The sequence below is a fragment of the Gopherus evgoodei genome, chromosome 4 (assembly GCF_007399415.2).
Source record: "Gopherus evgoodei ecotype Sinaloan lineage chromosome 4, rGopEvg1_v1.p, whole genome shotgun sequence".
NCBI lineage: Eukaryota > Metazoa > Chordata > Testudines > Testudinidae > Gopherus > Gopherus evgoodei.
Window position 1 is genome coordinate 35,334,885 of NC_044325.1, and position 569,399 is coordinate 35,904,283.

Here is a 569,399-nt window from a genome sequence, read left to right on the forward strand (position 1 = left end):
CTTGAGGGAAGAATTGACCATTTACTGCAGCAGCAGCTAAGCTAAAACTGAAGAGCCAGGTCTCTAATGAGAGAGGGAGGGGGAAGGTAAGACAAGATGAGTGCTCCTGAGTATGTTTGCTGTTTCTCTGAAACCAAAATAACCTTGTAAACAGAGGAGCAGCAAGACCATAATGCTTTTGAATGTTCTTAATTGGTCAATTGAAAAAAAAAAATCAGGTTTGCAGGTAGTGCAAATTACTTAGTGTTAGCTAACACGGGATATCATCCCAATATGAAAGCAAAGGGATATTGTGACCTAGGCCATGTCTACATCTAAAATTTTGCAGCGCTGGTTGTTACAGCTGTATTAGTACAGCTGTATAGGGCCAGCGCTGCAGAGTGGCCACACTTACAGCAACCAGCGCTGCAAGTGGTGTTAGATGTGGCCACACTGCAGCGCTGTTGGGCGGCTTCAAGGGGGGTTCCGGGAACGCGAGAGCAAACCGGAAAAGGAGACCAGCTTTGCCGCGGTTTGCTCTCGCGTTCCCGGAGCCACCCAGCAAACCGCAGGGAAGGAGACCTGCTTGCTCGGGGTTCCGGGAACGAGAGAGCAAACCGGGAAAGGAGACCAGCTTCGCCGCGGTTTGCTCTCGCGTTCCCCGAACCACCCTGCAAACCGCAGGGAAGGAGACCTGCTTGCTCGGGGTTCCGGGAACGAGAGAGCAAACCGGGAAAGGAGACCAGCTTCGCCGCGGTTTGCTCTCGCGTTCCCGGAGCCACCCAGCAAACCGCAGGGAAGGAGACCTGCTTGCTCGGGGTTCCGGGAACGAGAGAGCAAACCGGGAAAGGAGACCAGCTTGATTACCAGAGGCTTCCTCCTTCCACGGAGGTCAAGAAAAGCGCTGGTAAGTGTCTACATTGGATTACCAGCGCTGGATCACCAGTGCTGGATCCTCTACACCCGAGACAAAACGGGAGTACGGCCAGCGCTGCAAACAGGGATTTGCAGCGCTGGTGGTGCCCTGCAGATGTGTACACCTTCAAAGTTGCAGCGCTGTAACTCCCTCACCAGCGCTGCAACTTTCTGATGTAGACAAGCCCCTAGATAGTGTAGTTCATTAGATGCATGCGAACTCCAGTTTTTCTGAGACTGCCTGAGGGCTCTGCCATGTCATCACTGAGGAATTCTGCTTAAAAAGTGAAGGCGTGATATGGCCCTGAGAGAGGATCATGTAAGATGTAATAATAAAATCACAATTGGATGACTTAAGAATGAGACTCACTGCTATTAGAATTCTAACGTTTCATTAGTGCCTGAACTTAAACAGGGGGACTATAAAAATGGCATTTTCTCACTAAACCAATCTACATCCTGACTTTACAGATGAAATTAAACTTCTACTTTCTTACTCCTGTTAGTTGCACAAAACCAAAAGAGCTATGGCTGAAGGATATGGATTCTATTTTGATTTATGCATCAACCAAACTGATGATTAAGGTTTAGAGAAGCCTTTGATTAATGTGAGTCTGCCTTTCAGATTTCAGAAGCGGTCTGCAGTTAAAAAAAATCTCCTATTTTTACTTGCAAATGGGACAGATTTAATCTAGTAATTACTAAGACAAACTAATCTGCCCATTTGCTGAGTCATTTTTCAGAGAACTGCACTCCAATAGCACTTTAAACATATTTACACAATATTAAGCAGGCTCATTAATGAGACAGGCACAATAGGTTTGGTGTGATTCTCATTTTCATAAAAACCAATGTAAAATCTCTAAAGTGATTCCAGAGCATGAGTAGAATGTTTGGAAACAGGGCACAAACCCCAAATTGGTTGTGATAACCAATTATCAAGGGTAAACTCTTCATATTTAGGCTGTTACAGTGTCTAGAGTCGCAGAGAGTCCCCTTGAGTACTCCGATCTATCTCACCACCCCCGGGAGCATACCTTCATGACAGATGCTCCCTTATACCAGAATCACAGCAATATTCAGGTTACTCCTGTGGCACTGGTAAACCAAGTGCCAGCTCTGGTCAAAGTCTAGATGTCAAGTGAGAATTGACAAACTCACAGCTGGAAGCCAGGCCAATTCACTTGTGTATTAGTATAGATCAAAGGGATTGTTAAATATATAAAAATGTACTTGGTGTTTAAACTTCATGAAAACTAATGGGATGCTGCATGCATTGTTTGCACTTATCTGTATCCTGTTAGAACATAATAGCAAACATTTAAATTGTATATACCTCTGTAACAAAATAACCTATCAAATGAAAGAAATCTTGTACAATGCAAATGAAGAACTTTAACAGGAAAGTGCTAATGCCTTCACATTTGAAGGCAAGCGTTCATTGTGTGTTATGATCAGACTCTAAACGCAGTCTCTTCTCTGCCCCCGCCCGGCCACCATCAAAGAGACCACGTGGGTAGTGATCCTGTCAGCTTGATTTCTGTAAGAAGCAGCAATAAGTGTGGACACAAGGAAAAGGTCCTCATCTCTGGACTGTCTGGATTCTAACAGAGCAGAATAGCTGAATGAGAAGACTGAAATCCCCAGAGTTATTCTGAGTAGCCCTGAGAGAGTTTTGGGAAACTGGCAGATTACAACATTTCTGTGACCATTGGGAATTATAGACTGATTCACCTGTGTGTGTGTGTGTACACCTTTTAACCTCTCAATAACTCTCATTTCTCTTTCCTAGCTAATAAACCTTTAGTTAGTTTACTACAGAATTGGATATCAGTGTTGTCTTTGTGTGATTTATTATGCAAATTGAGCTTGGTGAATGACTGGTCTCTTGGGACTGGGTGTAACCTGGACATTATTTTTTAAATGACTATATCACATAGTTCAGCTTGCCTGGGTGGCAAGATAGACTGGAGTGCCTAAGGGGAATATCTGACTTCATTATAAGACTATTGTAGTACTTTAGGCATTCACATTTGTTACTCATTTAGTGAAATCTAATTATAGAACATACCACCAGTTTGGGGTGTGTGCTCTGCTTTTGACAGTCTGCCCTGTGGGAAGCACTCACAGTCATGAGCCACTCCAGACAGTATGACTGCTCCCAGTCCCAAACTCAGTCACTTACCCCATGTGAATTGCACTTTAGCTCTCTCACCAAAGACAATGCTTGTAGTCAATTTTATAATAAAGTATAGAAAGATTTATTAAGTTGGAAAAGGAAGCAAAAGTTACTTACAAGATTAAAGCAGGTAAACACGTGCACAAATAAGGTATAATCTTAAGTTTCAAAAAGTAATAGAAGCTTCTATAATAAGCAAGCCCTATATGTCCTTTAGGGCAAACCCAGACTAAGTACTGGGGATCTCTTGCTTATGCCTAGTAAACATGTCCCTCTCACCCCCCTGAGTCCAAGCAGCATAGAGATACTGTTCCTTCTTGCTAGGGGTTGTTATCCCTCTCCTTCCTTGTGCTCTGAGCTGCAAATTCAGCTGACGGGCGGAATCCACTTGCATGATTCCTTTTTATGGTGGAGAAGGCAAAATAACAAAAGACTATTGTGGGACCACAGAAAACAAAAGACCATCTGGGGTCGATGACCCTTTTGTGACACCTTTTGTTACAGATCAGCACTTTGGACCAGTTAATGTGCCTCTACTTTCTGATGATTTACAGTCAAAGGCTTACAACACAATCATTCAAATATTACCTTACAATATGGTATGCAGAGGTTATTGGTGAGATTAATGCTGTCATAAACAGATAGCTAAGGGTTAATGTCTCTTTCACCTGAAGCACCTGACCAGAGGACCAATCAGGAAACCGGATTTTTTCAACTTTGGGTGGAGGGAATTTTGTGTCTGAGGTCTTTGTTTTCTGTCTGCCTGCTTTCTCTGAGCTTTGGAGAAGTAGTTTCTGCTTTCTAATCTTCTGTTTCTAAGTGTAAGGACAAAGAGATCAGATAGTAAGTTATATGGTTTCTTTTCTTTTGTATTTGCATGAATATAAGTGCTGGAGTGCTTTGATTTGTATTCTTTTTGAATAAGGCTGTTTATTCATATTTCTTTTAAGCAATTAACCCTGTATTTTGTCACCTTAATACAGAGAGACCATTTGTATGTATTTTTCTTTCTTTTTAAAACCTGTTAAAGTTTCTTTACTGGGAAATTTCAGGGAAATTGAGTCTGTACTCACCAGGGAATTGGTGGGAGGAAGAAATCAGGGGGAAATCTATGTGTGTTGGATTTGCTAGCCTGATTTTGCATTCCCTCTGGGTGAAGAGGAAAGTGCTTTTGTTTCCAGGACTGGGAACGGAGAGGGGGAGTCACTCTGTTTGGATTCACAGAGCTTGTGTCTGTGTATCTCTCCAGGAGCACCTGGAGGGGGGAAGGGAAAAAGGATTATTTCCCTTTGTTGTGAGACTCAAGGGATTTGGGTCTTGGGGTCCCCAGGGAAGGTTTTTCAGGGGGACCAGAGTGCCCCAAAACACTCTAATTTTTTGGGTGGTGGCAGCAAGTACCAGGTCCAAGCTGGTAGCTAATCTTGGAGGTTTTCATGCTAACCCCCATATTTTGGACGCTAAGGTCCAAATCTGGGACTAAAGGTATGATAAATGCATGCAGCAACTCAAACAGATCCTTGTAATTCTAATACCTATTTTAACAACACAGGTGAGCCAAACTGATTTCAGCTATGTATTTCAGTGTCCCATTGAGGTATGGGGACCTAGGCATGAGACAGCACCTGGGCTTCCAGCGTCACAATCAGAATCAAAATAAGCTGTTTGGTGGGCTTAAGTTCCATGGCAGTAGTGAGCTGCTAGTTACTTCCGAAGTGCTGTTTTCTGAGTGATGGAAACAAACTGAGAGGTTTGGGTGGGGAGCAGGGACTCATGAAGAGTTTTCTGTAAGGCTTTTTAAAACAAACTAAGGTTCTGCCATATCAATCTTTCTGAAAAAGCTGGGAAACTGAAATAATGTAGGTCAGATTCTCCCCCTTAAATCAAAACTCCCAATTGAGCTATATGGGGTCGGGGGAAATCATTCATGAGGACAGAAGTAGAGTATATCAGAGGAATCGGTCACCATTATCAGACTTTTACTTCTATAAAACAGTACATACAGAAGGGAAAATGGATGAAAACTACCAAATTGTTCCTGACACTTTCAGTAATTGCCCCCCCTCAGAAATTATTGCAGTAGAGGATCCTTCAATTCTGCATGTGATTTAAAAAAATGGTGGCAGATTCTAGCCACCCTAATTAAGGTGGCATTGTTAAACACTGAATGGAATTCACAAGAGGGTCTAGGTGCTGCAACACTCAGCATAGCAGCATCTAACTTTTAGGGGCCCTGTCACCAAAATTATTCATGACCCTGAGCTGGGCACCCCAGCTCTCCATACAATATGTAGGGAGAGAGAGGTGCCTAAGAATGAGATTCACAAAAGCCAGCCTGCCTAGGCTAGCCAATAGGAGATGCAGAGGAGAGGGGAGTGGCTTAAGTCCCCCTGCAAAGGGAGTTAGGTGCTTATCTCCACTTTGTATTCACAGGTGCGAACACTCTTCTGGAGTTAGGCACTGAAGCCAGGTCAGCCCTTTCTCAGGGAAAATCTGAGGAGATGGTGTCATTATTTTTAGCTCCGTGGTAAGGACACTCACCCAGGTGGGAGATATGGGTTCCATTTCCCCACTCTGCCGGAGGTAAAGAAGAAGGTTTCCTCTTGGCCAGGAGAGTGTAGGGTGACCAGATGTTAGGGGGAAAATATCGGGACCACTGCAGGGGGTGTGGTTTTTTTTAATTTGTTTTTTTTTTTTTACACTCAGCCGTCCAGGAGTTTGGCGGCAATTCGGCAGAAAGCCCTTCAGTCATGGACACTCTTCGGCGGTATTTCAGCGGCAGGTGCTTCTGTCTTTGGCAGTAAGGTTTATTACCTGCCACCAAAATACCGCTGAAGACCATCCGTGACTGAAGGACTCTCTGCTGAATTGCTGCAGAAGACCAGGAAACAAAATATCAGGACAAATAGCATCCCAACCGTACTCTGGTAGGGATGCGGGATCTGGACAGTCCCAATTTTATTGGGACGTCTGGTCACCCTAGGAGAGTGCCCTATTCACTGGGCTATGGGGTATTCTGGGGCAGGTCTTTCTAAATGTCTCCTGTTGAAACTGGTCCCCACTGTCTGTAAATAATTAAATATGCATTTGAGCAGAGGTACTAGAATTTGGGTCTTCCTCCTCCCAGTTAGTGTCCTAATCACTAGGCTGTAGTCATTCTTTCTTTCTCTCTGACCCACTGTATACAGAGTGGATCAGCTTCAAAACATCCTTTTTGTGTGGGTTTAGGTGTGCTCTGTGCGTACTTACTAGACTAGGCCCAAAGGCAATAGGCAGAGGCCATATCTAGTCTGAGGGTATGTCTACACTATGAAATTAGGTCGAATTTATAGAAGTTGATTTTTAGGAAGTGATTTTATACAGCCGATTGTGTCCCCCTACTAAGTGCATTCAGTCAGCGGAGTGTGTCCACAGTACTGTGGCTAGCGTTGACTTCCGGAGCGTTGCACTGTGGGTAGCTATCCCACAGTTCCCACAGTCTCCGCTGCCCATTGGAATTCTGAGTTGAGCTCCCAATGCCTGATGGGACAAAAAAATTGTTGCAGGGGGTTTTGGGTACCATGAAAGCAAAGGCAAACAATCGTTTCATGCCTTTTTTCTGTGCAGATGCCATACTGCTTTCAGCAGACGGTGCAGTAGGACTGCTAATCGTCATCGTCCAATCACCACTTCCGCTGCAACTCTGCTCTTCTGCTCATGTCTTGATAGCGAATTTCTCCATGTTGTCTGTCATGGGCTCCTGGGAACATGTTTTCTTCCTCGGGGAAATGTGCACGGTGCTAACTGTCATCCTCCACCACTTCCGCTACAACTCTGCTCTCCTGGTGCCATGAATCCACCTTGCAGGTCTTCTCGTTGTTCTGTATAAATATCTATTCTTGTGGCATCTGTCGTCATCTGCCGCTTCTGCTGCAACTCTGGTCTCCTGCAGATGCCATACCACAGCAAGCATGGAACCTGCTCAGCTCACCACTGCTGTTGTGAGCATTGTAAACAACTCGTGCATTATCCTGCAGTTATGTGCAGAACCAGAACCTGCAAAATGAGGCAACAACAGTGTGATCATGATAGTGATGAGGATATGGACACAGACTTCTCTCAAAGCACGGGCCCAGGCAATTTGGACATCATGGTGGTAATGGGGCAGGCTCATGCAATGGAATGCTGATTCTGGCCCCGGAAAATGACCACAGACTGGTGGGACCACATAATGTTTCAGGTCTGGGATGACTCCCAGTGGCTGCGAAACTTTCGCATGCATAAGGGCACTTTTATGGAACTTTGACTTGCTTTCCTCTGCCCTGAAGTGCAAGAATACCAAGATGAGAGCAGCCTTCACAGTTGAGAAGCGAGTGGTGATAGCCCTCTGGAAGCTTGCAATGCCAGACAGCTACCGGTCAGTCGGGAATCAATTTGGAGTGGGTAAATCTGCTGTGGGGGCTGCTGTGATCCAAGTAGCCAATGCAATTGCTGAGCTGCTGCTATCAAGGGTAGTGACTCTGGGAAACGCACAGATCATAGTGGATGGCTGTGCTGCAATGGGATTCCCTAATTGTGGTGGGGTGATAGGGATATGCGTTCTGTCTATCTTGGGATCGGACCACCTTGGCAGCCAGTACGTAAACCACAAGGGGTACTTTTCAATGGTGCTGCAAACACTGGTGGACCACAAGGGACGTTTCACCGACATCAATGTGAGATGGCCGGGAAAGGTACATGATGCTTACATCTTCAGGAACTCTGGTCCATTTGAACAGCTGCAAGAAGGGACTTACTTCCTAGACCAAAAAATCACTGTTGGGGATGTTGAAATGCCTATAGTTATCCTTGGGGACACAGCCTACCCCTTAATGCCATGGCTCATGGCCTTAAGGGGTACAGCCTGGACAGTAGTAAGGAGCTGTTCAACTGAATGGTGGTAGAATGTGCATTTGGATGCTTAAAAGCGCGCTGGTGCAGTTTACTGATCCGTTTAGACCTCAGCGAAACCAATATTCCAATTGTTGTTGCCACTGCTGTGTGCTCCACAATATCTGTGAGAGTAAGGTGGAGACAGTTATGGCGGGGTGGGAGGTTGAGGCAAATGGCCTGGCCGCTGATTATGCACAGCCAGACACCAGGGCGATCAGAAGAGCACAGTAGGGCATGTTGCACATCAGAGACGCTTTGAAAACCAGTTTCATGACTGGCCAGGCTACGGTGTGAAAGTTCTGTTTGTTTCTCATTGATGAAAACCTGCCCCCTTGGTTCACTCTACTTCCCTGTAAGCCAGCCGCCCTCCCCCCCCCGCTTTTATCACTGCTTGCAGAGGCCACAAAGTCATTATTGTTTCAAATGTATGCATTCTTTATTAATTTGTCACACAAATAGGGAGAAAACTGCCAAGGTAGCCCGGGAGGGGTAGGGGAGGAGGGACGCACTGGGTGGTGTGGTGGATGAGGGAAGGACAAGGCCATAGTGCACTTCAAAACTTATTGAATGCCAGCCTTCTGTTGCTTGGGCAGTCCTCTGGGGTGGAGTGGTTGGGTGCCCAGAGTGCTCTCCCCCGACATTCTTGGGCGTCTGGGTGAGGAGGCTATGGAACTTGGGGAGGAGGGCGGGCGGTTACACAAGGGAAGCAGCAGCGGTCTGTGCTCCTGCTGCCTTTCCTGCAGGTCCACCAGATACTGGAGCATATCAATTTGATCCCCCAGTAGCCTCAGCATTGCATCCTGCCACCTCTTTTCTTGCTCCTGCCACCTCTCTTCTCGTTCATTCCTCCTGCTCTCACATTCATTTTCTGCTTTCCTGGACTCTGACATTGTTTGCCTCCATGCATTCTGCTAAGCTCTTTCAGTGTGGGAGGACTGCATGAGTTCAGAGAACATTTCATTGTGAATGCGTGGGTTGTTCTTTTTTTTGCCGCCTTATCTGCACTAGCCTCTGGGACGGAGATGATGGGGTAGCGTTGAAACATTTGCAGCTGCAGGAAGGAAAAAGGGAGCGTGTTCTCTAAAATGTCTTTTTAAATACTAATGAGTAGACTCTTTCACAGTGAACCAAGCTGCCAACATTACATAGCACATGTGCTTTCGGTACAAGGTCACATTTTGCCTCTTATATTGAGGGCCCGCCGGTTTGGTGAGAGAGATCACACACGCAGGGCCAGGCAACAGAATTCGGCTTACAGGCAGCCATGGTAATCCACAGTCTTTCAGCTTCTTCAACCTTCATAATCTGTGGGAATGGTTTCAAACAGCAGCGCCTTCCTTTCCCATACCAAGCATCGTTGGGTTGGCCATTTAAAAGGAGGGGCTGTACTGGTCACAAATGCATCCCAAGTCTTCTGGGAAAATTAATCATTAAAAACACACTTGCTTTTAAACCATGCATTATATTTACAAAGGTACACTCACCAGAGGTGCCTTCTCTGGCTTCATGGTCGTGAGCCTGCTTTGGGAGGGTAGGGAGCGTATTGGCTCCAGGGTGATAACAGTTCCTGGCTGTTGGGGAGAATGGTTTCTCCACTTGCATGCTATGCACTATCCTTATCTTCCGCATCCCCCAAATCTCCTCTCTGTTTGCATGAGACTCCCTCCTTGCAGGTGTCCATGGACGGGTGGGGTAGTGGTAGGGCTCCCCCACCTCGACTGCATGCAGCTCATCACAGAAGCGACGTTATCTGGGGCTCTGACCTGGAGCAACCATTTGCCTCTTTGGTTTTTGGTAGGCTTGCCTGAGCTCCTTAATTTTCACACGGCACTGCTGTGGGTCCCTGTTGTAGTCTCTGTCCATTATGCCCTTGGAAATTTTTTCAAATATTTTGGCATTTTTGTCTTTTGGAATGGAGTTCTGATAGCATGGATTCGTCTCCCCAAACAGCGATCAGATCCAGTGCCTCCTGTTCTGACCATGCTGGAGCTCTTTTGCAATTCTGGGAGTGCATGGTCACCTGTGCTGATGAGCTCACCAAGCTGGCCAAACAGAAAATTAAATTCGAAAGTTCCAGGGGCTTTTGCTGTATACCTGGCTAGTGCATCTGAGTTGAAAGTGCTGTCAAGAGCAGTCACAATGGAGCACTCTGGGATAGCTCCCGGATGCCAATACCGTCGAATTGCGTCCACACTACCTCAAATTCGACTCAGCAATGTTGATTTCAGCGCTAATCCCCTTGTCAGGGAGGAGTACAGAAATCGATTTTAAGAGCCCTTTAAGTTGACAAAAATGGCTTCATCATGTGGACAGGTGCAGGTTAAATTGATCTAACGCTGCTAAATTCAACCTAAACTCATAGTGTAGACCAGTGCTAAGAATCCCACTGGGATTTGGGTGCAAGTTAGATGCTGAGCTGCAGGCTGGTGTCAGGATTTGAGGCTACTGTGCACTGTTTGGTGCTTTGGAGACTTTAACAGTGGAAACTTAGGTGCCTAGGGACTATGGACACCTACAGGGTTAGGGAGTTTGTGATGGCCAGTGGCACCTAAATGTTGGATTAGGTCCCTAAAATAGAAATTAGGCACCTATGTCCTTGTAGACATGCAGACTCACCCCTGTGGCGCCTCCTGCTGGTTGTCCCTGGGAATTAGCTCACTTCCAGCCAGGAGTGCCCTCTGCAGGCTGGCGATCCACCTGTACTCTTGGCCCCCTCATGTCTCTCCCTGGACCCCAGTGCCCTTTTAACTGGGGTGCTGCCTCCTGGCAGTCCCCCCCTGAATCTGGGTCTACCCTCCCTGGGGAACCCCCAACTCACTATCCCCACTTTGCCTACTGCCCAGTCTCCATCTAGCCCCCATTCACTGGGGCAGACTGCAGTATCAGCCACTCATCAAAGGCAAAGGGATCTGGGCTGGCTGCCTTTACCCACCCCCAGGCTCCCCTTCTGCAAGCCCAATACCTAGGTGGGCCTAGAACTAGGCCCTGCAGCCTGGGGAGTTGCTGACCTAGGGCATCCCAGCTCCTAAGACCTTTCCCAAGCCCTGCCTCACTCTAAGTCCCCTGGGTGAGTTCCCCAGCAGCCAGGCCTGTCACTCTCTCCATTCAGAGAGAGTGACTGTTTCTTCTGGCTTCCCTGGCCTTCTTATAAGGCTCTGCTGCTCAGTTTGGGGCATGGCCCCAGCTGCAGCCACTTCTCCCAATCAGCCAGGGTTTTACCTTACCCAGCCCCAGCCCTCTGCAGGGTTTTTTCAAACCCTTCAGGGCCGGAGTGGGTGCTCACCCCGCTACAGTTCTCCTTGTGAATCTGATACTCAAGAATCTGTCCTCTGAATATATTACTATGGACCTAATCCTTGGACTTTGTTCTGTTATTGAGACAGAATCATGCATATTATGCTATTAATGCCAATTCTACTGGATTTCTCAAAATCCTTTCTTTCTTGAAAATAAGTATAAGAGAAACTGGAAGCAATAGTAATAATACAACAATGGAAACAAATAAAACAATTTATTTTATATCAACAGAATATAAAGGAAAATACATAATAGTTTTGCTTCATATAACAAGGAATTTATTCATAAACTGTACTCCTAAGAACTTAATACACAAACTAATCAGTAAGAATGTACAGTATCAAAAGCCATGCTTGAAAGATAGACGTGAAACCTTTTTGCTTCAATGCTGCACTATCAAAGAAGAACATTAAAAACTTGCCAAAAAGTCAGGAAAAAATCCTTTAAAATGCTTTCTGAATATTAAATGGATAATTGTCTGACACTATTATCAGAGTTGCAATTTCTTATTCTTTACTCAGAAATAATTAAAATGTTATTCTAGCCACATGTAAAAAGTGAAATGTCTTGTGTATTATGTTACAAGTCAGTTCAGAATTTTTTAAACTTTTCCTGCTACCCAAACCAAACACAGGCCTTTTAATAAGGAGGGTTTGTTCCTATTTAATTCTCAGCTACTATTTTGTAAAATGTATTTTATAGTATCTCTGTAAAATCATTTGAACTATTTTACATGACAGAAATATGGCATCAAAGCATGGCGAAGTGCTGTTTTAACTGTTTGATGAGCTGTTGTGTATCAACATGACCTGGAAATGCTTCCTTTGACTTCTGAGCAGCTATAAAACTCCTCTGGAGATCTCCAACCTGCAAGACACATACACAAACGCTGCACTATTTATTGCATGTACTCTGAGCAGCACACTTTCTGATGCCATGACACTTCCTCCACAAGTGTCCAAGTAAACTGATCCCAAGACTGAACAAATAAGCTTGATATATGCCTAAAATCTCTAGTACAAGTGAGGGCTTTGGATAGAAAAGGACAAGGTGCTGCAGGAGACTGCTATGTATCCTGTAAACCATAAAAATAAATAATAATAGTTAGAGATATACCAATCTCCTAGAACTAGAAGAGACCTTGAAAGGTCATTGAGTCTAGCCCCCTGCCTTTGCTAGCAGGAGCAAGTGCTGATTTTTGCCCCAGATCCCTAAGTGGCCCCCTCAAGGATTGAACTCATAAGCCTGGGTTTATCAGGCCAATGCTCAAACCACTGAGCTATCCCTCCCCCTCACAGCACTATGATGACCTCATCAGAAAGACCTTCAGAGGGAGGATTTGAGAATAGGTGGGCTGGAGTCCTGGCTAGAAAGGCTGTCACTACTTATATACCAGGGTATTACATTGGGTGTAGGGGTTACATTAGCAGGCTGCATACACAGCTGGTCTGCCCTAACTCCTGTAAAGTTCCCCTGTGCACAGCCTATGTATATAGGCCACATGTAGAGACCAGGATACAGTCCTTCACTAGTAAGTATGACAAATCATTTTTACACTTTAAATCTTGTACTTTACAATGGAGAGGGTATGATTAAGAATTAGTGGGTTATTCTCACCTTGATGCATGCACACAGCTCTTTAGTGTTAGTGGGCTACCCGCATAGCATAGACTTGCATCTAAATCTTCTTCAAGGTGAAGGCAGAGGCAAAGAGCAATTTGTACTTGCAAAACATTTCAAGACCTGTACACGCTACTCTTTATTACCAATGAGATTGTAAAAGATAATGGGCATGAGTTTAAGAAAAAGTTTTCTCAAGTTAGCTCGTCTTATCTACAGCACTTGATTCAAAACTAGTTTCCTACACATACTCTGTAACAAATGTCGCCCTTATTTTCAACATAGATTGGGATAGCTCTTCTGCATTTTTCTTTCAAACTAAGTGAACAAAAGAGAAATTACCAGTTCAATAACTGAAGTGTCTCTTATGACAGAAGTCAAAGGCATTAAAGTTGAAAAATATTATATGCCAGTATCAAGTAAAAATATGGCATAAACAATTTTAACATTCTTTTCACTGTTAAGTAGTGAAATAGCATCCTATTATGATTTCTTAATATAGGAAATGATCCAATAACTATACAGACCACAAATGAAGTGAAAATTCTATAGTTCAGTAAATGTATGCAAATCCAAGGAATCACTACATAGCTAAAGGTCTTCAAAGTAGACTCTTTCATTCTCAAAAGAAATTTGATTGGTGGTGTTTGAATTCCAGTCCCTGTGCATTACAGTATAGACAAACATATTTAATCTAAAGGGTAGACACTTTGCATTTTTTCATTCATGTACCTGAAAACTTGTTACATGCAAACAAAAACCTGTTGAGCTTTCAGATGATAGAAGAAGAAAACAGTACATTACCTGGTCAGAGAGTGCTGCAAAATTGAAATGGGGCTCATACATATGAGGTGCTAAAGATGAAGCAGTCTGCAGCAATGCTCTTGCCTACATAGATTAAAAACAAGACTATACTGAAACATGTGAATGGTGGTGGTGAGAGAGAATGAGGAGAAAATGTGTCATCTGTTCTGTGAGGACATCTTGGATTGTCCCATAAGTCTTAAAATACACATGAGCAATATTCACTACTGTAGAAAGGCATAATTACAATTTAATAGCATTGAAATTAATGGGAATCTTGCCTGTGTTAACAAGGCAGAGTGGGAGCTTTAAATAGGCAATTTAGTACTAAATACCAAATAGATCATATTCTTCAAAAAAAGGGGAAACTTAGAGAAACTGATCTAAATTTCTACTGGAGTTGGAGCTACTGTCTATTAAAACACTGCCTAATGCTCTGGAGTATTAAGTGTCCTTGAAAACCTAAAATATGGTCTCTTGAAAATGACATTTTTCAGGTTTAAGATGTCCCGGTGTGTATTGTTTTTACTGGGAGTTTTATGGTTTTCCTTTCACTTACTTTACTATTAGCTCCCCTAAAATTCTAGAATCCTGAGCTGGATGAAATACAAATGAACATGTATCTGATATTATGCTATTCCCCCTGCATTTTCCCTGAAGCATTGTTCCAGTGAGCTGGCCAGGGAATGAAACTGACAAGAGTTCTTCTCTCTGCAGTGCCTGGACAGCAGAATTCTCATCACCCGCTGTCCCCTGCAGGCTCACAAGAACAGATCGGACAGGAAAAGCTGAAAGATGGTGAGAGGTGCATGTAAACATCCATACTCTCAAATGATCCAGCATTCTGATTTGCTCAGCCCAAATAGCTGATGTTTTTCATACTTTCTGAGAGTTGCTGATTTCAAAAACATACAAACCAACAAACCCCTACTTGCATGAAAAGTTTGGGTGTGTGTGGATTTTTAAACAAATTGTTTGGAATTTTTGAGGTTGTCAGGTTTGAAAGTATCCCACTAAATATTGAATAGGCTGCTCAATAGCCATCAGGAGTTATCCTTTTAAGTGATAGGTTACTGTAGTAGTAAACTAGTGAAAAATAACGTGTGTGTACACATACATTATATACAAACTGAATTAATATATGGAAGATGAAACGAATGCAATACAAAAGTAAGTTCTTGTGAATATTTTCCATTTTTTAATAGAACTTTGTGGACATTTCAAATAAAATGTACTCTAACAATCATCTCCATAAAATAGGTTTTCTGCTATTTTGGGAAAAAAAGGCTATTACCATTAAGGTTTAACACCCAAGCTGGGCTTCTGAGTATGCATTACAATACAGTCAAATTATGGAATAACTTGTTTCTCAAATACTGTCAATTTATTCTACCATCCTAGATAAATTTATTATATTTGAGTCTTCTATATTTATACTTGAAATAATGTATTTTTCATAAAGGTCCTAATAGTTTTGAGCAATTTATCATTGCTATTCATTTAAATTTTGTCAGCACACATACTGTACTTTTTTCTTTTCAACATTGGATTAATTTTCTTTAGGTAGAGTTCCGGGGATTAAACAGTTAAGTATTTAATAGCTGCAAACTTCCATAGGTTATGTATGTTAGCAAGTCTTCACTGTTATTCTTAAGTATTAACTAAATTAATGGAAAGTGTTTGGCCTGGATGTATAGTACTGCATGTTATACACAGGTATTAAACTGAAAAATGCCAACTTGAAAATTAAAGTTACAAGCAACTGAAAACAGGGGATTAGGCTGGAAATGCTTATCCAGCCTTAATTATAAGCAGTACCTACCTCTCTCAGTATAAGTGGACTAAGGCTCCATCTGGGATATAAATTTATGTAGGTTGACTGAATGGGAAAAAAAGTAAAACTGAACTTCATCTGTCACAGCAAAGATCAGCGTGAGGGTATGTTAAATGTTACCATAGTGATTGCTAGGATACTTGTATAAAGTTAGCTCTATAAATGACTTGCTGCTTCGGAACAGATTTACATAAGTACTGTATATTATTCTGGTGTGTGTATGTAATATATAAATCAACCAAACCAGTTCTGCTGTTCAAATGAAAAGATTCAGTTCTTACTGACGGCCTATTCTGATTGACTTTCCAACCAATGTAGATTTGACTTTCATGTGATTTGCATGAAAAAGTAGTAAAGTGTGTTTATTCTAACAGAGACAAGATGGGTGAAGTAGTATATTTTTTTTTAATTGGACCAAATTCTATTGCTGAGAGAGACAAGCTTTCAAATTACACAGAGCTCTTCTTCAGGTCTGAGAGAGGTAATCAGTGTCACAGCTAAATACAATGTAGAACAGATTAAACATAAGGCATTAATACATTGCAAGACCATTCAAGATGAAGAGGGCAGTTAATGCCTCTGCAGTCATAGGACAAAGGAGGGTAAGTATTACAAATTATTGTAATATAGAGATTATTCCAACATGCACATCATCTATATTTAGCCACACTTCGGGGTACCATAGCATGTTGCACATATATCTAAGTTGGGCAACTATTTGCCCCAAGCTCTCACTGACTTAGGGTGCATTGCAAAGAAAGCCTTACAGGAAGGCATTCTGTTCCTGTACAAAACTTGCTCCAATATGGTGTACTGCCTTTTTTCCTTATTATGAACACTCATGTAGAAAGTGAAAAAAAATCTGTTATCCAGTTATGTTCAGGGTTCCCTTTATTTCCAGGGTAGTGGCATATTCTTGTCTATTGTAATTTTTCTATATCATTTTCCAATGCCTTAGCATGAAACATTATTATTTATTTAAGCCAATGGTCACATTCTAATATGAACGCTTAACTCAGAAAAATCTCAAGGTAGCCTTTGATTACAATGCATAAATAAATACTACTGGCTGTCCATAATTTTAATGAAGCAATTTCTTCATCACCTCTTTGTAGAAGAAATCCCTTGGCACCTGATAATGGACTCTCTCACCTCCTCAGTCAAGCAGTATATTTCAACAGGGTGTTCAGCATATTGAGGCAATGACTACCGGATAAACTGTATGCTCTAATTCAGGCCATAGCATTTTTATCCTCTTTTACTTCTGGGCTACCATTTTACCTTCGGAAAACCCTAGTTTGCCAGAACTGTCAAAAGCAGATGCTGTGAAGGCATTGCAAACATTGCTTATCTTCAACCAGCCACTCAAGGATTTATGAGGACATGAGTCTAGTGGTGCATGCTATGAAAATCCAGAGGCTACCTCAAAACATGCATCTGAGTTAAACTTTGCTGACAAGCAAGCCATCTGGCTGGCTTCTCACTTAACTGAAATTTCCTTGAAATCAAGATGCTAACCACAGAAGGTTCAAAGCAAGCATCTCACATAGCTTTAGAGTTTAGCACCAACCTGCTCAATGTGACCCCTTCGTATCTCCAGCACAGCCAAGTTGTTATAAGCTTCTGCATGGTCGTTATTATTGGCTAGGGTCAGCTTGAAACACTGGTAAGCCAAGTTCAAGTCACCTATTCCCTAAAAATATCAACAGAGTTTTTCACTCATCAAAAAGGTTGACAGTAAATTTCAGCTTGCTTAGTTGTGCTTTTTGTTTTAAAGGAATGTTTTTTCATCTGGATGTACTATTGTAAAATAAAAATTTGTTACTTTAAATAAAAATATACTGACAGAAACTCTACACACAATTCCAGTTTTTCTCAATTGCCTTTTGCCCCCCTCTCCTCATATGGGGGCTTCTTACTCTAGTACAAATATCAGTATCTCTGGTCTGGAACAGGAGGCTATTTGCTAATGTTTCAATTACATGATTTAAACTGATACAATGCAAGGTCACCTTGAAACTGCCAAACACTAAGAAATACATGCATCATGGCTTTTAAACTTCTGAGGGTGTCAAAATGTCTGCATTAAGGGTCTTATCCTAATTCCGGTAAAGCCAATGGAAGCATTCCCATTGACCTAAGACAGAACACTGTTGAAAGCTAAGTGGTGTATAGAAGTCTACTTCCAGGAGAGTAATTAAAGAGAAATACAAACTAGGTTATGCATTAATGTGATATTCTCCTCCACATGAGAGGATTATACAATGAACTCTATTAACATTATAGAAAATTAAATTAGACAACTTGAATATCTTTACTGGACAATTACCATTTGTATTTCTATTTTAAAAAGCAAGCTGAAACAGAGATGCACCTACCTTCTCAGCCACAACACGTGCTACTTTAGGGTCAAATTCTATTCTGATACTTTAATTCAATTGCCATAAAAATTGTTATCCAATAGCATGTAGCAACCCAACACTTCCTGTCTAAGGGGAAGCAGCTGTAGGAGAAACTATTTTGACTCTGGTATCTTAGTCTAATAGGTTTGCAACAGAACAAGTTCTGCCAAGGTTCTGTTGGAGAGTCTTTCAGCAAGATGTGACAACATGCCAAACTGGAAGAATGAAAGGTATTCCTCTCCTGGGGTTTCTTCCTGTTTTGAACGGTTAGTAAACCCTCAACTCAACTAAATGTGTGCTGTGCTGTATTCTGTACTATCAGACTTCCATATCGTAAATTTTTTCACAACAGGCCTTTGGGTCTATCATACTAATTCCTTTTGCTTCAGCACTATTGTCTTTTTTTTTTCATTCGGTACACTCATATTTATTCAGAAAAACTTTAATTTTTTCATACCACAGCCACATGCCCCAAGTTGTACCAAACATCTGCTGCCTCCTCCTCATTTTCAGCCAAAGAAAGTGCACGTTCCAGGGAGGTCAGTGTCATATCATACTGCTGGGCATAGAAGCAACAGAGGCCCAGATTGTTAAATAGCTGGCAGTTATAAACACCCATCTGCAGGAGACGTCTAGTTCAAGAGAAAGATAATTTAACAGGTTTAGATGTATTGCAAGTACGAATTTCCTTCTAAATTGGAAATCTTCCCTCCATCCCAACAGGATAACAATAATATGATCTGAAAGAAGTAAAATAAATTGAGTTCAAAGCAAATGTGAATTTTAAAAAGTAAAAACCGCAGTTAATCGTGGGCAATGACTATCCTGTTCGGCAAAAATGTGCTGAAAGGCTAAGCCAGAGACAATGGACACAGACAATTTCTATGTGTAGAATCAGTGCTATGCAAAATGCTGTGTGTTTAAATGAAAACTCTCATATTTTAGCTTTTCAGATGTGCCACTACATTTGATTTTAGTGCAACTCAGAGTTGGATATATCCCTCATCATCCAACCTTAAAGCTGTAACTTGTTGTTATCACTTTTTATAATCACTCTTTATACTTAAGTTATTTTGGCTCAACCCTGGGCTTTCAGCAAAAGTCAAATCAGATCTTATCTAACCTTTAATCAGATTTACATAGTAGGCATATTACATGCTGCATATAACAAAAATTGAAAAAAGTGTTTTTTATAAAAGAGTTCTGATTTAATAAGATTTAGAGGGAAAAGTACACTTAAGACCAGATCTTAGAATGAATGTAGCTGCTATGCACAGGAGCAGAGGCAAATTCTGGACCTAAAGTCAGCATAGCCGATGACAGGAGGATCACCATAATAAAGGGAGATCTTCAGGTGGCATAGAACTAGCATAGATGCTCATAGACTCTAGGACTGGAAGGACCTTGAGAGGTCATCGAGTCCAGTCCCCTGCCCTCATGGCAGGACCAAATACTGTCTAGACCATTCCTAATAGACATTTATCTAACCTACTCTTAAATATCTCCAGAGATGGAGATTCCACAACTTCCCTAGGCAATCTATTCCAGTGTTTAACTACCCTGACAGTTAGGAACTTTTTCCTAATGTCCAACCTAAATCTCCCTTGCTGCAGTTTAAGCCCATTGCTTCTTGTTCTATCATTGGAGGCTAAGGTGAACAAGTTTTCTCCCTCCTCCTGATGACACCCTTTTAGATACCTGAAAACTGCTATCATGTCCCCTCTCAGTCTTCTCTTTTCCAAACTAAACAAACCCAATTCCTTCAGCCTTCCTTCATAGGTCATGTTCTCAAGACCTTTAATCATTCTTGTTGCTCTTCTCTGGACCCTCTCCAATTTCTCCACATCTTTCTTGAAATGCGGTGCCCAGAACTGGACACAATACTCCAGGTGAGGCCTAACCAGTGCAGAGTAAAGCGGAAGAATGACTTCTCGTGTCTTGTTTACAACACACCTGTTAATGCATCCCAGAATCACGTTTGCTTTTTTTGCAACAATATCACACTGTTGACTCATATTAAGCTTGTGGTCTACTATGACCCCTAGATCTCTTTCTGCCATACTCCTTCCTAGACAGTCTCTTCCCATTCTGTATGTGTGAAACTGATTGTTCCTTCCTAGGTGGAGCACTTTGCATTTATCTTTATTGAACTTCATCCTGTTTACCTCAGACCATTTCTCCAATTTGTCCAAATCATTTTGAATTTTGACCCTGTCCTCCAAAGCAGTTGCAATCCCTCCCAGTTTGGTATCGTCCGCAAACTTAATAAGCGTATTTTCTATGCCAACATCTAAATCGTTGATGAAGATATTGAACAGAACTGGTCCCAAAACAGACCCCTGCGGAACCCCACTTGTTATACCTTTCCAGCAGGATTGGGAGCCATTAACAACTACTCTCTGAGTACGGTTATCCAGCCAGTTATGCACCCACCTTATAGTAGCCCCATCTAAATTGTACTTTCCTAGTTTATCTATAAGAATATCATGCGAGACTGTATCAAATGCCTTACTAAAGTCTAGGTATATCACATCCACCGCTTCTCCCTTATCCACAAGGCTCATTATCCTATCAAAGAACGCTATCAGATTAGTTTGACACGATTTGTTCTTTACAAATCCATGCTGGCTATTCCCTATCACCTTACCACCTTCCAAGTGTTTGCAGATGATTTCTTTAATTACCTGCTCCATTATCTTCCCTGGCACAGAAGTTAAACTAACTGGTCTGTAGTTTCCTGGGTTGTTTTTATTTCCCTTTTTATAGATGGACACTATATTTGCCCCCTTCCAGTCTTCTGGAATCTCCCCCGTCTCCCATGATTTCCCAAAGATAATAGCTAGAGGCTCAGATACATCTTCTATTAACTCCTTGAGTATTCTAGGATGCATTTCATCAGGCCCTGGTGACTTGCAGGCATCTAACTTTTCTAAGTGATTTTTTACTTGCTCTTTTTTTATTTTCTCTTCTAAACCTACGCTCTTCCCGTAAGCATTCACTATACTAGACATTCCTTCAGACTTCTCAGTGAAGACTGAAACAAAGAAGTCATTAAGCATCTCTGCCATTTCCAAGTCTCCCGTTACTGTTTCCCCCTCCTCATTGAGCAGTGGGCCTACCCTGTCCTTGGTCTTCCTCTTGCTTCTAATGTATTGATAAAAAGTCTTCTTGTTTCCCTTTATTCCCATAGCTAGTTTGATTTCATTTTGTGCCATTGCTTTTCTAATCTTGCCTCTGCATTCCTGTGTTATTTGCCTATATTCATCCTTTGTAATCTGACCTAGTTTCCATTTTTTATATGATGCCTTTTTATTTTGTAGGTCACGCAAGATCTCGTGGTTAAGCCAAGGTGGTCTTTTGCCACATTTTCTATCTTTCCTAACCATCGGAATAACTTGCTTTTGGGCCCTTAATAGTGTCCCTTTGAAAAACTGCCAACTTTCCTCAGTTGTTTTTCCCCTCAGTCTTAATTCCCATGGGACCTTACCTATCAGCTCTCTGAGCTTACCAAAAATCTGCCTTCCTGAAATCCATTGTCTCTATTCTGCTGTACTCCCTTCTACCCTTCCTTAGAATTGCAAATTCTGATTTCATGATCACTTCCACCCAAGCTTCCTTCTACTTTCAAATTCTCAACAAGTTCCTCCCTATTTGTTAAAATCAAGTCTAGAACAGCTTCCCCCCTAGTAGCTTTTTCAACTTTCTGAAATAAAAAGTTGTCTGCAATGCAGTCCAGGAACTTATTGGATAGTCTGTGCCCCGCGGTGTTATTTTCCCAACATATATCTGGATAGTTGAAGTCCCCCATCACCACCAAATCTGGGGCTTTGTATGATTTTGTTAGTTGTTTGTAAAAAGCCTCATCCACCTCTTCCACCTGATTAGGTGGCCTGTAGTAGACTCCCAGCACAACATGCTGTAGTCCATAAAGCCAGCGTAGCCTTTTATTTTACTCAGAAGTAACAAGGAATCTACAGGCCTGTATCCTGTAAGACACCGGTTTAAGCAAGTTAGCAGAAGTATGGTAGGCTTGTGATATAGCATAGATAAAATGGCCCAACAGTTACCCTAGATTTTAGGAAACTGGGAACAGCTTGCTCAATAAAGGGAGTTGGTACATAACAGTACCAGGTAACTACAGGAATGCTGAACTGGTACTGGGCTTGGATATTTTAGGACAGAATCATTGGCAGATGTCTAACTACAAACTTGCTTGAGCAATTGGTGACTATGTGATAATTGGTTAAATGATGTTAATCTGTTTACCTAGAGGATAACTGAACCCCAATATTATGAGGGTGACAAAGTTAGATTTGGACATGGAAGGCTAAGCATCAGAATTAATATTTGTGATAGTGCCCAGGCCCTATAATAGGACAAGCCACTTTGTAGTGGGGGCTAGCTTTCCATCATTGACCGTTCAGCTCTTCATTATCTACCACCAATCTTTGGGCACTGAAGAGCCGGGACCATCGGACTTATTTCGCATGCTGGAGGCAGGGCTGATCCTTTGTTTCTCACCGCTAGGTCCCCAAGGAGGGTATAAGTATATAATCATATGCAGAGAATGACACCAAAGATATCCCTAATACTGTATTACTCCAACTGTTTATATGGTTTGGGGCTTTTCTGTCCTTACTAACTGGCTGTTATTAAAACAAGTCTGCTTTGCCCTTAGTATGAGTGTATTTGCCATATATCCCGAGGTTCCCTACAAGACATTCAACTTATCAGTTTTAATGTTTTTTGGGGCGAGGAGGTGCTTCTGGGGGATGCGGGGTCTAGGGCAGCCTGGAGAATTAGCAGGGGGCCTGGTGCCAGCAGCAGCAAGTGACCTGGCCCCAGCCCGAGCCCACCCCACATCCCTGTTCTGCCCCATTTCCCCCTTCCTCCAAGCCCCCACACTGCCTCCTTCTGGCCTCCTCCCCCGAGCGATGCTGGGAGTTGGTGGGGTGGAGCAGGGCAGGTTGAGATTGAGTCACTCAGTGATGCTGGTGCCAGGCCACCCTGGACCTCATGTCCCCTGAAGCGTGCCCCCCACTGCCACAGTGCAGTAAGCCTAAACACTGATGGAGCCAGGCCCACATTCCTATATATTGGTGGAGCATGGGCCCATATAACTCGCTGCCTATGCTTAATCCTTCACGGTGGTGGGTGCCTCCTGCAAAATGAAGTTGAAAATCAGGTCCTTTTAAGCCCCCTCTTCATTCATTTATCAGGTACTCAACCATTTTAAAGCACTTTTATTTTAACAATCATCCTGCATATTAAGTGCTTAAGTGTAATTACCATATTATAGGTATAGAAGATATTAGACTAGGTATGTTGGTGATATAGTAGGCAATATTTCTCCATTTGCTTAGACACCTTTGATTCCTACACCCTTGCATTTTCTTTGGCACTATCAATGTTACAAAATATTTCTCTTCAATATTAATCTTACTTGCACACACCTGTAAAACCGCAAAGCTATCTCAGGTTGGTCTGAATAAAAGTGGTTACTGCCAATGCATGCAATGGCTTCCACATGAGTGTTATCTTGCTTTAAGACTTCTCTGTAGTATTCTGCAGCTAAGGAGATGTTATTCATTTCCTGCACATCAAAAATAGAAAAACAAATGAACAAATATTTTGTAAACTGTAGTAATCTTGCTTTTTATCATTTTATTAAACACTTATAAAATGCCATAAACTTACACAGTGCTTTACAGGGCCTGGGGAAGGAGCTGGCAACGTAAGGCTATACCTACACTGCAGCTGGGAGCGTGCTTTCCAGTGAAGGCAGACTGACATGCGTTGGCTTTGCTTGAGCTAGTATGCTAAATTAAATGAGCACCAAGTATAAGCCTCTAAAAACTGGAATCATGGAATAATTTAGTACATTTGTTTCCAGTAGGATGTGCCAATTAAAATGATCGTATTTTATCTAAAAATACATCTGGATGCATGGTATTTGGATAGAGAAGTAGGATAGACTTTTGCTTTTTGTAACAACTAGACCTATGTCCCAAATACTTTAAGGGTTACTGTCACCAGAGAAACCGCCTTCTGTGGAAGATGTGTGAATGTACAAAATGTAGAGGTCATTAAAAAAGTGTTTTTATTTGTTTAGAGAGCAGTTTGTTCCTCTACCCTATTGCTCATAAAACATCCTACAGTGTTTCATACTATCACTCTGAGCAATTTGACTGAAAACAGTCAAATTAAAACCTGTTCTATCACACAATAAAACTCTAGCAAATTAACTTATGCAAATTTACATTTCTCAAACACGGAAACATACTAAATTTTAATAATAGTATGATCATTTAAAAACCTGGAGCAGATGGAAAGTGACAGACCTTCTCTTTTTCTAATGCCTAAGGAGAAAATGACAATGAAGGTGTTTGGTACATGTCCCTCCAGGCATGTGCAAAGAGAGCTGAATGGCTGTATGCGAAGGTACAAATCTTTAAGTTATAAATCCGTAGTTATGTGACACACCAAGGCCCATCAGTACAGAAACAAACATCTTTTTATAACAATGGTGCAGAGAAATATCTAAAACAGACTGCAGTACAAAAATTCATAAAAAGGTTGTATAATGTTAAGGATAGTCTACAGAATAATATGCCAAATTATTTAAACACCGCTTTCTCAAACTGTGTTTAAAGATTCAGATAGGAAGACCAGAAAAAGGATTACAGATTTTTCTTTATAAAAAGCCCAAAAACATTTACCTTGAAAATGGATATTAGGCAAAAATGGATGGCTTCTTCTTTATACTTTGAAATAGATTTATTGCCATTTCAGTGTACAAGGCAAACTACAACAATATAAAACTCAATACTTCTCTGTTTAATGGCAGCATTTTCTTTAATGCAAAATAAAAGCAACTACCTCTGATTATCAGCCTACAATGAAACCACTGTTCTATTTTAAAATATTAGTACCGTATATACTCATTCATTAGCCTGTTCGTTTATAAGCCAACCTCCCAAGATGGGTAGGTAAAAATAGCAAAAACTGTATGATCCTTTCATAAGACGACGCTATATTTCAGGGGTTGGCAAACTTTGGCTCCTGGCCTGTTAGGGTAAGCCACTAGTGGACCTGGATGTTTTGTTTACCTGGCGCGCTCACAGGTACGGACCTCCATTGGCTGGGAACGGCAAACCACGGCCACAGGGAGCAGAGGGGCTCCATGCCTGCAGATGCTCCAAGTAAACAAAATGACAATATATTACATACTCAATTCAATGATTCCATGGAGTTTAATATCAAATTTTGGTGTAGACGCATTTATAAGCCGACCCCCGCTCTTTGATGCATCACTTTTTTATCAAAAATATTTGGCTTATGAATGAATGTATATGGTAGTTATATTTAAAACAAGTACCACCTAAGCTATGACACATTTCAACTTTACTAATTCACAATGACTTAATAGTACTAAGGAAGGCAGCGCTGCTCTGTAGACTATCCCGCTGTTTAAATCTACTAACAGGCCGTTTGAGACACCAGCACTTTTCTTCTCTTTTAGGTCAATGAAAAATGTATGCGCCAATCATAGAACTACATGGACAATCTGCAAATACAACACTTGATTTAATGTGGATTTGTTTGTGTTTGAACAAGGAAAAGCATGGTCTGTCTGGTATTGTTAACCAGCTGAACAAATAAGTCTGCAAGGCTGTCTTTATTTTGATAGATTTTCTGTAACATTACCTGTTTTACGTTAGTAATGCTGAAAAATAAAGTAAATTTTTGATGACCTTACAAGCATATTGAACTTCTGATCCTTTTTCCTGCATAAGAAGATAACCTTGTTTGCATTAGGGGTAGTGTAGTACATGCATACCTCATAGATTCTGGCAATCCCACAAAGAAGGGTCACTTCTCCAGGAAATCTAGCTAATCCTTGCTTGAAAACATGTAAAGCTGTCAAAGGCTGATCCAACCGAAAATACACCTGAGCAAAGAAAAAGTATATATAAATGTCAAATATTGATATTAATGCTCAGACAGCTGTTTGACGAAAGAAGTGCTTCCAGCAAGCGATATAATCTTCTTTTGATGCAGAAGCCATTATCTCAAATAGTCATATGAGCATCAATGGGAAAATCTTTGCAGTGATGCTAAAAATGTGACAGTCTTAATTATTTAAGTGCTAAAAATATGCCTGGAACTGTACAAGAACCACAGCAAGACATTTCCTGTCTCTATATTTATATTTATTACTTATAACATAGGTCCCTGGACCTATAATTCACAAAACTAACAAAAAAAAAAGTTAATGTGCACTGGAAGATTAAAATGTCACCTTAAATATTTTAAACATATTAATCTAAAAAATTATAGTGGTCACATTTCTGAGCCTCATGGAAGAAGTGAGTCTCAAGAGGAATTTGAATGAAGAATGTATTTTAGAATTCATGGAAAGTCTTCTACTCTGGCCAAATGACAACGCAGACAGTGATATTTGCAAGCTTCCTCATATTGCTCTGCCAAAATGTCTCCAGTCATATTTAGACAAGATGATCCCTTATAGGCAAAAGGGTAGTTCAGTCTGCATGGCCTGTCGATCTTTAGTTTCTGTGCTGGTAATACCAGTACGGTGCTAATCGTGATGTGGAGACCTGCCCTGTAAGGACTACAGTATAATTGGAAAAAGACCATCAACTGATGTCACAAAGACCATTTAAGCAGCACTCAGATGGTATAACTTTCTGAGACTACTGGAATGAAGCACATCTGAATCCATTACAAAGAAGAAAAAAAGTCATATTCTATGTGAATTACTCATGCCATTCAATTCCCCAAGCTGATTACTCATATTTCAGTAGAAAAGTGTTTCAGCTATATATACTTGAGAGTAAAGCAAGACACATTTAAAGTGTTTGATTGTAATATACGAACAATGGAAAAATAGCTGACCTTGTTGTTATTTAATATAATAAGTGACCCAAAGGAGTAAAGAACCAACATTACAAATTAAAGAAACCACCACAGTTAGTAGCACAATATAGCTCTTCTGCTTTTGAGATCCATGCAGGGAATTCTGAATGCAAATGATAAAATTATTATGGTCAAATCTTTAATTATTTATAAACAGATATATGGTGCTTTGCACACACACGGCAGCATTCTTTGAAAAGTGACAATGGGGTAATTTTAATGATCTAACTGACAGCAAGTATTTCTCAAGTAAGGGACTGCAGTTTCATACTGATCATGGTAAAATTAGAATTAGAACAGTAGGATCAGTGGAAAAAATTTGCCTGATATTTGCTAGTATCTCCTATATTAAGAAAAAATAATTCCTTCCTGTGGAGAAGGAATAAAGAAGATTGACGCTAGCTGCTGCTTTTTTTTTTCTTTTTCTTTTTTTTCCTTCTGCTTGCTAGACTCTGACTGCTCAAGTGACAGTATCAATTAAGCAGACATTTTAAGCAATGGGACATCAACAATCTATTCCTAGTACATTCCATCTGTGGATGTCACACACGTGTTGTATCTAAAGCAGTCTTCAGAGCATTCACTATACATTTCAGTTTATAATCTGTAGAGCAGATTCAGATGGATTTAATATCTGCATTAAGCCTTAAACTTGAAAGAAATATCTCTATTTTATCTGTCATGATCATTTTCCTTTCTTTAATTAACATTTCAATTTAATTTACTATTTCCCATCAACTGCTTTCTACAATCAAATCTCTCTCTAAAGAGCTTCAGCAGAGGATACACAGATAAGAGAATATCGGATAGTGGGTATAGCTTTTTAATTAGCAAGAGTTTGGGATGATCATATTACTCAATGTGGCTAACTCATGAATGCAAGTCATCACAAATAAGTGCAATAAACCCTTTACACAAACCACACCCTGCATGTACCCCATAACTTACATACCATTTTAGAACTGTTTCTGAGAGTCTTTAAAATAGTTATTATTTTGTATCCATCCACCTGTAAAGCTCAGCTTTCCTTATACTATAAGTAAAACTGCACAAGCCTGAGGGGCATAACATTAATTTTTAAAACCTCTAAAAATAGCTTTTCAAATGATAAGAATGCTATGACTTTTAAGTCTGACATATTGTGTCCTTCTGGAGCTAACAGCAAGTGTTGAATGTTGCCCTTTCCGGAGAGCTGGGAACCTCCTAGTTCTCTGGCGTAAATGTCTCATTTCCTGCTCTGCAGTCATGAAATAGTTTGACTCCTTGGAGTTCTTGACTTCCACAAAACAATTTCCTATTTTTTATTCCCCTTCCTCTGTCTTCTGGCCTTAAACCAATGTTTCTCAAAGTGTGAAGGAGGAAGGTCTCAGGATTAGTCAGATTGATGTGCAGAAAACTGTTAGTTTTTCACAAAGCTCAACTTTCAAGTTTTTTTTTAATTAAATCTCTAATTGTTATGGTGATTAAAATGTGACTAGGATGTAGCTGATACTGATGTCTGCCTGATTTTGCAGAGAGCCTGAAACAATAGCTCTCTGATATGAACTGCTGCTAACCCAGATGCTAATTCACTACTGAAGTACAGAGGAAGCCTCATACTATAAAAAGCTATGCATGTACTGAGTAATCACTTAGTTTAGGGAAGCCTTTAATAGCTGTATCGAAAAAGCAGGAGGGGAAATAGGTTTCTTCTCTTGGGGGTGGTGTGTCAGCTTTCTAAAGTCTGCAGAAATGCTGCCTTACATAACATCTTTAGTGCAATCAAGTGAATAACTGCAGCACACGTAGACATATTCGAGTAACTTCAATCTAGATCGCTCAAATAACAATGGTAGTGAAGCTGTGGCAGCATGGGCTAGTCACTAGAATAGGCTTGCAAAGCCCATGCAGTCATGGCTTCATTGCTATTATTATTCAAGCTCCTAGATAAAAGATACCCTGAGAGCTTGTTTATATGGTCAGTTAGTGCAAAGCAAACCAGGGCATAAAGCTGTTGCACGCCAACTGGCTATATGGACCCTGCTACCATGTACTAAAAGTTCTGTAGTGTGCTTTGACACAGTCTTTCTGGCCACAAACTGTGTGGAAAAGTCCTCAGACTGCAAGTTTCCTGGAGCAGGCCTGGCTCTTCTTGAATGTCTGGAAAAATGTCTAGAACATGATGTGCACTACCACAAACAATTTTGGTGTTTGAGTGGTGATGATGGTTCTTCAAGTGTTTTGCATATCTTTATGATACAATGTTGTCAATTTCAAGGTCTTTGACGGCTACCAATAAATTCTTCTTATTTTGATGTCAGTTGAAAAACAAGTTTTTAGATCCATCTGGTCACCCTTATTGGTTTATTTCATTGTTCTCCTAAGAAATCAGATAGCTACACATTAAATACAGCAACTCTGATCATTCCTCATCTGTATAGTTGTGATTGGGGTTTGCTGGTGGAGAGAACATAAACAGAAGACAGTGTCTTCGAGACTTGCACAGACCACAAAGAAATCCAGTATTTAAACTATGCTCTTGCTTTTGTAGAGTTCTGATAATCACAAATTATCAAATCCATGTAGAGGTCATAGTCTGAAGTACATGAATGCTTGAGCCTGAGGCAACAACAATCTAGTGAGTCTTCTGTTTTCAGTACTGACTTTTGTATTTCTCACACCACTCATCACCATTTTGATATTAAAGAACTGGAATAAGACAAGTTGTGGGGAAAAACGTACAGTCAAAAATGCTCATCAATAACCCTTTAAAATAAAACCTTATTCTCACAAAACTTAAAATTTTATACAATGCAAGTCTGAAAAATAACTTGTTCTATTTGTGTCAGTTCTGCTGTTTAAGTTAATTGCATTCTGAAAAGATTGGTTTATTTTAATACATTTTAAAATGGATTTGAAAAGCTACACAATCTGAAAAATGTATCAAGTTGGATAGTCCCAGCTCGGCTTCCTCCTGGATTTTCATGTATAGATGAGAATTTCAAGTTATTCTAAAGCAGGCAGATTTAATTTGATTTGAGAATATCTACTTACTTTTGCTAAATATAGTATTGTATCTACCATGTCCTGCTGCTTGAGAGCTGATTTAAATTGTTTTTCTGCTTCACGGTACAATCCTAACCTAAGAGATAATAGATACATACAGAAAGTTCTTTATTCAACAATAATATAACTTGTTCAAACAAAGCACTATCCACTAAAAACAAATTAAAAAGAACTCATTAAAGTGCCAAAAGTAATGTGGGGGTGGGTGGGGGTGTAAAAAATCGTGCACACATACGCACCTGCTAAAAGAAAATCCAGGTTCAAAAGTTAGGAAATGCCAGAAGTGCCTTTGTAACCTTAATTCAGCCCCCTTGTGCATTTGCACTGACATTCTTTTGATCACATACTATTTTTTCCACAAGACTCCTGCCTCATTCAGTATGCAGGATGGAGCTAGTCTGGGAGTAAATCAGGGTCGTGTACTGAAAGGAACCTGTCTTTCGGACCCCAGCTTCATTTATTCCAGAAGTTGGAATGTGTGTAGTGAATGAGTTGGGGACAGCAGGAAGAAAAAGAATGGTCTCATCATTAAGGCAGTCAAATGCTGCCTGGGGAAATGGGTTCTATCCCTCTCTCTGCCACAGAATCCCTATATAATACTAGGCAAGTCACTTAAACCAAACTTTTCAGAGGTAGTCACTATGTATTCCTGACTTTCTGGCTGCCTGCCTGCAGTCTCACTGGGGAAATGGTGAGCACTCACAACTGCAACAGAAGTCAACAGGTGATGAGTCTAAACATATAAAGTACTGTATGATGAAATCTCAGGTCCTAGGTGTCTCAAACTGGGAACCCAAAATTTATGGATTCTTTTGACTTTAATCTGTGTTTCAGTTCCCATCTGTAAAATGGGGATAATATCCTTCACCTCACAGTGTGCAGTGAAAATAAATCCATTAAAGTTTGTGATGCACTCAGTCTGACTCAACATTTGGCAGTCAAACTTCTGACAAACTGGTGGTCAGAAATTTGAAATATAATTTTGGAACTTCCTCAGAAAAGTTCAGCAGCCAACAGATGTGATGAGGTCAGCCCACTTCTGTGGAAGGAGAACATGTTTAAAATCTGGCAAAATTATAAGCAACTAGAAACAGCGCCTTGTACTAGGAAGTTTTGAGCAACCTTAATAGCTGTTATCAACCCTGCATATAATTGTGACAAACAAGGAGGAAGCTCCAGTGCTCATATTATTGGAGCCTCGAGATTATCTCAGATTGTGGGACAGGGTCTGCTCATTTTTTGATTAATACTCCCAAACTGTAATCTTCCTTATTAAAGAAATATATACTGTACTAGTTAGCCTCATTTGAAAGATGAAACCATTTTATCTAAATTATGATTCAAGCTCAAGCCCTGCTTCACCAGAAATTGCCAATTTGTCTACGCTTTCCAGAAATGGACTGGATCCACTGAATTTCTGGTGATATGTAGGCAGGGTTCTGGATGGAAGCCTGCCTACAATGCAAACTTCAGGCCAGCTCTCTTGGTGGGCTGCTGGGAACAACATGGCTTCCAGGTTTGATGGCTCCATAGGAGCTGAACCCATAGGCGGCAGGTTATATACAATTGTGGTGCCTGAGCACCACGAATATTCAGGGCTGGGTGCCCTGCTCCAGCAATATTTGGAGCTGGGTCTCTCCCCCGGCCCTGCCTGGATCGGGCCCCGGCCCCTGCGGGTCACCCCCACGCTGCCGCATCTCTGCCTGGAGCGGGTCCTGGCCTCTGCCTGCCACACCTCCCCGTGCGTGTACCCCCCTCGCAGCGTGTTGCCGGAGTGGAACGGCTCCCGCCAGAAAAGACGGTTACTCACCTTTGTAACTGTTGTTCTTCGAGATGTGTTGCTCACATCCATTCCAGTTAGGTGTGCGCGCCGCGCGTGCACGTTCGTCGGAAACTTTTTTACCCTAGCAACTCCAGTGGGCCGGCAGGTCGCCCCCTAGAGTGGCGCCGCCATGGCGCTCTATATATACCCCTGCCGGCCCGCCCGCTCCTCAGTTCCTTCTTGCCGGCTACTCCGACAGTGGGGAAGGAGGGCGGGTGTGGAATGGATGTGAGCAACACATCTCGAAGAACAACAGTTACAAAGGTGAGTAACCGTCTTTTCTTCTTCGAGTGATTGCTCACATCCATTCCAGTTAGGTGACTCCCAAGCCATACCTAGGCGGTGGGGTCGGAGTGAGAAGTCGCGGCCCGGAGCACTGCAGTTCCGAAGGCCGCATCCTCCCTCGACTGCTGGACCAGGGCGTAGTGGGAAGTAAAGGTGTGGACCGATGACCAGGTCGCTGCCCGACAGATTTCCTGGATGGGCACACGGGCTAGGAAAGCCAGCGACGACGCCTGCGCCCTGGTAGAATGCGCAGTCACACGGCCCGTAGGGACATGGGCCAAGTCATAACAAGTCCTGATACAGGACGTAACCCAAGAGGATATCCTCTGGGAGGAGATAGGAAGACCTTTCATATGATCTGCTACCGCCACGAAAAGTTGGGGGGATTTTCGGAAGGGCTTAGTCCTCTCTATGTAGAACGCGAGAGCCCTACGGACATCCAGCGAGTGGAGCTGCTGCTCCCTGCCTGAGGAGTGAGGTTTTGGGAAAAAAACCGGAAGGAAAATCTCTTGGTTGATATGAAAGGCTGAGACCACCTTGGGCAGAAAAGCAGGGTGTGGCCTCAGCTGCACCTTATCCTTGTGGAAGACCGTATATGGGGGGTCTACCACCAGAGCTCGGAGCTCCGACACCCGTCTAGCTGAGGTGATAGCCACTAGAAAGGCAGTTTTCCAAGAGAGGTAGAGCAGGGAGCAAGTAGCTAACGGCTCAAAGGGGGGTCCCATGAGCCGGGACAACACCAGGTTAAGATCCCAGGTTGGAGCAGGGGGACGGACGTTAGGGAATAAACGTTCCAGCCCTTTAAGGAATCTCGACACCGTTGGGTGAGAAAAAACGGAGCGACCGTCCGCACCCGGGTGAAAGGTGGAGATAGCTGCTAGGTGGACTCGCAACGACGATAAGGCCAGACCTTGCCCTTTGAGGGACAAAACGTAGTCTAAGATTTCGGAAACCGAAACTTCCATAGGGCGGAGATTTCTCTCTACGCACCAACAGGAGAAGCGCTTCCATTTCGCTGAATATGTGGCTCTTGTGGACGGTTTCCTGCTGCTCAAGAGCACCTCTCTCACAGGCGTAGAGCAGCGCAGCTCTGAACCAGTTAGCCACGCAGGAGCCACGCCGCTAGGTGCAGCGACTGCAGGTCTGGGTGACAGAGGGTCCCGTGGTCCTGGGTAATCAGGTCCGGATGAAGGGGCAGGGGAACTGGGTCGGCTATGGCCAAGTCCAGCAGCATGGTGTACCAGTGCTGCCTGGGCCACGCCGGGGCCACCATGATCACGAGAGCCCTGTCCCTGCGCACCTTCAGGAGGACCTTGTGGACCAGAAGGAACGGGGGAAATGCATAGTACAGGTGGGTCGACCACTGGATGAGGAAGGCATCCGCTATCGACCCCGGCTCCCTGCCCTGAAAGGAGCAGAACGCTTGGCACTTCCTGTTCCCCTTGGACGCGAAGAGGTCCACCCGGGGATAACCCCACCTCCGGAAAATGGAGAGAGCGACGTCCGGGCGAAGGGACCACTTGTGTGACAGGAAGGATCTGCTCAATCGATCTGCCAGAGTGTTCCGTACTCCAGGGAGGAAGGAAGCCCTGAGGTGAATGGAGTGGGCTACGCAAAAGTCCCAGAGACGTATCGCCTCGTGGCACAGGGAGGAGGACCTGGTGCCGCCCTGCTTGTTGATATAGTACATGGTCGTCGTGTTGTCCGTGAACACGGCGACACAATGACCCTGAAGCTGATGACAAAACGCTTGACAAGCAAGGCGGACCGCTCTCAACTCCCGTATGTTGATGTGGAGCCCCACCTCCTCCTGGGACCACAGGCCCTGTGTCCGCAGGGTCCCTAGGTGGGCCCCCCAGCCTAGATCTGAGGCATCCGTTGTCAGGGATACCGATGGCTGAGAGGGGTGAAAGGGAAGACCCGCACATAATACGGACTGGTCCAACCACCAGCCGAGAGAATCTAAGACCTTCTGGGGGATTGTGACTAACATGTCTAAAGGTTGCCTTTGCGGCCTGTAACGACTGATAAGCCACAGCTGGAGAGGCCTCATGTGGAGCCGAGCGTAGCCGGTCACAAAAGTGCACGCCGCCATGTGGCCTAACAGGGTTAGACATGTCCTCACTGACGTCAATGGGGCTGACCGCAAACGTTGAACGATCGCCGCCATGGTCTGGAACCGTTGCAGAGGCAGCGAGGCCCTGCCCACAGTGGCATCCAAGACGGCCCCGATAAATTCCACCTTCTGCGTGGGCCTCAGAGTGGACTTGTCTGTGTTTATCAAGAGGCCCAGACTTGCAAATATGGCGGTGATCATGCGGACATGGCTGTTGACCTGCTGTTCCGACGTGCCCCGAATCAACCAGTCGTCCAGATAAGGGAACACGTGGACACGGTTGCGCCGAAGATGCGCCACGACAACTGCCATGCATTTTGTAAACACCCTCGGGGCCGTGGACAGGCCGAATCGGAGGACTGCAAACTGATAATGAAGAGCCCCCACAACGAAGCGGAGAAAGCGTCTGTGGCGCGGCCAAATGGCAATGTGGAAATACGCGTCCTGCATGTCGAGGGCGGCGTACCAGTCTCCCGGATCCAGGGATGGAATAATGGTCCCCAGGGATACCATGCGGAACTTCAACTTCACGAGGTATTTGTTGAGTTCTCGCAGGTCGAGGATAGGCCTGAGGCCCCCCTTGGCCTTGGGGATCAGAAAGTAGCGGGAATAAAACCCCTTGCCTTTCTCGTTTTCCGGAACCGCCTCTATAGCTCCTTTGCTGAGGAGCGTCTGCACCTCCTGTCGAAGGAATTGCTCGTGAGAGGGGTCCCTGAAGAGGGACGAGGAAGGAGGGCGGGAAGGAGGAAACGAAACAAACTGCAGGCGGTATCCCGTCTGCACCAGGCTTAAGACCCAGCGGTCCGATGTTATTTGGGACCACGCCGGGAGGAAAAACGAAAGGCGGTTTGAAAACGGGGGGAAAGGATCCATAGGGGAAACTGTTACCGCGCCCTCGGGCGCACCTTCAAAATGAAGGCTTAGGACCAGGCGGGGGTTTTGAGGAGCCTTGGTTCTGCCCCCCTTGGTTCCCAGACTGCCTGCGCCTGCCGTTCCTGCCGCGGCGCCTGTAAAGGTCCTGCCGCTGGCGGAACTGGGAAAACGGCCTACGTTGTTGCTGTTGTTGCGACCTAAAGGGTCTACGCTGCGTCACGGGGGTGTGCATCCCGAGGGACCGCATGATGACCCTGTTGTCTTTTAGACTCTTGAGTCTGGGGTCTGTCTTATCGGAAAACAGGCCCTGGCCTTCGAAAGGAAGGTCCTGTATAGTGTGCTGGAGCTCCAGCGGAAGGCCGGAAACCTGCAGCCAGGAGATGCGACGCATCGTAACTCCTGATGCGAGGGTGCGGGCAGCCGAGTCCGCAGCGTCCAAGGAGGCTTGTAAGGCCGTGCGTGCGACCTTCTTGCCTTCGTCCAAGATGGCCGTAAACTCTTGGCGAGCATCCTGTGGCAGCAGCTCCTTAAATTTGTCCACTGCCACCCAGGAGTTAAAGGCGTATCTGCTCAGCAGGGCCTGCTGGTTAGAGACCCTGAGCTGCAGCGCCCCAGCCGAATACACCTTACGGCCAAGGAGGTCCATCCGCCTGGCCTCTCTGGACTTGGGGGCCGGAGCCTCCTGGCCGTGACGCTCCCTATCGTTCACCGATTGCACTACCAGTGAACCGGGAGTCGGGTGAACATGTAGATATTCATAGCCCCTAGAAGGGGCCATGTACTTTCTCTCGACTCCTTTCGCTGTCGGAGGGATGGAGGCCGGGGACTGCCAGATAGTATTGGCATTGGCCTGGATGGTCCGTATGAAGGGCAGGGCGACCCTGGTGGGAGCATCAGAAGAGAGGATGGTGACAATTGGGTCCTCTATCTCCGAGACCTCCTCTGCCTGCAGACTCAGGTTTTGAGCCAATCGCCTGAGGAGGTCCTGGTGCGCCCTGAGATCCAGCGGGGGGGGACTGTTGGAGGAGGTACCCGCCACCGCCTCATCCGGGGAGGAGGAGGATGAGACCCCAGGCACGATAGTGTCCAACTGAGGGTCTTCCTCAGCCCTCGCCTCTGCCTCCGGAGCCACAGCGGAGTCCTGCTGTTTGGACCCTTCGTCCCCTTCCGGGGAGGGAGGGGGGCGAGACAAGGAGGCTTCAGGGGCCCTACGCTCCGCAGTCGCCGGTCTAGCAGGGAGCTGCTGGGGGCCCTGGGCCTGATGGTATGCCCAGGGTGTCCAGAATCCCCACTGTTGTGGGCCTTGGTCTTGCAGCGGCGGATCCCCGAACAGCGCCGCCTGCCGGTCGGTGCCCAGCGCATACCCACTGTCCGTCTGGGAAGATACGGACGGCTGTCTCGAGGGCCACGGTGGGGCCGACCCCGGATGGTAAGGGTCTGCGCGGGCCAGCACGGAGGATCGTCTCGGTGCCGGGGACCGGTGCCGGGAGTCATATCGGTGCCGGGACCGGGATCGGGACCGGGATCTATCACGGTGCCGGGATCCTGATCGGTACCGGGTGCCACTTCGGTACCGGGACCTGCCACCAGCTCGGTGCCGGGAGGTCGACCGGGACCTGCCACCAGCTCGGTGCCGGGAGGTCGACCGGGACCTGCCACCAGCTCGGCGCCGGGAGGTCGACCGAGACCGGGACCTGCCACCAGCTCGGTGCCGGGAGGTCAACCGGTGCGGCGAGTAGCGTCGGGACCTGCTCCTGGAGTCGCGGTGCCGGTGTCGCCGACTGGAGCCTGACCGCGACCGTCTCGATGCCGACCGTTGCCGCGAGTGCGACCGGTACCGCTGAGGGGAGCGGTGCCGGGACTGCAAGCGGCGTCGGGATCTGGAGCGCCCAAGACGTCGGGACCTGGATGGCGAACGACTGTCTCTGGGCGGCGCCGACAGCATGGGCTTGCCTCTGGACACAACCCGCACCGGAGGTACCGGGGGTGGCAGCCGAGTGGGCTCAGTCAGGGCAATAAGGTCCCGAGCCGAGGCGAAGGTCTCCGGTGTGGATGGGACCACTATCTCAACCCCAGATCTCATGGGGGAGCTCGGCGGCACCGGACTCAACGGACCCGCCGGGCCCGGAGTCAACGGTGCTGACGGTGCCGGCGGCGCCGCGGCCGATGTCGAGGCCGGGCGCTCAAGCCGGGTCTGCCTGGCCGGAGTATCAGACTTCGACGGCCTAGGCTCTGATTCCGGTGCCGGAGAAGGTCGGTGCCGGGGAGTCTTCTCGGTGCCGGAGCGATCCGGTGCCGGTGCCGATACCACGGCCTGCGAAGTCGACGGGTCAAGTGCCGCCTCCATTAGGAGAGTTCGGAGCCTCTGATCCCTCTCCTTTTTTGTCCTCGGCTTAAAAGCCTTACAGATGCGGCACTTGTCAGATCTGTGCGATTCCCCGAGGCACTTCAGGCACGCTTCGTGGGGATCGCTGGTAGGCATGGGCTTCTTGCAGGCCGCACACTGCTTGAAGCCCGGCGACACAGGCATGAGCCTGGCGCCGGGTGCCGGGAAGGGCTAAGCCCCCGGCAAAGAACTACTTAACAACTATTTAACTAAACTATCTACTTAACAACTAATTAACAACTATATGGAACTAGAGATAAACGATAGACAAGCGATAGAGAACTAGGAGAGCTAGGGACGTGGAGGACAGCTAAGCCGCGCTCCACAGTTCCAACGACCGACACGGCGGTAAGAAGGAACTGAGGAGCGGGCGGGCCGGCAGGGGTATATATAGAGCGCCATGGCGGCGCCACTCTAGGGGGCGACCTGCCGGCCCACTGGAGTTGCTAGGGTAAAAAAGTTTCCGACGAACGTGCACACGCGGCGCGCACACCTAACTGGAATGGATGTGAGCAATCACTCGAAGAAGAACTGCTGTCTGCTGCCCCAGGGTCCTAATGCCTGCCATCTACTAATGGCAGGGCAGGCTGCCCTTACCCTGCCGTTCGGCCCTAGCCCGGAGCCCTTCCAACGCTCCAAACCCCTCATCCCCCCCGCACCCTAATCCTCTTCCCCAGCCCCTCCCCCCTGCAGCATGAACCTCTCATCCTCAGCCCCAACCCTCATCCCTCTGCACCCTGATCCTCTGACCCAGCTCTGAGCACCCCCTCGCAGCATAAACCCTCATCCTCAGCCCCAACCCTCATCCCTCTGCACCCTGATCCTCTGCCCCAGTTCTGAGCCCCCTGCAGCATGAACCCCTCAAACCCAGCCACAGCCCTCATCCCTCCACACCCTAATCCTCTGCCCCAGTCCTGAGCCCCCCCGCATCATGAACCCCTCATCCTCAGCCCCAACCCTCATTCCCCTGCACGCTGATCCTATGCCCCAGCTCTGAGCCCCCCTCCGCAGCATGAACCCCTCATCCTCAGCCCCACAGCCCAACCCTCTTCCCTAGCCCTGAGCCCCCCACATCATGAAATCCTTCTCAGCCCCACAACCTTCACCCCTGCACTCCCTCCTATCTCCAAACTCCCTCCCAGAGCCTGCACCCCTCACCCCTTCCTACACCCCCACCCCCAGCCCAGAGCCTGCACCCAAACTCTGTCCCAAAGCCTGCACCACTCACCCCCTCCTGCACACCCACCCCCTACCCTAGCCCGGAGCCTGCACCCAGCACCCAAACTCCTTTTGAAAGCCTGCACTCCTCCTGCACCCTAATCTCCAGCCCAGGACCTGCACCCCAGACCTTCCTCCCAAAACCCCCAGAGCCTTAGGCAGGTGGGGGTGGAGTTGGGGGCCGGTTCTGGGCACCACCAAAATTTCTACAAACTTGCCACCCATGGCTGAACCATATGGGCTGTGTCAGGGCCAGGTGCCCAGGGGTTCACAGATTCCCTGCCATGGAACCAGGAGCCTGGATGTGCCTCAGCTAGAGCAGGGCCTGCTTTCATCTCTGCAGCAGGAACTCTGAGAGTCCAAGCTCCAATGCTCCCGGCTCAGCCATGTCTCTCAGGGCTTCTAGGCTCCCAGCTTCACATGAGTCCATGAGGTGCTCCCAGGATCAATTTTGTTTCAAAATATTCTAAATGAAATGCTTTTGATTATTGCAAAATTATTATTATTATTTTTATTTTCCTTCTAGGACATTTCAATTCTTTGTTTCAAAATGAAACAATTTTTGGAATTTCCTGTAAAACAAATTCCAATTTTGACCAGCTCTAATTTTATTATATTGCCATCACTTAACTACTTTATTATACGAACACCTCTATATAATTTGACCTTGAAGATTAGGAAACACTGTACAATTATAAGAAATTAAAGTTAATGTTCCTCAGATCACAATCAATCACTAAAGAATAGAAAAATGGCTTACCTGTAGTAGCATTTCCCAATTTGGACTTTCCACCACCAGTCCTTGTACTGTGCATGCTCTGTGGCAAGTGCTGCCAAATCTAAAGCCTTTAAAAAATACACAGACACACACTCACACCTTAAAACTGGCATTTCCAGGTTTCAACAAAGAATACTAAAGAAAAATACAAGTTGTAAAGAACAGCAAAATATAAAAATATTGAAGAAGATGCTTTGGTATATACAGACATTGTTTTTTACATATAGACTATGGAAGGATTATTACTTTATATCTATGAAGACTGAATCATAAAATGTTTGAAAGGATTACAGCAGGATGTAATCATACATGCTTTTTAATAGGTATACATAATGCAAAAGAGGAACCTGGAAACACATTTAATAAGATTGCAGAGACGATGTAAGGTATTCCACAAGTCTAAGCATACACATTTTTCACGTTTCCCATCATCCATGAGGGAAATTTACTAAAAACAACTTAAACTTTAAAAAAAAGAAAAAGAAAAAGTGCTGAGGTAGTTCTTCTTGAGATAGTGTACAAATTATCTTGGTTTTGGTGATATCAGGCCTTTTCCACTTGGATCACTTGAGTACAGTGCACTTTCAAATGTGTGCTGTGGTAAACACTGCTTTCCTTGGTTTTCTGTTTCCTATAACACAGGAAATGAGTATGGGGAAAAAAATAGGAAAGCTTTTTTCCCTCCTAATTCTCCACAATCAGGGATGTTTGAAAGGTAGGTATGCGATTCAACACACTTTGCTTGAACAGGGACCATTAGAACGGTCATATTTCCACCGATTAAAAATCAGAAAGACGCTCTAGTTTATCTTTTTTTCTTTAATTTCTGATTTCAGGTCATGGCATATTGTGCTGAAAGAATCATAGTCTACACTATGTTGAAAGGCTATAAAACATACAAGCTGCAGAATTGTTTGAAATTCCATTTTCCATCATAATATAACATGTCAGAGTAAAAGCTACACTTCCATTATAGCAGTTTCACCAGAAATAGTCTAAAAAGCTTTAAAACAAAATATTATGAAAATAGACATACATGGCCATGAAGCTCAAAATTGACTTGATTTCTTCATAACTAGTTCATAGAACCACAGAAATCAGAATGGAAGACTCCTATTAGAGTAGCTAAACCAGGGGCCAGTAGGGAACTGTTTCTTAGGTATGTGTTTTGTTTTGTATGTGTGTGGTTTTTGTTTTGTTGTATTTTTACAGTAAACTAGTAAAATTCTTGTAGATACAATACAGAAAAAACTGATAGCTGTATATCTGAAATGCCAGTATTAGGTTGACTAAGTGGCAAGTGTTTGAGTTTTTATTCCCAGTTGCTTGCTCCTGCAGCTAGCACAATTAGGACTGCTTTAAAGACAGCAGGCCAGATCTTCAGCTAGTGTATTGACTTGAACAAATTGTCATAGCTGCTGTGATGGGGCAAGGCCAGATGGCTACAGTAAAGTAGTGAGGAACAGGTATGTCAGCCCCAGGCTAAACAAATCCCAGTACCATAATAACCAAATGGCAGTTGCTCCAGGTTAATCAAGACACCTGGGGCCAATTAAGATCTTTCTAGAAGGCAGTGGAGATAGCTACATTGATTGGGACATCTGAAGCCAATCAAGAGCTGGCTGGAACTAGTTAAAAGCCTCCCAGGTAGTTTGTGAGGAATTGGGAGCAAGAGAGTGAGTGTACGCACGCACACTCCCCCCCACCCCCCGGAGGATTGAGGAGTACAAGCATGATCAGACACCAGGAGGAAGGTCCTGTGGTGAGGATAAAGAAGGCGTTTTGAGGAGGCCATGGGGAAGTAGCCCAGGGAATTGTAGCTGTCATGTAGCTATTACAGGAGGCACTATAGACAGCTGCAATCCACAGGGCTATGGGCTGGAACCTGGAGTAGAGGGCAGGCCTGGGTTCCTCCCAACTCCTGATCAGACACAGGAGTTGACCCAGACTGTGGGTTCCACCAGAGGGGAAGATCACTGAGGTGAGCAAATCTGCCAATAAGCGCAAGACCCACCAAGGTAGAGGAGGAACTTTGTCACACTGCATTGACTTGAACAAAGCTACAATGCTTCACATAAGTTGAGGACCTGTCCCAGCATATTCAATTCTTAGAAAGAGAGAGACTTGCTTTGTGTAATCCTCCAGAAAACTAAGGAAACATATTGATCAAATCCTACCCATCAAATCCTGGAATCTTTAGTCTCAGTGGTGCTATGCATGGATCTAGTTGTTCAGAGTTCATTTCAGGATTGGAACTTAATTTCTTACCAATGTGAATGATATTGACCACATATAAAATTGTTTGCCTTCCATTAGGATCTTCGCTTCTTTGTAGTTCAATGGGGAGGGGCTGAAAACTATAATTTTGCTTCATTTGCAAACAGTAGTATGAAAAATGAGATAATCTGAGTTATACCAATGTAAAAAAAACTTGAAGTTTACTAACTGAAGCCACTTTAACTGTGAGAGGGAAAAAGCACAGATTTAAAAATCTGGAAGACACTTATGACTGAAACCTCCCTTAATTTTTGTTTGTTTATTGGGGTACATAAGATGTCAAATTACATGCCTGCTCACAATGTATTTGAAATAGGTATTACAATGAGAAAAGGCCAAAATGCAATCAATGCATGTGAAGAGAAATGTCCTGAGTGTATTTTGGTGACAAGCATAGCAACTACAGTGTATGTTAACGTTCTTTGCCTTAATACATTTTTTAAAATGCAATTATAAAAATAGAACATAGTGTGCTTTCCTTCACCCACCCAGTGTGCTTTGCTGGGGGTTGGCAAATACTAAGGCAATACTATGGGCGTGGATTATTAACCAGTATACAGTATATTTGCTGCTGTTCCTTAAAACAAATTGTAATGAGGGCATCACTAAACTTTCAAGCATGTCGGACTCTGGTGTTCCACTCTGGTTGAAATGAGCTCAGCAGAAGATGAACAATTCCTGAGCAAGCCTTTTAAATTGTCCCATTTTCACTGACATTTAGCCCACACTGTTTAGTCCACAAAATGAAAATCAAGAATAGTTCAGTGTCTAAAGAGAGTCAGTTATTGATGAATGATCCCAAAAGGAAACAAGAGGGAACAGCAATAATAGAGGAATAATTTCCTCTGAGAATAGGTATTTATTCTTCATTAAGTGAAATTAAGGGATACTGGATACATTTTTTAAAAAAGTATTAAATACTATATTAAAGAAATACTGTGCTTTTCTGACTTCTATCTTAAAAACTGGTAGTCAGTGGATTTTTGCTGTATTTGCTATTAATATAGGTAAAATACTTTATACTGTGTATGTTTAATCAAATCTGCATACAACTGTACAATGGTATTCTTTAATAGACATTGACAAGGAACTCAGCAGTACTTAAAGGAGTGGTTGAGGACTAAATGGAGGTGTGAAAAAAAGACTTAAGGCTTGTTTATTAAAGTTATATTGCAGAAGACAACAGTGCAAGTCCCTCACAATGGGGAAAATGAGAGCAAAGATCCCCTTTCTCTACTAATATTTTTCCATCTTATTTGTAAATATTTGATATCTTTTTTGGATGCGATTACAAGTTTGGTTGGTAAAGGTAATAGTGTTGATATCTTATACTTAAACTTCTGTAAGGGATCTGACTTGGTACCACATGACATTTTGATTAAAAAAATTATAAAGATACATAATTAACATGACAAAGTAAATGGATTAAAAGATATCTCATTGATTACAACTACACTGAGATTTAACAGGATATCATCTTTGAAAATGTGTGTTTAGTGAGGGCCAACAAGGATCAGTTCTTGGCCCTATACTATTTAACATGTTTATTAATGACCTGGAAGAAAATATAAAATCATCATGGATAAAGTGCAGATGACAGACACATGGGGGAGTGGAAAATGATACACTGATACGGAGTAATCTGGATTGCATGTAAATGAGGCACAAGCAAACAATACCCTTTTTCATAGGGCTAAATGTATACATGTAGGAACAAAGAATGGAAGGCACTGTGATGGGGGTGTTCATACCACACAGCACTGATGGGGTTAAGGGCCTCAGAAAGAGCCAATTAACTATATAGGCTGCACCTTGGGGAGAGCCAGGGCCTGATAAAAGCTAACTGATGAGGAAACCCAGCTGTGCCCGGGCAGGCTGAGCTTTTATAAAACCAGGAAGTTTGCAGCAAAAAGGGGCTGTGGGGAGGGAGTCCACACTCATTCTCTGGACACAGAGCTGGGCTGGAGGAGATCCAGGAAGGAGCAAAAGCCCTGGTATCCTAGCCCTTCAGGAAGAGTTCACCCAGAGGAGTTACAGGAAGAAAGCCTGTGGAATGCAGAGTAGGAAGCAGCTCAGGAAAAGAGCAGTGAAGGCAGAGATTGTTTAGAGCTTGGCTGCTGATTACAGGGTCTCTGGGCTAAAACCCAGAGTAGTGGACAGGCCTGGGTTCCCCTACCAACCACTGGGAAAGTGGCATGGACTTAGAACTGGCAGGGAGGACTGCCTGTGACAGCATCTGGACAGACTGTCCAGAAGGACTTTGATACCTTGGAAAGAGAAAATGATATAGTGACCTAGATGAAGGCTGAGTCATGAAGAGAGAGTACCCTGAGTCCCGGAGAGCAAGAGGGGGCCCCAGGGCAAGTGAGCAACAGAAGAAGGTGCTAGACTGGATGAGAGCTGATCCCAGACCCAACCAGATAGAGGTGCTCCAACAATGAGTAAAACTCTGCTTACACAACAGGGGACCCTATCCTGGGAAGCAATGACTCAAAAAAAAAATATTGAGGAATCATGGTGGATAATCAGCTGAATATGAGTTCCCAGTGCAACAATGTGTCCAAAAGGGCTAATGTATCTTTGATGCATAAACAGGGGAATCTCAAGTAGAGATGCTATTTTAATTCTGTAGTTGGCAAAGATGTAATGGTTGCTGGAATACTACATCCAGTTCTCATGTCCACAATTCAAAGATGTTGATAAACTGGAGGGAGTTCAGAGAAAAGCTACAAAATTGATTACAGAATTAGAAAAAAAGCCTTATAGCAACAGACACACACAGCTCAACCATTCAGATTAACAAACAGAAGGTTAATGGGTGACTTGATTATAGTCTGTAGGTACCTACATGGAGAACTTGTATTTGATAATGGGCTAGCAGAGTAACATGATCCAATGGCTGCATCTTGAAGCTAGACAGATTCATATTGGAAATATGGTGTAATTTTATAACAGCGTAATTAACCACTGGAACAATTTAGTAAGGGTTGTGGTGGACTCTCCATCAATGGCAATTTTAAAATCAAGATTGGATTTTTTTTTCTAAAAAATAAGCTCTAGGAATTATTTTGAGGCAGTTCTAGGTCTTGTGTTTTATATAGGAGATGAACTAGATGATTCCAATGTTCCCTTCTGGCCTTTGACTTAATCTACGAAATCACATTAGGAAGCAGATTGTGATATATTTTCACTTTCATTTATATTAATTTCATGTTAGCCCTTTGTCACTGGTGGACTAGAGTTCCTCTTGGTAAACAATATGTATTTCCATCATTGTTGGCATCAGAAAAATCCCACTTCCTTGATGTCAAAGTAAATTAGTAGCAATTAACATGTTCACATTCTGTTTCTTTCTGACACTCACTGATTGGTTGTATTTTGGATGCTAGTATACTGAAATTCAATAATATCAAGAGAGGCCTGTGCAATCAAACTGGTAGAGAGCATATGAGTGACATAATTTAGTGCCAGATTAAACAATTCATAGCATTTCATCTGAAAACAATTCTGATCTATATCAGCACAAACCATTTGTTTTCTGGTAATTATTGCTTCACTAGTTGAAAACAGTCAAAATGGCATCATGGAAGAAGCAACTTGGGAATTTAATTAATTTTCAGCCCCCTGAATATACTCCTTGCTCAATGCATCTTTAGGTGTTGCAGAAAATCCAATAAATGCTTAATGAACCATGTAAAATTGAGCTTTTTTTTTTTTGTACACCTCCAAGCACAAACTACCAGATACCATGGTGATGAATGTGCCAGAAATACTTTGTATGTTATAATAAATTTTATATCTTATTCATCCAACAATACACACTTCACCTGTGTGGGCTGGTAAGAAAAACTTGCAAGACTGGCTTACATAACTTTTGAAGAACAACAGGTACACAAATTTAACTGTGACTGTTCAATATAGTATAAAACTGTGGTTATGTCTACACTTGGAGCTAAAGGTGTGATTCCCAGCACACACAGACTTACCCATGGTAGCTCTGCCAGTAATTTACCTGATTTTAAGTTCAATCCATTATTACTAATTACAGTATTATCCCATATACCATTCCAAACAATTCTCCCTCATTCTCAGTCTGCTTCTACACTTGGAAGAAGGGGTGTGATATCCAGCTTGTGTAGATATACCCACATTAGCTTGAGTTAGTGCACTAAAAATAGTGGTGTAGCTGGGGTCGCATGGACAGTGCTGCTTGGGCTAGCTGCTGAAGTACATACCCAGGGGGTCCGGGCAGGTACATAGTTAGGGCAGCTTGCCTGAGCTGCCACTTGTGCTACACTAGCTATACTGCTATTTTTAGTGCACTAGCTCTGCCAGAGGTAGTGCAGGTATATGCTATTTTGACTTCGGAAATAAAGGCATTAACATTTTAGTATTAGTGACTTTTTCATTCTTGGAACAAGAATTTTCTTAAAGCTGCAATTTTTCCTCTCCTAAAAACTAAAATAACACTAGAAGCCTTAGTTCAGCTGAAACCTGACAGACATGGCAGAATAAGACTTAGTACAAGTAAATATGTATTTTGTATAGATTACTTACATTCTTAACGTCATTTTCATGGTGAAAAATGTATTCAAACAATGCCTATCAGAAGAACATTTGAGACATTATCATGTTTGAAGAAAAATAGTAATACCTTATATAATAAACACTTTGGGTTCTCAGAATGTAATAATCACAAATTACTACTCTAAAATAGCAAACACAGTTACACATAACTCTATTGAAACATTAAATGGACTTTGAGTTAGATAAGCAGAATCTACTGATGTACCGTGTTGCCAGGAGATAATTATTTTTACATTCATAGTATATGAAATTACCTGGGTTGTCTATAACGTTTGGTTTTTAAAAATACATTTTTTTAAAGTGTCTAATCTAGAAGTGAAAGTGACATTGTGAGATTCCTGTTTATAGTCTCTTTACTTATGGAAAGAGCTTGATCCTACAGAGACTTATGTACATGCTTAATTTTATGCACTGTAAGTAATCTGGAAGTCAATGGAATTTAAGCATAGTCATATGTCTTAGGGACCAGGGCTCAAATTTGTTCAGTTTACTAGTGAAAAATGCCTCTTCTAAAGTTTGACACTTCATAGTCAACCATTCTGGAATCTGAAAATCCAGATTTTTTTTCCTCCACATTTGCACATCATTAGTAAAAAGATTCTGCATCTGAAACTTGGCAAAAACGTCTAAGGATCCAGAAGAGAATGCATCTCAATCTCTACAGCTCCGTTGACTCTGCAGTACTACTAAATATAGATGTATTATGGTAAGAAAAATAAACAGTCAAGACTGAATATACAGAGGGAAAAGACTGGTTGAGGTGGGAAAAGTTCTGATTTTTTTTTTTTTTACAAAGACATTTTTCTAACCTGAACTGCATTTTAAAGTGAATTTAATGCTAGTGAAAGATATTAGGTTGACCATAATGGAGACTGAAGTCCTCTGTTTATTTACAGAACTGATAGCACAGGTAGTAACACTGCAAAGTCACCTATCATGAAACCTAATATAATATTACTCAGGTACCAATCTTTCTTCTGATCTTATTTATATTATAAAAATATAATTTCCAAAAAATCATTTTTCTAAGCGCTGGATGCCAGCAATGAACAGCTGTTAGTTATACTGTACACTTCAAACTTGGAGATGAATCATTAAGTCTATGATCACAGACATCCAAAATGACACACAATGAAGCAGAGATTTCAAAATTTAATAATCCCTTCATAACAAGACTTTTGGAGAAGGGTGATTTCCTCTACCAAAAATTTTTTTTGATGACTGACTTCTAGAAAAATCAGTTTGGAAGAGAAAGAGGGGGATTTAAGTCCAGAATAAACAAGTTGGGTTTTTTATTTTGACACTAGGCATGTTCAAGAAAATTCTCACAAGTGTAAAAATAAATAGTTAACTTTTAAAAACCAACATACAAAACACGTACTAATAGGAAATTTCCTAGGACTAAGGTCTTATTCATAATTTATTTTACAATAACCTCAGTGATGTTGAATGTTAAAGCCCTCAGCCTTAAAGTAACAGCAGCAGGGAAGGTTTTACAAATTCTAGATCTTAATCATTGCAGAAGAGGATACCATTTCTGTAAATTCAACTTAATCAAATATAGAATATAGGTTTCCCTGGGAGGGGAAAAAGTGTCCCGTTTGTCCAAAATATCAAGCCTTTTCAGAACCCCAAACTGAGAACTAACAGCGCCTTCATGACATTTTTGCTAGCGTCCCTTCCCTTAGGACAAATTCTTAAATGATTAACCCTACAGAAATTAAAGAATTGCTAATGAATTGTCTTGGCCGACAGGAAAAGACTCAACCTACTTCCTCCTTCTACGTTTGTCTACAGAGGGATCTCTCTAAATCTAAAAGAAAACAAAGAATATATACAGAAACTCCATGGTATCTTCCAATGCCCTGTCTTAGGCTTTTATCCCAAATGCCAGAGACTTATCAATATCAATTCTTTATCAACAGCTAGCAGAAGAAAAGCCAAATTATTGGTGGCAATGATGAAAATTCTAAATGTTACATGTTCAGATGGGACAGTATGAGGTGTTACTGCAGAAGCATCCAAAGTTCCCAGTCTGGCTTGGGTCCAATTGTGCTAGAAACTGTTTATAATTTATCAGTTGGCAACTGGTTTGGACTTCCAAAAAAAACCTTGCCAAAGCCCAGCAGAAGAGATAGCCAAGGAAATAAGTAGCTATTTTGACTCTCACATCATATCTAAGACACAAAACACAGTTAGGAATAAATGGCCAATATTTATCCTGGCAAAAATTTCATAGTGGGATGCCACAAGATTCTAAGGTACTAAGTAGTGAAGTGGCAAAATATGCAGATGACTATTTATTTAAGTTTTTCAAGACTGTGAAGAACACTGAAACCTGACCAACCGAGGTGAACAGGCAAACTGATGGCAGATGAAAATAAGTTTGGATAAAGGCAACACAAAGCACCCTGGAGGAAATAATGTGAACTACTCACATCTTAGTGGGTTCTAAATTAATTGAAACAAATCAGAAAAAGATCTGGGTATCACCTAAAGAAAGGTCAATGTCATCTTCTGCTCAATATATAGCAATGGTCAAAAAAAGGTAAATAAATTTAAGATGTATAAGGAATGGGAAGATGAATACTGAAAATGCTGTAATGTTGTTATATAAATCAATAGTAAGCCATCCCATGTAATACAGTTTGGTTCTAGTTAACCTATCAATAAATAAATAAAATGAAAGCAAAGAGGGGGTTCAGAAATGGGCAAAGAGAATGATTAGAGGTATGGGAAAAAATCTTCTATAGAAAGGCAATTAAGAGCAAACACAATAAGAAATATACAAATAATTAATGGTATAGAAAAGGTAGATAAGTCACTAATTACCTCCTCTCATAATACAAAACAAGGAAACATTCAATAAAAGTGAGAAGTAGCAAACATAAAACTGAAAAGTAAACATTTTCTTGTATGATTTGCCTGTGATATTGCCCCAAGATAATATTGAGGCCAAAAACGTAACAGGACTAAGTAAGATTGGACAGGTACATGGATAAGAATATTTAGAATTACAATAGTAAATCTTTATTTAAAAATAAATTTTGAAAGGGATATAAATCCTCCTGCTTCAGGACACAAATCAACCTCTAAGTACTGAAAATTAGAAGGAACCTTTCCTTATATATAGTTAAGGAACACTCCGTCTCCTATATGGTTTCTTGCATCTTATCCTGAAATCAGAGGGGTAGATGCATTAGTCTGTATCCACAAAAACAACAAGGAGTCCAGTGGCACCTTAAAGACTAACAGATTTATTATTATTTATTATTATTTGGGCATAAGCTTTCGTGGGAAAAAAACCCACTTCTTCAAATCCACGCATCTCATTGTTTTTTTATTCTGATGCAACTGCTGCTGGTCACTTTTGGAGACAGGATACAGGATTAGATGGATCATATGATCTAGTATGGCGATTCCTGTGTTTTAAAACACATAGGAAGACATGGTTAATGCCATGAAAAGTTTATAATTTAAAGTGAGTTTCACAAACAAAGGAGAGAAGGGGAAATACAGGGAGGGCAAGCATAAGATCACATAAGAATGGCTATACTGAGTCAGACCAAAGTGGCCAATGCCAATGCCAGCTGCCCCAGAGGACTGAACAGAACAGGTAATCATTGAGCGATCCATCCCCTGTTGCCCATTCCTAGCTTCTAGCAAACAGCGGCTAGAGACACCATCCCTGCACGTCCCAGCTAATTGCCATTGATGAAACTATTCTACATGAACTTATTTATTTCTTTTTTAACACTATTATATTCTTGGACTTCATAACATCCTCAGTGTGGCTGGGGTCCAGGGCCAGATCTCAAAGTCTCATGACCAGAGTCTGCCACCCACCGTCCCACGGTGAAGCCTGAAATCCAAGCCTCACCCCCCTCCGGGAAGGTGGGAAACTCATAGGCTGCATGCTTATCTAGTGTTTGTGGCTCCAGATGGGGGGAAGGCCCAACCCCTTCTGGTGGCCCAGGGGAGAGGTACTACTTTGAGCCCCAGTCACTGCCCAGGAGACTGTGGCTGCAAGAAAAACTCCTAGTGGCCACATGCAGCCATGGTGGGCGTATTTGATAATCACTTTTTTAGTTTATCAATTTGTTCCAAAACCACCTCTAATGACACCTCAATCTAGTACAGTTCCTCAGAGTTGTCAGCTAAAAAAATGGCTCAGGTTTGGGAATCTCCCTCACATCCTCAGCCATGAAGACTGATGCAAAGAATTAATTTAATTTCTCTGCAATGGCCTTATCATCCTTGAGTGTTCCTTTAGCATCTTGATCATCCTGTGGCCCCACTGATTGTTTAACAGGCTTCCTGCTTCTGATGTACTTAAAATTTTTGTTGCTATTACTTTGAGTCTTTGGCTTGCTGTTCTTCAAATTCTTTTTTGGCCTGCCTATATTTTTACACTTCATTTGCCACAGTTTATGCTCCTTTCTATTTTACTCACTAGGATTTAACTTTCACTTTTTAAAGAATGCCTTTTTGTCTCTCATTACTTCTTTTACTTTGTTGTTTAGCCATGGTGACACTTTTTTGGTTCTCTATGTTTTTTAATTTGGAGTATACATTTAAGTTGAGCCTCTATTATGGTGTCTTTAAAAAGTTTCCATGCAGCTTGCAGGGATTTCACTGTATCTTTTAATTTCTGTTTAACTAACTTCCTCATTTTTGTGTATTCCCTCTTTCTGAAATTGAATGCTACAGTGTTGGGCTGCTGTGGTGTTCTCCCTGCTACAGGGATATTAAATTTATTCATATTATGGTCACTATTACCAACTGGTCCAGCTATATTCACTTCTTGGACCAGATCCTGTGCTCCACTTAGAACTAAATCAAGAATTGCCTCTCCTCTTATGGGTTCCAGAACTAGCTGCTCCAAGAAGCAGTCTTTTTAAAGTGTCAAGAAATGTTATCTCTTCATCCCGTCCTGAGATGCTATGTACCCAATTAATATGGGGAGAGTTGAAATCCCCATTATTGAGGTTTTTTTTTTTAAAAGCCTCTCTAATCTCCCTGAGCATTTCACAGGCACTATCACCATCCTGGTCAGGTGGTTGATAATATATCCCTACTGCTATATTCTTATTAGAGCATGGAATTACTATCCATAAAGATTCTATGGTACAGTTTATTCATTTAAGATTTTTACTTCACATGGTTACACAGGCTTGCTATGTGAACTTAATGGTTACGTTAACACCACTCTATACCGAAAACCCACCAACTGCTATGCCTACCTTCATGCCTCCAGCTTCCATCACGGAAACACCACACTATTCATTGTCTACAGCCAACTGCTGAGGTATAACTGCATTTCCTCCAACCCCTCAGACAGAGACCAACACCTACAAGATCTTCACCAGGCATTCTCAAAATTACAATATCCACACAAGGAAATAAGAAAACAAATCAACAGAGCCAGACATGTACCCAGAAGCCTCCTGCTGCAAGCCAAGCCCAAGAAAGAAACCAAGAGAACTCCACTGGCCATCACCTACAGTTCTCAGGTAAAACCTCTCCAATGCATCATAAGTGATCTACAACCCATCCTGGACCACGAACCCTTGCTTTCACAGGCCTTGGAAGGCAGGACAGTCCTTGCCCACAGACAACCTGCCAACCTTAAGCATATTCTCACCAGCAACCACACACCGCACGATAGTAACTCTAACTCAGGAACCAATCCATGCAACAAACCTCGATGCCAACTCTGCCCACATATCTACACCAGCGACACCATCACAGGACCTAACCAGATCAGCCACACCATCATTCACCTGCACGTCCACCAATGTAAGACATGCTATCATGTGCCAGCAATGCCCCTCTGCTATGTACATCGGCCAAACTAGACAATCCCTATGTAAAAGGATAAATGGACACAAGTCAGATCTTAGGAATGGCAATATACAAAAACCTGTAGGAGAACACTTCAACCTCCCTGGACACACAATAGCAGATTTAAAAGGTAGCCATCCTGCAGCAAAAAAAGTTCAGGACCAGACTCCAAAGAGAAACTGCTGAGCTTCAGTTCATTTGCAAATTTGACACCATCAGCTCAGGATTAAACAAAGACTGTGAATGGCTAGTCAACTACAAAAGCAGTTTCTCCTCCCTTGGTGTTCACACCTCAATTGCTAGAAGAGGGCCTCATCCTCCCTGATTGAACTAACCTTGTTATCTCTAGTCTGATTCTTGCCTGCATATTTATACCTGCCTCTGGAAATTTCCACCACATGCATCTGATGAAGTGGGTATTCACCCACGAAAGTTTATGCTCCGATACATCTGTTAGTCTGTAAGGTGCCACAGACTCTGTCGCTTTTTAATGGTTATGAGATTTATCAACTCTTTGCATGTTGGAGAGGTGAGAAATTAGAGTTTTACAACTTTAAGCAACAATTCTTAACACAAAATGAAATGAGGATCTTAAAACTTCATCATACTTTGGCTTTAGCATCAATTCTGTCTTCTTCTTAAAAAAAAGAACCACTGCAAATCCAAAAATCTGCACATTTTAACTCAAGTCTTACTTTCTATAAGAAATATTAATGTCATATTACGTTAGCTTTCTAACATTGATAATTGCACTTGCTCCCTATGGATGTGTCTAATAAGATTCATTAGACTAAGCCTCTTCTGAGCTGAAAGTGATGATTCACTTCAGCTTTTGAAAAAGTGCTAAGTTTTCAAGAGAGATGCTGTTTAAAAAATATGTGCATGTGTTTGCATGCATGGATGTGGATCACAAACTAAATATGAGTCAACAATGTAATGCTGTTGCAAAAAAAGCAAACATCATTCTGGAATGTACTAGCAAGAGTGTTGTAAGCAAGACACAAATAACTCTTCCATTCTACTCAGCACTGAGAAGGCCTCCACTAGAGTATTGTGTCCGGTTCTGGATACCACACTTTAGGAAAGATGTGGACAAATTGGAGAAAGTCTAGAGGAGAACAAAAAAAATCATCAAAAGTCTAGAAAACATGACCAATAAGGAAAGACTAAAAAAACTAGGTTTGTATCTTCTGGAGAAGAGAAGACTGAAGGAGGACATAATAGTATTCAAGTATGTAAAAGGTTGTTATAAAGAGAAAGGTGATAAACTGTTCTCTTTGACCACTGAGGATAGGACAAGAAGTAATGGGTTTTAATTGCAGAGAGGAAGATTTAGATATTACGAAAAAAATTCCAACTGTAAGGGTAGTTAGTTAATCATTGAACAATTTACCTAGGCAGCTTGTAAAATCTCAGTCATTAGAAGTTTTTAAAAACAGGTTAGACAAACAACTGTTATGGTGGTCTAGACAATACATAATCCTGCCTCAATGCAGGTATTGAAATGACCTACTGAAAACCCTTCCAGTCCTGTATTTCTTACTCTTGGGAGAAGTCTGCGCCACTGTGCATGTGCAGAATTTATGTCCTCTGCAGATTTCTTTGCTTCTCTGCAGAAAAATGAGTTTCTGATGGGGAAGCAAAGGGAAGTCACGAGCGGTCATGTGTCCCTTCCCAGAAGTATGTTTTGGGTGCCCAGGGCAGCCATGTAAATCACTGTGGGCTGCAGACAGGACTGGAGAAGACCTGGCTGGTGACTTCTACCGTGCACTGGGCTCAGCTGCTAGTCCTGACTGGGCTGAGGAGGACGGGATTGTGTCAGACCCACCCCTAGATTTCTCCCCTGGCTGTAGGAAGCTCTGCAAACTTTCCCCTCCCCTGTGCTTCCTGCACCCATCGCTCCTCAGCTGCTTCCCCATCTGCCCAACCCCTTTGCATTCAGACCCCCTCATATCCTCCCCCTTGCACCCAGAATCCCTCCTGATGAGCCTCATAACTCCTGCAACTGGACCACCCCAATGAGCCACCCGAACCTGGATCCCTGCCCTACAGAGCCCCACTTCCCCAGCATCTGGACCCCATACACTGACACCCTCTTCCAGGCACTATCCCCCTCATACCCAGATGCCACCCCCCCCCCCCCCGAGTCCCCAACTACCTTCACCTGGATCCCCCTGTAGAGTCCCATTCCGTTGCATCCAGAACCCTCCAATGAGCCCCTGTGCACCCGGATACCCCACTGAGCCATCTGCACCCAGACTGCCCCCAAAAGAACCCTCTCAACCCATACCTGGATCCCCCCCTTACTAAGTCCCTCCAGACTTGGATCTTGTCTTGCTGAGCCTGCCTGCCCGCACCTGGCATGAAGTGGAAGGGCCCTGAGGTGTTTCTGGGGCAGGCCCAGTCCTTGTGCTGTGACAGGGTTGGGTGCAGCTCACCGCTGAGTCTGATCTCCCACCTCTGTGCAGCCAGTGGCCTGTGCTCCCCACTGCAATAAAATTTGCAGAATTTTAAGATACTAAGTGCAGAATTTTAAATTTTTTGGTGCAGAATGCCCTCAGGAGTAAAAATTTCTATGATTCTATGGCATATTATTACTGCAATTGAAAGTGTCAATCTGAAATGTGAGTATGCAAACAACTTAACTATCCATCTGCATGCAGAGTTTCCAAATTTGCACATTTAGTTGCAACAAACACACATTTGCATACAGAACTGGAGAAGATCTGGCTGGTGGCTTCTATCACGCATTGGGCTCAGCTGGTTGGTTTGAGCATCAGCCTGCTAAACCCAGGGTTGTGAGTTCAATCCTTGAGGGGGCCACCCAGGGATCTGGGGCAAAAACTAGTCCTGCTAGTGAAGGTAGGGGGCTGGAGTTGATGACCTTTTGTCATAAACAGATAGCTAAGGGTTAATGTCTCTTTCACCTATAAAAGGGTTAACAAACAGTGACCTGAAACACCTGACCAGAGGACCAATCACGAGACAAAATACTTTCAGAACTGGTTGGAGGGAAGTTTGGGTGTGAGTTCTTTGTTCTTTGTCTTGCTTCGGTGACCCTCTCGGCTCTGAGAGTGCTCTCTCTATCTCCAGGCTTTCTAATCTTCTGTTTCGAAGTTGTAAGTACAAGGATAGTAAGACAATAGGTTTATATTGTTTTTTTGTATTTACATGTGTGTAGTTGCTGGAATGTGTTAAATTGTATTCTGTTTGGATAAGGCTATTTATTCATTTTTTCTTTTAAGCAATTGACCTTCTATATTGTCACCTTGATACAGAGACCAATTTTATGTCTTTTTCTTTCTTTTTATATAAAGCTTTCTTTTTAAGACCTGTTGGATTTTTTTTTTTAGTGGGGGCTCAAGGGGATTGAGTCTGCAGCTCACCAGGGAATTGGTGGGAGGAAGAAGACAGGGGGGAAGAGAGAATCTCTTTGTGTTAGATTTACTAAGCCTGAATTTGCATAACCTCTGGGTGAGGGGAGAGAAACATTTGATTTCTCGGTGCGGTGTTTCAAGGACTTGAAGCAGGGAATCTCCTAGAGTACCCATGGCGGGGAAATCTGGGAGGAGGTAAAGAGGGGGAAGGGAAGTGGGTTATTTCCCTTTGTGGTGAGACTCAGGGCATCTGAGTCTTGGGGTTCCCCAGGGAAGGTTTTGGGGAGACCAGAGTTAGCCAGACACTGGAATTCTCTGGCTGGTGGCAGCGATATCAGATCCAAGCTGGTAATTAAGTTTGGAGGTTTCATGCTAGCTTCTCATGTTCTGAACTCTAAGGTTCAGATCTGAGTAGGAGAGTGATGACACCTTTCAAGGTCCCTTCCAGTTCTAGGAGATTGGTATATCTCCAGTTATTATTATTATTAACACCCATCTGATTGATTAAAAAGTTTGTCACATCATTTTAATTAAGTTTTTGTTTAAGTGTCTTAAAGCTTAGAAGAAAAAGGGATTCAGAGTTCAGGAGAAATCCTCACCTATCTAGGCTTCAGGAATACCCCACATATTCCCATTTAAGACATTTACAAAGATAGGGTTTGTTTTTGTATAACAATGTACAAATAAGTGTGTATTAATTACAGTCCTAGATAGGCTGACTGCCATTAACAGATTTAAAGGCGTTTGTGCAATGCTCACCATTGCACATCTCAAAAAAAGGACTTCCACCTCTAGGTCACTAGTCAAATACAGCTCAGGTCAGAAGAGAATCAGCCCATCTGATAGCCTTTCAGTGGCCTACGCGAAGTAAACTGTGGGGATCAGTCCACTTCCTTGTGGGCAGGTATCCACATAAAGACACCACCAACACAACTGGCACTCTTTTAGAGAGATTTAGTTGAGAGGTCACCCAATGATAAAACATGAAACAAAATCATCTTTGCATTCCTTCAGGCAAGGATTGAGTTACATTTGTGAGGGAAGGCACACTGATATACTTGTTCTGTTGGTAGAGGACTTCAGTTTCTCTGGCTATCAATCATGAGAAATAAACTGACAAAAAAAATTATGAGCACTAACGCTAGTGGAAAAATAGATAATATAAAAAAGGGAAGTAAGTCATGGCTTGAAAGCAAAGGAAACATCCAAAAACTTTAAATATTTTTTTAGATTAACAGTGAAGACTTTTATTCATACTCCCAATTCATCCACAATTTTCTCTGCTTAGAGGCTGAACAAGATATTGTATTGCCTTTTGTCCATCTTGCATGCATGGTTCAAGATCCACTGAACCAATAAATAACATTAGCTGATGTAATATTTCTTGAAAGTAACTGCATGTTCTACCACCATAACATAATAATGGCTTATGTACGTTCAATGCCTCCTTTTAAACTTTGATTTAGTATTACCTCTTCACAAATGTTTTCCAGTCTGGGTCAGACTGCTAATATTTGTGGACCTAGTATAAATACACCTTAAAATAATGTCAGTTCTGTAAACTGAAAAAATGTTACGTTTTCTCACTTTAAGATTACAAGTTTAAGGAATGTAATGTCTTCTTTATAATAGCATAGAATGGGTATGTGGACTGTAATTATTCCCATTTATTTCTTTTCAAAGGAGGTTTATTAGAATAAATGGCATTATAAAAATATACTGAGGGTACATGCACACCTATGGTCTCAGATTCTGGACTGTCTATTTTGAGTCTGGCAACCTATGTGGAAGATACATTGGCCTTACTATGTTAGGCTGCTGCCCAAATACAACCTTCTGCAGTTAGGTGTTATGCAGCTTGGATCAGGAGGGAGGGAATGAGCTTATGTAAATGAATTGCTGATATCCTGTACTGGACCCATCCATCTCCCCTTACTGGGGCTGAACAGCATGTTGGAGTTTCTCAATCTTAGATCTTGAAAGGGAAGGAGAAAGAACCAAGAAGAATATACTGGTGAGAGGTCTTCCAGCTTCATAAGAGGGGAAAGGCCTAATGTTTTCTGGAAGTCCTTAGGATCCTCCCTCTTATGACTGCAATTTCTTCAGACAGGGCTGGCTCTAGGTTTTTTGCCGCCCCAAGCAAAAAAAAATGTGGCTGCCCCCGCACTCGCCCTGCTGCCCTAGCCCTGGGCTCCCCCCCCACACCCTGTGCTGCCCCAGCCCTGGGCTCTCCCACCACCCGCACCCTCCTTCCGCCCTAGCCCTGGGCTCTCCCCTCCCCTCCCCTCCCCACACCACCCTACCACCCCAGCCCTGGGCTCCCCCCCAAACACCCCATGCTGCCCCAGCTCTGGGCTTCCCTCTTCCCCCCCACCTGTGCCCCCCCACCCACACACCCCCTGCTGCCCCAGCCCTGGGTTCTCTCTTCGCCCCCACCTGCACCCTCCTTCCGCCTCAGCCCTGGGTCTCTGGTAACTTGCTCCCAGGGTGGGTCATTCAGCAAGAATTTTGGATGTGCACAGAACACAGACAGGATTGGTTCCAATATTGTTACAGAACTGCAGTAAAGCGGAACAATTTTCAGCTTGTGTGATTGGAGGATATCTGGATGCATATTATAAGACTGTCCTCCATAAATGAGGAAAAGTTGAGGTGCCTTTATTATTCTTTTGTACCACTCTTTGTTTCTATGGGGAATTTGCCAATGCAATATCACTGTCTTCCTTTTAAACAAATAAAAAACTTAAAAAAAAAAAAAGGCAATGGCTGTTGAAAATAGCAATCCAGTCCTAAAAACCACTGGGAAGCATTTCTTGCTCAATTTCATCCTACTTTTTCTACAGCAAATTACAGTGGATCAGTATATTTGATTTGGGAGAAATGAAGTACCAGCTGCCCAAATTGAGCTTGAGCACTCCTGAATTTTGAGGTGTTCAAATCTGGAAGGCAGGTGCTAGATTCCCTTTCTGAATATTAGCTAAATCGGGAAAGGAAAAGTCAATTTCTGCTTCCACGGCTCAGAAGTGGAAATCCTCCTATGTGCCTGGTACTGTATCTAAAGGTGCCCAGGTCCAGAGTTTCCCCTCCCTTACTTTTCATTTTAAATTCTAGTGGGATCCACATACCTCCCTTGCTAGGCTTCAGATAGAGAGGGGCACTGTCCATTTAGTCCACCCAATTCCTCCTTTGGGGGCTTCAAGGTGAGGTCACACCAGTATCCCTAATCCAGTTTGGGGATGTCTTCTGAAGGGGATATCTGGGCCAAAGCCGCCTACTCCTTGGGCACACTTGTTCCCCATTCACAGTGCCACCCTGCTCTAGCAGTAAGCTCTTCATTCACAGCAAGCTGCAGCATGAGGTTTCAGCTACCATACTCCCTCCCCCTCCCTTTCCTGTTGATGGCAGCCAAGGGAATGCTGGGAAATGTAGTTCTTTCCCTGCTCCAGGGCTGGCTTGGTAGGCAGGGAGCTAACCAAGGAACTATAGCTCCCAGGGCCCCCTGTTGGTTCTCCGCTCCCAGGCTGGATCCGTGCCAGCTGCCGCACCTGTAAATAGGCTGCCCTCCCCTAAATAGGCCCCAAGCAGCTACTTGCTCTGCTGGTGCTTAGAGCTGCCCCTGGTTAGAGAAACAGGTGAGGCTTTAGTTTGAAGAGCCTTTGCTACTTTTCCCAATGGACACAAAGGTGTCAGAGTACAGAGGGATTCTTTAAGAAAAGGAGAAAAAAAAAAGCCTTCCCTCATCTAAAGGGGTGAGGAAAAATAGCTGATCCCATATTAATACAATTGAGGTTCCAAATACTGCTGCTGGACACTTCATTTCTGCATTTATAAGACAGATCTATTGCCCAAATGCCAATTTACCACAGTATTGTGGATTTGAGGATTGTTAGCATGAGAAATACCTAATGCAATGTGTTATGGCTCCTAACAAGTGAGCACTTCCTTCTCTGAGTAGCGAGCAGCCTCCTCAGCTGCCAGACCTTGAACAACTGTGGCACCCCCATAGTCCAGCAGCTTCAGAGGAAATATTAGGCTGGAAAGGATCCTAAAAATCTAGAAGAAGAGAGACTAACAGTAAATTAACATTGAAGTGATATTAAATATAGCAGAATATTGACCAAAATAGTCACATACCTTTGCTAACTTTGGTTTTTGAGCATATTTTGCTAAATTCAGTCTAGACAGGTTTAGGAAAGGACCTTCAGGATTTGTGAGCATAGAGGCCTGAAAAAAAGCGTTAAATAGAATGAACCCTTTACACTATACAAATACATTTCAAATATCAGATGAAAAAAACCTTCAATGGAAAAAAATGTAAATTATAACTGCAGTAGAGTATGTGATTTTTTAAAAAAAGCTTTTTTTTTTGCAGAGACTTGAGAAGAACTGCTTATATGCATATATAGCAGGAGTTCAACAACACTTTTTGCCTACAAAAAAACCCTAATTTGCATTATGTCTTCAATCCAGAATCACAATTGGGGATTTCACTAAACACAGCATGAATTAGCCAGATTTAATCTTAGTAACTCACTGGTGATATTAAAGAGAAACTACTGCTCTTGAACAATGCAAAAAAATTAAAAAAAAAGGGGAAAAGTCAACAGTTTTCTTCATGGAGCTCAGTGAGTGAAGAATCAGGACTGCAGAATTTCCTTTTGTGAAACTTTATGCATGTTTAAACACAAGGAAATTAACAAGTAAGGTTTGATAGCATTTTATTCAATTTTTTTTTAAATATAGAGCTTGGCTATGTACTTCATATTACTTGAACTTGTACTTCATATTACTTCCCCCAAGTTTGATTTTTTTTTTCAGACATAATTTTTAAGCTAAGCTACAACATCATAGAAGGGAAAGCCATCCTTCACAGTAGTAAAGCCAAGCCACTCACCGTTCCTAGTCTGATATATCTTCCAGAAGCACTAGTAATTGGGCGAGCAGTATGAGCGGTTCTGGGAGTTCTTATAGCCTGTTCCATAGTGCCTGGTCGTCCACTTTGTGTGCTGGGTCGCACAAAACCTGTAACAGGTCTTCCTGACTGAGTCACTGGCCTAAATCAAATAAACAAATGTTAAAATGAAGAACAGATGAGGGAAATGTGTTCACAGAATCATAGAGATGTAGAGCTGGGAAGGGACCTCAAGAGCTCTTCTACTCTAGCTCCCTGGGCTGAGGAAGGATCAAGTAAACTTTGATCATCCCTGACAGATGTCAGTCTAACCTATTCTTAAAAACTTCCAAGGATAAAGATTCCACAACCTCCCTTAGAAGTCTATTCTAGAGCTTAACTACCCTTATAGTTAGAAAGTTTTTCCTAATATCTAACCTAAATCTCCCTTGCTGCAAATTAGGCCCATTACTTCTTGTCCTATCTGTGTATATGTGGATATTGAAAACAATTGATTACTATCCTCTTTACAACAGCCCTTTTCATATTTGAAGACTGTAATCAGATCTCTCTTCAGTCTTCTTTTCTCAAGGCTAAACATGCCCAATTTTTTATCCTATCCAGGGGTGGCTCCAGGCACCAGCGCACCGAGCGCGTGCCTGAGGCAGCAAGCTGGGGGGGGAGGGGCGGGGCAGCCTGCCGGTCACCATGAGGGCGGCAGTCAAGCTGTCTTCATTGGCATGCCTGCGGGAGGTCCGCTGGTTCTGTGGCTTCGGCAGCAGGTACGTCGAAGGCTTGGGACCGGCGGACCTCCCACAGGCATGCCGCCGAGTCCATCAGGGGGCAAGAAGTAGGAGGGGTTGGATGGGGGCAGGGCCAGGCCATGCCTGGGTGTTTGGGGAGGCACAGCCTCCGCTAACCAGCCCTCCATACAGTTTTGGAAACCCGACGCGGCCCTCAGGCCAAAAAGTTTGCCCACCTCTGGGTTAAAAGATAGGAAACAAAGGGTAGGAATAAATGATCAGTTTTCAGAATGGAAAGCGGTAAATAGTGGTGTCTCCCAGGGATCTGTACTGGGCCCAGTCCTATTTAACATATTCATAAATGATCTGGAAAAAGGGATAAACAGTGAAGTGGCAAAATTTGCAGATTATGTTGATAAATGCAAAGTAATGCACATTGGAAAACGTAATCCTAACTATACATATACAATGATGGGGTCTAAATTAGCAGTTACCACTCACTCTCAAAGAGATTTGGGAGTCATTGTGGATAGTCCTCTGAAATCATCCACTCACTATGCAGCGGCAGTCAAAAAAGCTAACAGCATGTTGGGAATGATCAAGAAAGGGATAAATAATTGACAGAAAATATCACATTGCTTCTATATAAATCCATGGTATGCCCACACCTTGAATACTGCGTGCAGATGTGCTTGCCCCATCTCAGAATAGATATTTTGTAATTGGAAAAGATTCAAAAAAGGGCAACAAAAATGATTAGCGGTATAGAACAGCTTCCGTATGAGGAGAGATTAATAAGACTGCAACTTTTCAACTTGGAAAAGAGGCAACTAAGGGGGGATATAAAAGAGGTCTATAAAATCATGAGTGGTATAGAGAAAGTAAATAAGGAAGTGTTATTTACTCCTTCTCCTAATACAAGAACACGGGGCCACCAAATGAAATTAATATGTAGCAGGTTTAAAACAAACACAAGAAAGTATTTTTTCATGCAATGCAATGTCAACCTCTGGAATTCCTTGCCAGAGGATGTTGTGAAGACCAATACTATAACAGAGTTCAAAAGGGAGCTAGATAGATTCATGGAAGATAGGTTCATCAATGCTATTAGCCAGGATGGGCGGGAATAGTGTCCCTAGCCTCTGTTTGCCAGAAGCTGGGATTGAGTGACAGGGCATCGATCACTTGATGATAACCTGTCTGTTCATTCCCTTTGGGGCACCTGCCATTGGCCACTGTCAGAGGACAGGATAATTGGCTTGATGGACCTTTGGTCTGATCCAGTATGGCCATTCTTAGGAGATCATTTCTCTAATTTCTCAGTGTTATTTTGCATGCTTATCCCTCCCATCTTGATTTAATCTGAAAATTTTATAAGCATATTCTCCACTTCTTTAGCCAAGTCATTAATTAAAGCATTGAATAGTACCAAATACAGCACAGACCTCTGAGGGACTCCACTAGATACATACATCCTTCAGTTTGACAGCAAACCATTGGTAATTATTCTTTGAGTACAGTCTTTCAACCAGTTAGTAGTGCACCAACCTTATAGTAACATCATCTAGATCATATTTCTCTAGTTTGCTTATGGGAATATTACATGGGACTGTGTCAAAAATCAACTGAAAAATCAAAATGGATCATGTTTACTGCTTCCCCCCATCCATTCTACATCAGTAACCCAGACAAAGAAAAAAAATTTAAATTTGTTTGGCATGATTTGTTTTTGACAAATATTACTTACCCTATAGGTGCTTACAAACAGATTTTTAATAAAACTTGTTCCAGTATCTTTCCGGGTATCAAAGTTAGCCTGACTGGTCTATAATTCCCCAGCTCCTTTCCTCTACCCCCCCTCTAAAGACAGGTACTATATTTGCTCTTCTCAAGTCATCCTGGAGTTGAAGTAGTATTTCCATCAATTTATCAATACAGAAATGCTACACATTTAAACCTAACATTTTGTAATTTGTGAAACTTAATACGTTACATTAATGTGAAGATCCTAAATTTAATATATTTACAAGTTAAAGCTGCCAAACATAAGGAAATGCATACCTAATAGCTGGACTGGGACCTCCACCTTGACTGGTTCCAGGGAGTTTCAGAGAAGTACCTGGGCCTACAAAATAAGAGTATCATCACTTAATGTTTGTTTATAGCCACTCTAAGGCTGCATGGTACTTAAAGAGAATGAAGACCTGGTCCTTGAGCCAGGGACTTTACAGTCCAGATTAGACCTTGTGACATTTTCTTGGTGCATTCAGAACTGTAAGTCACCCTGTTATTCTTCTGCCTTAGCAAATCAGCTCCCTACCACCCCAGTCTGTTAGCCAGACTCCTTAGACTGCAGCAAGTTCTAATTTTCTTTCAATTAACTCTTGATGTACTTCAGTTCCTGAATTCTGCAGAAGTGTCCCCCTGCAACATGCTCACTGAAATACCAAGCCTGCAGTCTTTGAAGAGACAGAATACACACCAGCCTGTTGGCTCAGCTAAGGATGCACCTCTCACTTTAGTATAACAGCACTGAGATGAAATTATAATAAAATAATACATTTATTAATAAAAACACAGATTTAAGTGATAGCAAGCAGAGACAACAGCAACAGAAAATGGTTACAAATAAAACAAAAATATAATCACATTTTCTGCCACACTGGCCACTCCAGAAGAATCTGTAACTTCCGCAACCTCCATGAAAAACACGGAGCCGGAGTCATTAGCCACTTTTATTCTGAGTGCTATAGAAGTCAATACATAAATAAAATAGTGTGACCATTTTTCAGAGGCTGGGTCTCTGCCTTTCATCTCTTAGAGGGTTCTCCCTTCTCATTCCATCAACTGTTGCTCTCATTTCAAAAGTGCTCTTGAACTTGCCTACTGTAGATATCTACTTTTATTTGTATACACCTTGCTTAACATTCATTTGCAAGATATAAACTTAATCTATTAGCCACTGGCAGTCTTTCCCTAAGGTGCCAGCAGAAGGTCACCTCCTTTTCAGTCCTTGTTTTAATTACAGGCTGACTATATTTTTCCATAATGACTTCTTGTTGAGAAAGGCAGATGGTGAGGAATCGTGAGAGAGTCTATGTGGAAAAACCCAGGAAAGGGCCAGAGAGAAGATGGGCCAAAAAGGACCCTGGGGAGGGCACTGTGTGCTAGGAAAGGCCATACCACCACCAAACTTTCTAGGAAATTGGCCTGGAAAACAGCATAGCAGAGCAGTTTTAAGTATGGGCATACTGCTGCTCACGATTTAGGATTACAGGTGTAGGACTCATATTAGGGGAATATCATATCATGTGTCCCTTTCCACCTCCACCAATGCTAACTCCTAGAGAAGTGGTACAGAAACCCATGCACTGAGAAGAAAAGGATTACTGAACCTGAGTGGAAGGCTGATAGAGGACTCTTGCCTTGAAAGTAGACTTTTGCTTTGCTTGAAAGGCCAAATCAACAGCATAAAGTATACGCCAAGTGAACTGCCCAGACAGAGAGGAACTCAAGGCACCAAGTAAAAGTAAATTGTGACAGCAGATGCATCTTGATGCCAGGCCAGGTATGCTGCTATTATATTCCTTAGGAGATGTGAGCTTTATGTAACTGAACAGATTTAAAAATCTATCAAACTGCCAAATTAGTAAACAAAACTATTTTTCTTTCAACTGAATCTCAATGTACCTTTTACAACACCATGTTATATTATTGAACATTTATATTGTGATAATGCCTAAAAATCAACACTAGGTTGGTCCCTATAACATGTAATGTACCATTATATACTAGATGACAATCCTGCCACATAGAACTTACATAAGTTGAATACATCTAGGTGAAAGTCTGTACTTACGTGCAACTTGAGCAATGGCATTTTCATCAAGCATCATCTCTGCTATTCCCTCCTGATCTATATCAATTTCATCCACATAAACCATTTCTGTTAGAGCTCTTGTTTTCAAACTCCAAGCAGCCTACATAAGGATAAAGCAAATAAATAAACAAAATCAAACTTTTAAGTGCTGGAAACACATTCAATTGTAGTAGATTTTTAACTTTTTAAAATCTTTTCATAGATTATACTTTGTTTGGGTTCAGAAAGGTAGAGATTTGACTGGCTAGTTCCAGTGGCAGAATTTTGACACACTAAATACACCACTACCTCGATATAACGCCACCCGATATAACATGAATTTGGATATAACGGTGGATCAAAGCAAGTTAAATATAACACTGTTTCACCTATAATGCGGTAAGATTTTTTGGCTCCTGAGGACTGCATTATATCGAGGTAGAGGTGTAAATACAAAACATTAGGACTGGTCTTTGGAACAAGCAATTGCTTGAGGTTCCACGACTGGAAACATTTCCAGCCTCAGTTCCAGATCACCAGTCAGTCAGTCTCCCCTTAGCCACACCATTACAAGAGGGGAAGGCAAATCATGGCCCTATGTACCTTACCCTAGGTAGCTCAGCGCACAGGGGAAAAACATCTTAACAATCGGTAGGGAACAAAGTTATCAAGTAGGACTCTTAAATGCTAACACTTATAACACTATTCAGTTTCAATACAGGCATCCTTTTAAAAAAAGGAGAATCCAAATCTCCTTGCTTCAGAATAATCGCCACTAGTAAACATGTACATCTACCGATATACTAAGTCTAACTAACTGCACGATACCATTGTAACATTATATGGTGAATTGGACAGGCAAATAGCTCAAGTGAACAATTTGGAGCAGTGGTGGGCAACCTGCGGCTCGTCAGGGTAATCCACTGGTGGGCTGCGAGACAGTCTACATTGATTGTCTGCAGGTACGGCCACTCGCAGCTTTACGTTGCCGGGTAATGGGAGTTGCGGGAAGCGGCGGCCAGCGTGTACCCCATGCTGCTTCCTGCACCTCCCATTGGCCGAAAACAATGAACCACAGCCCCTGGGAGCTACGGGCAGCCGTGCCTGCGGACGGTAAACGTAAACACTATCTCGCGGCCTGCCAGTAGATTACCCGGACTGGCTGCATGTGGCCTGTGGCCACAGGTTGCCCACCACTGACTTGGAGGATTATATGGAATGGGAAATTTTTTGCTGTATTAAGAGCTCAGTGTAGGCTGTTTCAGTATCAAATCAGAGGGGAAAAGCTTCAGTGGTTAAATAGAAACTCTGGAGAACTAACATTGCAGATCTAGTTCCCTTTTTGATAACTTAATATACACGTACTTACAGGCCTAGGATGATAAAAGGGATTGCAAGATCAATCACTGACTTTCTTTTAGACATAGAACAGACTATCATAAACATCCCAGAATGAGACTTATTAAAATAATCAGGTTTATTTCTTCCCTGACACTGGCCTAAACAGACCATTAGCAAAGTATGCTTAATGTTTGCAAATGAGAAATAGCAAGGTTAATTCTTCTCTAAATGAAACCAAAGGGATCAAACACACAAGGACAAATAATCTTTTTGTGAATCCAGAAACAGTGGAGGGCCTGCTATGGAAGGAACCTCAAACCTTTCATAATGTGTATCACATTTTAATAGAGACTGACTCAGAGACTTTTCTTCATTTAGGATTACATAGACCATCTCCTCTCACATTTGCATTATATAATATTTCTGTGGCAACTACAATCATTGCTTACACAGAAAAGAAATACTAGGAAAACGTATTTTAAACATTTTAGTGCAGTTTGGAGCTGGGAGAAGAGAATGCATCTAAATAGCCAGCTCAACCACATTTGGAAATCTGTTAATAGTAATAGGAGAAAAGAACAGACCACAGCAATTTGAAGCTAGCCCAATCCAATGTAATCCAGGTCTACTTTTTCTTATAGTTTCTTAACCTGTAATTTTGGTGACAACCTTTAATTTGCATTAAAAATTTGCAGTTAAAAGTGCATCTCATCTTTACATATTTTCATGAAGCTCCAGACAAGTATTTTATTTTGGTGCTATATTCATCTTTTTGACGCTGTGTATTTCTGAAGTCCAATCTAGGTCTTAGCTCCAATTTCGGCAAATTGCTGGTATAGACATCAATGTAGCTGAATCAGTGCTAACTCCTAGCATACATAAGAAAAGCTGCTTTGTAGTGATTTTCCATGAAATCTGCAGCTTCCCTATTTATACTGGTGCAGCTATACCAATTGCCGAAGAGGCCAATTTTAGTATCGGTAAGGCCTAGATAAATCTTCACTCTTCACCAACAAGAAGCACTAGGCAATTTTAAAAAAGCAACACGCATCCTTTGTCATTATCAGTCAGCTATTGGAAAGTTAGGGCCCTTAGGCTGTGCTTCTATGTTAAACTACTAATTGGACATTATATAGCCAACAATAATCTTAAAAAAATCACATACTATCGCCTAATTACACATCAGACTTCAGATCAGAATATTGCTTATGGCAATGCTTCAGTTATCAGTATTTTGACCAAAGCAGCAATAGATGGAACATTACCAAATATGGAACTTAAAGGTTGCATGCATATAGGGATTTTTTTTATCTTGCAAGACAAGAGGATGATCCACAATCCTTGTTATCTGTTAATTATACAAGACCCATAAGAGAAGAAAGTACTGAATATATCCAATACTGGTGCATGTATGTAACAAAGTTGGCAGAATCCCCCTCCCTTATCCAAAAAATGTAGATAGACTGCAACATAATCACTTCAACCCCCTGGTTAACTAAAGGAAGCATAAGCATTTTCAGATGAAATAATAAATGTACAAAAAGATGCTAAAGGTGCATGGCAAGATAGCAGAAAGAGTGAGGTTTTTGGAAAATAAAATGGGATTTGTGAAAACATCTCCTTTCATATAATCTATTATTTACCCAGTGTAAAGTGATACAGGGCTTTGTTAGAATGATTATACTTGGCTACTGACTCTTCTGAAGAAAAAATGAAAAGTATACCTCTCTCCATCAAAACAGATAACTGTAACCAATTTTCTTGTTCATAATGAAACAGAATCTGGTTTTATTCACCTACGTCCTCATTTTCTGAGATGCTGAGCACTTCATGACAGCCTCTGAGTAGTCTCAACTCTGAATTACTCCAATAGGAGTTGCTCAGCACCTCTACTGTCTATAAAAAGTGTGATAAAAAGGTAGATGGTACAATGAGGAGCACTATAGAAGATCTTAAGAAAGCAAGGCATATTTGCCCAATACACCAGCTACACAGAGAAGCACCATTTATCTCCAAATCTGATGAGCTCACAGCCCTAATGTTTTTTTACCAATAATTTGTAGCAGTTCCTGCTATATGTTATTTTATTCCAGTGGTTCCCAAACTTTAACAACCTGTGAACCCCTTTCAAGAAAATGTCAAGTCTCATGAACCCCCTCCTAAAAATGAATATTTCCAGGGATTTTCTCCTTTATCGGAGTATAAATTATAAAAGCTGTCATCTTGGAAATACACAATTTGTTTTTATGACATGCTTATTACACACTATTTATTATTATTAATCATTACAGTATTTTCATTACATTATGAAAAGAGCAACACTCTTCCAAGATCTCACTTTCATAGCTTGTACCACTTTGAATAAGCCTGTTACAAGACAAGGCTCCTATGTTTCATCAAGGAGTATCAGATGTGAAACAGCATGAAGGTATTTAAGAAGCCAACTCAAAAGAGTTCCTGCTACACAAGCATTCAGGTTTGCCTGGACTGCTCAAGACAACACGTTACAACAAAGCTTAAACTTGTTCTTCATAATAATTTAAAAAAAAAACAATACTAGCTGCCTATTTAATTTTAAAAACAGTGAAAAATATCCACCTCCCTTTCCATTTCTTCTAAGGAGTCTTAAAATTTTAAATTGTCTCAGTGTGATAGATATGCTTGCTTTGATCTGATTAGCTCTTGGAAGTCCAGAGGCTAGGACTGCTGGCCCTGTGCTGCCTGGGGTTCCTAGGGACAGCTCTGTCCGCCATTAGGGAATTTTTTCCCAAGAACCCCCTATAACATTTCGCAAACTCCCAGGGGTTCACGTACTCCAGTTTGGGAACCACTGTTTTATTCTAATATGAAATGCATTTTCTGCTTTCAGTTTACACAAAGGCCAAAATCTACACGTTTTTAAATATATTCCATTGTATTAGTAACGACTACAGGTTTTAAAAAAACAGCCAATTTTAATCATTTACTGCAACACCATGCACAGCAATTTTCTGTTACTTCTTTCAGAATTAACCCAATACAAATTTGTAAAGATACATTAATGTAGTAGTGCACAAATGTCTCCAGTCATGCCCCCCTCCCCCACATCATTAACGGAATCTGTCCATGCTCCCTCTCCCCCCATTATTGGGCAGCCAAGGCTTCCTCAGTAGTAGAACTTGGGCTGAAGGTGGAGCTGGGGATGGAACTGGGGATGTGGGAGGGGCTGAGGCTAGAGGTAGAGCTGGCCTGGGAGTGGAGAGGGAATGAGGGCAGAGCTGAGCTGGGGGCAGAACTAGGCTGGGATAGGAGCTGGAGCTGGGAGCGGAGCAGGACTAGAGGCTGAACAGGGTTGGGGCGGAGCAGGGCTGGGAGCATAGCACCCATAGCTGTAGATTCACATCCCTGGCTTGCCATGCACTAAGTCTCTGTGTAGACAAGCCCTAAGGAATTAAATGAAACAAACATCACTATATAACATGCTATAAACTCTTCTCAGTGTTTTTTCAAATACTGGTAGTTATGAAAATTTTTTACCTGAGAAACTGTGAATTCAGAATCAGGCTCCTAGAATGCATAAGAAAAGGAGGCGTGAAATAAGAAATGGAATCAAACAATGAAAAATCAAAATAAACTCATAAATGGAACAGCAATGTAACTAAATCAAAATATTTGATGTGACCTCCCTTGGTCATTATCTACCGTTACTAGATTATTTTACTCCTCTACATTTTCAAGACTGTAGAGATGTTCTCCATAAGAGAAGTAGATTTACAGTAAATATCTCAGACATAACTTGGTTTCTTTTTTCAGTTTGGTCACATTTGCCAAGTCATAGTTTAAACATTAGGGGTTTTAAAATGTAAGAATACCAGGTGAATACTCCATATACAATTATTTTTAAATGTACAACATCTGAAGGGACAGCTAAATACCATTGTTAAACTTAAGTGACACTCAGAAAATAAATCAGAATTTTAGGTCCAGGAACATGCAACAAAATCCTCACACATGGCATGGATGAAGAAAAGGGATCCCAATTTTTTTTTTTTTTGGTTAGCCTCTGATGGCTTCATCACGAAGTTCTTAAAAGAAAATAAATATCTGCATACAAACAAGTCTTTGTATACATTATGATGGAGACAATGTATTTAATGCAATAAATGCTCAAAACATTATATTTTTCAAATTAATGCAATAGTACTGTAGCCACCAGTTAGAGAAGGCACAACACTAAGGAGAGAGGAAAAAATCCCAACAACTTCAAGGTAATATTATGGCAAGTTAATTTGGGGACCTAAAACTTAAAACATTTGAAACCTGAAGAGAACACAAAGTCATTCTAGTACCAAAAAGAACCTGTCTGGATCTGGAACACCAATATGGAATCTGAAACACAGGGAAAGATAACAGGTTTTCCAGCTCCCTAAATTACAAGAGGGCTCACTTAAATTTTCCAATGTGTACACACAAGATAGTCTAAAGCAACAAAGAGTCCTGTGGCACCTTATAGACTAATAACAAATGTATTGGAGCATAAGCTTTCATGGTGAATACCCACTTCATTTACTAATGGTGCAAAATATTTAGGCTTCAGTACACTAACCCAGCTCTTGCAAAATTGTGACCTGATAGCAACAAACCTCATATTTAGATTGCCTACCATTTTCTAATAGAAAAGAATGACTTTTTTTAATGAAAAGCTCTAAAACGTTATTAAACAGCCAAATTTGGCAAGAGAAAAGAGTAAAGGACAGAGAAATGCCTTTTCTTTGTCTCTTCATTCTGTTCAGTTTTGGCTGAGATCAGAAATATGAAAAATCACCATTCCCTTCTGTTACTTGCCTTGTCAACAAAATTGTGGTAGCATACTAAAATAACTGAACATTAACATTGTAATCTAAGGTTGGGCTCACATCGCCAAGTCAGGAGCACCACACACTACAACAATTAACAACAGAAGCAGACAGCTGAACTTCCCTCGACAATCCCCATCCTATGTACATTGACTTAGCACACAGCTCTACTTAGCTGTTACCCCCCGCCCTTGGGGGTACAAGATAGGGAAGGTACTCCTCCTCCATTGGAGAGAGGGGGAGAGAGAACATAGAACCAGTCTGGTTCCTCCTCACCACCTACATAACCCAGCATATGACTCCAGCAGCCCATTTCTCCCACTTCCGCCAGAGCAAGTCTTCTTCTACTTGCTAATATTGTTAGCTGTAGCTCAAGATGTGTTATAGTGATGAAGTTTCAGGGTTTAAATACTGATTTTTTGGGGAGGGGAAGTGTTACTACTCCATGTTACAACATTTGTTTGTACGTCTTTTCTTTTTAAGAAAAAAAATTAAGAAATTACTGACAAACTGTTCAAAGGATATTATTTAGATTGGAAAATCAAACACGCAAAAGTTAGACAATGCCAGCTATTCAGGTTGCATGGGCTGTCAAGCTGTCTGGAGTGGCTCACGAATGTGGGTGCCAACCTCAGGGCAGACTGTTACAAACCAGGGCACAAACCCCAAACTGGTTGTGTATTCTATAATTAGATTTCACCAGTTAAGTGTCAAATGTGAACCCCTCAACCACTATAACAGCCTTAACATGGAGTCACAGACAGTCCCCTTGGACACTCAGGTCTATCCTGCCATCCAGGCAAGCCTGCCTTTGTGACAGAAGGTCCCTTACACCCAAAAAAATCACAATAATATTCAGGTCACTCCCAGTCCCAAAGGACCAGTCCCTTACCCGTCAATTGTATCTTAGACCTCTAACCAAAGACAATGCTTGTACCAATCCTATATTAAACTAACTAGAGGTTTATTAACTAAGAAAAAGAATCTTTACAAGGTTAAAGCAGGTAAACATATACCCATAATTAAGTTACAGTCTTAACTTTCAAAAAGTAATAGAAGCTGTTGCAATGTGCAAGCTCTATGTGTCCCTTAGGGCTAACCCAAGCTAAGCAGTTTGGGAATACCTTGCTTATGCTTAGACACACTATCCTCTCCAAATTCCAAGAAGTATGATACAGATCCTTCTGGTTAGGGATTTTTATTCCCCTCCCCTAGTTCAAAGTGTGATGGGTGGAAGGTTTGTGCACATCTCCTCTTCATGGGTGTGGAGGGAGGAATTAAAGCCTTTTGTCCACTGAGGTGCCAAAATGATTTGTCTTCGGTTGGGCAGGAGATGACATCTCTTGTGGTAAACTAGTATTTCACACTTGGTAATGCTTCTCTCCTGACTATTTAGGTTTCGAGCTTCATAACAAATATTTTGATAGTTATAAGCAAACAGTTAAATATAAACACTTAAATATTACCTTATAACCAGGGATCCTAGTTTTCTATGATAAACCACCCAAAATTCTCTAATTAAAAAAGCAAACATAAAAATATGTGTTTTTCCACGATTAAAATGAAATGCTGAACTGTAGTTTCCCTAGCCACAATACAGTGGAACCCCACTTATCTGATCTAATTGGGCTAGGGGCCAGATCAGATAATCAAAAATTCAGATAATCTGGAAAGCTTGAACCCCGGGTGGCGGGGCTCAGGCTGTTAGCCCCAGTTCTGTTAATACAGAGAGCTAGAAAATGGAGGCTCAGATAAACAGGCTTCTGTTTTTATTTTTGCACAAAATGTAAAAAATTAAAGATTCTCTGTACAAAAATGCAGATTCCACATTTTTCCATGACAAACAGATTTCTAGGATCCCTACTTATAACATGGGTGTAATGGGGGTGTACCAGGACCTTTGAGGTCTCCTGCTGGACTACACATGGTAGGGAGTATACATTGCCTTGCCTGCACTAGAGTTGTAGGATGTGTTGGCTAACACATCCTAGTTAAGAGAAATTCGAAGATATTAACTAACATTTAAGCAAGTGATGGAACTTTTCCATTCGCATGAATGGAAATGATTAACTAATAATAAAATGTAGTGTGACAGAATAAGGGTGGATCTTGCAATTTTTACTCATGTATGTAATCCAACTGAACTCAGTGGGACTAGTCACTTGAGTAAAGACTTGTGTGAGAGGACTTGCAAGATCAGGCCACTTGTTAGCTTATTCTTAACAATAAAGGGTCTAAGTTTGTCATCTTTTACACATCTAATCCCCTCTTGAAGTCGCTAATGTTGTAAAAGTATAAATGAAAGAAGAATTCAGCTCAGATTTATAAACCCTTGAGGGCATTTTAAAATAAAAGTTACTGTGTGAAATCAATCCATTTTAAGATAAAACCACCAGAAAGAGCTGTTCTTATAAAATTAAACCTTTAATGTATCATCTTTAAGAAAGAGGAGAGCCTGAAAAAACTGTTTGGATAACTATTTTTGAAGCTTATAACATGCCCATATCTACAACTGAAATTTAAGGTAAATATGAATTGATATGTGCAACATACTGTGAAAAATCAGTGTATACTGAAAACGCAGGCCAAATTGCTACTGGCATCACTGTAGATCTACATTATAATAGTGCAGGGAAGTGACTAAATGAATCACTAATAATATTTAGTTTTACATTTAGTAACCACAGCAATTTGTGTCAACTGTTTATTTCAGCTGAGGATGCTTTCAGAAGTTAACCTCCATGTGAACGTGTTAATTATATGTTTACTCTGACTTTGTAAAAATCAGCATACAAGCAGCTAGGTTTAAGGTGTTTTGTGTTAATTATTTAGCAATTACTTCATTTCCATAAAGAATAGCACAAATCAAGACCATAATCATAAATAGGAGTAACAGGGGAGGGATGTATTTTTTAAAAAAAGACAGTTCAGTGAACATAAGAACGGCCATACCGGGTCATACCAAAGGCCCATCTAGCCCAGTATCTGTCTACCGACAGTGGCCAATGCCAGGTGCTCCAGAGGGAGTGAAGCTAACAGGCAATGATCAAGTGATCTTTCTCCTGCCAACCATCTCCATCCTCTGATGAACAGAGGCTAGGGACATCATTCCTTACTCTTCCTGGCTAATAGCCATTTATGGACTTAGCCACCATGAATTTATCCAGTTCCCTTTTAAACATTGTTATAGTCCCAGCCTTCACAACCTCAAGCACAAACTCTTAAGTAGAGCATTAAATACGTTTTAAAAGCAGGATATTCATTATACATCTATTAACAATTATACTGTTGAGCCATTTCCCCTCCTCTTAATAGCTGAATTATACGTTCACAATTAGTACATCAGTGCTGGTTTAGTGCCTTGAATGTGACATATGGAACATAAAGAACAGTAATCAGATTAGGCAACTAATCAGGACAATAAACAGACAGCAGTAGAGAAAGAGTGTTCTCTGCTGTCATGCTACTACTACAAATATGGAAGCCAAGGTCCAATTTCTTATGGTATGAAAAAGGTTGCATTTGGCATTAATGGTTCATGCATTCATAAACCCAGCATGTTGCAAGAGTTTTATTGGGAAGTCATCCACTGAATTCTTTGGAGACTTCTTAAGTAAGTAAATAAAAATATAGTACATATCAAAAGAGAATCTGTTGAAAGGGAATCTTTTAAAACTCGAGGAATTCCTTGATCTGATTTTTAAAAAGTTGATCTAGTTACATTTTGGAATCAATTTCAATGATTAATTCTTTAAGAATTGGTTTACAATGCCAATATAAAGTATTTAGTATCGTTGCATGAGAAATTCTAGTTCATGCATGATTGGCTGAAAAATTAACACGATGCCTCAAAAAGCTTAATGCTTTAAGCTCGTAACTTCCATGGACATCAATTTCAGTGGAAGTTAGGAGCTTAAATACTCTTGAAGATGTGGGCCACAGTCTAAGTCCCATTTTTAAGTCAGTGGTACTTCAGCACTTTTGAAAAATTTACTACTCAATCTTTCGTTATGTCATCACATACTGCTTTTCCTGACTCATTCAGTACACCTAACTGATAGGTACTCAGGGAATTACTCAGGAAAGTGTACAGAATGAGACTATTCTAGAACCCCTGCCTCATTTGTTGTAAAAGTTGGAAGGTGTGCATCCGGTGAGCCAAGGACTGCTGGAAAAGAGATGAGGGTCTTGAGGCTAAGAGTGTTGAATGCCACCCTACAGAACTGGATTCTACTCTTCTCCTGGCCCAAAGTTCCTATGTGATGCTGAGCAGCTCACTCAAACTAAACTTTTCATAGGTAGTTATTAATTGTATATTCACTTCTGGGTGCCCAACATGAGATATCTGGGGCTTGAGTCGCAGAAATGCTGAACATGCAACTGTAAACAAAGTCAACGGGAGCTGTATTTTTGAACATATAAAGTGCTATAAAAATGCTAAGTTCTCTGGATATTAGGCCCGGGGCATCTCAACTTGGGCACCAAAAACCAATTGACAATTTTGACCGTACTTGCTCTCTGGTTTAGTTACCAATTTTAAAATTGAGAATACTACTACCTTACCTCACAGGGATGTTGTAAAGATAAATTCATTAACATTTTTCAAAAATTTAGATTTTATGGTGATGAGCAGTATAGAAAAGTATTCATTACAGGTTTTGGATGGTGTGGGGTAAATAATACGTGAGGCCAATTGTTGAATAATAAGGATAAAAAGAAATGCTCTTAAATTCTTTTTTTTTTTAATTCACAACCATTGTCATTTTTAATTACTGAATATTAGAATAAGCATGTAAAGATGTGAGTAGATGTTTGAGTAACGTGCACCCCTTAGAGCTCTGACTTCAAAGATTATCATATACTTTGATATCTTCTCTTTTGAGTGTCTTAGAAAATAAATATTAACCTTTATTAAATGCAGAGTAAACAGATTTGTGTATGTGAATATGGCTTTCCTTTTTAGTCGCTTATTTTCAATAGTCTTGAACAGAGTGGATTTGATTAAAATCAGATTGATTTAAATCATGATTTAAATCACTAGTCAGGAAGACTCGATTTAATCATGGTTTTCTACATAAAAGTGCATTTTTGTTGGTTGTTATAACATTAATACATATTCTTCACAACTCAGAGATAGATGTAGGTTTCATTTTTAGAAGGTACACACTATACATTTTTAAACACTGATTTATCTTGAAAACTTTTCAGATTAGTTTTACAGCTATATCGGAAAATGAATGATTGTTTGGTTATTTCATTTACCAAAGCTAATTGAAGCAGATATTTATGAAGTCATTGGGAGGTGAACTATAATATTTGGAGGATTTTCTTGCCATGCTGTATTAGGAGGAGAATATCACCAGACAATTTTTTTGCAAACATATAATATTTTAACAAAACAAGCAAATGTCCCTTGCTTCTCACATTTATCTCCAGACTTCTTCTCCTTGTCCAGATCTGTTCCATCCCAACAATCTTCTATTCATTGAACTTTTCTGAAATTTTGCACTTTCAGAGAGATGTAAGGGATTGACCCTGTGTACACAAATTTGCAGAGGGACAATAGAGTTGAGGTCTGTGGATAAATTTAAAGAAATGCACACTAGAATAAATAATTCCAACTATACATACAATATAATGGGGGCTAATTTAGCTACAATGAGTCAGGATACAGATCTTGGAGTCATCGTGGATAGTTCTCTGAAGATGTCCATGCAGTGTGCAGAAGCGGTCAAAAAAGCAAACAGGATGTTAGGAATCATTAAAAGGGGATAGAGAATAAGACGGAGAATATATTATTGACCTTATATAAATCCATGGTATGCCCACATTTCCAATACTGTGTACAGATGCGGTCTCCTCACCTCAAAAAAGATATCCTGGCACTAGAAATGGTTCAGAAAAGGGCAACTAAAATGATTAGGGGTTTGGAGAGGGTCCCATATGAGGAAAGATTAAAGAGGCTAGGACTCTTCAGCTTGGAAAAGAGGAGACTAAGGGGGGATATGATAGAGGTATATAAAATCATGAGTTATGTGGAGAAAGTGGATAAGGAAAAGTTATTTACTTATTCTCATAATACAAGAACTAGGGGTCACCAAATGAAATTAGTAGGCAGCAGGTTTAAAACAAATAAAAGGAAGTTCTTCTTCACGCAGTGCACAGTCAACTTGTGAAAATCCTTACCTGAGGAGGTTGTGAAGGCTAGGACTATAACAGCGTTTAAAAGAGAACTGGATAAATTCATGGTGGTTAAGTCCATAAATGGCTATTAGCCAGGATGGGTAAGGAATGGTGTCCCTAGCCTCTGTTTGTCAGAGGATAGAGATGGATGGCAGGAGAGAGATCACTTGATCATTGCCTGTTACATTCACTCCCTCTGGGGCACCTGGCATTGGCCACTGTCGGTAGACAGATACTGGGCTAGATGGACCTTTGGTCTGACCCGGTACAGCTGTACTTATGTTCTTATTTCTCACCTCTATATATTATTTATTTAAAAACATTTTTGCTATTAACAAGCATGTTACCTCTGGAGACACAAATCCACAGTTTGAGAACTGCAAAATTAAGCATCTCTGATGGTATCTTCTAGACCAGTGGTTCTCAAACTTTTGTACTAGTGACTTCTTTCACATAACAAGCCTCTGAGTGCAACTGCCCCTTAAATATATTTAAAAGCTTTTTTTTAAATTTATAACACCATTATAAATCTTGGAGGCAAAGCAGGGTTCAGGGTGGAGGTTGACAGCTCACAACCCCCCATGTAATAACCTCACGAATCCCTGAGGGATCCAGACCCCCAATTTGAGAACCCATGTTCTGGACTGAGCACTGAGTCCCACTGGGTAGATAAGAAAGATTAACCTAAATGATCTATTCAGAAGCCTGTGGAACCCCATAAGATTGGGTCCCTAATCCATGAACTATTGGAACTCATTTACAAAACTTTTCTTTAACATTATATGAATATATTGTCTCATACTATAGAATTGGAATTTATAATCCCTATTCCATGATGAGATATCTTTGAGCTATAATGTATCTTAATTAAAACTATCTTTAGATAGGTTTTTCCCCCCAAAGCATTTTATCACAAAAATCCAATTTAAATAAAAACAAAAATCAGGTTTTTTTTAAGATCATTTATTTTTATCCACCCTGGGCTCAAAACAATACATGAAGTTAGACTGAGTTTAAAACAAAAGTGAAAATAAGTTAATACGAAATGCACATTGAGGCATACTAGCCCTTTTCCCTCTGACCTGAACCAAGCAGAATGCACATATGACAGATTGACAAGGTACCAGAGATAATCTTTTATTGGATCAAGTTTTGCTGCTGAAAGGTACAAGCTTTTGAGCTACACAGAATTCTCCTTCAGGTCTGGGGAAGGAAACAGAGTGTCTGAGCTAAAGACTGGTAAGCAGAAGGGGCAACAGGTTGGAGGAGGTCACTTGCAATGAAATGGGAAATTGGGGATATGATAGAGATCTACAAAATCATGAGTGGTATAGGGAAAGTAAATAAGGAAGTGTTATTTACTCCTTCTCCTAATACAAGAACAAGGGGCCACCAAATGAAATTAATATGTAGCAGGTTTAAAACAAACACAAGAAAGTATTTTTTTCATGCAACGCACTGTCAACTTCTGGAACTCCTTGCCAGAGGGTGTTTTGAAGGCCAATATTAAAGGTGGTTCAAAAGGGAGCAAGATCAATGGTTCCCAAACTTTAACAACCTATGAACTCCTTTCATTAAAATGTCAAGTCTTGCGAACCCCCTCCTAAAAATGAATATTTCCAGGGATTTTCTCCTTTACCAGAGTATAAATTATAAAAGCAGTCATCTTGGAAATACACAATTTGTTTTTATGACATGCTTATTACACACTAATTATTATTAATTATTATTTATCATTACAGTATTTTCATTACATTATGAAAAGAGCAACACTCTTCCAAGATCTCACTTTCATAGCTTGTATCACTTAATAAGCCTGTTATAAGACAAGGCTCCTATGTTTCATCAGGGAGTATCAGATGTGAAACAGCATGAAGGTATTTAAGAAGCCAACTCAAAGAGTTCCTGCTACACAAGCATTCAGGTCTTGAGCAGTCCAGGCAAACAACGCACGTTACAAAAAAGCTTAAACTTGTTCTTCATAATAATTTTAAAGATAATACTAGCCACCTATTTAATTTTAAAAATGAGCAAAAAATATCCACCTCCCTTTCCATTTCTTATAAGGAGTCTTGAAGTTTAAATCTCCTCAGTGCGAAAGATAAGCTTGCTTTGATTTGCTTAGCTCTTGGAAGTCCAAGGGCTCTGGGCTGCTGGCCCCATGCTGCCCGGGGTCCCTAGGTGCAGCTCTGTCCATCATTAGGGAATTTTTTCCCAGAGAACCCCCTGTAATATTTTGAGAACCCTCAGTTTGGGAACCACTGAGCGAGACAGATTCATGGAAGATAGGTTCATCAATGGTTATTAACCAGGATGGGTGGGAATGGTGTCCCTAGCTTCTGTTTGCCAGAAGCTGGGATTGGGTGACAGGGCATGGATCAATTGATGATAACTGTCTGTTCATTGCCTTTGGGGCACCTGCCATTGGTCACTGTCAGAGGACAGGATACTGGGCTTGACAGACCTTTGGTTTGACCCAGTATGGCCGTTCTTATGTTCTTAATCTGTTACTATTAGTATTGTGGTTGCACCTAGGAACCCCAGTCATTGTTAAGGGCCCCATTTTGCTAGGCATTATACAAACATAAGATGGTCCCTGACCCAAAAAGCTTACAATATAAGTAAACATACTGCAAACACACTTCAAAAAGCTCGCCTTATTTATGGTGTGGAAGATGCTGCGAAGAATAGCTCTGCAGATGTCTAGTGCATGTACAGCAGTAATTAGTGGAAACAACCATGAGGTTACAGCTGCAAGCTTTCTCTGAATGTCCCTTTTTAGTAAAAGCTTTTTTATTTGTTTCTTGTGGCTTTTGCACTGAATAAATGTTTTGAAATATCTAGCATAAACTAGTGCTAATCAAATATTATACCTTGTGCAATTTCACTGGTTGCTGCTTGAGATCCTTTGCCTCTTTTCCCTTATGAGGAAGGGTGAACCATTTGATAAGCTCTTAAGAGAAACTGAAGCATAGGACATTTTGTGATAACTAAAATCTTCCCAGTATATCATGTCCAGAGGCAAAGTCCATCTAGCTGTTCTCCAAGAAATAATAGCAATAATGCCCTTTACATAAAATGATATTTATCTAGGATGAAAGTTGGAGAACGCCTTTTTTTCATGCAATATGTATAAGTAAAGTGTATACTGTGAACAGCACGCTGAACACTTAGAGAGTCAATACCCATTCAGATGGAACAAATTGTCAGTTCCATGTAATTGATGATTAAACAACAAATTCAAGTATACAGTCCCTTTACCAGATATTGAAGACTAGCAGGAATATCAATCTATCTTAGTTTTACACTTCAGCCAATCACAATAGCATCTGAGAACTTTTGACACAAAATCAGTAGCACAATCCCTTGTGCACTTCATGATGTGTCTAGAACTTCTCCTTTTACAGGGTCAGAATTCTGCTTGGGCTGGGGTAGTTTTGGGGTGGACTAGACTTTGAGGGGGGGGAGATAAAGGGACACAATTATCTTATTGCTATTATAATGTATAATTTTTAATTATAGAAGTACCTTTGGCCTGGTCTAAACTGGGCGGGGTGGGGGGAATCAACCTAAGATACGCAACTTCAGCTACAAGAATAGAGTAGCTGAAGTTGACGTATCTTAGTTCGACTTACCTCACATCCTCACAGCATGGGGTCGATTGCTGCGGCTTCCCCGTCAACTTTGCTTCCGCATCTTGCCAAGATGGAGTTCAGCAGTCGACGGGAGAGCGATCGGGATCGATTTGTCACGTCTACACTACATGTGATAAATCGATCCCTGATAGATAATCACTACCGGATGATTAAGTGAGTAGTGTAGATGTAGCCTTTATCTCCTACTTCACTACTTGCTTTGGATTTGGGGATCTAAAGTGCATGTGCCACCTCATGCCACTAGAGTAATAGATGTCCCTTCAACACTGATTTAGAGTAAATCTGTGGGGGCTCCACAGCCTACTACAGAAAGAAAAAAAAATTTCAGGGAGTTCTTTCCTTTTTGGGCATTTTTGTCTTAATAGGGAGGCTTCGCATCAAATGGGGACAGCAGATATACATTCAAGTTTGATTTTGATTTTTGTTCTTACTTAGTTCTGATAAAGTTATCAAGTTAATAGTACTTCTGTGAGATCTACTAATAAGCAATACAGAAGAGCTAGCTAACATTACTTCGCAGTGTTGATGTTGTGTTGGTCCCAGGGTATTAGAGAGACAAGGTCAGTTAGGTAACATCTTGTACTGGTCCACCTTCTATGTTGATTAAACTTAGTCTAGGTACCTCCAGACTGTCTAGTAAATGTTTCTGGCTGATGCAATTTATAGGTTTACACTCACTCCTCTGTCACTAAGAGACAGCCGCCCACTTGGAACAGCCTGTTTGGAAGGCCAGGATGGCAACAGGTGATAAAGCAGAGAAGCTGCCAGAGCCTCCCTTGTAGGAAGCATGGCTCCCCTCATGCACTTCCTTAAGCAACGCAGTCCCAGGCTGGACTGGAGGCAGGAAAGTGATGATGTTGGGGGCCAGGAGAAAGCTGGGCGCAAAAGATGTAGCTACAAACCCGACAGCGCGGACACCCCCTCCACCCTGAGTGAAGGGGCGCTAACACACACTCCCCAGCGCCCGCCCACTCTTACCCCTGCTCCCGCTCGTCTGGGTCCTCAGCCTCCGCCCGCTCATCAATCGCGCAGCGCCCCTACCCCCGCGGCCGGGGCCGGTACCTGGTATCCGGGGCATTTCTCCAGCAGCTGGGAGCAGAGATCCGCGCAGAGCTGGAACTTCCGCCGCCTGAAGTAGCTCCAGGCTTGGAGCAACGGCTCCATCTCCAGCCCCATCCTGCCGTGCGGGGCAGACCCGGACCCGGACCCAGCGCCGACCGGCCTCCTCCTTTCAGAGCTGGCGTCCCTCTGCCAAGCAACGCCCGAGCCGGGGCCTAGCGCGAGCAGAGGTGGCCAAGCAGCTGCCTGAGAAGCAGCACAGCCGGTTCGCTCTGCCGCGGCCGGCCCGAGCCTCCCGCACGGTGAAGGCCTGCGTATGGCTCCCGCGGATACTGCAGCAGCAGCTGCTCCTCCAGGGCACAGTCTCGCTGAGTCCATCAGAGGCAAACTCTGCTCTCCCCGGGCCCAGTGGCTTCCCTGGCCAACCTCTGGCCAGGCCCGGCCGGCCCTATCTCCCCAAACACCAGCGGGCTGCACCCTTAGCCCTAAGGATGTGGCAGTGCCCTCTCCCAGGACTCCTCACTGTGCTCACCGCAGAGGCAGCCCCGATAATTGCCAAATTAAACAGGCGCTCTGCCCCTCAACTAGTCCCTGAGGGTTGAGTACAGTGATCCACATCCCGTATCAAATGGGCTTGGGGCAGATGCCCTGATACTGCAGACACATACTAAATTTGAAGTCAGTGGGACAACTCTGCTTAAAATTAAGCATATGTGGTAGCTGGAGTGGAGCTTTATTTTGTATATCTGTTACATTGAATGAGTTTAGTGTCTTACTGTATTGTGCCAACTCTCACATTCAGGCCTTGCCTAAATATAAATGTTATACAGATCTAACTAAATGGGTTTACCTTTAGAAACTGATATAGTTAAATCAATGCAGCTTTTGTGCAGATCAGGCTTTATTTACAATAGTGTAAATCTTGAGTAGCTCCAAGAGGGTGGATTTAGGACCTGCTGCTGCCCCATTGAAGTCAGAGGTAAAACTCATTGATGTTAATGAGAGCTGGATCAGGCCATTAACATTGGTAACCAAGGTCTACCGTTTCATACCATTGTTCTTTTATGATCTAGTATAACATCTCTCTTTACTGAGAGCTAATGGATTGAAGGATTTCCACTTTGTGTTAAACAATTTGGCCCAAGAGAACACTATAAATATCAGTTTTTCTATATGATATTATATATAGCAGTACAGTTTTATGGGTTGGAGTGGATTACATTTTACAGCAGAGCTCTTTATGTGCTACGGATATGGGAGTTTAATTTTAAGACGTTCATCATTTGCCGTTATTATTTACTATGGTGGGAACTCCGCACTTTTGAAAATCTGGAATCCTAGCACCAGGTAAAGACACTCATAACCAAAGTATAAGAACAGTAAAAATACCTTGGAGTCACACTTCACTTCCAAATACTAAGAACTCAGTTCTTAGCTCCTCAAGCAAAACATCTTCTGAAGACAGTGGGAATTCTGGTTACAAAGAATACAGGCTTGGGACCACTGTGAACAGCTGTACTTTCTCTGTCTTGGAGCCTTCACTGGTTCCTTTTAGCGTTGGCAGAGAAAACCAATCGAGAACTAGTTTCAGATATTGTAGTGGTGGAAAAAAGTTGGAATGGTAATAATTATGCTATGCTGGAAAATGTTAATGGTGGGCACCAATTACATACCAAAAGTTAATTAGTGTATTAAGCACACTTCATTCTAGCTGAATGAGGGAGCACTTAAATATCCTATTGTTAGTGACAGCTGAAAGAACAGAAGCCACTTCCCAAGGCATGGACCAGTCTGGCAGAGTTTGAATGAAGGGGCTGTGGGGGTTGATTAAAAATATTGATTGGCTGCAGCTGTTTGCTCTTTTTTTCCTTCTGACAGACACAGACAGACAGTGAGAGAGATGTGGAGATCTTGGCTCTGAAAAGGAGCAGAGACAGAAGACCAGATCCACATAGGGACTTAGGTGCTTCAATCTGGGGTTTAGGTGCCTAAATCCTGTTTTTAGGCAGTACTGTGATCCACACGGCTGATTTAAAAAAAAATAATTTTTTTTTTGCTGTACAAATTCCTGAGGCAGTACCTGAGTTTCTACCTCAGGTATGTGCACGGTTGCCTCACAATAGGCATGAGTAGGGTCCTACCAAATTCATAGTCCATTTTGGTCAATTTCATAGTCATAGAATTTAAAAAATCATAAAGCTCATGATTTCAGCTATTTAAATCTGAAATTTCACTGTGTTGTAATTGTACCGGTCCTGACCCAAAAAGGAGTTATGTGTGTGGGAGGTTGCTAGGTTATTGGATGGGAGGATCTGATACTGCTACCCTTACTTCTGTGCTGCTGCTGGTGGTGGTGCAGCCTTCAGAGCTGAGCAGCTGGAGAGTGGCAGCTGCTGGCTGGGAACACAGCTCTGAAGGCAGAGCCACCAGCAGCAGCAGCAGCGCAGAAGTAAGGATGACATGGTGTGGTATTGCCACTCTTTTGCGCTGCCGCCTTCAGAGATGGGCCCTCAGTCAGCAACTGCCACTGTCTGGTCGCCCAGGTCTGAAGGCAGCAGTGCAGAAGGAAGGGTGGCATGGCATGGTATTGCCCCCTTACTTCTGTGCTGCTGGCAGGGCACTGCCTTCAGAGCTAGACACCTGGCCGCCTGCTGCTGCTCTCTGGCTGCCCAGCTCTAAAGACAGTGCAGAAGTAAGTGTGGCAGTACCATGACACCCCTAAAATAACCTTGTGACCCCCTCTGCAACTTCCTTTTGGGGCAGGACCTCTGATTTGAGAAATGCTGGTCTCCCCTGTGGAATCTGTATAGAATAGGGTAAAAGCATACAACAATCAGATTTCACAGTCTGATGCATTTTTCATGGCCGTGAATTTGGTAGGTCCCTAGGCGTGAGATAAGCACCCAGGTGCCTAAGCCCCTGTGTGAGGCATAAGCAGGAAAAGACAGATGGAGGAGTGCCTGTCTTCCCAGTGGGGCTTGATCCAATAGGTGTGCTCTAAGACTACTATAAAATGGAAGAGGAGGTGGGGTTGGTGCCTGTATCTTTTATCCCAGTGATTATTCACCTGTAATATGGGAGACCCAGGTTCAAGTCTCCCCTTCTGCTGAAGGGGGAGACAGGATTTGAACAGGACTCTTCCACCTGACTGCTCTAACCCAAGGGCTGTAGAATAGTCTGATGGGGCAGGTGAGGTTTCTATCAGTTTTTCCTGTTGAATTATTAGTTATTAAAGCAGGAGGACTGGACCCTGGATCTCCCCCCATCCAGGTGACTAATTTAACCCTCAGCCTATAGAGTCATTCTCTCTCTTTCTGTCTGTCCCACTCAATATGTATGTAAAATAGAACGGTGTGATGCTTTCTGGGGTACCCAGGGTTTTGAGGCACCTCACTACCACTTGCGCCTTGCATGAGCAAGCCTTTACTGTGCCTATCATCCCTGACTCCACTGTCCATGGGCAACACAAGTGCTCCACTGACCCTCTGCAGGTTAGCAATAGGTTATTTGTAAAATAGAATCATAACATAACATGCATTCTGGAACTTAGAATTATTTACCTTGATACTTCCTTGTCTTACAGAGTAAATGTTATCCCAAAGTCCTTCCAGCTTTTTTCATCCAGGCCTGGCTGTGATCCCTTTTTCATGCAACAAAACACTCAACTTGTCCCCTAAGTAAAGGTTGCAGGGTAGCAATCTCTTGGTACCCTTAAATATATCAGGCCAGTTCTTTTTGTTTTTTTCATAAACAGGACACCCCCTACCGGCTGCTTCCTCACCCCCATGGCCTTCCTCTCATTGATTTTTGCAGTTTTTTTAATCAGCATATGTCTCCCTATGCAAATAGACTTATAGTGTGAGACATGGAATACAGAATGGCCAGAAGGGAAAGCATTTGCTACCTCCTGCTTGAAAAGAATCTGTTAAAGACATGTTACCTCTTGGTTACCTGCCTTAACTCTAACACTTGGAGAATATAATTTCCAGTATAGATACATAACTTCTTAAATATTATCCATACTTAAATTTTGAAATTATGATAAAGATCAGTGAGCTTCCGAATTGTGATAGAGACCTTACATGCTACCCAGGATTTCCTTGTAAAACACTGTGCATCTCCTGTGCCCTCTGCCAGTTGGCATCAAGAGGTCCCTTGGTCACAAATGGTTGAACAGAAGAAGGCAAGCAAGGATCTCCTTCCCCGATCAGTAAAAAATGACAAAGAATCCTGTGGCACCTTATAGACTAACAGACGTATTAGAGCATAAGCTTTTGTGGATGAATACGCACTTCGTCAGATGCATGTAGTGGAAATTTCCAGAGGCAGGTATAAATATGCAGGCAAGAATCAGTCTAGAGATAACGAGGTTAGTTCAATCAGGGAGGATGAGGCCCTCTTTTAGCTGTTGAGGTGTGAACACCAAGGGAGGAGAAACTGCTTTTGTAGTTGGCTAGCCATTCGGAGTCTTTGTTTAATCCTGAGTTGTTGATAACAAGATAAAGCTTGTTATCTCTAGACTGATTCTTGCCTGCATATTTATACAGGCAAGTCTCTGGAAATTTCCACTACATGCGTCTGACTAAGTGGGTATTCACCCACGAAAGCTTATGCTCCAATACGTCTGTTAGTCTATAAGGTGCCACAGGACTCTTAGTTGGCTTTTTACAGATCCAGACTAACACGGCTACCACTCTGATACCTCCCTCTATCAGGTTATCCCATAACTCAGTGGTTCAAGCACGCTCCTCATAGGTGGGAGATCCCTGTTCAAATCATATAAAGGAGCCAGTGCTTGAGCTCCCTATATAAATCAGTCACCATGTGGCAAGTACTGCTCTTGCTGCAATGGTTGTCAGTTTGCTTTGATTATATCTGAGCTCTAGGGGATGAGATTAAGCATTAGAATTTTGTAGGGTAATTTTCTTGGGAACAGAAGCAGCCTGATTCCTCTATGAACAGGATGCCTGCCTACTGAGACTCAGCCCTTGTGCAATTGCTGAGGAGTCCAGAATTAGTGCGGAACCTGAAGATCCTTCACAGAATTGTGAGTGCACTATCTTTTAGTTAGATAGTCTGGGGAGATGGTTTAGAAGGCGCTGTATTCATCAAACTGTGTCCTCAAGCAATAGAGTAAATATTTGGCGATTTCATTACTTAACATCTATTAAACCTATTGAAGGGACTTACCATCTTATCCCACATGAGTCTTTTGGGCTGTACTGAACCAAATCAACCAAATTGCTTATTGCTGCTACAGAAGATACCCTTTTCACAGGTCAGCAAGGGCGAGTATGCATACCAAGAGGACACTAAATGTTATTCCTGTTATATCAGGTCACGCAATTGGGAGTGCTGAGGAAATTCATTAGTGTTATCAGCATGGGGAGGGCACCGGCAACTGTGGTAGTTTTGATTTACCCTGTTCTGTCATATTTTCTTCCTGTTTAATACTGTTCCTCTGTATATATTATTCCTTAGGAGTCTCCACCTATCTGGCAACCAACTGAGGGCTATCCTGTGGTCGGAATTTTCTGTTCAAACCGCCTCGCTGCTTGGTGATCCTACTAGGAGGGAGCAGGGATCTGAGGAAGGCACCATCAAGTAAATTTATCTGGTAAGAGAATAAGGAAGTTACATCCTACTGAGCTTGAGACGGGATCCAGATGAACCCAGCGCTGTCCATCAAAAACCCAAAAGGAGCTTTCTTTGGTGTTAAAGGAGCTCTACACACCAAAGAAATATCTGATACATATAGTTCATTTTTTCCTCCTAATGGAAACAATCCAGTAGGGTCCTAAATATTGGCTAATGGTTTGGACCTAGGGGAAATAATGTGTATAAACACTGGTTTATTCTGATGGGGGCCAAGAGGAAGTAGCACAGGCACTGTTCATGCCTAGCAGTTTAGAGTTGGATTATGGCTGGCCTATGCATGAGTGAATGCATGAGGACAAGGTAGCACAAAGTTCCCTATATGGGGAGTACTTCTCTAAGCTAAAAGGGGATAATAAGGATTGTGAGGATGAAGAGGTAATGCCATAGCCCTATCCTGGTCTCTATCGATGGGAGCACACACTGCATCTCATGAAAACATGTAGCAACTGGTGGGCTTATTCTGCACACCTTGAGCTTCAGCCTCTGATCAAGCATGCTTCTTAGTGCTCCACTTGAGGATGTCATGCTCTGCACTGACTTCAGTGCAGGGTTGTAGCCAAATAACTATTGAGTTCTTAGCTTGTTTAAAATTGCAAACTCTACAGCATATATTTAATGCTTTGGCATAGTATGAAAGGGTATGCAAGACATGGTATTCAAAGGGATTATGAACATTTGCCAGTAACTATTGATTTATTAAAAAGATTAATAGCAGTGCTTCCAAGCATTTTTGTGAACGTTTATGAGACCATGCTTTTTGAAATAGCTTTTGTTAACATTTTATGTAATTTAGTACATCTGGGGCACTATTTTATAATAGAACACAAGGTGAAGGGCACGTGCAGTTTGCATTTTGAGGTCTGTACATTAATTCTAAAGTTACCTGGGACTAAAACAAATGAAACTGGTATGAGCAGATGTAACCCACGCACCTTGTAAGTGTGGAGTTCTGTCCCATCTAGTGGCACTGAGACCACTTAGGGTATGTCTACACTACGGGATTACTCTGATTTTACAGAAATCGATTTTTGGAAACAGATTGTATAAAGCCACACTAAACACATTAATTCGGCAGTGTGCGTCCATAGTACCGAGGCTAGCATTGATTTCCAGAGCGTTGCACTGTGGGTAGCTATCCCATAGTTCCCACAGTCTCCCCCGCCCATTGGAATTCTGGGTTGAGATCCCAGTGCCTGATGGGGCAAAAAACATTGTCGCGGGTGGTTCTGGGTACATATCATCAGGCCCTTGTCCCCCTCCCTCCCTCCAGGAAAGCAACGGCAGACAACTGTTTCATGCCTTTTTTCCTGGGTTACCTGTGTAGACGCCATACCATGGCAAGCATGGAGCCTGCTCAGCTCAATGCAGCAGTCATGAACATTGTAAATATCTCGTGCATTATCGTGCAGTTTATGCTGAACCAGAACCTGCTGAACCAGGCGAGGAGAAGGCGACAAGAGTGATGAGGACATGGACACAGAATTCTCTCAAACCATAGGCCCCGGCGCTTTGGAGATCACGGTATTAATGGGGCAGGTTCATACTGTGGAACGCCAATTCTGGGCCTGGGAAACAAGCCCAGACTGGTGGGACTGCATAGTTCTGCAGGTGTGGGACGATTCCCAGTGGCTGTGAAACTTTCGTATGCGTAGGGCCACTTTCATGGAACTTTATGACTTGCTTTTCCCTGCCTTGAAGCGCCAGAATGCCAAGATGAGAGCAGCCCTCACAGTTGAGAAGCGAGTGGTGATAGCCCTCTGGAAGCTTGCAACGCCAGACAGGTCCCAGTCAGTCGGGAATCAATTTGGAGTGGGCAAATCTACTGTGGGGGCTGCTGTGATGCAAGTAGCCAAAGCAATCACTGAGCTGCTGCTACCAAAGGTAGTGACTCGGGGGCACATGCAGGTCATATTGGACGGCTTTGCTGCAATGGGGTTCCCTAACTGTGGTGGGGCGACAGATGGAACCCATATCCCTATCTTGGCACCGGAGCACCAGGGCAGCCAGTACATAAAATGCAAAGGGTACTTTTCAGTGGTGCTGCAAGCAGTGGTGGATCACAAGGGACGTTTCACCAACATCAACGTGGGATGGCCGGGAAGGATTGATGACGCTCACGTCTTCAGGAATGCTAATCTGTTTAAACAGCTGCAGCAAGGGATTTTCTTCCCAGAAAATCCAGAAAATAACAGTTGGGGATGTTGATATGCCTACAGTTATCCTTGGGGACCCACCCTACCCCTTAATGCCATGGCTCATGAAGCCATACACAGGCAGCCTGGACAGTAGTCAGGAGCTGTTCAACTGTAGGCTGAGCAAGTGCAGAATGGTGGTAGAATGTGGATTTGGACGTTTAAAGGGACACTGGCGCACTTTACTGACTCGCTCAGACCTCAGCCAAACCAATATTCCCATTGTTATTGCTGCTTGCTGTGTGCTCCACAAACTCTGTGAGAGTAAGGGGGAGACATTTATGGCGGGGTGGGAGGTTGAGGCAAATCGCTTGGCTGCTGATTATGCGCAGCCAGACACCAGGGCAGTTAGAAGAGCACACCAGGAAGCGCTGCACATCAGAGAAGCTTTGAAAATCAGTTTCCTGACTGGCCAGGCTACGGTGTGAAAGTTCTGTTTGTTTCTCCTTGATGAAAACCTGCCCCCTTGATTGACTCATTCCCTGTAAGCCACCCATCCTCCCCCCTTCGATCACAGCTTGCTTTCAAAGGAAATAAAGTCACTATCATTTAAAAACCATGTATTCTTTATGAATTGATTATAAAAATAGGGAGAGAACTGACAAGATAGCTTGAATGGGGTGTGGGAGGAGGGAAGAGACCACTTCAAAACTTGTTGAATGACAGCCTTTTGCTTGGGCTGTACACTGGGGTGGAGTGGCAAGGTGCATGGAGCCTCCCTTCCTCCCGCGTTCTTTGGCATCTGGGTGAGGAGGCTGTGGAACATGGAGAGGGGGGAAGGTGGTTATACAGGGACTGCAGCAGCATTCTCTGATCCTGCTGCCGTTCCTGAAACTCCACCAGACGCCAAAGCGTGTCCATTTGATCCCGCAGATCCTGCCTCCTTTGATCTTTCTGCCGCCACCTCTCATCTTGAGCATCCCTGCTGTCCTCACATTCATCCCTCCTGTCCTCACGTTCGTCAGCCGCTTTCCTGTACTGTGATACTGTGTCCTTCCACTCATTCAAATGAGCTCTTTCACTGTGGGTCGACTGCATCATCTCAGAGAATATTTCATCTCACATGCGATTTCTTTCGCCGCCTTATCTAAGATAGCCTTCAGGACGGAGGAGGGAGGCTTGAAACATTTGCAGCTGTGAGAGGAAAAAAAGGGAGAGAAGTATTTAAAAAGATACATTTTATAGAACAATGTGTATACTCTTTCACGGTGAACAACGCGATTTACATTACATAACACGTGTGATTTCGGTACAAGGTTACATTTTGCAACTTAATATTGAGTGCCTGAGGCTTTGGTGTTAGAGATCACAGACGCAGGGCCGGGCAAGAGAATTTGGCTTGCGTGCGGCCATGGTAAGCCATTGTCTTTTGGCTTCTGCAACCTTCATAAAAGCAGCGCTCTCCTTTTGTGTACCAAGCAAAGCCCATTGAGTGCTGCGGTTTTCTTGTTAATGTTCAGCAGCAGAAACCAAAATAACCCCCCTTCCGTCCAATTCTCTGGTATGATCACTTTACCCCTCCCCCCACCGTGTGGCTGGTATCAGGGAAGATCCCTGCTAGCCAAACGCGAACAGTTCAGCATCAATGCCCCCCCAACCCCCACCGCTTGGCTAACTGCAGGGAAGGATTTCTTTTCAGCCACAGGCAAACAGCCCCATAGGAACAGCCACCTCTATCCCCTTAATTACATTCCTGTATTTCAACCAGGTTACCATGAATGATATCACTCTCCCGAGGATAACACAGCGAGATAAAGAACGGATGTTGCTTGAATGCCAACAAACACCAGGACCGTACACTGCCTTGCTTTGCCATGCAATATCAGATTACTTGCTACTAGCATGGCATGGTAAAGTGTCCTACCATGGAGGATGGAATAAGGCTGCCCTGCCCAGAAACCTTCTGCAAAGGCTTTTGGAGTGCCTCCAGGAGAGCTTCATGAAGCTCCATCCCCAGACACGTTAACAGACTTTTCCAGTAGCTGTACTGACCGCAAATGCATCCCAAGTCCTCAGGACAAATTAATCATTAAAAAACATTTGCTTTTAAACCATGTTTTATATTTACAAAGGTACACTGACCAGAGGTGCCTTCTATTGCTTCCTGGTCCTGGATATTGCCTTGGGAGGCTACTTCAGTCAGGCTGAGAAAAAGATCCTGGCTGTTGGGGAGAACGGTGTGCTGTGTGCTCTCCGCAAGCTCATCCTTCCTCCTCCTCCTCATCTTCCCTGTCCGCAAAATCCTCAGGCATGGCTGAGATTACCCCCTGCTTGGAACCCCCCGGTCATGGATAGGGTAGTGGTGGTGGCCCCCCCTAGAATTGCATGCAGCTCAGCGTAGAAGTGGCATGTCTGTGGCTCTGCACTGGACTGTCTGTTTGCTGCTGTGGTTTTCTGGTACGCTTGTCTGAGCTCCTTTACTTTCACACGGCACTGTAGCAAGTCCCTATTGTGTCCTCTCTCCATCATGCCCTTGGAGACTTTCAAATGTTTTGGCATTCCCTCTTTTGGAACATAGTTCTGCTAGTCCTCTCCCCATACAGTGATCAGATCCAGTACCTTCCGTACGGTCCATGCTGGAGCTCTTTTTCGATTCTCGAACTGCATGGTTACCTGTGCTGATGAGCTCTGCATGGTCACCTGTGCTGATCAGTTCTCCAGGCTGGGCAAACAGGAAATGAAATTCAAAAGTTCCTGGGGCTTTTCGTGTCTACCTGGCCAGTGCATCTGAGTTCAGATTGCTGTCCAGAGTGGTCACAATGGTGCACTGTGGGATAGCTCCCAGAGGCCAATACCATCGAATTGCATCCACACTAACCCTAATTTGAACCGGTAATGTCTATTTCAGCACTACTCTCCTCATCGGGGATGAGTACAGAAATTGATTTTAAGAGCCTTTATGTTGAAGTAAATGGCTTCATTGTGTGGGCGGGTGCAGAGTTAATTCGATTTAGTGCTGCTAAATTTGACCTAAACTCGTAGTGTAGACCAGGCCTTAGAGAGACAGATAAAATGAGTCTGCTCTACAGCCTTAACTAACAGTGAGTTGGCTTTTAGTTCATGCAGTAGAGGCTCATGTATTAAGCTCCAGACGTCCCAGGTTCGATCCTGCCTGCTGACAACCAGGGTCTGTTGGCATTACAAGTGGAGGCTTGTCCGGGATTTCAACTGGGAAGTCTCTGAAGCTTGGGGACGCGCTTCCTCAGCTAGGGGAAGTATGTAACCCACACACCTTCTGGATGTGGTGTTGTGTCCCATCTAGTTATATTGAGACCACTTAGAGAGAGAGAGAGAAAATGAATCCGCTCTACAGCTTTAGCTAACAGCAAGTTGGCTTTTAGCTCATACTGTAGAGGCTTATGCACTGAGCTCCAGAGGTCCCAGGTTTGATCCCACCTGCAAAAAAACAGGGTCTGGTATTGGTGTTACACAGACACAGGACAATTAGTGACTGAATATTTGGTATTTTGCTATTTTTAAAGGAGTTTTGCATATTGCACACTATATCTATTAAATACAGTGTGTAAGTTCTATAAAGCCTGGATTTACACACAAGTTAAGGTGCTTTATATAGTTCACACACTGGCATTATCCTCCTCAAGGAATTGAGGAATATATCTTTCGTAGCTCTGGAGCCTTTCATGTTTAATATCACTAGTTAAAATCTATCCCAGTTTGGTAATGATTTAAAGATGTTACCATATGATAGCTTATAAGAACATAAGAGCGGCCATACTAGGTCAGACCAAAGATCCATCTAGCCCAGTATCCCGTCTTCCAACACTGGCCAATGCCAGATGCCCCAGAGGGAATGAACAGAACAGGTAATCATCAAATGATCCAGTATTTTATGTGAAAGTAGTTTCTGGTTTCAGTAAAATTGATAGTGAATAAGCATCTGCATATTAAACTATTACAACTACTATCACCACAATTGGCATGCTTGTTTGCAGTCTCAAAGAGGACAAGGAGTAAATGAATATGGAAACTGATTAGTTTCTCATTCCCTTGAGTTCAGGGTTGAGGTACCATGTAGGTGAAGCTTGCATTGCTTCTGCTTGAGTGATTACCTGTCCTGTGGAAAAACTAGAGAACTTTAGGCTGTAGAGTAGTCAATAAAAATAATATTTTAGAGGTCATTTCTTAGGGCAAGATAATGTGAGAGGGAAAAAAAATAGATTTCCTACTTATGAAATAGTAACTGCTAGGAAGAGTCTTAATTTAGCACCACAAGCTCTTTGGATCTGGGAGGCATTGTTTAGGTGAGGAGATTTTCATTGATGGGAACGTTACAGGAAAATGTGAGTTGAATGATTCTGTAGAGGTGTTTGCAATATGTATTATGAAAAGGAAAACATAGGCTGCGTGGTTTATAGGTGTACCTGTTGCACTTTCAGAACATTTTGTAGTCAAGAGAAGGCTGTAACTGAAGGGTCTACTGTATAATTTGGTGACGTTTTGAGTATTTTAGATCAAACATTTGAATTTATTCATAGATCCAATCATGAATAAAGCAATAGTCTTTGTTGTCAGTGACTTATCTTGGGGAAATGCTAAACAAATATGTTATGCATGCAGTACAAATATAGAAGTAAATATATTAAGAAAGGTAGGTAAATGATATATTGGAGTTCAGGAGCACGAATTATCCAAAAATCTTAAAGAGAACTGATTCTTGATCATGTTGGCTAAAAGAAATTCTGGTAATATCCATGTGTTTTATAAATACATAATTGTATTATGTTAAGAGACATAATGCCTGTACATTCTTATCTTCTCTGAAGGGGAGTAAAATGCAACAATGTTTCTTATTTCACTTCCATGCTTTTGTGACTGTAATAACATCTCACTGGCAAAATAAATCACTTATTACTGCATTCTACTTGCAACCCTACAAAAGAACAATTCAAAGTTCAGGAATTAAAATAATTCAAACCCTTTTATGGCTGCAGTTGGGGATTATTTTTCATTTGAGGACTACAGGATATCCCTGAGGCATGCTGCAGCAAGAACCCTGATTATCATTATCATTAATATTGAAAATCTCAGAGTTCTAATAAATGTAAGGCTCCTATTTATTTTATTCATGTCTACTTTAATTTGTTTGTCAAATGCACAGTTTTTCAGTAACTCATTTTAGTCTTACCAGGTGTGAAATTCAAGGTTTTACAGCAAAATATGACTATGTCAATCATGCCAAACTTAACTCATTTATTGATCAGCTTCTAGAGTCACAGCGTGAACAGTTTTGGGCCATTGTTAGTGAAGGACAACCAGTGACCAAGACAGCAGTCCAGTCAGCACTTAATGTAAACGACACAGCAGCCTGCTCCATTTCTACAGCAGTGATCATGCGATGAGTGTTATGGTTACACCTACCTCGCTTCCCTAAGGAAGTACAGACAACATTGGAGGACCTCCCCCTTCAAAGGCACTAAATTGTTTGCCAAGAAAACTGATGCCTCTTTCCATATGCTCAAGGATACCAGGGCCACTCTCCAGTCATTAGTCATTGTACACTTGGGCAAAAAAGAAAATGATGTCCTCAATCTCAGCATAAGTCCTGCACAATACATTTTCCCAAATGAACGCTATTATGAGCCTCAAAGGAAAAAAATCCAGATTTTCCAAGTGTGAACCATCAGGCCCCCAGTCTTTCTCTTCACAACCATCTACCTCAAAACATCAGTTTGACATCTTGGTCAGAGCACCGACAGTTGACTCCCCTCAACACCAACTGCAACTGATCAACCCATTGCATCCATTTGGGTACTGTCTTGCGTTGTTCCACATCAACTGGGAATGAAATAACATCTGACTGATGGGTGCTAGAAATCATCCACAATGGGTATTCCATCCACTTCACCTCCCTCCCATTCCACCCCCCAACACCCTTCCCTGTCCCTCTTCAGGGACCCTTCTCACGAGAGTTTATTACAGAAAGAAATAGATTGCCTCCTCTGGCTAGGAGCCGTAGAGCCAGTACCTCAGCACCTATGAGGCTAAGGGTTTAATCTTGTTATTTCCAGATACCCAAGAAGAAGGGAGGTTGGAGACCCATACTGGAACTTAGAGCACTGAACAAATTTGTCAAAGCTCAGAAATGCAGGATGGTCACACTAGCAGCGATTATTCCATCTTTGGACTAGGGAGATTGGTTTTTGGTCCTCGACCTGCAGGATGCCTATTTCCACATATCAATATTACCTTCCCACAGACAGTTCCTCAGAGTTTCCGGAAGCCAGGACCATTACCAATACAGAGTGCTCCCCTTGGCCTCTCATCAGCTCCGAGAGAATTCTCCAGCATCCTCTCCACAGTGGTGGTGCACCTACATTCCCAGGAGACTATGATCTATCCCTGCCTGGACGATTGTCTCCTCAGAGCCCGCTCCTTCAACAACGACCTCTGGGTCACTCAGATTGCTGTAGACTTGTTCACAGAGCGGAGCCTGCAGATCAATGTCCAAAAATTGACATTCACCCCTGTATAGCACCTAGAGCTCATAGAAGCCGATCTCAACTCATTACAGGTGAGAGCGCTCCTGCTATAGCACAGGTTCCACACCTTGGCCACAGTCAGAGAGGCAGTACAAACCAGCCCTCATATCAGGCAGACACTGCCTCCAACTTCTGGTGCTGCAGGCACATCCTTGATATCTCATCCCAGACTTCACATGAGGTGCCTCAAGGTGTGGTTAAGCTCAGTCTACAGGCTGAACAAAGAGACTAGATAAACCTATCGTTGAACACCAAAGTCAAACACTCCCTGGACTGGCAGAAAGACCCAGAAAATGTCTGCACAGGGATCCCCATCTTGCAAACATGCCCATTGTTGCTTCTCACCACTGATACATCCCTCATAAGGTGGGGCACACTTCTCAAAAACCTTATGACACAGGGCAAGTGATCATCCACAGAGATATCTCTTCACATCAACCTCCTCACACTCAGCAGTCAGGAATGCCTGCACCCACTTTCTTCCACTAATCAAAGGTACATACACACAAGGTCTTAACAGACAACATAGCATGCATGTACTACATAAATCGCCAGGGAGGCACCAGATTGCCCTCCCTTTTGTGCAGAAGTACTAAAGCTATGGAACTGGTGCATTTCCCACAGCATCACAATATCAGCAGCCTACCTTCCAGGAGTACAAAACATGATAGATAGTCTGAGACGCAAGCTCCTGCATGATCACGAATGGGAGATAAACTCAGCAGTACTACAAAACATATTTAGATGGTGGGGTGCACCGACTATAAACCTGTTTGCCACTTACTGGAACAAGAAATGCCCATACTACTGCTCCAGGATAGGATTAGGTCAAGACTCCTTAGGGGATGCTCCCCTTCTTCTGTGGGAAAAGGACCTTCACTATGCCTTTACCCCATTCCCTCTACTGTTGAAAGTCCTATTAAAAATAAAAAGTGAATGCACCTTCATGGTTGAGAAAGACATGGTATCTTACCTGTCACAACTGGCATGTATCTGCCAATCTCTCTCCAACCCACTCCAGACCTCCTGTCGCAGAACAAAGGACACACTTTCCATCCCAACCTGTGGATTATCCAGCTCAAGGCCTGGCTTCTTCATGGTTCCAGCAGATAGAAAGAGCCTGCTCTGAGGAAGTACAGGAAGTGTTACTATGCAGAAGCAAATGTGTCATTTACCTGCCCAAGTGGGCCAGGTTTCAGGTTTGGTATAATTCCTGACAAATTTCCCCAACATCTGCTACTCTCCCATGGTCTTAGATCATATACTGCCTCTGAAGAAATCAGGACTAGCTTCTAGCTCACTCAGAGTTCATCCTGCTGCCGTAGCAGCATTCCATCAAAAAAAATAGAGGGATATTCAGTGCTCTCACACCCAACCGCAAAACAGTTCCTCAGGGTATAGTAAACCTTTTCCCCTAACCCAGACATCCTGCCCCAGCATGGGACCTAAACTTAGAGCCTAACTAGGCCGACTTTCAAACCCATGGCTACTTGTTCACTCACATACCTGTCAGTGATCATCTTGGCAAGAAAAAAAGGGGAAATAGCGGCACTAATGGCACAGCCCCCTTATACAATATTTTTGGGGGCAAAGTTACTTTCAGACCTCATCCAAAGTTCATCCCCAAAGTGACCTCATATTTTCACATAAACCATCTGATTCACCTCCCAACCTTTTACCCTAAGCTTCACCCTGATAGCAGGAAATCTAAACTGTTCATACTAGACATTCAGAGAGCCCTGGCCATTTATTTGGACAGGACAAAGGCCTTTAGGAAATCATCTAAACTTTTCCTTTCCATTGCAGAAAGGTCTAAAGGCACAATGATATTATATGACTCCCCAAATGGGTCTCAGCTGTGTTTGATACAGTTTATCAGGTTTGTAACATAGTACCTCAATCCGGAATCCAAATACATTCCACAAGGTCGGTTTTCTTCTTTGTCACCTTCCTCAAGAATGTCTCTATATTGGAAATCTGCAGGTCAGCAATCTGGGTGTCTTCGCATACCTTCGCAGGACATTATGAGATTACCAGGGACTCTGCTTCCGATGCTATCTTTGGCTCTGCAGTATTGTCATCCATAACAGACTATACTCCGAAGCCCAGCCTCCCATTAGGGTTACTGCTTAGGAGTCACTTACAGTGGAGCACCCATAGGGACACTATTCGAAGAAGAAGTTACTCATGCAGCAACGATGGTTCTTCAAAATGTGTGTCCCTATGGGTGCTTCCCGACCCACCCTCCTCCCCTCTACTTTGGAGTTCTTGTCAAGAGAAGGAACTGTGGGGGTGGTGGCATTTACCCACACGTGCTGGTTAGCCTTGTGGCAGAGCACAATGCAGGGAACAGCAGATGTGCAGGCTGAACAGACACTGCTACCAAAGTTCTCCTATCAGCAGCGCAGGGATGCAAGTACAGCTACAATGGAGTACCTGTAGCAGGACACATCTCAAAGAACCACAGTTTTTGCAAAAGGTGAGTAACTTCTTCTTAACACGTTTATGGTAGTACCTAAGGGCCAACCAAGAATGTGCCCCATTGTGGTAGCCCTTATATAAACAGAGTAGTAGATGGCCCCTGCCCTGATGAGTTTTAATCTAAATAGCCAAGGCAGATGCAGTGTGGGGCAGAGGTCTGAACACAAGCAGAAGCAGCAATGTGAGGGCAGCAAATGGCATATCTATGGTATGCAGTATCTGAATACAGCAAAGAGTCCCGTGGCACCTTATAGACTAACAGACGTATTGGAGCATGAGCTTTTGTGGGTGAATACCCACTTTGTCGGATGACTGGGTGTTTACCCACGAAAGCTCATGCTCCAATACGTCTGTTAGTCTATAAGGTGCCTCGGGACTCTGCTGCTTTTACAGATCCAGACTACCCCTCTGATATCTGAATACAGTATTTATAGAGTCAAATAAGCAATTGACGACTTTAAGGATATTTGTGGTTAAATTAATTTTGAATACTGTTGTTGCATGTGTTTAATTGCCCTTAGTTTTTATTGAATATATCTGCTACATATTCTCATCTCTAAAGGAACTGTTGTCACATCTTCTTAAAACCTATAGTAATGTTTATTGGCTCTGTAGTGACCTTTATTATAGCAATGTATTTGCATGATTGTCAAAAGGCTTGGCTGAGAGAGATCTCTTGTGAAGTCAGTACAGTGGATTATATTTTCAAATCTCTGCTTTGTAATATGCAGAAAGATGTGATTTTGACTTTTTAAATCTAATAATTTGCATCATTCAGTTGATGGTATTTTAAAAGGAAAAATAAATTGCATCATGTTTATGGACTGATCAGCCCACACCATTTTTAGTTGCTGAGAAATATCTGAAGAGGAGACAAATATACCATTAATTTTGCATGCAAGTAAGGTACTACTGTGTTATTTTAGATAACGTTGTAAGATGGCGGTCATGTAAATTGCCGTTAGAATAGAGTTCTATATTTAGCTTACAGTTCAAAATCAATCTGTTTGGAGTTCAGAATCAGATTTTCAGTGTAAGATTATTGATGGAAGAGGCAAAGGTATTTAATCAACCTCACTTCATGTGCTTAATTTAATCTGTTTAGACTGTCATATGAATTGATGATGCTTGATACAGATTTCCAACTTCACCTAGATGGACTACCGTGGTAAATATTTAATTGGAAGTGGAATGCACATTGAAGACAGGTCGTCATTTAGATCCAGAGTGTGTGAATGACAATTGTATTTGTACACTGTGATTTATGAACATCTCTGCTGAGAAGAATAGTAGTGACTATAAGAGCAAGATGAAGATTGGTGGCAGATGGTTGGCGATCTGAAGTATGGTACTTATTGCATTGTTTAGAGGTTCAGAAAGCATTTTTAGTGAATTGTAACAATGTGGGTTAACACTGGTAGTGGTTGTCATCTTTAGTTCACTGGTAAAGAAGTTTTAAGGAAGAATTTTAACATTTTTAATAAAAAGATGGTTGTGAAATCATCTGACATATCACTGGTTTCAAAGTGAATGTGTTCAACTTCATTCTACTAAAACTACTCATACTCTGAGGTAAAATAGAAGCCCTTTTTTGAATAAGTTTTGGAGGAGACATAATACTGAGGACATAAAAACTTAAGCAAATGGAAAATTAGGACAACCTTTGTATTGTAAATTGGAAATATTAATGAATATCCTTTGTGACAGGGTCAGGTCAGAGAGCTACAGAAGAATGATAGAAGGTTGATATATTAGCCCCAGCTTAAGCAGGTCCCTTTTCCCGGAGTAAAATAATGGGCTGTTCCAGAATAATCAGGAAGTTGCTGGAACCAATTATGGTAGGCAGGCTAATTAGGATACCTGGAGCCAATTAAGAAGCAGGGCACCTGGTTTATAAAAGACCTCAGTTCAGTTAGTGAGGCGTGTACAAGGAACTAGGAGCAAGAGGCGCACAAGAAGCTGAGAGTGAGAAGACGTACTGCTGGAGGACTGAGGAGTACAAGTGTCATCAGGAGGAAGGTCCTGCAGTGAGGAAACACTGTAGACAGCTGCGATCCACAGGGCCCTGGGCTGCAACCTGGTGTAGAGGGTGGGCTTAGGTTTCCCCCAACACCCTACTGGATAAAGAGGAGTTGACCTGGACTGTGTGTTCCATCAAAGGAGAAGGTCTCTGGCCTGTCCCCTGACCCAGTAGGTGGATCAGCAGAGACTATAGGGATTGTTCTCCTCCCTTTCTTGATGCTGGCCAGTGATCAGGTTAGCTGAGTGAACGGCAGGTTTGAGCCACTAGCAAAAGTGGCCAAATTGAGGGCTGCCGTGAATCTCTGAGGTGATCAAATCCGCCAATAAGCGCAGGATCCACCAAGTCAGAGGAGGAACTTTGTCACACCTTCTAACTATAGATTTATAACCTATTTAAACCATAGAGAGAGTATAAAAATACACAACTAATTACAGCATTTTGTAGTACTTCCTGCTGCTGCAAATATATTCAGTAACATGTTAATTTAAATACATAGTAAAATGTTGGACCTGCTGAAGACAACAGTATTTTACTATTGACTTCAGTGAGGACAGGATTTGACCTCAGTATCTATACGTTTGTATTTAGAACAAGACAGCATTTGTTCTCTTACAAATAAATAAATAAATCATAATTAGTTTTCTATTAACCAGTTCCTTTTTAACATTAAACAGGATTCCTGTTATGTAGGTATTTATGAACTGCTTTATGTAATTTAAATGGATTAATTTATAATTTTTTTTAAATATGTTGACAGGTACATGCCATTTCTGCCAATTTCTACTAACATTATGTCAGGCAGATCAATGAAAATAAAATTTGAAAAGGTAAATTAATAGTCTTTAATGTCCAAATTTGACAAACCACATAAATATGCATCTGAGGACATTCATATTCATATAGGCAGTTAAGCACATGCTTAAGTACCAGTAAATATAATGTGATGGATTCAGATTATTAATGAAGATGTTGAACAAAACTGGCCCTGGGGTACTCCACTAGATACCATCTGACAGCTAGACATCAAGCTGTTGATCACTACCCGTTGAGCCTGACGATCTAGCCAGCTTTCTATCCACCTTATTGTCCGTTCATCCAATCCATACTTCTTTAACTTGCTGGCAAGAATACTGTGGGAGACCGTATCAAAAGCTTTGCTAACGTCAAGGTATATTATGCGCACCGCTTTCCCCATATCCATAGAGCTAGATATCTCATCATAGAAAGCAATCAGGTTGGTAAGGCATGACTTGTCCTTGGTGAATCCACGTTTACTGTTCCTGATCACCATCCTCTCCTCCAAGTGCTTCAAAATGGATTCCTTGAGGACCTGCTCCATGATTTTGCTGGGGACTGAGATGAGGCTGACTGGTCTGTAGTTCCCCGGATTCTCCTTCTTCCCTTTTTTAAAGATGGTCACTATATTTACCTTTTTCCGATCATCTGGGATGTCCCCTGATTGCCACGAGTTTTCAAAGATAATGGCCAATGGCTCTGCAGTCACATCAGCCGACTCCCTCAGCACCCTCAGACGCATTGCATCCGGCCCCACAGACTTGTGCATGTCCAGCTTTTCTAAATAGTCTTTAACATGTTCTTTCACCACTGCTCACCTCCTCCCCGTACTGTGCTGCCCAGTGCAGCAGTCTGGGAGCTGACTTTGTCTGTGAAGAGCGAGGCAAAAAAAAGCATTGAGTACTTCAGCTTTTTCCACATCATCTGTCATTAGGTTGCCTCCTCCATTCAGTAAGGATCCCACAAGTTCCCTGACCACTTTCTTGTTGCTAACATACCTGTAGAAACCCTTCATGCTACCCTTCACATCCCTTGCTAGCTGCAACTCCAATTTTGCTTTGGCCTTCCTGATAACACCCCTGCATGCTCAAGCAATATTTTTATACTCCTCCCTAGTGATCTGTCAAAGTTTCCATTTCTTGTAAGCTTCCTTTTTGTGTTTAAGCTCAGTGAAGATTTCTCTGTTAAGCCAAGCTGGTCGCCTGTCATATTTGCTATTCTTTCTGCACATAGAGATGGTTTGTTCCTGCGCCCTCAATAAGGCTTCTTTAAAATATAGCCAGCTCTCGTGGACTCCTTTCCCCCTCATATTAATCTCCCAAGAGATCCTGCCCATCAGTTCCCTGAGGGAGTCAAAGTCTTTTCTGAAGTCCAGGGTCTATATTCTGCTGCTCTCCTTTCTTCCTTTTGTCAGGATCCTGAACTTGACCATCTCATGGTCACTGCTGCTCAGGTTGCCACCCAGTTCTATTTCCCCTACCAATTCTTCCCTGTTTGTGAGTCAGCAGCTCAAGAGGAGCACGGCCCCTAGTTGGTTCCTCCAGCACTTGCACTAGCAAGTTGTCCCCAACACTCTCCAAAAATTTCCTGGATTGTCTGTGCACTGCTGTATTGCTCTCCCAGCAGATGTCAGGGCGACAGAAGTCCCTCATGAAAATCCAGGCCTGTGATCTGGAAACTTCTGTTAGTTGTCCAAAGAAAGCATTGTCTACCTCATGTAGGTAGTGTGCCACAATATGAAAGTGTGTGTGTGTGTGTGTGTGTGTGTGTGTGTGTGTGTGTGTGTGTGTGTGTGTGTGTGTGTGTGTGTGTGTGTGTGTGTGTGGGAACAAGCTGATTTTAATGATTGATTTAAAAAAAATAGAGTTAGTAATCACTGGAACTATGAGGAAGAAAACTTTAGAACCACTTCTGATGTGAAATGTTTTCTACTTGTCATAAAAGGATCTAAAATTTATAATTAATAGGAGAACCCACAATGGGATGCTCGAAAACAAAATATCTACAACACAAATAGGATAGGTACAACTATAGGCCACTCATAAAAATATTTAGCATTAATTTTTTATTCTTTATTAATTCCTTTTTATCTCTGAATTTGCCACCCCAGGACCAGGATAAGGGGAACGATTGAGTGGTAGCAAAATCTGAGAAGACCAGCTATCATAACTTGCTACTCCTATGCCTATGAAGGAGTGCAAAATGTGACATTCTCAGCACCAATTTTTGCTACCAATAGAAAATTGACAGGAAGGTGTTTATTACAACTGCTTCCCTTCCCCAATTACCATTCCACCTGCTCATCTTAGGCACTTATAGCCTTTTCTGCAGTTAGCACCCCAACTGTTCCCACCGCAGCACCAACCATTACCTCTTCATCAGTCACTTGGGATCTCTGAGCTCCTTCTCCACCAGTCTTCTCTTCATTCTTCTGCACACTTCTACATGCTCACTGATGCTGTGCTCTTAGTCCCTCCTCCTTTTTCTCTCTCTTCTTCATGCATATGAATTCAGCCTGAACGGGGTTACCTGGCAATCACAAAAGGACTCTAGCCTCTTCAGCCAATGGTATGGTCACATCCACATAAGGAATTAGCAGACAATTCCAATTCCAATTGAACAGTTCCAACCTTGCTCTCCCTCAAAAAACAAATGGTTAATAAAAGTGTTAAATGGTACTGTCCATGGTGCTGATTATTGTATTTAATTTTATGAAAATATGTTTAAGGTAAAACAGAAACATCTTTTGTGTTTCTTTGTTGTCAAACAGATCAGTGCAAATTACATTTTGTGTCACTACACAATGATGCAAGTTCCATACTATCTCTAAATGAAGTCAGATAACTATGAAAAACTTCCATTCAGCACAGTATACAGTTATTGCAAAGTATTGTTATAGCAATAGTGACAAGATTTACAGTATATTTTATGTAAAGAAGTGATTTCTTAAACAAATGCTTCTTGGAACAGCTCATTACAAAGAACACACATGCAGTGCTTGTTTTCTAATAGATCCTAAGTAACATCCTGCAGCTGGTTCAAGTAGTAATTATCAGATATATAGGCACGAGAGAGATGAGACACTAAGTAATAATGACAGCATTAATTTTCGTATGCTTGGGGATGGAAAGGTCTCAAACTAGTATTGTGGCACAACTTCAGAAGTGAGTTTTCACATAAATGAGGAAGTAAATAAAAAAGGCCCTAAAGTCAAAAGAAATAACAATCTTTACAATCGGGTAAGAATTTAAGCATTTAAGCATACCATAAGAGTCACACATGGCATGCAGACTTCTGGACAAAAGAGGAAATAGGAAAGCAAGTTATAAACCAGCATGGCTCAATGGCAAAGCTCAAGAGGTTATTTCAGCCAGACAGCTGAAAATAGAAATCCAACCCTAATAAGGCCAATAATAAGTGTAGAGCACATGAGCCAATATGTAAGAAAAAAATTAAGAGGGCTAAGGTGGAATTTTGAGATAAACGCCCAACAATGATTTTTCAGATACCAGAAGCTGTAAGCCTGTAATGGAATCAATAGGCCTGCCTCAACCACAAAGGTGTACAAGGAGAAATTCAGAAGGATAATGAATTTTCAGATAAGTTAAATGAATGATTTTCTTCACATCTCTTTTCACCAAAGTGGATGGGGAGAGGGGAGGAATATATGAAGAAAGCAGATACAGGGAGGTAACAATAACGGAGTACTGTCACAGATTGAAGTGATCATGTAATTCTCATAATGTGCACACACGCACACACACACACACGGGGGGGCTAAGATTACGCTGGTAATCTTAATTCTAGCATGTCCTCACTTGAGTACTTGGCTTTGAAGCCTCTTTTAATATAGATGGAGGGGTTTTGTTTTGGGGTTTTTTTGAGTACACATTACAAAAGTTAATTCACCTATCATTGGGTTAGACAGCAACAGGTTTATTTAAAAAGTACAAATCAGAAATACACATGAGTTTAGGACAAAAGTGAAGAATACTTATAAAAAGGAATATCAGTTGAAACAGCTGGGGGGGGATTTCATCAGACGGATGTAATTACCCACGTTGGGGATTTTAAGAGCAGGTTGGACAGACACCTGTCACGGATGGTCTAGATAATACTTGAGGGGACTGGACTAGAGGACCTCTCGAGGTTCCTTCCAGTTCTGTTATTCTAAGTTAGAATTTGGCCAGTATATTGAAGTTTGTTTCACTAATCTTGAGAACTGTGCCATAGAATCCTTGATTTAGGTCCTCCATTGTGTTACAAGTGTGATCCAAGGGTAAAATGCTGGCCCCATTGAAGTCAGTGGCACAACTTAATTGCACATCAATTACCCATAATAGATTATGATGATCATAACATCTAAAAGTTATTAAATGAATCATTTCTGTTACCATGCATGTTTAATATTATTTAAACACATCACCCAATCGGTGTGTTGGCTTCAGGCTATGGGAAGAAAGAGTCATGCAAGTTGCATTTTCTCATTTTTTTTGGCTTCAGTCTGTAAATTTATGGGACTGAACACGTATCACTAGAAAATTTCAGTTTTCCTGAAATAGACTGAAAATAATCTATCCCTAACTATGAAAAATCTCTCTTTCTTCCCCCCCATTTCCCCCCTTTGTCCTGATTTGGGATAAAGGTTTTTTCAAAAATTCAAAATTTTGCTTGGGAGGGAAAGACTACTTTCTGGCCAGCTTTACTTCTAAGTCATAGTTCCAGGCTTCATGAATCTCAATGCAGACAGTAATGCTTCTTGTTTGTGTAGATGCTCTGTGTTGACTTTAATAAATATATGGGTAGAGCAGTGTGGCTGCTTATTCAGCACCCTCTCATGGCCAGAGATCACTTTACAGGCATTCTGCTCCCATTTGCCTGTCTTGTGGACCCCTTAAGCACTCCAGATAGTTTCTGTTGTGACTCTCAGCACCCCTTTCTGGAGCTAGTTTAATATTATATACAGTTTACACAAACCTCAGTCTTTAATCACAAAATAATCCACCTGTCCTCAATGAGTCCCAAAAAAGTCCAAAATCATAAGCTCCACCAGTTCCCAGTCCTCTGACCCTGCTTCCATTTATTTATTTATTTAATTTATTTCTCTCTCTGTTGGTCTCTCATGTAGCCCATCACTTGGAGCTGCATGATGTTTTTTTATAGTGTAATCCTTGAGTCCTTTCAGGTGGTGTTTATATTGTAATTAGGTCTGGCTTAGCTGTAAGCAAGGTAAAGATGGCAGGGATAGTCCAGAAGAGAATGCTTGAGCAGCAGAAAGGCTACGAGTAAGCTGGTAGTAGGGAGCTGACACCAAGCCAGGCATAGGCATGACTACTTCACGCTGGAGGCACAGGGTAACAAGGTGACTCACAGTCATGGGTGCCCTGAGATTCATCACAGGTACTTCAAAGAAAGGAGAAATAACTATTAAGAAAGAAAATTCTCTTTGGTGGATCACAGCGAAAGGAAGAAGTTGTGATAACCCAGAAACTCATACAAGCTTAAAGTCATCTGGTAAAGAATAAACTCATCCTATTAGAAAAAGAACAAATGTAGAAATAATTGTAAGTTATAAAATCACACCAAGACCATAGGAAGTGTTATACCAGAAAACATTATGAGATGTGATTTCTTAGCTTATAGGGTTTGTCAAGGTTCCTTCCCCACTCTGAACTTTAGGGTACAGATGTGGGGACCTGCATGGACACTTCTAAGCTTAATTACTAGCTTAGATCTGGTATTGCTGCCACCATCCAGAATTCCAGTGTCTGGAGCACTCCCTGTCCCCGCAAAACTTTCCCCTCCCTGGGTAGCCTTGAGGGACTTCACCAATTCCCTGGTGAACACAGATCCAAACCCCTTGGATCTTAAAACAAGGAGAAATTAACCATCCTTCTTCCCCCCCCCCAATCCCTGGTGAGTCCAGATCCAACCCCCCTGGATCTAAAAAATAAGGAAAAATCAATCAGGTATTAAGAAAAAAGGCTTTTAATTAAAGAAAAGAAAGGTAAAAGAAAACCCTCTGGGAGAGATTAGCATACCAGCTACTCTCACAGACAACAGATTCAAAACACAGAGGATATTCCCCTGGGCACAAATTTAGTTACACAAAAAATACCCAAATACCCAATTTTTGATAATTCCCTTAATGGTACCAAGACAAGTTACAAAGAAAATAAACATAAACCTATTTATCCCTTTCTAAAACTTACTACTCTGATAAGAGGCTGGTTCCTTGATCTTTTTCACTCCAACTGAAACTGAAAACTCTAAACAAAGGAAAAACTTCCCTCCCTTTTGAAACATCTTGTTCCCCCATTGGTTCCTCTGGTCAGGTGTTAGCTAGGCTAGGTGAACTTTTTAACCCTTTACAGATAAAAGAGGCATTAACCATTAACCATCTGTTTATGACAGTGTTAATTATTATTTTCCATGATTATTTGCTATTTAAACCATTAAATAGCATCTTGACATTAGCATGATTTCAATCAAGATAAATAAGGGTGCGCTAAGTACAATGTGTAATAAAAAATACTATTTAAAAGTCATTTCACCCTCCTTTTATTTTTCAGAGTGCAATACAGGAACTGAATGAAGTAGCAGTCAGGCACTCAGCATTGCAGACAAGAGATGAGGCTATATACAGCCATGCTACACCTATGTAAACTGATAAGGAATTATTTTAACCACTACAGCCATATATGATAACTTTGAAAGCCTTTTGGAGGTAGAGGGTATCTGTAAGCTACTTCAAGGAATCAAGTCGTCTTTTGGTTGCTCGATACGTTATTTCAGCAAGAAAAGAGCTGCTTGTTCTAGACATTGGGCTACCTCCCAGTTTTAGGCACCACACGACCTAGGGAGGTGGTGCTGAGACGTAACCTCCACAGAGAAGCACAAGCTTCGCTGCTACCCAACCCGCATGTTGGCAACCACTGCAGATGGCTCACCCCGTCCCTCCGCTCGTTTTCAACCCACTCTGTGAGCGGGCTCTGGTGGCGGAGAAGGGCAGCGCTTTCCGCAGGCGGTGCCGGGCATGCTCACGCGGCCCGGGCATGCGCACTGCAATCCAACAGCCCGTTCTGAGGGGAAGCTGTTTCTGGCGCTAACTGTTCCGGGCGGTGTCACAGTGCAGCCATGTCTGGCGCGAGGAGACCAGTCCAGCTCGTTCGGCGGCGCCCTCTGTGACGAGGCGGAGGAGAGGCAGCGGAGGGCATCCATGTCGGCGGCCAGGGATTAGCGAGGGAGGCACCGAGCCCGGGAGGGTAGCTGACCCCCTCTCCTCTGGGGCTCCGCCGAGCCGGCCGGCGGTGGGGACATGGCTGACCAGAATGCCCCCAACAGCCGCCTGCGGCTAGAGTGGGTCTATGGCTACCGGGGTCACCAGTGCCGCAACAACCTCTACTACACGGCGGCTAAGGAGATCGTTTACTTCGTGGCGGGGGTCGGCGTGGTCTACAGCCCCCGGGAGCACCGGCAGAAATTCTACCTGGGGCACCAGGACGACATAATCAGGTACCGAGACCCTCACGACCTTCCCTCTGCCCTCGCCCCAGAGCCGCCGGAGCGGGGGGCGGGCAGGTGCCGTGGCTGGGAGGGGGGCGGGGGCCAGTGTCCCAGCGACTAGTGGCACCTTCTATCTTACAACCCCGACGCTTCCCTAGCGCCCCCACCTTCAGCCGCGGGAACACCCGGCAAAGCCCTGCCTGGGGCACCAGGACATCCCCGGGTATCCGAGACCCCGATCCTCAGAAACATCGGTACAAATTGTACTTGGGATACCGGACTGTGCCAGGATCACCAGACCTCCCACCCCTTTTTTGCTGTCGTGATCACAGGTAGAATATTGGAAAGAATCTGAATATGGCAATGACAGTGTGGCTTTTATTCCCCTCCCCCCCATTTAGTTTGTCTTGTATGGCTGCGAGTATAGAAATCTCTATAGAAACGCTTTTGGATCGCGCGGTTCATTGCCTGCTTTCCTCAGGTGCTTGGTGCTGAAATTTGTATGCATGGCTGTATGTCAATATTTTGCCAGTATAAAATGATGTCTGTACCGTTGCTTGGTTCCCATCTGTGTGTGAAAGTCAAAAGGCTGGGAAGTGGGAAGTAGTAATCTGATGTGCATTTCAAAGTCATTCAACTCAGGAGGAGGTTAATCTGCAGCAGGTAGACCTTTGGCCCACATTTAAAATACAGCGATTAAAGTATGGAAGTGAAAGACACGTCTGCAGTTTCTGCAACGTTTAAGATAATTTTATATTACCAAACATTCTTGCAGATTTGAAATTTATTCTACAGCTCTCAGTGTAGTAGGATAAATGGTGAGTTAATAAAAAAGGTTAAACACCAGTGGGGCAGAAGCAGAGTAGATGTCATGGGGGTGGAGTTTTTCCTAAATACATCAAACCAATCTTAGGTTTTTGGATACCCAGGTAGCATTGGAAGGTGAGTGGCAGTATTTTGAAGTGTATAAAGGGTAGATGTGAACCTGAGTCAGCAATCTTTTCTCTTCCAGTAGGCCTCATTGTGTGTGGATTTTGAATATTGTCCTTTGATTGTGGTTTTTATTTAGATAACAATTTTCAGTAGCCAGTAAATCTTGTAAAACACATTGTATACTGTGAATTGCTTGTGATGCTGGAAAGCGCTTGGCATATCTTTTATATTTGCTGTACAAAGTTATTAACTAGCATTGCACATAGAGAGTAAAATGGATGCTGACTCTTTCATTCAGGGTTTAATACGTTCTAGAAATCTGGACCAAAATGGCCACAAATATTTCTGTTTTTATTTTGATCTTAAAATTCTGTTTAGAGTCTTTAAAATCTTCAAAAGTTTGAAAAGTACAGGTATGAACTTCTCTTACAGACCATTCTGTCCCTAAATTAATTCCTACTTGGTGCTCAAAATGAGAAGAAAAACTTAAGTAGCTCCTGGAACGCTGTGGTGTACTATGCAACCATGCTGGATCAGATATGTGAATTAGCTCTTTGTTCTATCATCATTTCATTCTTTTTTGACAATTTCTTCCTAATCTGAAACAAAAAAGCACCTCAAGAATTGTTATCAACTCCTCAGGCAAGGGGGCATTGTGGAAGATCCTTCAGCATAGCTCCCATGAGCCTTTGCTTCCTTTGAGCACAGCCGGGGCCAATCCTGCAAAGGTTTACTACATAGTTATTACTGATATGGATAGTTCTTATTGATGTAGTACTTGCTATCATGAAGTTTCCCTGTTGATTTCAATGGGTCTACTTAAAGCATTACCCCTGGCAGACATGTTGACAGGATTGGGCCATGAGAAAGAAATTGTTTATGGCTTCCAACTGTGAAATTTCTCTGGTCTCTATGAATCTTTGTATGGAGTGCTGATTTGGGATAAAAGGCTAATAATGACCTATCATTCAAACTGTACCAAAGAGTAGAAAATCTGCAAGGGGGAAATCTTTAGTGACTTCCTTGATTGTTAGAAGATATGTTTTGGCTTCTGTAGTATCATGATCAAACATAAAGGGAGTTCTTGCTTTTCAAAGTAGTGCTGTTATGATGATCTAATTCTTTATTTGTTTGCTGAGGAAATCCTTGTGGAGCGGGGAGTATCTTCAATTTTCTACAGTTTTGTATATCTATCGAACTTTAGAAAGACTATATAGAACTGTTAGAACATTTGAAGATGTAGTGAACATTCATCTCAACAGTAGAATGACTGTTTCCAATGATACCATCTTTTTTTTTTATGATTAATGAGGTTACCTTCTACTTTCTCCTTTCAAAAAAACCAACAACCCTGTCCTTGGTAGCTTTTCAAACTTAAGTTTAGTGACTGAGGGCATTAGTTCTTAAAGCTATATGAGTTTTAGTATCTCATCATCCTGAAATATTATATTAAATTGTTTTCTCAAAGAAATTAGCTATGAGAAAAATGTGAGAATGTCATTGAAAGTGGGATTATATAACAAAATAATCATTATAGCTGCTTTATTTTCTCTCCATAAAGTAGCAAGTTTTCAGAATACTGAAAATTTGCTCATACAGTTTGATTTGATAAAACACATTTGTTGAATACTGCAATGTTGTTACTTACAGATCTCTGCAGGAAGAAAACTGTAGGATTGCCCTTTCTGTATGCATACATGAGTTCTCAGTTGTAAAGGCAGGACTGAGGTTTTAACCTTTATAATGTATTAAAAAATCAAACTTGAATGCATACAGATCTACCTCTGCTAAGTTTAAATTGCATTATAAACTTTTGATAACTAGGTCCCATAATACAAGGTGGGTAGATCATTGGTACTCTTCTGCATAGATATGACATGTTTTGAATGGCATTCTGATGTTAAGCAGCACTCAGAAAGATAGGAATTTTCATACCAGATCATACCAGTCATCCCTCTAGACCAGTCCAGTAACCTGTTTCTGATAATAGTGAGTACTAGATGCTTGAGAAAGGTGCAAGAACTGCTTTAGTGGTCAATTATGGAATAACTTGTCCATGGTAGACAGTGTTTCCTCCTAACACCATCAGTTAGTGGTTAGCTTCTGGTGTCAAGATTTAAACCTCTTATTTAAAATAAAACACACACACACACATGGTTTAATCCTACCTAATTTAGCTAGATGTTCTCATTATCCATATAAAATGTCTGATCTTATTTTGAATCATGGTAAACCCTTGGCCTCAGTTTTACCTGTGGGAATGAGTCCCACAGGTTATTTATGCATTAAGAGAGAGAAGAAGTTTTCTTTTTGTCTGTTTGTTGCCTTTCAATTTAACTGAATGTTCTTTTGTTTTTGTTATATAAGAGAGTAATTAGGATCACTCAAATTACTTTCTGTGATATTATGGATTATTTTGCATACCTCGATCATGTCCCTCCTCTTATTTGTCTCTTCTCTAGAAATGAACAGTTCCAGTTTTCTCAATTTCTTTTCATAAAAGGGCTGTCCATGCCTCTAATCATTTTTGTTCTTCATATAAGGACTCCATTTATTTTTGCTATGTATCTTCTGAGAATCAATAACCAGAAGTGAACACGATATTCTGGACGAGGGTATCTAATTGATGCATATTATAATATTTTCAGTATTACATTCTATCTTATTCTTTATTAGAGTAGTTCAGCAGTGCCACTATGGTTAAAGTGTCACAACTTCTGTTTAAAGGTCAGCCTTGCTAAATCCTCTAAAATTTACATGTTTAGCTGGATGCCTTTGAAGTTTGGTGTGGCTCAGGAAGGTGCAGTGACCTGACTTTGAAATCATTTGAGTCATGATCTCCTGATATCTATCTATCTATCTAGATATAGATATAGATATAAGCCCTCCCCAAAATAGTCATTTTTCAAAAAGTTTCTAGGTGGGTTCCCTGCCCAGAGCTAAAGATCAAACTTTTGATGTGATGCAGGCAAAATGGTCTCAATCTGTTGAGTTTTACCCAAAGTAGTATATGGCTCCCACTAAGCCATTGGAGGACACAAACTGAGAATGGTATTTAAGAAAATGTACATTTTTTACATATGTGCATATGTCAGTACAGAAAAAACAGAGGGTTTCCTTTCCCACCATTTTATATATTTTAAAATTTGACTCTTGTAAGTGCTCTAAAATCCAAATGGTTATTTGGATTGCTTTGAAATGTGGTTTTCCTTGTGTGCAGTAGTGTTAGTGTTCCAAATTTGGGGTCATTTAACAGACAGGTTTCTGAGTTACAGGGCCCCCCCAAAACACTTTAGTTCTGCTGCCTGGTACTGTTAAACTGAGAGGTGATAATTATTGGATGAATCACTGACCTTGTTGAGATTGATGGGTTCAATTATCATAACTAAGGATACATTCCTCATAAGCCCCCACCTAAGACAAAAGGAGTTTAGGACTTTATGGCTGGAGGTTGCTGCAATTTGTGAATCATGGGTGGCAATTTTATTTTGTGAGGAATGTAATCAATGTCTTTGAAGGATAAAATTAGATATGTAAATAATTCCTGGAAGGGGAAGGAGTATTAGGGGGCAGAGGTATGGGGGAGTCAAAGGAGAGATCTTTGGGGCTGCAGTGACACAAAGGGAATAAATTAGGATTGGTGGTAGGGGAGGGGAGAGAGGTTGGAGGCTCAGGTAAGGATGGTATGGGGATTAAGGGTAGTGGAGAAGTGAGACATGGAGAAGGGGCATGTGAGGGTGAGTGGCAGAGGGACTGAAGGAAAATGGGGCAGGCGCACTTGTCAGCCCCACATTCTCCCCTCCTATGTGTCTAAATCTGGAGGAGTTCTTTCCTCTCTGGGACCCCCTTCATGAGCTGGGAGATAGGGAGTCTTGCCCCACTGAAGGTGTCTGAATTCCTTTCCTGCTCTCCTTGTATGTGCCAGGATTAGGGGCCCATGTGCCCATCCACAAGGGTTGGAACACCTCCCTACCCCAGTCATGTGAACTGAGTTCTGGCCTTGCCCTTTTGGGAGGGTATGAAGCCTCCTCATTGCCCCACATGTGATCCAGGTTCTGGGGAAGTCCTGTCCCTTTGGGTGGGGAGCTGAGAATGGACATACTTCATGCATATCACAGGCTCTAAAGCACTCAGGAGGCGAATGAGAACACCCTCTGAGATGCAATTGTTTCAGGTTGTATTTCTCTTCATGGGGTGTTCTCACTCAGCTGAAAACATCACATTGAGATGAATAGGCTGCTTCAGACCTTTGATTCTCCTTTGCTGAAGATGGATGTGTAAAACAGCCCTTTCCCTCCGTCCATCCTCACTGTTTACAACAAGATGCTTCTGGGTCCTCTAAAATCCACATATTTGTAGAGATTTTTTTTGAAAATTTCTATGCCTTGTGGAAATACAGAGTAGGATTAGTGCTCCAGATTTGGGGTCATTTGAGCAGGGATTCTGGAGATATAAGTCCTCTCCCAAAATAGTATCCATCTGACCAGCTTTTTTCCCCCTTTTGTTCTTTAATAGTGTTAGATGGGATTCTGTGCGTGAGAGTGAACAGCTTGTAAAAGAAGGTGAAGACACTGTGGGATTGGCAAAGGAAAGCAGTGTGTGTTAACAAGGAATATTGGGGCACTGCTGAATGAGGGTGGACTTAAGGTTGCATGGAAAACCTTAACTACGCATATCAAAATAGGAAATGACTTCCTAGGAAGGAGTACTGTGGGAAGGGATCTGGGGGTCATAGTGGATCACGAGCTAAATAGGAGTGAACAGTGTAACACCGTTGCAAAAAAAGCAAACATTCTGGGATGTATTAGTAGGAGTATTGTAAGCAAGATACGAGAAGTAATTCTTCCACTCTACTCCAGGCTGATTAGGCCTCAACTGGAGTATTGTGTCCAGTTCTGGGCACCACATTTCAGGAAAGATGTGGACAAATTGGAGAAAGTCCAGAGAAGAGCAGCAAAAATGATTAAAAGTCTAGAAAACATTGCCTATGAGGGAAGATTTAAAAAACTGGGTTTGTTTAGTCTGGAGAAGAGAAGACTGAGAGGGGACATAACAGTTTTCAAGTACATAAAAGGTTGTTACAAGGAGGATGGAGAAAAATTGCGGCAAGGGCAGTTTAGGTTGGATATTAGGAAAAACTTCCTAACTGTCAGAATGGTTAAGCACTGGAATAAATTGCCTACAGAGGTGGTGAAATCTGCATCATTGGGGAATTTTAAGAGCAGGTTAGATAAACAGCTGTCAGGGATGGTCTAGATAATACTTAGTCCTACCTTGATGCAGGGGACTGGACTAGATGACCTCTTGAGGTCCCTTCCAGTTCTATGATTCTATGATATCCTTGTTTTCGGAAATTTGAGTTTTGCTCAACTCAGCGTTCTTCAGGGGGACAACATAGCACCAATCAGCCGTAACTCTGAGTTAATGCTGTTTTTGCCAGTAAATAGATTCTAATGTTTTGTTCTTCTTTGAGGGCCCTCTATGTGTTCCCATTTGTGGAATATGGCACCCCAGCACTGAGACATCGAACTGCCTTGCAAAGTGGTGTGTGCTGAGGCTGTACAAGAGTTCTTGCTTGGAAGTGATGTCATTGCCTTACTCAGTATGAGGGAGTGTACCCCCTTAGCTGCCTCAGTTCCTTAGCCAATGCCAGAGAGAGTTCATGGAGTTCACCTTTGTGTCCTCATTCTAGGATCTTCCGTTAATATTTTTTGTAAAGTTTGTATAGTTAGTTGAGAGTAGTATAGAACACTTAGCATAGTTAGACCTTCCCTTGTCCCAGGAGTCTTCATTTGGCCCACTACTAGGACCATAAGGGGCCCTCATCCCAGTAATGGCTTCAAGAGATGCCCTTCCTGCCCATCAGTCATACTGGAAATCAATGCCCATATCCAGGACCTTCTATGTTTCGGTGAGACCCACTGGGTAATCTGGTGTGCAGTTTGCTGAGCCTTCACATCCCACGCTAGAAGGGAGAGATATTTGAGACTTCAGGCTCATCTGGCTTCTTAACGTCTACAGATTGATAGTTGAGGCTCATCAAGTAGTGGGTATTCACCCATGAAAGCTCATGCTTCAATACGTCTGTTAGTCTATAAGGTGCCACAGGACTCTTTGCTGCTTTTATAGATCCAGACTAACACAGCTACCCCTCTGATACAAGTGTACTGAGACCAGCCTTCATGCTGAGATCCTCTTGACAAAAGGCCCAAGACACATTTTGCCACTCTAGCCTCAGCATTGCCTTCTATCATAGGCTTGAGATCAAAATCTCCTTGGAATTATATTGGGAACAAATCCTTAATTCAGGCTTACTCATGCTGGTAAATCAAAAGCATCTCTGAAGACCAAACGGATGTTGTCTATTAAGGCCTCAGTAGACTTGGTAAAAGTGCAGAAAGTGCCCACCTTGGCATCACCTCTTTTTTAGGCACTATTGTCCCTGGCACAGACTGTGGATGCATCCTTAGGCGTCAGTGCCTCTGTCTTGACACCAAAAGTCCATTCAGATATGCATCTGGGCAAAAGGAAAAAGAGGAAACATATCTCATCATAAGAGGGATACAAGTATAAGAAAAAAAGACGAAGTTTTCTCTCCCTTCTCCTTTGTACTCTCTGTCCCATGAGTGCATTGAAGGCTCTTAAATGGTACCATCGTCACTTCTTCTCCACAGAGCCACATGTTTCGGCACCAATAAAGTCACTGGTTTGAACTCAGTGACTTCTTTGATGTCTCTTTTGTCTGAGTTGAGGTCCGCTGTCAAGGCTGCTTGCGACCCCTCCACATGTTCTGTTGCTTGACCCAGTGTCTGTATTGGCTTTCCTGGTTCTGATCTGGAGCAGCCTTGTAGTATCTTCAGCCCCTTTGTACATTAATCTTTAGCGTTCCCTTATTCAACCTCTAGGCCCTGACCTTATTCCCTCACTTCAGATCCAGACATCGTGGAAGGATATGATGCAGCATCGTCTTCAGCTTCTAATGTGGTTTACATATAGGACTTGGTGAAAGCCCTATTGGAGGCTTCGTTCTTCTGCTGCTGACAAACACAGACCGCTTCAGGATCTACTGAGGAGAATGGCAAATATTCTTCAGGTGCAAACTAGAATAGTGAAGCAATTAAAAAAAAATTAAACTCTTCAGCCCCCTCGCCGCCGATGCCTCCTCCAATGTATGCTATTAACGTATTAAAAATTAATGCGTTAATTTTGTTTTCAATTCATTGCAGGTGTTAAAGAGCTTTAAACTAGGAATTTAGGGAGGGCAGTTGGGTAGTCTCCATGCCTGATTCTAATATTGACCAGGAGGAAAATCAAGAAAGAGAGAATACAGCAGTGGAGAAAGGAACAGCAATGAGTAGGAGAATGGACATTAAGAGGAAAGATTGTGCCAATACCAATGAAGCCTACAGTCAGGTAATACTGGCAGTAGAATAACTGTACCTCATTGGTTGAGGAATCTGGGTGAAGCCAAGCAGAAACAACTATAACGTTTGCAACCCATGCAAGGAGCATGAGTAACAAAATGGAGGCGCTAGAACTACTGGTGCAGGAAGCTAAACCAGATATCACAGGGATAACAGAAATATGATGTAATAGTAGTAATGACTGGAGTACAGGTATTGAACATAAGAATGGCCCTGCTAGGTCAGACCAAAGGTCCATCTAGCCCAGTATCCTGATTTAGGAGAAGTATTGGATATTTACTCCTGGGAGAATTCTGTGCTACTATGTAGGTGCAGAATTCATGTCTCCTGCAGAATTTTATTTTTTTCTGCAGAAAATACATTGATGGTGCCAGAACAGCCAACAGCATGAATGCAGCAGGCTCTTCTGGTGCCACAGTGGCCTCTGGTGGGCAAAAGGTGGAAGCACTTCTGGCCAGAATGTATTTTCTGTGGGGGAAAAAAATCTGTGTGTGTGCAGTGGCACAGAATTCCCCCAGGAGCAGAAGTTCATCACAGCACCCTGCCCACAGAGCCAGGTTAGGACATAATGGGGCACACGGGGCTGCTGGGGGATCACAGACTGAGGTTCAGAACGGCTAGTGGGGTGACAGCATTGAGCCAGGGGCTGAATGGGAGTGGAGGTGTATGGCCACATGGGGAGGAGACTGCAGGGACCTATCAGCATGTGGGGACAGGGGAAGAAGTGTCTGACTGAATGGGAGAGGCTTGGGATCAGCCAGGGTCTGCATGGGGGAGGCTCCGCAACTCCCTAACAATCCTTCCCCTCCTCTTCCCCCAAAAACCTGTTCCATACTTCTCCCACCCATACCCAACAACCCTCCAGGTTCATCCAGGCTCCTTTCTCTCCCTCAGTTCCTCCATTACCCCTGACACTCCCAAGTTTTTGCACTACTTCTGACGAGTGCGAGAAATACACTTCTATATTGTAATTTAAATGAATTCCCAAAGTTCTGTATTAATATGGCTAGTAAGGAATCTATTTGTCAAAAAAAATTACCAGAATCTTTTTTTTTTTGGTCTGTATTGTTACAGACATACTTGCTAACAGATATTTTTTAATAAATTACCAAAAGAATTGAAAATGGCATGATTATATTGTTATTGACAAATAAAATATGCAGAATTTTGCAGAATTTTAAAATATGCACAGAATTTTTAAATGTTTTTGTGCAGAATTTTTTATTTTTTGGTGAAGAATTTCCCCAGGAGTAGATATTGTGTACTAAGAAACTAGTAAATCTTAGTTTAAAGACCCATTCTATGAGAGCCACTGCAGCATCAAAGGCATGTCTTAAGCACTGTCTCCAGATGTTTGGGTGCACATTTGCACCAGATATCACTCTTCAGATCTAGCATCATATTCTAATGTATAATTTGGGAGAGCATTGCCAGGGTCCATATTTATTTAAAAGCTCCTCAACAACCATCTACCTGATGGAACATTGCTTGCTAATTTCCCGCAAGTGGGAATGCACAAAGGTCTTCAAAGAAGAAAGAGAGATTACTTATCTGTAGGGATGGTTGAAATTTTTCTGTTGACACTGTTTCTCAACTGAAAACTGGGTTTTTGATTAAACAAAACCATACGCAGTGCTTGAAAACTTTTATCATAGGAAAGTCTAAATCAGTGTTTCTCAGACTGGGGTCACCTCTTGTGTTGGGAAAGTTGTTAATTTCAGGCCTTGTCTGTAGTTAGTGCAGGGCAAGCTAGGGTATGACTCTACAGCGGGGTGGATAAAATACAGCCTACTGGTCTGATCTGGCCCACTAGCCGTTTTAATCCGGCCTTTGAGCTCTCACTGGGGAGCAGGGACTTGGGCTTGCTCTGCTCCGGCACTCCAGCTGGGGAGCAGGGTCTGGGGCTGCCCCACACAGCTCCTAGAAACAGTGGCATGGCCCCCTTCCAGCTCCTATGATAGGGGCAGCCAGGGGGCTCCACTCTGCATGCTGTCCCCACCCCAGGTGCCGCCCCCACAGCTCCCATTGGCTAGGAACCACAGCCAATGAGAGCTGCAGGGACGATGCATGCGGACGGGGAAGCATGCAGAGCTGCCTGGCCGTGCCTCTGCACAGGAGCCAGAGAAGAGACATGCTGCTGCTTCTGGGAGCTGATTGAGGTAAGCACTGCCCAGAGCCTGCAACACTGAGCCTCCCCCCATGCCCCAGCCCCAGCCCTGATCCCCCTCCTGCCCTCCAAACCCCTCGATCCCAGACCAGAGCACCCTCCTGCACCCCAAACCTCTCATTCCCAGCCCCACCCCAGAGACTGCACCCCCAGCCGGAGCTTGCACCCCTTCCTGCACCCCAACCCCCTTCCCCAACCCTGATCCCCCTCCCACCCTCGGAACCCCTTGGTCCCAGCCTGGAACGCCCTCCGACACCCCAAACTCCCCAGCCCCACCCCAGATCCTGCACCCGAAACCAGAGCCTTCACACACACACACCCCCGCACCTCACTCCCTGCCTCAACCCAGTGCCCCCTCCCACACCCTGAACTCATTTCTGGCCCCACCCTGGAGCCTGCACCCCCAACCAGAGCCCTCATCCCTTCCCGCACCCCAGTCTCGATTTTGTGAGCATTCATGGCCTGCCATACAATTTATATTCCCAGATATGGCCTTCGGGTGAAAAAGTTTTCCCATCCCTGCTCTACAGTGCAGCAGCCTGCCACACACTGAATGACTGTGTGGACTATGCCACTGTGCCCCAAAAAATTCTGTAGTGCATTTTGATATACTGCTGTTTTGAAAAAGCTTTGATTTACTGTTTGTTTGAAACAGCAGTAGATGAAAATGCACTACAGGACTTCTAATGTGTGGTACAAATCCACAGGGCCACTTATTGCATGGCAGGCTGCAGCGATGTAGACTTACACCCTACCTCACCTTGCACTAAACCACCATATAGATATGCCCCCACTCTGCTGCTGCTTAACACAATTATGAGTAACAACACAGGCTTAGAACTGTCCATATGCAGATTAAGAAAGACAGCACTATTTACAATACTGTTCATATTTGAAAGAATTTCTTCTCAACCGTAAGGCCTAGAAACTTACTAAAAGAAAACTATAAACCCACCAATCCCACAAAACTTGATTCTGAACACATCAGTGGAATTTGCTTATGAAATCTTCTTTCTTGCTGTGAGCAAAAGAATTTTTCAAGTCCTGACTTTATATGCAAATTTCTATTAAAAAAACCAAGCAGAAAAAACGGGAACACACATGCTAGATTTTGTATAGTTTTTGGAGGGTTTGTTTTTTTTGTGTTTGTTTTTTTTAACCAAAGAAGTGTTTTAGTAACTTTTTAAAAATTGATTTGGTGGAATGAAAATATTTTGGAATAGAGACAATAAAACCTTTTATATTTGAGTCCAGGTAGAACAGTTGGAACTAAAACTTGACTGTCACTTTAATTAGCATCTGTGTCATAAGAACTCTTCAATGCACTCTCGTCTAAGTACTACATCGTGTATACACACAAATTCCAGAAAATTATTTACCAAGAAGAATACTGTAAAAATGTATCTCAAACCTCGAACACTGTATTGTGTTGAAGTAGATCTACACAGTAATGAGCCAAGCGCTTACAAGCTTGCCTTCACTCATCATGCTTTTCATAGTCTGCACTTACTCCACCTTGTGATCTGATCCTGTCAATACTTGCAAGTAGGATCAGACCAGGTCAATACTTGGATGATAAAGCATGTAAGTGCTTCAAAAAGTGCTGCTCTTGAACAGATAGTTGGCGCTTTCTCCTCTGAGTCAGTACTGAATCCATAACATAGGGTTAAGGAGCAATATATTGTTGGAGAATAAAAGCAAAACTGAGCGCCTGCCCAGATTTGATCATTAAAAATCCAAAGTCATTTTGTGCAGGAATTTAAGGGCATTACCCTTCATGTTTGGCCAAATTCCCACTTGGGGAATTACTTTAGATTTCTGTCTATCTGAATTTTCCCTGCAACTTCAGCTGGATTTCATTACCTTAGTCGCCATCATGGTATGGATAATGAAGTACATTTTGTACCTGAGCTGATATATTTTCATGACAGTTTTGTAAGGCTGACTTAACATTTTTCTTGAAGTGCTATAGGGTAAGATGTGAGGAGACAATGCCACAGGGGTTAGCTGAATAAATTTGCATAAAGTACTATCACTTAATAGCTTGCATGAAATCAAATTTTGCTGGTTGTTTTAAGCTATTAAAATTAGATTTTTATTAAGCCTTTGTGATAAAATCAACTGAATATTTAAAAGCCAATAATTTGAGAGTTGTGCCTTTTTTCTTAATAGCTGTTATTTTCCAAATGTGTTAGTATTAACGTGCTGGGTTTTTTTTAACCCTTCTAATTCTTGGAAAACTGAATTTTGAAATTTAATCAATAATACAACTCCTGTGGATTCTCAATACATTTACATAATATGAAGAACTAATGGTACAAGAGTTATAAAACAGAAGTTCGTTAATGCCAGTCTTGCATCATTTGTATATTGAAAACTTGGTACTTCAGTTCTTCAGATGTTTGTGCTCTCTGAGTGAATCACATGAATTTTTGTTTTTCAAACTTTCACTGACTTAGATTGACATACTTTGTAATTTGCATGATTAAAAAATAAAATAGAATGTATTTGCAGGAGAAATTAGTTTCAATTTTAAGATCTTAGAGTTTTGTGTGTATATGAGAGAGAGAGAGAGAGAGAGAGAGAGAATCGGTTACCTTGCAATTTGCCCAAATATTTACAATGATGTCACTAGGTTACAACTGTGGAAGTGTTAAGTTTAGTCAAAAGAATTTTTCTGCAGGTGGTCATTTATAATTGTGATTGTTTTAGTGTTATAGTCCAGAAACAGGAATTTTAAAATGAAAAGAATTCAATATTGAAACTAACAATACAGCTTTCTGATTTAAAGCGACCGGGAACATTTATACAAATTAGTCATTTTAGAGTTGGCATGGTTGGCAGATGAGTTTGGAATTATAATGCTATAATAGTCTTTTGAATTCCCCTTGCTCATTATTCATAAAATATTTAGTTCATTTGAAAGTAACTGTTGCATGTAATACACCCATATATCAAGTATTTGACTCACTTCAGTTTTTGCCATCGCTTGAAAAATAATTCCTCAATCAAGTTCTGTGACAAGAGCCCAAGAGCTATCCTGGCCACTTTTGATAAGTCAGGTGAACAGACAGCCTTGATCGTATTCAGTGCTTTAGTCTCAAAAAAACAAAGTGAATTTCCCACATCAGGCAATGGAACTCAGTGTGAATGCCATTTGCTTTGGTATAGATTCAGTGACAGGACAGCCTTCAGTAGTGCTTTCACATTCACACAATGTGCACAAGTCAATACACAGCTGGCTTGCATGGAGGCATTGGTGGCCACTAAGCTGCACCAACATCAGGTGGTGTCTGACACAGATTTCTGTTTCTGCAAGAAATCACCTTCTTTAAGTATGATGCATGATCTCTGTTGAAAAGGCCAGACATGCTGCAGATCCTGACCTTGAGTCCTGGCAACAAGAAACATAGGGCTAGATTGCTGTGCCAGGTTTAGGACACCAGACAGTCATAGAGTCAAGAAATTTCTTGGCACCAATTGACTACTTGTTCATTCACATCTTATTAGCGGTTCCTGATGTTTGCTGCTGGCCACCTTTACTTTTATTTCAAGACCTTGTCCTTCTCCTTGCATTGTACATTGAGACTTTCTCAGCAATGATGGAAGTGGTAGCTGCAGCTCTGAGAGGGGTATCTGTATTATTTCTCACTTGGATGACAGCTCGTTCTGAGCAAATTCTCTTTTGAAAACCATCTGCAGTAGTCAGTGTATCACCTTGGCTGCCCAGGACTTGGTGAACACATAGTAAAGCTCCTTATATCCCACAGAGATCATTCATATCCTGGAGCATCATTGATTTAGCAATAGGTAAGATATTCCCGTTCCACAAGAATATTCTAGAGCTGGAAACACTCCTAACTCAATTCAAGTCCACGAGATCAGGGTTCTTCATGCATGATCCTGAGATTTCTGGTGTTGTGCTTTGCTAAGGTTCCACTTCCAGTCATTACTAAAACAGTTGCTGTCCTTCCACCTACCTATAGTAGATTAGTTTCCTGATTAAGTTTAAACATATCTGCTCTGTGAGGACTGGACCAGGTCAACAGTCTGAATGGGTCTCCTTTTCAGGATCCCCCTTGGACTAAAACAGCCACATCTGTCAGCCTGTTTGGTTGGGTTGCACAATGTGCCTTGAGCTCCGTCCTGAGAGTGGTCACTCAAGAAATGCAGATGAGGTCACCCAAGAAATGCAAATTTCATGTCAGTGTCCTGAAACTGAAGGCAGCCTGTTTTTTTGTCCTCCCTGTGAGTCTTCCTCCACTCCAATCTATCCTTATTGGAATTGACAATGTGATGCAGATAGCCTACTTCAACAGTCAAGGCAGAAGGAGAAGTAAAACCCTATTGAGAACCGCCATCCTCGTCAAGTGAGTGGAAAAGAATCTATAGTCTTCAAGACTCTACATTTTTCCAGGTGTCTGAACTTTCAGTTTGACTGTCTGAGCCACCCCAATGTCATCCAGGGGAGTGGTCTCTATACCTAGAAGCTTTTAACTTTCTGACTGATAAGTCCCTAGCTCTTAGCATCAGTTTATTAGCTTCAAACAGCAACTTCAAAGTTCCCGAATTTTGCAGCAGGTATCCTGACCCCTGCTTGGGCTCAGGTTGCCTCCTCCAAAGCTTAGTCAGGGAACAGGGCTTAAACCTTTCTCCCTCTCCCTCTAATTTATAAGATGTTAAAAATGAAGAAAGATTAGTACCTTCTGTTACTTGTGGTCCTGAACTGGCTCAGGTGGACCTGGTTCACAGGCTCTGTGTGTTGAAGAGCTTCTGCCTCTGGCACCCAGGATGGAGAAAACTGTTGTCCCAGGGTTTGGTCCTTCATCTTAGCCCCAGCTACTTCAAACTCAGGCAGTATGACTTGTTCCAGCATGTCTAAATTAGGGGTGGCAGTCATCTACATCCTTCCTTCCTCCTGGAAAAATGAGACTTCCTGTGTTTTTTATGGGTCTGGGTAGAGTTTGATTGGCAATTCTCTGCCTGAAGCCTCAGATATTCTCCATTGTGAAGTTTCTCTGGGACTACTTTGAAAATAGCTTTTCTTCCAACAACGAGGGGGTCCATGCTATGCCCTTAGCTGTTGTGGAGGTTTCTTGGTAGACTCCCATCCCTTTGACTACATTCCTTAAAGTGGTGTCCTTTCTTAGTGTTTCTTTTAAGTCTTCTATCCCTTTCTGGAACCTGAACCTTGTCCTCAACAGCCTTTGAGCATATCTCTTCAAGCCTCTGCCTTTATTTTTCTATCTCCCTTTCCCAGAATGTTTCCTTTCTAGTGGCTATCACTTTGGTTTGTTAGGTAGGAGGCTTATGGTTCCGTTCTCTGAGGCCACTATTCAGTCTGATATTTTTCCATTTAAAAATTGTGGTTCTCAATATATATCCTAGTTTCCTCTTCAAGAAACTTCCTCCATACATTTTAACCTAGAAATCTCCTTTTCTAACTCTTGTTCTAATTCAAAAGCCAAGTTTGAGATTAGACAACCATAGAGCCCTTCAGTATTGTCTTTTCAGAACGGATTTTTTTAAGAAGTCCCATTTGCTCTTTATCCTTTGATGGTCCCTTTTAAGGAAGAAAAGACCTCTCAATGTTTGTTCTCCCTGGATCGGATTCTGCATCCAGCATTGCTATGTTTCAGCAACCTATTCCCTGTCCGGAAACCTCAGCACTCATTCTACCAGAGCAGTAGCTGCCTCCTGAGCCACGAGCAGGAGTTGTTATGTTGGTGAACTCTGTTAAGCCACTATATGGTACTCTGTCCTCAATTTATCCAGCAACTGTGTCCATGGCTTGGCGGTGTCTGTTGATGCTGCCTCTGGAAATAAGGTCCTGAAAGGAGTGTTTACCAGCCTTTGGTTACCCTTAACATGGAGGAGGGATTTGCTCATCTCGCAGGCCTGGATTGACTCTTTCCTTCATACTTGGAGCTCAGTCACATATTCTCATCTTTGTGTGGAACTTCTTAGTCTTCTTTTTTTGTTCCTTCTTGAGTTTCCTAGCATTGCTTGTCAGAACCGGTATACATATCACAGGAAAAAAGATCCACCCAGGATGCCCTGTAGGGAAGATTTGCTGAAGCACAGGGAGTGTGGAGCAGCGAATCCTTTTTTTCTCTCCTAGCTTGCAAATATCTTATCTGAGAAGAGTGGCAGCTTGGAGCAGGAGAAAGGGGCCGTGGGGCCAAAAATGCATCATCCAGTTTATCACTGCTTGCCTGCCTGCCAGCAGTGATTAAGTTTTTTGCAAAGGCATCTTGGTGTATCAATCATGTGAATGCTCATGATTATCTCCTGGGATGACTAAATTGCTTCTCAAAACTTCCTTCAAATTTTCCCCTCTTGAGGTTGTTCTTGATTCACATAGCCAAAAAAAAAAAGGCAACAAAAAACCAAAAACCTGCTATCAAGTGCGTGTGTGAAAAGAGATGCCTGAGTGTTACAATGATAAGTGTGGTATGTGAACTTCAATAGAAGAGTGAAAGGACTTTTACTTCAGATAATGATGAAAGTAGGAAACTCTGTCTCATCCTAGAACTCAAATCTCAGTTTCTTCTTTGTGAAGGAAAAGTTGAAAGTGATGTTTTGGGGGATACCCTGACCTCTTCTAGAGGAAGGCAACTTGCCATGTGCTCTGGAACTTGCAGGCTTCTACAGATGCAGAGAATTATCTCAAGCACAAGGATGTATTTTGAATTCCTAACAAGTGAACAATATGTGTGTTGCTTTTTAGGCTAGCATTTGCACCACATATATTTACAAGTTACTTGATAGAAGTAACTATATGTATACAGGCTAGTAGTGGATGTGTTCTCCTACCTGAACAATTTGTTGATAAAGAAAGCATTTGCGAAAAGAACCAAGTGTTTATCACAGCTGGAGTTGCTTTTGGTAAGAATTATACTGCATAAGTTGGATCTTATAGACACAATAGTACTTGTATTCCGTGTAGGTTCTTATTCTGCCCTCATTACCTGAGTTGAAAATTCTGTATTTCTCTGGCAACAGGTTCATTTGATATTAGAACTCTACTCAATCAATTTTAATTTTAATACATTTTAATATATGAAGTTGTCCTGGGTAATGGATTGCTTCACTTCTTGGAGTTGTCTGCTGTTATTGACAGACAGAGTTGAGAGAAATGTCTTTGTTTTGTTCATTTCCAAACTTAGAAATGTGTTATTTAATCTAATTTAATTTTTCAAAAGAAGGAAATTTCCAGATTTCCCTGTCGTGACATCATAATGGAAAAAAATAAAAAAAAGCTCATTCTATGAAAATCAGTTTAATTTAGTCTAGAACTACAAACATTATAAACTAAACAGAAATGTAGGTTTATTGAATGTGCCACTACAGGATAGAGTTGAAACTATTTGGATGCCTTAACTATGCATTTCTATACTTTAACAGGTTTGAACTTCTTTTAAGTGTAACCTTGACTCTAAATTTCCAGGGTTTGTAATGTTTGGTTTTGGGATAATTACAACATCCTTGTATAAATAACAAGGAGTCCTTGTGGTACTTTAGAGACTAACAAATTTACCTGGGCTAAGCTTTCGTGGGCTATTACCCACTTCATCAGACGAATGGAGTGAAAAAAAACACACGAAGATGGACTACATTAACATCACGGCAAACCTGGTGTCTGAGCTTTGTGACTTTTGTCCTCACCACAACTATTTCAGATTTGGGGAACATTTATACCTTCAAATCAGTGGCACTGCTATGGGTACCTGCATGGCCCCACAGTATGCCAACATTTTAATGACTGACTTAGAACAACGCTTCCTCAGCTCTTGTCCTCTAGTGCCCCTACTCTCTTGCACTGCATTGATGACATCTTCATTAGCTGGACCCATGGGAAGGAGGCCCTTGAGGAATTCTACCAGGATTTCAACAATTTCACCCCATCATCAACCTCAGCCTGGACCAGTCCACACAAGAGATCCACTTCCTTGATGCTACAGTGAAAATAAGCGATGGTCACAAACCCCACTCTATACCGGAAACCTACTGACCACTATACTTACCTGCATGCCTTCAGTTTTCATCTAGACCACATCACATGAACCATGGTCTACAGCCAAGGCCTAAGATACAACCGCATTTGCTCCAATCCCTGAGACAGAGACAAATACCTACAGGATCTCTATTAAGCATTCTTAAAACTACAGAGCCAGAAGGGTACCCAGAAGTCACCTACTACAGAACAGGCCCAACAAAGAAAGTAACAACGCCGCTAGCCATCACCTGCAGCCCCCAACTAAATCCTCTCCAACGCATTATCAAGGACCTACAACCTATCCTGAAGGATGATACCTCACTCTCACAGACCTTGGGAGACAGGCTAGTACTCGCTTACAAACAGCCCCCGAACCTGAAGCAAATACTCATCAGCAAGTACACACCACACAGCAGAAACACTAACCCAGGAGCCATTCCCTGCAACAAACCCCGTTGCCAACTCTGTCTGCATATCTATTCAAGGGACACCATCATACAACCTAACCACATCAGCCACTCCATCAGGGGCTTGTTCACCTGCACATCTATCCATGTGATATATGCCATCATGCACCAGTAATGCTCCTCTGCCATGTACATTGGCCAAACCGGACAGTCTCTACGGAAAAGAATAAATGGACACAAATCAGACATCAGGAATTGTAACATTCAAAAACCAGTAGGAGAGCACTTCAGTCTCCCTGGACACTCAATAACAGACTTAAAAGTGGCCATTCTTCAATTAAAAAAATTCAAAACCAGACTTCAGTGAGAAACTGCAGAACAGGAGTTAATTTGCAAACTTGACACCATCAAATTAGGCCTGAATAAAGACTGGGCCCTCGTCCAGACTACCCCGCCGTATCGGCGGGTTAAAATCGATTGCTCGGGGATCGATATATCGCGTCTAATCTAGACGCGATATATCGATCCCCGAGCGCACTTATATCGATTCCGGAACTCCATCAACCCCAACGGAGTTCCGGAATCGACACGGAGAGCCGCGGACATCGATCCCGCGCCGTCTGGATGGGTGAGTAATTCGATCTTAGATATTCAACTTCAGCTACGTTATTCACGTAGCTGAAGTTGCGTATCTAAGATCGATTTCCCCCCCCCTAGTCTGGACGAGCCCTGGGAGTGGTTGGGTCACTACAAAAAGTAATTTTCCCTCTGTTTATACTCACTCCTTCTTGTCTACTGTCAGGAATGGACCACATCCATCCTAACTGAATTGGCCTCGTTAGCACTGACCCCCCACTTGATAAGGCAACTCCGATCTTTTCATGTGCTGTATATTTATACCTGCCTACTGAATTTTTCACTTCATGCATCTGATGAAGTGGGTTATAGCCCACAAAATCTTATGCCCAGATAAATTTGTTAGTCTATAAGGTGACACAAGGACTCGTTGTTGTTGTTTTTACAAAGATGTTGTAATTATCCCAAAACCAAACTTTACAAACCCTGGAAATTTAGAGTCAAGGTTACACTTAAAAGAAGTTCCAATCTGTTAAAGTATAGAAATGTGCAGTTAAGGCATTCAGATAGTCTCAACTCTATCTTGTAGTGGCACATGCAAGAAACCTACATTTCTGTTTAGTTTATAATGTTTGTAGTTCTAGAGTAAATGAAACTGATTTTCATAGAATGAGCTTTTCTCATTTTTTTCCTCATGATATCATGACAGAGAAATCTGGAAATTTCCTTCTTTTGAAAAATTATTAAAATTCCATAATGAAAACAAAACAAGAAAACCAAAGAGAATACCACCATATGATAGTTATGCCACATATGCAGTGTGGTGGAAAGGAGTAAATTTTTAATTGTTGAGCACCAAGTAATTTTATTTTAAAAATTACTGAAAATATTTTATCTAGAGAAAAACAATAAGTGGTAGGCCAGCTACTACTAATTGTTTCTAGAGGTGCCAACTTTCTACTTTAACAAAATTGAACACCTTTGCCCCACCCCTTTCTCCGAGGCCCTGCCCCCCATTTACTCCATCCCCCTTCCCTCTGTCGCTTGTTCTCCCCACCCTCACTCACTCACTCATTTTCACCAGGCTGGCTCAGGAAGGTGCAGGGGGTGGGTGTGGGTGAGGGCTCCGGCTGGGGGTGCGGGTCTAGGGTAGAGCTGGGGATGAGGAATTCGGGTGAAGGAGTGGTGTCAGGGCTGGGGTAGGGGGTTGGAGTGTGGAGGGGTGGTGAGGGCTCTAGCTGGGGGTGCGGGCTCTGGGATGAGGCTGGGGATGAAGGGTTTAGGGTGCAGGAGGGTGCTCCAGGCTGGGACTGAGGGGTTCGAAGGGCAGGAGGGGGATCAGGGCTTGGGCAGGAAATTGGGGCACGGGAAGGATCAGGGTACAGGCGCTTACCTCAGGCAGCTCTTGGAAGCAGTGGCAAGTCCCCCCTACAGCTCCTATATGAACAGAGCCCTAAGCCGGAGCCTGGGGCTGGAGCCTGAAGCCCCACGGCCAGAGCCTGCCGCCCCGACGCCCCAGGGCTGAAGTCCAAAGCCTGAGCCCCACCGCCCATGGGAAGGTGGGGAACAAACTAGCTGCCTGCACCTCCAGCTTTGTGCCCCAGGTGTCTCCAGAGGTGGGCAGGACCCAACCCCTGCTGACAGCCCCAGCAACACCAAGGCAGTATATCCAGGAGCACCAGGAAGGGGCCACTGCTTTGCTTCCCCCACCCCCATTCACAGCCCAGGAGGTTATGGCTGCAAGAAAAGCCCCTGATGGCTGCATGCGGCCACCGTGGCCACATTTAAGAAATGCTGACTTAGAGAACACCATGATTAAGACCAAGCAAAATAATCAGTTACTAACCATGACCACTGTATTATTAAAAAAGGAAAAAAGAACATTAAACAAAGTAACACATATACATTCATAGATTTAAGGTCAGGAGGGACCATTATGATCATCTAGTTTGACTTCCTGCACAAAGCAGGCCACAGAATCTCACTCACCCACTCCTGGAACAACCCGCTAACCTATGTCTGAGTTATTGAAGTTCTCAAATCGTGGTTTAAATACCTCAAGGTGCAGAGAATCCTCCAGCAAGTGACCCGTGTCCCATGCTGCAGAGGGAGGCGAAAAACCTCCAGGGTGTCAGGGCCTCTGCCAATCTTCCCTGGAGGAAAATTCCTTCCCAGCACCAAATATGGCGATCAGTTAAACCCTGAGCATGTGGGCAAGACTCACCAGCCAGCACCCAAGAAAGAATTCTCTGTAGTAACTCAGATCCCACCCCATGTAACATTCCATCACGGACCATTGGGCATATTTATCTGCTAATAATCAAAGATGAATTAGTTGCCAAAATTAGGCTATCCCATCATACCATCCCCTCCATAAACTTATCAAGCTTAGTCTTGAAGCCAAATATGTCTTTTGCCCCCACTACTCCCCTTGGAAGGCTGTTCCAGAACTTCACTCCTCTCATGGTTAGAAACCTTCGTCTAATTTCAAGTCTAAACTTCCTAGTGTCCAGTTTATATCCATTTGTTCTTATGTCCACATTTGGTACTAAGCTTAAATAATTCCTCTCCCTCCCTGATATTTATCCCTCTGATATATTTATAGAGAGCAATCATATCTCCCCTCAGCCTTCTTTTGGTTAGGCTAAACAAGCCAAGCTCTTTGAGTCTCCTTTCATAAGACAGGTTTTCCATTCCTCGGATCATCCTAGTAGCCCTTCTCTGTACCTGTTCCAATTTGAATTCATCCTTCTTAAACATGGGAGACGAGAACTGCACATGGTATTCCAGATGAGGTCTCACCAGTGCCTTGTATAACGGTACTAACACCTCCATATCTTTACTGGAAATACCTCGCTTGATGCATCCTAAAACGGTATTAACTTTTTTAACGGCCGTGTCACATTGGCGGCTCATAGTCATCCTGTGATCAACCAATACTCCAAGGTCCTTCTCCTCTTCTGTTACTTCCAACTGATGTGTCCCCAATTTATAACCAACATTTTTGTTATTAATCCCTAAATGTATGAGCTTGCACTTTTCACTGTTAAATTTCATCCTGTTACTATTAGTCCAGTTTACAAGGTCATCCAGATCTTCCTGTATGATATCCTGGTCCTTCTCTGTGTTAGCAATACCTCCCAGCTTTGTGTCATCCACAAACTTTATTAGCACATTCCCACTTTTTGTGCCAAGGTCAGTAATAAAATGATTAAATAAGATTGGTCCCAAAACCGATCCCTGAGGAACACAAATAATAAATTGGTTACTCCTGTTACACTCTCTTCTGTATGCCTCTCTCTGGAGAGTTTTTAGCAGAGATTACATCTCTGAGAGTGAACTGCCTCTGGTGGGGCCCTTTTCTCTTGCTAACTTGAGACAAATATTTTATTTCCCAGCATTGTGAGTCCAATGTTGGTATATCATTCAATAACAAAAACTGTTTATGGATGGGCAAAAGAAATTTGTTCAGTGGCAGATGGATCTGTTGGTTATTATTAATAACCAGACAGTTTATAGATGACTTAAGCAATCTTTACTAAATCCTATTAAATAAAAAAAACAAACTTAAATCCATTACATCGAAGAAGCCATTTAAGGAGCTATCTGGAGACAGTCCAATTAACAAACATTAAGAATCATAAATTCAATTAAATTAACTGTTTCTCTGTTTATCAGTGTTTAACCCTGGTATCTTCTGCAGGAATGTGTAGTCTAATTATCTGGTGATTAAGAGGAGAAAAAATTAATCTTAACAACAGTGTTTCCCTATCACAATAAAATCATCACAGGAATTTTTTAATCTAATCTCTTCAGGGTCTTAATTAACTTCCTCTCACCAATTCATGTTGAAGTTTTAGGGAGGTTGTTCTTAGACTGGTTTTGTTGAGGTTTCTTTGGTGTTAGCTAAGAAAAAGCACAAAAGCTATCCGTTACAGCTTGCTTGTAAAGATGGACAGCATTAAGCCGATAAGTGCTGTGTGTGTTTGAGCAAGCTGGTAGGGCATGAGTAAAGGGATGCTAACTTCAGAGTTAGTGCCTCTCCTTCCTATTTTCGTGAAATTATAGGAAAGCACACCACTTTCAGGCTTATTTTGAATTGAAGTTGGCTGCTGTCATACTTTCATTGGCTCAGTACTTTCATTGGCTCAGTACATTCATGGATTTTCCTTAGGAACCTCTTCATTTTATAAATACGTAGTTTGTTAATGCATACGTGCATTTGGGTTGTAACTCTTTTTTTGATAGTTATATTTCCTTTGTTATCAGGGATTTGGAGCAATCAAATTTTGTAATGGCTCTGCTCCAGGTCTGCTCCAGCTCCAGGCAAAAACCTACTGGTCCGCGCTCCAGTTCCGGGCTCTGCTTCAAATCCCTGTTTTTCATTGTGGCAGGAGAGTCTCAGAACATCTTTAGTTTTAACTTTTTTTATTCAATACATTTTCTGAGATATTTCATTAATTTTATTACAGTTCATTGGGCAATTAAATTGTTTCCAAAAAGTCCAAACACTCCAGTTCTTTTTATAAAAAGCTTTTATTTCTCAAAAGAAAATTCAATAATTTTAAGAGTGTTTAACAAGAGTAGTTATTAACCAAGCTATTGATTCTTCATAATTCTTGGAGACATGATTTTGCTTGTCTTCTGGACTTGGGTGAGGGAGTTATCTAACTAATTAATTTCCCTTCAGTATAAATATTCTATATTTAAATGGTGTTTTGTAGCAGTAATCAGATTAGCAAGGTAATTAGATTTCAGGTTGGTACATAAAGCATTTTACCATTTATATAGCAGTGATATTAGGAAAGCACATTGGAAGCTTTGCTTTTAGTTAACATATTGCTAAATATGTATTTTATAAAGGTGTTTGCATTTTAACATTTAAGAAATAAACAAAAGGTTTAAATAATTTCCAACTACACATTTTCCTAGAGGCTTTTCTGAATGATGTTTTTAGAGTGCTTACAAAAGAAATTCATTTCAACAACGATATTTCTAGAATTCTTTCTGTGGATTTACTTAGATTTTTTTTTGGAAGGGTGAAAAAGCCCACTTTACAACCTAGATTTATTGTTCTGGTAACACATTCTTTTACACAATCAGATATTTTCCTAAAACATGAATGTTTTCCATGATTTGTTTTCTTGAGGTGTGGATTACATTTGTACCAAACTAATTTTATACAAAGGGAGGTGTCCTGGTCTTAAAAAAACACTGTGGTTTACTTACTTTTTAGACCAAGTGGGTGTTTTCCAGTTGTAATATACAGTCTGCAGTTAACTTGTTTTTCTATACAAATTATCAATCACAATAACCAAGTTTACATCCATTTTTAATACATAGCATAAGACACTGTTATAAAAATAAAAGCAAAATAGAAATTAAGAATGCATTTTAAAGTTTGAATAAACATTCTTAGGAGTAATAAACATAGACTTGTGGATAGGAGGGCACTATCTTCCTAACATTTGCCTTGTCTTTGGGGTGACAAAAAGCAGAAGCCTTCTGCAATTTCTTTTGATTACCTTGAAAACTTTATAAAATAACTAACTTAAAACATATGCAGGTATTGTTATATTTCAAGCATCCTTGCTAACCACACTTATAGCTATCTTAATATTCAATAAAGGCACTGACAAGTTTGTAAAGTCCTAACATATGAATGTTATAGATTTTGGTATCAATATTGAGGTCTCTCCCAGTAATACCATATATACCACAAATATGCTGTGTGACACGAAGATGATATGCTCCTTATGCCAAGAGAGGCCACTATTTTAGCTGAGGACAATTTGGCTCGACTCCTTTTGGGAACAATGGGAAATGGTAGCCATCTTGGCAGACAGCACCTTTGTGAAGGGCAGTTATGGTGTTCAGTCTTAGGGAGAATAATTCCTGTTGAGAACAATAAAAGATGGCAGTTATTTTAAAAGAAGACAGTTCTTTGTGGAATTGTTGATGAAAATAGTTACCAGCCCCCACTGAAGGAGAATCTTTGAGTTATAGGAATCACCTCCCCTGATAATCCTTAGAAACAGAACAACAAAAAACCTTCCAAATATTCAAATGCAGTCTATGCACAAGATTTTATTGAGTTTTAAGTGTATGGGAAGTTTGAAGAGCCTATTATTTTGTTACTGAGATAATTTGGAGAAAAGTATGGCCTGAATAGGGGAGTTAAATTTCTTAAAGGACCCATTTTAAAATCAGTTTTAGCTTCAAAACTAACTAATGGATTACTTTTAAATTCTCATAAAGATCATTTTGTGCCCAAAGAGTCAGTGTTTTAATTTTGGGGAGAATCTGCTATATTTTTCTTACAGAAGGAAGTGGAAGAATTTTTGCTTGAAGTACAAAACTCAACTCAAACTTGACTGTGGAACCACATGCAGTGCTTCCTTAATAATTTAGTCAAAACTTTCCATAGAGGAAGGAAAAACTTACATCTTTGACATTGTTTGGAATTTTAGATTATAGAGCACATAATATCCTAGATGTAACTAGAAAATCTTAAACAAGCAAACTTTTAAATTTTTATCTTCATACAGAGTACATAGTATTTGGATACTGGAGGAAGTAAAAATATATAAATTAATGTTTAATGTCAATACAAAACTCTTGTTCAAAATTCTATTAAAAGTTAACCTGCAAATAAATAAGTAAAATAAAATGCAGAATTGCAGCAGTGGGTCAGACTTATCTATTGTGTAAATGATTGAGATTGAAAATTATGTTTAGAATGTATCCATAGTTATTTATAAAATCATTATGTGCTGTGTGATGGACCCAGGCCAGCTGGGTACAGCAGAATAGCAGAAGGCAGATATACTGGCCACTGGATTAACAGTTTTCTGTTCCCTGACTGACCAGAGCAGGGTCTGCTCCAGGCTAATGAGAACACCTGGCTAATTAACCTGCAAAGAGTCAGGTGAGGTCATTAAGCTTATGTGACCACCTGACTCTAATTAAGGCCCTGCTGATATTATAAAAAGGGCTCACTCTAGTCAGGTACAGGGGAGCCAGAGGAGAGGAAGTGTGGCTGAAGGGCTGATTAATGAAGACACCCTCAAACCATCATTAAGGGAGCCCTAAGGTAAGGGTGAAGAAGGGAGAAGCAAGAGACCTGTGGGGAAGTGGCCCAGGGAAATGTAGCAACTCTGGCAGTGGAAAGGTTGGCTGCCAGCAGCTGCTACCATTAGGGTCCCTGGGCCGGAACCCGGAGTAGAGGGCGGGCCTGGGTTCTCCCCAATCCACCACTACAGGAACATCTCCTGGGAGAGGAAGTCAGGCCCCTGTCAGGACAGGAGGCTAAACTGTTCTGAAATAAGCCCCAGGGACAACAGAGACTGTGGGAGTTCACTCACCAACGTCCTTGCTGGCCTATGATGAAAAGGGCTCAGTAGACTGTAACCCTGGCCCTAGAGAGAGAAGGGCTATGTGGAGGGTCACAGTGAGCCACTGAGGCTAGCATAAACTGCCTAGAAGCGCAGGACCCACAGGGCCAAGGTCAGAGCTCTGCCAAAGCTGACATCTCTAATAAATACTGTCTTCATTTGATTGCATATTCTGTTCTGATTTTTCCAGACTTGGGATGTGATGTTTATGTCTCAATGTGGTATATCTCCAAAAGTCATTCTAACAGACAAGAGGGATGAGAGAACTGTTTTTCTTTATCATGCTACTTTCCATTTATTTATGTTACTATTTGTATATGTGTGTGTATATAAAAGTAAACTGGCATATTGTTGTAAACTGATTCTTCAGTTATCAAGTATTTTACTTAAAATTTTAAATTAAAAACTGAATGATAAAATGCTATATTTGTATCCTCCTAAAATTAAGAAGAAAATTGGAAAAGATAAGTGAGTACAGGGTGTTATTTAAAAGCCTTCATGTAATTTGTGGTCATTAAAATTATGACTAATTTATGGACCTCCTTCCTATGTAGACTGAAAGCGAGTAAAGAGATGTCTCTGTTTTATCAAAACAGTGCACATACAGAATAAGAAGATTAATTCTAGATTGTGGTTAGCTGACAACTATATAAACCTCCTTTGACTTTTGGAACTGTGTTAATCCGCGTTCTTTGCTTATAATCGTTCTGCAAGAGGAAGCAAGGTGAATGATGCTTTAGTTTAGATCAAGACAAGGCATCAGACAGTATTTGGACACTGCATGAAGATTTACTACAGCTAGTCTGTCATCTTAAAGCTCAATTTTCTTCTAGATTCCTTAAACAGAAATAAAGGAAAAGATTGAAGAACTAGTAAATGTGCTTTTTAAATCTAAGCTGCATTTTAATGTGACAACTACGCTTTCACTTTGTTCAATGCTGTATCAAGTTCTTGTTCTTTTCCTTACGTTTAATTGTTAATCCATATGCTTTGGAATATTATATTTGACAACAAATTCAAGTTTTAAATAACTTAATTTATTGTACACTTAAATATATTACAGTTGTTATTTTTTTTATGTATGGTCAGCTAAAAAATTCATCCCTTTCTTAAAGAATTGTTCAAATGGATCCCTGAATTTCAGATAAAAAAAATTTAGAGCGCAAGCCTGATATTTTCTAGAAAGCAGTTTACTGGTGCCACTCATTTCCCCATCCAGCCATCCTTTTCCCTTTTGTTGGATTCCAAAAAATATAAAAATAGGAGTGGCTCCATCTACCTTCCAGCTCCTGACCAGTAAAGAAGCAGTAATATTGAAGTCTATTTGTATCCTCACAATTTCCTTTGTAGTTTCCCCTTTATTGCTTCTTTGGGGTACTTTTTGTAGGTAGTTTTTCATATAATTTATTTTCTGTGCATGCCTGTATCATTGTCTGACAGGATCTCAACATGGCTAGCAAGACAGAAGGCCAAACTGAGAAGCCTAAGCACCACCTCAATGTATTCAGTCTGCATTCTCTCATCTTTTTCTTGAGGGGAATATATATCACTACTTTAAGAATTAAAATTTTTCTGATTTAGATTTTCCTCTCTACTGTAAGGTAGCACCAAATTGGAATAACTGTTCTCCCATGTGGAAATTAGGTTAGGTACAGGCTTTAATGAGAGAGTAAATATGAGGGTCAATGCTATAGATAATGTCTCTGTGGCTTCTCTTCCCTGACTCCCTCCTACATGTTGTTTGGTCTATATTTTGTGGACCTGGAGAATGAATCTGATGAGGATGCAGTCTACAAGATTGGGAATATAGTGTGTGCTTCAGCACTCCCCTCATGCCCATGTCTTTCTCAGTCTGCAGGAAGGCAGAGTTCACTAAATCAGAAAACTTTATGCTTGGCTCCTCTAGGGTTGCCAGGTGTACGGTTTTCAACTGGAATGTCTGGTCAAAAAGGGACCTTGGTGGCTCCAGTCAGCACTGATGACTGGGCCATTAAAAGTGCGGTTGGCAGTGCAGCAGGGCTAATGCAGGCTGCCTGCCTGCCATGGCTTCCTGTGGCTCCTGGAAGCAGCAGCATGCCCCCCCTCTGGCTCCTAGGTGTAGGGGAAGCGAGGGGGCTCCATGCGCTGCCCCCACCCCAAGCACCAGCTCTGCAGCTCCCATTGGCCAGGAACTGCAGCCAATGGGAGCTGAGAGGGTGGCACCTGCGGACAGGGCAGCACGCAGAGCCACCTAGAGGGGAACATGCCGCTGCTTCTGGGAGCTGCCTGAGGTAAGTGCTGCCCGGAGCCTGCTCCTCCTCCTGTGGCCCAACTCTCTGGCCCAGCCCTGATCCCACTCCCACCCTCTGAACCTCTCGTTTCAGCCCAAAGCACTCTCCTGCACCCCAAACCCATCATCCCCAGCCCCACCTCAGAGCCTGCACCCCCAGCTAGAGCCATCACACCCTCCCACACCTCAACCCGCTGCACCAGCCCAGAGTCCCTTCCTGTGCTCCAAACCCTCAGCCCAGCCCGGAGCTCCCTCCTGTACCTGAAACCCTTCATCCCAAGTCCTACCCCAGAGCCTGCACACCCATCCAGAGCCCTCATCCCCTCCTGCATCCCATCCCCTTGCCCAAGCCCAGAGCCCTTTCCCGTACTCTGAAGTCCTCATTTGTGGCCCCATCCTGGAGCCCGCACCTGCAGCCAGAGCCCTCCCGCACTGCTGCATCCCAACCCCCTGCCCCAGCCCAGAGCCCTCTCCCACACCTGAACTCCTCATTTGTGGCCCCACCCTAGAGCCTGCATCCACAGCTGGAGCCCTCACTTCCTCTCACACGCCAACCCCTTGAGCCAGTCCAGTGAAAATAAGTAAGTGATTGAGGATGGGGAGAGCGAACGACAGAAGGAGGGGGATGGAGTGAAAGTGGGGCTGGGTCATGAAGAATGGCTGGGGCCTGAGAGGAGGGACGGAGCAGGGAGGGAGTGGGGCAAAGATGTTTGGTTTTGTGCTAGCAGAAAGTTGGAAACCTTAGGCTCATCTCTAAATCTCATTAACATTCCCCCCAATGTCACTAAGCCCACAACCCTCTTTTGAGCAGTGTCAGGAGTAAAGGCCTGCAGCTAGCCTGCTTACCTGCTAGTTTAATCAAGCCCCACTGAGCCCAAATTGAGCTGCTTGATTGGCCAAAGCACCTGGTTGACTGAGGGGATCATCAGACCTGCTCTTAACATCAGAGGCACCAGGGCACTGACTGTTAAAAGTATTTGCCCGTCACTGCGTTAGCTTCTGCTTGTGCCTTCTTCTAGCTCTGTCCCAGCCCTACTCCTGCCTTCCCTGACTCCAGGTTACTTGGGTGAGACACCAAGCTCCAATTTCTGGCTCTGACTCTGGCTTAATTCTTGGCTTTGGCCTCTGATTCCGGTTCTGACCTTTGGCTACAATTTCTGATTTTACTCTGACTTGACCTTTGGCTCTGGCATGTGGTCACTTATTCAAGCTCTGGACTTCAGCTCCAATTGCTGATTCTGATTCTGGCATCTGGTCTCTGACTCTGGTTCTGATTGTTGCTTCTGTTTCCCCATGCGTGATGCCTTCTCTAGTTACTAGGCAGACTGCCCACATCCTGGTTCCTAACAAGCAGACAGTTTTGCCAGTTTGACTTTCTTTTGGATAGCAATCTTTGGCACTTGGCCCATCAGGGAAATCTGCTGGCAGGCTGGGACTGTTAGTTTACCTGCAGTGTGATTACATGCTGGAGGCTGTGTTGGGGCAAGACCAGCAGTGGTTGCTCTCAGAGTAAAGCAATGTAAAAGGCACCCGAGGTTGGAGAATTGAGGGGGGACAGCTGTTCTTCAGTCCAGATTGCACCCTGAGTAATGTCACAAAGACCAATGGATTCTCGATGCTATCCAGACTAATTAAGCCATCTAAGAAGCAAGATGGAGGTGAGATCATGGCCCCATCAGCCTCTGAACTTGCACCATCCATAGGTAGTACATCATGAGCATTCGCTGTACACTAGATCTCTCTTCTGCATTTTGCTGTATATATGTTCCTTATTGGATTCAGTGCAGAGAGTTTATTCTGCAGTACTGCTTACTCAAATATTGTTCTGCTGACAAATGCTTCTGCTCTTGTCAGCAGCCAGTAGTGTTTTCAAGCTAGTGGGCAATGAGAGAGGAAGAATCCCTGTGTGTAACATGTCCCAGGAGATTGATACTCTTATATTACTAGAGGGCAGTTGTATGGGAATCAGGTGTTTCAGCACTGTCCTCCTGTGACATATCGTACTCCCTGTTGCCCTCTGTATCTCCACATTCACCACCATTATATGATTATAACGTTTTGTACAAAGTATGCCTTGTGTGGTATCGTTTAAGAAGTCTTGATTTGATTAACCTCATTATCCTGTTGAAATATACGTATCCTTGTACATGAACTTATGATATTTTTGCTATATGTTTGTTACTGAAACATAATGTGAGCCTGGAGACACCCACAGCCTAGCTCTTCAGTGGCAACTTAGGGGTGACCAATGTCCAGCCTAGTGTTAAGCAGCCATCACCTGGCATTCACCAGCAGGGGAGTTGTAAACAAAACATTTACACTTCCTAATGAAGGATGGTCAGCAACTCATGTACAGCATGGGGGCTGCCTAGCCCCATGACACAGCATGGATTTTTCGAGCACCTGGAGAAAAGTATACATAAGGGACAGTGACATTACCATTTGGCCTGCCTCTCCCCCCACATCTCTACAAAAGGAAACAAGATTGCCTGAAAGAAAAAGAAAACCCCACTGGGATTTTGGGAAAGCATCCTAGTTAGAAATTAGAAAGCATCCTAGTTAACATGAACTGCTGTGAAGTTCTGGCTGAGAGAAATCCTTTTACTTTCAGAATCATTACCTTGATAAAGTTTACAATCTAGATTGCTGTTTTGCTATTTTATTCCTTTTTGTAACCAGTTCGGATCTTCTATGCCAATACCACTTAATCTGTCTTTCTGTAGTTAATGAATCTGTTTTATATTTAATATAAACCAGTGTGTTTTGGGCTGAAGTATTTGGGGAATATATTAACAAGGACGGGTTTATATGGAATGCCATATTGCCATTGATGGAATGGCAAACTAATTAATGAGCTTGCCTTAATCAAGGAGGTCTTGATGCATAATTCTGGGTGTAAGGTTGGGTCTGGGGGAATTTGTGGGTGTCTCTCTGTATACTGTTCATGAGTGGCTGTGAAAGCCTCTCTGTAACTTTGTTGGGTGTGTCTCTGCACACTGATGTCTGAGTAAAAAGAGTCTTGAGGGCTGTACTGTTCACTAACATAGTAGTGTAGGAGATAGCCTGGGCAGGACTCTTAAAGGGGGCACAGTGATTGCACAGTCCAGATTGCATCCCAAGGCTGTCACACCTTCTCATGTACATGCATGAGAGTTTTCCTGTGTTCTCCCTCTCAATTATTTAACATCAAATACCTAATACAGAGTCTTGTGAAGTGTCAAGAACCACACAAATTCCAGCTGATAAAGCAGAACTTGAGAGGATGAATCTCTGAATTTGGGTGTGCAGTCCAAGCAGTAGATATTCTCCTTCCATCCAGGAAGGATGCTACATCAGGAGAGTTAGTACTGCATCTGGAAAATCTTCAGATGCTGGGGTTCATAAAACAATGTGGAAACTAAATCAACCTGTATAAACCTACCTGAAATTTTGGTTTTGATAGAGTTGTTAAAGAACTGAGAATACTTTTAGGGCTTGTTTAGACAAACCACTGTATGGTGTATATAAAAGTGTCATTTTGTTCTGATTTAGTTAAACTAGTTAAACTTTGTGTGTAGACAATGGCATCTAATAGATTATTACATCATTGTCTGACAATGTGACATAAGGGATGCCAGGATCACCAGAGCCATGTGTGGAGCAGAGTGCTGGATAGATCATGGAATGACTAGATCAATACTGAATGTATATATTATCCCCACACCCCCAAAATGCCCCAAAACAATCAAGACGTTCCCCTTCATCCTAACCATGCATCCTATTGAGGCAAGCTACTAAGTGCAGTAGAAACCAACCTTAGTGATAACCTTGTCTTATGGGAGGAATTTGGAGACACGGTACAAAAAACTGCAGTTGATGTCCTCGAACAGAAGAAAAGGGCTCACTGTGACTGGTTTGATGAAAATGATGAAGAAATCACAGTACTTTTGAAAGAAAAACAATGAGGCTTTCCAAAACTGCCAAAATGATGTTCAGTCCACCTCAGAGAGAAACAGATTCAAACACCTGCAAAGCAAGACACAAAGACAACTACGTTCAATACAAGATAAATAGTGGGAGAAGGCATCAGAAGACATTTGAATGTATGTGGAAACAAATGAAACAAAAGTTCCTTGACTCCTTGAAGCTAGTCTATTGATCTTCAGTGGTGGGCATAGGTTCACTCATAATGGCTGATAGCAGGACAGTCATCAAAGACAAACGTGGCATGGAACAGAGATGGACTGAACACTTCAGTCAACTACTGAACAGAGCATTCTCTATTGAAATAAATGTTATTAACCAGATATCTCAAAAGCCTATTCACCACCCTCACTTAAAAAAACAGAAAGGGCAATCAGTATGATGAGCTCAGGAAAGTCCTCAAGCAGAGATGGAATATCAGCAGAAATATATAAATCTGCTGGTCCAAAGATGCCATCACCACTCCAGAAGATCCTTACTGACCTCTGGGAGAAATGGCACAAGACTTCAAAGATGCCATAATTATTTTTTTATTTAAAAATAAAGGCAGCAAAGTGGTGTGTGATAACTGTAGTGGGATATCTCTCCTATCTGTGGCTAGAAAAATCTTTGCTTGTGTCCTTCTGAACCGACTGATTTCATCTGTCTCAGAAGTCAATCTACCTGAGGCTCAGTGTGGATTCAAATCTGGTTGTAGCGCCATAGACAAGATTTTTAGTATCAGGCAAATGCAAGAAAAAATTATCAAACAAAACATGTATCTGTTCAGTGTCTTCGTTGATCTGACAAAAGCATTTGATACAGTCAATAGAGAAGGATTATGGATGATCCTCAGCAAACTTGATTGCCCAGCAAAACTGGTAAAGGTCATTTGTTTATTCCATGAGGAGTTGCAAACTCAGGTACTTTTTAATGGAGATCACACTGACTCCTTTCCTATTTCAAATGGAGTCCTTGCCCATTTACTGTTCAACCTCTTCTTCATCCAAGTTCTCAACCATACTACAAACGGGCTCAACAGAGGCATATACATCAGATACAGACATGACAGCTCAGTCTTCAATCGTATAAGGCTTAAAGCAAAAACAAAAGTAACAGAACTACTACTAAGAGAAGCACTCTGTGGGTGATTGTGCCCTCCTAGCACACACACAGGGAGATCTCCAGTGCATCGTAGATTGCTTTGCTGAAGCATCAAAATGGAGAAATTGCTGAAGCATTAGACTGGAGAAAACTGTGGTGTTGCATCAGTCATCTTCCCCACTCCATGCCATATCCATTAGTGGAACCCAACTAAAACAAGCTGACAGTTTTACCTATCTTGGCAGCAACATCTCTAATGATGGATCTCTTGACAAAGAGACCACAAATAGGATACGGAAAGCTTCTCAGTCACTAGGAAAGCTATGTAACAAAGTCTTGAAATCCCACAACATAACCCTCTCAACAAAAATAAAACCCTACAATGCTTTTGTGCTCACATCTCTCCTCTACAGCTATGAGACCTGGACACCATACAAATGGAATATCAAACAGCTAGAGGTCTCCCATATGCAGCCTCCCATATACAGCAATTAAGGGGATCCACTGGCAAGACAAAATTACCATGTAGGAGGTTCTCCAAAATTCAAATGCCACAAGCATTGAGGCCATGCTGATAAAGCTCAATTACGCTGTGTTGGACACATCATTAGGATGCCTGAACATTGATTCTCCAGAAAAAAATTTCTATGGAGAATTGGCACGTGGACATCAGAATCAAGGCCGCCCCAGAAAGTGCTTCAAGGACAAGCATCAAGAACTGCATACACTTTGCAATAAAACTGGATGATCTTGAGAAGACTGTGCCAAATAGATCAGCATGTTGATACACAAACACTCAGAGATTTTCAAGACTTTGAAGAGGATAGAAATAATCAACTGTTAGCTGCAAGGGAAAAGCGTCATACCACTGTGATAGCTACCAAGATGCTTACCAATGACTTTGTCTACCCGATCTGTTCACGAGCATGCACGTCATGCTTTGGACTTCAGAGTCACCCCAGAATCCATAAAAAGAGAGAGCATGAAAATGTCATAATTGAATCGACGGACTATGCAAAGGACGCTCTTACATAGGTGTAAAGCTTGCCCTCAAGGTTTAAAATGATGTAAGAGTGTTCAGACACCAAGTTTAACTGGTTTAACTAAATTGGTGCAACACTGCACCTTTAACTAAAGAAGTGTACATGTGCATAGACCAGGCTTTTCAGTAAAAGTGTTACTTTGGGTGCATCCAAAACTTTGCCAAATAAAGACAGTTTAACATCTCACTATCTCATCCCTAAATTGCTCAAAGCATTTGTTGAGTGTTGTCCTTCTGTTAAAGCTGTCTTTGCTAGCTGGTATCTAAAACAGGTTCTGGTGCATTTAATCAAGCAGTCTTTTAAACTTTTTGCTACCTGGTTATTTCCTCCCTCTGAAATTACTTTTCTTCACACACACTTGCAACAGTTTGCTTAAACTGGGTTAGTTATACCAAAGCAAACTTCTATGTGCACACACTTATATTGGTTTAAAACTGATTATATTAATTTTGCTTGCCTTTATATCAGTGGTTCTCAAACTGGGGGTGGGGACCCCTCAGGGAGTCTCGAGATTATTACATGGGGGCTTGTGAGATGTCAGCCTCCACCCCAAGTCCAGTTCCGCCTCCAGCAATTATAATAGTGCTAAATATAAAAAAAAGTGTTTTTAATTTATATGGGGGGGTCACACTCAGAGGCTTGCTGTGTGAAAGGGGTCACCAATACAAAATTTTAGTGCCACAGCTTTATATATTTAAAATTGCAGGGCTAACCAAAAGTGTAATTATAAACCAATTTTACTAAAATCAGTGCAACTGTATAGTCTGTGTGACAGAGCGTATAGGGCCCACATGGATGAGGAAGGGGCCAGAAAAGCCCTGGAGGTAGGGCTAGGCTCAACCCTACTGCCCTGTCAATCATGCATGATAGGGAGGAGACTTTTAAAAGGGAGGAAACTTTGGTCAGCAGGGTGTAAGATTGCCTTAACCAGCAGACTGCAGGAGTGACTCAGTGCTGTGGAGGAAACTCCTAGGCAGGAGCCCTTCACTCTGACCATGAGGAGAGTACTGTGGACTCCTAAGGTAAGACAGACAAGCTGAGTGGTCTCAGATACCCAGCCTGAGGAAATTTTCCCAAGTCCATTATGTTAGGACTGGATTGTTGGCAGCACTGTAGAGTCACCACTGCTGGGATCTGAGGGAGGGAGTATCCCTGGAGGCATTGGGAGGGTGAGACTTTCATTTTGATTTCTCATCTGGAGAGAGTTAAAGAGGCCTACATAGTGCAGAGCCCCCATTGCAAATAATAGGGAAGTTGGGGCTGGTGTTGCGACCACCCACATTACATGACTGGGTGTGGTCAGGTTTCCTTACCCCCTGAGTGAGGAAACACCAAGGATTCTGTTACAGTTGAACATTCTTAACTTGATTTAAACCTGGCTGATGTCAGTTTAGCTGGCTCATACTGTTCTCTAATACTTCAAAACATCTTTCTACCCTTCTTATAAGGTTCTAAAATAGTAGACATGACAGATTAAAATACTGTTGACCAGGAGCAAGCAAAATTGATAGAAGCCACATTTAAATTGATTTAGGAGTCCTCCCATGCAAGTTGTACCAATTTAAAGTATCTTGGTTTAAAATCACACTTTTAGTTAAATAGGTGCAACTTTGTGCATAGACCAGGCCAAAGTTGCCTTTGTTTATTTATGTATTGTATTGAATTTTGTTTAAAAAAATAAGGGAGAAAATAACGTAAAGGAATGCGACAGGTATGAAAGGAAAAGGAAGGAGGGAGGGCAGGGAGGGGAAAGAAGAGTGACATCTGCTCAAAATTAATCAAAGATTTCTAAAAAGTCAGACCAAACCTTTTCAAATTTGTCTGAGCTCCCTCTTCTCTGAAATGTTATCTGCTCTTTAGCTGCCAGGTCAGCCAAGCTACTGTGCCGAGTTTCTGTCCTTGGAGCAGTCTCCTCTTCCATCAAACATACGAATCATTTGTCTACAAGCACTGCTCTTAACAACAGAGCTTTCCGTGAGTTGGAGAGTTTCCAAGATGATGGGATATATCCCAAAACACAGTTCTGGGAAGTAATTTTTAAGGAGGAATCTATTATCATATTAATCTTCCTACCTACTTCTGGACAACAGGATTGTAATTTAGGACAGTCCCAAATTATGTGAGCCGGTATGGTTCTGGGGTACCCACATCTCCAGCAGCAGTCTCTTTGGCAAGGCCCATGCACTATAACTGATGCAGGGACCAGTATGAACAAAAATAATTCTTTCTGCTGGATTAGCTGTAACTGAAAATCAAAAGTAGAGGTTTTTAATGTTTTGCAAAGTACTTCCCCGCATATCTTTTGTTCCAGGTGTGGCACAGGAAATCTAAATTCTTCAAGTGCTTGTTCATGTCATTTCCAGTCAGGTGTATGGATACTGCTAAGGAAAAATCTTTTCTGGCTGCTAAAAGAACAGGAGTACTTGTGGCACCTTAGAGACTAACAAATTTATTTCCGCATAAGCTTTCGTGGGCTACAGTTCACTTCTTCGGATGCATAGAATGGAACACACAGACAGGAGATATTTATATGCATCCGAAGAAGTGAGCTGTAGCCCACGAAAGCTTATGCTGAAATAAATTTGTTAGTCTCTAAGGTGCCACAAGTACTCCTGTTCTTTTTGCGGATACAGGCTAACACAGCTGCTACTCTGAAACCTTTCTGACTGCTTTGCATGCAGGGCCAGCTTTAGGCCGATTCTCCCGAATTGGGCCCTGCGCCCTAAAGAAGAGCGCCTTTTTAATTTTTACTCACCCGGCGGCACTCCTGGTCTTCAGTGGCTTTTCGGCGGCGGGTCCTTCAGTGCTGCGGAAGACTCGGAGCAAAGACCCGGAGCGCTACCGGGTGAGTCATCCCTGTTGGGGCCCCGTCGAAACTATTTGAATTGGGTCCCGCACTTCCTAAAGCTGGCCCTGTATGCATACAACACAGGCACACATAATTGGAATGGACATGAACAACACATCTTGAAGAACAACAGTTACTAGAAGGTAACCATTTTTAGGGTCATTTGGGCCAGGAAGTTGTAACAGGCTACAGCTGGTTGGGTGAATCTGTAGGACTCTTCCCACTTCAACAACAATTCTAGAGTCTGTGGTGCTCCCAGAACCTCAGGACCAAGTACGTCCTTCAAGAGATGCTTAAGCTGAAGGTAACACCATGCAACTGGACCATATGGGTTGTATTGTTGAAGTGCTTTGAATGCCAAAAACTCTAAATTTGCCTTTTAATAGCTATCACTTCTGAAAAGGATTAGGGACTGTATTTCAAAAGAATTTTCTTCAGTTTCTCCCAAGTTGTACTCAGTACTATTTTAGAATTTTCATCAGCAGTCTTTCTTTATTTCACCCAGGACATCACACTACCCTTAATTTTGTCCAAAAATTAATCATTCTAAAGAGAGAAGGTGATATAGCTTAGATCTTAGTACAGCATTCAAACCTACTAAGACAGAACAGTCCACTAGGAAATCTGATACCTTGTTCACCTTACATGCTGGCAAAAACTAAGATCTGGAAATCCTGGAACACAACCAACTCTTCCCTGGGTCATGTTTTCTATTTTAGAAGCTTATAAGAAGGATTGGAAGATGCTTTCAGGTATCTCAACATGCTTAGCAAGATCTGTCGCCACATCCTGGGTAGACAGAACTAGGCTCTTTTATAGGAGACATACAGAGCAGCCACCTGTCAAGCTCAACCTACTTTTATCAAATAATGCAAAGTAGATATGATATCGTCATCAGATGTTGCCTTTGGTTAGTGTTCTATTCTCACTTAATGTATATCCTCATTTATTCTGCTTTCCCTCCCTCTTTTTCTGGCTGGACTGATTCCCTAAAGTTATGCTTTCCAGACTAAAGGATTTCACAGCCCTTGTATCACTTTTGGTGTTTGTAAACCCTTTCTAAATAAGGTAGGATATGGAAGGGCTGTGAAAGGGACTTGGGAACTAATCAGAACATAATTTTCAAGTGGCTGTTTTTTTCTTCCAATTACAAGCAGTTTATTATTCTGCTTTTTTCTTTAAGTTGCATACATTTACTTTAGAATGGATTTCTAAAAGAGCTGGCTGTGCCATTACCAATGCTCTGAATAACCATGGGAAAGATACAGCATTGCGTAGTCTCCTTAGGGATCCTGGTTCTTGGTGTAAGGGGACTGTTGTCCCCTTACTAAAACTCAGTGGGGGTGTTTTGGTTGGCTAGCTCCCAGTTCTAAAAGAAAGGGGAAGGGTCAATGGGAAATCAGGCCCCTGAGATTGACAGTCCCCAGGAACAATGGGAAGAGGCCAATGCTCCAAGTCAGCCTGATTGACAGGGTGGGCAGGCTAATCAGGGAGTCAGGAGGCCAGAGGGGTCCTGTCCCCTCTGTGAGCGGGAATTGCCTGAGTCAGAGTGAGACCGAGCTAAGAAGAAAGCAGAGGTGCAAGCTGAGCTGGGGAGGAGAGCTGAGCCGGATCCAGAGGGGGACAGAAAAGCAGCTCAGGAAGCAGGTCAGTGCTGGTAGCAGAGTCTCAGAAACAGCCCACAGAGCAGACCTGTCCTGGGAGGAGAGCTGCAGCAACCAGATCCAGAGGGGCCAGAGAAGCAGCGCAGGGAGCTGGAGTCAGAGGAGCAGCAGCAGCTGTGCTGAGGCAGAGTGGAGCTGGAGCTGAGACAGAGTGAAGCTGGGTGCAGTGAACAGCTGGGCGGAGGGCCCAGCGCAGGAGGGACTCTCCCAGCGAACGCTCCTTGCAGGCCAGTCTTGGAGGGGGATCATAACCCTGATGGAGCAGGTGTGCCATTGGGAAGAAGGGTCCTGCCACCTAGAGCCTGAGAGTGTGTGGCCCCTGCCAGAGCAAGTGTCCAACCCGCAGCACCCCTGCAGCACAGCCAGGGCCTGAGAAGAAGGCCTGGGACTTCTGAGGAATAGACGGAACTTCCCTTACATTCCAGAAACGCTGGTTGTGATGTCCCCATGCCACAGAGGAGTGTGACATGTTTTCCTTTAACCTTTCCCATTTTTTCCTTATTTTTTAAAATGTTTTATAAATTGTATTTGCTTTGAACTGTATGTAATGATCAGTGGGTCAAGGAAGCATCCAGTGCAGAGGGAGCACCCTGGAGTGGAGACACCCTAGCCCCTGTCCTAAGTGATCACCAAAAGATTGGGGGTCGAGCCCCCCAGGAATCCTCAGCCCAGTCTTGTTGGGGTTATGAGGACTCTGCCACACTGGAGAGGTCAGGCAGGGCTCTGGGTAAAGGAAGTGGGAGCGAGGACTCAGATCCTTTCACTAGCCCACTTCACTGGAGTAGTGTATAAGCCAGAAAAGTTCCCCACAATAGCAGGACCATTCGCCCGCTTACATTGGGTTTGTGAGAAACAGATGCATCCCCAAGATAAGCCACTTAGAAAATATTCCTCTTCAGAGTCTGTGCATTTCCGGTAAACAAACTGATTGGTGTGGCAAAAAAAATATTCAGCTTCTCCTACTATCCTCTTTGGTGGGGGAAGGGAGGGTGTGCCCAAATGACAAGTGAGAAAAAGTGGTGGATCCCCAACCAAAGAAAAGGGGGAAAGGTGACAAATGTGTATAAAAACTTAATACAAAAGTGTATGCTTAAGTACACAAAAATAATTCTGATGTTTGAGTTATACTTTTAATTAGAAGATACCTAAGGTGGTGGTATCTTCCACAACTGCGTTCTTCTCTGCATTTTTAATGTCCTAGTTTTGTGAAGCTCAGTCACATGAATACATTGTTGGATTTTCATCTGATATTTGGTTGCTAAGGAAACCTCTTCTTTAAAACAGTATCTGTGTCTTCAGCTTCGCTATTTTTCCATGTCTGCTTGAAATTCAATATTGAGGACAAAACTGAAAAAGAAAACACAACAAATGCTAATTCTTTTTCCCTTTTATAATGTGGGAGTGAAGCTTCAAAGCTGTCAATTATACACTAACCTGCCTAAAGATCGCTTTCTACCCTCAGCCTAATTACAGTTTTGGGATCTCAGTCACATTATGCTTGTCTCTAGTCTCATCCCACATTTAAACAAACATAGTAAGCACTGCTTTCATGTTGCTGTCAAGAAACCAGGCATGAACAACTAACAGTATTTGTCTAACACATATATTGTGAATCCCATCATTGTGTACAAAATAATGGAAAACACACAGACAGGGCTGGATTAACTCTCCTGTGGGCCTTGGGCTATTAGATTTTATGGGGCCCCTGTACACAAGTCTTTTTCCTGGGAGGGGTTTGGTGCAGGAGGGGGCTGGGGATTGGGGTGCGGGGTCTGGGAGGGCATTTGAGTGCAGGAGGGGGATTCTGATCTGGGGCAGGGGGTTGAAATGGAGGATGGGGTGTGAAGTGCAGGCTCTGGCCGGGAGGTACTTACCACAGGTAGCTCCTGGCTGGCGGCGCAGCAGGATTCAGCCAGAAAGGCTGCCTTTCTGCCAAAGCCCCACGCTGCTCCCTGAAGCCGCTGGCTTCTAGCACATCTCTGCAGCCCCCTGGGGGGAAGGGGACAGTGTGTCTCCTTGCGCTGCCTGCAAACGCTGCCCCCGTAGCTTGTGTTGGCTGGTTTCCGACCAATGGGAGTTATGAGGACAGTGCTAGGAGTGGGGACAGCACATGGAGTCACCTCTCCCCCCTCGCTAGGGCCCGCAGAGATGTGTGGTGTGGTGCCATCTGCTGTTATGTTGGATAAAAACAGGGCCTGGAGAGGCTGACTGAATCACTGGCAAAGCAGTGTGAGAGAGGCCTGCCCAGCTGGGGGGTTAGGGGCACAGTGGTTCCCATGGCTCCCAGACTGCACCCCAGGGGTGACAACCGATCGCAGACAGAATGCAATTTTCCCTTCAGAGTCCAGTGTCCCTCCGCTGAACAGGAAAATCCCTGAAAGCATTTGAGAGGATGGCTCCAGTGGACAAAATATAGGCAAAATTTCAGCAGCCCTGTCTTGGTGGAGTTACCTCAACTGTCCTCCCCTGAGCAGAAAAGGAAACTGGTAAACTTGGAAAATCTGGTTATATCAGCAAACTGCTCCTTCCCTCTTCTCTGTGTGAAGAAATTGATGCAAGAGAGACCATGAGGCAGATGTAAGATAATTCCTAAGTCCATAGAGCCCACACCTAACAGTCACTGCACCTACTTGCAGAGATCAGTCATGTTGTTCCTCTCTGCCTCCCCTGGGGTGGTGGATAGGGAATTTTGAACAAAGGGCAAACACCATGGATTCTAGCCCAATCCTGTCACCACTGCTGCCACCTCTATACAAGCATACTAGGGACTTCCGACTGCTGGATTCAGGGAAATACAGACCCATTTGATATGTGGACCGCATGAAGAAGAGAGGGACAGTCCTGGGCAAGCTGATTCCAGGGAACCAGTCTTCTAAGAAGTCCTTTCTCTAACTTCAAGCCACTCCTTCAGCTATCCAGAAGCAGACCCCCAGAATAGGAGGAAGAGGGGAGACAATAAGACCCACTCCTTGGAGGACAGGGGCAGTCCTAATCACCTGAAATATTTTGGAGTGATTCACCAAGCCTAAACTCACTCCTTACTGTGAAGCAGAAGTATCATAGTGTTAAATATTTATTATCTAATGTTCTGTGTTTGGGCAGTATTTCCATTTCACTTAATACATTGCCTATACTTTCTCCAGAGAAGAGAGATTTTTAAAATACTGGTTTTTGTGTTAATTTCCCTGTACCTGAGGCTTCTGTTTCTGTTGTGTTCACAAAAAATGCAGTGTATTACTTGCCTACAGTTATCCATGTATTAGTTATGATCAAGACATTTTTTATCACAAGCCTTCTCTGTATCTTTGCAAGCATTCCTTTACAGTAACAGTGAGGATAACGGGGCAGTTCCTTTACATTGTTTTTCTTGCTGCCATGAGAAGGTGTGTAGAGCATACAGCTCAAAGAAGTATTTAATCTTAGGTAACCTTGACTTTGTGAACTGTAGGCATACATCTAATTCTACTTCTGGTGCCACAAATTTGTCCAATGTAGAGATTTTTTATTTTTTTAGTGTTTTATCATGATACAAAATTTAAGAGCGTAAGAACATAAGAGTGGCCATACTGGGTGAGACCAAAGGTCCATCCAGCTCAGTATCCTGTCTACTGACAGTGGCCAATGCCAGGTGCCCCAGAGGGAGTGAACCTAACAGGTAATGATCAAGTGATCTCTCTCCTGCCATCCATCTCCACCCTCTGACAAATAGAGGCTAGAGACACCATTCCTTACCCATCCTGGCTAATAGCCATTAATGGACTTAACCTCCATGAATTTATCTAGTTCCCTTTTAAACCCTGTTACAGTCCTAGCCTTCACAGACTCCACAGGCAAGGAGTTCCACAGATTGACTGTGCGCTGTGTGAAGAACTTCCTTTTATTTGTTTTAAACCGGCTGCCCATCAATTTCATTTGGTGGCCCCTAGTTCTTATATTATGGGAACAAGTAAATAACTTTTCCTTATTCACTTTCTCCACACCACTCATGATTTTATATACCTCTATCATATCCTCCCTTAGTCTCCTCTTTTCCAAGCTGAAAAGTCCTAGCTTTTTTAATCTCTCGTCATATTTGACCCGTTCCAAACCCCTAATCATTTTAGTTGCCCTTCTCTGAACCTTTTCTAATGCCAGTATATCTTTTTTGAGATGAGGAGACCAAATCTGTATGCATTTATTCCTACCCTTTGTTCCCTGTCTTTTAACCAGTTCTTAATCCATGAAAGGATCTTCCCTCTTATCCCATGAGAACTTAATTTACATAGGAGTCTTTGGTGAGGGACCTTGTCAAAGACTGCTGGAAATCTAAGTACACTATGTCCACTGGATCCCCCTTGTCCACATGTTTGTTGATGCCTTCAAAGAAGTCTAATAGGTTAGTAAGACATGATTTCCCTTTATAGAAACCATGTTGACTTTTGCCCAACAATTTATGTTCTTCTGTGTGTCTGACAATTTGATTCTTTACTATTGTTTCAGCTAATTTGCCCGGTACTGACATTAGACTTACTGGTCTGTAATTGCAGGGATCACCTTTAGAGCCCTTTTAAAATATTGATATTACATTAGCTATCTTCCAGTCATTGGGTACAGAAGCTGATTTAAAGGACAGGTTACAAACCGTAGTTAACAGTTCCACAATTTCACGTTTGAGTTTTTTCAGAACTCTTGGGTGAATGCCATCTGGTCCCGATGACTTGTTACTGTTAAGTTTATCAATTACACCTTTACCCTGATATAACGCAGTCCTCGGGAGCCAAAAAATATTACTGGTGAAACCGTGCTATATTGGGGTAGCAGCGGGGAAGCAGCGGCAGGGCTCCGATGGTGATTTAAAGTGCCCAGGGCTCCCCATAGCAGCCAGAGCTCCGAGCCCCTTCAAGCACTGCCTGAGCCCCGGTGCCAGAGCCCCGGGGTACTGGCAGCAGGGCTCCAGCACTGATTTAAAGAGCCCTGGGCTCCGGCCACTGCGGGGAACCTCGGACCCTTTAAATCTCTTCCTGAGCCCTGCTGCTGGAGCCCTGAGGTAGCGGTGGAAGGGCTCCAGTGGTGATTTAAAGAGCCCCGGGCTCCAGGGATGATTTAAGACCCTGGGCTCCGGCTGCTATGGGGAGCCCCAGGCCCTTTAAATTTCCACCCGAGCCCCGCTATAGGATATAACGCAGTAAAGCAGCCCTGCCCCCCAAAGTGCTGCTTTACCGTGTAATATCGGGGTAGAGGTGTAATTCTAAAACTCCTCTAGTGACACTTCAATTTGTGACAGTTCCTCAGATTTGTCATCTACAAAGGACAGCCCAGGTTTGGGAATCTCACTAACATCCTCAGCCGTGGAGCCTGAAGCAAAGAATCCATTTAGTTTCTCCGCAATGACTTTATTGTCTTTAAGTGCTCCTTTTGTATCTCAATCGTCCAGGGGTCCCACTGGTGGTTTAACAGGCTTCCTGCTTCTGATGTACTTAAAAAACATTTCTGTACCAATGAGCATTTCCATGATAGGCAGAAGAGAGATATTCTGTACTTGTCCTTTCCAGTGTTTTCTTCATTCATTTTATGTAAGTGTAATTTTGTTGTTGTTAGGGTAGATCATCCGGATGGTTATTTGCTGCTGTTACTGAGAGTGAACATAACACATAGCTGTACTGAAGCAAATTATACTTTTCCTGAGTCAATACATATATTCTGTGGTTATATGAGTGCTTATACAAACTACTATGGAGGCTAGGTTGATTAAAATATCTACCTAGTAGTTTCACTCAGTATGCCTCTACTATGTAAGCTTCTGCAATGCATAAATCTATTATTATTTTATTTTTATTTTACAATGAATTAGGATCTAGCTTTTGCATTCTAGTTAATTACATATACTCTGTATGCCTGTAGGAATTTGTATTTTTGACTACGGCCAAGCACTGCTTGACTCTATGGTAAAAAGTGATAGGAAAAAAATACACATTTACCATGTTCTGCAATCTTATTGTTTTTTTCCCCGAAGTTTGCTAAGCTTATTTTTATGCTTCTGTACAAAAGTAACTTTTAGAAATAAAACATTTTAAGACATTAGTTTGGTTTCTATTTTTGTTTCTGTATCTATTGAGGGTTTTTCCTTAATCCACAAAAGTACAGGATAAGCTTAATATATTTTTGTCATTAATGGTAAAGCTCATGGATATTGCATGGATAAAGGTTTTTTTATTCTGCTAATTATGTCTTTGGGTGCTGCTAATTTCTCATCTATGACTATTAGAACTGGTGCAATCATAATATAGGACAGACTTGGCTTCAAGAATGCACCATTGAGCCAAGCCGGTGTGATTTTAAGACTGGTATTGACATTTACATGACCAGGTCACAGAAAGAGGGGGTTTAAAAAAATTCAGTCATCTTAATAATGGCAGTAATGTTTTAGTCTTATAAGCCAGTCTTTATTATATCAATATGCATTTTTATTCCACAGCTTATGGCTAAAGTATATCAGTTATTGTCTTAAGATGTTTTAGAAAAACATCTGAAAAAAGCAGTGTTATTTTAATAGATACTGCTGCAAAATACTACCTAATAATAGTCACTTCATAGCATTCTGCTGATTTTTCAAAAAAGCTAAAATTTCCAAGATCAAATGCCCTTATTACGCAATAATTTTAAAATTGGGTCAATGTAAATGTTGAAATTTGGTGCTGAAATAATGAGATTTATAAACTGCAACTAAAATCTTGTGGACTGATAATGACAAAGTCAAATAATCTTTTCTTGAAAGTATTTTAACATTACTCTATCAGGCATGATGGTATGATAATGTTTGTTGTTGTGTTTTTTTGGTGGGAAACACAGATTTGGGAGCAGCTTCAAAAATGTATGCCATAGCCTGTGAAGGCCTTCATAATTGAATTGATAAACCTGGTTGCCACAAAATGACACCATTCTTAGGCATCTCCTACTAGATGTACACTCTTAACACGGATATAGATTATTTGCTATTTTAATGTTCTGGAAAAATGATCACATTATAAAAATCTCATATTTTACATATACTCAAAATAAATCAAATGAAAAAGGATGTATTTGAAAACATCCTCGCCTAAGTCACCAATTTTTGCTTCTTGAACTTTATAGAGTCTTTGAAATTGTGAAACATATTTTCTGATTTTAAGCATTATGCACATATCCTGATAACACTTCTTATAAGTCATACAACTTGACTTTAAGTTGTTTGTTTAATGTACATGTTTTAGCTAAATCACTGAACTTGTGGTTTAAATATTATTATGATTAAATAGTTTAATTCTTACATCACCAGATTACTGTATGCGCATCTACGTACATCTGGCTAAGTATAGCAAAACATAATTCAAGATAAACTTCAAGACGTGAATATTTTAAAATAGTGTACCTTGGCCAAAATTTTTAAATATGGTTACCAAATACTAAGCTCCTAAGTCCATTTTTAGACACCTAAATAAAGTAGCCTATTTTTCAGAGATATTGAGCACCTGAAGTTCCTACTGAGGTCAAAGTTCCGTGGTGTGGAAGTCAGTGGCAGCTGGAAGTACTCAGTACTTTCAAAATCAAGTCTTCATATTTGGGCACATAAATAAGAGTTTTAAGAGCCTAACTGTAGGCACCTAGGTTTCAAAAAGTTATATCCATACCATACTACTAAGGTTGTTTAAATATATTAGCGTTGCTGTAGTATATTCAGCAGAGCAGACTTTAACTACATTCCTTCCTCCCCCATAAAGAGGAGGCATGCGTGTGAGCTCATCTGATCATCTTGAACTCTGGGAAGAAGGGAATAAAAATCCCTGACAAGAAGAACTGTATCTCTATGATGCTTGGACTATGGGACGTCAAGATTTCTAAGCATAAGCAAGGGATCACCAGCTGCTTAGCCTGGGTTAGCCCTAAAGGATGTATACAGTCAGGGGAGGCTCTAGCCATTTCACCGCCCCAAGCATGGTGGCACGCCGTGTGGGGCACTCTGCCAGTCGCCGGTTCCGCGGCTCCGGTGGATCTCCCACAGATGTGCCTGTGGAGGGTCCACTGGTCCCTCGGCTCCGGTGGACCTCCCGCAGGTGTGCCTGCGGATGCTCCACCAAAGCCGCGGGACCAGCGGACCCTCCGCAGGGATGCCTGCGGGAGGTCCACCGGAGCTGCAGGACCAGCGGACCCTCCTCAGGCACGTCTGCGGGAGGTCCACCAGAGCCACCTGCCACTCTCCCGGCGACCGGTAGAGCTCCCCCTGCGGCATGACACCCCAAGCACGTGCTTGGTTTGCTGGGGCCTGGAGCCACCCCTGTATACAGTTTGCTTATTGCAACAGTTTCTATCACCTTTTGGAACCCAAGACAGTAACTTATTTGTGTGTGTGTGTGTGTGTAACTTCTTTAATCTTGTAAATAACTCATTTCTTTTTCTTAGTTAATAAAACATTAGTTTGTTTATTATAAAATTGGCCACAAGGATTGTCTTTGGTATAAGATCTAAAGGGCAATTGACCTAGGGTAAGTGACTGGTCCTTTGGGATTGAGAGTTGTCCCTGACCTGAGTATTATTGTGATTTTTTTTTTGTGTAAGGGACCATCTATTACAAAGGCAAGCTTGCCTAGATGGCAAGAGAGACCGGAGTACCCAAGGGAACTGTCTCTGACTCCATGTTTAGGCTGTTATAGTGCCTGAGGAGTTTACACTTGATATTTGGTTGGTGAAAGCTAAGTATAGAACTCACAAGCAATTTAGGGTTTGTGCCCTGCTTCTCAATAGTCTGCCCTCAGGTTGGTACTCATGCTCTTAAGCCACTGCAGACAGATTGACGCCTGGATCTAGGTCAACTCCTAGGAATAGAATTTATTATCATCACACACTGCCTTGCTCCTCTTTACTGTAAGTAGTCTTCGGAAGATAAATTTACAGAATAGATGTTGGTTAAGGCTTTCATTTCCATTCTCCAGGAGATTTATCTAGGGAGGGGAAGAAAGTCCAGTATAGAGAAGTGGTGTCCAATCTTTTTACACCCAAGATCACTTCTTGAATTTAATGGCAACCCAGGATCTACCCTTCCTCTTCCCCGAGGCCCTGCCCTGCTCATTCCATCCCCACTCCTCTCCGTTGCTTACTCTTTCCCACCCTCACTCACTTTCACCAGGCTGGGGTCGGGGGTTGGGGTTCAAGAAGGGATACGGGCTCTGGGCTGGGGCCAAAGGGGTTGCAGTGTAGGAGGGGGCTCTGGGATGAGTCTGGGGCAAGGGATTGGAATGCAGGAGGGGGTGAGGGGTGCAAGCTCTGGGAGGGAGTTTGCATGCAGGAGGGGGCTCCTGGCTGGGGCAGAGGGTTGGGGTGCAGAAGGAGGTACAGGGTGCTGGCTCTGGATGGGGGCTCAGGGCTGGGGCAGAGTGGGGTGCTGGAGGGAGTGTGGGGTGCTGGCTTTGAGAGGGAGGTAGGGCTGGGGTGTAGTAGGGGGCTCGGGGTACAGGAGGCGGTATGGGTGCTGGCTCTAGGAGGGGGCTTAGAGCTGGGGTGCAGTAGGGGGCTCGAAGTGCAGGAGGAGGTATGGGGTGCTGGCTTTGGGAGGGGGTTGGGGTGCAGCCTCCCGCCATGCAGCATTTACCTTCAGTGGCTCCCGGTCATCAGCGCAGCAAGGCTAAGGCAGGCTCCCTGCCTGCCTGCCTGCCCCATGCACCTCCCAGAAGGGACCAACATGCCCCTGTGGCCTCTGGGGGGGGCATGTGGCTCTGTGAGCTGCTTCTGCCTACAAGCACGGACCCCGCAGCTCCCATTGGCCACATCTCCCCATTCCTGGCCAATGGGAGCTGCGGGGGCGGACCCCTGACCCCCACCCCCAGGGCCGCGCTAGCTGCTTTCGGGAGAAGCATGGGGCCAGGGCAGGCACCTGCCTTAGCGGCAGCCATTCTACTCTCCTGGAGATCGCGATTGACTAGGAGATCCTCTAGGATTGACCAGTCGTCGCAGTCAACCGGTTGGTGACCATTGGCATAGAGTCAACTTTCAAATGGTTACCTTCCTGGGTCAAGTAGAGCATTTCACAAATCCCTCTGTTTTGCTGTATCCGTTTAGTACAGAAAGATTGGATTTCTCTAGGTATACATCCCTCTTACCCATCTTCCTTTGATATGGTATAAACTGGAAGATTTCAGGTCCTCTGTTATACCTCATTTACATGTTCACCATGTCATGGGTTAAATTGCCATTTCTGGAGCCTAATCCTGGCAAGGAACACTAGATAAGTGCTTTGGCATTCCAAGGATATGAGATTTTTTGGGATTCTTGCTGCTGATTTTTTCCTGGCAATGTGTTCAGAAAAGTGTTAAAAGAAACACATTGTTTCGGTGAGGGTCTAGTGCACAAAAAAGTGTCCTGTGAGAGTCTGAATCTCAGGAAGTCTTTGATCAAACAAGCACAGATTTTCCCTGCATCTGTTACTCTTGGCCTTTCATGTGGCATACCAGTTTTCAAAGCAATTTGCCTAAGCATGTGGATTCTAGAACACTTTGAAAAATCAACTTGACATAAGCTCTGCTACAACCTTAACTATGGGCAAGCATTTGTTATTTTATTATATTTTAAGTCAGCTGTCCTTAATTAAAAATTATGTTTTGTGTTGGTGTCCTTTTAAATAGGAGGAAATGGGAAATAACAATTAAGCAGAAGAATTTGGTAAAGCATGCATGTTGCAGAACAGAAGATTAGTGAATGTGATAGGTTATAAAATAAGTTTCACATTGAAAAAGGCCTCATGTAAGATGTAAGTTCGGTTGTTAGAACTGTGTGAAAGAAAGTTGTATGGCTACCCTGAAAATTGTCTTACAGGATGATACTGTGATGTGTTGTTGTGTCAATGGGAAAACTTGTAATAAAAGTTGACTTTTGTTTAAGGAATTTAACTAACATTTGATTAACAAGCTAAATAATGTACAACCTAAAGCTAAATAATGTACAAGTTCCTTGAACAAATGTTCTAATGTTTGAAATTATTTTTCCTTTTTTTGGCAGCCTTGCTTTGCATCCTGAACAAGTGTTGGTGGCAACAGGTCAGGTTGGAAAAGAACCATATATCTGTGTTTGGGACTCATACACTGTGCAGACTATATCGATACTGAAAGATGTTCACACACATGGTATAGCTTGCTTGGCATTTGACTTAGATGGGCAGGTATGTAGTCAGTATTCTATTTTCAAAATCTGTTTTTAAAAGATAAACTGTCTGAATCTGTTTGAAAAAAGGTCCTCCGATACAACTTTCTTTCAGGGGATGAATTGAATCAAAGGTTTTATTTGTCCAATTCCAATTTCAGGAGAGCGATGTTAGTATTTACAGACACTTTTCTTGCCAAACTTAAAAATTTGCAGCTTCAGAAGAGATGTGAATGAAGAGATGAGCGGAGCTTGCTGCACTGTAATAGGGAGATCATTCCAGGTATAGGAGAGAGCAAGAAAGAAGACACATATGATGGCAGGCTCGTCCCCAGCTAACAAAATGTTAACCATCTTGAAAAGAGGATTTAAAAAAAAACACAGCTGTAGGGCCAAATTATATGATTATGGAACTGGCCTTTATTGGAATCAGTGTGGAGCCACTGCTATAGCGGAGCTTTAGGAGGCAATGTTCCCAGAGTAGCATATTGCTTCCTTGAATGTCTCAGCACCCTGCAGACTTGCTCCTCTAAGCTAGATGGCTCTGCTGGTTGATTTGGGGCATATTTTAGTTTATTCTCTCTATTTTTGGGGTTTGCTAACACTTCAGTCTTCACTGAAATTGTGCCTGGCTTCTGCACAGAGTGGGGAGAAGGTTCCTTGTGCTACTCCACTTCCCCGTCCCATTCGCCCCTTCTTACAAACCAGTGCAGAGGCCAGGCACAATAATATGTCCTTAGGCTGTGTTCTTCCCTAGGTGACTTTAGTTCCTACTGTTAGCCAGGGAAACTAATTTCTGTTACCTACTAGCTCTACTACTTTCTCAGTTAGAAATGTAGTGGTGTAGAGACCAATTGTTCTCATTATCTGAGCAAGAATTAGGGTAAGAATACTCCCAAGTGTGAATTTCATTTTAAAAAACCTGGAAACCTAAGAGGGAAGGCGTAGAGATCATCAGTGTGATAGAGAATTTTTGGGTTTTAGATTTCTCACTATGGCTAAATTTTCAGGATGCATTGCTTGCAAGAACAACATTCTTTCACCTACAGTGAGCAAAGAAAACTATGGCTCTACCCCGCAGATGCTGTTCTACCATAAATCATTCTTGCCTTCATAACCTCTTAGCTCAACTGTCCTAGTCTAGGACTAAAGTTTATCTAAGATTGTCTGTTAAAGTCCGCTGGAAACTCCCTCTAGTCCAGACTATGGCTGCCTGTCTGGACTTGTTGCCATTTGACTGGTGTGTGAAATTCAAGGTACTGATTGCCATATTTAAAGCCCTAAATGGGTCTAAGCCCAGGCTACCTTAACACTGTGTCATCATCTCCAAACTACCATACATCTACACTCATCAGGGACATAAATAACCTTTTTGTATTTTGGGGTGAGGCTAGAATTAAAATAATAACGGTTGAATATCATTTCAATTAGTAGTTTTGCATCATAATGAAATTTCTTCACTTTTATTAAAATGAGATAAATGAACTTCAATTCCCAACTCAGTGTTTCCTTATTAATGCAGTTTCTACATTTTGGGGGGAAAGGGGAGGGGGCTATAGCTCCCTCAGTCCCCAGTTGTCTATGCCCTTGCTCATCCACTATGTTACAGCTTGCTGGCTCCAATGGTAAAGTTTATGGTAGAAGTTTCTTGATAGGAGAGCTGCACCTCTAAAATATGTTGTCTGTGGAAATACAGTTAAGCATGAACCTAGCCAGTTTTAGAAAGAACTTCAAGGCCTACCTCTTTATTCAGGTGTTCCATACTAATTAAATCCTGCTTTCCTAGCTCTCTGGTAAATCTGCAGGCAGCCAGGGAGCATGAAATTTGGTCTCTTTTTGAGATTTGACTCTCTACTTAAGTTTTGTATAACACCCAGATCTCAGGATGATGGATGATTTAAAAATTATTATAATAGTAATAGATTCAAAATACCTTTACTCCACTCATTCCTGAGAGGGATTGTTAATGCTGGAGGTAGGTCAATTCCTGTTTGGAACATTTTCAGCAGGAGTAGATTTTGAAAGATCTGAAAACTGGGAATTTATGGAGTTTTTTCAAATAGAGACCAGAGAGATCACTTCCATGTAGTTTCTTTGCTGTGGGCTGCGCACCTTGCAGCCAGTTTGGTGTTGGTGGTATTGTAGGTGGATTTCCCTGACAGGCAGACTTTTTAACTGACTATTATCATCTATGTGTGTCATAAAATGGAAACTAAATTTGCCTTAACTTGGTCCTATGAGTGTAAGCATTATCAGTTAAAGAGAGGAAAAATCTTGGTCCATAAGGCTCACAGGTCCTTCCTCTGTCAAAATTAAGCCATCACCATCCAAATGTAAAAACAAACAAATCCAAAACCAAAACACCCTACTACCCACTTCGTATTTGTGTGATCTTAGTCTGTCTTTAAGATTGTGTAATATCATTGTGGTCAGATCCTACACAGTAAAAATTATGCTCTCAATGTTTAAGAAATAATAAAGTTGAAATGCAAAGCTAAAATAAAGAGTGAGTTAAGCCCAGAAATATGCTTGTTTATTTCCACATATTAGGCTAAGAGAGGGCTGGAGAGCACAGAGAGATTTTTATTTTATTTTTTTCATCTCAGGAATAACTTTTTGGCATCTCCAGATTTGCAGTTCATCTTTTGTCTTGAGACTCCTTGGATATGCTTACTGAGTTCCTTCAGTGCTAGTTTTAGGCCCTCATGCTAAAGCAATCATGCAAGACAAAATCAGTTGCTGTTTTTGGAGGCAGCACAAATTATTTCATAACATAGTTTATGGGGAATGATATAGCTTAGTCTTCAAAATATAAATTAACCACCATTCTTGCACAGCTATGGATGCCTGTGAAGGTTTTTAGTGGTCAGCAGTGACTGAAAGTGCAGAACTGAATTGCGGCTCTTGTAATGGACAATCTGGAAACTGAATGTGCACATACATACAGTCCACTTTTCTCTCTATTCATTTCATGCAACCTCCTTATGTCTGAAACGTCTTCTCTCTGGATCTCTTAAGAATTTCAGAAAATAAAATAAAAAGTTTAATAGGTATAGAATATTAAAAATATTTTGGGGTATTGGCTGAACTGAAATTTAAAAACATTCTCAGCTTTAACTTAATTTTTTTTAAAGAAATATTTTGTTTAACAGTTTTTGAAGATGTAAGAATAAAGTGATGTGTTTATTCTTTACACTTCCTTGAAATTTTAAGATTAATACTTACGTAACTGTTTACAGGATCAGGGAGTATGTACTTTAAATTTAAACTAACTTCAGTGGGATTGCTCGCATACTTAATATTTAGCACCTGCATTTTTACAGAATTGTGTCTTAAGTACAGAGTAATATTTTGTTTTATTCACATTTGTATATTGAGGACATTTCAAGAACAATCTTCAAAGTATTAATTCAGAAATATCTGTTAATATCTATTAAGGTACTAGTTAATCTCAGGTTTATAAAAGTGTATTGTTCTTCTACTGACACAACCTCCATGGAAGTTTTTTGCTTACATGAAGACTAACACTGGGCCCTGTTGCTCTATTTTCCCCCCTCTTAAATATATACCGTAACTCCTCGCTTAACGTTGTAGTTATGTTCCTGAAAAATGTGACTTTAAGCGAAACAATGTTAAGTAAATCCAATTTCGCCATAAGAATTAATGTAAATGGGGTAGGTGGGGGTGAAGGGGTTAGGTTCCAGGGAAATGTTTTTCAACAGACAAAAGACTAGATTATATTGTGTATACAGTATATACTTATACACAGTATAAGTTTTAAACAAACAATTTAATACTGTACACAACAATGATGATTGTGAAGCTTGGTTGCGGTGGTGAAGTCAGAGGATGGGATATTTCCCAGGGAATGCCTTACTGGTAAATGATGAACTAGTACTTGGCTGAGCCCTCAAAGGTTAACACACTGTTGTTAATGTAGCTTCACACTCTTCAAGGCAGTACAAATGGAGGGAGGGGAGACAGCATGGCAGATAGTGACAGAGAGACTGTGTGTGTGTGTGTGAGAGAGAGAGAGAGAGAGAGAGAGAGAGGCACATTGCCCCTTTAGGTACTCTGACCCCACTCTAAGTACATTGCCATAAGTAGATCAGCAAGTTGAGACAACAGCTGCTGCCAGCAAGCTCCCTCTGTCCTGAGCCCTGTTGTGTCCCCCCTGCTCTATGGAGATGGGGTAAGCAGGGGCCAGGAGCAGGGGGGAGGCGGATACCCTGACATTAGCCCTCATCCTCCCAACCCCTCTTAAACAGCAGGCGGGAGGCTCCTGGGAGCAGCTCCAAGGCAGAGGGCAGGAGCAGCACATGGCAGTGGGAGGAGGGACAGCTGAACTCCCGGCAATTGATAACCTGCTGGGTGGCTGCTGCACAGGGAACTTAAGGGAGCGGGGAGCTGATAGGGGGGTTGCCAGTCCACCCTGGTTTCAAGCCCCCCACCAACTAGCTCCAACGGGCTGCTCTTTCTGCAAGCAGTGGACAAAGCAGGCAGCTGCCAAACAGTGTTATAAGGGACCATTGCACAACTTTAAATGAGCATGTTCTCTAACTGATAGGCAATGTAACAATAAAACAACATTAACGAGGACGACTTTAAGTGAGGAGTTACTGTATACAATTAGATTTCTTTAAAAAATCCAGGTATGGTAAGATGTCTCTCAAAATTAAATTGGAACTTGATCCAAATATTGATATTTTCCTTTTTTTTTTTTTTTTTTTTAAACTTCTTGGAAATTATCAGCGTTTGGTCTCAGTGGGTCTGGATTCAAAAAATACAATATGTGTGTGGGACTGGAGAAGAGGAAAAATGTTATCTATGGCTCCTGGTCATACAGACAGGGTAAGCATAACTACTTAATAGGAGTATTGGTGGGATTTTGGTATGTTGAAACCTCTGTGTGTACATATTGGGTTTGTTTTCTGAATATCAGCTGTTGTAGATTATAGAAGTTGATCATGTTAACTTTATTTGAGGAAAAATATATGCATTATAAATATCTATGCTTTAGGTGATATGTGGTTCACCACATATTATGCATACTCTGTGGAGACCTAGAAGCATATATTGAAGGTGTCATATTTGAGGCAACTCTAGACCCTACTCTGGTATAGGAGAACCAAAATGTGCCAAATCTTTTGAACTCTGTAATTCTTTAGGTGTATGTGGCTTAGGAGTTGGGGAATACACATGGTACTTTGGAGACCATTTTGAAGCAGGCTTATTCATAGCTTTTGCACAAATGAAAGAATACTCAAAAAGAACACTATTAAAACATGTTACAAGAATTTATACAACTCCATTTAACAATAATATACATTTGGTGACAGTTTTCATTTTGTATAATCTCACTGGCATTAAAATTCTTCCAGGCTTTTGAGAATATCATTAACAACTCCTTCAGAGCATTCTGACAAATATTGAACTTTATCTCCTTATCAAGCTTCTGGTTTAGACATATAAATCTAAAGATAATACATAAAATGAGAAAAGACATAAAAGAACATTAACTTGCACAACTTCACAGTCCTCAAACATCAGAAAAAAACAGCATTAGACCTCTGTGTGCCCCTTTTTATATAATCAAATATTATTTCTCAAACACAAGATAGGATTTTTTTTCTACAACTTTTAAATATACACACAACATCTTCTGTAACTGTATGTTACTTTGGGTATGCCAGACAAATACAGATAATGAAAGTTATTTACATAATGTACACAATGCACTTTAGCTTTTGAGGGGAGGCATAAAAAAAGTCCCAGCAAACTTCTTTGAAAAGCTCTGAAATGGCTTTTTGCTGTCTGTAGGTCTGTAGACTTTGTGTTGCTTGTCATTTTGATGGGAATTTGTTCTATTTTCATTTATATATAAAATTATACATGTATTAAAAAGGCCATCTTTACTAGCATTCTGATTTATTTGCAGATATTTGATATTTCTTGGGATTTGTACCAACCAAACAAACTAGTCAGCTGTGGTGTAAAACATATTAAGGTACTGTACTAAATTTACGCTTTTGTTATACAAATATGTTGAGTTATATTTACTATCACTTTTTTTTTGTAAAACAAGTAATTATGGAATCTAAAGGGAGTACTTTTATATTTAATTTAGATAAGAGGTTTGTATTCAGAATCTTACTAATAAATTACAAACAAAAATATTATTTCTCATGAGATATTCTGATAACTTTTCCATTAATAGACTATATTAGATCCAGTTGTTGCTTAATATAACTTGAACATGTAAATTGGAAAAAGAACATTATTTGTAATTAGACAACTGCTAGTGCAGTTTTTTTTTTAAAAGGACATGAGAGTTCTTCCACAAGATACACTGAAGTTATTTAAAAATAAAGTATTATAAAATATACTGTTTGAGATCCTAAGTAAATGGTGGTGGTGGTGATGATGATGATGATTTTTACTACATCCTACTTTTGCTGTTGTTGGCACACAGGGCAGAAACTAGTCTCTTCCATCCATCTCTGTCATTATCTGCTGCTTCCACCTGCTCTATGGTGTTGAGATTGGCTGACTGTTCTGTCCTCCCTGCTAAGGGTAGTGGTTCTTCTCTGGAGTGCTCTTGTTTCCTCACACCATTTGAGATCAGTGTGAGAGCTTTACGTGGGAGTCTATCTGTTGGCATGTCCCAAATATGTCCAACATTTCCTTTTAATTCTAGTGGAGATAAGATGCTGATTGATAATTTCTCAGATCTCCTCATCATTGAGGAAGTCTCGCTGTCCAATGCCCAGAATCTTTCATAGGCATTTATTTTCAAAGGCATCTAATTTTCTGCCTAACGTTTTAAGATCTTCAGCTCTTTCAGCAGTATGTTAGCACTGAGATTACATTTGAGTTGAAAGTTTAATTTTGTTTTGGTACTGTATATCTTTGATTTCCATAGGTTGTTGAGTTTTTAGTGAATGCTGTGGGTGCCTTTCCTATCCTTGATATCACTTATTTCACAAAAACTCTGTTAGCAAATATGGTGTTGCTCAGGTAAATGAACTATTCAACTTTTTTTGTTTTTGCCTTCTGATATGTTGTTATTGCTTGACACTAGGGTTTCAAGGACATTTGTTTGAGAGTCCTGGTAGGCCGGATATTTTTGTCAACATGTCTGTCTTCCTTTTTAGCTTTTTGGCGGTGTCACTCTACTGTGATATCATCAGCAACATCTAGGCCCTGTAGGCATTTGCCATCTACCCATACTATGCCAGTGTTTGTGGTGTTAATGTACTTCTTAATTATCCAATCTATGGCAATCCCAAACAATAATGCTTGTGTCCATGTTGAACCATTGGGTCTGATTGTTTACCCTTACAGCATTGTTTGCGTCAATGTATTTAGTCTTGATGATGACAACTTTAGCTGGAGTTTCATAAGACTGAAGAATATTTCACAATCTATGCCTATGCAGTCTGTTAAATGCCTTTTGGAATTAGACTAAATTGATGATAAGGGGAGCCTGCCATTGTATGCATTTTTGTGATAGTCCTTAGTGTGAATATCTGATCTACACAAGATCTCTTCAGCTTGAATCCAGATACTTCTTCCCTAAGCTTTGTATCCAATGCCTCTTTCATTCTGTATAGTATCACACTATAGAAGACTTTTCCTGCTACAGAGAGTAGTGACTCCTCTCCAGTCGTTGGTCAGTAAAATCACCATGTGACGGGTTGGATCACAGAAACCCTCCTGGGAGCTGCCAACTGATGTGGCAAGACTACCTCTGCTCCTGTTTTCCCTGCCAGCTCAGGACCTCCGGCACCCTTGTCATAAACAGATAGCTAAGGGTTAATGTCTCTTTCACCTGAAGCACCTGACCAGAGGACCAATCAGGAAACCGGATTTTTTCAACTTTGGGTGGAGGGAATTTTGTGTCCGAGGTCTTTTGTTTTCTGTCTGCCTGCTTTCTCTGAGCTTTGGAGAAGTAGTTCTGTTTTCTAATCTTCTGTTTCTAAGTGTAAGGACAAAGAGATCAGATAGTAAGTTATATGGTTTCTTTTCTTTGGTATTTGCATGAATATAAGTGCTGGAGTGCTTTGATTTGTATTCTTTTTGAATAAGGCTGTTTATTCAATATTCTTTTAAGCAATCGACCCTGTGTTGTATCACCTTAATACAGAGAGCATTTGTATGTATTTTCCTTTCTTTTTATATAAAGCTTTCTTTTAAGACCTGTTGGAGTTTTTCTTTACTTCAGGGAAATTGAATCTGTACTCACCAGGGAATTGGTGGGAGGAAGAGATCGGGGAGATCTGTGTGTGTGTTGGATTTGCTGGCCTGATTTTGCATTCCCTCTGGGGGAATAGGAAAGTTCTTTTTGTTTCCAGGATTGGGAACAGAGAGGGGGAGTCACTCTGTGTAGTTTCACAGAGCTTGTGTCTGTGTATCTCTCCAGGAGCACCTGGAGGGGGGAAGGGAAAAAGGATTATTTCCCTTTGTTGTGAGACTCAAGGGATTTGGGTCTTGGGGTCCCCAGGGAAGGTTTTTCCAGGGGGACCAGAGTGCCCCAAAACACTCTAATTTTTTGGGTGGTGGCAGCAAGTACCAGGTCCAAGCTGGTAGCTAAGCTTGGAGGTTTTCATGCTAACCCTCATATTTTGGACGCTAAGGTCCAGATCTGGGACTAAGGTTGTGACAACCCTGTCTTGCTGAGCCAGACATTCCTGTCTGCTCCAACAAAGATCCAGGGTCTGAATTACTTGCCGAAAAAGCTGCAGGTTTACCTGAAAGCAGCTCACAGAAGTGTGCTTGTCTTTAACACTCAGATGCCCAACTCCTAATGGGATCTGAACCCAAATAAATCCATTTTACCCTGTATAAAGCTTATGCAGGGTAAACTCATAAATTGTTCACCCTCTATAACACTGACAGAGAGAGATTCATGGCTGTTTGCTTAATACATACTCTGGGTCAATTAATAAGTAAAAAGTGATTTTATTAAATACAGAAAGTAGGATTTAAGTGGTTCCAAGTAGTAACAGACAGAACGAAGTAAATCACCAAGCAAAATAAAATAAAATGCGCAAATCTGTGTCTAATCAAACTGAATACAGATATTCACTCTCAGAGATGCTTCAGTAAGTTTTTTCCTCAGATTGGACACCTTTCAGGTGTGGGCACAATTCTTTCCCCTGGTACAGCTCTTGTTCCAGCTCAGGTGGTGGCTGGGGGATTCTTCATGATGGCTCCTCTCCTCCCTTTGTTCTGTTCCACCCATTTATATATCTTTTGCGTAAGGCAGGAATCCTTTTGTCCCTCTCTAGGTTCCCACGCCCTCCTTCTCAATGGAAAGACACCAGGTTAAAGATGGATTCCAGTTCAGGTGGCATGATCACATGTCACTGCAAGACTTCAAGCCTTCATTCCTTCCAGCCTGGCTCACAGGAAGGCCTGCCTGCAAACAGAGCCATCCAGTCAATTGCCCTGGTTAATGGGAGTCATCAAGATTCCAAACCACCATTAATGCATAATTACAATAGGCCCTCCGAGTTATATTTCATATTTCTCGTTTCAGATACAAGAGTGTTACATTTATACAAATAGGTTGATCATACTCAGTAGATTATAAGCTTTGTAATGATACCTTACAAGAGACCTTTTGCATGAAGCATATACCAGTTACATTATATTCACTCTTTAACATATTTTTATAAAATCATATAGGCTGTAACGTCGCTCACCATTTTTGAGTATTCTGAGAATTATTCTATATATCCGCTGGTTAGAAATGGTCTCTTTCCCCAGACCTCATTAAACAACTCTGCCAGTTTGGTTAGGGTTGTAGTGTCAAGTGCATTTCTGCTGTGATTTGATCATCTCCCACTGCTCTGTTGTTTTTGAGCTTCTTGATTGTTGCCTGTATTTCTAACATCTCTATGGGATTGATGTTGATATCAAATTGGTCAGGTTTGCATGTTTCATTGAATTTTGGTGCTGAGGTATGGCTTGGTCTGTTGAGGATTTATTTAAAATGCCCTGCCCATCTGTTGTTCTGTTCTACCCCAGTTGTAAGCATTTTCCATCTGTATTTTTTATTGTTCCATTTCCTGTTTTCAAGTTTCCACACGCGGTTTGAGCTCTGGCCTGCTAAACCTAGGGTTGTGAGTTCAATCCTTGAGGGGGCCATTTAGGAAACTGGGGCAAAAATCTGTCTGGGGATTGGTCCTGCTTTGAGCAGGAGGTTGGACTAGATACCTCCTGAGGTCCCTTCCAGCCCTGATATTCTATGATTGTGTGTGTCAATACTGGAGCTGGAAGGTATTAATTTGGGGGGAGGGATAGCTCAGTGGTTTGAGCATTGGCCTGCTAAATCTAGGGTTGTGAGTTCAATCCTTGAGGGGGCCATTTAGGGATCTGGGGCAAAAATCTGTTTGGGGATTGGCCCTGCTTTTTGAGCAGGGGGTTGGACTAGATGACCTCCTGAGATCCCTTCCAGTGCTGATATTCTATGATTCTATGACTCTGAAGTTTTGTATCGTAATAGTAGTGTCAGCTGCTAAGTCTTAAACATAAAACTTTCTTTTTCCTTGCATTGCTTTTCACTGATTTGTCTGTTTTCTTGTACTCCTTTTGCTTTTTTCCAATATTTCATTGATCTTAGCATTCAGGAGCTTTCCTTTCAGTGCTTTACTTTCATCAATAAGATGGTGTATCTGTTGGCTTATCTAATTCTTGCTTTGTTTATGTTGATATCCAACTACAACTGCTGCTGGTTGAATCACATTATCACTGAGTGCTGCTCACTTTCTTTAGGCCTAGTTGTTACCTTGTCTTCCTCTGCCTCTGGCAATGCCTCAAATCTGTTCCTTAGTTGAAGCTGGAGTTTCTCTTAGTACTTTTTTTGTTTGTTTGTTTTCAGTTCTGTGGTGCGGATTTTCTTTGCTCTTTTCTGTTTAAAGTTGAACTTTCTCAGTTCTAAATTCAGTTTGGCAAAGCTGTTGGCATCTGCTGCTCGCTATGTATTTGCATTTTGGATAGATGACCTGTATCTTGAGCTAATGCAGATGTGATTGAGCTTGGTTTTTTGGTTGTTTTGCCACCTGGTGAATTCTGTGTTTGTCTGCATATGTCGTTATGAGGGAACAGGGTGCTTGCAAGAGCTAGTTTGGAAACCATGCACAATTAAATGAATCTCTCACCATTTGAGTTTAATGATTCCCAACCCACACTTCCCCACTGATCTTTCCATTCATTGGTTATCACATCACACTTTAGCCATCAGAATGAATAAATCATGTTTTGGTATTCTGTCAATCACATTTGGAGTCAATTATAGTGCTTGTCTTTATCCTCATCACTATGTTCCTGTGTCAGAGCATAGCACTGTATTATTGACATGTTTAGGAATCTGATTTGGAGCCTTGCACATATGATATGTTGGTTGATAGGTTTCCAGTTGAAAAGCGATTTTTTTCCATAGAATCTGTTGTATTGAGTGCTATTCCTGCAAAGCACATTGTCACTAAGATCTGCATAAATGAGATTTTTTTCTCTTGCTTGGAATTCTTCTTATCCACACCTGTTAGTCTGCTCTGACTGATGCTCAGGATTTCAAGCTCATAGTTGTTTATCTCCCTCATGATCTGTGAGAGCTTTGAGGGGTCCTGTCTTCTAGAGACCGGCTTTTACCAGGAATCTTCTGAGGGGTTGGCAGTATTCTCTACTGAGCAACCATTTTTACCAGAATGGTAGCTTGGCTCCATTTTCTATAACCAATTAGCTGATATTTTTTAACAAGGTTCGATAGTTAGACTTGATTTCAAACCTCACTTTGTCCAGGCTTGGGATAGGCACCTACATCAAAGGGCAGCAGGCGGAGTTATACAAAAAATAATTTTGAGGTGAATCCAGATGCTCAAGGGTCTATTGTTTTCCTGGAGCAATCAATGACTTTTAACAGCCAACAGTCAAGAAATGCAGGGAGAAGCATTTCTTCCGTCATAGAGAAACACAGGGAACTCAAATAAATAAAAGAAAACTCTTGCATTTTTTTCATTCAGATCTTTTCCCACTACTCACATTTTTGTCACTGTTGAACACTGCACCATCCTTCCTGTCACTGAGGCATGTAATCTGACTGACTCCCCATACTCCTCAAAGATTTCATACTCTGCTCTTTAGGGTCTACATAACAGCTAACAAGAGGAAACTCTTCAACTTCAAGGGTCAGTACTGCCAGAGTATCTCTCAGCAGGCTTACCAAAGCTTCATTGTGCTGCCAAAGAAAAAGCCACACCTCTTCGTGTAGTGTCCCTATGGGTGCTCCTCTGTAGATGTATCTGTGTCACTGCGCCTCCCAGACTAGAGATTTTAGATAGCAATGCCTGTTCGGTGTGCACATGTGCTCTCCCTCTCTGGTGTCTTGCCTCAGTGCTATCTAGTGCTGTGCAGGCAAACCACACTCAGTTCTTTCTCAGCTTCTCTTGGCCTGAGATGGAGCATTAGAAGAGTCTGAGTGATGATTCATTTCTAAACTTTATTTCTAGTTAGTAGTGTAGAAAACAGAGTTTGTTACCTAGATTAATATTACTCTTTTTTTCTTTTCTAAAAAAAATAATAAAAAAAATAGAGGGTGGGGGGCTTTCAAAAACAGTTATCTCTTCCTCTTTGGGGAAACAAAACCCCAAAAGGGGCATGCCTGGCTTCCCTGGGTTTAAATGCTATCTCTCCTGCAGAAAAGTTATTCTGGTCAGGACCGGCCATTCATGCTGCATTCACTGCCTAGGAGAATTTCACTTACCACAAAAGTGTACTTTCTGTCTGAAATTAAAATCAGGAATAGGAAAAAGCCATGAACTGAAGCTCAGACTTCTCTGATCTAAGGTCAGTTCGATCACCCCAGAACAACAGTCCCCAACATGACTGTTTGTGTCCTTGGGACATCACTCCCAGGTGGATTCAGTGAGGATATCTGCTGATTCCTCTCACAAAACCACCAAAAAAGAGGGCTACTAGTCCCCAAACTGAAGAATTGACTGAGAAAAAAGAGATCCCCTGCAAAATCATCCACCTTGGCACTGATCAAATTGCAACAGAGTACCCATGAGTCATTAGGCTCCTCAACTATTGGTACTGTCAGTAAGCCTAAAGACCTGAAGGGAACAGGCTCAGAGGCATTGGTTCTGTCAGAGAAAAGAAGCAGTAGAGAGTGTGCTAGCTCTTCTAAAATGGCACCACCAGAGACAAGGAGAGCCTCAGTACCGAGCACTTCCACACAAAAGACCAGAGCACCATCTTCTGGCTGATCATTGGACCACAGAAGACTACAAGTACCATTGAATCCTTTGACACCAGGCCCCTCTAGGCAGACTCTGTTGGTACTGATTACTACCATAGTATTACAGGAATTCTGTTTTTTCAAAGACCTCTTGGTCTCAGAAATGCTAGAATCCCCATTACTCAGTACTGGCACCGACCACATCTCAGTCTCCTGAATTTCCCAAGTTACCAAGACACTCCTCATCAGTCTCCTTTTCTGCTCCACCTCTATCAAGTGAAGAAGAGGATGATGATAACATAGCTTCAGTCTCAGTACAAAGTTCCCCAGGACAACATCAAGAGACCAATCACCTAGAAACAGTTACAGAGCCACAAAACTGATGACAGGCAAGGCCCACCCACTTGCACCACTCCAGTTGGGCATATTGGGACCCATGGGAAGCCTCTAGACACACCAGTTCTCTGGGATCTCAAATGTCTCACATAGGGATAGAGGAAAACAATCTCCCTCAACTTCCCTTTCTAGACCTCCTGATCCTCAAGAGGAAATTTTTGAGGAAAAGGAAGCAAGACTGGATAAAGAAATTACTCCATTAACAAACATCTAATCATCCATTCCATTTGAAGCCATTATGCCTCCTCCATAAACTATGCCAGAAGACTTTAAACAATTTCAAGACCTCACCAAAACAGTGGTGGACTCACTTCAGATCCCTTTGAAGAAATAAAGGAGGCACAATACAAGCTGCTGGACATCTTCCATATGTCCTTATCAGGTCGCATTGCATTTTCTATCGATTGCCTCATTGATAGAGAATGCAATGCAACCTGATAAGGACATATGGAAGATACTAGACCCAGCCAAACCCATCAGGCAAACACCAGCCATGATACTGCCCACGTGCAAAAATCCAGATAAAAAATATTATATCCCCTCTTAAGACGTGGACTTTCTCTTCTCCCATTCATCACTAAATTCCTTTGTGATAGATGCTGTAAATAAACGTGGCAGACAGCAACATGCTAAATCAACACCCTATCACAAGGACTGGGAAAAAATTTGGCTAGAAATCGTACACATCAGCAACCCTACAGTTTAGGATTGCTAATTATCAAGCCTTAATGGTGAAATATAACTACATCAATTATCGAAATTCAGCACCTTTATTGAACATCTCCCAAATGATCAAAGAGTGCAGTTCCAACTCATCGTTGCTGAGGGCCAGCTTCTGGCAAGTACATCATTACAGACTTCACTAGACACTGCTGATACAGCTTCTTAGGAGAGCTATGTGACTTCACCTTTCTGGCCTCCCAAGAGAAGTCCACATGACTGAGGAAGACCTTCCAGTCAAAAGATCCAAACTCTTAATGGAAAAAAACAGATGATTCCCTCCACGCACTAAACTACTCGAGCATTTTGCATTCCCTGGGGATCTACATACCTGCACAGAAAAGGAGGTACAGCAAAACTCAGACATCACAAAGATCCTGACCTGCCCAGTTCCGTCCACCCCAGGAAAAAGTATGAACCTCAGTGGAAGAGACAACAGATACAAAAACAAAGGGTGGCAGCACCTCAAACCTCAACTGCACAGCCTTCAACATTGAAATATCAGTTTGATACATAGCCTGAGGCCCCTAGCCACCATCAGTTGCTGCAAAATTCATGTTATCTCTATCTTTTTAGACACTGCATTGTTCTTTTGACAAAATGGGGAAAAGATGATGTCAGATAAGTGGGTACTGGAAATAATCTCCAATGGTTATTTAGTCCACTTTCCCTCCCTCCTAACCATCCTCTCTCTCTCTCCCCAAGGACCCCTCTCACGAGTGTCTGTTACATCAGGAAATATACCATGTCAAACCTCAGTGCTATAGAACAAGTTCCCAATCAGCACAGAGGGAAAATATACTCCAAATACTTCCTGATACTGAAAAAGAATACAGGATGGAGACTCATTGTGGATCTGGGATTGCTCAACAAATCTGTAAAGGCACAAAGATTCAAGATGGTTAAATTAGCATCAGTAATTTTATATCTGGACTAGGGAGACTGGTCCTCGGCCCTTGCCCTACAAGATGCTTATTTTCATATCAAGATCCAACTATTCCACAGAAAGTTCCTGAGATTCAGCCTAGGTCAAGACCATTTTCAATGCAGGGTACTTCCATTAAGCCTATCGTCTGCATTCAGAGTGTTCTTGAAGGTCCTATCTGTGATAGCAGCATGTCTTTGCAAATTAGGAATCATGATATATCCCTGTCATAAACAGATAGCTAAGGGTTAATGTCTCTTTCACCTGAAGCACCTGACCAGAGGACCAATCAGGAAACCGAATTTTTTCAACTTTGGGTGGAAGGAATTTTGTGTCTGAGGTCTTTGTTTGCTGTCTGCCTGCTATCTCTGAGCTTTGGAGAAGTAGTTCTGTTTTCTAATCTTCTAAGTGTAAGGACAAAGAGATCAGATAGTAAGTTATATAGTTTCTTTTCTTTGGTATTTGCATGAATATAAGTGCTGGAGTGCTTTGATTTGTATTCTTTTTGAATAAGGCTGTTTATTCAATATTCTTTTAAGCAATTAACCCTGTATTGTGTCACCTTAATACAGAGAGACCATTTGTATGTATTTTTCTTTCTTTTTATATAAAGCTTTCTTTTAAGACCTGTTGAAGTTTTCTTTACTGGGAAATTTCAGGAAAATTGAATCTGTACTCACCAGGGAATTGGTGGGAGGAAGAGATCGGGAAAATCTGTGTGTGTTGGATTTGCTAGCCTGATTTTGCATTCCCTCTGGGGGAATAGGAAAGTACTTTTTGTTTCCAGGACTGGGAACGGAGAGGGGGAGTCACTCTGTTTGGATTCACAGAGCTTGTGTCTGTGTATCTCTCCAGGAGCACCTGGAGGGGGGAAGGGAAAAAGGATTATTTCCCTTTGTTGTGAGACTCAAGGGATTTGGGTCTTGGGGTCCCCAGGGAAGGTTTTTCAGGGGACCAGAGTGCCCCAAAACACTCTAATATTTTGGGTGGTGGCAGCAAGTACCAGGTCCAAGCTGGTAGCTAAGCTTGGAGGTTTTCATGCTAACCCCCATAATTTGGACGCTAAGGTCCAAATCTGGGACTAAGGTTATGACATGAGTGGCAGTGGTTGGGATATAGACAGAATCCAGAAGCCAGTAGGAATAATATATTTTTCTTTTCTCTGCTAAGGGCTTTTTAGCACAGAGAAACAGTTTGGTTTTAAAAGGGAACCAGAGAGAATTTTTTTTTCTGCTCTCTCTGGCAGTTTGTGGCTTGCATGTTAAGCAAGAAGCCATTAAGGTGCTATCACGAGTCTTTTGTCACACAATAGCACTCCCATTGAGAGTCATTACCAGCACTATATAAATGCAAATAAAGTGGTTTTTCAGGTTTACTTAACATTGAAGATTAGCTAAAGGCACTGTTGCTAGGCAGACTTCAGGAGGCAACAGAGAACCTGCAGTTCAGAAGATAAACACCGGAGGGCACCCCAACACAAGAAAACAGGAATCATGTCTACCAAGACAAAAATGGAGGCTGAAGCACAAATCAGAGAAGCTGAACACAGGCGACAGCTGGAAATAAAACAAAAAGAGATGGAGATGAAAGAAAGAGAAGAACAGATCAGACAGGCAGCCTACCAAAGAGAACAGGCAGCCTACCAAAGAGAACAGGCAGCCAAAGAGGCAGCACACAAAAGAAAACTAGAAGAAGAAGAGGTGGCCTACCGAAGGAAACAAGCAGAAGAAGAGTTGGCCCACAGAAGGAAGCAAGAAGAAGAAGAGGCGGCCCACCGCCGAGACATGGAAAAACAACGAAAAGAAATGGAAAAACAACAAAAAGAGAATGAAGAGAAGGAAAAACAGAGAAAACATGAACTGGAGTTGGCAAAAGCTGGGCTGCATGTGCCAGCCAACCCTGACAACCCGGCGCCAATTATTGCTCCACAGCACAGGAAATTTCCCACCTACAAGGCAGGTGATGACACTGAGGCCTTCTTGGAAAATTTTGAAAGAGCCTGTCTTGGGTACAGCATCCCCGAAGACCAGTACATGGTAGAATTAAGGCCACAACTCAGTGGACCTTATTTCCTTGTATAAAAGTCCTTGGTCTACAACAAACCGGGATCGATTAGAAGAGCTGAGAGGCGGTGGGGTGCTCCGTGCCGCCGCCCAAGCTTTCTGAAGGCTGTCATCCGCTTCCTGCTCAGCCTGGAACTGTTCCCTTCAGGCTGGGGTCACCAGTTCTTCCTCAGACTGTGGACTTGGGCTTGGTCCCTCTGGAAGCGATGTAGGTGATGGGGTTGTTTCCGTTGCTGGTGAACCACTCTCCGCTGGTGCACCTGAGGGTATTTCAGGCTCTGGCTGAGCCTTTTGGGTATGGCTGTCTTGTGCTTCTGCCAGTTCTGGCTCGCTGGCGCCCTCTGGCGTTGAGTTTGAAGATGTGGTTGCACTTGTTGGTGCTGGTTGCTGTTCCAGTTCCGGGCCTGGGACTGGAGATGCTGTGGCTGTTTCAGTGGTAGGCATGGAATCCGGGTCCACTACCTCTGTCTGGGTCTCTGGTAACACAGACGGGGCCTCTGTGGACGGCTCAGGAACAGGAATGGGTCTGGAAGCTTGCCTGGTTTGGCTACGTGTAACCATTCCCACTCTCTTGGCCCGCCTCACCTGGTTGGCCAAGTCTTCCCCCAGTAGCATGGGGATAGGATAATTGTCATAGACTGCAAAAGTCCACATTCCTGACCAGCCTTTGTACTGGACAGGCAGTTGAGCTGTAGGCAAGTCTACAGCTTGTGACATGAAGGGGTAAATTGTAACTTTGGCCTTTGGGTTGATGAATTTGGGGTCTACGAAGGATTGGTGGATAGCTGACACTTGTGCCCCCGTGTCTCTCCACGCAGTAACCTTCTTTCCGCCCACTCTCAAATTTTCCCTTCGCTCCAAGGGTATTTGAGAGGCATCCGGGCCTGGGGATCTTTGGTGTGATGGTGGTGTAATGAATTGCACTCGCATGGTGTTCTTGGGACAGTTGGCCTTGATATGTCCCAGTTCATTACACTTAAAGCATCTTCCATCTGATGGGTCACTGGGCCGAGGTGCGTTACTGGAGACTGGTGAGGTGGAAGAGTAGGGCGTCTGTGGCTTTACTTGGGTTGTATGTGGGGTCTTTGGCTGTCCTCGGTTGTAGGGTTTATGGTCTGTGTGCCCCCTGGGGTAATCGTCCCCCTTGACAGTAGCTTTCTTGCTTTCTGCCAGTTCCATCCATTTGGCTCCAATCTCCCCCGCCTCAGCGAGATCTTTGGGTTTTCCATCTTGTATGTACCGTGTGATGTCTTCAGGAACACCATCCAAGAACTGCTCCATTTGTATGAGGAGGTGCAGTTCTTCCAAGGTTTGAATGTTGTTTCCTGTTATCCAGGCCTCATAGTTTTTTGCAATGTAGTAGGCGTGTTTGGGAAATGACACCTCTGGTTTCCACTTTTGGGTTCTGAAGCGCCGACGGGCATGATCTGGGGTTATCCCCATTCTGTATCTGGCCTTGGTTTGAAAAAGTTTATAGTCATTCATTTGCTGCTTAGGCATTTCAGCTGCCACCTCTGCTAAAGGTCCACTGAGTTGTGGCCTTAATTCTACCATGTACTGGTCTTCGGGGATGCTGTACCCAAGACAGGCTCTTTCAAAATTTTCCAAGAAGGCCTCAGTGTCATCACCTGCCTTGTAGGTGGGAAATTTCCTGTGCTGTGGAGCAATAATTGGCGCCGGGTTGTTAGGGTTGGCTGGCACATGCAGCCCAACTTTTGCCAACTCCAGTTCATGTTTTCTCTGTTTTTCCTTCTCTTCATTCTCTTTTTGTTGTTTTTCCATTTCTTTTTGTTGTTTTTCCATGTCTTGGCGGTGGGCCGCCTCTTCTTCTTCTTGCTTAAGGTTATGACAATCCGTATCTAGATGACTGCCTACTCAAGGTGCAACTGTTTGATGCCCTATCAGCCATGCAGAAGGCTATATATCAGTGCTTCTCAACTTATTTACCATTGTGGGGCACATATGCAAATCTCTATACACCTCTACCTTGATATAACGCTATCATCCAGAGCCAAAAAATCTTACTGCGTTATAGGTGAAACTGTGTTATATCAAACTTGCTTTGATCTGCTGGAGTGCCCAGCCCCGCCCCCTGGAGTACTGCTTTACCGTGTTGTATCTGAATTCGTGTTATATCGGGTTGTGTTATATCAGGGTAGAGGTGTATATTGTGACTCACATAACACACACACTACCTGTATGACCCTGCAGATGTCACATGGGGCCACAGCTGTGTGCTGATTTGGCCGCAGGTTGAGAACCACTGCTATAGATTATTTATGGAGTTGGAACTACATCTGAACACTCAAAAATTGACTCTGACTCCAGTGCAACATCTCGAATTCATAGGAGCCTATCTAGATGCAAGTATCAAAGGGGTAGCTGTGTTTGTCTGGATCTGTAAAAGCAGCAAAGAGTCCTATGGCACCTTATAGACTAAAAGACGTGATGTTAGTCTGTTTAGTCTATAAGTTGCCACAGGACTCTTTGCTGCTTATCTAGATGCAGTAAAGGTCAAAGCCTTCCTCTCAGTACACAGGTTCAATACGCTAACAGTTTTAATCGACACCATCCATATCAGCCCCCAGACCTTGGCCAGGAATTGCCTTTAACTACTAGGGTACATGGCAGCAGGCACCTTGTAATAACTCGTGCAAGGCTCCACCTGCATTGCCTTCAGGCATGGCTCAAAACGGAATATGCACCAAACAGACAGATTGACCAAACCACTGTTAATGTTCTTGATAATCAAAGACTCTCTAAAATGGTGGGAAGATCCACAGCATGTCTGTGTGGGGTCCCCTTCACTCAGCTATCTCCAACACTGATATTGACAACAGACACATCTTTACTGGGCTGGGGACCTAATCTAGACAACCACAAGGTTCAAGCAGATCGTATCCTGTGGAATCAACTCTGCATGTCCATCTGTTGGAGTTCAGAGTGATCGGGATCACCTGTTCACATTTCCTATCATTGATCAAAGGCAAACATAAAGGTTATGACGACAACATAGCATGTATGTTCTACATAAATTGCCAGAGTGAGATCACCGTCTCTTTGTGCAAAGGCAGTGAAACAGTGGAATTGTTGATGCTGTGCTGACTGCACCATATCATCTGCCTAACCTCTGGGTATAAAGAATACCACAGCGGACACCCTCAGCATGACATTTTTGCAGGAATATGTATGGGAAAAGTACTCCATAGTTCACCAAAACATATTTCTGCATGAGGGAGTCCCAAAAATAGACTTATTTGCGACAGCCAAAAACAAGAAATGTTTCTAGTACTGCTCCAGGGCTGGACTGTGACATCATTTGCTCGGAGACACCTTCCTCTTTCTCTGGAATATGGGTCTCCTTTACACCTTCACTCCAATTCCTCTCATATTGGAAATTCTGCCCAAGATAAGAAAAGAAAGAGCAAAGGTTATTCTTATAGTCCGCACATGGCCTAGACAGGCAGGGCCAGCTCTACTGTTTTCGCTGCCCCAAGCAGCGCGCCGAATTGCTGCCGCAGACGGCAGGGGCAGTCTGTGCGCCATTAGGACGGCACACGTGTTTCTGCGGCGGCAATTCGGCAGCAGTTTCTGTGTTCAGCCAGAAGCTGCGCCGCCACGGACAGCTGAACATAGAAGCTGCCGCCGAATTGCTGCCGCAGCGGAAACACACATGCCACCCTAATGGCACACGGACTGCCTTTGTTGTCCGTGGCGGCAATTCGGCATGCTGCTTGCGGGCAAAACCACACAGACTGTCGCTGCTTGCAGATTGCTGCCCCAAGCACCTGCTTGGAATGCTGGTGCCTGGAGCTTGCCCTGAAGACAGGCATGGTCCCTCAATTAACAATACGCCTTCCAGTCAAACTCCATCCCCTTCCCCACCTCTTCTTTCAGAATGTGAGACAGATCCACCACCCCAGCTTGCAAGTTTTCTGACTCAAGGCATGGCTTCTCGATGGTTCGAAAGCATAGAGCTGTCTTGTTCATAGGATGTTAGAGGTGCTATTACATGGCAGAAAAACATCAGCTTGTTACATGTATATCCAGAAGTGGAAACGTTTCCAAATCTGGTGTGATTCAAAACATTTTATGCCAACATCCTTTCCCTCCCACTGGTACTAGACTGCATCCTAGACCAGGATTATCTCAAAACTCAGTAAAGGTATGTCTCGTGGCCTTTCATCATAAGATAGACAGCCACTCTATAATCATTCATCCTACAACAAAAGATTCCTTAAGGGTCTGAGTAACCTCTTGCCACACGTCGGATGCCTGACACCAACATGAAATCTTTAACCTGGACCTTAACTGTCTTACAAAGTCTCCTTTTGAACCCTTGGCCATACTCTCGCTTACACAGCTATCTATGAAAACAGCATTCCTAGTAGCCATCACCTCGGCTTGGAGAATGGGGGAAATCAGGACTCTAATTGCACAACCAGTGGTGGTGGTGGTGTTTTAAGAGTTCAGGCTGTACTGAGACCACACTCCAAGTTCCTCCCGAAAATATCCTCTGCCTTCTATATAAACCAACTTACTCACTTCCCAAGCTTCTTCCCAAAGCCACACCATGACAAAAGAGAAGCAATATTGCATATACTTGACATCAGGAGAACGTGGCGTTCTGTTTAGATAGAACAATTTTGAGAAAATCTCCTAAATGATTCCTTTCCTTTGCAGAGAGGTATAAAGGATCCTCGATTTTTTGAAACAAAGACTTTCTAGAGGGATATCAAACTTCATTACTATTGCTATCGTACTTGCAATCTTCAACCTCCATCTGGAGTTCATATTCATTCTGCGAGATCTGTATTCACTTGAGTCAAAAATGTTTCTATCACAAAAATATGCAGAGCAGCAACTTTTGCAGAACATTGTGCAGCATGACTCAGCATCAGAAGCCATGTTTGGCTCCACAGTTTTGGCATCAATTTTAGACTTGGCTCCAAAGCTCCATCCCTCCATCGGGATACTGCTGTACAGTCACCTACAGTGGAGCACCCGTAGGAACACTACTCAAAGAAGACGGGGTTACTCATCTTATACAGTTGCTGTGGTTCTTCGAGATCTGTGCCCCTATGGGTGCTCCACAGCCTTCCCTTCTATTTGTGAGCTCTTAATAAGAGGTTCTGCAATAGAGAAGGAACTGAGGGTGGTTAACTTGTGCAGCACTGGATAGCCTTGAGGCAAGGCATGAGACAGGGAGAGCACATTTGCAGGCCGAATGGACACTGCTACCTGAAATCTCCAATTTGAGGCACAAGGATGCAGATACATCTATGGTGGAGCACCCATAGGGGGACACATCTCAAAGAACCACAGTTACTGCACAAGGTGAATAACCCCTTCTCACACAATGGAACTCATCTTTCTCCCATTCAAATACTTTCTGTGTCCACTGTGTCCAATAAGTAGCAAGTCATCTTAAAAGCCCATACTGATCTTGATCCTAGGTCCCTATCCTTCTCACCCATCTTTAGCAACTGTCTGTCTATCCATCCTCCTTCCAAGCATTCACTGGAATTGTTTTGAACTAGTGGGTTTTATAGTCAGCAGAGATTATTCCATTCAATTATGGTCGGTGCTCAAGCTTCTACTCTGCCTCCTCTTCAGGGAGCCTCCTCTCTTAACATTTATTGAGAGAGCAACTTTAAACAGCAAGCTAAGATTCTGGAGCACAAATTGGTGGCCGAGGGGGTGGTGATTGGAGAGATGGGTATCCCTGTATATGCCCCAATTTGATCCCTAATTTACACTAAAAAATGAGGAATGGCAACTGAAATTCCCTGTAGCCATTTGGTTACACAGATCTCTGGGAGTACTTTTTTAAAAAAAGATATTTTTTATCATTGACAGGTGGGAAATTTATGTTGCTTGTAAAGAGTGAATGTGGGGTTTACACTATTATTGCTTTGTTGGCAAAAATGTTCAGTGTGTCAGCTAGATTGCATACAACTTTAATTTAACATACTGCTTATCATGTAGTTTAAAGACTTCCATTAGCTTGATTACTACTTAACTTTCTGCCACTTCAAGACATAGCGCAACACTGGCAAATTAGTCCTCCTATCTTTTGCCAAAAACAATTGTATGTTAAGAATGGCTCAGGTTGCTGAAGTAACCTATTTATTTTTAAAAAATTAGTTTCCTTTAGCAACTTATAGTTAACAAAATCCATTTTAATTAAATCATATTCTGAGCATCTTTAACAACTAGGCTGCAGCTATTTGGTCATGCATTATTTAAATAAAAAATCCTAACCCAAGATCCTGAATAGCATCCTGATTAGGCAAGAGGTCCGACTTTTTTAAAATATGTATAATCCATCATGATATTCCTTTTTAACATCAACAATTATTTCTCATGCTAGGAATCATATAATCATTATATAATCTCTGGATAGACTTCATGTTGGCTAGGTATTTGACTGGAGTATGCAAATTGTTATATCATTAAATGAAATTGCCTAAATCGATTGAAATGACAATTTGTACAATGATCGTACTTTTATTTCTCAGGTAATACAGTATGTAAATCTTTGTACTGGTATAATTAACCAATCAGAGTTCAAGTGCAGGGATTTGCATAATCAGTGTATGGTTATTTCTCAATAACTACTGGAAGTATGAAAATCTTTTTTTAGGTAACTGCTGCAATCCTTCTACTAATGTCCTTTATTCAGAATTTTTAACAGGTTGTGAGCAACAAAAATGCTGACTAAGAGTCTAAATTTAGTACAAAGGGGTACAGGGAAAATGATGATGCATCTCTTGAGACAGTTTGTGTTACTTGTTTGTGGTGAATGAAGTAAATGTTACATGACATTCAGCACAGGGTTACAAAATTGGCTCAGCAGTTCCTGTGCACTCTACTGCATATTTATGTGCATAGAAAAGGTGAGCAGGATTTTTCAGTAAAGTACAAGGTGTGGCAGCCTGTATGGCCATAGCTCTGCATTGCATACCAGGTAAAAGGAGGATACAGCAAGAGAATGGGACAATAGTTAGCCTGTAACTCCAGCTCTGAGGATACAGTATTTGCAGACCTAGCACTGCCAAGACCTTTGGTTAGGGAGTGGTCAATTAGGACTAGAGCTGGGTGAATAATTTATTTTTCAGTTTGCTAGTAATTTTAAAAAAAAAGTGAGAGTAGGTAGGTGGGCTTGGTTTGGGTCAAATTCAAAAACCTGAACTGTTCAGGTTTGGCCTTTCTGCCCCTTCATAAACAGATAGAGGGATGGCCAGGCCAAACCAGAGGGGCGATGCAACTCCATATGCCAGATCACAGTGTCACTCAGTTTGACTGCCCTCTCAAACGGGGGGCCCATGGCAATCTAAATATTGGAAATGTTCTGCTTCAAATGGGATAAGGGAGTTTGAGGGGCAAAGCGGGATGGTTCTGTGAAACTCAGGACTGAGAGATTTGCATGCAAATCACTTTCATGAAAATGTGTGCACTCCAGTTTCCTTGTTTTTTCCCTAAAGACAGACAAAAACAAAGCATAGGGCAACTAACTGCTACTGATAGTTCTCCAGGTGTCCTTTTAAAATTTATTTCAGTTTATCTAAATGCTCCTTTCCTTTCTGTCTGCATACACAAAATATTAAAAACCAAAACAAAACTGTAGCATAGACCAGTTGGCCCAATGGCTGAATTTAAAAATCCTCACGTATCTAACTCAAAATTTAAACTCTCCCAGCACTTGTCCCTATTCACGTAAACACCTTTCACTCCGCCTCCCAAACAAATCCAAACATATGAAGTTGTGGTAATGCACAGAAACTGGAAATTTCTTTCTGTAATCTCTTAACTAACAGATAGTGTGTGCTTTCTCTTTCATTCATGCTTTTCGGTAAAAGAAATCTTCATTATTTATTGGCTTACTACTTGAGTTGAGATCTCTTTTGATGTTAACTAACATAGCCAAAGAAACATCCTCCTAGAAAAGAGTAGTTTGGAATTCAGAGGGCTTCAGATGTTCAAGTAATGACTGTGCTTCCTATTGTCCATGTTGAATAACATGAATCTTGCATGCACCTGCTTGTGCTGAAACATGCAAATCATAGCTCTAGCTCCTGAACATCACACTTCTACTGTTGCTCTGAAAATCTATCACTAAAGCACAAAGGATATTTTATGTATTGCATCATGAAAAAAATCAGATCATTTCATTATGAAACAACTCTTTTGAATGATTACAAAACCAGCAATAATATTGAACCTAACAGTGAAAGTTTGATCAGTAAAGACATTTGAACTTTATTTAAAACTGATACCAGGAAACTCTTTCACACAAAGGATCATAAATATATGAAAGTAGTATGCTTATTGGAAGTAAAAGACTTTGGTTAGCAGAAAAAAAATTGCTACAGGTGGCACACTGGAGAACCAGATTAATGAAGAGTACAATACCTTGTGTCTCTTGGCTCTAGTATATTTCTCTCTCTCACTCACTCTCAAATATGCATACACTACATTATTTGCAAAATTCACAGGACTTTTGCAAAATAAACACCATTTTTATACCATATGTTTTATCTATCAGTTCTGGAGCTTGTGTGGCAATTCGTTGACACCAAAGCGTGGTGTTTTTGGCAAGACTGGTGATCTCCAAACTATACTTTGCCTCGCCTGTGCAAGAGATGAAGTGACACATTCTGGTGCACTTAATGGAGATATATATGTATGGAAAGGAATTAATCTCATACGGACAATACAAGGAGCACATGCTGTAAGTATATTTATGTTATACTAATTCAGATTGTTTGAACAATGCACAGCTTTGGAAACTGATTAGTGTGTAACTAATAGCTCAAAGAAGATTTTTGAAATATTGTTGAGATTATTTTTATTTTAAACCAAAATGTTTAAATCTAAATCTGAAGAGGTTATTTTTTTTCTTTACATAACTTTTCTGTATCCTTCTCATATCACTCTAGACCGTATGCTTATGTGGAGGAGACAAGTGGAGAAAAAACTCAATAATCCTGAATCCAATTTCTACATGCAGAGCTATGTGTTTCTTTTTTCCTCCAGGTGTTGTAACTAGTGTATGTGACAATACAAGACAGGGTTCAACATTTTAAGATTTCTCATCTACTATTCACATATAAAACCACTAATTTTCTGACATTTTTAATCTAAGAGAAATTTACTTGGTCACACTATTATGAGTATATCAGGTTGACTGTCTGAAACAATTATTTATGTTTGAAAGTGGATTTTAATTATGGACAATGGTGTACCTTACAGATAATGTTAAACTCAGTGTGTTATGAACAAATTGAACCAATGAGACACAGAATGGGAAGAGAAGAAACTTAATTTTCTTACTGTAGTGGAGCGGCCTAGCTCTACAATAGTTAAGCTTAAGACCAGATTTCTGTTTAAAGCTTGACTGTCATAAGTACTCCAAAATCTATACAGTTACTGGGATTGCTTTCAAATTGTGTTCCTTGTGTGGGTGTGTAGTTTGGCGACTGATCCAATTTGGCTATTGGTTCCCGAGATACAACCTTGAGGGAGGAAAAAAGCTTTTCTTAATGTTAACATATTCTGGTAGTGAATTTTTGCTCACAGACAGAGATCAGACTAGGGCAGAGGTCATCGCACAAGTATCTCAAAGGCTTGAGAGTTACCCAAATGGAGTATATGCACCCACTAGCCCTGTGGGGAAAATCAAATTAAAACATAATTAGTCAAAGACTTCTCTGGCAGTGTGCAAGATGAATTACACTTAGTATATGCAGAGAAAGAGGTTATCTGGAAAACTACCTCTATGTCATAGGACCTTGTGACTCTAATGTTATGTAATGGTCATTGAATCTGAGCACCACCCCGGCACTATGAATTCAAATCCAGTCCAGGGCAGAAAGTTGAAATAAAAAAGGAGGCATCTTGTTCCAGGTTGCCTCTGTAAAAGGTTTTTTTTTTTAATTGCAGGAAAACGTAATCTGAATACATCATAGGGCACTTAAACTATTTATTGAAAAGAAAATAAATTATACAAGCAAATGTTTGCTGGGAGGAGAGGGTGATATTGCATTAATTTAGATGGAATATAGGTGCCCAAAGATGTTAACATAACCCAGTTGCTGTCTAATGTTAAACAGTGTTAAGCAAGGTTCAGGGTTTGGTATACAGAGACCGTGCCTGCTTAGTACTATGGCAAATACCATTAAAAACTTTTTAAACCTTTTATTAAAAGGTACTAAAAAGGCAAAACAGTTAAAGCATTTGAAATATTGTTAAAATGAAAGCCTAACTTTACATTTCTTGTTTCCCTTTCTTGTTGGAGAGAGGTTTGAAAGGAAAACATAACCCTTGTTTAACAGTGTTCGATGGTAATAACGTTCCTTTTGGGGTAAAGAGAAGAAGTTAGTTGAGATTGGCTTGAGCTGTTATGGCTGCTTCTGTTACAGTTCGATCCTGTTTCATCTTGAGTGGTATTTGGGATGCAGCTGAGGCAGTAGAAGTAATGATGTCATCTGACTTCCTGTCTGTTCTGGTCAGGACATTTGTCAGGATCAGGACGAAGAAGGTCTGGTCCCAGGAGACAGTGGAGGTGGCAGTCATGATGGTGAAGCTTGCTCCAATAGCTTTAGTTTGTTCTTCTTGTTTCCCCTCTGAAGGCTTTCTTTAAGGATCCAAAAAAAGGACTGATGGGTGAAATAGCCCATCCCCTCATTAATTTGTCCACCAATTAGGCCTAATATCCAACACACCAATTTTGGTTAATTTCCAGTTCCACATCTTCTGTTTATAGCAAGTATGATTTAAATGTTTTCCTTGAGATATATCAGTAGGCCTTTCTGTTTGGATTTATTTTGATTTTTTTGTAGCTGTCAATCAATGTTTGTTATAGATTATTGTGCTATCTTATGAACATACACTCACTTTTTACAATTGAATTTACAATTAGGGTAAATTTGTAGACCAGATTATCACAACACAGATTGGGTTGAAGGAGTAGGGGAGAGGAGTTTAGGGCATGCACCAAGAATACACTGCTGACACGGGGATAAGGAATTGAGAAAGGGCATGCTTAATGCATATCACAGCCTCTGCCACACTGGGTATAGGGGATGAATGCACCCACTGACATAAATTGAGCACTTCACACATATCAAAGCTATTGTTTCAGGCTATATTTATCTCCATCGGGTATTATTTCAGCTGAGAACATCTCATTGAAGTGGATGGGTCACTTAACGCCTCTCCAAACTAATAAATTATTAAAGGAGGGTAATGTAATTTAATGTAAAATCAACTTGAGTTTTTGGAAAATAGATCCTGTCAAACTAACTTGATATCTTTTTTTAATGAGACTACAAGCTTCTGCACGGCATTTGACTTGGTACTTCATGACATTTGATTAACAAAATTAGAATGATGTAAAATTAACATGACATATTAAATGGATTAAAAACTGGCTAAACGATAGGTCTTAAAATGTAATAATAAGTGGGGAATCATCATGAAGCAGGTGTGTTTCTACTGACATACCGCAGGGATCACTTGTTGGCCCTGTGCTATTTAACATTTTTGTCAATGATCTGGAAGAAAACCCTAAAATCATCACTGATAAAGTTTGCAGACAACACAAATTTGGGGGAGTGGTAAATAATAGAGGGCAGGTCACTGATTTAGAGCAATCTGGATTGCTTGGCAAACTGGGCACAAGCAAACAATGTGTTTTTAATATGGCCAGAAGTAAATGAATACATCTAGGAACAAAAAATGTAGGCCATACTTACAGGATGGGGATTCTATCTTGGAAGCAGCAACTCTGAAAAAGATTTGGGAGTCATTCTGGATAATCAACTGAACATGAGTTCCTAATATGATGCTGAGGCCAAAAGAGCTGATGCAATCTCTGATGTATAAATAGGAGAATCTCAAGTAGAAGAGAGGAGGTTATTTTACCTCTTTATTTGGCACTGGTGCAACTGCTGCTGGAATACTGTGTCTAGTTCTCTAGTGCTCACAATTCAAGAATTATGTTGATAAACTGGAGAGTTTAGAGAAGAGCAACAAGAATGTTAAAGGATTAGAAAATATGCATTGTGGTAGACTGAAAGAGCTCTCTCTATTTAGCTTAACGAAAAGAAGGTTAAGGAGTAACTTCATTACAGTCTATATCAGGGATTGTTGACCTTTGGCATGCAGGCCATCAGGGAAATCCACTGGCAGGCCGGGACGGTTTGTTTACCTGCAGCGTCTGCGGGTTCTGCTGCTCTCAGCTCCCACTGGCTGTGGTTCGCCACTCCAGGCCAATCGGGGCTGTGGGAAGCAGCACAGGCCAAGGGATGTGCTGGCCGCTGCTTCCCACATCTCCCATTGGCCTGGAATGGCAAACTGTGGCCATTGGGAGTTTCAATCGGCCAAACCTGTGGATGCTGCAAGTAAACAAACTGTCCCAGCCTGCCAGCAGATTTCCCTGATGGGATGCGTGCCAAAGGTTGCCGATCCCTGGTCTATATGTACATATACATATATTAGAAAACATGCATTGTAGTGATAGACTCAAAAAACTCACTCTATTTAGCTTAACAAAGAGAAGGTAATAGAATATATAGATTTAATAAAGTTACCCCTTAACTTTGTTTGTTAAATAGAGTGAGCTCTTTGAATCTATCACTGCAACACATGTTTTTTAATGTATGTATATGGAGAACAAATATTTAATGGGGGCTCTTCAGTCTAGCAGAGAAAGGTACAACATGATCCAATGGCTGGAAGGTGAAGTCAGGCAAATTCAAACAGGAAATAAGGAATAAATTTTGTCAGTGAGGGTAATTAACCAGTGGGACAATTTATGAAGTGTGGTGGTGGATCACTGACAATTTTAAAATCAAGGTTTGGAATTTTTTTTCAGTTTTGACCATTAATATTGATTGATTAATCCTCCTACTTGCAGTCCTGGCCCAAGGATCTCTGCTCTGCCCTGCCAGGACCACAGCCTTCCCTGCACCTTACCCCTGCAGGGATCAAGTGTCACTGGCCCTGCAGGTAGCCCTCTGCAGGTCTGCTATCATGACCCCATTCTCACATCTGTGACAGCAGGGCTGCAAGGGTTATCTGTGCTGGCACAGGGCTGGTGACACCTCATCCTTGCAAGTGCAAGGTGAGGGGAAGGGTGTTGTCCTCGTGGGGCAGAGCTAGTGAGGGAGCAAGACCCATGGCAGCAGGGCCACAGAAAACTCTCTGTCCTGCAAGAGAGCTAATGATGCCCAATATCAGCAGGTGCAGGGGGAGGCTGCATTCATGTTAACTGTTTCCTGTGGATTTTTTTCGTGTGTTTTTTTTTTTTGGTGTGTCAACTGAAATAGATGTCAATAAACATCTATCGATTTAAAAAAATAGAATCCTGCCAAGCTTAACTATATAAAAGCTAGGTATTTTGATTACCTAGCCACAGTAGTATATCAGCTACAAACCTAGGTGAGAACTAAAAGTGCCTAAATGGCCACTAACTCTACCAACAAACATTTCTTGTTCTGTTTTGATGGAAATTAATTGCCAAAAAAAAGTAAGTTAACACAGAGTTAAGGTTGCCTAGTGACCACTCATGACCTTCTAAAACATGAAGTTCAACAAAACTCAAACATCTGACAACCAGGAAATACAGAGTTACGGTAAATACCTATGTAATCTTAACTCTGCCTTTTGTGAGAGGTGCCCTAAACCATCGATAATGCAGATACTTGCACTCTGCCTTTCACTGTAATGGACAAGTGCTTCTTGTGCCTGCACTATGCTCAAATATTCCACTTTTTACAACCCCTTCACACTTGCACTCAGGATGCCACCTTTTGCCTACCGGTCATTAAATTCCCATCTACTGACTCCAACGTTCAATACAACTGCACCTAAAACACTGAAAGCAGCTGGAGTATATGCAGATGATTCCCAGTGTCTCTTGCCAGCTGCAGGGTGCAGGGGCAGAGCTAAGGTTGCATGTGCATTTACATTACTTTGTATTTCCTGGTTTTGTTGAACTTGATTGTTTGGAAGGGCATGAACTGTCTGTCACCAGGCAACTTTAACTCTGCATTAACTAAGGTTTTTTTCTATTTAATATACCAATATCTGGAGTCTGGGTAATATGAAAGAAGAATTAGAAGGTCACACTGATGAAAAGAAATTTGATATAGTTGGCGTTACTGAAACTTGGTGGAATGATTTGCATGACTGGAATGTTCTGAACATGTTCAGAAAGGATAGAATAGGAAAAAGGGGAGGGTGTAACTGTGGCATCTGACATTAAAGATCCATTGCCTTCTTTTAGAATTACTGCTAACTCAGAAATGCAGATCTTGAATGCATGTGAAGCCAAGTGCTAACTGTAAAGCCCAGCAGTGGGTGAGTGTTACAACTGCCAAATCAAACCAGAGAACAGGATCAGTTACTCCAACACCTACCTTTAATGTATAGAAAGTAAACATGTGATGTTATGGGTGGGGACTTTCATTTTGGAAACATATTATGGAGGTTTAATATAGCCAGTCATAAAACATCATTTGCTTCTAAAAATATGGATGATGGATTTTCTAACAAAAGGTATTGAACTCTACGTGAGGTAATTCTATTTTGGATTTCACCTGATGGATAAAGATGAATTAATCAATTAATCATAGGACTAGAAGTTGGTGGTTGCCCTGGGAACAGTGATCCTAAGCTGATTACATTTAATATGGCATTTTTATCAGAATGCTAACCTAAATGTGCCACACTTCGTAGCATCGTAGAGCAGGCAAAGGTCTTTTGTTGCTGCCCTTGATGACAATTTTTTTTTTGCAAAATCTTTGGAGTCATAACCGTACAAACTGTGGTGGATATTGAAGTTGCTAACATATATGGTGTGGTGACGTGCACTCATTAATGGGAGTTTACAGACATTCACTACAGTCAAGTTGCTGACCATGATGTTGATGGAATTAAGGGACATGTTTGGGAGGACCTGAGTAGTGTTCTTCTTCAAGTCATCTTTGACATGGGTTGACTGCTGAGACAAGGATGTATCCATTGATCTCTCTGGTGGCTTTCTCACTTGATGTGTGTTTCCTGCAGTGCAAGGCTGTCAATTTCATCTATTTGTAGGCTCTTCCTGAGGTAGTCACATTTTGTGCTGGATAAACCCTCAATGTTTAATTGCATTATATGCAGTGAAGGATTGGTGTCTGGTTTGACTTAGAAGGGGCCATTTTTTCCATGGCTTTGCTGACTAGGAGGCCTTTTCAGGACATTCTGTCACCAATTTTATGTTAGTTGTGCTTACTCATGTAGCAGGTTATCATCCCTCCCCCCATGCTATATGCCTGACCTTTGCTTTGTCGCAGGATGATAATGGCCACTCTTTGTCATCAGAGAGTCTCCACGTGCAATCAAAGAGAATAGGTATGTGTGTACCTTGAGGTTCTGGTCTCAATGACTTTCGCAACAGACTACGCAGACCCATTGTGATACAGGTCAATCGCCAAATCCCGCTATTTTGCTCCATCCCGAAGCCTCAGTGTGGAACTTTGGGAAAGTAGTATAATAGAGAAATCTGTGACATGGATTCCTCCAACCCCCGCCAATTATCATAACTTGGTTAGTCTTATAGTAGCTGTCAAAGTCAGTATTCCGAGGGGATACAGAAAGACTTTCACTCCCTGTTGGACACTAAAGAGTGAAGAACTCCTTTGACAGTATAAGGCAAATGGACAACCAGATACAGCAAAAGCATTGCTCCATTTTTTAGACTAGTCAAGAAGGTAAAGATAGTATGACACTGTGGAGGCCCTTGACCTCACGAAGTCAAGTTGAAAGGTCTGGTGAGATACTGGTGATAACTGGTGATAACTGGTGATCTGAGATACTGGTGATAACACCATGCATGCTCAGTTTCCATCTCCTTCTTGAACCAACCAAAAGGAGAACAAAGACTAGGGTCAACATCATACAGAAGATTTCAGGAACGTCTTGGGGAAGCGACACCTGCACACTCTGAACATGGACACTAGCCCAGTCCATTCCATAGTGGAACAGTGTGTAGCAATTGATATAAATTAGAAGTTATGAAGTGCAGAAAATTGATAAGGGAAGCTAAAGACATCAGGAAAAATCCAAGGCTGGCAGGGCTAAAGACAAGAAGAAGGATTTTTAAAAATATATCAGGAACAAAAGAAATTCTAGCAATAGTAGGGACCCATTACTAGATGGAGATGGTAAAACTGTTAATAATGAAGCAGAAAAGGCAGAAGTGTTCAGTAAATATTTCTGTTCTGTATGCAGAAAAAAGCAAGATGATGGACTCATTATTTGAGGATATTTAAAGTACTTTCCAGGTTATTACTAACTGAGGAGGAACTTAGAAACATCAACTAGAGATAAACATTTTAAAATCAGCAGGCCCAGATAACTTGCACCCAGAGGTCCTAAAAGAGTTGTCTGAAGAGATCTCTGGACCAATCATAAGATTTATTAAAAATTAGAATACTGGGGAAATTTCAGAGGACTAGAAGAGTGTAGTGCCAATATTCAAAAAGGACAAGCTGGATAACCCAGATAACTACAGGCTGGTAAACCTGACATCGGTCCTTGGCAAAATAATGGAAAAAGCTGATTATGGGATTCAGGTCATAAGAACTATAGTATAGGAATACAATTAATGCCAGTTAACCTGGTTTTATGGAAAATAGGTCTTTTAAACAAACTTGATTTCAATTTTTGATATAGGTAACTGGATATATATAGATATATATACTTAGACTTTTGTAAGGTGTTTGACTCAGTACTATGTGAACCTTGATTTAAAAATTGGTACTATATAATATCAGCAGAGCACATGTTAAAATGATTAAGAAAAGATCTCAAAAAATAGTTGTCAGTGGGGAATCATTATTGAATGGAGGTGTTTCTAGTGGGGTTATGCAAGAGTGGTACTAGGCCTGATGCTATTCAACATTTTCATCAATGATCTGGAAGTAAACATAAAATCACTACATCATTTATAAATTATAACAGCAAAAATTGGTGCAATGATAAATAATGGAGAAGACAGGAAAATCATTCAAACAAAAAGTGCTTTATTATAGCCAAATGCAAAGTTATACATCTAGGAACAAGGAATGCAGGCCATGGATGTAGAATGGGGGACTTTATCTTGGAAAGCAGTGACTTTGAAAATGATTTAGGGGTTATAATCCATGAGTAACTAATATAAGCTCTCAGGAAGCTAGGAGGAGAATTGCAGAGTGCTGAGAATAGATGAGCAGGAGGGAATGCAGGTGAGGGTTGGAGAGCTAAATTTATTGGGAACAGGGGAGGAAAGGGTAGGTAAGAGATGGAACTGATCAGGGTTTTGAGAGGGAAGGCATCAGCAGAAGGGGCAAAGAGCTAAATGGGGAAAGAAGACAAGGAGATATAGAAACACACATTGGTAGCACTTCAGGAGCTTAGTCATAGATGGTAGATCTGATACCGGAAAATTAACACTAACACCATTAACCAAAAAAAGTATCAAAGTATCAAAAAACTGTGTCAATAGAAAGTTCTTAGTTGCAGTGTTTTTATGAATTTCAAACCCTTTATCGATACATATGAATGTATGTAAACTATATGATATATTATTTAAAACAAACAAAATACCACTCTATATTTTAAAGACTATTGCATACTGTGGTTGAACTTTGCACAGTAAGTGTACATCAGATGCCTTCTCAATAGCTGAATAATTTATTTTGGGATACGCTTTCAGAGGTGAATATTAAAGTTGGGTGGATTGATGCCAGAGGGCTGTGGTTAAATAACAGGCACCCAGGCATCATGCATCCATGGTGGTATGCTGAGCTTTAATTAAATATAGATGGAAACAATAATTTAAATGAATGTTTTAAAGCTGGTCTTGTGGGCCAACACAGTTTGTCACCCAGAGTTCTGCTCCTGTTGGACTGGCTTATTATGAATTCAAACTACATTGATCTACATTTATAGTGTAAATATATAGGTAAATGCTTAATTATTTTTAGATTTCAATAGTGAAATGCACTCCTTTCACATGTCATGGAACACATTTCCTCAATATAATAAAACTTGGAGAGAACTTTTTTTTTATTCTTTCAAGTTAAAAGTTAACAATGACATTCCCCAGAAAAAAAACAACTCCCTATCCTCACCAACTTTCGTTCATGAAAATGCTTTAGAAAAGATTTTGGGTTTGTACTAGCCTGAAGGTGAACCAATTTGGGCTTTGTTGTACAAGTAAAGGGAGTGAATTCCAGAGTTAGTGGTTTCCAATGGGAATTTGCTTCCCCCAGACTGCTTCAGGGGGGAACAGTTAGCTCAGATGTTATAGCTGATGCCAACTGTTGCGCAGGACATAAGTGGGAGAGAGAGGTAATATCTCATACAGTCAGGACCTAGTTCATATATGGTTTTATAGATCAGTGTCTATGTTTGGAAAAGGGAAAAGAGAAGCCACTGCTCTTCTTGTGGAACTAGTGTAATATGTTTAGTTTTCCAGTACAACTTAATAGGTGGGCAATTACATCTTGCACATGCTTTCAACATAATCTTTCAAGCATGGCCTTAATTAGAGCTAATCCAATGTAGAAATTGCATAAGCGGGACTATTATGGTGAGGTCTGGAGTTTACACAAAATGGACATCATTGATTTTTGCCCACTGAGACAAGCTCAGATTCTAGAAGCACCAGGAGAGCTGAGAGTACCTCAACACTGCAAACTTCTTGGGCCTAGTCACAGGGGAAGAAATAGTCTCTCTGCCCTACCCCTAACAATCCTTCTCCATCTCCCAAATATCAGCTGTGTTGTGTCCAGTTACTTTGCTTCAGCCAGTTTGCTCTCATTCCATCCTCTTTCTCAGTTTAACTTTGTGACCTTGGTCATTAATAAAAATATTAAAGAAGATTGTGCCCAAGACTGATCCTTGAGGAACTCCCTACAGTTTGATAATTCATCTTTTAGTATAATCCATTGCCTTTTCCCCTTAGCCAGTTTCTTATCCACCTTACAGTTGTTGTACTAATCCCCATTTTCTCTTATCTAACTAATAATTTTCTGTGTGGTACTGTGTCAAATGCTTTACTAAAATCCCAGTAGATTAAATGTACTGCATTTTCCTCCTCTTAAAAAAATCAGTTATCTTTTCAGAGAAGGGTATCAGATTAGTCTGCAATGATCTACTTTTGGTAAACCCATGTTGCATCATGTTCTCTTTCTCATTTGCCTCCATGAATTTAATTATTCTTTCCTGAATAATTTGTTCTAAAGCCTTTTGTACTCATGAGGTCAGACTGCTGGATCATTTTCCCCCAACACTGTTTTAGGTATAGGTCTTCAGTCATACAATATCACTCCCAAATAAATGGATTTATTAAAAATCCTTGTTTGGAAGATTCCTTCATGAAGAATAGGTCCATCAATGGCTATTAGCCAGGATGGGCACGGATAGTGTTCCTAGCCTCTGTTTGCTGGGAATGGGCGACAGGGGATGGATCACTTGATGATTACCTGTTCTGTTCATTTCCTCTGGGGCACCTGCCATTGACCACTGTCAGAAGACAGGATACTGGGTTAGATGGACCTTTGGTCTGACCCATTATGGGTATTCTTATGTACTGGACTAGCAATCTCATGCACCATTTTATTTCAATATTCTAGAATGGAAATTATCTGTCCCCCCTATTTGAGTGCATTAAGCTGTTCAAGTTTTTCTTCCATCTCAAATGTGGTAATTTCCATTTCCATCACTCATTTCCATCAGCCATCCTGCCTTCACACACATGTTCCATATTAGCATCCTTATTGAAAACTGAGGCAAAGTATTCACTGAGTTTTTAAGCCATACCTAGATTATCTCTAATCTCCTCCCCATCCACAGTGAAGAGTGGCCCAACTCCATCTTCTCTTTTTCTCTTTTTATTTATATAACTAAAAAACCTTCTCTTATTATTTATTTTAAGTTCCTTGGCAAGAGCTAATTCATCGTGACTTTTAGCAGTTCTCATTTTGTTCCTACATTTTCTAACCTCCATGATGTAGCTTTCTTTGCTAATGAATTTTTTCCATTCCTTGTAGACTCTCTGTTTACGCCTAGTAACTTTTTAAGGTGGTTATTCATCCATCTGGGTTCAGTGCCTTTCCCTATAAGTTTTTTCCCCTTGTTTGGGGTGCAACATAATTTTTGTATTCTTGATTGACAGAAATTCCAATCCTCCTCCGCATTTAAGCCCTTGAGCTATTCATTCCAGTTGACTTTTTAAATTCCTTTTAAGTCCCTTTTGAAATAAACAACCGTGATTGATTACCTTTTTTTGGTTATTCTTCCCTTTAATTTAAACTGAGTCAAATCACAATCACTCGATCAAAGGTTATTTCCTATGATCATGTGTTCTGTGATGGCCTCACTATTTATCAAAACCAAGTCACTGCATAGGACCTTTCCCCCTCTTATGTTCACTAACCATGAAGGGCATGAATCTAAACTGCCGATGAAGGGTCCCTCAATACACACAGGACTTGAATGGTTGTGTCTCCTGCCAAAATTCCTTAAAACTCAGTATGTCCTCCTCAAGATCTGGGTCTGTCTGTGAAATGGAAGACAGATTAATCTTGGATATATTTGATCTTATTTCCAAAGCATGTAGCCAGTTTCTCACAGTACAAAAGATCTGATTCTTTTTCTAAGCATAAATGTAAAGAGTTTCCGAGATATACCTCCCCTCCAGAAACCACAACTAGAGAGCAAAGTCCTGCTACTCTTGTGCCAGAACTATTCTTCCCTCAGTCACCAACACATGAGGTCTCTGGACCAGTTAGAAACATGGAATTTGAAAAAGCAGCAAAGAATCCTGTGGCACCTTATAGACTAACAGACGTTTTGGAGCATGAGCTTTCGTGGGTGAATACCCACTTCCTCAGATGCATGACATGGAATTTGAAATGATTCAGTTCAAGAAAAAGGAAATACTCTAACTCCATTATCAAGGTTTTCCTCTAAAAAGAGCTCTTGGAGTTTTGAACATACCAGAATTTTGGTAGCATTTAATCCATAATACAGAACTAAACATCTAAAACTAAATATGCAAAAATCCCTCAAGCTTTGGATTTGCTCTGTAATGGCTGAAAGTTAATGCAGTGAAAAAAGCACACGTTTGAATCAGTCACCTGAAGCTGTAGATAGAATTACCTCACCATTGAAATTGACAGGAGTTATGTGCCCTGATCTGCTTAATTGCTTCTGAATATTTCATTAGGTGCCTATTTGCATATTTAGGTATTTAAATATTTTTGAAAATCTGGCCCAGTGTCAATTACCAGTGTCCTGGGAGTGAATATTATGCCCAATTTAATCTAATCAGAAATAAATTTTAAAAGATTCCTGAGATCCTCACTTTGATCTTTGAAGTCACTGGATCCTGATTGTTTTTGGCCCTTTAGCAGTACTTGTTAGTTTCCCCGTTAAAGCATAGAATCAGCTAAAATTTTGTCACTTATTTCTTATCTCCTCGGGGTAGCAATATTTTCTTTAGTTGCAGGCAGGCAGAAAGAACCTCCAAACTTAATCCATATCTTGATGAATTTTTAACCTAGCCTCAGTATTATTTGAAAAGACTAAACAAAATTTGTATAGGAAGAGGTATAGTAAATGTCCAGGAAGTTCTCACATGCCTTAATAGTGGGACTAATTTTTATAAAAGCCAAAATTTGTTTTTTTTTCAATCATTAAAAGAACAGTCTAGTCAAATTTGACCCAAAAGCTAGTTTTACCTGTGAAAACTGGTTCATACTTGGGGACCATATGCTGGATTCCAGGACCCAGACCCAGAAAGAAGTAATAACTATTGGAATTGTATGTTTGCCCATCACTCAGAACAGAAAATTCCCTACTTAGTCATAAAAGGCCTGCAGTTGTTACTGTGCCCAGTTCTTCCTTCTGTTATAGGCAGCAGTGTGATGGGTTCCCCCTGGGGTGCTACCTGGAACTGGGGTACCACTGAGCCCTCTGACCCACCAGCCTGGGCTCCCTCTCACACTGTGCTGCTGTTAAAAGCTGCAAAGCCCTCCAAGCTTGCACTTTCAACAGCATTTACACAAGTGGGGACACACCCAACTGCAGTTACATGCAGGTTCTCTAACCATCAACCTACCAGCCTAGGACACCAGAGCAGTACCCTCCTGGCCTGGTCAAATCTGGCCAGTATATGGGTTTAATACCTGGTCTGCCTCTCCCTCAAAGTGAAGAGGACCATGCACACTTGTGGTAACTAAGCTGAGATTTTCCCCAGGCACCTTAGTCAAACGCACACTGGTTTGGATTAAAACATAAAATAAAATGTATTAACTACAAAAAGAAAGATTTTAAGTGATTATAGGTAAAAGCAAACAGATCGAAGCAGATTACCTAGCAAATAAACAAAACCGCAAACTGAGCTTAACATACTAGATAGTTAGGATATGAATTAGCAAATTCTCACCCTGAGTGATAACCAGACTAGCAGATTTGTAAGGCACAAACTGCCTTTGTTTTGCAGTTTGGGTTTCCCAGGTTTTCATACACAGGCTAGAAACCCCTTTAGCCTGGGACCATCACTTCCCCTAGTTCAGTCTTTGCTCCTCAGATATTTCCATGTATGTTGTTGTGAGGAGAGGGAGGTACCATCATGATGTCATTTCCCACCTTTATATCTTCTTTCCACTTGCTGGAAAGCTCTTTTGCTGTGACCTGGGTCAAACAGTTCCCATTGTGTAGTGCTATCTCTGAGAGGTTTCTGTTGTACACAGTTCCTGGAGTAATCCTTGTGCTTGTGTCCATTTCCTCAATAAGACATTAACATTGTTTGGGTTTTTTACTGTTGTACCTGAAAGGCTGCTTGTGGGTGTTTTCAATCTCACAACATGTTTCAGTAACACATACATAGCCAAACTTCATAATTCACATACGATGATAGCACATGCAATCCAATGAGATATTAATGTCTAGCAGATCAAGACTTTTAGAGTGATACCTTACAAGGCATACTTTGTGCAAAACATATCCTAATTATATTGACAGTGGTGAATAAGGTGGTGCCATGGTGTCATCTTTGATTGTTTTTAAATTATCATCGGGTGTTACTTTTGTTTGCTTGTATATGTTTAAAATACATTTAAAAATAGAGATAAAGTAAAATTTTAAAGGCTCTTAAGTGACTTAGGAGCCTAAATGCTACACATATTTGAAAATGGAATTTAAGTTCCTAAGCGACTGAGTCACTTTCGAAAATGACTTTTGGATCAATAAGCTCGAGACTGTTGGCAAAAAAAAAATAATCAGGATTAGATACAATATATTAGACAGCTGTGTTGTATTTATCTTTATTTCAATATTGGATATACCAGTCATGCCTTTTTCATAGAATCATAGACGATTAGGGTTAGAAGAGACCTCAAGAGGTCATCTAGTCCAACCCCCTGCTCAAAGCAGGACCAACACCAACTAAATCATCCCAGCTAGGGCTTTGTCAAGCTGGTCTTTATAAACCTCTAAGGAAGGAGATTCTACCAGCTCCCTAGGTAACCCATTATAGTGCTTCACCACCCTCTTAGTGAAATACTGTTTCCTAATATCCAACCTAGACCTCTCCTACTACAACTTGAGACCATTGCTCCTTGTTCTGCCATCTGCCACCACTGAGAACACATGAGCTCCATCCTCTTTGGAACCCCTGCTTCAGGTAGTTGAAGGCTGCTATCAAATCTCCCCTCACTCTTCTCTTCTGCAGACTAAACAAGTCCAGTTCCCTCAGGCTTTCCTTGTAAGTCATGTACCCTAGCCCCCTGATCATTTTCATTGCTCTCTGTTTGTTTGACTTTTTGTCTAATTACCTAAAATAGCAGACTAATGGTAACTAAACTCCAGTAAGGTAGTGGAAGTCTTTCCATTTATATTTGCTGAGGTTAGAGGGAGTCCTAAGGCAAAAGGGTGTGAAACTAAACTTGTTTTAGGTATAAGAAGCAGCAGCATTATGATCATCAGCATCAGGATGAAAGTAATATTTTAGCAATTCTCTCAACCTACTGAATATCAGCAAACACATTAATTCTACTGTTTCTTGAGTTAGGTAGGTAGTAAATAGGAAAAAAATCCCATTCAATCAAAGTCTATAGTCCACATCATTAAACCAGTTCTACTCTGCTGGTGTGTCTACCTGAGAGGTTTGCTCCAGTTAGTTTAAATTGATGTATTTGGAAGAAAATATAAAATCACTGTTGGTAAAGTTTGCAGATGACACACAAATTTGTGGAGTGGTAAACAGTGATAAATAATGACTGACACATCGGTTCCACAGACTGATCTGGATCTAATGATAGACTGGGCTCACTTGAACAACATGCATTTTAATGCAGCCAGATTCAGGGTCAGACACCTAGGACTCATCCATACTTACAGTGCTGCAGCCACAAGCTGTGCCACTGTAGCACTTAGTGAAGATGCTACCTGCACTGACTGGAGAGCTTCTCCCATTGAGGTAGGCACTTCACATCCCCGAGAGGCAGTAGCTGTGTCGATGGGAGAAGCCTTCCCATAGACTTAGTGCTGTCTACACTGGAAGTTCAGTCGGTATAACTGTGTCATCCCTGAGCAACTCAGTTATACCAAAGTAATAGTAGTGTAATGTAGACCATCTCCTAGAAACAAAGAATGTAGGTTACACTTTTAGAATAGGGGGTTGTATTTTGGAAAGCATTTACTGTGAAAGGAGCCTAGTGGTCATGGTGGATAAACATCTGAATGTGATGCTCTTTGTATAATGCGGTGGCTAAGAAAGCCAATGCAGTCCTTTGGGCTCTATAAGCACAGACTGTCAAGTAAAAGTAGAAAGATGTTATTACCACTGTATACAGAATTACTGAGACAATTACTGGAATACTGTGTTAAATTCTGGTGTCCACAGGTTCAAAAGGGTGTTGAACAACTGGAAAGAGATTTTTTTTAAAAAAAAGTTACAAGAGTGATATGAGTTCTGGAAAACCTGTCCGACGCTGAGAGACTTAAGAAGTTCAGAGTCCTGTGGCACCTTCTAGACTAACAGACATATTGGAGCATGAGCTTTCGTGGGTGAATACCCACTTCGTCAGTGCATCTGACGAAGTGGATATTCACCCACGAAAGCTCATGCTCCAATACATCTGTTAGTCTAGAAGGTGCCTCAGGACTCTTTGCTGCTTTTACAAATCCAGACTAACACAGCTACCCCTCTGATACTTAAGAAGCTCAATCTATTTAAACAGGGGTTCTCGCAACAATTTTTTTGGTGGCTTCAGAGTGTGGACACCAACTTTTGCTGGTGAGCGTATTGACAGTTTTTTCCTAAAATACTTAATTAACTTTAGGAAAAAAAAAATGCATGTATACACATCCAGATCATTGCAATTTATTTATATTGGTTTTTTTTGCAGACTAGATGGAAAATAATGCTGTGAAAAGTGATATTTGCATGTTTGTTAATATCACTTTTCATAGCAAGTATCCAATAGAAGGTTAAAAGTTGACTTTATCACAGTCTATAAGTATCTTCATGGGGAGAAGATTACTGATATTAGAGGCCTCTTTAATTTAGCAGACAAAGTCATAAGAGGATAGAAGACTAGGCTGGAAACTGAAACTAGACAAAATCAGACTAAGAAATAAGACAGATTTTTAACAGGGAGAGTGATTAACCATTGGAATAATTTACCTATGGATGTGGTGGATTATCTCTCACTTAAAGTCTTCAAATCACGATTGGATGTCTCTGTAAAAGAGATACTGTAGCTCAACCAGAAGTTATATACTTGATGCAGTAATTACTGAGAGAAGTTCTATGGCCTGTATTATGTAGGAGTTCAGACCAGAGAAGGGTGACCAGATGGCAAATGTGAAAAATCTGGACAGGGGTGGGGTGTAATTGATGCATATATAAGGAAAAGCCCCAAATATTGTGACTGTCCCTATAAAATTGGGACATCTGGTCACCCTAGACCAGATTATCATAGTGGTCCCTTCTGATCTTAAAATATATGAAATTTGAAAATGGTGAAACCTCTATTTCAGTTTAAGAATTACTTATTTTAGTTTAGCTTAATCATATTCCTTATCAATTTAAACTAAACCAGTATTAACCAGAGTAAAGGTATTCACACAGAGGTTTGCTCTGGTTTAACTAAATCAGTTTAAATTCATGCCTTAAGTTAAACTAATTCAATTTTCTCATGTGGACAAGGCCCAAGTACTGATTTAGGACAGCACTTAATCATGTTACAGTTAAACTAGTGGAAGGTAAGTATATATCTTTAAGTATGTGCTTAAGTATAGTCCTGAAGTCGAAGTGCGAAGGTTGTGGATCTCTCGAGACATCTAGATAGAGTTGTGTGTAGTGCTGGGGAGGAGCTGGTGGTCGTGGTACATGTAGGTACCAATGATATAGGGAAGGATAGGAGAGAGGTCCTGGAGGCCAAATTTAGGCCAGGTAAGAGACTGAGTTCCAGAACCTCCATGGTAGCATTCTCTGAGATGCTCCCAGTTCCACGGGCAGGGCCAGTTATACAAGCAGAACTGCAGTCTCAATGCGTGGATGAGATGATGGTATAGGGAGTAGGGGGTTAGATTTATTAGGAACTGGGGAAACTTTTGGGAAAGGGAGAGCCTATACCAGAAGGATGGGCTCCACCTAACCAAAATGGAACCAGATTGCTGGCACTTAACATTAAAAAGATCATAGAGCAGTTTTCAAACTAAGGGCAGGGGGAAAGCCGACAGATGCGGAGGAGCACATGGTTTGGATATCCCTTAGAGGAAGATCTATTAATAGAGAATCTCTGTGTCCTAGTGAGGATGAGAGGATGGAAAATGATAAAATACAGGGAGGGTCTGATCAGAAACAGGCAAATAAAAGAGAGTCCCATTCAATTACATCATGTAATGGTAGACAGCTCAAAGGAGACAATTTTTTAAAGTGCTTATTTTTCAGTGCTAGAAGTCTAAATAATAAGATGGGTAAACTAGAGTGCCTCGTATTAAATGAGGATGTTGATATAATAGGCATCACAGAAACTTGGTGGAATGAGGATAATCAATGGGATACAGTAATACCAGGGTACAAAATATATCGGAAGGACAGAATAGGTCATGCTGGTGCGGGAGTGGCATTATATGTGAAAGAAAGCTTAGAATCAAATGAAGTAAAAATCATAAATGAATCAAGCTGTACCATAGAATCTCTATGGATAAAGAAATTCCATGCTCTAATAATAAGAATATAGCTTTAAGGTTATATTGATACAGTCTCCCACAGTATTCTTGCCAGCAAGTTAAAGAAGTATGAGCTGGATGATTGGACTATAAGGTAGATAGAAAGCTGGCTAGATCGTCGGGCTCAACGGGAGTGATCAACGGCTCCATGTCTAGTTGGCAGCCGGTTTCAAGTGGAGTGCCCCAAGGGTCGGTCCTGGGATCAGTTTTGTTCAATATCTTCATTAATGATCTGGAGGATGGCGTGGACTGCACTCTCAGCAAGTTTGCAGATGACACTAAACTGGGAGGAGTGGTAGATACGCTGGAGGGTAGGGATAGGATACAGAGGGACCTGGACAAATTAAAGGACTGGACCAAAAGAAACCTGATGAGGTTCAACAAGAGTCCTGCACTTGGGAAGAATCCCATTCACTATTACAGACTAGGGACTGAATGGCTAGGAAGCAGTTCTGCAGAAAAGGACCTAGGGGTTACAGTGGACGAGAAGCTGGATATGAGTCAATAGTGTGCCCTTGTTGCCAATAAGGCTAACGGCATTTTGGGCTGTATAAGTAGGGGCATTGCCAGCAGATCGAAGGATGTGATCATTCCCCTCTATTCGACATTGGTGAGGCCTCATCTGGAGTACTGTGTCCAGTTTTGGGCCCCACACTACAAGAGGGATGTGGAAAAATTGGAAAGAGTCCAGCGGAGGGCAACAAAAATGATTAGGGGGCTGGAGCACATGACTTATGAGGAGAGGTTGAGGGAACTGGGATTGTTTAGTCTGCAGAAGAGAAGAATGAGTGGGGATTTGATAGCTGCTTTCAACTACCTGAAAGGGGGTTCCAAAGAGGATGGATCTAGACTGTTCTTAGTGGTACCTGGTGACAGAACAAGGAGTAATGGTCTCAAGTTGCAATGGGGGAGGTTTAGGTTGGATATTAGGAAAAACTTTTTCACTCAGAGAGTGGTGAAATACTGGAATGGGTTGCCTGGGGAGGTGGTGGAATCCCCTTCCTTAGAGGTTTATAAGGTCAGGCTGGACAAAGCCCTGGCTGAGATGATTTAGTTGTGAATTGATCCTGCTTTGAGCAGGGAGTTGGACTAGATGACCTCTTGAGGTCCCTTCCAACCCTGATATTCTATTATTCTATGATTCCCGACCATCTGACCAGGATCGTGATAGTAACTGTGAAATGCTCAGGGAGGTTAGAGAGGCTGTTAAAATTAAAAACTCAATAATAATAATAATGGGGGATTTCAATTATCCCCATATTGACTGGGTACATGTCACCTCAGGATGAGAGACAGAAATAAAGTTTCTTGACACCTTAAATGATTGCTTCTTGGAGCAGCTGGTCCTGGAACCCACCAGAGGAGAGGCAATTCTTGATTTAGTCCTAAGTGGAGCACAGGATTTGGTCCAAGAGGTGAATATAGCTGGACTGCTTGGTAATAGTGACCATAATATAATTAAATTTAATATCCCTGTGGCAGGGAAAACATTGCAGTGGCCCGGCACCGTAGCATTTAATTTCAGAAAGGAGAACTATGCAAAAATGAGGAGATTAGCTAAACAGAAATGAAAGGGTACAGTGCCAAAAGTGAAATCTCTGCAAGCTGTGTGGAAACTTTTTAAAGACACCATTATAGAGGCTCAACTTAAATGTATACCCCAAATTAAAAAACATAGTAAGAGAACTAAAAAACAGTCACCGTGGCTAAACAACAAAGTAAAAGAAGCAGTGAGAGGCAAAAAGGCATCCTTTTAAAAAGTGGAAGTTAAATCTTAGTGAGGAAAATAGAAAGGAGGATAAACGCTGACGAATGAAGTGTAAAAATACAATTAGGAAGGCCAAAAAAGAATTTGAGGAACAGTTAGCCAAAGACTCAAAAAGTAATAGCAATTTTTTTTAAAGTACATCAGAAGCAGGAACCCTGCTAAACAACCAGTAGGGCCATTGGACGATTGAGGTGCTAAAGGAGCACTCAAGGACAATAAGGCCATTGGGGAGAAACTAAATGAATTCTTTGCATTGGTCTTCACAGTTGAGCATGTGAGGGAGAGTCCCAACCCTGAGCCATTCTTTTTAGGTGACAGATCTGAGGAACTGGCCCAGATTGAGGTATCATTAGAGGAGGTTTTGGAACAAATTGATAAATTAAAGGGCAATAAGTCTCCAGGACCAAATAGTATTCACCGAAGAGTTCTGAAAGAAACTCAAATGTGAAATTGCAGGACTACTAACTGTCATCTGTAACCTATCATTTAAATCAGCTTCTGTACCAAATGACTGGAGGATAGCTAATGTGACACCAATTTTTTAAAAGGGCTCCAGAGATGACCCTGGCAACTACAGGCCACTTCAGTACTTGGCAAATTGGTTGAAATTATCGTAAAAAACAAAATTGTCAGACACATAGATGAACATAATTTGTTGGGAAATAGTCAACATGTTTTTTGTAAAAGGAAATCATGCCTCGCCAATCTACTAGAATTCTTTGAGGGAGTCAACAAGTATGTGTATGAAGGAGATCCAGTGGGTATAGTGTACTTTGATTTTCAGAAAGCCTTTGACAAGTCCCCCACGAAAGGTTCTTACACAAAGTAAGCTGCCATGGGGTAAGAAGGAAGATGCTCTCATGGATTGGTAACTGGTTAAAAGATAGGAAACAAAAGGGTAGATATAAATGGTCAGGTTTCAGAATGGAGAGAGGTAAATAGTGGTGTCTCCCAGGGGTCTGTTCTGGGACCAGTCCTATTCAACATATTCATAAATGATCTGGAAAAAGGAGTAAACAGTGAGGTGGCAAAATTTGCAGATGATACAAAATTACAAAGATAGTTAAGACCCAGGCAGACTGTGAAGAGCTACAAAAGGATCTCTCAAAACTGGGTGACTAGGCAAGAAAATGGCAGATGAAATTTAATGTTGATAAATGCAAAATAATGCACTTTGGAAACATAATCCCAACTATGCATATAAAATGATGGGGTCTAAATTAACTGTTGCCATTCAAGAAAGAGATCTTGGAGTCATTGTGGATAGTTCTCTGAAAACATCCACCCACTCTTCTGCAGCAGTCAAAAAAGTGAACAGAATGTTGAACATCATTAAGAAAGAGATAGAAAATATCATATTGCCTCTATATAATTCCATGGTATGCCCCACATCTTGAATACTGCATGCAGACGTTGTTTCCCCCATCTCAAAAGAGATCTATTGGAATTGGAAAAGGTTCAGAAAAGGGCAACAAAAATTATTAGGGATATGGAACGGCTTGTGTATGAGAAGAGATTAATAAGACTGTGACTTCAGCTTGAAAAAGAGACGGCTAAGAGGAAATATGATTGGTCTATAAAATCATGACTGGTGTAGAGAAACTAGATAAGGAAGTGTTGTTTACTATTTCTCATAATACAAGAACTAGGGGTCACCAAATGAAATTAATAGGCAGCAGGTTTAAAAGAAATAAAAGGAAGTATTTCTTCACACAACACACAGTCAACTTTGCAACCCCTTGCCAGAGGCTGTTGTGAAAGACAAGACCATAACAGAGTTCAAAAAAGTAATAGGTAAATTCATGGTGAATAGGTCCATCAGTGACTATTAGCCAGGATGGGCAGGAATGGTGTCCCTAGCGTCTGTTTGCCAGAAGCTGGGAATGAGCAACAGAGGATGGATCACTTGATAATTACCGGTTCTGTTCATTCCCTCTGGGGCACCTGGCATTAGTCACTGTCAGAAGACAGGAGGATACTGAGCTAGATGGACCTTTGCTCTGACCCAGCAGGATCATTCTTATGTTCTTATGAAGTTCTTTCTGTATCACTTTCAATTCCGTTGGGAGAAAATCCATAATAGTAAAAATTGTTCTTTAATTATTCCATTTATTCTGACTCAATTATAAAACATGTACTTATATAATTTATGTTGCCTTACACCATATAACAGAAGAGAAAATATTTCTATCACTATGAAGAAGAATTTTGCTTTGCATAACTGTAACTGTAAACTGTGCATATTTTAAAACCTTTTTTCCTTCTTTTTAGGCAGGAATTTTCAGCATGAATGCATGTGAAGAGGGTTTTGCCACTGGTGGAAGGGATGGCTGTGTTCGTCTGTGGGATTTAAATTTTAAACCAATTACTGTGATTGATCTCAGGGAAACAGACCAGGGATATAAAGGTAAAATAGTGTTATCATTTTTGTTACACCATCAAAGAGGAAGTTCTTCATAGATTGATAAAGTAATGTCTTATTTAAAAAAAAGTTAATGGAAATGTTTTATAAATGTATATGTATATTAATATGAAGAATTTATTTGCACTATAAGAATTAATAATTTGCAGTTCTATAATGGCCATTCATCTGGGGATCACTAAGCACTTCAAACATTCAATAAGACTCACAACAGTTTTGTGAAATAGTCACAGCACATAGCGCGGTAAGAGAAGTTTTCCCTCTGAGATGCAACCACTCTTAAGTTGTAACACAGCAGCTTTTTCACGGCATGCAGTAACACTGTATAACAATATAGGACAGAAAATGAGAACTAGTGTACTGAAACAGAAATTGCAGAGGGCATTTTGATAGTCATATTGCAACTGGCTATGCTGAAATTTGTCTAACAACAATAGCACTTATACACTCAGCATTGGTCAGACATAACCATGAAGGTGCCATATCATATGAAATAATCTCAAATCCTCAGTTTTATGACACATTGAAAAGGAGGCACCTCCAGCAATATATTTGTTTCTAATGTTGTCCTAAATATTGATTCAGTACTATCTCATGAAAAGAGTACAGACATACTGAAACATACCATCACTTTCAGCAGCACTTTTGTTGCGGGCCTCTCAGCCAATTGCTGAAGCTGCTTGACCTTGTCATTTTTTACAATTATGCAAGATCCCAGTACATTGAAGGATAATTGGAGCTAGCCAAATATATTAGTATCAATAAATAACTGCTCTGATATACAGTAAAATAAACATACTATTTTTGAGCTGTAATTGACCTAGCATTCCCACTAAGATTCTGAAATATCCTGACAAGATGGATTGTGGTCCATTTAAAATGACCTGGAGTGGACAGTCAGTTTCTCATGACTGAGACAGTTCAAGAAGAAGAAATACCACAGTTAGCGTGGCCAACTGCAGCTGCTTCACTTCCTGCCGCTCTCGTCCTTCCCTCCCCCCCCAGTGCCAGAGACCAGTTACTGCAGGTAACAGGGCTTTTTGTGTCTGGTCAGCAGTGCTAACCAGACACTGCCAGGTTCCATTTTTGACCAGAATCCTAGCAACCGTAATCAGAGTCTCTAAGCAAGAGCCAAATGTATTCAAATCTCTGCTTTCCCCCTACTTTCTTTCCAGGGGAAAGGCAGGGATTTGGACAATAGCTCTTTTTATTTATTTTTTTATTTTTTAAGGCTTCCTTTTGCTGTTTCTTCCCTTCTTTCAATCTAGCATTCAACAAGATTAAGGCTTTCAGATATCTTAAATAAGACTAGCATCCCCTGCCAGAAATTACTGAAATTTCATCAGTGGAACTTTGTGAACATGGCATTTCATGGAAAAATGTTACAGCACAGATAAGGATACCTGTTCATATATCTCCAAGTTTTTTTTTAAAAAAATGAGGAATTTACAAGTTCACAAAAAGTTTAATATTTTGTCTTTCATTTACCATTACTCTTATGCATAGTTTGAAAGGGCCACCACTGTTTGAAATGATTGCAAAGATTAACTCCTGCTATAGACTTTGAAAGTCTACTTAGCAAATATCCTGATACCTCTATCTAAAAGAAGACCATTTTATATCTTTCCACCTGTTCGCTTCTATCTCTAACAATTCCTTCATTAATTTGTTCACTCCTTCTCTATCTAGTGCTTTTTAAACCTATTGTTTAATTATTTCTGATACCTACTTTATGTTATGGGAGATGTCTCCAGGAATATTACTTATTATTACATCCTATAATAATGTATTAAGTTCCCATTTAAAGTCCAATCTGGGTTCCAAGTAATGTCTTTATTATTAGATCTTTACGTTTGATTTAGAAAGAGGTAATCTAATTTTAAGTGTATTTGGTAAGAATTAATGAAAGGAGTATAGTTGTTCTCTACTGTGTTTCCATCTCCAAGCCTTTGTTATCCCATTATTTATAATATTAGTCTTAAGATATGTTCCAGTACTCTGAGTTAGATTTTAAGTAGATATGTATATTATTGAATCAATTTTAACATTAAAATTTTCTACTATTATCTCTTCTTTTGAAAATGCAACTAATATTCAGAATAATATTACAATTGTCTCTGAACTTCAGTTCACTATTTTCCCTTCTAAAAAACCTCTTATTAGAAAATATCTTCCCTTTTTCTTCCAGTGATTTCTCTAATTCAAGTGTTATTTTCCCACTAACAAAATTACACATCTTTCCCTTATTTTAGAAAAAGAAAAACATAAGTAGTGCAGTAGTGACTTCTGTATTGAGGTCACCAAACACTTATTGTTGTCAATTGTCTCTTGTTAAATTAAAAAAAAATTTATTTTTTTTTTGAAAAACTGGCCATTTTTAAGAATTAGGTAGTGATTTGCAACAAAAGCAAAATCTTGACATTTGGCAGAGGGATAGTCCTGAAACCAGAATGGCATCTTGCTGGTGGTTGTAAAAATCTACTCAGATTTGGAAGAGTTAAAATCTGCAAAAAGTTTACCCCATAATTTTCTGAATGTTCCAGCTGCACTGTATTTGCTCCCAGGCTTCACTGAGCTTTCTAGATTGTTCTGAGGCAGCCACACAGACCTGAACTTCTGGATGGATCCTGCTGCACACCGTTTTGCTTCTGCTTTCCCTCATTAAAAGTCCCATTCACCTAGAGGAAAATGCATTGAGTTGGGCACTGGGAGACAGTGAATATAAGTCTCACTACTCCTATTGAGAAGTTTTAATAGTTCTGTGCTCTTCAAAGCCCTTATTATTGAGGGTTTTTCATTCCCTCATCTAATTAATTTGGATGTTCAAAAGCAGAAGTAAGTATTTCTGCCACTTTTCATTTCCAAACATTCTTAAAATTGTTAAGTATCAGAGGGGTAGCCTTGTTAGTGTGGATCTGTAAAAAGCAACAAAGAGTCCTGTAGCACCTTATAGACTAACAGATGTATTGGAGCATAAGCTTTCGTGGGTGAATACCCACTTCGCCAGATGCATTACAATTGTTTTTTTATTGTTTAGTCTCTAAGGTGCTTTAGTTTACGATAGCTAGGGTGTAAATTTTACTTTGCACCAGCATGTTGCACACTAACTGGCCCAAGTGGACCCTACTGGCATGCACTAAAAGTTCCCTACTGTGCGATAATGTTACTGTTTGAAACAGGACTACATTAACACATAGTAAAGAACTTTTGGTGTGCTAGGATCCACGTGGGCCAGGCCAGTTAGTGTGGGCAACATTGGTGTGCATTACAGGTTATAACTCAGCTGGTGCAGACTAAGTTACTGTTTAGACAAGCCCTGCTTCATCAAGTGTACCCAGATGATTGTGTTGTCAATTTTCAGCTTTTTAATCTGGCTAAAACTCTTGTCTTCCACAAGCATCTAACTATTCCCAAAGGCTAATTTAAAGATATACTACTTCTGGTTTTCCAACTTCACAAAATGACTCAGGTTATATCACATAGCACCATTTTTTAAAAAAACAAGTATTTAATTTCCACCTCTAATATTTATTGTATCTTATCTATAAAAATGAGTTCATAGTAGAATTTCTCTGTAAGCATGATATTTTTATCTTGTTTTCCATCTGAACATTCAACTCTAATATTGAATAATGGGGAGATTTTTTTCCAGTTGACATCAGATAATCTCATATTTGTTAGCTTATAGTGTACAACAAAGAAGTTTTATTTTTAAATTCAAAGAATGGTTTACCAACACCACAACTAACTACCAAAACACTTTAAAGAGCTTTCCAGGGGTGGGTGTTAGATTTTCCCCAGGCTGTTCTTTGCTGTTTTTTCCTTCGCTGTCTTCCAAAATAAAAGTAATAATAAGAGAAGCTATTGGGCCCAATTATATTCTCCATGTTGGGAAAACCAGACAGAAGGCATTTTCCTTCTTTGGTACTGTGTAAACACCAGAAGATGGACACTTTGAATGCCCGTAGCCCGAAGAAGCCCAATTCCTTTTTGAGAGCCAGGTCACTGACAGAGACTCACAGAAAAAAAGTCCGGTACTGAGTTTAGAAATAAGCCAGCCCTAGCTAAATGTTCGCCAATACCGCATTTGTTGTCTAGCAATGTCAAGTTCTTCTTCGAGTGCTTGCTCATATCCATTCCAATTAGATGTGCGCGCGCCGCGTGCACGTTCGTCGGAGACTTTTTACCCTAGCAACACTCGGTGGGCCGGCAGGTCGCCCCCTGGAGTGGCGCCGGTATGGCGCCTGATATATACCCCTGCTGGCCTGCCCGCTCCTCAATTCCTTCTTACCGCCCGTGTCGGTCATTGGAACTGTGGAGCACGGCTAGCTGTTCTCCACCTCCCTAGCGTTTCACTCCTGTGTAGTATCGTGTATATAGTTCTTTTATTGTAGTTATAGTTAGTGTTAAAATTAGTAATTTATAGATCTGTATATAGTTATAGAGGATCGGGGGTTCGCCCCTTTTCTTCCCCCCGGTACCGGGGCCCATGCCCGGTTCACAGGGTTTCAAACCTTGTGCGACCTGTCATCGGCCGATGCCCACAGGAGATCCGCACGACTCCTGTCTGAGGTGCCTAGGCGAGTCCCACCTTGTGAACAAGTGTCGGATCTGCAAGGCGTTTAAGCCCCGGACAAAGAAAGAGCGGGACAGTCGCTTAAAGCAGCTCTTGATGGAGGCAGCGCTGACTCCCCCATCGTCGGCACCGATTCCGTCACCGAGACCAAGTGTTTCCTCCGCTCCGGACCGCCCGGCACCGACAAAGGCTTCGCTTCCCCGCCCTTCACCGGCCCAACACCCCAGCCGGCACCGCTCCCTCTCCCCGAGGAGCAAGAAGTACAAGACTCCTGCGGCACCTACAACTGCACCGCAGTCGGAGCGTAATTCCAAACCAGACCGCCCGGCACCGTCGTCTGCCATGGCACTGAGTACCGCCGCACCGTCGATTCCAGCTCCTCAGGAGCCGTTGAGTCCGGTGCCTCTCAGCTCCCCAGCACGACCTGTGGTTGAGCTCGTCGCGCCCTCCACACCGGAGACCTTCTCCATGGCATGCGACCTCATTGCTCTCACAGAGCCCGAACTGCCCCAACCCCCGGCACCGCTGATGCGGATTATTCAGTCGATGGGCAAGCCCACCATGGTGCAGCCGCGTTCGCCAGGCACTACCGAGCACCGTCGATCCTGCTCCAGATCGAGAGACTACTCTCAGCGTCGTCGCTTGAGATCCCGGTGCCGCTCGCAGTCCCGGTACCGTTCCCCGCGGCACTGGTCGTACTCGCGGCACCGCTCGAGATCCCGGTTGCTGTCGTACTACTCCCTGCACCAGTCCAGATCGCGGCACTGACGCTCCTACCGCAGCCGTTCCCGGCACGACAGCACACGGCACCGGTCGACCTCCCGGCACCGAGCTGGTAGCAGGTCCCGGTCCCGATCGAGATACCGCCACGACTCCCGGTACCACTCACTGGCACCGCGCAGAGGCGAAATCTATGGGCGCAGAGGCCTGGCACAGTCATCATCAGCTCCTCTGTGGCCGTTGCGTCACTCGTCCGCCTCTCCACATGCGGACAGCGCCTCCTACAGGGGTTCTGATGCATAGGCCCACCTGGACCATGGACCACCGCAATGGTCCTTTTGGACGCCTTGGGCCTACCACCAAGCCCAGGGCGAGCCATTGGGCCCAGCACGCTCCAGCCATTCGGAGCACCGTGCACCAGAGGCCACAGTCAGCCGGCCTCCCCCCTCAGGCACGGATGAAGACCCTGCGCATCCCCTGGCACAGCAGGATGTCCCAGAGATGGAGGTCCCTCAGGACGAGGCTTCCGTACAAGAACCACTCCTCCCTGGGTTATCTTCTTCCGTTTCCCCGGATGAGGCGGCAGCGGGCACATCATCATCGGGGCCCCCGCCAATTGATCTCCGGGCACATCAGGACTTTCTGTGGCGCGTTGCCCAAAATATAAACCTTCCTGTAGAGGAAATTCCTGAAGTGGAGGACCCGGTGGTCAGCATACTTTCTGCAGAAGTGCCAACCAGGGTGGCCCTCCCCTTCATCAAATCCATCCAAGCAAAAGCGGACACCATATGGCAATCTCCGGCCTCCATCCCACCCACAGCCCGCGGAGTGGAAAGAAAATATATGGTGCCATCCAAGGGGTATGAGTACCTCTACGTACAGCCCGCCCCCTGCTCGTTGGTGGTACAATCAGTCAACGAGCGGGAGCGTCACGGCCAGCAAGCTCCTGCGCCACAATCCAGAGAAGCCAGGCGCATAGACTTGCTGGGCCGCAAGATTTACTCTGTGGGAGGCCTTCAGCTCCGTGTGGCGAACCAGCAGGCCCTCTTGAGCCGATACAGCTACAACACCTGGGAGGCTGTCGGCAAGTTCACTGAATTAGTTCCCCAGGACTCACGCCAGGAATTTTCAGCTCTCCTGGAAGAGGGGAAGAGGGTCGCCAGGACCACATTGCAAGCGTCCTTAGATGCCGCAGATTCAGCAGCCAGAACGATGGCATCTGGTGTAGCCATGCGTCGAATATCGTAGCTTCAGGCTTCCGGACTACCGCCCGAGTTGCAGTATACGATCCAAGACCTGCCATTCAATGGGCAGGGTCTTTTCTCTGAGAAAACAGATCCCAGGCTACAGAGTCTGAAGGATAACCGGGTTATCATGCGTTCACTGGGAATGCACACACCCCAGACTCAGAGACAGCCATTCCGCCCACAACCTCAGCGCCCTTACCCCCCGCCTCGACCAAGACAGGATTTTACCCGGAGACGAGGCCGCCCGAACCGCAGACGTCAGTCAGGTCCTCAAGGGGGTAACAATTCTGGGTCTGCCAAACCACTGCAGGGACCCAAATCAAACTTTTGAGGGTGCGCCTGAGAGCAGAATACCAATCCCCTCTCTGGATCCTCTTCATTTTCTCATCCGCCTCCACCCCTTCTTGCCAGCGTGGTCTCAACTGACCTCGGATCGTTGGGTCCTGCACACAGTGGAGTTTGGATACCGTCTTCAGTTTATTTCTCCACCCCCCTCCCATCCTCCCTCCTCGTCCTCTTCAGGGACCCCTCTCACGAGCAACTTATCCAGGAGTTTCGCAAGTTCCTATTCATCGGAGCTATAGAGGAGGTGCCGGGGAGTTAAGGGGCAAGGGGTTTTATTCCCGGTATTTCTTAATCCCCAAGTCAAAAGGGGGCCTCCGACCCATCCTGGACCTGCGAGGACTGAACAAATGCATCAAAAAGTTCAAGTTCCACATGGTATCCTTAGGAACCATCATTCGTTCCCTGGATCCCGGAGATTGGTACGCCACTCTCGACATGAAGGACGCATACTTCCACATTGCAATTTTTCCTCCACACAGGAGGTATCTGCGCTTTGTGGTAAATCAGGATCACTACCAATTTTCTGTCCTCTCCTTTGATCTCTCCTCGGCCCCTCGGGTATTCACCAAATGTATGGCGGTCGTCGCTGCTTCCCTGCGCCGTCGTCATATTCACGTCTTCCCTTACCTCAACGACTGGCTTATCCGAGGCACTTCGGAGACACGGGTGATCGGCCACATCGCCATCATCAGGGAGCTGTTTGTGAGTCTAGGCTTGACCATCAACCCAGACAAGTCCACTCTGGTGCCTACACAGAGGATAGAGTTCATCGGGGCAATGCTGGACTCCAACCTTGCGACAGCCAGTTTACCCCTGCACCGGTTCCAAGCCATAGTTTCACTGGTCAAAGGTCTACAAGCCTTTCCGCTTCTGCTCGAACTTGCCTCGCTCTCCTGGGGCACATGGCGGCATGCACCTTCGTCACGAGGCATGCAAGACTGCGCATGCGCCTGCTGCAGACCTGTCTCGCGTCGGTCTGTCGGCCAGGCAGGGACGCCATAGACACAATCATAACGATTCCACCGAATGTTCTAGGCTCCCTCGGCTGGTGGATGACGTCCTCCCAAGTGTGTGTGGGCCTACCGTTTCACACCCCCCAGCCCTCCGTGTCCCTGACAACGGACGCGTCATTGCTGGGCTGGGGTGCACACCTGGGGACCCTGCGCACACAGGGTCTCTGGTCGCCAAGGGAGCTAACGCTCCACATCAATGTGCGTGAGCTGCGGGCAGGCCGATTGGCATGCCAAACGTTTCAACGCCATTTACACAGCCCTTGTGTTGCGGTGTTCACAGACAACACAACGGCCATGTATTACATCAACAAGAAGGGTGGGACTCGGTCCTCCCCGCTGTGTCAGGAAGCAATACGCCTGTGGAACTTTTGTATAGCCCACTCTATACATCTGGTGGCCTCCTTTCTCCCAGGAGTACGGAACACCCTCGCGGATCACCTGAGCAGATCCTTTCTATCCCACGAATGGTCCATCCGTCCGGACGTCCTTTATTCGATTTTCCGGAGGTGGGGGTTTCCCCGAATAGACCTGTTCGCCTCCAGATCGAACAGGAAATGCCAGGTGTTCTGCTCTCTACAGGGTCACTCCCCGGGCTCCCTGTCAGACGCGTTCCTGATCCCGTGGACGGGACTTCTTTGTTACGCTTTCCTTTCCTCTCGTCCACCGAGTCCTGATCAAGATCCAGAGAGACAGAGCCCCCCTCATCCTGATCGCTCCGGCTTGGCCGCGGCAGCCCTGGTACACCATGCTGCTCGACCTGTCCCTGGCAGACCCAATTCCCCTGCCTCTTTGGCTGGATCTGAACATGCAAGACTTCAGCAGGATGCGCCATCCGGACCTACAGTCCCTCCGTCTGACTGCACGGTTCCTGGCTGGTTAAGCCAGTCGGAGGTGCGCTGTTCCGCAGCAGTACAACAAGTGTTGCTGGGCAGCAGGAAGCCTTCCATGCATTCAACCTACCTTGCGAAATGGAAGCGCTTCTGCCACTGGTGCAACCAGCACAACCATTCTCCACATTCCGTAGTAGTCCCCACTATTCTGGACTATGTGTGGTCTCTCAAGCAGCAGGGATTGGCGATCTCCTCTTTACGGGTACATCTCACGGCTATATCCACCTTCCATCCAGGTGAGGCTGGCAAGTCAGTTTTTTCCCACCCTATGGTGTCAAGATTCCTCAAGGGCTTGGAGCGACTATACCCTCAGGTCAAACGGCCTACCCCTACTTGGGACCTGAACCTTGTCTTAACCAGGCTGATGGCGCCCCCCTTCGAACCCTTAGCCACATGCTCGCTGCTGTACCTGTCCTGGAAAGTGGCCTTCCTAGTCGCTATCACCTCGGCTAGACGAGTCTCGGAGCTTTGGCACTGACTGTGGACCCTCCATATACTGTATTCCATAAGGACAAGGTATAGCTGCGACCACACCCGGCATTCCTCCCTAAGGTTGTCTCCGCCTTTCATGTTAACCAGGACATCTTCCTGCCAGTCTTTTACCCAAAACCACATTCCTCCAGACGGGAGCAACAGCTCCATTCTTTACATGTCCGAAGGGCTCTTGCTTTCTACATTGAGAGGACCAAACCCTTCCACCGTTCACCTCAATTGTTTGTGGCAGTGGCGGAATGCATGAAGGGCATGGCAATCTCCTCCCAGCGTATCGCATCCTGGGTGACATCCTGCATTCGGGCATGTTACGACTTGGCCCATGTTCTGATGGGTTCTCTTACTGCCCATTCTACCCGGGCTCAAGCTTCATCTGCCACGTTTTTGGCCCATGTCCCCATACAGGAAATCTGCCGCGCGGCCACCTGGTCTTCCGTACACACCTTTGCATCACACTATGCACTGGTCCAGCAGGCTAGAGACGATGCCGCCTTCGGCGCAGTGGTTTCACATCCTGCAACGTCTCGCTCCGACCCCACCGCCTAGGTAAGGCTTGGGAATCACCTAATTGGAATGGATATGAGCAAGCACTCGAAGAAGAAAAGATGGTTACTCACTTTTGTAACTGTTGTTCTTCGAGATGTGTTGCTCATATCCATTCCACACCCGCCCTCCTTCCCCACTGTCGGAGTAGCCGGCAAGAAGGAACTGAGGAGCGGGCAGGCCAGCAGGGGTATATATCAGGCGCCATACTGGCTCCACTCCAGGGGGCGACCTGCCGGCCCACCGAGTGTTGCTAGGGTAAAAAGTCTCCGACGAACGTGCACGCGGCGCGCGCGTACCTAATTGGAATGGATATGAGCAACACATCTCGAAGAACAACAGTTACAAAAGTGAGTAACCGTCTTTTGTTGCTTCTGGCACCACTTTCAGTACCTGAGATTAACTCTATTGTCAGGACCTTTAACAGCTTTGATTTCATCTGTGGTATACACTATGCTCTTGGTACAACAACACCTCTCATTGGTCCGCTAAACCCAGGATTGTGAGTTCAATCCTTGAGGGGGCCATTTAGGGATCTGGGGCAAAAATCTGTCTGGAGCTTGGCCCTGCTTTGAGCAGGGGGTTGGACTAGCTGACCTCCTGAGATCCCTTCGAACCCATATTCTATGATTCTGTGTTGCAGTCAGGGACCTTCTTTCCCTCTCAGTTTTAGATTCATTGCTGTTATGGGAGGAGTTTCATTAGTATCCCATTACAGAAGGACTGGAACCTCTCCTTGTTCCTCTTCATACAAATCAAAATCTCGGTACCATCATTCTTATAGGAGCAGGTCCAGGGACAGGATGCCTTGCAGCTGGTCCCTAGTACTGTATCTGTTCCAACAGTGGCATTTTTGGAAAATCTTGTGGGGTTCCTCTGGACTCTAGGTCCTCATTGCCTATACCATGTGTCACCATGCCTCAGTGGGTCAGAACTGAGAATACTAAATTCAGGACATGCTGCTGAGAAATAGGACAGATACACCCCAAAACTGGTGATTATTTTTTCATAAGGCATACCAATCCAGCAACAAAAGTAAACTTTTGTCTCGCCACACTAGCTAACAGGAAGTCAGAAATGCAGCCTTCTTAGGTATTCCAGTCCTGGATTCAAAACCCAGACACTACACTTAATGATGAGTAGTTATTTAAAACCAATTTCATCAACCAAAGCGTTCTTCTGATTCCAAAGAACCAGCCACATATCCAAGTCAATAAATAACTCAGATCTTACCCATTAATCATATTGTTGCCAATCCTTTAGTATCTAATATCTAAAGGTTTATTTATAAAAAGCAAGAAAGAGGTGAGAGTTAAAATTGGTTAAAGGAATCAAATTCATACAATAATTGGAAGGTTCTTGAATCAGGTTTGAAGCAGTGATGAAATAAACTGCTGGCTTGTTAAGTCTCTGGTTGCTCCCAAATGATTGGAAGGTCCTCAGTCCGTTGGTTAGAATGCTCCCATTAGGATAAATCTGTAGGTCAGAGATCAGAGCAGGAAAGAGGCAAAATGAAAATGTTTCAAGGGACTTTTATAGCTTCTGCCCTGTTGAGGGAAACCTATTGTTCAAAACAAAGCCCTCAGCCCAATTTGTGGAAAATACAGGTAACAAGATGGCATTAGGGTCACATGATCTAGTCACATGCCATTGCATGCTTTGCTGAGTCATAGCAGAGGCCATTATCCATACTCTAGAATGTTCACAAAAAAGTCCATCAGATGTGGATTAGCCTCTTCTATGGTCCATTGTGAGTTAAGTGTTTTTTGATGAGCCATTCAGTTTGAATAGTCCCTTCACAATATGCTGGCCAGACTGGATGAAAATTACCCTCTGGGTGATACTACTGGAGCAAACGTATTTGAAATATGAGTACATAATCAATATTCATAATTTCAGATACAAAAAGGATACATGCATAAAAATAGGATAATCATATTCTGCAAACCATAACTTTTCTATTGACACCTTAGTTGATACACTTTGTACAAGATTTGTTGCAATTATATAACAGCGGTAGCAACAATGATCTATATGGTTATATTTTAATCATATAACGTCACACCATGTACCAATAAATCTTCATCAAGGCAATATACTGTACCTGATACCAATCTCAGTACTGATCCCAGTAAGCAGAGGATGTGCTTCCTTCAGTTGTTTCCTTCAGCTGACCCTTCCAGTGCAAAGATTCAGGAGACTGCAGAACAGAGGTACACTACAGTGCTTATGTACTCGTTTGCTTCTCCCTGGATGTGGCCACTGTCTCTGAATGATTCACCCCATTTTTGGTTGATTAGATAACATAACAGGAACTTATGAAGTATATAGCCACTTCCTTTGGTTTTCAGGTAGCACTAGTCCAGGGCAATCCACGCAAGTTAGTGGAATATTTTGCATACTGTGTGTCTTGCTTGAGTGACTTTACCTTTTGGAGCCTACAAAAATCCTTGGGCAAACTCCCTTCTTTCTGATGCCCACTGCCAAAAGTGAGACACAGCTGAAACTGGTAAAATTGCTTGTGGAGTAGACACTATTGACTAAAGCCAAAATTTAAGAATTTTGACATGCCTAGAGTTAGGCACCTAAATCTATATCTGGGAAACTAAATAAAAGTGATCTGATTTTCAGAATAGTTGGTCACCTTCAACTCCTCTCAACTCTGTGTAACTTGTGGGTGCTCAACTCCACTGAAAATTAGGTTACATATTTAGGTACCAAAATATGTATACCAATCCCCAAGCCCACCCTACTCTATATATTGCTGTCAATAGGATCTGTTTTTCACTCTTTCAACTTGATTAGCTTCTTCTGATAATCAGATAATACAGTGGTTGTTGTGTTGATGATTGTGGAAGGCAACCTTGGGTAGACAAGCTTGTGAGATGAAATGACACTTTTCTTTAACTTTCTGCTTATCTGTAATTCTTACGAAAGCTAAGAATAACACATCCCGTTGATATCTGTGTTGATGTCTTTCATGTAGTCTCTGCCAGCTCTGTCAGAAATACGAGTGTGCCCTTTGATTAGAAGTTGGGCTACTTGACTCATATTATATAACTATACATCTTAGGAATTCAGTGGATTAAAACACACACTTTTATGTGTAAATGTCAATGTGCTGGATCATGCGTCTATTATGTTAAGATTTGATTACACTTTCTTTACTCTGCTCTCCAATATGCAAGGCTCACTATTTCTATTAGATTTATGGCAATGCAAGAAGTGGAGGCTGGCATCCCTAAGGTAATGATGGATGTGTGGTCTGTTGTGGTAAAAAGTTTGTTCATGGCTGAAAGAGTAAGATGTTATTTATTATGCGGGTTAATTTCTGGTTTTTTCTTTTGTGGTTTTGACAGCTATGCTATCTATGCAGGGGTGAAAGTAACTCACAGGACTTACCTTAGTGGGGAGCTTGGAGGAGCCCTTTAAATGCCAGTCCCAGCCCGGCCACTGTGGGCAGGATTTAAACGGCTCCTCTGGGCTCCCTGCTGTGGCAGAGAACTCAGAGGAGCCCTTTAAATCCCGGCCCCAGCCCGGCCACCGGAGCTGCGGGCCGGGGCCAAAGCCAGGATTTAAAGGGCTCCTCCGAGTTCCCCACCACCTGCCCCGGCTGCCGCAGCGGGCTGGAGCCGGCATTTAAAGGGCTCCTCCAGGTTTCCTGCTGCAGCGGGAATCTCAGAGGAGTGCTTTAAATGCCAGCCCCAGCCTGGCCACGGCAGAGCTGCAGGCCGGGATTTAAATCCCCGCCACAGAAGCCGATGCGGTCCAGCAAGGCATAGTAGCTCTTGCCGGTATGCCGTACCGTACCGGCTTATTTTCACCTCTATATCTATGTGAAATGTTAAGTGGTTCCTAACAAAGTGCATATACATGTGTTTTTCCCATAGGTCTGTCTGTGAGAAGTGTTTGCTGGAGAGGAGACCATATTCTAGTCGGGACACAAGACAGTGAAATTTTTGAGATTGTTGTGCATGAACGCAATAAGCCTTTCCTGATCATGCAAGGGCACTGTGAAGGAGAGCTATGGGCTCTGGCAGTCCATCCTACAAAACCGTTGGCCATGACTGGAAGTGATGACCGATCAGTCAGGTTAGCAACAACAACAATGCACAACTCCCAAATTAAATAATTTTGATTGATGTCTTTAGTGAACTGTTCATCCAACCTATATCAGGCATTACTGAGATGCATTCTTTTGGGCTGATGTGGTACAGTATCTTTATAATTCTTATTCACATCATGGGTTTATTTTTAAAAATGTGATAAAATTGCATATCTGACTTGTGACATTTTTGTTTAACTTAATGTATCTATATTTGTTAGATAGGGCTACAGTCCAATAAATTCTAGTAAATTATTCTCTTGTACATAGTTTTTTAAAACATTTTTCAAATTAAAATGTAGTGTCCTTTTTGCTAATCTGCTAGGAGATGCACTAATATGATAAAAAATGAACTGACACACTATTGTAAAATTCCATGCTTGAAAAGGCATGATTAGTATAAATTAGAAATTATTTTGATATCTGGTCACATACAGAAAGTTATGCTACATTATGAATGATAAATAATAGAAAGGGGGCATTTGTATTGTAAATTTTTCAATTGTTCATTCAATAATCTATAACTAAATGAATAGTATACACTTTAAGCAATAGAAAATTCAGATTTTACAAATACGTACTGTTGTTTGTTAAGTACTTAACAAAATGAGTCTGCCTCTTCAGTTTCACAAATTAGGTGCTCAGTCATACTCTTAAATATACAGGCACTTGTATGCAAAGCTTGTAACTTTGTTAGTTTTGAAAGTTGATAGCAAATGACTTCAAAATATAAGTGCAGTGCTGCATTCAGAATATATTCTATGAAGTTGAAATCTTCACTTTTTTAAAATCAGAAAACAGCCATTCCTTATATGATTTATTTAATATTTTATTTTAGAATTTGGAGCCTAATAGACCATGCATTGATTGCACGGTGCAATATGGAAGAACCAATTCGCTGTGCAGCCGTTAGTACTGATGGAATCCATCTTGCACTTGGAATGAAGGATGGCTCTTTCACTGTACTTCGAGTCAGGTAGGTACAAAGATTAGAAAACTATAAACAAACTATAAACTTTTTCTTAAGTAATTTATGCATATTCCTGTTTTGTTTTAGGTAGAAAACATGCTAAGGAAGCATTTAAACTTCAATTTCAAACACAGGTTCACAGGCTATTTATGTTTAGTTGTTACTCTGAAAGCATATTAAGAAAATTACATTTGTACAAGGAATAGTAAAATTTCTGAATTCAGAACAAGATTTTATCAGGCACGTTCTTGAAACAGTGAATGTCAATATGATGACATTATCTTTTATGCTTGTGACACATTTTCTTTCTCCACTACAGGGATATGACAGAGGTTGTTCATATTAAAGACAGGAAAGAAGCCATTCATGAATTAAAATATTCACCAGATGGCACATTCCTTGCGGCTGGCTCCAATGACAGCTCTGTTGATATTTATGGTGTTATTCAGCGGTACAAAAAAGTTGGGGAATGTGTTGGATCTCTGAGTTTCATCACTCATATGGATTGGTCTTCAGACAGTAAATACTTACAGACCAATGATGGCAGTGGGAAAAGACTTTTTTACAAGATGCCAAGTAAGATTTTGTATTTTTATAATTTGCTTTATTTTATAAATTCAATGTACAATATATAGTTAATAAATCTTGGTTTGAAACATTGAGTTGGTGAGGGCATGGAAAATGAACAAAGATGTTATGGACCAAGTAATTATTCAGTGGATAACATGTATGAGAAAATTAGAGACTTGTCCATAATTTCCTGGGTGCTGGCTGGTGAGTCTTGCCCACATGCTCAGGGTTTAACTGATCGCCATATTTGGAGTCAGGAAGGTATTTTCCTACAGGGCAGATTGGCAGAGGTCCTGGAGGTTTTTCGCCTTCCTCTGCAGCATGGGGCATGGGTCACTTGCTGGAAGATTCTCTGCAGCTTGCGGTCTTCAAACCACAATTTGAGGACTTCAGTAACTCAGACAAAGGTTAGGGGTTTGTTATAGAAGTGGATGGGTAGGGTTTTGTGGCCTGCTTTGTGCAGGAGGTCAGACTAGATGATCACATTGGTCCCTTCTGACCCTAAAGTCTATGAGTCTGTAAATAGTCTTCCCATTCAGATTTGTCGTCATATTCTAGACTGTTTCAGTACTCTGGCTTTGGTAACCAAGCATTTCTGAGCCATAGTTGCTTAATTTTAATTAAATATTCTTATATTTTATTAGTAGCATGTTTGTTTTATTACAGTATTATTTTTAAACAATTATTTGAAACCATGTTTTTTAGATCAGTGGATCATTCTGATTTAGTATATCTTCTCACCCCACCTTTTTTAAAAAAGAGTAATTCTTCTTTGAGTGATTGTACATCTCTTCCACTTAGGTGTGTTTATGCCCAGTGCAGTTGAGCCAGACAGTTCTCTGTAGTAGTACCTGTCAGGGTGGAATATGCTTTCTGCACTTCATCATGTCCCCAGGCGAACATATACAGGGTGACCCACTCCAGCCCCTCCTTCAGTTCTTCTAACAAGCAGCCAGAGGCAGCGAGAAACTCCTTGTGCTCTGTCATGGTTTTCCCTCTCATATTGAGATGTTTCTCTTTTGTAAGCAGATCATTCACAAGTGCAGTGAGATAGTAGTACATCTCATACATATATCACACAAGAATATTAATGATCAGTGAGATACTAGTTTTCCAGCGATGTATTGCATTCCATCTTTTGGGTGTATATCATGAAAACAATGTGTTAGGTGTAATGAGTACATCAAGCCTGACGAGTTGCTGACACACAGTTGTGAACCACCAATGGACCTCTGTATCACAACTGGCAGATTGCAACTCTGCATGCTTCTGATTTGCTTAACACTTGATTCTTATGGCTCTGGGGTATTATCATTTTCATGTAATCATTTTTTTTTACTTTTGTATCAATGATATTGAAAAATTTAAATGAGTCATAACATGTATAACTTCCTTAAGAAACTTCCAAACCGAAACGTATACAGCCCTTCCAATGTTCAGTATTGTAATTACATATGTTAGTATTACCTCCACTGCAGTTTTATTTTTTATTTGTACAACCCTAAATTAATCTCCTAATCTACTGTTTTATCTAACCACAATTTGAATATGTAACTGAAACTAAATGTAATGTGGTGTGCATTAATTAAACAGTTTTAAAAATAGAAGATTCCTTAAACTGGGACTAACTAGTTTTTCCTGGGGTAGTAAAAACCATGATTTACCTGGTAAAAACCACCTCTGGTAAATACCATGCTATTCTGGCCCTCCACAACTTGTCCCTGTTTCCCCCTGCTTCTGAACCCCATAGCCTGTCCCTGCTCTGTCCATTCCAGCCCACCCCTGTCTCCCTCTTCACTACTTTGCATTTAAGCATGTCAGTCTGCTTTTCCTCCTCTTGCATGGACAACAGAAGTGGGGCATTGAGAGAACAGAAGTCTGCCTGCTCTCAGTTTCGGTGCCTGGCACCATAGTGGCCCTAGCTATGACTGCAGCTCTGGAATGGTGCGTTCTCAGTCCAGTCAGCATATAAGAGCTGTGTGTGGATGGAGCATGTTCAATGCAGGTGGAACCATTGGAGAATGTTACCAACTTCTAACAAATCTGTATAAACTGAGAATTTTTCAGAGATGTATAATTTGGTCATATTTGATAGATTTTCAAGTTCCTGCTCAAAATCATGGAGGCGCTAGGGTTTCTCAATGAAAAGTTTATAAAGGTTTTTTTTAACAGGGGCCAAACAACACATTTTCCCCTACCTTTGTTCTTGGAAATGGCTGAACTATTTTTGCTGAATTTTTTTTTTAAATCAGCCTGAGGCAGATAACTGCTATGAAAAATTTTAGCCACAAAGTTTGGCAAAATTATATGCAGTTGAAAACTAGGTCTTATAATAGAAAGCAGTAATCAGTGTTGACTATAGATGTTGCCATCAGAGCTGCCTATAATAAAAAGAATGTTAAAAAAATATAGTTTTACTGTACAATTTTCAACTCAGTCTGAGCTATATCTGAGTTCTGGTCATTTTTTGATAATTTTAGCTCCAAATTTATTAAAGGAAAAAGCAGGAGTGAATTATTAAAACTAAGTCTTTGCATTTATTTTTAGGTGGAAAAGAAGTAACAAATAAAGAAGAATTAAAAGGCATCCAATGGGCTTCATGGACATGTGTTTATGGCCTTGAAGTTAATGGAATCTGGCCCAAATATTCAGATATCAATGATATCAATTCTGTAGATGGAAATTTTAATGGTCAAGTTTTGGTTACAGCTGATGACTATGGAATAGTAAAACTATTCCGGTATCCTTGTTTAAGAAAAGGTAATATCTTTGTTTGACTTAAATTATTTAATGAATATTTATAAAGGTTTGGGGAAAGTAGAAAGGTCTTAAGAGTTACATAAATGTCAAAGCTTTAGTCTTAGAAGGTTAAAGTACAAATATGGAAAATAGTAATGATTTGATTAAATGAACATGTAATAGTGACTTACAGAATCTATGATCTTTGTGTGTGTGTGTGCTTTGGGTAAGAAAGTGATTTATATCATAGTAGGTTTTGTATGGCAGTAAGACACAGTTTCTAGAAATTTCAGTAGAAGAACAAATGCACTATAGGCATTCCTTTATAATTATGTTTGTTTTATCATGATTGCTGATCTGTCACGTTTCATGCTATGGATGAAATTGTGTAATTATGGAAAGTAAGAATAAAAGACCTTTGTGCAAAGAATCTCTGTGAGGGCTCTAAAAAAGTGAAGGAATTCATCCCCACACATGCACTCAGTGAAGCACAGTATCAGCACCCCTGATCCCATGAGCTACAGGAGTGTCTGCTGTGGTCTCACTCCATTCATATGCAGATCTAGGTCAGTGGATATTGGTAATTTTTATTCCAAGTAGGCATTCCCCCTTTTCTAATGCTTAGTGGCAGACTGGATCATTGGCTCTGGGTTAGGGGCTAGGACCATCCTTCAGGAGGAATTCCCAGAGGTCTTTGCCTCCAAACTTGCACTGCAGTAGACCAAGGGTAGGCAACCTCTGGCATGAGTGCCAAAGGTGGCATGTGAGCTGATTTTCAGTGGCACTCACACTGCCCAGGTCCTGGCCACCGGTCGGAGGGGCTCTGCATTTTAATTTAATTTTAAATGAAGCTTCTTAAACATTTTAAAAACTTTATTTACTTTACATACAACAATAGTTTAGTTATATATTATAGACTTATAGAAAGAGATCTACTAAAACGGTTTAAATGTATTACCAGCACGTGAAACCTTAAATCAGAGTGAATAAATGAAAACTTGGCACAGCAATTCTGAAAGGTTGCCGACCTCTGCAGTAGACTTTCGGTCTGACTGTGGCCCTCACAGGAAACCCCCTTGCCCCAGGATGAAGCCTAGATGGCAGATACATTTTCCCCAGAGCTATTTTGGAGCCATTTTTCCCAGAGAAACCTTTAAAGAGGTAGTGTCCATTTACTGAGCATAAGTCCTGGGGCTTTTGAGCATAAAAGCAGTGCCAATAGAGGGACCATTCCTTGTGAAAGGAAGAAAAGCCCCAGTTAAATTCTTGATCTATAGGTTTATCAGCCCACACAGAGAGTGCCAGTCACAACACATCATTCGTGTTGTTCTAGACAGTTCTTCGGCCAACTGCTGGCCAGGCGGTCAGTGGCACTGGACATTCGATTGGCATAGCGCATTGTGGCCTAGAACCCCTGAGCGATCTGCCAGCTTCAGCCTCAGCATCCCTAGAAGCTGAGATTACTGGCGCGTGCCACAGCACCCAATGTCCCAGTTAAATTATGCAAATTGAAAGTTCCTGACTTCGGCTTCTCTCTGGTTCTAATCCTGGAAGTTCCCCTATATTGTCACCTTGTCTGACAAAGGGGAACTGTCTGATTCAGATTGGGTGATCCTAGATGAGGCGCCTCAGCAGAGGTTGTTCCCTCTTCACCTCTTCACAAATGCTAAGAAAAGTTCTAGCAGCCCTGGAGATGCTGCTGGACCAACCCCAGGAGCAAGGCCCATTGGTAAAATCAAGGGAGTGTCTCAGAAGTATTTCCTAGCTAGCATAAATCAGGAGCTTTGTGCTCCTCTACAACCTGCTTCTGAGGACTTGATTAAGACAGAGTGGGAGTTTACCGTGAAGGAGAAATTTCGTAGCTGGCAAACACAAAAATTCTAAACACCCCCAAAGACAAAAAGAACTTTGGCAGTCTTGCCAAAGTTGGGGCAGCCTCAGCCTGAGTCATCGACTCTGGCCCACAGCCAACAGTTTAATCTTCCTCCAAGTACTAGGGAAAGAGGGACATACACAGTGCACATTGTCAAACATTGACATTCCCAGAAAGTAATATTTCATATAAGGCTTCAGTTTTCCAATGCCTTCCACAGCCAAATATGCCTCAGTTATTAAAAAAGGTGCAAGCGCTTCCTGTGGCCTTGTATATACTGTCAGGTCATCTGTTTCCAGCTTCAAGTCCTGCTGTTCCTTATTCTGAGCAGCTGACCTCTGTTCAGCCAGGACTAAGCATCAGGGAATATGGGGTTAAGTAATTCAAAACTCCTTCCTCAGGGGAAATGGGCCTCCCCTTCCCTCTCCCTCTCTTCCAGTCAGAGCTGGCTCCAGGCACCAGCGCAGCAAGCAGGTGATTGGGGCGGCCACGGGGAAGGGGCTACACGTCTGGCTTTTCGGTGGCAGTTCGGCAGCGAGTCCCTCACTCCTCCTTGGAGCGAAGGACCTGCCGCCGAAGACTGAAGCGACAGCGATAGAGCTTCTGCAGATAGCTTTATTTATTTATTTATTTATTTATTTATTTATTTATTTTTGTGGTCCTTGGGGCAGCAAAAACCCAGGAGCCGGCCCTGCTTCCAGTACTCCTACAGAAGGTGATGAAGTAGCTGACTTTCTCATTAGGGATACATGCAGGGAACATGTCTCCAGACATTGTAGTTGTGGTCTCCCTCATAATGCTCCCTCCCTCTTCCAGCCCTTACCCCCCTCTAAGGGATTTGGGCCAGAAGTCAGCAAAGATGATTTATCTATTTTTCCCAGTTAGGTCACTCAACTACGATATGGGAGAGACAGATTCCAGTCCTTGGTCTTAATCAGGGAAAACAAAGACTTGAACATGGGTCTCTCACATCCTTGGTGCATACTCTAACCAGTAGGTCATTGACTATTCGTGGGTGGGTTTTTCAACAAAAAACTTCTAAAGTCTCAACTTTGTCAGGAATGGGAAATAAATTGAAATCTCAAAAATTTTAATGGGAGTGGAAAACCTTTTCTTGGTTGGCTCTACTTCTTGCTCAACCCTACTACTAAGGATAAAGGAAAATCTCAGGTGAAATTTCTGAGGCTGAAGCCCAGAGCAGGCTACCTCATACTCTCAACTGAAGTCCCCAAAATGAGGAGTGTGTGTATATTGTAGTGTGAGAGGGAAGTCTTTGCAAACTCATATGTTTAACAAAAAAGAGTTGTTGCTGCTTCACAGTTGTTCAAAAAGCTCTATTCCAGAAACCATCTAGGTTGAGCAAGAAAAGTGCTCTAAGTCTCAAAGATTTGTTGTATCTTAAAACCTGTGATACCATGATCCTATGACATAGCCCCTGCAATGCACTTAAGCGTTCAAGGAGGTAGAGTCTTCGTAATATTTAAGATTAGCCTGGGGACTAGACTGAATCCTAGCTTTTGAAAGAGCAGAGAAATACTGTCCTATGGTTAAGGCTAAGTTTTTGTCATGGATATTTTTAGTAAAAGTCATGGACAGGTCACAGGAAATAAACAAAACTTCATGGAAGCCCGTGACCTGTCCCTGACTTTCACTTAAAATATCCCTGACAAAAGGGGTAGGAGGGTTCACCACCCACTGCTGCTGGGGGCTCCCACGTCCCACACCGCTGCTGTGCATGGGAGCTCTGGGGTCCCCCTGCCTGGGGAGTGGGGCTGGGCTGCTGCGGGATCCCCTCACCCCTGGACAGCTGGGAGCTTCAGGGTTCCCCAGCTGCTGGCTGTGGCAGGGCAGCTGCGGCAAGTCCCCTCGTTGCCCGCCACATCTGGGCAGCTGCGGGGAGTTGCCCGGTTACCCGTGGCGGCTGGGCAGCTCTGAGGAGTCCCTGCGCCAGGGCAGGGGCTGGGAGCTGCGAGAGCGGGGCTGGCTGGGAGCTCCAGTCCCAGGGCAGAAAATGTCATAGAGGTCTATGGAAGTCACAGATTCCATGACCTTGGTGACATAATTGTAGCCTTAGCTGTGGTTAGATCATGTAAGAAATCTGTATCAAAAGGAATCAAAATTTTTTACTACTTCTAAATATTTTAGATACTGTAGGATGATTTGAGTCCTTTAATTCATCTATGAAATACACCTTAATGATCTAGGGATACTTGAGAAACAGATAACTGATCCTAGAGCCCTAGATACATCCTCAGAATCCTCATGTAAATCTGCACTTACTTTACAATCAACTAGTTCTTTAAGGGTCACATGCTCTCTGATGTTTTTTAATTCAAGGTATAACCAGAGCCGTCCCTTGGGTACAGCGAACTGGGGCAACCGCTCTGGCCCTGCTCTTTGAGGGGCCCTGCAGGCCAGTGTGATTGGCTGGCGTGGTTGGTCCCGGAAGTGATAGATTTGTCACTTCCACTCTGGGTCCTGGGCCCCCCTCAGGATAGCCCTGGCTATAACAATGTGACTTACCTAATGGGCTTGAGGACAAACATTAGGCAAGTTCATGTAACCTTTGTGCTATTATAGAAATAGAATTTTACCATCAGTTTGTGCCACTCAACAATGGCCTGAATATCTAATGCTATTTTGTCTTATTTCCTTTTGCAAACACAGTTTAAGAAGTCCTTCAGATTTTGGTTTGTTTTTTTTTCTTTTGATAGCCTCAAGGCTTTTGCTAGTTGCTAAGTGAGATAATCCAAAAACCCATCCTAAGAAGAATTTTCAGAAAATCTAAAAGAAACCAGCTTTCTTCTTCTTTTAAGCAGTTTTGAGCGTGACTAATTAAACAGCTAATGAACTTGCTGAGTAGAAATAATGAGAGCGCCTGCAATGAGTTCTGTGAAGCCAATTTCTTTTTGACATATATCTGAATTTTGAGTTTGTTACGCAGGATTTGGTAACAGAACTAACCGGATGTAATAGTAGTGATGAGTATGCCTGGCAAGAATTGCTTAACGCTCAAAGCTCTTCACTGGGAAAAGTGGGAGCTGGCACTGTAAGCTCTCAGATAGCCCAGTGAGGGGACCCCAATTAAATGTGTGTAAATAAAAATTAAAATGCCACCTTGTGATAGCAGGGAAAGTAAGCAGTGGGATCTTGTACAAGGTGAGCAAAGTGATTCTAATGTAGTAAACTTCATGAAAGCCTAGCATGTATCCCCTTCCTTTCTGCCTCTGCATTTTCATCTGTTATTAACTGATGCATGAAAGTAAAATTTTACTATTTGATATTGTGAAAGTAGAATGAATTATATAGTAAGAATAGAAAGGATTAAAGAAATGCTGTCTGTACCTTTAAGCAAAACTGTTGGAATGCTGCAATCCAGGTGTCAGGAATACAGACATTAACAAAGAACAATTGCACCGTTTAAGGGCAATTGGTGAAGTATTAGCCTTAGATCGATAACAATTAGTAAGGAAATAGGATATGCATGCTGTGCCTCAGGTGAATTTTCCTGTTTTGCTTTCTTTGTCCCTTTGTCTAATTCCCACTCTTTTATCTGTATAAATAAGACTGTTTGGGCCTTGCATGGCCACTCACATATTCTGAATGTTATTGGCAGAGCGCTGCGCTAATAAACAGAGTGGTCTGACAAATTGTGAGTCCTGATTCTAACTTTGACAATTTGCAGGCAGATTAGAGGCTGGGAATGGTATAATAATTTTGTGACTCTTTATTGATCCATCTTCCTGTTACAAAGCAGAGCAAATGGAATTCTAGTTATCCAGATTGGTGGCATCTAGTGAGCAGAATTCTTTTTTATTTAAAGCTTAATGGTTATTTTTTCACACATTGTATAGAAATGTTCCCTGTTTTTTAATCATTGTGCTTTTGAAAGATTTATTCTGAATACACTGAAAATGCTTTCTTCCCCTTCTTCCCCCACCCTTGTTTTAGGAGCAAAGTTTAAAAAATATCTTGGGCATTCAGCTCATGTGACGAATGTCAGATGGTCACATGATCATCAGTGGGTTGTTTCTATTGGTGGAGCTGATCATTCTGTCTTCCAGTGGAAATTCATTCCTGAACGGAAGCTGAAGGATGCTATTCACATAGCACCCCAAGGTGAGAGCGCATAACATTCTTTTATGTTTAAAAAAAGGTGAAAAAAGTATCAAAATAATTTATACATATTCAGAATTATCTAACCTTATGCATTGATCATCCTTAAAATTTTGAAGTTGCCTGAGGTAGCTAATAACATAACCCCAATATTTGTTATGTAATTATAAGTATAGAGAGATTTGGCAAATATGCTCATCACTTTCTTCATGTCCTGTAAGCACAAAAACAATATTGAAGAGTTTTAAGCATCACCACTATAAACATACCAGTATTGTAATAGAGTTGCAAGGTGTCCGTTTTTTGATCGGCATGTCCAGTCGAAAAGGGAGCCTGGCAGTGTCTGGTCAACACTGCTGACTGGACACTAAAAGCCCATTTACCTGAAGTAACTGGTCTCCACCACCAGGAGGTGAGAAATAGCAGCAGCTGCTGTTGGAATCTGGAGGAGCAGGGAAGCACTCTGGAATGGCTCCAACAGAGAGAGGTACTAGTGGCTCCCCTATCCTGTGCCGAGCGGCGGCTCTCCCTGCCCTGTCCTGCTCCACTCATTTCTCCACCTCCAGAGTGTGGCTCTCCCTTCCCTGTGCAGTCCCAGTTACCCTCCCACCCCCAGAGTGCAGCTTTCCCTTATCTGCCCTGCCCCACTCACCTCTCCACCCCCAGAGCATGGCTCTTCCTTCCCCGCCCTGCCCTGCTCACCTCTCCACCCCCTGGAGCCTAGCTCTCTGTTCCCCGCCCTGCCCTGGTCACTTCCTGGAGCCCGGCTCTCTTACTGGTATCCTGCCCCAGTCACGCCTTGAGCCCTGCTTCGCTGGCAAGGGGATGGCAGTGGAGAGAGCAGCGAGTGACAGTGGGGGCGAGGAAGAGAAGCAGGGGCTGGGGCTTCAAGAGGAAGAGGTGGAGCAAAGGGCAGGGCCTCTGGGGAAAAGGCCGACCAGGAAGTGGGGGAGATTCCAGTGCTCAGTGTCCAGTTTTCACAAATTAGAAAGTTGGCCACGATATTTGCAAATGAATTATTTTAGTTACTTGACAAAATGTGTAATAATATGCTTTCATTGAGTATGTAATCAGTGACATAAGATTTAACATGCATCTATTTAATTATTTAAATTCTAAAGCATTAACCCATGTGTTTGAGATTTCTCAATCAAGGCTCTCAGTTTAGAGCAGAAGCAAGCTGTGGGCCCTTCAAGTATCCTATCTCTAACTTGCATAATTAGTGTTAAAGATCAGATTTAGGCCTCAATCCTGCGAAAATACATGTGCTTAACTTTACTCACAATCCATAAAGTAAAACATGTGCCTAAGTCCTTGAGGGACTGGAGCTTTATTTATCTATGTCAACATCAGTGCACTATATCAATGACTTTTATTTAACAGTTTTACAAGGGGTTTCTTTATATATCTATAAATTAGACTAAATGGAACACGTCGAGAATTGAGTTGTAGTCTTGAGACGAGAACTTTTTTGTCCCAAAAGCGTGTTTAATTAATTATTTTGCAAACAGATATAATATGGTATTGTATATAGTGTATGATCTTGATACAAATAATGAATTTCCAAAAAATCATTCTTTTAATTAAATCAGGCTTTTATTTAAATTGCCTTGTTTTAATACATTCTTATTTTGTAGTGGTATGCTGAAAAAGTAGATGTTTTATACTTACTCTTTTAATTAGAATTTCATAATTGTTTAGTAACATTATTTTTTCAGAATATTCAGTAAAGTTTTAGATCTAGCTGATCTCATTCCCACTTCTTATTGCTCAGGGCACATACAGAGGACAGTCTTTTCTGTCTCTCTCTCCCAACCGCTCATAGACCTGCCAGTTAATCTTCTAATAAATATTTATGCCCATGCTTATCATTACATACGAGTCGTCCCATTAAAGTCAGTATAAGGGTATCTTAATTTTAAATAATTTTTGTTTTAAATTTTCAAAAGTTACTACTGATTTGGGGCAACCAGTTTCTGGGTGCTCAACTTGAGACCTTCAAAGGTTGCCTGAATTTCAAAGGGTAAGTGCTCAGTGATTATAAAATTAGGCTTCTTTAAGATGTCTCAAGACAGGAGCCTACAAGTTGAGGTACTCAAAATCAGCACTCACTTTTGAAAATGTAGGCCTTTATGCTTAAGACTAAAAGGTAATCATGGGTAGGAAAAGGTTGCTGTTGGAAAGAGTATCATGGAAAAGCAGTTGTAGTATATTGTTTTTCCTCTAGAAATTTGTCCAATTCAAATAAAATACCTTAGTAATAGTGACACTGAAATAAATCAATTTTTAAAAAACAGTATTTAATATTAGTTCATTCAATTTTAATCTGAAATTGCAATAGCACAAATTTTCAAGTTAGATTGAGGCTTTGCACAACTGATTTAACAATTTTTTTTAGTCAGGAGATTTAAATAATAATTTTGCTCTATTACATAGCACTTTTCATCAGCAGATCTCAATTAAAATCTTTCTGTGGCTGAAAATGTGCTTTTTGAGCAACTCTAGATGCATCCTTCTCACATACGTATCTTTGATCCCTGTGCCTAGCAGTGTGATTTTGAGTATGGCTTTAGTATGGAGGCAGTATTTTCTGACTGATCAGCTCTTTCTGTCAGTGGGCAGAAATAAAATATTCATGCTGGGTTTGTTAGCTTTAGTGGCAATTTTAGATTCTATTGATTGTTTACTTTCTCAGAGAAATCCAAAAAAGGAGTGATGAATATTTCCTCTTTTTTCCTCACATTCTCACAACTGGGGCCCCTACAAGGTTGCAATTAATTACTCATCCTATTCAGTGTGTACGTACAACAATTAGGAAAGACAAATGATATGCTTTTCTGGCAGCGTCACCAATAATCAGATGACTTAAATGTGCATTTGATCAAACTCCATCTGATGGAGTCTGTCAGGCCTTCCCTGTCCCCCTGCTGGAGTTATCACCCTGAATACCTCCTTGCTTAGGCTGGGCTATCAACAAGGCACACTCCTCCAGAGGTTTGCAGGGCTAAGAGGGGACACTGACCAATCAAGAGCCAGCAGGCCAGTTAAGTAGGCTTGTTTGCTAATACTCATGGTCAGAACTTGGTGAGACTGGGACAGATGAGATTTTCAGTGCTAGCCCAGAACCCCAGTGCCAGGTCAGATTCTTGCCTTCTAGCACTGCAACTGAATGCTTGCCTTTGAGGTTTCATTTGTTTATTTAAAGGTGCAGACAGATTCTGAATTTGCTATTGTTTAACTCCGAGCTTATGGCACAGGCTGCTCTGTTCTAACCACGTGGCCCTAACTTGTGGACTGAGGAAAGAGACACCTGCAATACTACATTTGACCCCGCAGGCGGCAATATGGTGCAGCCCCCACCTGTGACACTCTGATACTGAGATCTTTGTGCTTTTACAGTACCTCATGGAAATGAGAATGCATGTGAGTGAATTGATTAGTGCTCATTTGCAGTAAGACAGAAGTGAATCTAATAATATGGGGAAGGCTCTAATGACATGAACAGTTGCAAATGTAACATTAGTCTTCATCAATGTGTTTCAGAATCTCAGGCATGTATCGCCAGTTCAGCAAGATCTGTAGTATGTATATGTCTACATTTGAGTGTAATTCACTTTCTTTGTTTTGATCCCTCAATGATCTAAGATCCATTTATGTGAAAGGGGCTTTCTGCTTCTGAACCATCACTGAAGTTAATATCTGTTGGGTCATTCTCACTGTTGGCTCCAGAGTTTAAACTTTACATATCTGGTAACAAGACATTGTCAGTAGAGGACCCATGCCTCTGGAATTTGCTCCCAAAAGTAAATATGATGCACTGGGTCCAATATTCAAAGGTGAATAAACTTGTATCTACAAAAACTGCTTTTGTGCATACATATTATAGAATCAGAGAAATGTGGGCTAGAAGGGACCACAAAAGATCATCAGTAGGGGAAGCTAAGGTACAGACACATCTTGCCCAGGTTCACTTAGCAGGTCATTCACGGAACCAAGAATAGAATCCAGGTCTTCCAGTCAAGTGCCTGTCCACTGGATCACACTGCCTGTGAAGTGAGTTTAATACGTGAAGCCTAGCTATCAAAAAGGAAGAAAAACGCAAGCAGTCCAAATTTGAAAGTACTGTTGTATTAAGAGAATTGATGATAATTACAGATGATCTTATCATGGTTTAGTAGCTCATGTTGTAGTAAATATCAGCAGTCAGGCATAAGCTAGAAGTGTTGCAGTATTTTTCTGAACCATATACTATTTTAATTTATTGCTTCTGTCTACGTTTTGGTTTTCTTGATCACAGAAAGTCTGGTTGATTCTAACAGTGATGAATCGGATTCAGATCAATCTGATGTTCCAGAGCTAGACTCTGAAATTGAACAGGAGACTCAGATCACATACCGTCGACAGGTAAGACTTGAGTTTTAATGGCACAGGGCCAAATCCTGAAATATTTCCCAAGGGTTTACCTGGTCCTTTCTCAACAAAAGCGCTGAAGTCAATTTGAGTTTTTCCTGAGTAAGGACTGAATGGAAATTGAGCAAGTATGTTAGGATTTGGCCCATTGCCAGTAGCTGACATTCAGAGACAACAGAAAGCTTAGTGGCTAGATGTATTCACAACACTTCATATCATGCTGTATTGTTTTTAATTTAAAAACAAATTGTATGCCCAGTTGGCTACAGTCATTGCAAATGTCTGCAGTATGTCAGAGTACCATTCTGAAACTGAGCTGATCTATAGGTTTATTTCTTAGATACTTGTTCTTCCTGAAAACATATTTGTTTATATGTATGTGTACTCTTTCATAAAGGTTTACAAAGAAGATCTACCTCAGCTTAAAGAGCAATGCAAAGAAAAACGAAAAAGTGCAGCTTCTAAAAGAAGAGAGAGAGCTCCAGGGAACAGTATAAGATTACACTTTGTCCATGGGTATGAAAAATTGAGTTTTCTCTAAAAGCAGACCGGACAGATTCATTTTCTGTTATAAATTTGTGGCAACAAATATAGAAATGTAAGATTTAAATATGTGATGAACCAAGTGAAAATTATTAAGATCAGATGCTGTATTTTAGACACTTTTTACAGCCACACAAGTCTTTAAACTAAAATTTATATACAGCAGTGGTTTTGCTGCCCAGCTAGATTACAGCATGAAATTCCTATTGGTAACTCAGTTAGTGTCATTATTTTATAGTGCTTTCTAAATATAAGACTTAAACGTCACCTAATCATATTTTTTTGCATCTGAGAATGAATCTCTTTCTCTGGCTTTATAAGTGACTTTATAGTTAAGACTGAGTTGAGTTTTCTACTTAAAGCATGTTATCTAAGAAAAATATCGCATGTCCTCCCCAAAATTCAGCACATACTCTTTGAATAAAGAACTAATTTTTGGAGAATTTACAAGTAAATATATTAATTTAGGAATTTAATTCAAAATTGGCCCTTTAAGAAACTTCATACCCAGTTTCACATCTTTTTTGGATCCAATAAACTCAGTAACTGAATAATGCTTCATACTTCCCAAATTGTTAAAACTCATTGAAGTCTTGTTACCTGGGCTATATCTGAGTATTTTTTCAGGATTAATAGTAATTTTCCCCATTACTTTTCATAACTGAAAGTATTTCTATTAAGAGAAAGGAAGTGGAGGGAATTAAGAAAAATATTATAGTTATTACATTAGAATAATAGGCAGAAATATAATTTCCTCCCTGTATTAAACAAAACTTTGTAAAATTTTACAGAAGTGTATGGAAGCCAACTAATATTGCACTTCCTACCAAACGATGACTATGTGGCAGAATGGAAATCTGCTTTGTGAGGTTTGATAAATGCATATTACGAAGGTCATTTGATAGTACTGTGCAAATTTGTCAAATGAGACACTAATGCTCTCCATTCTAAATGCCACTAAACACCTTTTAGAGATTTCCTCTAGGGTTGGTTTCTGAAATTATTTAAAAAAAGCAGACTTTGGGAAATTAAGGGAATTAATCAAAGAAGTCAACTGGACTGAACAGCTCAAGGACTCAAATGTGTAGGAGGCATGACATTTCTTCAAATCAGTTATTCAAAAATTATCTGATATTGGCATCCCCAGTAAAGGAAAAAACTTGTAAGGAAAGTTGTGAACCAAGTTAGATGAATAACCACATCAAAAAGGTTATTAAAAGTAAACAGAGACCCTACAGGAAATGGAAAAAGGGGTTGATCAGCAAAGAAAGCTCCATTGTGGAGGTTAGAAAATGTCAGTGAAATTTACTACAAGTCAAACTGAATTAGCACTTACCAAGGAACTTAAAATAAATATTAAGGTTTTTTAGTTATATAAATAAAAAGAGAATAATGAAGGGTTGGTTGGGCTGCTATGCTGTGTGGATGCGAAAGAGTTTAAAGTAATCTAGGTATAGCCCCCAAACTAAATGAATACTTGACCTCAGTTATCAATAAGGATACTAACATGGAACGTGCGCATGAAGGCAATATGGCTGAAGGAAATGAGTGCTGGAAATGAAAATCACCACATCTAAGGTGGAAGGAAAATTTAGAGCTTAATGTGCTCAAATCAGGGGAATTGGATAACTTTCATCATGGAATACAGAAAGCACTGGCACATGGGTTTGCTAGTTTGGTAGCAAGGATGTTTAATAATTCTTTATTAGCAAGTAGTACCATTTGACTGGAGAATAACTAATGTGATATCTATATTTAAGAAAGGGAAAAGAAGTGATCTAGAAAATTACAATTCTGGTTATCTTATCTCAGTAGTATGCAAAACTTTAGAACAAATAATTCAGGAAAGAATAATTAAATGAATGGTAAAGGGGATGTAATGTAACATGGATATACCAAAGGTAGATCATGCCAGACTATCTGACTTCCATTCTTGAAAAAATAACTGATTTCTTAGATAAGGGAAATGCAGTAGGTCTAATATATTTGGACTTCAGTCAAGAATTTGACACAGTACCACAAAGGAAATTATTTGTTAAATTAGAGAAGATGGGGATTGGTACTAGAATTGTAAGGTGGACAAGGAACTGGCTAACAGGGAAAGGGCAGTGGGTTGTGCTGAAAGGTGAGGTATCAGACTGGAGAGAGGTTACTAGTGGAATCCCTCAGGGATTGGTTTTGGGACCAGTCTTATTCAATTGTTTGTTAATAATCTTTGGACAAGGCATTTATTGATATTGCCCATGTTTGAGTATCAATATGTAACTTGAAACCTGGTGTTTACAAATTTGGGATCATGTTGGCTCTTCAGCTTGTTCTAGATGCCAGGATAGAAGCAATCAGTATTTGTAAATATCCATTTTATGAGGAGATTATTTTTTTCTTTTGCAAGTGACTGTCACCACAACCCATACCTTTGTCACCTCCATATAGCCTCACTTATGTATGTTATTCTTGAAGCATTACTTGAAGACGATTTGGAAACTTCAGCTAATTCAGAGTGCAGCTGTTCATTTATCTTGTGATACTTTGTTTATGGTACATATTGTACCTATACTCCAGTCTCTATGGCTGCTTTTCTTTAGTGGTCCCAAGGAGCCTCTCAGAATCCAGATCCAGCTCATCCTTCTCTAGGTCACTGGGTTCTGGAGTTTCATCTTGCTGATCCTCCTGCTTGATTCCTTTGGTTTCATCTAGTCACTTTTGGACCACGTTATCATTCATCAACTGTAAACCATTCATTGGAGTTTTTTATATCAGAGTCTGACAAATAGAAGGAGACTGTGCTCTGGGTAGGATTGTTCCATTACTGAGTCTGATTCACCAAATTCTGGTTCAAATTTCCAACCATCTCTAAACTGTTTTGCACTAGTACACTGTAGTGAGGCAGAGTGGCCTCCCTCTGACTCTGACAGGGAGGACTCCCCACCCCGGGGTGGACAGAGCCAGGCTGAACAAGTATAAGAGGCAGAGCCTCCAGCTCAGTTGAGGGAGAGCCAGGGAAGGAGTCAGATGTTGCTGCCTTGTTGCTGGCCCCTGAACCAGTAACTGAGCTCTATCAACCCTTACTTCTTAAGTAATAACAGCAAATACACTGAGGAGCTGCTGGAACTGCTGGTGGCAGAGTATCCCAAGGAGCCTGAGGTTCCATGAGTGATTAAGCCCTACAAACCGGTATGGGTAGGAAGTAGCCCAGGGAAACCAGACAGTCTGGTTGTGTTGCTGAAACCATTGTCAGCATGTTTTGACAGAATCCCCGGTGACCCAGTGGCGGGATTTCCCGCCACTGTTAGGGCTCTGGGCCCTAGGGTGGGCCCAGGTCCCCCTTCCCCACTGCTGCCAACCCTACCCTGGGTTGGCAGCCCACCCACCATAGGCCGAATGGCCTGCGGTTGTTTGCTGTCTGCCCAGCCAAGGAGCTGGGCCATAGATTTCTTTCTCAGCCCTCTGAGAGGGCTTGAGCCTGACAATGTACTATTGCTCTGTGCTGCTTAGAAGGCGGAGCCTGACCTGCTTGCTGCCTGCTCCAGCCAGACTGTTATTGCTCTGCCTGGTCCAGAGGGCCTGAGCCTGATTATGGTGGTTGTCTGCCCCAGTCAGGGGGCTAGGCTAAAGGCTGCCAATTCTCCTGTCATGAGGGGCCAGCGCCCTAGACTTTTTACTGACTTACTTTGCTAATCCCCTGTTGATCAGCTCTCAGCTGCTTGGTGGCTTAGTGAGTGGATGCTGACAGGGAGGGACCACTCCAAGCCACTACAGACACTTTTTATTAATAGCTCAAGTTTTATATATCTTGTAGCTATAATTTTTTTCCCATACATCCTTTTTCATACATTCCTGGGCCTTTTATGGTGGCTTCAGTAACTTCAGTAACAAATAATGTTGTTTTTTATCTACTTTCTTCTATCTTTAAACAGAAAGTCAAATGAGGAGCAAGGCCTGGAGTCAGGGAGATAAGGGTCTGCTGTGGGTTGTTCATGCATTGTTCAGTGGGCACAGAAGTTTCCACAGCTGGGCAATGCTGGCAGCACATCTCCACAGCATGAACATGTAGAGTCAGTATTCTCCAAGAACTATAGTGACTACTGTTTAATAACCTCTCCTTATTGGATCTACAGAAGATGTAAAATTGTTCATGAAGTTATATAAGTGTTTTTCGCAAGTATTTGAGAGCAATGGATGCTCAAAACATAAATCAATATGTTGCTCGGAGTTGTATATTTAAGTCTGCTTTACAAAAGAGCTTTACATATTTTCTGAATGTGCCTCTCCTGCTGAATAGTCACTTTACAATGAGGCAGGTAGCCTCACTCTGTGTTATCTGTAATGAGTGTCAGTGGTTCAAATAAGACAGATTCTTCTGATGTTATAGTATACCAACTTAAATCATAATTACAGATAACTGTCATGGGAGTAAGCATGGAGATATTTAATGGAGAAGCTAACTTTTGGGAAACAAAGGCTGGGAATGCTGGTGGATCACTTGGTAACTAGATCAGATAGCTACAATGGGATTAAGTTATGAATGTCCTTAAAGTTTAAAACAAGAGGCTTGTGTTTGATGTGGAGCTGAATGAGTAGCCAGTGGAGAAAACTTAAAGAGCGGGTTGATTTGGTCAGAGTGACAAACCTCAAAGACTATTTCAGCAGCAGCATTCTAAATAGATTGGAAGAGTGAAGAAAAATTGTAATAGGGAAGGCATGAAATGATAAAAGGATGTGAGTTTTCAGTTTGTAGTCAGAGAAAAGGCTTGATTTCAGAGATGCTGTCTAAGAAAAAGAGGCAAGATTTGTAAATGGCTTGAATGTGTGCATGCAATGAGAAGATCAAGTGAAAAATGACACCTAGGTTGTGGGCCTGAAAGACTGGGGTGATGATAGTGTTGACCATGGCGATAGAGAGTGGAAGCAGAGGGAAGGACTTGTGAGGAAAGGTCAAGTGCTCAGTTTTGGTTACGTTGAGCTTAAGATGCCAAGTGAACATCCACAAAGAGATGTCAGAAACACAGACCAAGATACTACATTGGATGAAGGAAGATAACGTACCAATAGAGGGGTAGATTTGTGAATCATCAGCATAATGATGGTAGTAAAAGCCATGCTTGTGCACATTGATGGCTATGGCATACTTACCAAGCTAGATAAAGAGCAATGGAGCCAGCCTAAGGAAAGGAGTCAAAGTGGGTTTCTGGAATGAGAAATTGAAGAGGGGAGGCATCCTTGAATAGGTATCAGGAGGAATTCCTCTGGGAGGAGCCAGCCATCAAATTGGTGATGGCAAAATGATCTTTGACATTGGGAAGGATCCAGACAGTAGATGTTTTGGGGTTCTCATGGCATGATAAATCCTTCTTGTCATTTTTTTGGTATATACTTACAGTGAAGATATTTTTATTTCTGATCATGACATTGATACACTGCCTGGAGTCATCATATTATCTTGTTCTGTGATCCTCTTAGATTTCACAGACTAAATAAGTTTTGGCTCACTACTTGAATGATAAAGAGTCCAAAAAACTCCTTGATACTGCAAGAAGTAACGCAGGTACTGCATAACTCCTCAGTACTGCATGAATCAATAGGTGGCACTTTGGTTGACTACTGGCTCAAAACAATACTCCAGCATTGTGGTAATGGAGCCCATAATGACCCAGAAGTCAACCAAAGTGCCAGCTACTGAATCATGAGCTACACTCAAAACCAAAGACGAGCGCTAAATGAAAAGCAGAATTTCTGTTCTGTGAGAAATTCAAATTTTTCAATATTTGTTTTTGTGTCAAATCAGGACAAAAATTTGAAATATCCAAATCTTTGAAAGAAAAGTTCCAACGATTTAGATTTTGAGATGGTAAAAATGATTTATTTTGACATGTTAATTGAAACTAAATGCCTTATTTTGAGTCTTTTGGACAACTGCATCTGCCTGTGCGGCTACATTTCCTTCTGGGAGTTGTATTTTGGGTGCCTCATGCTTTCATTTTTCCTTATCAACTGGACTACATCTCCCGTGGTGCAGCCACAGTCACGTGACTCCCAGGATGCACCATACAGTTGGGTCAAAATAGAAACTATGGTGCCTCAAGAGAGATGAAGTCCAGCCCCAAACCCTAGCCTTTAAGAGAGAATGAGGCATGAAGCACTGCAGTACCACAGGAAGGTGCAGTTGAACACTAAACTGACTCAAAACAAAATATTTTAGCTCAGTTCAACGAACTGAAATGTTTTGATCCGGGTTGAACCAGCCTGAAATAAAATGCATTTTCCATTGAAAAATCATTTAAACTGAAAACTCCTGACCAAATTCACCCAAGGATCTTGGCCACTTGTGATATAGAAAGAAAATGTTAAGCCTGGTATTCCAGACAAATTCCAACCTGTACAATTGCATGCAGTCTAACTATATTCCCCCTGCAGTTTCATTTGGAAAAAAATATTAGCCTTTACTTCCTGTTTTAAACTTCTTGTAAAGCATTACTGTTAATAAACGTTCTCTTTCAAGTTAGGGATAGGTGTAATGATCTTTGCGTATTAATTGAAGTTTGTAAAGTGGTATTCTTTGAGAATAGAGATGTAAATCATTTTAATACTCCTATGTAGTACTTGGTATATTATTTGTAAGGTGTTACCTAATTTAAGAATTAAATGTATCCTGATTGTTTTCCTATCGTTAACTACTTAGCATCTATGCTTGTGATCTTGAGCTAAAAACTATTTTTTTTATTAGTTACAGAGGTTATGATTGTCGGAGTAATCTATTTTACACTCAGACTGGTGAAATTGTATACCATGTTGCAGCAGTGGGCGTAGTATACAATCGGCAGCAGAACACACAGCGCTTTTATCTAGGTCATGATGATGACATTCTTTGTCTTGCTATTCATCCCTTAAAGGACTACGTGGCAACAGGCCAGGTAGGATACATGTTTATAGGCATTAGAAATTTGAAGTTACAGTACTTCAGTGAATTTACACATGCATATTTAGGATTTTGCATATAAAAATATGCAGGAGAATTTTTGAAATTGTGTTGGGGACAGAGAGAGGTCTAAAAATTGAGAACCTCAGCTTTTCTCTAGGGTTGCCAAGCGATTAAAAAAATTAATCACGATTAATCACGCAATTAAAAAAATGAATCACAATTAATCGCACTGTTAAACAATAATAGAATACCATTTATTTAAATATTTTTGGATGTTTTCTACATTTTAAAATATATTGATTTCAATTACAAGTGTACAGTGCTCACTTTATATTTATTTTTATTACAAATATTTGCACTTTAAAAAGCAAAAGAAATAGTGTTTTTCAGTTCACCTAATACAAGTACTGTAGTGCAGTCTCTTTACAATGAAAGTTGAACTTGCTAATGTAGAATTATATACAAAAAAAACTGCATTCAAAAACAAAACAGTGTAAAACTTTAGAATCTACAAGTCCACTCAGTCCTACTTCACCCAATCACTCAGACAAAGAAGTTTGGTTACAGTTTGCACCAGATAATACTCTCCACGTCTTGTTTACAATGTCATCTGAAAGTGAGAACAGGCATTCGCATGGCAATGTTGTAGCTGGCATTGCAAGATATTGATGTGCCAGATGCGCTAAAGATTCATATGTCCCTTCATGCTTCAACCATCATTCGAGAAGACATGTGTCCATGCTGATGGGTTCTGCTTGATAACGATCCAAAGCAGAGCGGGCCGATGCATGTTCATTTTCATCACGTGAGTCAGATGTCACCAGCCAAAGGTTGATTTTCTTTTTTGGTGGTTCGGGTTCTGTAGTTTCCGCATTGGAGTGTTGCTGTTTTAAGACTTCTGAAAGCATGCTCCACTCCTCGTCTCTCTCAGATTTGGGAAGGCACTTGAGATTCTTAAACCTTGGGTCAAATGCTGTATCTATCCTTAGAAATCTCACATTTGACAAAACACAAAGAAGGTACCAATCTGTTGTGAAGGTGTTCTTAAATTACAATTTGCTGAGTCATCATCCGAGACTGCTATAACATGAAATATATAAAAATGACAAGAAGTCTGGTAGCACGTTAAAGACCAACAGATTTATTGGGGCATAAGCTTTTGTGGGTAAAAAGCCTACTTTCCATTAGTCTTTAGGGTTCCACCGGATTCCTTGTTGTTTTTGTGGCTATAGACTAACACGGCTACCCAGCGATACATGAAATATAAAGCAGAATTTGAGTAAAACAGAGTAGAAGACATACAGTTCTCCCCCAAGGAGTTCAGTCACAAACTTAATGCATTATTTTTTTAATGAGCATCATCGGCATGGAAGCATATTCTCTGGAATGGGGGCCGAAGCATGAAGGGGCGTATGAATTTTTAGCATATCTGGCACGTAAATACCTTGCAAAGCCGGCTACAAAAGTGCCATGTCAACGCCTGTTCTCACTGTTAGGTGACATTGTAAATAAGAAGCTGGCAGCATTATCTCCCAGAAATGTAAACAAACTTGTTTATCTTAGCAAATGGCTGAACAAGAAATAGGACTGAGTGGACTTGTAGGCTCTAACGTTTTACACTGTTTTGTTATTGAATGCAGTTATGTAACAAAAAAATCTACATTTGTAAGTTATATTTTCACGATAGAGAGATTGCGCTACAGTTCTTGTATGAAGTGAATTGAAAAATACTATTTCTTTTGTTTATCATTTTTACAGTGCAAATATTTGTAATAAAAAATAGTAATATAAAATGAGCACTGTACACTTTGTATTCTGTTTTGTAATTTAAATCAATATATTTTAAAATGTAGAAAAACATCCAAAAATATTTAATAAATTTCAGTTGGTATTCTATTGTTTAACAGTGCGATTATTTGCAATTAATTTTTGTAATCACAGGTGGATTTTTTTGGTTAATCACATGAGTTAACTGCAATTAATCAACAGCCCTACTTTTTTCCAATTAGATATATTTGATCAAATTTGACAACTGAGTTTATAACTGATTAACTCTCAAATAAGCATGAATAAATTAATATTTTTTTTATTTTTTTAAAATCAACATTATATTGTGTTTCAACTGTAAGATAACATATAGAAAAAAAACTGAATACATGTAACATTTTTTATATTGTTAAAGGTAGCTGTCAAAAAATTTTTTCTCATATTCTGGATTTCCAGTTTAGACTGTTTTATATGATAATATGTCTGAATTCTATATGTATGCGCAAAATCGCAGTGCTGTTGTTTACAATAAGATGCTATTTTATCAATCTTGCCTCTTTTTCTTAGACAGCATCTCTGAAATCAAGCCTTTTCTCTGACTACAAACTGAAAACTCACATCCTTTTATCATCATTTAATACTTTCTCACAGGCATAATTTTCTGATAAACATCTTCTTTCAAAAGCTTTTTTCTCACGTCAAGAATTTATGGCTTGATTTTGAGAGAATATTTTGAGTTTTAATTAGTGAACCCAGCTAAGAAACTGTGTTGGTATAGATAAAGACAAATGATTATTACCTAGGCAGCTCACCAAATTCTCAGTAAAGAATTTATACTTATATTGGTAATATTTGTAATCTGGGTAAAAAGTATGTTTGAGATTAAGCAAACAAATTGGCCTAGTTAGAGATTTTTGATTATATAGTAAACCGCTTTAAGTGATCACCAACTGCAAGAGGCAAAAGAATGCCTAAAATCCTTTATATTTTAGGTTGGTCGGGATTCTTCAATACACATTTGGGATACAGAGACAATCAAACCACTGTCAGTATTAAAGGGCTATCACCAGTATGGCGTTTGTGCTGTTGATTTTTCAGGTAAAATATAAATAGATATATATATGTATTTCATGTTTTTTTTAACGTACAGTGCTAGTCAATTTTAATTTGTAAGTGTGATCTCCTCTTTCAGCTTAGATATGGACCACATTCAAGTTTTGCAATTGAACATGCTTTCTAATGATCGCCCTTAAATGACAAAGATTCTCTAATAATAAATATTCTCTGCAGAAAGCTACTGTTGAATTTCACACATCTGGAACAAGATCAAAGAGCATGTTATCCAAATCAAAGGAACTGGAATGAATCACTTTAATAATAACTAGTCCTTTCCTTGTCACAGTCAGTGCCACAGATCATAAGCCTTATCTACAGTACCAAGTCTGGTTGATAAAAGTGATGTTGACACTTAAAAATCGGCATAATAAAAATCAGAATGTCATGTTCATACTCGCTCTCTTCGTCAGCAGAGCATATCCACTGTAAGGGCACTGTCATCTACAGTGTGAGCAATGCACTGTGGGTACCTATCCCACAGTTCAGTTCGACAGCTTCTGTTGCTAGGTGTTGTGGGAAGGCAGAGCAGATCGCAGTGCATCGTGGGACCAGGCTCAATGTCCCATAATGCATTGCTTTCAGTCCCAGGACTCCATGGGCTTCAGCTTTCTTTCGTGACATTTTTCAACGGCCCTTCTTAGTTGTGCACCGCAGCATTTTTGTGAGAAGGGTGGATCTTGCACTGCTATCCTATGCTCTGTTACTGTCATGAAGACATCGTGGATGGCAGTGCAGTTAATCGCGAAGTTCCTAAGTGAAGATGACACCCAGTCACCTGACATACTGTAGGATATGGAGAGGAGCAACTTTTGATTGCTTTTGGCATTCACAGAACAACTGTAGAGGGTGGACCATCGCTTTTGACTGGCGAAACAAGCACTTAATGGTGGGATCATATAGTCATGCAGGTGTGGGATGACGAGCAATGGCTACAGAACTTTCAAATGTGGAAAACCACCTTCTTGCAATTCTGTGCGGAGCTCGCCCCAGCACTGTGGCACAAGGACACCAGAATGAGAGCTGCCCTATCAGTAGAGAAGTGTATGGCAATTAATGCATGGAAGCTGGCAACTCTAGACTGCTACCGGTCGTTTGCAAATCATTTTGAAGTCGGGAAGTCGACCATTGGGGCTGTGTTAATGCAAGTGTGCAGGGCAATTAATCACGTCCTGCTGACTCTGGGAAATGTGTGTGAAATAGAGGATGGCTTTGCAGAAATGGGTTTTCCTAACTGTGGAGGTGCGATAGATGGTGCACATATTCCAATTTTGGCATCAGACCACCTTGAAACAGAGTACATCAATAGGAAGGGGTGCTTCTCCATGGTGTTGCAGGCACTTGTGGATCACCTTTGGCGTTTCACTGACATCAGTGCGGGGCAGTCCGGGAAGGTGCATGACACACACATCTTCAGGAACACCGGCCTGTATAGAAAGCTACAAGCAGGGACTTCCTTTCCAAACCAGAAGATTACAGTGGGGGATGTTGAAATGTCCATTATAATCTTGGGAGACCCGGTGTACCCCTTTCAGCTGTGGTTCATGACACCTTACAGTGGAAACCTGGACAGCAGTAAGGAGTGGTTCAACAGCAGCCTGAATAGGTGCCAGATGACAGATTAAAGGCGCACTGGCAATGCCTTTTTGCCATGTTAGACCTTAATGAGGATAATATTCCCATAGTCATAGCCGCATGTTGTACATTGCATAATCTTTGCCCACGTCCAGACTACAGCCTAAAATTGATGTGCTTAAAATCGATTTTATAAAGCAGGGTTTATAAAATCGATTTAGTGCATCCACACGAGAGGTACTTACATCGATGTTGAGCGTCCATTTTCCCTGGCGTCCATCTTTTGCTTGAGCGTTGCACTCTGGGTACCTATCCCACAGTTCCTGCACGGGTCCCTGCCCTTTGGAATTATGGGTTACTAGCCCAGTGCATGATGGGATCAAAGTCCCCGTCGTGGGTGGTTCTGGGTACAGCCTCAACCCCCCCCTTCCTGTTAGCGGCACACAGTCAGTTCGCGCGGTTTTTACTGGCTGCAGTGAGGAAAACGCCATTTTGCAGCAAGCATGGATCCAGGTCTGCTCTTGTCCTTGATCGCGAATACTGTAAATACTTCACGCATTCTCGTTCTATCAATGCTGACCCATGATGCAGAAATGCAAGAGAGGATGCTTGAATGCGGGGACGACAGCGATGACGAACTGGAGAACGAGTTTTCCGACACCCCGGGCCCCTGCACGTTGGAGCTCCTGACGGTTATGGGGGAGGTTCTACCCGTTCCGCGCCGCTTTTGGGCACGGGAAACAAGCACTGACTGGTGGGACCGCATAGTCCTGCAGGTGTGGGACGATTCGCAGTGGCTGCGGAACTTTCGCATGCGTAAGACCACTTTCTTTGAACTTTGTGACTCGCTTTTTCCTGTCCTGAAGCGGCATAATACCAGGATGAGACCAGCCCTCACAGTGGAAAAGCGAGTGGCAATAGCCATATGGAAGCTTGCAACGCCAGACAGCTACCGGTCAGTCGGTAATCAATTTGGAGTGGGCAAATCTACTGCGGGGGCTGCTGTGCTGGAAGTATCCAAAGCAATCATTAAGCTGCTGCTTCGAAAGGTTGTGACTCTGGGAAACGTGCAGGCCATTGTGGATGGCTTTGCTGCAATGGGATTCCCTAACTGTGGGGGGGCCATAGATGGAACCCATATCCCTATTTTGGCACCGGAACACCAGGGTGCCCATTACATAAACCGGAAGGGGTACTTTTCGATGGTTCTGCAAGCCCTGGTGGATCACAAGGGACGTTTCACCAACATCCATGTGGGATGGCCAGGAAGGGTTCACGACGCACGTGTCTTCAGGAGCACTACACTGTTTAAACGGCTGCAGCAAGGGACCTACTTCCCTGACCAGAGAATAACAGTTGGAGATGTCCAAATGCCTATAGTTATCCTTGGGGACTCAGCCTACCCCTTGATGCCCTGGCTAATGAAGCCATACACAGGCAGCCTTGACAGTGCTCAGGAGTTGTTTAATTACAGGCTGAGCAAGTGCAGAATGGTGGTAGAATGTGCATTTGGCAGGCTTAAGGCGAGATGGCGAACGCTTCTTACTCGCTCAGATCTTAGCCAAACCAATATCCCCTTTGTCATTGCTGCTTGCTGTGTGCTCCACAATCTCTGTGAGAGCAAGGGGGAGGCCTTTATAGCGGGGTGGGAGACTGAGGTAAACCACCTGGCCGCTGATTATGCGCAGCCAGACACCAGGGCAATTAGAAGATCACACCAGGATGCTGTGCGCATCAGAGAAGCACTGAAAAGTAGCTTCCTCATGGGCCAGGGTACAGTTTGAATGCTGATTTTCCTTTCAATTGATTGCTGCACTCCCCGTCTATTCAGTCTTGCTGCTGCAAGATACCTTTCCTGCAGCATTCCTCAACTGCTTGCTTAGGTTACTTGCAAGAGCTGTCCATTGAAAAACATATAATTCTGTATTTCCCAATTATTACCTACCTCCACCATTAGCTGCTTCCGTCTGCTGCAAGGCACCGTACCTGCAACCTTCCTTAACTGCTTTTTTATTGAAAATAAGTTACTATTATTTGTTAAAAGAATTGTGTTCTTTATTTAAAATCAGACCCTTTCAGCAATCAAGCATCATGCTTGTTGTTACAATACTGTGCATGAAATTTCATAACTCAGCGTTCTATGGGGGACAGAGTGAGGGAGGTTTGGAGGAAGGGGGAGGGAGGTTGGAAAGAAGAAAGTGCATCAGAGAAGACAGAACAAGAATTCTCATGGACCAGGGTATGGTATGGCTGCTTTCTTTGTTTTCCCTTTATTACCCATATCCCCAATTGTCAAATCCTGATGCTGATAACTAGCTTCCGTGCAGCTTTCCAAAGCTGCTTGCTTTACTTCATTACCAAACTACACTCACACTGCCTTAATAGCATGACCTGAGAGTAAAAATAGGCAAAGGTGCCATGGGAGAAGTTTGGAGCATTAGAGGAGGGAAAAAACAGGACACAAAGGGCTTTTCAATTTAATGAAAGCCTTCTGGTTGGAGTGTCCGCAGCGGTGGAGGGGGCTGGTGCAGAGAGCCTTCCCCCACGCGTTCTTACACGCCTGGTTCTGGAAGGTGTGGTACAGGGTGAGTACTGAGGGAGGTTATACACGGGCTGTAGGGGCATTCTGATACCACGGAGCTCTTGCAGCATATCGCGGAGGATGTCAGTCTGATCACGAAGAAGATCCACCGTTGCTGCTCGCCAGTGCTGATCTTCCTGCCACCTGACATCATTTTTGGCGTCCCTCCTGTCTTCGCGTTGGTCCCTCCTGTCTTCGCGTTGACTGGCAGCCTCCCTGTACTTTGCGACCAATTGTTTCCAGTCCCCCTGCTGAGCTCTCTCTCTACGGGTTACTGCCATAATTTCGGTGAACATGTCCTCACGCGTCCTCCTTTTCCTCAGTCTTCTTATGATACCCCCCCTACGTACAGGAGAAGGGAGAGGGAGGCTGGAGAAATGTGCAGCTGTGTGTGGCGGGGTGGGGATAGGAAAGAGTGATAAAAGAATCATAAGAGACACATTTCACAAAACAATGCATACAGTCTTTCTCCTCACTGACCTGTGCCTGTTACCGAACCTTGAACATGTTACTTTACCACAAGGTCGCCTTAGGATTCCTTTAATACTTATTGCTTGTGGCTGAGGACAGAGATTTCTGCTCAGACGCAGGTCAGGGGAGCACACAGACCGTGTCCGGAGAAAATGGTAAGTTAATGGCTAGTAATCCCTGTAGTCGATTGTACTGTCAGGTAGCATGAACGGAGCAAAGTGCCTTAAGGAACAACATTACTTTCTTTTCTTAAGCCATGGACAGGGACATGCTACCACTTCCCTCCCACTTGTGCTGCACTTCACAGCACGCATGAAATCCATGTACCTCACCCCATCCCCCCTCTACCATGGCAACAAATTGCCGTGATTCATGATGGCCAAGTGCAGGAGGAATCCGCCCTGTTACAATGGAGACTTTTCTAAAAACCACCTCATGGGTCACTGTTTTAGGAAAGGTTTTTAATCTACTTGGTCAGCACAGAAGGACCGACTGTATGCGCATCTCTGTTCCCTTTTACTAAAAGTACGTTAATCTCTAACAGGTGACCATGGAGGATATCACTCTCCTGAGGATAACAGACAGAGAAAGAGAAATCATGCTTCTTGAATGTCAGCAGTCACCAGGGCAATTCGCAGCTAGAATTTGTCATGCGATGATTCCTGAGTATGTGCTGCAGGCATGGCGTGGTAAAGTTTCCTTTTATGGCGGACGGAACAAGGCCGCCCTACCCAGAAACCTTCTGCAAAGGCTTTTGGGGTACCTCCAGGAGTGCTTCATAGAGATGTCCCTGGAGGATTTTCGCTCCATCCCCAGACATGTTAACAGGCTGTTCCAGTGACTCTAACTACAGATAGTGATTTGAAGCACCCAATAAAAAAGGCTTACATTAAACCGAAGCTTTTATTAAAAGAAATTACACTCACCAGAGGACGGTTCCTCAGCTTCATTTTCTGGAGTACTGGCTTGAGATGGCTGGCAGGGAACCTCAGTAAGGGTGAGGAAAAGATCCTGGCTGTTTGGGGGGATAAAATGCTCTGTACTCTCTGCTGGAGCCTCCTCCTCTTAGTCCTCATCATACTGATAATCGCCGTCAAATAAATCTTCCGTAGTGGCAGGAATCACAACGCCCACCTCTGAATCCACAGACAAGTGGGGGTTCGTCGTTGCGCTGTTCCCCAATATTGCGTTAAGCTCGTCGTAGAACCGGCATGTTTTGGGGGCAGAGCCTGACCTGCCCTTTGCTGCTTTGGTCTTCTGATACGCCTGTCTGAGCTCTTTCACTTTCACTCGGCACTGTAACGAGTCCCTGGTATGCCCCCTCTCCCGCATGGCATTAGAAATTTTTTCAAAGGTTTTCTCATTTCGTCTGCTCGAGCGCAGTTCTGAAAGCACTGACTCTTCTCCCCATACAGCTATCAGATCGAGTAACTCCTGTGTGTTCCATGCTGGAGCTCTTTTCCTATTTTCAGGAGACTGCATTGTTCTCTCTGCTGCTGAGAGCTCCACGCTGTGCAAGCAGGAAATGGAATTTCAAAGTTCCCGGGGCTTTTCCTGTTTACCTGGCCAGCAGTAGAGTTCCTTTACCTGTGTAGAGCGGCCACTAGAGCACAGTGGGATACGTCCCGGAGGCCATTAACTTCGATGTCCGTCCACACTAGCATAAAATCGATTTTAAAAAATCGATTTTGGGGTTACTCCTCTCGTTTAGATGGAGTTCCAAAATCGATTTTAGGGACCCTTAGAATCGATTTTATGCACTCTGTAGTGTGGACGGTTACAGCTTTAAATCGATTTAGAGCTCTTAAAATGGATTTAAAGCTCTAGTCTGGACCTGCCCTTAGTGAAGCTAAGGGTGAAAGGTTTGCACAGGGTGGAGTGTTGAGACAGACTGCTTGGCTGCTGATTTTGAGTAGCCAGATACCAAGGCTATCAGAGGAGCACAGAGGGGGGCAATTTGAATCAGGGAGGCTTTGAGACAACACTTTGAAAATGAGAACCAGTAATGTATATATCTGTGATTGGTGCTGCAATGTTACATTACATGTAGTTTTCTTAGGATGTAATGGTGATATTTGGAGCCTTACATTGCAGCAAACACATGAATAAACTGCCTGTTTATGTATTGGCAGTGCCTACTATCTCAGTTTGTAGAAAACAAATAAAGATGAGTTACCATTCAAAAATTTTGTTATTATTGCACAAGAAACAGCACACAGAAACACACAAACATACAAAGATGCTTGGTGGGAAAGGAGGTACCAGGGAAGGGCAGACTTTCAGAGCCTGTGTTGGTCCAGCTCTCATTATGAAAGTTGTCTGAGGGGTGGAGTGAAGGGGAAACCTAGAAGTCGCAGAAAGTGGAAAGGACTGTGCAGGCGGAGTTGGGGGAGAGAGGGACATGGAAAAGAATTCTGAATGTGCTGCAAGGGAGGGTGGGCATGGATCTGCTTGGTCTGCAGCATTATTAAGGACTTCAGCATTTGCGTTTGCTCCTCCATTACTTTAATCACCTGCTCATTAGCGTCCTGAACAAATTCCTGATTTTCTTTTCTGTCCTGCCTTTCAGCTTCCCAGTACTCCTTGCATTCCCTTTTCTCTGCATTGAAGGAGTACAGTACCTCCCGGAACACGTCTTCTTTGCTCCGTCTTGGGCACTTCCTTATCTGGCGGAGACGCTTGGCCAGCTTGCATGGGGTGTTTCTGAAGGCCACATCTGCCAAAGCCCAAGGAACAATGCACAGAAGCATGATTGTTAAATTCATGCACAGAATTGAACCATTTCAGTAACATACACTCTTTGCAACATAACAATCACTTTCTCACTGACCCTGGGCAAGCACAAGCTCTGCGAACACCCAAAGCATGGTGAGTGTTGGCAGGGGAGAGGGGGCTTCATATGGGGAAAAGAGCACTCACTCTGCCAGGAACTGGGGGAAAAGTTCTAAAATTCTCCCACACTTTTCCAGAGGTGGGGATCATTCTAGAAGACATCTCACGGCCAAGGGTAAGCAAGGAAATGAAGGTACATCTACTACATGCTTCTGGCTTCCACCCCACTCCCTCTGCTGCTCACTTGTGTGCCGCTTTGTTCCCCGCACAAGTAATTGCCAAACGGTGCAGAAAAGTTTCCTACAATGGGGGAAGGAACAAAGCTGCTCTGCCAAGGAACTTTCAGCAGAGGATTTCCAAGTACCTCCAGGAAACTTTCCTGGAGATTGCTCTGGAGGATTCCCATGAGATCTCAACATACATCAACACCCTGTTCTGCCATACTGATTAGCTACATAGAGAAGTGTCCAGCTCACAGAAATACAGCCAGCCTTCCACATTTCTATACCCTGAACCCACCTCCACACTACACAAACCACAGCCATTTACCAGGTGTCTCCTCTCCTGCTTCTTGCTCACTGGAGAGTAACTGCTGAGACTGGCTGTACACCTCTGGAGTGGTGAACAGTTCCTTGCTGCCTGCCCCATGGAGCAAACCCGCCGGGAGCGCCACATCATCTAACTCTACCTCTTCATCAATGATTTCGTCCTCCAGGTTAGGTCCTCTTTCCACTGCCTCCAGGCCCACCGAAGTATCCACGGGGCTCGGCAGTGGAAGTGGGGTCGCCACTGAGGATAGTGTCCACCTTATAGAACCGGCAGGTCTTAGATGCAGACCAGAGCAACAGTTTGCCTCCCTCACCTTATGATGCACCTGCCTCAGCTACCTTATCTTTGCTCTGCACTGCAGCATATACTGATCATAGCTCTTCTCACACAAGAAATGTGCCCATATCCCAATTCCTATGGCTCAAGCGCAGCTGTGACTGGACAGCTTCCTCTTTCCATATGCTGATCAGATCTAGCAGGCGCACAGTGGTCTAAGCGGGAGACCATTTTCTGCAATAACCTATCATGGTCACCTGGGAAGATGCTCCACACTGAGCAAAGAGGAAATGGAATTTCAAAAAATTCCCAGTGCTTCTAAGGGGTAAGGGCAGATGATTGTTTACCTGGCTGCAGGGCAGTGGAGTTCAAACTGCTGACCAAAGCAGTCACGATGGGCATTGTGGGACATCTTCTGGAGGCCAATTAAAGCAGTACAATGATGTGTAGTATCTACACTGGCACTTTGTCGACAAAAATTTATAGAAAAAAGATTTGTCTCTCAGGGTGGTTGTATTTTGTCTTCAAAGCAGGGCATTTTTGCCAACAAAAGTTGCATCGCAGTGTGTAAGCATTCACTGTTTTGTCAACAAAAACTGCCTTTTGTCAACAAAACTTGGTAGTCAAGAGAAGGCCTTAGACAATGAGTTGGCAATGTCTCCTTGGAACTTTAGAGGAATGCCAATCTTGAGAGCCACTGTTACAGGCTAGGTTCTACCAGTAAAAGCCCTTCGGTGTTCTTCCTCTAAAAACTGTCAGAAGGATAAAACCTTCTATGCAGGGTATTCACCCTGTGAGAGAGAGAGAGATGCACTCTGCCCCTTTTCAGTTCGCTGACCCCACTCTAAGTACACTGCCTTTTTAAGTAGATCAGCAAGTTGAGACAGAAGCTGCTGCAAATAGCTCTCTTTATCCTGAGCCCTGTCGGGTCCCCCACCTGCTCTGTGGAGATGGGGTAAATGGGGTGCAGGAGCAGGAGGGAGGGGGACACCCTGACCTTAGCCCCCCCTTTTTTCCCTCCCTGCATAGGAAGCAGGAGGCTCCCGGGAGCAGCTCCAAGGCAGAGGGCAGGAGCAGCACATGGCAGTAGGGGAGGGACAGCTGAACTGCCCAGCAATTGATAGCCTGCTGGGCGGCTGCAGCACAGGGAACTTAGAAGAGTGGGGAGCTGATGTGGAGGCTGCCAGTCCACCCTGGTTCCAAGCCCCCACCAGCTAGCTCCAGTGGGCTACTCTTTCTGCAAGCAGTGGACAAAGCAGGCAGCTGCCAAACGACATTATAAGGGAGCATTGTGCAATTTTAAACTAGCATGTTCTCTAATTGATCAGCAATGTAACAGCAAAGCAACATTAACCGGGATAACTTTAAGTGAGGGTTTCCTGAGAAAAGTACAATGCATTGGTGTCCTTCCAGAAAAACCCCATCCTAGCCACCATAGATGTAGAGACTCTCTACGCAAACATCCCACACACTGATGGAATACAAGCTGTCAGGAACAGTATCCCTGATGATGCCACAGCACAACTGGTTGCTGAGCTCTGTGACTTTATCCTCACACACAACTATTTCAAATTTGATGGCAATATATACTTCCAGACCAGTGGCACTGCTATGGGCACCCACATGGCCCCACAATATGCCAACATTTTTATGGCTGACCTAGAACAACGCTTCCTCAGCTTTCGTCCGCTCACGTCCCTTCTCCACCTACACTACATTGATGACATCTTCATCATCTGGACCCATGGGAGGGAGACTCTGGAAAAATTCCACCACTATTTCAACAGCTTCCATCCCACCATCAGCCTCAGCCTGGACCAATCTACACGAGAGGTCGACTTCCTAGACACTATGGTGGAAAAAAGTGATGGTCACGTTAACACCACCCTATACCGAAAACCCACCGACCACTATGCCTACCTTCATGCCTCCAGCTTCCATGCCAGACACACCACAGGATCCATTGTCTACAGCCGAGCGCTGAGGTACAACCGCATCTGATACAACCCCTCAGACAGAGACCAACACCTACAAAATCTTCACCAAGCATTCTCAAAACTACGGTACCCGCACAGGGAAATAAGAAAACAGATCTACAGAACCAGACGTGTACCCAGAAGCCGCCTACTGCAAGACAAGCCCAAGAAAGAAACCAACAGAACTCCACTGGCTATCATATACAGTCCCCAGCTAAAACCTCTCCAACACATCATCAGTGATGTACAACACATCCTGGACAATGATCCCTCACTTTCACAGGCCTTAGGTGGGAGGCCAGTCCTCGCCCATAGACAACCCGCTACCTGAAGCATATTCTCACCAATAACTACACACCGCACCATAGTAACTCTAACTCAGGAACCAATCCATGCAACAAACCTCGATTCCAGCTCTGCCCACATATCTACACCAGTGACACAATCACAGGACCTAACCAGATCAGCCACACTATCACCGGTTCATTCACCTGCACGTCCAGCAATGTAATATACACCATCATATGCCAGTATTGCCCCTCTGTTATGTACATCAGCCAAACTGGACAGTCCCTACGTAAAAGGATAAATGGACACAAATCAGATATTAGGAACGGCAATATACAAAAACCTGTAGGAGAACACTTCAGTCTCCCTGGACACACAATAGCAGATTTAAAGAGAGCCATCCTGCAGCAAAAAATCTTCAGGACCAGACTTTAAAGAGAAACTGCTGAGCTTCAGTTCATCTGCAAATTTGACGCTATCAGCTCAGGATTAAACAGGCTGTAAATGGCTAGCCAACTACACAAGCAGTTTCTCCTCCCTTAGTGTTCACACCTGAACTGCTAGAAGAGGGCCTCATCCTCCCTGATTGAACTAACCTTGTTATCTCTAGACTGATTCTTGCCTGCATATTTATACCTGCCTCTGGAAATTTCCACCACATGTGTCTGATGAAGTGGGTATTCACCCACAAAAGTTTATGCTCCAATACATCTGTTAGTCTGTAAGGTGCCACAGGACTCTTTGTCGCTTTTTAGTGGTTGTGATGGCCTTGTTGCTGCATGGCTGAATGCAGAAAAACAGGCATGCTTGGCCTGCGTTCAACAGGTCCTCATGGGTAGCAGAAAGCCCTGGAAACAGTTCACATGTTAGGCTTCGGACCAGGGTTTCCGGCCTGACCAGGCCTCTCTGCAGTTTATCCTGCACTATTTTCTTCACCACAATCTCCGGGGCCTGTCTTTCTCAACAATCAAGGTCCGCTTGGCAGCTATTTCAGCCTTCCACCCTCCAACACAAGGCAGTTTGATCTTTGCATATGGCACGGGGGTTCGGTTTCTGAAAAGCCTGGAGCGGTTCTACCCTCAAGTCCTCAATCTGTCCCACCTTGGGACCTGAACTTCATGCTGTCTAAGCTCACAGGTCCACCCTTTGAGCCATTAGCATCTTGTTCCCTTCTGCTGCTCTCGTGGAAGGTCTCCTTTCTGGTGGTTATAACGTGAGCCTGCAGGGTCTCCGAAATTAGAGTTCTCACCTCGGAACCACTCTACACAGTGTTCTATAAGGATAAGGTTCAACTGCGACTGCACCCAGCCTTCTTGCCCAAGTTAGTTTCACGGTTTCATATGAACCAGGACATATATTTACCGGTTTTCTTCCCAAAACCTCATAAGTCAGATGAGGAGTGCAGACTACACTCTCTTGATGTTACGCAAGCACTGGCTTTTTATACTGGAAAGGACTAAACCATTCCAGAAGTCAACACAGCTCTTTGTTGCAGTGGCAAACAGATTGAAGTGCCTCCCTATGTCTACAGAGAGGATTTCATCATGGACCACTGCCTGCATCAAGTTTTGCTATGAGCTGACAAAGGTACCCTCTACAGTGTCTGTAACTGCTTATTCTGCTACAGTGCAAGCCTCTTTAGCAGCCTTATTGGCCAGGGTGCCGATTTAGATACCTGCAGGGTTGCTACTTGACATGAACAAGCGCTCAAAGAAGAAAAAATGGTTACCTGCCTTTAGTAACTGTTCTTTGACATGTGTTGCTCATGTCCATTCCATTAACTGCCCTCCTACCGCTCTGTTGCAGTTATCGGCAAGAGGGAACTGAGGGGGCATAGGGACGGTGGTGCTGCATATACCAGCACATGAGCACAGCACTCCAAAGGACCCCAGAGCTGGCCCTACAGATACCACTAAGGCAAAAAATTCCGACAACTGGGCACGCACACACCTAGCATGGAATGGACATGAGCAACACATCTCTAAAAATAACAGTTGCGAAAGGTAGATAACCGTTTTTTACCTGGAAGTAGCAAATTGCACTTCTTAATGCACTTTATAAACCTTTAAGCTGAGGAAGCAATAGAAGCATCAGCTGTAATTCAAGGAGCTATTGGAGTGGAAAATAATATGGGCACATCTTGTGGTCATTCAACAAAATTAGCCATTTTCCTTTCTATGCACGTCAAAAACATGCCTCCACAGGTGTACAAAACAAGTCATCTGGCTGTTTTAAATGTATATAAGAAAATAACAGACCTTTCTGATAATCTTTTAATAGCACGGGAGTTTGTTCAAAAATATGATTAATGACATACTTCTCTGGAAATGTCTAACTAGTATCAGATGATTGATTGTAATACATTGTATCATTTGCAGATTAGTGCACTTTTTGGTTTGCATTCTTTCTGCATCAATATAATCTATTGAAATAACATCCTGAATGGCTAGCTACATTCAATTTGCATTTTTTTAATAAAGAAGCATCCCTACCTATACTATACTAGTAGGCCTGTGCAGTGCAAGGTAGGTCTGATATGCTTCAAATGCAGAACACAAAAAACCCTTCCTGTAGACCTATAAAATATTAGATTGTATATTTTTGGCATTTACTGCGACTGCTGTCTGATGCCTTTGTGAAACTGAGATGTATATAGCATTTTTTACATTCTAAGAATGAACCATTTAGTCAAGTATGAGGCATGCTAAAGAACTAAGGAGATTTTATAATATGTAACTGTTTTATTTTTCTTTTTCAGAGGGGTAGCCATGTTAGTCTGGATCTGTAAAAGCAGCAAAAAATCCTGTGGCACCTTATAGACTAACAGACGTTTTTGGAGCATGAGCTTTCGTGGGTGAATACCCAGTTCATCAGATGCATGTGACGAAGTGGGTATTCACCCACGAAAGCTCATGCTCCAAAAACATCTGTTAGTCTATAAGGTGCCACAGGATTCTTTGCTGCTTTTATTTTTCTTTGTGTAGTATAGTCCAGTCTGGAAAACTGGCAGCAATTTTGCTACCATTCATCCCCTCCATCTCTCCAACTTTGATTTTGTGGTTGTGCCTATCACATTGTCTTTTGGAGGCATGTCATTAGTCTCTTGGGAATATGAATATTTGGATCAAAACTTTGTAAGGAATCATAACCACAGACAACTCTGAGATACTTTGATCACTGAGGCAGTAAAACAAGAACTCAGTTCCTGTTCCTTCCATCTACCGTAACTTTGACCAGTCTTTCTTATGTTTTATTGTTTCTAGGTACTATACTTATACAGCCCCTCATCATCATAGTATCTAATTATCTTGTTTTGTTTTATTAGTTAAAGTTTATTTTATTAGTAGTTAGTTTTAATTAATATTATCGCAGTTGTGTGAGCCTAATTACACTTCAGTGAATCTCTGGTTCTAGGCTATGGCCTGTCACCATTTTTTTATTTGTCTGCTATATCCCTCGGCTAGCCTTTTGTTCAGGATTGTGGTATTTTTGGACCAACAGAAGAAATCAGATCATTTTTGTTGTTATGGGAAAAATTGTTGGTCTCTGACCAATCTACATGGTGCCTAACATGTCTGGATGAGGGATGCCTGCCCAGCTGGTGCCTGATGTATCAAAATGTTATGCCTTCAATATGGAAAGATGAATTTTCACTTTTCTCATCTTCGAAGTGGCATTAAAGGCATCTAAATCTGACTTCGAAGGACAGTGAATCTTTACCTTGTTTGTATTCAGCTTCCTAAGTGGAAATTAAAGGATGGAGCCAAAGTTTGTTCATATCTGAATATTATAAGAAACTGTAAATATTGATAAACCCCAGTGAGTTCAGGATCTTGGGTCTGCTTAAAAGAGGAAAGCAAAAAAGAAAAGAAAGAGACCAAGCTTCTTTTCTTCCTGTTTCTACTGTTAGAATGACAAGGATCGTGGATCTAGTGGGGTGGTTGGCTGGTGCCAAAAGTCCTCCTAGATTCAAGTGATTTCAGCAATGATGATGTTTTGTGTCAATTACTTCAGATTCAAAGCTTACTGTAGTCCCGGAGCCAGGATCCATCCTTGGCACAAAATGAATGCAGTGAGTTGAGAAACTTGAATCATGTCTGTTCCCTGGAAAGAATCTGGTTCTCTCTTCCTTCGTTTCCACTCCACCATTGTAGGCAGCCTTTGCCCATTAAATCTTTTGAGTTTTCTCTGCCCAGGAAGTTGAACTCTGATACAAGCTGTTGATTCCTTCTTCTCTTGTAGTAGACCTCACTGCATTCTAGGATAGTATTTGGTTTCACTGGAAAGAATCTGATCTCAGGCACAACTAAAGTGTGTGCTGAGATTGTGCATACTTTTGGATCTTGAGCCTCTGACATTAGAGAATTTTGAATCTTTCCTGGCCCTTACCTTTCAAGATGTTATCCTCTCCTCCAACCCCCTAAATTTTCCAGAAGAGAAGCTCCGCAGCTTCAGAAGATGTGCACATGCCAGGAAGAGATCAGTCACAAATGAGCATAAATGCTGCATCTTCTGACTTGGAGTGAATCATGACATACCTGAGTCAGATCTGCCTCAAGATGTTAACCAGAGTCATCAAGCTTGGGAATATCTCATAAACTTCCTAGAAGTACCTCTGAGACACTTGTTTAAACCAAATCTGCAATTACCCCAGAGTTTCTGCTTTGTCAGAGTAGGGAATACTAAACTCAACACAGAGATTCTTGGTGCTCCCCTGTGTTGAGGGATTTTGTGGAACTGGCATCAACACTTGGTAGAGCAGTGTCCTTATCTACCCACCCCTGTCAGCACACCATGGAGGTTTGCAGTAATTACTTACAGGTGCCTGAGATGGACTTGTTCTCTTTTTAGAAGCCCATCACAGGGAACCTGGGCTCTGACTTCCCTCAAAGGGTCAAATACCATGTTACAAAAGCATATTCTTGAGGATGAGTACAGTACTGATATGGAGGATACTAAAGTGAAGTATGCGTCTAATGTAGAGGAACAGGAAGGCAATGACTCTGCTTTAGGTGATCTGACATAACCCAATTTTTTAAAAAGCTAGCAACATCAATAATTCCTGTGCCAAAATCCTAAAAGACCAAGATTAAAATGTATAACAAAAATAAATGACTAGCCTAAGGTCTTGCACTAAGTTAATGGCAAAGGGAGGATTAGAACTTGGAAATTCTTGGCTTCAAGTTCTATACTCTGTCCGCCAGACCATCCATATAAAAAATCTGCCTAAATACAACACATCAAGTGTGGTTTATCTGTTTGTACATTCTTTGATCTCTTAATACAACAAGTAGTGTTTTGTATGATTTATAGTGTATCTAGTATAATAATTTGATTTCTTGTTATTGCACAGTAATGCTCTCTACCCACTCTCTTACCATACATTTCCTTTTCTAGCGGATGGCAAACGCTTGGCTTCCGTTGGCATAGATGACAATCATACAGTTGTGCTCTGGGACTGGAAAAAAGGAGAGAAGCTTTCAGCAGTAAGGTAAAAGTTTCAAATTTCATTCTGAAATTTATACCAAAATTAGTTTTAAATGGCAGTGGACAGAATGGTTACAAAATGAGAATACTACTGAGATATAAATGAGCAGTTTCCCTTGCTTGTTCATTCCCCCAATCAATGGCTTTTAGCATAGACTTAAAACTTTGTTTAGGGAGAAAAGCTGTAGGTAAAGTAAAATCAACAACCATTGCTATGAAAGTTAAGTGACAAACTCAAGATAAGAAATAAGAGATTTGTTCTTACTGGAAGAAAAGAGATATTTTATTAACATTTCTCTGATGTGTGAGTAACTGCCCAGTACCTTTTGAAACAGTTCCTTTAAAACTCACTATACACATCTGCATTTCTCATTTCTATATCTTACCATGCCCCAAAAAATTGCATAGTCACAGACTGCATACAAGTCCCTTTCCAAGCTGAATCATTGGCTGCAAGTGACTCTTCCCCCTCCCTCACCAGTCACAGCTGCACACACTTCCTCATCATTTTTGCAGCACATGCATGCACACTGCTTGCCTTTCAAACACCACACACACTCACATGTCTTTCTTTAATGTTCCTGTTCCATGCAGTTGGGTCTGGTGCTTCTCCTTTCTGCAGCAACTGGATCTTGAGGCTCTTGTATGCAGCTGGTGCTGACGCTGTTTTTCTGGGCCTCACCAACGTTCCATGCAGCACCACACTCACCAGATGTACACTTTCAGCCCTTCTGCAGATGTTGGTCTCTACTTTTCTTTTCCAAAACCTTCTCATGGTAGGTCTCCAGCAGTGGCTCCCTCAGCCCTGTCCTATGTTGGTACTCTCAGATGACAATTGCTTTCTCCAGGGATTCCCTTTTGTTGCAGGTCCTTACTCCTCCCCCCCTCAACCCTCTGCTCTGAAGCTCTGCAAACTTGGCTGTGCAGCTGGTAGCTGCTGAACCAGGCCAGCCTTGCCATCCTCAAATAGTTCAAGTTTTATCTTTAAGATAGTAGTTCAAGTAGTTGGTTCTTGCTAGCAGGTCTCCTGGCGAGCTGACTAGGAGGCTTCATATGCTTGTCTCTGACAAGCCTTAGCAGTTGCTGGTTCCTTATCTCTTCATGGTCACTTCTGGGGAGAGGAACATAGTCTTTCTGTCAAACTAGATTGTTCAGGCATGAATATGCCTTCTTTGTCAATGGCTCTTAATAGTTACTGTCCTCACTTGCTCCTGAGATCCCTTGATGAATCAGGAAAGAGTCTTCTCCTACAGTCATTTGACACAGTTCATTCAGGTTTGATTCAGTAATATTTATGATGATAACAATTCTCCCAAATCAGCAGATGCTGTCAGAATTTTTGGAAAGTTCCCCAGTCTTCAGTGGTTCTATATATATTTGTATATAAGGCATGTGACCCTTGTGCCAAAGATGACTTCAGTTCCAAGAATTGTTGGACCCACCACAAGCTATGTTTTTCTTCAAGGAGCGTCCTTGTGAGTGCTCCACTTTAGGTGTCTTGATGCCCTGAACTTGTAATTGAAGATTTTTCGTAGCACTGCTCGGTTGGGCTGCGCATGCGCTGTAGCTGTCTCACGCCGCTCCGAGTAGTTACAGTCACACACACAGCCAACCATCCTCCTGTTCCTTCTCTACCATCTTTGGCAGCACCTTCTCTTACCTCGTATAAGATTTATAGTAGCTAGTTCATAGTGATAATGTTAGCTTAATTTTAGTTAGCTTCCCTATCCCCTTACCTTACTCTAATTTCTTTAATTTTCACACACAAAAATGTCTCCCTTTACCTTCCCTTTCTACCCCTGTCTCTCCAGCAGGTTTATCCCTGTTTTTGTCTAAGAGACCGACTCTCTTGGGCATGCCCAGCTCACCTGGTTTTAAATGCTGCCTGACTTGCAGACGCTCCATACTGGTCTCTGATGGCCAGGCTCAGTGTGTCCACTTCCTTGGCGAGACACACATTACTCAAAAGTGCCCACACAGCAGAAAGCTGACAGCCAGGACAAGAAAAGTCAGAGTTCTCTAACTGAAGCTCCTCATGGTGGAGAAATCCCTCAGGCCAGTCTCTTACCCCAAGTCCAGGCCACCCCCTGGCAACGGTTGCTCTTCTTCAGCAACAGCTGCCAAAGAGCCTATTCCTAGAAAAGTTACCAAAAAGCAGTCACAGGCCATGTCTACATCTAAAATTTTGCAGCGCTGGTTGTTACAGCTGTATTAGTACAGCTGTATAGGGCCAGCGCTGCAGAGTGGCCACACTTACAGCAACCAGCGCTGCAAGTGGTGTTAGATGTGGCCACACTGCAGCGCTGTTGGGCGGCTTCAAGGGGGGTTCCGGGAACGCGAGAGCAAACCGGGAAAGGCGACCAGCTTCGCCGCGGTTTGCTCTCGCGTTCCCGGAGCCACCCAGCAAACCGCAGGGAAGGAGACCTGCTTGCTCGGGGTTCCGGGAACGAGAGAGCAAACCGGGGAAGGAGACCAGCTTCGCCGCGGTTTGCTCTCGCGTTCCCGGAGCCACCCAGCAAACCGCAGGGAAGGAGACCTGCTTGCTCGGGGTTCCGGGAACGAGAGAGCAAACCGGGGAAGGAGACCAGCTTCGCCGCGGTTTGCTCTCGCGTTCCCGGAGCCACCCAGCAAACCGCAGGGAAGGAGACCTGCTTGCTCGGGGTTCAGGGAACGAGAGAGCAAACCGGGGAAGGAGACCAGCTTCGCCGCGGTTTGCTCTCGCGTTCCCGGAGCCACCCAGCAAACCGCAGAGAAGGAGACCTGCTTGCTCGGGGTTCCGGGAACGAGAGAGCAAACCGGGGAAGGAGACCAGCTTCGCCGCGGTTTGCTCTCGCGTTCCCGGAGCCACCCAGCAAACAGCAGGGAAGGAGACCTGCTTGCTCGGGGTTCCGGGACCGAGAGAGCAAACCGGGGAAGGAGACCAGCTTCGCCGCGGTTTGCTCTCGCGTTCCCGGAGCCACCCAGCAAACCGCAGAGAAGGAGACCTGCTTGCTTGGGGTTCCGGGAACGAGAGAGCAAACTGGGAAAGGAGATCAGCTTGATTACCAGAGGCTTCCTCCTTCCACGGAGGTCAAGAAAAGCGCTGGTAAGTGTTTACATTGGATTACCAGCGCTGGATCACCAGCGCTGGATCCTCTACACCCGAGACAAAACGGGAGTACGGCCAGCGCTGCAAACAGGGAGTTGCAGCGCTGGTGATGCCCTGCAGATGTGTACACCTTCAAAGTTGCAGCGCTGCAACTCCCTCACCAGCGCTGCAACTTTCTGATGTAGACAAGCCCACAGACATCCTTGCATGGAGAATCACCTAAAAGAAAGCGATCTCCAACTGAAAAATCTGCTCTGGTATCGATGGTACCAGCTGACTACTCCTTGCAGATCAGCCCCCTCATCTCTAGTGATGAGGAAGAAGAGGATGATGCAGTAATATATATTGCTTGCCACTCCTCACCCAAGCCAGGACCATCTCATCACCAACCACTCGTGGATATATGTGGATGTGGTCACCTTTGGACACTACCCCCCATACTATTCACCATTCCCACCTAACTGGTCATACTAGGATCCATGGGCAATGTATAGGGCCCAAAACCACAGCTCCTCTAGCTCCCCTAGCTCCCGAAAAGCCAGGTCTCCTTCATCAACTGTTCTGGCACCCTTGGAAAGACAAGAGGAAGACACTGAGGATCCTGAGTATATAGCTGAGCATGACACTTTTCTGCCTACTCACCTCTCTATGTTGTCACTGGACGAAACCATAATGCCACCACCCCCCACTGTGGGGGATGATTTCATATCCTTTCAGGACCTTTTCAAAAGGGTTGCTGAATCCCTAGACATTTCGTTGGCTCAGCTACCAGAAGCCCAACATAAGCTCTCAGACATACTCCAGGCATACCCATCAGCAAAGATAGCTCTGCCAATTAATTATGCAATCATGGAGCCTGCAAAAATAATCTGGCATATACCTTCTACAGCACTATCCTCATGTAAAAGATTCGACAAAAAATATTATGTGCCAGAAAAAGGGGCTGAGTTCCTATTTACACACCCCATGCCAAACTCCATAGTGGTGGAGACAGTGAACCAAAGGGGGAAACAACACCAGTCCCAAACTATCCCATACGATAAAGAATGGAAAAGACTTGACCTTTTTGGGCGGAAAGCTTATTCCTCAGCTACACTTCAGTTCCGCATAGCCAACTACGCAACCCTGGTGGCCAAATATACATGCAATCTGTTCTCCAAAATATCAGCTTTTATTGAAAATGTATCCAATGACAAAAAAGAACAGTATAAGGCAAACATTTCTGAGGGGTCTCTCATCGCCAGGATGGCCCTACAGGCCTCCTTTGACTTTGCAGACATGGGAGCACGTTCCATTGCAACATCTATGATCATGCGCTGTGCATCTTGGCTCCATCTCTCCAAGTTCCAAAGGGAGATCCAGGCAACCGTTGAAGACTTACCCTTCAAGGGTTAGAAACTTTGCAGACAAAACGGATGTCTCATTGCATACCCTAAAAGACTCAAGGATGACCTTAAAAGCCCTTGGCATTTACATATCTGCAAACAAAAAGAAACAGCAGGTTTTACAATCAGAGATTCTTGTCTACGCCATACTCTCAGCTCCAAAGACAGTACGACCAATGATGTAAACAAAGAACAGACGTTGGCAGAACCAAGATCAACCTTCGATGTCTTAATAATCCACCACTACACAATCATTTTGAAGGTGTGGTTGAGGGCACGAGACCTCCACACACTGTTACTCTGGAACCATAAAAAGTCCCCTGCCCATTCGGAGACTCTGTCACCATACTACTGAGTCTGGAACAGCATCACGACAGACAAATGGGTTTTAGGGATTATCTAAAAGGGCTACTCTATCCCCTTTATTTCTGTGTCACCTACTCACCCCCCTTTCCTGTTCCTCTTCAGGGACCCCTCTTACGAGCACCTGTTACAACAGGAAACAAACCACCTTGTACAAATAGATGCCATGGAACCTGTACTGTCGCAACACAGGGGAAAAGGTTTTTATTCACACTACTTTCTAACTCAGAAAAAGACCAGTGGGTGGAGACCCATCCTGGATTTACAAAAACTCAACAAATTCATGAGAATATATCAAAATGGTGACTCTAACCACAATAATTCCGGCATTAGAGAAGGGAGATTGGCTCTTGGCCCTTGACCTACAGGATGCTTATTTTCATATTAATATCCACCCATCACACAGAAGATTTTTGAGATTCACCCAAGTTAAACAGCATTTCCAATGCAGAGTACTACCCTTTGGCCTATCCACTGCCCCAAGGGTTTTTCCCAAGGTTTTCACTGTCTTTGCAACTCAATTCCGCAGACACAGAGTAAGGATATTTCCATACTTGGACGACTGCCCCATATTTGCACCAACGTGGCAAGAAGTTATAAATGCCACGCAGAGCACAATAACCCTTTTCACGAATCTAGGGTTGCAAACAAATACTCAAAAATTTACACTGGTTCCTGTCCAAAGTTGGAATTCACAGGCAACTATCTCGACTGTCTAACAGCAACAAAAACATTACCCCAACAATGCTTCCTCACTCTAGTCAATCTAGTTTCAGTGTTGAGGGACAGTCCACAAACATCTGCTAAAACGTGTTTACAACTCTTGGGACACATGTCATCAACAACGTTTGTGGTCAAGCATGCCAGACTCTACATAAGATGCTTGCCAGGTCTGGCTTTGAACAGTGTATATACCACCAAATAGTCTCTCAACAGATGCCTCACAATGCCACGCAGAGTAAAAAACTCATTAACATGGTGGATGCAACCAAGGAAGGTCTGCCCTATCCAACAAAGAACTCCAACTCTGACAATCATGACAGACGCTTCCCTAATAGGTTGAGCGGGGGGCACATCTACTCAACAATATAGTCCAAGGCTGCTGGTTCCCAACGGAGTCCAACCTGCACATAAACTTACTGGAGCTAAGAGCAGTCCGAAATGCATATGACCTCTTTCTCCCTCTAATCAAGAACAATGCCATTAAGATCCTCATGGACAATATAGCTTGCGTGTTTTATACAGTATAAACCACCAAGGGGAAGCAGAATCATACTCCCTATGTACAGAGGCAATGTGCATTTGGAATTGGTGCATCACCAACAACATAGAGATATCGGCATCCTATCTGCCGGGATGTCAGAATACAACAGCAGATGTACTAAGCAGGGATTTTTCACAAACTCATGAGTGAGAGATGGACTCTGGAATTCTCAAATCCATATTCAAACTATGGAGGTTCCCCACCATATATCTATTCACAACAGCTCAGAATGCCAAGTGCCCACAATAGTGCTCCAGAGCTGGATTGGGACACCACTCCCTAGGCGACACTCTCATTATCAAATGGGAGGCGCCACTGATGTATTCATTTCCTCCAAACCCACTCCTAAGCCACGTCATTAAGAAGATCAGTCAAAACAAATCCAAGGTCATTCTCAGAGCCCTTATATGGCCTGGACAAATGTGGTTCCCATACTTGTGTCAGATGGCAGTGAAACCGCCTCAAAGCCTTCTCTTAGTACTTCACCTTCTATCATAAGATGTGGAACATGTCTGTCACCCCAACCTTGCAGTACTCCACCTCAAGTCCTGGTTACTCCATGGCTGACTTGTGTTGAGAAGGGCTGTTCAGAGGAAGTAAGATATATTATTGAACAGTCAGAGACTAAGTACAAGGAAGACATATATCCATAAGTGGAAACAATTCTGCACCTGGTGCGAAGATAAACAGATGTTACCACAATCGTCCCCCCAACCGAGGATCCTGAACAATATACTAGGACTTAAAAAAACGGGGCTATCCACAACCTCCATCAGAGTACACTTGGCTGCCATTACCTCCTTCCGTGACAAGGTGGACAGGGTCGCCATATTTGCTCTCCCGACAATTAAGCGTTTCCTTACAGGCATTGAAAACACTTATCCCACTGTGACAGGGTGCTGAGCAGAAATACTGCAGAATCAGCCCTCTGCCACACCAGCCCCATTTAAGTGAATAAAGTGGAGCTGTCTGGAAGGAACCTGCCCAAATTGAGGAATGAGAGCCAGATGCCAGCCCAATTAGCCAAAGGCTATATAAGAGGCTGAGAAGAAGGAAGCCAAGATGTTGGGATGGAGGAAAGTGAGGAAGTCTAGGCAGGGAGAAAGCCCTTCCCTCCTGGGTTCAGACACAAGGAACCAAGAGCTTTGTAAGCAGTATGGTAAGAAGGTGGTGGGAGCACAAACTTGTAAATAAAAGCACCAGTGGTTCCTGAACCCCAGGGTTTCTAAGTGACTTTATCTGAGCATAGCAGAGGCAGGAGCCAGGAGGGCCAGCTGTGCTGTGTTACACCCACAATAAGAAACCCTACAGTCATGTGGGAGCTCAGCCTTGTTCTACGTGGCATCCTATCTGCCGGGATGTCAGAATACAACAGCAGATGTACTAAGCAGGGATTTTTGATCCCCTTGCAACCTACTGTTGTTCCACTTATCCATGAAGATGGCTTTCCTCATTGCCATCATGTCCACCAGATAAGTGGGAGAATTAGGTGCCCTAATGGCCACCCACCTTATACAACATTCTTTAAAGATTAAGTAATCCTATAACCACATCCTAAATTCATACCCAAAGTCGCCTCCCCCTTTCATTTAAACCATTTACTTACCTTTATTTTTTCCTAAGCCACATGTGAGCGGGAGGGAGGCCTCACTCCACGCATTGGATGTTCGCAGAGCAATAACTTTCTACAGTGAAAAAACGAAAACATTTAGAAAATCACCTAGACTATTTGTTTCTATAACAAAACGCTCGATGGGTCAAACCATCTCAAAAAAGAGACTATCCAAGTGGATATCAGGATTTATCCATTTGTGCTACCAAAACAGCAATCTACAACCTCCACCAGGAGTTTGCGCACACTCCACCAGAGCACTGGCAGCCTCTGTGGCCTCTCTCAATAATGTCCCTGTCACTGACATTTGTAGAGCAGCTACATGGGCATTAGTCCATACTTTCACTTAAAACTATGCTTTAGAACAACAATCAGCATCAGATGCACACTTTGGACTTACAGTGTTATCCACTGTCAATAGACCAACTCTGAAGCCCTTCTCCTCCACTGAGGGGCACTGTTCAACAGTCACCTAAAGTGAAGCACCGACAGGGACACTCTTCAAAGAAGAAGAGAGGGTTACTCAGCTTGTGCAGTAACTGAGGTTCTTTGAGATGGTTGTCCCTGTGGGTGCTCTGCTAGCGTCCCACTTCCTCTCTACTTCTGAGTTTCAGGCTGATCCTCTGAGGTAGAGAAGGAACAGGGGGATGGTTGGCTGCCCACCACTATGTAACTGCTTGAAGTGGCGCGAGACAGCTACACTGTGTCTGCAGGCCAACTGCTACCAAAAATCTGAAATACAAGGGCAGAGCGTCAAGACACCTAAAGTGGAGCACCTGCAGGAACAAGCATCTTGAAGAACCTCAGTTACAGCACAAGGTGAGTAACCTTCTCTTACAGTAACTGGTCCAAAAACTTCATGAATAATTCAAAATGCTGATCTGATGTCTAAATGTGAACAATGAAATGTTCGCTCAACAGGATGCTTTCAGCAAATGGAAAAACAAACATGCTTCATATTTCCACTTTCACAATTTTAATGCACAAAATAGTTTTCTCTATTTCGCAGTTCAGATAATGTTAGCAACTCTAACTCTAAGACACAAAATCTGGGTGACAGTTGCATGCTTTCATTCCGCGACCCTGGATAGGACAAATTTGAAATTTTTTATTCAATGCCTATTGTGCACACAACATTGAAGCTCTTCATGTGTTCTTTCCTGGATCCAACTCTGCCTTTCAGTCAGGTGAAGTACAGTCTTTCTAAATTTCTGATGTCTTTTGCCTCAGGCACATTGGATTCTGCTTTTTGTCATAATTTGGTACATATTTTCTCAGAACTTTGGCACATTGCTTTATGTGCCACCCATTAATATAGAGCCTTTTTACCATATATGTGTTTTCTTTTGGCTAGCACCTTAGCTCTGTTGCATTGTTATTCTCACCACTCCAAAGCCAAAGCTTGTTAAGTGCTGAACTGTAAGTAATAAAGACATCTTTCTCATTCCTACACCTATCTTGGTTCTCAGCACTTGTTGTGTCTTTTGGTCTGATGTTCCCTTTGTTGCACTGGTAACACTTTTCTTTTATTTCAGGTATGCAAACAGGGAGTTTAAAAGACTGCTCTGCAGAACTTGGCCAGTGTGACAAAACAGTTTTTAAAACTGATGGCCATGTTCGTTATATTGTCTGCATTGGCATCATTCATGATGTGCAGGGGTACTGGATATGGTTAGAAATGTAATACCAAGTGCTGAGGAAACATGGGGAAGTCCAACAAGCTTTCCTTCAGGCACCTTAGGAAGGCACAAGGCTGGCCTGGAGTGCCAAAGCCTGAGTCAGTCAAAATTTCAGAGTGGCAGGGCCCAGTGCCAGTTTTGCCTGACATTATTGCTGACCTGGCTTGGTATTTGAAGGAGATGATACTGAGCTCATTGGATGAGGTGATGCCCCCCCTACAATTGGTTCTCAGAAAGTCTTCCAAATTGTGCTCCTCATTCTCAAGAATGTTCATAGGCTTCTCAATATGAAGAAGAGATGCTACAGGCAGTCTTGTCCCTCCTGACAAAGAGAACCTTAAAGCCATGGCCGTTGAGTAAAAGAAGGAAGAGGATTTTATTCTACATACTTTCAGGCAGAAAAAAGATGGGAAATCTCTGGCCCTTCTTGGATCTCAGGGAACTGAATCAGTATCAGGTCAAAAAAAAATTCTAGATAGTTACCCTGGAAGCCACTACCAACTCTCTTAGATGAAGTTTAATTGCTATGTGCTCTAGAACTGAATGCTTGCAAGCACCTTAGAATGCTCTTCAAGCACTCAGATATGAGCTAAAGGAACATCACTTCCTTCACTGTCTTATCTCTTGAATTGGTGTCTATTCTGGGTATGTTCACAAAATTCTTGCTGAGAGTCATTGCCTACCTGTCCAGTTTGGGAGCATGCACGTTCACTAAGTTGGCTGATTGGTTGATTAAGGACCCAACTTTGAATCATGTGAAAGAACAGTCCATATCACTACCAGAATAGAGTCACTAGGATATGTGATAAACTGCCCACATTTTCAACAGTCCCCTGCAGACAATTGAAGTATACAGGAGCCCCACTAGAGAGCTCAAATTAATTTTCTTTCTCTAGAATAGGATCGTAGACATTCCCAGTTGGCCACAATGGATCAACAAGAGATCTAGCAGGTAACAGTTTAGACAATGCTACTAATGTTGGGTCTCATGGCTGCAACGCTATTCATGGTGTCCAGGACATGTTTGCCTATGAGTAGGAGCCTACCAAATTCACGATCCATTTTGGTCAATTTTACGGTCATAGGATTTTAAAAATTGCAAATTTCATGATTTCACCTATTTAAATCTGAAATTTCACAGTGTTGTAATTGTAGGGGTCCTGACCCAAAAAGGAGTTGTCGAGGGGTCGCAAAGTTATTGTAGTAGGGGTTGTGGTGCTTCTGCCCTTACTTCTGCATTGCTGCTGGCGATCATGCTGCCTTCAGAGCTGGAGAGCAGTAGCTTCTAGCTGGGATCCCAGCTCTTAAGGCGGAGCTGCTGGTAGCAGCAGCGCAGAAGTAAGGATGGACTGGTATGGTATTGCCAACCTTCTAGGCTGCTGCCTTCTAAGCTGGAGCCTCAGTCAGTCAGCAGCACCACCCTCCAGCCGCCCCACTCTGAAGGCAGCAGCACAGGAGTAAGGGTGGCATGGTATGGTATTGCCACGCTTATTTTTATGCTGTGGCTGGTGGGGGTGCTACCTTCAGAGCTGAGCGCCCGGCCAACAGCCAGCTCACTCTGGCCACCCAGCAATGAAGGCAGTGCAGAAATAAGGACAGTAATACGCCCCCCTAAAATAACCTTACGACCCCCCTGCAACTCCCCTTTGGTTCAGGACCCTCAATTTAGAAATACAGGTCTCCCCCATGAAATCTGTATAGTCGAGAATAAAAGTACACAAAAGACCAGATTTCATGGGAGGACACCAGATTTCATGGTATATGACGCATTTTTCATGGCCATGAATTTGATAGGGCTCTATATATGAGTAAGCTCAGCGGACCCTGCAGTTCCAGTAACTTTCACATCTCATCTGATGGCAGACGGTCTCCAGGCTACTCTGACCTGTTGACAGTTGAAGAACAATCACCAATTACAAATTGACTTTTTAAAATACCTCCTCTGCAAACTGTAGCAGCCACAGGTGTGTCTAACCTGGGATGGGGAACCAATACAGAGGACTACGCAATAAGAGAATTTTTATCTCTGTAGGAACTGCACTTGGACATAATTATTCTGGAGATGAGGGCAGTTCTGTACTGGTAGAGGGCTTCCAAGGAGACTTGAGAAGCACCTACAACTCCAGTTCCTACAGTAAAAAAAATGGTTTGTGGTGTCATGCAAACAGGACTGAGTAGACACTTTGTCCTCACCAGAAAAGCTACTTGACTAGTCTTTTCATCTGTCTAAGTGAAAGACTAACTACATCCAGGTACATTTGGCAGCCATTCTGGCCAATAGTGAACTAATTGAAGGTCAACCAAATGCATATCTATGCAGTTGAGGCTTTTAAAACCTCTTATTAAAAAGCCTCCTGTGTCATGGGATATTACCATAATATCAAGATGACAAAACTGATGAAAGCTGCTTTTAAGCCACTCAGTCTCTGGCCATGTCCACACTACAGAGTAAAATCGAAATTAATAAAATCGATTTTACGCGTCCACACTAGGGCACATTACTTCGATGGTGTGCGTCCATGGTCCCAGGCTACCATCGATTTCCGGAGCGGTGCACTCTGGGTAGCTCAGTAAAAGAATGAGACCAATAACTTCGATTTCCGTCCACACTAACCCTAAATCGATTTAGTAATATCGATTTTAGGGTTACTCTTTTCGTTTAGCTGGAGTACAGAAATTGATTTTAAGACCCCTTAAAATCGATTTTAAGTGCCTTGTGTGGACGGGTACAGCGTTAAATCGATTTAATGCTGTTTAAATCGATTTAACGCTGTAGTGTGGACCTGGCGTCTGTGAGCTTAAGTTCCTCACATGACAAGTAATTTTTACCTGGTAACAGTGAGTTCACCTTGCACAGCCCTTGTAACAGACCCAATGTCTACCATATTTTACAAGGATAAGACAGTGCTGTGGACATATTGTAGGTTGCTCTCCAAGTTGGTGTCTGAATTCCACTTTAATAAGCTGTTTGTCCTGCCAGTGTGTTTTGCATGGCCATTCCGGAATACTCCTCTCCCTACACTTGATGTCTGAAGGTGTTTAGTGTTGTTTTTGGAAAAGACAAAAGCCTTATGAAAGTCCACACATCTTTCATTTGATGCCACTTCATTGGGCAGTACTGTATATTACTAAAAAGACAATATGATTGCATTTTATATTGCTAACACCAGGATTGCTTAATACTAAAGGCGTTGTCAAGGTGCACTGATTTTGAAGCAACACTGTCACCATCTCCTGCTTCAGGTATATTTTCATTAAGAAACCTCAAACATAGTCTACTCCACACACTATATTAAGCATTTTTTGCTTGGATTTCACCTTCAGAATGGGCTCCTGTTTTAGACTCGTCATGCTCAATAACTTATTTTCAAAGTAGATTACATTTTGTAGGATTTCATCTGTTCACCTCCCATTAGAGCTCAGAGCCTTTTCTCAGGTGTTTTTCTCTTGCACCTTTTCTTTTTTTATACTGGTTCCCCCCCCCAGCCCCCTCCACACACACCCAGGGCCCTTTTTTAATCTTATGTTGATCATTTTGGATTGGCTTTTCTATCTGGGGAGCTTCACCTCAAACTCTATCATTGGAATTGACTGCAATGTTGAAGGACAGCATTTATCCGTGACAGATTGTGGTGTAGGGTGGTTAGTAACAGACTGGCTCGTGGTGCCCTCGGAGTCATAAAATCTTAGGTAGCTAAAAGCTAAAGGAGTTCTCCCATTGTTGCACTAAGGAGCAAATACCCATGAGCAAGACTCCTACAAAATATTTTTAGAGAAGCAAAATTACTGGTAAATAACTTTCTCTTACATAGGAAATATAACTGAAAGTGATAGGATCTTTCAAACCAGAAGCACCTGTAGCTGTGTATTGTATGTCTGTATTTAGGAATTTAAAAAGAAATACAAAATATGTCAGCAAACAAAGATGACAGGTTTTTTTTCAAAAACTTCTGAAGATAGGTATTGTAACATAGATATGACAAACATTGTCATACCCATTATTGTTTAAGTTCACTAGAATGATGGAAAAGTTCAGTGAAAAGTGTATGGATGTTGTCATTGATTTTCAGAATGAGAAACTGATGTAGATAAGATCTGCAATTAATGTAACCTTATAGCCCTTAATTTGCTATCAAGGCTTAATTCCCAAAGAATAAATATATTGCATTATTTTGGGTCAAGTTTGTTCTTTTACAAAGAAAATGCTGTCGAGTGGATTGCTGAAGTAGAGCAGTTTCTCCAGATTTCTGCAAACTATCAAATTAAGTGTGAGACAGATAAAAATGGCAGTAAACTCAATACCTTTAGTTCAATGGCCTACCTTCCTCTTACCCCAATAAAAGAATTATTAGGAGCTACAGAAATGTTTTGTGAGATAGACATTAGTAAGCTGGACAATCAGACAGAAAAATGAGTATATAAATTTGTCTGTGTATAAAGGCAGTGAAATATTTTACTTTTTTATTTCAGAGGAAGCAAAGATAAGATTTTTGTTGTTAAAATTAATCCTTATATGCCTGATAAACTGATAACAGCTGGAATTAAACACATGAAATTCTGGCGTAGAGCAGGTAAGGAAAGGCATGGTTTTTCTGTGTTTTTTAACTGCAGCATTTTCTGTTATATCTAAGATACTTATTATTATGCATTCTTTATAATTTTTGACACATGTATATATTAATAGGTTATCTCTTTCTAACTCCTATTAATAATAAAAATTAATTTCTGTTATGGTAATGTCAGAGACCCCAAGAAAGATCCTCTGCCCATTGTGCTAGGTGTAGTACAGCATGCAGAGGTTTTTTTACCCACGAAAGCTTATGCCCAAATAAATCTGTTAGTCTTTAAGGTCCCACCGGACTCCTTGTTGTTTTTGTGGATACAGACTAACACAGCTACCCCCTGGTGCCTTGGAGAGGTAAGTCTAGTTTTTATAAATAATAGTTATGCAATTAATAGTTGTCACAATTCAGGGCAGTTGCACCATATTTCCCCTCCATGGTCCCTTGAGGCACCCCTGAGGCTCCAGGCTCCTCAGCTGTCTCATCTCTTGGGTGGAGACCCACGTCTCTCTCCCTCCTGACCAGGGGCTTTTCCAGGCTACACAGTTCCCTGCTTACGCTGTGATAGTACCAGCAAGCCAGACTGCCTAACCAGGCGAGTGTCTGCACTTTGCTTTCTCTTTGAAGGCTACGAACACCATAATTGGTAGCAGTTATAAGTTACCTCATAGCCTTTTATAAGCATGCACATTTATTCTTAAGCGGAAAGTATTACAGAGAAAACATTAAAAACAATAAAAGAACCTGCATGCGTGTTAATAAGCTTACCCAAGATCATCTGTGTCTTATGGGGCCCCAGTAGGCCAAAATCCTTCCAACCCTTCCCAGGAAGAATTGGAACCCCATTGGATAGAAGGGCCTGTCCATTTGTTGGATCAGAAAGAAAGGCCCTGAGTCAGTTTAAACTCAGGCTATTTATTCCAGAGTCTTTCCTTTGCCTGTTGGTCTCTGTGGAATCTAGTTTGAATTAGTGTATGCGAACCTCCTCAGGAGGTGGTATCTCTCTGGGGAGATTACAAACTGCCTGATTTGCCTTAGCCACCTATTGTTTTAGCTCCTCTAGGAGCTGTGGTAGCCCTTCCCCATGGAATAGAACAGTCCTACAGAAAGCATTCATTTAAAACAATGGACCCCAAAGATGCTACATGGGAGTTGCAATGTTTGTCAGATCTCCCCATGAAGAATTTACATACATTTAATACCATAAGGTGTTTCAAGAGTATTTCAGGAAACACCATATCTGTCACAAAAGTTATATAGCTCAAAATATCTCATGCACAACTGTAGGGTAATGTAATAAATCCCACTCAACATATACAAAAGAGTTTTCAGGAGGTACCAAAGAGGACAAGGTAATAATTTCAGACCTTCAATATTTAGTTGGTAAAATACATAGATAGATACATATATAAAATAGAGATATATTGATCTAAATCACAAAGGAATGCAATTTTAATAATCTAAGATCTGCCTGTAAGAGGCACCAATAAGGTTGCAGACAAGGCTCTTGCAGTGAATATACCTACTAATTATACTTTGTGTGGCTGTCTTTGCTAAACATGACTACAAAAACTCAAGAAGTTAAAGAATAGATGCATGTTTAATCTATTTGAAAACGTTTAATTTAGAACAATGGAAAAACACCATCTAAATGGTATTCTGAACTCCAGTGTATCAGATCTTTAAAGGCATATGGAGCCAAAAGGGTCTTCGAAAAGATTACCTCCTTTGCTGGAGAAAACTACTGTGTCAACAGGACCTTCAAATACTCAGACATCATTAGTAGTTTTGAAAATACACTGGCTCGGGTGAATCCTTCCCATTCATTTTAAGATTAATCTTTAAGAGCTATAGAACTTTTAACTGCAAGGAAAACAGCCACCCTAATCATTTAAGTCATGGACTGTCCAAGAAATTAGCCAGGTTGAACCCAGGCTACAGTAGGCTGCTGTTTAATAAAGTTATTAGAATGCTGGCAGGCTGCTGCTGAGATTAACTCTTCTTTGAATAGTGTCCCTATGGGTTCTCCGCTGTAGGTGCAGCAGCACTCCCTGCCCCTGGGATCAGAGATCTTCATCAGCAGTGCCTGTCAGACTGCACATTCGCATCTCCCCTCTCTTGTGCCATGAGCGGGAAGTATATATATTATGGTGCTATCTGACTGCCCCCTGCCCAGTTTCTTCTCTACTACCTTTGGTTTGGGACGGAATCCACAGAAGAGCCCACTTCTCCTTTTTCCCTCATTAGAGTAGTGCCTTACCTGTCAGTTTTAGTTTAGTTTAGAACTACTTCTTCTTCTTTCCTCTTATATAAAAAAAATTGCTTTTGCTTCACCTTTATTATTATCTCATCAATTAGGTTTTCATTTCCCTGCTTCTCACCCTTCCGACCAGGAAGTTTTTTTCCCTCACCCTTATGCCCAGATCTCCCAGGTTTAAGAGGTGCATCTCTTGCTGTAATGCCCTCCAGTAATGGATAGCCACCTGCAGTGTGTTCGCTGTCTGAAAGAGGGACACATTCCACAAAAGTGTTCCTACTGTCACAACTTGACTGCCAGGGCCAGAAAAGACTGGAACATTCGGTTATGATTTCTCCTCATGGAGAAATCACAGCGCCCAGCATCGAACCCAGACCCAGACTCTCCACCTGTGTGGCTTTCACGCTCTGCCAGGTTGTCTGCCAATCCTCATTCCCTAGTCCCTCTAAGAGAAAGTTGTGTCTTTCTCGCTCTGACAAGAAAACAGGCTCCCTCCTCACACTCTGAGGCACAGCCTGCCAGAACACCTTCCCCTGTGAGGTCAGTTGTCTCAACATCATCTGACAGGGGACATAGCTCCAGGACCCAACTACCTCTGGTTCTGGGATGAAACTGCAGTCTAGGGACCCTAACCAGGCAGAGCTACAGCCCCTCAGCACTATCTCTTGGCACTGGAGACCACAACATTCTGACTTCAGGAGCTTGGCACTGACAAAACCACTGGCACTGGAGTCCTTTTCAGCACAGCTGAAACCGTTGACACAGAGCAAGTCCTTGTCCCTGCCAAAACTGCCAGCACCGACCAAGTCCTCAGCACCAACAAAGCTGTTGGCACCGAGCAAGTCCTTGGCACTAACCAAGTCTTCAGCTCCTCCTGGGCACCCAGTCATCGACTGGTGCTGATGATACTCCTTCCGCCTCCCCAGGAATTTAGATACCATAAAGACCAGCTTGTATCTAACATGCCCGAGTCACTTCTGCTCAGACATGACCTCCTCCCACTTCCACCCCCCTCTCTGGACTCATGAGATTTCTCCCTTTACCCCTGACAAGGGCACCCTCCTTCCTCAGTAACAGGGAGGAAGAAGAGGAGGAGTGCTCCATTACACCTTTGTAGTAGTAGAATTTTAACCACGCTTCCATATAGAGTTAATCGGGCCATCAAACACATAAACAACAAATTCAAAAACAAAACCCCACAAAAACAGCCCTATAAAAATAAAAAACTCAAATCATATATCTCAAAATAAACTTAAAAATCACTCACTAAAATCAAAATAAATAAGCCCTTACTCCACAGTAAACCACCTTAGCCCATTACTATACCATATTTTAAAAAAATAAATAAAATAAATATATATTTTACAAATTAAATTATTTACATAAATAATAATGTTTACATTCTTTGGGAAAAAAACCCATCCCAAAACCTAAGCACAAGGTGCTGCTTAACCACCACAATTTTAATCCACAAAAAATAAAATTCCAGTATAAGGTCTGGCTTTAGCTACTTCTAAAAACGTTTAGAACCCAAATAATGAAAGCAATCATAACAAAAAGTGCAGCCTTCCTTATAAGCCAATATTTTTACAAAATAATTCACTCCCTGCCAGCCAGTCATAAATTCCTACCCATAATCCAATAATTCTCAAAAAATGGTATAATAAAAATACTAGGCAACTCTTAAACCCCTTAAAAATACCAAAATATGTGCCTTTTAAAAAAAACAAAAACAAAAAAACCTTAAGGTTCACCTTATAAACACCACAAAAATACCAAAACACTAAAAAATAAAAGTTAAAATAAAAATTCCTTATAAAAATACCACCTAAAGTTCCAGCTACCCACAATTACCATATCAATAAAATAAGCCTATTAAAAAAAACCATAAACAGTACTAACAGTTATTGTAAAATACTATCCAGTACCCCCATAATAAATTAAACCTGTAGTTCCCAAACACATGCACCAAAACCTAAACCAAAAACTATGTATTCAAAAAAGCACCCCAATTAAAAATTAAAAAAAACAATTCAAAGTAGTCCAGTAAAAGTCTTATTAAATCCACTGTTAATAAAAATAAAAATTTCTATGTATTAAACTCAAACATATCTAAATTAAAACTCAAATGTCCACCCTATTCCCTCCCTGTTATAACAGCCTAAATAAAAACATATCAACACTCCAATAATGAAACAAAACAAAATACAATAAACACCATATTAAAAATTTGAGCTTTAAAGCAAAAATTATAATTACTATAAACCTAAAGGTAATTAAAAATAAGTTTCTTGTCACAATGCAAAATAATCTCATTCACAAACAAGCAAATAATACTATAAATTTAATACAAATATAAAGCATCATTAAAATATGTAGCGGTGGCAAAATAACCTTCTAGCTGCTATATAAACAACATATAAAAATAAAAAAATAAAACTGCCTTAGCCATAAAATGTACTAAAAAGCAAATTTTTAGTTTAGCATCACTTAAACACTAAATGTTTTGGGTAATATCTAAAATGTTCAAATATTAACACATCTTTTAAAGCAACAAAAAAAATCCTTATTCACCTACAAATATAAATAAATATATTTCCAGCATAATTAATCCTAATTTGTTATTAAGTAAAATTATTATTAAAATTACTCACCAACAATCTATAAAAACAAAAATATAAAAAATAAGCCTTCTCCCAAAATTAACCATAAAATCCTTTTGGCTCCTCCAGGTTATAGGTCAATAAGCTAAAAATAAATAAATAAATAAATAAAATAAAAATGTACAAAATAAAGCCCTCAAAAATGGGTGTGCTTTTTCCTACCTGTCAACACAAAACCATGCAACAGAAGCACTAAAACATATACATAAAACATATATATAAAATAAACTAAAAAAGTCACTCAGTTTTTACAACACACACAAAAAAAGCCCTTCCCATCCTTCAAATATTACATGCAAATCAAATATTACGTTCCAATAAAAACATACTAAAAATTGCTAAATCTAAAAAAACCTTAACAGCCTATCATTAATACAATGTTTTTACAGGCTGGTCCCTGACCTCTAAGGGAACACTGTCTATTAAGTTTCATCCATTAATGTTCATCCATTAATATTGTACTGTGTTTGCTTGCTAAAAATGTATTATAGGTGCTGTTAAGCAAAAAAAAGTTAATTTGAGCTTGTGGTTGTAATTTAATAATCTCTCAATATTTTGTTATAAAAATTGTATAAAATATGACCCACTCAAGTATTGTTCTTGAGGGGTCAAAAGGGGGACATGTAGTATTAGAATTTTTTGTTTATATTAATATAATTTAAAATAAAAAATAAAGAATAATATAATGAAGCGTGTATTAAATGTATTGGTGTATGATTTGATCATATCCTGCCAGCCACCCTTTTTAAGTAACAGAAAGGAATTGCCTAATTGGCCATTGGTAAAAATACATCAGCCAGAATCTGTGTCTGGACTGATTTTCAAGGCAGTGACAAACCTCTAAGGCTCACCAATTTGTTGTATGTTTAGCATTTTAAAATGAGTTAAAAAATGCAATAATTGTCCATATTTTACACTGCAATGTTCCTGTTCAAAATGTTCTGTGTAAATTAATTGTTTTGTGTGTAAATAAAAAAATTGTGTTTAAAAAATACATGTAAAGGCCATTGCTAAACCAAGTGTACAAAAAAAAAAACAGCCAAAGACAGGTGCAAGGGCGCCAGAAGGCTGCAACACACTCCTATTGAAATGTCAAAAAGGGCAAATTAACAGCTCTAAAAAGACAGGCATCCATCAATAGGAACAAAATAGCTGTAATAAAAAATAAAAGAAACAATTTAAAAAAAGCCCTCGTCAAACAACAATTAATTACAGCATAACGGAGCAAAATTCATTGGTCCCAATTAAAAAAAATTCACTATATAAACAGGGTGCCTTGCCATAAAATTTTGGGTTCGTCCTGCCAAGACTTCCCCAGAGCATCGTGTCACAACTGACAGAACCTGGCTCCTCCCTACTGGTGAGCAACCTAGCTGGCTACTAGGTTGATCTGGACTGGTAACTATAACATCGACTGGAGGGACAGTGTGCATGGTATGTGTATGTGTAACTGAAAAACATATGCTAATTGCTGTATTCTTAATAAATGCAGCGTGTTGCCTTCTCCCCTATAAAAAATCTTGTGTGCTTTGTATAAGCATAACACCCTCTTATTCAAAACAGGCTTCATCTACACATCCTCACTATTCACAATCCACATCTGGACCACTACCTCTTATGGACCACTGTGGATGGAACTACATTTTCCATTCCCTCCACATTGGTCATATTGGGACCCTTGGGACATGCACAGGGCAAAATTTGGGAAGCCTCCCATGGAGCAAAGCTGGAGACCTATACCTCTCCCTTCTCCATTGGTCTCTCGCACATCAGAGATTGAACCTCCCCCAGTACCGGATGAGGAGGAAGAACAGGAGGAGGAAGCTCCACCAACATTATATTTCTCCTCTTCCCCCAATGAGGCTATCAGGCCCCCACCTCCTACTGCTGCTGACAGCTTCAGACACATTCACGAATTATTCCACAAGATGCAGTCTCCATACAGATTCCTTTGGAGGAAGTGAAAGATCATAGCATAAATTGCTCAATGTCCTGCACACATTATCTTCCTCCAAAATTGCCCTACTTATCAACAAGGTTCTTCTCAATCCTGCAAAAGTGCTCTGACAGACCCCAGTGACCATCCCTCCAACCTGAAAATGGGCAGACAAAAATGTTCTTGCAAAAGATGTGGAATTTCTTTTCTCGCATCCCACCCCAAATTCTCTAGTAGTTAATGTGGTTCAAGAGAAGGGATGACAAGTATCAATACTGATCTACCCATCAGGACAGACAGTGGAAAAACTTAATTTATTCGGATGCAAGACTTATTCATTTGCCACACTCCAATTTCGAATAGCTAATTACGAGGCTCTTATGGCCAACTACAGCCACTTCAAAATATAGGAACACAGCCATAACCTTCCTGGGGCCAAGAAGGAACAATTCCAGGTGCTTATATCTGAGGGACACCTCTTGGCCCGTACAGCGCTACAGGCTTCATTAGACTCTGCGGATATCACCGCCCACTTCATTGCAACTGCATGGTTATGAAGTGGGTGCCATGACTGCACCTTTTAGACTTTCCTAAGAAGGTACAAACCACAGTTAAAGATTTACCCTTTGAGGGCCTCAAACTATTCATGGCACATATGGTTGATTCCCTATCCACCCTTAAAGACTGCCGAGCTACTCACCACTTCCTTAGTATTTACACACCAGTGCCAAAGAGACACCTACGAAAGTATCATCTCCCTCTGCGATCCTGACCACTGCGGTACATTCCTCAGCAGCACTATGACCCTCAGCGCCAACAATAAAAGCCCCCTACCAAATGTAGACAGGCCACTCCTCAAGGGACTAGCTCTCAAATACCTGCAGCCCAGCAACAGTTTTGAAGGTGTAGTCAAGGCCTCAAGGAGGCTCCCCCCTTTTCCAGTCATATCAACCATCTTCGACATCCCACCAGTTTGGTGATCGATTAGCTCCATTCTTTCCATCCTGGAGACTAATCACCTCAGACATATGGATTCTAGAGATCATCAGGGAAGAATGTTCCATCCCTTTCCTATCTATCCTGCCCCTCCCACCTCTCTCCCCATCCCTCTTCAGAGACCCCTCTCATGAACCCATTTTACAAGAAGAAATAAATCATCATCTGCATCTGTGAGCCATAGAACTGGTCCCTTCCCAACATAGAGAAATGGGTTTCTATTCCCATTTTTTCTGATCCAGAAGAAATCCAGCGGCTGGTGGCCGATCCTGCACCTTCAGAACCTAAACATGTTTGTCAAACTTCAACACTTCAAGATGGTTACCTTCTCTACCATTATCCCAGCACTGGAACAGGTGGACTGGTTCTCGGCCCTTGACCTCCAAGATGCGTATTTCCATTTCACAGTACACCCAGCCCACAGATGGTTTCTTTGTTTCACCGTGGGAGCCAACCATTATCAGTACAAGGTACTGCCTTTTGGACTATCAACAGCCCCTTGTGTATTCTCCAAAGTCTTTGCGGTAGTTGCTGCCTACCTAAATAAAAAAGGCACTGTCATCTTTCCATACTTAGACAACTGTCTCCTCAAGATCTCATCCAAAGCTGACACTCTTAGTAGAGTCCAGGTCTCAATGGACCTTTTCATGAATCTAGGCCTCCATGTGAACTTGGAGAGGACTACTTTAATACCATTACAACACCTGGAGTTCATCACCACACAACTAGATGCCATACAGGACAGAGCCTTCCTTCCGCCTCACACATTCTTGACTGTAGTGGATCTTGTATCCAAGGTGCAAGCCTGTGCCCAGATTTCCAATAGAATGTATCTCCAGCTAATAGGACACATGACAACCACCACATTCATGGATAAAGCACACACAATTACACATGCAATGTCTTTGGGCATATGTCTGTACAGCATATGTCCCTCACAGACACAGCAGCCACAAACTGTTATCCATGCTGAGGATGATCAAGGACTCACTACTGTGGTAGACACAGCCCAAGAACATCTGTGCTGCAGTTCATTTCCTCCAGCCAGCACCAATCATGATTCTGACAACTGATGCCTCCTTCATCGGTTGGAGAGTGTACCCTCACACTCATACAGTGGAGGGCAGATGGTCTTTAACCAAATCTACCATACACATCAGCCTCCTAGAGCTACAGGTGGTCTGCAATGCCTATTGATGTTTCCTCCCACTGATTGCATATCGCACCATCAGTCATGATAGACAATATCGTCTGCATGTTTTTACATCAACAGACAAGGCAGAGCAAGGTCCCACTCTTTACATTCGGGGGCACTGAAATTATGGCGATGATGTATCCAACATGTCATCAACATCTCAGCCACATACCTCCCTGGACACCAGAACATCACTGTGGAGTCATTGAGCAAAAGATTCTTCCATGATCACAACTGGGAACTGGATAAACAAATCCTTCAGCTTATCTTCAGCCACTGGGGATTCCCTAACATAGATCTTTTTGCCACAGCACAGAATGTCCAGTGCCCTCAATTCTGCTCAAGAGTGGGATTGGGACACAGGTCTTTAGGAAACATTCCTCGTCACATGGGATGCACCACTGCTTTATGTCTTCCCTCCCTTCCCCTTTCTGTTTTGGGTATTCCACAAGATTCAGGGGGATTGAGCCCATGTCATCCTTATCACTCGAACGTGTCCACAACAGATCTGGTATACTTACCTCTTTCACATGATAGTATGCCAACCCATCTCCTCCATCCAACTCCAACTCATTTCACAGGATGTGGGTCACATCCTCCATCCGAATCCACAGATGTTCCACCTCAAAGCCTGGCTCCTCTGTGGTTCTAGGGTTTGGAAATAACCTGTTTAGATGCAGTTAAACAGATACTCTTGAATAGCAGACGCAGCATGACTAGATGCACTTTAATGTCACAAATAGACTAGGTTCCTATGCTGGTTCATCTTCCATCAGGTTGTTGCAATAAGTGCTCAACTACCACTTATCCTAGACTATATTTTACACCTTAAATCAGAGGTGGACCAAACTACTGTGGCCCATGGAACCATCCTGCCTGGCCCCCGAGCTCCTGCCCTGGGAGACTAGTCCCTGGCCCCTTCCCTTCTATTCCCCCTCCCCCGCAGCCTCAGCTCACTCGCTCCACCACTGGTGCAGTGCTCTGGGTTGCAGGGCTCTGAGCTCCTGGGGCAGCGTGGCTGCAGAGCTGGGCCTGACCCAGTGCTCTGTGCTGTGTGGTGGCGGTGGTGGCGTGGCCTAGCTCCAGCCGGGTGATGCAGCTGTAGCACCGCTAGCTATCAGTGTGTCAGGCAGCGCGGTAAGGGGATAGGGAGCGGGGGGGGGTGGATAGAGGGCAGGGGAGTTTGGAGTGGTGGTCAGGGGGTGGGGGTGTGGATAGGGGTTGGGGCAAGAACGAGGTTGAATGGGGGTAGCAGTCCCATGGGGGCAATCAGGAAGGAAGGAAGGGGGATTGGGGTGGTGGGCAGTCAGGGGCAGGGAGAAGGGGTGGTTGGATGGGGCAGGGGTCCCGGGGGGGGAACGTCAGGAATAAGAGGAGGTGTTGGATGGAGCAGCAGGGGTCCAGGAGCAGTCAGGGGACAGGGAGCGGGGATGTGTGGATGGGGCAGGGGTCCCTGGGGGGCGTCAGGGAACAGGGGGGTTAGATGGGGCAGGTGTCTGGGGTGGCAGATAGGAGGAAGTGAGGCCCTGGCCATGACTCCCTCCCCTAACCAGCCCTCTATACAATTTACGAAACTTGATGCGGCCCTTGGTCCAAAAATTTTGCCCAAACCGGCTTTAAATGGTCAGGATTATCCACCAGCTCCATACATGTGCATTTGACAGCCATTACCACTTTTCACTGCCACAATAGATGGCCATTCTATCTTCACACATCCACTCATAAAATGTTTCCTGAAGGGTCTCTAAAATATTTATCCCCACATGCAAGATCCAACCCTGGCCTTGTTCTACACTCTCTTACTAGACCTCTGTTTGAACCAATGGCGACATGTTCTTACTTTCACTTATCAGTGAAAACAGCCTTTCTTGTCTCTATCACCTCTGCCCAATGGGTCGGCAAAATTGAGGCCCTTTTGACCCTTACAGCCTCCGTACACACTTTTTCATAAGTCAAGAATGCACATAGTGGCAGTATCATATAGAAAGTGTAGAGATAGTCATTGTGAAGGAGACTTATCATTGTGAGTATAAGTACTGAGATATAGGTCAGTCCTACTATATTCTAAGTCAAGATCCACTACTGAAACTAGACCTGGAACTGGTGGACCTGAGACCACATGATACTGAAGTATATGTTTGGGGGGGAAATCTTCGTCAGTGCCAAATGCTGGCAAACAGATCCAGAGGTTTGTCACTAAAGACATAGCACAGTGCTTTGAAGATATAAAAATCCCTAGATCTTCATCTGTTAGGTGGCACTGTTGTCTCATACATGGAGTTACTCTGAGAATTTTGTGAAAATTCACATCTCATTTTCACACCTGACAGGTCACAGGATACTGGACATGGGCATCCTGACATACAGAAACCATTTTACATACATTTTAGAGGCTTTTCAAAAATATTGGCAATAACCTTTCTGTCCCTTATAGGCCAGTACAGGATACTGTATCAACACACATTTTAAAGCTAAAGTCCTAAATTAATTTTCCTCCAAAAATATAGCATGAAAAGAATGTGTTGATAGGGTTTAAAGTTTTTACATTGGAGTAATATGGTCATCCCACTCATTCCATTAAAATCTTTATATCATACTATATCATATGACAGAAAATTAAAGTAGTATTTAGACACTGTCTCTCCGATATATCTATATGTTTGTTTACATGTGTGTGTATATAAATTCAACTCCCGATTCAAGTAGCATGTAAAATGAAATCCTAAAGGTGAAATACTATCTTTTTCTTCAAAGGTGCTAAAAGGTGAGGGAAGGTGAGAAGTAATGATTCGTGAAGAGCCTTCAAAGTTTGCTTATTCCTCGGCTAGAGGAAAACAGATTTATTATTCTGCATAGGTTGCCCTATAAATTATTTTGAAAGCGATAGTTCTTCTTCGAGTGCTTGCTCATATCCATTCCAATTAGGTGTGCGTGCGCTGCGTGCATGTTCGTCGGAAGATTTTTACCCTAGCAACACCCGGCAGGTCGGCTGGGCGCCCCATGGCGTGGCGCCGCTATGGCACCGAATATATACCCCTGCCAACCCGTCCGCTCCTCAGTTCGTTCTTACCGCCGGTGTCGGTCATTGGAACAGTGGAGTGCGGCTTAGCTGATTTCCACCTCCGTAGCTATTCACTCATTCTAGTACTCATTGTGTATATAGGTTAGTTTTAAAGTTGTAGTTAATACTTGTAATACCCTTTTGTAAATGTAGTTAGTGTATATAGTTCAGAGGGTTGGAGGATTAGCCCCTTCCCCTCTCCCGGTGCCCAGGCCCATGTCTGGTTCACTGGGCTTCAAACTGTGCTCGGCCTGCCTGCAGATGCCAACGGGAGACCCCCACGACTCCTGCCTAAAGTGCCTCGGGGAATCCCATCTTACAGATAAGTGCCGGATTTGCAAGTCTTTTAAGCTGCGGACAAAAAAGGAGCAGGACTTTTGTCTTAAGCAGCTCCTAATGGAGGTGGCCCTCACTCCTCCGTCTTTGGCACTGAGTGCCGCACAGTCTGCGCCAGGGAGAAGTGCCTCGTCGGCACCGGAGAGCGCCGGCACCACGAAGATGTCCCGGCACCAGCTGTCACCGGCCCAGAAGCCAGCCCGGCACTGCTCCCTCTCCCTGCGTGCCAAAAAGGTCAAAGCTCCTGCGGCTCCAATATCTACACTGCAGTCTGAGCAGCAGCCAAAACTGAGCTGCCCGGCACCAACAACTGCCGCAGCACTGGCAATCGCTGCACTGGCAATCTCGGCACCGTTGATTCCGGCCATGCAAGAGCCGTCGAGTCCAGTGCATGACAGCTCCCTGGCACACGTCTCAGTAGAGCTTATCGTTCCCACCACGCCAGAGACCTTTTCGACGGCGAGGGAACTCATTGCCCTAACGGAGCCCACCCTGCCTCAACCCCCGGCACCGCCGGTGCGGGTTGTTGCATCAACAGGGAAGCCTGCCCTGGTCAGGCCACCTTCCATCAACACCGCAGGCAGGCACCACTCCAGATCGAGGTCTCGCCACCGGTCCCGATCTAGGCGCTGCTCGCTGTCCTGGTACTGATCTCCTTCTCGGTACCGGTTGTACTGGTGGCACCGCTCAAGATCCCGCTCTCCAGACCGATATTCCAGATGGTGGTCCAGCTCCCAGCACCGTTCACGCCGCAGCCGCTCTCACCATAGAGCTTCATAATCCCGGTTGACCTCCCGGCACCGCACTGGTCACAGGTCCTGGTCAACCTCTCGGCACCGGTATGACTCCCGGTACCGCTCTCCGGTGCGGCACAACGTACGGTACCCTGCGCACAGGGCTCCTCTTCACATGCTCTCTGCTCCACCATGGCCGTCATGACACCCATCTGAGTCTTCGCACGCTGATAGCGCCGCCTACGGGGATTCAGAAACGCAGAGCCGTGTCCGCCAGGAGGCTCAGAGCACAGAACAAGTGCCTCAGTGGTCCTTCTGGATGCCTTGGGCATGTCAGCAGGCCCAAGGTGAACCCACGGTTCCATCTTGTTCCGCCCCGTCAGAGCATCGTGCACCAGAGGCCACTGTTAGCCATCCCCCTCCAGCGGGTACAGACGAATCGGCTCTGGCGCCGGACCCTCAGGTGTTCCAGGACCCTGATGCTCCTCAGGAACAGGAGTCACTAAATGAGCCAACCGTGCCGGGTCTGTTGTCCTTCTCCTCACCAGACGAGGCAGTAGCCTGTACCTCTTCATCAGGCCTGCCCCTGATCAACCTCCGCACCCACCAGGACCTTCTCTGGCGAGTCGCCTTAAATATCAACCTCCAGGTGGAGGAGGTCCCGGAGGTGGAAGACCCGGTCATAGACATACTGTCGGCAGATGCCCCCACTCGTGTGGCTCTGCCATTCATCCGTTCCATCCAAGCCAAAGCTGACACCATTTGGCAATCTCCGGCGTCTATCCCTCCCACAGCCAGAGGCGTGGAAAGGAAATACATGGTATCCTCTAAAGGGTACGAATACTTATATACCCATCCTCCTCCATGCTCTCTGGTCATTCAATCTGTGAATAAGCGAGAGCGCCATGACCAGCAAGCCCCTGCCCCAAAATCGCGGGAGGCTAGACGGATGGGTCTATTAGGGCGTAAAGTCTACTCCACCGGAGGCCTCCAACTGCGTGTGGCTAACCAACAGGCCCTGCTCAGCAAGTATAATTATATACAATCGGTGGGTAAGTTTGCTAAACTGGTCCCACAGGACTCCCGCCCAGAATTCCAGGCCCTTCTGGAGGAAGGTAAGAAAGTGGCATGGACTTACCTGCAGGCCTCCCTTGACACTGCTGATTCGGCAGCCAGAACCGTGGCCTCGGGAATTACAATGCGGAGAATATCATGGCTGCAGGTGTCAGGCCTACCTCCTGAACTGCAACACACTATACAGGACCTTCCGTTTGATGAACAAGGCCTTTTCTCTCAGAAAACGAACCCTAGACTCCAGAGTCTCAAGGATAATCGTGTCATCATGCTTTCCCTCGGGATGCATACTCCGCAAACCCAACAGAGGTCCTTCCGTACCCAGCCTCAGCACCCTTACCCCACACCCAGGCCAAGAAAAGACTTTAGCAGGAGGCGTGGTCGCGGGAACCGCAGACGACAATCGAGTTCCCAAGGGGGCCAGAATAACGTCCCACCAAACCATCAGCGGAACCCAAACCCAACTTGTGAAGGTGCGCCCGAGAGCACAGCACCAGTCCGTCCCCAGGATCCCCTTCAGTTTTCCAACCACCTTTCCTCCTTCCTCCCTGCATGGGCCCAATTAACCTCGGATCGTTGGGTCCTACGCACGGTGGAATTTGGATACCACCTCCAATTTATTTTGCTCCCTCCCTCCCCGTCCCTCTTCAGGGACCCCTCTCACGAGCAATTCCTCTGGCAAGAGGTTCGTACACTCCTCTCCATCGGAACTATAGAGGAGGTGCCGGAGGAGTTCAGGGGGAAGGGATTTTACTCCCGATATTTCCTAATCCCCAAGGCAAAAGGAGGTCTCCGACCCATCCTGGACCTGCGCGGTCTCAACGTCTTTCTGAAGAAATTGAAGTTCCGCATGGTGTCCCTGGGGACCATCATCCCATCCTTGGATCCTGGAGACTGGTACGCTGCTCTCGACATGAAGGACGCATACTTTCACATCGCCATTTACCCTCCGCACAGACGGTACCTACGGTTTATGGTGCACCATCAACAGTTCCAATTTGCGGTCCTTCCATTTGGCCTCTCCATTGCTCCGCGCGTGTTCACAAAGTGCATGGCTGTAGTGGCCGCCTTCCTCCGTCGTCGGCGAATACATGTCTTTCCTTACCTAGACGACTGGCTTATTCGCGGGACCTCCGAGGCCCAAGTCACCAGGCATGTTGCCATCATCACGGACCTATTCAAGCGGTTTGGCCTGATTATCAATCTAGAGAAGTCTACTCTAATGCCCACTCAAAGAATAGAATTCATTGGGGCCGTTCTAGACTCCAAACTCGCAACACCCTGCCTTCTACTACCCCGGTTTTGGGCGTTAGTTTCGGTCACAGAAAGCCTCCAAACTTTTCCAACGACCTCGGCCCGTACCTGCCTCAGCCTTCTCGGTCACATGGCCGCATGCACTTTTGTAACCAAGCACGCCAAACTACCACTGCGTCCCCTTCAAACCTGGCTCATCTCAGTTTACCGCCCAGGCAGGGACGCCATAGACATGGTCGTCACCATTCCTCAGAGCGTCTTAGACTCCCTCAAGTGGTGGCTAACACCTTCCCTGGTGTGTGCAGGAATGCCGTTCCAACCAAGGCAGCCCTCACTATCCTTAACGACGGACGCGTCATCTCTCGGCTGGGGGGCACACCTAGGCCATCGTCGCACGCAAGGCCTCTGGTCATCTCAAGAGCTAGCGTTGCACATAAACGTCCAGGAGCTGAGAGCCGTCCACCTCGCGTGCCAGATGTTCCAACATCATTTGCAGGGCCGTTGTGTTCTAGTACTCACAGACAACACAACAGCAATGCACTACATAAACAAACAGGGAGGGACTCGATCCTCCCCCCTTTGTCAGGAGGCTATCCAACTGTGGGAATTTTGTGTAGCCCACTCTATAGACCTTGTAGTGTCCTTCCTCCCAGGGGTCCGGAACACTCTGGCAGACCATCTCAGCAGATTCTCTCTCTCCCACGAGTGGTCGCTTTGCCCGACATTGTACATTCCATCTTCCAGAAGTGGGCTTTCCCCACATAGACCTCTTCGTTTTCCGCAACAACAGGAAGTGTCAGAGGTTCTGCTCCTTCCAGGGTCTTGCCCCGGGCTTAATATCAGACGCCTTCCTAATCTCTTGGGCGAACCACCTGCTTTACGCCTTTCCACCCTTCCCGATGATGCACAGAGTTCTTGTAAAGCTTCTCAGGGACAGGGCTCGTCTGATCCTGATCGCCCCTGCGTGGCCCCGGCAACATTGGTACACCACGTTGCTGGACCACTGGATAGCCAACCCCTTCCCCCTGCCCCTTCATCAGGATCTGATAACGCAGGACCACGGCAGGCTTCTCCACCCAGACCTGCAATCCCTCCATCTCACGGCGTGGCTCCTGCATAGTTAATCCAATCGGAATTATGCTGCTCTGCCCCGGTGCAAGAGTACTCCTGGGTAGCAGAAAACCTTCTACTCTGTCTACTTACTTAGCCAAGTGGAAACGGTTTTCCTGCTGGTGTCAAACACGGAATGTTGCTCCTATGGAGGTGCCCATCCCCACTGTTTTGGACTACCTCTGATATCTTAAACAACAAGGCCTCGCTATCTCATCTTTGCGAGTGCACTTGGCGGCTATTTCTACTTTCCACCCCGGAGAAGGTACTTACTCCGTCTTCTCCCACCCTATGGTCTCCAGGTTCCTCAAAGGCTTGGAGTGTCTATACGCCCTAGTACGACGCCCCACCCCTTCCTGGGACCTCAATTTAGTTCTGATGAGACTTACGTCCCTGCCGTTCAAGTCATTGGCAACCTGCTCACTCTTATATTTGTGATGGGAAATAGCCTTCCTTGTAGCTATTACCTCGACTAGGAGGGTTTCTGAGCTTCGGGCTCTGATGGTGGACCCATCATACGCGGTGTTCCACAAGGACAAGGTGCAGTTACACCCACATCAGGCGTTCCTCCCTAAAGTAGTCTCGGCCTTTCATCTCAACCAGGACATTTTCCTCCCGGTCTTCTTCCCCAAACCGCATACATCTCGTAGGGAGCAGCAGTTACATTCGCTCGACATCCGTAGGGCGTTCGCCTTCTATATTGACCATACGAGGCCCTTCCGCAAAATGCCCCAACTCTTTCTCGCAGTGGCGGACCGGATGAAAGGCCAACCTGTCTCTTCTCAGAGGATTTCGTCCTGGGTAACGGCGTGCATCCGGGATTGCTACGATTTAGCTCATACCTCTCCGGATCATATTACCGCACATTCTGCCAGGGCCCAGGCCTCATCGGCCGCCTTCTTAGCTCGAGTACCTATTCAGGAGATATGTCGAGCAGCTACATGGTCTTCAGTACATACCTTTACTTCCCATTATGCCCTGGTGCAACAATCCAGAGATGATGCAGCCTTCAACTTTGCAGTTTTGCATTCTGCAGTATCTCACTTCCACCCCACCGCCTAGGTAAGGCTTGGGATTCACCTAATTGGAATGGATATGAGCAAGCACTCGAAGAAGAAAAGACGGTTACTCACCTTTGTAACTGTTGTTCTTCGAGATGTGTTGCTCATATCCATTCCAAAAACCCACCCTCCTTCTCGACTGTCGGAGTAGCCGGCAAGAACGAACTGAGGAGCGTACGGGTTGGCAGGGGTATATATTCGGTGCCATAGCGGTGCCACGCCAGGGGGCGCCCAGCCGACCCGCCGGGTGTTGCTAGGATAAAAATCTTCCGACGAACGTGCACGCAGCGCGCGCACACCTGATTGGAATGGATATGAGCAACACATCTCGAAGAACAACAGTTACAAAGGTGAGTAACCGTCTTTTATGCAAGCATTTGACTACTTGTTTTTATTCTAAACCAGGAGGAGGACTGATTGGGAGAAAGGGCTGCATAGGTGCAATGGGAAGAACTGATACAATGATGTGTGCAGTATACGGCTGGACTGAAGAGATGGCATTTTCTGGAACTTCCACTGGGGATGTGTGTATCTGGAGAGATTTGTTTCTCATAAAAACTATCAAAGCACATGATGGTCCAGTATTTAGCATGCATGCATTAGAAAAAGTAAGTGAACTATTTGGATTTAAAATGAGACATAGTTTGGATTAATAAAAATCTCTTTGTGGCTACGCCTAACATGAATGCAGTCTATTACCATATAATTAGAGTTCAGGATTCTAGATGGTGCTCCCTACTCTCAAGTCAGCGGGAACTGAGAGTGTTGCATTTCCTATTAGGAGGAAGTGCATTGTATCATTATATTACAGTGACTCCTCTCACTGATTTTAAGAGCTGCATGCCCTCCTGTTTAATGATGCCTTAAGAGTACAAGTGGATAAAGCAGGTAAAGTGGAGGGATTCTCGGGGGGTGAAAAGGGACTCTGTTACCTTGCATTAAAAGAAACATATGCCAGTTATGTTTGTTACTATGTGAAGACTTGAGCAGATGTAGGGTTGCCAACTTTCTAAGTGCACAAAACCAAACAACCTTACCCTGCCCTGCCCCTTCCTTGAGGCCCACTCCTGCCCTGCCCCTTCTCTGAGGCCCCGTCCCCACTCACTCTAGCCCCCCTCCCTCCATCACTCGCTCTCCGTCGCTCACTCTCACTTTCACTGGGCTGGGGCAGGAGATTGGGGTGTGGGAGCAGGTGAGGCCTCCAGCTGGGGGTAGAGGCTTCAGAGTGGGGCCAGAAATTAAGGTTTCAGGTTGTGGGAGGGGGCTCCGGCCTGGGCTAGGGAATTACGGTGCGGGGGGGAAGGTTCGGGGGTGGGGCTGGGGATGAGAGTTTTGGGGTGTAGTAGGGGGCTCTGGGCTGGGGCCAAGGGGTTTGGAGTGCAGGAGCAGACTCCGGGCTGGGGCAGTGGATTGAGGTACAGGAGGGGGTGTAGTCCCCAGCTGGGGGTGTGGGCTCTGGGGTGAGGATGAGGGATTTGGGCTGCAGGAGGGGGCTCAGGGCTGTGGGAGGGGGCTCCGACCTGGGGCAGGGCGCTGGGGTGCTAGTGGGGGCTGTAGGATCTGGGGGAGAGTTAGGGTGCAGGAGGATGTTCTGACCTGGAGCAGGGGGTGGGAGCCTGGGGTCTGGGATGCAATTAAGGTGTGGGATGGAGTTCCGACTTGGGGCAGGGGGGTGGGGTGCACAAGGGAGTTCGGGGTGCAGGCTCCGGCCAGGCAGTGCTTATCTCAGGCAGCTTGTAGTCGGTGGCGCGTAGTCGGCGGCGCAGCAGGGCTAAGGCAGGCTCACTGCCTGCCTTCCCTGGCTCCACACCACATCCCAAAGCAGCTGGCATGTCCCTGTGGCTCTTAGGCAGAGGGGCCAGTGGGCTCTGTGTGCTGCCCATGCCTGCTGGCACCACCCCCGTAGCTCCCATTGGCTGCTGTTCATGGCAGGGGCAGCGCTGGGGGCAGGGGCAGCGCATGGAGCTTCCCTAATCGTCCCTGAGCCTAGAGGCTGCAGGGACATGCCAGTCGCTTCCGGGGTGCTGTGCAGAGCCAGAGCAAGCAGGTAGCCTGCCTTAGCCCTGCTGCGCCGCCGACCAGACTTTTAACGGCCCGATCAGCTGTGCTGACTGGAGGCACCAGGGTCACTTTTCAACCAGGCATTCCCAGTTGAAACTTTCTACCATTTATAGCAATTTTCACCATTTTATGCATAGGAAATTTCTTCCAAATTGGTAGAAAATCCGTAAATGAAATAAACTTTTTAACTACATCCATTGTATATAATCCTGTATCCTTGTGTATATAATCTAGTAACTATTATATGGTCTTTGTTGGATTACAAATTGAAAACTGTTACAGTGCCAACATACAGTAAGGCAGGGATCGGCAACCTTTGGAATGCAGGCCGTCAGGGAAATTCGCTGGCGGGCGGGTACGGTTTGTTTACCTGCAGCGTCCGCAGGTTCGGCAGATCGCAGCTCCTACTGGCTGGGGTTCACCGTTCCAGGCCAATATGGGCTGCAGGAAATGGCAGCCAGCAAATCCCTCAGCACATGCCACTTCCCGCAGGCCCCATTGGCCTGGAATGGCAAACCGCAGCCAGTGAGAGCTGCGATCTGCAGAACCTGTGGATACTGCAGGTAAACAAACTGTCCCGGCCCGCCAGCGGGCTTCTCTGACGGCCCGCGTGCCAAAGGCTGCCAATCCCTGAAGTGAGACCTTGTTTACACTATACCACTTTAACTCTTCTTGCATAGTTAAAGCAACACAAGCCCTCTGGTTTTGGTATACTTCTGTTAATATATAGGTATATTGGTATGGATATTCCAATATGGGATGGGGAATAAGCTACATCAGTATAAGGCACCTTTATATCAGTTCAGCTGCGTCCCCACAGGGGGGACTATTTCAGTTAAAAAAACAAACACCACTTGACTAAAATAATAACATTGGTACAAAACTTGTATGTAAACTAGGCTTTAGTCATCTGGAATAGATATAAGTTTAAACCAGAGTATGTCCTTTTCAGCCGAAGGAGCTCCAGTGTACATTTTTTGTCACAGTTCTAATTAATTTAGATATAGGAATGGTGAACGTTTAAGACAAAACTGTGTTTTTCCTAATTTATAACATCAAACGATTACAGCTTTATTGCCAGTTTATCTATTGTCCCTCTTATGAAACAATTTCAGTCTTCTGACATAGGCAGAAGAGTAGAAATAGAGTGTTCCTGTTAGAGAAAAGGGTCCCAAACCACAAAGTTAAAATACAGATATAACCTTTCCCTACATTCACAAATATGCTAGTCCACACCCATTGTAAAAGTGGTCTGGGAGGTCCAGATCTAGGGGTAAAATTAAGAAAGGGAAAATTTAAGCTATCTATCAGGAAAACATCCTGACAGTGAAATGTATTAGGCCACTGAATAGTCTTCCTTGAGAGTGACAGAGGAGCAAGACTTTAAAAAGCAGACTGGACAAAGCACTAAAAATGCACTGTAGAGACTTATACTGCATTGGCAGGACCAGAAGATCTAATAGATCTAATAGATCATTTCCATCTCTAACTTGTCTGATTCTGTAGCTATGTTATTACTGAGGCTACGTTTCAATGTCACAGAGGTCATGGAAGTCACGGAATCCAGATTCTGTGACTTCCAGAGACCTCCATAACATTCTCTGCTTCAGCCCCTGGGGCTGCAGGACTGGAGCTGGCAGCCAGCAGGTCCTGGCAGAGTTCCAGTGACAGGCCACAGATCCTGAGGGAGCCCTCGTCAGGGTTCCAGCAATGGGTGACAGACTTGTGGAGGCCATGGGGCGGGGTGGGAAGAGGGACGTCTTGGGCAAGCGGCTGAGGATGTCCCATTTTCTCTTCGGGAAATATGGTCGCCCTGCAGCTCCCAGCTGCCAGAGGCAGAGGGGGAACTCCACAGCTCCCAGCCATCACAGTGGTAGGGGAAACCATGGAGATGCAGCAGCAAAAGTCACAGACGGGTCATGGCTTTCATTAATTTTTGTTTATTGCACGTGACCTGTCCATGACTGTTAATAAAAATAACCATGATAAAATGTTAGCTTTAATTATTGTGTACTAAATTGTTGTCAGTGTTGGCACAAGTCATTGTAGAAGTAAGGATAATCTTTTAAAAAAAAATACTAAATTATCTACTGATGACAACCTATGAATTAATCCTATTGTATTTTTTGGGGCAGGGATTTGTAACTGGTGGAAAGGATGGGGTAGTGGCTCTCTGGGATGACACCTTTGAACGCTGTCTCAAAACCTATGCCATCAAACGAGCTGCTTTGGCCCCTGGCTCTAAAGGTGAGTGTATAGTAAGAACATCAAACCTTTCTGTTTTATTCTGCCTTTAAACGCTGTCTTTAGTAAGCTTTTTCTTCTAAGTTTCCTCCCTCCACAATAAAAGGAAATCAAGTTTTGCTGTAGTAAAAATCGAAAAAGGAAAAAAATAAAGTTGTATTTGAAAACTGTTCTATTTAAAGTGTGCTTCTACTCTGAAAAAATGACTAAGTAAAAATAGCAACGTCTAACCTAACCCATATGCTTCCTTTGTATATTCTGTCATATCTGTGTTCTTTAATGACAATAATAATGTTTTTCATGCCTTTTAGTACTAGGACCAAGCCAGCCAGGAGACAGTGAGTGTGGGGATTCAGTTGCATAACAAAAAATGAATTTTTTACTGTCTCAGTCAGTTTCACCTGTTCACATCCAGGACGGCAAATTTGTTCTATAGAATCTTTATCACTGATGATTATACATCAGAAGGAAAGAACCAAGCTTAACACTGACCAGAAGTTAAGTTTGCAAGACTAATAACCATGAAGGAAAAAATAGTTTTATTTGTGAATTGAACATATTTGTAAATCTTTAAGGATAAACACTCACTCCAGTTAGGGCACTTTGAATACGGGCCACAAAGATCAATGACAAAACTATATTTGGTCTGGAAGATATTAAATCCTTAGCCTAATACCAACCCATGATCTGAAGAGAGAATCTGTGCATGGCTTATAAAAATGTAGTAACAGTTACACTGAATTACAGTTATAAGTTGCAGAAAGTTCATTTCCATAAACTCTTCAGTGTCTTCTATTTTGTTCAATCAGCAGGTTGATTTGGAATTAATTGTCATTCCTTTCACAGACCTCAATGGACTACTATGCTACAGAAGTGAGGGTAGTTTAAAAAAATTAGAGAGATTGTGCTCTGAAAAATTATTCTAAAATATGGCGCCATGGGGGTCCATATTTAATCTTCCTATTTGTTCTGCCTTGGAATAAAGGAATGGAGGGGAGAATATTTTTTTTCTATTGCAGGTTCAATACTCTGCCTTTTTTTCATGTGATCATGTATGAGTACTGAAAGGTTTTCAGGCCTGATGTTCCTTCAAATTTCTCCCATTTGCTGGCTGGTGTTGGTCCTGCTTTGCAGCTTTCCCAGTCTAATATTCTGGAGATTTCTCTGTCCGTCTTCCCTAAAAAAACTAAAAATCTTTTGTTCTTAGCTTACATCATTAGAATGTCAAAAGGGTGGCTCGCCATTTCCTTGTTAAACTATTACAGTTAAAATAGTAGTTTAACACATTTTACTGATGTACTCCACCCTAACTTTAAGATAGATAGCATCATAGCTTTACGCACATTTCTCTCACTGAGGTTTTTAGCATGCTTATTAGATAGCCATGTTAATGCTCTCCACCTTGTTTGAACCTCAAGGAGAGTCTGCTGAACATAAAGATCATTGACAGTTGCCTTATATGGCAGGTTTATTAGAGAAGGTGGGGTAACAAAAACTGGGAGTCTGGCACAGAATAAATTATATGGCTTCTGTAACAATGATACAGAACACGTTTAAAAATTAGCTAATATGTGCTGAAGCTCCACAACTGTAGCCAATTTTGTATGCAAGAAAATGCTAGGACTTCTTTTCTGTTGAATTTGATCTGGTAAAATGTGGGTGTAGTGTATATACTTCTGAAATTAAACTCACACCTTTAAAAATTTAATGTTTTAGGTCTCCTCTTAGAAGACAACCCTTCTATACGTGCCATATCGTTAGGACATGGTCATATTTTAGTGGGCACAAAGAATGGGGAAATACTGGAAGTGGATAAAAGTGGACCAATAACTCTGCTGGTTCAGGTACATTTTAAAATATTGCTGTCAGGGTGTTCAACCTCTGAGCCCGTGGCGAGAGTCTGTAGCTATGTCACCCAGCAGCGAGACTCTGCAGCCAGTGGTAGGGGAACCTGAGCCCTCCCTGCTCTACCAGGTTCCAGCCCAGAGCCTATAACAGGTTGATCAGATATGCAGCCTAGGGGGCAAATGCCACCAAGCCTGTTCACTGGATTACTTCCTACTGCATTCTCAGCCCCCTCCAAAGTCACAAAAGGTGTCATCTTATGAACTCAAAGGTTGGGGGGTTCTTACCAGAGTCTTTGTCGTTTGGTTCCGGCCCTCTTTTCCTGGTCTCCACAGGGGCCTTCAGTGGCTCTGCTGCAGGGTCTGGCCCAGGCAGTGCGGCGTTCCTGTAGCCTCTCTCCAGGAGTTACCAGCATAAGATTGCTGCTTTGCTCAGTCCGCACTGACTGAGCTGAGTTGCTTCCTTTGGAGTGCTTTCTCCGCTGTGAGCATGCCCAGCAGTTGCGGCTGGGTTGGCCTTCAGGACCCAGAGCTGCTCGATAACCCTTGGCTCCTTGGCGTGGGGTCAAGATACCCCATCATAATTACCCATATATTCTTTTTTCCCCCCACTTCCTTCCCAGAATCCGCTGGGCTTTGTAAGTTTCTATCATAAGTATATGATTATACTTCAAGCAGAAGTAACAAAATAATAAACATTCCAACTATTAATGAAGTCTGAAAACTATTTTAAATTCAGAGATTTTAAAAGAGAAGAGACCATTATGATAATCTAGTTTGACCTTTTGCAAAACACAGGCCCTAGAATTTCACTCAGTAATTCCTGCATCATATCCATAATTTCTGGTTTAACTAGAGCAATGGTTTTCAACCTGTGGTCTATGGACCCTCGGGGGTCTGCATACTTTGACTGAGATTTCCAAAGGGGTCCATGCCTCCATTTGAAATTTTTTAAAGGTCCACTAATGAAAAAAGGTTGAAAACCATTGAACTAGAACATATATTTTAGAAAGACATCTACTCTTGATTTAAAGACTTCAAGTGATGGCGAATCCACTACATCCCTTTGGTAAGTTGTTCCAGTGGTTAATTACCTCACTGTTTAAAACACAGTACCTTATTTCCAGTTTGAATTGGTGTACCTTCAGCTTCCAGCCATTGGATCTTGTTATGGCTTTGCTAGATTGAAGAGCCCAGTACAATCAGATATCTTCTCCCTATGTAGGTACCTATAAACCATGATAAGTGACTTGTTAGCCTTCTCTTTGATATCCTAAACAGGCTGAGCTTCCTAGATCTCTGATTGTAACATGAGTTTTCCAGATCTTGAATCATTTTTGTGGCTTTGTTCTTTTCTGTTCATGTATATGTAAGATGCATATTTAATCAATGTATATGAAGAGCTATTACAGTGCAACAGTGCATGAACAGATTTTTAAAACATACGCACGCATGCATACTAGATCCTAAATCAAAAGAGATATGTCTATATATCTATATCTATATATATATATATCTCTTTTGAGCCAGGCTCTGCTATGCTAATATTTTGTTTATAGTATGTTTTTATCTTAAGCACAAACTTAAAATAATGAATGTATATTTTGAAGGATTATAAAAGGAAGCTTATAAATACTTTTTTACAAATTGGGCTTTTTCTTTGTAATAGAATGCACATTTATGGCCAGACTGTGAATTCCTAACTCAAATTGCATCATAATTATTCACAGGAATAGTCCAGTGACAATTTGACCCTTCATTGTTATGTTAACAAAAAGATTCTATAAATTAGATAATTTAGTGAATCAGATCATTAGAGCAATTTTCTCAAATATAATTTACATTAATTTTATATTACATTTTACTTAGAAGCTTTTTATTTTTAAGATATTCTGTGTTGATTACTGAACCAAGAGTGTTTTCATTAGGAAGTTTTCTTTATCATCCAACAAAGATTTCCACATTCTCAGTATAGTTTTGTAGCGTCCTTTTTTTTTCCCCCCTTCCAGTTTTGGAAATAAAATTACCTGATAGATTTTTTTTTTTTTTTTTACAGGGTCATATGGAAGGGGAAGTTTGGGGTCTAGCCACCCATCCTCATTTACCTATTTGTGCCACTGTAAGTGATGACAAAACCTTAAGAATATGGGATCTATCTCCTAGCCACTGTATGTTAGCTGTTCGCAAATTGAAAAAGGGTAAGATGCTAGTATGAAAAGAGATTGTAATTGAATTAAGTTAACACAAATTAACATTCTAAATCTTGCAAAGACAAAATGTGAAAATATAAAGTTTTCTGTAGTTCAAACTTTCTGTGACAAAACGTTACTGACTCAACAGATAAAAGCTGCAAGAAATATTTAAATGTGATAGTGTTTCATAAGACTGCTAACAATTAAAAACCAGAAAATTTAAAATAAAGGATGAAGCCCCAGCATTAAACCCAGCGCCTTTTATCTAGTATTGGAGGCATTTTTAAACAATGGTTGATTTTATGTATCATATATATACTGTGAAATTTTAGCTCATGGGTATTTTCAGATGAAATCACAGCATTGATGCTGAAGGTCCTTTTTTGTTATTTGACATGATCATGATGTTATATAATTGTGTGTGGATTTTTTGTTTTGGGATTAAAACTGGGGAGATGATCTGCCAGGAAGTATCTGAAGCTGACAGAAAATATCATGATAGCTCTCTGAAAGGTGGTAGTTATTACTATCATCAATTATTATTAATTATTATTATTATTAAGAAGAAAATTCCTAATTAATTATATTGTGGAAGTACCCAAAGGCCATAATCTGGAGAGGGGCCCCAATGTCCTAGACACTGTGAAAGACACATTTGCCCAGAAGAGTTTATAATCTAATTTTAACACCAGATGCAATAAAAGATGGTAATAAACAATAGGAGGGAAGTACAGGGAGAATATGGTTAACAACATAAAGGGGGATAGGTATAGTAGATTTATAGACTAGTTCAGGGTGGTTGTTGCATATGTAAGGGATGGTATGACAGAAGGAATGAAGTCTTTTGTGGCAAAACCAGACTAGCAGGTGGAGCAAGGAAGGAGAGGATGATACAAGGAGAGGCAGAGCTGTAAGATTTTAAAGGTGGGAGCAAGAAGTTTGATTTTGATACAGCAGAAGAGAGACCTAGTAAAGGGATTTAAAGAGGAGAGTGATGTGGGAAGAATAGGCAAGACTGATAGTCTTAGCAACTACTTGTTGAATAAATGGTGTGTGGGTTTCAACAAGGCCAGTGAGGAAGAAGTTGTCAGAGTCAAAACAGGTAGGGATGAGGGCCTAGTTGAGTTTTGTGTGTGTGAACAGAATAAAAAGTCTTGATTATAGGTGGAGATGGTAGTGAATCCTATAGTTAAGGTTGCCATTATAAGACTTTGTTTTCAATTGTGTATAACTTCCCTAACATTTAACAGTTTAGGCTGAAATTTTCCATGCCAGGTGTATGCTTCAGGCTGAATTTGTTATGTAAAGATTCATCAAAAATGATTCTTGTGTTTCCTAGAACATGGTAGAGAACTGCATTGTTTTACTCATGTTAAAAAACTTTGTGTTTCCTTGAGAAGCTGCAGCACCTCTGTGAAATTTAGCAGGAGTGTTGCCTTTGTGTCAGGATGTGTCCTTCCTGTAAAAATCCATCAAAACTTGGCAGAGTAACAAACTTCTGAAAATTACAGTTCACACATGCTGAGTAGACATTGGTTAATGTTTATCAACTAAATTCCCTGAAGATTATGCCTGTACTGGGTGCGCTCCATTTCAGGGCTGTAGGAGCTGAGTAGATGTGCCCTTGTGAGTACTCCTCCCAGCCAGTAGGGACCACTGTAGTGCCAGGCATCAGAAGTGAGATCATTCCCCTAGTATGGTAAGGGAGAAGGAATCAGCTGGGAATGTAGAGGGGTGAGGGATGTAGTGGGAGAGGCAGTCTGTGGCCTGCGGAAATGGGAAGAGGGACAGAGAGAGGCTGTGAGAGCGAGAAGTAGGGTGGGAAGGTAGAATTAGGCTGCAGAGGAGAGGAGAAGGGTCTGTGGGGACAGACACTGGCTGTATGAGGGAGGAATAGGAGCTAAGTAGAGAGAGACATGCTGCTGGTGGGGGAATAGGTACAGAGTGGGGACAAGAAGCAGGCTATAGGATTATAGCTCAGTTAATACTATAGGATCGTGGGCCTTAGGGATATGCTGGCTGCCGCTTCCCGCAACTTCCATTGCCTGGGAACGGCGAACTGCGGTCACTGGGAGCTTCAGGGGGCTGTGCCTGTGAATGGTGAACATAAACAAAATGTCTTGTAGCCTGCCTGTGGATTACCCTCATGGGCCCCATGCTGAAGGTTGCTGACCCCTGGTTTAGTGTGTATGGTCTTTTGCAAGTTGGGGTAGTGTATATAGCTAGTATATATAGTTCTTATAATCAAAGGACTTTTCACCCCAGGGGCCGGGCATGCTGTGGTACCCAGGCTTCAAGCCTTATGCCAAACCTGTGCCAGTAAGTGACCCGCACTTGAATTATTTAAAGAGTTTTGGAGAAACTCATGTTAAGGAAAGTGCAAAATATGTCAAGACTTCAGACCCTGTACCAAGAAGGACTGAGACATCAGACTAAAGACTGTCCTCATGAAAGCCACCCTCAAACCTGTCTCCTGGCACCAAGCTGTTCCCAGCACTATTCTCCATCCCCGGTGCCACAGAAGAAACCCAAAAAGCGGCACAGCAAGAGAGGGCACTTGCCAGTACAAAAGAGAGACAAATTGGGAGAGGGATTGAGACCCATGCCAGGCCATTGTTCTACCCCTGGACCTGCGTCAGCACCGTCAACTCCATCAAGGGAATTGAGGCTGATGAAGAACCCTCTGCTGACACCAGGGAGTCACCATGGTACCAGTGGACTGATGGTGCCATCAACCCTGGAGGTTTATCGGGCAGGTAGGGACCTTCTCTCTGTTCTGGTCCCTCCAGCCCCACGGGGGAACCTACCAGCTCTGACCTCCGGAAGCAGGAGGGAACAAAGTGCGTCAGGTGCCTTCCTGGCACTGGGTCCCCCAACATCATCCAGGGGCAAGCCCTACCTGATCCCAGTGTCCTGCTCCCTGGCACACCACTGGTCCTCAGAGCCCCTGCATCATATAGCCTTACAAGTGGGTACTGCTCCACCCTGGTCGCCGACAGAGGAATCATCTTCAAATTCTGAAGAGGAGCCCTATGTACTGAGAAAAGCCCAACATCGGTATCCAGCCTACACCCCACCAAGCTTTACTGCTGGTCCCCAGGTGGGTGCCTGGCTAACGGGCCACTGGCTGATGTAGTGGCCCTACTGGAACCTCTGGGAGTTTCCCCTAGTACCTGACTCCTACTGCTCCTACTTGGTGGCCTCTTGGAGGCAGGCTACTGCTCCTTCGTGCTCAGCATCAGATCCAGACTCCAGCACTGATCCCAGTACCATAGCCCCGTAGGTATAGTCGAGGCAGAAGGAGAGTAAGGAGTCCCTCCTTCAATGAAAGCCTCCCCCTCATCCTCCCCAGATGAAGCTGTTGCAGGTCCCAGCAGACTACTTCCCCAGGATGATTTCAGGACCTTCTGAAGCAGGTCACTTCAGACCTGGTCTTGGAGCTCAAGAGACATCACACAGCCTTAGTGGGTGCAGCCAGGATATCAAAGTAACACTACCCATCAATGAGGCAATGATGGGACCAGACAAAGCCTTATGGCAGATTCCTTCTTCTCTGGCCCCCACTTCAAAAAGGACAGAGAAGAAGCACCTGTTATGTGCCAGCAAGCAGCTTCTCAACTATCTATCTCAACTATCACAATACCCAAGGTCCCTGGTGGTATTGGCAGTGAACAAAAGGGACAGGTGGGGCCAGTCAAGTGCTACCCCAAAATAAAAGGATGCTAAGAAACTAGACCTTTCTGGAAGAAAGGTTTATTCCACATGTATCCTCCAGCTGTGTATTGCCAATCAGCAGATTCTTCTGGGGAGATATGATTTTAATCTGTGGGACTCTCTGACTAAGTTCAAAGACTCCTTGCCTCAAGAGGCAAGGCAGGAGTTTGCAGTCCTCCTAGAGGAGGGTAAGAATATGGCTAAGATCTCTCTCCAGGCGGCTCTGGATGCTGCACTCAGCGGTCCAGACAGTAGCCTCTGTGGTCACCGTGAGGCGCTGTTCCTGGCTCCAGTCCTCTGTCCTTCTCCAAGAAGTCCAACAGTCTATCCAGGACCTCCCATTTGAAGGCTCCTCTCTTTTCTCGGGGCATATGGACATGAGACTTCACGGACTGAAAGACTCAAAGGCTGCACTATGATCCTTACGCCTGTATGCTCTATCTGCCTCTAGAAAACACTTCAGGCCCCTGCAGCCTCCTTGGTTCTCAAGACCTCCAAGACAGGAGCCCTACAAGAGAAAAGGCAGAGGTTTTAAGCAGCGCCAACCACCCCGTCTACTTTAGCTTCTCAGGGCCCCAGAGATACTCTGGTGAGCCAAGCAGGCTTTTTGAAGGTACATCAGAGGGCGCTGTACCAGTTGCCATTTCAGATCTGTCCCTCTTTCATTTTTTGACCATCTGTCACTCTTCAGCCCAGCTTGGGTAACATCAGACTGTTGGGTCCTGAGCACAGTAACAATCCGATGTACCCTTCAGTTTTTATACAACCATCCCTCCTGCTGCGCATCCCCATCCCTCTTCAAGTACCCTTCTCATGAGCAGCTGCTTGTCCAAGAGGTGCAATCCTTCCTACGTATGAGGGCTGTGGAGGAAGTTTCTCATGACTTGAGAGGGAAGGAGTTTTATACCTGGTATTTCCTAATCTCAAAGGCAAAAGAGGGGCTCTGGCCCATCCTGGACCTGCATCATCTCAAGGGATATCTCAGGAAACTGAGGTTTTGCATGATCTTCCTGGGTTCCATCATTCCTACCCTGGCCCCAGGAGATTGATACACCACCTTCAACTTAAAGGATGCATAATTTCACATTTCTATCTTCCATGGCCATGGAAGATTTCAGGTTTGTAGTGGGTTATTGCCATTACCAATTCACTACACTTTCCTTTGGCCTATCGGCAGCCCCAAGGGTTTTTGCAAAGTGTATGGCAGTTGTAGCAGCCTTCCTTAGGCAGCGAGGCATTCAGGTTTACCCATACCTCTACAACTGGCTAATCCAAGGTTGGTTACAGGCTCAAGTGCAAGACAGCATCAACACAGTCTGGAGCATGTTGAGGGTCCTGGGCCCGCTGATAAACAAGCAAAAATCAACAATTCTCCCATTTCAGAAATAGAATTTACTGGGGCTGTGTTCAACTCGACCCAGGCCAGCACCTTCTTGCCAGAGGCTCAATTCCAGACAATGACAAACCTGATATGATTGGGTGGGCCATGACCTTTGTTCATAACGGCTTAAGTGTGCCTCAAACTACTGGGCCACATGGTGGTTTGCACTTATGTGGTTCAGGATGCAAGACTGCCCCCAGTCTCCTACAGATGTGGCTAGCGTCAGTATACTCCCCAAGTATCACTTGAACTCAGTCTTATGATTCTTCCCCCAGTCCCTGCCTCTCTGAGCTGGTGGAAGGAGCTAAGGTTGATGATGGGGGTGCCGTTTGTGGCCCTGCAGCCATCGGTGTCTTTAGACTTGGATGTGTCAGATCTAGGGTGGGAAGTCCACTGCAACAACCTCAGGACTCAGGGCCTCTGGTCCTGATAAGAACACTCCCTGCACATAAATGTCAGGGAGCTCAGAGCAGTGCCAAGTGTTTCTTTCCTGGGTCTCAGACAAGGTGGTTCAAGTTCTGACAGATAATACAGCAACCATGTTCTATATCAAAAAGCAAGGAGGGATCTAATCCTCCACCCTTTTGTTAGGAGGCTGTTGCTGTATTGGACATTTGTGCAAGACACTCCATTCATCTCAAAGCATCTTACCTCCTGGGAGCCTGGAATGTGTTGGCAGATCACCTCAGCAAGTCCTTCTCCTCTCACCGCAAGTGGTCTCTTCACCCAGAGGTTGTCAATGTCATCTTCCAGAGGTGGGGGCCTCCCCAGGTGGACCACCAGGCAGAACAGGAAATGCCATCAGTCCTATTCACTGTGTGGGCAGAGCCTGGGCTCCCTCTCCGATGCCTTCCTGCTCTCATAGGCAGACCACCTATTGTACGTCTTTTCACTAATCCCCTTGGTTCATAAGGTTCTTCTAAAAATCAAATGGAACAAGGCAAGGGTTATGCTGATGGCATGGCCACAGTTCTAGCATTGGTTCAGGACACTTCTGGACCTCAGTGGCAGCTCCACTTGCGCTCCCACTCTGCCCAGACTTGATTTCACAAGACCATGGCCAGTAGCTTCACCTGAACCTCACCTCCCTGCACCTAACTACATGAATGCTACATGGCTGAACACTGAAGAAAAGGCGTGCTCGGAAGAGGTTTGACAGATCTTGCTAGGTAGTAGGCAGCCTTCCACTAGGGGTACATAGTTGGCCAAGTGGAATTGTTTCACTTGTTGGACCTTTGAACAGGATCTCTCTCCATCTGGATCCCCTCTTCACTCTATCCTGGATTATTTGCTCCACCTAAAGTGGCAAGGTCTGGCACTTTTCTATTATGGTTCATCTGGCAACTGTCTGAGCCTTCCACTCCCTCCCCCCTCCAGTGAATGGCAGATTAGTGTTCAAGCCATTAGCATCATGCTCCCTACTACTTCTCTCCTGGAAGGTAGCCTTCCTGATGGCAATTACCTTGGCCAGAAGGGTCTCTGAGATCAGGGCCCTTGTGTCAGAGCCACCTTACACAGTGTTCTTCCAGGACACCTGTGCCCCCATCTGGTCTTTCTTCCAAAGGTGGTGCAACAATTACACAACAATCAGGTCGTTTTTCTACCTTTGGGTCTTCTTCCCAAAACCTCACAAAAGCTCTGAGGAACGACAGCTTTATACATTGGACATTAGGTGAGCCCTCATCTTTTATATTGAGAGAACTAAGCCCTTCCGCAAATCTATGCAACTCTTTGTAGCAATAGCGAAAAAGTTGAAAGGGCTACCTGTGTCAACTCAAAGACTCTCATCCTGAATAACTGCCTGTATTAGGGTTTGCTATGAACAGATGAATGTCCAGCCTCCATCCATCGTGACTGCTCATTGCACAAGAGCCTGGGCTTCATCAGCAGCCTTCTTTGCCTAGGTATCAATCCAGGACATCTGCAGAGCTGCAACCTGGTCATCGTTTCATGCCTAGGCATCCCAATATGCCATAACCCAATAGGCCTGTGACGGGGTGGGGAGACCCCGTCCAGTTCCGGGTGAGTTCATCTCATCCTTTGAGCTGGCCTCTGTCTCTAGGCTGTGAGACCTAAGGGCTAAAGTCCATAGAGTTGCCCTGATCTGTAGGGCTCTACGTCCCAATGGACAGAGTCTATTTAATCACCCTGACCCCTAGTGAGCAGAGTCCATAGAGATAATCCAGGTTTGCAGGGCAGTAAAGCCTGATGGCCAGAATGCATAGATACACCCTGGGTTTGCCGGGCAGCAAGGCGTAGCAGTCAGAGTCAATAGAGATACCCCACGTTCGCAGGGCAATAAGGCCTGGTGGACAGAGTCAATAGAGTTGTCCTCTGGGTGGGAATGTATGGCCTAGCGATCAGAGTCAATAGAGCTACCATCCAGGCAGTAAGGCCTAGTGGCCAAAGTCAATAGAGATACCCCAGGTTCGTGACGCAGGGCAATAGGGCCTGGCAGTCAGTCAGTATAGTTGCCCTCCAGGCAGGGCTGTATGGCCTAGTGGCTGGAGTCAATAGAGTTGTCCTCTAGGTCGGGCTATACAGCCTAACAGCCAGTTGGAGGGTGTGGGCCATCACCCTGGGGGAATGGGCGGCAGCCAGATAGAGGGACCCAGACCTTCCCTGCTCCACTGGATCCCAGCCCAGGGCTCTGTCCGTGTCAATTGTATCTGCCACTGGGTCAGCAGGGATCTGTTCGCAGCACACTGACCATCACTGGGACAATGGCTTGTCCCCTCCCAGGCTACTTCCTACTGTGTTACTCCCGGTGGCGGTCTGCACGTCTTTGGGGTCTCTGAGTTCCTCAGCCTGTGCAACTCCCTGTAGCTCAGACCTCCCTTGGGCATCCACAGGTAGCTGGGCATCTGCTGGGGCCTTGGCTTCTCTGACTTCCACATTCTGGAGCTCTAGTAGTTCCTGGGCAGCAGTGGCAAGGAGTGTCCTTCCTCTCTGGTGGTTAACCCAGACTGAGCTGGGCTGCCCTCTCTTATAATGGTGTTACACCTGGAGCATGCCCAGTAGGGATGCAGGGGGGCATGGTTTCCTCTGCCCAGAGTGAGGAATTAACCCTTCCCCATCCAGTGCAGAATGAGTTCACCCCATCAAAAGGCCAAAGATGATGACAGTTTTGGGAAAGCAGTTTTGCAGTCAGCACATCCATAAACTCCAAGCCCACCTCCTGGGGTACTGCTTATGAATCATCTAGCATGGAATGGATGTGAGCAAGAACTTGAAGAAAAAATGGTTTATAATCTTTCAAAACTGTTCAAGATGTGTTGCTCATGTCCATTCCATGACCCACCTTCTTACTCCTGGAACTGAGAGGGTGCACAAACGCAGCTCCAGAGGGCACTAGAGCCGACCCAACAGACACTACTAAGGGAAGAATTTCTGGCATCAGTGCATGCGGTGCACATACACTGAGCATGGAATGGACATGAGCGACAAAGCTAGAAGAACAACAATTCAAAAGAAGCAAAAAGGAAGAATCCAGATTTGATGCAGAGGAAGTGATGGGAAAGGAAGAATATTTTAGCTGCTGAATTCTGTACAGACAGACGTGGTGGGTGCCAGAAAGGAAGAGATAAGGCCAGATGCAGTAGTCCACGAAAGAGAACTCTTACATACCCCAGGGGTTGAGCAGTGAAATTAGAGGAAGAGTAGCACATTTTAGAAATGTTAGAAGAAGATTCTGTGAAATCTGAAGAGAAGGAAAGAAAGGGCTAAGTATATAGTGTTCAGCATTATGCTGTATAGTCAAACTCCATGTTGACAGATGAAAATATACTGTAACTGATGGCATATGACGAACCTTGCTGTACGCTTGGTATAAGGAGAGCATATTGTAGCAAAGAACTGGCACCAATTGCTATCGTGGTGAGCAACATAGAAATATGTAAAACAATATTCATCTTTACCCTGATCACGAATGTAAAATAAATATTAATAATACCAGTAAAAAAATTCAAATTATACAAATAAATGTGAAGTCGTACCTCTGCTCATCCAGTAACAGAATCTGTGTACTTTCATGGAAGCGGGTCTGTATTATCTATTGGAATTCTTTCTCGGGAAAAAAAGTGTTGTTTATATAGGACTGCAGGACTAATCTTTCCTAACTAGGTAAACCAGAAATGGAGAATATTTAATGAAAGAATAAGTAAATAGTTCCTGTGTCTCTTCCAGGGGGCAGATGTTGCTGCTTTTCTCCTGATGGAAAGGCATTGGCTGTAGGTCTCAATGATGGAAGTTTCTTGATGGTGAATGCAGATACTCTGGAGGATCTAGTCTCCTTCCACCACAGGAAGGATGTTATTTCAGAGATTAGATTTTCTCCTGGTAAGTGATCCATTAAGGTGATAATTATCAAATCCAGCTTGGTTGAACTTCATATCTGTGGTAAATTATAAGCATGCATACTGGGATTTTTGGTTTCCTCACTGAGAACACACTTGTGTTTCCCCATAATTGTATCAAATCAATTGTTAGAATGTGTTAAAGGAAGGTCACTTTTCAAATATAAAACCTTGATAATGTTCCTTTCTTTATGCACTCTATGGAAATTTGAAAGAAACAAATGGACGTAAATCTTATTCTTCATCTCTTGTGGACCTTCTGGATCTCCTTCAAAAGAACGAGAAAGTGAAGATTTGTTCCCCTGTTTTATATCTATCATTGTTTAGTAAATGGAATTAATATTATCGTTTGTTGCTTGGTTACATTATCACACTTTGGAGACTAAGGGCAGGATTATCAGAAGAGCTCAGCTCATATTTAGATATATAAAGGTAATGAATAGATTTTCAAGTGATTAGATCCCATTGGAAATAATGAGAGCTGCTAAATCTGGCAACTTGTATTAGGTAGAGGTCACTGCAGGGCAGTCTCTGTGACATTTTACACTATGTATCTTCATGAAACTATGCATAGCTAAAGAGAGCAATTTATTTGAAGCATCATTAATGCTTTAGGGTCAGATTTGTGAAAGTGCTCAGCACCTGATTGGGGTCAGCTTTTTGGAAAAGCTCAACTCCCATTTAGGAACCCAAATGTATATCTCAAGGCATTAACACCACCTCAGTGGAAGCAGTCTTGTTACCTATAGACAAAGCTTGATGTAGATACATGGTGCAAAAGATCACACAAATACTGCCCTGCTGTTATCTCAGCCTTAATATTACACATGCCATCCTCTGTGAAGGAAAGAATGGTTGGATTTTCAAGTTTTCACTTCTGATTGTTCCTTAAAGATACAGGGGTTGTCTGTTTCTGACTATGGGTATGTTTAGCCTTACAACCAGGTGCAGAGTGCAAACACTGCACACCCAGCTGGGAGGGATATAACTAGCGGTGTAGACCAGTGGCTGTCAACCTTTCCAGACTACTGTACCCCTTTCAGGAGTCTGCTTTGTCTTGCGTGTCTCAAGTTTCACCTCACTTAAAAACTACTTGCAAAATCAGACATAAAAATACAAGTGTCACAGCACAGTGTTAGTATATAGGCCTGTTTCTTAGCCTGGGATAGAATTTTGAGTTTGATTTTTGATACTTTGATATCCTTACTAATATGTGTGAACAAAGACACTTTGTTTACTTCTGCCTAAAGAGATGGCGTTTATAGCACAATGAGACAAAATAAGGAAGAGAGTTAAAGTGTTGCTGGTGGGAGTTTAATATACGAGCATACACTTGAAGACTGCCTCGACTCTTATAAGAAGGCAAGGCAAGGGAAAAGCATAAAAAAAAATACTAAAAAGCCAAAGAAAAGGTGACCCTGGCTGAAACATAACTTCACTGCTTACCCCCTCCCATGGGGTACAAAAGAGGTGTTACCAAAGCCCTCACTCTCAAGAGCCTCCAAAATGGAACATGACCATAAATTGTAAGGAGTGGGACCAAGGGCATGCACTACAGGTATAATTATGCCTGCTAATAAGGGAGAGGGGAAGAAGGAAAGCTCTGTGGTGTACAGAGCTATGGATATGCATGCTAGATTAACCCCAATAAACATCACTTTGCCTGCACTTTGGACTATGGTCTTCTGCTTTCTGTCTGCTTGACAAGAACCAAGCAAGGGGGAGGAAAGCCCTAACCCGCTATTACTGAAAAATTGCCTATGTTCTCATTTTTATAATAAAATTATAAAATAAATCAATTGTAATATAAATATTGCACATACATTTCAGACTATAGTACATGGAACAGTATAAACAAGCCATTATCTGTATGAAATTTTAATTTGTAGTGACATTGCTAGTGCTTTTTATATAGTCTGTTGTAGAACTAGGCAAATATCCAAATTAGTTGATGTAACCCTGAGTGACCTCTGCATATCCCGTGGGGTACATGAACCCTTGGTTGAGAACCACTGGTGTAGACAGTGAGGCACTGATTAGGTGAGTAAAGCAGAGTGCATACCTGAACCCCAGGATATGTATACCCTACACATGTGCTCTACATGCCCAAGCAGTGCCTCTCTGGGGCCCTGTCTACACTGCTCTTTTTAGCAGTGTAGTGTCTTATTGCCTCCTCCTTGCCAGAGCCTCTCTTCACCACATTGAAAGGCTCCAGCAGTGGGGAACATCGGGAGCCTTTCACTGCCACATGTAGTTATGCACTGCAGTAAGTGTGGATGCAGCCTGCCTTTTCCTGCCACATGTAGCTACACATACCACCACAAGTGTAGACAAGGTCTATGACATTTTTGGTTATTTTTTGATATAGATGCCAATCTGTCAGGGATTGGTTGTGGATCACCACATCTATTTCAGAAAGAGCTGGAAATTGAATTTATCTGAGATCCAAAAAGTCAAGGGTAATAGCTTATCCATTAAGGTTTAAAACATTGAAAAATGTCTTATGTTCCAATTCATTTTAGGTTCTGGAAAATACTTAGCGGTGGCATCATGTGACAGCTTTGTAGACATCTACAATGTAATGAGCAGTAAGCGAGTAGGAATCTGCAAGGGTGCCTCCAGTTACATAACACACATGGACTGGGACATCAGAGGTAAGTAATAATTTGTGGATATAAATGACAACTGCAAAATTAGATTATAGGTAACATTTTCAAGAAAGCCTAAATCCCTATTTTCAAAACTGATTTAAGCATGTAGGAGCCTAAATTTCATTGGAAGTCAAAGGGTAATACTCTCTGTTAACCATGCAGATTATGCTTTATTTTATCTGGTATACCTAGAATGTGAATTTATGATGCCAATGGCAGATTTATTCCTTCAGTTAAGGATGCCGACGTTATATGGGTAAAAATACCTAATTTAGACACCTATAAAGAAGGCAATTTGATGAAGTAAGATAAAAGTTCTATCTCGTTTCTTATATGTCTTACATGTAATGTATTGTTTGATTTCTACCTTCTGAGCAATGTATTGTTGCATCTCTTTTCCAAGAAAACAAATCCTTGCTTTGTCTCACACATGGAAAAATAATTTTCTCTTTTTTTTTAATAATGGAGATATACCTATCTCCTAGAACTGAGAGGGACCCTGAAGGGTCATCGAGTCCAGCCCCCTGCCTTCACTAGCAGGACCAAGTACTGATTTTGTCCCAGATCCCTAAGTGGCCCCCTCAAGGATTGAGAACTCACAACCCTGATTTTATATATTTTACAGGGAAGCTTTTATAAGTCAATGCCCAAACCACTGAGCTATCCCTCCCCTCAAGTAATTCTGAATACTAAACACATGTTTAATTTAAAAATGAATTAAATGGAAATAAATAATTTGTGGGAAATTAACAGAAAATTTCCAAATGCACATTTGTTCAGTGAATTTCCTATTTGGTGTTAACATACCAGTATATAATTTATATATTTTACAGGGAAGCTTTTACAAGTCAACACTGGTGCTAAAGAGCAGCTGTTCTTTGAAGCTCCTCGTGGGAAAAGACAGACAATTCCCAGTTTGGAGGTAGGGAAGTAACTCAGTTGCAAACCTGAAGAACTACAGTATAAACTGCATCTAGGAGAAAACATCTGTTAGTTATGTGCTGTTCTTTGTTGTCCTTTAATTATACAGAATATTTTTGTGAATTTTTCATCTAAATAATATCATCCTAGAATGCACACTAACATAAGGGATGTCTTTATCCTCCTCCTCATATAAATTAGACATGTATCTACTATTTGGAAAACAGTATGTATTGTGACAAGGTTCTGAGCCTGTATTGGTGGGTCCCACGCTTCTGGGTGGATTCAGTGGCTTCAAACTCAATAAGGCCCCAATGTGACCTCCCTTTCTCAGAGTGCTGGCAAGAGTCACAGCCTATTGAGTTACTTTCATCACCAGCCAATGTGGGAGTTGGGAAGGGGGAATACTCCACAGTCTCTGTTAGGGTGACCAGACAGTAAATGTAAAAAATCAGGACGGGGCGGGGGCAGTAATAGGAGCCTATATAAGAAAATCAGGACTCTCCCTATAAAATCAGGACATCTGGTCACCCTAGTCTCTGTTGCTCTGTAAAGGTCAGTAGGCGCAGTTCAGTCTTCTTCCTAGACCGAGTCCTGCTTCCCTTCTCCAGGAAATCTCTGTAGAGTACAAAGGCAGGGGGAACCCAAGCCCACCCTCTACTCTAGGTTATAACCCAGGGTCCCTAATGGTGGCAGCTGTTGGCAACTTTCCCTTCACCACTGATGCTGCTTTGATTCCCTGGGCCACTTCCCCCATGGTCCCCTTTTCCTAGCTTTACCCTTACCTCAAGGTTCAGCAATGCTTCCTCTCCTCCAACTCCCTTCACCTCAGCTCTCCAGAGGGTACTGAAAGGAGAGCCTTTTAAACAGTATAAGTGGGACCTTGATTGCTTCCAGCTGTCTCCATTAGCCTAACAGCCTTAAATGGTTAATTGGCATCAGGTGTCTTAATTGGTCTAGAGTAGCCTTTGTTTGGCTATCCAGGGAACAGGGACCTGCTCATTCAGAAGGCTGATGTAACTGCCTTCCACCACTCTCCTATATTCTTCGGGTCTGAATCTATCACAGTATATAAAATAATATATTTTGAAATAAAAAGCTTTTGTTTGAGATCAGATTGATAAAAAATTTTGTTTTGTAGGTTGAAAAGATTGGCTGGGCATCATGGACAAGTGTTCTGGGCTCTTGCTGTGAAGGAATCTGGCCAATAATTGGGGAAGTCACAGATGTAACTGCTTCATGCCTCACCAGTGATAGTAAAGTCTTGGCCACAGGAGATGATTTTGGGTTTGTGAAACTTTTCCGATTCCCTGCTAAAGTAAGTAAGTTTCTAACTGTGGTATTAGAAGACTGGTTAATGAAATTGCTTATGCCAACACTTACCAAAATTATCACTGCATATAAAGCATAATATTGCTCTTAAATTTTTTGTCACCATGATCAGTTAAGGAAATAATGATGACATTGTAAGTTGTTGTGCATTAAACTGTGAAATATATTTATGCCATCACATAGTTCTTAAATTGTTAATATTATACCATACAAGTGATGTCAGCAGTGCACGTGCTTATAGTATTTTAACATGAAATTTGACAACTGCTACCCAGTACTAAACCTCTGTGTTTAATATTATTATGCTTGCTCATGTTCATTCTAATGTAGGTGTGTGCTCGCCACGAGCTACACTGCCAGAAAGTTTTTCCCTCAGTGGTATCCATCGAGTCAGCTGTTGTACTCCCTGGAGTCACGTGCTTATGGTGCCGGTAGAAAGGGCTTCGCAGCTCCCTCAGTTCCTTCTGACTGCCCGTGACGGTCACTGGAAGTACTTCATCCTTGTGTTCACAAATACTCAGTGGACTTTGTTTCTAACTTGTTGTGTATAGTTACCATTATTATAGTTAAGTTTTAGTTGTTAGAACAGTTGTTAGGTTAGGTTGAACCCCAAGTTGCAGGGTTAGTCACTGCCTGGCTCCGGGATATGCCTCAGTTTCTGGGGTTTAAGCCTTGTGGTTCTTGCCACAAGCCTATGCCAGTGAGCGACCCCCATTCCAGCTGCATTAAGTGTCTGGGGGAAGCTCATGTGCGGAAGCACTGCAAGATCTGCAAGAACTTCATGCCCCATACCAAAAAAGATGGGACGAGAGACTTGTTTATCCTTATGGAGGCAGCTCTCTGTCCTCCCTCGGAGCTGTGTCCCCTGGACTCAGCACCAAGTACTTCGGTTTCTTTCAGAAGTGCCCCAGTGACTATTAGGACTTAGCACCGGTCTCCATCCCCAGCACCGAGAAGGGACATTGTTTCTGCCTCTTGGGAGCCTCGTCAACGTCTGTCATCTCCAGGATCGAAGAAGACTGCGCCGGCCAAAGACTCTCAGCACTGCTCTTCATCGCTGGTGCTGAAAAAGATGGACAGAAGTCAATCCTCAACCCCCAGGTCACAGAGAGATTTTAGTAGAATATAACCCATGCCAGGCCACTCTGAGATCTCTAGAGCAGGAGTCGGCAACGTTTCTGAAGTGGTGTGACAAGCCTTCATTTATTCATTGTAATTTAAGGTTTCACGTGCCCGTAATACATTTTAACATTTTTAGAAGGTCTCTTGCTATAAGTCTATATTATATAACTAAACTACTGTTGTATGTAAAGTAAATAAGGTTTTTAAAATGTTTAAGAAGCTTCATTAAGGGTGGGAGGGATAGCTCAGTGCTTTGAGTATTGGTCTGCTAAACCCAGGGTTATGAGTTCAATCCTTGAGGGGGCCATACAGGGATCTGGGGCAAAAATCTGTCTGGGGATTGGTCCTGCTTTGAGTAGGGGCTTGGACTAGATCACCTTCTGAGGTGCCTTCCAACCCTGATATTCTATGATCCCTGTGATGATTTAAAATTAAATTAAAATGCAGATCTTATCAGTTTAATGTGATCCTTGCCCTTGCTTTTCCTTGCTGAGTTTTCCAATGTCTGGCATGTGTTTGGATACTTTAAGCTGCACACAGGCTTCTGAGTGATCAGTTGTTATCCAGCTCCGAGAGCACAGATTTCATATGTGAAAATACCTGTTCACACAGGTATGTGGATCCAAATACTGAAAGTATTGTAAACACAATTTTCTTCAAACAAAAAATTTCACTGCCAGGGATGTCCAGCAGGTCAGAATAGAAGCCCCATGATCTCTCTCGGTAGCTTCAATTGCACTCTGCAGATCTCCAAACTTTGATGCCCACAATTCTGAGCTTTTTAACTGAATGAGCTACATTTTGAAATTTTCAGCACCCATCCACTGAAATACAGACAAATCCAAGTCGCTTTCATTGAACTTTTCAGATTTAATTAGAAAAGAAAGCATTGGGCCAAATCGCTGGAAATCTTGAAATCTGTCAGAAGATTCTGGTTCTAGTTCTTGCATGTACATTCCAGTCTCATTGACACTGACAGTGCAATGTGTCGATAGCTCTTTTATGTATTGGAAGTAGCAGAAAGTCGAAGTTCAACTATCCCGAGAAAAAACTGCTAGTTTTACAGCAAATGCCTTCCAGGCTTCATAAAGATCCAGAACCGTTTGCCCTGCATCCTAGAGAAAGAGGTTGAGCTCGTTTAGGTGAGCGGGACCTCACGAGCTCCTTTTTATCCAAGAAGTATAGTTGCTCCTAAGGTTGGGAGCTGTGAAGGAGATTCCACAGGAGCTAAGGAGCCAGGGTCCTATTCCAGTTATTTCCTAATCCTGAAGGCCAATAGCAGTCTCAGACCAATTCTAGACCTGTGGAAGCTCAAGAAGTTCATGAAGAGACTGAAGTTCCACATGGTCTCCTTGGCCTCTATCACCCCCCGGCTGGATCCTGGACCCCCTCTATCATCCCCCTCTGAATCCCCTCAATCTGAAGGATTCTTATTTTCATATTGCAGTCTTTCAGGGACACAGACCATTCCTCAGATTAATCATGTGCACTACCAGTTTGCAGTGTTCCCATTTGGCCTGTCAGTAGTCCTTTAGGTGTTCACGGAGTTCATGGCAGTCATCGTGGCCTTCCTGGGGAAACAAGGGGTTCAGGTCTACCCTTAACTCGACGACTGACTGATCAAAGGTTGGACTGAGGCCCAGGTGGAGACAAATGTAAATTAATACGGTCAACTTTCCAGGACTTGGGCCTGTTAATAAATACCCGGAAGTCTACCCTTTCCCTGGTTTAAAGGATAGAATTTATTGGTGCAATCCTCTACTTGGTCCACGTCAGAGCCTTCTCCCCAGAAGCCCAGTTCCAAGAGTTAGGGGCACTCATGGAAAGTCATCACCAGGACAAAGTACCTAAAGCTCCTGGGCCACATGGTATCATGCACCTATGTGTTGCAGCAAGTGAAACTACAGCTCAGACCTCTTCAGACTTGGTTGACATTGGTACATGCACCGGGCCAACACCACTTGGACACTGTAGTCACACGTCCCCCATCAGTGATTGCTGCCTTTCTTCACTGGCTGGACCCGCTGCCAGTGTATGCTGGAGTCCCATTCTTGAGACCCTATCTGTCAGTGTCTCTCATCACAGACACTTTGACAATGGGCTGGGGAGCTCACCCCTCAGAACTCAGGTCTTCTGGTCTCCAGAGGAGTTTGTATTACACATCAATGTCAGGGAGCACAGTGCAGTTTGCCTAGCCTGCCAGGCATTCCAAAACCACTTGGAGGGCAAGTGCATGTTGATCCTCACAGACAACATGACAGCAATGTTTTATATAAACAGGCGGGGGAGGGGGTTGCTCCTCTCACTTGTGCTCACTTGTGGGAATTCTGCATAGCCCACTTGATCCACCTCGAGGCCTCTTATCTGCTGGGGTCACAGAATGAGCAACAGATCATCTCAGTCCTTCTGCAGTCACCACAAGTAGTCCTTCCATACAGAGATTGTGAAACACATCTTCCAGAAGTGGGGGACTCCCCATATCAGCTGTTCATGATGATGCACAACAGGAAGTGTCTTCAATGCTGCTCCTTCCTCAGCCACAGCCCAGGGTCACTTGCAGACTTTTCTCCTCCTTTGGAGGGACTATCTCTTCTATGCATTTCCTCTCATCCCTCTCATACACAAGGTCTTGCTATAGATCAGAAGGGACAGGACGTGCGTTATCCTGATAACATGAGCACTGGTTCACCACCCTCCTGGACTTGTCAGTGGAAGCACCATTCCATCTGCCTTTATTTCCAGACCTGATCTCCCAGAGCCATGGCTATCTATCTCATCCAAACCTCAAATCTCTTCATCTCATAGCCTGGAAGCTCCAAGGCTGAACCCCACAGAGCTAGCGTGCTCAGGACAGTTCATGAGGTTTTTTAGGGAGCAGAAAGCCCTCCTTTAGAGCCACTTATCTGGCAAAGTGGAAAAGATTCTTAATTTGGTCTGTACTGAAGGGTATTTCTCCTACGCAGTCAACACTGTCTTTTATTTTGGATTGCTTGCTCTACTTGAAACAACAAGGCCTATCTGTGTCATCTATCAGGGTCCAACTAGTGGCAATCTTGGCTTTTCACCCGTGGGTGAATGGGTGTTCTGTTTTCTTGAACTTCATCTGTGATTGTTTCCTCAAAAGTCTGGAGAGATTATACCCTCTGGTACAATAGCTTCTCCCCTAGGACCTCAACCTGGTGTTGGCACAGCTGACAGGACTCCCATTTGAACCGCTGGCAACGTGCTTTCTGCTCTGCCTATCCTGGAAGGTAGCCTTCTTGGTGGCCATTACTAGAGCCCTGTGTGGATACAAAAAATGTTCTGGCAGTGGTGCTTGGGGCAAGCACACATGTACACTGGAATAGACATGAGCAACATATCTCAAAGAACAACGGTTACGGAAGGTTAGTAACCAGGTTTTTTATATTTAATTCCAACATTTGGTTTTTTTCTTACCTTACTAAAATCAATATTTGGTGGAAGATTCTTGAACACTAATGCAATAAATCAGTGTTTCCCAAACTTGGGACACTGCTTGTGTAGGGAAAGCCCCTGGCAGACCAGGCTGGTTTATTTATCTGCCCCATCCACGAGTCCGGCCAATTGTGGCTCCCACTGGCCACGGTTTGCTGCTCCAGGCCAATGGCAGCTGCTGGAAGCGGAGCGGGCTGAGGGATATTCTGGCTGCCACTTCCAGCAGCCCCTATTGGTCTGGAGCAGCGAACTGCAGCCAATGGGAGCAGCGATCGGCTGAACCTATGGACGGGGCAGGTAAACAAACCGGCCAGACCCGCCAGGGGATTTCCCTACATAAGCGATGCCCCAAGTTTGGGAAACACTGCAATAAATTTTTGAAAAAGATATATTAGAATTGGAAAAGGTACAGAGAAGGGCAACAAAAATGATTAGGCATATGGAACAACTTCCGTATGAGAGATTTTAAGAAGACTCAGAGTGGTTGCTGTGTTAGTCTGGATCTGTAAAAGCAGCAAAGAGTCCTGTGGAACCTTATAGACTAGCAGACGTATTGGAGCATGAGCTTTTGTGGGTGAATACCCACTTCGTCATGCATCCGATGAAGTGGCTATTCACCCACAAAAGCTCATGCTCCAATACGTCTGTTAGTCTATAAGGTGCCACAGGACTCTTTGCTGCTTTTAAGAAGACTGGGACTGTTCAACTTAGAAAAGATATGACTAAAGGGAGATATGATAGAGGTGTATAAAATCATGAATAGTGTGGAGAAAGTGAATAGGAAAGTGTTATTTTCTTCTTCACATAACACAAGAACCACAGCTCACCCAATGAAATTAATAAGCAGCAGGTTTAAAACAAACGTAAGGAAGTACTTCTTCACACAATGCACAGTCAACCTGTGGACCTCGTTTGCTAGGGGATATTGTGAAGGCCAAAAGTGTAACGGGGTTCAAGAAAGAATTAGATAAGTTCCTGGAGAATGGGTCCATCAACAGCAGTTAGCCAAGATGGTCAGGTACTCAACCTCATGCTCCAGATATCCCTATACTGCTGGCTGCCCAAAGCTGGCACTGAACAGCAAAGAATGGATCATTTGATAATTGCCTTATTCTGTTTCATTCCATCTGAAGCATCTAGCACTGGCCACTGTCAGAAGACAGGATACTGGGTTAGGTGGACCATTGTGCTGAGTCAATATTGTCATTCCTATGTTCTTATTGTAAATTGCAGTGATTTTGCTCCTCATTTTCTTAACCAGCTGAATGCAGATCTGGTTTATATTTCACCAAGTTGCTGGATGATTAAGGAATTCATCAAATTATATAATACAGAATAAATGCAAAACTATTTTAAAGCATATGCTTTTGAAAGGTTAAGGTTATAGTAGTGGACAAATATGCCTTTTATTAGCAGCTCATTTTAATTTTATTTAGAAGAGTGGATTAAACTTTTGTCTCTTTTTTCATATTTAGGGAAAGTTTGGAAAATTTAAGAGGTATGTGGCCCATAGTACGCATGTAACAAATGTTCGTTGGACTCATGAGGACAGTTTGTTGGTCACTGTCGGTGGGGCAGACACCTCTCTAATGCTGTGGACCTATGAAATGGAGGGACATCGAGAGAGCAGGCAATGTGATAGTGAAGAATCTGATCTAGATTCTGAGGAAGATGGAGGTCAGTAATATTCTTAAGAAATACTAGTGTAAGGCCTGGTCTACACTGCAGGGTGGGGATCGATCTAAGTTACGCAACTTCAGCTACGTGAATAACGTAGCTGAAGTCGATGTACTTATATCAACTTACCGTGGTGTCTTCACCGTGGTGAGTCGACTGCTGCTGCTCCCCCATCGACTCTGCCTGCACCTCTCGCTGGGCTGGAGTACAGGAGTCAATGTACTCTGGGATCGATTTATCATGTCTAGACTAGACATGATAAATCAATCCCTGCTGGATTGATTGCTGCCTGCCGAGCCAGCTGGTAGTGAAGACATACCCTTAAGAGAGCAATTCTTGTTTCTTTTAGAAAAACTGCCAATTTAGAAATAAAAATATTCATATAGCTATTTTTATCCAAATATTACAAACTACTTTAGAGACATTAATTAAACCTTATAGCATCCTGTGTGATATATAAATAAATATAATCATGGGGAAACTGATAGATTAAGTGATTCACCCAAGACCACAAAACTTTTCAGTGTCTGAGTCTGTGGAACAGAACCCAAGAACTTGCGCTAGCCACAACACAGCACTAGAAATTATATGGATAGATTTGGTGTACCAGCAGAATCTAACTGCCAGAAAGCTATATAAATGTTAAAAATCAATAATAATTATATTAAAGAAGTCAGCAAAATAAAGTTAATGTTTAAATACTATTTATTTTTAAAATGATGATGAAAAGGATGTGTATGTCTGTTGAAATCTACGTCATGAATTAATCTGGTTGTCCTGAGGTTTTCTAAAAAGCCTTTGTCTGTTGTATCTGTGTAGTAGTCTGAAATATGCTCATGTTAGTATCATGGGCCACCTTATCATAAAATTCTAAAATGAACAGGAGTAACAACATTTAATCACGTTGCATAGAACTAAATATCAGTTCTTCCTGCAATACTGAATGTGTGGGTTATAAAGGGTTCCTATTCAAATCACAGCTCAGGAGTTCGTTCTCAGGCAGGGGTGTTCAAGATTTTTCCAAGATTGTCGGTACCTCCTCTGTGCTCCCAAGTGAGTTTTGCTTGCCTCTGTTACATTCAAGAGAATGAATCACAATCTTCAGATACTTCTAAACTATCTCTGCCAGATTTGGCTTTTTTATCCCTAAATATTAGATTTTTCTGAAAGCAATTTAACTTTGTTGGCATTGGAATATATCAGATCACACCAAATAGGCATTTAAAAACATTAATTGAGGAGGATTCTCCTGGACTCCTCCCCTGCTTCTTAAACAGCTCTTACTTTCTGTGTTGCAAATCTGTCACCATCTTGTAGGCTGCTCAGAAGACTTTGCCTATTTTGAAGCTGTCTAGATAAATACAGAGAAAAAACACAGCCAGAGCCTAAGCATTTGGATCAGACTCAGCAAGTTCAGAGGTGACAGAGACACTATTTTGGTTGCAGTTAAAATGTGTTTGATAAGCAGCTGGAATTTTCAAATCAGATCGTAAGGAACCCCAGCCTCAAGAATTTGGAGAACAGTTTGTATAGCAAACTATTATGTTTGCTCCAGTCCAAAAAAGTAATGTATCTTGGCATCACAATTTTATTTTTAAAGCTGATCATAGAGGCTCTAGGTGCTGAACTAACAGTTAAAATACATGCATAAAACAGCAAAAAACCTAAACAATATAATATTGAAATATCAAAAAGGTGTAATTTTAAACATAAATTTTGCCAATGTGACACATATATCAACAACTAAACTACTCTTTTGTGAGACCTGTGACTTTTTAAATGTTTGACAAGTCTTGATCTGATAGTACGAAAGGATTCTGCGGGAGGTGTGCGGGGGGGTATGTAAAATGAGACTTGGTAACATATCTGGGTCCAGTTCACTTAAATTGACATTTCACTTCAGTAAGTTTTACAGGCACTAGCCCACTACTTTTTATTTTTCTGTTATTTTCTGTTGAGACAGGTATCTAAACTAACCATACTACAGTGGTCCCCAAACTTTTTACCTCTCGTCCCCACTTACTCCTAGCCACATCCCTCTTCCCTCCCCTCCCCTGGAGCCAGGGCTGGGCGCAGGGCCATGGTTCCGGAAGGTGGGGACGCAGACAGAAGTAAGGGGGCCGGAAGGGGCCGGGGCCAGAAGCAGAGCTCAGTGGTGCTCCCTCTCCATGCCCTGTGGGAGATGGCCCCAATCACACTCTCCAAACTCCACATCCCCCCACAGGGATGCACCCAGCAGTTTGGGGACCTCTGCTGTTCTACCATCTTGGAAATGCTTGAGACTACAATTACAAAGAAACTACAACAAAGAGCAATCATTCACAGACTGTAAAAGCAGCAAGGAGTCCTGTGGCACCTTATAGACTAACAGACGTTTTGGAGCATGAGCTTTCGTGGGTGAATACCCACTTCGTCAGATGCATGATGCATTCACAGACTATAAGTACAAGAGAAAAATTCAGACATTCCCAATATCTCTCTGCCAGCCTAAGAAATCATGACGTTACAAGAACTTCCTCTATAGCAGTTCGTACAGCTGCTAACCAAGCCATAGGGATAATATTCCCAGTCACACTTCTCCCATGACATGCCCTTTATTTGAACTTGATATCAAGTCGATCATAACGTTTACAAGTTTAAGGGAATAGCTGTGCAAAAACATTAAAACAGGCAGCATAGAAATAACTATACATAATCTAAGTAATTAGTTTTACATCTTTATTTGCTACTTAATTAGCAGACAATTGCAGGTTTGGCATGGAAGACCCTGTGGCAGTGGTGGGCAGCCTGCAGACCGCATGCGGCCCATCAGGGTAATCTGATTGTGGTCTGCGAGACATTTTGCTGATGTTGACTGTCCTCAGGCACGGCCCCCTGCAGCTCCCAGTGGCTGCAGAACAGGGAATTGTGGCCACTGGGAGCTGTGGGTAACCGTACCTGTGGACAGTCGACATCAACAAAATGTCTCACAGCCCACAATCAGATTACCCTGCTGGGCTGCATGTGGCCCGCAGGCTGCCGGTTGCCCACCGCTGCCCTTTGGTGGTTGAAATTACTGCTGTTTGAAATTCTTCTATGTTGTCTTTCCACATTTTAAAGAATGGATTGCATTTTTTCCTACTGATATTTTTAAATGACTGTTGTTGACCCTCTCTTTATCTTTTAATCACTTCTTTTTCTAAAGTGGACTCCCTAATTTATTTTTGAGTTTGTATTTTTAAAAGGTGGTATGCAGTGGTGTTGTAGCCATGTTGATCCCAGGATATTAGAGAGACAAGAAGAGCTCTGTGTAAGCTTAAAATCTCTCTCACCAACAGAAGTTGGTCCAATAAATGATATTACCTTAATCACCTTGTCTGTCTAAGAAGGTGATATTTAATTATGTGTATATTGTATTACTTTTTTATTTGATTGCCTAGTGCTCTGGCAGAAGGGATGCTACAGAAATAAAATAATTATTTATTATTTTTCAGTTCCTATTTCTCTTAGTCCTTTTTACTATATTGATTTTATTAGGTTATGACAGTGATGTGACACGAGAGAATGAAATTAATTACACCATCAAAGCCTTATCAACAAACATTAGACCAATGTTTGGAATTAAGCCTCATCTTCAACAAAAGGAGCCATCACTAGATGAAAGGTAATTTCTAAATTGGAGTTATATGTAACTAACAAAAGTAGTAGATATATTTTATAATAAAACATAATTACGTTGATGCATTGAATGCATAAAGAGAGCTAACACATTTTAAATCAGTGCCACTTTTGAAACGTCTTTGATTATCAGATAATTATTTACATCTAGATCATGCCTCCATTTTTATAAATGGAGGGAATTTTTAAAAAATGCATAAATGGCCTGTGTAAATGATAACATTTGAGGAATCTCTTGGATAATATGGTCATTTGTCTCTGTTCTTCTTCGAGTGATTGCTCATGTGTAGTCCACAATAGGTGTGTGTGCTCGCCACATGCACTGGTGCCAGAAGTTTTTCCCCTAGCAGTACCTGTAGGCCCCTGCAGTGGTGCCTGCCTGGCGCGATATAAGGGGAGCCGCACGCTTCCTGCACCCTCAGTTCCTTCTTGCCACCAGTGGAGGTGCATCGGAACTGCTTGGCTCCAGCTTTGCTGTAGCTCGTTCCCAGAACTGTTCGTTTTTTTAGAGTTAGTACTTGTAGTTAGTTAGCTGTTTAGTTAGTTTAGTTAGTCAGTGAACCTGGGCCGGGGCATGTCCCGCACCCCGGGGTTTAAGTCGTGTGGCTCTTGTAGATGTTCTGTGCCAAGAAGTGACCCTCAGGCAGCTGTTTGCACTGCTTGGGAGAAACCCATATCAGCAAAAGGTGCAAGATTTGCAAGTCGTTTAAGCCTCAGACCAAAAGAGAAAGAGACATTAGGCTCCGGGCCATCCTGACGGAGTCGGTGCTGACTCCAAACTGGCACTGCAGCATTGGTACGCAGCAACCTTCCAGTGCTATCGACCAGTTGGCACCGCTCCCCATCACAGAGAACACCAAGAGAGTCAGGAAGACTCCCTGTTCACAGCAGCACCACCGAGGGAAGTCTAGGACAGAGGTTAGGCCCATGTCGGGCAGTCTTCAATCCCCACCGGGCCCCAGGCCTCCATCTCAAGTTGAGCAGAGTAGCCCAGCCCCTTTGGGACAGGCCTCTCCAGATGTCCAGATGCCATCCACACCTGAAGCCCTCCAGGTGGCCTGGGACGTCATGTCCATGCCAGTGCCCAGAGCACCGCCAACGTCAGCCCCATGCTCCAGAGGCAAGCTGCTGCTGGGATCTCCACAGTTGCCTCTGGCCTGGTACGGGTCTCGGTTGAGGGAATGTTCCCGACACCAATCACCGCCCAGTGACCACTTGGGGCAGAGTCCAAGTGGATCATCCTCAACGCCGACCAGACTGGCTGGCTGGGTCCCATCTCGCTGGGACTTACGGCACCGCTCATCCTCAGGGAGCGAATATAGACAGGAATATTGCCATTGGTCCTCGTCTTGGAGAGGATACTGCAGTTGGTCATGGCATGGTCGTCGATGCCATTCCTGCTTGGACTTCCACTCCAAGTCTCCACCAAGACATGGCAGCCCTGGGCGTTGATCGCCAGTATCTCGCCATCACGGGTCCACCCATCGCGGCCATTCACTGAGTAGCTATTACTGTTGGTACCGGTCCTTCAGGTTGAGACTGCACTCTCGCGGCGGTCATAGATCTTGGCACCGCCACTCCTCCCGGTCCAGAGACAGCAGCAAATCTTACGCCAGCCTGGTCTCCATTCGTAGCAGTCCTTCTATGGGCCAGGCCACCCAACACCCTCCTCCCTCCCCCACCCAGTGCCAAAGCAGGTGCAGTGGCACTGAGCGTCATGGCCAGCCCAATGGTACCACTGGGTACCATGGCCTCCGACGCAGCCCCCGGTGGGAGCTCACTTGGTGGCCGGAGCTTCAGAAGCACCGTCAACCTCCCTCTCCAGACCCTCAAGAAAGGAGTCAATGGGATGTACATCCTCGGCACCATGCCCAGAATCCAACCAGGTGGTGGACCCTCCAGTGCCAGCCGACACTGCACCAGCCTCTTCGTCCCGCCCGGAGAAGACAATTGCAGCCCTGCCCCCTTCCATCCTGCAGGAGGACTTCAGGGCCCACCAAGTACTCTTAAAGAAGGTGACAGCAAGCCTATACCTTCAGGCAGAGGAGATGGAGGAGCCCTCGGACTCCTTGTTTAACGTATTGTCCCCATCAACACAAGATAGGGTGGCCTTGCCTCTCCATGAAGGGGTGGCTAAGATTTCAAATGCCCCGTGGCAAACACCAGCCTCGGTCCCCATCTTTAAAAAGACAGAACACAAGTACTTTGTACCCACTAAGGGGCATATGAGTACTTGTATACCCACCCGGCGCCCAACTCCCTGGTGGTCAAGTCAGTCAACCACAGGGAATGATCAGTCAGCCCTGACCCCAAAGAACAAAGATTCTTGGAGACTGGACTCTTTCAGAGGGAAAATATATTCATCTTTGAGCTTCCAGTTACGAGTGGCGAACCATCAGGCTCTCCTGGGCCAGTACAAATTCAATCTGTGGGGCTCCCTGCCTAAGTCTGAGGACTCCCTCCAGGAGCACGATAGGAAGGAGCTAGTGGAGGAAGGGGCAGTGGCCACTAGAGTATCCCTTCAGGCAGCCTCTGATGCTGCAGACACAACAGAACGATCAATGGCCTTCACGGTGTCCGTGAGACAGGCGTCATGGCTCCTGCGCTCTGGGCTGTCCAGTGAGGCACAGTCTTCGTTAGACGGGAAAGCTCTGTGTGCGGAGGAAATAGATACAAGGCTACATGGCATGAAGGACTCCTGCACGACCCTCCAGACTGGGCCTCGATGTCCCGGCTCTGGCAAAACCTACGTTCAAGCCAGGACACACTACGGCCCAGGCCACCCTCCCGAAGTAGGAGGCTGCCCATAAGAAGCAGTGGGACTATAAGAAACACCCTCAGAGGCAGTCTCGGCCTGCCCCCTAGCCGGGGTCCTCCAAGTGCAAGCAGGCAGGGAAAAGGGGTTTTTGACAGGATGCTCAGGGGCACCCCGCCAGTCCTCATTGAGCAGGAGGTGGGGCGGCTCCTAGGACTAGAAGTGATAGAGGCAGTGCCTGTGGAGTTCATGGGCAAGGGGTATTACTCCCGTTATTTCCATACCCCGAGGGCCAAAGGGGGGCTCAGGCCCATCCTGGACCTCTGAGGTCTGAACCAGTACATGGTGAAGCTCAAGTTCCGCATGGTCTCGCTGACCTCCATCATCCCCTCCCTGGATCCAGGGGACTGGTACACATACTTCCACATCCACATATTCGAGGGGCACAGGCGCTTCCTCTATTTTGTGGTGGAACAGAATCATTGCCAATTCACAGTCCTCCCGTTTGGTCTGTCCCTGCCCTCAGGGTGTTTACAAAATGCATGTCGGTGGTAGCGGCCTACCTCAGACTGCGAGGTGTCCAGCTATTTCCCCGTCTGGACGATTGGCTTGTCAAGGGCACCTCCTGGTCGCAGGTGAGGGATCACGTGGCGCTCCTCCTGTCCACATGCAATGTTTTGGGCCTGTTGGTAAACAACACCAAGTCCACGTTAGTCCTGGTCCAATGCATAGAGTTTATCAGGCCACTCCTGGACGCAGTGCCGGCCAGGGCCTCTCTCCCACCAGACAGATTCTAGACCCTGAAAGGTCTCATCGACTTGTCACAAGGTTCCCAGTGCCAACTGCCAGGCTTTGCCTGCAACTCTTGGGTCACATGTCAGCATGCACCTACATGGTCCATCATGCTAGACTCAGGATGAGGCCCCTCCAGCTCTGGTTGGCCTCAAAGTTCTCCCAGACCCTGAACAGTATGGACAAGGTCCTCACCATGCCAGACTCTGATCACCTCCCTATGGTGGTGGTTCACCCCAAACAATATGCTCGAAAGGATCCCATTCAGGGGCAGGGCCCCATCGTTGGAGCTGGTGTCCAATGCGTCAGACCTGGGTTGAGGGGTCCATGTGGGGAACTTTCAGACCAAGGCCTGTGCTCGGCTCAAGACCTGGCCCAACATATAAACGTCTAGGAGCTCAGGGCAGTGCGACTGGCGTGTATGGCCTTCTGCTCGCACCTGGAGGGCAAGGTAGTCAGGGTCCTCACAGACAACACGGCCTCGATGTTCTGTATCAACTGGCAAGGTGGGGCCCTATCCTCTGCCCTCTGCCGCAAAGCCCTCAGGCTGTGGGACTTTTGTATAGCCCACGATATCCACCTGAAGGCCTTCCACCTACTGAGATGAAAGGGCAGATTGCTTCAACAAGGACTTTTCCTCGCAGAGCCACTGGCTCTTCTGAAGGTGGGGAACTCCCCAGGTGGACTTATTCGTGACTCGACAGAACCAGCAATGCCCCTGGTTCTGCTCTGGGGGTGTTGGAGAGGGGTGCTATCTCCGATGCCTTTCTTTTGTCCTGGTCAGGCCAGCTTCTCTACGCCTTTCCCCCATTCTCTCTAATCAGCAAAATCCTGGAGAAGATAAAGTCAGACAAGGCCTGGGTCCTCCTGTTTGCCCCAGCATGGCCCAGGCAGCATTGGTACAGGACCCTCACGGGCCTGGCAGTAGCTCAGCCATGACCGTTGCCACTCTGCCCGGACCTGCTCTCTCAGGACCAGGGCTGCCGCCTCCATCCCGATCTAGCAACTCTTCAACTCACGGCGTGGCTGCACAGTGATTAGGTGGAGAGTAAAGTACGTGCTCAGAGCAGGTTTAGTGCGTCCTCCTCAAAAGTAGATGGCCTTCCACTCGCCGCACTTATTTGGCGAAGTGGCCCCTGTTTTCTAGGTGGGCGGGATCAGGGTGTCTCCCTGGTGACCGCGCCGATTCAGCTTATCCTTGATTATCTCCGCTACCTGAGGGCCCAAGGCCTGGCGCCCTTATCAGCCAAGGTGCACCTGCCAGCCATATCGGCCTTCCATTTGCCAGTGGAAGAGCACACAGTATTTTCCCATGCTATGACTGGCTGGTTCCTTAAGGGTTTGGACCAATCTTTTTCTGTATTTTAGATCCCTGGTCCCACAATGGGACCTAAATCTGGTGTTGGCTCGTCTCACGAGGCCCCCATTTGAACCACTGGCCACGAGCTCCTGGTCTCTTCTCTCATGGAAGGTGGCCTTCCTGGTTGCAATCACGTCGACCAGGTGAGTCTTGGAGCTCAGGGCCCTGACCTCCATGCCACCATGTACAGCCTTTCATAAGGACAAGGTCCAGCTCCACCCACACTTCGCTTTCCTCCTGAAAGTGGTCTCTGCCTACCATATAGGTCGGGACATTTTTGTACCACTGCTCTGCTCCAAGCCTCACGCGTCCAGTGAGGAGCACTGTCTCCACAAGCTCCATGTGCGGCGGGCTGTAGCTTTCTACCTCGAGCAGACTAAGCCGTTCAGAAAGTCCTCGCAACTGTTCGTCGCCTCTGCTGAGCCAATTTCCACTCAGCAGCTTTCCAGTTGGATCACTTCATGCATCTCTTTCTGTTATGAGCTGGCAGGTGTCCCCCCCCACCCATTGTGAGGGCACACTGGACTCGGGCACAGGCCTCGTCAGCTGCCTTCGTCGCCCATGTCCCCATCCAAGACATTTGTAGGACAGCCATGTCGTCTTTGGTTCACACGTTCACCTCGCACTATGTGATCGTCCCCCAGGCCAGGGATGATGCCGGGTTTGGCAGGGCTGTACGTCCTGGGAACTTGTGAACTCCTACCCACCTTCAACAGCTATAGTTTGGAATCACCTGTTGTGGAATACACATGAACAATCACTCGAAGAAGAACAGACAGTTATCTTTTCTGTAACTGGTGTTCTTCGAGATGTGTTGCTCATGTCTATTCCACATCCCATCCTCCTTCCTCTCTGTCAGAATTATCTGGCAAGAAGGACTGAGGGTCGGGGGAGCACACAGCTCCCCTTATACCGTGCCAGGCAGGCGCCACTCCAAAAATAAGGATATATCATAATTAACATTATCCATGCAAACTTAATTTGGACCCCTTGTCAAAAGTACAAATGCAACAAGTTCTACAGAATTGTAAACAAAGTGCTGATTCAGCCCCCAGTGAAGTCAGTGTGAAGATTCTCGTGACTTCAGCAGACATTGGATCAAGGCCTAAAAGGTTAGGACCAAAACCTTCTCATTAGGGAGGCTGGAGGAGTAATGGAGACAGAATTTGATCCACTGCATTCATTTTCATTTTTTAACCCAGATTTCTGCTAAAATATTACTGCAATTCTGCTCTGTTCAAAATTTTTAAAAAATCTGCTTAAATATATACTCATTTTTGTTTTCTCTTTCTTCATTTTTCCCTTTTTGCTTCCTGTGTAGGCACGGGGTAGTAAGGTAAGTTTCTTCTCTTTATAATAATCCAAGATAAAGTGTTTTTATTACAAAGCTTTGAAAGTAGAGTTGTACATTGACACAGCAATTAATGTTTAAAATAAGGTGCATTATGGAACATACTGTTTGTTAAATTGGCAGATTGTTACTGGGCAGTGAAGGAATTAGGGGACAAATAAAGAGCTAAGTACACAGTGTGAGTAGCTGGGCTGGACATAAGGTAGAAAAGCATGGAGTCAGGAAGACAAGTCTTCCCTCTTCCTCCTGATTGAAGAACAGCTCTTCTGAGGTTACTTCAGTCCAATGGCTGAAGTAACCTCCGTGGACCTTTCATGCAAACCCCTGTGAGCGAGAGAGATGTAGAATCCATGCTGTGTTATGTACCCTGCCCAAATACAACCCATGTCTGCCCACTCCCACCCTTTGAGTGAAACTGATATCCACGTTGCACATGAGGAGGTTGAACCCCTTGCATGCTTGCCTGGCCCCCACTTGCACAGTGGAAGCATAGCGCTTCTATTGCTAAGGGCTCCTCTGCCGTGTTGAAGGAGAGAGCTGCATTGTCTCTTAGTACACTATTCCCATTAACACTACTTTGTTCTTGTTGCTGCTGAGTATTCTTATGAAGGGAAAGCCAGTATTTCTCACTGAACTCCAGAACATATCAGAAAGAAAGCAGACTATACCTGCTCATTACTGTGATAGTGCTCAAAAAATATATAGTATACATCCCGATGCAGGGGTTTACAGTGCAGTCTTTTTGCATAAGGAGTTAATGAAGATCATTCCTTTGATATTTTCCATTTGTTCACTTACATTTCAGTTGAGTATACAATATACATCAAACAGGGAGTCTCTGATAGTCTGAGGTATGAGTAAACTTGATACATCTGCCTAAGTATTACAAACAAGTTTAAAATATCACCTGTAAAAATATTTATTGTTTTTACATCAGTTTTGACTAAATATGCTCATAGGACCACAGAGATGTACGGAAGTAAAGTTGTGCTTCTGAGGGGCGGATGTCCCCCATTTAATATATATATTTTAAAACTTGTGTGTAAACAAGACATTATATCTTAGAAGTTATCTTAACCTTTTTAATACATAGTGCAGCAAGATTAAGTTTTTATATAGGGTAGAGAAAAATGAATATTACCAAGTAATGGAGGTATAAGACTATGTACATTTGTGATATAGGTATTATGACACTAAGTGCAATACTCAAGATGTTTGTGATGGTAACTATGCCTGAGTTTTCTTTGTGGTCTTATGCATCATTTTTCCTATGTTGTGCTCTTTATATTTAGTAGATAAAAGTAATATAATTTTGTTTTACCTGCATAATTAATAGTGTTTTGGCTTAACTGTTTTATTTCACCTTTGGGGAACAGTTTCTCTACTTTCCTCTACCAAGTAAACATGATTTTTGCAACTTTGTGGTGACTTTGTCACCACAAGCAGCAGAAATCTTGTATAGACACTTAATATTAAAAGGAAGATGATTCTACAGATGTTTTTGAAGCTTTAAATATTTGGGACTATTTGTTCCCCTACAGTGCAAGGGAGCAAAAGGACAAAAACTAGAAAGAAAAGGGGTTTAAAGGAGTATGGAAGGGGTGGCTGGCCACATGAGGTGTTCCTTCCTCATGGCATAATTGCCTGCCTTCCTGCTGTATAATTCGCACTGCAGAAGAGCAGGACAGGGAAAAAATGGAATGATCTGGTGGAACAGCTGCTTTGTATGGCTTGTCTCTCAATGGAAATGGGTCCAGAAACGTTGGAAGGTGCAGGTGCTCTGAGCAGCATTAACTCATGCTATCAATTATATGACCCCAAGAAGAGATGTTCCTGGCCACTAATGCCAATATATCAGGCAGGAGAGACAATGGCAACACAACAACTGTACCATCTATTCTTTTGTTCTGGGGATGGCAAGGAAAAGTGTGGCGCCAAGAGCCACAACTGCATATGGCTTGAAATCTTTGGGGTCTTTGCTATTAATTCCTGTGTGTCTTTGGCTGATGCAAGTAACGTTGGGTACCACCCTTTACCTCCTCCACCATGTTACTTACGCAACAGTGTGACAAAGAAATGTGATAGTATTTTGATTTTCCAAGAGCTGATAAAATTATAAGGTAAGTATTCTCTTACTATGCAGTTTTATGTAAGGAAAGCATGTGACTCTTCATTTTCACTGGAAACTCTTTATTTGGATATAGTAGGTGCCCTAGTAGGCATTTCCAATGAAAATGCAGTTTTGAAATATTCAAAAATGGAAGTGGAGAATTTTTTCTTTCTTAGTCCTGAATTCAAAGTAACAAACTCCCTATTACTTGAATAGTGATATGAGATAAAAATTAGCATACAGTTGAGTAAAGTTAATTTACGTAAATTGCTTCAGACAAGTGGGTATTCACCCATAAAAGCTTATGCTCCAATACATCTGTTAGTCTATAAGGTGCCACCGGACTCTTTGTTGCTTTTTAATTTACACAGTATCCTATAAAGTCTGAGAGCTTAAGGGAGTTAGATTCCCAGGTCCTATTGAAAGTTGGTGGAAATTGTGTGATTAACTCCTTTTGATCTCTTTGACTGTGTCAGCCTAAAGTGCTCTGAAGGTTGATATTAAAAGTAGAAATGGACCAAAACTTTACATTTCTGACCTGATGATTTTTTACAGAATATGTGGGTGTTAGAACTCAGGGGTTTGGTTCAACCTATACAGAGTTAGAGGTCAGTTGCAAAGTGTGAATACAGATCTGAATTTCCAGAAAATTTAGGGAGAAATTGGATGCAGAGTTTTGTTTTGGACCCATTTCTAATCAAGTCATGTTATTCTCTTGAGAAACAAAGTGTTTTCACATAGCTGTGACTTATCATTTGTATTGCTATGTTTACTGATCCATTATTTAGAATGATAAAATGCTATGGACTGTAAGGTAACACTCACATGTGACATTTGAATGATTTATGTCTTCTAAGGTGTGTGCATCATTTATCTATTTTTTCTGTGTGTCACTTTTATATATTTGATGGGTCTCAAAAAACTGGGAAACCATTTTTAATGATGAACCTTTTCTAAATGTTTCTCTCTTTTCATCTGTATTGTTGGGTTGTTTTGTGATATTTGACTGGACATGTTTTCATAAGAGAGAAAGTTTGGGGTTTTAGGAAGGTTATAGAATGGCTCATCATAAGAATGGGAGTGTGAAATCAAGGGAGTATTGCCCAGTTTGTATAATGCAATGAGTAGTATGCACAAATGAGACTGGTTAAAGTGCTATAAAAAAGCAGTGTTATTTTCTTGAAACTTAAGGCCAAGAATTTCAAAAGTGATTAGTGATTTTGGGTGCCTCCATTTTTGGATGCCCAAACTGAGATCCCTTTAAGGGGCCTGATTTTCAGAAAGTATTGATCATTGTATCCACTCGAAAATGCGATCCTTCTAAGGTATCTCAAATTAAGCATCCAAAATAATTAGCCACTTTTGAAAATTGTCGCCAATGTGTATTTCTCTGAAGTGACTCTTAAAGAATGGCTTCCTTAGGTTCCGTGATTGTCTCTCAGTTTACAAGTAAAAAAGTACCAGACAATCCTGAAGATTCAACATGAAATATGTAAGTCAAGTAGGATTTTTTTTCCTGAGTCATGTGTCATCCCCAGTAATAAATATTTTTCTACAAGGTGGCCTATTGTTGAAGGTATTATCCGACCCCATTAAGAACTGTGAACCTTCCAGAAAAGTAGTGTTTGTTAGGACTATATGAGCACTCCCACTTAGCTCAGAATGTTAGGAGCTGAAGTTGTAAGAGAAGTGTGGTCCTCAGTAGCTTCAGTTCCTTCCTTTCCAACTATTGGCTCTGAGACCAGCCATTATTATCAAGCTTCAGGCTGGCAAAAACTGTTCTGAGGTTGATCAGATGATGAGGTCAGCACCATTGTCTGTGTCTGATGGCGGGGTATCCTTAGTGCCAGGGATTTAGGTGATCTCTCCTCTCAGCCGTAAACTGCGTACTGCTATTTGCGTGAGTTCCTCACTGTCAGAGTGTCTAAGCACTGGGAGAGTCTCCAGCTAAGCCATCTCCTGTCAGTGCTGAATTTTCCTCCCAGTGCTATGCCCCATGTTTAGTGAAGTCTGTTTACTCGTCCCCTGCTGTCAAGCAAAAGGGCAGACAGGAGCTGATCCCAGATGGGATCTACACTAGGGAACTTATTTCCACTGTGGAGAAAAAAGAAACGTTGCTATGGATATAGAGGATACATCAATCGTTGAAGGTCTGGGTTCTGAAGATACTTCTGATCTTTCATGGACGGCAATTCCCAGGGTTCTGTCTGGTTGTCCCTACTTTGGAAACAGTGTAGTCTCCCAGTGATGATGCCCCTTTTGTTGTCTTTAATTAGATATTTATGCTATAAGGGTGCAGGGCATATTTGAGCACCTCATGAACATTAATTCCTCTTCAACTGCTTGCTCATCTTGATTCCTTTGTAGGTGTGCACGTGCCCACATGCGCGGTCTTCAGAGATTTTTGCCTTAGCGGTATCCATGAGACTGGCCGTGGCGCCCCTTTGAGTGCCACATCGTGCACTTGGATATCAGGCACCACCGTTCCTACTTCCTTTCAGTTCCTTCTTACCACCCGAGGTGGTCAGTCAGAGCACCTTTCCTTGCTTGGCAAGGGCTAGCAGTTTTGTCATCTTGGACTTGTTTCTTAAAGTCTTGTATATAGTTATTCTTAATAGTTAGTGTTAAGTACCTGTTAATAGTTTAGTTGTTAGTAGTAAAGGTCCCAGCAGGCACTTTGCCTCAAGAAGGACATGGTCTGATCTCTGGGTTTTAAGCCCTGCACAGAGTGTAACAGGCCTATGCCTGTCAGTGACCCTCACAACAGTTGCCTCAAGTGCTTGTGGGAGGCACACATCAAAGACAAGTGCTGTATCTGTAAAAACTTTCGGCCTGGCATGCAAAAAGAGTGGGATATTCAACTCCGGGGTCTCCTTGCAGAGTCTGTCCTCCATTTAGTGTTCAAGCCATCTCGGCACGACTCGCTGAGCACCTTGGCATTGGTGAAGAGTGCACCCCAGCACCGGGCTCCACCTGGCACCACTGCCTGTCGCTGGTACCAAAAAAGAAGGCACAAAAACATGGCTCCCCAGTGCTGGCAAGAAAAAGGAACTGCCTTGGGTCGTCCGCTTATTCGGAGCCCCACAGTCGGCCTTCACCGGTGCATGACGGGGTCCTCAAAATTGCCAAGGCCATCTGGCAAACATCCTCCTCCATATTTCTCACCTCAGAACAGGACAAAAAGAAATACTTTATCCCAGCCAAAAGTTTTGAATATCTGTACCCACCCTCCCCCTGGCTTCCTGGTGGTCTCGGCGGCCAATGAAAAACAGAAGCAGGGGCACTGCAGTCAACCCCGAAAAACAGAGGCCAAACAGCTGGACTTATTTGGAAGAAAAATTTATTCCACCACCAGTCTACAGTTTTGGGTGGCAAACCATCAGGCTCTCTTGGGCCATTATTCCTTTAACTTACGGGACCCCTCCGTAAGTTCAAGGAGTCCCTTCCTTGGCCAGTGGCTCAAGAGTTTGACACTCTGGTACAGGAAAGTACCACAACGGCCTGGTGCGCACTGCAAATGGCCTGGGATGCAGTGGACTCGACAGCCAGGGTGGTAGCGTCCATGGTGGTGGTGAGGCGCAGCTCCTGGCTTCAAATAGCTGAACTTTCACAAGAGATGCAGGCCTCCACATCAATGTGAGGGAGCTCAGGGCAGTCCGCCTGGCCTGCCAAGTGTTCTTGCCACATGTCAGAGGCAAGGTGCTGCAGGTCCTGATGGACAATACAGCCGTGATGTATTACATCAACATGCAGGGAGGTGTCAAATCTTCGACCCTTTGTCAGGAGGCGCTCAGCCTTTGGGACTTTTGTGTGCGGCATGCCATTCATCTGGTTGCAGCCCACCTACCGGGCTCCAGGAAATTCTGGCAGATTGCCTCAGCAGGACTTTCTCATCTCGCCATGGATGGTTTCTCCATCTGGAGGTGGTTGACATAATCTCCCAATGGTGGGGAACTCCCCAGGTGGATCTGTTTGTGTTCAGACAGAACAGGAAGTGCCACAAGTTCTGTTCCATCCAGGGTCTGGACAGAGGTTTTCTTTCAGACACTTTCATCATCCCTTGGTTGGGGGCACTCATGTATGCCTTTCCACCGGTGCCGTTAATCCACAGGGTCCTGGTGAAAGTCAAGCAGGACAGAGCAAGAGTTATCCTCATGGCCCCCGCATGGCCCTGTTAGCACTGGTTCGGCATGCTATTGGACCTTTTGGCAGCTGCCCCTTTTCCCCTGCCTCTTCAGCTGGATCTGCTGTCGCAGAATCATGGCAACCTGCTGCATCTGACGGCTTGGCCCCTGCATGGCTGACCACAGAAGAACAGGCATGCTTGGCCTGTGTTCAGTAGGTTTTGCTGGGCAGCAGAAAACCCTCAACCAGGGCGGCCTACTTAGCAAAGTGAAAACAGTTCTCATGCTGGACTTCGGAGAGGCACCTTCAGGTCAAGCAGGCCTCACTGAGGAATCTTGGACTACTTGCTGCATCTCAAGCTTCAAGAGTTGTCCCTCTCGCCCATCAAGGTCCACCTGGCAGCCATCTTGGTGTTGTATTCCGTGCTCCAGGGCAAGTCTCTCTTTGCCCATCCTATGATAGTGAGGTTTTTAAAGGGTCTGGAGTGCCTCTATCCGCACATTCAGAATCCTGTCTCTTCCTGGGACTTGAACTTCCTGCTCTCCAGGCTCATGGGATCCCCTTTGAGCCTTTGACTATCTGCTCCCTCCTGCTGCTCTCCTGGAAGGTTTCCTTCCTGGTCACTATAACTTTGACCCGCAGGATGTCTGAGATCAGGGCACTCACCTCAGATCTGCCCTATACAGTTTTCTTCAAGGACAAGGTCCAGCTGTGCCTGCACCCAGCGTTTCTTCCCAAAGTCGTCTCCCAGTTTCATACTGGCCAGGATATATACTTCTCAGTCTGAAGCCTCATGCATCGGACGAGGAGTGCAGACTTCACACCTTGGACATCAGGAGAGCACTGGCATTCTACATAGATAGAACCAAGCCATTCTGCAAATCGATGCAGTTGTTTGTGGCAGTGGCAGACAGGATGAAAGGTTGCTCAGCGAGTCTCATCTTGGATCACGGTCTGCATTCACTGTTATGAGCTGATGGAAGTGCCCCCACTGGCGATTGTGACAGCTCATTCAGTGAGGGCACAGGCATCATCTACCTCTGAGCTCGTTTTCCCTGCCAGCTTGGGACTCCAGAATCTGATCTTGTTGAGCCAGACATACTATTCCACTGCAACACGGACCCAGGTCTGGTGCTCGCCCCCAAAGCTGTAGACTTTAACCAGAAACTGCTCAGCAAGTCATCTATCTCCAGCACCCAGATACCCAGCTCCCAATGGGATCCAAACCCCAAATAAATCCGTTTTACTCTGTATAAAGCTTATACAGAGTAAACTCATAAATTGTCTGCCCTCTATAACACTGATAGAGACATATGCACAGCTATTTGCTCCCCTGGGTATTAATCACTTATTCTGGGGTAATTAAGAAACAAAAGTGATTTTATTAAGTATAAAAAGTAGGATTTAAGTGGTATCGAGAAATAACAGACAGAACAATGTAAGTTACCAAGCAAAATAAAACAAAACACGCAAGTCTAAGCCTGATACATTAAGAAACTGAATACAGGTAAATCTTACCATCAGAGATGTTCCAATAAGCTTCCTCCACAGACTAGACTCCTTTCTAGTCTGGGCCCAATCCTTTCCCCTAGTACAGTTCTTGTTTATTCCAGCTCAGGTGGTAACTAGGGGATTTCTTATGACTGGCAGCCACTTTGTTCTGTTCCACCCCCTTTTATATCTTTGGCATAAGGCAGGAATCTTTTGTCTCTCTGGACCTCTCCTCCTTCTAAATGGAAAAGCACCTGGTTTAAGATGGATTCCAGTACCAGGTGACATGGTCACATGTCCTGTGAGACCCCAAGCTTCCATTCTTTCCATCCTGACTCACATGAACACAGGAAGGCTTACAAGTAAAGAAAGCCATTTACAGCCAATTGTCATGGTTATTGGGAGCCATCAAGATTCTAAACTACTATTAATGGCCCACACTTTGCATAATTACAATAGAACTTCAGAGTAATACTTCATATTTCTAGCTTCAGATACAAGAATGATACATTAATACAAATAGGATGAACATACTCAGTAGATTATAAGCTTTGTAATACCTTACAAGAGACCTTTTGCATGAAGCATATTCCAGTTACATTATATTCACATTGCAAGCATATTTTCATAAAGCATATGGAGTGCAATGTCACAGTGCTGATCTAGGAAATCTGTCAGTTGGTGACCTGGTTGTCCATCCACACGTTCACATTGCATTATGCGCTGATACAGCAAGTTTGAGACGATGTTGGCTTTGGTGGAGCAGTAGTTCAGACTGCAAGACAGTAAACTCTGAGCCCCCTCCGAGGATTCTGCTTGTGAGTCATCTACAATGGAATCTACATGAGCAGGCATTCAAAGAAGAAAAAACAGTTACCCATCTTTTCATAACTGTTGTTCTTGGAGATATGTTGCTCATGTCCGTTCCATTACCTGCCCCTCTGTCAGAGTTGTTGCAAAACGAAACCAAGAAGGCATAGGGCTGGCGGCGCCTGATATACTGGCACATGAGTGTGGCACTCAAGGGGGCACCACAATCGGCCCAACGGATACCGCTAAGGCAAAAATTTCCGATGAGCACACGTGGGCGTGCACATGCCTACAATGGAATGGACATGAGCAACACATCTCGAAGAACAACAGTTATGAAAAGATGGGTAACTGATTTTTTTGTTCTCAGAACTCCTGTGTGTGAAGTATATCCATTTTACAGTTGGGGAAACTGAGCCACAGTAATATTAAGCAACTTGTCCAAGGTCACACAGGAAATTTGTGGCAGTGCAAGGAACTGAACTTAGATTTCCTGAATCCCAGTTCACTATCTTAACCACAAGAACTTCCTTCCTCACCTTGGGGTAGTTATATGCAGATACCCTTTTATTCTTGCCCGTTTAATCTGTAGAGGAGGTAATCATATTAGCAAAGACTACCCTCAACTTCATGGTGGTTAGACAATGAGAAGGAACCAACTGAAAAGTCTCCTCCTTTAACTCACTTTTCTGCCTCCCCCAGGAGGGCTAATGTGTGATCTCCTTCTTTGCCACATCTATTTGTGGATACTGTCTTTTCTTCACCTTTGTGTATATCCATAACTTGCTGGAATCAGATGAGGAAGACAGGAGGTAACATCAAAAAGTCTTTAACTATTATATACCTATCTCATAGAGCTGTAAGGGACCTTGAAAGATCATTGAGTCCAGCCCCTTGCTGTCACTAACAGGACCAAGTATTGATTTTGCCCCAGGTCACTAAGTGGCCCCCGTAAGGATTGAACTCACAGCCCTGGGTTTAGCAAGCTAATGCTCAAACCATTGAGCGATCCCTCACCCCAAGCTTACAAGAAAGCTGGCAGGGGTTATGCTTCTATTGATGATGCCATCATGTCCACATCTGTTACCTCAATGGCTTTCAGCAATCTATACCAATTACTGGTATAGATGTTTGAGGGCTGAATCTGGAGGTTGCAACAGTCCAATGAAAGACATTTCCTTTCTGATATACAGCATTTGAAGGAGAAATGAAGACTTGAGGGGGAAGGATAGCTCAGTGGTTTGCACATTGGCTTGCTAAACCCAGGGTTGTGAGTTCAATCCTTGAGGGGCTACTTAGGGATCTGGGGCAAAATCAGTACTTGGTCTGGCTAGTGAAGGTAGGGAGCTGGACTTAATGACCTTTCAAGGTCCCTTCCAGCTCTATGAGATAGGTATATCTCAAATTATATATTATATGTAATAGTTAAAGACAGTTTGATGAATAGAGTTTATTCAGGACAAGTCAGAGCATTATTGCCAGAATCTTGATTTCAGACAATTTACAACATTATTGAGGTCTTCAGCCAGTACCCCACCACCACAGCACAGAATTGCTTGAAGCTCCTTGGACACATGGCTGCCTGTGCATATGTAGTACAGCACGTGAGACTGAGGCTCAGGCCTTGCTGGCATCAACATATTGACCAGAATGAGACACGCTGGACAAGGTAGTTATGCTTCCATCACAGGTTCTTGAGTCTCTCCAGTGGTAGTCCACAAGCAGTGTGCATGGGGGTCCCCTTCTCCAAACCACATTCCTCACTGTCTCTGGTCACTGCTGTATCAGCAATGGAGTGGGGAGCACATCTGGGAGAGCTCAGGACTCAGGGTCCCTGGTCCCAAACAGGGTCTTGCTTCACATCAACTTGAAGGAGCTGAGGGCAGTTCATCTGGCATGCCAGAGCTTCCAAGCTCACTTGGAAGGGAGATGTATGTCAGTCATGACAGATAATACAACAGTGATGTTTTATATAAACAGAAAGGGTGGAGCAGGCTCTTCTCTCCTCTGTCAGGAAGCCCAAAAGCTCTGGGACTGCTGCATACCTACTCAATACATCTGGAGGCATCCTACCTCCCCAGATCACAAAACAAGCTGGCGGACCATTTCAGCAGATCTTTCCACAATCACAAGTGGTCCATTCGCCTAGACGTGGTGAACAAGATTTTCCAATGGTGTGGAGTTCCCCAGGTCGACTTGTTCACCACGAAACACAATAGGAAGTACCTGCAGTTCTGCTTCTTCCTGAATCACAGTCTGGGCTTGCTTGCAAACGCATTCCTCCTTCCCTGAAAGGACCAGCTGTTCTACATGTTCCCACCTATTCTGCTATTCCACAAGGTTCTCCTCAAAGTCAGGAGGGAAGGAGCTTCAGTGATATTGATAGTGCCAGCCTGGCCCCACCAGCACTGGAACACCACGCTTCTGGAGCTGTCAGTGGACACCCCAATCATCCTGCCCTTAGTTCTGGACCTGATCACCCAGGACCATGGCAGGCTCCAGCATCCCAGTCTAGAATCTCTTCACCTCACAGCTTGGAAGCTTCATGGTTGAACCTGTTAGAGCTAACATGCTCGGGACCCATTAGGGAGGTCCTCCTTGGCAGAAGGGCATAGGTGCCAGCTTCCTCTGGGCCCAGGGGGTGCTCAATCCCCCACTCCATTTCAGGCCCCACCTCATCCCACCTCTTCTCCCAAGTCCCATCCTTTTCCCACCCAGTTCTGCCCCCTCCCCTGAGTGTGCCCGGTCCCCACTCCTCCCCCTTCCTCCCAGAGCCTACTGCATGCCGTGAAACAGCTGATTGAAGTGGGCAGGAGGGGCTGGGAGGGAGGGGGAGGAGTTGATCAGCAGGGCTGCCAGTGGGCAGGGACGGAAGGTAAACTGGCTGCCAGTGGGTGCTAAGCACCTGCTAATTTTTTTCCATGAGTGCTCCAACCCTGGAGCACCAACAGAGTCAGTGCTTATGCACCAGGGCCACCTACATGGCCAAATGGAAGAGATTCGCAACATCAGGGAAGTCTTCACGGAGTAGTACCTCCCTGATGCAGTCATCAATACCCTTCATCTTTGACTATCTCTTACACTTAAAGCAGCAGGACCTGGCTGTCATTTTGGCTTTCCACCCAGGAGTGGCAGGCCAATCAGTCTTCACTAACCCAATGGTTGGGGGTTTTCTTAAAGGACTTGACAGGTTATACCCTCAAATTCAGCGACTGTTCCCTGCTTGGGACCTTAATCTGGTTCTTTCAAGGCTAGTGGCGGTCCCCTTTGAGCCCCTAGCAACATGCTTATTACTCTGTCATGGAAAATGGCATTTCTGGTGGCGATAATCTCAGCTAGAAGGTGTCTGAGCTCAAGGCCCTAACATACGAACCCCCATATACCATCTTTTATAAGGATAAGGTGCAGCTTCAGCCTCACCCAGCCTTTCTTCCAAAGGTCTTCTCTCAGTTTCATGCCAATCAAGACATTTTTCTGCCAGTCTTCTACCCTACGCCACATGCTTACAGTTGGAAGCAAAGACTCCACTCCCTGGACATTTGAAGGGCACTGGTCTTTTATATTGAATGGATGAAACAATTTCAAAAGTTTGTCACAGTAGCAGACACAATGAAGGGCCTCCCGGTGTCTTCCCAAAGAAGCTCATTGTGGACCTCATCCTGTATCCGAGCATGTTATGATTTAACAGAGATAACTGCCCAGCACTGGAGGCACACTCTACAAGAGTACAGACCTTCTCAGCAGCATTCTTGGCCCAGGTCTCGATCCAGGAGATCTGCAGGGTGGCGAGATGGATCTTCAGTCCCCACCTTTTACTTCTCACTATGCCATTACCCAGCATGCTGGGGACGATGCAGCATTCGGCAGAGCAGTGGTTCAGTCAACTAATCTGTGAACTCCGACCCCACCTCCAGGGTACAGCTTGGGAGTCACCTTCCTGAAATCGATGTGAGCAAGCACTCAAAGAAGAAAAAACTGTTCCCTACCTCTCATAACAGTTGTTCTTCGAAATGTGTTGCTCATGTCCATTCCAAGACCCACCCTCTACCCCTCTGTTGGAGTGAACCGACAAGAAGGAACTGAAGAGGCAATGGGTTGGCAGGGCTTTTTATGGGGAGCCATGAAGGTGCAACTCCAGGGGGAATCGCTAGGGGAAAAACCTTTCAGCAACTGTGCATGCAGCGTGCACACGCCTACTTGGAATAGACATGAGCAACGCATCTTGAAGGACAACAGTTATGAGAGGTAAATAACCATTTTTTGATGTGAAAATAGGGAAACGCCTTGGGAAGGAAAAGAAAAATTACTTACTATCGTAACTGTGATTCTCTGAGCTTTCCCATAGAAAAGAGCACCCTGTTAGGAGATGCATGACTCCTGCTCATGAGCTTGGAATTATCTAAAAATCAGTTCCATTAAGGCTGCTTCTCCCTCCCTCCCTCCCTCTCTTGCTCAGAGTTTTAATGTTATAAAAGGTGGAGGGGCCCCAATCACTATTCAGCTCCTTCTACTAATTCAGGAATCTCTTTAGAGGCTCCAAAGAACTCTAGAAGATAGATTCATAGATTCTAGGACTGGAAGGGAGCTTGAGAGGTCATCGAGTCCAGTCCCCTGCCCTCATGGCAGGACCAAATACTGTCTAGACCATCCCTAATAGACATTTATCTAACCTAGTCTTAAATATCTCCAGAGATGGAGATTCCACAACCTCTCTAGGCAATTTATTTCAGTGTTTAATCACCCTAACAGTTAGGAACTTTTTCCTGTTGTCCAACCTAAACCTCCCTTGCTGTAGTTTAAGCCAATTGCTTCTTGTTCTATCTTTAGAGGCTAAGGTGAACAAGTTTTCTCCCTCCTTCTTATGACACCCTTTAGATACCTGAAAACTGCTATCATATCCCCTCTGTCTTCTCTTTTCCAAACTAAACAAACCCAATTATTTCAGCCTTCCTTCATAGGTCATGTTCTCAAGACCTTTAATCATTTTTGTTGCTCTTCTCTGGACCCTCTCCAATTTCTCCACACCTTTCTTGAAATGCATTGCCCAGAACTGGACACAATACTCCAATTGAGGCCTAACCAGCGCAGAGTAGAGCGGAAGAATGACTTCTCGTGTCTTGCTCACAATATGCCTGTTAATGCATCCCAGAATCATGTTTGCTTTTTTTGCAACAGCATCACACTGTTGACTCATATTTAGCTTGTGGTCCACTGTAACCCCTAGATCCCTTTCTGCCATCTCTAGACAGTCTCTTCCCATTCTGTATGTGTGAAACTGATTGTTCCTTCCTAAGTGGAGCACTTTGCATTTGTCTTTGTCAAACTTCATCCTGTTTACCTCAGACCATTTTTCCAATTTGTCCAGATCATTTTGAATTATGACCCTATCCTCCAAAGCAGATGCAATCCTTCCCAGTTTGGTATCATCTGCAAATTTAATAAGCATACCTTCTATGCCAATGTTTAAGTTGTTGATGAAGATACTGAACAAAGCCGGTCCTAAAACAGACCCCTGAGGAACCCCACTTGTTATACTTTCCAGCAGGATTGGGAACCATTAATAACTACTCTCTACATACAGTTATCCAGCCAGTTATGCACCCACCTTATAGTAGCCCCATCTAAGTTGTATTTGCCTAGTTTATTGATAAGAATATCATGCGAGACCATATCAAATGCCTTACTAAAGTCTAGGTATACCACATCCACTGCTTCTCCCTTATCCACAAGACTCGTTATCCTATCAAAGAAAGCTATCAGATTAATTTGACATGATTTGTTCTTTACAAATCCATGCTGGCTATTCCCTGTCACCTTACCACCTTCCAAGTGTTTGCAGATGATTTCCGTAATTACTTGCCCCATTATCTTCCCTGGCACAGAAGTATGGTTCCACATGGGCAATCATCTGAGAGTTGTTATAGTAAGTAACTGTTTTTTCTTTGTGAATTGCTCATATGGATCCCTACTCTTGGGAAATTATCAAGATATAAAAACCTTAAGGAAGGTGAGTGTAACATAGTGCTTTGGGTGTACATGCATGTTCCCATGCCTGGTTTCAAGACTGACCTGCAGCAGAATCAAGTTAACAAGGGTAACCTGGTGACAGCCCAGAGATGGAAGAAGCACATTCTGACAGAGAAGAGACTCAGGGTCAAAGAAAAAGTATAGGAAAGATCTCTCTGCATAACTGAGACAAGAGACACTTGCCAGGGAGCAAGAGAAGAAGCCTCATCAGGAAAAGAGCTGAATTTGAGAAGGACCCATACAGTCTGGGGAAGAGGTCTGGAAGATATGATTTGACATTGAACTGTTATGTCATAATAATCAATTAGACCCCAAAAAGGGGATGTTACTTGGAGCATGAGTTCATATGCATTTATTGATGAGACCAAGAAGGGGGAAACTGAGGCAACAGATACATCACTGGGCAAGGCAGGATGATCCTAGCAGTGTGGGTTTGAAGTGTATTAGTTAAAGATGATGACAAGATTGTTCTCTCAATTTGGGCATGACATCTCAAAACCAAGTTGAATGAATGATGATGAAAAAATAGAGTTCCAGCAAAAGCCTTGGGTATTTTAGTGATGGATACTGTGCAAAGACATATCATAGAAGCTGCCTAGACTTAGCTGAGTGTCTTCTGATATCTCCACGTGGCTGAGTATCTGTAATGTCACAACAGCGTTGTATACCTAATCTGATTCATCTGGACAGCCTGTAAACCAAGATGGGTTGAACCCTGGTCTTGTTACGTGCTTCAAAAGTCAGGGGAATTTGGACCTTAGCGTCCAAAATATGGGGGTTAGCATGAAAACCTCCAAGCTTAGTTACCAGCTTGGACCTGGTACTTGCTGCCACCACCCAAAAAATTAGAGTGTTTTGGGGCACTCTGGTCCCCCTGAAAACCCTTCCCTGGGGACCCCAAGACCCAAATCCCTTGAGTCTCACAACAAAGGGAAATAATCCTTTTTCCCTTCCCCCCCTCCAGGTGCTCCTGGAAAGATACACAGACACAAGCTCTGTGAATCCAAACAGAGTGACTCCCCCTCTCCGTTCCCAGTCCTGGAAACAAAAAGGACTTTCCTATTCCCCAGAGGGAATGCAAAATCAGGCTAGCAAATCCAACGCACACAGATTTCCCCTGATTTCTTCCTCCCACCAATTCCCTGGTGAGTACAGACTCAATTTCCCTGAAGTAAAGAAAAACTCCAACAGGTCTTAAAAGAAAGCTTTATATAAAAAGAAAGAAAAAATACATACAAATGTTCTCTCTGTATTAAGGTGACACAACACAGGGTCGATTGCTTAAAAGAATATTGAATAAACAGCCTTATTCAAAAAGAATACAAATCAAAGCACTCCAGCACTTATATTCATGCAAATACCAAAGAAAAGAAACCATATAACTTACTATCTGATCTCTTTGTCCTTACACTTAGAAACAGAAGATTAGAAAACAGAACTACTTCTCCAAAGCTCAGAGAAAGCAGGCAGCCAGAAAACAAAGACTCAGACACAAACTTCCCTCCACCCAAAGTTGAAAAAATCCGGTTTCCTGATTGGTCCTCTGGTCAGGTGCTTCAGGTGAAAGAGACATTAACCCTTAGCTATCTGTTTATGACACGCCCCCCAAATTGCAGACAGTGGGGAAGCTCACTGGCGGCGATTTCCTTCTAGAACTTGAAAATAAACAGATTAATACAACACATGCACCTTTACATATACCCCTAAGTATATAACTAACAGACTTCTACATTTTAAGAACACTTTTTAACTACTGAATTTTGGGAAACTCTCACGGGAGAGTGCATCAGCTACTTTGTTAGAAGCTCCTGTGATGTGTTGAATTTCAAAATCAAAATCTTGGAGAGCTAAACTCCAACGAAGAAGTTTCTTGTTGTTCCCCTTGGCAGTATGAAGCCACTTTAGTGCAGCATGGTCAGTTTGTAGTTGGAACCGCCGTCCCCAAACATATGGGCGCAGCTTTTCCAGGGCGTACACAATGGCATAGCATTCCTTTTCACTGACTGACCAGTGACTTTCCCTCTCAGACAGTTTTTTGCTGAGAAACACGACAGGATGGAAGTTGTGATCTGTTGCTTGCTGCATGAGCACTGCTCCTATACCACGCTCAGATGCATCTGTGGTTACTAGGAATGGTTTGTCAAAATTCGGGGCCCTGAGTACAGGGTCAGACATGAGCGTTGCCTTAAGCTGGGTAAAGGCTTTTTGACACTCATCAGTCCACTTAACGGCATTTGGCTGGGTCTTTTTGGTTAGGTCGGTCAATGGGGCAGCGATTTGGCTGTAGTGTGGTACAAATCGCCTATAGTATCCGGCCAAGCCTAAGAAGGATTGGACCTGCTTCTTGGACTGTGGGACAGGCCACTTTTGGATAGCATCCACCTTGGCCTGTAGGGGGTTTATGGTTCCTCGACCCACCTGGTGCCCCAGGTAAGTCACTCTGTTTTGGCCTATTTGACACTTTTTGGCCTTAACAGTTAGTCCGGCCTGCCTGATGCGCTCAAAGACCTTTTCCAGGTGTAGTAGGTGTTCGGGCCAGGAGTCTGAAAAAATGGCCACATCATTGAGGTAGGCAACTGCAAATTCTCCCAGTCCAGCTAGTAGACCATCTACCAGCCTCTGGAAGGTGGCGGGTGCATTTCGAAGGCCGAAAGGAAGGACATTGAATTCATACACCCCCGCATGGGTGACGAATGCTGACCTCTCCTTGGCAGGTTCATCTAGCGGTACTTGCCAGTACCCCTTGGTTAAGTCTATTGTAGAGATGAACTGGGCACTTCCCAACTTCTCCAATAGCTCATCGGTGCGTGGCATTGGATAGTTGTCCGGACGAGTTACCACATTTAGCTTACGGTAGTCCACGCAAAAGCGTATTTCCCCATCTGGTTTGGGTACCAGAACCACTGGAGATGCCCATGCACTGGTAGATGAGCGGATTATACCCATCTGTAGCATGTTCTGGATCTCCCGTTATAGCAGCTTGGGCATGAGGAGACACCCGGTAGGGTGGGGTTCTGATTGGGTGAGCATTACCTGTATCAATGGAGTGGTATGCCCGCTCAGTCCGTCCTGGGGTGGCTGAGAACAATGGGGCGAAGCTAGTGCACAGCTCCTTGATTTGTCGCCGCTGCAGACGTTCCAGGGTGGTTGAGAGGTTAACCTCTTCCACGCCACCGTCTTTTTTCCCGTCGTAGTAGACACCGTCGGGCCACTCAGCATCATCTCCCTGGACTGTAAACTGACAAACCTGTAAGTCTCTGGAATAGAAAGGCTTGAGAGAATTAACATGGTACACTTTAGGCTTTAGTGAGGAATTGGGAAATGCTATGAGGTAATTCACAGTTCCCAGGCGCTTTTGGACCGTGAATGGCCCTTCCCATGATGCTTCCATCTTATGGGCCTGTTGCGCCTTCAAGACCATAACCTGGTCTCCTACCTTGAAGGAACGTTCTCTGGCATGTCAGTCATACCAGGCCTTTTGCTCTTCCTGAGCATTCTTTAGGTTCTCTCTAGCAAGGGCTAAAGAGTGTCGGAGGGTGCTTTGTAGGTTGCTTACAAAGTCCAGAATGTTAGTTCCTGGAGAAGGCGTAAACCGCTCCCATTGCTGCTTTACCAACTGTAATGGCCCCTTAACCTCGTGACCATACACAAGTTCAAATGGTGAAAACCCTAAACTGGGATGTGGTACAGCCCTGTAGGCAAACAGCAATTGCTGCAACACTAGGTCCCAATTATTGGAGAATTCGTTGATGAATTTTCGTATCATGGCCCCCAAAGTTCCATTGAACCTTTCCACCAGGCCATTGGTTTGATGGTGGTACGGGGTGGCAACCAAGTGATTCACCCCATGAGTTTCCCACAGTTTTTCCATGGTCCCTGCCAGGAAATTAGACCCTGAATCTGTAAGGATGTCAGAGGGCCAACCTACCCTGGCAAAGATGTCTGTTAGGGCCAGGCACACAGTGTTAGCCCTGGTGTTGCCTAGAGCTACTGCTTCTGGCCATCGAGTAGCAAAGTCCACTAAAGTCAGTACGTACTGCTTTCCTCTGGGCGTCTTTTTTGGGAAAGGGCCCAGAATATCCACAGCTACTCGTTGAAATGGGACCTCAATTATGGGGAGTGGCTGGAGAGGGGCCTTGACCTGGTCTTGAGGCTTTCCCACTCCTTGGCATACCTCACAAGACCGGACATACTTGGCAACATCCTTGCCCATCCCCTCCCAGTGGAAGGACTTCCCCAACCGGTCCTTGGTTCTGTTCACCCCAGCATGGCCACTGGGATGATCATGGGCTAAGCTTAAGAGCTTCCCCCGGTACTTAGTTGGAACCACCAACTGTTTTTGTGGCTGCCATTCTTCCCGGTGTCCACCAGAAAGAATTTCCTTGTATAAAAGTCCTTGGTCTATAACAAACCGGGATCGATTAGAAGAGCTGAGAGGCGGTGGGGTGCTCCGCGCCGCCGCCCAAGCTTTCTGAAGGCTGTCATCCGCTTCCTGCTCAGCCTGGAACTGTTCCCTTGAGGCTGGGGTCACCAGTTCTTCCTCAGACTGTGGACTTGGGCTTGGTCCCTCTGGAAGCGATGTAGGTGATGGGGTTGTTTCCGTTGCTGGTGAACCGCTCTCCGCTGGTGCACCTGAGGGTATTTCAGGCTCTGGCTGAGCCTTTTGGGTATGGCTGTCTGTTGCTTCTGCCAGTTGTGGCTCGCTGGCGCCCACTGGCGTTGAGTTTGAAGATGGGGTTGCAATTGCTGGTGCTGGTTGCTGTTCCAGTTCCGGGCCTGGGACTGGAGATGCTGTGGCTGTTTCAGTGGTAGGCATGGAATCCGGGTCCACTACCTCTGTCTGGGTCTCTGGTAACACAGACGGGGCCTCTGTGGACGGCTCAGGAACAGGAATGGGTCTGGAAGCTTGCCTGGTTTGGCTACGGGTAACCATTCCCACTCTCTTGGCCCGCCTCACCTGGTTGGCCAAGTCTTCCCCCAGTAGCATGGGGATAGGGTAATTGTCATAGACTGCAAAAGTCCACATTCCTGACCAGCCTTTGTACTGGACAGGCAGTTGAGCTGTAGGCAAGTCTACAGCTTGTGACATGAAGGGGTAAATTGTAACTTTGGCCTTTGGGTTGATGAATTTGGGGTCAACGAAGGATTGGTGGATAGCTGACACTTGTGCCCCCGTGTCTCTCCACGCAGTAACCTTCTTTCCGCCCACTCTCAAATTTTCCCTTCGCTCCAAGGGTATTTGAGAGGCATCCGGGCCTGGGGATCTTTGGTGTGATGGTGGTGTAATGAATTGCACTCGCATGGTGTTTTTGGGACAGTTGGCCTTGATATGTCCCAGTTCATTACACTTGAAGCATCTTCCATCTGATGGGTCACTGGGCCGAGGTGAGTTACTGGAGACTGATGAGGTGGAAGGGTAGGGTGTCTGTGGCTTTACTTGGGTGGTTTGTGGGGTCTTTGGCTGTCCTCGGTTGTAGGGTTTATGGTCTGTGTGCCCCCTGGGGTAATCGTTCCCCTTGACAGTAGCTTTCTTGCTTTCTGCCAGTTCCATCCATTTGGCTCCAATCTCCCCCGCCTCAGCGAGATCTTTGGGTTTTCCATCTTGTATGTACCGTGTGATGTCTTCAGGAACACCATCCAAGAACTGCTCCATTTATATGAGGAGGTTCAGTTCTTCCAAGGTTTGAATGTTGTTTCCTGTTATCCAGGCCTCATAGTTTTTTGCAATGTAGTAGGCGTGTTTGGGAAATGACACCTCTGGTTTCCACTTTTGGGTTCTGAAGCGCCGACGGGCATGATCTGGGGTTATCCCCATTCTGTATCTGGCCTTGGTTTGAAAAAGTTTATAGTCATTCATTTGCTGCTTAGGCATTTCAGCTGCCACCTCTGCTAAAGGTCCACTGAGTTGTGGCTTTAATTCTACCATGTACTGGTCTTCGGGGATGCTGTACCCAAGACAGGCTCTTTCAAAATTTTCCAAGAAGGCCTCGGTGTCATCACCTGCCTTGTAGGTGGGAAATTTCCTGTGCTGTGGAGCAATAATTGGCGCAGGGTTGTTAGGGTTGGCTGGCACATGCAGCCCAGCTTTTGCCAAGTCCAGTTCATGCTTTCTCTGTTTTTCCTTCTCTTCATCTTCTTTTTGTTGTTTTTCCATTTCTCGGCGGTGGTCCGCCTCTTTGGCTGCCTGTTCTCTTTGGTAGGCTGCCTCTCTTTCTCTCTCTCTTATTTCCATCTCTGTTTGTTTTATTTCCAGTTGTCGCCTGTGTTCAGCTTCTCTGAATTGGTCTTCGGCCTCAATTTTTGCCTTGGTAGACATGGTTCCTGTTTTCTTGTGTTGGGGTGCCCTCCGGTGTTTTTCTTCTGAACTGCAGGCTCTCTGTTGCCTCCTGAAGTCTGCCTAGCAACAGTGCCTTTAGCTAATCTTCAATGTTAAGTAAACCTGAAAAACCACTTTATTTGCATTTATATAGTGCTGGTAATGACTCTCAATGGGAGTGCTATTGTGTGACAAAAGACTCGTGATAGCACCTTAACGACTTCTTGCTTAACATGCAAGCCACAAACTGCCAGAGAGAGCAGGAAAAAAAAATTCTCTCTGGTTCCCTTTTAAAACCAAACTGTTTCTCTGTGCTAAAAAGCCCTTAGCAGAGAAAAGAAAAATATAATATTCCTACAGGCTTCTGGATTCTGTCTATATCCCACCGCTACCACCATGTCATAACCTTAGTCCCAGATCTGGACCTTAGCGTCCAAAATATGGGGGTTAGCATGAAAACCTCCAAGCTTAGTTACCAGCTTGGACCTGGTACTTGCTGCCACCACCCAAAAAATTAGAGTGTTTTGGGGCACTCTGGTCCCCCTGAAAACCCTTCCCTGGGGACCCCAAGACCCAAATCCCTTGAGTCTCACAACAAAGGGAAATAATCCTTTTTCCCTTCCCCCCCTCCAGGTGCTCCTGGAAAGATACACAGACACAAGCTCTGTGAATCCAAACAGAGTGACTCCCCCTCTCCGTTCCCAGTCCTGGAAACAAAAAGGACTTTCCTATTCCCCAGAGGGAATGCAAAATCAGGCTAGCAAATCCAACGCACACAGATTTCCCCTGATTTCTTCCTCCCACCAATTCCCTGGTGAGTACAGACTCAATTTCCCTGAAGTAAAGAAAAACTCCAACAGGTCTTAAAAGAAAGCATTATATAAAAAGAAAGAAAAAATACATACAAATGTTCTCTCTGTATTAAGGTGACACAACACAGGGTCGATTGCTTAAAAGAATATTGAATAAACAGCCTTATTCAAAAAGAATACAAATCAAAGCACTCCAGCACTTATATTCATGCAAATACCAAAGAAAAGAAACCATATAACTTACTATCTGATCTCTTTGTCCTTACACTTAGAAACAGAAGATTAGAAAACAGAACTACTTCTCCAAAGCTCAGAGAAAGCAGGCAGCCAGAAAACAAAGACTCAGACACAAACTTCCCTCCACCCAAAGTTGAAAAAATCCGGTTTCCTGATTGGTCCTCTGGTCAGGTGCTTCAGGTGAAAGAGACATTAACCCTTAGCTATCTGTTTATGACAGCAGGTAATTTTGGCTTATATATATAATAATGTAAGGCCTTCTGGACATCTCAAATATGGATCCTTATCTCCCTAGATGTATATAAGAACAGGGGAGGGCAAAAACACACAGGATTCTGTCCCAATTGAAATGGAAATCAAAGATCACTTTACACAGGAAGTTGGAGTGAAGATACAGGATCACCTTATTCTTTTTGAACACAGTGAAGGGAGCATCAACCCTGTATCTTACTAAATAAGGGATCATGATGTGGCTATAATCAATTCCATCTTCACAGACAAATGGCACACAGAACAGTTTAACAAGGTTCAAACAGCACTTTATGAAAACAAGATTCAGATACTGTGGTACTTCTGGTTCATGTGCCAGAGAAAATACGTGGAAATTTTTTTCAGAAATGTGTTACTGTATGATGAGCAGATTGCCAACCCACAAACAATGTAGAAATCTGAGGTGGATGACAGCTTGACTTGGGCTCCCAGCAGTCCAGAAGCCAAACTGTCAGCCTGGGGAGAATTTTAATCTGGATGGAGAATCTTGCCCCAATCCTGAGACAAGAAATCTAGTAGACTGGGAAACAGGACTTGTAGTTTCAAGTTCCAGAGGATTAGAGAACCAAAACTTCCAGGCTTGGGCCAGGATTATCCACAGCATTTTGCTTTCATCCCGTCTGACTTTCTTAATTAACTTCTGGATCAACGGAATCAGAGGAAAATCTTAAAGGAACTCCTGATTCCAGTCCAAGAGAAGAGTGCCTGTCAATGATGCTGGGTCATGTCTGCTCCTGGAGTATATCCAGATGTATTTGGCACGCTAGTAATAGAGATCTAGCTGTGACTTGCCTCTCTAACAGAACAAATAATGAAACATTGAGTCTGTTGATTGGAAACTCTGCTCAAGAACTTTTAGAAATTGAATTGGGAGAGGGGAGCTGAAATGTTCACATTGTAAAGAAACAATGCAAAAACAGATATTCTGAAAACCAGAACCTTGCTAACCTGGGAGGAGAGGGAAAATGGAAATGAGTTGAATGGATCTTTTAAAACATTATTTTCCTTTAGCAGGTTAATAACCCTATTTGCTTTGCTTTGTGCTTTCTTCTCATTTAAGCAAATTCTAAATTACTTCTGTTTCATCTGCAAGAAACGATAACTGAGCTAGCATCTTTGCCAAACAGCTTGAACATTCTTATAACAAAAGCAAGTCAGAGCAAAAAGATTATAGTTGCTATCCAGAGTGGAAAATGTGCATATTCACAGTGCAGTTCTGATTACTAATGATAAAGGCTGTTAACTTGTCAGAATATAGGAATATGCATTTTATATAGCTGTATGATTTTTCTCAATAATGAATACATGAAACAGACCCCTACAACCAATCAGCATGTTGAGGCTAACTAGGAACCATTGCTGTACAGTTCATCATTAACTGTACCACATGCCTGCAATTTGGTGAGCTGAGACAATTGCATTCCAGTATAATCTAATATATTTTGCTGTGTACATTTGTACAAGTGTTGCATCTGCTTTTATTAGTGACTTGAATCTATCCTGTCTCCTTATTTAGAGAAATTACCAGTTTCAAGTCATTTTTTAGATTGAATTATTTGGATGCTATACTCATCAACTCTGTTAAATGCTTATCATTCATCAGAGGTCCTCACTTCTCTCGATACCTACATACACACACATTTCCTCTTCTTGCTTATATTGGGAGTTATTTTTATTGGATCACATCCACTCTCCACTGCTTATGCAGAACTTTAAGTCAGTGGCAGTTTTGTGCAAAAATCAGTGGTTGTGATGAATAAACCCCTTATTATAGACACAATTTCTCTTCTGCTCTTTTTAAAAAAGCACTTTAAAAAGTTGATTTTCTTTCTTCCCTTTAAATATTTTGCTGAGAGCCAAACTTATATAAGTAATCATTCTCTTTTTCTTGTCTGCTGCTGAAAAGAGGTTCCAGGTAATACTTTTATTTTGCTAAGCTGTCTAGTCCATATTTTACCATCACCTCTCATTACCATTAAAAATCCATATGTTATTTTGGATTCTTATAGGATGCTGTACTTTACCTAGCAACCTTCAAAATACCATTATGCTGCTTATCAGTTCTTAAATTACATAGATAGAATCAGTTATAGTTCTATTCCATATATTGTACATTATATTTAGGGATGTATTTACCAATAATATTGTCTACATGTTCACAAAATTTGTGAACATTTTAAAAATACTGAATTAGTGTGAAATAAGAGGAGGTAGGAGTGGAGTTCAATATAGTTCTTATTGGACAGCTATATGTTATTAAAAAAAAAACAAAACACCACAACTTGCACTCCTTTAGCATTTTTTGGAAGTCTCAGCAGAGAGAGCAAGGAAAAAATGGTCACAGAGACTGAGTTTGCCATGACAATCTAGCACTCTTTATAAGTATTGAAGCCACTGTTTAACCATTATTAAAATCAAAATCTTAAATACTAGATAACTTAACAGTTCTGTACTTGTGCACACAAAATTGGCACTTATCTCTACGCATACAAGGCTTAGTATGAGTGCCCAGTCTGACTGCTTATTGTCAGCGGGCAAGATTTTCAAAAGTACCTAAGGAAGCTGTTAACTTTAATGGAAATTAGACAATTAAATTGCTTAGTTGGTTTTGAAAATCCCAACCAAAATAAATGTAAACAAACAAATTGTCTTCAATCTCTTCAAGTTCATAAACTATTTCGAGCTCATTTTTTCATGGGTGAGGTTCAACCTGTACCGAGAGCCAGCACCACTGAAGTCCTTCAACATAGGCGGTAGTTATACCATGTGTTATCCTTCAGCACAAGGGTGAATTTCTTCATCTGTCCATACAGCTGCAATTTATTCTCTGAAAAATGTGATTAGAATATCTACATTTTAACACAGAAATAAAGATATCACCATTGGCATTTCAGCCTCATTTTCCACTAAACTCAAAGATAAAAGACTTGTTGGCATCTTACACTAGTAGAGAAGGGAGATAGATAAAGAAATGCACATCAGAAAAGAGCATACTTAGATCTGTTAATAGCTTTAAAACAAAACCTAGGGAGAGACTTACTGTAACATTGTACAGAACTATATATGCATACCATCATCAATGATGTTGAAATCACATCAAGTGGGATGAAATGAGATTAATTGTTCTTAAACTATGTATAGTATAAATAGATTTATTTCATTTCTACTGTCTTTTAACAAAGAATACTAAAATATAGATGTCTAGTAACACTGACTACATTTTCATGCATAAAACAAATTACCTAAGTGAACGGGTCTATTCCTCTTTGATACAGGGACTTAACTCCTATATTAACTCCCTTACATGAGTTCAAAGAGAAAATTAATCTAAAAGCTTCCCATGCCTCTCCCACTTTTTGTATGCACAATTTTTGAGCATGCATCCATATTCCTCATGCAAATGCATGTCTGCTATATATTGCATGTGCTAATAGTGACCCAACTGCATACCAAATGAAAAATCAGCCTGCAAAAACTGGGTTTTTTGAGATTTGCATCCTTAGGACAGTGTTTTGAAAATGTACTCCCATGTTCTGTACCATGCCTGGCATATGCCTGCTTCTGAATGCCGAGATTGTTATCCTGAAACATATTTGAATGAAAAATATGTACATATACCCTTACTCTTATCTTGCACTCAGTTTACACTGCTGTGAAAAAATATAGTGCATTTGGGGGGGGGTTAATTTTGTTTTGTTTTTAGATTGGTTTACAATTATATTGTTTGGATATCCTGAAAGACTGACAGTTAAGCACAAACTAATCAAATTTAATTGTATTCTTGAGACCAAAAGTCATTTATTTTGCATACTTTATGCTATCATATAGTAGCATACAAATTCAAATAAGCCAATCGGTTGCTTGGCTAAGGAGTTATATGTTGTACTTAAATACTAGATGGTGTTCTGAAATTGTTTTATAATAGAAAACTGTCATACATTTCTCTCTTCTCCCATTTTACAACAGTGGATTAAGGGACAGATAACATTTTATGATGCCACCTACTGGAAGGAGGCAAAAAGTTCTGAAACCCCACATGTAACTACATAAGCTTGAGCCAGAACTTTCTCCCTTTAATTTTCTTTGTCTTCTGTACTGGGAAACATAGAGGCTTCAACTCTGCACTCTTGCTGTCTCCTTTCTTCTTCCCTTTTCCTCTCGTTCTCTCTTTCTCTGTCTTTCAGGGACACAAAAGAAGAAAGGAGAAAAGGAAGGGAAAGAAACTTGAATGTTTTTCTTCAAATCCAAGGGAGGGTAGAAGGCAGGGGACCAGGATCTGTGGCTCATCACTCCCTGGGAGCGGGGTGATCTCAACAGGGGTTGGCAATTCAACCAGACATTGTAAATATCAGATTTACAAGGGTGGACAGAGAGTACAGACTTTCCTTCCTCAATCTCTAAGAGGCTCCCTTGATTGAAGCACCCATGTGCCTAGCATGCTGTATCCCTGCCTTACCGGTATCAGCACTCTGCCTCAGCTTTCAGCTCTGCTCCACAGCTTATGCAGTTCATCATCAGCTTCTCTGCCTCCACAAGGCCCAGGGACTCTTGTACCTGAGGTCTTCAAGCCAATCCCACTTCTGGTAAGTCCTGCTTTGGCAGGTATTTCTTCTGCCTCTCCTCCCTTGTTGGACCATCAGACTGCTTTCCTTCTCCCTGTGCTTTCCATCCCAGGATTTTCCTCCTTCACCTGTTGTTCCTGCAGGAATTTCTGCTGCTCCAACTTCAGCCCCTTTAGCCCTCCTTGGAGCCTTTCCCTGTCCATCTGGCATTCCCTCAGCCCCAGATAGTTCTGACATCTCCTTTGTTCCCTGTGCAAACAGCACAATTCTCTCCTCAAAGGGGTCTGATGCCAGGGGGCTGGCTTGTTCTCCATACTGGAGACCAGATTCTCTAGCGGCCTGCCTGCTCCTTGAGCTGTTCTTTTTAGCAGCATGTCCAGCTGTTCAGCAGCTCTCCAGTTCAGGTTCTCCAGCTCAGGCTCTCCAGTGTCCATTTCCTGAGGCTTCTCCACCTGTCCTGACCCTGGTAAGCCACACTCTGACAGATTCATATCTTTCATATTCTACTTCTCAGTTAAAGCCTTGGTAGAAATTTGTGCTGGCTGTAACTCCAGGTTATTCCCTGTATCTGGTGTAAGTATTGAGCTGGTGACTGGAGGATCCAGCCCCCTGGGTTTCATATCATTGCACTCAGGAATTCAAACCCCAGATCATGCTCTTTCAGCATGAGACTGAAACTAACTGCTTCACAATTTACAGTATGTGGGTCTTTCTGTTGAGAGGTAAAACCAAGACCCTAGCTGCTTATAAAAAGTGTTTGTTGAGCACTCCCCGTCCCAATCCTTCAGCTCTGCAGTCTCTGCCTCCCCTTACCAGACTGTAAGTGCAGAAACGAGAACGTTGTCTCTCCATCTTCGGGGAGGCGTTTATCTCCTCTCCCTTGTTTCCTAATAGCAGGTTTTCCTTCCATTTTTCTGCTCTTGCCCAGGGAGCCTATGCAGTTCATAGGTTCAATAGAAACTTGGTCTTTCTCTCCATCTCTGGCTGGGATTCATCTCTGCTCTATCACTGATTTTCTTTGAATGCACGCTTTTTCTCACAGGTGCTCTGAATGGCCTGGCTGTCACATCATTGCTCTCAGTTTCTGTATCTGTGGTCTCCCTTACTGCACCACACATCAGGACCCCTTACCTGTTGCCTTTCAGTCTTTGCTAATTGTGTGTTGCACCAGCCTCAGAAAGAATAGACTCTACAGCCACACTCTCATACTGGGTCCCTTCTGCACAGGCAGTATCTCTTCCTGTAAGACTGCCTGTCCCTGCCCTTGTTGTTGCTAACTTGAGTCCAGTTTAGAAGCACCATGATCCCTCTGCACAGTGCTTAGCAGCTTGTCATGAGAAATATAACCCTGAGGTCTGATCCTACAAGGTTGTTACTGCACAGAGGGAATAGACATAATTCCCTTGAGAGGGACCTCATATTTGAACCAGCTTCTTGCGCAGAATCACCAAAATCCTTCATTTCTAGGCTGCTGGGGACCTTCAATGTGTATTTTCCACAGTCAGAATGTGCAATATATATCTTGGGAGAATACTTGAACTTGTGCCTCAGTAATGAGGTTCCAGTTGTCATAATCTTGTTGTTCCTAAGTTCTCCTCCTTAGTACTAAGGTAGGACAAGTATAGAGCATTGTACAGCTGCCTGCTTTTATCTGTGGCATATCCTTTTGTAGTTATGGGGAAGTTCATATGATAATAATTTGTGCTTTCTGAGGTTCTTAGAAAAGCTGGTAATGTTAATGAGTTAGGATACACAACACAACTGTGAAGTAGGGATGTCTTTCTTCCACCGAGAGAGGGAGGCTGAGGCACTGAAAGGTAATGCGACTCCAGGATCTCTTTTGTAATGGAACTATCTGTCCCTCCAGAGGAATTTTGGCGAGGAATTCTGCTCCTGGTTCTTTCTGATGCACAAAAACTACAAAGAGCTCTGGTGCTTCCTTGTTTTATGTTAAATAACAGCAGAGATTCTGTATGGAAACTTCCAGGTCAGTTCACTTTTCCCAAGTGACCATCTCTGCTTGATCGTGGTTCAGAGCCCATATCTGCATGTTCATATCTTTCCAGCTCATTGGAGTCTTCTCCTTTTCACTCTCGGAAACAGTCACCTCCTGTGTTTAGCACCCTGCCATTTGTACTTTCTTCAGCTTCCAGATCTTGCTGGTACTGGATGCCAAGTTCACTGGGACAAATCCCACCTGACCTCTTTCCAGTAATTTGTTCTTCTGGGTGTAGTCCTAAATAGCTATCTGTGGAAGGCTGTCATGCAGTTCTTATTCAGAGCCTTATCTGTGGAAGGCTCTCATGTCCCATTAAAGGCTTCAGTCCTTACTGAGCATGCTGTTGCCAATCACAGCATCTCCCCTTCCCCAATCAGGAGCATCCTTGGGTTACTGGCTTGCTTTGTAGCCTGTGTGGACTTAGTTCTGTAGATGTGACTGAATCTTTGGCCTTGGCCCATGTGGCACTCTTTCTTCCCTGTGTGGATTCATCCTTCTTTGAATTAGTGATTTCCTCCATCCATCCCCTGCCTCTTTAGCACCATTGATATGTGTCTCTTGGATTGGGATGGTGCATCTGGGCAATCCATCAGCCCATGATCCTGGTCTAGGGGATATTGTGGGTGGAGTAGAAGGCTCCCAGAACGCTGGGTTTCCTGCCTTACTCTCCTAATTTGGTGGCTTTCAGTCCTGATTTCCCACATCTTTGTCTGCTGTAACAATCAAACAGCAGTGGCTTCTGCCAACTGCTAGGGAGGTGCTTGCAATACAGCCCCTAGTTTTGGAAGTGATGCTTCTGAGAACCCTTCGTCTGTCCTTGAGACCACTATATCTGGAGAACCATGACAGCAGCCTTCCAGGCAGACTTAATTACAAACTCTTCTAGGAAAATGGAACCTTGTGCCCCTGGACTTGGATGCCATTTTCCAGAGTAAAGAGTGCCTCACCTTGAACTGGTTTATCTTGATGTCTGTCAGTCATTTCTGATTCAGCTCTCTTATCCCAGTCCCTCACCAGAGTTAAAGTGGTGTATTGAGATGCTGCTTCCTCTGCTACTCAAAGTACTGAGGAAAGCCAGGCAGGATGAAACAGTTGTAATCCTTGACCTGTCCCTTCAACTCTGTGCTCTGTACCACATCCACCTTAGACTGACTGCATTTAAGTTGAAGGGAACCACTTCTGAAAAGAAGGTTTCTCTGCTGACATGACACTGTCTGGAGAGTGGAAAAGGCTTTTTCTTACTCTTAGGTCTGGAAAGGTGTCCTGGTCTGGTCTGACATCAGAGGGCTGTCCTGTTTCCTACTTTTCTTGGTCCAGGATCTTTGGGATTTTTTTCTGTTGGTAGTCAAGTAAGGTCTCAAACCAGTGATTAATCCTTCCTTTGTTCCCAAGGTGAAGAAAAATCAGCTGTTCTTCCTCTTGCTCCCTCCAAATCCAATATTGCACCCCACCACCTATGAGAAGAAGTTTCATTTGTTGAACATTTAAAAAAAAAAGTTCTCATTCTCATGAGTTTAGGAAGCCAAAACAATTGCTACTCTGTTTTGAGGGTTGTAACAACGGCAGGGCTGTATCTGAAGTCACTTTTGTTGGGTAGGTCCAAACCTACATTCTCACAGAGTATGCCCAGGCTGGCAGCCTTGTCCTGATTTGTCAGATGACATTTGGCAAGAGAAGTCTTCAGTTCTTGGTCAGTGATAGCTGAAGCAGTCATTTCCCAAGTGTATGATGTGGCAACATGGTTATCTCTATTCCTTTTTATGTCACTATTAGCTAGGCCTCTCTGCTTCTCAGATGGTCTCTTTTGGACAAAGGGTCCTGCTAGCAGAACAGGCCCCACTTCCTGGGTTTATTATTTACTACATCTGTGTCGTTCTATCCACTGTTGTAGGATTGGCGAAGACAGACATATGACAACAGAAAATTACTTAGCAGTAATTCTGTTTATCGGAGTCTCCTGTTCTCTCTCCCTACATCCCTCCATCCTCTGCTCTGGTGCTTGTTTATCATCTCTGTCACTGGTTTATATACTGTGTCCTTTTCTATGGCTGTGGACATTTTTTTAACTGGAGGGAGCATTTTCTGGCTAAAGCTGTGTAGTCGGGTATGGGGTTTCAAAACTCTTTGCATCCCTGCTTCCAGTAGGTGGCACTATAATCCGTCTATCCTTTAATCCAACATCATAGGATGGTAGCCAAGGTTACTACAACTAACAAAATTGCTGGTAAGTAGTCTTCTAATATACAGCGCTCTGACATCATTCATACCTATCCTTTTTAAAAGGAGAAAGGTACTTTTATTCTGATGATAGAATAGTCAGCCATATTCATTTTATCTAAGCAAACAGGAAAGTAGATTAATGATAATTAGTTTATAATGCATCTTTAAGGTGTGATATTGAAATGAATGAATTTATCTGTAATCTGTAATTACTACTAAATATCTGTATAAGTGCCAAGAAGGTTATGAGGATATCAAAGGAAATATAGTACCTTAATTATAATCCCAGTGAATAATCTTCAGATAGTAAAATCTTGATTAAGTACTCTCAGTATCATTTACCATATTGATTTTAAGATAACAGTTCTTTCCATTCATATAGTGAATACAGTTCTTATCCCTGAAATAATATGGTATTGTGCAATCAAACTTGTTTTCAATTTACTTTTTAATCATCTCTCTTCTTCAGGGACTCTTGATCACATAAAGTTAAGAATTGAGAGTAAAGCTAGATAACATTTTACTATCTCACTTCAGAGATTTTTAGGACTAGAAGTTATTAAATATAAACTAATGTTTTTCAAACATGTACAGCCAGTAAATCTGAAATGGATAATATTGTAGAGGTCAGTGTAGCCATTTCCAGAATAATAATGTAGTTTGCTATTTACAACTGAAAACTAAGGCTGTTCTATATAAAAAAGAAGGCATTGACATGTGATCTTAGTTTTAGATTAAAAGAGTTGTATAGGTTGTCTGATTTTTTTCAGTAGATATAATTGGAGCCAGGCTATTTGGAAGCAGCTGACTAAACCACTAAGGGTGGGATTTGTGTTCCTATAAAACTTAGATGCTTTTGAAAATCCCACCCTAAATTACTGTATTTTTCTGACAGGAACGTAGTGGCAATATAATTTGTATCTATTACAATGTAATATTTCCAGTGGTTTTATTTATTTTTTATATTTTAAATATATTTACATCTTGCTTGATTTATATGTTTCCATAATATTCCAATAAACAAGTAATATAATCCGTTATACATCCTATTGATGAGACACATGTTTGGGGTTTGGTCAAGGACATAGTTCTGAAGAGTCTAATGTGGACATGGAGAGACATCCGTTTTCCATGCAAGATACTGATTGCTTATGTGCCTAACCGGAAGTTGTACACCTATGAAAAAAGTGTAGAACAAAAGTGATAAAAAGATGTTTTTCCTCACAATAAAACATTGATTTATCCCTGAAAAAGCATAAATGTGTTAAAGGATGTCTGTTATTTTGTGAAGATGAATTATATCCCATAGCTAGCATGTGTAAAATGGGTAAAAATTGCATGAGTTTCCTGGGACTTTTGTGGTTTAATTGGATAGTAAAATGAAAATACAGCAGTCTTGTGTAATATGCTTTATCATGATTAGTGATTATATTATTGTATTAGTGTTGTAAATATATAGGGTACTTTACAATTATCAGGGGAAAATGTTCATTATCAGAGAGCTTGCCACGTACAAAACAGTAAGACAACATCAACAGAATTTTTTAAAATAATACTACAGAGAAAGACTCAACATGAATTAAAGAAAAACCAAAATATGGGGGAGAAGGCAAGAGAAGAATCAAATTTGACAGCAATCTTCCAAGCCTGGGAAAGTAAAGTATGGGTATCATCACCAGTAGAGAAGGGAGGACATGGAAAGGGGTTAGGAAAGTTGGGAAGTTTAGTCTGAATATATTAAATACAACAGCAGGAGGAGATGCAAGAATGGTAAGAGGGTTGGAGGTTAGGGATAGATAGGTAGACTTGGGAGCTTTTAGTATAGAGGTAAGCTGAAACTAGGGAACGAGACAAAGGTTTTGAAAATTTTATAGAAAAGCAAGGAACTGCCAACAAAAACCTCATGGATTGATGGCTCCTTGTGTCTAAGAGTTGATTGAGTGAGGAGAGTGACCCAGCCTGCCTCTCTCTTTATCCCTGCACTCAGAAATTGGGAGGCTCCTGCTCCATATCATGGCCACAGAGAGAGGCATAGGACACTGGGGCCACATTGCTAGGTCAAAGGGGGTGTGGTCAACAACTGTCCCTCTCCCTCCTCTGTCCCCACCATCAGCTCACAGTAGCATGAGATTCTAATGCTGCTGGTGCCTTTAGGGAAGAAAAAATACTGTATTATGAGTTTCTGAGAATAAAAATTGTAATAGCTTTCCAGCTACCAACCTTCCCAGCAAAGTTGAAGATACATATTTGCATTCCTTAATCTTTTTCTATCTTTCACTTGAAAAACAACCTGGCAGAAAAACTAGTATGTTCCATGCCCCAACCAATGGGCACCTTTTGTGTTCTGTATCCTAGGTAGGATTGCTGCCTGAAAAATACTCAAATTACAAGTTTCCTGCCAGTCATGTTCTGGGGGCATTGTCTCCAAGAGTTATGATCTGTTGTAGCTTTTCCTTTTCAAAGACAAGGAATGATGGATAACTAACTGTCTTACAAACTCAGCTGAGTTAAATAATTTAGACTTCACAAAGACTTCTTAAATCCCCAATTTTGAATGAATACTACTTTTTCAGATAGTTTCATGTAAAAGATTTTTTTAACAACTGAACATTTTATCTAGAATCAGCTCCTGTTGCTCTTGCAAATTTGTTAGCAATATTTATATTTTGTTGACCACATTTATGTATTTCTTTTCCTGATATATTGTTAAATAGATGTATAATTGTCCTTTGTGACTGAAATCATATATGTTGTCTACATTATATAAATATTACAAATATTTTAAAAGATAACCGAACAAATTTTGATCAAATTATTATTTTCCTAGTGAAGTGATGAAAGCCCATTGCTTGAGACAACTTAAAACTAGACTAACCAGAATACTAGAATGTATACTGTAAGGATATAAAAGCAAACATGCATTTGCAAGAAGATGGGCTGGATGTTAAGAGGTCTTTTCTAACTTTAATTTATATTTATTCAATTAAGAACTGACTTGAACTGTGGCAGAGGTGCCCTGGGCTCAGCAGAGACTATTACAGTTGTAGGAAGAGATGTGGGTATCTAGAGTCTGTTAAAGGAATGTAGGAAAGGAGGTGGGGAGATAACTGGGGTCTATTTGGAGTTGTGGGAAAGGGTGGGACAACCTTAAATGAGTTTAGATTGTTCAGGCAAGCCTCTAAACTTTTGTATGTCATCCAACAATAAATAATACATTGAAAGGGAAGAACGTGGAGAAAAAATATGCTGTTAGAAGTTAAAAATGTTTAGTTCATTTTTACTGGAGAATAAGACTTTGAATTGACCTAATAGATACTTTTAGAATTGTCAAAAACTTTTCAAGTTGATCAGTATAAACTGTGAAACTTCTACAATCAGAAACAGCTATTCTTTACACAGTGGTCTTTTTACTTTATGACAATTCAAGCAACGTAGTGATTTAGCAGTTTCCCCTATCCAGATAAAAGATTAGACTATACTCTTCTAGTATGGAATGGGTCACAGACAGCCTTTTCTTATTCACAGTTCTCTATTTCAGACCACCAGTTAGTAGGGCACTGCCACAGCCTGAAAAACTTCAGACAAATAACGTTGGCAAAAAAAAGAGACCAATAGAGGTAAGGAAAACCACAGACATCTTTTTTTTCCTATTTTAACATTCCCTTAATTTCTTAATTTTTTTACTATTTTGTCCAAAAAATTGATTTGCTTATCAATAAAGTAAACTATATGGTAAAGTTAGTATAAAGAGAGAAATAGTTAATAGCGTGTATGTATACAGCAGCAAATTTCCTTTTTTGGGAAGGGATCCTTTAGGATCTTTTATCTTTCATTTTTCTTTTGATCCCTGAAAGGTCCAATGTCACCCTACCCCACAAATGTGTCTGAGCCACAGCTTTCTTCAGAGTCTATCAGTTACAGAAACAGCACATTCAGCCTATGTGGTATGGAGTCCCTCTTGGGTGAGTGTAGGGTATCAGTATAATCTCACACTTGGCCAGAACTCTGATTTTTCCATGTGGCCATGCATTGTATTACCAGTAGGTTACTAAACCAGCTAAACAAATTACCTTTAATTCTGAAGTTTGTTCAGAGGAATGCAGTAAATTTCTCTCTCCCCTTTACGCATGAAATACCCTCCCTGAACTCATCTGTAAATTCACCTGAACTCTTCACTACCGTCTTCTCCTTTAAAACTAAAATTCAAAATAAACCTCTTCTGAAGCTTGTAAATAATCGGCCAATTAATGATGTGTTTAGGGTTAGGTCGGATTAGACCCTAATCCTGCAGTTAGATCTTATTGTAGGATTTGGGGCTTTAATTAGTATTTTCTCTCTCTTTCTCCCCTCCCAGTGCATATGAGGGTTGTTTTTTTTTCATTCTATGCTTGACTGTACCCTATCCCTTCACTTTTTCATATGTGACCTGTCTGCTTAAATTGTACGTGCTTTAAATTTGGGAGTGTGTCTTCATCTGTGTCATTGTCTTGCATAGTGGGACCCTGATCATCATTAGGCATCTGAATGCTATTGTAATATAAATATTAAATAATATTCTCACTCTGTTAGAAATATAGATTATTAATTAATGTTTAAGAAAATATTTGGCATAGTATGTAGTATTTTGCCATGACGCTTTGGGAATTTTTAGGAACCATCTCAGCAGTCCAATTCCCCTAGTCCTCCAAGCTGAACATCAGGTAGACTATGGGAATATGAAACTGGTGAAGAATACTGTTCATACTAGTGTCCTAGCATCTTGTATATCAAGAGTTACGTTCTTGTTGCCGGATTAGAATGTGTATACTATCTTTTGTGAAAAATTTGTTTGCATTAACATCCATCAAAAGATATAGCATGAGATGTGGGGGAAATATGATATACTGTTGTAATAGGCCACAGACTAGTGTCAGATGTTTTTGGCCATCGTCAAAAAATCATTTTTCCTTTGAATATAGGCCATTACAGATGTTTAAAAAATAAAGCACTAGGAAAGCTTTATTCATAAAGAAGTTTTAAAATATTTAATAGACTTAAATCTGTTTTCTTAGGATCTAGTATTGGAGCTGGTATTTGGGTACCGAGGCAAGGACTGCAGGAACAATGTTCACTATCTGAATGATGGTGCTGATATAATTTATCATACTGCATCTGTTGGGATTCTGTATAACGTGGCAACAGGTAGGAAAAACTACTTAGGATAATTTCTCTGCTCATGTGTGCAGGCAACACCCATCTGATAACTAGTATACTTAAAATCTTAGTGCTGTCTGGAAAAATTACAAAATAATGATTTACGGAAGAAAATCTAGCTAAAAGTGCCATCAAAGAGTGTGTGATCTGTATTATTTGTGCTATGTAGTCAAAAGAGATCTGCATAAATCCCTGTGAGGACAATATTTGGAAAGAAGTGTAAGAATCCAGTTATTTCAATACCAATATTCTTAACTCAGTAGTACTCCCCCTACATGTGCCAGCATCTAGTGTGTTCAAAAAATAATTGTCTTCACATTCTCAGCTGACAGCAATATACTGCTAAATAATCTGTAATTTAGGAGGCATTGCAATTTTGTCATTGTGATGCTGTGAGACATATCACATATCACAGTGTCCTGTTGAGCCTTCCAGGTTGTGGTTGCCATCTTAGATTCCCTCCTGTGAAGAGGAAAGAGGTGTACTGCTACTGTTCAAATTTTCCCAAGTTTTAATTTTAATACACTATTTTGAGTTAGGTCTGTGGTCAAAGTCAAAACTAAAATTAAAGTCTCAACATTTCTGTTCCAGCTGCAGGAACTAGCATGGAGCAAGTTTTGATAATTGCATGAGACCTAAAATGTTTCATTTTAGTTTTGAATTGAATACATTTAAAATTTCAGCGTTGCTGCAAGCAGTTTTCTCTTAAAGTAATCCAAAATGACAGCTACTTGGAATGTGTACAGAATGTGCCTTAGACACACATGGATATATAATAAAATGTACAGGGAAAACTTCTGTGGGACCTTTGAATTCATCACATGTTTATAAAGTGAAGACAATATAGAAATGAATTTGCTGTGATTTTTGTTGACTGTTGTTAAATATGACATGAGCAAGTGAATGCATTTGAGTGGCCACATTACTTAGTTATGCAGATCATCCAAAATACTTGCCAATAAAACCTTTGAACCACGTAATAGTTTCATGTTTTCCATATATGTTACAGAAAAACTGTTTTAGAAATGTTTGAAAGAGGTTTTAAAAACATTATTGGGACTGTTTTTATGTCTTCATTTGTTAAACTAGCAACTCACATCTCAGTCCTCCTGTACCATGTATGTTAGATCACCAACTACCCCCAATATTACTTTTAAATGGTAGACTTAGACTTTCAAAGGGCTTATTATTCCCTATCATCATCTGCGTTTTGAAAATATAGGCAATTTGCCTGGTGGCTTGAATTTGGGAAGCACTACTCTTAGGTCAGTTGTTTACCAGAAGTGTTACAATATCCTAACAAAACATGCATCTTATATCTTTTGCTTATTATAAGAAAAGCTCCACTTCTTCTCTGCAAATGCATGGCCAGTATATCCACCATCTCCAGGGTTGTCCCTTAATAGAGATAGAAGTCAGTGGCCCAGTTCTTTCTGGCCACCAATGCTGTAACCCTACCCACAGTGGCCTCCTTGGAATCCCTGGGATGTTGCTCAGTCCAGAATGAGGTCACCTATTCCTCCAGTAGCCTCTCTTCCTGAACCTCCGTCACTATAGCCACAGACAGTAGTTGCTCCAGAATTGCTTGTTCAGCCTGCACCATTGTTACAGGTGCCACGGGAGATTCCATGGGCTCTGCTTCCTCCTTCTTCTTCATTGCCAGACAACTCTGTGGTACCAGATTCTTCCTCCCTTGTACCTGAGGATTTTAAATCGTTCAGCCTTGGATATTCAGGCCAAGCTTGCTTAGGAGAACATCCATAAATTGATGGATTTATCCAATCCTCAGCTCCAGGGAGAGTGACTCTCTCCATAAATGAAGCAATCTTGGAACCGGCAGAGATCCTAACACCCAGATCCTTACACCCACAATGAAATATGCAAATAAAAGATACCACATGCTATTTAGAAAAACTGAACAAGCACAAGTCCCTGGGGCCAGATGCGCTGCATCCGAGGGTGCTAAAGGAGTTGGTGGATGTGACTGCAGAGCCATTGGCCATTATCTCTGAAAACTCATGGCGATCGGGAAAGGTCCCAGATGCCTGGAAAAAGGCTAATGTAGTGCCCATCTTTAAAAAAGGGAAGAAAGAGGATCCGGGGAACTACAGGCCAGTCAGCCTCACCTCAGTCCCTGGAAAAATCATGAAGCAGGTCCTCAAGGAATCAATTCTGAAACACTTAGAAGAGAGAAAAGTGATCAGGAACAGTCAGCATGGATTCACCAAGGGCAAGTTATGCCTGACTAACCTAATTGCCTTCTCTGAGGAGATAACTGTGTCTATGGATGAGGGAAAAGCAGTGAATGTGTTATTCCTTGACTTTAGCAAAGCTTTTTGATACAGTCTCCTACAGTATTCTTGCCAGCAAGTTAAAGTAGTATGGATGGATGAATGGACTATAAGGTAGATAGAAAGCTGGCTAGATCGTCGGGCTCAGTGGGTAGTGATCAACGGCTCCATGTCTAGTTGGCAGCTGGTTTCAAGCGGAGTGCCCCAGTGGTCGGTCCTGGGGCCGGTTTTGTTCAATATCTTCATTAATTATCTGGAGGATGGCGTGGACTGCACTCTCAGCAAGTTTGCAGATGACACTAAACTGAGAGGAATGGTAGATATGCTAGAGGGTCGGGATAGGATACAGAGGGACCTAGACAAATTAGAGGATTGAGCCAAAAGAAACGTGATGAGGTTCAACAAGAAGTGCAGAGTCCTGCACTTAGGATAGAAAATCTCATTCACTGTACAGACTAGAGACCAAATGGCTAGGAAGCAGTTCTGCAGAAAAGGACCTAGGGGTTACAGTGGACGAGAAGCTGGATATGAGTCAGTGTGCCCTTGTTGCCAAAAAGGCTAACGGCATTTTGGGCTGTATAAGTAGGGGCATTGCCAGCAGATCGAGGGATGTGATCATTCCCCTCTATTTGACATTGGTGAGGCCTCCTCTGGAGTAGTGTGTCCAGTTTTGGGCCCCACACTACAAGAAGGATGTGGAAAAATTGGAAAGAGCCCAGCGGAAGGCAACAAAAATGATTAGGGGGCTGGAGAACATGACATATAAGGAGAGGCTGAGAGAACTGAGATTGTTTAGTCTGCAGAAGAGAAGAATGAGGGGGGATTTGATAGCTGCGTTCAACTACCTGAAAGGGGGTTCCAAAGAGGATGGAGCTAGACTGTTCTCAGTGGTAGCAGATGACAGAACAAAGAGTAATGGTCTCAGGTTGCAGTGGGGGAGGTTTAGGTTGGATATTAGGAAAAACTTTTTCACTAGGAGGGTGGTGAAGCACTGGAATGAGTCACCTAGGAAGGTGGTGGAATCTCCTTCCTTATAGGTTTTTAAGGTTAGGCTTGACAAAGCCCTGGCTAAGATGATTTAGTTGGGAATTGGTCCTGCTTTGAGCAGGGGGTTGGACTAGATGACCTCCTGAGGTCCCTTCCAACCCTAATCTTCTATGATTCTATGATTGAGAATTTAGGGCTTGTGGTCAGAACAGGAGACTTTCTGTCATATCAGCATTTGCTGGGCACAGTTCTTTGAACAGAAGCTCATTTAAGATGACTGAACAGTTTTATAAATAATATATTTTGACAAAGGACACAGAAAATATATTAGCATGTGTATTCATTTGATAAGGTAAATTTTCCATGGCAATCTATCTTTTGGTGCACTGATGGTTTGTTTTCAGCACTGCATTATTTATTCAGTTGTATATTTTTAAATGTTTTTATATGTTTATGGTAAGTATTTTAATCTAAAGCATGGGATGTTTTCAAAAGTATTTATTAAAGTGAGACATACTACAATTATTTACTGCTTTTCATCTTCAAAATACATCATCAATACGAACTAATCATCAAACAGCAAGCCTGTGGGGTGAGGAAGTAAGTATTAATGGTCCATATCAATAGCAGATGTAACGGCAATGAAGTCTGTGCAAATATACCAGGGACAAATTTGATCCATTCTCACAATATTCCTAATTAGAAAGCTGAGGGAGAGAGGTTAAGAGACTTGTCCAGTATCACTGAGAAATATATATCAAATCCAGATTTAGAGTTTAGTGATTCATGGCTCCAAGCACTGTATGTAAACTATGATGTCATCATAAAGCCATTCCCTATTAAATATTAGAACATTTTTTTCAAATTTAATTGTTGCCATATATGCATAAATGTTTTAACAAACATTGTATTAATTTTTTGTATTTTTATTTTAGGCTCTCAATCTTTTTACCAGGAACATAATGATGATATTCTGTGCCTCACTGTAAATCAGCACCCCAAGTTTACCAACCTTGTGGCAACTGGCCAAGTAGGTATGTTTGTATTTTTTTTAAAATGAAATTAACATATAAGCATGATGTTAGGGTCATTTGAGTTCATGAATAAAACATAAAGATTATTTGATTATGCTGTCTCCGTTTGTATGAGTGTTACTCAGTTACCTGTCCTCTTTATTTTTTTCTAGAGAGTAATTTAATACAATTAAACAAAAATTACTGAGAGGCTTAGAAAGCCAAAATTTTGTTATCAGAAAGTAATTTTGGAAATTTTGAGCCCCATTTAAATTCGTCTGTACTTTCATTAATCTCCTGACTTGTTCTGGCACATCATCATCATAAACAGTCTTTCCAATCAACTCAACAGTAGTCTGTTAATGAAAGGAAGACAAATGAAGATTAAAATAAACAACAGTCTTCATTTTTATCCTAAATGGAAAAATGGAAAAAATAGTTGTGAATTTGCATAATATTATCCCATGATACAGGTTTACAGTATCTACAACTACAGTGCTCATAATAAATGGTTTTAACCTTCCAAACAGAGCCAAAGCAGTAATGAGTGTTTCCCTATAGATCAGGAATTCCCAAACTTGGTTCCCAGCTTGTTCAGGGTAAGCCCCTGGAGGGCTGTGAGATAAACAAAGCATCTCACGGTCTGCCATGGGCTTACCCTGAACAAGCTGCGAACCAAGTTTGGGAACCGAGTGATAATCTAGATTTTAGTAAAAACAAATATATATTAAAATGACATTCAAGTTGAAATGTAAGATCACACACAAAAAATGAAATCCTTACAACAGTATTCTTATATCAACACTATTGTGTCTAGACATTGCAGCACAATACAGTCCTCTGTCAGTTCCACAACACAAACATATGTTGCATATCTTTTAATGTTTCTTAGCAAATAATAGCACATATTGAATGTCTTAGAGTTTAGAAAACGTAGGAACCAGATTGATTTTACAGGAATATATTTTTATTTCTCTACAAAAATTTGTATTGAAGTCACTGCTAAGAAGAGCTGGGCAACTAATGGATTTTTCTGTTCACTGGGAATTTTGAAAAGTTGAAAAAAACCCATTTCATGTTGAACTGAAAACAAAAATTTTCAAAATGTTTGGCAAATTGAAAAGAAAAAAATAAAACTTGTTTCAGGTTGAATGAAACATCATTTTGGCAAAATTGAAATATTGTGATTAGATTTACTCAAAGGTTTACTCAACAAATGCAGAATGGGATGGGAGGAATGCAATGATGCTACTAAAGCTACGGTTCTTTACTTATTTTGTTTCCCTCTGTGCTTCTTCACCCAGGAGGAATCATAGGACACTTTTAATGCTCATTTGTCCCTTAAACATCCTGTAATAATAGAAAAACTTCTGCGTTGTTTTATAACCTGGATTGAGGAATAGAGAGCAGGAACAGATGACACCACATAAATAAAATTGTTTCCATGCAAATAATCCCAGTAATTAAATGGGGGGAGAATTTTTTTTTTAAAGATAAACATTTTTTCTTCTTCGAGTGCTTGCTCATATCGATTCCAATTAGGTGTGCATGCACCGCGTGCACGTTCGTCGAAAGATTTTTACCCTAGCAACACTCGGTGGGTTGGCTGGGCGCCGGATATATACGCCTGCCGACCCAACCGCCCCTCAGTTCCTTCTTACTGCCCATGTCGGTCGTTGGAACTATGGAGTGCGGTTTTACTGACCTCCACCTCCCTAGCTACTCGTAGTTCTATACTTACTTTTTGTGTATATCGTTCAAAGTTATATAGTTATAGTTAATTCTTATCATTTATAATTAGTGTTATAGTTAAGAGGGGTCCGGGGAATAGCCCCTTCCCTGCACCTGGTGCCGGGGCCCATGCCCGGTTCACCGGGTTTTGAACTGTGCTCAGCCTGTCACAAGCCGATGCCGACAGGAGATCCACATAACTCCTGTCTTAAGTGCCTCGAGGAATCTCACCTGGCAGACAAGTGTCGCATTTGCAAGGCCTTTAAGCCGAGAACAAAAAAGGAGCGGGACTTTCGATGTTCTAGGTCCTCTCGACGCTCCAGGTGCCGCTCGCAGTCCCAGCACCATTCTCCTTCTCAGTACCGGTCGCACTCGTGGCACCATTCAGTATCCCGTTCGCCGTCCCGCTACTCTCGGCACCACTCCAGCTCCCGGCACCGCTCCAGGCACCATGACTCCCGTAGCTGCTCCCGACATCGAGGCTCGAGATCTCTGTTGAACTCCCAGCACCGCTCCGGTCGCAGGTCCTGATCTCGTTCCCGGTACCGGTCCCCGGTGCCGAGTAAAGCAAGATCCGCTAGAGACAGAGACTCTGCCCAGGGCTATTCAGCCCCTCCATGGTCATCCAGACACACATCAGTGTTGTCCCACACAGACAGCTCTTAGGCACAGGACCGCGATTCCGATGTGCCCTCCAGAGTCTTTCAAGAGGACCAGGACCAGGACCAAAGCCCCCATCAGTGGTCATTCTGGACACCTTGGGCGTACCACCAGGCCCAAGGCGTACCACTAGTTCCGTCCTGCTCTGTCCCATCAGAGCACCGAGTGCCAGTGGCAACAGTTAGCCATCCCCCTCTGACTGCTACGGAGGAAGCCCCAGTTCACCCACTGGACTCCCAGGTTCCACTGGAGCAGGAGGTCGCCGAAGAGCAAGAGGCCACACAGGACCCACTCGTCCCTGGCATCTCCTCTTCCTCTTCTCCAGATGAGGCGGTGGCAGGAACATCCTCCTCGGGCCCTCCTCCAATCAACCTGAGAGCCCATCAGGACCTCCTGAGGATGGTAGCACTCAATATGAACCTCCAAGTGGAGGAGGTCCCAGGGGTAGAGGACCCGGTAGTGGACATTCTGTCGGCAGATGCCCCCACCAGCGTGGCCCTACCGTTTATTCGGACCATCCAGGCCAATGCCGATACTATATGGCAGTCTCCAGCCTCTATCCCTCCTGCAGCCAGGGGAGTCAAGCGTAAATACGTGGTGCCCTCTAAAGGGTATGAGTACTTGTATGTCCATCCTCCTCCCTGCTCATTAGTCGTCCTATCTGTTAATGAGAGGGAACGCCATGGCCAACAGGCGTCAGCCCTGAAATCGAAGGAGGCTAGGCAAATGGACTTAATCGGCAGCAAAGTGTACTCGGCAGGTGCCCTACAGCTCCGGGTGGCAAATCAACAAGCCCTGCTTAGCCGCTATAATTATAACACTTGGACGGCGGTGGGTAAGTTTACAGAGCTACTCCCTCAAGACTCCCGCCAAGAGTTCGCTGCCCTCTTGGAGGAAGGGAAAAAGGGGACCAGAATTTCCCTCCAGGCTTTGTTGGATTCAGCCGACTCAGCAGCCAGGATTCTGGCCTCGGATATTGCCATGAAGCGCATCTCATGGCTTCAGATTTCAAGCCTCCCACCGGAGCTCCAGTATACCATTCAGGACTTGCCATTTGATGGTAAAGGTCTCTTCTCAGAAAAGACTGACCCCAGGCTGCAAAGCCTGAAGGACAACAGGGTCATAATGCGCTCTCTCAGCACGCATACGCCAGTGACCCAACGCAGGCCTTTCCATCCCCAGTCTCACCGCCCATACTCGGCACCTAGACAAAGACAGGACTTTGGCAGGCGGCGCGGCCGAGGTGATCGTAGATGACAGTCTGGACCCCAAGGGGGCCAAAATCAAGGTCCCTCTAAACCACCAGCGGGACCAAAGACGAACTTTTGAAGGTGTGCCTGAGGGCAGCGTACCAGTTACAGGCCAGGATCCTTCTCCTCTCTTCTCCAACCATCTTTCCTACTTCCTCCTGGCGTGGTCCCAGCTAACTTCAGATCACTGGGTCTTACGCATGGTGGAGTATGGGTACCACCTCCAATTTATTTCAGCTCCGTCCTCCCTGTCTTAACCTAGTCCCAGATTTGGACCTTAGCGTCCAAAATATGGGGGTTAGCATGAAAACCTCCAAGCTTAGTTACCAGCTTGGACCTGGTACTGCTGCCACCACCCAAAAAATTAGAGTGTTTTGGGGCACTCTGGTCCCCCTGAAAAACCTTCCCTGGGGACCCCAAGACTCAAATCCCTTGAGTCTCACAACAAAGGGAAATAATCCTTTTTCCCTTCCCCCCTCCAGGTGCTCCTGGAGAGACACACAGACACAAGCTCCGTGAATCAAAACAGAGGGACTCCCCCCTCCCCATTTTCCAGTCCTGGAGAACAGAATTACCGAGAGTTAATCTCTCTTTCCCCCCTCACCCAGAGGGTATGCAAAGTCAGGCGAATAAATCTAACACACACAGATTTCCCTCTGACTTCTTCCTCCCACCAATTCCCTGGTGAGTACAGACTCAATTTCCCTGAAGTTTCCCAGTAAAGAAAAAGTCCAACAGGTCTCAAAAAGAAAGCTTTATATAAAAAGAAAGAAAAATACATAAAAATGGTCTCTCTGTATTAAGGTGACAAATACAGGGTCAATTGCTTAAAAGAATATTGAATAAACAGCCTTATTCAAAAAGAATACAAATCAAAGCACTCCAGCAACTATAGACATGTAAATACCAAAGAAAAGAAACCACTTAACTCACTATTTGATCTCTTTGTCCTTACACTTGGAAACAGAAGATTAAAAAACAGAAATCACTTCTCAAAGCTGAGAGAAAAGCAGGCAGACAGACAAAGACTCAGACACAAACTTCCCTCCACCCAGAGTTGAAAAAAAAATCCTGTTTCCTGATTGGTCCTCTGGTCAGGTGCTTCAGGTGAAAGAGACATTAACCCTTAGCTATCTGTTTATGACACTCCCACCCTCCAACCCATTCCTCTTCAGGGACTCATCTCACGAGCAATTCCTCTTGCAAGAGGTGCGGACGCTCCTCACCATGGGAGCTATAGAGGAGGTACCGAAGGACGAAAGGGGCAAGGGGTTTTACTTGCATTATTTCCTAATCTCCAAGTCCAAGGGAGGTCTCAGACCTATCTTAGACCTGCGAGGACTCAACCAGTTTATGATAAAGTTGAAGTTCCACGTGGTATCCCTGGGGACCATTATCCCGTCCTTGGATCCTGAAGACTGGTATGCCGCCCTCGACATGAAAGACGCGTACTTTCACATTGCCATTTTTCCTCCGCACTGGAGGTAACCCTGCTTCGTAGCCAACCGTCAGCACTTCCAGTTTACGGTCCTGCCATTTGACCTTTCTGCAGCCCCAAGGGTATTTACAAAGTGTATGGCCGTAGTCGCCGCCTATCTCCGCCGACGTCGGATACACGTTTTTCCATATCTGGACGATTGGCTCATCCGAGGGGCCTCCGAGACACAAGTCACCCAGCATGTGGGCATTGTCAAGGACCTATTCACACATCTAGGTCTGATGATCAATATAGAAAAATCCACTCTGGTTCCCACGCAGAGGTTAGACTTCATAGGAGCTATCCTGGACTCCAATCTAGCTAGGGCCTGCTTAGCACAGCCGCAGTTTCAGGCGATGGCAACAATCATCCGAGGTCTACAGAATTTCCCGACGACCTCGGCTCGCACTTGTCTCGGTCTCCTGGGTCACATGGCTGCCTGCACGTTCGTGACCAAATACGCCAGGCTCTGCTTCTGTCCTCTCCAAGGTTGGCTTAACTCAGTATACCACCTGGGCAGGGACCCAACAGACACGATAGTCACCATTTCCCTGAGCACCCTAGGCTCCCTCAACTGGTGGCTGACTCCCTCCCTGGTGTGTACAGGGCTGCCGTTCCATCCGCCCCAACCCTCAATGTCTCTGACGATGGACACGTCATCTCTCGGCTGGGGTGCTCACCTCGGACACCTTCGTACTCAAGGCCTCTGGTCATCTCAGAAGCTGGCATTACACATAAATGTCCGAGAACTGAGAGCAGTCCGCCTGGCATGCCAGGCGTTCCAGCAACATTTACAAGGCCGTTGTGTCTCAGTGTTTATAGACTCATAGACTCATAGACTCTAGGACTGGAAGGGACCTCGAGAGGTCATTGAGTCCAGTCCCCTGCCCTCATGGCAGGACCAAATACTGTCTAAACCATCCCTAATAGACAACACAACGGCCATGTACTACATAAACAACCAGGGAGGGACATGATCCTCCCCCCTTTGTCAGGAGGCCATCCAACTCTAGGACTTTTGCATAGCCCACTCAATAGACCTGGTAGCGTCCTTTCTCCCAGGGGTTTGGGACACTCTGGCGGATCGACTCAGCAGATCCTTCCTGTCTCACAAGTGGTCGATCCGTCCGGACGTTATTCATTCTGTTTTCCAGAAGTGGGGATTTCCCCACATAGACCTTTTCGCTTCCCGCACGAACAGGAAATGCCAGATGTTCTTCTCCTTCCAAGGTCTCTCCCCGGGATCGATCTCGGACGCTTTCCTGATGCCATGGAAGAGCCAGCTGCTTTATGCCTTCCCACCGTTCCCGCTTGTTCACAAGGTCCTGCTAAAACTCTGCAGGGACAGAGCGCACCTAATCTTGATCGCTCCAGCATAGCCCAAGCAGCACTGGTACACCACGTTGCTCAACCTGCCGATAGCCAACCCAATTACCCTGCCACTCCACTCAGACCTCATAACTCAGGACCACGGCAGATTTCACCACCCAGACCTGCAGGCCCTTCACTTCACGGCATGGCTGCTGCGTGGCTAAACAAGTCAGAAGTACGTTGCTGTGCATCAGTACGACAAGTTCTCCTGGGTAGCAGGAAACCTTCCACGCGGTCAACGTATCTGGCCAAGTGGAAGCGTTTCTCCTGCTGGTGCGAAATGCATAATCTTGCTCCCACTGAGGTCCCCATTCCCTCTATTTTGGACTACCTCTAGTTTCTCAAACAGCAGGGCCTAGCAGTATCATCACTGAGAGTACACTTGGCAGCCATCTCTACCTTCCACCCAGGGGAGGGTGGATGTTCCGTGTTCTCACATCCTATTGTTTCGATGTTCCTCAAGGGCTTGGAGCGCTTATACCCCCAAGTACGCCACCCAGCCCCGACCTCGGACCTCAACCTGGTTTTAACCAGACTTATGTCTCCCCCATTCGAGCTGTTAGCAACTTGCTCGCTACTCTACCTGTCTTGGAAGACAGCTTTCCTCGTAGCCATTACATTGGCCAGACGAGTCTCCGAGCTTAGGGCTCTTACGGTAGATCTGCTGTACACTGTGTTCCACAGGGACAAGGTGCAGTTGCGACCACACCCAGCATTCCTCCCTAAGGTGGTTTCGGCATTTCATGTTAACCAGGACATCTTTCTCCCGGTCTTCTTCCCAAAGCCACACTCAATGCGACGGGAGCAACAATTGCACTCCCTGGACGTCCGTAGACTGCTCGCATTTTATATTGAGCAGACAAAACCCTTTCGTAAAACGCCCCAACTCTTTGTCGTGGTAGCAGACCGAATGAAAGGCCTACCTGTTTCCTCTCAGAGGATCTAATCTTGGGTGACGGCGTGCATCCGCACTTGTTAATGATTTGGCTCGTATTTCCCCAAGCAACATCACCGTGCATTCTACCAGGGCTCAGGCTTTATCTGCCGCCTTCCTGGCTCGTGTACCTATCCAGGAGATATGTCACGCAGCTACCTGGTCTTCGGTCCACACCTTTGCTTCACATTATGCTCTGGTTTAACAGTCCAGAGATGATGCAGCCTTTGGCTCAGCAGTTTTGCATTCTGCAACATCTCACTCCGACCCCACCGCTTAGGTAAGGCTTGGGAATCGCCTAACTGGAATGGATATGAACAAGCACTCAAAGAAGAAAAGACAGTTACTCACCTTCGTAACTGTTGTTCTTCGAGATGTGTTGCTCATATCCATTCCAAACTCGCCCTCCTTCCCCGCTGTCGGAGTAGCCGTCAAGAAGGAACTGAGGGGCGGTTGGGTCGGCAGGGGTATATATCTGGCACCATAGCATCCCCACTCCAGGGGGCGCCTAGCCGATCCACCGAGTGTTGCTAGGATAAAAATCTTCCAACGAACGTGCATGTGGCGCGTGCACACCTAATTGGAATGGATATGAGCAACACATCTCGAAGAACAACAGTTACAAAGGTGAGTAACCGTCTTTGTCTAAGCAAAACAATTTTTAAAGCTTTGCACTAGCATTAAGATTATTTTACTATACTAATTTGCTTTTGGTATTTTTAACAGTGTTAAAACTATGCTGAAGCAGTTATGACATAATGCAGTCTCCAAAGATTTACAGAAATATTATTTTAATGTATTTTCAAATTGTAATGGCATGGTAGCGGAGTCTCTGTAGTCTTGCACTGAAATAGTTTTGACATCAGAGTATCTCATTGCAATGTTTTATGATGATACTAAATCCATTGTGTTATGCAGAATGCTTAATTGTTTCTCTAATTTGGGCATGCTCCTGTGTAATGCTGATCACCCATCCCTTCTACTGAAGTAAATGAGAGTAGAGGTGTTTCAGTATATGACAGAATCAGGCCCTTTATTAATATACCATCTCAAACATTATTTCCCTCTGGGCATTTATTTACTTAATTGGCTAGCATGCCTGAAACATGTGAAAAATGCTGTTAATTTAGAGCAAGGTAGAGAAGGACTCAAGCATAGACCCAAGTGATATTTGTACATTTTAAAACTCACACAATTGAAGACAAAATGCATTCATGCTATCTATTTGTATTGCAAATGTGACTGAAACCACATTAGACATCAGTGTTTGTTCAACTTTAACTATAATAGCAGTATTGGTACTGCTGTAATGCAAGAAGATGACCTCAAAGCGTGTGGTAAGAAATTACACTTTTTGTAGCATATATTTTCTTGGAACACTTATCTTATTTCTGATCTAATTATTTTTCTGCTGCTTTTCCATTACAGGAGACTCAGCAGATATGTCAGGTAAGGGAAATAAAATTTTAACCTCTTCAGGTATAGTTAGACTATTGAGTAGTCACCATCTACAACTTTGTAGATCCAGAAGTTCTGAGAATATATTTCAAGTTTATAAAGCCACGTATCAATCATTTACTGCCTCAGCAATGAACATACACCACAATAGCTCAGTAAATTGTAAAAATAGAATATTTCCTTTACCAAAAATCAAAAAATTCAAAAGAACACACTTTTGTTGAAACATATTCCCTTCTTGCTGCCCAGTGATAAACATAGCATACTACTGCTGCTACTGTAGCATATATGTATAAACGTGCAGTGTTTAGAAGCTATTGGGGCTGACAACAAACAGTTTTAGACAATTCAATTGAACATAATTTTGTAATGTATACATTTAAAGCAATATTCCGCTGAGGAGGCCTCGGTGACTGAGTGAATGAAATAATCACCTTTCATATCTACTGTATGATTGTCGTGCAATTACTACCAGTGATCCAAAATGATTGTTCTTATGTCAGTTTTTAATTTTGGGATGAATCATTTTGGGTCTTTTGACAATTGTGATTGAGCTATTTTTAGTAATAAGTTGTATCTTAACTGTAATTTTAAGGATCCATCACCATCATGTGTGAGTGAGTTCATTGTTGAGCAGTCATTGTAGTTGTTTGTCATACATCGGACGCAGAGATGCATATAAGTGGGTTCATGTATATATAGAGAATATGATAAAAATATGCATGTGATGAGCACATAGTCAGTGAAATTTTTAAGTGTGTTGATTTTTTTTGAATATGCCAAATGAATGTTGCATTAAGGATAGGAGAGAGCATACAAGGGAGCCTTTTTCCAACCAATATTCCTACATAAGAGGTAACCATAATATGGCTGTTTCCCTGAGTTCAGGAGGAACCCCTCTAGTGCTGCATAATGTCTCCACTAACTCCCACTTAAGCACTTCTGCTGCCTCATTGACCCTCCTAGCACAGCTTTAGTTTGACCTTCTATGTCTTAATAAACCTATATAATTCCTGATGGCATTGCCTGGGTCCTGCACTATATTCTCTCTTCTTTGTGGAGCTACTAGACTAGAATCTGGGCTGCTGCTGCTCTATATTATGATGTTTTAAGTATCTCCATGCCAAATTGTTTGCTGGCATCAGGATCAGAATGTCACATGAAATGCTCTATTGACTGCAGAACAGGTCTGGTTCATTCTAGTGCAGATCTCTTCTGCCCTGCTTGCTCATGGAAGCTTTACCCTGACTAAAAAGAGAGAGGAGACCCCACAAAATGCATCCCTCTGCTAGGACAGATACTCAGCAGGCTGACTATGACCTCCATGAGGGAGGAGCAAGATCATGGCAGAGATTTTGAGAAGAGCACGAACAGAGGAAACCACATTTTTCTTCCAGCTAACCCTGTTGTGGTAGTCTACTCAAATCCACATTTGTGGTGTCTAGATGAAGATAGGGTTGCCAACTTTCTAATCGCACAAAACTGAACACCCTAGCCCTTCCCCTTCCCCAGAACTGGTGCAACCATTAGGCAAACTAGGTGGACGCCTAGGGCGCCAAGATTTGAGGGTGCCAAAAAGCAGTGCCCAAAATGTCTGTCTGGGAAGCTCACCCGGCGCTGCGGCTTTGATCAGCTCCGGCCGGCTGGGAAGTGATGTCATTCCTCCTCTGGCCACCAGGGGCGCTGTGCTGCTCCCTGCTGCTCTGGCTCTTCTCCAGGGCCCCCGCCCCTGCTCGGCCCCACCCCGCCCCCACTCCCTGAACTCTGTAGCAGGGCTGGGCCTGCACTCACCAGCGGCCAGGAAATGCAGAGACCCGTCCCCAGCCACACTGCCAGTGAGTGCTGGGGGGTGACTTCCCTTGCCCTCCAAGCCAGCCCCCCCTCCAGAGGCCTACCCTCTGTCTCCAGCCGACCCCTGCTGCACCCCCTGCCCTGCCTCCAGCCTGCCCCACACCTCCTGTCTCCAGCCAACCCCTGCCGCACCCCCTGCCCAAAGCCAGGCAGCCCCATGCCCTCTCAGGTTGTTCATTTATTTTCATTAAATATGTAAACTAAATAATGAAATTAATAAATCTTCAAGCTGAACGTGTATTAATTCTGATGAACAATGCCATATTATGCAGTATTCATTTTTGAAAGTTTATAACTGATGTTCTGGGGGGAGGGGTGGGGGTGAGGAGCGCAAGGTGGAAGTTTCGCCAGGGCGCAAAGTATCCTTGCACCGGCCCTGCCCTTCCCCGTGGCCTCGACCCCTTCTCTGCACCTTCCCTGAGGCCCCGCTCCCCACTCACTACATTCCCCCGCCTCAGTGGCTCGCTCTCCCCCACCCTCACTCACTTTCACTGGGCTAGGGTAGGGGTTTGAGGTTCGGGGTGCGGGAGGGAATGAGGGATCCAGCTGGGGGTGCAGGCTTGAGTGGGGCTGGGGATGAGGGTTTGAGGTGCAGGAGGGGGCTCCAGACTGGGGTATGGAGAAAAGGGATTCAGAGTGTGGGAGGGGGCTTCAGGTTGAGGCAGGGAGTCAGGATGTGGGAGGGGTGAGGGCTCGGGGCTGGAGATGAGGGATTTGGGGTGCAGGGGGGGCTCCAGGCTGGGGAGTGTGGCCAAGGGATTCAGACTGTGGGAGCGGGCTGTGGGCTGAGGCAGGGGGTTGGGGTGCAGGATGGAGCTCTGGGTTTGGGGGGGATCTGGGCTGGGGAAGGGGTTGGGGTGTGAGAGCTCTGGACTGGGGGATGGGCTCTGGGGTGGGGTCAGAGATGAGGGCTTTGGGGTACAGGAGGGGGCTCCAGGCTACAGAATGGAGCCGGGGATTTGGAATGCAGGAGGGGGCTGTGGGTTGAGGCAGAGGGTTGGGATGTGGGAGGGGGTGAGGGCTCTGGGCTGGGGGTACGGGCTCTGGGCTGGGGCCAGGGATGAGGGGTTTGAGGTGCAGGAGGGGGCTTCAGGTTTGTGGGGGCTGAGGGCTGGGGCTTGGAGTTGCAGTTCAAGGGGGTGAGGGCTCTGGGCTGGCTGGGCGGGCTCTGGGGTGGGGCCAGGGATGAGGGCTTTGGCATGCAAGATGGGGCTCCAGGTTTGGAGGGTGGGGGCTGAGGGCGGCGTAGGGAGTTGGGGCACAAGATTACCTCACATGGCTCCCGGTCAGCAGCACAGCAGGTGCGGGGGCTAAGGCAGGCTGCCTGCCTGTCCTGACACCGAATTGCGTGCATGCCAGAAGTGGCCAGCAGATCCAGTGCTAGTAGGCAGGGGGCGGTGCAGGAGGCTCCGTGCAAGCTGCTCTTGCCCTGTAGGCACCACCTCCCCCCCACTCCCATTGGCTAGTTCCCAGCCAGTGAGAGTGCAGAGCCTGTGCTCAGGGCGGGGGCAGTGTGCGGAGCCCCATGCCTAGGAGCTGGACCTGCAACCCATTTCCGGGGCACAGCCTGCCTTAGAGCCGCAGCGGGGATGACCGGAGCAACCAAGGTCTCTTTTCGACTGGGTGTTCCAGTCGAAAACCAGACACCTGGTCACCCTGGATGAAGATGATCCAGACTTCTCTTCATCCGAGATCCACAAACTTTCAGCTCATGGTGTCATGTAGGTAAAGATTAGGGCAGTCCAGGATTTTGCCAGGGAGGATGCTGAAGAAGAAAAGACTGTTCAAAGACCAGGATAAAGCCCTGCATCTGTTTCATTTTCCACAAAGAGGTAAAGAAGCTTGTCAAATAATTCTGGGGTATCCCAGAAGCTTGTTCTGCCCAGCAGCAATGCACCATTGGTAACTGTGGTGTCACCAAATGGTTATTTCCATGAAAGAAAATTCTTACACAATGCACAAAAAGAATAATGAGCTGGTTCCAAATATCATTTTGAGGTGTTCAGCCATAGTATTATGCACTACTAAGGCATGAACCATTAAGCTGCAGGTGCTAGATGCAGACTTCCTAAAAGATCAAAAGTAGATTGAAAAGGTTTAGACAAAATCTATTTGATTTCTAAGTTCTTTTGCAGTGGTTCCCTAAACTTGATCATGCTACCATTCCCTTTTACTTGTTAATATCCACACAGAAGGCGGGACCCTCTAGTCAGTGAAGGCCATTGCACCATAATTCCAGGTCAAGCAGAGACTGATCACCATTTATTTTAGAATATAGGCCTTTTTTTATGTGTCCCTGTACCAAGCTCTTCAAGTTCTCACAGATTTGTTGTCTTTTCCATCTCTTACCAGACAGAGGAGTGAGATGTAAAGTTTTGATTGTTTTGCACAGGTTCACAATCATTTTGCCAAAGAGATCCAGGGGTGTCTGTGTACTTGTAGATCTGACATCATTCAGTCCCCTTGTGCCATATACGGAATTCAAAATAGAGACAACCCAGATAGTGATAGCAGCAGTTGAACCTGCAGGTATCCTCACTTTCAAAAAAACACATACCTGCATATACATATTGCATCATCACGTCAAAAATATTTGCTTTGTTCTGGGTCAAGAGCACTTTTAATTGACACTTTACCTTGCATTGTTCCCACCCATACCAGCACATTCTGCTCTATCTCAACAACAGGCTTCTGAAACTTCAGTCAGCTCTAGAGGCTCCAAAAGTACTTTGAGAGTCAGTACAGCTGCTTGCTGTTTATTATTAGCCTTAAGGAGAGCGAATTAGTGTGCTCTCAGAAATTAGTCCACCTGAAAACAGTCTCCAACACGTTCTAAGGTCTTGTCTACTTGTTCTACGAGAGGTTTGACAAGGTAGTTTTCTTAGCTCAGGAAGTTGGATGCCTATACAAACAAATGAATCTTCCCAGGATTTTCACAAATTCGATTGCCTGTTTTATGCTATATAAGTTTTTAAAAAAGGAGCAGGAGGAGGGTTTCTATTTTGTTAAACCAATCTGACTGTGTAACAGCATGAAGGAAATCTTCATAGCAAAAAAGAGCCTTCTGGACCCACTCTTTTCAGGCCTCTTCATGAGTTGGAGTGTCCTTCTGTCTTCCTTCTGCAAAGGTTGTTACTGATTTTTCAAGCAGGTTTGTGCTGCTGAGTCACTTACACACCTCTGAAAGTCCAAGCCCTAGTCAGGATTAGGGCCTCATTGTAGCAGGCTCTATACATAGATTGCAAGCCATGCTTAGACTATATGCTCTTTTGGAAGGGACTGTCTCTGTGATGCCTAGTACGATGAGTCGCTGACTTCTAGGCACTACCATAGTCATAAATAATCATCATCACCATGATTAATAATGTACATGCATATTGTGGAAAGACAATCCCTACCCCAGAGAGTTTACAATCTAAGTAACTCAGGGTATGTCTACACTGTGGGATTATTCCGATTTTACAGAACCCGATTTTTGGAAACAGATTGTATAAAGTTAAGTGCACGCGGCCACACTAAACACATTAATTCGGCGGTGTGCGTCCATGTACCGAGGCTAGTGGTGTGCGTCCATGTACCGAAGCCAGCGTCATTGCACTGTGAGTAGCTATCCCATAGCTATCCCACAGTTCCCACAGTCTCCCCCACTCATTGGAATTCTGGGTTGAGATACCAATGCATGATGGGGCAAAAACAGTGTCATGGGTGATTCTGGGTAAATGTCGTCAGACAATCCTCCCTCCATGAAAGCAATGGCAGACAATCATTTTGCGCCCTTTTCCCTGAATTGCCCTGGCAGATGCCATAGCACAACAACCATGGAGCCCGTTCAGCCTTTTTTCATTGTCACCGTATGTCTACTGGATGTTGCTAACAGACACAGTACTGAAGTGCTACACAGCAGCATCCCCTTGCCTTTTGCAAGTTAGCAAAGACAGTTACCAGCTCTACTGTACCATCTGCTGCCTTGCAAGTTGACAATGACGGTTACCAGTCATACTCTACCGTCTGCTGCTGTCGTGGGTGCTCCTGGCCGGCCTTGGTGAGGTCGGCCGGGGGCCCATGGACAAAAATGGGAATGACTCCCCAGGTATTCTCTTCTTTAAGTTTTGTCTAAAGAGAGAATCAGTCCTGCCTAGAGTATCAGGCAAGCCTCCTAAAGAACCAAAGAGGCAAACGGCCACTCCGGGTCAGAGCCTCAGACATCCCACAGAAATGATGAGCTGCATGCCATTCTAGGGGGTGCCTCTGCAACCACCCCACCCGTTGCTTCCCTCCTCCTCCACCCCTTCTGGGCTACCATGGCAGTCTTCCCCCCACTTGTGTGATGAAGTAATAAAGAATGCGTGAATAAGAAACAACACTGACTTTATTGCCTCTGCAAGCAGAGATCAAAGAGGGGAGGGGAGGGCAGGGCAGGGCAGGGCAGCCTCCAGTTGCTATGATATTCCAGGCAGGAGTGAATCTCCAGGAGACAAAACTTAAAGAAAAGAATGACTGGGAGTCATTCCCATTTTTGCCCAGGCGCCCCCGGCTGACCTCACCGAGGCCAGCCAGGAGCACTCACAGGATGATGAGGACAGTTATCAAGCCTATTGCACTGTCTGCCATGAGGAAGGGGAAGGTAGGGGGTGCTGCTGTGTAGCGCTGCAGCACCGTGTCTGCCAGCAGCATCCAGTAGACATACGGTGACATTGAAAAAAGGCGAGAAACTATTTTTTTCCCTTTGGTTTCACAGAGGGAGAGGGGGGCTGACAACATATACCCTGAACTACCCACGACAATGTTTTTGACCCTTCAGGCTTTGGAAGCGCAGCCAAGAATTCAAATGGTTTTCAGAGAGTGCGGGAACTGTGGGATAGCTACAGTTGTCAGTCGCCCCTCCCTCCGTGAGCGTCCATTTCATTCTTTGGCTTTCTGGTACGCTTGTCTCAGCTCCTTAAGTTTCACGCAGCACTGTGTCAAGTCCCTGTTGTGGCCTCTGTCTATCATAGCCTTGGAGATTTTTTCAAATGTTTTGTCATTTTGTCTATTGGAATGGAGTTCTGATAGAAAGGATACATCTCCTCATACAGAGATCAGATTCAGTATCTCCTGTACGGTCCATGCTGGAGCTCTTTTTTGATTTTGGGACTGCATGGTCATCTGTGCTGATCAGTGCTCCATGCTGGGCAAATAGGAAATGAAATTCAAAAGTTCGTGGGGCTTTTCCTGTCTACCTGGCCAGTGCATCCGAGTTCAGATTGCTGTCCCGAGCGGTCACAATGGTGCACTGTGGGATAGCTCCCGGAGGCCAATACCATCAAATTGTGGCCACGCTAACCCTAATCCAAAATAGCAATACTGATTTCAGCACTACTACCCTCATCGGGGAGGAGTACAGATATCAATATTAAGAGTGGTCACAATGGTGCATTGTGGGATAGCTCCTGGAGGCCAATACCGTCGAATTGCGGCCACACTAACCCTAATCCGAAATGGCAATACTGATTTCAGCACTACTACCCTCATCCGGGAGGAGTACAAATATCAATATTAAGAGCCCTTTATAATGAAATAAAGGGCTTCTTTGTGTGGACGGGTGCAGCGTTAATTCGGTTTAACACTGCTAAATTCAAAATAAACTCGTAGTGTAGACCAGGCCTCGTACCAAGATGCACACCTCTTGTTCTTCTACTTCAGTAAGCCAACCAGTGGTTCAGCTGGCATACTGCTAGATATATAGCCTGCATTCCAAACTGGTGGGCACCTTGTAGAAAAGGAAATTTTGTTTTTGTCTTGTAAACTGACTTTCTGCAGAAACCACCAGTATGAAAGCCTCACCCAGGTATTAAACCTGTGACAGGTTACATACTATTAGAGAAGGTATGTTTCAAAGTTCTCAGATTTTGAGTTATTGTTTCAAGCTAAGAAAAGTTTAGCTCGGGTTGAAAACAAGAGAGGACTCTTGTATGAGGGGCTCTTTGGGGTTTCAAAAGCCCAGCAACCAACCAGAGAGTGAAGGTATGTGCACCAATATAATACTGAACCACAAGCATGCAGTTCAGACTGGTGGTCTTGTTTGCAAAAAGTCAGTTTATAAGGTGAGACCAACATTTCCCTTGTTTTGGTTAAAAATATATATATATATATATATATATATATATATATGTTTTTTTTTCTAGTGTTAAAACCTCAGTTTGCTTTCAGTAGCAAAAATGTTGCCTTTGTTTATAAGTATATAATAATTAATTGATGATTTTATTATATTCATTTAGCTACAGCTCCTTCTATCCACGTGTGGGATGCAATGAACAAACAGACACTATCTGTACTGCGATGCTACCATTCAAAGGGAGTTTGTTCAGTCAGTTTCAGTGCCACTGGCAAACTTCTCCTCTCTGTAGGGCTGGATCCTGAACACACCATTACCATTTGGAAGTGGCAGGAAGGTAGGAAAGCATTTGTATTTATACAATACATTTATATTGCCCCTAAGTCAATCAAGAACACACACCAAAATTGCAACATAAAAATTTTGGTTATCAACTGAAAAAATGATTGTAATAAATGTCACATAGCATATACTATACAAATTAAAAATGAGATAGATGTGCTTAACTATTGCCAAATGTATTTCCAGTGAATCATCCTTGTAAACATTGGATAAGAAAATCCCTTGACCTCCATTTATCATAATGAAAGTAAACCTTGTTTCATTCAGTTTTGTACTGAATCTATTTCTTTCTGCTCAATATAAATCTTTTCATACCCAGGAGTCCTCTAGAGACTTGACTGATTGACACTCACAAAGACCACAGAACAAGCTGAAACTCTCAGAAATGTGATGCCTAAACTGCTCCTCCTGTATAATCTCTGAAATTACATCACAGGCCCAAGTAGAGTAAACACTCATTCATAGCATCTCTGCTCTGAGTTCAAGGTTTTAGGCCACAGGACCTTGGGTTTTGTTGCCCATCCTCTCTTCCGCTCTGTCCTGCTCCTTCTCTCTCTCCCCTTCCCAACTGGAAAGTTCATACTCAGACCATGACTGCAAAGTTGCTGGTGCACCCAGAACCTAAGGCCAACTTTCTAATCGCACAAAACTGAACACCCTTGCCCCACCCCGCCACGCCACTTCCTGAGGCCCCCACCCCTTCTCTGAGGCCCCACCTCCTGCTCACTCTATGCCCTCTCCCTCTGTCATTCACCTCCCCCACGCTCACTCACTTTCACGAGGTTCTGGGGCAAGGGATTGGAGTGTAGGAGTGGGTGAGGGCTCCGGCTGGAGGTACGGGCTCCGGGGTGGGGCCAGAAATTATGGGCTGTATAAGTAGGGGCATTGCCAGCAGATCGAGGGATGTGATCATTCCCCTCTATTCGACATTGATGAAGCCTCATCTGGAGTACTGTGTCCAGTTTTGGGCCCCACACTACAAAAAGGATGTGGAAAAATTGGAAAGAGTCCAGCGGAGGGCAACAAAAATGATTAGGGGGCTGGAGAACATGACTTATGAGGAGAGGCTGAAGGAACTGGGATTGTTTAGTCTGCAGAAGAGAAGAATGAGGGGGGATTTGATAGCTGCTTTCAGCTACCTGAAAGGGGGTTCCACAGAGGACGGACCTAGACTGTTCTAAGTGGTAGCAGATGACAGAACAAGGAGTAATGGTCTCAAGTTGCAGTGGGGGAGGTTTAGGTTGGATATTAGGAAAAAACTTTCTCACTCAGAGAGTGGTGAAATACTGGAATGGGTTACCTAGGGAGGTGGTGGAATCCCCTTCCTTAGAGGTTTTTAAGGTCAGGCTAGACAAAGCCCTGGCTGGGATGATTTAGTTGGGAATTGGTCCTGCTTTGACCAGGGGGTTGGACTAAATGACCTCCTGAGGTCCCTCCCAACCTTGATAGTCTATGATTCTATGATGAGTTCAGGGTGAAAGAGGGGGCTCAGGGCTGGGGCAGCGGGTTGGAGTTCAGGAGGGTGTGTGGGCTGGGGCTGTGGGCTTTGGGTTGGGACTGGGAATGAGGTGTTTGGGGTGTAGGAGGGGGCTCAGGGCTGGGGCAGGGGGTTGAGGTGTGGGAGTGTGTGCAGGGTGTGGGCTCTGGGAGGAAATTAGGGTGCAAGAGATGGTTCCGAGCTGGGGCGGGGGGTTGGGGTGTGGGCTCTGGCTGGGCAGTGCTTACCTCAGGTGGCTCGCAGTCCATGGCCCGGCAGGGCTAAAGCAGGCTTCCTGCCTGCCCTGGCTTCACATCGCTCCCAGGAAGCCGCCGGCATGTCTGGCTGCTAGGTGGAGGGGCCAGGGGGTTCTGTGTGCTTCCTATGCCTGCAGGCACCACCCCCGCAGCTCCCATTGGCCACGGTTCCCAGTCAGTGGGAGCTGCAGAGCCAGCACTTGGGGTGAGAGCTGCACACGGAGCCCCCAACGCCATCCATGCACCTTAGAGACAGACATGCCTCTGCTTCTGGGAGCTGCTCAGAACCAGGGCAGGCAGGAAGCCTGCCTTAGACCTGCTGCACTGCCAACCAGACTTTTAGCAGCCCCGTCAGCGGTGCTGACTGGAGTCGCCAGGGTTCGTTTTCGACTGGGCGTTCCGGTCTAAAACTGGACACCTGGCAACCCTACCAGAGCCCTGAACTCTGGGTGCCAACATGATACACTCCCCAATGACAGGCCACCTTCCCATCTGGTGGTCTTTGCTGACGAAGGAGAAATCCATAGGAGTGATGAGTGGATGTAATGAAAATGACCCCTCACTATATGTGTGTCATCATATGTGGTTAGTGTCCAGTCATGCCCCTGTAGAAACTGGTGCAGTGTTGAGTGTGGCCATGGGCAAAGATAGAGCCTGTGTAGTATGTTTAGTAAGGGCCTGTCTAGTAAGTTTCTCCTTACTATTTCAGTCAAGATGCCACTGTCTTAAACTTGCTCATCCTCAAGAGTTTATATGGCTCCATCTGGATAGCTACAGAGCCATCAAATGCTTCCTGGATAGGACAAAGTACTTTAGGTAGTCAGATACTTTGTTCATCTGCTGTGCAGGTAAGAACAAAGCATCTAAGACAACCATCTTCAAATGGGTCAGAACATCTAATTTTGAAAACTATGTATAGGCTGGAAAGGCACCATCTTCGAGTCTTAGACTGATTTTGTTGAATGTACTCTATTCATCTTGGACAGAGAGAAATAGAGCAGCTTTGGCGAAAATCTGCGGAGCAGCTCCCTGGAAATCTCTGCATATTTTGACTGGATGCTAGAGCTGGGATTTTCAGAGGACCTAAGGTAGTTAGGCTCCCAAATTCCGTTGAAATACATTAGGAGTAAGGCCCTGATCATTAGGCCTCTTTGAAGATTGCAGCCTACAAATAGACATAGCAGATGCTGTCTTGGTCATCAGGTCTTTTAGTCTTCGATTCTCAGGGCCGCCCAGAGGATTCAGGGGGCCTGGGGCAAAATAATTTTGGGGGCCCCTTCCATGAAAAACATTGCAATGCTATAGAATACTATATTCTTGTGGGGGCCCCTGTGGGGCCTGGGGCAAATTGCCACCCTTACTCCCCCCCCCCACCGCCCCGGCAGCCCTGTCGATTCTTCTTGATCTGTGTCCTCATTTCATTCTTCTCCCCCACACCACCTTTCTCTATTCTGGCATTTTTCCTATGCTGGGTACGTAGTTTGTATATGTGTATAGCTTTCTAGGGTTTAAAGCATTGGAGATATGCCATTCCAGGATTTATATAGGAGGAACAGCTTGGGGTTTCAGCTACTTTTTTGACTATTGTGGGGATGAATAACTCATCAGGCTCCAGAGTAAAGGATTCTTGTGTTGGGAGAAGACATATATTTGTGATTAATTCAAATTCTCCATTTTCTTTTTGCAGGTGCCAAAATTGCCAGCAGAACTGGTCATAACCAACGTATATTTGTAGCAGAATTCAGACCGGATTCAGATACCCAGTTTGTTTCAGTGGGAGTAAAACATGTGAGGTTCTGGACCCTTGCTGGAAGAGCTCTTCTCAGTAAAAAAGGGCTACTGAGTTCAATAGAAGATGCCCGGATGCAGACCATGCTATCTGTAGCTTTTGGAGCTGTATGTACCTTAACAAATTCTTTTAAAATGCATACATACAAACATCCTTTTTACATTTTATTCTTCCATGTCTGTATATGTAGTAAAATAAGTTATCCTGAACTCTTCTGCCATAAATGCCTGTTTGCATAATAGATTGCTGCAACCTGCTGATTAGTATATAAACTTATTATTTCTAGAGCTTATTCTTAATTAAAATTAAATGAATTCTCTTTAGAAAAAGGTTATGAATTCAGATACTCCCAGTGTTGCATAAACTTCATATGTATTGATTTTTGATTACTAAAAATATTCCCATCTAGTCCCATTCTGTTTTATTATTTTACAAAAAATGATAGGAAGATTTGACCTTTGGGTAACAAATGTCCATCTTCCAGCGGTGCTTGTTCCAAGACAAAATTTAACTGAATAAGATCCAAATTTTGGGGGAGTAAGACACAATATGCAGTATGCATTTAATGTAGAAAGTTTACAAAAAGGTATAAAAAACAGCCATACCACCCCAGGTTGTGAGGTCATCATATCTTACCAGGATCAGGACTGATCTGTACTTAGATGGGAGATCCCCAAGAGAAATCTAGCATCTATGGGAAGTTGTTTAGTGTTTCGGTTGGTACCACTTTTCCCTTCAAGTCAATATTTAGTCGCCCAGCATAATTAGGTCATTGTAATATGTAGGGTGACCAGATGTCCCATTTTTATAGGGACAGTCCCGTTTTGGGGGACTTATTCTTATATAGGTGCCTATTATCCCCCTGACCCCGTGTCCCTGTTTTTCACAGTTGCTATCTGGTCACCCTAGTAATATGCCCTCTTTCAGCTGAGACCTAAAACCTGAGATTCTCATCTCTTGTGTTCATTAAACATGAAGAATTATCTGTGGACTCCAGCAAAGTTCTAGGGTGGCTCTGTTCTCTCCTGCCTAAAGATTCACAGAAGGTGGTACAGGGAGGTAGTGCCTCTTCTCTTAAGGCACTTTTATGTGGAATTCTGAAAGGAACTTGCTGGCTGAAGTTCATTCCAGATAAGACTGAGGTGATGTTGTTAAATTGGAAGAGGTAACCAGAAGAAATTAAGAGAATAACTTCTCCACTTTTATTAAGGTTTTGAGCCTGCCATGGGGTGGTTCTTGTTCATAGTCTGGGTGTATTGTTGCATTCCCCAGCTGCTGTGGGATGATCATACAGCAAAAGTGTCCAGGAATGCTCTTTGAGGATAATTACCCATGGCAACAATGTACCAAGGATTATAGTGGATTCTTTTAAAAGATATGCTCTAATTCAAAAGAAATTAGTTTGAAGGAGTCCTATGGCCTTTGGTATACAGGTCAGAATAGATGATCACAGTATCTCTTCTGCCCTTGGAATCTATGAAAATGATCTGCGCCTTGCTAAGAGATTGTGACCATTTCTTCGAGATGCTAAACCAGGACCCACCCATTTGTCACTTGAAGACTGGATTACTGCAGTGTGCTGTACATTGTGCACCAGCTTAATTTATTAAATTTACTTGATATAGCACCATATGCCAACCTGCTTATTAACTGGTGCTTCTAAATGGCAGAACATGACACCTGTTCTGTATGATCGACTCTAGCTGCCTGTTGGTTTCCAGACTGACTTTAAATTGTTGTTTGTGACCTCTAAAGCCCTAAATGGCTTGGGACAGACTGCCTCTTTATCACAGTTGCAATTGGCAGATGTGTTTGAGCTGGATTTCCCTTGATTTAAAAGAGGAGGCTGATGTGTAGAGTGTTCTCCTTGAGTGGCCCTTAGCTCTGGAACAGGCTTCCCTCTTCTAGTCCAGTATAATCTGAGTCAGTTGACCTTTGTGTCACAGTTCAAGCGGTAGTTGTTGGCCCAAGCTGCATCTAAGGCTGAAGTTTGAGAGCAATGAACCTGTGGGGAAGTTTTGTCTTCTGCTGGCACTTCAATTTTATTTCTGTTTTTGTCATTTATACCAACGGTGCTTGGGGAGGTTGGATAAGTGCCTCTCTTTACTTTTCCATACAAATCTAGATAAATAAGTAATTTTTTTAAAAGTATGGGCAACTTTTCACAAGCATAGGGATGGTGTTTAGTAGCAGTTTCCTGGTCACATTCCCATGAATCCATCCTGCCTAAATGCCCACTGCAGTTTCAACTGGATATATTTTTCTTCACTTTTAGGCATTTGATGTTATGTGATGTTGCTGTATATAGATAAACAGCTGTGTCATTCCCTGCACAGAATCAGCTACATTTCAATGAGTGGCAATGAGTCATGTAAATACCATGAATAGCTTGGAAAGTGAATCGGGATCCCTGGGAATTAAATGTTTTCAATGCATATTATATCATCATCAATCATCATCATCAAAGAGTGTGAGGAGCTCAGATATTATGATAATGGAGGCGATATTAGTGCCTTAGATAGAGATGTGACTTCAAGGGAAACCAATTGCAGATAAAATCAGCGGAGTCAATCAAGGGAATGTATTTTTTCCGCATTGATATATCTTATGTATTAAATATCACAAATAATTTGAAACGTAAAGAATTCTGCAGTTACTTAACAGAAACATTTTGTACTTCTCAAGCATTTAGTTGTTACTGGTTTAAATATTTTTCAATATCATTGCTTCTGAATACCTAAGGTAGTTAAGCTTAACTTTACTACCTGTCAAAAACAGGAGGCACAGTTAAAGAAAATCATAGTTTATGTTCCATTGAGTTAGATTCTTACTTCTTTCCTTTTTTAAACTGACCATCTCTGTGCTCCATTGAGGGAAGTGCTGTACCTAATACCTGGACACTGAAGATGATTTCCATCAAACATTGTGCTTGAAGTACAGTAGTAATAGTCAGACTTACTGGTTTTGTGTGAAACATGATACTAAATGGTATCTTAACTGCTCTTGATTTCCTGGCTGCTCTTCCATGGTTGTGCAAAGGGATGATGTGGAATGGACTCGAGAACTCTGTCCCTAAATTCCATACCTTGCACTTTCTCAGTGCAGGAGGGGCGTGTTCATGCTTCCTGCAGTGCTGGACATCTCAGCCTAGGGATGACCTTTGCTCTATCATTCTTCCACATTGACTGGAGAAAAGCATGTGCCTTGAAAAGTGCATAGCAACTGATTCTCTTTTATGTGTTCACCCTCTAACTTGGAGGCTATCTGCCTGCCTTTTTCGTCTGCAGACAGAGTGCCTCTGGGATCTGCCATTGGTCTGTATCCCTCTACAAACACCACTTTTACAGCAATGACTAATAAAGCCACAATCTAGGCCAAAATGTAGAATTTGCTTATTATTTATTTATTACAAAAATTAAATGTATTTCTTCTTGGCTTATTCAGAATCAAATTATAAGTATATTTTCCCCCCTTTTCAGAATAACTTGACATTTACAGGTACCATCAGTGGAGATGTTTGTGTTTGGAAAGATCATGTATTGGTACGAATTGTGGCCAAAGCTCACAATGGGCCTGTGTTCACAATGTACACTACACTAAGAGATGGTCTAATCGTAACAGGAGGCAAAGAAAGACCGTGAGTCTTTTTATCATTCAAATTTGTTTTACTAAGATATTATATGCTGTACAAATATGCTTCGGAACATGAAATTCCAGTAATTACCATCAGTAACTTTATTTAAACACCTATGCAAGCTATTTTAAACATTTCATGATGATTTTTCATTATTAAGGTTAAGACTGACTAGGAAACAAATAGCTTTGAAACAGTAAAGAAATAAACACTGTTTTACAATGGGAGCATTACATACAGTGAAAGCCGGGGAATGGGGCCCTTGCTGGACCACTGAGGGGAAATACCAGCCTGAACTGTAATAACGAAATTATCAGTTTTCCTTTGTCATGAAATATAAATTGACCACCCCTTTCTCACACAGATATCTTTGTCACAAAAACTCATGAGACACTTGAGAGGTTAAAGGGCGCCTATTCAACAGCATGGTCCTTGGGTCTGTCTTAATCAGATTTCAAAAAGAAGATCCTTTATTTTCATTACCAGTGCCAGTTTTCTTCGAATCCCTTGTTACACTTTCAGAGCTGGAATTAGAAGGGATGCAGTAGAGAGGAAAGCAGGATCATGAGAGGGAGCTGTCTTCTGCTCCTCTAGCCTCATTCGCAGATGCCAATAGCACACAGCAGATTTAATGAGACTGAAAGCTCAGCAAGATTCAGTATTGCAGAACACTACATATTTCCTTTCATTTTGGTGAGATCCTTTTCCTTTCCCTTGGAGATAGCTCTTAACATACACTGCATCCAAATACAAAACTCCATCAAATTTATGATTATTTCCCTAAAATAATAGTCTTGCATTTATAAAGATGTTTTGCTTTTAATATGTTCTTTTTATTTGCTACTTATTTCTCGACATTCTAATATAATATTGAGTGTCTCAAAGCCAAAAGGGTATTCTTATCACATGGGTTCAAAAGAATCAATGAATACATTGAAAAAGGTAAAACTAAAATCAACTCATAACTGCTGTACATTGTCTTCTATTCTGAAGAATCTTAAAACACATTGCACATTTTAATGTAATTATACAGACTACTTAAAAACACAAAGACATACAAGTTTGTAGTATGTTTGATAATGGAAATCACTAGGACATACCAGTTTTCCTGAAAAAATGGTGACAAAAGTATTTTGTAAATGTGTGTGTTTTGGCATTTAATGTAGATCAAAAGTACTAAAAGGCAGATCTCCTCCTCTTGTTCCCTGAATTGCATTTTGAGACTCCAACTGTCTTACAAATCAAATACAGACTATGTATGGATGACCACCTAAGGGAACTTGATGTATACAATATATTTGCATACTTGGCTGATGCTTTGATCACACAGAATTTTGAAGATATGCTATGAGACCACTTTTAAGAGTAATGGAAGCCTGCATACTTACACATCAATATTTATATCTGTTGAAAAATAGCAGTTCCTCATGATAAGTAGTTGAATCATTTAGCAGAAATGTAATGCAATGCTTTGGTCTAGTAACACTTATAGCTAAAATACATCATTAAAATTAACCTCCACAGAGCATGCACAGCCTATCAAAATAACCACACAATGTTATTGCTCTACTCCGGTGTCTCAGTTCTGCTCTAAGAGGCTGTGTTTGGCTGCTCTGAGTTGTGTTTAGAGCTGGGAAGGCCCTTATTCTGGGCCAAAATTATGGAGACACAAAAATAAGTTAGTCCCCACTGATCTTGTTTTCTGCACCCAGTACAAGAAGGGAGTAATGGAGAATCTGGCCTTTTTCCTGCCATCTCCTCATCCCCATTGTTTATCATCTTATGCCTACAGAACAGGGACCATATCTTTTACTTGTTCTGTGAAGCATCTAGAACATTGAAGGCACTGAATAAATAATAATAATAATAATAATTAAAAATACATGCTACAAATCTTATTCTGTTTCCTATTTCCCCATCAACACCTTCCCCATTGCTTCTCTTTCAGTTTTCCTCTTCAGTTTCTTTTCTTGCATTTTCTTTTGCTTCCCTCTTCCTTCCTTCCCTCGCTCCTTGTTTTAGGATTAGACTGTTATGGCTCACAGGTAGTGTTTAGCATATAGTACTAAACCAGTAGTTTGGGAAATCCACTCCTTTCTTCACATCATGAGATTTTAGTCACTAGACAGAAGAGTTTTCTAAATGCCATTTCACGACAGCAGGGAAGCATTACAGTGCAGGAAATTGAGGCACACCATATGAATTACAGAATCTGTAATCTAACTATGCCTTTGATTTATTTTTCCTCTGTACAGTAATTCAGAGATTTCAGCAAAATTGGTCATCTTTATAGATTAATACACATAATTCATTCAAATCAAAGAATCAATGTGTTTTTAGAAAGATGAGATTAAAACAGTAGAAAAACAAATCTGCTTTGGTTTAAAAACTGTTAGGATTTAATAAATAAAATTATTTATATAGAATCTGAATTTTATTTTTTTTAGACTGGTATATATTGCATATTAATATTTTTCCTATACAAATGCTAATGGAATCTTTAAGGAATAAACTTATAATGCCTTTATCTTGTTTATTACATTAGTGCCTAAGTGCCAATCAAGAATGGTGCCTCACTGTGCTTGGCACTGTACAGAGTTGTAGAGGGTCCCTGCCCTGAAGAGCTCACAATTTAAATAGACAAGACAGAGACAGGGTCGGGGAAAGGGATATAACACACAAACAGTGAAGAGTGCGATGGCAGCCAATGTCATTTTAGTTCCATGCTTTTTAGGAGTGGGTTTACTTAGGAGGGAATAAGCTAAATGAATAAAAATGGGAAGGAGGGGGATGTTAAACTACATTAAGTAACAAAATATTATAATTGACTAAAATACGAGCTAGCTTTCATACTTAGTGTCTTTGGCTGCTATCTTATTAGATCAAAGGAAGGAGGGGCTGTTAAACTATGGGATCAGGAGCTGAAGCGATGTCGTGCCTTCAGATTGGAAACAGGACAGATGACTGACTGTGTTCGTTCTGTGTGTAGAGGCAAAGTAAGGCATGTTCTCTTTAATATATTGCTGTCAATCCTTGGGTTATTATAGAGCAAATTGATATACAGAAGAATTTTTGCAGAATCTTTTTCTCATGGTTGTTAGTTTGAATAATTAATACAAGTTGATGTCAATTTTAAAGAGTTATGAAGAATCTAACTTCAATTTATAATTTAAAATGTTCTTAAATTAAAGGCTTACCGTGGCTGTAGATTATCTATCATAAAGCATACTTTCCAGTCCACACATAAATACACGTAAGGAAATACTAGTGCCTTTTAGCATGATATTGTGTATACAACTTGATTAAAAAATAATGAAAGATTGCTTTCTGTGTTAAAAACCCGGACCATTATAACAACTCTTGAATCAAATACATTCTTTTAAATTTGGAGGCAGAGAATAATTCAGTTTTATATCTGATGTCTGACTAGTGAACAGAAATTCAGACAATAAGAAGATTCACATGCCGATCTCTTCATTAACAAAATGTAATCCGTATTTGATTTCAGCAGCCCTTCTTGATGGAATTATAACCATGGTTCATTTGTTACTATTTATAAGTATTAGTTAATATATTATTACAGTAGTAATTCTTTCACCATTGTCTCAGGGGAAAATTCTTGTTGGGACAAGGAATGCTGAAATAATTGAAGTTGGAGAGAAAAATGCAGCATGTAATATTCTAATTAATGGTCATATGGACGGACCTATCTGGGGACTGGCTACACATCCTTCAAGAGATTTTTTCCTTTCTGCTGCAGAAGATGGGACAGTGAGACTCTGGGACATTGCTGAAAAGGTAGATGTAAAGTTAATAGTACTAAGCAGCTATACTTCTAGCAAAAAAGAATCCAAGATTTATTCAATAATGGGGATTTAAAATAGTTTTTCTTACCATAGTCTGAGAAACTAAGCTAGTATAGTGGTTGTGACACTATGTTTTGCATAATAAAGTATCCATTGAATGTTAATGAGAAACTGGTGGTTATGGATTATTTTGGAACATGCATAAATAGAAACATTTACTCCTCTTTTCCTGGTTTTTATTTTCTCACAGAAGATGCTGAACAAAGTCAGTTTAGGACATGCAGCTCGGACTGTTTCTTACAGCCCTGAGGGGGACATGGTGGCTATTGGCATGAAAAATGGAGAATTTATTATCTTGCTGGTGACCTCTCTAAAAATATGGGGGAAAAAAAGGGACAGAAGTTCTGCTATCCAAGACATAAGGTCAGAAAAGTCATGGCATTTATCTGCCCTTGAAATGTAATAATAATGAGCTGATAAAGTAAGCAAGCAATAAATTAAAAACAAAAACTCCACTGACATAAGGTGATTTATTTTATAAGGAAGTCCCAAATGCAAAAGTTGCTATTCATCTGGAGTTCGTATACTTAAAACACCATATTAACCCCCTCGCAACCCAGTGTAATTTTCAAAGTTTGCGCTTTGAGAATAGTTTTATAATACAATATAATTTATTTTTATATAGTATCCATCGTACAGAGTATTACAAAATGCTTTGCAGAGAGATAGAATAGAATGAATGCTTTACAGAGTTGGGTATAATGACTTCAATACAAGGCATAAAGAGAAAAAGGACATATGAAGATGGAGTAGAACAAATGGAGTAGAACAGAAAGCTGGAACCTAAGCAGTAGAGATGTCAAGTATTGTCAGACACTACTTACAATGAAGGGGAAAGGGAAGGGTTCTGTCATAAGTGGGCCAACTTCAGAACTCTAGATTCAAAAGAGAAGAAATCATTTCAGCCTCTTAGAAGGAGAGAGAAGTTCAACAGAAGTAGGGTGGCGCAAGAGAAAGAGTGACTCCTGATTGAGGAGAGTCACAAGGAGGGGAGATAGACGACAAAATTTGAAATAGTATAGTAAGTGGCAGATAAAAAGGCGACTGTAAGGTAAGAATATTAAGATGGAGAAAGTTCATAGAGGGATTTGAAAACTAGGACAATTCTGAATTGGATATAAATAAGATGTAATTGATTGTAATGAAAGATGGGGAAGTGACAATATGGTTCTGATTTTGGTGCAAGTGTAGTCAAGCTGCAGCATTCTGGATCATATAATTTAAAAAGTAAGGATTTAAGACGACCATAAAAACAGAATAAAATATGTTCCTTGCCCCAAAGAGTTTATAATAAAAAAAACAGACAAAATTAGGCAAGAGTTCAGGGGAGAGAGTAAGGAAAGATCATTTGTACAAGAAATAATTAATTGATTCCTAGAATAAATTAGTTTTAAGAAGTGATATCAAGACTAATGGCTTCACAGACAGGGAGTAGGAACCAGCAGATTTAGCATAGGGCAGATTGAAGGTAAACATTGTGAGCGAAAAGGAGACAGTATTAGAACACCTTTATAGAGCAAAATACGATAAAAAATATAGCAGGAAAAGATACATTTACACAGTGGTGTGATTAGATACTTAATAGAAGAACTATAGGGATTTTCACATACCAGTTTTGCCTGGCAGGTCTACAAACATTAACATTCACCAAATGTAAATTACTCCAACATTTTTATTTCAGTTTCAAATCTTGCTTTATATAGTAGATTATTCCTCCCTTTTCAGTTTTTTGCTTTGTAAACAGTGTGTTTTCCTCAATATTTAGCTGATTAGATTTCATTTTAGCCACATTTCATTTAAGTGGTCCTATCCAATGGTTCTTCTTTCCATTCCATCCTTCATTGCTAAGAAAAATAAAATTGATTCTGTCTTCTGTAAATCTACATGCCCATCTTTTCAAAGTAGTGAAGATTAAATCTTCTTTCCAGCATCTAGAAAGTTAGTCTGGCTAGAATGAAATTCAATCGGACCATGTGCAAAATGTTTTTGCTATGAGAACTCATCGAGAGAAGCAATAGTAATTCAAATATATTGTAGAGAAAAAAAATCACATTTTTATTTCTTTAAATCTCTTCTATTACTAATAATAAATCATGCTGAAAGAGAAAGTAGGACCAGACAAATGTTGTTTTCGCTTGTTTTTCATCCCTTAGAATAAGAGCTGCATCCATTTTGTTACACTACCTTGCCAAAAAAAACCCAAACTTGATATCAGAAGGTTGAAAAGAAAATAGAAAAAGAAATTCTAAGATCTTACATTTTTCTTCCTGTGAATTTCAACCTCTCTTCTTAAACTATTTATCTATTCAGGTTCAGTCCAGATTCTCGTTACTTAGCAGTGGGTACTAGTGAGAATGCAGTGGATTTTTATGACTTGACATTGGGCCCCACGCTAAATCGAGTTAGCTACTGCAAAGATATCCCAAGCTTTGTTATCCAGATGGACTTCTCTGCAGATAGCCGTTTTCTCCAGGTATCAGTCATTTGAGATCATTGTATTTATTTTTAAGTTTGTAAGTAAATGTACTGCTCATGAAGGTCTATTAACACTTGTTCATACCAAATATATTAGTGACAGACACCATGCAAAGTTCCTTATGAAGCTCCAATAATCACATCTCAGTTTTGACCAGCAGCTCCCCCAGTATTTCATTCCTGGGCCTATCATGGTTAGAAACTGACAGCTGTGTTAAATGGTGAGGTTGTTTTGTGATAGGCATGTATAGATCACAAATACAAATAAGTTGTTTGGACTCATCTTAGTACCTGACTGTGAGAAACAAATACAGAAAGCAGAAGTGTACTTCTGAATTACTAAAAAGTAACACTGACTGTTCACCTGCCTCATCACCTTGCTGAAGCTGGGTTTGTAACCTTTTGGAAATGAGGAGTACAATCTTTCTTCCCAGGAATCATCAGGAAACGATGGCAAACCCTTCATATTCTTGACCATAATAATAGAGAAAATGCCCCTGTGCACATCCTATCAGTACAAGCCTCCTCTGATGAGCACTCTACCCATGTTGCCATGGCTCTCACAACGCATCTACACATTTTGACCCTTTTCTATGAGGTCACAAGCCCATGCTTCAGGCTGCTGTAATTTACACTGGCCACAAATGGCTCCAACAGGCCAGAAATAAATATTGGGATCAGCATGGAGTAGAGATGTCCTAGCAGCACTCCATTTTCTCTACTGCACCAACATCAGGGAGGAGGAATAGCATACGAGCTCTTATGTGGCCTCTTCACCACCAAAGGGTCACACGCAGACTGGGGTGAGCCTCCCCAGGCCAATTAAGCAACTTTTAAGTCCAGTTTATACCTGCATTATTTACAACATATACTCTTTTAATTGGGTGCTGTGTAGTAAGGAATGTACATGCATTTCACTCACATTTTATTGGTAAGACTTTTTTAAATTAAAAATTGATCACCATTTCTCATTGTTCTCTACTTGTATACATTTTTGGGAAGCATGAGATCTTCCCACAGAATACCTCCTCTGATTCTACTCTATTTCAGAGCCATCGATAATAACATTGAGTGTATAATTATATCCTTACTTCAAATATCTTCAAACATTTTTAACTCAAATGAACTCTTATTTCTGGATGTTCATCCTCAAAGGTCTCTACTGGGTCTTACAAAAGGCAGGTCTATGAAGTGCCTTCGGGAAGACAGCTTATGGACCAGGCAGTGATTGACAGAATAACATGGGCCACTTGGACCAGGTACCTAATTCACACAGATTCACTCTTGCTACTGGAGTAAAAGTTCAGATGTCTCCCACCTGGAAAGAAAACCATAGGTCTGGAAATGACCATATTATCATGAAAGATACCGCAACGCTACAGCATTTGATCTGTATTGTTCTTTAAAGCATGCCTGATTGATCTGGCAACAGAGTAGTTGTACATTATAAAGTCACATGGGAAGAATATATAGGCTCCACTTGAGACCACTGGCAATTACTCCAATCGGGGTATTAGATGCATATGGTCTCTGGACGGAAGTTATGAGTTTTCGCGTTCTTTATGTACCCTTTACAGCTTTTGATCCAGAATATAAGGCAGCAGTTTTCAAACTGTAGGCCAAGACTCCAAAGTTGGTCACAACCCTGTTTTAATGGGGTCACCAGGGCTGACTTAGACTTACTGGGGTCCGGGATCGAAGCCAAAGCCCTTGGGCTTCAGCCCTGGGCAGTGGCACTCAGGTTACAGACTCCCTGCCTGGTGCTAAAGCCCTTGGGCTTTGGTTTTGGACCCCAGCACCTGGGCGGCAGGGCTACGGCAGGCTCAGACTTTGGTCCCCCCTTCTGGGGTTGTGCAGTAATTTTTGTTCTTGGAAGGGGATCATGGTGCAATGAAGTTTGAGAACCCCTGATCTAAGGCAACCTGAGAGATCATACATCCCATTCTTCCAGTTAATTGAATGTGTTGCAGCAGTAGCTGGAAATAGCAATTTGAGGGTAAGTCAGGAAAAAATATAAAATTGATTTCAAATAAAAACCTGCATAATACAGGTCTGTGATCATTTAAGTTTTACAGAGCCTATTAGAGCATTTGTAGTAGACAGTGCTAGATTTTATACAGTACTGCTGTTTACCATATGAGAAAAATATGATTATTATTGGTGTATTCAAAAATATACAAAAGAAATGATTGTATAAACAGATTATATTATATTTAAAATGATGTTTTATTATGTTTGGCATTAGTTTTATTTTTTAAACGACATTGTTTTATTTTACATTGTATATTTAATTACTTTATTTTGATTTTTATTGAAATAAAAATCATTTTGCCATTAGGCTCATTTGACAAATCTGTAAAATCACAATCAATACAAAATAACAAATCCTGCAACATACCTTCATTCATGCACTAAAGGTTAATTGAAAAAATAATTCTTTTTAAAAACAAAAAATCACCAGCCCCGTACATCTCCCACTTTCTCAAAACCCTGAACAAGAGCTGGGATCTGTAGCATGCCCTGAACTTTGGCAGACCTGAGCTACTTCATACCATTGTGGGGAGTGAATTCCAAAGTCACTGGGTCTTTAAAGAGAGAGAATGTCCTGCCAGCAACCCATTCCTTTTCAAAACAAAAGGGTTCCTGATCATAATCAAGATAGTATCAGATAGGCAGAGAATTTTCAGGTCATCAGGTTCCGAGACATTTTTGCACCTATTCATTTTATGATTTAATAGTGAGTTAATTTATTATATTCCTCATTTGTGTTTGAAAGAAACACTGTCAGTTGACCTAGCTCTAACTGTATCATAACTTTATTTTAAAATATAATACTCAAGCCTGATCCAGACACATTCTAGCATCCCAAATTTTCAGCATATAAATTATAATCCATCATATAATCCAATGCTGGGTTTCTCTTCAGGTTGTGCAGTGTACATGTACATTTATAATTAAAGCTAGCCAGAGACCAATAATTCCATTTCATGAGGATTTTCAAGGTTTGAAATGTATTTTAGATCCAGTGCAGGATGAAAACCAAACCTTTCAAAAGTTTTTGCAAACTGGAAAGTTATTGAAATGTCAGTTTTCAGAGCAAAAGGGTTAGCTTTTGATTTGGATCTCTTTCTTTCTGGAATGGACCAGGGTCTACCCTGGACCTCGGGAACCCTTCATTCAAAAATGCCATCAAAATTCATATATCTCCACAAAACATCTTGATTTCAGTGAAACAGCGTTTTCCCATGAAAACATTTCACAAAAAATGTTCTGACTAGCTCTAATAGTAACATCTCTGTTCAACTTCTGTACATTGTACTTCACATAATTTATTTTTCTATATTTGACAATTGCCTTGTTGGTTAATTTTAACTATCAATTTCATCATCTGTTTTTTAGCTTTGTTAGCCATGTTGTTGTTGGGTTGTTTTTTTTTTGGTAAATAGTTTACTTTAATTCCAGATTCTCATAATCACAGAATACTATAAAAATCAGTTTATTATTTCTAAACCTACTGTTTTTCCTACTATGCATTAGTTGCCAAGGGGGCCCCTCTCACCTTTCTATTTCAGTATTCTAGGGGATGAAGTAGTTGGAATCTGGTCCAGGCATGCTGAGAAAGCTGATGTGAACTGTGCCTGTGTCTCTCACTCTGGAATCAGCCTTGTAACAGGCGATGACTTTGGCATGGTCAAGCTGTTTGACTTTCCATGTCCTGAAAAATTTGTAAGAATCTTTTGTTTGTGTGATTGTAACACAAAGTGCTTTTGATTTTGTGACATCCTATCTCTGGAGGGAGGGTGGTGGGAGTGCTTTTTCCCCACTGAATTTCTAGCTTTTTAATGTATGCTTTTAGTTGTAGCTCCATAGTCTTACAAGCTTGCTTGCTATCCAGGATTTCCTAAACCCTTGTACAATAGCTGTAGCCACAATCCATGATTTCAAGTAATCTAAAAAACTAGCAATAGTACTTGCTTGCTATCTTGCATTAATAAAGTGCCTTCATTGTGAAGATCTCAAAGCACTCTACACATGTGGATAAGTAACACTATCTCCATTTTACAGATAAGGAAGCTGAGGCACAGAGGTTAAGGACTTGTTATGGAAACAAACTGACTGCACAGTATAAATTAACAGCAAAATGGTTGCACTCGTGTCCCTATCTGTATGTTATTTCATGGTAACAGTTATTGTTTGGCTCTTAAATCCCTTTAGTCAGAAAGAACATAATGAAAATGTAGCGGAAATTTAGAGTTTATCACTGGCTCCTGTAGCAAGGAGACAACTTTCTGAACTGTGAACAAAGACATGATTTCTCTTAAGCCATGTCTTCACTACCAAAAAAAAAAAGTGTGTTCTGATGGGAAGCCTAGGCTTTAACTTGAGCCACTGAGTAACTCATGAAAATAATTGCATTGTCTTCACAAGGACTTGTTACACATCTTTGTTTGAAGACAAAGCCTTAAGGCAGGAATCTGTAATTTCTGCGTGGAATGATGTCAGAAATAGTCTGTTCACAAGCTGGAACATGATGGCCAGCCATGAGAGAGAGTCAGTGAAGGGAGCAAAGCATGAGTCAGAAGAAACAAGAAATTGGCCAAAAAGTAAAAATAGAAGGAAAGTAAAGAAATTTGTTTTTTAATTTTTTGTCCCCATTCCTGATGTCTCCTCCCTCTCCTGCCACAAAATGTCTCCCTTATATGCAAGTGTCTGCACATACAAATACTGCCCACCTCACAGACACCCTTCTGCAGAAAGCAGGCTGTAACAGGGTGATGCTCACCTCTGCAGCGCCTCCTGGGGAATTAGCCTGCCTGCCTCCGGAGCGCCCTCTGCAGCCTTGTGTCCTGCGTGTCACTGCCCCCCCACGTCCCTCCCAGACCCTGCTGCCCCTTTCTCTTGGGGGCTGCCCCCTGGCAGTACCCCACCCATTTCTGGGTCTCCCCCCCCCCAGGGGAACCCCCCACCCACTATCCCCACCTCGCCTCAGTATCAGGCTACTGCCAGTCACCGCCTAGCCCCTGCTGCCTCGGCCTACCCCTGGGCTATCCTCTGCAACCCCAGTACCCTTCAGGGCCTTTAACAAGGCCTGCAGCCTGGGGGGTTTCCAGGCCAGAGCTCCCCAGCTCCTCTGGCCTGCTCCCAGGCCTGCTCCACTCTAGGTACCCTGTGAGCGGCTAAGCAGCTAGGCCCTTCCCTCTCTAGAGGCAGAAAAAGATTGACTCTGCTCTTGGCCTACCGCCCTCTTATAAGGGCCAGCTGAGCCCCAATCAGCCTGGGAGCTGCTTGCTCCCAGCCACAGCCCTCTCCTGGGCTGTTTTAAGGCCAGAGTGGGTGACCACCCTGCTACACAGGCACATTCAAAAACAGCAGTGACGGGCTACCCAAGGAGGACTTAGGCATTGCCGCACTTGAACTTAGATCTCCTACCTCCTAGAAAAATGCCCCATTCACTGAGCTATGGGGTATTTTGCGGCTGGTCTGTATCTCAGTCCTTCCTGTGAAAGCTGATCTACAATGATATAAATATTTGTTGGAACAGCATAACCTCTCATCTCGCAGCTCCCTAACCACTGGGTGCACATGCATGTGTGTTTGTGTGTAAAATTGCTTTATACCCCACTGGATAAAGACATTAAATTGTCTCTGAACTATGGGGAGGGAGGTGTGTGCGCATACCCATAGTTTAGAGACACCTCCACACCCATAATTTAGAGACAATTTAATAGCTTCTGCTTTAAATGCATTTCATGATATGACCCTGTTAGCCTAGGAACCTGTAGAGCATTTTAGAAACTTCTAGATACATGATACTAAACATTATACACACACTCTTTACTCTTTCTTTCTAAAACAGTCCAATGAGGAGGATTCATGATTTTCCATGTTGTTATTTTTTAGGCAAAACACAAGCGATTTTTAGGTCACTCCGCCCACTTGACTAATATTCGATTTACAAGTGGGGATAAATACGTTGTCAGTGCTGGAGGGGATGACTGTAGGTAAGTATATCTTTCCATTCTTCCCAAAAAGTAATTAGAAATCTAATATGTTTACTCTGAGTGGACAATTCTTAATAGTGCAGAGATAATGTTCAAGTTCAGAATCTGAGACATTTAACCAGTTATGTGTTTGTTCCTTATCGTTTGTAAAGACGCAGTCAAATATTTACAACACCTGATTCTTCTTATTTAAAAGTAGTATGAAGTACAGAGATGCACTAAAATAAAATAAAAAAACCTGTAATGGCCAATATAGTTTGGCATATTTTTTAATTTATTGGAAAATAATTTTTATTGATGTTCTTTTATATTAAACATATAATAATTTTTAATCTCTCTTAACTTTTTGAAAATGCAGCTTATTTATCTGGAAATGTGTGCATATGCTTCATTAAGAGAGACATGGAGCCTTTGCAAAGAGGATACTGCGGAAAATTACAGGCATGAAAGACCCATGAGCGCAATGAGACATTCTACAGTGCCCTGCATGCTTAAGAAATGGTGCTGATCAAAGACAGATAACAATCTGTCTCTGAAAGACAAGTGTCTAGAGTCTTATCAGAAGAACAGACTATAACAAATATGCTGCGCCCCCCCCTAGATTTGCTACAGTATTGGATAATCCATGTATGGATTCCATTCACTGCCAGACATTGAAAAAGAAACACATGGATAAAAGGAAGAAGTGAGTTGTGGATCAATGTACAGTTTTCCAATAAGATAGTGGGGTTTTAATCAAGAGATGTTATTTCTGACCTAATGCTGTATGTTGATGCATTTATTATCAGCACGGACGTGTTTCCTTTAAATTCTGGGGACTGAATATCATTGAAACAGAGTACTCCTTTTTTTTATTACTGAAAGGAAAACATCTAGCAGTTCTTAAATAAAACTACACAGTATTTTAATAAAAGATTAAAGTAATAAAATGGGATATGACATGTCTATGAATAGTCAAAAAATGAAGCATTGTCTGGTGAAGCAGTAATAGTAAAGTTTGCTCCTTAGACCTGCAGTATTCATGTGCTTAGTGGCCTGGGTCATCCTGTTTGATGAATGCTGTTAGGCATGCATGAACCCATTTTTTAAGGCTAATTTAGTGTTTTTGTTGCACTTAAACATTAAATTAGTTCCATGAGCAGAAACAGATTTGCTCACTTTGCGAGTGCCTTGCCCACAACCTAAAAGTCTAACTCCAGTTTTTGCCTTGCGATAAAAGTGTTCTCAGTGGAACAGAGATTACTGTTGTGTAACTTGACTGAGCTGCTAGCCTCTTTGCTGGAAATATGAAATAAGATAATTTTAGTCTCTGTAAAGACTGGGGTCATCATCAGTTGCAAAAACAGAATTTCACAGCAATAGGAATTGTTGATTTTATTTTCTCAGTATCACGTGGAGGATGCAGAGAGAACATAATCTTTCCAAACACTGGTATTTTGTACATTCACATTTTTTAACAGGAATAAAACTAGTTGGAAGAGATCTTTATTCAGCTCTCTCTCCTGACTGTAATGTAACATCCAATCATAACTCTTCCTTAAGTAAGCATGCATATTAAGGATGTGGGCCTGCTTGTAACCCTTAGTATAAGAACATACTTTAAATGGCAAAATAACACAGACTTAAGCATTTTAGTGATGATAAACTCCAGGAGAAAGTTGCATTTTTGGTAAAAGTGGGGAAGACTGCTTCAGTTGTTTATTTGAAATGATCATGCAGTGGAGGTGTGCTATGGGCTATATTTGTTTTTTAAGCAGTGCAGTTATTTTTCATGCAACATGAAAGGGAGCAAAAGTAACTAGCTCACAGGTTGCATTAACAAAGTGCTATTAAATGTGAGTAGTGTTGCTGTGGTCACAGCTGTTATTGTCTACTTAAGTCAGCATCTGTTAAGGACAAATGGCATTTCATTCCAAGCTGAGATAGCATAGCTGTTGTTATTCACCTCTTTGATCATTTTACTCCAAGTAAATGTAAAAAGGAAACAAATAAACCTTAGCACCCACTGTAGATATCTTGTGTGTGTGGTGGGGAGAAAGGGAGAGATTGCATAGAGCAGATGAGAAAGTACGAAGTGATTCAGCCAGACCGCTGTACTCTTCCATGTCCAGCAACGCTTGCTATTATGTAATATAGGCCCTACCAATTTCACAGCCCTGAAAAACATGTCACCAACTGTGAAATCAGCCCTCTCCTGGAAATCTGAGCTCCCCTGCTGCAGGGAGCCTAGGGCTCCAAGTTGCTACTCCGACCACAATGGGGAGGGACAGGAGTTTTCCTTCTCCTGCACTGCCGCTCTTGGTGGAGAGATCAGACCCACCTCCAGAGGCAGTGCAGAAATGAGGGTGGTACATTCTTACTTCTGCGCTGCGGCAGCCCAGGAGCTAAGATCTGGGCTTCCATTCCTCCACTTCCCACCCCAGGGCTCTTGCCACAGCACCAGGCAGTGAACTCGGGGCTTCCTCCCACAGTGGAGCTTACTGGGCTGCGGACTTTTGCTCCCAGTGGCTGCAACTGGGGCAGCCTGGGCTCTGGGTTTCTGCCCCTTCACTCCCTACCTGCCCGGCTCCTACCATGGCTCTGGGCGCCTGGGGGCTTCCACTCCACAGTTGCAGCCAGGACTCCGGGCAGCCCGGGCCAGGGGCTTCCTCTGCTGCTCCAGTCAGGGCAGTGCAGGCTCAAGGTTTCACCACCACCAGTCACTCCAGCCGGAGCAGCCTGAGCACCTGACCCCGTGGCCTCTGCCATGGCTCCAGGTGCTGAGCTCAGGGTTTCCTCCCCCGGCAGCATCTCCTGGGGCTGGGGGCTTGTGCTCCTGCCAGCTGCAGCCAGGGCAGCCTGGGCTCAGAGCTTCCGCTGCCCTGCCACTCCAGCTGGGGCTCTGAGCAGTCCAGACTTGGGGCTGCCCGGGCTCAAGGCTTCAGCACCGCAGCTGCAGCCGGGGCTCAGGGCACGCAGGCTCAGGGCTTCTTCCCCTGTGGATTCTACCAGGGCTCAGGGTGACCTGCTAGGGGCTTCTGCCCTGAGGCTGCTTCTGGGACTGGAGCATCCATTTTTCCTGGGGGGACCTCAAATTGGTGAGGAAGCTCTTGCCTTCATCTGTCCCTGGCATGAACTAGCAGCTAGGAGCCCCCAGGTGGGGTGTTCCCAGAAGCACGGGGGGGAGGGGGGAATCCTGCCCACCTTCACCTCCAGGAACCTCCTCTAACTGCAGGAAGCTGGGAGGGTGCTAATTTTGGGAGCATTCCCCCCCCCCATTCCATTTTGGATGTGAACCCTCACAGTTAAAACATTCTGAAATTTCAGATGTAAACATCTGAAATCGTGAAACTGACCAATTTTAAAACCCTCTGGCTGTGCAACTATCCAGAATGGACCATGAATTTGATAGGGCTCTAGTAATATTCAACACTATTGACCCAACAAATAATCTTATACAATGCGTTTCCTATATCTAACTAGAGCATCTTTCACAATAGAAAAATGTATTGATCTAATATCAAGTGTCTCAGCCAGGCAAGATTTGGAACAGATGATTTGTTGCCATTACCACTAGAGTACAATAGTTTCACTAACCACACAGCTGCTGTTCTAAAGTATACAGTGCTAGGACTAGGGTCTGTGCTAGGGTACACCATTGACTCAGGTGAATTGCACCTGACTGACAGATGTGAGATCAGAATCATGCTGCAGCTTTACTCTTACTGCTATTATTATTTAAAAATTAATAGTTAGCATTTATCTATGCTAGAGAAATCAATTGTTATTGTAGTAATTTGTTGTTTTGCACCCTGTGTTCCACCACTAATTCAGTGCAGCTACACTACACATCTGAACATAGTGTAAGATTTGCCCCTGTATCCATGCTAAGGCTGCCTTACACCAGTTCAGATGGGATGACTATCAAAAGCTCCTTTAGCTAATGAACCTCTTTAAATTGCCAGCTGAAAGTCATCTTTCTGCATCTCCCCATCTACCACAAATCCTATGCCCACTATCCCCCAGTAAAATCTTCAGCCTATGACTTGCACCCACCCCCTACTTTCCCAGAGTATCCTCTTCTCACACTAACCATTCCCCTTCCACCATCTTCAGTAGTGCCCATGCTATGGCTGTGCCACTCCACTGCTAATTTGCCAGCTGATACTTTTTCACTGAGGAACTACAGAGGTACATCAGAGCACAAATACCAGCACACAATGCACCACAAATCACCACGGGGGCTGTAGCAGGAGGTGAACAGCTGCTATCTACACTCCTTCTACCCCTAAACTCCTGAGGCATCTGTTCCCCCATTTCTGCCCCCATTTGGAGCTGGGGAGAATAGTGTCTTAGCTGCAGATCTGTGGGGGCAGAGTTCTTGTTCCACAAGCAAACTAAGGAGGTTCATTGCTGAAGAGAGTTTTTGTCTTTGACAGCAGTGGGAACTGACAGCTCACCAGTCGTGTTAGTGGGATGTGTTTACACTGACACACAAGTCAATTGTGCCTCAATTAGGGTTTACACTCACTAATGTTAGTGGTGTAATTTCAGTCAGTTAGGTGCCATGCTAAGTGAAACTCTTCTGCAGTGAATACAAGGGCCAACAGCCTATGGGACGTTATAATTGACCATTGGTACAGAAAAACGCCTTGCGTGCTATGGCCTTCTAAAACCTGGAAGGAAGGAAGAATGTGAAGGGCTGAGTGTTGAGTTGTTCTGGAAGTATGCAGGATAAGTATGGGGGCTGGAGGCTATAACGGCATTGGGAAAGGTGCCTTTCCCTTAGCTATGCAGCACTAAAAGAGGGTACTGAGCCCCCAACACGCTTTTTTTTTTTTTATCCTGCCCCTCAATCATACAGGTTCACTTTCTAGTTTGCAATGAATACAGCTCTAGGATACCTTTAAGGTCCACAAGATAATTTCTTTTTATATTAAAAAACTAGGTTTCAGAGAAGCAGCCGTGTTAGTCTGTTTTCGCAAAAAGAACAGGTAAAAAACTATTAAACCTATTATACAAGTGAAAGAATAACATATGCTAGTCTAGATACCCATGAATCCATCTGTTACTGAAAAGTATTTAAATTAACAAAGAGAATTGACATCCTATGCACAGACTGGAATTCTAAAAAAATCATCTCAGACTTAAACATGACCCTATTGTAGTCAAAAGAGCCAAGATGTGGAAAAGGTTAGGGTGGAGGGGTGAACTAATGAGCCAAATGTATTGAATCATTTTAACCTTAAATGGCTCAATTTTTCTTGAACACATAATCACTCGACACCATTATTTGGATCTAGGAAGGGGTTGGGGGAAGAGCAACTTAGTTTAGCACGCCTTTTGAGTAACTGATCATATGCACCAATAAAGTCAGTATTTAGCTAGAACAAAAATCTTAACAATGAGCATAATCAGAAGTTGCTAGAGTTACCCTAATTACAGAAATCTGGTTAATGTTGGCTGATACCTGCACCACCTGAAAAACAGCACACGGCACCCAAATAACTATTTACATGCTGTAAGTGGATAGCAAGCCCTAACAGTATGGAAGGATGAGCTATTTGGTTTTAATATATACTGTTCTTACAGCGGCAAAGTGACATGTTTTCCTGTTTGATTTATCAGCATAGTAGATGCAGCAAACCTTAATTTTTGTCAAAAGCAAGTGGTTTTTGGTTAGAGTGTATACAATAGACAAATGTCTTGTTGCTAGCTTTGTTTTGGCTAGTGAGTGAATCATTCTGTGGCCTTCTTCCTGAATGTACCATGCCTAAACAAAGGGAAGAAAAAGATATTGCAGGTCACAATTTAAACTGCCATATTAGTCATAGTAACCAATTTGACTAAGCAGCCCTAGCTGTGTTCATGTATATGCTCTTTCATATCTGCAGACTTTCCTGCCTCTTGTCATCTGTTCTTTTTTCCCTAATGTTTACGGTTCCGTTCATTTTTACTTATCTGGATAAATATGTGAACATGCCAAAATTTACTATGCACTCTTTGTACCAATCCCTGTGGTATTGTCAGACCAAATCCTTTTCTTGATTTTGGTCCTCTTCAGCTTCTAGTCTTAAACCAAACTGGTCTTGAATGCCTGATTATTTAGGCGAAAGAAAACTGGGTGCATAATACGGAGCATGGCTGCAACACATCTGCTTACCAAATCATTCACAAATAAGTGAATACAATCTCAGCAGTTATTGAGGGGTTTTTTTTTGGTCACATCTGCTTGAGTTATCTATAGTAAAGCTTCTAATCAGGATTGGGCTCCCATTGTTATTATCAATGTAAAAAGAACTAGGAGGACGGAGTCCATCCCCCAACTATAAAAACGGGGGGGGGTGTGTGTGTGTGTGAGAGTTTGCAGAAATGGCATACAGTATACGAACATGGTAATGACAAGCAAAAGTTAATTCCACTTCTTTAATTATGGAGGATGTGCTGAAGGAAACAGCAGGAGGGAAAGAGTAAATAAGAACAATGGGGTGGGGAGAAAAGGAAATAGTAAGGAAGGAAAGGTGGAGAGTGAGGTTGCCAATGGAGTGACAAGCAGAAGGGGCAAGTGGTCAATGAGTTAAACCAGCAGATGAAAAATGTCCAGATTTCAAATTGAAAGAACTGGCAGCTGGTGTCGTTGGCAGTTAAGAGGCAGCTGCTAAGAAAGAGCCCCTCTGCTAGTTTGAGTGGAAGGTTACTGGGCTCTGCCCCACTCCTTTGTTCCTGGGGAAGTCACAGCTGCTCCCAAGGGGTACCTTGAGGCTTGGCAGAGCCTGCTTTACTACCCCTCCAGCCTGACTAAAAGGAATAAACAAATACATTGTTTTGCCCACAGCCCAAAACGGGGGTTATTTTAACTGGCCTAACCTGATAGTGTCCAGGTTTCATATTGCTGAATAACAGGGCTTTTTAAACTTTGGGTTTTTTCTACTAAAGAAAAGAATTGTGAAATTCCATAAGATGTTACATTGTGAAAATGGTACCCATGAGCTGCCTGCAGAAATTACAGTCTCTTAGGAGGGAGATGCACAAATCTCGCTAATGAGCTTGTACTCATTAGTTCATCTTTGAATTACTGACAAATTATATTGAGATGGGAGTTACGAGTGAGTACAAATCAGTAATTTAAGGATTCAAAAAGAAATTGCAGTGCTTTTGTGAGCAAGAAACAAATAACTCAGGAGAGAGTTTAAGGCATAAGTTAAAATAAATACACAAATGTGTAAAGGTATGGAAATTGAGTCACCCAAACAATCTCAACTCTGCCCTATAGTGACACTATGCAATAACCATACACTTACGATGAGTGCATAAATGTTTGTAGTCCTACATTTGATTAAACTGATTTTAAAGTCTTCCCCCTCGCCTCCCCCCAATGGTGGTACTAGAAGACAGAGTTAACATTTTGTGTGTCTTATCCATACCGTAACACATTTGGATTTCTCTTGTACTTAACCTAAATCTGAATTTCCTGGGTTTGTAATGCTTTTTTGGGGAATTGTTACAAGATTCCAGTAATGGTTTTATCTCTAAATTACTGATATATACTATTAATCTTATCTTTAATATAGAATAGTTCCTGGGAGTTTTATATTAGTTCAGCTGTCATAGAAGAGCACTAAACAAGAAACCCAAAGAGAATGTTGCTATTTTATATTTGTAAGGATTTGATGAGGGTGGTATCACCCTTAAATCTTCTAGGACCAGATTCACCAGATATTTTTGCTGTTAATCCCACACAAGAGCAGTGCAAAGCAACTGGAGTGTACTAGTCAATTTCTCCTAACACCTAAACTCCACGTTTCCCAGTATGCATCCATAAAGACATTTCCTTTATTCCTTCCCCCCGCAACTTCCCATGCACATCTCTCCAGAGTTTCCCATACCTGTTGAATCAATCTGGTGTAACAGGTAGTTCTTTAAAAGAAGTTTTAGGATTAGTGTTCATTTTCTGCCATTTTTCTTAATTAAAAGTTTCTCCTTCTGCAGGGGCTGATGAATATAAGAATTGCCTGCTTTCAAACTGGCAGCCCTCTAGTCTCACTGGGTCTGAGACTGTAGCAAAGATGCCCTCTTTTAAAATGGCCACTGCCTCCCATTGGTGGCCATTTTGAAAGAGGGCATATTTGCTAGGTAAGGGCACTTTCAGTCTCACTCCCATGAGGACAAAAGCAGCTAAGGCAGCTGTTTTGAAAGAGTCAAACTAATTAAGATTTATTTATAAATTCTCAAAAAAATCATTCTATGCCCAAAGGGGAAAATGCTGTAGTTTTGGGAGGACACACGGTATCTTCCTACGTAATAAAGTGGCTGCAGTCCTACTTTCAGTATAAGACTTAAAAACACAAAACTTAATGCTCAGCCATAACTATGGAACGGTGACAGGCACTTCTTACAGTTCGACAATTGTTTCAAACGTGTATTATATCCAGGACATGCTTGATTATTTTGAACTGTAGTAAATTCATTTTATAAAGAAACTCCAAGTGTCACCACTGACACAAACTGCATGATAAAGCTGGTTTACTACTCCTTTGTGAAATTCTTGGTGCTGTCGGATAATGCTTTCCATAGTTCTAGCCTATTTTTCCTTTACTGCTACTACTTGTCATAGTGTTGTGTTTTTTGGGCTTCGAATAGCTACTATAATTTTAACACGAACAAATAGTTGGTATTTGTGAGCACTGTTTAACTGTTTTTAGTTCATTTCTGAGTTTACAACATATACTAAGTAATGGAAAAGCTGCATTATTAATGCGTGAAGAAAGGTAAAATGTACATTTTATGTAAAGTTTTACATAAAAATAAGATCAAGACCACAGTAGTTATTTAAAATAATGTAAAATCAATCTAAATGGCACTCATTAGAAAAAATTCCCCTTAGATTAAAATTAATATTTTTTTGACTTTGTGGGTTGGTCACCTACTGTTTTTATTAGCGGAGCACATCAGCAGATTGCCTTATTCTAAACTTTGAGCAATAGGTGATAGACATCAAAGCCGTTGAAATTAGACCAGTGTAGGAATTAATCTGTTTTGCTGCCCTATCATGATTGATTCACTTTTGTCTCATACCCAAAAAGAAAAGATGCTTCTGAAAGGTGCAGCTAGCTAATGGATGTATTCGAAAATTCTGTTAAAAAAATTTCATTTGCAGTTTTACTTTTCATTTCGGGGACGGGAGAGAAGGGATGGAAATCAGTGTTTCGGTACTGTTCTTCATCCTATGCTCCTTTGCTCAATTGTCTAGGAAAATTTCTTACTGAAGTTCGTTAAGCTTAAAATCATTGATCCAGTTGTCTTTTTAGATTGTTTGTGTTTCATTATGGTGTCTGTCAGACAATCCCTCTTGCTTTAACCAAAAAATGTATTCTAAACTAGTCCAAAGGTATATGTTCATGTATTACTGTAATAAGGATCATGGTTTTAAGTGTGCTCCCATTTTGCTTTTGACCATGGCCATCTAATCCCTGTAATCATACAATACTGTAGGTTTTATGTTAATTTATGCAAAAATCTGAAGATTTTAAATTAAATATTTTAAAATAAGATTTTTTTTTAATTTGAATATGAACTAAACTTTGATTAATTTAAAATATTATTTGTGCAGATAAAATAATTTCCTGGAGTGTTAAATTTCAGAATTCAAGAATATATTTGTCACATTTGAGTTTAAAATATGTAGGTAACATTGTTTTCTGATATCTAATGTAAATAATTGTAAAAAAAATATCTTTTGTATATTTTTGTGAAAATGTGGTTCCCCAAAAGATACAAAAGATTTAATAAAAAAGTGCATTCATGTTATTGTTTAACAATTCATATAATTTGAACAGATGAATTACAGATTTTAAACTATTTCTACACAGTTACCATTTATATGGGTTTATCTTTGCTATATAAGTTACAGGTGCTCCCTGGAGGGAGATGATTACAACAGAGTATTTGCAGCAGTGTTGAGTGCTTGAAGAACAAGAAAATCTCTTGAGGATAGATTCAAGATGGTGCCTTCTCCCTACACTTATCCTTAAAATTGGATTTCCAGTTGAACTGCTTGGTAATTCAAAAACAGTGGAACAACTCACTTTATTTAAAAACAATTGCTTACTAATGCCTACTTTCCCTCTTACCTTTATCTTCTACTGTCAGATTATCAGGGGCCTATGTACTGTTCCTTGAATAAAAAGAAAAAAACAACAACTTTCCATCTGCACAAGAGAGTAGTTATTGTTGTACGCATCAGGTACTAAAAGTGGATGTGTGGGAACTGAAATCACTATTGCACTAAGGTGTCAATTTGACTGTGTGTGTATATTTGGAGAACACTAAGGCCATTTCCCCAAATAAAAATCATAATGACTATTTGCATTGGTGGAACAACCCTTATAAAACTATTCTAGTTAAAAAAAATCTTTGAGTGGCTCTACTCAATCTTTACGCAAAGAAAGAACAGACTAAACCGAACAGTAAAATACAAACCAAGTCTTGAAATTTTTAATGGAATTCAAAGTAAAAATTTTTCCCTCCAGATGTTCTCTTCAGAGTGAAAAAAAAAAAAAAAGTAAAACCAGCTATTAAACTTACAAATTTGGAAAATTAGAGACATTTCAAGTATGCAATAAATTTCATTTTATGAAAACTATATATATTCAAACTTCCAAAGGTGTGTGAAAGGTTTTGTAGTATCAGGATTTCCTCTCCATCAGCGTCCAAAGGCAGCAACTTTCATCCACAAATTGTATGATAATTATTCACTGGGAGGGGGGAAAACCACATAATTAACAAGCCTATTACCAGTTATAGATGATTTGACAAGTGTTGTCCTAGCCTCATAATGATTCAAGTATCAAGACTTCCATTTCAGGGGATATTAAATGGTGAGAAACGCTCAAGAGAGCCGAGCATTTAAAAGAACGGTGAACATTTTCAAACTTTGTGCTTAAAGTTAAGTTCCCAAATCTCTGTTTAGGCACCTTAATAAAGAGCCTGATTTTCAGCTATTTTGAGCGTCTGCAACTTCCACTGACTTCAGTTTCCAAAACCTGCAGCTGTTGCTGACACCGCAGGATTTAATCCTAACAGTACTGGCATATAAAGAGATGCAGATTAATTATAGAGATTTTTCTTAATGGGTTTTACAACATGGGATAGCAAATATAAGTTACCAATTAAGTATGAAGAGCAGAAACAAATTACAAGTACTATTCACCTTCAACCAATTACTTACATATTTCTTTCTGTATATTATGCAAGTTCTGCTAATAATTTTATCAACAGCAATCTTAAACTTTCATATAAAACAAGAAACACTCAAGCATTTACTCTCAACACAAGCTATTTTAACTTTAAACACTGGCTATTTTATACTACATTTTGTAATCTTTCCCTCTAAGCCAAAATTTTTACAGGCAAATAAATTCCCCTCACGTGGATATTTTCAGAATAAACTGTACCATTTTCTTAAAAAGCCAATGATACCTAGGACGCTGGTTAATTCCCACAGCATTTTGTAGAGACTAATCAGTGATAGCAAGAAGGCTGTTTTGCTATGATACGAGGAACACTAAAAGGAGCAAGCAGACCTGATCTGAGAAGTGGGGTGTCATGTACCATGACATGAGACCAGGAACAAGGAAGAACAGATGTGCAGCTTACAGTCTGACTCAAAGGAGCGCAATGCACTCTACTTAGGCCTGGTCTACACTATGCGTTTAAACAGATTTTAGCAGCGTTAAACCGATTTAACACTGTACCCGTCCATACTATGAGGCCCTTTATTTCGATATTAAGGGCTCTTTAAATCAGTTTCTGTACTCCTCCCTGACGAGAGGAGTAGCGCTAAAATCAGTATTACCATATCGGATTAGGGTTAGTGTGGCCGCAAATCAACGGTATTGGCCTCCGGGCGGTATCCCACAGTGCACCACTGTGACCACTCTGGACAGCAATCTGAACTCGGATGCAGTGGCCAGGTAAACAGGAAAAGCCCCGCGAAATTTTGATTTTCATTTCCTGTTTGCCCAGCGTGGAGCTCTGATCAGCACGTGTGGCAATGCAGTCCCAAATCCAAAAAGAGCTCCAGCATGGACCATACGGGAGATACTGGATCTAATCGCTGTATGGGGAAACAAATCTGTTCTATCAGAGCGCCGTTACAGAAGACGAAATGCCAAAGCGTTTGAAAAAAAAATCTACAGGCTACACAGTGCTGCGTGACAAGCGTAACGGGAAGCCAGAGACTCAAATGGACGCTCATGGAGGGAGGGAGGGGGTACTGAGGACTCCAGCTATCCCACAGTCCACAGCAGTCTCCGAAAAGTATTTGCATTCTTGGCTGAGCTCCCAATGCCTGTAGGTTCAAACACATTGTCCGGCGTGATTCAGGGAATAGCTCGTCAATTTACCCCCCCGTGAAAGAAAAGGGAAAGAAATCGTTTCTTGACTTCTTTCAGTGTCACCCTATGTCTACTGAATGCTGCTGGTAGACACGATGCTGCAGCAGTGAAGAGCAGTATCCACTCCTCTCCCCTGTACAGTAGGACTGGTAGCCGTCCTTGTTATCAACCCATGAGTGCTCCTGGCTGGCTTCAGATGAGGCTGGCCAGGGACACCTGGGTGAAAACAGGAATGATTCTCGGTCATTCCCAATAGATGGTACAGAACGGCTGGTAACCTTCCTCATCATAGCAACTGGGGGCTGAGCTCCATCAGCCCCCTCCCTTTCCTGCGTAAAGAAAAGATTCTGGACTATCATAGCAGCGGGATGCTGGGCTTCTCTCCCCCGCACCGCTTAATGTCCTGCCTGGACTGTCATAGCACCGGGAGGCTGCCTCCCCCTCATTTTATCTCACTAACAAGTCACTGTTTCTTATTCCTGCATTCTTTATAACTTCATGACACAAATGGGGGGGACACTGCCACGGTAGCCCCGGAAGGTTGGGGGAGGAGGAAAGCAATGGGTGGGGTTTTTGCAGGGGCACCCCCCGTGAATGGCATGTAGCTCATCATTTCTGCGGGATCTGACATGGAGCAGCTGTGCTCTCTGATGTACTAGAGAACGAGTGTACTTGCCCCATATTCTAGGCAGGATTGACTCTACTTTTAGAAACCATAAAGGAGGGATTGACTCGAGGAGTCATTCCCATTTCTGCCTTTGCGCCCCCGGCCGATCTCAGCCAGGGGCACCCATGATAGCAGTAGACAGTACAGAAGGATAGATAACCGTCATCTCGTTGCCAATTTACACCGGCAGCAGATGGTACAGAACAACTGATAACTGTCTCTGCTATCATGCAAAAGCAAATGAATGCTGCTGTGTAGCACCGGAGTATCGCCTCTGTCCGCGGCATCCAGTACACATACGGTGACTGTAAAAAAAAAAAGCTGAACGGGCTCCATGGTTGTCATGCTATGGTGTCTGCCAGGGCAATCCAAGGAAAAAGGGCGCAAAATGATTGTCTGCCGTTGCTTTCCCAGAGGAAGGAATGACTGACGACATTTACCCAGAACCACCCATGACAATGATTTTTGCCCCATCAGCCACTGGGCTCTCAACCCAGCATTTTAAGGGGCGGGGGAGACTGCGGGAACTATGGGATAGCTACGGAATAGCTACCCACAGTGCAACACTCCGGAAATCGACGGTAGCCTCGGACCATGGACGCACACCGCCGAATTAATGTACTTAGTGTGGCCGCGTGCACTCGACTTCATGCAATCTGTTTTATAAAACGGGTTTATGTAAAATCAGAATAATCCCGTAGTGTAGACGTACCCTTAGTCTTTGGGCACAGGCCTGGAACCTTGTTTGCTCTATGCCACGCCCTCACTGCAGACCTCTTATTTTTCTCATTTCTAAGGGTTGAGTTAGTAACTGTTTAAGTCACTGTTCAAAACAATAAATACAGAGTTCTGGTTCAAAGACAGATTAGTCTTTGACCATTGCTACACAACAGGATTGTGAAATAATTACCAATCTTAGGCCCTAACCCAACAAACATTTATGCATACATGCAACAGGGCTACTCACGTAAGTAAATTTACACATGTGTATATGTATTCAGATGATCAGGGCCTTAAAAGCTAACCATGGTGAAAGATTGCTTAGATTACCTGGTTTGAGTTCGAGTCCATTTCAAGGCATGACGTGGAGGTACAGCAATAGTGGGATGGTAGAATGGGCAGTCTGGTCTTGTACACTGGGTGTTAAATCTACAGTGCTAAAATTAATTCAGAGAAGACTGATTAAAGTTAGCGCTCCTAAAGCCACAAACAAGATATCTTGGCACATTTTATACACGAGTACTTATTACTGTATAGTCCAAAATACCTGATGGGCAATAATGGGTCAATAATTTTTAAAATTAATAGCAGTGTCAATTGAATCCACTAATGGCAGGGGTCCTGTTTTCTATAAGGAAATGTTCTATCAACAGGATATTTAATAACTGACCATGAAATTATAAAAATGCAAACAAAAATGTACTAAAAAAAACAAACTGAAGACTGCTAAGTTGACTGGCACTTGGGAGATTCATTGTTTTAGAGGTGGAAAAAAATCATCTGCTGAAATGGCAAATGTATTCTCCGTGTTGTAAACAAAAGAAACCAATTTTATAATTTTCTCATACTACTGATCCTGAATGCCCTGAAGGAAACAAAATTCTCTTAGCAATATACTGAGTGCTGGAGACTTGTGATTAATACATTTAAGAATCCATTATTCCTCATTCACATCCAATCCCCTTGTCTCAGGGTCCCATGTTGCATCCTGTTTCAAGGGCTCTAAAGTTTAAGGTGTGTATAGTAAAAGCCAAACTCACTAGGTTTTTGTCTCTAGTCTATCCTTCACTATGTTAGTATTGTAAAGGTGTGGCGTCAAAAGATTTACTACAGATACTGGGATTTCTCCTCTCCACGGCGCACTGCAGCAGTGAATTTTCTTCTACAGCCTTCCCGTCATTCCTCCTCACAGGAAGAGTTTAGATAAGGGGTTAGAGTTTTGAGTATTGCAAGAATCACAAGTCCTTGTTACAAAGTCACTAAGGCAATTCATCAGTGGAATTACAGTTAGCTACTAGACCTATGCTACCATATATGGAAGAGCAGCAAGAATTTATCTGCAATGACGAAAAAATACGTTGTTAGATGATTTTACCTTCTACTTTTCATCTCGCTAGTGACTTGTAAAATTACATTACTGTCCTGGAAAACAGTATTTCTTGGGACCGTCAGTTATATAGAAGAGATTCAATCACATCATTGCCTTCTAAATCTCGCTCTCTTCTTTCACAATGATAAAGCAGCAATTACAGACCAAAAGCGAATCATTATTCAATTTAAATGAGGGTATTTCCCTTCTTTCATCATGTTCCAGACTGATTTCTGAAAAAGATCTCAGGCACTATCTCACTGTTGACATAGCGATTACATTTTGTCTAGACAGAAAGTAAGAGTTTAGGAAATGTATTGTAATGTATTTCTTAATCAGATCCTAGAAAGTACTCTAAGGCTGCTAAGGGTGTATCTACACAACAATGGAAGCCTAGGGTTAGTGGGACTTGAGTCAGCTGACGTGTCAGGGAACCCTGGGCTTGTGCATCTATACTGCATTTTAACTCTAGGTTAAGGATGTTCTGACTTGTTTTACCCTAGGGCTCTGGCATCCATACTGCACTGCACAGACCTGAATCGAAATAACCCTTCTTAGTGCCAACTACATCGGTCTCAAGTCTAGCCCTATGAATGTGTTATTCTGTGAGGAAACTACTGCCCACCCTGTTTCCTAACTGTGACAGTGCTGTTGATGAGACTCAGGGGCCCATACGGAGCACGAGTTGCATCACTGGTGCCTTTGGTGGCTGCCTCAGTAGAATGAGTGCAGTTTGAGAAGACTTTATACTGATCTATCATCTAACCTGTGATTTGGGCTCCAGCTTCAGAGTGAGCCACAGTGGCAGGAAAATGCCTTTGTGCACTTGCTCTGAGGATAATTAGGGCATCAGTTTCCAGGGCTGTCAAACTATTAAAATGAAACTTGGCAATTCCTCATTTTTCAAATGGGATGTTCAATGAAGGTGTTTTGTTTGGTTGGAAGTTTGACAGAAAATGGTGGTTTCAGAGGAAAAACACACACACGTCCATGCGTGGCTACTGCCGCTGCAGGGCAGTGAAGTGCATCCCCAAGGCTTGGGGTGCATTGTGCTCCAGCACCTCCCAAGGATCTCTTATCCCTGCTCCGTTCATATCCTGGGAGGCAGGGATGTGAACCCCAGGGGGCTGTGGGCAAGTTTTGGGGCTGGCTCCCGCTCACTCCTCTGACAGTGCACACAGCCCAGTAGCCTCTGCAGATGCAGCCCTAGGGAGAGGGGGAGCTGAGAACTGAGTGAGACCAAGCGGCTGCCCTGAAGGGATAGGGAACGGTAGAGCTCCCAGCTCAGCACAGCCGGGAGATGGATGACCCCAACAGCCTAGCAGTTGGGAGCTGCCTCCCACCTGTCAGCTTTTCTCCCTACTCCGGGCAAGTCTGTGCAAGGAGGAGCTGGAGCTGCAGGAGGGTGCAGGAAGGTTTAGGGGCTTTCTCCCACTCGCTGCCCAGGCACCCTGCACATGCACCCACAGAGGGGGCTAGAAAGCAGAGACCAGAAGCTGCCCTGCAGGGAGGGGGAGCAGATGAGGTGTTGGGGGTCATCTCCCCTGGCCATGCTGAACCAGGATCTCTACTGCTCCCCCTCCCTGCAAAGCAGCCACTTAGTCCCTGCTCTGCTCTCTGGCCCACTCCCAGCCCCACCCCTGCTCCCCATGGGAGCAGCAAAATTTGGCTGTGCTCTTGTGACCCAGAAGGAGTTCTCCGCAAAAATCTTCTTCTGACTGGTCTCCATTGAAAACCCTGCAGGATCCCTGATAGTGTGCTTGGAGACCAGTATTCGGCAGACAATGGGTTAACACTGATCTGGCCTGCTTCTGTTTGCAGTATACTGCAACACAGACTGTGGGCATAGAGGACTAAGGAAGTTGTCTCAAGGAACCCTGGGATACATCCAGGACCTGAGTCAATCCTGGGTCACATGCACACATGAAAGCAATAGGGCTTGGACCCTAGGTCCCAACTTAACATGGGCTCAGACCCTCCAGTCCTGCAGGGTCCTGGGCTCCTAAGTTCGAGCCCTAGGTTAGCACAATTGGTTTGTGGATGCGAGGGGGGTTAGGCTTGAGTCCAGGTTCAAGCCTGGGTTTCCATTGCTGTGTAGACATACCCTAAAAGAAAGACTGCTCACGAAATCGCCACATGTATCAAACGTGATTCTCATAACAAAAGAAGATTCCCTGTCCACCTTCAGTCAAAATTCATAGCACAAAGGCTACAGCTTCCTCTTATAGCGAACACGAAGAGCCGCAAGAAAATCTCTAATGTAAAGAAACACAATCCACAATTAAAGGCAGCCTTTCCTTTCTTCTCTTCCTTTGCTGGCTATCTTTACCAAGCCGATCACATCTTTCTCTGGACATACCCTCAATATAAACTTTTAAGTGTGGCCATTTCTGGATGCTATATCCTCAATGGGATAATCATCTAGCTGTGCATATTCTAAGCCAACTCTATGACCCCAGCTGCAGGAAAAGTGAAATCCCAAGTCACCATTTATTGTGTGCTCTCCCCATGATATCATAGAATATCAGGGTTGGAAGGGACCTCAGGAAGTCAACTAGTCCAAACCCCTGCTCAAAGCAGGACTAATCCCCAGACAGATTTTTGCCCCAGATCCCTAAATGCCCCCTCAAGGGCTGAACTCAGAACCCTGGGTTTAGCAGGCCAATGCTCAAACCACTGAGTGATCCCTCCCCCTCCTATGTTCCAATCATTCCTCATAAGCAGAAGAGTTTGGATTAGTGGTTAGCTATGAGCTGACACTGAAAACATACCACAGTGCCAACTGACTCACTGGGGCCAGTCTGATGTAACTGAACAAGTCTGATATTTAGCATTTTCTACAGTTTTACTAGACCACCAAAAAGAGTTTAGGAAAGATCATTCAGAAATGTACAACTATAAATAAGTGCTTTTCTGTCTCTCATTTTCAAGCTATAAATTGATTTCGTTTCAGATACAAATTATAGAAGCATTTCTGAGGATTGTCTCATAAAACACAGTGACGCAATGTAACATTTTTCAGATTTCCTTCTATAGAAGTGTTAACAGACACTTCTTACTTTTGGATGATAAAATGGACATTCCATTTTCTTACAAGCAGGGAAAAATCTGCAGAGCTGACTGTTGGAGATTGCTGGTGGTGCTTGTAGTGGTGCTGTTAGAAAAAGAACAAGAGTATTGTATGGATCAAAACAATTCCATTTTCTCAGCAAGTAATATTTTGTATTTCCAGAGTTCATTTAGTCTGAGGATCTCAAATCACATTGCAAACAATTAAACCTTGTAATAGCCCTGTGAAATATGTAAGATATATCAGGATTATGTCACCCAGCAATTAAAAGCTGCTGATTCTGGGATGGAACATGGACACTATTTAGCCCCACAAACAGAAGCACTTCAACAGTTCAGGACAAAAAATGCAGAATATTGCTTCCAACAAACTTCAGGGGAATTTAGGCAGACAAAGAGGTTCAAATCTTGCATTCAGGCTGCAAAGAGCCTGTTAATTTTCAAATTAAATAGGACTGGGACATAACACCTCGGTGGGGCTCTTCCCAGGAACATATAGGAGTGCATGAAGTGGTATAGGTCAGGTGTGGTCAACCTGTGGCTCCTGAGCTGCATGCAGCTCTTCAGAGGTTAATATGTGGCTCCTTGCATAGATGCTGACTCCAAGGCTGATGCTACAGATGCTAACTTTCCAACGTGCTGTGGGGGGCTCACTGCTCAACCACCAGCTCTGTCCCAGGTTCTGCCACCACTCCATCTCTTCCCCTGAGCCTGCCCTCCCCACCAGAGCCTCCTGCGCACTGCAAAACAGCTGATTGTGGCAGGCAGGAGGATGGAGTGGGAGGCGCTGATTGGCAGGGCTGCCGGTGGGTGGGAGGCACTGGGGGCCGGGGGGGGGGTAGCAGATGGGGGGCTGCTGACATATTACTGTGACTCTTTGGCAATGTTTATTTGTAAATTCTGGCTCCTTTTCAGGCTCAGGTTGGCCACCCCTGGTATAGGTGATCAGTATGCAGGACTCTACCCTGACACAATAATGAAACCACACCTCGCTGTGATGTCAGGAAGCACTAAGCCACTGGAGATGTGGTCTTTTGGGTGTGGTTTAAAGGCTCTCTTACCACATTGTTTGTTATGGGGGTAGGAATTTAACCCCTATGTTTCTGGCAAATTCCAACTCAAATAACTGCATTTAGCTGACTTGATGGAAATTAGGTTAGCATTTCTTTACTAAAGGATAGGCTCCCTGTTTTAATGAGTGAAAGATAAAAACGATCACAATCATGTAAAATTACAAGACAGAAAGCAGACTTCCAGAAACGTGCGCCTTTAATTTGTGTTTTCACATCAAAAGATCATTCTTGTTCTAATACAGATTCAATCTGTGAACAGTTTAGGTCCATTTGTTCTTACAGAACTGGCTATTTACCTGATCCATTCAGAAGTGATAGGCTATTTCTGTGTGCCACCACCTCTGCCCCATGCTACTCCCTTTGCAGCGAATGAGAGTTGCTGGTATGCAGCACTTACACAGAGGAGCTGAGAGATTTGACATTCATAACAGATTTTGCAGGTATATCAACTCCCATCTTAATGCCCATGGGATAACAGAAGTGAGGGGAATGTCGACTTTCATACAGATACATTTTTCCTCTTAGATATCATCAAATCAGATTCTGTGGGTTAGCTCCAATTCCTCACATGCACTATTCCCTTCCTCACAAATTCACAGTAAACTAGCAAAGACTGCTCACCTGGTTTGGGAGGCGGCAATGGGATTCGTCGGCTGGCGTGAGTGTAAGGGCAGTCTGACTTAGTACACTTTGCATCGTATTTACAGTTGGGGTGGATAAACAGGCACTTATCAGCAAATTTGCAACTGGGAAAGACTCTGGGGGGAAAAAACCCAAACCAGTTATTTGAACCATATTCCATGCAGCAGCTAGTGCACACCTGCTCCAGGGCAAACTAGTTCCCGCAGATCAGATACGGGCTGAGCCACAGCACCCAGAAAGAGAGTGAATTCATTTTGCAGAAGGTGGTATTTCCAAATAAGGATCAGATGATGTCAGGCTGTAATTCAAAATGAACTCTTTCAACAAGACAACACCAAGGCTGATGAATCCCAAGTCTGATAATACCTGCTATCTAAAAACAGCACCAGTATATCCCCAACAGCAGAGTTAAGGCAGTTAGATTTAAAACCGCAGCTGAAAGGCTACGCAAACCAGACAAAACATGTCCAAGATTCAGCTTCTGAGCTCCCACTGCAGGAACACCACAAGCTGTACATGCCCCAGGAGAATCATTTTCACTGGGTACTAAACACTTGAACCCAACAATGTTCCCTTTTCAATCTCAGTTTTAGGGTGACAAAAGAACTAGTATTCTGATCTCATGTGAATTTTCTTTTCAGAATTATTGTGGAATGGAACCACTTGTGTTTGTCTACCAGAAATTCAGAGGTATAGAGTGGCATAAGTTACAATGTATCATTGCCTTTTGGAGAAATGAGAGAAGCGGCCATAAACGCCTCCCAAAATATTATCTCATTCATTTGTGAGACAAAGTAGTGCAAACCACAAAGAATACCACCATTCACAAAGCAAGTGCACTTACTATACAACCCTGAATCACTGTATCTACTGTACTAAGTAAAAATACAGGGGCTATTCTCTTTTACAGTACTATGGTCTTTGACTAATTTCAGACTGAGAATCTGCTTTCCCAGTCACAGATTCATAGATTAAGGGACCACTGTGATCATCTGGTCAGAGATGAACTGAATCAATCAGCATCAAGGTGTGAATTTTATTCTCCACTCCCTCACTGTAGGATAGAGGGTGGGGAAAGCAAGGGCTTCATGACCTATCAGCTAACCCTGTATCAGAAAGATTCACCTTGTGGAATGAACTCCACAACAGTGTACACTCTCTTAGGTGGACCATGCCTGTTTCACTGTGATGTGGTTCTGTTTCCCTTCTTCTGACAGCAGCTGGTAAAGCTAAGTGCCTGCCTGATGCACAAAAATCCAGGAGGACAACAGCAAGAGAGTTATTCTGGACAATCACTGCCAGTTGAAGAAGAGTCAATAACACAATAAAATCTTCAGGATGACTCCTCTAAATCTTTGCTTTTAAGCCAAAAAGCAGTGTACCACCATATACATGGGAGCACCTGTGCTCAGAACTCTGGGGACACCTAGCTGAGGTGTCTTGGGCTTGCTCTACTACACTACAGCCTTATGTCAGTATGACTACATCACTCAGGGAGTGAAACAATTATACCCATCTAAGCCTGGTACAGACCACGCTATGTCTACAGGAGGGCTTCTCCCCTCAACACAGCTACTGCTGCTCATCCGGGCTACAGTAACTAAGTCAATGGGAGAGCATCTGCACTTAGCAGCGCTGTGGCTGTGCTGCTGTAAGCGCTGTAGTGCAGATGTAGCCTCTGACAGTACACTCCCAGCTCTCCTATAAAGAGGTCAGACAAACAGCATCCTGCACGGTGGGGAAAGCTCTCTCCCGCAGGAGATCAGACATGACTCTGCTGATTGTAAATACCACTAAATTCTGCCACATGGTGAAAGAGAGGAAAGCTGGAGAGAGGAAGTTACATTTACGAAGCAATGTTCAACTCCCATCTCCCACCATGAAACATGTAAATTGAGTAACAGATGTGAAATAACTAACACGGCATTTAGAGCCCAGAAGGACAAAGAAGATCAGATGTCATCGAGTTCTGTAGCACTTACTTGCATGGTAATGTGGGGTGGTGGTATGCACATTCATCTCCATTTTTACAGGCAGGCCAGTACTTGCAACGCTCAAGCACTTTCTCTTGTTTCTGCAGCACAGTCAATTCCTCCATCTCCACTGTGGGGGAGAAATGACACAGGGACTTTTTTTTTTTTATTACATGTGCAGTTTGGTTTATGAAGCAGACCACCCTTTAAATTCAGTATGTTCCCTGCACAGACTGCTTTCTCACCAACATATGATAAGCTTTTATACAAAAATTGAAATCTCTCAAGGCTTCAGATCATCTGAACATACACAGAGTTTAATCAACCTCTAACTAGAGTGGAGAGTGTTAGCTGGTAAAAGCTGCAATACTTTATTTAGTGCGTTAATTTCTCAATTACAAAGTGATCAAAACAAGTGTGAACTTGACATGCAGTAAAATGCGCTACACAAGACTGTCCCTGCTAAATCCTTATTATCCTCTTAAAATGACTAAAAACATCCCAGGGTTGGGTATTTATCGTCTTTCAAGGACTTAAAGATCATCCAATGAGCTCAGTTTACTAGTAAAAGAAATGGTTTTCTGCCAGATATGCAAACACAAACTGGATCCTTCCTTACTCTGAATGGACTAAGAAAAAGATTCTGCAACTGAAACTTCACTAACTGTTCTGTTGATGCATGTGTCAGAATAAAATCTCCCTTTCTCATGGATAGTTTTGGCTTTGGGAGACAATCATGAAAAAGCAGCATTAAGAAGTTACTTCTGACATGGCACTCAGCAGATAGGACTCTTTATTAACAGGGCAAGCTGAACTGTTGAGTAAGAAGATGCAACTTTCATACAATCACTTTGTTGACAATCATTGCATTTTAATCACTTCTTGGTTTCCCTCCTGCAATTCCCTTCTTCAGTTGTTCTTAAATCTCTACCCTGTCCAGTTCTGAGGATTCAGAAACCAGAATAGGATTGCCCTAGAAAACAGGACCCTATCCCTCATTCTCTGGCACCTTCACTGGGTTCTTAACTATCCATATGCAATTCAAAATTCACACCAATATCCCTATCCATCCTCACTAGTAGCAATCATGTATCCGATTCACATCCCTTCAAAACTGAGTGGTATTGCCCCATCTGAAACGCTATCTTCTCCAAGCTGCTTCACATCCTTGCTCCAATTCTACAATTTACTCCCTTGCTTAGCTTTATGTGCTGTGAGCAGTCCCACTGAAGCAAACTAAGCAGCACATAAAGCTAAGCATGCAAGCAAGCATTTGCAGGATCAGAGTCTAAATCTCTCTATTAAAGAAACTTTCTGAAACTGTCCTTTAAAAAGACCTATAGGCATTTCACTGATTTAGGGCCTGATCCAGTGAATGGAGTTGAGGGCACTCAGCATAGTACCTAGCCCTGAGTTTCTTATATACACATTCAGGAAATTTTAATGCATTGTTATTATCTGAGGAACTGACATTCTCGTACTACAAATGGAAATCCTGAATGTAATTGTGGCCTCAAACCAGCGAGTGTTTAAGGAGCCCAAGAGAAAGGAAAATCCACATTTTAAAGTTGAGTTTTACTTTGCATTCAGAAATCAAATCAACATTTCAAAAGGAGAGTTCTAAACAACTTAAAAGAGGCCAATGTTCTAAATTCCTGGACAGGTATTCTGAATGTATAAGATATTAAGAAAACCACAGTGATCACAGGTAAAGTGTCTTCTATTTTGAAAGATTCTACCAATTTGAAAGACTGTCTTTATCATTAAAAACAGCTTTTGAAATTAACAAATCTGGCCAGAAAGATCATGGTTACCACCACAACCTGGAACATTTCCAATCGCTCAACACAATTTAATAAGGTGCATCTCAGAACATACTGTCCTGCATGGGGCCAATCATGCAGCAAGTAAGGGGAATGATGGCTCTTTATGACACGTAAAAGTTCACTGAAGTTTAAAAGAAACCACTTATCTAATTTTATTGACACATAAAGCTGTGTGGAGAAAAATTTCAGCTACTGCTCTTGGTCAGCAGGTTAAACAGCCCTATCCTCTTAAAATGCTGAACTTTCACTTTTGTGCTCTCGTTACACCCTGAACAAATAATACAAAAACAAGTGCAAGGAGTGATGTTTAAGGCTGGTAGGCTTGAGAGTTCTCCCAAGTACGAAAGCCCCACATCAAAATGAACCTAACTCTAATATGAAGGCCCTGTTGGCTAGGATAATTTACCATAAGGGCTCTCCAGCTGCCTGCTTATAACCTGCATCTGCTGTGCTTGAAAGCTTTTTAATCCCTTGTTTGCAGCTGCATTTTGGGTAACTGGCTTTACTCCTTCAGTTATACAGCTCTCCTCCTCTTCTTGATCAGAGATGTACCCTGGTGGGCTGGGCACACCATCCAGTGTCACAATGAATTTGGGACTAGCAGGCTTTTCTGGTTGTGCAAGCTGCTCTCTAAAAAACAGAAGAAAACACAAGGTAAAAATCACAGGGAACTGAACTCTAAGAAATCGAAGTAAAGCCAGTTGTACTGATACCAACAGAACTGTAAGAATGAGTCCAAAGAGCAAGGTACAAGGAGCGTCTCAATATCCAGGATTGGGGGGCGGGGGAGTGTTCTGTGGGGGGGTGGGCCAACAATAATCACTCTCTTCAAATATCAACATTCCTTATTGCATCACTGACACACCAAAAAGAACAAGAATCTACACCTACAGAGAGTAGTAAATTTCAACAGGTAGTTTTTACAGCCTGTGCACACTGGCTCAAAAGGACAAATTCAGAGACTCGTTGATAGGTGCAAAGTTACTAAAGGAACACAGTTAAGCCATTTAAAATAAGTCAACTTTGAGGCATAAAAGTGAGCTAAATGTCACTCAGAATCCTTGGAAGAAGCTATTTCATATACATGCATATACCCCCTCAGACACACAGTGAAAGACACATGTTGAGATCTGAAAAGAGTAGGTGAACTTGAGTTTAGGATGGCTGCATTACTCACAAGTGGCAAAGGCAAACATGAATTATGCAGCCATCCCAAACAAGTGCTAACAAAGCCTTTATCTCTCACTACACCATCATGTATTCTTTATATGCTACATAGTTAGAAGGGGGAACAAAGCAACTGAAATTGAATGCATGTCTAAGGGCCTAAAATGTTTTTTTAATATATTAAAAACATTACAAAGGTAAGGCTCAATATATTAAGAACTTTTAGAGCTAGATGTCAGAGCAGGGTCCCATTGGATGGGAGGACTCACCTCTTTCCAAAGGTATAACGCTCCAGTTTCCAGCCCTGCAGCGTCATGAGATACTGGATGCTAAAGATGTCTAGTACAGGACTGAATCATGACCAACCATGGCCTTGAGTAACTGTAATTTTGGTGACAAATTTTCACTTTTGGAGAGCGAAAAGGGAAACACTTCTCTGGAAGTTTGCCTTTTTTTAAAAGAGAAACTGCTCAGGGGTTTGGAATGTTAGTGGATCCCTGAAGAGAGGAAATAGAAGGCTAAGGGCCAGTGAAGTGATGAAAGGTATGTACTAAATGCCATTCATCACACGGCATCACATCCACTCCTGTAATTTGTGTATAAACAGGTAAAACATTCACATACCCCAAAACCGGAGCTGCTCCCTACTAGGATGAACTAAAAGGAGCGCTGTCCGCTGGGCACTGATTTCTGCAGACCCAGTGAACTCAACATAGATCATTCTCAACAGCGATGAGTCCCGCGCTTCCCTTAGCTAAACGCCTTATAGGAAAACTCCCATAAAGCAGGGCTCTCATACACCATTTACCTACTTAATAGCTGTTTGCTGGCTACCAAGTACAAAGGCTCCAGTTAGGTTAGCTCAGTTTTACACCCATGCTCCCAGGCAAACCCAATCAGGAATACATTCACTTGTTGTCCTCCTTAAATAGCTTCTACTATCTAAAATTAACAGTAACCTTGCTGTTTGCCTCTGTTCTCTTCACACCTATGGTTCAAAATGATAGGTGGGTAGAGGACCTCAGTACTACAAAGATCATGTAGTCTGCTTGGTAAGGCTACGTTTATGTGACGGAGGTCATGGGAATCACGGAATTCGTGACTTCCGGAGACCTCCGTGACATTCTCTGCTTCAGCCTCAGGGGCTGTGGGACTCTGAAGCTAGCAGCCAGCAGAGCCCCCTGCAAGGTTCCAGCGACAGGTAACAGACTCCTGAGGGGGCTCTCCTGAGGGCTGCAGCAACGGGCGACAGCCTCGCAGGGAGGGGGACACCTCGGCCAAGCGGCTGGGATGTCCCATTTTCTCTTTTGAAAATACGGTCACCGGCCGCTTCCAGCTGCCGTGGGCAGAGGGGGAACCCCACAGCTCCTGGCCACGACGGTGGCAGGGAAAACTATGGAGCCGCAGCAGCAAAAGTCACAGACAGGTCACGGCTTCTGTGAATTTTTGTTTATTGCCTGTGACCTGTCTGTGACTTTTACTAAAAATAATCATGACAAAATCTTAGTCTTACTGCTGGGCTAAGAATAAATATAACGAGTAAAAAAGTTAACCAAAATTAAAACTCCTTAACAAGACCTCAGGCAAACTATTGCTTAGATTTCAGCAAGATGTAACAGCTGTAATAAAAATTACAATACAAGTGGGCCACCCTCTGATACCTGCAAGCCATCCAATTCCTTTTTCCATTTTCCTGGTAAATGAAAAAATTGCTCTAATCACAACCAAGCCTGGGACACATTTTCAGTTTAAAAGAAATGAGTGTCAGGATTTCTGAGTTTTGGCTGGGCTGTAGGCTCTTTTGTCCATGTTTTCATCAGTCTTGATTGGGTTTCTGCAGCATGGAAATCAAGAAGTGTATTGAATCTGTTCTTCCAACCTGTTACATTTAAATAAACATTCTAACCAATTACAAGATACATTACAGTAACAAGACTTGGCTTATATTTGGTCCCATTACTTCTTTAAATGAAGTAAACGACTGACTTTTTACCTTGTCTGTATAAGACGTCCTGAAAGTGCCCGCATTGCCTCTGCAGCCTTCTTTCCCAATTCCTGGTTCTGTAGCACTACTATTTCCTCAGATAGCTTTGGTTTTTTCAGAATAAATGATCTAGTATCAGTGTGGACCACAGACTCCACGTCATAATAATCTGAGTCACAGAAAAAATGGATCAAAGTTGGAAAAAAGACCCACTGTATTGCACTTTAGTATGCAGTCATGTTTTTGAATAATAATTTCAAAGAGACCAACCAATTAGCATTTTGGTTTCAATTCTCTGTACTAGTTTTTAAACAGAAAATGAGTGTACTTCCTTCTTTATGCACCAACTCTGATTATATCAGCTGAAGGTGTAGCAGCATATGGCCTGATCCCTAGGAGTTTGTTATTGGGCTGGCTCTGCTGAAGCTGCTGGATCTATACACCAATATCTCATTTTTGGCACCTACTGGTGGAAAGATTTTACTTAACGTGTAAAAACTAGAGGACATTACAAATATAGCTAATTTAAAGGGAAGTGCTATTTTAAATCTAAAATACAATGGCCTCTTTGGTCAAACTATCACATTTTCAAAAAGAAAAAAAGAAAAGCCATCCTTAACCTTGAGTCATTTGCAAAGTTTCTTCAATTAACGGTTCAGTCTGGAGTCGGGAAAAGAGCTGCGTTTGTTGAGTTCCTAAAGAAAATATGGATTAGAAGCACATTTTACAGCATGTCAAAATTAAAAGAGAACCCAACTGCTAACTCTCCTTTCTTTCTGATCTTAAAAAAAAATCAAAACGAACAGAGGAAGAAATTTTCATTTCTGTTTTTTTTCTCTCCATCTCAAATGTTCCAAAACATATAGAAATAAAACATTTCCTCCAGCAAGACAGGATCACACCAAAATCCAGCTGTTTAGAGAGCCCAGTCTTTCCCATTGTTGTGACTGTGCATGGGTTATGTTTGTGGATACATAGTCTTCTGGGAGAAACAGTACTATAAAGATCAGTTCTGCTTACATCTTTGTCCCTTATTTTTACAGGGATTGTCTACATTTTGAGCAATACAGTATGTATCCCCATTTCCAGCTACCTCCTCTCAGGCATACTCAAATGCAAAGAACTAACTAAAACAAAGGCTACTTTATGCTTTAAAGCTGCTAGACAAATGAGGTTAGAACATTCTTCTGCATTAGATTTATTGTTAACGTTTGGAAAAATTAGTGCACATCTACACTTAAAATGCTACATCTGTGCAATTGCGCTGCTATAGCGCTTCAGTAGAGACACTGCGTACGCTGACGAGAGGGTCTCTCCTGTCAGAATAGGTAATCCACATCCCCGAGAAGTGGCAGCTAGGTCAATGGAAGAATTCTTCTGACAACCTAGTGCTGTATACACAGGGGGATAGGTTGGTATAGCTACATCTCTCCAGAGTATGGATTTGTCACACCCCTGAGAGATTTAGATATACTGATGTAAGCACCTAGTGTAAACCAGCCCTTACAATAGGTTGATAGTGTTCCTAAGCAGTCATTTCCATTTAAAACCCCCAACATTTAGTTTATAAACACTAAATCATCTCATATACAGATACAGCAAGTTTTTCTATACATTATAAATTAACTATTCAAACTCATTCCTATTCTGAAGTAATCTGCCAGCATTAAATGCTATAGACTAACGTGGCTAGATAAAATATAAAAACAAAAACAAAGGATTGAAGAAACGATTAATTTTAACAGGAAATTGTTACCCCCAGACAATGAAGTTAAGCCAACCTCACACCGATCCTACTCAAATCCATTTTATCCTTTAATTTAATCAAGATATTTGGTGTGCTTTATTCATGCTGTTTCTACATTACTTTCATTTTTTTTTAAAAGCCCAAGACTTCCTCCCTGAACATTTCACACTGGGATACACTCCGTTTCTCCAGTGTCACACACATGACCAGGTTTGTTTATAGCAAAGATGCACAGAAAATAGTGGGCAATGTGGGTTCCTCAAAAAAGTTTATGTTGCAATAGCAAGTGGTTAAGACCCCAATCCTGCAAACACTCAACAGGGACCACTGAAAGCAGCAAAGTTAAACTCATGTTTGTTTACAGGATCAGTGGCTAACTGAGCAAAAAGAATTAACATTAAGCGATAATAAATGTTCAGTGAACTCCACTTTGGTTGGTATAATATTGGGAAAATCCCTTTAAGTTTGGAGTGTACATGCAATTCCATTGGGTCACTGGTGAAGATGCATATCTACCCAAAAGTGGAATGCCATATTTACAATCCCCAGGAGACAGAGACCCCCTGTCAACTTGAAATCTGGTCATTTTCACAACATGAAAACACCCGAATGTCCTACACCCAAGTCTCCCTGACAACTTTTCTCTTTAAATGTTTTTCTCTCCTCAGTTGCTATATGAAAGACACACAAACAGTAGGCACAACAGACTTACTATATATACACAGGCGAAACAATGAAACTAACTCTAAGAAAAAAAGCTCTCAAATGCACAAAGTAAACATTCACAAAGAGAGAAAAACAATTCGTTTCCTCTAATCTCTATCAAATATAATAATCTTAGGTGTTTTTCTAGCACCAGCAAGTAACAAAGTTTCAGTGTGATTATTAAATTGATGGTGCTCCTTTAATACAACTGACATTTATTAGATTTTTTTAAACTATTTTCATCTCAACTTCTTCTTAATTTTGAATAGATGCTAATATTATGAAATACAGATTTTAGAAAAAGAAGGGGGAAGAAAGATGTTTACTAGCAGATATAATTTATATTCAGCTCATTTGGTTCAAAGACATAACACCAGATTTTGTTCAAGACCAGGGATCGACAACCTTTGGCACACAGCTTGCCAGGGTAAGCACCCTGGCAGGCTGGGCCTGTTTGTTTACTTGTCACATCTGCAGGTTCAGCCGATCACAGCTCCCACTGGCCGCGGTTCGCCACCCTAGGCCAATGGGGCCTGCAGGAAGCAGCGGCCAGCACATCCCTCAGCCCGTGCCGCTTCCCGCAGCCCCCATTGGCCTGGGATGGTGAATCGCGGCCAGTGGGAGCCGCAATTGGCCACACCTGCAGATGCCGCAGGTAAACAAACCGGCCCGGCCCACCAGGGTGCTTACCCAGGCGAGCCGCGTGCCAAAGGTTGCCGATCCCTGTTCAAGACCCTGGCCCATGTGGAGCCCAATGCAAGGTTAGGTCTTTTATTACTCCAATCATTTATTTATGTTGTATGTTATCTAAGATTTTGCCAGGATTAGTTTCTTAGCCATGAAAGCAGCATACAAGAATCTCTCAGATCGTCTATGAGTGCAGTTACATGAAGAGTAGATAAAAGCTCTACAGAATGAGCAACTACAGGCTAATTCTAAGTGACCCTCTTCGAGAAAATGGAAGTAATCATCTCACTGTTAAAGGTTGTATCAAAGATCTTGGAAAACCTAGGGATGAAGATACCCACAATTCTGAAAGGGTAAACCAACAAAGACCTCAGGCCCTCAACTCTTGCCAGAGTTCATTAACAGCCATGAAATGCTCACATTGGTCATTATTACTAATTTAGACTGGAGAAGGGTCTTCCAAGGGAAGACTATTTTTTTGCCCACCTGTAAGTCTAGAAAGATAAACTATATAGTTTGGGTATATACATGATATAAAAATGAATTTTTTGTGCTTCCTTTGGGATCTCACAATTCTAGCATTGAATCTCAAAAAATATAATTAAAACAGGTTTATGTTTTTGTTCCAAGCTGGATGGGGAGTGAATGATCTATGAGCCCTTCCCACAACTAACTGGAAGGTAAGCAGAAGAGCTCAATAGTGCCAACGGGTTTTACTGTCAAAACCTTTTTTTTAACATGAGATTACCTTTGTCAGTGTTTTCACAGGTGAAAATTATTTTATTATTGCCTGCCACATGGCTTTCAAAACCCATTAAGTTTCAGTCAGAACACTCCAAACTGCCTGTCATACACACTTGCTGAGGCTGCAAATTCACTTATTGTAATCTCTACAGCAGAGATTTCAGCTTCACTCTTTGCTATCCAGGCATTCAGGGCAGAAATATCTGCTTGAGCTATTGGAATAATCTCTTTTATTCCCTTAATGTTAGCAAGATCTTTGGATATTTTTTCTCAACATGCTTAAAACAGTAACTGAATCCTCAGGTGCATCAGAGTGTCACACAGCAGCTTCTCTTTCAGTTAGCCCAGGTGAGGTGTTTAACCTTTTGCTCTTGGCACTGCCCTTTGATGTAGGAAAAGCTAAATATTTTGCTGACATTTTCAGAGTTATACTCTTTATTTCCTTTAATGTTAAGTCAGTTTCCTTTTAGCAGTTTTATAATAAAGGTGAAGACAGAGCTTGATGTTCAAGTAACCACTGTCTTACCAGTCTTCCCGCAACCCTTGACTACAGTACGTTTTCAAACCTATAGAAAGAAAGTGGTAAAAACTTTTGAAGACAACTCATCTAATATAGCGCTGAAAAAATATTCTGTAGTATCTCACAGCACACTGCACCTTGACTCTATATCTCCAATGCTGTAACACTCACTCTTAATATACTGATTACGCCTTCCCTCCTGTGAAGAGTACAGTCAAAAATTCTAAGGATGTGGAAATAGTAACCAAACATAATACATATGCAAATAAGTGGATCCTGATTGGCGGCAGCTCCATTATGTGAAATTATTCACTATAAACCAGAAGGATATACAAATCTTTGCTTCCTGCTTGGCTCATCAGAGGTGATTATTACATATTACACTTTTGCTCCAGAAACCTCAATGGCTTTCAGCTCATTTCCAGGTATAACACAAGGGGTTTTGATCTATAAAGCCCTTTACGGTTTTGATTCTTGGCTTCTAAGAGAGTCCAACAGCTACAGAAGCAACTAACAAGCTGCGGCACCACTAGAAGGTGCTCAAATCTGCTTCTCCAGTGCATACCTTGTTGTTTTCTGGTGCACTTTTGGTGAAATTTCAGTTTTATATGCTACCATAATGCACATGTGACCAAACAACTTGGTAATCAGCCTGTAACAGGCTTCCATGTTTAAGTAAAGTAACTTTCCCACTTATGGTTTTTTGAAAAATAGTATCAGAATTACCTTGAATTCTTTCTAATATCTGTTCCTCGGGTTCTTCTGCCTCAACCTGGGCGCTCACTCTGGAAGGTCGGCTCTGTACATGGATCACTTCTAATAGAGTTTCATCTTGGGCAATTCTTGTTCTGGGTGCAACTGGAACTGTCTGCTTCTGTGGAACTTTACATAAATCAAACAGTTGAGCATGTTAAAAAAAAACAACGCATTGGTACTGTTTCCATTTAATCCCAAAATAATTTCATTTTCAACAATCTAAGTATATAACTTTAAAAGCAGTCCAGAGACTAGCTTAATGGCGGTACCATGTGCTGCAATCTTAGGACGCCTGCTTTGTAAGATCAACTTCTGATCCCTCACACAAACAGCCCATGCAGAGCTACAGCTGGCCTACAGTGGAACTAAGGCCATGGCTACACTGGTGCTTTACAGCGCTGCAACTTTCGCGCTCAGGGGTGTGAAAAAACACCCCCGAGCGCTGCAAGATACAGCGCTGTAAAGCCTCAGTGTAATCAGTGCCGCAGCGCTGGGAGCATGGCTCCCAGCGCTGCAAGCTACACCCGTAAGGGATGTGGTTTACGTGCAGCTCTCTCCCAGCACTGGCACTCTGACTACACTCACACTTCAAAGCGCAAATGTCAAGTGTAGCCATACCCTAAGATTGACACTAGCAACAGCACCCACTCAGTCAGCTTTCAGGGCCAGAAGAGTGTTGTAGTTAAATGGAGGGCAAATGCAAACTGGACTTTCTAATGACTTTCAAAGCCATTTCTCTTCTTGCCTTCTATCAGTATGACTATGCTACGGATACATTTGAATAAACCTGTGATAGCCAGGATGCTGAAGAATCCTAGCCAAGATCCTTGGAAATAGTGTAGACTAGGACAGCAGCAGCATGTGGAATTTTGATGACATCAGGATGGCAGTTTGACTTCCTTGCTTTGGTTTGGCTTTGATCGTGAGCTGGATGTAAAGAACTGTGGGATGATGGGATTGCTATACTCTAGATGAATACCACATTGACAGTCCTGACCATTCTCTGGCTGGTACAGCATGAGGCACCGTGGAGTGCTGGATATAGCCTTCAGTTTCTTATAATCTTTTTTCATCCTTTGTGTTGTATAAGAACTTGTGCTATTTTCATTTTCTGTTTAAAATGTTTAAATGGGATATGAAGCATTTGCAAATTGTACTGTACCTGGAGCAATAGCACCAACTAACACTTGGAATGTTTTAAAAAAATGCAAAAATAAAAAATTTTTCCTGGCTCCTTTGGAATAGGAAGCTGAAATATAGTCTGGAGATAAGACCAGAATTCAGAGAGGTGCTTTCTGCTGTCCCTACTTTGGCCGAGTTATAAGCCACAGAAAATGACTATTGTTGCAAGCACAGGACAGTTTTCACAACTTTTTAAAGTTTCTGGTAATGTTCCATCTCCTACCATGTTACACTGTGCATCCTCCCGGGCCCACTGAGCCTCCTGGAGCATTTCAGGACACCCATAAGGAGCTCTAGTTCTTGCTGCTGTGTCTTTTTCTACTAAAATACCCTTTGACATAGTAAAGCTATGGGCTGGTGCCAGGAACCAAGAGTTCTAGTAGTACTAGCTCTTCCACTAACTTGTCTTAACAATTCTGTTCCCTAGCAGTAAAATGGGCATAGTACCACCTCCCCAATTTGCAAGGATGTTATAATAACAAGTTCACTGATGTTTGGAAGGCACTCGGACACTATGGTATGAATGCAGAAGAAAACTCCATAAAGAACTACAAAATTCTTTATTCTTTATTCATTGAAGGGTTTAGATGCTATGCAGTGAATGACATTGAATAATGAGGATTAAAATACATATTTAAAAGCTTTATTCATTGAGCACTCACTGAAGCAGGGGTCCTGTGGAAAAGTTAGTATGCGATCATCTAATTATAATGCATATGCCCAAAGGGCCACAATTAATGCTACAGAGGTCACTTTAATTCAGGCATTTCCTAACTTGTGGATACTTCACTTCGCAACCTCAATAACGTTCTCTTAACGATTTATCTTTTGTATGGAAGATATTTTACAAATAGCCAAGTGATTTACCAAATTCTTCTCCAGAACAATTCCAAGTTAATTTTCCATTACTGCCTCATTTATGAAAAGGCTGGCAATCCTTGCCCCTTCTTTCATATTCTCACACCAGCTCGCCCTGTATCCAAACTCACCCGTGTGCACAGAATAGTTTTCCTCTTCCAATTTACGATGATCGTGAATCTGAATATCTCACGTGCTTCCAACATGTGCTGCCCCCTTGATACTTTCTCCTTCCTCTTCTCTTCCTCTGTACGTCCGTAAGACATACAGTTTCTTAAGGAAGCTTCTATCTCAATAATCATCCTATTATCGGACTCCATTCCTCACCCTTATCTCTACAGCACCACTGCCAATAACTCCTTTTGCCAGTTCCCCAGCTCTTTAAAATTAATATTTGGGAAGTCTTCTGAAAATGCAAAGCACTATATTAAAATAACTTATGTTAGTGCTCAATATTAAAATCTGGCGTTGTCCATTCCCTTTTCAAAAACACTTTTCTCAGTTCTCGCAAATTTTAATTTGGATTTTTTTTATCTGGAAATAGCATGGAATCTGCTCCATGTGAGGAACCTTTTTCTCTCCTCATCCCCCTTGACCTCAGAGCACTCTTCAACACTCCAGACCAACCTTCAAATCTACCTTTCAGCACCCATGTAAGCAACTCCCTTGAAAGGACTTTAAAATAACATAGCTTTGCCAAGCATAAAAATAGCATGAATTACCTGTGGAATAGTTGGTTGTCTTTGTAACTGATTCCTGAGCTTCAGATATAGCTTTCAGTATTAAATTCTTATTGGCCTGTTTGGAGGGTGGTAGTGAAGGTCTGAGAAAGAGAGAGAGAGAAATTAATTTTTCCTGCAGATATATGAATTCCAATAGCCATTGTAAATCCAGTACTGTGATGTTTCACTTTCAACAAAATGTTAGAACACTGCATATTTAAATACAGTGTCGCTAGAAGACACAATCTGAAAAAACACTTTAATTAACTACATCTTTTTATAAGGTATTCTTCAACTCTAATGTTTTAAACCAGTTAGCTCACATACTATACTAAACCTTTAGTTAACCTTGATTTATCCATCACCTCATTCCTTTTCCATACTCTCCTTTATTAGATTCATATTAAAAACCAGTACTGAACCACAGAAATCTTCAAAGTACCTTCTTTCAGGCTTTGCTGGTACGGACACGCTGCTGGAGATACTTCCTATTCGTAACCCATAGTCTTCCTCCTCCTCCTCCTCCTCCTCCTCCTCCCCATCATTACTGAACTTTTTCACTTTGACCACTGAGCTTATAACTGGCAATTTTCTCTTCCTGGAGCTTTCTTCCTGCAACCAACAATTCATTAATCAGATCCACATTAATATGCAAACAAACAAGACCATTATTCCACCAATAAACAGATGATGGAGAGCTTCCACTTAAACACTGATCTAGGACATTGAGACACACTTAAAATCCTGGATGAATTGCAGTGTGTGCAGAAAAAAAGAGTGCTATAGAAAAAATGAGGTTTGGGATGTGACTCACAATCCCCTCCAAGGAATACTTAGACTGAACTCTTCTGCCAAGAGTATCATTTATACTGCTTATACTTTCCTATTTCCCCTATGCAGCAGCATTATCTTTGGATAAATACAGAGAGTGTTCACTAGCCAGACTGATGCGCCAAAGGATTTTAGTGACAGAAATCAACATCTTTGGTAAAGAGAGAAAAACCTTTCAAGCCACAAAAACTTGTATAAGGCAAGGCTGAAGATGATGAAACTCCAAATTCTAGGGCTCTCTCTATAAATATCCCTCTATTTTTTTAAAATACAGGATTGTAATAATATTTTTTTTAAAACTGAGAAAGTAACAGCTCAAAGGGGCGTGTCTAATATACCTCAGGAAGGGAGGTGACTGGTCTGCTGCTAACTCATGAGAGACTCTGGGCAAGAAACATCACTTCCCGAATAACCTACCTATAAAATGGGAGGATGATGTTTACCTGCATTTATAAAGCATTTTGGATTAAAAGCATTATATAAGCACAACAAATGATTATAGTCAAAAAACAATAAAGCAAAAAACAGTTCCACTTAGAATAGAAGGCAATTTTTTTTTTACTTTATTAAGAAGTTAGCTGTCCTAACAATCTGAAAGTCAACCATCCATTTATCCCTCTTCTTTTACACACAATGCTCCTAAATAAATTAATATGACAGTCCTAGAATTATTAGCTTGCTACTAACAGGATCCTTTTGACATCCACAGCAAGTGATGTAATAGCCATGACCTTTGAAACTAAGATTCATGCACCCTAAATACAAAGTTGTTTGGCACACTAAAAATACATAGAGATACATACACAAATAGGTAGATGGATATATTTCCTTCTTTGATCTTCAGTGTTGGTCTTTATTCCACACCTGGCAAACTGGAGATCTACAAAGAACTCATGCATGAACACAGCTATTCCAAAAAATCTAGAGATTAAAATGATTCTTCTTACCTACCACATGCCAACATTGCCAATGATGTTCTAATTCATTACTCCAAGTCAGTAAAGCACCAAACAGATGCCATATCACCAAGTTAGTCAGCAATTTGTGAAGGTTTGGGGTTTTTTTTTAAGCACACTGGTTCTTGGCCAGTGGACTAATGTGATGAAATCCTGGCCCAACTTACATTAAAACTCCCATTGACTTCACTGGGGCCAAGATGTCCTCCTAGGTGTCATCCAAGGTGACTTGGCTTTGTTTGAGTGTGTGTCAAATACAGACATAGTTTAGATCTGCATACTAACCTCACTGCTTATTTTATCAGCACTCAGTTTGGAGGTGGGCCTGTAACTCTCTGCTAAGCTGCCAAATGCTTCTGGATCACATAGCGGGATTGTTTCCAAAGACCTGCAGCTTTCCATGTCCAACTGCCTACCACCCTGTAGACTGCCTTGCTGCGGCAATCTTTGTAAATGTATATGGCCGTCCGTGCTTCTGCTAGCTGGTGGTCTGTAGATTTCAGCAGTAGGACGGGAAGATCCATAAGTTACAGTTACAACAGCTTTCTTCCGAGACAACAATGGATTCTCCTGCACAAAATTTAGGTCTTCATCAATGAGATCATCTGGTTCAGGTTTAATGTCAATCACAGCTTCAGAAGGCGACAACTCTCTTAGAGGCCTGACTGTTGACATTAAGCGGGATGCAGATCCATCTTCATAAGACTGCCTGGAGAAAGAAGAGGTTACAAAATCTTAACTAACTGCCAGATAAGAATCCCTAAAAAACAAAATTTAGAAGAACGCTTTAAATATAAGCAGAAATAAAAAACAAGATTTTACTCTTTTAAAAAATCTCGCAGACTTGACATCTACTTTTCATTTTAGGTTAGTTAGTTAAGATAAGAACATTTATTGCATGAAGAAGCATGAAATAAACTTTCCAGGTATAATATTTATTTTATACAACACACAGTAGAAACCCTTTTCTGAGTGAGACTGGAAAAGCCTCCATTCTCCTGTTCTGGTCTCGTCAGCTAGTTAATCCCTACTGCTCTTCCAACCAATTCCAGTGATGTGTCCCCTGAAATCTGAGCTCTTGCCAATAAGCAGGTAGAAGCCTTACCGGGCAGCAGCAGCTCTCTGCTCTTGTGAGCTGGTTGAAACTCTGGAATCGTTTCTTTCAGCCCGAGTGCTGGAGACTGCAAGAGGTGGTAGCATTTCCTCACACCGTCTTTCATCACTCCCACATGAACTGCTTTTGCTGGAAGGCAAGTTGCTCTCAAAGATGTTAGAGTCTGAAGACTTTAGGCTAGTAGGTTCTGTGAAGACAGGTGTACTTCACCCTTACATCAAAGTTCAGTGACTTAGCTTATGTAAATCAATTATACAGCAAGGGCAGCCTTAAAGCCACAAGCTAATGAACAACTGGCCTCTACAGAAATCCTCAGAAGCAAACCCACTTGACTGAAAAAGCAGCAAGAACTGCTTAAAAGTTTATCCCAAGAGCAACATACATGACAAGTTTCTTAAAAGCCAGAAGCCACAGACATCATATACATTAAATATACATTAAATATTAACGATACAGACAATTAAGAACTTAAAAAAAACCTGGCAAAATATATACACAAGTATAAGAAAATACTGTACTGATATCTGCTTCCAAAGCTAAGATATTGCTTTCTTGGACAAACTTTACTTACCAGTAGTTACAGACCGAAGTTTATCTAACACACCGTGTAGCCTGAAAAAAGGAGAGAGATGAGGAGATAAGTAATTTAAATTCTTTCAGAACAGTAGCCATTCAAAAATCAGCAAGGTTTATAAGTTTTTTTTTTTCATGTCAACAGGCCACTCATTTGAGTGAGCCTACTTTCCACTTCAACAATCATCCCTTTGTACATCCACCCCCAGAATCAATCAATCAATCAATCAAGATCTGCACCCTCCCAGACTCCACCAATCAGTTTTGTACACACACATAAAACACTCTGCTCTGTGCACCTGATTGATGTAAGATCCACTTCCCTAGCAAATGTTGCATACGGACACAATGTCTTTAAAGAGAGAGCAGACAAGAAACACTGCCAAGTAAAAATTTCAGCTAGAGCCCAAATTCAAAGGCTTCCTATTAAAAATGTATTAAGTAAAACCAAGAAAGAAAACTACAAGGGAATAAAACAATCCTGTGTAAAATGTCAAACTAACTGGACACCTGCCTTCAGAGAAAAACAGAAATGCATGCCCCCTTTTCAGCCCATTTTAGAATTCAACCCTACCTATTCAGTTGCAACCAGACAGCTTCATAATTTAGGAGCCTAAGAGAGTTATGTGCCCAAATTCCATTGAAAGACTGAGTAACATTTTTGCATTTAGGAAGCCTTTGTGATCCCTCTTGAGTGCATTCTCATTAGAACACTCCCAAAGCAGCGTCCGCTGAGCCCTGCTGATGTGATCATCATGGATCAACTTTCACATTCACGGCCTGACTACACTTAAAATGCTACAGCAGTATCACTACAGTGCTTCAGTGCAGACACTACATATGCTGACGGGACACATTCTCCTGTTGGTGTAGGTAATCCACCTTGCTGCGAAGTGGTAGCTATATCAAGGGAAGAATTCTTCCACTGACCTAGCACTGTTTATTCTGAGATTTAGGTTGGTTTAATTATGCCACTCTGAGGGGTTGATTTTTCACAACCCTGACTGATGCAGTTAAACCGAACTCATTTTCTAATGTACAGCAGGCCTCACCCCTGTCAGAAAAGGGCTGACAAACCTTTAAACTGGGCCACAGCTCTGTCACGGCTGTGCTGTGAAACTTTTTATAGCAGAATCAGAATTATACACTAGAGCAGGGGTTGGCAACCTATGGCACGTGTGCCAAAGGCGGCACGCAAGCTGATTTTCAGAGGCACTCACACTGCCCAGGTCCTGGCCACCGGTCTGGGGGGCTCTGCATTTTAATTTAATTTTAAATGAAGCTTCTTAAACATTTTTAAAACCTTATTTACTTTATATACAAAGTAGTTTAGTTCTATATTATAGACTTATAGAAAGATCCCTTCTAAAAACGTTAAAATGTATTACTGGCACACAACACCTTAAATTAGAGTGAATAAATGAAGACTCAGCACACCACTTCTAAAAAGGTTGCTGATCCCTGCACTAGAGGTATACATTATACCTGGGAATGCCCTGCAAAGGATTGGTATTGAAATCTAAGGGAAATCCATTTTGGTGAGAACAAAGACTGGAAGCATAAGAACAATGTTTAAAATTTTAGGTTTCCTGGATTTACCATTTTAATTTTTCCCATCATATTTCTAGATTGTTATCGGATTCATTTCATTTAGTCTTCATATTTTCAGCTATTTTTAACCACAATGTATTTCAATACTTGATAAAATATTTGCTGTGAAGTAAATTTATATTCACAAACAGATCCAGAAACTTGAGTTGCCTGATTATGTTACAGTACTCTCATTCCTTTAATAATTTAGAGGGCATTGTCAAAATTAAACTAAGTACATCTAAAAATTCACGTATCTTGATATATTGTCCTACACTGAAGAATAATTTCTCTTCATACTTCAAATTCTCTCTCCTCACTTCATTATTAGTCTTATGAGTAAATGATTTAAATTATTCACCTTCAAAGTATTAAAAATGTTGTCATATTTAATAATACATTCTGAGATACAGTCTAGCTAGAAGATGCTATAAAGAACAAGTTCCAGTAGTGGAACTAACCTCCACATTCGATAGCATCTATTTTGTTGTCTAACTGATTCATGTAGCCACTGGATGCAGAATACACAGATGTGTGACTGATAAAATGACAAAAAACAAACAAACCCACAAACAAACTGTTCAGCCATGCCACAATAGGGAATAAATGACCATGTACAAGTGTGTATACTTTTCAAAAAACAATAAATTGCATGCTCTTTTCTTCTGTTTCTGACAGGGGCCCAGAGGCGACATATAACTGTTGAGGGCACAATTTAAAGACTGTGGACACGTGACTGACTCACCCACATGTGGCCTCTGGGTGCAGGAACCTTCCATCCCACCTCCCTGGGCCAGGCTAGTCAATCCCGCCAGCTCCTGGAGGGCTGGGGTCGTAGGATTGGGGAGCACATGCATCAGAGGCCCAGCACCAGCCCCGAGGAAGAGAGGACGGAAGGTCACAGCAACGAAGTTTCTCTAAGGAGCTTCCCAGGCAATGTCCCTATCTTGGGCTGAGCACAGGGAACCTACTTCTGGTGCCTTCCCCAGCGACCCAATGCCCGGCCTGGGGCTGTCGCACTCTCCCCACCCTACCAAGCTAACCTGCCTCGTGGGCCCCTGCCTCCACCTCCCCACCTGGACTCTCACAGATAGCCACCGCATTGCACAGAAGAAGCGACCCATAGTAGCCACCCTCATCCAGCAGGAGAAGCAGCACCTGTCTCACCCCCTCCATTCACCCCCTGGGCCTGCTGCCAGGGAGAATGGCCAAGCGAGCTGGAAATGTGCTAGGGGAGGGGGGAGGAGAGAAGAAGGTGCAGCATGAGAAGGACAGAGCTCCCCTTCCTGCAGCAGGCCGAGCAAAGCCCTACAGAGGCAACTCAGTGCTCACAAAAATTTGGATGGGGTATGTAACCCCCGACACCTAACCTCTGAACCTGCCTAAAATAAATGTAAAGCAATCTCACAGTATGTCCTGTAAAGGGACACTGTCGTGTTGAGATCTAGTCAATTAAAAACGATAAAATAGTTCTAGGTACTACACCTGCCATAAACCCAGTGTCTCTGTTCAGCCCATGATTTTTAGTGTTTAGCAAAGTCATGAATTTAAGCTCCCAGGGTGATCTTTTGAAAGTACTGTGAAACTTTCCTTTGAGCATGATGACTGATAGGTCTGATATAGAATGGCCGCTTTGTGAAAAGTGTTCACCCACAGGTGATAGGGTGTTTTTTGTCTTTTATCATTTTTCTGTGAGAGTTTATTTGAGAGCATGGTGATTGTTTGGTTTCACCCACATAGTTGTTATTGGTGCATTTAGTGCACTGAATGAGGTACACCACGTTGTGATAGGCATGTGCAGGACCCATGGATCTTGAAAGGTGTGTTGTTGGGGGTGTTGATCATTGCAACAGTGGAGATATATCAGCAGGCTTTGCTTCTGTTGCTCTGGCAGGGTCTGGTGCTGCTTTAAGCTGGTGCATTTTGGTCTGTGGGGAGCTTGCTTTTGATGAGGAGCTTTGCGAGGTTGGGAGACTGTTTGAAGGTCAGAAGAGGGAATTCTGGAAAGATTTCTTTCAGGATGAAGTCCTCATTAAGCATGGGTTTTAGCTGTTTCACAGTACTTGTGTGGGTTGGTAGGTGATAACTAGGGATATGCAGTCTCTCAGTATCTGGGTGGCCCATTGCATGGTTCACCAGATCTACTTCTCTGGTGGAGTGCCTTTGTTTGGTGAAGGTGGTTGAAGTGTGTTAAGGTGTATATCCTGGACTTTCTCCTTGGAGCATATTCTGTGGTATCTGAGTACCTGGCTGTAGATAACAGATTTTTTGGTGTGGTTACTTGATCTATGAAGATAGATATGGTGATCTGTGGGTTTCTTGTATATGGTTGTCTGTAGGGTTCCACTGCTGAAGCTGATCGTGGTGTCCAAGGAGTTGATGCTAGCATGGGAGCATTCCAGAAAGAGTTTAGTGGACAGGTGGTGGTTTTTAATGTTGTGGTAGAAATCTATCATTGATGTATCTGAGGCATATCACTTGTTTCATGGTGCATTTGCTCAGAAATTCTTCTTCAAGGAGGAACATGAAATGGTTGACATATTGGAAATCCATCCTGCTACCCATGGCTGCTTCCATGGTTTAGACAAAGCACAGTGCTGTTGAATGAAAAATTGTCATGGGTGAGGATGAAATGGATGCATTTCGTGATGTGTTTGAGGTAGATATCTGAGGGCTGTCCACTGTCTTGAAAATATTTAGCGGCAGGCAGCTATACCATCACTGTGAGGGATATTGGCGTATAGGGAAGTGACATCCATGGTGGTAAGGATAGTGTTCTGAGAGAGGTTGTTAATGTTGCAGTTTGTGGAGGAAGTTGCTTGTCTCTCTCACCAACAGAAGTTGGTCCAATACAAGATATTATCTCACTCACCTTGTCTCTCTAAAATCCTGTGACCAACAAGGATACAACACTGCATAGCTCTAATGCCTACACAATATCAACATCTCTAACTGAAGCTGTGTTAATCTAATAAAAGGGAAGTTTACCAAATAAATCTACCATAACCAGCTGTGACTGCACTGTGTAAGGTTTTCTATTCTTATATAATTTTACAGTAATAATTTTCTGAGGGCGACTCTCTTGATGGGATTCAAATGTTTGAAACTCATTTTTGCTAATCATGTCTAAACAGACTCTTAATTTATTTTGAACATTTCAGAACCTTGAGGTTCAGCTGCAAAAATGGATAAGAGGAGAAAACCAGTACCTCAATCTCTACCTGATGTATATATGTATGTTGGTGTTACCACTGCCTGAACATTAGCAAGCTACAAGTAATAATTTAAAAAATTATCAGTTACTATATTGCATCACTTCATGGACAAGAAAAAATTAATTGATCAAATGTTATGTGTAATTTCTTATATTCTCAATTCTCATATACAGAAAGCAGTTATGAAATAATTGTAAGAAGTAAGGTTCATGGAAAAAGTAGCTCACAAACATACCATACAGTAAACCGGACAGTGTTGTTTCCTAGGAAAAGGGAAAGGTCCTCTGTCATCTGCTCCTGACTCTTCTTGTTGGCCACCATGACCATAATATAATCAGGGAGCTCTTCATCTAATTGGAAAAAAATATATACAATTTGTTGTTATTTTTCAAAGCAACTTTGCATTAACAATGACATTTTTATAAGATTTTCAAAATACAGTAGATGCACAAAAGAGATTAGATCCCCAAAAAAGACCTCAGAATATTTCTCCAGTTTTACTATAAACCCCTTGGAATGAAGATCTTCATTAAACAGGAAGCACAGAGGTAACAAGAGAACAGTAAAATCATGGCCAAACAGACTTGTTTAAATTGATTGGTAATTACTTGTGAATTTTCTTGCAAAATCGAAAGCTTTCAAGATTCGCTCTTTTGCAATAAAAAATCTGCATCACTGACAACACTAGATATAGCCCCATAAAGTTGCTTCATCAAAACCCTTCTATGTTCTGACATACTGTGATGAAATGCACTCCTGTATTCACACCCTACACACTACTGTGATAACCTTTGTACAAGGCATGCCTTGTGAGGTATCATTTGAAAACTCCTAACTTGCTGATCAGTAATATCATTGCAAAATGCATCTAGCAACATTGTGTGTAAAGTTATGAACATGACTTAAGTGCGTTTCCCAGATAAATCTGGGGAGTAGCTAAACCAATTTCTCAAAGACAAAGGGCAAGCAGACACCCCAGTCAGGTGTTAACAAAGCTGATGGGCCATCCCCTATCCAGTGACCATTCTTTGGTAAGAAAGGGGGACAAGGACAAAAAAAGCTGCATCTTAGAAATGAAACAGCATAAGGTGTCCCTGGTCCATCAGACCCCCCGTCTCTCGGTTCTCAGCTGGAAATTCTTTTCAAAGAGGGACTGAAACTATAAAGAGGGGCAAGCACTCCAAAACTCTCCTCCTCTCTCTCCCCATCCATCTCCCTCTTTGCATGTGAGAAGACAAAAGAAGCAGCATTTGACTCTGCGGGAGGGATCCTCACCTGAAAGTTTGGTCAGTAATGCTGTTGGAAGCACGTGGTAAGAAATCTTGCTCTGAATCTAATATCTAGACTCTATTCTTAAATTTATTTACCTAAATCTGGGTTATTGTTGATATTGTACTATATGTACCATATGACTTTTAAAAACAAACTTTGTATTTGTGGATAATCCAAGCACTAGACCCAGATGTACAGACACTCTTTTCGCAACCTGTGTATTATATAATTTTAACATTAGCTTTAATAAAAACATTTAATCTGTTAAGATAGGCATAAGAAAGCATTTTTATCCTTTCTTGTAACCATTTCTGACTTTTACGCCTCATTGCTTGTACGCATTTAAAACTCTCTCTTTGTAGTTAATAAACTTGATTAAGCTAATGCAGTATTTAAGTAGAAGTGTCTGAGTAACTCCATTTAAGCTGGTAAGCTTGTGTGTATTATTCCTTAAAGGAATGAAAGAATTAATGTGGACTGTTCAGGAGAGGGCTGTGCAGTACGAGACATACATTTTGGAGGGGGAAATCCAAGACTGGGAATGTGTTCGGGTCACCTTGCAGTCTAACTAAGGTTGGTAAGAGTCAGAGTGAAACCCAAGGTGTGGCTGGCAGGCTGCAGCTGTACAGAGACTCATGGTGTGACCTGCATGCTGGAAGGCTGTTTGTGAGCAGCCTAGGTGGGAGCTACTATAAGCAAGGTATTATGAGGCACTCAAGGTTTACTCCTGAGGGCATTCTGCACCAAAGAATTAAAAATTCTGCGCCAAAAAAAAATAAATTTTGCACACAATATTTTAAAATTCTGCAAAATTCTGCAGATTTTATTTGTCAAATAAATACGTACACTCCAGCATGGCATTGGGGAGCAAAGGCCACTGGCTGCACATAGGTGGGAGATCACTATTACACTTCCCCAGTCCCACCTCCTGCCCCACAGTCATTAGCTGCTGCCTGCTCTGGGCACCCGAAACATGCTGCTGAGGAGGGTCACGTAACTGCTCTGGTGGCTTCCCTGTCAGAAAGTCATTTTTCTGCGAGGAAGCAAAGATATCTGCAGGGGACAAAATTCTGAGCATGCGCAGTGGTGCAGAATTCCCACAGCAGTAAAGGTTGTAGTACAGGGATGAGACAGCCCCTCACTGGTCTGAACTGCATCCTGGTATGTCAAACATACCTGCTTATGACAGCACAACAAATGGATTATCTGATAAGCAAATTAATAAGCAAGCTTTTCATTAACAAGTTTTTCCACTTCCTCTGAAATACAATACAAGCTTTATATACGGCTAAAGCACATAAGATTGTCAGCTCCACCAGAAGCAAAATTAAAGATTACAATAAAATTTTAAAAGAGCAAGTGAGTCACACATACACGATAAATATATGAACAAAGTCATTTTGGTATCACATTTGTATATTACATTATATGTATATTATATTATATGTTTTCTCATTTATTCAAATATTTAAGATAAAAGCCCTATAATGCAAAAGGGCTTTCTCCTTCAGGAAAAGCAACCAAATAGAGAAAGGGTCGGCAACCTTCAGCACACGGCCCATCAGGGTCGAGTGGTTTGAGCATTGGCCTGCTAAACCCAGGGTTGTGAGCTCAATCCTTGAAGGGGCCATTTAGGGAACTGGGGTAAAAATATGTCTGGGGATTAGTCCTGCTTTGAGCAGGGGGTTGGACTAGATGATCTCCTGAGGTCCCTTCCAACCCTGATATTCTATGATTCTGGGGTAATCCACTGGCGGGCCGCAAGACATTTTGTTTATGTTGACCCTCTGTAGGCATGGTCCCCTACAGCTCCCAGTGGCCGCAGTTTGCCGTTCCCGGCCAATGGGAGCTGCAGGAAGCAGCGGCCAGCCCATCCCTGAAATAGAGAAATTTCCTTTCTGATTTATGCATAAAATTTACAGACAAACCTTTACCTATTAACTTCAAAAATTCCATCAAAAAAAATGAATAAGCATAGATAGACACTATATACTTCAAGGGGAGATGGTAAGATCATTAGGGTCTGGATTCAGCAAAGCACTTCAATTTGTGCATAACTAGGCATGTCAGCAGTGCCAGTTAAATCATTTCAAGTTACATACATGGTTAAGTGCTTTGTTCAATCAGGGCCTGGGTCTATATGCAAGATTAAAAACAAACTATTATTCATTTAAGATGAATACCAACAAAAGGATGACTTCTTACTTTCATTCCTTATTACGTATAAAGCACTTTGCAATTCTCTACAGTGCCTTCCATTTCAAGTATTATATTATTAAAACTTGAATAGCCCTTTGGGGAGCAGCATTTTGAACGATTTTATGAAGAGGATTAGAGATACCTTTTTTATTTTGGTGACACTTAACAATGCTGCACAACCCCAAAGCTACCGTTGTCACTAAACATAAAAGAAGCTAATAATGTTTACTGATGATAATCCAATTCAGAACTCCTCCTTTTCTATCTTTATTTGAGGGAGTGGTGAGGAATGCTGCTGAGAGAAAATAGTGGTTATGGCTACAAGTTGGTCACGGATTCCGTGACTTTCCACAATCTCCATTAAATTCTGCAGCTGCAGCAGCCAGTGGGGCTAGCCCAGGAGGCCCCCCAGTGCAGCCATGCCCCAGGGGCTAAGATTTAGTCAGGGGTGTTTATAGTAAAAGTCATGGACAGGTCATGGGCTGCGAATTTTTATTGTCCATGACTTTTACTAAAAATACCCATGACTAAATCTTAACCTTAATAATGGTACATCAATTCTTTATTTAAAAAAAAAAATCAAGGCCCCAATCTTGAAGCAACTGATTTGTGTGCTTAACTTTACACTGTGAGTGGTCTGACTTCAGAGAGACTACTCACAGCATGTAAGGTTGAGCATATTTGTCTTTAACATATTTATTACAGTAGTACAGGGATCGGCAACCTTTGGCACGCAGCTCACCAGGGTGAGCCCCCTGGCAGGCCGGGATGGTTTGTTTACCTGCCACGTCAACAGGTTCGGCCGATCACGGCTCCCACTGGCGCAGTTCGCTGCTCCAGGCCAAATGGGGGCTGCGAGGAGCAATATGAGCCAAGGGATGTCCTGTCCGCGGCTTCCTGCCTCCCCCCTTGGCCTGGAGTGGCAAACTGCGGCCAGTGGGAGCCGCGATCGGCCAAATCTGCAGACACAGCAGGTAAACAAACCCGCCTGGCCCATCAGGGTGCTTACCCTGGTGAGCCGCATGCCAAAGGTTGCCGATCCCTGCAGTAGTATCTTAGAACTAACCAAGAGTGGGGCCCCATTTTACTAGGGCTCTACAGAACAGCAGACAGCCCGTGCCCCAAAGACTTAACAATCAAGCATATGTGTAAGCCTTTATAATATAAGGGCCTAAGGAAACAAATCAGAGAAAAGAGGAAATCTTAAACTGAAATTAAAGCATAACAGAACAGAATTACATTTTCTCTCCTTTTTTAAAATGTACAGAGGAGTATGTGACAGTTTGTGTGACTATAGCAGTTAATTCATATACTGCAACAGCAGTTCTTAAAGTTCATATGATATCATTTCAGCCCTGTACTAGTCGTTCGTGAACCGTTCCAGAATAAGATATTACTGTTTTCAGCCCCCTAGTTCTCTTACTAAAATGTATGGAAGTTACTCTCTGCTGAAAAACTTGGGCATCTGTACAAATGTGAGATTTTGGAATACTGTGAAAAATTGTGGATCAGCATTTTAGAATATTTTTTCTTCTCTTTAGTTTCCTATGTTCTGAGGTTTTCCTTCAACAGTTATTTCTACATTATAAACAACTTTAAAAAAACAAAAACAACAGTCTTTTTACATAAAACCTAACAGAATGGCACAAATAGACACAAATCGGAATAAAAATGTACACATACAGAATGCTCTATGCTCAGAATAGTAAAAATGTCTCAGGAAGTAGGGAGGATTTTGGTTTTCTAAAGGAAGAAATGGAGGCAAATATTAATTGGAAGGCTGTTCCAAGCATTACGAGTAACATGAAAGAAGGTGTAAAAATCAGGAGCGAGAAATGACAAAGGACCACAACAACTTGAGTGTAGACAACAGGTAGGATAAGACATAGGCAGAGATGTAGGTGGGTCCAGAGACCTTTCAATAAAACAAGAAGCTTGAACTTAAGTCAGAAGAAGAACAGGAGCCATTGTAAAGATTATCTTGGTAGCTGTCTTTTGAATGAACTAGTTGGTGGGGACAGACAATGGAAGAAGGGGTTACAGAAGAACAGCCATACTGGCTCAGATCAAAGGTCCATTTAGCCCAGTATCCTGTCTTCCGACAGTGGCTAATGCCAGGTGCTTCAGAGGGAATTAACAGAATAAGTAGTTACAAGTGATCCATCCCCAGTCTCCCATTCCCAGCTTCTGGCAGAGGCTAGGGACACCACCCCTGTCCATCCTGGCTATTAGCCATTGATGGATGTCTCTTCAATGAACTTATTTCGTTATTTTTTGAACCCTGTTATCATCTTGGCCTTCACAACATTCTCTGGCAAAGAGTTCCACAGGTTGACTGTGTGTTGTGTGAATAAATACTTCCTTTTCTTTTAAACCTGCTGCCTATCAATTTCATTTGGTGACCCCTAGTTCTTGTGTTAGGCGTAAATAACACTGTCTTCTTTACTTTCTCCCTACCAGTCATGATTTTATAGACCTCTATCATATCCCCCCCTTAGTCATCTCTTTTCCAAGCTGAAAAGTCACGGTCTTATTAATCTCTCTTCATATGGAAGCTATTCCACACCCCTAAGCATTTTTTCTGTACCTTTTCCAGTTCCAATATATCTTTTTTGAGATGGACTGACCAAATCTGCATGAAGTATTCAAGATGTAGGCATACCATGGATTTATATAGAAGCAATAACATATTTTCTGTCTTATTATCTATCCCTTTCCTAATGAGTCAGAACATCCTGTTAGCTTTTTTGACTGCCGCTGCACACTGAATGCTTGTTTTCAGAGAACTATCCACAATGACTCCAAGATTTCTTTCTTCAGTAGAAACAGCTAATTTAGACCCCTTTCATTTTATATGTATAGTAGGGGTGATGTCTTCCAACGTGCATTCCTTTGCACTTATCAGCATTGAATTTCATCTGCCATTTTGTTACCCAGTTTTGTGAGATCCTTTTGCAGCTCTTCAGTCTGCCTGGGACTTAACTATCTTGAGTAGTTTTGTATCATCTGCAAATTTTGCCACACTATTGTTTACCCCCTTTTCCAGATCATTTATGAATATGTTGAATAGGACTGGTCCCAGTACAGACCCCTGGGAACACCACTATTTACCTCTCTCCATTCTGAAAACTGACTATTACTACCCTTTGTTTCCTATCTTTTAACCGGTTACCAATCCATGAGAAGACCTTCCCTCTTATTCTCATGACAGTTTACTTTGCTTAAGAGCCTTTGGTGAGGGATCTTGTTAAAGGCTTTCTGAAAATCTAAGTATACTATTATCCACTGCATCCCCCTTGTCCACATGCTTGTTGACCCTTTCAAATAATTCTAGTAGATTGGTGAGACATGATTTCCCTTTACAAAAACCATGTTGACTCTTCTCCCAACAAACTGTGTTTAGCTGTGTATCTAATAATTCTGTTCTTTACTACAGTTTCAACCAATTTGCCCTGTACTGCAGTGAGGCTTACCAGTCTGTAATTGCCAGGATCACTTCTGGAATCTTTTTTTAAATTGGTGTCACATTTGCTATGTTCCAGTCATCTGTTACAGAAGCTGATTTAAATGATAGGTTATATACCATAGTTAGTAGTTCTGCAATTTCACATTTAGTTCCTTCAGAACTTTCGGGTGAATACCAGCTGGTCCTGGTGACTTATCACTGTTTAATTTATCTATCTGTAACAAAACCTCTTCTACGGTCTCCTCAATCTGAGAGAGTTCCTCAGATCTGTCACCTAAAATGAATGTCTCAGGTTGAGGAATCTCCCTCATATCCTCAACCATGAAGACCAATGCAAAGACTTAATTTAGTTTCTCCGCAATGGCCTTACTCTCTTTGAGTGCTCCTTTAGCATCTCGATCGTTCAGCAGCCCCACTGATTGTTTAGCAGGCTTCCTGCTTCTGATGTACTTAAAAAAATGTTGCTGTTGCTTTTTGAGTTTACTAGCTGTTCTTCAAATTCTTTTTGGCCTTTTGCTCCTTTCTATTTTCATCAATAGGATTTAACTTCCACCTTTCAAAGGATGCCTTTTTGCCTCTAACTGCTTCTTTTACTTTGTTGTTTAGCCCTGGTGGCACTTTTTTGATTCTCTTACTATGTTTTTTAATTTGGGTATACATTTAATTTGAATCTCTATTATGGTGTCTTTAAAAAGTTTCCATGAAGCTTGCAGGGATTTCACTTTTAATTTCTAGTTAACTAACTTCCTCATTTGGAGTAATTAAAATCAGAGACTACTAGAGTACTAATAAAATTTTGGCACTAGAAAAAAAGATAGAATTGATTTCAGAGATGTTGTGGAAAAAGGAGCTGCATGATTGAGAAACCAGAGAACCGAAAGGTAACAGTGGGAAGGAAAGAGAGGAATCAAAGAAGACAACCAGGCTGCACAGTTTAATGACCAAATATACAGCGTGGCTGACAAACAAATTAAAGAGAAGACTTGCAAGAAGAAATTATGAGCTGATCTCCTTCAGACAAGATGGACTGAGAAGAGGATGGGGCATCCTTTCATAACCACTTTCGGTAAACCTGTAAATGTAATTACCCATCTGACACATTTAAATAGGTGGCAGGATTAGTTCTGGACCCAGCTACAACCTTTGGGCTTGATCACCCAATGGCATGTGATCCTTGCACCCATGTAGCCCATTCCCCAGGGACTTCAACTGTGCTCCAGATAAGTGGCGGAGTTTGTTAAGTACAAATCCAGATACAAGATTGAAGCCTTTCTCAGGGTTGCTTCCAGTGGAGCACTATATCAAATTGTGAACTACTGTTGCACTAAAATAAATAGCTAAAGTCAAGTGCAGTACCTAAACCCCACACACTGTTATGGGAGGAAACTACCTTATACTCTTGCAAGGGACACACACACACTAGCAGGTGTTTTCCACCTTTAATTATAATGAGCTTAAATAAAGTTATTAAACAGAATAAAACTTACCAACATAAGCCCCCAGCTCCTGCAATTTTCCCTTTATAGCGCCCTACAAAAAGAAAATAGATTAAGATTATTGCATTTAAGTTAAGAAACACTGGATACGACTAATACCCAAACTCTGAGAGAATTTTGGTTGCTAAAATGTGTTTGTCAAAACCAGTAATACAGTTGTACAGGTGTTAGCTTATTTTTCCTCTTTTCCGCTGTTTACAATGCAAACTTCCAAAGGGAGAGGCAGTGTTGAGAACTCTCATGATGTAATCATCAGTCTCTCAGTACCTGGGATAACTCTAGATCAGGGATCCGCAACTGTTGGTACGCAGCCCATCAGAGAAATCGGCTGGCAGGCCGGGACAGTTTGGTTACCTGCAATGTCCGCAGGTTCGGCCGATCGCAGCTCCCGCTGGCCGCGGTTTGCCGTGCCAGGCCAATGGGGCCTGCGGGAAGCATCATGGGCTGAGGGACGTGCTGGCCACTGCTTCCAGCAGCACCATTGGCCTGACACAGTGAACCACGGCCAGTGGGAGCCACGATCGTCCAAACCTGCAGATGCTGGAGGTAAACCAACTGGCCTGGCCCATCAGCAGATTTCCCTGATGGGCCACATGCCAAAGGTTGCTAATCCCTACTCTAGCTCCTTGAGTAATGAGATTACTTGAAAATCTCCATTTAGGTTTTTTAATTCCTAGCCCTTCATAGTTGCAGAGGAACACTGGAAAACATGAACCCCCAAAATAAAACAAACAAACAGAAGTCTTTCTTTTCAAACCTCATTTTTAAGCCAATCTCATACCCGGGGCCGGGGGGGAATCTACCTCATGATTTTTGAATCAGGGTTGGTGTTTACTAGTGATGGGCTCGAAGTGCACAATTCGGGTCCAGAGTTCGGCTCCCCGGGTGCGAGGATGTCTGGGTGTCGGTTCGGCCCATTTCAGAGCCGGCTTTGGCGGCACAGTTCGGATCTGGATGCGGGTTCGGATTCCATGAAAGCGGGAGTGCGGGGGGGGGTTGGGCCTCTCGCCACCGGTTCTCACTCCCTGACCACCCCCCGTCACCCGCCCCATCGCCTCGCTGTGCGCGCCCGTCGGAGAGGCGGTTGGACGTGGCCCCCGGCGGCCGGTTTGCAGCTGGACCCGGGGCTCATTAGCGCACGGCCCGTGACCCCAGCCTCCGGCCTGTTCAGCTGCAGCGCGGGGGCCTGGGCCGCACCGCGTCGGGAACACGGCGGCCGGGGAGGCTGGGCGCTCTGTGCCCGCGGGGGCTCGCGGCCCCCTTCTCGCTCACCCGGATCTTGCGGCTGATCTCGGTGCCGATCTCCATGGTCGCAATGTCTGAGGAGTCCCGGGCCCCGCCGCTACCACCACAGGCCGGGCCGGCACAGAGAGCGCGGCCTCCGCCTGCAGCGCCCTCTGCCGGGCAGCCCAGGAACAGCGCCCGCCGGGCCTAAGCCCACCCCCAGGCCCTGTACAAAGCGGGGCCGGGGCCGGCTGCCCGGCCCACCAGAGGTCCTTTCTGCCCAGCACATATAAAGCTTTACGCTCAGCCCGTGTGGGTGAAATACAATCCAGTGAGAATGTCCTGTCGAGGAGAAATGGAAGACTGGCAGCATATAGAAAATGTGTTGAGAAAAGAACAATTCTGTCACCTTTTTTTTGCTGTAAAATGTCTGAGTTTGGAAGCAGACGATGTACTTGAACAATATGTACAGACAACTGTAAATTTATCGGTTTGATTAGTTTGGACCAAGAATAGTGATGGAGATTTAATCTGCCTTAGTATTACTTTAAAAAGACACACTGCAGTGACCTCAGCACATGGTTTGTTTTTGTTGCTCTTAAGTTATCTGTGTAAACTTGTAAACATTTTTAATTTGAATTTTCCATTTTAAAGACTTAGGGTTTGGCTACACTTGCAGGTGTACAGCGCTGGGAGTTAAATCTGTCTTTGTACAGCTGTGTAGGGAAAGCACTGCAGTGTGGCCACACTGACAGCTACCAGCGCTGCAGTGTGGCCACATTTGCAGCGGTGTTGGGAGTGGTGCATTATGGGCAGCTATCCCACAGAGCACCTTGTTCCACGTTGGCGCCGTGGGTTGTGGGAAGGGGACTGAACGGTGCGGGTCATTCTGCTTCCTGTCCCAATGCCCTGTGATGCATCGCTTCACATCCCAGCAATTTCTGTTTTTCCGTCCACGTTTGGCGCCATCTTGCCTCTTTCAACGGTTTCTGTGCTGCGCGGTTTCTGTGGGAAATGGAGTCCGAACTGCTGAGGAGTATGCTGACGAGTCTCGCCAGCACATCACGTTTGGCAGTTGAGCTATTCCTTAAGGTCCAAAGTGATGAGGAGTCCAACCATGATAGCGAGTCGCCCTGGCACGTATGACACTATATTGCTTCTGACATTCATGGAAATGCTCAGCACCATGGAACGCCGCTTTTGGGCTTGGGAAACAAGCACTGAGTGGTGGGATCACATCGTCATGGAAGTCTGGGATGACGAGCAGTGACTGCAGAACTTTCAGATGAGAAAAACCACTTTCATGGGACTGTGTGCTGAGCTCGCCCCCACCCTGTGGCACAAGGACATGAGATTGAGAGCTCCCCTGCAGGTGGAGAAGTGGATGGCTATTGCAATCTGGAAGCTGGCAACTCCAGACAGCTACCAATCGGTCGCGAACCAGTTTGGAGTGGGGAAAGTCGACCATTGGAATCGTGTTGATGCAAGTTTGCAGGGCCATTAATCGCATCCTGCTAAGAAGAACTGTGACTCTGGGGAACATGCAGGACATTGTGGATGGCTTTGCACAAATGGGTTTCCCTAACTGTGGAGGGGCGATAGATGGGACCCATATTCCTATTCTGGCGCCACCCCACCTAGCATCCAAGTACGTTAATCGGAAGGGGTATTTCTCTATGGTTCTCCAGGCGCATGTGGATCACTGTGGGCATTTCATTGACATTAACGCAGGCTGGCCCGGAAAGGTGCATGACACACGCATCTTTTGGAACACTGGCCTGTTCAGGAAGCTGCAGGCCGGGACTTTGTTCCCAGACCGGAAGATCACAGTAGGGGATGTCGAAATGCCCATTGTGATCCTTGGAGACCCCGCTTATCCTTTAATGCTGTGGCTCATGAACCCGTACACAGGGAGTCTTGACATCAGCAAGGAACAGTTCGATTACAGGCTGAGCTGGTGCCGAATGACTGTGGAGTGTGCTTTTGGCCGTTTAAAAGGGTGCTGGTGATCTCTGTATGGGAAGCTGGACTTGGGGGAAAGTAGCATCCCCATGGTTATATCTGCGCGCTGTACCCTCCATAATATTTGTGAAGGGAAGGGTGAAACATTCAGTCAGGCATGGACCTCTGAGGGTCAACGCCTGGAGGCTGAATTTGCACAGCCAGAGAGCAGGGCTACTAGAGAGGCTCAGCACACAGCTGCAAGGATTAGGGATGCCTTGAGGAAGGAATTTGAGGCTGAAAACCAACAGTAATGTTTGGTTCCTTGCACAGGAGTGAATGCAGTGGTTACAATGTTAGTAGGAATCTGTGTTTCCTAAGCTGATTTGCAGTGCCTGTTTCTTTCCTGGGCTAAGGTATCTTTGACTTTCCGCAATAATACTCTTTTCAAAGAATTCATTTATTGAAAAGAAAATTACCTTATTGACAGACACACAACATTTTGGGAACCTAAAAGGGCAGGGGGGTGCGGTGGGGAACTGTACAGTCACAGGCTTGAATATGTCCTGTCTGGAGTGCTGTGCAATGACTGCTGCACTTGAGGATGGCTATACTGCATGGTGATGGGGGTTGAGTGCAGAGGGTAAGGGTCGTAGTTCTCAGGGCTGGTTGGTGAACATACAGGTGTTGGAGGCAGCTGGTGGTGGTAAGAACCTGGATGCTGAGGAAGTGGGTTTTGAGCTGACATGGGAGCACAAGGGAAAGAGCTTTGAGACAAGGGCGGTGGGGGGGCGGTAGTGCTCCGCCTGCATGGCTACAAGCTCCTGGATAGAGTCCGCTTGGCGCTCCAGGATGCTTAGCAGCCGCTTTGTGCTTTTCTTCCTGTTCGCTGCATTTTTCTTGCGGATCCTGCTTTCCCTTTCCCTCCAGTCCTGCACTTTTTGATTTTCTGCAAGAGATTGCTGCATCACTTCTTGCAGCATGTCTTTGCTTTTTCATGGCTTCTTCCGGAGGTTTTGTAGTCTCTCAGACGGTGATAACACGGACAACCAAGATCTCAAGATTGCATCTGTAAAGCCAAAATGCAACACTTAACAGAGGTAGCATTGTTTATACCAGACAGAGTTATTCCCCCACAGTACAGTCTTCACAATAGCATAATTTTCCCATACCAAAGAGAGCGCACATAACCCATGGGAACCCAAAATGGTGAGCAAGGGGGACTGGTTCAGGGCTGTACTGGGGTTTCTGTGCGTTGGGGAAAGCAAACAGCTGTCGGGGGCACCTACACTGAACACTATCCCAACATTTTCCACAGGAGTTAATCCTGGAAGATATCTCGCTGCTGCGGGTCACCTGGGAAGCACAGGATGGTCTTCTACTGTAATGCAGATTCCGCCCTGGCCCGTATGCAGCTTGCCTGTGTGCAGCAATGGTCCCTCCACCCCTCGCGGCACAGTGGCGTGGACGCGTTAGCCTGACTGGGACAAGGACCACGTTGGCTTTCCCAATAAACTTGTGCAAGCGCATTGCCCACGCTCTGGCTGAAACTTTTGAAGAGATTACCGAGGCCAATTACTGCGACGTGATAGACCACATCAGTGCACTATTCCACATCTAGGCATGCATGCATGCAGCCCTAACCCTCCCTCCTCTCCCAAAAAATTTCCATCCTGAAAATAAAAGCCGCTTACCTGGAACCCGCTTCTCTGTTTGTCTTCCACCAACTACCGGCTGCTGCGACTGGCTACCTTCCTCCTGGCTTGAGAAGAACTCCTGGCTGCATGCCTCCAGGGGCTCCGGGGTGTCTGCCCCCACCCCAGTACCCTCACTCTTGCTTTCCTCCTCCTACTCCTCCCCCCCCGCTTTGAAGTGTCCATTGCGGTCCTTGGAGTGGAGCTGGGGTCACCCCCAAGTATCGTGTCCAGCTCTTTGTAAAAACGGCAGGTCGTGGGGTAGCGCCGGAGCAGCAGTTTCCCTCGTGGGCTTTGCAGTAGGCACTCCGCAGCTCCTTCACTTTAACCCTGCACTGCAGTGCGTCCTGGTCATGGCCCTTTCCATCATGGCCCTTGATATCTGCCCATAGGTATCGTAATTCCTACAACTGGAGCGCAGCTGGGACTGAACAGCTTCCTCCCCCCAAACACTGATGAGGTCCAGCAACTCGCCATTGCTCCATGCTGGGGCTCGTTTGCCACATGGAGGTGTGGTCACCTGGAAAGATTCATTGATTGCACTCCACACCTGGCTGAGCAAACAGGAAGGGGTTTTTTTAAATTCCGAGGGCATTTAAAGGGCGAGTCACCTGAGGCCAGGGCAGTAGAGTTCGAACTGATGAGCAGAGTGGCTGAACAGGCATTCTGGGATACTTCCAAATACCTCTGGAGGCCAATAACAGCACTTTTGGTGGCCACACTGGCGGAGCAGCGCTGCATCAGCAGCGCTATAGTCGTTATTCCCCAGGCCGAGGTGGAGTATAGCCAGCGCTGTAGCCAGGGAGATACAGCGCTGTATGTGCCTTGCAAGTGTGGGTGGTGAGTAGGCTGCAGCTCTGTAAAGCCATCACCAGCGCTGCAACTCTCCAGTGTAGGCAAGCCCTTATTGCACTAATGAAATTTTAAATATATCAAAATTAAATTGCTTTCATTTTGAAAAATAAAAAGGGTCCCCGCTGCACAAAGCCGCCCCACACACACCCCTCGCCACTGAGAGTCTCATCCCTACTCCCCTGCTCCTTTCCTGTCTTCTGTTACACCTGCCCAGCTCCCAGGCTCTCAGACACGGATAACCACATTTAAAAAAAAAAAGGGAGGGGAGAGTTTGGAAATAACTTTTTTTTTTTCAATTCCAAGTCAAGTTGCCCAGTTGCCTATTCAGCAAGTTTCCTTCCTTGGTAAATTGGCTGATTATTTTTTTTAAGTTAACATTTAAAACCCCTGTATCCCAAACAACTAAGAATGAGATTCACAAAGGTACTGAGGCACCTAAACTTCAGTTTTAGGCTCCACTGTGATTCATAAAATTCCCACCAAATCCTGCAAGTGCCTGCATTTTGAGGGTAGAAGTTAGAGCCCTCTGTGGACACAAAATTCATATCCGCGGATGTGGATATCGGCAGATATAAAGGGCTCTGCCAGGAAACACAGTGGCGAAAGCAGCAGCATGTTGGTCCCCCGCTCACAAGAGCCATCATCCACCACAGACAGCTCCTCTCCCTGACATGACTGTACCGCACCCACTCCTGCCCACTGTAAATCCAGTTTAGCAGGCCAGTATATAGTTGGTAGTTTGGACTGCTCCAAAGTGGCATAAAGCAGTGAGAGCGTACAAGTGAATCTATCCATAAAAGCTACAATTAAAACAAAAATTAAGGGTGATATTACGTATATTTAAATGATTGTATATATCACATTGTAACTTTTTTAAAACTTGCATTATTGTAATACTTAACAGCTTGAACCCCATTGTGCTAGGTGCTATACAAACACAGAGCAAAAAAACAGCCCCTGCCCAACGGTTTACAATATAAGAATAAGTCAGGAGACATCAGATGGTTCTAGACAAATGTGAGAGTACAAGGAAAAAATGAGGCATTATTGATCAGCATGACAAGAAATGATCTTAACACACCTTAATAATTGAAACAAAATAGGTTATTTCCATGCAAAAAACCCTAAATTTAAAGACTTATCAGGAACATAAAGGTAAAAACATTAACATTACAGGAATGTTGTAATTATCCCAAAAACAAGCATACAAACCCAGGAGTTAAGGTAAAACTTAAAAGAAATACAAACATATTAAAATATGGAAATAAACAGTAAAGGCATCTAAATAACATGAACTCTGTCCTGTAACAACACCATGCAATAACCATAAAATTATGATCAATAATAATTTTTTATGGTCCAAGATTAGATTAAATTGACTTTAAAGACATTAAGGACAGTTGTAAAAAATTGCTTATGGGTTCACTACAGACCCGAAATAAAGTTGTATGGACAAGGAAGGTCTGAATGCTAAAGGACATATTATAAAATTGATTTTATCTCAAATTAGTGGAATTACTTGTAAATTATCTTTGAATACAGAATGAATTTTCTGATAAAGTGCTGTAATTTTGGGGAGTATATGCTGTATTCTTCATACATAAATCAGTGATTTATCTCTGTATTAAGTGCAAATCTCAGTTTTAACTACAAAGCTGTAACTGGAGAACCTCAATAATAATCTCAGCTAATATATTCAGTAGCATAAGATGAACTGCAGTTCATTGTTTACGAGCTCATTTGTACCTTGAAAGGGGAATTTAGCAAACACAGATATAAATTTCATCTGCAGAAACAATGGACACGTTTTAGACTGCAAGCATTGTAAGGTAGGGATTGTGTCTATGTCATTTTATGTCTCTATGGCACCTAACACCTTAAAACTCAACAAATCAATTATAGTGTTGCGTTTCACATAACTGCCTGTGGGTCTTAAATGGTCCCCTAAAAAGACAAGGTGGGGAAGGTAATATATTTTATTGGACCAACTTCAGATGGTGAGAGAGACAAGCTTACGAGTTTACACAGAGCTCTTCTTGAGGTCTGGGTAACTTAATCAGAGTGTCACAGATAAACATTCTGATAAGTTGCCCAGACTTGAAGAAGAGCTCTGTGTAAACTCGAAAGCTTGTCTCTCTCACCAACATTGGTCCAATAAAAGCTATTACCTCTCCCACCTTGTTCTAATATCTTGGGACTGACATGGCTACAACACTCCATACTTTACAAGCCCTGGTAAATTCCTGAGAGTCCTGATTTAACCTTGTTTTGTGGAACATCCTGTATTTGTCATGAATAATACCTAGAATGATGAAAAACAAAGGAAGTCTCATAGACACTCTGTCAAGTAGTAAAAGAGAAGTGAAGGAGAAAATGCATTTGTAAAAAGGAGAAGAGATTTTATAAATCACACAAAGAAGAGTAATTCCCATCGCTGAGACAATCAATATCAGTCTATGTCTGACTTTAAGGGTATGTCTAAACTACCAAATTAGGACAATTTTATAGAAGTCGATTTTTGGAAATCAATTTTATACAGTCGATTGCGTATGTCCTCACTAAGCGCATTAAGTCGGCGGAGTTCATCCTCACTACCATGGCTAGCATCGACTTACGGAGCGGTGCACTGTGGGTAGCTATTCCACAGTTCCAGCAGTCTCCGCCGCCATTGGAAATCTGGATTAAGCTCCCAATGCCTGATGGGGCAAAAACATTGTTGTGGGTGGTTTGGGGTACATGTTGTCAGTCACGCTCCCTCCATGAAAGCAATGCAGATAATCGTTTCGTGCCAGTAGGGTGATCAGACAGCAAGTATGAAAAATCAGGACAGGGGGTGGGGGGTAATAGAAGCCTATATAAGAAAAGGACCCAAAAATCAGAGAGGCTTTGAAAACCAGTTTCATGACTGGCCAGGCTTCGGTGTGACAGTTGTGCGTCTTTCTCCTTGATGCAAATCCACCCCCTTTGTTGATTTTAATTCCCTGTAAGCCAACCACCCTCCCTGCTTTGAAATAAAGTAACTATTGTTTTGAAGCCATGCATTCTTTCTTTATTAATTAAAAAAAAAGAGATAACGGACAAGGTAGCCCGGGTGGGGTGGGGGAGGTGGGAAGAACAAGGCCACATTGCTTATTGTAGCTATACTAAAAAATCAAACTGTTTGAATGACAGCCTTCTGTTGCTTGGGCCATCCTCTGCAGTGGAGTGGCTGGGTGCCCAGAGCCTCCCTCCACCCTTCCCCCATGTTCTCGGGCGTCTGGGTGAGGAAGCTATGGAACATGGGGAGGAATCTGTGCTCTTGTTGGCTTTCCTGTAGATCCAACAGACGCTTCATCATATCCGTTTGCTCCCCCCTTAGTGTCAGCATCACATCCTGCCTCCGCTCTTCACACTCACTTAATTCTTTCCTGGCCTCTGCCACTGAATGCCTCCATGCATTAAGCTGTGCCCTATCAGTGTGGGAGGACTGCATGAGCTCAGAAAACATGTCATCGCGAGTGCAGTTTTTTTCATCTTCTAATCTGCAATAACCTCAGGGACGGAGATGATAAGGGGAGCGTAGAAAGAGTCTATGCTCTACGATTCTGAGGGGACTGTATGGTCACTTGTGCTGCTGAGTTCTCCACGCTGACCAAACAGGAAATGAAATTCAGAAATTCCCAGTGGGGTTCCTGTGCACCTGGCTAGTGCATCAGAATTCAAAGTGCTGTTCAAAGTGGTCACAATGGAGCACTCTAGGATAGCTCCCAGAGGCCAATACCGTCGATTTGCGTCTGCACTACCCCAAATTCAACTCAGTAAAGTCGATTTTAGTGCTACGCCCCTCACCGGGGAGGAGTACAGAAGTCAATTTTAAGAGCCCTTTAGGTCGACAGAATGGGGTTGGTTGTGTGGACGCATTCATTTTAAATTGACCTAACGCAGCTAAATTCAACATAACCCCGTAGTGTAGACCAGGCCTAAGTGTTTGGAGCAATCATCTCTTGTGTTCAGTGAATAAATTATGATGTATTCTCTATAGCTTCTGTGTTGCTCAGAAGTCCTGGCAACTCTTCTTTCCTATTGATTTCTAGAGTACACTAGTGTCAAGAACTAGTGTCTCGCCAGTAAATTCATCAAGACACTGGTGCAAATGTCTTGCTCCAGAGAACAATGGAGTTTGTTGTATTTAGTGAACTCACTTTGGAGGGACCCTTTTCCATTAGTCAAGGAACAAGCTGACCCAACCCTTTAGGGTTTCCAATTTGGGTTGGACATATTCCTGGAGGTTTCATCCCATGACATGATCTTTAATTACAGATTAATCTCTAATTCCTGGAGACTCTGGGAGAATCCTGCAGGTTTGGCAATGCTACAAACCTTGGAGTCAGGCAGGGACACCAAATTGCCAGAAACGGGGCACCGTGTATTCCTGCATTTAACCACCATGCTCTGCTTAGACAATGTTCCCAGCTACGTTGCTGCCATTGCGAGAAAGCCCAGAGAGGCTGGATGGGACAATGCCAGTTCATTCTAAGCCAGCCAGGGAAGGCGCAGCCAGACCACTGCCCAGGGTCAGCATAGCAATGGGAAGTAGCCCCAGACCGCTACCCTAAGGTGCCAGCGCAGCCCACAGACCACATTGCTCACTGGAGGGGACCCAATTGGATCAAAGTGTGTCCTGGATTGGGACCTCCCGGGAGAGCCTGGCCCTTCGCAGGCCCAAGGATGGGATGGGGAGGAAGGGGGCTTGGCTAAGGGTCCCTGGGGCCTGAATTACACCTGACTATGGAGCTTGCGCCAGCCCAATGGGGACAAGGGCGCAGGATACCACACATGGGTCCAACCCCCTCTCCCAAGGCTAGTCAACATCTATTAATGCGCATGCGTCAAAGACAGGAGCATTCACAACAGTGAAGCTGCCACTGCCCTGAGTGCTTGTCAAACTTGGCTTCTTGGCAAAAAAGAGAGCGGGGGAAACATAGAAAGCAGCATGAGCGGGAAAGTGACAGAAGAATGACGGGAGAGGCGGAGAAGTGGGGCATGAGGAGTCCTTCCTAGGGAACCCAAAAAAACCACAGGGCTCTCAGGAAGAAAGGTGGAAACGTGGGCTGCTGAGCTGGGTGCGTGCCCCTTAGTGTAAAATGCACAAATACACAGAGATGAAAAATTAGAGAGATAAAAGTGTTCTCAGAGATGCAACATCAGGGCAGGATCACGCTGAAAGCAGGATTTAGGAAGGAGATGTAACAGATAAAATGTGTGGGATCTCTCAATCACCTGGAGCCAGGGGCAATCACTCTCAGTTACACAAACCTAAACGGGGCGACGTGGGTGGTGGTGCATAGCGCTGCAATGTGTTGTGTTGATAACAGTATTACAGAGGCATCAAATAACCTTAGCTATGTCCTGTAGCTGACACCGTTAGGGAAGAAAAAAGGGAGGGGGGACATACAGAGGTGCTGGAACTATGGGGGAAAGGTGTTTGAAGTGGTTTCCATCATTTTCAGGTTTGCAGTTTATTAATGGCTTTCAGCACCCCCATTACAAAAATTGTTCCAGCACATATGGAAACATACCTTTAAAGATCAGTATAATGTAATCTGAGAGGGACCAAATCATTAAATTGCATTAAGTATAATTGAATGATTATTGCATGGTATGGCTACCAAGTTATGGTTATTTGGATGCCTTAATAGCGTGTTTCTATACCAGGGGTGGGAAAACTTTTTGGCCTGAGGGCCACATCAGGGTTCCGAAACTGTATGGCGGGCCGGGTAGGGAAGGCTGTGCCTCCTCAAACAGCCTGGCCCCTGCCCCCTATCCTTCCACTTCCTGCTCCTGGACTCCCCCCCTCCATCCAAACCCCCACCCTGCTTCTTGTCCCCTGACCACCCCCTCCAGGGACCTCCCAACCCTAACACCCTCCCCCCCCCCCGGGACTCCATCCTGTATCCAACTCCCTCTGCTCCCTGTACCCTGACTGCCCCGACCCCTGTCCAAAGCCCCGCCCACTGACAGGCCCCCCAGGAGCCCTCTGCCACACCTATCCAACTGCTCTCTGCTCCCTGTCCCCGACTGCCCCCTGGAGCCCCCTGCCCGTTATCCAGCCTCTCCACTCCTCACCCTCTTACCATGCCACTCAGAGCACCAGGACTGGCAGCTGTAAGTAGTACACCATAAGTAGCACATTCCTATGGGGAGCAATTTAATACACTACACCCATGGCTCTTGCAGCCCTGCCGCCCAGAGTGCTGGTGGCACTGCAAGCTGAGGCTATGGGGAGGGAGGACAGCAGAGGAGGGGCCAGGGTCTAGCCTCCCTGGCCCGGAGCTCAAGGGCCAGGCAGGACAGTCCAGCAGGCCATAGTTTGCCCACCTCTGTTCTACACCTTAACATGTTGAGATGTCTTTTAAGCTTAAACTTAACTGCATATTTCTGGGATATTCAGAACATTCCTGTAATTTTTTACACTTGTTACTGATATTTACTCTCAACATAAAATCCCTCAATCTATTTGTTTAACTTGGAATATATATGGCTTGCAATGATCATCATAAATATGGCTCAGTAGCATTAAGATAGGTGGGAAAATAAATTGTGCTCAGAATGAAAAGAAACTGTGACAGAAACCATGTTTGGTCCTAACACAGTGAAGAAATAACTCAAGAGCAGTTCCTCACATACAGGGTGGATAAAAACCAATGATTTAAAAAAAAAGTTAAAAATTGGATTTTTATTTAAATTGGATTTTTTGACCGTTTTAATTAAGACACTTTATAGCTCAAAGATATCTCATCATGGAATAGGGATTATAAATTCTAATGCTGTAGTATGAGACAATATATTCATGTAACGTTTAAGAAAAGTTTTGTAAATGAGTTCCATTAATTTATGGATTAGGGACCCAATCTTACGGGGTTCCACAGGCTTCTGTATAGATTATTTAGATTAATCTTTCTATCTACCCAATGGGACTCAGTGCTCAGTCTAGAACAGGGGTAGGCAATCTATGGCACGCGTGCCGAAGGCGGCACACGAGCTAATTTTCAGTGGCACTCACGCTGCCAGGGTCCTGGCCACCGCTCTGGGGGGTTCTGCATTTTAATTAAATTTTAAATGAAGCTTCTTAAGCATTTTAAAAACCTTATTTACTTTACATACAACAATGGTTTAGTTATATATTATAGACTTATAGAGAGAGCCCTTCTAAAAAGGCTAAATGTATTACTGGCACGTGAAACCTTAAATCAGAGTGAATAAATGAAGACTTGGCACAGCACTTCTGAAAGATTGCTGACCCCAGTCTAGAAGATACCATTAGAGATGCTTAGTTTTGCAGTTCTCAAACTGTGGATTTGTGTCTCCAGAGGTAACATACTTGTTAACAGCAAAAATGCTTTAAAATACATAAATAGTATATAGAGGTGAGAAATAACAGACCTCATCTCTGTTGTCCCTCTGCAAATTTGTGTACACAGAGTCAATCCCTTACCTCTCTCTAAAAGTGCAAAGTTTCAAAAAGTTCAATGAATAGAAGATCATTGGGGATGGAATAAATCTGGACAAGGAGAAGAAGTCTGGAGATAAATGTGAGAAGGGAGGGACATATGCTTGTTGTTAAAATATTATATGTTTGCTGCTGAAGAAAAAAATCCAGAAGACTTAACGTTGTTGTTTTAGTTAAATAAAACAATTTAAATGTCTGTCTAGTGAATATTCTCCTCCTAATACAGCGTGGCAAGAAACTCCTCCAAATATTAATGATTAACCTGTTGAATTGGAGATAGTTCACCTCCCAATGACTTGATAAATATCTGCTTCTACTGCCTTTGGTAAATGAAATAACCATTCATTTTCTGATATAGCTGTAAAACTAATATGAAAAGTTTTCAAAATAAATCACTGTTTAAAAACGTATAGTGTATACCATCTAAAAATGAAACCTACATCTATCTCTGAGCTGTGAAGAATCTGTATTAAGGTTATAATAACCAACAAGAATGCACTTTTATGTAGAAAACCATGATTAAATTGAGTCTTCCTGACCAGTGATTTAAATCATGATTTAAGTCATGATTTAAATCAAATTGATTTAAATCAAATCCACCCTGCTCACATAGTGCAAATACTACCTATATTTTGTTGTCACACACACAGGTTAGTGTTCTGCTGAGTTACCTAGTGGACCTGTAGTTAAACATGCCTAGAGAGTAGGGGAAGAGTTCAGATTGTATAACTGACATTGTCTGATAATGAATCAGTATTCACTTATTATGTTTGATTCCATCCCCTTCCATGTCCCCCTTTAAGTCTGTGCCACTGTTTTCATCTGCCCCCCACAACAATGAAGACCATTCCATTACCAACAAACTGAGGAGGGATCCTTAACATTTATACAAGGCTTTTCTTTGGTTAAAGGCTTTATAAACATGAGCTAATTAGTCCTCACTTAGTGCCTGATCTGACCATTCTTATTACAGTAATTGCAAAATTCCTATTGACTTCATGGGGGGTTTGGCTGACCCAGGGCTGAGAGTTCTATCTCCTAATCAAATTTGTGTTTCAGTAATGCTGCTGCTGTTGAGAAAGCATCTGGATAAGAGCTAGTACTCCACAATCGCTTTTGTTTTAAGTCATAGACCTTAAAATAATGCACAATGGCTACTTTCTATAATACACAAACCTAATTCAAATGAAAGCTTAAAAATATGTCCAGGCGAGGTATAAATAAGACTAGTAGATTTGAAAGAAGCTTTTCTTTAATTGGAAAGGCATCAAATAAATGATCATATGATTAAAAAAAGAAAGGATTGCCTGCTGTTTGTTGTAAGTCCCTATTTCTGTAATGCCCCGGTAGCCAGAGGAGCAGCTGTCCCATTGCTGACATTCTCCCTGCCAGGCATTCCAACTCTCTGAGGTAATGAGCTACAGCATACGGGCTTCGCTTTAATCTTTCATCGTATCCTTCCGCATGGATCTAGCCAGGGGAACGCCTCCAGGAAAAGAAATGCAATGCACAGAGGGAGATGATTTGAAATATTCCAGAGAACACATTTTGTGCTCAAGCAGCACAATATCCTTGGTCACATGAAAGGTGTCTGCAAAGCTGGCTGCTGCAGGTTTATTTGGCTGCAATATTGATCCCCGCCCAGTCCCTGACTCTTTACCCAGTGCAATGATATCCAGAGCAAGGGCTTTGAGACAGGAAGTGAGGCGTGTTTTCACTATGAGTGATCTGAGAAGAAGGCGGGTGAGCGGAGATAGCAGCTGTTTCATGCAAGGGGAGCACAGTAAGTCCGTTTCCCAGGAATTTAGGTGAGGTGGCTTCAGGGGAAGAACTCAGCGCTGCTGCTGAGGTTTCACAGCTAAAGATGTGGGAAGGGGTACGCTGTGTCTTTGGATCACTGCAGCAGGTAATGGGAAAGCCGCGGGCGCTGTTGGAAATAACCTATTCTGTCCCTCTTCGTTTTGTTTTGTTTTGTTTGTTCAGGTTACACAGTTTCAGGCATTTCCTTTTAAGATCAATAAAAGCAGCTGGAGAGGTGAGGTCAGTGTAACTTTCGGGGTCTCTTCGCTCCGGGTAGCGGAGGAAGTTTATGTGCATATTTTGCCTTTACTCTTACAGTTAGTCCCAGGAGTAAGTAATACTGTACCAGTGGTTGATTGGTAAAAGTGTAACAAGGCGAGGGAAGTGGTTTTGCTTTTAGGCTTCACCCCATATTTATGAAATACGTTTCTACGTTTAAGTACTTGAAATAGCGGGAGCCTCATTTCTCCTGCCTGCATTCCAGTTTTATGTTGCATACTGTCATTCCTGCAAACTGTCTGAAATGCTTTACGAAGGTAAATGAAAGCTAATTATCGGAGAGGATTTAGGAAAGAGGCATGGATAAAGAAGGAAGATATTCAAATCCTTGGTAATTCTGTTTGGTTTGTAGCCAGATTGGGCTAAATTCTTATCTAAAACTATATGTGCAGCATGCATGTATGGATGGATGGATGCAATTTAGCAAGTGAAATTCTTTTTTTGGCTGTGGTATGAAAATTCTAGGTCTGCCAAATAAAGACTTGTAATTTCAGCAGAGTTGATTGGATTTACAAGTGTTGGCACTTTGGTGCAGTTTTCTTTTTGCAAAAATAGCCCCAAAACAGTGTAGATACACATTTGAAATAATGCCTGAGACAAATATGACAGCAGATGGTAGCACAAAATGACAGCTGGTAAATGAAAACAATACTGCACTATTTGCAAGAATTGTGCTTTGCCAGCAATAAGTTATTGAATTACTTCTGAACATTATTCCTCAAGTGTTACAATTGTATTGAACAAATAAGATTTTACAATGTCAGGGGCTATGTGTTTGATTTAGTGAAGTAAATGGATTGCTAATTTAAATGTGTAACTATTTAATTTCACTATAGCTTTCCTAAGAATCACTTTAAAAAGTGAAGTAAGCATGCCTCATAAGTAAGGAAAACTTGCCAAAAAATATAGTTTAGATAAAGTGAAAATTAGTTTGAGTCATCACTAGGGAAACATGCAGAGAATACAATATGGTCTTAAGAATGGACCTGGCATTTTTTGAAAATTCCTTCCCATTTAATGGACCACCAAATCTTATTTAAAATTCCCTCCTATGCATACATCTAGTTTTGTCAAAGAAATAACTAAAGCAACGAGAATCTAGCAATGTGACTGACACTCATTAAATTTCATTTGTCAGTCGCTCTGGAGCTAGTGAGATATATAGGTGTTATTTGGGTGCTTTAAAAAAGAGAGAGACTCTTTGAGCTATAAGATTGAAAGCCTTTCATGTTTAATTGTATCCCGTTAAAACAGATTTAAAGTTATGACAAAAAGCTCCATAATTTGGTTTTTGTCTTTGGTACTACAGAGATCACAGAAAAGAGCATAATGATATATACAATCTGTTCAATACCAGGCACAGGAAAGCGAGCTTGGTGAGTGATCCACAAGTTTCACTGCCAGGAATAAATGCACTGGGGGATTCTGCCCTCAGTATGCAGGAAACTCTGCAAGGTTCAGTCTGTGAAACCTTCCCTGCACGCTATTGTTATGTAGTAGGACTATGGATCAATGTGCAGAGCAAACAGGAAAGCCTGGAAACCCCACATCACCCTAGGCCAGGAGTCAGCAACCTTTCAGAAGTGGTGTGCCAAGTCTTCATTTATTCACTCTACTTTAAGGTTTTGCGTGCCAGTAATACATTTTAACATTTTTAGAAGGTCTCTTTCTATATGTCTATAATATATCACTCAACTATTGTTATATGTAAACTAAATAAGATTTTAAAAATGTTTAGGAAGCTTCATTTAAAATTAAATTAAATTCAGAGCCTCCCGGACCAGTGGCCAGGACCCAGGCAGTGTGAGTGGCACTGAAAATCAACTTGCGTGCCACCTTCAGCATGCGTGCCATAGGTTGCCTACCCCTGCCCTAGACTCTGCAGGGAAATCTAATTCCATCCATTATGATTTGTATTCTAGTAGTATCTAGAATTTTTGTTAGGTATTGCATATGCATACAGGGAGACAGTCTCTGATCCAGCCTACCTTAATTACTGCACAAACTTCTATAGAAGTGTGCCAGTAGCTGGGGCAAATATGTTGCATAGAGTGGCACAACCTATTCCAAATCATTAGAAGCATGACCTTGCAAAAAGGACATGGAAGGTTTCCTGATGTGGGAAGTTAAATAGGTCACTGAGGTGCTCCTTCCCCTCACGCTCTCTGTGTCAGGGATCATCTGTCCCTTTTGCCTACCTTTATTCCCCTCCATGGGTGCCTAACAAAAAGCAACATGGAGCTCTGTATGAGTTTATGAATTTTCCTTGATTGAGTCAGAATGATCTATAATAGATACAGATTATCTTTAATTCGAGTATTTTATTTATACATTTTAAGGGACTAAAAGAGAGGTGCATTAGGAGTCTGCCTCCCCCATCAAAATGTATCCTTATTCTAGAAATGTAAATAAGGTATTTGATTTAACAAATTGTAAGGGGAGTCTTATCAGAAATCAAAGTCAATGCATTTAAAAAATATAATACTAACACATGCTAGTCTGAAAAAATGTTGTTTGGAAGACTTTTTGGAAACAAGTAGTTGATGTTTGATTCTTTCCTAATCATAGAAGAGAGAAATCAAGTGTAATATGTTGCAGGCAAAACAATGTACATGATTTGAAAAACTTGTATGTTATGTTTTTGCCCACAGTAAATATTTGCAGCCAGGCTACACCACCACTGAAAAATAAGACTTGATGGTAAATACTGACAGGTCCTTAACCACTGTGCTACAGCTGACATTTAATAATTTCTATTATTGTTAATGTTGCAGAACATGTTGCCTGCAGCAGTTTGGGGTTTCATTGATGATTGGGTTAATTATTAAGTTCCATAGTGTAGTAATTAGCACCTTCAAGGCTAGGTTCTGGTAACAGTGAAGCTAGGCATATGTTTTGATCACTATAGAATCCCTATTTGCATAGGTACAGAGTTAATATTCTCCTGTTCATAGACAAATATTTCATTTGTTTTCTTTATCTGTAATTCACTCTCACTCTGTCCTGCTTTTCTAGGTTTTGAACACTGCTGGAGTAACATTACTTTTTAAATAGGGAATTTTTAATAGTTCCAATAATATTTTCTCCCTAACTTTTTTTAAATAAAACTTTTTAAGTTAAGATGGATATGAATTTGCATTTAAAAAAACAACCTCCCTAACCCTTCATTAAAAAGGATGTTTGCAGGTTTGTTTATATACAAGCTGACCATCTTTCTCCTGACGTTTTAAGTGTTGAAACAAAGCTACTGGGAAACTAGAAAGGACCGAAAAAAAAAAGCTAGATGTGTGGCATCCATGGTTCCACCTGGGCACCTGATGACATCATCGCTGTGACCTGGACGCCAGGAATGTCACTCTCTGCAAAACCAAACATAAGAAAAATAAATTGCGCTGGAGGAATCAGTCCCATGTGTCCCGCTAACAAAGCACAAGGTTAAAGTGGAGCTCAGTTGGAGGCCTAATTAAAGCGGGCACCATCCCTTTAAATGCTCCCCTCCCTTGCCAGTCCCCTTGTAGGTGAGGAAGGCTGTGGGCGACCTCTCCAGATTAACCAGTCCCTGACACGTCAAGAAGCTCCTGTGGGCAACGAGTCTGATGCCTCAGCCCTTGGCTGCCCAGTGCTCAGAGTCTGGGCTGGGGAGCCTCCCTTTGGCAGCCCAGGTTCTGAGCCCCTTCAGCCCTCCATGCTGATGGGTGGGCTTGCTCACTCCCTCCCTCTGGAGCGGGCTGCTCTGTGTCAGCAGCCAGAGACTTTTCAGACATGAGCTCATCCAGAGGGTCCTCAGAGCCTGATATCAAGCAGCTGCTAGTCACCGACCTAGTGGGGCTAGGCTAGTTCTAGCAGAGGAGGAATGAAACCAAACAAACCCCTTAAAGCCACAGGCTCGGGTAATCAGCCTGTCCGGGATATGTGCTGTGTGCTGTTTACCTTGGGCTGGTAGTTTCAAGATTAATGTTTGGTTTTCTCCTCCCCAGGAATGCGATTAGATGTCAGCAATTTACTATGTGAAGCCTGCCTTTGTGTAGCAATTTCCATCAGAATGGATCTCAAAACACTTTATAAACCTTACGAATTATCCAAACTATTTATGTCTATGAAACATAGTAATTGCTGCATAGAGAATAATAGTCTTTTAGAAAATGTTGATACCTTCGCTTCCATTATGCAGGCACATTTTCCAAACAGTCAATAGTTGTAATAATGATGTGCAGTTTATTATAGGGAGTGGTCTGTGAGAAAGTACTTGAGAGAGGGTAATAGGTTTCCAGACTTATTTATGGAGGGCTTTCTGCGCTTAGGAGGTAACATGAAAATTGTTTGTGGGAGACATGGAGCAATGGATGGTGTCAGGGAAATTGTTAGGGCTTATAGGTTTCCTGGAAGAAGCCTGTCTTTGAGGAGATTTAGAAAAAAATTGCTTCAACCACCACTGAAACGTAGTCCCCTCTGGTGAGGTGGAGGGGAGGATACTAGGGCAAGTACTAGCAACATGAAGCACAGTACAGCTGTTTAGCACAGGAAATAAAGAATATTGTAGCTAACAAACTGCAGGGGGAAACAAATGTTGGAATATAATGAACTGAATGGGAATTTGGCTAGGATTCCTTCACCCCAGCTCCAAACCAAAAAAACGCACCACCACACGACACCCCAAACTGTGGCATCTCTAATGCTGCTATGTTTTGGTTTTGCATTTTGTCCAAGATAGAGCCTCCAATAGCATGGTGCTCCTAGGACAATACTGGAGGACAGATTTAGTCCTGAGTTGGAGAAAACGGTGCCACCCAGTGACTCTCCTTCCCAATTACTTGAAGCACCTACGTTTTTCCTAAAGGTGTCTCATCCAAGTATTGATCCAGTTTATGAAATACCTAGCCATTTTAGAGCCTTTGTTTTATCTTTAAAGCATGTCAAATGGGATGAGGACAAATGCTTTTGGTCAAATTCATTACACTATTTGGCAGATGACTAAGAAAGAGCCATCAAGAAGTTGTGACTTACCAAAGGTCATTGCAAGAGTCTGTGGCAAACCAGGAATCTTTGTTCCTGTTTCACTGTTGTAGACCATGCACCTCTCTCTCTCTCGTGGTAGAGAAATCATTGACCATGTAGATTTAGAAAATCTAAGTTTGTTTGTGGCTTTCCCATGGTTCTAATTCCCCTTTTCAGGTAAATCACTTCTGGACTCTCTCCCTTCTCCTTGTTAGAACTGCTGTGGAAACTCCCTCCAGTTGGAGCTTGGTGGAGGACCTGCTCTTCTTTAATGGCTGCCGCTGCCACTGCTGGTTGATTGGCAGGATACTTCAGGGCTCCTTATTGCTTGGGAGAAGACTGCTACTTCCCTTCATTTTCCAGTGTGGTGATAGCTTTTCATCACTGTCTGTGGGGAAAGATGCCGTTACCTTTTGGGCTCAAATTGAAACGAACTCGACGTTACACAGTGTCCAGCAAGAGCTGCTTGGTGGCCCGCATCCAGCTGCTCAATAATGAATTTGTGGAGTTCACTCTTTCTGTGGAGAGCACCGGCCAGGAAAGTCTGGAAGCTGTGGCTCAGAGACTCGAACTGCGGGAGGTAAGAAAATTGGCAACTTCTCTAGCCATCCCTTTAAAGGAGTTACCCACTACAATGATTCCCTACCATTTTAGACCAGTGGTTTTTAACCTTTTTTCAATTGTGGGACCCTAAAAATTTTTGAATGGTGGCATGGACCCCTTTGGAATCTTAGACATAGTCTGCGGACCCCTGGTTGAGAACCACTGTTCTGTGATAATGACAACCTTTTATGGATCCCTTAGACATAGTCCATTGATCCCAGGTTGGAACCACTGTTTTAGACAACTATGCTACTTTACCAAATACTCTCCTGTACCAGCCACCCCAGCATGTTCCTTCAATTGTGAATGTGCTCTGATCCACAGTGCAACTTGGATGGCTTCAAAATCCAGTCTCACAATTTATGTTGTAGGGTTAGACTAGAGAACGGGATGTGGACACCAGGAATGAACCATGTTTCAGCCCACAAGCCTGAAGTGCTGGCCAAAATGACAATAGTTGTCACTTCTTGTACAGTGCTGAGAATATTGTCAGAGTTTAAGACAAGTAATGACCATTCCTGCCTGAATAGATCGTAACAGAGGGATACAGGAGGTAGTGGGTGATTTGGAGGCAGGTGTTAATTTAGAATCTTATTTTTTTTTCCTTATAACCAGTTTATAGAGCTTACATGAAAGAAGTGTCTCTTTAAGAAAGAGGTATTTGAATGAGTGGGGTCTCAGGGCATTGGTGCTGTGCAAAAAAGCACCAGTGCTAATGGGCGGGCACGTGAACTGCCGGCTCGGGGAGATTAGCACCCATCCCTGCCTATTCTGTCTGAAGCTCCTCCCCTTCCATGCCATCCGCCACCAGAGCTGCCGCTGCGCCCTCCCCCCAACACTACCGGGGCCACCAGCCCCAAAGGAATGCCAGGAGGGCAGGAGCGTGCGGCCCCAGTCTCCCCAGCCTGGAAGGTGGGGGTGGGCAGCCGCTGGCTGCAGCCTCCGCTCCGGAGTGCAGGAAGGCAGGTGGAGCGGAGCACTGGGGGGTTGGAGCCGGAGGACTGGAACCGCACACAGGGAGTGTCACGGCATGGGATAGAGTCACGCCTGGGTGTTTGGGGAGGCAAAGTCTCCCCCAGCCTATGCGACCCACCGCTCATGCCAATGCTAATACATGTACTATGGACTGGGTATGTGCAAATATACATACCATGAGTGTAAGCTAGACCAGGGGTTCTCAAATTTCATTGTCTTGCAGCCCCTTCTGACAACAAAAATTACTACATTACCCCAGGAGGAGGGACCGAGACATGAGCCTGATGTCCCCTAGGCGAGGGACCCAAAGCCAAAGCCCCACTGCTCCAAGTGGGGGTTCGAAGCCCAAGGCCTTCAGCCCCAGGCAGGGGGCCTGTCATCTGAGCCCTGCAACCCAGGGCTCAAGCCCTCTGGCTTTGACACCAGCCCTGGGCAGTGGGGCTCAGGCTTTGGCCACAGGCCCCAGCAAGTCTAATGTCAGCCTTGGTGACCCCATTAAAATGGGGTTGTGACCTACAGTTTGAGAACTGCTGAGCTAGATAGTTGAACATTATGGAGAACTCTCTAGTAACTCAGATTTACCTCTGTCCCACACAAATCTGATAATGATCTCTCTTTAGTATTTTGATTTATTTACACCTGAAGTGCTGAATTGTGAAACTGGGCTTACAGAATCCTTATCTACGTAGAATCTTTGTTCACACAGATCTCTTTTTAAAGAGAGACATTTATTGTTGTTGTAACTCCATTAGCTTCAGTCTGGTGGCATGAGAGATGAATTTGACCCCAAGGGCTGGATGCTGTTGACACAATTTGGAAATTGGCACATATCCCAGTCCAACTCCTTGCTGTATCCATGTATTGTGTATTTTGTACTGCACTCATCTGACTTTTTGTTTGGGGGAAAAAAATATAAACTAGAAAATGTACAAGACAGAAATGGGCATATGTTGCACTGTAGTACTAAAAAAGAGATGCCTCCGAATACTGCTTTGTATAAGAGACAAACGGAGACAAAACCCCAGATTGCAGTACGCAACAAAAATAGAAGAGCAAGCTGGAAAGGCTATAGGATTACTCCTGTTTAGTTAATTAATAACTTGTTGATTTTTCCAAAATAGTGAATTTCCAATTTCAAGCAGTTTCAATAACTGTTGAGCAAACAAATTTAGGGTTCAGTCCTGCAGACAGTTACTGTTGTGAACAGCATTAATTACTTTAGAACTGCTCATGGTATTAAGCATTATACAACAGCAAATGTTTGCAGAAATGGCCTCATATTCTGTATTTAAAATGTTTTGATAAACATAAGAAAAGTCTATGGATTTGTTCTGGCTTTGAGCACTTGCTTACTGTGGGATCCATTAACTTCTATCTGCCTTCTTGTCATTTGCCATCAGTTGTCTTTTTAAACTTTATTCTTCAAAATTTAATATACCACATACTTTTCTGCAGCAGTTACTAATTCATTGTCTTGTGTTCTCACCATGCTATATTGTGCCGGGGGGGGGGGGGGGGGAATTACTACAAAAGTAGTTATATTGGGATAGTGCCAGTTTATACTGTAGCAGGCTGTGTATCTGTTCTTTTATGCTGATGGTCGAGTGTGTGTGTTAGTGGAGTTTGGTGACATCTGAAAATAGACTAAATTGACAGTCAGAGCCAATTTACAGTAGCAGGTGGAGATCTTATTATATCTGGTTTGCAAAAGGATAGTGTCATGGGCTTGATCTCCCACAGCAACCTTTTGGGGTGGGGCAGAGCCCTATGCTTCAGTCCTCAGTACCTAAGCAGTCATCAACACAAGTCTAGATGTGGGAACCTCTGACTGAGTCCCAGGTGAGTCTACTCCAGGATTTGGCCCACCTTCTGTTCAGGAGGCTCAGACTGACAACCATAGCCATGCAAGCAGGCTTTGTCCTTAGCTGCTACGCTCACCAAAAGCTGAGGATAGGAGGTCTGTTCTCCTCGCAGCACTGCACCCACTGAGCTGGGCTTCCCACCCCCCAATTTTTTTTTAAATTTTATTAAGGCCCTTCCTGCAGACCTGAGGTGCCTTGCAGATACAATGGGAAGGGCTGCTTAAGTTCATAAATGCTCTTTAACATCTTCTTGTCCGGTGCAGGATTTGTGTACTCCATCACACGTAGGCACTGTCTACTCTGCCTGACCTAGTCACACGTATCAAGCCATTTACCTGGTGTTGGAGTGTCAGGGCAGGGGGGTGTTGTGTACAAGGCTGGCAGTTCCGCCTAGTGGCTATACTGTTATGTTACCCAACGGCGAGAGTCTGGTTGCTTTGCACAGCGTCTGGAGTCGGTGGCTGGAGTTAGGGAAACCCAGACCCACTCTGCAAGATGCCACTGGTAATTTATTAATATATTAGGACCTCAAGTCCATCAACATTGATGGGAATTGAGGGTGTTCAGTACCTTGTAAGATCATGCCTGTTGAATGGGGTGTTAGTTACTACCATGAAAAGTAGCAACATCAGAAAGTGGTTCAGATATTGTATAAGGGATCTATATGATGCCTGAATTATGCATGCAACCTTAACAAAGAGCCTTTTGCAACATATAGATTTTTTTTTAAAAAATCTATATATTACGAAGGGCAAAGAATCAAATAGTATGTGTCATGGTATAATTCCCCACTCTGAATCTTAGCGTCCAAAAGATGGTGTACCAGCATGAATTCCTCTAAGCTTAATTACCAGCTTAGAATCTGTAGCGCTGCCACCAACCAGGAATTCCAGTGCCTAGTACTCTCTGGTCCCCCAAAAACCTTGCCCGGGGACCCCCAAGACCCAGTCCCCCTGGATCTTGACACAAGGAAAGTAAACCCTTTCCCTCACCATTGCCTCTCCCAGGCTTCCCCTCCCTGGGTTACCCTGGAAGGTTCCTGCGATTCAAACTCCTTGAATCTTAAAACAGAGAGGAAAATTCACCTTTCCCCCTCCTTTTCTCTCCCCCTCCCAGATTCCCCCTGAGAGAGAAAGTAATCCTAACACAGAGAGAAAATAACCTCTCTCTGCCCCTTCCCTCCTTTCTCCCCACCAATTCCCTGATGGATCCAGTCCCAGTCCCCTGGGGTCTCACCAGAATAAAAAGTCAGGTTCTTAAACAGGAAAAACTTTTAATTGAAGAAAGAACAAAGGTAAAAATTATCTTTGTAAATTTAAGATGGAATAGGTACAGGGTCTTTCAGCTATAGACACTGGGAATACCCTCCCAGCCTAAGTATATAAGTACAAATTAAAATCCTTTCAGCAAAATACACATTGTGCACTCCTCCCAGCCAATACAACATTGCAAATAAGAAACACCATACGCCTAACTCGCTTATTTACCTAGTACTCACTATTCTGAACTTATAAGAGCCTGTATTGGAGAGATTGGAGAGAAACCTGGTTGCACGTCTGGTTCCTCTGAGCCCCCGGAGTGACAACCAAAAAAAACTAACAGCACACACACAAACTTACCTCCCTCAAGATTTGAAAGTATCCTGTCCTCTGATTGGTCCTCTGGTCAGGTGACAGCCAGGCTCCTGTTCTTGTTAACTCTTTCCAAGAAAAGAGATATGAAGTACTTTTGTTCTATTAACTCTTACTTATCTGTTTATGACAGTATGATTCTGAATTTTTCATTCACTTCCTGTTAACTTCATTGCATTATTTACTTACTATATACAGGATTCTGAGAAACAGCTTAAGAGTTTTGCGTTAATACTGTATTTTTGAACAGTAATGGAGGTAATGTATTGGAGGTAAAAGTATCAGTTTAAATTATACTGTGTATCACTAAACACTGGCTTTTACCAATTCCAGCCTCTATATTAGCAAGGTAGTATGGTATACTGGTTAGAGCACAGAACTAGGAATCGGGAGACTTGAGTCTGTTGTTGACTTCATCTTTTGACCTGTTTATAAACTTAGAAAAAAAAATGAAAATTTACTGAGGAGAATATCTTGTGGTATTCCCAGAATGTGAATCAGAGGCAACATAAATATAATCCCGCTCTCTTAATCACAGACCCTGGGCAAGAAGCCAAATCAAAAACATGCCTTCATTAAATTCACCCTTAATCGTGCTTCAGTGAGACTATCCTGATGCTGCTAAAAGAGGGGATATAATGAAAACCTAGGACCTCTGTTTATCACAAGACACAGTCCCAGTCTTGCAGATGTGAAAAAGGATCAAGTGCTGTGGTTGTGAAGCTGTTAACTGCAAACAGGATTAAAGTTGTGTGTGCGTGCACACTTGCATGCACATTTGCACGTGGCATGCATCTGTGGCATGAATGTGAGCAAAAGACATTTTAAACCAGAAATATCTTGTAAATGTTAATACTATTAGCCATCTTCAAGGAAGTTGAGTGAATTTTTAAGAATAAACTCTTTGATTTTTTTTTCTTTATTTCTGTTATGATTATGAAATTTCTCTTTCAAAATGAAAAACGAAGGGGCAAATCCTGCTGGTCTTGCACAAGTAGAGTTGGTTGTCACTGGAGTTGTTTGTGTGAGTGAGGTGAATATGTGGCCCCAGGTTCTGAAAACATTGACAGGGGAGTCTATCAAAAGCTGTTGAGAAATTCTTGAAGAGGGTTAGAAGGTGGCACATGCCTTTATTTATTCATGTATTTATCTTGGGTCTGGACAGGGTTGCCAACTTTCTAATCATACAAAACCAAACACCCTAGCCCCACCCCTTCCCTGAGGCCCTGCTCCCCACTTGTTACATTCCCCCTCCTTTGGTGGCTCACTCTCCCCCACCCTCACTCACTTTCACTGGGCTGGGGCAGGGAGTTGGGGTGTGGGAGGGAGTGAGGGCTCTGGGGTGGGGCTAGGGATGAGGGATGCAGGAGGGGGCTCCAGGCTAGGGGTTGGGGCTGGGGGATTTGGAGTGTGTGGGTGGGGGGGCGGCTGTGGGTTGAGGTGGGGTTTGGGGTGCAGAAGGGGGTACGGGCTCTGGGCTGAGGGTGCAGGCTCTGGGGTGAGGAGGCTGATGAGGGGTTCAGCATGTGGGAGGGGGCTCTGGGGTGGGCTCAGGGATGAGGGGTTTGGGGTGCAGGAATGGGCTCCAGGTTTGGGGGAGCTCAGGGCTGGGAAAGGGGGTTGGGGCTTGCGGTTGGGGCATGGGTTTACCTCGGTCAGTGGTGCAGCGGGGCTAAGGCAAACTCCTTGCCTGTCCTGGCACCGCACTGTGCCTCCAAAGCAACCGGCAGGTCCGGCCCCTGGTGGGAGCCAGGAAACTCCGTGTGCTGCTATTGCCACAGGCACCACCCTCGCAGCTCCCATTGGCCGCAGTTCCTGACCAGTGGGAGTGCGGAGCCAGTGCTCAGGGTGGGGACAGCATGTGCTGGCTGCTTCCGGGGTGCAGACTGATACCAGAACACACAGGGACTAGGTTGCCTTAGCCCTGCAGCACCGCTGACCAGACTTTTAACGGCCTGGCCAGCAGTGCTGACTGGAACTGCCAGGGTCCCTCTTCGACCGGGCATTCCGGTCAAAAACTGGACATCTGGCAACCCTAGGTCAGGAGGGAGAAAGGAAGGATCAGGACTCTGTAGAAGTCAGTGAGGCAGAATTCAGAGACTTGAACTGTGCACAGTAAAATTTTGTTGCCCCATGTCTACAACATGTCTGATTCTCCTCAGAGAAAATACATTTTAAAATATTTGATATGCAGTGTAATGTTTAAAAAATGTTCATTTATCAGATAAATATCTCCGTAACGGCTGTTTTAGTCTGTTACACAAACAGTATTTCAATGTTGTTGTTACTGACCTACAGATTAAGAACACTCCTAAGAAATGATATCAGAAACCACAGTGACTGATAGATTGAGCCTTCTGGCAAGGCCATGAATGAGGTTTGACTAACACAATCATGCCCGAGCCCACCAGAAAGGGATAAGCATGATGAAACTTTGAACATGAGCAGTATTGAGTGGTGGGCTGGGATGGAAGGACAAGTGTTAGGGCTCAGTCCTGCATTCTGCATGGCTGGAAGACAATACTACTTACTTCTACTGATTGTTAACCTTGGATCTTTGAACTAATAAGGAGTATGCATAACATACAGGATCTTAATTGTCTGTGTTTCCCTTTTTAAACCAAGAAGAAATCAGTGTCTCTTTTACTAAAACCTGTCAGGAACATAGCAAAATTGATCCTATACAAAAGTATATTCGTTTGACGTGACTCAACACCAGGGAGCTCTGGGGTTGTTACTATCTGCTAGCACCCAGGATGAATTTGGGGGCAGAGCAAGCTATGGCAAGGCTAATAGATCAGCAGTTCTCCTACATGCAGGAGTTTGAGAGAATAGGAGGTTTTATCTAGTGACTATCTTAAATAACTGTTTAGCAGGGGCAGAATTTGTCCTCGTTCTCATTTACTAAGCACAAAATAGATAAGTTTTTTCTTTCAAAAACTGATTGACAGGCAGAGAGTCTTAACCATGAATTCCTTAGCTTTTTTCCAGGTTAAGTCAGAACCTGAAAATAACACGTAGTTCTCTTTTTCAGAATCTGTGTATTGTAATATAATTTTATAGTAACTTATACTACAATATGTTGCATTGGCTGCGTTCCTCTATATAATGGATGACTGCAGAACAGGATTTGCTGTTCTTTTGAAGCACAATAGTTTGTTTATTTATATGAGCTGAGGTATGTTGAATATTTTTGCTTTTCCGTGTGATGAAGAAATGCCAGAAATTAAAAACCCGATAAATACTATTTGTGATGCTTTTGAGGATGAGTGCGTTGCACAGAATTGACAACAGAAAGTGAGATGAGTCCTCCCACTTTAAACAGAGAGAGAAAATGACCTGAAATAAATATTAAAAAGAGCTACAATTTCTAGCCATGTTGACAGTGCCAATGTTAAATAATAATAACGGACAGTAATGGGGAGGGCTTCATTTTCAAGACACATTTTTCAGGAAAATGTCATTCTGCCCATTTTGATTTTTTTCCCCTCTGCATATCTCTAACGAAGTCCAAATTGCAAAACTGTAAAGATCCCCTGATTACAGCTCCTAATATATCTTGGTCAGACTATAAAATTAGTCTGGCGTGTTCTCATTTATTTATAGTATCTTTGAGGCAGGCACCTTCTAGTTAATGTAATTTTGCACTTGCTTTAGCCACCTAGAGAATAACATTCTCTTTTTCTGTTCCAATCCATTTATAAGGCCTTAGTTGCTGAATGCTCCTTTTTCTAGCTTTCATCATGAGAACTCTTAATATCATATTTGATCACTTTGTATGTCACAAAATATACAGTAGGTTGTTGAAGTTGCTTATGCAATAACTAATTAGTCACCACGATCAAATCTCAGAAGAACATGTGACAGTCTGTAGCCCAAGCTATGTGACTTCTGACAGATGGGGAATTTATAATGTTATTAGTATGTTTGTAGCAGCATAACACCTTGTACCTATTAAAGAAACTTTCAGAGGCAACAGCAGAACCGGACTGAAAAGTCCTCAGAAACAAAGCTTTTCTCGATTCTTGCCTTTAGATTCTCTTGAGATGTAAAATCAAATCCGGAGATCATGGCAAGAATTGCAGAGTTCATGTGAGGGGAAGCTTACATTTCCAGTTACTGACACATTATCTTTATAAGTTCCTCTGCAGACAGCACAAACGCAGACTAGAAGTGACTTCAAGATATTCTACTAAAATGTATTCTCCCACACAATAAAGATAAATAACCTCCATAAAGCAGCTTTCATCTTGAAGGATTCCACAATGCTTTACAAATTTAAGCTGATATATAAACTCAGCCTAATTCACCCCTGGTATGACTCATTGCAGTCAATGGAATTAAATTAGGGATGAGTTTGGCCCACTATGTTTAGGGATTTCTTCACCAACCACTTAAATGAAAAGCAGCAGCTGATTAACAGCAACAATACACAGCAGTTTAGGACAGAAGGGGAAGAGTATGTGTCATAAACAGATAGCTAAGGGTTAATGTCTCTTTCACCTGGAGCACCTGACTAGAGGACCAATCAGGAAACCGGATTTTTTTAAACTTTGGGTGGAGGGAATTGTGTGTCTGAGGTCTTTGTTTTCTGGCTGCCTGCTTTCTCTGAGCTTTGGAGAAGTAGTTCTGTTTTCTAATCTTTTGTTTCTAAGTGTAAGGACAAAGAGAACAGATAGTAAGTTATATGGTTTCTTTTCTTTGGTATTTGCATGAATATAAGTGCTGGAGTGCTTTGATTTGTATTCTTTTTGAATAAGGCTGTTTATTCAATACTTTTAAGAAATTGCCCTGTATTGTGTCATCTTAATACAGAGAGCCATTTGTATTTTTTCTTTCTTTTTATATAAACTTTCTTTTAAGACCTGTTGGAGTTTTCTTTATTTCAGGGAAATTGAGTCTGTACTCACCAGGGAATTGGTGGGAGGAAGAAATCAGGGGAGATCTGTGTGTGTTGAAGTGGCTAGCCTGATTTTGCATTCCCTCTGGGTGAAGAGGAAAGTACTTTTTGTTCCAGGACTGGGAACAGAGAGGGGGAGTCACTCTGTTTGGATTCACAGAGCTTGTGTCTGTGTATCTCTCCAGGAGCACCTGGAGGGGGGAAGGGAAAAAGGATTATTTCCCTTATTGACAGTATGGTTTCCAGTTGATGCTATAGGGGGAACTGAGGTAGGCAGAATGGAATGTCCAGAATTGGAATTTGGCTAGAGCACTAAAACTCAAGCTCAGTTTTTCCTGTGGTTTCTTAAGAGACCGTCAAGTGAGTGAGACCTCGGGTTTATATTTCATGTACAAGGAACAACGTCCAACAAGACCTTGCCTTTTAGCACCATTAATTTTCTACTGACAGAGAAGGTACAGTAGATCACGACCTACTGTATCATCAGAACAATGTCTCTTCCTCTGACCCCCATGCAGATACTGACCAAACGAGGCTGCTTAGCTTGTGAAGTCCGATTGCCTCAAAGCAAGGTGGCATGCATGTAGGCAATAGAGACAACCTTTTCCCGCCTAAAATTTTGATTTCCATATTAGTATTCACCTCTAGACCATTTTATTAGTTGCTTTTATTTTTGTTTTTTTTCAGTGGTTCCACAATTATATAAGAGCCCAGCTATTTCTTTTCTATAATGCAGAATGTAATTAGCTGGAAAGTAATTAAGTAGAAATTCTACAGGTTTTTTTTTTTTTTTTTTTTTTTTAATCTAGGTCTGATTTTCTATCCAGGAGATAAATGACGAATAAGTTGCTATAATAAACAAACTTCACTACAGTGTTAATCTCAGAAGCTTAACATATTTTAAGAATTATGTCGTCACTTTTTTTAGGATTGTGTAATGTCTTGTGCTACTATTGGACAGACTTTTTAGCAATGAGTATGTCAAGGTATTCCCCCCCCCCACTTTGAACTTTAGGGTACAAAAAGTGGGGACCTGCATGAACACTTTTAAGCTTAATTACTAGCTTTAATCTGGTACGCTGCCACCAGCCAGAATTTAGTGTCTGGCACACTTTCTGTTCCCCCAAAACCTTCCTGGGGAACCCAGACCCAAACCTCTTGGGTCTTAAAACAAGGAGGAATTAACCATCCCTCTCCTTTCCCCCACCAATCCTGGTGAGTTCAGACTCAATCCCCTGGATTTTAAAACAAGGAAAAATCAATCAGGTTCATAAAAAGAAAACTTTTAATTAGAGAAGAGAAAAAGTAAAAGTGATCTCTGTAAAATCAGGATGGAAAATGCTTTACAGGGAACTCAGATTCATATAGATAGAGGGACTTCTCCTCCCCCAGCCTGAGATTCAAAGTTACAGCAAACAGGTAAAAATCCTTCCAGCAAAATACACATTTACAAGTTAAGAAAACAAACATAAGACTAATCCACCTTGCCTGGCTATTACTTACAATTTGAAACATGAAAGACTGTCAGAAAGATTGGGAAAGCCTGGGTGTACGTCTGGTCCCTCTTAGCCCCAAGAGCGAACACGAACAAACAAAAAGCACAAACAAAGACTTCCCTCCCCAAGATTTGAAAGTATCTTGTCCCCTATTGGTCCTCTGGTCAGGTATCAGCCAGGTTCACTGAGCTTCTTTACCCTTTACAGGTAAAAGAGACATTAACCCTTAACTATCTGTTTATGACAAAGTAAAAAATGATTCTATTTTAATCAGCACTAGTATTCCAGAGTGCACCAGCTCTGCTGAGAATTCATAGGGCCAGATGCTACCCTTGAAGCCAAAAGAAGGCTTGCATGTGAATCAGAAGACAGGATTTGGCGCATGTTTTATTTGCCTTTATCTATTCATTCTGGGCATTCAAGTGTAAACATTTATTTTTTTTGGAGCGGGAGAAGTTTATTTAAATGCACACAATTACACTCAATAATGTTAAAGAGTGGACCCATTTGTGGAGACAGGGAGAGAAGTTGTATTAAATGCACACAATTACACTCAATAATGTTAAAGAGTGGACACATTTCCTTATTTGTGGTCATAAACTTCGATCTGTGTTTTAGTAGCAGCATAAGTGGCCTGCTTTTTAAAGAGCTGAGTGAAAACTTCAGGCAGTCAGCACCTCTGAAAAACCAAGATACTTATTCAATACTTAGATACTTATTTTGAGTCTGACAGGTTTGAAATTTTTGGCATATTTTAGTCCAAATCTCATGCTCCCCCATCCTCCCCATTCTCCTTTAAATGACTATCTATTTTCTTTTTCGTGGCTTAGATTAAGTCTACGGATCAGATAAACCAAGTGAAATGGTTTTCTGGGCATTGTCACATATATATCCATTGGGTCAATTTTCATAAATGTTAATAGATTGGGCAGACAGGGACACCATTTTGACAGTAGACTGCATTGGTTCAGTAGTGGTGACCAAAATACTGTTAGGTTTGAGTGTCCAGCTTTAAACATTGCACTGATCCTAAAGATTAGTGGTAGCCACTAGCTGTTACTATATTGCTAGGCCAGCTAAATGCATTAGTACTTGGGCAGATGGACTGGACCAGTAGTGAGAATAGGCTTACATACACAAGCTTTTCACAGCAGCAGGTGCAATCTGGCAGCTCTTGGCCTATACTTCAACCTTAATTGAGGCATGAGTCTACATTATTGTAGTTGTATTCCTGTAGTTCACTACCTTACCTTGTTTTAATGTAATTTTACATAAAAGTATGTTAAGTAGCAAATTCTAATAGAACTTAGGAAATGCCATAATTAGGGTTGCCCATGTAACTTTAATTCAGCTCCATGTCTGTGCATATTATAGTATAGTCGGTGAGCTTGTCTATACAAACAGACCATGGCAGGCTGGGCTGTGGCTGTACCCCACACTAGCTTGCAGCACACTGCCTGTCTTTATGTACCTTGCTGATGCAAGTCTCAGTCAAAGCCTATAGCATCTGCAGGCTACACATGGACATTTAGACCACTAGGCTAGTGCAGGGCGCTTTCACATCCCCACTTGCTACGGTCTAGCTGTTTGTGGTGAAAAGCCCTTTTAATTACATGATCATCTACACTTTTTTCATAGGATCCATACCTCATTCCATGCCCAGTGGACATTGATGGGGTCATTCAATGGGTAGCTGTTCAATACTTTTTTATCCCTCATTCAGTGTGTGGCTTTGTCCTTTGTGGTGGTTATTGCACACCATCCAAACACTGCACTGAACCCAAAATTATCATCTTCTGGAGTTTTTCTAGGGTGCTTTCATCTAGTACCTTAGGTCTAGACCCATAAAGGTACTAAGGCATTATGAGCCTCGCAGCCCCTTAGATCCCTAGAAAATCACAGAATATCAATGCAATCTGCAAAGCCTGAATTAGGGCCTGGTACAATGAATGGGGAGAGTGGCATCTGGACTGCAATCCACAAAACAACATACTATGCAGAGACTAAGCTAGCCAATGGGAGATGCTGACTGCAGGGGTGTGTGGAAACTGAAATCCTGTCACAGAGATGGCTACAGTGTGTCATCTATGCTAGCGATCCAAGAACCAGGGAAGATAGGTGTTCTTAAATTGTATGAGGGGCCAGGAGCAAAACATTTAGAGGAGGAGGACTTTCTTGATAAGCTTTAGCCTAGTCAGTCAATAGTGTACTCACCCACCCAAGATGTGGGAGATCCTAGATTCAAGTCCCTCCTCCTCCTGGGGGTGGGGGGAGAACGGATTTGAACAGGGATCCGCCACTTCTCAAATGAGTGCCCTAACTCAGTGGTTCTCAACTAGGGGTACGTGTATCCCTGGGATTACTAAAAGGTCTTCCAAGGGGTACATCAGCTTATCTAGATATTTGCCTACTTTTACAATAGGCTACAAAAGCACTAACAAAGTTAATGCAAACTAAAATTTCATAGACAATGATTTGTTTATATTGCTCTGTATACTATACACTGAATGTAAGTACAATATTTATATTCCAGTTTGATTTATTTTATAATTATATGGTAAAAATGAGAAAGTAAGCAATTTTTCAGTAATAGGCCTGGTCCACACTACGCTGTTAAACCGATTTTAACAGCATTAAATTGATTTAACGCTGTACCCGTCCACACTACAATGCACTTTAAATCAATTTTAAGGGCTCTTAAAATCGATTTCTGTACTCCTCCCCAACGAGAGAGTAACGCTAAAATCGATTTGCGCCCACACTAACCCTAAATCAATATGTTAATATCGAGTTATTGGCCGGATAGTTATAGTGATAGCTACCCACAGTGCAACGCTCCGGAAATCGATGCTAGCCTCGGACCATGGACGCCCACCGCCGAATTAATGTGCCTAGTGTGGACACGTGCAATCGACTTTATAATATCTGTTTAATAAAACCGGTTAAGTTAATTCGAAATTATCCTGTAATGTAGACGTACCCATAGTGTGCTGTGACACTTTTATATTTTATAAGTCTTTAAGTGAGGTGAAACTTGGGGTACACAAGAATTCAGACTCTGAAAGGGGTTGAGAAAGGGCAGTGACTCTCAACCTATCTATCAGGCTATAGTTATTTAACTTTTCACTTCCCAATTAATATTTAGTTATTCAGGTAGTTAACTAACAAACTTCAATAGGAGAGACTGAGGGAGACCCATAAGAGTATACTAAAATCCAGAGGCGATTGCTCTAGCCAGAGAGGTAACAGATCCCTGTTCAAATCACTTCTCTCCCTCAAGAAAAGTGGGGCTTGACTAGGGGTTCCTACATCCTGGGTGAGTCCCCCATCCATTAGCACAACCACAAAAGGCACATCTCTGACACCAAGTCAACACCCTGGACAAATTTCAAGTCCCTGCTCCAAAGCATGGAGGTTCTAAAGCTTCCCAGTGAAACAGTTTTACACATTCTTTGAATGTGGGAAAACATTTTTCCTGCTCTCATTCTCAGAAATGGCTGATCCTTTAGTATAGGGAAGATGGGGGCGGGAATCAACTTGAGGCAGACTCTTGGCATAGGATGTTTCAGCCCTGGCAGTTAACATTGCAAAGTTATAAGGAACTGGAAATGTGGTCTTTTTTAAAAGAAAAGTGTTAGGCAGTCTATAGGTGTTTCTACCTGCACCATCTATAACAGTGCATGGGGAAATTCCTTACTGCCACTAATACTAATGCACAACATTGATGCTTTATATGATCTCTATTATAATAAGAGTACTGATGGTTTGTCTGATTTTAGATTGACATTTTATACCCATGTCCGTGCTCATGGAGGACCCAGTTCTGAAATTGTTACTCACAGGAATAAAGACTGCCAAATCAGACATTATTAATCACTTCTTATATGGTGTGAAATTTAGATTTGAATGAGTCTGATTCTGCATCATGAAGTTAATGCTGCATCATGAAATGTAAACTTTTACTACCAAGAATATTACTTACTTATGTGAATAATCTTATCCAAGTCAATGAGAATGCTCACAATAATAAAAGCTGGTGGTGTTTTGGGAATAGTCCTGGTTAATTTATATATTAGGCAACCAAAAGTGTCGTCTTCAGCTACCTGGGTTTGTTTTGTTATTTCATAATATGTAATATGACATGCTATTACTGTTAAAATATTTCAGTGCTCCTGGTAGTTTTGAATCCTAAGACGATAGGTTTATAAAGCCTTCCTGTGTTAAACTGTTTTTAATCCTGTATCTCTAGCCTTTTGTGAAGATGGAGACAGTGCCAGGTTCATGCTATATGCACTTTATCTGGTATCGCAATACTGACATGATTTGGTCATTGAATTGCTTCCTTCTTTTTCAGATTACTTATTTCAGTCTGTGGTATTACAATAAGCAGAACCAGCGCCGGTGGGTGGATTTGGACAAGCCTCTGAAAAAGCAACTGGACAAATATGCTTTGGAGCCGACGGTATATTTTGGAGTGTTTTATGTGCCTACTGTTTCTCAGCTTCAGCAGGAGATTACCAGGTAAACTGCACATGTTTTTAAATTCAGCTTTTAACATTCTAACACATGAATCATCTTAAAATTGACATAATTGCCTGATTCCCAACCTTTTTAAAATGGAAATGCAGACTTAAGGCAGAAACTGTGCCCAAACTGTGGCATTTATTATCCTTTCAGTGTATTTAGACTATATAACAGGGATCGGCAACCTTTTGCACATGGCCTGGGACGGTTTGTTTACCTGCAGTGTCTGCAGGTTTGGCCGATCGCAGCTCCCGCTGGCCACTGTTTGCCATTCCAGGCCAATAGGGGCTGTGGGACGCGGCATGGGCCCAGGGATGTGCTGGCCACCGCTTCCCGCAGCCCCCATTGGCCTGGAATGGCAAACCGTGGTCAGTGGGAGCTGCAATCCGCTGAACCTGCGGACACTGCAGGTAAACAAACCATCCCGGCCCCCAGTGGATTTCCCTGTTGGGCCGTGTGCCAAAGGTTGCCGATTCCTGCTATATAATAATGGAGTTACTCTTGGGATGAATTTTCCCAGTGACCTTATTGGAGCCTAATAAAGTTATTCCTGGACATGCTTGCACGATCAGCCTTTCAATTATTATAGACTTTTCTTTCAGAGCAATACTTTGCTTCAGGAAACCAATCTAACACTTACTACCTGAAGAGCTGTTAGAGGCAAGTTGTCCTGTTGTCAGCACAGTCTGGTATTCATAAACCATATTTGCAAAGTCCCATCTAAGGCTGAGCGTGATTATAGACAGGCTCTGTACAAATAGAAATGGGAAAAAAACCCAGAATCTTTCCTTAAAGCCAAAATCTAAACCAATGGGCCGTGTCTACATAGCCTCAATAGGGAGGTAAGGATAGACAGATTTGATTCACTTTTTCCCAGCTGCTGTTCCACGTCTTTATTTTAATGTGCATGGTGTTTATACCACTGTGATTTATTTTTTTCTCTTTCACTGAGTTATTTCTCATTTACACCAGTTTGGTCGAGACCACATTCAGACCCTATATTTCTGCCTTACCCGTGGATGTTAGGAATTCCATTTTGCTAGAGAGTTAAATAGGAAACTATTGTAGCAGGCTGTATTAAAGGTACTATCTGTGGTAAATTTCTTCTCTCACAGAAGTGGAAAACACTTATTTTAATGTGAACTGCTGTAGTTCAGGAGTTTACTTTTAACTATTAGAAGACCAAAAATTATTTTGCTGCGCATAGACCCTTCATATTTGAACACGATAGGGACAATGCTTCAAAGATACTTGGGGACTGGGGTGCATGTACTGTTAACCTGCAAGGCAAAGTAAGGGCTGGCATATCCCAGATGAGAGTGCTTGGGTGGCTAATAGGCTTGTGTTTCAGGGAGCTGACAACCAGTTAAGCACAAGCAAGACTCCCTCACTGAAGGCAGAGGGTAACAAGATGACTCTCAGTCCTGGTTATCCTGAGAACTGTCACAACATTAACTTCAGGCTTCTATGCTTTAGTGCAGTGGGGTGTCTCAGAATAAATCTTGCAGCTCCAACATATTATACAGTGCAGTACAAGTCCTGTTGACTTTGGTTCTCATTTTGTATAGGAAAAGCTGTACGCTTGTTTTCTTTATAAAAGGTTAAAATGCATGGTGGGCTGTTTTTCAGTTGTTTTCCAGGTTTTTAAGGGACTGATCCAACTCCAAAACATCCAACTCCATCAACTTTAACAGGTATTGGATTAGGTCCTAAGCTTGGCATAGGATTCCACAGGTTGATGTATCCGGAATTGTTTCAGCCAGATCAAAATATTAAAAGCTTTCACTTCGATTAGGCAGTTTTCTAATTCAGTGGAGTGAAACTGCCAGTATTTCTAATATAGACATTCTTATCAGACACAGAGGCTGTAAACTTTCTAGTACAATAGTTCAGTAATGTTGAAATATACTGCCATGCATAAGACCCAAGTTCAGGTGTAAACTCTGTGTTCCTGTGGGCAGCTAGATATAAAGAACTAGATCAGGATAGGTAACCTATGGCACTCATGCCAAAGGCGGCACGCGAGCTGATTTTCAGTGGCACTCACACTGTCTGCATCCTGGGGGCTCTGCATTTTAGTTTAATTAAATTACAGACTTATAGAAAGAGACCTTCTAAAAACGTTAATGTATTACTGGCATGCGAAACCTTAAATTAGAGTGAATAAATGAAGACTCGGCACACCACGTCTGAAAGGTTGCCGACCTCTGGACTAGATTGTTATCTAATTCACATGAATTAAGATGGGAATTAACTTCAGAGAAGTTCATGGAGTTACTTACTCCTGCTCTATACCAGAATCTGGTCCAGAGAGTGTTAGACAAGTGGTATATTTGCAGGGCTGACCCACAGCATTTTGGCACCTGAGGTGAGGAGTTCAAATGACGCCCCGTGCCCCCTCGCTTGGGCCAAAACTTTGAAAGGTCTCAATTCTGCCTTCTTCCTGTTCTACTCCTCTCATGGTACTGCTCTGCTACCTACCCCAATAAAAGAGAACTAACAACTTAAAATGCCTTGTTAAAATTTTAACTAACGCTTAACTTTCAAATGCCTGAACAAAAAATGTAACTTTTCTTGTCTGCATAATAAACACTGTCATTTTTATCTGTTTGAATAATCAAAGTGGTGCTTTCCGTGCCTTCTTTGTTGCAAAGCTTTGAACTGCTTCCTGCTGAAGGTCCACAGTCTGAGCCAGCTCATGCTCTGTTTAGATGGTTGCGAGGCCAACCAGCCTCTCCTGTGTCATTTTGGACTGTAGATGTGTTTTTTTATTAACTTCAGCTTGAAGAAGCTGCGTTCTCCACTGGCAACTGTTATAGGAAGTGTTAGAAGTACGCACAGAGCAACAAAAGCATTTGGAAAAAGGATAGTCATCTTATTTGTGCGCACATATTCCAGAACAGCCTTTGGAGTTGATCCTGCTGAAATGGATCATGAAAAGGCTTTCAGTTCATCAACTAAATCACTCGCATCAATATCGCTCATATCATCATGTGTCAACACTGTCTCTAGTGCCCTGCATTGGTGTAGGTCTTCTTCAGATATAGTGAGAAGTTTGGAATATCATACAACATCCCAAATATATGCTGTGTTTCTTGAGCTGCATGAAACATTCTTCAACTGACTGTATTGCATAATCTAGCACCTGGTTAAAGAATTCAACTTTGAATTGTTGTTTGGGGTCTCTTATGGGATTATCCTGTCCCTTGTAATCAAAATGTATTCTTCGGTGACACTTGTGTTCTTGATTGGGTGGGAAAATAGCTTCAGTGTGAAGTACGTCTGCCAACTTCTGTGCACTCTTCAGAACGTTTTGAAATCCCTCATCTGACCGGTAAGACTGTAGGTATGACTTTGCTTTGTCCAGTTGTTCCATTGCTCCAGATATATCAAAGTCAACACTTTGGAGTCTCTTGCTTACAACATTTATTTCAAACAGTATGTCATGCCACAACACTAAGCCACACAGAAGTTGGAAGTTATGTATGTTTCTGGTGATTTCGTTTCCCTCTGCCACTGTTCTCCCACGAACAGTTCCTGTCACAGCATTATCCTCCATAATGGCAACTATGGAATCATCTATCTTCCCAATTTGGTGTTTAATAGGTTTTATCACCTCCACTCGACTTTCCCATCATGTGGTACTCAGTGGTGTCAGTGTCAGAGGATGTTCTCAGATTTTGCTTCAAAATTTGCCATCGATGAGTTGATGCAGAGAAAAATACAAAGATGCTTTGAATTACATTAAAGAATTCAGCAGCCTCACTAGGAGCTGATGCTGCATCACTGACCACCAATTTCAATGAATCAGAACTGCATGGGACAAAAAAAGCTCGAGGGTTTAACTCTTGGATATGTCTCTTTCCTCTCTTGTTGGCACCATTGTCGTAGCCCTGGCCTCTCATGTCAGCTGTCACAATTCCTGTATCTTCCAGCTTTTTAAGAAGCACCTTTGTCATACCAGCTCCTTAGTATCAATGTCAAATTCTAGAAAATGCACTCTGACAATCACCATTGCAGGGACATTTTCACTAGGTTCTGTTGTTGTGGTTGTTGTTACAAAAGGCACCATTAAAGTCATTTGTTCCGTATGGTTGATGTCAGGTGTGCAGTCCAGATAATATTGTTGACTTCAGATCTGCTACAATCTTCTGTTTGACTTTTGTTGCCAGTAATTGTATAATCTCATTTTGAATTGTTTTTCCAAGCTAGTGGTGTGTGTATCTTGGATGGTGACTCTTCTTAGATGCTCCTGGAGTACAGCATCAAACTCAGCCATCAGCTCCACAGTTGTAAGGAAGTTTCGATTGTTTGGCACATACAGCTGATCTGAAATGCCACGCGGTGCGAAGTTTTGGGCAGGGCCGCCCAGAGGATTCAGGGGGCCTGGGGTCTTTGGTGGCGGGGGGCCCCGCCACCAAATTGCTGCTGAAGACCTGGCACTTCAGCTTGGGTCTCGGAGCGGAAGGGTCCCCCGCCGTCGAATTGCCGCTGAAGACCCGGAGTGGAAGACACTCCGGGGGTCCAGGCTCCGCAAGAGTTTTCCAGGGCCCCCATAACAAGTGAAGGACCCCGCTCTAGGGGCCACAAAAAACTCTTGTGGGGGCCCCTGCGGGCCCAGGGCAAATAGCCCACTTGTCCCCCCGGGCAGCCCTGGTTTTGGGTAGCAAGCATTCTCACAATGGCAATGAGCCTTTTCAGAACATTTTGCCAGTAAAGAGATTCTGATGCAATCTTCTGTTGATGCTGATCATCTATGGTGGCCTTTAACCTGAGTCCCATCTCAAGCTCTTTCCACGTATGGAATGCTCTCCAGTGATTTGCTGCCTTCTCATGGCATGCCAGATTTCTAGCCAGATTTTTCCAGTCCTTTGTTCCTGTAGAACCCAATGTGGCTAGAACATTAGATTGGAAGAGTTTGCAACAAAAACAGTATGCAGCATTCTGGGGTTTTGAGTACATAAGCCATGGCCTCTCCACTTTCTCACCATTGGGGATTTCATGCCAGTAATGTGTTGGATGGTGTAGCGATGCGGGACTCACCCCTGCGGTGCCTCCTGCTCGTCATCTCAAGAATTAGCTTGTTTCCAGCCTGGAGCGCCCTCTGCAGGCCAGTGTGCTGCTGCCACTTGGCCCCCATGTCCCTCTCTGGACTCCAGTGCCCTTTATCTGGGGTGCTGTACCCCTCAGTCTCAGGGTCTCCCTTCCTGGGGAACCCCTATCCCCACCTTGCCTCAGTTGTATGCTGCTGCCAGTCACCACTCGCCCCCGCACTCTGAGGCAGACTGCAGTGTCAGACACTCATCATAGGCAAGGTTAGGTCTGGACCTGCTGCCTCTCTCTGCAACCTAGTGCATCTGTGGGCCTTGGACAAGGCCCTGCAGCTTGGGAGTTGCCAGCCTGGAGCTCCCCAGTCCCTCTGGTCTTTCCCCAGCCCCCTAACTCTGGGAACTCTGAAGGCAGAGAGAAACCATCTCTGCTCCTGGCTTCCTGGCCTTTATAGGGCCAGCTGGGTCTTTTGGGGCTGTTTCCCCAATCAGCCCGGCTTTTCCCCTGCCCCGCCCTCTCCAGGGCTGTCTTAAGCCCTACAGGACAGGAGCAAGGTGACTGCCCTGCTACAGATGGCAACTTCTATTTTCATTGTCTTTGTGGGACATGACGTTTTTCACTTGCTGTGACCCATGCAGTACAAAGAAGGACTCAAGTGGGTCCACAGTCCTGGATCGTTTAGACCAGGGGTCGGCAACCTTTCAGAAGTGGTGTGCCAAGTCTTCATTTATTCACCCTAATTTAAGGTTTCACTTGCCAGTAATACGTTTTAACCTTTTTAGAAGGTCTCTTTCTATAAGTACTATATAACTAACGTATGTAAAGTAAATAAGGTTTCAGAATGTTTAAGAAGCTTCTTTTAAAATTAAATTAAAAAGCAGAGCTCCCTGGACTGGTGGCCAGGACCCAGGCGTGTGATGCCACTGAAAATCAGCTCGCCTTCAGCACCCATGCCATAGGTTGCCTACCCCTGATCTAGACTTAAGTAACTAAACTCAGCAGCAGCTGTTTCTTGTGCCACCTCCACACTTTTTTCTTTGATCTACAATTTTCTTCAGGAATGTGCATGGTTACATCATTTGAGATGGAGATATGGATGCTGCAGTAGCTGCCAGGTCACTTGCACTCTGACTAACTGGAAGATCAAGCATCTCCTCACCACTCACATCCTCACTGGGTCTGGAAGACTCACTGTGAACATTTGTGTTTTATGCATCTCAGGAGAGCTCCTTCCTGCTTAGATAGGAAAGCTTCTTTTGCTTTTTCTTTCTTCTGAATGCTGCCCCAGAGGGGCGTTTTCTTTTTTCATTCATGACTGCTGTTCTGTGCCAGCTGTAATGGCTCTCAACGTTCAATTGAAGGGGACAAATAAGCGGGCTGGTAGCAGGGCCTGAGTGAGGGAAGATACCAGCGTCTTAAGGGCCTAACTGGCTCCTCCTACTTCAGTTGACTGCTTGTTCTCCTCAAGTGGGTTCAGGGAAGCTAGAAACAGGAAGTGCCCTGAGAAGTGTTAATCAGCCCATTCTCCTGGGGGTGCTAGAGAGGTACATAAGAGGCTCCTCCTCTCGCTCCCTGCAGCCCCTGCTGTTTTCTGTTATTCCCTCTCACCTTTTCTCCCTGCCTGTTATGTCTCTTGTGCCCTCCTTCCTCCAGCGCAGCACTCTACAGTCTCTGTGCATCTAGAGCAGAGAGAATACATCTGCACCAGGAGGAGAGGCAATTTTCTACACTCTGGGTCCTAGTGGCGTGCCCCCCACATTCTGGCACCTGAGGCGCTGCCTCAGTTTGCCTCATGGTAAGGCCAGCCCTGCATATTTGGCATATCCAAGGGAGTGCAAGGCTCACATTTGAGGGAAGTTGCCCATAATAAGATGGGGTAGTTGTATGAGCATCATATTCCTTTAGCAGATGTCCTGCAGGAAGAACAAGACACCTACTGCCTGGTTAGGGTGACTTCCTTTTTCACAAAGGGTAGTGTGTGTTTTTGGAGCAAAGGATTTTAGTATCAGCTCTGTTTGTGTATGATTTATGTAGCACCGGTATCTATTGTAATATAGCACATGGCTCTGTTCTTGTGGGAAAGGGGAAGATATAGAGAATACATTAAAAGGTTGCCGTGTTTAATAGTCATTGGTAAAGATGGAAAACATCTATTTTCCTGTGTTTAGTCTGACATGCATTTATTTATTTGTTTCTAACGGCATGTACCTCCTGAAATGTAAGAAGACGAGATCCCTGCCCCCAGGAACTCTTAAACTATTGTTCAATGTGATGTTGTAAAACAGGGCGACAGGGACAATACCAATAAAATTATGCAGTTAGGCCCTCATGCTGAAAAATACGTGTGTGCTTTACTTGACTTCAGATGGGACTGCTCAAGTGAGTAAAGTTGAGCACATGCTTAAGTGTTTGCAATATTGAGCAAGGGCTAATGTACAGCATGAGGAAGTTTAAACTTTTTAAAAATGTATATATTCAGAGTAAATGTTTTAGTTGGTTACATTTATGTAGGTTTTTTCTAGAGCAGTACTAGGTTTTAAAGAAGTACTTTGAGGAGAGGCTGGTGGCTTGCTGGACTTCCTCAGAAAGCATGTTCCCTGCGTAGGGAATGGCATGGAAGAATGCAAGAAGGTGGTTGTGGGAAAGTGATGTCCTTGATGAATGGAGATGACACAGGTAGAAACCAGGTTGGATAAATTGGATGAGAGACCCGGTTGAAAGGAATGGATATATACGACCTTAAAGGGGATGACATATAGCTTGAAGTGGATGTACTGGAGAAGCAAGAATCAAAGTGATTCAAAGGGAGGCGTGATGTCATATTGACCAGCAGCAGTGTTTGAATGGCCTGAAGAGAAGTGGTGTGATTGTCAGAGAGGCGAGAGAAGTGGTTACTGGAATTAAATAGCGCAGTGAGGAAGACATGAGTATGTTTTTGCTGTCTGGGCAGGTGGGAGAGATCAGATCCTGGAGATGTGTTGAAGAAGTGGCAGGATATGGATACACTATAGGGTGAGGGAGGAGCTGAAGATGAACACTAAGTTATGGGACTGAGTGACCAGGAGGATTGTGGTATCCTCAATAGTGAGAGATGAGGGAAGGGGAGGAGATCTGGAAGGAACGATGCATGCAAATTCATTGGCTTTCAAAAGAATTTTTGGCTATATTGTGCTGAAACAAAAATGAAAAAGCTGACATGATTTTTTTTTTTTTGTAGATACCAGTATTATTTGCAATTGAAGAAAGATATCTTGGAGGGAAAAATTCCTTGCACATTAGAGCAAGCAATTCATCTGGCTGGGTTAGCTGTTCAAGGTAAACAAAGGAATTTCACTAATAAATTTTAGGGATGGTGACTTGAGATATTTGGATGCATATTTTATATTTGTTGCTTACACGAACACCTCCTGCTATGGCAGATAATCTGTATGTAGTTATGTGGCTCTATGCCAGCCTTTTTTGTAAAATACATGATATTTTCTTTGAATTTATTATCATTTAATGCACCTGGATTATGGTGCCTCAGCACTTAGTTGGTCATTAAGAACTTGATCCTCAAAACTGTATTAACTTCAGTGGGACTTACCCAGAGCCACAGAGGGAGTCAGTGTTCCAGGAGTTCCTGGCTCTCAGTCATGGGCTCAGATCACTAGACCTCATTGCATCTCAACTGCTGCAATCTCCACCTGTTGGTTGAGGAGCAGGAGAGGAGGATGCATTTTAATAAATAAGTGTGTCTGTACACCCATATTCTTTTCTCCATGTTGTCTCTCACAACTCCCCTACGCCTGTAATGTGCTTGCAGAAATAGTCCACAGGACCGCTACCCCACATTCAAATCTCTTCCGAAGACCCCCTTCTGCCATGATGCCTACAAGAAATTAGCCATTTAATGTTGGCTAGTTGGGGGGCAGGTTGGATAGGTTATACGTATATTTAAAAAAACCTAGAAACCCCCAGAACTAGTAGTTTACCTGTCTTCCCCATGACCAGACTAATTATATATAGTCTTCCATTCCCACAACCTTTGCCTGCATTTTGTCTTCCAATATAACTACTAATAGTTTGTAAAACCACCAGCATTGGCAGGGGACTTGGGGACTTGTGTAGTACATGAAACTTGTAGATGATTTTTAAAAAATCAACTAAGTGTACATATTGATAGCATCACATTTAAAGAAGAGAATTTGTTTTTCTGCTTTGTTTACCAGTGAAATAAGATGAATTAAAAATACCTTGTGTATGTAAATTCCTTTTTTTTTTTTTTTGTAGTGCAGGCCAGCCCTTTAGTACTTGTCATCTACCAAGTTCTTGCTTACTCATTTTATGCTCTTGGGAGAGTATAAATGTGTCTCTGCTCAGTGAGTTGTTTATGGGAATGTTTCTCAATATAATCCTCTTTTCAGATGGAAATCTTATCCTGTAACTTTTGCCTTCTTCATTTGATCTGATATTGTAAGAGAGGAATTGTGTGTGTTAGTAACGCACTGAAAAACCAGTGTAGGATAGTAGAGCTTTTGGATTGGTACCACTTGATAACTAAGGCTACTTATAAGGTTGGTCATTTGCTTTTACCAGGAACACGCACACTTAGATTTTGGCAATTGGCGATTTGTCATTGTCCCCACTGAGGAATACCACAGAAATTTGTGATTTTAATAGTAACAGTAAATCAGTTCTGAACATTAGTCTGATCATGAGTATAGAATTAACTTAATCTAAAGTGGCTGAAGTCTCCTTTAAATGTGATACTAGCCCACACAATTTTCAATTACAGACTGTTGTCTAAGTACTTCTCTTAGTGAGACTTGTAAATAAGAGCTATATTTTTGTGAGTTATATTTGTATATGAAAATATGGAACAGACATTCAGCAGAAGCCCTGGTCCCTTGAGACCTTTTCTTCTGAAGATTAATTTATAGCTTCTCTGATATTTATAGAATCATAGAAATGTAGGACTGGAAGGAACCTTGACAGGTTATCTAGTCCTGCACCAAGTTCCGACCAAATATACCTAAACCATCCTTGACAAGTGTTTGTCTAACCTGTTCTTTAAAACCTCCAATGACAGGAATTCCACAGCCTCCTTTGGAAGCCTGTTCAGAGCTTAACTATCTTGATAGTTAGTTTTTCCTAATATCTAACCTAAATCTTCCTTGCTGCAGATTAAGCCAATTACTTCTTGTCCTACCTTCAGTGCACAAAAGAACAATTGAGCCCTGTCCTCTGTATAACAGTCCTTAACAAACATGTTTGAAGACTTTTATCAGAGCCCCTCCCAGTCTCCTTTTCTCAAGACTAAACATGGCAGTTTTCAGAACCTTCCCTCGTAGGTCAGATTTTCTAAGCCCTTTATCATTTTTGTTGTTCTCTTCTAGACTCTCAGATTTGTTCATATCTTCCCTAAGGTGTGGTGCCCAGAACTGGACATGCTGCTCCAACTGAGGCCTCACCAGTACCTAGTAGAGCAGACCGTTACCTCCATATTTTATATCTGAAACTCCTGTAATTACACTCGAGAATGGTTTTTTGCATCTGCATCACATTGTTGACTCCTATTCAATTTGTGATCAACTATCAGCCTCAGATCCTTTTCAGCAATACTACCGCATAGGCAATTATTCGCCATTTTGTAGTTGTGGATTTGATTTTTCGTTTCTAGATGAAGTGATATAAACTTGTCTTTATTGGATTTCATCTTGTTGAGTTCAGACCAGTTCTCTGATTTGTCAAGGTCATTTTGAATTCTAATCCTGTCCTCCAAAGTGCTAGCAATCCCTCACATCTTCAGATTTCTTAGCATATTCTCCACTCCATTCTCCAAATCATTTGTGAAAATATTGAATAGTATTGGACATGGAACAGACCGCTGCTGGAACACACTAAATACATCTGCCCAGTTTGATAGTGAACCACTGGCAACTTTTTTGCGTATGGTCTTTCAAGCAGTGTAGCACCTACCCTATAGTAATTTAATCTAGACCACATTTCCCTAGTTTTCTCATGAGACTGTCACTTGGGACTATTTTAAAAGCTTTACTAAAACCAAGATACGTCACATCTACAGCATCCCCCTATCCATTAGGCCAGTAACCCAGACAGACAGAGAAGGAAATTAGGTTTGTCTGGCACGATTTGTTGTTGACAAATATATGTTGGCTGTTATCTAGGTGCTTACAAATTGTTGATTTAAGTTTATTCCAGTAAAGTATTTTTCCAGGTGTCAAAGTTAGGAGATGGTCTATAATTCTCTAGGTGTCCTCTTTGTTCTCCTTTTTAAAGATAGGTACTATGTTTGCCCTTCTCCAGCCTTCTGGGAGCTTTCCAGTCCTCCATAAGTTCTCAGAGATAATCACTACCAGTTCTGAGATTGCTTCAGCTGGTTCCTTACCAGGCCCTGCTGTATCTTATCTAAATATTCTTTGACCTGTGCTTTCCTTATTTTGGCTTGTGTTCCTTCCCCCTTGTTGTTAATTATTAATTGTGTGATGTCTCTGATCACAACCTACCTTTTTAGTGAAGATAGAAGCAAAATACATTAAACACCTAGGTCTTCTTGATGTCTTCTGTATTTAGCCCACTTTGTCTCCTGTTCAACAGCTGGGGCCAGATATTGAGGCAGGTTCTCTGTCTCTGTGTGATCCCTTTGGGCTGACTGGGTGACCAAAAGAGAACCAAAACCTCCCTTAAGTCCCTGCTGTGAATACTCCCAGCATGGGGAAGTCTCCAGCAGGTGCAGAGCATGCAGAACTGGCTTCTAGGCCTTCCCACGTCTCCCAGCACAGGGATCATTTTAGGGTGTGGGGGGGGAGGTGTCCAGTGTGTTCCAACAGTCCCTGTCTTACGTACAGTCTCTGTGGGACCATCCCCAGCGGAGCAAGTCAGAACAGTCGTTAGTCTGTTCTAATCTGCACCAGAACTGGGGCTGCGATAGAGAATCCAGGAGCAGTAATCATCTCCCTGACAGCTATCTTCCTCCCTACCTCCCATTCTTCCGCACCCAGTGGAAGTTGTGTTGGTTTGGATGTTGACAGCCAGCATCCTCAGTAAAAGAAGCCTTAAACCAGGACCAGGCCTGCTTGAATTCTGGGGAGGGGAGGGGAGATCCAAGGGCCAGAATACAACTGGGTGCAGGGACAAAAAATGAAAAGAGAGGAACAGGATGGAGTTCCTAAAGTATTAAGATCAAAAGGATTAGTGATTGAACTGTGTCACATGACCAGTCAGAAGAAGAACACAGACTAAGTAGGATATCTTAGGAGAAAAAGGACAGAAAGGAAGTCTCACCATCACAGAATACCCCGCCCGCCTGGTGTGATATGGCATTTCAGCAACTCTGCCTTGCTCTCCTCACTATGTCACTGATCTGGTACGATGGTTAGAGCCCTGAAAATCTGCAATAACAGCTTCATATCCCCAGATATCTGCATCCATGGATATGGATCTTTGTTTACCATCTCTGGATTACGGATCGGATGCAGATCCAAATTTTTATCCATGCTGTGCTCTATATTATGCAGGGGGTCTCAATCAGCAGGGTTCTGATTTCAGGGGATCTGCCTGTAGGGCTGAAGCCCAGAGCCCCGTAGGGCCTTGACCCCTGAAACCAGCTTGCAGCTTCAGAGCGGGCCACAGATGCCCAGTTGAGAAGCGCTGCTCTAGAGGGTGCTAGTGCAGATCCTTATATGAGGTGGAGTGCAGATCTCAGGTCAGATACAATTTAATTACCATGGATACGAATCCAAATTTTTGTATCCATGCAGGGCTCTAATGATGGTGACTTGGCCTTTATCCAGGTCTCCCTATAGTTCCACCCCTTCCAGGGAATCAAAGCCCCAAACAATAATGTCCAACAACATGGTGGTAATCAGCACAACATCTTCTGTCCTTCCTGAGCTCCTCTTCAGCCTTGCAGGGCTTCCCCCTGGAAACCCTCAGCAAAACTCAGAAACCAGACAAAAATACAAACTAGAGCAACTTCTGCCTGCCTAGGTTTCAGCTTTTAGAGCATCCTAGGTTCTCCCAGTTCTCCTCTCTCCTACAGAGCACCACCCACAGGGCTGTCTCTCTGGAATCTTGCCCCTTTTTCAAGCCCCCTCCCCCTGTGCCAGCGTTCACTCCACTCTTGTAGCTTCCCACAATTCTCCCTCCACTGAGCATCTGTCTGACCCTTCACACAGGGCAGGAACTCCAGTTTTCTACTCTCCTGGGTCTCCTTCACCCAGCTGAGTTCCTCAGTGAGCCTGATACACCCTCCAGGTATAACAGGTTGGTGCTAATTCAAGCTCTGAGGCATGTGTACACTACAAAATTAAGTCAAGCTAATTTACTTTGGCATATAACCACTGCAGAAATTACATTTTTGTGTGTGTCTGCACTTTGTTCTTTGTGTCAGCGGTGCATGTCTTCATCAGGAATGCTTGTGTCGATTGTACTGTCAGTGTGGTGCATTGTGGCAAGGCTCCTGACTGCCAGTAACCATCGACATAAGCAACGCAGTGTCAGCATAGGTCAACGCAGTGTCAAACTACATCGACACATTGACTCTATGTTGCTCGCGGAGGTGGAGTTTAAATTGGCTTAGGCAGGCAGTTATTTTGACGGGAGTGAAATTTAAGTGTAGACACTTACAATTAGGTCAACAAATAAGATGCCTTGTGTTGACCTAACTCTGAGGTATACACCAGGCCTCTATCTCTATTTCGCAAACTTTACTGACTATTGTACAGTGTCATCCACTACTTTCAAATAATAGAGTTCATTATGACGAGCTATGCTGTACAGAGAGCGCATCCTTCACATTGAACTAAATCCTTTCATCATCACAAGTGCTTGAATTCTACCTGTTCTTTCATTTCCTTAGCTGACTTTGGAGACTACGATCAGTATGAATCTCAGGAATTTCTACAAAGATTTGCCTTGTTTCCTGTGGTAAGTACTTTCTTCAGCTGCTTTTCTGACATTATTGAAAGAAAACAAACAGTTTGAAGACCCCTTATGAAGTGAGCAAACACTGAATTGACAAATAGCAGTGCTTGATCAGAGAGAGATTTCAACAAAGGGATACATGCTTATATAAAGGCTAAGAACCACTGCTTCTCTCTGTTGTTTACTGCTCCCAAACCAATCAAAGCACAAATGATTGAAGCTCTGCAGGTAGATCTAATTAAAGTTTTTATCAGGTAATTGAATGACATATAATGCTTTGAATTGCACAATACATCCCAGTTTTCCAGGACATTGCAATGTTTTAAGATGTTTGTATCTAATAGTGAAGATACATGGGGGGGGGGGGGAAACAGTGTGTTGTGTTAGGTTTTTGCAGTCTGTTCATAGCCTACTAACCACAGGCTCAGTTGGAAGTCAGGTTCCTACTGAATGAGGAACTAATTTTTTATTCTTTAGAATTCCTTCTAGCTCTTTAACTAAATTTGCTTTATGTTAAGGGTTGGTTACAAGAGGAAAAAGTCCTAGAGGAAGCAACACAGAAAGTGGCCTTGCTGCATCAAAAGTACAGGTAAGATTTCATAAATGCAGAAATTGTGGAGCAGTCATTTGAGATCCATGGGCTTGTCTGTACTACAAAATTAAGTCGACTTAAGTTAGGTTGACCTACAGCCATTGCAGTAATTTAAATCGATTCTGTGTGTCCATACAGTATGCACCTTCTGTCAGTGGTGTGCATCCTCACCGGGAGCACTTGCACTAACTCAAGTGGGGCATTGTTGGGCACTGACAGCTGGAGCCCCACCGTCCCTGGGCTGACAGCTGGAGCACTGTATTTTGTCCAGTTCTTGATGACACATTTCAGGAAATATGTGGACAAATTGGAGAAAGTCCGGAGAAGAGCAACAAAAGTGATTTAAAGGTCTAGAAAACATGACCTGTGAGGGAAGGTTGAAAAAATTGTGTTTTTGTGTAGTCTGGAGAAGAGAAGACTGATGGAGGGACATGATAATAGTTTTCAAGTACATAAAAGGTTGTTAAAAGGAGGAGAGAGAAAATCGTTCTCATTAACCACTGAGGATAGGAAAAGACGAAAGGCTTAAATTGCAGCAAGGGCAAGTCCAAATTAGATTGGACATTAAGAAAAATTTCATAACTGTCAGGGTAGTTAAGCACTGGAATAAATTGCCTAGGAAGATTGTGGAATCTCTGTCATGGGAGATTTTTAAGTGAGGGTTAGACAAACACCTGTCAGGGATGGTCTGGATAATATTTAATCCTGCCTGAGTGTAGGGGACTGGACTAGAACACCTCTCGAAGTCCCTTCTAGTTCTATGATTCTATGGTATAGGTGATGTTGTAGATTTAGGTAGTGCGATATAGAGCTTCTCACCCATGTGTTGCTGGTTCAAGTCATCCTGGCTCAATAGTGACTGAAAGTTATCGTATGATGCTGTCTCACTCCTATATAGAGTACAGGTCTCCAAATCTCTAAAACTATAAGTGCCACTAACTGGGAATGAATAATTAGGAACAGCTACTGCTCTCCTGCCAGAGGTTTTCTCTCCCAGTCAGAGTTGAGCAGAGCTGGGGACGAGTAATGTGGGGAAAATTGCATTTCTCCTATCTGTGCCGTGAATTTCAAGCTTCTGTGGATATTTGCATCCAGGGTAAAGCCAGGACATTTGAAATAGTAAATGCATATCGTAATAATGCTGCTTATCGGGGCAAAAGTAAATATTGTGGCTTCGTTGTTATAATGTTTATAAAGTCCTTTAACTTAATCTCTTGCTTTAGTGTAATGGAAATTGTGACCACAATTATTGTTGTTTAAGAACTAACAGTATGCTCAGAGCTGTACCAATCTAAAGGTAACCTCCCTTTCAAGGTATTTACAGTCGAAGTCACAGAGATAAGACACGGTGCACTGGGAGACCCAGAGGAGGGTATTGGATGAGATTCCTTTTTTGTTTTTCCTTATCTCACTTTTTTTTTTCCCCTCTATTTAGTATGATGTTGGGCTTGAAGATGGAGTTTGATGTCGCTCAGTGTTGTGGGTTTGTTTTAAGCAGCATGGAAGCTGTGAGTTTTTAGGAAGAATTAGAATGAGGAGAGGGGTGAGGACTGACATATCGGGATTAGGGGCTTGTTCTGTGCATAATGTGCAGCATAGAAAGAGGAATGTAGATGGGAGTGGGAGAAGAAAGTGCAGGAGCTGAGGCTGATGTCACTGTAGGAGAAAAGAGGAATGAGAAGGAATGTAATAAATTAGTGTCTCTCTTTTTTGTACTGTACAGTGCTAAGCATTCTGTTTGTGCTAAAGAAATAAATAATCTGAGATGTAGGCTGAAGTGGTATTATGCAGGGCCCTGAATGGAAATACTAGACATTCAGTTTTGACATGGTGAGTGATGGGGAACCGGGAGGGATTTGAAGAAGGATGTGACATAGTCTCAATAGACACAGTAGATGAATTGACAAGAAGCGATATGGAAATCAGGGAAACTAGAGAGGCAGAGGTTACAGGAGTCCAAGTGGCAGGACCTGGACAAGTGTTTTAGCCACTTGGACAGATAAGCAGCAAGATTTCACGATAGCCTGGATATCTTACTAAGTGCTTTTTGAGCTTTGAGAGCATGCTTCAGAGTAATACAAGTAGGAGTCCCCCACTGGTACAATTTTAGAAGCTGATCCCTAGACTAAAAGTTACTGTTGTGTTTATTTGTAGAGGCCTTACACCTCCTGATGCAGAAACGTTATATATGCAAGAGGTAGAGAGAATGGAAGGCTATGGTGAAGAGAGCTACCCTGCAAAGGTAAGGATGGCTTTGACACTTGACGTGACTTAACAAGTGCAACCATCTTCATATCTTTCTTCCATTTTAAAGAAAAAACAAGAAAATCCAATGTATAAGAAACCCCTGGGCCCAATACCCTATCTCTTAGTCACCTGAGTTGTCCCAGTCACTTCACTGGGATTACTCTGGTGCATAAGGGCTGCTGTATCGAGTCCTGTGTTAGTGCTGCATGATGAGGAGAGGTCATGATCTCAAACTAAAGATTAAGATTTGCATTGCCTGTGTAAGAATCCTTCTGTGACCTCACTGAAGTGAATAGTTGCTGCTGCTGTAACTTTGGCTCATAAAGAGTTTCTTTCTTGTGATTTCTGTTTACTACTTCCAGGACAGCCAGGGAAGTGACCTATATTGGGGCATGCCTTGATGGTATCTTTGTGAAACACAAAATGGCCGGCCTCCTGTTATATTTCGGTGAGTAGTGTCCTCTGTCAGAATAATGCTGATGTACTTTGCAAATTAACATTTTATGTGCAGTCCCCAGTTGCTTTCTTGGAATCTTGGATGAATACAGATCTTACTCATTAGCAGAGTTCCAAACATGGGCCCAGTCTTGCAGTCCTTGTGCATGCATACTCTAGTCAATGGGAGTTTTACCTATATAACTGCTGCAGGATTAGTTCATTTAGATCTGTTATAGTGTGTGTTACCTACAGTTATGTATATTCCTCTGTGCAAATGCATGTGACGCTAAAGGCAGCAGCATTTTGCCAGATACAGACACATACCTTTACGATTGCACATCCCCAAGTAATTGATGTGCATGTGGTTTTTGTTTTTGTTTTCTTTTTTTTTGTATGTTGAGTGTGTGTGGTGTTCTATATATGGAACTATGAAGAGGAAAGTTGCATTACTATTCTGTTACTATTCTGAAGTGATAGATCATTTGCTGTTTGCAGTTAAGCTGTCACTGGTAGTGAAGCATGCAGTCTTCCTGGACATTCTCATAGTTAAATATTTTTAAAATGTTTTTCCATACTAGGCATGGCCTTGAGATCCATCTATCTAGGGCCCAATTCCAATAGCCCAGATTTCACCTTTGGATGCAAGCACATGGGTCCCACTGACTTCAATAAGAGCTGCATGTGTGCATCCATGGACAGAATTTGGCCTACCAATTGAATGTCATGTAGCGACACATGTGGAAGGTTACTTTCAAAGACACTGGTGACTTATAGTTACCATTGTGGCCAGGTGGACATTGTTCTCAGTGGATTTTATCTGATCAAATCGAGTTTGTGACTGAGTGAGGACCAAATTTTGGAACCTCTCTGCAACCCCAGAGTAAGTGGGCCATGCACAGTGAATCTCTACGGGCGCCAAAGTCTGCTCACCCTTGCCTGTCTTCTCATTCATTTTAACCAGGTCTTTATGGCCCTGAGCATTCTTGGTTACTGACATAACTTTTCTTTTACAATGAGTGATTAACTTTCAAGCCCTCAGTACATGCTAATGGCTAGTTTCTTGTGTTAAATGCATTAAAAAAAAGTTTAATAAGATGAAAGACATCAAAGTTGAGCAGGAATAGTACAGCATTATCCATTATAAATAATACCACCCACACTTTATACATCCTCTAAAGAACTACAGTTACATCCCCATTTTCCTTTTAACAATAATTTAATGGGTGTGAAGTTATCGTCTGCTTGTTTAATCACTATTGTAGAGTTTTGTACACATGACTCAGTTGCGGGGTGGGCGAGAGGGGGAGTTGTTGCTCAGTTAATCCTCATCTCCCCCTCCCCCAAGATAGGTTTTGTTTTTCATTTATACTTTCTGTATGCTGAAAATCCAGAGCTTACTTGTCACGTCTTCTCTGTACATCCTTAGGTGGCATGACATTGCCAATATGTCCCACAACAAGTCCTTTTTTGCATTAGAACTGGCAAATAAAGAAGAGACAATCCAGTTCCAAACTGTAAGTGAGTGAGTTTTTATTTCTCTCTGTCTAAAGCTATACAAGTAAACCACAAAATAAGACAATCCCTCAAACTATTTTTGTCCAAAATGTTTTTTTTTTCCAAGGTAGTTATGTGGAGGTTTTTTAGTTGCTGTTACAATTTTTAAAAAGTTCTAATTATAAGGGTGGCACAAATATAACATTTTAAATTCAAAAGCTGCTTCAGCAGTTGTTGTTATACAAAAGTAAAAGGCATTAAGAAATCTTATCTTTCGTAAGTACACCAGAAGTGCTGAGCACTCTGGTCTAAACAGCAAAGCATTTAAGCGTGTGTTTTTAAATAAGACTTTGAAGTCAATGGGACTATTGACATGCTTAAAGATAAGTACATGTTTAAGAGCTTTTGCTGGGTTAGGGCCAGAGTGCTCAGTGCCTTGCAGAATTGAGCCTTTAAAGCATTTGTCTATTCCCTCTTCAAGGATATAATTTTTGTAATAAAGTGTGATATGCACAGTATATGATTCAGTATTCTGAGTCAAGATTGTCTTCAGCAGAAGGCAGCTATTTTCAGCTTCTTTTAATCTAGTGGAGTATTCATGCTTGAGCAGCTGCATTAGTCCTGCAAATAACATGGTTCCTAAGAAACTTTGATATAGAAACTGCTACATCAAAATGAAATGGGTCAAATCTTGTTCCAAGGTAAGTCAGTGGTAAAACTTTCACTGACTTCCATGGGACCAAGAGTTGGACCTGTATATTTTAGCCTGTATTTTGTCGTATATCTATATATTTTGTTTGACAGGAGGACATGGAAACAGCAAAATATGTATGGAGGATGTGTGTGGCCAGACACAAATTTTACAGACTAAATAAATGTAGCCTGTAAGTAGAATAGTTTTTTTTGGGGGAGGAGGTCTCTGTTCCCATAATAAACTTAAATGCTACATAACATCTGTAATTTATTACTTGTTTTGAATATACTAAGTAGTGACCTTGTTTACTCCTGATGCTTTCAACCATGTATTTATATCCAATTTGGAAAGGATTTGTCTTTAAATGGTTGCAGCCTTATAATAGAGGATGATATTTTTATAACCTGGAGTCACAGCTGAGAACCAGGGGCGGTTCTGTGTTTTTTGCTGCCCCAAGCACGGCAGTCAGGTGGCCTTCCGTGGCACACCTGCGGGTGGTCCACCGGTGACACGGATTGGCGGCGTTTCTGTGGGTGATCTGCTGGTCCCGTGCCTTTTGGCGTAGCCACTGCCGAATTGCAGCTGAAACCGCGGGACCGGGTGGACCTCCTGCAGGCATGTTACCAAAGGCTGCCTGACTGCCGCCCTCACGGCAACCGGCATGCCGCCCCTGCAGTTTGTCGCCCCAGGCACACTTGCTGTGCTGGTGCCTGGGGCCATCCCTGCTGAGAACATAATCCTCTTCTAATAACTTGATCTCAATGCTGTAAATGCATCTACTTGCACCATTAATGTCAAGGTGTTTGTTTGTGAAATACTGAAATCTATGGGACTGTGAATGTGCTTTTGACTGAACTTGTAATAGGACACTGAAGTTATTTTAAAGGTGCAGGGGAGTGAATGTAGTGTTCTTGGAAGATGCTGGATTGGCAGTCTCACAGTATGCGGCCCTTTTGATATCCACAGAATCCTCATAGCTCAGTAAGCACCAGAGCAGAACAAATTAAATACAAGTGAGAAGATTAAATTTAATGGGCCAGTCTCCACACTGCAAATCAAGGCCCTGATTGATTTTTCACCTTTTTTACTTCAGTCAAGTTATTCTTGATTTACATTAGTGTGAGACAGAGAATCAGACCCAGTGAGTCAGAATAAGCATGATTTCCATTTAATTTAATTTATTTCACATAGTCCAGCAATAAATGACTTGTTGAGATCTGATTCAGAGCTCATTGAAGTTGAAGGAAAGATGGTGGGAAATATCCACATCACAAAAATCACCACAACAGGCACTAATATTAATTACACCCTGTTGACACTCTCAAAAATAGTTGAAGGATTAACTTGGAATAGAGACCAAACTGGCCTCTCATCCCTCCTGGTGGCTGCCTTCTGGTCGGGGATGAAGCATATTGGTGGAGGTGGTGTATATGTCAGAAGCATGTGTAGCTGCTGTTTGTACTATATTGGTTTTCTGGTTACATTATGGACGTCAGTCTCTGGGCTGTCAATTCTGTACTCTTTACAATAGCTCAATTAAAAAAACAAAACAAACGAACGCCCACAACCGGTAGTTCTTAATCTTTCCTTACTGAGATCCCACTGTCAATGAGCTGGGAAATCTTCCTGTTTAGCAAAAGGGAGGGGCAAAGTAGTGCTGACACCTAGGCTAAGAACCTCTGTCCCAGACTTATCTAAGTTCAGTTAAAATGTCTTCTCGACTGGTAACACATGCCTTTCTTTTCAATGTGCTAGTTGACTGTCTCCATTTTGTCTGCACGTACCTTGTCTTTAGAGACTCCCCAGACTCTCCGCCTGTGGAAGGCTCTCAGAAACCTTTCCTCATTCTTTCCTTTCCACGCTTTCCAATTCTTTCTCGTCCTTCTCTTCCCAAAGGGTGAGCTAGAGAATAATCTCTTTCTTTCTTTCTGAAATTTTGCATGTCTTGTATTTGTATTGCTCTGGTGTCTTCTGGGTCCTTGCCTTACTGCACACTGACGGGTACGGAAACAGTATAGAGTGGGGAAAATGGGCATTGCTGACCAGTCCAACATGCAGTGATTTGCAAACTACAATTCATTGTTTATGATAGCTACAATGTTTGCTGTATCTAAAATTTGGATTGGCTGGGGACCCAGAATGAGCATTTGGCTATTGTTTATTTCTTCTTATAGCCTAGTAAGTATTGAGGACTCTTTACAGACGATTATAAAGACAGACATCCAGGCCAGGGAGCCTACAGGTTACCACTTGGGTGAGAGTCTATCAGGGGTTGAAATTTGGTGTGAGAGCATGGAAATCCCACCTTTTCCCAGCCCACTGCATATGTGAAATTCAGGTCCTCCATTTCACTCGCTGCTGGGGAAGCCTTGTGTGCCAGAGCAATCTGAATCCTTCTCCTGCTAGGGTGCTGTGTATAGGGAGAGAAGGCAGTGAGATAAACAAGGTGTTTGCCTTTCTCCTTCCCCATCCTATTTATGTGTTTTTCTCATTCTAGCAACAGCGGTGATTTGTGCACATGCTGCACATAGCTCTTCCCTTTGGGACTGGTGGGAGGACTGTGCAACATAGGGCCTGATTCTGTGAAGTGCTGAGTGCTATGCGGTGGTGAGCACTTTACAGGATCAGGTCTAAGTTGACAATGTTGTAAAACTTCTGTTCATCATATGACTTGCTTTGTAGACAAACCCAGGCTGTTACAGTGAATCCAGTTAGAAGGAGGTCCTCTTCCAGGATGTCTCTGGTAAGGTTTTCAAATAGCTTCACATTTGAGCCACTTCTTGTTTCTTGTATCAGAGGGGTAGCCGTGTTAGTCTGGATCTGTAAAAGCAGCAAAGAATCCTGTGGCACCTTATAGACTAACAGACGTTTTGGAGCATGAACTTTCGTGGGTGAATACATGACATGCATCTGAAGAAGTGGGTATTCACCCACGAAAGCTCATGCTCCAAAACGTCTGTTAGTCTATAAGGTGCCACAGGATTCTTTGCTGCTTCTTGTTTCTTGTTTTTTGCTAACTAGAATGAGGATGCCCCATGAGGGGAGAAATGGTGTGACTACATTCATAGTTGGTAAGGTTAGAGAAGGATACTTTTCTTAGGAATATGCCAAACTTCTGAGATTTGAACTTTTTATAGTTTTCCATTAGACTTGAGTCAAATATTTATTTCTTTAATGAAATAAGCTGAAATGATGAAAAATAAGGTGGGATCAATAAATTAAGAAATAAGAAACACATTGGCTTTTCAGAAAACCAGGATGTAACTTCTTAATAACTGATCTAAAAATATTTTGTTAGGTATTTTAGATACATCGGCTTTCAATTTAAGATTCCCCTACATCTAGAGAAAATCCTAGATGTCTGTTTGTAGGCACTACATTGGTTGGCTTTTACTCTTCACGTGCCCTGAAAACTGATACTTTGTGTTACACTGACTGACTAAATTTTCTTTTAGGATAGCCCCTTGTACAATCTTCTTCAAGACTCTCTTTAATAGTCATGCAGTATTTAACTACTTTTAAAATTATCTTTCTTAGCCCAAGCCACAGCCTTACATGATGCAACCACCACCTCCTCTACATTACAATGGACACTACACGGAACCATATACATCGTCCCAAGGTAAATTATGATGTGGTCACAATGTTTAACTCTCAAGTAAATTCTGAATACAGTGGGAACCAGTAAACACTCAGACCACTTGATATCACATTTTACCACATTACATCACATTATATTTCAACTCACTTTAAGGCCCCATGGCACTGCTGGAGCTGGGCAAAGAGGCCATAGTGTGAATTTGAGTCAAGACCACATTATTTCTCTTGCCGCAGTACTTGTTTCTATTCTAAGTATCGTGAGAGAAGAGTGTGGCAGGGAGCTAGGATGGCGAACACTGAGTTATTGACCATGCACATTGTAATTACAGACCAATCCCTCTTGAATGGGCTTAAATTGGCTATGGTTACTATGGCTATATATACACCTCAGAAGGTAAGTTAATGAGCAGGCCTCAGGAGCTCCTTCATATCCCTCTAGACCTTTAAGAATATAAGAGCTCCATAAATGATCAATGGACTTTGTACTCTCTTTCCCCTGACTGCTCCAAGGACCCTACCCTCCGCCCCTGGACAGCAATAGAGTGAGTGGGACTTCTTAGGACCATGTGGAACAGGTACTCAAGGAAGAAAGGGACCTCCTGTCTATAGTAGTAGGTATAGAAATCGTTGGGATAGGCTGGGGGTGCAAACTTTTAGAGAGCTCAGGGGATTGTAACTGGGTTGATAAGTATCAGAGGGGTAGCTGTGTTAGTCTGGATCTGTAAAAGCAGCAAAGTATCCTGTGGCACCTTATAGACTAACAGACGTTTTGGAGCATGAGCTTTCGTGGGTGAATATCCACTTCCTCAGATAAATATGAGGAAGTGGGTATTCACCCACAAAAGCTCATGCTCCAAAACGTCTGTTAGTCTATAAGGTGCCACAGGACTCTTTGCTTGGGTTGATAAGGAATTTTTAAACACTGGTTTTCTAAAAGTAAAATAGTTAAATTATTCAGAGCTCTCGAGTGGTGCATGTAGCTAGTCTATGTAATATGCAATGGGTTTAGGGTGACCAGACAGCAAGTGTGAAAAGTCGGGACGGGCGGTGGTGAGTAATAGGAGCCTATATAAGAGAGAGGACCCAAAATCGGGACTGTCCCTATAAATCGGGACATCTGGTCACCCTAAATGGATTTACCAGTACCCTCATTTTCCTTCTCCTTATTGTCCTCATTTAGTGTTTAATTAGACTAAGTTCTCGGAGGCAAGGACTGTGTTTAATTATCCACTACAGTCAGGCCTTTGAGTGTTATGGTAGTACAAATATAAATAATATTGGTAATACTGAGTCACTGACAGCTTTGGGAACTAATACCTGTAATCTCCATAGCAGAACACAGTTGAATTGTTTCCATACCACAGTAGGGGTACAGTAAAGAGTCAAGTTTGTAATAAAATCCTGCTATTGAACGCTTATTCTCATGAACAAAGACTCAAAGCAATTGTCAGCAAAGATGCACAACAGTTTTTGTTTGTGCTGCATGCACAAAAGTGCCCAAAGCACTGACTTCTGTTTTGCATTTTGGCATCAGAGCAGAAGCTCCGCTGCTTTATGAATATTAAATAAAAAACAATACATAATTTACTTTAATATGTATAGTGAAATCTGTAATAAGGACCAGCTGTAGTAAGCAGCAACATCCTACCATATTTTAAAATATCCCAAAGTCTCCAGAAAACTTTGGTTTGACTAAGATCTACCTTTGGTTGCTGAGATGGCCACGTAAGGCAGATTTCTTAGACTGTCTACACAGAGCTAGTATGCTTATGTGTCTCTGCTGGAGGGGTGATTCCCAGCTCAGAGAGATGTACACACTCTAGCGCTGCTTGAAAAGTAGCAGTGCAGCTGTGTGGCTTAGGCTAGTCACTTGAGAACAACTGTATTCGAGGTCCTTGGAATGTACTTGGGGCAGCTAGCCTGAGCCACCGCCCATGCTATCCCCATCATGCTGTATTTTTAGCATGCTATTTCAACCAGATCTAGCAAGTGTATGTTTTTCTGAACTCGAAATTACATCTCCCAGCTGATTATAGACACATCATTAGTATTGATTATTCATTTATATAGTGAGCCTGATTCTTCTGTCACTAAGGCCTTGTCTCCATAGGCAAGTTGAACTGGTTTAACTTGTTTTTTGAACTGATATAGTTGAACCAATACAAACTCCCTTGTGGACACACTTTTTTTTTTTTTTTTTTTTTTTTTTTTTAAATTTCAGTTTGAGTGTCCTATTTGATTTAATTTAAATCTATTCCCAGTCGAATTAAGCTAAACTGAAAAAAAGACGCTCTTTGAAATAAGTGTCTCTACACAGGAATTTGTACTCGTTTAACTAGATCAGTTTGAATTCACACCTTAGGTTATTCTAGTGCAGCTTCACCATGTAGACAAGATCTTGCACTGGCGTACCTCAAGAGTAACTCTGTATAATTCACTGGCATAAAACGGTAAATAAGATAGATAAAGAAATAAGATCAGAAGCTGGACCAAAAACTTTTATTTTTACCCTTTTCCTCAATCGCTTCCACTCACCTAATTCTCAGTAGCTGCAGTCACTGCAGGACTTTGAGTGGCTTGGTGGATGAGGGAAAGTCCCCTCTGCAGCCACTGTTAATTAGTCCAGTTAGTTAGATGACTAGCACGGCTGCCCCTACAGGTATGGTGCACCTCTTCCCCAGAACTCAAGTGTGTAACTGTGTACTGTGCCTTGTCTCACCTGGCCTAGAGAGCTGAAAGCCTGATGTTGCTCCTGAACCTGTTACTGCTTAGTTGGTTGGATTCCTGCTTTTGAATGGTTCTTGTGAGTGAGGCTGACACGTTTTATTGATCAACCGTGCCTGAATTCTAACTGTGGCTGTTACGTCACAACCCCACTTGGTCAAAGCAAAAAAAGTTCTGAATGACTTCAAGATAGAAGGCAAATTTACATCTCTCATGTTTCAGTGCTGAGTCTTGATGACATACTTATTAACATGGTGTCTGAAAACAAATCACATCAGAATTAAATCAGTCTCCAGATTACAGGATCCGTTCTGTATGTCAGAAAATTGACGAGGTAGCAAGAGGTTAAAACAGAAATATTATCCCGAGATAACAATTGCATATTGCAGTGTGTTGGGAGCCTTGCAGCACTAAAAATGCAATCCTTGGAAGTAAAATGTTGCTTGGCAGCAATATATTGTTAAAGCCAAGATACGGTGGAAAAGGGCTGAGGTTTGATTAATTAATCATTGATTAACATGGCTAGTAGAGGAATTTCACTCATTTAATGTTTGGACATAATGGTTGTTAAACACTTCATTTTTTTCAGATAACCTTTTTGTGAGCAAGCAGAATGGATACTACTACCATTCTCAGACTAGCTTGGATAGAGCTCCACATGACTACAACGGCAGAATTCGCAATGGGAGTGTCTATAGTGCACACAGCACAAACTCTTTGAATAATCCACAGCACTACTTGCAGCCATCTCCCATGTCCTCTAACCCAAGCATTACTGGAAGCGATGTCCTGAGACCTGATTATGTTCCATCGCATCGACACAGTGCGCTAATACCACCTTCTTATCGGCCTACACCAGATTATGAAACTGTGATGAGACAGCTTAACAGAGGAATGATACACACAGATAGGCAGAGTCATTCTATGAGAAATCTTAACATCAGCAATTCATATGCCTACAGTAGGCCTGATGCTCTGGTCTATAGCCAACCTGAAATCCGAGAACATGCTCACTTCACCTCCCCCCAATCTAATCACTATCCTTTTAACCTGAGTTACAGTTTTCATAGCCAGTCTCCCTACCCATATCCTGCTGAACGGCGTCCAGTTGTTGGAGCAGTCAGTGTCCCTGAGCTAACAAATGTACAGCTTCAGGCTCAGGAGTATCCAGCACCAAACATCATGAAGACCCAGGTCTATCGACCTCCTCCCCCTTACCCATACCCAAGACCTGCAAACAGTACACCAGACCTTTCCCGACATCTTTACATTAGCAGCAGCAATCCAGATCTAATCACACGGCGAGTCCACCATTCTGTTCAGACGTTTCAGAAGATAGTGCCTGCTGTGCGACAAGGAAGTGAGTGAGCCCTTAAATCAGCACGGCATGCTCAGCTACAGAAAAGGAACAGTATTGAAATAGCTGGATTGCCCACAACTTTGAAGGCATAAGAATTAAAGAACGGACCATGTCAGCCTCTGCTGCAGATGTGGCCCTTCCAAGGGTCATGTTGGCAGGGTCACAGCCCAGCGTTTTCATGGAGAGAACAAAGCAAGAAGAAAATAAGGAGCAAGAAGACAGTTTGAACTGTGATCATAAGAAGTCTCTTTCAGATGCCACTATGCTGATTCACAGCAGCGAGGAAGAGGAAGAATTTGAAGAAGAAAACAAAGCTAGTACAACTCTGACTCCTCTCTCTGATGATCAAACCCAGCTTTCTGCTGTTATGGGTGGTTATCCTCATGAATCCTTACTAAGTTATCCTTACAGTTCTGTTGCTTCATCTCCTGGCCCTTTGCATATCCTTGAGCCTAAGTTACATATTTCGGAGACGGAAAAGAGGATAAAAGATGTGAGCCCAGTACACTTAATGGCTGAAACTCAGGTGCAGAGAAGAGGTGAAGGATTGCTAACTCCATCTATGTCAGAATCTGATCTTACGACTTCGGGAAGGTACAGAGTGAGAAAGGATTCTCTGAAAAAGAGACCTGTCTCTGATCTTCTGTCAGGGAAGAATAATATAGTGGAAGGTCTTCCCCCTTTAGGAGTAAGTGGACATTATTTCTCTCTTCTCATGGATCCTTGTGATAGATCTGATACCATTCATCAAGTGTTTTTAAAAAAGCTTTTTCAATATCTCTGAAGCATAGCAATTAAATGCAGTAACCTTCTTCCCCATTGCGTGCTCTCTCGCTCTGTTTCCTGCTTTCTCTCCTTATTTGTCTGTCCTTTCCCTATTTTGTATTTTTTTTCCCTCAATCTGTTCAGCCAGTCTTTCTGCCCCACCCCCTATTCATCTGTAGCTAGCGGAGACTGGCTCTGAGACCTCCTCAGCCTCATATAACCCATGGATGAGTCATCCAGGGTGGCTTTTAACAGGCCACGTGGTTCCTAGAGCCCTCCTATTCACCAGGCAAGTGAAGCAGGAGCAGCTACATCCACTCCTCTGCCAGTTTTGTGACCGACATTAGACCATTCCTGTAATTTGAACATTGGACTTAACTGAATGTTCAGTGTGTCTTCTGACACACTTTCCGCTCCCTCTCCTCCTAATGTGATGTCACTAAGCTCCTCCCTCCTTTGTATTCACTCCTTGGTTTTTCCCTTTTTTCCAGGTGCTCCCTTCCTGTCTCACCTTTTAACCATTCTTTCATCCCTAAAAACTCAGTCCCTCCTTGCCGTTCCCCTCCCTGCCACAAACACAAACTGACAGTCCTGCCCACAAAACCCCCTACAAGATGTGTGCAGAACCACACAATGTAATTCATGATCTTCTACATTGACCCCTCTTTGGTTTTAGTCTGTTTAGTTTGCAAGTTCTTAGGGCAGGGACTATAACTCCATGTGTTTGTACAGTGCCTAGCTCATTGTGGGTGCTACTATAACAAAATAATTGTTCATCCTTTTAGCCACTAACTTTTTTCTCTGTTTTCCCTACTTTTTAGTTTGCTTTTTTAAAAGTATTGTGCTACATTAACTTCTTCCCCAGGATCACTGCCAGCAGCTGCCAAGTAGCTCTTTACATAGGGAAGAGCAGCATATGGCATACTAGTTTTACTGTTTTAGCAGCTGCTACAACTGACTTTGCAGAAACAATACTGTAGGCTTAGTTTATTTATCTAGGCACTTATATAGCCCTCATCATTGTCCCTCCGAATCCAGCTTTCCAGCATGGAGCTGGATGCAGAAAGAGACCAACAGAAGTGCACAACCCTAGTCAATTTCCTTTAAGAACTTATAATTGTATATAATTTCTGTGTCTCTTCCCTCTCTGTAAAAGCAGCAAAGAATCCTGTGGCACCTTATAGACTAACAGACGTTTTGGACGATGAGCTTTCGTGGGTGAATACCCACTTCGTCAGATGCATTTGACGAAGTGGGTATCACCCACGAAAGCTCATGCTCCAAAACGTCTGTTAGTCTATAAGGTGCCACAGGATTCTTTGCTGCTTTTACTGATCCCTCTTTTTGTTACACTAACATCAAGTAAAACTAATGAGGTTCTTCTGTTGATAGGCTTATATTCAGAGGTAGCTTGAACTCTCACCTTGTGTCATGGGTCCAGATCCTCAAAGGTTTTTAGACACCTAACTCCTAATTATTGCAATGTGACCTTTAATATCTTTGAGGTTTTGGGTCTTTCTCTTTACATGGTATATGTTTTGAGACATTTATGAACCTACTCTGCTTTTTTCTTCTACTGTGTTTGTAATTAGTTTGCTTTCACTGAGAGAGAGAGAGAGAGAGAGAGAGAGAGACTCACTTTAGTTTTAAACTGAGATGTTCTTTACTCATTGGAAATGTTCAGTAGAATACTGTCTTATTCAGCAAGTAACATTGTTTAGTTATTTTAAAATACAGCTAGAAAAGGTGGGTGAGCTAACATCTTTTATTGGACCAACTTCTGTGAAGCTTGAAAGCTTGTGTCTTTCACCAACAGAAGTTGGTTCAGTAAAAGATATTACCTCACCCACTTCATCTCTTCTCTCATCTTAAGACCAACGCGACTACAACAACTCTGCAAACAATATAGATAGAACCTAATTCCTTTCAGTACTTAATACTGAGATATATATCCTGATAAGACTGATAGAGGCATTCTTTCCATGACGTCTTTTGCTCCCACTGTGGTCCTTTGTTATTGGGTTGCCATTCATTCATTCTTGCACATAGTCCGATTCTCTTAGCTTTGGCAATTAACAGGTTTTTGTTTCTGTTACTGCCCGTTAACTCTTGGATATTGATTTTTTTTTTCCACTCACACAAGTGCCCATGTATGTTGCAGTTTTTTTCACTGTGATAAATATATTTAGGTCTATTATTTTTGTTAGCAGCCAAACTTATAAACTGTAGGATTCAGACATTGGCTTTCTCTAGTATATAAGTGTTCAAAAGATCATGGTGGAATGGTTCTTAACACAAAAATCCCCCTGAATTTGTACTAATATTTTCCTCAAACGGTAAGTGATTACTGCAAAATTAAAGATTCAGGCCCTGATTTTCCAAAGGCCCTTAATCTCTGCCTCTAAGTATCGACCACATTTTTGCATCTGAAATATGTTGTAGGCCCATTTTTTTTACACCCAGCTGCAGTCTAATGTTTATGCATCTGAGTGCTATAAAATGTACCCATAAAATTGTTATCTGAGGCCACTTCTGAAACTGGGCCTATAAACTATATAGTGTGATGCACGTAATCATTTGATGTGTGTGATATCCCTTTAAGGTATTTTTTTCTGTCTTATTCATACTATTAGAGATTTTAATTCTGTTGAGGATGGTAAACTGCCCAGAATTTCCCCTTGACCTGTGACCTAGCCTTGGAGAGAACAATATTTGTCATTCTTGTGGCGTTCAGAAACTTGTATCTGGACTGAAGTCAGACTGGTGTCCTGTCCTAAGAAAGAATGTGACTTTACCAATGGAATCTCTTAGACAGTGGTTAGCAAAGAGAAACAGCTGTGCATTGTCTTCTGTTTGCAAAAAGGAGTCAGAGGAGTCCCCTTAAGCTGAACCCCTAGGAAGGCTATGTTGTAATCTGTTTTGTGGATATTACAATTTTAAAAAATTTTCTGCAGGGTATGAAAAAGAATAGAACTGATGCAAAAAAAATAGGGCCTCTGAAGCTAGCTGCCCTAAATGGACTAAGCTTGTCTCGAATGCCTTTGCCAGATGAGGGTAAAGAAGAGCCTACCAGAGCAACAAATGATGAACGGGTATGTTAAGTTTTCTTGAGTGTTTGGTTTCTCTTAGCCTGGCAATCTTAAAATGAACTGCATCATCATTGTGTTTTGTGCTAATTACTAGAACATCTCACCTCAAAATAATTCAGACATAGAAGGGTGGCAGCAAATCGGTGAGAGAGACTTGTAATTATGGGTTAGTTGTTGGTAAAAGTGCCTAATGAGGCTAAGGATGAAAGTAAGTGTGTGTGTGTTGTGTGTATGTGTATGTGTGTGTATATATATATATATATATATATATATATATATTATATATTATATATAGCCATGACTTTTTGTGTGACTTGCACTGTTGGTGCTTAACAATATAATAAAAAAATTAACAAGTATCCTAGTTAGAATTCACTCCAGGATTCAGGTCTTTGCAGGTCACATTGATATTTCTACTCAGGAAAAAACCTGGGGGAAAAAAAAGGATCTTAAATAATGCCCTGAATATCAACACATTTATACCATCTCAATCTGTGGGGGAGGTAGGCTCCAAAGTTGAGGGTCATCCAACTGAGAATGCCTTGATCCCAGCTTCTAGCTGTTTAAAGCTGGGATGTGCAGCATAAGCAAGAGCGCTCTGGCTAATCTAAGTGTCATGAGAGGATATGAGATGAAAATAGGCAGAACCCAAACTACATAGGGCTCTATAGAGCAATATTATCACCCTGAATTATACCCAGGAGCATAGAGGGAAGCCAGTGTAGTCCTTGGAGAAGTAGCGTAAAGTGCATCCTTCAGCCAACACTTAAGTGCCTGATTCAGTGAATAACACAGCATGCTCAACTTCATCTCCACTTTAACTCAATTCACTGAGAAGGTTATTGAGCACTTTGCAGGACTGAGCCCTCAATGAGAAACCACATTCTGCACCCAACTACAAAATTCCAAATGGCTTCCAAACAGTAATCCATGTCAAGCACATAACAGGAATTCATTCTGGGGATCTCAAAGGTTTGGATAACTGAGTAAGGTCCCCACACAGTGGAGAGAGGTGTTGTAATTTTCTGGACAGATGTAGCTAGAAAATGGCATTTTAGCCATAGGTGCACCACAGGAGTTTAGGAGATGCGGGGGACCTAAAATAACACCACATTGTCAATGAGTTAGCAAACCGACACAGCCATTAATGGCTGAGCTTCAGTGAGCACACTTAACCACACCCTAGTTTTTTCCAAGCACTTGGGGAAAACAGGGAATCTGCCTGATAAGATAGATGAAAAAGAGTCAGAGATGTGTGTCCTCTGCATCCACATCTCCACAGTGCCTTTCCCAGCAGCCCTGTATGCAGTGCATGTTAATAGTTATCATAACCTAGTCCCAGATTTGGACCTTAGCGTCCAAAATATGGGGGTTAGCATGAAACCTTCAAGCTTAGTTACCAGCTTGGACCTGGTAAGCTGCCACCACCCAAAAATTAGTGTTTTGGGGCACTCTGGTCCCCCAAAAAACCTTCCCTGGGGACCCCAAGACCCAAATCCCTTGAGTCTCACAACAAAGGGAAATAAACCTTTTCCCTTCCCCCCCTCCAGGTGTTCCTGGAGAGATACACAGAAGCAAACTCCGTGAATCTAAACAGAGGGAGTCCACCCTCTTTATTTCCAGTTTTGGAAAACAGAAGTACTTTCCTCTTTACCCAGAGGGAATGCAAAGTCAGGCTAGTAAATCTAACACACCCAGAGTTCCCCCTGACTTCTTCCTCCCACCAATTTCCTGGTGAGCTGCAGACTCAACTTCCTGAAGTTCCCCACTAAAGAAAAACTTCAGCAGGTCTTAAAAGAAAGCTTTATATAAAAAGAAAGGAAAATACATACAAATGGTCTCTCTGTATTAAGGTGACAAATACAGGGTCAATTGCTTAAAAGAAATATGAATAACAGCCTTATTCAAAAGAATACAATTCAAAGCACTCCAGCAACTATAGACATGTAAATAGAAAAGAACATAAAAATCCCTATCTGATCTTTGGTACTTACAACTGGGAAACAGAAGATTAGAAAGCGGAAACAGAAATCACTTTTCATCCGAGAGAGCATACAGGCAGAAGACCCAGAACAAAGACTCACACACAAAAACCCTCCACCCAGAGTTGAAAAAATTCTGTTTTCTGATTGGTTCTCTGGTCAGGTGCTTTAGATACTTATTTCCGGTGAAAGAGATGTTAACCCTTAGCTATCTGTTTATGACACGCCCCCCAAATTGCAGACAGTGGGGAAGCTTACTGGCGGCGATTTCCTTCTAGAACTTTAAATAAACAGATTAATACAACACATGCACCTTTACATATACCACTAAGTATATAACTAACAGACTTCTACAGTGTAAGAACACTTTTTAACAACTGGATTCTGGGAAACTCTCACGGGAGAGTGCATCAGCTACTTTGTTAGAAGCTCCTGAGATGTGCTGAATTTCAAAATCAAATCTTGGAGAGCTAAACTCAACGAGAAGTTTCTTGTTGTTCCCCTTGGCAGTATGAATTCACTTTAGTGCAGCATGGTCAGTTTGTAGCTGGAACCGCGTCCCAAACATATGGGCGTAGCTTTTCCAGGGCGTACACAATGGCATAGCATTCCTTTTCATTGACTGCCAGTGACTTTCCCTCTCAGACAGTTTCTTGCTGAGAAACACGACAGGATGGAAGTTGTGATCTGTTGCTTCCTGCATGAGCACTGCTCCTATACCACGCTCAGATGCATCCATGGTTAATAGGAATGGCTTGTCAAAGTCTGGGGCCCTGAGTACAGGGTCAGACATGAGCGTTGCCTTAAGCTGGGTAAAGGCCTTTTGACACTCATCAGTCCACTTAACTGCATTTGGCTGGGTCTTTTTGGTCAGGTCGGTCAGTGGGGCAGCGATTTGGCTGTAGTGTGGTACAATCGCCTGTAGTACCCGGCCAAGCCTAAGAAGGATTGGACCTGTTTTTTTGACCTTGGGACAGGCCACTTTTGGATAGCATCCACCTTGGCCTGTAGGGGATTTATGGTCCCTCGACCCACTGGTGCCCAGGTAAGTCACTCTGTTTTGGTCTATTTGACACTTTTTGGCCTTAACAGTTAGTCCAGCCTGCCTGATGCGCTCAAAGACCTTTTCCAGGTGTAGTAGGTGTTCGGGCCAGGAGTCTGAAAAAATGGCCACATCATCGAGGTAGGCAACTGCAAATTTTCCCAGTCAGCTAGTAGACCACCCTGGAAGGTGGCGGGTGCATTTCAAAGGCCGAAAGGAAGGACATTAAATTCATACACCCCCGCATGGGTGACGAATGCTGACCTCTCCTTGGCAGGTTCATCTAGTGGTACTTGCCAGTACCCCTTGGTTAAGTCTATTGTAGAGATGAACTGGGCCATCCCAACTTTTCCAATAGCTCATCGGTGCGGGGCATTGGATAGTTGTTCGGACAAGTTACTGCATTAGCTTACGGTAGTCCACGCAAAGCGTATTTCCCCATTTGGTTTTGGGTACCAGAACCACTGGAGATGCCCATGCACTGGTAGATAAGCGGATTATACCCATCTGTAGCATGTTCTGGATCTCCCGTTCTATAGCAGCTTGGGCATGAGGAGACACCGGTAGGGTGGGGTTTTAATGGGATGAGCATTACCTGTGTCAATGGAGTGATATGCCCGTCAGTCTGTCCTGGGGTGGCTGAGAACAATGGGGCGAAGCTAGCGCCCAGCTCCTTGATTTGTCGCCGCTGCAGACGTTCCAGGGTGGTTGAGAAGTTCACCTCCTTCCACGCCACCGTCTTTTTTTCCCGTCGTAGTAGACACCATCAGGCCACTCAGCATCATCTCCCTGGACTGTAAACTGACAAACCTGTAAGTTCTCTGGAATAGAAAGGCTTGAGAGAATTAACATGGTACACTCTGGGCTTTAGTGAGGAATTGGGAAATGTTATGAGGTAGTTCACAATTCCCAGGCGCTCTTGGACCGTGAATGGCCCTTCCCATGATGCTTCCATTTTATGGGCCTGTTGCGCCTTCAAGACCATAACCTGGTCTCCTACCTTGAAGGAACGTTCTCTGGCATGTCTGTCATACCAGGCCTTTTGCTCTTCCTGAGCATCCTTTAGGTTTTCCTCTGGCAAGGGCTAAAGAGTGTTGGAGGGTGCTTTGTAGGTTGCTTACAAAGTCCAGAATGTTAATTCCTGGAGAAGGCATAAACCCTTCCATTGCTGCTTCAACCAACTGTAATGGCCCCTTAATCTCGTGACCATACACAGTTCAAACGGTGAAACCCTAAACTGGGATGTGGTACAGCCCTGTAGGCAAACAGCAACTGCTGCAACACTAGGGTCCCAATTATTGGAGTATTTGTTGATGAATTTATGTATCCATGGCCCCAAAGTTCCATTAACCTTTCCACCAGGCCATTGGTTTGATGGTGGATACGGGGTGGCAACCAAGTGGTTCACCCCATGCGTTTCCCACAGTTTTTGCATGGTCCCTGCCAGGAAATTAGATCCTGAATCTGTAAGGATGTCGGAGGGCCAACCTACCCTGGCAAAAATGTCTGTTAGGGCCAGGCACACAGTGTTAGCCCTGGTGTTGCCTAGAGCTACTGCTTCCGGCCATCGGGTAGCAAAGTCCATGAAAGTCAGTACGTACTGCTTTCCTCTGGGTGTCTTTTTTTGGGAAAGGACCCAGAATATCTACAGCTACTCGCTGAAATGGGACCTCAATTATGGGGAGTGGCTGGAGAGGGGCCTTGACCTGGTCTTAGCGGTTTTCCCACTCTTTGGCATACCTCACAAGACCGGACATACTTGGCGACGTCCTTGCCCCATCCCCTCCCAGTGGAAGGACTTCCCCAACCGGTCCTTGGTTCTGTTCACCCCAAGCATGGCCACTGGATGATCATGGCTAAGCTTAAGAGCTTCCCCCGGTACTTAGTTGGAACCACCAACTGTTTTTGCGGCTGCCATTCTCCCGGTGTCCACCAGAAAGAATCTCTTGTATAAAAGTCCTTGGTCTATAACAAACCAGGATCGATTAGAAGAGCTGAAAGGCGGTGGGGTGCTTCGTGGCCGCCGCCCAAGCTTTCTGAAGGCTGTTATCTGCTTCCTGCTCAGTCTGGAACTGTTCCCTTGAGGCTGGGTTACCAGTTCTTCCTCAGACTGTGGACTTGGGCTTGGTCCCTCTGGAAGCGATGTAGGTGAGGGTTTGTTTTCCGTTGCTGGTGAACCCGCTCGTCCGCTGGTGCACCTGAGGGTATTTCAGGCTCTGGCTGAGCCTTTTGGGTATGGCTGTCTGTTGCTTCTGCCAGTTCTGGCTCGCTGGTGCCCTCTGGCGTTGAGTTTGAAGATGTGGTTGCACTTGCTGGTGCTGGTTGCTGTTCCAGTTCTGGCCTGGGACTGGAGGTGCTGTGGCTGCTTCAGTGGTTGGCATGGAATCCGGGTCCACTACCTCTGTCTGGGTCTCTGGTAACACAGATGGGGGTCTGTGGACGGCTCAGGAACAGGAATGGGTCTGGAAGCTTGCCTGGTTTGGCTACGTGTAACCATTCCCACTCGCTTGGCCCGCTTCACCTGGTTGGCCAAGTCTTCCCCCAGTAGCATGGGGATAGGATAATTGTCATAGACTGCAAAAGTCCACATTCCTGACCAGCCTTTGTACTGGACAGGCAGTTGAGCTGTAGGCAAGTCTACAGCTTGTGACATGAAGGGGTAAATTGTCACTTTGGCCTTTGGGTTGATGAATTTGGGGTCTACGAAGGATTGGTGGATAGCTGACACTTGTGCCCCCGTCTTTCCACGCAGTACCTTCTTTCCGCCCACTCTCAAAGTTTCCCTTCGCTCCAAGGGTATTTGAGAGGCATCCGGGCCTGGGGATTTTTTGTGTGATGGTGGTGTAATGAACTGCACTCGGATGGCGTTTTTGGACAGTTGGCCTTGATATGTCCCAGTTCATTACAGTTAAAGCATCTTCCATCTGATGGGTCACTGGGCCGAGGTGAGTTACTGGAGACTGGTGAGGTGGAAGAATAGGGCGTCTGTGGCATTACTTGGGTTGTATGTGGGGTCTTTGGCTGTCCTCGGTTGTAGGGTTTATGGTTGGTGTGCCCCCTGGGGTATTCGTTCCCCTTGACAGTAGCTTTCTTGCTTTCTGCCACTTCCATCCATCTGGCTCCAATCTCCCCTGCCTCAGCGAGATTTTTGGGTTTTCCATCTGTATGTACCGTGTTATGTCCTCAGGAACACCATCCAAGAACTGCTCCATTTGTATGAGGAGGTGCAGTTCTTCCAAGGTTTTAACATTGTGTCCTGATATCCAGGCCTTATAATTTTTCCCAACGTAGTAGGCGTGTTTGGGAAATGACACATCTAGTTTCCACTTCTGGGTTCTGAAACGCCAACGGGCATGATCCGGGGTTATCCCCATTCTGTATCTGGCCTTGGTTTGAAAAAGTTTATAGTCGTTCATGTTCTCCTTAGGCATTTCAGCTGCCACCTCTGCTAAAGGTCCACTGAGCTGTGGCCTCAATTCAACCATGTACTGGTCTTCAGGGATGCTGTACCCAAGACAGGCTCTTTCAAAATTTTCCAAGAAGGCCTCGGTGTCATCACCTGCCTTGTAGGTGGGAAATTTCCTGGGATGTGGAACCATAATTGGTGAAGGGTTGTTAGGATTGGCTGGAGCCTGTTGCTTAGCCTTTTCTAATTCCATGGCCTGTTGGTGGGCTTCCCTCTGGAGTTCCATCTCTTTTTGTTGTTTTCCATGTCTCGGCGGTGGGCCACCTCTTCTTCTTCTTTCTAGTTTTCTGTGGTGGGCTGCTTTTTGGCTTCTTGTTCTCTTTTATGGGCTACCTGTTTGATCTGTTCTTCTCTTTCTTTCATTTCCATTCTTTTTGTTTTATTTCTAGTTCCTGTTGTTTTTTTCCATCTGTCGCCTGTGCTCGGCGTCTTTGATTTCTTCTTCGGCAACCATTTTTGTCTTGTTAGGCATGGTTCCTGTTTTCTTGTGTTGGGGTGCCCTCCGGTGTTTATCTTCTGAACTGCAGGTTCTCTGTTGCCTCCTGGGGTCTGCCTAGCAACAATGCCTTTTTCCCTTTCTTCCTTTAGCTAATTTTTTCAATGTAAAGTAAACCAGAAAAACCACTTTATTTGCATGTGTATAGTGCTGGTAATGACTCTCAATGGGAGTGCTATTGTCACAAAAGACCCTTAATAGCTCCTTAATGGTTTCTTGCTTAATATGCAAGCCACAACTGACAGAGAGAGCAGAAAAAAAAATTCTCTCTGGTTCCCTTTTAAAACCAAACTGTTTCTCTCTGCTAGAAAGCCCCTAGCAGAAAAAGAAAAATATAATATTCCTACTGGCTTCTGGTCTATCTCACCACTGCACACCATATCATAACCTAGTCCAGATTTGGACGTTAGCATCCAAAATAGGGGGTTAGCATGAAAACCTTCAAGCTTAGTTACCAGCTTGGACCTGGTAAGCTGCCACCACCCAAAAAATTAGTGTTTTGGGGCACTCTGGTCCCCCAAAAAACCTTCCCTGGGGACCCCAAGACCCAAATCCCTTGAGTCTCACAACAAAGGGAATAAACCTTTTCCCTTCCCCCCTCCAGGTGTTCCTGGAGAGATACACAGAAGCAAACTCCGTGAATCTAAACAGAGGGAGTCCACCCTCTCTATTTCCAGTTTTGGAAAACAGAAGTACTTCCCTCTTCACCCAGAGGGAATGCAAAGTCAGGCTAGTAAATCTAACACACCCAGAGTTCCCCTGACTTCTTCCTCCCACCAATTCCCTGGTGAGCTGCAGACTCAATTTCCTGAAGTTCCCACTAAAGAAAACTCCAACAGGTCTTAAAAGAAAGCTTTATATAAAAAAGAAAGAAAATACATACAAATGGTCTCTCTGTATTAAGGTGACAAATACAGGGTCAATTGCTTAAAAGAAATATGAATAAACCTTATTCAAAAAGAATACAAGTCAAAGCACTCCAGCAACTATAGACATGTAAATACAAAAGAACATAAAAATCCCTATCTGATCTTTGGTATTTACAACTGGGAAACAGAAGATTAGAAAGCAGGAAACAGAAATCACTTCTCATCCGAGAGAGCATACAGGCAGAAGACTCAGAACAAAAGACTCACACACAAAAAACCCTCCACCCAGAGTTGAAAAAATCCTGTTTCCTGATTGGTCCTCTGGTCAGGTGCTTTAGATACTTATTTCCAGGTGAAAGAGACGTTAACCCTTAGCTATCTGTTTATGACAGAGGGTAACAAAATAGAACCTTGCAGACCTCGTGCAGTAACCAGTAGGGCAGAGGTGCCATTGCCCAGTACCACCCACAGGAATCTATTAGAGGAAAGAATTGACTGTGAAAGGTTAAAAAAACAGATATTGTTGCCGCTGTTATAACACTGAGCACTGTTGTGTGTGATCTGTACAAACAGGAAGTTTACCATTTAAATACGGCACAGACAAAACAATTAGAACATATGTAAGAAAATATCCAGTGTGAGGACTGCAAATATTTTTAGAGGACCAAGAAGTTCGTTCAACATATACTTCTGAAGCTCAGATTCATGCTACTGTGTCCTTGCTAGTCAATTTCATAGTAGGAATTTGACCAAAAAAAGTCAGAAACTTCCCTGTGAGTGTGTAGATGTATGAATTGTTATGGAGATTTTACACCTTTCTCTGTGCCATCTCGTAATGGCAACTGTTGGAGACAGGATACCAAACTGATGGTTGATTTGTCTCACTGTGTGGCTGTTCCGATGTTACTGTGAGAGTCTGGTGCATGTAAGACACACATAGTCCTCTAGCTTATAGCTCTTTTTTTTTTTTGGGGGGGGGGGGTGTAAACTGATGCTGAAATTCCAAAGTGTCTGTCTTCTGATTAGAAGGTGTTTTGGTTTTGAAAAAAATTTTTTTCAGCAGGTCTTGTTAAATAAAAAAATAAAACAATGAAACATAAATGAAAAACAATACAGAAAATAATTAAAAATAAAACAGAATTATTATGGTAGGAGGAATTTGTGCTTATACCTCTTCTGCAGCAGGAGTTTGTAGAAAGGATTTTCTGCCATCTTCAACATTTATCATCTGCAGGCTGGTAAAACAGAGTATTTGCAGAGTATGTGGAATTTATTCATTTAACAAAACACTTAGTTTTGAATCTGGAGAGCTTTTCTCTTCCCCTGAACAACAAAGCTGACCAGATAATAGAGTTGGAAGATAGCTCTCAAATTAGCTCCTGCAACCTGCTACATCAAGCAGGAAGGACTGTACACATCCCCGTCCAAACTTATCTATCCTTGCCTCAAATACCCGTAGAGACTCTGTCCTAACTACCTTGTTTGGCAAAATGTTCCCATGTCTGATATCTATATAGAAATCAAGGAATAATTTTTAATGTTATTTACTATCTCCATCTCCTAGTGCCATATCCTTACATTCTTCTTCTATGTTCACTTAGACTAAACTAATTTACGCTAATGGGGGTTTCATATGAGTAAAGACCTTAATATTTGGCCACTCCTGAATTACTGTGGTTGTAAAAATAGTGATAGCTGGAGAGGGCTTTTAAAATTTAAGTGAGAAATTTGTGCTTTTTTTTTTTATTAAATTCTTTTCACTGCAGTGTTAAGAGTAAAATTGAGTTGGGATGGGGCATTGTATGATCATCTTATTCTATCTTTTAGTGTAAAATTCTAGAAAAACGGCTGGAACAGGGAATGGTGTTTACCGAGTATGAGCAGATTCAAAAGAAAAGGCTCCTGGATGGAGAATGCTCAATAGCCCGGCTCCCTGAAAATGCAGAGAGAAACAGGTTCCAGGATGTCCTTCCCTATGATGATGCCAGAGTGGAGCTGGTCCCAACCAAAGAAAACAACACTGGCTATATCAATGCATCCCATATTAAGGTAAGATTAACACTGATGAAGAACACTTTGCAAGATGATTCTTCAGTCTCCTTGCAGCCAGTATCAAAAGCCTCTTTATTGTTTGGTTACAATAATTCTGAATAGCCTAACGGTGTTGCCAGGGTAGTTGACTTACTGGGATAGCTGACTGAGCACACTGACCTCTGCACTTTGAAATGTCAGGGCACATGAGGCTATGAGGAGGGTCTTGGTGATGAAGACCTGAGCTGGTGGTGCTAGCTTCAGAGCAGCACGACACTGCTGGGAGAGACTTTTTTTCTCTTAACTGTGCAGGGGATTGCAACTGTTGTTGTACTAAGAGAAGTGTTAGGACTGAAGTTGAAAAACTGATGACTGATAAATGAGTGTAGGTAAGTCAGTTCCTCTTTCCCTTTTCATGCTGGCCTAATATTCATTTTGAGGAAGAGAGATTTTCCTTAGATCTTCTCTACTTGGAGATTTAGTGTGCAGCAAGCCAGGGTGTAAAACTACAGCACTGTAGCCTGCCAGACGCTAAGCAACTGTGGGGACTCTGTTACCGCGCACTAAGAGTTCTGTAATGCGCTTTGACATACTGCTGTTTGAAACGGCAGAACATCACAGCACACAATGGAACCTTTAGAGCACAGTAACAGGGTCCACGCAGCCACTTAGTGAGTGACAGGCTAGAGGACTGTACATTCAAACCCTGCCTAGCCACGCATTAAGTCTCAGTGTAGACAAGCCCTTAGGCCTTAAGAGAGACTCCATGGTCAGATATCTGAGGCATCTGCCATATACTGTTCATCCAGCTGCTTTCTCCTTTTTCTTTGTCATACATTAATAGAAGGTAAATCGATGCCTTGGGGATGTGAAAAGCTGGGCAATAATCCTTAAAGCACACTGGGGTCCTTTGAGATCAAAGCTGGTATGTGTGTGTCGGGTATTGTAATTGCCCAATCTGACTCCATTCTCAGCAGAGACTGACACATACCCAATCTAAAGAACTGAAATTTAAAGGCCCTATTGTTCCCTCTCCTTCTGTGGATCTGGCCTGGGAGCACAGAAGGTGGGAATGCTTGCTTCATGCTGGAACTTCCCTGGCTCGTCACAGGGAGCAGATGGAGCCAGGTGGGAAAATGCTCTTCACAGTGTAATCCTTCCCCCCCCCCCCAGCTTCTTTCCTTAAAGATTATAAGGAACCTCTTGCAAGGTGAACTTCATAGAATTTCCAGGACCCTTTTCCAGTGGGTGTTTCCACAGAGAGATGGATTATAGTCCTAAATGATTTGAGGCTTCTAAAGAGAGTTAAGATTTCCTTCTTATCTGTAGGCAGCTCTAAACAAGGTTATATGTTTTGTTTTAATGGCCTTTTGCTGCCTGGCATCATAATGAACAGTTTTCATACTCTATAACAAGCTATAAGTCAGCATTTTGACTTGCTTGAATCAAAATTGGGAGGAAAAACATATTGACTAACGTCGACTCATTTTAACACTGTAATAATGGCATTAAAATGGCTAGAAAACATCTTTAAAGCCTAATTTGTCTGACTGCACGAATTCACCCAATAAAGAATGTTGATGTAGCCTCAGTTGTCCAGTATGGTTGGTTGTAAAATATTGTATCTCTAGTTGTTTTTCTCCTCTAAATGTTCATTTAACTTTTTTAAAGGACTATATAAATGATGACTACAACACAACAGGGTGCAAATACTAGGTGAAGTCAGATTTATATGGTTTACAAATGGCCTCATTTGGTTCCCAAATGTTACTTCCAACTCCAAACTTTAAGTCACTCACTTTGCAAACAACTTTCTTGGTAACCAGTAATTTAACATTCTCCTTTTGCATTTTTACAGGTCTCTGTCAGTGGCATTGAGTGGGATATTGCTACACAGGGCCCTTTGCAGAATACATGTCAGGATTTCTGGCAGATGGTGTGGGAACAAGGGATTGCCATTATAGCAATGGTGACAGCAGAAGAGGTGGGTTCTAAGGCAAGGTCTGCCTTAGAAACATTTGTCGATATAGTAATGTTAGTTAGGACCGTGATCCTGAGTGATATTTTTATTTTGAAAAAAAATCATTTTGCCAATATAGTTTTTCATTCAGGGAACTGGTAGAAGTTTTGCCCGTATAAACTGGTCTCCACTTGGGAGATTTGCTGAGATAGTTCTACTGGCCAACCATTCTAGTGTAGACTCAGCCTTAGAATGGTTTCTCATTTACTAAGTCTGAGTCGAAGTTTGTGAAGAAGCCCTTTAGCGGTACATTGTGGTGTAGAAACGTTGGGATTGTTACAGCAAGTTCATGTGTGTGTTCATACCTTTATGTTTACAATGCTTTGCTTCCAAGGAGGGTGGGCGAGAAAAGAGCTTCAGGTACTGGCCCCGACTTGGCTCAAGGCAACACTGTCACCTATGGGAGATTTAAGATTACTACACGATTCCGGACAGACTCTGGCTGCTATGCAACTACAGGCTTGAAGATCAAACACCTTCTCACAGGGCAGGAAAGAACAGTTTGGCATCTGCAGTACACTGACTGGCCAGAGCATGGGTGCCCAGAGGATCCCAAGGGATTTCTGTGTAAGTTGTGTTAATCCCCTCCATTAGCCACCATCACTATGGTTGTAGAGCATACTGATGTTAAAGGTTTCTTCACACCAGTGATGGATGGTGCATTGCCTTTTTTTTTTTTTTGTAGAAATGTGTGTCTTTCTGCCTCTAAAGTCATGTACATAATTATTAAAAACCATATAAATTGAAACATAATTACACTGCATGCTATCACTTTAATCGCTCTCCAGCAAAAGAGAGTTAGGCTATAAATCACCTCCCCAAGAGCCCCACCCAGGGAAACTCTCAAGTTAAAAATAATCCTTCCTGTTCCTTTGATTGGCTGTTAAAAATGTTTCAGTAAATCAATGATCATTGTCAGGAATGTGACAGGAATACTGCAGTTTGTTCTCTAATGTTAGTTACAATGGTAGTGATGTAATATGTGTATTTACATGTCTTTTTCTTTCCCATTGGTACTGACAGCATACTTGGAGGAGATACAGTCAGTGCGGCGCCATACAAACAGCACAGCAGATCCTAAAAGCTCTAACCCCTGTACTGGTGCACTGCAGTGCAGGTGTAGGAAGAACGGGAGTGGTCATATTGTCAGAGATCATGATTGCCTGTCTGGAACACAATGAGGTTATTTTCTTGCCTATGTTTTAAAATAAAAGCTTTGGTATATGTATGTGGAGACTGCTCAGGTAACCCAGATCATAAGTATTGTGCTGCCTGATCTATTGATATACGGTGTGGCCTGTGGAAAATCCTTACTGCTGAGGTTGGGAAGACCCTTACAAGCTCACCCTCTTTTTAGTAATATCATAAAGCGTTTGCTAGTGCATCAGGTGTGCAATAAAATGTATTTTTCATTCAGGAACCTTGTCCTGCAAGGTGCTGATCAATGCCTGTGTGGTGCAGGGCATCCTCACATTCTGTGGACTTCAGTGGGAGCTGAGGGTACCCAGCATCTTGCTAGTTTGGCTTTGACCATTTTTACAGATGCATTTTTCAGTTTAGTCCCTGCACTTCATTAGATTTGCTTGGTTGCTGAGTGTATCTGTATTATAATACTAGTGTTGTGTAGAAGACAGTGTGACAGTTTAATAAATATTTAGAGGAGATGTTAGCCCTGTCTGGCCATCAACCAAGGTGACCAGCTATAGACTATTGCACTTGTTGCTGTTTTCATTTTTGAATGTACTCTGAAAGGTGATAAGTGTATCTTAGTTTCAGTATCTATGCTGATGTACTTATTTACACATGGCAGTGCTTTTCATCTTCAAAGCACTTGCCAAGCATTAAATTATTAGGCCTCATTATGAGGTAGGCAAATTAGTATTAAGCCCTTTCTACAGATAAGGAAAATGAGGCAGACAATTTAAGTTGCTTGGCCAAGGCCACAGTGGGTTAATTGTCAGAGCTGAAATTTGAGCTCAGGAGTTACTGAGTCTGCCCTGTGCTTAGATCATACATCTCTCTGTCTTGAAAGAACAAACCACAGACTTATTAATCACCAGTCATTATACCAGTTAACTTCTTTCTTTTTCCAGATGCTGGACATCCCAAGAGTGCTGGACATGCTGAGGCAGCAGAGGATGATGATGGTGCAGACTCTCTGTCAATACACTTTCGTCTATGGAGTTCTCATTCAGTTCCTTAAAAGTTCTAGGCTTATATGATGCCCACCACTTCCTGTGGGACTGAATCATCTCAAGAGTTTATAAAAGGAGAATTGCAATTGTCCAGGCATACTTGCCTTTCTGATGTTTTCCTGAATAGATAACTCATGCAGGGTTACCTTTTCGGCATGGTGTGGGGATTTTAAATGCAAGTGCAAGGTATCAACCTTTGCAAAGCAAGGTATCGACTGGACTAACTTCTTTCTGTGTTCAGCTATGTTAGGAAGGTTCTAACATAACACAACTGTGCTCTTGTGAAGTACCTGCCCAGCTTCTTGAGATTGTGTTACTCTGGGTAAATTAACAGACAACTTTACCAAAAGTACACTGGGCAATTTTGGAAATAACCAATGGTTTTTTTTTTAAGCCTAAATTGCTTTTTTAAAAACAGAGCATTAGCTCTGAGCATGGAAAAATATCTTTAGAGTTGCATAGCGAGGGGCATGACTGCCCCATCGGAATGCCAAGGTCTTAAGTAGTCTCACTCTACTTTTCATTTTGTATTTAAAACAATGCTAATATATTTTAAAAAATAGACTTGGTTTCTTCTGGTTCATTTAGCAGAACTAGCAGCTGCTAGAAACCTAAAAACATCAGGACAGTTATTTTTCTATTCAGCAAATTTAATTGTTTTAGTCTTCAAAGAGCTCTACATTTATAAACAGCACAAGTTTTCAGAGAAGAGCAGAAACGAATACTCTCAAATTAACTTTTCAGGATTTGTACAAAAGTGAAAAGTACAAGAGGAAACTGTTGGTACCTGTAGAGTTCCAGGTAGTAGAATTGGCAAGAGAAAAGTCTTGTTACCTGCAGATGCTAGGTAGTAAAATAGTCAAGTAGAAGGCATTTTCTAGGTGACATAAATGGTAAGAGAGAGGCACAGTTGCCTACAGAGTTGTAGGTAATAATCAGCAAGGGGAAGAGGTTATTGTCAGCGGTTTTAGGTAAAAGTAAATTAACAAGAGAAGGTCAGTTACCTACAGGGTTCTAGGTAAGAAAATGGACAAGAGGAGGTCTATATTCAGTATTATTCATATATTTAGAGGACAGTTTGATTTTACTGGTTGAAATCGAAGTGGATGCAAATGATGTTTTAAGCACTTTTTTTTTTTTGCTCTTGTTTATATAGCTAAGCATATAAACTGTAACCATATATCATTTAATAGACTAAAGTACCGTTACTAACCTAACTGTTAATTTAGGAAGAGCCTTTGGAAATGATGAAGTGAGAGATAACAGAACTTAAAAGTAGGATGTTACATAGTGGTGAAATGGGGAATGAGTATGTGCAAATGATGGTGCAAGTGTGACGGCTGTGATTTTTGGTTGCACATGGTTAGTGCAAAGACTTCAGTATTTTTACTCTGTCTAGCAAGAAAAGCTTAAACATCTTAATTTACAGTAGAGTTTGAGCTTATTTTGTTAATCAGCAGTAAGGTTTTCATTAACCTTGTATGGTATTGTTGAGTTAAGGGTGTTTATGATATACAGGAGGCCATCTGAGAATGATAGCAACACTCAAATGATAATTGATGATGATGGAGATGTGGGTATTTTAGTGACCTCCTTTGCTCAAAAGATGGTAGCATGGTCACTGGATGGGGCATGAAACTGGAAGTCAAGAGACCTGAGGGTCTGTTCCCTGTTCTGCCACCAACTCGCTGTGACCTAAGTCAAATCACTTCACCTCTCTGTGCCTCAGATTTTCTATTTTAAAACGAGTATAATGTTTCCCCACCTTCGTAAGGTGCTTTGAGAGACAAACAGCTCAATTCAAGAGCACTCTTTGTTGTTTGTAGTTGTCTACTGGTCAGTTGGATCTCTAAATCTTTGGAGGACCAGTCAGTGAACAGACAAACGTTTTGTACCTCCCCCGAGATACCTGCTCCACAGAATGGAATGGGATTAGCATTTATTTGTCAGTCATTTTTATGATGGTCAAGATGATTCTATTTACTTCTGATTATCTGTGAGAAAGCTTTTAAGCCATAGTGTAAGAGACTAAAAGCTCCCTTCATAAGAAAAAATTGTGTGTAAATTTTAATTAAAGGATAATAAAGGTTTTCTTCAGTTTCCTCTGTAATGATCTGCTCCCAAAATGATAGACAAGGTCCAAATGCCAGTGTTAAAATATCACTCCCCGCCACCAATTATATTACTATGGAGTAAATTGCAAGAGCCATGTAGTGTTTTTTGGTGCCCTTTCCAACTCGTGTTGCCCTTGGTAAAATGAGTTTTATGTAGAGTTGCCGTTGCCATTCTAAGCATTGTTCTGTTATGTTTCATAAAGTGAAGATCTGGTCTGTGCATCCATGCCCTTTCTGAAAGCCTTCTCAGAAAAGAGCAAGCTGGTTATCGACTGTCTCTGATATATGCTGGACTATGATCTTGCACAATACTTTACTTGGTATGATACAATGCCAGTTATTACAATCACTGAGAGTTCCTTTCTTTGGTATCTTCACTATAACACCACTATAACTCACTTGGCACTTTTTTTCCCTTTCCCAGACTGATGTAAATAGAGGGGCCAGAATAGATGCTGCTAACTCAGGATTTATCTTGAACAATTCTGCATTCAAGTTATCCTTGCCAAGAGTTTTCCCTTTTTTAACAATTTGATGGCTTGAATGATCTCTTCCTCAGTTGGAATGTCTGTGTCGATATCATCTTCTGCCTCCTGGATGTTTGCTCTGTCTTTAGGTGGCTACCTGTTCAGCAATTCTTTGGAATGCTCTGTCTAGCGCATTTCTTGTTCATTTTCAGTTGCTAGTAGGTGGCCTTGTTTGCCCTGATGAGATTTGTTGGTGTCTGACTTTATTGATAAGCCACATCATTTTGTAGACTGTTCCTTGTTCATCACGAGTAGCTGCATCATAGAATCTTAGAACATCAGAGTTGGAAGGGACCTCAGGAGGCCATGTAGTCCAACCCTTGCTCAAAGCAGGACCAGTTCCCAACTAAATCATCCTAGCCAGGGCTTTGTCAGGCCTGACCTTCAAAAAAGCATCTCTGCTTGTGTTGCCAGATTATCAATATAATGCTGTTTGTCCACTCTCACAAGATGTTTGACTTCCCGGTGTGCCTTGCTATACTGCTCATGGTATTTGTTCTTTAGTTCTGGGATTTTGTGTCTAAAACTCTTCTTCAGGGCTCATCTGGTTTCTATGGAGTTCCATATGCTGGGTGGAATCAGCTCCTTCCTTCTCTTCTGCCTGTAGACAGGCATCACTGCTCTGTTTATAAATTGCTGTTACTTTGCCCACTTCTTGCATTCCCCTTCTCTTTATCAAGGTCTGCAAGTGCTTGAAACCTTTTTTTAACTGGAAAACAAAGGCTTTCTGTATTTCAGAGGCCTTTAGCTTGTCAATGTCATAATGTCCATGTCCCTGTTTGGTGGACCCACACTTCTCAGTTTTAGCTTGATGGAGGCTGTCACAAGGTGGTGGTCGCTACCAACATCTGCACCCCTTCTCACTTTCACATCTATCGGTAAGCGTTGCCATTGATCATGATATGGTCAATCTGGTTTATCTCTGCCATTTGGAGAACACCATGTTAGCTTGTGAATTTCACAATGTTGAAATAGGGTTCCACCAATGACTAGTTCATTTATTACAGAAACAACAAGCCTCTCTCCATTTTCATTCATGGTGCCACACCATGTCTTCCCATTGCTCGTCATTGTTTATGTTGTCCTTACCAACCTTGGCATTCAGGTCTCCCATGACGGTGTCGTGGCATGGTACTCCCTCTAACTCTACCTATAATGTAAGGTAGAATTTGTCCTTTACTTTCACTGTCATTTGTCAGAGCATAGCACCGAATCAGGGTGATATTATGTTTCCCTTTCAGTCTGGCTCTCATAAGTCTGCTGCTGATGGATTTCCATTCAAGCAGGGAATGCTCCACAACCTTCTTCAAAGGAGAACAGCACCCACATGGTGTGTGGTCCACATCCTGTCCAGAATACAGCAAAGTTTCTCTGAGGCTGTTTAATCTTCCTGATCCCGTCCATCTGCTCGCTGACCAGGATGTGTAAGCTGTAGCATCTCATCTCTGCTGTGACCTGAGCTAGCTTCCTGTTCGTACTTTGTCCTGTTCCAAAAAACAAGTCTGGTTTTTGTCTTGGTGTTGAGCACTTCAGTCTTCATGCTAGTGGCTTCCTTTCAGCTGTCACCACTGGCAGTCATAAGGGTCATTGATCCTGAAAGCCGTTACACAGTAATGGTCGATTTCTCCGTCACTTTTTTCTGTAACATATTTTGTTTTTTACGGGACAGGGTTGTTAGCTCTGTGCCTAATCCTCAACCTGGGGACCAGGTGTCTGTTTGTCTGTCCCCTCTCCACAGACCAATCCAGCATGGTTGAACCTACCAGGAGCAAAAAGCACTGCGACACAGACTGGGGATTGTGAGAGCACGCAAACTGTCCCGCCATGACAAAGCACGGATACCAGAGCACATTCTGCGGGCATATGGAATCCCTTTTACGTATAATCAACATCATCAAAAGCTTTTATTTCAACTTTACATGCAGTGTTGATCACAGTGAGCTCAGTTTTGAAGTCAAAATAGGAGTACTTCAGGGAGTGTGTCATGTCTGCAATCCTCTTCAACATTTCCATTGGCTGAGTAATGCAGTGTACAACAAAAGACATGCCAAGAGGCATTAAACGGACATCCATCCTTGAAGACCTGGATATCACAGATGATCTTGCTTCCTTCACATATCCAACACCATATATAAGAAAAATTGACTCAATGCATTCAGCCAGCAAATTGGGCTGAAAATGAACTGCAATAAGACCATAATACAAATAATATTGCCTCACCAGTACAGATAGGGGATTATGTTCTCACTGATGTGGAAATACTCACATATTGGGCAGCACCATCAGCCAGGACAGTGGAACAAGCCAGGACATCTGGAACAAAATCAATAAAGCCAGGAAACACCTTCAGGAGCTTAAATACAGTCTGGAAATCATCAACATACAAAACCAAAACCAGACTCAAGATTTCAGAGCTGTGTACTTCAACATTACTTTATAGTGCAGAATTCTGAGGAATGAGAAAGTATGACATGTCCAAACAGTCTTCATTCTATATAACTTGCCTCAGAAAAATCCTCTGTATATTTTGGCCCAGAACGATCTCAGACCAAGATCTACTGACACAGTGCAGCCAAGAGGATCTGAGCACCATCATTGCCAGGAGGGGTTGAGATGGATTGGTCATGTGTTTCGGATGGAAACTGATTCCATCACCAGAGTGGCAATAAGATGGACACCTGAAGGCAGCAAAAACCAGGCCGCCCGGAAAACAACATGACAAAGAGCTGTGGAAGCCGAGTTGAAAAACTTGGAGCACAGCTGGGAAACCATTGAAAGACTTGCCAGAAACAGACAGGAGTGGAGGAGCTTTGTTGCTGCCCTAACGCTAGAGGCGTATAGGAACATGATGATGATGATGATGATGAAGAAAAATGAGTTTAAGCACAACAGAGAGAACCTTCTCTTCTTCTTAACTGTAGGCCTAAGATAACATACTTACCATGTCTTGCCCAACCAGAACCACACCTGGCAGGAACAATGCCTTTATCCAGAGGAAACTAATCACTGAAGAGGAGGCACGCTATAATTCACATCTGCTAACTACAAACTACCTGCAACTTATATGTCAAATGGTTTATCAGCACCTCTCAGAATCTGGCTTCATGGGCCCACTTCTGCAGTTCTTTCATGTATAGACTTTACTTCAGCATCAACATTCTTATAAATCAGTGGGATTACTCATGTGAGTAAGAATTGCTGGATCCAGCTCTATGAGAGCATTTCTAGCCAACCTGTTTCTCTCCAAAGATTTATCAATCAGAATGAATTCAACAGCTCTCTGTACCAAAATGAAACTTAAAATTGCTGTTGACTTATTAAAAAACTGTGTTTAAGTTTAAATGTGTACTCAGGCATTAGCATTCCAATGCTTTGAACCTTCAAAACCACACATTTGTCCATGCAAACTGATGGATATCTGTACCGTGTTTCTTCATAGAATATTGATCATTACAAGGGAATTGTTGCTAAACCCAGCCCCAGCCAGGGATGCAGATCCGTTATTTGCCAAAGGCTTAAAATTCCATTCCAAGTGGGTCCAGGTTCACCAAATCCACTTTCCTACCTTACTGATGTTGAAATATTAGGGAGAAACTACAATACATATATAATTAAAGTTTAAGCTGTATTCTTTGTTACAGAAAGTCTGTTGAATAAAGATGATTTTGCAATAAATAGCAGGGAAAAGATACTGCTCTTTTTCGGAGTTAGAATTTCAGAATTCTCAGGGACAACTAAAAAGTGCTGCTACTGGAAATACATAGTCAAACTTCGCACTCTCTCTTGTAGGACTAAATGGAAACTACTTCTTTAGGATCAAACTCTGCAAAGTCTGAGGCTATGTCTACACTACAAAATTAAGTCAAGCTGACTTACATTGGCATACAGCCACTCTAGTAATTACATCACTTGTGTGTGTCTACGCTTTGTTCCTTTTGTCAGCGGTGCATATCCTCATCAAGAGCACTTGCATCAATTGTGCTGTCAGAGTGGGGCACTGGTGGGATGGCTCCAGAAAGCCAGTAATGGTCAATGTAAGCAACGCAGTGTCTACACTGACACAGCATCAACCAAACTACGTCGATCTTGACTCTATGCTGTTCATGGAGGTGAAGTATTAAGTTGTCATAGCGGGCAGTTATGTTGGTGGGAGCCAAATTTAAGTGTAGACACTTCTGTAGTTAAAGATGCCTTGCATCGATCTAACTCTGTAGTTTAGACCAGGCCTGAGTTAAGAATCACTTAAAAAAAAAAAAAAATTGGAGGCTCTACCAATGGCTTCTGCGCACTCCCTTGATGTGGGAGTTTTGGCCAGTAGATCTGTACAGTCATGGACAAGCTCTTCTCTACGGGCCTGATCCAAAGCCCTTTGAAATTAATAGAAAGATGCCCAGTGACTCAGTAGGCTTTGGATCAGGCTGTAAATCACTCCTCTATAATTCTGTGGCATGAGTCCCATGGAGCATTACTCCATGACATACACACAGTTCCTCTGTGTGGCTTCTCCGCATCCTGCACAGTAAAACTATGGTGGTAGCACTGCATATAGGAATGTCCACCCTTGTGGATAGCTGGGCCAGATTTAGGCCATAGTGTCCGCTGTGCATGTAATAACACAAGTGAACAGGTTAAAAATACAACTCTAGGATCTATGGATATTTTTAGAAATACATTTAATTACAAGGAACTTAGCAAAGCAGGGCCCATGATTTTTTTTTGATAAAGGCAGCAGTAAATTGTAATCAATATTTTCAAAGAGAATGTAGAAGAGTGTTATAAATATCACATAAATGGACTAAACTGAAAGAACATCTTTTTGCTATTAGTGTATTTGTGTTTTTCTATCTACTGCATGTGTATTGCTGGGTTAATACTTAGGGCATGCAGGGAATTCTGTCAAAGTAGTTTCTTAAATTTAATAAGCAGGACTGAGCAGTGAAAGAAGAACTATTTGTATTTAACTTTTTATTACCAGAAGCCATACTCGGCTGCTGAAGAATCATTAAAAAGCTGATCCAAAGCCCATTGAAGTCAATGGAGGTGAGAAGGAGGGTATTTTTCTAGTGACTTCTCTGGATCAGTCCCCAGGTGCTTGATCAATTACCTTCCAAAGAGGTATTTGTATTATGGCGCCTCTGTCTTAACACTATGCAGCCAGGTTAATAAAGTCATGGGCATTTTGCAAGATTGGGCTGATTGTAAACTGCGAAGAAATAAGGTAAACACAAAGCAAATTTCACTCGCCTTTTAAGTGTTTCACATAAGGGTGAACTCCTCCCCCCCCCATGCTAATAAATTAAGGAAAGGATTAAATAATTTTTCATTTATCAAAGAAGTGAAACTGCCATTCAAAGAGATTTATAGAAGTAGTGTGGAAAATATTATTCTTAGAAACTGAGGTTTTCTTAGAGCTGGTGAGGGGATGGGACGATGTCAATCCATAAAAATGACCAGTCCAACAATGAAATTTGCAAAGAATTGTAAATTAATTTGATTCACATCTACAAACTCTATCCTGCAACATGCTGAGCTCCCTCAGTTCTGTGAAATCAATGGTGGCAGTTGAAAGCACTCAGCACTGATGCAGGATAAGGCCCACAGAGCTTAAATACTCACATCTCCTTTTAAATTTAAACACAGATACCTGAAATAGGTCAAAACAATGGATCAGGATTCTCCATCTGTAGACTCTTGAAAAATGAAAAGGATAAGCGGGTAAGAGAGTTTCTCCAAATCTGTGTCTCTTGTACTAACTCTGACATGTGGAATAGGGGATGAGAGTGCAGGGAGTGGCTAGAGCAGTGGTCAGCAACCTCTGGCACGCGGCTCGCCAGGGAAGCACTCTGGCGGGCTGGGCCAGTTGTTTACCTGCCGTGGTCGCAGGTTCGGCAGATCGCGGCTCCCACTGGCCATGGTTGCCACTCCAGGCCAATGGGGGCTGTGGGAAGTGACAGCCAGCACATCCCTCAGCCTGCGCTGCTTCCCACCGCCCCCATTGGCCTGGAGTGGTGAAATGTGGCCAGTGGGAGCCGCGATCCGCCGAACCTGCAAACACAGCAGGTAAACAAACTGGCCTGGACCACCAGGGTGCTTACCTGGCTAGCCGTGTGCCAGAGGTTGCCGACCTCTGGGCTAGAGGCAAATGGAGAAGGTTTTGGAACAATTTTTATCGACACTAGAGCAGCTGGAAAGGTTTGATTCATATAGGATGTTTTGTGAGACATAGTAGGATAAGTGACTATGTAGTCAGATTCTGTTTTTGCGGGGTTTTTAAAAAAGTGCTTTTTGAAACGCCGAACATTTTAGTTCAGAGGCTGTGTTTATTTAAAAAACCAAACTCTTTTGCAAGTTTATTCTGTGCAACCTATCAGCTCAGCTTCTGTTTACAGACTTAGGGTCTGCAAAACACTGGTCTCTGGTTTTATACTTGCAAAGAGCAAGGGAAAATAAGTGTTTGCACTGGCAACTATTTGTGTGTGCAATTAAAGTCATTTAGATGTTCAGGTACATGCTTTCTGGGTGCAGTCAGGTATTTACAGTAGACATGACTGACCTACATTGTGCCAGGTTAAGGCTGGGCTTCAAATTAGGCCTTTAAGCTGTAGCATTTAACCATGAACATAGAAGTCATATTTCAGTGCAGCACATGCAGTGATCTTAACGCTTCAAATAATCACACAAACTTTCACAGCTTTTTTTAGGCATGGCTGTACAGTCAAACCTTATTACTAAGATGCTGTTGGGACCAGCTAATTTGGTTCATTCTGTTTTGGTCACATATATTATTGTTTACTAATCAGCAGGGATTCTGTACTTAACAAAAAAATTGAATTTTTTAGTTAATATGCATTTTAAAACAAAAAGTTAGGAAGTGAGCTTTGACTGTATTTGTCACAGTTTTCCACAAGACACTGCATTGTGAAATGAAGAATGTGCCTCCACTGTGTTTTCTCTCAAGTTTTCTTTCTTTGGCTATAAATGATGATGGGAGGCAGGTATTAAATTTGATGTACAAAGGAGCTAATGAATACAGATGACAAAAAATACACCACTGCAGCAGGCTAGACAATTGTTTTGTATAAACTTTGTCATATTATTTTATTTCAAATATTCAGCAGTCAGAATCTTACCAAATAATCATCTTTATGAAGCATTGTTTCAGAAGATGCCTAACCTTATAAAGGAAAAGTAGATGACATTTTTCTGTTGGGAAATGCTAAAGTAAAACTTAGACTTGAAAGTACTATCAGAATTTTCAGCACACTGGCTTTCTAGAATCATTGAATTTAGAGATAGAAAAAGATCTGTTAGATCATCCAGTGCATCTCCTTGCTCTAATGCTAGAGAATTCTCACAAAGAAGATAAACATAGTCCATGTACAGGGCCCTTGCCTGAACTATGTCTGTACCCAAAATGCCTCTCAAGTGTATTGCTGAGATTGGATGGGACTTCAGTGGGAGTTTTAGGGTCTTGATCCTGCAAAGTCCTGAACACTCATCAGGTTCTGACTAAGCATTCCTGCAAGTTGCTGAGATTGCTTAACTTTAGTTAAAGTTAGTGGGAGTCAAGGTGTTTCAACAGCTTGTAGCAAAGGAATGCAGGATCTGGCCCTAGTTGCATCCTTTTCCTTCGAGCCAGTATGCAGGGTTGTATACACTACTTTGTTTAAACAGTAGCACACGTGGATTTTCAAGTATTATTTTTCGAATATCAAGCTAGTTAATATGTATGTTTTGCTGTATTGCCATCAATACTGTAAAAATGTATAATCAGTACAGCTTTAATTCTTGTAAAATTGAAATTGGTTTGTAAAACAATGTATAAATTGTGTTTCAGAGACAGAAAAGCTTGTATTACTGAATATGTAATATATGTGAAATGAATATATCATAGTCTATTTTTGCCATGGAAATAAATATTTGAAGCAATTTTGGATTTTGTTTGAGTTGTACTGAAAAAAGCAGTCAGTGAACTTAATAATTATGATCAGTCTAAATACTTTCCTAACTCCTAAATGTGATGGCAGAGATACATTCAATATAACAGATCCCCTTTCCTAAAGTTTACAGCAGATACTGTAAAGCACCTAAAGGAGATGAACAGGAGTACTTGTGGCACGTTAGAGACTAACAAATTTATTTGAGTATAAGCTTTCATGGGCTACAGCCCATTTCTTTGGATGCCCACAAAAGCTTATGCTGAAATAAATTTGTTAGTCTCTAAGGTGCCACAAGTACCTCCTGTTCTTTTTGCGGATACAGACTAACACGGCTGCTACTCTGAAACCTAAAGGAGATGGTAAATCTCTTGCTATTGAAAATTAAAGATATTAATAATTATCGTCTTTGCAGCAAAAGCCTCATGATTTCTGCCCTGCCATTTCACCTCATAGTCCATTTTGCATTATGCAGCGAGAGTAATATTAAGAATGTTCAATTATGAATACCAGCAGTTCCCTTCAATGAAAAATTAGAAAGGGAGGGATAACATTTGACCTCCCTAGAAAATTTTGTTTTCAGTATCTCTGAAAGTAATGTTAATTAGAAACTGAGTGGTGGTGATAAACTGCCTTACAGATATGTTTATGGAATATATAACCTTAATAACTTGATATAAAAAGATTGGGATAGAAGGGTCGAGGGTTAATTGTGTATGAAATCCCTTGCAGCCAATTTGATTAGCCATATCATCATGATTTGTAACTTAAGTAACAGTGAGTCGACAAACTCCAGGAAAATTCCATCTTTACCCATAGATTATGTGCTGTAGCTTAGCAAAAACGCAGTATCTGTGTGGCCATTACATATTCCACAGTCATGGTAGCACCTTGTTGCTTCTGTTGGCTTAGCTCAGGGATTGGCAACTTTGGCATGCGGCCCATCAGGGAAATCCGCTGGCGGGCCAGGATGGTTTGTTTACCTGTAGCGTCCGCAGGTTCGGCAGATTGCAGCTCCCACTGGTCGCAGTTTGCGGTTCCAGATCAATGGGGGCTGTGGGAAGCGGTGGCCAGTACAGCTCTCGGCTCATGCTGCTTCCCGCGGCCCCTATTGGCCTGGCACGGCGAACCGTGGCTAGTGGGAGCTGCAATCGGCCGAACCTGCGGACGCTGCACGTAAACAGACCATCTCAGCCCACCTGCGGATTTCCCTGCATGCCAAAGGTTGCCAATCCCTGAGCTAAGCCAACAGAAGCAACACCAAGGTGCTACCATGATTGAAATACTTACGAACGGCCATACTGGGCCAGATCAATAGTCCATCTAGCTCAGTATCCTGTCTTCTGACAGTGACCAATGCCAGCTATAAAGTAGATATAAATGATACATTTTCCAGTTATGATAATATCTCACTATGCCACCCCCACTGCAACCATCTAACCAATAGGCAGCCTATGTAACTTAACACATTCATGAACCTGCTCACTGCTGAATAAGAAGTTTCACTACAATGATCGCCATAGAAACACGGAAGTTGGTTAAATGGGCGTTTCCCCACTAACCCAAAGACAGGAAGGCAAACAACTTCCGTGCTTTTTGGAGAATTGTTTGCTTCTCATGCACGGTGTGCAGGGCATTTTCCATAATTTAGTTGTTGGGCTGCAGCATCAGTTTGTCATGGGAATGTCATGGAAGCCTGATATGTGGACGCTGAAGTAAAATTAGCTTCCAGTCAGTGTACAATGCCAATTTTAACATTTGTTTCTTTTCCTGCAGTTCCCGTTCCAAAACATAGACCCTGTTTTAAGCTCTCACTACAATTATTTCTTCTAGTCAAGCTAGGGTGTCATTTTCAAAATGCAAAATCAGGACACATGTAGGAGCCTTGCTCCCTCCATGACTCTGTACCTAGCTCCTCCTCTTCCCCCTGAAGCCTTACCCCTGGTCAGGTCAGAAGCTGGAGCTGGGCTGTGTGATGCCTAGGGAGCCCCGGACCTTCCAGCTGCCCTTGGTTGGAGAGCCTTAGAGCATCCCTACCCTCTGTCCCACCCCCCGGAGCCTGTTGCTCAGGGCAGATGGAGGATTCAGTGACCTGGGCTCCCTTGGCAGCAATTGCTACTGCCCAGCTCCAGCTTCTGGCCTGGCCAGGGGTGGAGCCTCAGGGGGAAGAAGAAGAGCAGGGGGCAGGGCCTTGTGGTGGGGGGCTAAGGGTAAAGGTGGGTACTGCCCTTGAGCCTCGGGCAGGTGTGGAGCAACGCCACAGTGAATCTGGGCCAAGTACTGTCCCAGAGTCATTCAGCCCAGGACCTGGACTTAAACTCTGCATTTTGGGACTGTCCCACCCAATTCGGAACAGGTGGTCACCCTAAGTCTAATATGTGTTGAGTCAAACTCAAAAGGTAGCCCAGGCCTATTTCCACAAATGGGACTTGGGCCTAATGCCATGGCCTCAAGTTAGGCCTCCAGGCTCTCCATACAATGTGGGGGATAGTCAGCTGCCTAAGAGAGGAGTCATCAGAAGCCAGCATGCTAAGCAGGGTGCTGCCTAAGCTAGTCAGGAGTGAAATGCTCAGGAAAGGGATGGGGCTCAGATTCACAAAGGAACTTAGACACCTACCTCACATGGATCTAGACCAGGGGTCAGCAACCTTTCAGAAGTGGTGTGCCGAGTCTTCATTTATTCACTCTAATTTAAGGCTTCGCATGCTGGTAATACATTTTAATGTTTTTAGAAGGCCTCTCTCTAAGTCAATAAACTATTGTATGTAAAGTAAGTTTTTAAAAATGTTTAAGAAGCTTCATTTAAAATAAGATCTGCATTTAATTTATCAGTTTAGTGCAGTGGTTCTTAACCCGGGGTGCACGCACCCCCTGGGGCAGGCCCGGTCCAAGCATATTTTTCACCCTAGGCGAAACTTCCACCTTGCGCCCCCCCCACACATCGGTTCATTGAGGGGCAAATCCCAACGAGCCTTTATAGACCCCAGGGGCCGCTCCCCAGGCCAGCACCAGCCACCAATTGCCCCCACCCCTGCCTAGAGTTACCATATTTCAACAATCAAAAAAGAGGTGAGAGCCCTGCCCTAGCCCCGCTCTGATCCATACCCTCCCACTTCTCACCCCAACTGCCCCCATCAGAACCCCCAACCCCGCCTACTCCTTGTCCCCTGACCCTAACTGCTCCCCGAGCCCCACCCCCTACCTAACAGTCCCTGCTCCTTGTCCCCTGACTGCCCCCACCTGAAACCCCCCACCACACTAACTGCCCCCCTAGGACCCTACCCCTTACCTGTCCCCTGCTGCCCCCAACCCTTATCCACATCCCCAGACAGAACCCCGGGGACTCCCATGCCCCATCCAACCACTCCCCGCCCCGACAGAACCCCCCAGAACTCCTGACTCATCCAACCCTCCCCTTGCTCTCTGACTACCCCCAGGACTCCCTTACTATGCCCATGCCGGTCAGACGCTGGCTCCATATGGAGGCAAAAAACGTTGCTGGGCTGCTGTGCACACAGCCCCTCCCCTGCAGAATGCTGAGGCAGTGGGAGGGGGGGAGCTGCGGGAGGGGCAGCGGCGGCTCACACTTCTGGGAGCCACAGAACCTGAGCGTGGTGAGGGGGGAGCCGGGGGGTGCCCCTGCCCAGGCTGCAGCCCAGTGCCCACCCAGGGGGCTCCTGCAGCGGATGCATGTGAGTGGGCGGTCCCCATGTGCCCCCCGGTCCTTCCTCGCTGCGCTTGGGTTCTGCGGCTCCCAGGAGAGTGAGCTGCTGCCGCTGCCCCTCCCACAGCAGGCTCAGGGCCCCGCGCCCTGGCAGCTTACACTCCCGGGAGCCCCAGAACCCAGGCGTGGTGAGGAGAGAACCGGGGGGCACACCTGCTGCCGGTCTGGGGTCCTGGCTGCTGGTCCCGCTCAGCATCCTGCAAGCCTGGGGTTCTGTTCACTCAGCCAGCAGCAGGCTGAGTGGGGCCAGCGGCCGGGACCCTGACTGGCAGTTGCATGTCAGGCAAAATTGGCTCGCATGCCACCTTTGGCACACGTGCCGTAGGTTGCTGACCCCTGATCTAGGCCTTAGGCCTCTTGACTGACAAGCCACAGGGAGGTGCCTATCTCCACTCAGGATCTTTAGCCAGCAACCCTCACCTGGAGTTCGGGTTGATCTGGCTTAGGTGCCTTTCTCACACTTAGGGATCCATCCCACCCCATTATAACCAATTGGTGGGGGCATGTGGGAGACCTGCTTTCAGATCCTTGCACTGCCTGATTTGGAGTAGAGACTTCAACCCAGCTTTCCCACATCCTAGCTGAGGGCCCTCACATGCAGCCTATTGTGTATTCTAGGGTGAGTGGTTTAAGCTCTCCTGTTGGAGCTGTTCCACTCTGTATACATAATTAAATATTCACTGAGACATAGGGAATGGCTCCCTGTGTAGGGTTTCATGAGCCCGAGGCATTAAAGGGTAAGTGGGGTTTCCAAGGATCACAATGGGCATTTTGACTTCTCCTATGGTGATCTTCTGGTCTGGGAGGAAAGTCCCAGCTTGCAGCTTCCTGAACAGGCCTGTGTTCTGAAAGATCCATGCGTCATGCACCTTTCTGGACCAGGCTGCATTAATGTCCATCAAACGCCCATGATGATCCACAAGTGCCTGGAGTATCATAGATAAATACCCATTCTGATTGAGGTACTCAGAGGCTAGGTGCTCTAGTACCAGAATTGGAATATGTGTCCCATCCATTGCCCCTCTGCATTTAGGGAAACCCATTTGTGCAGCTAGCCACAATGTCATGCACATTGCCCAGAGTCATGGTTCTTCTGAGCAGGATGCAATTAATGGCCCTGCAAACTTGCATCAACATGATTCCAGCCACCAACTTTCCCACTCCAAACTGGTTAGCAACTGCTTAGCTGTCTGGAGTTGCTAGCTTCCAGATTGCAATAGCCACCCGCTTCTCCACCAGCAGGGCAGCTCTCAATCTTGTGTCCTGGTGCTGCAGGGGTGAGCTCAGAACACAGACCCATGAAAGTGACTTTCCTCATCCGAAAGTTCTGCAGCCACTGCTCATCAACCCAGACTTGCAAGACAATGTGATCCCACGACTCAGTGCCTGTTTCCCGAGCCCAAAAGCAGTGTTCCACTGTGGCGAGCATGTCTGGGAATGCTACAAGCAATCTTGTGTCATATTCATTATGCGAGCTGACATCATCGTTGGACTCATTGCTGTCAGTTTGTAGATTAAGGAGTAACTCAACTGCAATTCGTGATGTACTGGTGAGACCCATCAGCATATTCCTCACAAGTTCAGGATCCATTACTGCAGACCCAAAAGGGAAGACAGAGCATGCAATATAAAAAAATGTTGAAAGATGGTGCCAAATGTGGACAGAAGCACAGGGGTTGCTGGGATGAGAAGCGATGCATCACAGGGCATTGGGACTGGACCCAGAATGCACCGCACCACTCCTCTCCCTTTCCACAAGCCACAGGCCAGAATGGGAAGAGGTGCTCTGTGGGATAGCTGCCCATAATGCACCTCTCCTAATGCAGCTGCAAGTGCCACAAATGTGACCACACCACTGTGCTTGCAGATGACAGTGTGAACACACGGCAGCACTTTCCCTGCTGCGGTCTCCGAGGGCTGGTTTAACTTAAAGCACTCTATATCTGCAAGTGTAGCCATGTCCTGAGTCTTTCCCCCTGTGAGTCCCTTTATAAGCTGTTTTGTGACCACTGAGTATCCCATTTTGGGAATTTTCTTCTTGCTCCATTTCCACCCCTCCCAGCAGACAAGTTAGAGAGAACTGTTTCTCCTAGGGTGCAATTACTCGTTTGTTTTCCTCAGGTCAGGCCTATTCAGATGCTAATGGTCCTTAATTAATCTGTTGTTGTCTCTAGTATGGTAGGTTTTAAAGATTGATCAGGAATGATGGATACATGACAAAGAGGCACTCATGACACAGCAATTTTCATAGTAACAACTGCATAATATCATCCAGAATTCATACACCATGTGTAGGTTCCCCAAATGGTCACAGTAAGTGTGAATGTTGTTGCGAGCAGGGTGATGTTGTGGAAAAGCTGGCTGAAGAGGTGAGTTTTGAATTTAGCTCTAAATAGGACATGATGATGATCCTAATGTAATAGGACAGTAATTTCCATAATCTTACTCTAGCTCTTATGAAGGTTCTGCATCCTGCAATCATGGGTCACTTTCAGCTAGTTGACAATGTAATTGTCCCAGTAGCATATAACCACCACAGAAGGCCACAGCTGTAGTGGTTAGGACCAATTTCACATGAACTTTGAAATCTGGACAATGATCTTGAGCAGGACACTGTGTTCATAGGGGAACCAGTACAGAGAGCAGTATACTGGCATGTCAGTGGCCATTTATCTTGAGATTTCTTTCTCTCTCCATGCTGTGTAGTGGTGGAGAGAAGGAGAAACATTTGAGTCAATGTCCTTATTGGGAGCATTAGTAGGAGTTTTGCCTGAGTAAGGACTTCAAGCTAGACCTATAGCTTGTCAAGCACTTGGGGATGAAAGGGCACAACATAAATGTAGGAAAGTAAATGTAGCAGAGCTAAGGAAACTTATCTCCCATTTCTGACTAATCACAACAGCTCCAAAACTGATCTGCATGACAAGACCTCAGACAGACACCTAAATTTAAACCAAACATCTGTCATCCCAGACATACCAAACCAGTATTATTTACAGCTCTGCTTATTCTACGGATTTAAGGTATCTGCTCTAATGAACAAAACTACTAGGAAAGACTTGGAGGGCTTGCTCATCAGTATGTTAATCTAGGCTACTAAATTCAGATTATTATTTTATTAATAGCATTTCTAAAGTGACAGTCACATGCCTTTATATACATTTAAACATCAAATCCTTCCAAGAAAAGACCCAGACATGCTTGTCCTGTTCAGAGGCAAAGTAAGAAGTTTCACTAGACTTAAGGGCTGCGGGGGATGTGCGCGTGCCCACGCGCACACACACTCTCTCTCTCTCTCCTGTGTAGACAAATGCTTTAGAACAATACTCCAGTGAGTCAGTTGTCTGCAGAATCTAGTTTGTTTTAGGTCTGGTCCACACTACAGCGTTAAATCGATTTAAACAGCATTAAATCGATTTAACGCTGTACCTGTCCACACTACAAGGCACTTTAAATCGATTTTAAGGGCTCTTAAAATCGATTTCTGTACTCCTCCCCAACGAGAGGAGTAACCCTAAAATCAATATTACTATATCGATTTAGGGTTAGTGTGGACGGAAATTGAAGTTATTGGTCTCATTCTTTTACTGAGCTACCCAGAGTGCACCGCTCCGGAAATCGATGGTAGCCTAGGACCATGGACGCACACCACCGAATTAATGTGCCCTAGTGTGGACGCGTAAAATCGATTTTATAAAACCAGTTTTATAAAACTGGTTTTAATAATTTCGATTTTATGCTGTAGTGTAGACGTGGCCTTAGTTAGATTTACTGTGGCTTTTTGGAGCTTCCAGATATAAGTTGCTAATTTCCTGTACTCTCGCAATAGAGAAATATGTACATCTGTTCCTTAGTGACTTCATCTCTGAGTCTCCAGAAATAGTGAATGTCTTGATCTTGCACAAAATCAGACCTCTCTTGAGGGCTGCAGGTCCCCATCATTATAGATTGCTCAGGTACGTATAAGTCACTGAATTTTCAGATAACTCCTTTAGTTTTGAGAAGCACTGACTGATGGACCAATTGAGGCTGAAGATTCAGGAATCTGGAGATTTTATGCAAATGATGCAGTGCCCCAAATGGCCCCCTCAAAGATTGAACTCACAACCGCGGGTTTAGCAGGCCAGTGCTAAAGAGCATGACTAGATTTTTTTTGGTGGTTTTATGCTTCCCTCTCAGTAGGACTTAAACACAAACTGAGGCTATTAAGCCTTTGGGTTTGTGATTTATTCACTGACAACCCAATGGGCTTTCTCCTATCCGGAGCTCCAGCAGCCACTATAGGAGGGGAAGAGTGAAGCCCATATACGACAGTAAAAGTGGAAGGGCGACTACGGTATCTCAGCCAAACCAAGCAAAATGCCACATGAACTCCATTTATAATGTTACATACATAGCCCACAGGGGCTCCAGCTGGCAAAGGGCTCCTGGTTCCTTCAGGGAGACAGTCTGTCTCTGGGTGGGTATTTCAGACTCACCTGCACAGTTTCCCAAGAGTCGAGATCACAGAGGCTGTATCCTGAGTATGCCGGTGCAGCTGCTGTTCCTCCTCCCCAAAATTGTTGATGCCATTGTGAACTCCCTGCTGTTGCACACAGAGAATGTGCGGGAGTCTATCCCAGCACGTATCATAGTCTCTATGCTCTGACAGGAAGTGGGGGAGCTGAGATACAAACTCACACTGGCCTAGTCTCAGTAGTCTCTGCCTGGTTGCTCCAGCCATACACAGCTTGGCTTGTTTTTTGCACTCATGGCCCCTCAAGACACAGGCTGAAGTGTGTGAAGCATAGGCTAAGACACAGCCAGCTAACATGGCTTCAAACGTGCATCCTGATGGAATTTTTTCAAACATGGTAAGCTATCTTGATTGAGCTAACACATTTGAAAAACGCAACCTTTTTGCCTGTCAGAGCAAGGCCTCTGACTTAATCGAGGAGAGTGTCTTGGTTCCAGGAACTCACCCTCCAAAGTTAGAACAATCCTCTATCAGCTGCAGGTACATAGTAAATAACATGTTTTTTTCCCCCTAATTACTCTCTCTAGGCTGCATAGTGCATGCTAGAACCAATACATGATCCAAATAGGCACATCAGTTCCCTGCATGATACAGAGGGGAGAGTGGATTGTACTCTGCAGGCAATCAAGATCAGAATTTAATTAGGAAAAATCAGCAAAGTGCAGTTGTGCATTAAAATTAAAACATGCATTGTTTGTAAATGAAGTGTTTATCTTCTTCCCAATCGTAGCTTTTGATTCAGAGTATAGAAGGGGCTGTTCCATATCAGAATCAAGCATATGGGTTATACAAATCCATACAGCAAGTATCAGGTGTACTGATTTGTTGCACTGTAGCATGTTAGGAAACAACTTGCATAAAATAGAGAGTATGGTGAGTGCATGGGTTATCTAATATTTACGTACTGCTGGAGTGTGGTCACTGTCTGAAACAAATTCATCCCTAGTGTCACTGAGTTAGGAGTTCTGCCAAGTGTATTTGTGCCATCAAGCTGGAAAATGAATGCTCCATATGAGTCAATTTGCATGAACAAGGTTATCCTACTTATCCCACAGCACACTGTTAGCACTTAAATAATGAAAAGTAAATAGCAGTGAGGTTAATTTACATTTTGTGTTGCTAGTCTGCAGAGAAACTGGAGAAAATGTGCTCAATGGTATTGCTGAGCATTCAGCCAAAGTGAGTCTCATTCTACTGATCATGGAATGATAGAAATGTAAGGCTGGAAGGGACCTCAAGAAGTCATCAAGTCCAGCCCCCTGCACTGAGACAGGACCTCATAACTTAAGACCATCCCTGACAGGTGTTTGTCCAACCTGTTCTTAAAACCCTCGAATGACGAGGATTCTACAACTCTCCCAGGAAGCCTATTCCAGAGTTTAACCATCCTTATAGTCTGAAAGTTTTTCCTAATATCTAACCTACATTTGTCTTGCTGCAGATTAAGCCCATTACTGATCTATATTAACAGACAGCTTTGGGGTTGTGTTGTCCCATTCATATATCATTAAAAGCCTGGTTTGCTTGTTCTGAAGTTGGCTTTTTGCTGTCAATGTGTGTCACAGGTTGAGCTGTCCCTTGAAGGGAATTGGGGCTCAGCCTCACCTGTGCTAGGTTTAGCCCTTCTCCCCATACGGAGGGAATGAATACAAGGGCCACATGATGGTGAGGATGTGACTAAGAACATAGGGAGTATGAGGGCAGCCTGAGGTGAGCTGGGGAGAGCCTTCATGGCGTACATGTCATTAAGCAGTGGGAGAACAGTCAGGAAAAGGCCAGTGAGAAAGCCTAGGCTGAGTAACACTCCAGAAGGCCTGAGGGGCCTGGAGGGAGTAGAAGCTACAAAGATGAAAGCTTAGGCTGGAAGAGGAGTAAGAACACTGTACCAATGGTGTGAGCTGGCTCTGAAGGGTTGTGGGGTTCTAAACCTGATATTAATAAACCAATTCAATAAACCAGAGTTAGGGAGGAAAAACACTGGCAGTGTAATGTGAGGCCCCGGAGAAGAAGGAAACTGAGGCAGCAGCAGGGCCTGAAGGCAGACTGGGTAAGCCTTGCTACAGTGTGTAATTGACACCTGGGACATGTGCACCCTGCCTCTGGGACGCCAAACAGCCAGCATATAGCCCTCTGCTATCTGTATCAACTATGTTTTGTACCTGTAAATGCCAGTAAAGTACGTGCCAGATGTTGTTCCAAACTTGATACTTGCTGGAGAGTTAGCTGGCTCTGTAATATGCTCTCATGGTGACAGGATGACTTGATATCTTACTACAATTAGCTTAATTTCTCATATATATGCATGTGTCTAGGATGGTATAGTTGGGGGGGAGGGAGGGGCTCATCTTGTGCTGTGTGATTCATCTTCTGGAACCAGCTTGCTTCTCTCTCCTGTTAGCTCTGCAATGTGCAGTAGCTCTTGCACAGATACTGGAACATCCAACATTCTTTATGGTGTTGGATTCCTGGGATGACTCTGCACAGGATCATGTGTAATGGATCAGTCTCATGCTGCCCTCTGAGTATGAGTTCGCATAGCTCAGTGGGTTGCCTAGCTGGGGTTTGTTTTGTTTGAGATACCTCACTACTCAATTATTCTAGCCCTTACTTACCATTCTCAAGGGCTCTTGTCACCCCCTCCATCCTTCCAGCTGAGGACTGGATAAGACTCACTCCACTGGAGGCTATGAGCACAATTTTGTAAACAGTAACGAGATTGCTGCTCGGAAATGTGAGTCATGCCTATTCCATAGGGACTGGGTGTTCTGCTCCTCTAGCATTCTCATTCCACTCTGGTCTGGGAGTGGTAAAAGAATGGCTTGGGCTATACAGCCTGAGGGCTAGCTCCACAAAGAGGACTTAGATGGTAAATGTTGCAACACTGTGTTCAGGCATCCTGCCACCATCCACAGGCTCGAATTATGCACTCAGGAGAGTTAGATGCCTAGGAATGGGATCCAGAAAAGCCAGCTCGCTCAGCAGTGAGTAGCCAGTAGGAAATGCTGAGGAAAAAGGTGAGTCCCAAGCCTTGCCTCTCAAAGGGACTTATGGGCCAAGCCCCATGCAGGATTCACAGCTGGTGTTATAGTGCCAGGTCAACTCTTTCTTCCAAAAACAAGCAGAACCTCTGCCATATAATGTTTAGCCCAATGGTTAACCTGCTCACCCAGGATGTGGAAGCCCCAGCTCCAATTCCTCCCTCTACCTGATGTGGAGCAGGGATTTCAACCTGCCTCTGAGGAGGATGCCCTAACCACCGGACTATCTCCTGTTGAAGCTATTTTATTTTGTATCACTGGTTTAAATAGTCAAGTGGGGAGGCACAGCTAAGTAAGAGTGGGTGTGACTATAGCTTGGTGGTTAGGGACTGCTCCTGGTATGCAGGAGACTCCTGTTCAAGTCCTCCTTCCACTGGCTATTTATTTATGCAAAGTAGAATGGCTTCAGGGGGAGAGAGTAACATAGCCACACCTTCGGCTATCTCATAGCTGTCTCAGGAGCTGTGGGTTCTGAGCTGTGCTCCATGTCAGGCACAGGGATGATTTGACTCAGTATCTCCACATCCTGGATAAGTGCTAACCACCAGGTTATAGTCACACCCCCTTTACTTTGCTGTTGGGCATTTCCCCTGCAAGTGAGATAGGTGAGGAATACCTAATTTGAAGATCCTGCAAGGGTTTAGGGATGGGCCAGGCACACAGGCCCCTGAACTCTGGTGGCAAGGCACATGCGCAACAGCAAATGTTTAGGTTCTTAGTGGATTTTATCAGTGGAAACTTAGGCATGGAGGGAATTTAGGTACCTACATGGTTAGGCAGCAGCAGAGCAGGGGTTCTGAAGATCTACATTTTGGATTTAGGTGTCTGAAGTGAGTTAGGCTGGTTTGCAAAAGACTCAGGGCTAGATCTACATAGGGATTTAGATGCTCAAGTGCCTGCATAAACGACGGTGGTAAGTATAACTGTCTTCTGCAAATTGCTGATGGGCTCCTGTCCCTAGTTGTGTGTTACAGTGAGACTACTTGAGAGAGTGAGGGTTGCACGAGCAGGCCCTTTGTTTTCACTACAGAAGACAGAGTCCAGCAGCTAAGATAGTTTTCTACATATAAAGAAACCCCTTGTCTACAGTAAACCAAAATATTTTTAGCTCTAGTTTCCTTCCTCTCTGTGAACCATCCTGATTCCTGATCATGGGCTGGCTGACATTGAGGCCTTCCCAGTTTTTCATTGAGCAGGTCCAGTTTTAGATGACCTCAGAGCTGCTTGGCAGATTGATTAGCAGCCATCATGCAAGCGATGACTGGTATTCTTCTCTTTTCCCACCCACTCCGGAGATACATTACCCAGTGACGTGTTTGGCTTCCGCTGGCCCAAGACCTATGTGTGGGTGTTTGAAATTGGACCTCTTGGCTAGTAGTGATGTGACCTGTGGCAACAACTGCTGCAGTGCTTTGTTTTACTATTTGCCTGTTCATGCGTAATTACTATCACTGTTAAGGAAACTAATCATTGCTGGAGGGAGCAGATTTCGATTTTGGGGATGAAGGTTCTACAGAAGAAAACTGGAAGATTTGACTGTTTCTGTATTTGTTTTTAATCCTTACCTGCTGTTCCTTTCCCTCTAACCAGTATCTACCTGTGTGCCCTTCCTTAGATTGTGAGCTGCTGGGGATGGTGTCAGTCCCTTCTTGAATGTCTAAAACACCCTCTATGCTGAGTCAGACTATAACCAAACAATAAAATTTCTGAAGTTTATAAAGACAGCATTAAATAATAGTTATCAGCACAGAATCCATTAGCTGCAGCAAAGGAGATTTAGGTTAGATATTAAGAAAAACTTTTAACTGTAAGGGCAGTTAAACTCTGGAATAGGCTTTGAAGGGAGGTTCTGGAATTCCTGTCACTGGAGGTTTTTAAGAAGAGGCTGGACAAATACTGTCAAGAATGGTTTAGGACAGTGGTGCCCAAACTTTTCCTGTCATGCCTCCCCATACCAGTAATGGAATCTGTTTGTGCCTCTCCCTCCATTACAGCATAGTTGGCTCAGCAGAGGAGCTGGGGACAGAACTGGGGATGGTGGAGGAGCTGGGGCTAGAGGTGGAGCTGGCCTGGGGGCAGAGAGGAAATGGGGCCAGAGCTGGGCTGGGGGCAGAGCAGGGGGCGGAGTGGAGCTGTGGTTGGGGATAGATCTGGGCTGGGGGTGGAGTGGGGCTGGGTGGTGCTCCTTCCCCACCCCCATGGGGGCTGGCCTGGGTCCCCCTGTGTGCCCTCCTGAATGGGTGAGCACCCCACAATTTGGGAACCACTGGCCTAGGGGTACCTGGTCCTGCTTCAGTGCAAGGGGCTGGACTTGATGACTTCGCAAGGTCCCTTCCAGCCCTATATTTCTATGAAAGAGAGACACAGAAAGGTTGTGACTTGTCCAAAGCCACAGAAGCAACTAGCAGCAAATTTGGGAATACAAAATCTCGAGGCCCAGATCTGAATTCTGTCCTTTGGGCCATACTATCATTGTGTGGGTTAGATATTTATTATAAACTACATTTGGAGTTATTGGGCCTAGTTTTCCCTCACATTAGGACGCCTCTACAGTGCTCCAAGCAGTGCAAAAGGAATAAGTTACTCTTACTTTCAGGCCTCTTTACAGTGCTAGTATCAACAAGAAACAGCACCCCTATAAATTACTAGACACAGGGTCTGTTTCTCCACTTGTCCTGTATGGTTATTTGCATCTAGGCAAAGTGGGTGTAAACCGCTATCTTTTTGGCTAGGTAGCATTTTACCCCCATTCTGGACAGGTGTAAATGGTGCAAGAACAGTAGAGAATCAGGGTCATTTATTAAAGCTGGTTATCATAACCCAAATAAGTTACTGTCTTATGCAGGACTAATAAGTAGAAACATTTTGTATCATTAGGGAAGGTGTTGACAAGGTGATAATATTTGACTTGTAAGCAAAGTCTCCAGTTATAACTAAGTAACAGCCCCTGGTGCAGTAGTTATAAATGCAATTTGAAATAAAAGATGAACACTATTAGAGTCACATTCTTCTCTGACACAGACCCTTATTGACTAGAAATGAACTGAGTGTAAGTCAGGACACAGCATTTACAATTTTAATGGTAGAGGTTGTGACTGTCTCATTCCCACCATAATATTTGGTTTAAACACTACTTCTGGCAAAAC

At 42.8% G+C, this 569,399-nt stretch overlaps 4 protein-coding genes and 1 long non-coding RNA gene across 13 annotated transcripts; 3 read left to right on the forward strand and 2 right to left on the reverse strand.

Moving 5' to 3' along the window:
* Positions 1 to 11,540: 11,540 nt before the first annotated feature.
* On the reverse strand, positions 11,541 to 82,652 carry TTC8 (tetratricopeptide repeat domain 8). 3 transcript variants are annotated; one of them, XM_030558956.1, is made up of 15 exons: positions 82,054 to 82,650; positions 69,834 to 69,863; positions 64,977 to 65,097; positions 63,179 to 63,242; positions 60,378 to 60,537; positions 59,618 to 59,707; positions 46,233 to 46,277; positions 39,381 to 39,466; positions 29,909 to 29,996; positions 25,779 to 25,889; positions 23,392 to 23,531; positions 18,396 to 18,570; positions 17,107 to 17,229; positions 13,703 to 13,786; positions 11,541 to 12,145 (listed from the first exon to the last, which is right to left on the reverse strand). In XM_030558956.1, the coding sequence occupies exons 1-15, from the start codon at positions 82,426 to 82,428 to the stop codon at positions 12,029 to 12,031; spliced, it is 1,809 nt and encodes a 602-aa protein (XP_030414816.1). In that variant the 5' UTR covers positions 82,429 to 82,650; the 3' UTR covers positions 11,541 to 12,028. The 3 variants fall into 3 exon arrangements, with proteins under 3 accessions (XP_030414816.1, XP_030414817.1, XP_030414818.1); XM_030558957.1 differs by lacking the exon at positions 69,834 to 69,863 and having other exon boundaries at positions 82,054 to 82,652; XM_030558958.1 differs by lacking the exon at positions 46,233 to 46,277 and having other exon boundaries at positions 82,054 to 82,651.
* A 26,148-nt stretch (positions 82,653 to 108,800) lies between these two features.
* EML5 (EMAP like 5) lies at positions 108,801 to 411,994 on the forward strand. 4 transcript variants are annotated; one of them, XM_030558959.1, is made up of 45 exons: positions 108,801 to 109,214; positions 159,980 to 160,139; positions 164,873 to 164,971; positions 166,059 to 166,127; positions 186,016 to 186,201; positions 208,789 to 208,924; positions 222,656 to 222,857; positions 223,709 to 223,846; positions 224,160 to 224,416; positions 226,958 to 227,170; positions 232,974 to 233,141; positions 237,436 to 237,542; positions 237,946 to 238,064; positions 244,816 to 245,002; positions 247,770 to 247,875; positions 263,836 to 263,929; positions 277,787 to 277,887; positions 295,961 to 296,163; positions 299,752 to 299,863; positions 301,577 to 301,704; positions 303,761 to 303,902; positions 313,177 to 313,329; positions 315,869 to 316,000; positions 316,831 to 316,919; positions 318,060 to 318,236; positions 324,304 to 324,505; positions 328,022 to 328,148; positions 334,391 to 334,405; positions 358,525 to 358,533; positions 365,366 to 365,403; positions 368,925 to 369,016; positions 370,451 to 370,580; positions 374,806 to 374,904; positions 383,735 to 383,755; positions 391,873 to 392,046; positions 395,473 to 395,681; positions 399,054 to 399,211; positions 402,090 to 402,204; positions 402,818 to 403,006; positions 403,265 to 403,437; positions 405,385 to 405,547; positions 406,705 to 406,808; positions 409,122 to 409,275; positions 411,451 to 411,551; positions 411,910 to 411,994. In XM_030558959.1, exons 1-45 carry the CDS (start codon positions 109,018 to 109,020, stop codon positions 411,944 to 411,946), a joined length of 5,985 nt encoding a protein of 1,994 aa, XP_030414819.1. In that variant the 5' UTR covers positions 108,801 to 109,017; the 3' UTR covers positions 411,947 to 411,994. The 4 variants fall into 4 exon arrangements, with proteins under 4 accessions (XP_030414819.1, XP_030414820.1, XP_030414822.1 ...); XM_030558960.1 differs by having other exon boundaries at positions 403,268 to 403,437; XM_030558962.1 differs by lacking the exon at positions 383,735 to 383,755.
* A 5,222-nt stretch (positions 411,995 to 417,216) lies between these two features.
* ZC3H14 (zinc finger CCCH-type containing 14) lies at positions 417,217 to 464,430 on the reverse strand. Of its 4 annotated transcripts, none has more exons than XM_030558964.1 (18): positions 464,321 to 464,430; positions 463,040 to 463,082; positions 454,851 to 454,965; positions 449,809 to 449,849; positions 449,229 to 449,424; positions 448,409 to 448,832; positions 446,779 to 446,948; positions 446,337 to 446,437; positions 443,545 to 443,700; positions 439,036 to 439,110; positions 438,425 to 438,584; positions 435,671 to 435,894; positions 433,448 to 433,568; positions 431,445 to 431,581; positions 429,741 to 429,835; positions 425,643 to 425,749; positions 421,661 to 421,704; positions 417,217 to 417,303 (listed from the first exon to the last, which is right to left on the reverse strand). In XM_030558964.1, the coding sequence occupies exons 1-17, from the start codon at positions 464,354 to 464,356 to the stop codon at positions 421,692 to 421,694; spliced, it is 2,214 nt and encodes a 737-aa protein (XP_030414824.1). In that variant the 5' UTR covers positions 464,357 to 464,430; the 3' UTR covers positions 417,217 to 417,303; positions 421,661 to 421,691. The 4 variants fall into 4 exon arrangements, with proteins under 4 accessions (XP_030414824.1, XP_030414827.1, XP_030414825.1 ...); XM_030558967.1 differs by lacking the exon at positions 464,321 to 464,430 and adding an exon at positions 463,852 to 464,082; XM_030558965.1 differs by lacking the exon at positions 417,217 to 417,303 and having other exon boundaries at positions 418,443 to 421,704.
* A 13,440-nt stretch (positions 464,431 to 477,870) lies between these two features.
* On the forward strand, positions 477,871 to 547,370 carry PTPN21 (protein tyrosine phosphatase non-receptor type 21). The gene is given in 24 exon segments (XM_030558968.1): positions 477,871 to 478,157; positions 483,541 to 483,905; positions 499,147 to 499,313; positions 507,583 to 507,680; positions 513,229 to 513,296; positions 513,812 to 513,882; positions 516,040 to 516,127; positions 516,495 to 516,514; positions 516,516 to 516,550; positions 516,553 to 516,580; positions 517,997 to 518,084; positions 518,869 to 518,948; positions 521,441 to 521,501; positions 522,296 to 522,380; positions 525,672 to 526,511; positions 526,514 to 527,130; positions 530,162 to 530,299; positions 539,979 to 540,200; positions 542,041 to 542,166; positions 542,537 to 542,586; positions 542,588 to 542,769; positions 543,226 to 543,292; positions 543,294 to 543,384; positions 544,296 to 547,370. Coding segments are annotated over 23 exon segments (3,531 nt in total). The 5' UTR covers positions 477,871 to 478,157; positions 483,541 to 483,725; the 3' UTR covers positions 544,425 to 547,370.
* A 2,458-nt stretch (positions 547,371 to 549,828) lies between these two features.
* On the forward strand, positions 549,829 to 554,965 carry LOC115649873. Its single transcript, XR_003999954.1, has 2 exons — positions 549,829 to 552,842; positions 553,155 to 554,965. It is a non-coding gene; the product is annotated as an uncharacterized LOC115649873 (long non-coding RNA).
* Positions 554,966 to 569,399: the final 14,434 nt, after the last annotated feature.

Coding starts and splice junctions, on each gene's coding strand:
- TTC8 (XM_030558956.1), bottom strand. CDS start 82,428: ATGGACTCAGCGAGACTGTGCCCTGGAGGAGCAGCTGCTGCTGCAGTA. Junction 69,864..82,053: donor AGAAATGCCCCGGATACCAG/GTACCGGCCCCG, acceptor TATGCATTCTAG/GAGCCTGATTCTGAATTCAC. Junction 60,538..63,178: donor GGTCCCAGTCCAGCTATTAG/GTATGCATTTCC, acceptor TATTTGATTTAG/GCCAGTGACTCAGTCAGGAA.
- EML5 (XM_030558959.1), top strand. CDS start 109,018: ATGGCTGACCAGAATGCCCCCAACAGCCGCCTGCGGCTAGAGTGGGTC. Junction 166,128..186,015: donor GTGGTGTAAAACATATTAAG/GTACTGTACTAA, acceptor TTTATCTATCAG/TTCTGGAGCTTGTGTGGCAA. Junction 403,438..405,384: donor TCTGCTATCCAAGACATAAG/GTCAGAAAAGTC, acceptor TTATCTATTCAG/GTTCAGTCCAGATTCTCGTT.
- ZC3H14 (XM_030558964.1), bottom strand. CDS start 464,356: ATGGAGATCGGCACCGAGATCAGCCGCAAGATCCGG. Junction 446,949..448,408: donor CTGATAAAATAAGCAGTGAG/GTTAGTATGCAG, acceptor TGTTGGTTGCAG/GAAGAAAGCTCCAGGAAGAG. Junction 431,582..433,447: donor CACCCCACATTACCATGCAA/GTAAGTGCTACA, acceptor TTTTCCCCCCAG/AGTCTTTCCCAGTTGCAAAT.